The sequence below is a fragment of the Neoarius graeffei genome, chromosome 27, assembly GCF_027579695.1.
Source record: "Neoarius graeffei isolate fNeoGra1 chromosome 27, fNeoGra1.pri, whole genome shotgun sequence".
Classification (NCBI taxonomy): Eukaryota; Metazoa; Chordata; class Actinopteri; order Siluriformes; family Ariidae; genus Neoarius; species Neoarius graeffei.
In genome coordinates, this window is record NC_083595.1 from 42,701,080 (window position 1) to 43,263,579 (window position 562,500).

Sequence of the window (562,500 nt, forward strand, 5' to 3'; positions counted from 1 at the left end):
CCTGCGCCAGTGCCAAGAAACAAGCCAACACACACACACACACACACACACACACACACACACACACGCTCTGCATCTCTCTTTTCCCCTCTTGATAGCATTACTAAGGTAGCTTGTGTTTATACAAAAGTCCAAAACTAAAAACAGATATTGATATTGACACGCTGATCATTATATTTTTAGTTGATAATAGTCCAAATAGTTTTTCAGAACGTAATTAATTCAGAGAAAAGGTTGAGAACAATCATACACTCTGATAGGGAGGAAAAATGGTGCTTTTGTGCCAAATATTTGCATTTTATATGCATTTTTATGCAAAGTTACAATAATTGCAATTATCCATTGGCATAAAATAACTGCAAGTTTGAACCTGATTCATGATTTAACCATATATTACACATCATCATTTCAGATTTAATTTGTAAGCTATCGGACAACAACGTCTTCAACTCCTTCTATTATAATATTTTTCTCCTTAATCCAAATAAATCCCCTTAGAAAAAGGTGGACGCTGTTCAAGATGAGAAAGAATTAGCGTTTAAATGAGCAGAACTCCCGTGGTGCAGTGTGTCTCTCGTGCATCGCGCTCACATTTCAAAACGCCGTCTCGAGCGCTGTGTCTGTCTCCTGTTAGCATTCAGGCAGCTTGTGCGAAAGGCCGTGACGTCAGTGTGGAGGGGGGGAGGATGGATACGGGGCGGGGTTGTGAGAGGAAAGGGAGGGGCTGTGGCACCAGTGATCACTGTGGCCCCTGAGATTGAAGGAAGAAATAAATAAAAAACAATGCTTTTAAATGCTATCAAGTTCAATGTTATTGGTATGTTTAGTTTCCATGGCAACCATGGGGCAATGGATATTTAGAGAAGGGGCATCCAAAACGCAGTCCAGTGCAGTTTGGTCATTTCTTAAAGTGCCATTCCACCATTGGATGTATTCTTTGGCATAAAATACAATATATTTTGACAACATATATAAATGGTATCACTAGATAGAGAAATCTTTTAGCTTCAAAATGATATATCAAACATAATTTTTTGACGACAAGTATATTAATTTTGCGACCAAAGTCACCTACCCTTTTAATTTCCGCGCGTGATGTCATCGGCAGGTTCCCCTTCTTGTGTACCACGTGACGTGGCACATATTATCAGCAATGGCGGATAGAACACGATAAAAATAATACCAATAAATCTAGCTAATACCAATGAATCTAGCTAACTGAAAGATTAACTCAAAATTTTTCGCAATTTTTTTGGCCCCCATATACGAGGAGAAATGACTCTCTCACTTTGGGGGTATCCTGGTCTAAAAATAGACCGACACGTGGTACACAAGAAGGGGAACCTGCCGATGACATCACATTTCACTACCGCGCAGAAATTAAAAGGGTAGGTGACTTTGGTCGCAAAATTAATATACTTGTCGTTGTCAAAAAATTATGTTTGATATATCATTTTGAAGCTAAAAGATTTCTCTGTCTAGTCATCTCATCTCATTATCTCTAGCCGCTTTATCCTTCTACAGGGTCGCAGGCAAGCTGGAGCCTATCCCAGCTGACTATGGGCGAAAGGCGGGGTACACCCTGGACAAGTCGCCAGGTCATCACAGGGCTGACACATAGACACAGACAACCATTCACACTCACATTCACACCTACGGTCAATTTAGAGTCACCAGTTAACCTAACCTGCATGTCTTTGGGCTGTGGGGGAAACCGGAGCACCCGGAGGAAACCCACGCGGACACGGGGAGAACATGCAAACTCCACACAGAAAGGCCCTCGCCGGCCCCGGGGCTTGAACCCAGGACCTTCTTGCTGTGAGGCGACAGTGCTAACCACTACACCACCGTGCCGCCCCCTGTCTAGTCATGTTGTCATAAAATATATTGTATTTTATGCCAAAGAATACATCCAATGGTGGAATGGCACTTCAAGTTGTGTACCTCTGCTTTAGAGCCTGCAGACACAAGACGGTGGATGAGAGGGGGGAAAAGAAGGTGAGAAAAAGAAGTAGCGTGAGTGAAATTCAAAAACTGGTGCAAATAGGAAGCAGAGAGTGAGACAAGACTATAGGGAGAGTCTAATTTACAGATAGTGATGTTCACTACTGTACGACTCATTTTACTGAGTCGATTCTTTCGACTCGACCCGACTCATTTCGATATATTTGATTCACCACTCAGAGCACCATCCACAAATGTTGCTTATCTAGAAGCTCGTTTTTACACCTAATAAAGTCCATTCGTTTGTGGGATTACAGCAGCATATCCAGCGTCACATTTATAATCAAGGATTAGATTATTTATAAAAATTAAACACCGACAAGTGAGGCAAGTTTGTGTGTTCGATCCCTCATGTGAATCAATCTGTCCAACCTGATGAAAAGAGTTGTTAGGAAAGAATCGATTTGTTTGCAAACCACTCATCACTAGTCACAGACTCCTGCAGAGATGCTGCCATGTTTTGAGTCACTGAGTATTTAAAGCATCGGCATGCTACTGATTCATACCAAGCAGAACAGTACGAACCAATGCTGGGCAACGTGTTTTTTTTTTTCCTACTTCTTCTTCCTTCTCCCACTTCTAAATGTCATCTTAGCACTTGTGAAGAGCTCATGAACATCACAAGAACATAGCGCTGGTCAGTTCCCTTGAGTGGACATTTGATCTGGGGTTATTTCTTAGTTAGGATTCTGGCAGATTGTGTTTTTCGAATGCTAACCAGATTGAAGAGGAGGCGGCAAATTAAGTCCTAATGCACCACAAAAAAGCTGACAGACTATCAAGAGAAATCAGATTCAGATGCATTATATGGAGTACAGGATTTTAGACCCTAGATTCATATTATTACAGATAAATTAATCTAATAACTTTTGGAAACAATGCGATTTTGGAAAAAATTAAGAGACCACTTCAATTTTTTCTTAAATCAGCATCTCTATGTATGGCAGCCATTTTATTCCAGTGTCTGTGCTGGAATTCCAACACAAGCACATTTCACTTTACTTAATGAGGTACTGATTAGGTGATCACCTCAACCAAATCCGATTTAACAAGTAAAAGTATCAAAACCAATGCTGTGGTCATCACTATCCTTTTGCAATAAGATCAGTTGAGATGGCAAAAACAGTTCTAGTCGTAGCTTAAATTTAATTGGAATACAAAACATATCTATTCATCGTGCCAAAAGAGTTAAAAAGAAAAGTTTCGAGTGAGAAAAAGATTGGTTCAATTCTGGCTTTACTGGGAAAGGGATACGGTGAGCATCAGGTTGCTTCCATCCTCAAAATTTCAAAGACAGCAGTTCATAAGAACAAGGTCAAGCAGCAGACATTGGTGACAACAAAGTTACAGACTTGCAGAGGGTGAAAATGAGACTCCACTGACCGGGATGATTCTCGACTCCTTCGAACGTCACTCGAAAACCATAGGATGACATCAAGTGACCTATAAAAAGAATAGCAAATGGTAGCTGGGGTTAAGTGCATGGCAAGGACGGTTTGAAACAGGCTTCTCTGGATGGAGTTGAAGTCATGCAAAGCTAGAAAAAAAGCCCTTCATCAATGAGAAGCAAAGAAGTGCCAGGCTGAGGTTTGCTAAAGGCCATAAGGATTGGACCGTAGAGGACTGGAGGTAGGTCATCTTCTCTGATGAGTCCAATTTTCAGTTTTTCCCCATCACCTGGTTGTCTAATGGTTAGATGGAGTTCTGGAGAGGTGTACAAGCCACAGTGTCTCGCACCCATTGTGAAATTTGGTGGAGGATCGGTGATGATCTGGGGGAAGCTTCAGCAAAACTGGAATGGGGCGGATTTTTGTTTGTGAAGGACACACACAAATCAAGCCATGTACAAGGTTTTTTACCCTGGAAGAAAACTTGCTTCCTTCTACTCTGACAATGTTCCCTAACTCTGAGGATTGGGTTTTCCAGCAGGACAATGCTCCATGCCACACTGTTAGGTCAATCAGGGTGTCGATGGAAGATCACAAGATCAAGAGCCTGTCATGGTCAGCCCAATCTCCAGACCTGAATCCTAATGAAAACCTCTGGAATGTGATCAAGAGGAAGATGGATGGTCACAAGCCATCAAACAAAGCTGAGCTGATTGAATTTTTGCACCAGCAGTGGCATGAAGTCACCCAAGAGCAACATGAAAGCCTGGTGGAGAGTATGCCAAGACGCATGAAAGCTGTGATTAGATATCAGGGCTATTCCACTGGCGGCATGGTGGTGTAGTGGTTAGCACTGTTGCCTCACAGCAAGAAGGTTCTGGGTTCAAGCCCAGCGGCCGACGAGGGCCTTTCTGTGTAGAGTTTGCATGTTCTCCCCGTGTCTGTGTGGGTTTCCTCCGGGTGCTCCGGTTTCCCCCACAGTCCAAAGACATGCAGGTTAGGCTAATTGGTGGCTCTAAATTGACCGAGTGTGTGAATGGTTGCTTGTCTCTATGTCTCAGCCCTGCAATGACCTGGCGACTTGTCCAGGGTGTACCCCGCCTCTCACCCATAGTCAGCTGGGATAGGCTCCAGCTTGCCTGCGACCCTGCACGGGATAAATGGTTACGGATAATCGATGGATGGATGGTTATTCCACCAGATATTGATTTCTGAACTCGTCCGAAGTTCAAACATTAGTATTGTGCTGTTTAAAATTGAATATGATTTTGATTTCTGTGCTTTATTCAAGGTCTGAAAACACGTCATCTTTTTTTGTTATTTTGACCAATTGTCATTTTCTGCAATTAAATGCTCTGACAATATTTTGATGTGGAATTTTGGAGAAATGTTGTCAGTAGTTTATGGAATAAAACAAAAATATTCATACTCCTCAAACACATACCTCATCTCATCTCATTATCTGTAGCCGCTTTATCCTGTTCTACAGGGTCGCAGGCAAGCTGGAGCCTATCCCAGCTGACTACGGGCGAAAGGCGGGGTACACCCTGGACAAGTCGCCAGGTCATCACAGGGCTGACACATAGACACAGACAACCATTCACACTCACATTCACACCTACGGTCAATTTAGAGTCACCAGTTAACCTAACCTGCATGTCTTTGGACTGTGGGGGAAACCGGAGCACCCGGAGGAAACCCACGCGGACACGGGGAGAACATGCAAACTCCGCACAGAAAGGCCCTCGCCGGCCACGGGGCTCGAACCCAGGACCTTCTTGCTGTGAAGCGACAGCGCTAACCACTACACCACCGTGCCGCCCCAAACACATACCTATAAATAGTAAAACCAGAGAAACTGATAATTTTTCAGTCGTCTCTTCATATTTTCCAGAACTGTATTTGTGTGTCATGTGACTTGGCTGACAGCACAAATCTAACCAGGGCCCAAAAGGATTATATTCGTATTAATCACAGAATTCTTAGCACACTTTCATTTTGCTGTTATTCCACACAAACAGAGAGGTGTTTGGTGTCTTGAAATGCGGTGTTTATGCAAAGTTAATCAGATCTGATGTGACTCAGAGTTTGAGCGAGTGAGAGCGAGAGAGTGAGTACAGTGCACAAGGCGCAGTGCATCACCATGGCAGCCAAAGTCCCACCCGCGTCCTGCAGGTGTGTGACTCACCCATCAGCTCCACAAAGAGACAGAGGATGCCGCAGACACAATCTCCGCATCTCTCTCTCTCTCTCTCTCACTGTGACACATCATACTGCCAACTTCCAACGTGGACGCACTGCACAGCCACACACTCATTCACAAACTCACCTTGTCACTTTTGCTCAGAGTGGAGTAACGCCAAAGTCTATAGATTACAATGTTCTAACCTCTGACAGTTTTAAACACTGATTATTGTGTCTTACAATGTAAAGCATGGTTACATAAGCACTGCTACGTCTGCCATCACTTTTACATGTAAAAGGAAATCATTTATATACAAGCTCCTGGCATCGGTTATTAGATTGTGGTGAAGGGTGTATCCATGGTGTGGGAGAGGGAAAAAAAAGACAAAAGTAATACTGAAAGATCCTGCTTACTGGGAAAAAAAAAGTGTGAGAATCATTGACTGGAACTCCTAAGTTTTCAAGACATGTTGAAATGGCACAAGGTCCAAGAAAAAAAAAGAAAAGAAAAGTGTGACGGTCTGGCAAAACCTGTTGGATGTCACTGTGACTTATTTCTGGGAAACAGCCAAAATAAAGATGAAAAAAAAAATCAGGTTTTGGCCAAATTTGGGGTTTTTATTGAATATATTTTGACATTTCGAACCATGAACATATTTCACCAAAAGTGCAAGTCATCTGTTTAACCAATGTGGTGAAACTGGACAGTTGCAGATTGAAAAAAACCCAAAAAAAACCGTTGTTTTCGGTGAACCTGTGCTACTGAAGCGTCAGTTTCCTGTTTTTGGCTGATAAAAGTAGAACCTGATGCTTTTCTGCTCATCGTGGCTGCACAGAGTGGTTATTATCATAGCATTCCTGTCCCATTGAACCATTCTGGCCATCTCGTCTGACCTTTCTCATCAACAAGGTGTTTTCACTTGCAGAACTTTCCACTTTCTGGATGTTTCTGGGATTTTGCACCATTCTATATAAACTATAGATACTGTTGTGATCGAAAAAACACAGAAAATCAGTAATTTCTGCAATACTCAACCCAGCCCATCTGGCCCCAGCAAATTTGCCATGATCAAAGCCACTAAGGCCATACGAATGAGCGGGTATACTGGGGCTCTGATCAAAGTGTCAGGTGTGTATATGATCCGAATATTCATGTTGGTGACCAGGTAAACAGCTGCAAAATTGTAAAAATGGTTTGATTAGGTACATGACTAGATATGCTGCTTTTCTCTTGACTCAAATAAGGTATTCTTATTCTTTGTCAAATCGAGTGTGCATATATATATATATATATATATATATATATATATATATATATATATATACACACACACACAGTGCCTTGCAAAAGTATTCATACCCCGAGAACTTTTTCACATTTTTCCACCTTACAACTAGCCTGGCAAGCCAGACTAAATGTGAATATTTAGTCTGGCCTCGATCCGTAGACATTTCCGAAGGGTGTGGGAGGAACAAACCGCTGTCTTTCAAACTGTCTCTGTGCGTATAGGCCAACGCTCTGACCAATCAACGCAACAGTGACTGTGACGTAGTCAGAGCGACAGAAAGCAGTGGGGGAGACCTTGAAATAAATAATTTTTCAAAATGCGTATTAATTAATAAACAGGTTCTAGATATTAAGAAGTTTGGAGATAATGACCACAAGTTTGGAGTCTGTACCACATACACATTTTTTTCCAAGTGTTTTTCAAGGGTTTGCTTAAACTGTTTTTGAGAGTTTTTATTTAGTGGTGTTTGGTGAAATAATTTCCCTTAAATTTAAAATAACGGGAAAATAAGAAACAATCAAAAAGTAATGTTTCAAAGCTGTTTATTAATTCTTCGTACTGCACAAACTAGCCCATCCTTTTGGCTACGAGCGGAGCCAGCTGGTAGATCAGACTTTTGCCATAGCCGGTCGGCAAAACAGCGAAAACGTCCTTCTTGAAAAGGAATGAGCGGAGAGCCTCTTCCTGCTCATGTTTCAACGAAAACTCCAAGTCTAATTCTTCTAAAACTGATTCCAAAGCGGAGTCAAACGCGCGCTGTTCACTAGCCGTAGCCATCTTTCCTGCTGCGCTTTCTCCAGCGTCGTGCAGCTTTGTCGTCACTCCTGCAAAAGCCCGCCCAAAGAATCCAAACAAAAACCTTGCGTTGTGATTGGCGGGCACGATTTGATGTTTTTGTTTATATGGTGCGAGGCTAGACCCATTCGCTAGGCAAAAATATTTTTGGCCGCTAGGCGGGTGAGTCTACTTTACTAGGCTACCTTACAATCACAAACTTAAAAGTTTTTTATTGAGATTTTATGTGATAGACCAACACAGAGTAGCACATAATTGTGAAGTGAAACGAAAATGATAAATGGTCTTCAAAATTTTAAACAAATAAAAATCTGAAAAATGTGGTGTGCATTAGTATTCAGCCCCCTGTCCTCTGATACCTCTAAATACAATCCAGTGCAATCAATTGCCTTCAGAAGTCATCTAATTAGTTAATAGAGTCCTACTGTGTGTAATTTACTCTCAGCATAAATACACCTGTTCTGTGAAGGCCTCAGTGGTTTGTTAGAGAACACTGAAGAACAAACAGCATCATGAAGACCAAAGAACTCACCAGACAGGTCAGGGATAAAGTTCTGGAGAAGTTTAAAGCAGGGATAGGTTATAAAACAAATGTCCCAAGCAGCACTGTTCAATCCATCATTCAGAAATGGAAAAAGTATGGCACAACTGCAAACCTACCAAGACATGGCCGTCCACCTAAACTGACAGAGCGAGCAAGGAGAGCACTGGTCAGAGAAGCAGCCAAGAGGCCCATGATCACTCTGGAGGAGCTGCAGAAATCCACAGCTCAGGTGGGAGAATCTGTGCACAGGACAACTATAAGTCGTACACTCCACAAATCTGGCCTTTTTGGAAGAGTGGCAAGAAGAAAGCCATTGTTGAAAGACAGGCATAAGAAGCCATGTAGGGGACACAGCAAACATGTGGAAGAAGGTGCTTTGGTCAGATGAGATCAAAGTTGAACTTTTTGGCCTAAATGCAAAGTGCTATGTGTGGCGGAAAACTAACACTGCTCATCACCCTGCACACACCATCCCCACTGTGAAACATGGTGGTGGCAGCATCATGCTATGGGGATGCTTTTCTTCAGCAGGGACAGGGAAGCTGGTCAGAGTTGATGGGAAGATGGATGGAGCTAAATACAGAGCAATCCTGGAAGAAAACCTGTTGGAGGCTGCAAAAGACTTGAGACTGGGAAGGAGATTCACCTTCCAGCAAGACAATGACCCTAAACATACAGCCAGAGCTACAATGGAACGGTTTAGATCAAAGAATATTCATGTGTTAGAATGGCCCAGTCAAAGTCCAGACCTAAATCCCATTGAGCATCTGTGGCAAGACTTGAAAATTGCTGTTCACAGACGCTCTCCATCCGATCTGGCTGAGCTTGAGCTATTTTGCAAAGAAGAATGGGCAAAAATTTCAGTGTCTAGATGTGCAAAGCTGGTAGAGACATACCACAAAAGACTTGCAGCTGTAATTGCAGCAAAAGGTGGCTCTACAAAGTATTGACACAGGGGGGCTGAATACTAATGCACATCACATTTTTCAGATTTTTATTTGTTTAAAATTTTGAAGACCATTTATCATTTTCGTTTCACTTCACAATTATGTGCTACTCTGCATTGGTCTATCACATAAAATCTCAATAAAAAACTTTTAAGTTTGTGGTTGTAAGGTGGAAAAATGTGAAAAAGTTCAAGGGGTATGAATACTTTTGCAAGGCACTGTGTGTGTGTATATATATATATATATATATATATATATATATATATATATATATAAAGTGTGTGTGTGTCAGTCCACCAGATTTTCATACCAGATGCTCAGATTATGGATTTTGAATTATACCTGCTGCATTACACTACCACGCCTCCGTATGCAGGAAATACAAACTGAAGTGAAATCAGACCGAGGGAACTTATTCCGTGTCCGAAATCACTCCCTACTCACTATATAGGGCACTATATAGTGCGGACGCCATTTTGTAGTGCTGTCCAAAACCTTAGTGAGGATTATTTACACCCTATAGAGTGCACTCAAAGTATCCCACAATGCATCACGAAAAGTCGTATACAATGATGGTCACTAACCAAAGCAATATATCCCATCATGCATTGCAGTCGCGCTGAAAGAAATCAAATTAAAAGTCTCAAATTTGATTTCATAAAAGGAAGCGGCAAAGAATAAAGTATTCAGCCTTGATTTAAAAAACTGAAAGATGCAGGTACTCTGTATTGATTAATGTGGGAAATACGCTCAGTATAATATGGATTTATCACAAAAATACATGCGTGCGTTTATTATTTTGAAAACCCACTGGCCGACTGATCTGGCACGTTTTAACTGTGCCACAGTAATGACGTAAATACCAGCGCGATGGACTGGTGTCTGAAAGTGTTTTTTTTTTTTTTTTTTCATTTTACCAATGAGCTCACTATATAGTCCTCTATATTGTAATTCCCTATACAGTGAGTAGGGAGTAGTGAACGAGTGAGAGATTTTGGACACAGGGACTGTAAATCTGATATGAAATCATGCAGACGCAGCCCAAAATGGTCCATGTTCCAGGCAGAAATCCTTCAAAAATGTCCATGATGTTTCAGCTCGGTCTAAAGTGTATTTCTGGACCAAAATGACGCTACTTTTACTGTGGATTTGTAAAACTGCTGTCGGTAATTTAATTTGATGCCTCATTGATTGGTTTGCACCGTGCCAAATTCATTTTTGGCGCTGTACCAATGGTGTCAGAATATTAGTCGGTGATACTCTGGTTCTCACCTGGGACCAACTTTAACCTGAACAAAATGTTACCAACAAAGCTAGAACTGTTGTTGATCCAAGACAGTCAGTCATAAAATGTATTTTTATTCTTTCTAACCTCTGAACATGCAGCGTTGAGAACATGGAGACCAGGACTCCGAATCAGTCAGTACATGTACAGTAAATGGACGCTGTTGAGTGTTGACTCATTTCCGGTTCTGGACAGTAACTACACGGTAGTCCTTTAAAACGAGTCCCTGTCTCAAGTCCTCTAGAACCAGCCTCAGTCCAACACGGTCGTGGATGATGTTAAAAGTGGTAAATGTATCCCGTAGGGGCGCTATTGAGGTGATTATTCGTTTATAGTTACTGGATCAGCCAACGAAAACGGTACAAAATATCGTACGCGTTCTATAAATGGAGCATCTGGTACAAAAATCCCGTGGCACGACACATATGGTCATATTTCGTGTATCTATTTCACGTCAATAATTGTAGAATTAACCAGCTGGTCTGCAGACGCATCGCATACTGTACATCTCATTCACGTTGAGTAGCTTGTTCTTATTTGTGCCGTATAAAACGAGCTGAGTGCAGCACTGCAGTCTGCGAGTTTGAGTCCTATTTCCGATTTGAAAACACACAGCCAAGTAAGCAATACAAAGGTGTTATATCAGCAAATTACCTTTACGCCTGGACAAAAGAGATCCATTTATATTACATGGCCTTGAGCTGAAAAGAATATAGTGCAGTTGATCTCAACTTACATAACTACAATTACAATAATGGCAGTTATTATATACGATTATTCCTCAGCGTGTCATACCTTTTATCCACACACACACGCGCGCACACAGTGTCAGTTTATCTTTACATAACGCACACTTATTCACGATAAGTTACGATTCTTTATCCATTTCATTTATGGAGCAGATCTGCGAAAATCTATCACTCTGAAGACTTTTGAAGAGTTCGGCTGCTCTTAAAAGCAGACTCGTCTGTACTCTGTACTCTATATACCCTATAATCACTGATACTATTTCTCAGTGAAAGCCTCTGTCAAAGTTCAGGATCAGAAGCTCTACCTATCGCCTCACGGCTGCTCTAAGCTTCGCGGATCTTCCCCTCGGATTCTCCTCGACCTCTTCCTTACTGGGAAGCACGACTTTCCTCTGCAGTCGGACCCAATGGACACTCTCCCTGCCACCTTCATCTTCTTCTGCATCTTCATCTTCTTCTAGTTTACTCTGGAAATGGGTGCGCGCCCTCTGGCGGATGCTGCGGCGTGGTGGGGCACTGAGATCCTCTCCTCTGAGGAAGCGCTTAGTGATGCGGTCCTCGAGCGAGTGGAAAGTGAGGACACAGAGGCGACCGCCCGGCCGGAGGAGGTCCTGAGCCGTCTGGAGTCCTGCCACAAGCTCGTTCAGCTCGTCGTTCACAAAAATACGTAGCGCCTGAAAGGTTTTAGTGGCCACATGCGAGGGCCTCTGCAGGCGATCACGACGGGCATAAAGGGCGCTAGCTGGGAACGCACCTGCAGAGAAAGAAGACAAGAATTAAAAATAGCTTTAAAAGATTTAAAGAAAAAAAAAACTACCCTGCAAATACAATACAGTATATATTCAGGAACTGATACCGTTATGAACTTAATGAATCTTTGAGTCAGGTGTGAGAAATATGGGTTAAGGAAAGTTGTGCTATATATTACACTTATTATTATTATTATTGTTGTTGTTTTTTTTTTTAAAAGTTTCTCTCTGCTTGACATGCTTACTTGCCCTGACACTTGACACTGAGTAGGAGAGAATTTCTAGGGACCTCAAAACATGGTCCGCAACGACACAAATCCCTTCTTTCCCTAGCCGAAGTTAGCATTAACAGCTCAGAGCTCCAGGGTCCTGCTTCAGAGGGGTCAGGGTTCACGTTCTCGCTGTGTCACTTCAGGTTTCCTCCTGGTTCTCCAGTTTTCTTCCATTTCCCAAAAACATGTCAGTGGGTGGGCGGCACGGTGGTGTAGTGGTTAGCGCTGTCGCCTCACAGCAAGAAAGTCCTGGGTTCGAGCCCCGGGGCCGGCGAGGGCCTTTCTGTGCGGAGTTTGCATGTTCTCCCCGTGTCCGCGTGGGTTTCCTCCGGGTGCTCCGGTTTCCCCCACAGTCCAAAGACATGCAGGTTAGGTTAACTGGTGACTCTAAATTGACCGTAGGTGTGAATGTGAGTGTGAATGGTTGTCTGTGTCTATGTGTCAGCCCTGTGATGACCTGGCGACTTGTCCAGGGTGTACCCCGCCTTTCGCCCGTAGTCAGCTGGGATAGGCTCCAGCTTGCCTGCAACCCTGTAGAAGGATAAAGCGGCTAGAGATAATGAGATGAGATGTCAGTGGGTTGACTGACTACTCTATATTACAGAAAAGTGCTTCCTGAATATGAATTCTCTTTGTAATATGAATATAAAGATTTGTTACTGTTTCGTATTGAAATGCATCTGAAAATAGCATTCGAAGACACTTATGATATACAATATGGATCACAAAATAACCAGGAAAAGAGCAGCACTGCATTAAAAAAACCCAAACAAACAACTTTTGTATCGATAATGTCGACTAAAATAAGGGACTTTAATCTTCTTCTGCCAGCTACTCCTGTTCAGGGTCTCCACAGCAGATCTGATCTGCATATTTGATCTGGCATAGGTTTTACAGCGGATGCCCTTCCTGACGCAGCCATCCCCAATCTATCGGGCTTGGGACTGGAACCAAGTATGCACTGGCTTGTCCAACCCCAGTGGCTGGGTATTTTTACCTAATCTGCATGTTTTTGGACTGTGAGGGGGAAACCAGAGCACCCAGAGGAAGGAAACCCATGCAGACATGGGGAGAACATGCAAACTCCACACAGAAAGGCCCCCGTCAGCCGTGAGATTCGAACCCAGAACCTTCTTGCTGTGAGGCAACAGTGTTAACCACGACACCACTGTACCGCCTAAATTAATTAAACTTTAATTTAAAATTACTTTAAACTTCAAATGATTAAACAAATTCTAAAACTTTACACAAAATATAATACAGGGTGTTATAAAAAAAATTATATAATTTCACAATCTAATAACTTTGCCAATTCTCGTTCAATTGACCTTAAATTTTAACAGCATGCGTGGAAACAGGTCAAAATTTTATGTTTAATGCTTTTTGTTTATATCTTTTGAGGTACAGAAATGCCATTCACTGGAAAAGAAAAGGTGTTTTGTGTGTTAGAGTACACTCGTACAAGACTGGGCAGTGTGCATTTATGAGCGAATTCTCTAAAAACGCACCAGCTGCAATGCAGATTTGGACACGGCACAAAAAGTTCAAAGAGGAAGGCTGTCTGTGTGTCGTGTCTCAGGCAGCGCGCATATTGAAAATTTGTGAAATCATTCAGGGAATCCACATACCTTTGAATTTCTCATTCAGATTTTCATCTCATCTCATTATCTCTAGCCGCTTTATCCTATTCTACAGGGTCACAGGCAAGCTGGAGCCTATCCCAGCTGACTACGGGCGAAAGGCGGGGTACACCCTGGACAAGTCGCCAGGTCATCACAGGGCTGACACATAGACACAGACAACCATTCACACTCACATTCACACCTACGGTCAATTTAGAGTCACCAGTTAACCTAACCTGCATGTCTTTGGACTGTGGGGGAAACCGGAGAATCCTGGGACAATGGAAAAAAATAGATCTAGAAAAAAAGTTCTACATTAATATTATTTACAAAGCCGTAACACATACGTAGACATTCACCTAATTTGTCAATTTTAATTTTAAAACGTTAACAGCGAAAAATTCATAGTAGCTACACTTTCGATGCACCTGCATCCGTAGGCTACAGAGCAGCGCATTCTGTTCTAGAATCTTCGGCCGGTGTCCGCATTATATGGACTTGGAATGGAATTGCTACCGCACACGCTGCGCCGACTCTTGCCAGAACAAAAATGCTTAAGTGGTTGAAGCGGACCGACCGCGGGGAAGAAACTGAAAGCCCAGACATAACGTCTCTGGGACCTTCAGGATCCAAAGTGTCATCGCCTGGTCTGCAGGCAACGCTAGCAACTGAATGAACTGAATGAACACTGTTAGACACGTTATAAAATACAACAGGAATGATGTGGATGATATTGACGGAAGATACCGTTCAACAGAATAAGTGAGTTTTCTTGGTGTCTTTCTAGTTCAGAAAGTTTAGTCAGTCAGTCAGCAGCACAACTAGGCTCGGACCTGGCACTATGTTGATAAGTTCATAAAAATGGGTAACGGTAATGGATAACGGAAAGTTCATAAAAATGGATAACGGTCTCATCTCATTATCTGTAGCCGCTTTATCCTGTTCTACAGGGTCGCAGGCAAGCTGGAGCCTATCCCAGCTGACTACGGGCGAAAGGCGGGGTACACCCTGGACAAGTCGCCAGGTCATCACAGGGCTACGGATAACGGTAATGGTGAAAATTACAAGTTGGCCTTATAAGTGCCAACAGATATTCAAGGTATAAGTAGATGAAATGAACATAAAAGGGGTTTTATTTTCAACTAAAGTGTACTGCAGATGTAGGGAGTTGAAACATTTTCTGAATGAGCTAGCTGGCCCCTTTAAATAAACGGGTATCTATTCATACAGTGAGATCGCCAAAGTTTAATAAACTGAAAATGCAATAACTGTAATTTTGAAGTAGATGATGTATAGGACATGTGTCGCTTGTGTCTTGTGACTTATTGTAAAAATGATATGATATAAAGGGTTCAAAATCGCATAGTTACAAATATAATAGTAACTTCATATGATAATATTAACCACTGGTTATTTCAGAGAGGAAAAAAATGGGGACACTATTGCTTCCATTCAGGACAATACAACACAGAATTCGGGACCACTGGGGGACACAAAGAAAAAAAGTTAATTTCGAGCCCTGGCCACGGGGCTCGAACCCAGGACCTTCTTGCTGTGAGGCGACAGCGCTAACCACTACACCACCATGCCGCCCATTATATGTTAACTTTTTTGCAAATTAAATTCATTCTCAATTCATTTTCATAACCCTGTAATGACAGGGTTGTGTTGCTACTGTTTTAAACACGGATGAAAATCATATATTTTCCCCATATCTGGCTGGTAGACTACATGCCTCGATGTGATCTCCCTTTGTAATGAATTTGCGCATTTACCGTGTTGCAACGTTTTAAGACTGTTACATTTCAATCAAATTCTATCTAATTCAAATACGAGAGCGCATAATATGTTAATGTGATTCGATGTTCTCATTCGAGCACGACGTGCTTTGGTGGGTTTTTTTTTTCACTTTCGTGATTTCAGGTGTGGCAAACGATGTTTGTTATCATTTTAGCACGATTAAAGATGCTGCCTTTATAAGAAAGCGTGTGCTTTTTGAAACTGGGGAACTGGGGATGCGTCAACCTGGTTGGAGTATAGAAGGGGGTGCGCGGCCAAAAAAGTTTGGGAACCGCTGGCCTAGACTATGTAGTTTCTGACTATATATTCATCTCAAATAATATCAAATTTTTTGAAAAACACCCTGTACTTTATGTACAGCAGTATATAAGGCAATAAAAACAAAAGTGGAAGTCGATGTCATTATCAGACTAAGGGTCACTCTTCTGGGCCTTATTACTCTAAAAGCAGAACTCATGAACATTAACAGTCGCACAGTATGTTCTTGAAAACTGAAGATTTACGACATCCATGGCTTAAGATATTAAAAATGGCAAACCAGCCAAATAGAAAATCCTGCCATATGAAAGTCTAAACTTCTGAGAGCACATTTTCAGTATTATCACGACTCAGCATGGGTTACACAGCCGCCGTTCTGCACACACAAGGACTGATGTACTAACAAAGCTCTGGCACAATGAGCATGGCTCAGAGGCCATCATATGCTGTAAACCTGCAAACAATAGCAAAGCCTCACAACAGGCTTTAGATTTAAGATTACACAAGGGTTTCTTTTTTTTTCTGCCACTCCACCGAAGGGTTTATTTCCGATGTTGTCGGTTTCTTGCTGATCTTGAGGTAAAATTAAGTTTTAGCAAGTCAATCAAAACTCTGAGAACATAATGTTTCCATAGTTGTCAATCCCAAAATGAAAAGAGAAATGAGAAAGCCGGGATCCAGGGGCTGCAGGCCCCGGTCAGGTCCAGGGCAAAGCCTTGGGGGACCGAAAACAATTTTGCCAACTTTAAGATGGGATTGGCGGCCTTAGGATGAATATTTACTTTTCACCTTCTTGTTACTATTCATGAAAAAAAAAATGGGTAGCGGAAAAAAATTTACACACACACTAGTGCATCGATAATGCTTCATTTTCCATAATTTTTTTTCTTAAAAATCGTGAGAATTTGATAGTGGAAGCGTGAGAGCGTGATTCCGTGCAAAAAATTGTGAGTCTCATGGCAAAGTCGTGAGAGTTGACAAGTATGATGTTTCCCATGTCAACTTTTAAGACGATGAGCACATACATGTCAACCTATACGGAATGTCCGTATTTTATACGGATTTGATTCAATAAACGTAGTATACGGGCGTATAAATAAAGTTATACGGATTCTTTAAAAAAACTTCAATATTTATTTAGAGCTATAATCAATTCCCACAATGATAAAAGAGCGCATAACATTTACAAACGTACCGTACACCACAGACAGCCAGTAAAGAGTCTTATGAAATCGCGCGTTATCTTGTGGTAGCCAGACTTCGTTCCACTTTTGATCATGCGCACACCGCATTGCGAGAATCCCGCCAACCGTGAAGTCATAGACATATAAACATAGACGCCGCCTTCTGCGTAGAATCATACGTCATCCTCGCCGCCATATTGGATGTGGCAAAGTGGAGATTCTTCAACCATCTCTGGTATAGCGTCTAGACAGTAGCCGAGAATAAAGATGCCTCATTCATGTGCTGCGTTTAACTGTACCAACAGGTTTATCGTCCAAACGAGATCACATGGGATTACCTTTCACAGGTGAGACTGGAAAAATACTTTTCATTGTATTTGGTCATTATAACGTAATTTTACGAACAGATTTTCCTGACTTTGTGGCTAATATGAAGTCTCGCGCATAATAGCCGCTCGGTGAAACCTGTCTCCAAACAACGAAGTATTTCCTTCGTAACTACGCTGATAACACTTTGTGTTTTTGTCAGACATTGGAGCTTTGTATTCATTCTGAAGGTTTATTGTTATTAATATTGAATAAAAATGAACTGGGATATATCATTGTTAATTATCATTCAAATTTTAGGTAAATTATTTTAATTTGCATCTTATAAGGATTTTATAAGGGAAATACAGATTTTGGAGGTTGGTTATACTGGTTTGATTGACCAAAGGTTGACATGTATGTGAGCACAAACCAAGAGCAACAATGCATACACGCTCGCATGTACTGTAGTTCAGTTCAAAGGAAAGAAACTGAAGAATTTGTCAAAAAATAAAAAATAAAAAGTCTGTCGGACAACACGTCAAACACCCCCCCCCCCCCCCATTTTCTTCCCAATTTGGTCACCTACCAATTCCCACCCACCAGTCACCTCTCCTCTATCATAGAACAGCCACCAGCCTGAGAGAGTGAAGGCTAGCATGTGCTTCTTCTGTGTTAACATGTGAAGCTAATCACATCTTCTTGAATTGTTGCTCATGATGAGTCACAGGGCAGCGCAGCACACTCAAAGAAAAGCGCTATCTACACTCTTCCACGTACAATAGCCGATACAGCGATGACTGGCTAGTTTCATTGTCACTGATGGGTGGGAATGCCAGCCCTTCCACTCAAACAACATGGCCACCCACTTTTGCTCCCTTGCCACGGATGGCTGTGGCATCGACTGGATTCAAACTTCCATTGACCCAACAATAGGGTAAACACCACTCTCAAGGATATCAAACCTTTTTAACAACGGAAATTACATTACTATTAAGCAAGTATGAACTTCTTAATAGAAGAATAACAGGCCAGGTTTTATTTCATACATTTTGCACGGAGCTCCTATACAAGTCGCTTCCAAAAGGACTAAAATAACTTATCTGATCATTATTATAATGCCACACAGACATAAATAAGGATTAACCTTCATTTAGGTGATCAGATCAGGAAAAAAGGAACAGGGTACCATTTTATTTAAATTGTTAGAATTAAGCAAACACAACAATGTTGATTCATTTCCAATAAATTTGCTTATACAACAGCATTTGATATACAATTTTTATGACACGGTACATTTTAACTGTTTATAGTCGTATTTAAATTTGCAACAAAAAAAAGTCCACAACCAAGTTAGTTAGCAGTTATTCCACGAAATCGAGTCGTACATGAGCTGATAGCCGATGAGGCGCCTAGCACTGAGTTGGCTATAAGCCATACTGTATACGATGAGATCGAGTGGAATAACTGTTTTATTCTATCCACATTCACTGGATTTTGAGAAACAGAGCATTTTTATTTTTTGCAAAGTTGATAGTCAAGTCAAGTTTATTTCTATAGCGCTTTTAACAATAAACATTGTCGCAAAGCAGCTTTACAGAATTTGAAAGACTTAAAACATGAGCTAATTTTATCCCTAATCCATGGGCGTCGCCACCATTGAATGTGAAGGGGACATGTCCCCCTCGCATTTCATAATTCTTCGTTTGGACCCCCCCACATTTAACATAAAATATTAGTTCACCCAGCGCCGTTTCTATTGCTTCGTGAAAGAATCCATTCCACTTCATCGATAAGAGAATACACAGACCACTGAAAATCCACTCCGGGTTTTCCGGGCGTTCCCGACAACAGCTCACCGCGCGCGAGTGAAGTGAATCTCAGCGCGAGCAGAGAAATGTTGGTGCAGCTGCTGGAAAGTGGAGGTTGTGACGTCAACTAGGGCTGGGCGACATGAGAAAAAATGATATCACGATATATTTTTTCAAAATTTTCGATAACGATATATATCACGATATAAATCAAATCACCATTTTTGTATTTTCTTTAATTTTCTGCTCAAAATATAAACATTACAAATTAGTAGTTCCTTCCTAATTAACAAAAATAGCTTAACAAGCCTTCAAGTTTCACAGAACCAAAACAAACTGGATGCACATTCTTTTGTTCTTTTTGTTCAAATGAATAAATTGAAACTGAAAAATAAAAACTATATACCATTGTTAATCATTTGTGCAAATTCTAGCAGCTTTCAAATAAACATAAAAGACATACTGACGTGTAAACCTTGTGCTGCAAGGAGAAAAAAAGTGCAATCCTGTACGTCAGTGTGTTTAAGGTTTTGTGTAACACTTTGTTGTATGTCCGATTTTAAATATCCAAAATACCTCCACACAACCGAGGATCTCTGGCCCTTCTTTTCAACGATGTCCTCCAGGGCAGTGCTCTGACTTTCCTGTTTAGAACTCCGGTCAGTCGGCTTCTCGCTCATTTTTATAATCGCTTTGTTGGAGAAATGCCGCGCTCCTGCAAACTTCATCACAGCCATGCTGTGCGTTGCTGCTACACGTGTGTGTGTTTGTGTGTGCACGCAACCTAACTTGACGTGGCTCTCTTCCAACTGATTGGTTACGTGCGGTACTGTTTAGTTATGATTGGCTATTCGCGTGTCTGTCAAAACTTCGGATGAAGTAATTTTATTGAAGGCGTAGGCTTATCGTAGGCATATCGTACGTGTCTAATTTCTAATTGTAGAGATTTTATATCGTGAATAACATCGTAATCGTAAAATCGCCCAGCCCTAATTGCAACCTCACAATGTCGAGCTTTTGCTAAAACCTTATTCTTTTGTTATGTGCCCTCAAAATTAACCCTAGGACACGTTAAATTAATATTCAACTAAACAGTGAAATAAGCTTAGCCTAATGGGGTATTCTTGGTTGATGATGAATTGTTTGCAGTATTTGCTCCTCCCCAGACACAATGGACATAAGGACATTCTTTACAAAGAAGTGGAAAGTCAGTCAAAATTTCCCCACAGGACAGGGCTTTTTTTTTGTCCCAATGGAAATGTTAGTGCAGTTAGCTGGCTAGTCAATGTTAGGAGATGTATCAGCTAGCTTAACGTTAGCTATCATTTAATTCAAACCCAGTAGGCCTGCCTTACTGTAATGCCAAGAATGAGGTCAAGTCTGCTCTGATGATATTTATTGATTCCTTGTTTTGTCTGGTCTTTGCCAGTTTTCTGGAAAGTAAGATGGGAAATCAGTGTATGGGGAAGGAATAGTAGAAAGTAATGGAGAGAGATGGATGTTATTCCAGGTGGATTGTGAAGGAAAGGGGGATAAAAGTTATGAAGTGGTAGAAATTGTGGTGGCACCAATATAAGAAGGAGTGATATCTATAAATCTATTTGTTATACTAATCTGTAAATGCTACTGTAGTACCACCATTGCATGTAGGTTGACAAAACTGCACTTGTTCATTGTGTGAAGTTCTCTTTTATGTGTCGTTGCTTGACCCAGTGTAATTTTGTGTTATGAAGACTGCATGATGCCATGCCATTTTTGTTATGAGTATCGCTAAATCGGAAAAAAGTAAAATGCACCCACTAAAGTCACTGTTGGTGGTGAACAAAATTGCACCTGTTCATTGTGTGAAGTTGTTTTTTATGTGTCACCGTTGCTTGACACAGCGTGATTGTGTGTTATGAAGTTTGCATGATGCCATGTCATGCCTGGTCATTGTGTGAGATTATGAATATTCTTATTTTTAAACATACAGTTGAGTGTCACTATTGCTTGGCCCAGTGGCATGTTGTGTTACATCTAAAACTAAATAGAAAACACAAAATAAAAAGTAAAATGCACCCATAAAGTCATTGTTGGTGATAAATTGTGTCACATTCATCTCATTATCTTAGGCGTAGCGGTGGGTTTAAAAACAGGCTGATGAATGTATGGACTAGTTGAATGAGGACTTATTGTTGAGTCTCTAAAATAGTAATTGAATTAAGTGACTTTTGTAGGTAAAATTAGGTGTTTAACAACCTGTTAAAAATACACCAGAATGCAGGAAATGGCATCTAATTAATTAAAAATTTTCTGGGGGAGGACCCCCCGCCAGTGTGTCCCCCCCCACATTAAAAATGCTTCTGACGCCCCTGCCCTAATCTATCCCCGATGAGCAAGCCTGTGGTGACGGTGGCAAGGAAAAACTCCCTCAGACGACATGAGGAAGAAACCTCGAGAGGAACCGGACTCAAAAGGGAACCCATCCTCATTTGGGTGACAACAGACAACATGACTATAAAAACTTTATACAAAACATCTGACAAAATCATTTCTGCTTAGAATGCAAACAAACCGGCAAAACGACAGGAGCAATTTGTGAAAAATGTGATAATTATTGAAAAATAAAGAAAGATGCATTCTTACCATCAAATACATTCATTCACTATTTTTTTGTTTTTTTTTTGTATTTTTTGGGGTTTTGTTTTCAAGGACAGTTTTTTATTTCGTCCTCGGTTGGTTCAGCGACACGCTCTGCCATTTTGTTTTTCTCTACTCACGGTATACGAGCTGATATCCTAGTAGTCGAGTAGCCAATCAGAGCATGCGATTGCTCATCTCCAGTGAGTGTGGATAGAATATTTCCTGTTATCACTTAGGTTATCGCAGCTATAAACAGGAGATCATGGGGGGCACCAAGAGCAATGGCCTAAAGGTTAGAGAAGCAGCTTTGGATCCAAAAGGTCATTGGTTTGGTTCCCTAGACCAGCAGGAATGGCTGAAGTGCCCTTGATCAAGGTACCTTAGCCCCAACTGCTCCCCAGGCTGCTCTGGGTATGTTGTATATCACTCTGGATTAAAGTGTCTGCTAAATGCCTGTAATGTAATCTAATGTAAAGATCTCTCACCAGCCAATTTGATAAGACAACTAGATAGAACTCGATGCCAACGGCGTCGATGGGGATGCCTCCGCCCGGTAGACTACATGCCTTATTAAGTTGTGATTTGGGGACGGACATTTGACCTCACAGTAATCGTGACGTGGTGAAATTACTTGTATCAGCCTTGGAGACATTGTGATCACAAGGTTTTCGGACAGACATTTGACCTCACAGTGACCTTGACCTTAGACCTTTTGATCTCAAAATCTAATCAGTTTATCTTTGTCCCCAAATGCACAAAATGGTGAAAGTTTGGTGAAATTCCTTTCATTAGCCTTTGAGATATCGTGTTCACAAGGTTTCGGGACGGACGGACGGATGGACGGACGCACGGGATGGACGCACGGACGGACAACCCGAAAACATAATGCCTCCTGCACCTTTAGGTGGCGGAGGCATAAAAAAACGGACCTTATGTTACTGAGAAACCAGTAAAGTCCACCATCCTGAAGATTTTCCCTTGTCGGAAAACTGAACTGGAGACACTGGAGACTCCATCCATAAAATATTACACAAACTTTTTACAAAAAACGCCACCATGCCAATGATTAATCATTTTTCTTTGGTAAAAGACACATCAGTTCAATGATGTAAAGCATCTGGCTTTCAATTCCCTGTGAATGAGCCATTACTATAGATACAGCAACGTATGAAAACATTCATATAACCCTGTGTTGTGAATTGCAGCTGGCACAGAAAATTAATTAACACCTTCTGACCAGTCGGATTATCAAACCGCTGTGGTATAATTATTCTTAATATTCAAATCAAGAAATAAAGCTGCAATTCCAGTTTTTCACTGTTTTCCATTAAGGGTTTCCTTAAAGTTAGGAATTAAGAGGAAAACATTCACTGTGTCTTTGCAGAGGGGGAAAACAACAACACACGTTTGTGATTTTAAATGCACAACCTTATTGATACAAAATCAGCCTCAATATTTAAAAAAAAAAAATACTGGCTGGCACTGAGGACAATTTATGAGCACCGAGGACAGAAAGAAAAGGAGAAACCGATAGCTAGACAGCGACAAGGAGCAAGAGGTCGAGCATCATCCTTCTCCAAGTCTCACACTTATGGCCTTAAGGGTGAGTCATGACCCAATCAATAAAACCACATGCTCTAGCCAGAGCTACTGCTCCAACACTTATTTAAAAAAAGTAGGAGAAAGAGGTTGAAGATAAAGAGAAAGCGGTGAACGAACATAATGTACAGACGGAGTAAAATGAATAAACCAGACAGAGGACAGGTGTGAAAGTCCCGAAACGGTGGACTAGTTATTGGCTCGTAGGATACAGAGTGTGAGAAAGAACGAAAATGAAATAGGAGATGGAGGAGCAGAGGACACCACACTGGAACAGATGGTACTAATTTGCCAATGAAACCAAAAGAAGCACGAGCACACAAACAAACAAACAAACAAACAATAGGAGCTCAACCTTGGCAAACATCACTACAACAGTGAAGTATGCTAAATAGTTATTTAAAGGACAATGACAGTCTTTTTTAAAATCGCAGTCGTGCAAGACATCATTTCCAGGAACAGAAATCATCTTTTCCCAAATGAATCACCTTTAAATTTCTGAAGTCTGCATTTGAGTGACTCATCTCATCTCATTATCTGTAGCCGCTTTATCCTGTTCTACAGGGTCGCAGGCAAGCTGGAGCCTATCCCAGCTGACTACGGGCGAAAGGCGGGGTACACCCTGGACAAGTCGCCAGGTCATCACAGGGCTGACACATAGACACAGACAACCATTCACACCTACGGTCAATTTAGAGTCACCAGTTAACCTAGCCTGCATGTCTTTGGACTGTGGGGGAAACCGGAGCACCCGGAGGAAACCCACGCGGACACGGGGAGAACATGCAAACTCCACACAGAAAGGCCCTCGCCGACCACGGGGCTCGAACCCAGGACCTTCTTGCTGTGAGGCGACAGCGCTAACCACTACACCACCGTGCCGCCCATTTGAGTGACTCAATGATTCATATTATTTAACAAAAACCTTTCATTGTTCTTAAAGAGGTTTGACTCATTCTCTGTCAGAAGGTTTGAAGCCAAGCACACAACTCAATAAAACTCAATACTGAAATACGCTCCCCCCCCCCCAGGATATCCAGAATCCTAGACAAGGTAATGAAAAGCTAATTTTAGAGTTAGTTCTGCAAATTTTTAAATATTTTTCTTTGATAATTCATAATAAACAATACATTTTGAATCAAAAATGTGATCCAGGTTCACACAGTGATGTACAGGATGTTTCTACAAATCTGAAAAATTTCACAATCTAATAACTTTGTCAATTCTCGTTCAAATGACCTCAAATTTTAACAGCATGTGTGGAAACAGGTCAAAATTTTATGTTTAATGCTTTTTGTTTTTATCTTTTTAGGGACAAAAATGCCATTCACTGGAAAAGAAAAGGTGTTGTGCGTGTTAGAGTACGCTCGAACAAGACTGTGCAGCAGGCATTTATGAGCGAATTCTCTAAAAATGCATCAACTGCAATGCAGATTTGGACATAGCACAAAAAGTTCAAAGAGGAAGTCTGTTTGTGGAGGGCAAAAGGATCTGGACGACCACCAGCGTCGGAACAGACGGTCGAGCGGGTTCGCTATAAACTCTTGCGAAGCCCCAAGAAGAGCAAGCCTGGAGACCTGGATTCCTCCAACGACAGCTTGGCGTGTCCTGAGGAAACGTTTGTGAATGAAACCCTACAGGTTGCATCTTGTTCAGTGCCGTGTCTCAGGCGGTGCGTGTATTGAAAATTTGTGAAATCGTTCATGGAATCCACATACCTTTGAATTTCTCATTCAAATGTTGAGGAATAAATCTTATATCTCTCAACATTAAAGTGCATATCACGGGTAAATTCAGGAGCGAGATCAATGCAATTCTCCTATTTTATATTAAACTTTGGTCAAATATCTGTAACATTCTGCATTCTCTGCAATTTTTTTTTTACCTTGCGCAATACCAGAAAAATTCAGTTGAAATCAAGCCATTTGAGGCGAATTGGTCGGCCTCTGAAAAAACTTGGCGTTTGGATTTCCCGGGAAACATTGATTTTCGTGATGTCGCGTGCGGAACGCCTCCCTCTGAATCCTACGTCAGTGCTGGTTTGTTTATGAGAAAACGACCTGGTGGTTTTCTGCAAATTTCTTCAATGTTATCGCGTAATTATTAAAATGGTTAACGGATGTATCGTAGGAGGGTGTAGCAACACCAATCTTGATGGGATTAGTACTCATCGTTTCCCAAAAGACCGGACAATCAGTACGTTTACATGCACATCCAAATCGAGCTGCTGTCGGTAATCGAGCTAAGGGTCCCAGCAGGGGTGCCAGAGAAATCCAATCCTACATGCACACAAGGAAATCGAGCTATTGTGTGAGGTACATTGTGCACCTGAGCCACAGGTGGCGCTACACGCCCCATCGTGTTAGTACACTTCCGGTTGTCGTCATGAAGAAGAGCTATTCAAGAGTGTAAACAAAGTTATCAGTTCCGTGTTCTCCATTGCGCGTTTTTCTCCCGTCCATGAATTTTAATATATTCAACTCCTTAAGCTGAATGAGTATGAACTCTGTCTCTTCATTGCTCCAGAAGTGCATGTTTCTGCTTGCCATTTTCTCTTCTTCGTTTGTTCCTCCTGACCTCTTCTGCTGCTCGCTACTACTGTTGTCATGCCGACCGAGGCTGTCTTGTTTTCCGCTTGTGGTCTCATCACTCGTCACTTCCGGAAGGGGCAGTGCTGAAGTAAGTAGCTCGACTACGTAGCTCGATAGGGTATACATGCACTAAGTAGCTTGGCAAAAATCGCATAATCTAGGTCGTGTAGCTCGATTACGAGAAATCAAGTTCGGTTCAATTTCAGCCTAGCTAAGGTGTATCCATGGCATTTAGAACTTCGATTTCAGTCGAGCAACGGCAGAAATTCGATTTTCTCTATGTGCATGTAAACGCACTCAATGAGAGAGAAATGGGAGCGCTTCATGCGAGGCACCCGGAAAAATTGGCTACACAGGCTGTGCACTGAAACCGTGCAAGCTCTCTCAGCCTGCTGGCGCTTCCGTAGGTGACGTCACGAATCTGGCTCCAGACTCCCTTGGGATTTTTCCAGACGCGTTTTGTTATTTTATTTTTTTCTGCTGTAGACAGATGGCCTTGTGCAAAATTACCCATCTGGATGAGTGTGTAAAGGGACATACTTTCATATTAAACAAAAAAAAACGAAATTGGTCCAGGATAGGCACTTTAAGCCTGTTCAGTTTCACTTGCCTAGACTATGCAGTTTCTGAGATATTTACATCTCAAATAATATCAGATTTTTTTTAAACACCCTGTACTATTATCACAGTTCTTGTTTTTAACACTATTAATGCACATTCACATGTACAAAGCACATCTCATCTCATCTCATTACCTCTAGCCGCTTTATCCTTCTACAGGGTCGCAGGCAAGCTGGAGCCTATCCCAGCTGACTACGGGCGAAAGGCGGGGTACACCCTGGACAAGTCGCCAGGTCATCACAGGGCTGACACATAGACACAGACAACCATTCACACTCACATTCACACCTACGGTCAATTTAGAGTCACCAGTTAACCTAACCTGCATGTCTTTGGACTGTGGGGGAAACCAGAGCACCCGGAGGAAACCCACGCGGACACGGGGAGAACATGCAAACTCCGCACAGAAAGGCCCTCGCCGGCCACGGGGCTCGAACCCGGACCTTCTTGCTGTGAGGCGACAGCGCTAACCACTACACCACCGTACAAAGCACATATATAGATTTTTTTTACCATTACATTTTTATCTGTATACTGTATAGTCGGCTTGTTCTTGGGATTTTTTTTCATTCCGTTTTCTGTTGTACAGTGTGTCTTTTTCTTTTCGCATGTCTGATAACTTGCTGCTGCAACAAAACAAGTTCCCTGCTCGGGATCAATAAAGTAAATCAAATCAATCAATCCATCCTGTGTAAACATGTAAGCCATGAAACATTTGTTGCCTAATGCAACTATACGTCAGCAGAGAAAAAACTTCTAATTTTCAAAGGTTTTTTTTGCACTTTTTCAAGAGCAAAAAAAAAACAAAAACACATAGGTAACAGGCCTCATTGAGGATGTCTGAGGTATTACCTGCAGAGACGAGAACTGCACAAAGTTCTTCTGCGAGACGCCTGGAACAATCTACCAGCAGATTTCCTCAGAAAACTGCAGTGTACCTAAGAGAATTTATGCAGTTTTAAACCCAAAGGCAAACTTTAGGCTTTAACTTTTTTTTTTTTTGCTTGCTTTTTCTACAGTTTAGTGCTCAGAATACTAATTACCATCATTTCATTACTTCTGAAAGTATCTTTGCTTTAGAAAATGTCTTTAGGTGTGATTTTAGGTGCACCTAAAATACAATGTACATATCTATTAAAGTAGATAATTTAATTCTATATTAAAATTATGTTATTCTATCCACATTCACTGGATATGCGCAACCGCATACTCTGATTGGCTACTCTACTACTAGGGTATCAACTCCTATACGGTGAATAGAGAAAAACAAAACGGCGGAGCGTGTTGCTGAACCACCCGAGGACGAAATAAAAACTCTACTTGAAAACAAAACCCCCAGGAATACAAAAAAAAGTGCAATAAAATACAGAATGAAAGTATTTGATTGTAAGAACTTTTTTTTCCAAGAATTATTATTATTATTATTATTATTATTATTATTATATCATTTTTCACAAATTGCTACTGTCATTTTGCTGGTTTGTTGACATTCGTCCTAAAGCATTAAATTTTGTTGAATTTTTTTTAAAACTGGTTCAAAAGCTCAAAGTAGTTTGAAAATTATAGAACTGAAATGTCCAAGGAATCATTAAACAAATGTCTAAAGCTATTCTATATTTCGGCACGACAGCAAGATGGCACTTTCTACAAAAAAAAACAACACTAAAGTCAATTTGTGCAGCCATCGATAGGTTAAGAGGTCTGACTAAGTGGAAATGATTTTGTCGGACGTTTTGTATAAAGTTTTTAATTCATCGAATTTGCAAAAAATAAAAGTAAACATGCTCCATTTCTCAAAATCCAGTGAATGTGGATAGAATAAAACGGTTATTCCACTCAATCTCGTCGTACATGGCTTATAGCCGACTCGGCAGCTATCGTCTCATGTACGTCTCGATTTCATGGAATAATTGTTAAATATACATCTCATCTCATTATCTCTAGCCGCTTTATCCTTCTACAGGGTCGCAGGCAAGCTGGAGCCTATCCCAGCTGACTACGGGCGAAAGGCGGGGTACACCCTGGACAAGTCGCCAGGTCATCACAGGGCTGACACACAGACACAGACAACCATTCACACTCACATTCACACCTACGGTCAATTTAGAGTCACCAGTTAACCTAACCTGCATGTCTTTGGACTGTGGGGGAAACCGGAGCACCCGGAGGAAACCCACGCGGACACGGGGAGAACATGCAAACTCCACACAGAAAGGCCCTCGCCAGCCCCGGGGCTCAAACCCAGGACCTTCTTGCTGTGAGGCAACAGCGCTAACCACTACACCACCGTGCCGCCCGTTAAATATACATACTTTTAGTAATTATTTAATTTTACAAAAAAAATTACAGATAAAAAACAGACTGCAATTTACATAGCTCTTTATTCACTCACCTTTATGACTGTACTTCTTCGATAAAAAAATTTTTAGTTTATTAGATTGGTATTTATATTGGTTGGAGTTGCATATGAGATATGGGAAGAAAGGCATACAGGAGCGTGTCAGTTCTATGGATCTGTCCTCACTGAGAGAAGAAGAAGAAGGAGAGTGATTATCGGCTAACACCCAGCTGCTTGAGGACTGGATAATTGGCACTACATCTTACTTGGGGTTGGCTTTGTATTGTGTGACACCCTCCTGTCCCGAAGAGAGAGGGCACTCTTGAACAAGGCTCTGCCCTCAAACGTTTTAGCCTGAATAGGAGGCTAATTCTTAATCGAACCTGTGGACTGAATGACGACCTTCCTTTTGTAATACTCTTTTATTATTAATGGACCCTCTTGCCCCTACAGTCAAAAAGCCCATTTGAAATTCAAGGCTACATTACTGTGGCCATAATTAGCCTTGTGTTCCTCGAGCTTGTGCACATTATCAGGTTGCTGAACTGATTGTGCTCTTGTTGTGTTCAACTGATAGTACAAAATTCCTGGCAAAAATAAATAAATACTATGGTTGTGGTTGGGCTTTCACTGACTGCTTCAAACATTAAAATTACAAGTCGTTTTGATTCTCAGGGAGGGAAAAAAACCAACAACTTTTAGCAGCCTTTTACAACCCCGATTCCAAAAAAAGTTGGGACAAAGTACAAATTGTAAATAAAAACGGAATGCAATGATGTGGAAGTTTCAAAATTCCATATTTTATTCAGAATAGAACATAGATGACATATCAAATGTTTAAACTGAGAAAATGTATCATTTAAAGAGAAAAATTAGGTGATTTTAAATTTCATGACAACAACACATCTCAAAAAAGTTGGGACAAGGCCATGTTTCCCACTGTGAGACATCCCCTTTTCTCTTTACAACAGTCTGTAAACGTCTGGGGACTGAGGAGACAAGTTGCTCAAGTTTAGGGATAGGAATGTTAACCCATTCTTGTCTAATGTAGGATTCTAGTTGCTCAACTGTCTTCGGTCTTTTTTGTCGTATCTTCCGTTTTATGATGCGCCAAATGTTTTCTATGGGTGAAAGATCTGGACTGCAGGCTGGCCAGTTCAGTACCCGGACCCTTCTTCTACGCAGCCATGATGCTGTAATTGATGCAGTATGGGGTTTGGCATTGTCATGTTGGAAAATGCAAGGTCTTCCCTGAAAGAGACGTCGTCTGGATGGGAGCATATGTTGCTCTAGAACCTGGATATACCTTTCAGCATTGATGGTGTCTTTCCAGATGTGTAAGCTGCCCATGCCACACGCACTAATGCAACCCCATACCATCAGAGATGCAGGTTTCTGAACTGAGCGCTGATAACAACTTGGGTCGTCCTTCTCCTCTTTAGTCCGAATGACACGGCGTCCCTGATTTCCAGAAAGAACTTCACATTTTGATTCGTCTGACCACAGAACAGTTTTCCACTTTGCCAAAGTCCATTTTAAATGAGCCTTGGCCCAGAGAAGACGTCTGCGCTTCTGGATCATGTTTAGATACAGCTTCTTCTTTGAACTATAGAGTTTTAGCTGGCAACGGTGAATTGTGTTCACAGATAATGTTCTCTGGAAATATTCCTGAGCCCATTTTGTGATTTCCAATACAGAAGCATGCCTGTATGTGATGCAGTGCCGTCTAAGGGCCCGAAGATCACGGGCACCCAGTATGGTTTTCCGGCCTTGACCCTTACGCACAGATTCTTCCAGATTCTCTGAATCTTTTGATGATATTATGCACTGTAGATGATGATATGTTCAAACTCTTTGCAATTTTACACTGTCGAACTCCTTTCTGATATTGCTCCACTATTTGTCGGTGCAGAATTAGGGGGATTGGTGATCCTCTTCCCATCTTTACTTCTGAGAGCCGCTGCCACTCCAAGATGCTCTTTTTATACCCAGTCATGTTAATGACCTATTGCCAATTGACCTAATGAGTTGCAATTTGGTCCTCCAGCTGTTCCTTTTTTGTACCTTTAACTTTTCCAGCCTCTTATTGCCCCTGTCCCAACTTTTTTGAAATGTGTTGCTGTCATGAAATTTCAAATGAGCCAATATTTGGCATGAAATTTCAAAATGTCTCACTTTCGACATTTGATATGTTGTCTATGTTCTATTGTGAATACAATATCAGTTTTTGAGATCTGTAAATTATTGCATTCCGTTTTTATTTACAATTTGTACTTTGTCCCAACTTTTTTGGAATCGGGGTTGTAATATGAAGTCTGTTTTGTTGAAGTTACAAACTGTTTATTGATGGAAACTTGAGCACAAAACTGTTCATGACAACTGCAGTCCTAAAGTTACCAAGTTCTTAAATCATGTCTCTTCAATTAAGAAAATTAATTCCTGTCCATAGATTTATTAAAAGTGACTGGCATGATAAGCAAGCACAAAATGGACAAAACTGAAAATGAGAATAAATAAAGCAGCAGCTAAACATGGAGCAAATGTTCCTGATATTTCGAGTCCGTGGTGTTACTGTATATACTGTAGAGTGATGAGATCCCACCGTCTCAGCGAAACGGCCCTGGTCCTCCTTGTACGTGCATTAGACAGGAAGTAATCTTATTTCAGCAGCCTTACTCCGAGGGACTGTTAGAACACACAATCCGTGGTCTCCACACTCCTGTACACTTGGGATTGTAACTGAATACGAGTACATTCTTCAGAATGAACAGATAATGTGTTCGAAACAGATACAGATACAAACAGGAGGTGGACTATTCTTTTCTTTTTTTTTAATCAGAAAGTTTGTTAGAAAGTTTTACATGGCATTAGGAGGTTTTTATTTTCATGTAGCAAGTAGTCAGATATGAAGCTCTCAGGAAACAAACAAAAACAAACAAACAAACAAACAAACAAACAAACAAACAAACAAACAAACACCATTCATGAACATGAATGATGAAGTTACAGCATTCATTCATTCATCCATCCTTAGTAACTGCCTGGTCAGACTCATGGCATATGAAATTACATCAGTATAAATACAGAGGTGATTATAGGAAATCATGTGCTGATTGGTCAAGAAATTCAGACGATTTCTCGATAATCACCTCGAGCGACTTGGCAAAATGGTGTTCAATCGCTTTATCACCGTAAGTGAAGAAGAATTACAAATGATGAAAGAAAACGCTGTTCCTAAAAGCACTAAAGATGCTACGAAGTTTGGTCTAAAACTATTCAAAAGTAAGGTAGAATTGTGATTTATTTTATCAATTTCCAAACAAAGTATTTTATGTGAGTCGGCATCGATAAGTGACACGAGTCTGCACCGCATTACATTTGCATGCCACTTTTGAAGACTGAAATTAAAATTTTTTTTTTAAATGATAAAAAAAAAAAGTTTAGTATTTTATGCATTACAAAATACAGAAACACCTATGAATGAGTAAGGGTGTCCAAACTTTTGACTGATACTGTACAAATTTAATTAATTAACAACTATCCACCTCAGACTCGGTGAATATCGGTGAATAACCACCTCCACTTTGTCTCACTTATTATTAACCTATAATCACCTCGCCTTTGGCGAATAACTGTTAATTAATTAAATTTGTACAGTGTCAGCCAAAAGTTTGGACACCCCTACTCATTCATAGGTGTTTCTGTAGTTTGTATTTTCTACATTGTAGAATGATACTGAAGACATCAAAACTATGAAACAACACATGGAACATACATGGAATTATGTGGGACATTAAAAAAAAAAAAGTGTTTAAAAACCGTTTCATATTTTAGATTCTTCAAAGTAGCCAGCATTTACCTTGATGACGTTTTGAGCACTTGGTATCATAACCAGCTTCATAACCTGGAATGCTTTTCAATTAACAGCAGAATTATAAAAATAATAAATATTCTATTATAATAGGGCGGCACGGTGGTGTAGTGGTTAGCACTGTCGGCTCACAGCAAGAAGGTCCGGGTTCGAGCCCTGTGGCCGGCGAGGGCCTTTCTGTGTGGAGTTTGCATGTTCTCCCCGTGTCCGCGTGGGTTCCCTCCGGGTGCTCCGGTTTCCCCCACAGTCCAAAGACATGCAGGTTAGGCTAATTGGTGGCTCTAAATTGACCGTAGGTGTGAATGTGAGTGTGAATGGTTGTTTGTCTCTGTGTGTCAGCCCTGCGATGACACAACCCAGGGTGTATCCCGCCTCTCGCCCATAGTTTGCTGGGATAGGCTCCAGCTTACCCGTGACCCTGCGCAGGATAAGCAGCTATGGATAATGGATAATGGATGGATGGAACTCAAATATCAGTATTTAGAATACTAAACAAGACAGAGACAGTAGCATTGTGTTACACGAATCTATTCTCCATTAAGTGGCAAGACTAATGCCACAGGTTAAGGTATGATGGATATAGTAGCTGAAAAATGAGTCAGATCTCAACAGATTTGGAGTCAGGTATTCTTGTAGGCCAGACTTCAGGCCAAATTTCAAGATTTTGCTGGCCAAAAAAACATTCAGGATGGAAAGATTAGGATTTTTTTTTTTCGGGGTCACAGTGATCAAATATTTTCCTATCAGAAACCAGTGCACAGAATTGCATACACAGTACACGGTAGTACAAATCATCATCATCTTCTTCCCGCTGCTCCTGTTAGGGGTCGCCACAGTGGATCTGTTCTGCATAGGTTTTACACCAGATGCCCTTCCTGATGCAACCCTCCCCAATCTATCCGGGCTTGGGACCGGCACTAAGTATGCACTGTTTTGTACAACCCCAGTGGTTGGGCATTTTACCTAACCTGCACGTCTTTGGACTGTAGGGGAAACCGGAGCATCCGTAGGAAACCCACACAGACACAAGGAGAACATGCAAACTCCACACAGAAAGGCCCCCGTCAGCCGTGAGGTTCGAACACGGAACCTTCAGATTTCTCCTTTCAAAATTTTGAAGGCTGGGTGGAGGTACATTTTGAAAAGAAACCAAATGCTTTGAGGGCCAGGGATGGAAAAACGCATCTGATTTCAACATGACATTTTGAACCATACATGCTTTCATATTATTGTCTGGTTAATCATATCCCGTAAAGATAATCACTTAAATCACTTACTTGAGTCAACTTATCAAATAACAGGACACTGAACTCAAAGTCTAGTCAATTCTGGTTTGAAATGACATCGATAGGAGGCCCGTGTAATCTTAATGCAGGACTGAATCTCTTGCTATGACAACAAACTGATGAGCCATCTGTGCTGACTGCGTCTCATGGACAAACCTAACATATTTCTACCGGTTTCTCTCTGGGGATGAAAAAGAAAAATGACACACAGAGAGATAAAATGAAGGCCCTCCATCTTCTCATTTACTCCGTACAGCTAGCTCAAATTTGAACATTATCTTCCAATCGGGGATGAGCCCGGCTTTTGCCTATGAGACAGAACATGGAAGATCTAATAACTTTCGACAGCTCCGATTGATACTGCCTCCCTTGAAAGCCCTATAAGGACCATTACTGACTGGCACAGCCAATGTGTCGCAGCGGCATTAGGCAGTTTTATGCACAATGTTGGTGAGCAATAATACTTCATTATTAGCTCATAAATCCTGCTTTATAAAAGCAACTAACCGTGTAGGTACATAGTACATTAGAAGCATCGTCCAGGGCTTGGAATGCAGTACTCTTGCTGGCGAGGGAATCTCAACGGAGTAGGGTTTGGGTATCGCATCAGTTCTGACAATAAAAGCTCGATGGAGAAAAATGTTGGTGGATCATCCACATGAAACTTTGCCTCAGCTAACATTACACCAGTGATCCAGACAAGATGCACAAAATGCAACAAAGGTCGTCAAAGTAATCAAAGCCTGTCTGTTGAGATGAAGAGATTCCTGCACAAATGCTCCAATAAACAGAGCAATAATTCAGCTCTGCACATCATTACCATAGAATTCAGACAGCAGTTACAAGCATTTAGGTGAAATAAAATTCAGGCCAAAAATTCAAACCTGTAAAGGGTGGCATGGTCTTGGAGAAAGTTCTGCTAACGCAAGCTGTAAGAATGACCAGGGTCCAAAAGAAACATTGAAGGAGAAAGCTGAAAGATCAATTTTCATCAGAATTACAAGAAGGCTACACTCCAGCCAGTGATCAATATTGTGCTGATTAGTGTCCCACGCTCATATTAACAGGAACAGAGGGCCAAACGCTTTCCTAACCACTCCACTGGAAGGCACAGTCTCTGCCAAATTAATCAGCTTTAGGTTTTTGTTGAAGACCTATGAACGTTTTTTGCAATGTAAGTAGAAAAGTCCAATGTGTAGATGCATAATGTTTATTAACGAGACCGTCAATGATGGCGTAGCTCGCTCCGGCCACGTCTAGTCCAGAAGGAATGATCTAAAGTGGGCCAGCTTGCGCAATAAATGTTGCAAGCTACAGTATATACAAGCTATATACACCCTAGGAATACCGACCTATTTACCAGAAAGCACCCAAAATAGCGAGGAATTGACTGAGAAGCGATTTTTGTTGAACTGTTCATGAAGGATTAATTAGTCCATAACTTCATTCATAATTGTAATTAAGCAAATCTGGGTAGAAGTTATATGCACCCTAGGTGCCCCTACGTTCATGCCAGAAAGAATCAAAATCGGTGAAGAATTGAGGGAGAAGAAGCGATTTGTGTGGAAACTGCTCGTTAGGGCTTAATTACTCCATATCTTCATTATTAATTGCAATTATGCAAATTTGGGTAGAAGCTACATGCACCCCAGGCAGACCTAGCTTCCTGCCAAAAAGAATAAAAATCAGTGAAGAACTGAGAGAGAAGAAGCGATTTTCATGGAATGTAGACGATGCCGGATGGACAACACATGATGGCATAAACTCATCACTTATCGGCTAGATGAGATAATAAGGCAGAAGAATCCATCATCAAATTGAAATAAAATTCGAACTAAAAATATTCACTGATGCTTCTTTTTGTCTTGTTTTGAATCCAAAATAGTAAATTATGATAAGTCCTTTCACTAAACATTATTGTTAAATGACTTATTGTTAAATATACTGTAATTTTACCTTTTACAAAGAGCCAAAATGGTCACTATGTTTTTTTTTTTTTAACAAATGTGAGGAACTACAAATCTCACTGGCAAATACTGAAAGGGTTTCGAGATCAGAAATATGAACTTGCACTGATTTCTTGAACGAATCTTTGGATAGTTCGAGGTTCTTCAATTGTACGGTTCCGAACAGAATGTTTAAACTGAAAAACCTTTCAGCTAAAAGGTTCGAGATTTAATCTATTTCCTACAAATGTATAATTTCACAATTAGGGCAGGGTGATATATGTGTCACATGACAGGATTTTTCTACCTGATGCTCCGTTTACAGAATGCGTACGATATTTTGTACCGTTTTCGTTGGCTGATCCAGTAACTATAAACGAATAATCACCTCAATAGCACCCTTACGGGGTACATTTACCACTTTTAACATCATCCACGACCGTGTTGGACTGAGGCTGGTTCTAGAGGACTTGAGACAGGGACTCGTTTTAAAGGACTACCGTGTAGTTACTGTCCAGAACCGGAAATGAGTCAACACTCAACAGCGTCCATTCACTGTACATGCACTGACTGATTCGGAGTCCTGGTCTCCATGTTCTCAACGCTGCATGTTCAGAGGTTAGAAAGAATAAAAATACATTTTGTGACTGACTGTCTTGGATCAACAACAGTTCTAGCTTTGTTGGTAACATTGTGTTCAGGTTAAAGTTGGTCCCAGGTTAGAACCAGAGTATCACCGACTAATATTCTGACATCATTGGTACAGCGCCAAAAATGAATTTGGCACGGTGCAAACCAATCAATGAGGCGTCAAATTAAATTACTGATTACTGAGTTTTGCAAATCCACAGTAAAAGTAGCGTCATTTTGGTCCAGAAATACACTTTAGACCGAGCTGAAACATCATGGACATCTTGAAGGATTTCTGCCTGGAACATTTTGGACATGATTTCATGTAAGTTCCCTCGGTCCAATTTCACTTCGGTTTGTATTTCCTGTATACGGAGGCTTGGTAGTGTAATGCAGCAGGTATAATTCAAAATCTGAGCAACTGGTATGAAAATCTGGTGGACTGACACATATAGCTAATATCAATAGCTACTGCGGTAAATTTTCACAGTCCACTTTGCATCAATATGGATATTGTGACATTCAAATTAAAAATAAAGTTTCTAAATAATTACAAACTGAATGGAAACAGCTGATTTGGCGTTACAGTTTTATTTTTATTAAATGTTAACATTTTTACAGATTTCTAAAGCTTCTCATGTTGTTGACAATTATTGTTCTTACATCAAAATAATTTGAAGAGTAATTAACATTAAAAAAAAAAAAAAAAAATATATATATATATATATATATATATATATTTTTTTTGGGCAGCACAGTGGTGTAGTGGTTAGCGCTGTCGCCTCACAGCAAGAAGGTCCAGGTTCGAGCCCCATGGCCGGCGAGGGCCTTTCTGTGCGGAGTTTGCATGTTCTCCCCGTGTCCGCGTGGGTTTCCTCCGGGTGCTCCGGTTTCCCCCACAGCCCAAAGACATGCAGGTTAGGTTAACTGGTGACTCTAAATTGACCGTAGGTGTGAATGTGAGTGTGAATGGTTGTCTGTGTCTATGTGTCAGCCCTGTGATGACCTGGCGACTTGTCCAGGGTGTACCCCGCCTTTCGCCCGTAGTCAGCTGGGATAGGCTCCAGCTTGCCTGCGACCCTGTAGAACAGGATAAAGCGGCTACAGATAATGAGATGAGAGATGAGATCACTGTATTGCTGGGAAATTTAATACCAAACCTATCCATTCTGATATACATTGTGTATTATAAAAATGTCTTCAAGAATCATGATTTTGTTTTTGTTGGTCACATCAATCATCCATAATTACAATATACATGTATATAAAAAAAACGCAGGCCCTGAAAAATCCTGCCCGCTTTAAGAGATTAGATCAAATTACAAGAAAAGGTGGTTGGTGCAAATAGAGCTGAGGGTGATCCTAATTTGCATATTCATCCAACCTGAGCTTCTTATCGAGGGTAAAATAAGTGTGAGGGATTCGGAGATTTATTTTTTGTTGTTGTCTCGTCATTTTTTATGAACCGGCCATGTAAAATATACATATATATCAAAATAGTTAGGTTGATGAACTATTAAGGCACTTTTAAAAAGTGATTAGGAAAACAGGAACTGTATTAAATTAATTGAGATGAATGGTAACAAAAAGCAGTTGGGGGTGTTGGGTGCGTGTGTGTGTGTGGGGGGTGGTGGTGAGGGTACGTGTGTGTGTGTGTTTGTTTTTATATACTACTGAGGACCAAATGTCCCCACAAGGATTGTAAAATCTGATCATTTCGACCTTGTGGGGACATTCGGATGGTCCCCACAAGGAAATTGCTGCTGTTGTGGTTTTTAAACAAAAATTTAAGAATAAACTAAATAAAAGAGCCAAAAAGTTTCTTTTTCATTACTGAGGTTAGGGTTAGGTGCAGGCACAGCATTAATTAACTGTAATAATAATTATGTCAGTGGAAGGTCCTCATAAGGATAATGAGACAAACGGGTGTGTGTGTGTGTGTGTGTGTGGTGGATAGGGAGGAGGGGTTTGCGATTGGTTGGTGTCACTGAGAGTGTGAACAAGCCGTGGGCCCAGAGCCAGCATTTGGGCTGGAGCTCATTATCATTCAGCCTGGGCCAAAACACACAAAACCAAGGAGCTGAGCTCAAGGGGTGAGGGATCGCTCTCCAGTGGGAGTGTGTGTAATCTCCTGTCACACCAGCTGGGCCCATATTGATGAGAACATTAAAGCTGCGTAGACCGAGTTCCTCTCCGATATGTTCCATTAAGCAGTAGCAGATACTAATAAGGGTATATGGGCCTGCCAGAAAGAAAGCCAGTTTAAAAAAAAAAAAAAAAAATGCAGCTTTGTTTAGAAATTTCATGGTTGACAATAATTAGAGGAGGGAAGATGAAGGATAAACCTGCTGCTTACTGCGAGCAACAGCAGACATCGATCGAAGGTACGGAGGGGAAGACTGGATAAGACATAGAAAAAATTAATCCCAATTTTTGTATGAGGATGCGGAGAGAGAGAGAGAGAGAGAGAGAGAGAGAGAGAGGCTGGCTCAACCCTAAATGCAGGGGCAAAAAAGGCATAATGTTATGGTGCAGATTCATCTGCATATGTTCACATAAATGAAGAGAGCAAGAACTCCCATGATACCCATCATCATGGTTGATATGACATGCTTTCCTCTTGCTTCCCTGGGCAATGGCGAGGCTCCCAAGGGACCCGTGGCAGTCAGGACCTTTTGGATTAATTGGAATAAACACGAGTGTTGACTCATTCGGCACTTCAGAAAAGATGAAACAACTGCCCTCACTCACACCTGTTCTCCCGTTGTGACGCACGTGCTTGCTCTGACACCACAGTCATCCACTGAACAGCCTTCCTTTCTCCCTCCCTCTCTCTTTCACTCCCTCCCTCTTTTTTTCTCCTTACCAGCAGTATAGCGCTATAAAAAAAAAAAAACAGCGATGGCGCAAACAAAGCAAATTGATAAATATAATATCGTATACTGTCATGAAGCTGCCGCAATGTGGTGTGTGTACATGTTGAGACTTGTGTGTGTGCTGGTGGAGGGGTGGGGGTGGGTGGGGGGGGGGGGGGCAGCTTTCAACAAAGACAAATGAGAGAAGGGAAAAAGGGATATAGTCGACGTAAATAGAAATAAAATATTGAGAACAAAAAAGGGGGAGACTAAAGGAAGGTGCAAGTGTAAATACAAATAATTTTTTTTTTTAAAGGACACCATCCAGATGTAGCTCTCCCTCTCGGTCTCTATGTTTGTCTCACGTTTTTTTTTTTTTAATTAATAAGACTCTATTAATAAGAAAATCAAATAGGAGCCAAGTGTTAGGAGGAGAAGAATTTTGCATTACAACCGGCACTGTTCTGTATTTCTTGCTCTCAGCCTCCCTCAATCCAGGATAAATAGATCCCAAAGGGAGACCTCAGATTAATATTTCCCTTTCTCTGCCTCTCTTTGTGTATCGTTGCTTTTCTGAATTAAGCGAGATGGTGTATTGAATTAATTTTCGGGGGTACCTGCGACAATGCTGGCCAGTTGCTGCGTCCGGCTGATGGGATACAGGCTGCGTGCCTGCACGATGGCCGCCGCGATTTTCTTGGCGTGTTGCTCCTCCCCGTACGCAGCCAGCACGCACGCAAGCGCCCGCTGATCTAAAGCGCTGACGGCGTCAGCCGCGCAGGGCATGCCGGGGTACCTACGCACAAACAGGAGCCCAATTAAGCCACTTGACGTCATGAGTTCCTCGCCGACAGGAGCAAAGGCTGATGGCTCTTCAACAACAGCGCAAAGAAAGAAAGAAAGAAAGAAAGAAAGAAAGAAAGAAGGAAAGAAAGAAAGAAAAAGAAAGAAAGAAAAAAAACACCCTCCCTCACTCCCTCCTCCTCTTTTCTTTCCCTTCCCACTCTGGGAGATGTGGGCTCAAGATCTATAAAAAGAGCGTGTGTGTGTGTGAGAGAGAGAGAGGAAGAAAGAGGTGGTAGGTAGCAAATATATAGATCTCAACCCCAGCATCTAAAATAATCCCACAATTCATTTGTCTTTGAGCTAAGAATGGTGGAGTTCTCCGGTAAAGGCACCTACATCACACCACACTGTAGGAAACAAGTGAAGAAGAAGAAGAGGAGGAGGAGAGAGAGAGAGAGAGCGCATATATCCACATCACGAACACGAAGTGCTAAGTCTTTAATGAAATTAAGAAAGAAATTAAAAGTTAGCACTTACTGAGCCAGAGCTGATTAACCAGAGCACCTGACAGGCCCCGCCCATTTCGCTCACATCATTCAGCATTACAAAAATAATCAATGCAATTTAAAGCATTTTCAGTGTGAGTGGGGGAAAAAAAAACAACGCCTAATGCATTCAAAGGTAATAATTTCACCTTTAGAACCTTAGACCGAGTCGTGAAGCAAGTCTGAAATCACAGATCATGGTTTTTGAGCAAATCCGGAAACTAAATTTAACTCCTTTGCTAATATTAGCTGATGGAACACTGGCAACTATGCATAGGATCAAAGTGTAACACTTGGAGCGAACACGTTTTCGCATAGTCACAGCAAGTTACGTAAAACGATCTGCTCCGAAGTGGTACACAGGTGAGCAGATACGTGGGTGAGTTAAAAATGGTCAACACAACCGTTTCTTGCTTATTTTGGCAGGAAAATGCTTAACGTACCTCTGCACTGTGGAAAGTCCCATCTAAACTCGACTAATCCTATATACAGTGCTGTACACCCGAGGGTCTTAGGCACCCTATTTTTAATTTTTTTTTTTCCATCCAAACTTCATTATAGATTTCTATGTTATGACTTGACTCGAAATTGACCGTGAGTGTGAATGGTTGTCTGTGTCTATGTGTCGGCCCTGTGATGAGCTGGCGACTTGTCCAGGGTGTACCCCGCCTTTCGCCCGTAGTCAGCTGGGATAGGCTCCAGCTTGCCTGCGACCCTGTAGAACAGGATAAAGCGGCTACAGATAATGAGATGAGATGAGATGTTATGACTTCTACATTATCGAGTCAGTCCAAAAACATTTTAGAGTCCAAACGTTCGTTGTCCAGCACAAAATTAAAGTGACGTAGGTCGATGTGCTGGTTCAGGAATCATTTAATCCACTCCACTTTCTGAATTGTTTGAGCTGATACCCATCCCCATAGCTGGTATGCATCATCTTGTTTCGATACATTTTATTTCCGAATGCGGGGCGTCCTAACCACGTGTTTACAAACCGTTCGGCAGCCAGTTCGGAAAAGTCACGTGCGTCATGAAGCACGTGAAGGTCAAAAGGTCATGCGTGGGTCAGAGGTCACGACTGCGGAGCCACAGCAAGCATGGCGGATCGCCCAGCTTGAACGAAGACTCCTAAATCAAGACAAATTAAAATATTCCAAATCTGAACGCACCTGTGAGCTTGAAGGCTCTCGAGCATTCGCGTCTGTGTCGGAGGCCGCCGGTTCCGCCATGTTTGTTGCGACCTCGCTCGTTATAATATTATAATTAGGATAAACTTTGGCTGTTTCTGTACCCAAGCGTAAATATTAGCATGTGTTGTTTCTCAGCTCATTCTCCTTCACGGGCATGAGGCAGCAGGCGATACAGCGTGTGATTCAAGTACCTCGGGGTTATTCTAGCTCCACAGGGTACTATTTATCCTTTTAATACATCGACCTGTGTTACTTTTTTTTTTTTTAAGATTTTTTTTGGGCTTTTTCACCTTTATTGGATAGGACAGTGTAGAGATAGGAAATGAGCGGGAGACAGAGACGGGGCGGGATCGGGAAATGACCTCGGGTCGGAATCGAACCTGGGTCCCCGGATTTATGGTATGGCGCCTTATCCACCTGAGCCACGACGCCCCCGACCTGTGTTACTTTAAATGTTACAGGGGGAAAAAAAAGTTTGTATCTGAGCAGGATATTCCATAAGTGAGCACTTTTCAGATTAAAAAAGAAACCATAATGAAGGCTACTGGGTTTTGGTGCAAAATTAAGACGCAAGTGTGACAGTCAAAAAGTGTCCAGAAGAACTGGGGCTGGTTCTGGAAGATGCTCAGTAAAACCTACAGATCATTTCCGCATAAAACTGCACTCATTGTACCGGAGACTACTATTTTTTATTTTTTTAAAGCAAAGGGTCATCTCACACCAAATATTGACTTCGTTTTATTTATTATGGCTTACTGCTTATAGTATTTTTTAATGTTTAAAATGAAACATTTCATTATTTTTTAAGCCATTTCTTGGTCTCCAGCATTTCTTTCCATGTGCCTAAGACTTTTGCTCAGGACTGTATATAGATGTTGAATGTCCACTGTAAAATGCCCATCCTCTACAGATGGCCCTTGGGGGGGGTGGGGGAGCCAGTCACACCACACTCTTCTGTAACTGGAAGGGGGCCTTGAGATGTAAGTACGACCTTGGCCTTTTTGCCATCACAGTGAATCGTGATCCTCCTTTGCCAGAACATGAGGACATATACGGTGGCTTTAGCAGTGATGTTTTGTTACTTATGTGGGCACAATACATAGCGGTGGAAGCATTACTCAGACATGAAAGGAAAAGAGCATAAACCACCTTTTATTTCCTTTCAAGGTCAGTGGGAGTTGAATGAGTGCATCACGTGGCCTGAAAGTTTACTTGCTGTTGGTAGTGTAGGGCGATGAGAAGAGAAGGATTAGCATTTACAGACTCTGTGGGTTGGGCCTTACTTGACCTGCTCAAAACTTCTCTCTCTCTCTCTCTCTCTCCCCATCGCGATCGCTCTCGCTCGCTCTCCCACTCCATCTCGCCCGCAGAATAATTCAGGACTCAGTCATGGTGGGTGTTTTATCCATTTCATTATCATGCAGCAAACTTCTCTATGACTTCTTAAAAAAAAGTTGTATCCATTTTTCAAAATGACGAGAGGGACATTAAATGGTTAGATAATGAGAGCTTTGTTAGACAAATAGATATTAATTCTGGCAAGTAACAGAACCCACAAGTAAACAAAGCAAATGGCTGCTATTAGCAATGGCAAACTGTTCTTCTTTGTAAATTTTAGTTGGTCTAACATTGGCAGCTATGCATAAAGACAAACTGTGTCGCTTTGAGCTGGCATGTTTTCGCATTGTCACATTCTTCACCAAATTATGTAAAATGATGTGCTCATCGGCAGTAATTTTAGACCGTGTTCTTGGGAAAACTTGTTGCTCATCAAGTTGACATCTCCTATTCTTCTGGCTTCTCTTCATGTTTGCATAAACAGTTTTTGTTTTGTTTTTTTTTCTTGGGACTGGAGCTTGATAATGTCGGGATCATTTTTTTGTAAGGGTGTTATCTCTCCATTAGAGAAAGCTTCCAGCATGTGGGTGGCTGATTCATCTTGAAACTGCCTTACAGCTTAAATGAGGGGAGATTACCATCATACTCGCACACCTACTCGCCCACACTCGAGCTTGTAAATACCCATTTCACACTCTCTTTTCCCTTTCCCTTTCTCCTAGCGTCCCTCTCTTTCCCATCTTCCTCCTATCCCATTTCTTATGTACTTGAGGGAATGCTCTTAAAAGAGAATGCCTAAGCAATGTCCCTTATGCTTGGTTTAACAGGTTTTGGTGTGTATTTCTAGTGCTGAATATTTGCACTATCATTAAGAACAGCTGACAAACTCACAAGGACTCCAGAGTCCTGTGTTCCTAAGTACATATCTCTGGAGTGCTTGGTCATCTACGTATCACATCAAAATTTAATTAGGTAATTTCTTCCTGTGCAAATTTTTTTGCTGATTTGAGGCAGAAGTAAATAAATGTAGGCAAAAGTATAAGATGGAGAGAATGAAATATCCTGCACTGTAAGGAACCTGATGAAATAAGCTTTGATGTCCTTGTTAATTAAATTATTTGCAGGATTATTATTATTATTATTATTATTATTATTAAAGAAGGGTTCCTAAAGGGTCCTTTGAATGATCAATACTTTAAACTTCTTAAAGGGGTTCTACTTAAAATTATTATAGGGGAACTCCGCTGTAAGGTTTTAAGTTATGGAGTTATGGAGCACATGTACAAAATTTCTCCCAGAACCCTTTCGAACTTAGATGGAACCTTTTTCCCAACAACAGCAAAGATAGTAAATTGTAACAGCAAAACAACACTTGACAGAGACTGTGACTAAAGTCAGTAATTTTTGCTAGCTGACCTTTGTCAATTGAAGGTCAAAGAAAAGTTGTGCCCTGCTGCCCTGAACAAAATAAAAAATAACTGATTGAAAAAAAAAATCATGAAAATTAACAGTTATAAGTGATTGAAAAAAAGCCCATTTTTCATGGATCATTCTGGTTCGGTGATCCAGATCAGCACCAAAAGTCAGAGCAACGTAATTCAGCCCAGAGGTATTCTTCATCTGAAATTTGGTGATGACTGGTTGAAAACCGAGAGAGAAATAGCACCCGAAAAAAATGCTAGGAGAAGAAGAAGAAGAAAGTAGAAAGATCCTGAGTGAGAGTAACAATTTGCGCTAGTACAAATTAATTAACTAAAATACTGGTAGTAGGTAAAGCTGGTCTGTGTTAGCCTGGGAAATCCCATGCTGCTTTGCACAATCGTTCCGATCTGAAAAGACATGGAAACTATGGTCTAAAGGCTCGCCTGAGTTAGGGAGCCAATCAGAGAGTGGGAAGGGGTGGAAAGACGGTGACGCGTACTACTCGACAAACGGAAGCTTGTAGTTTATTTGGGACTGTTTACGGATCACATTTAACATGGCGGCGAGCAATACGAACCAAACTTTTGATCAAGCTTTAGACACTGTTCTGAATTAGTCTGGTTAACACCAGACCATATCACAAGTGAAATATGGTCTGGAATCCGCCTATTGAATTTCTCTTTCTCTTTCCTTCTCTTCTTTGCCTGTTCGTCTTCTTCGTCGCTCTAACTACGTCACCGGGTACAACTGCCATGATTGGCCATGGGCTACGTATACGCCAAATGATAGACATTCGCAACGTCCAATAAACGGCCGTTGACAATCGTAAACCACACCTCCCCTACGAGAAATTCAATAGGCGGATTCCAGACCATATTTCACTTGTGATATGGTCTGGTGTTAACCAGACTAGGTCTGTGTAGTAACATGAAAGAAAATTGTAAAAGGCACCTGTCTCCATCCATTCTCATGTCCAGTGGTCCATCCTTGCTGAGAGAAAAGCCCCTTTCAGCCATATCCATCTGCATTGATGAACAGCCAGCATCCAACAGGGCAGCATCCACACTCCTGTTTCCCAAACCAAGCCCGATGAACAGGTCCTTCAATTCACTGAAACGCCCAAGAACAGGCTTGACCTGGCCCCTTTAGAGAGAAAATAACAGAATGAGGCAAAGAACTACTGAATATGTTATTTTCAATAACTTGCTAAACTCCAACCAGTGGCTTCAATAAGAGCCACGCCCCTGAAACTGTTCTATGGACCTTTTATTTTTGTGGATACCCAGAATTCTGCAAGAGCTGCTGGCAAGTCATCAGTTTGCACTCTGTTGGATCTATCCCCAGCTTTTGACTCAATAAACCATGGCATTCTTACTCATCACTAAGATCCTTTAGTTTGGTGTCATGGAGGCAAAAAAAAGTCCAAATCACCTCAGGCAACAACTTGGCCCACTTGTCTCACCACATCATTGGGACCAGTGAACCAACAAAATTTCTACCACTGATATGCTGATTACATTCAACTCTTCCTGTCCTTCCTGCCTCAGAATATCTCGGTCCACCTTCATCTAGTCACGGACTGCTGAGAAAGAGCATTTCAAATGTCCAGTCTTCAGTTTATTTCTTTATTTTCTTACAAAAATGACCCGGTACACCAACCAATGGTTTCCAGATGAGCCACTCCCCTGAGACTGTTCTGGGATTCCATCGTCAGGGAGATGGAGAAAAGAATCCAAGTCATGTCAGGTAACAACTTGGCCCTCTTCACTTCACTTCATTTCACTTGGTTCACCAAATCAATAGGACCATTAACAATCAGCTTCTAAACATACAGCTTCTAAAATTGGTACAGTAGTGAAACCCAACTCTACCTGTTCTTTCCCCAGAGAACTACTCAGTTCAGGCACACATTTCAGCATGCCTCAGAGGCTTCTCAGTATGAATTAAAGTCTGTGATCACCAACTCACCCTATCAAATGCAGAGCTTACTATTCTCACCTTTCAATACAATACAACCTTACTCTGAAGCTCAGTTTGTCATCCTTGGGGAACCATCAACTAACAGATGGTGACTAGGGGACTATAAGGGGCGAAAGGCAGGTTACTGGTGCCCTGAAAACTTGTTTTTGCTGTTTCTCTGGTTTCTTTTCCATTAACTGTCTCTATTTGTCATCTTTTCGCTTCTCCCAGTTTGACCAGCTACTGGTGGATGACAGCTTTTGGAACCCAGCCCCCTAGAGGTTGAGAGTTCTAGGTTGGTGTTAGGAAGGGCATCCAGTTGTAAAATTATGTTTTATTATAAAGTCATTCATGATACTTGGCAGCTCCTAAAAGGCACCCTACTAAAAGTAGGTGATAAGGTTTGTGGTTTCACAAAGAAAGTAGAGGAAGCAGACATGGTGGTGGGATGAGTCTGTTCGTTCTGCTGTAGAGGAAAAGAGGCGCTTGTGGAAAGCTTGGAAAGAGGGTGGCAGCAAGGAGGATTACCTTGAAGCTAAACGTAAAGTTAAAAGAGCTGTCTTCGCTGCTAAGAAGAGGGCAGAATATAGCAGATTCATGGATGTTGAGAATGGAAAGGAAAACATATTCCATACTGCAAAGCAGATGAAGAAAGAAAACAAGGACATTGTGGATGATGGCTGCATGAAAGATCATTATAAGCGCCTACTTAATGTTGAATTTTTCTGGTCTGAAGCAGACATGCCAATTGCTGAACCTGTCGCTGCCCCCCCATACTGACAACAACTGAGATGGTGACAGAAGCAATGTGTAAGATGAAGCAGTGTAAAGCCTCTGGACCCTCTGGCGTCATGAGGGAAATGTTAAAGGCCTCTGCTGAAGTCAGCTATCCTCTTCTGTGCAATCTTGCAAATACCATCACAGCTGACAGGAAAATACCAGGGGATTGGAATGAGCGTCGTATCATCAACCTGTTTAAGGGCAAGTGTGATGCCATGGATAGAGGCAACTACGGGGGTCTGAAACTAACTGAACACTTCCTGTAGGTCACTGAAAGAGTTGTGGAAATGATAGTCCATGAGTTGGTGAATACAAGTGAAATGCAGTTTGTTTTGTGCCTGGTAGGGGTACGAATTATACTATATTTATTGTGTGACAGTTGCGAGAAACACCTTGCTATGGAGAAGAACCTATATCTTGCCTTTGTTGATTGAGAGAAGGCTTTTGACCGTGTTCCGAGGAAAGTCCTATGGTGGGCCATGAGACATTTGGGCCTACCTGAAGAGCTAGTTTGCACAGGCAATGTATGCTAACATGATAACATTAGCAGAGTTTGTTTCAACAACTCTTTCAGTGACAGCTTCAGTGTCTGAGTAGGGGTCCATCAGGGTTCAGTGTTGAGCCCCTTGTTGTTTATCATCATACTGGAAGCTTGGTCATAAGAATTTCACACTGGATGGCCCTGGGAGCTGTTGTATGCAGATGACTTGGTTATATCATCAGAGTCGCTGGATGGACTTCTGGAAAAATTGCACATTTGGAAAGCCGGTTTGGAGTCTAAGGGCCTAAACATGGGCAAAACCAAGATCATGATATCAGGCCCCAACCTAGACTGATTGAGGGACCTGGGCATGCATCTGGGTGGTGTGTATAGGAAAGGGGTCAGCAGTAATTCCATCTACTGCAATGGCTGTGCCCACTGGATCCATAAGAGGTGCAGTAACATCCATAGAAGGCTGACTCCTGATCCTTCCAACAGATGTAGCAGATGTCCTGCCCCATTGATGGCAGCCCCTGTGACCATGTGATGGTCAACGAACAAAGACTGGGTGTGGTGGACACTTCTTGCTCCTGAGGGGACACACTGTGTGAGTGGTGGCTGCAAAGCTGTGACTATCAATAGAATGAGAGCTGCCTGGGGCAAGTTCAGGGAGCTCATGCCCATACTGTTCTACAAGAGCTGTCACTCAGTACCCGCGTGCAGATATATAACAGCTACATCAAAGGTGCCATGCTCTTTGCCAGTGAATGTTGGCTGCTGAAGAAAACCGACATGGCACGGCTGGTGAGGAATGAACGGGCAATGTTGAGGTGGATGTGAGGCGTGAAGCCTGAGGGTGATATCAGCTCCTGTAACCAGCGTGTGAGGCTGAAAATTGATGATCTTGAAACTGCTCTAAGATGTCGGCACCTATGTTGGTTTGGCCATGTCCAGAGAAGCGATGCCTGGAGAAATGAGATATCAGTTTTCCAGGTGGACAAGCACAAGAAATGGGGCAGGCCTCATAAAACATGGGGAGAGGTACTAGCTGAAGACCTGAGATTGAGTAGCCTTTCTGTTGCAGATGCCCATGATCGAATAAAGTGGAGGAGGAAACTATGTTCATATCATGCAATGTCAAACCTGCTTGCAGCAATGGAAACTGACGTGAAATGGAGGGGGAGAGGGACAGAGAGACCATACCATGGCTATCTAATGCTCTTGCATAAACATATGGAAGATCTAGATTTGGAGTTTGTTTCCTTATCCAGACACTCATCATCTTAGGACTGGACTACTGAAACTTTCTACTGCTTGAACAAGGGAATTGCACTGACAAAGGGTCCAAGATACAGTACTGGGTCTGGTTCTTCCATCAAGCAAAATGTGCACATTGTGGTCCTCATCTTAATGACTCCCAGTCCCTGAGGCTTGCTTACAGAATAACAAATGAAGCATCATCGCCTTGTTCAACACCACCAATCAGATCCTGAAAGCCATTCTAAACACAACAGTCTTTATGTGAATGTTATGTATTAAGGGCCCGCCACCAAGATTTCACTGAGCACACAAAAAGGTTCTTCTGTTTGTCCCTCAAGAGAAATTCTTTAATATGTCAAACAGATGGTTTCCATTTGAGAAATGGTTCCGATCAGTATCTTGATTCCTATCAGAATCCCTAAAAAAAAAAAGGGTTAACACTTTTTTTCTAAAAGTTCCACAATGTTGAAAAAGAATTGTCTGGTTTTTGCATATTTGCTCTGCAGGTTCTCTCACAACCTGAAATGACTGAAGACTCAGCTCTTTCAAAATTTCTTTTATATTAATGCAGAAGCACCCTCTGCACTCTCCGTCTGAGTGTGGTTGTATTTATTTTCTGTCTGTCCTAGTTTTATTCTTTGAGGTGACTGCTGACCTGAGCTCCTCACTGTTATGCATATTACACTATTATTTATGTTACTCTGAATCTCTGCACTACATTCAGGGGAAATTCTGGCCTCATGCCGCTTGCAGTCTCATGGAGTCAGGAACAGAAAGCAAACTGTGACAAGTGCACTTCTGCTGGAGTGTGGAGCTGGTTACCGAGTTGCTAAGGTCCTAGTGGGTGTTTGACTCTAAACTACAGGAGAGGGAGAGAGAGAGAGAGCAAACCAAATAAAACCAAATAATATGCATCCCACAGGGAAGGTAGCATTCCATCTGTTTATCACATTGGAGACACCAAAAAGAGAGAGATGGGATGGGGAAAGGGATTTGCTTCTGCATCCAAGCTAATTCGGCACACGCCAACATGCACTGAGAATCTGCATCAATGCTTGTGTGTTGCCAGAGGTCGTTTAACTTTGCAGTTGAAGTTGAAATGAAAAGGTAATACCAGCATCTTTAATCATTCAGATTGGGGTGGCATGGTGGTGTAGTGGTTAGCACTGTCATCTCACAACAAGAAGGTTCTGGGTTCGAGCCCAGTGGCTGACAGGGGCCTTTCTGTGTGGAGTTTGCATGTTCACTCTGTGTCTGCATGGGTTTCCTCCACCATCTAAAGACATGCGGTTAGGTTAAACATGGGCGGCCTTGGGCTGAAGTGCCCTTGCAAGGCACCTAACCCCCAACTGCTCCCTGGCAGCATAGCTGCCCGCTGCTCTGGGTATGTGTGTGCTCACTGCTTCAGAAGGGTTAAATGCAGACGATGAATTTCACTGTGCTTAAGTGTCATCTCATCTCATCTCATCTCATTATCTCTAGCCGCTTTATCCTTCTACAGGGTCGCAGGCAAGCTGGAGCCTATCCCAGCTGACTACGGGCGAAAGGCGGGGTACACCCTGGACAAGTCGCCAGGTCATCACAGGGCTGACACATAGACACAGACAACCATTCACACTCACATTCACACCTACGGTCAATTTAGAGTCACCAGTTAACCTAACCTGCATGTCTTTGGACTGTGGGGGAAACCGGAGCACCCAGAGGAAACCCACGCGGACACAGGGAGAACATGCAAACTCCGCACAGAAAGGCCCTCGCCGGCCACGGGGCTCGAACCCGGACCTTCTTGCTGTGAGGCGACAGCGCTAACCACTACACCACCGTGCCGCCCGTGCTTAAGTGTATGTTTGATAAAGTTGTTCTTGTTACTTTGCAATTTTCTCTGCTTACACTTCCTTGTGAACTTCAAGCACTGGCAGGTTGACTGGAAAATATACTCAAATGAGTGGTCTGAGTCTCGAAATCTAAGACATAATAAGGGCACATTTACTGCATTTTGATTTCTCCTCCTCTTTCTGTCATTCCCGCTTACTGAACTCCTGCCCGACTGATGAGCAGCCATACGTTTTTCATGTGACCTATCGTAGGTTGATGTGCAAACAAAGCATTGCACACAATTCAGCCAAGGAGGAGCAGAAGAAGCAGGAGGAGAATTGGTATATAAATCGAGGTAGGAATGATGTCTTACCCCAAGGCCAAAATGTTTTTAATCTGGCCATGCTCCCCATCACACACCACATAGGGAGATCCTTTGCTTTCTCGCCCAACATTCTACCACGACACAAGGAAAGAGAGGAGAATGACAGAGGAAAAAAACCTCCTCCCTTTTCTGCATCAGCAAAAGTCCTCCTTTTCTCCCACATATTTCATCCAGGGGCTCTACCCATCAGACCATGCAGTGCCTGCGCCTGTATGCCCACAAGCCAGCTTGAAAGATCAAGGGCAAGTCTGCACCCACAGCCAGGGCTTCCCTCGCTCCTCTCTCCCACCATTTCTCTCATTAATTTGTCAGAGAATCTATAGCGAGGCATTTTCCTGCTCGCCCACACATACTCACGAAGGGATCCACCATGGATCAGTGAGTTTGGAGAGATAGAAAACAAGTGCTTGGGCAGTCACCTCTACCCTTTTTTGGTGACAATACACAGACAATTTAAGGCCTCAGAGGTGCCAAGCTTCTCCCTGCATCTTAAGCCCCTGATTTGATAGTTTTAGTGTCTTTTTTTTCACCAGTTTTTCTCTCAAGTCAAGCCCCAAGTGGTCAAACACCAAACACTTATACAGGAAGGTACAGTACAGAGCAGGCTATACTTCCTTAGGAGGCTGTGGTCTTTTAACATCTGCAGGAAACTCCTGTGGATGTTCTATCAGTCTGTGGTTGCCAGTGTCCTGTTTTACACCGTGGTGTGCTGGGGGGGCAGCACATCCAAGAAGGACACATCCAGGCTGGACAAACTGATCAGGCGGGCCGGCTCTGTGGTCGGCATGAAGCTGGACTCTCAGGTGACGGTGGCAGAGAAGAGGACTATGGACAAACTATTGAACATCATGGACGATGCCAGTCACCCTCTGCACACCGTCATCAGCAACCAGAGGAGCCTGTTCAGTGACAGAATGCTCCTTCCCAAGTGCAGGACGAACAGACTTAAAAACTCCTTTGTCTCTCACACCATCAGACTGTACAACTCCTCTCTGGGGGGGAGGAGGGGTAACAGGAGGACAGAGGATGGGAAGGAGCAGTAGCCTAGCCTAACAATAAGCAATACCGGACAATGTGCAATATAATGTGCAATATCTCTCCTGCCGCCCCTTCTCCCCACCTTTTTTTCCCCCTCCTTCCCCCCTTCCCCATATCTTATTCTTTTTATATTTGTATATGTAAATACTTAATTTATTTTAATTTATCTAGAAGTTTTCTCTATTTCTTTTCTCTGTTTATCTGTAATGATGCTGCTAGAATCTTAATTTCCCTGAGGGAACCCGCCCAAAGGGATCAATAAAGTTTTATCTAATCTAATCTAATCTAATATAATCTAATCTAATCTAATCTAATCTAATCTAATCTAACAATAAGACCACCAACTAGGCTCAGACATCACTTCCAGTGACAAGGGTTATGAGATTATCATGATACAGTTTTGAAGATTTCCACCATGGCCTGAGGTTTAAAGAAAAAGACAAGACTCTAACCTCTATTAGTTAGATAACTTTTGGTGTCTGGGAAAATTCTCAAACAATGTGGAGTGGGTAATCACTTCAGTGTGACACAACAGAAGACAAACAGTGGTTTTCTTGAAGCTGACTAGAACTTTGAACTTTGATCATAATAGATTGAAAATGTCAGTGAGCAATGGAACCTTTACAAATGCTTCGGCTGAACGATTTATTGGAAAACGGACACATCGTGGCATGCCTTCAGACAGACCACTTCAAAAAGCTCTAACAAAAAAAAAAAAATTGAAAGATTTTCATTTCTTCCTACAAACTGGTAATCAGCCAAACACCTGTAGCATTCTCCCAATTAAGGCATTGATTGGGACTTGAGGTGGTTTTGATCATAGATATGTAAACGCTGAAGCTTCAGTGAACAAATCCAGACAAGTCAGCAGTGCTGCAATGTGAAAAGAGTCAACTTTTTAAATGAAGGGTACAGTCTTGAATGGAATTTAGAGCATTATGATGTTCTCCTCAAAAACACATCTGTGGAATACGCAAGCGTTGACTGGGGATTTTCAACAGAAAACTGTTGACATGGTTTTTCTAGTGTGTTTGTCATGACGTGTATTAATGACCAATAATAGCTAAGGGTAGCATGAGGCCATGTTTTTCAAATTAGCCTTAATGTATTTATAGTTAGGTTTTTTTAATTTATTTATTTTATTTCTATTATGTCCTGGAATCTCTACTCTGTCATTATTATTATTATTATTATTATTTTGTGTTAGCAGCGCTGGAGCAAATTGTTACGCTCACTCACGAGCTTTCTATTTTATTATTCTTATTATCCTTCTAACGTTTTTTAGGATGCTATTTCTCCCTCAGTTTTCAACCAATTGTCACCAAATTTCACATGCAAAATACCTCTGGGCTGAGACTTTTGGTGCTGATCTGGATCACCGAACCCGGAATGATTAATGAAAAACGGGCTTCCCCCCTCACTAAGCGTCACTCTCTATCTCTTACCATTCCGGATCTATAGTGTACGGTGACCAGATGTCCCGGTTTGTATTAGCTAGTGCAAAATCACTGTGACTTTAGTCACGGTATCTATCTTGTTATTATTGCTGCTGTAATTAATACATATTCCAAGTGTTCTAAAAGTACATATTTATATTAATATTTATGATGTAATATGCAGAAATTTATGCTGTCTGTAACAAAATTAATTTTGTGAAAATTTATTCAACACAATGCATGTCACAGCAGATTTTATCCCGTATCTGTCCATTAACATTAAACTGGCTTACAGGCAAACCTGGCCCATTCCAACTGCTGGCAATGAGGACTATCTGTGCCATTAAATATAACAAAATGTACAGAATATCTATATACAGTACTAAAGCTCCGTTCAGACCAAATGCTATTATTCTGTGTGTGTACAGTATGTGTATGGGAGGGGGGGATATTCCACCAGAAATCTGTTTCAGTGCTCTGAAAGTTTTAAAGAGAGGGTGGGGGGTAAATAAATCACATAAAAATCAACTGCTGTTCATCTCTTCCTCATTTTACCCATGGAAGGAAACTTCAGTGATATGCCCTGCAACTGGCTGATCAATAACTGAGGAAAAAAACCAACAGCAGTGATTAAATTGGGAGAAAAAGAGCATCCCCAGGCTGACATCCTGTCCCACCACCTTGCATCTTTCTCGAAGCTTTCTCTCATAAACACAAAGCAGTTAAGACTACACATTCACACCAATGTTTAAAACAGCATTAAAAAAGGAAATGCTCTGCATTTGTTACACAACTCAATTACATGTAGTTTTTCCCAAATCAAACAAATAAACTACAATTTATTTAAGTGATAAATTCAATAAATAATTCATTAGTTATTAAATTCAAATGTAATTCTAAAAAAAAAAAGCCAGTACAATGTTACATGACAGTTATTTGAAAGCAAACAAGTTTGTTCTGCTTGACTGAAGATGACGGTGTCGAAAAGTCTGAAGACACTGACGCAGCTTGTCGTGACACACACTGCCATGGCTGTTAAAGCCCGGTGTTTATGACACATCTATGCAGGCGTTATGTCAAAAGATGAGATATTGTTTGAGATATTTCACAAAAGGCTTGATGTAATTAATTTGACAATGTGAGAGGCCACTGGAACATTCACATGCACACACACACAGACCTATATACGCACTGTCCCCCTTACATATGATAACAGTCAGCATTCATAAAACCAATCATTTCTCAGCGTAATAGTGACCATGGCAACATGTGATTTCATATTGTTATATTTCTTAAATTGTTAGTTCCGTCTGCTTTATTCAGACATAGATTATTTGCTGTCATTAAATCACAACACACACACGTGTGTGTGTGTGTGTGTGTGTGTGTGTGTGTATATATATATATATATATATATATATATATACACACACACACACACACACACACACACACACACACTAGTGCTTGTCAAAAAATTAGAATACCATGAAAAAGTTCCTTTTCTTCACAATTTAATTCAAAAAGGTAAACTTTCATATATTCTATATTCATTAAATGTAAAGTGAAATATTTAAAGCCTTTTTTTGTTTTAATTTTGATGATTATGGCTTATAGCTCATGAAAATCAGAAATCCAGTATCTCAAATTATTAGAATATTCCCTAAGATCAATCAAAAAAAGGATTTACAATACAGAAAATGTCCAACTTCTGAAAAGTATATTCATTTATACACTCAATACTTGGTTGGGGCTCCTTTACCATGAATTATTGTATCAATGCGGTGTGGCATGGAGGTGATCAGTCTGTGGCACTGCTGAGGTGTTATTGAAGCCCAGGTTGCTTTGATAGTGGCCTTCAGCGTATCTGTATTTTTGGGTCGGGTGTTTCTCATCTTCCTCTTGACAATACCCCGTAGATTCTCTATGGGGTTCAGGTCAGGCAAGTTGGCTGGCCAATCAAACACAGTAATATCATGGTCAGCAAACCATTTGGTAGTAGTTTTGGCACTGTGGGTAGGTGCTAAGTCCTGCTGGAAAAGGAAATCAGCATCTCCAAAAAGCTCGTCAGCAGATGGAAGCATGAAGTGCTCTAAAATCTCCTGGTACAGTAGATGGCTGTGTTGACTTTGGACTTGATAAAATACAGTGGACCAACACCAGCAGATGACATGGCACCCCAAATCATCACAGACTGTGGAAACTTCACACTGGGCTTCAAACATCTTGGATTCTGTGCCTCTCCACTCTTCCTCCAGACTCTAGAACCGTGATTTCCAAATTAAATGCAAAATGTACTTTCATCTGAAAAGAGGACTTTGGACCACTGAGCAACAGTCCATTTCTTTCTCTCCTTAGCCCAGATAAGACACTTCTGACATTGCCTCTGGCTCAGGAGTAGCTTGATATTAGGAATGCGAAAGTTGTATCCCCTTTCTTGAAGATGTCTGTTCGTGATGGGTCTTGATACACTCAGTGCGTTTACAAGCACATAGAGAAAATCGAATTTCTGCCGTAGCTCGACTGAAATCGAAGTTCTAAATGCCATGGATACACCTTAGCTCGGCTGAAATCGAAACAAACTGCATTTCTCGTAATCGAGCTACGCGACCTAGATTATGCGATTGTAGCCAAGCTACTTAGTGCATGTAACCCTATCGAGCTACGTAGTCGAGCTACTTACTTCCCTTCCGGAAGTGACGAGTGACGAGACCACAAGCGGGAAACACAACAGCCTCGGTCGGCATGACAACAGTAGTAGTAGCGAGCAGCAGAAGAGGTCAGGAGGAACAAGGAGACAAAAAACAAAAACAATTGAACTTTTTGTGTGTTTATTAAGACATAAGTTAAATTGTAAGCAAAAAATGGACTTTAGACAAATATACAATTGTGCAAAATAAGTTGTCTTACAAAACAGTGGTCTGCGCAGGACAGTTTGTAGCTAACAGGTGGCAATGACATGTGGTGTGAATGTAAAGTGGAAATCACTCCTCTTCTTCATGACGACAACCGGAAGTGTACCAACACGATGGGGCGTGTAGCGCCACCTGTGGCTCGGGTGCACAATGTACCTCACACAATAGCTCGATTTCCTTGTGTGCATGTAGGATTGGATTTCTCTGGCACCCCTGCTGGGACCCTTAGCTCGATTACCGACAGTAGCTCGATTTGGATGTGCATGTAAACGCACTGACTGACACCAGCCTCAGTCCACTCCTTGTGAAGCTCTCCCAAGTTCTTGAATCAACTTTTCTTGACAATCCTCTCAAGACTGCGGCCATCCCTGTTGCTTGTGCACCTTTTCCAGCCACCCTTTTCAGCAATGACCTTTTGTGGCTTACCCTCCTTGTGGAGGCCATCAGTGATCATCTTCTGGACAACAGTCAAGTCAGCAGTCTTCCCCATGATTGTGGTTGTGTGTACTGAACTAGACCGAGAGATACACTGTGTTCATACTGTTTTACTCAAACTCGAAATGAAATATTCTAATATTATGAGATGGGTTTTTTTTATGTTTTTGTACTGTATGCCATACTGATTAAAGTTAAAATAGAAAAATGCTTGAAACATTTTAGTTTATGTGTAATGAGTCTATAATATATAACATTTTCACTTTCTTAAATAACTGATGGAAAAGATTGAACTTTTTCACAATATTAAAATGTTTTGAGATGCACTAGTATATATGTATACACACACACACACACACACACACACACACACATATTATATATATCATGCACTAAGAGGCTCCAGTTGAAATTACGGATTCTCTGAGGTGACTGGCATAGTACCATTTTCTGAGGGGCTGCAGTACTATGCCAGTCACCGAAGAGAATCCATAATCACCGGAGCCTCTCAATGCATGGTATATTTGATTTATTTCCCTCATCAAAAAAATTCCAAACTAAGTGTTAAGACTGAATCTCAGCATCAACACACTGGAGGCAGCCATGTTTGTTGTTTACGTCGGCGCGACCTTCATCCTGCACATGTGCAATGTACCACTCTATCGCCTGCCTCGCGAGGCATGATCATGACACGTACATCTACACACACACAAATGCTCGCAGAGCCACAGCTGCGACTCGAGTTGGCCATATAGCTTGAAATTGTGAAGTCAGTTCATTGTATATCCAGGATATATCATGACTGACTCACACCATATCCATTTTTTATTTTTCATGCCATGAGATACATTGCTTAATCAATGGTGGAACTATTTTGTGTCACGTAAGTCATCCCTTGTAAAGATTAGTCAAAACTTTCAACCTGTAATCCATGACTTCCTGATTAACTGGGGAACAAATATGAGGCGACACAGAGGCCAGATTCCCTTAGTCATCCATCAGCATGGGAAAGATAAGAGAACACAAACCAAATGAGGGGGAAGTGCACTGACCTTCATAGGTCAGGGAATGGTTATATTTAAAAAATAAATAAAATAAAATAATAAATACTCACCTGAAATGCCAATTTCTACTGTTAGGGCAATAATAAAGTGGACACCAACTGGAACTGCTACAAACCTGCCTGGAAGAGGACCCAAGTTTATTTTGCCCCATGAACAGTGAGGATGATGGTAAGAGAGGGGGAAAAATCCTCAAGGATCACTGTTGGCGAATGATGAGAAAAAGTTAAATCTTGGAGTTTCCAAGTCTTCAAAACCACCATCAGACTCCACCTCCATGCCAACAGATTATTTGGAAGGTGCCAGAAAAAAAGCCTTTTTTCTCCATTAACCACAAGCGAAAGTGCCTGAAGTTTGTGAAACACTACTACATCTTTGACTGGAACCATGTTCTATGGTCTGATGTAACAAAAATGAAGCTTTACGGCAATAAAACACTCAAGCAGGGTTTGGCGTAAAAAAGAAGGATGACTGTAAATGAAAATAACCCGATCCCAACTGTAAAATATGGTGGAGGTTCTGTGATGTTTTGGGGGCTGTTTTGTCCTCCAAAAGCCCTGGAAACCTTGTTAGGGTACATGGCATTATGGATTCCATGAAATACCAGGACATTTTAAATCAAAATCTGGCTGCCTCTGCCAGGAAACTAAAACTGGGTCATCAATGGATCTTCCAGCAGGACAATGATCTGAAGGGCATGTCCAAACCAACACAAAAGATTCTGACATGGCCATCTCAGTCCCCTGACCTGAACCCCATTGAAAACTTGTGGGGTGAGCTGAAGAGGAGAGAGAGCACAAGACAGGGCCTCAGACCCTGGATGATCTGAACAGATTCTATAAAGAGGAATGGTCTCAGATGCCCTGCTCTGTATCTCCAACCTCACCAAGAGGGTATGTAGCTCATATACACACTGAGCTATTGTAATGGTGAGAAGGAAAGCTGTTTAAAAAGACAGCCATTTAATACCAGCATCTGATAGGGTGTCACAGTGGGAATCAAGCACTGTGCTCAAGCCCCATGATGGGCTTCACACACAACAAGGGGGATTAAGTTGACTCGCCTCTTTTAAGAAGGCCACCACCAGCCAGTGGTGTCCTGCACCTGTCTGCATCTCTCTGCACAAATTACCACTGCCCTGGTGGGGGACCAAGTTGAACTCTGCAGGTAAAAAAAACCTGCTCCTTGAGACCACTGTGTCAGAGTGCACATATAATGGCATGTGATCCTCACCCACACGTCTTTCGAGCACTTGACACAACCATAACTGAATGAGCAGTCTCTGAAATGGCCTTACCCACAGAAGGCCCAATGGAACACCCATTGTCACTGCTGTGAGTGTCACCAGCAACTGAAGCAGAGAGACATAGCGCCGTGTGTCACCAACACAAACCCTGTAACAACAGACCGTATCCTGTCTGAAGTGAGGAAGGCCAGCATCGTATGAGAGTTCAGGGCTAGGCCAATGAAATGCATTGACTGTGCTGGAACCAGTTTGCATTTTCTCTGATTCACTGTGAACCCCAGAGCAGTTAGGTGTGGTAATAACCAGTGGACGTATTCTATGACTTGTTTGGGAGATGCCACACAAATAAGCCAGTCGTCCAAGTATGGAAGCATCCTTATACACTCTTTTTTAACTGGCTCCAGTGCAACCTGAACACAATTTGAAAAGATCCATCTGGTTTGGGTGGACTGTCTTCTTGGCACCCTCCAATTCAGATGCCAGCACAGAAGTAAAATCACAACACTGCGGTATCACAAGAGAGGTGCAATGTGAACAATTAAGTAACACATTCACCAATCCCATAATAGGTATTGGAGCATCCAATTGTAGGCTTGCTAGTCCAGCTTTCAGTGTGGTCTCCACTGATCCCACCACTGAGGTTGACTCCCTAGACCAGGGGTCTTCAATCCTATCCATAAAGGGCCAGTGTGGCTGCAGGCTTTCATTCCAACCAAGCAGGAGCTACACCTGATTTCACTTGTTTAATCATTTCACCCTCGTCTCCAGTCAACAATCAAGTGAGCCTCCAATTTGGCTGTAATGAAAGCCTGCAGCTACACCGGCCCTTTGCGGATAGGATTGAAGACCCCTGCCCTAGACTATCCTGAGGGAGCATCGCTGTCCGAGTCCTGATGGAGCTTCACTTGACACTGGTACTAGAGATAGCACATGGGTAATTGTGAAGCATGCAGCACAGGCTGTCCCCTCGTAACACTCACCTGCACCTCAACTGTGGGGGTGGCTCTTACTAGGAGAGGTTGCAAATGCACTGGCAATCACTTACGCTTATACTGAGATACTGGAATATCCAAAGAGAAGATAAAATCGTCTGACAAATGCTCCATTCCAGCCAACCATGCCTGTCTCACAGGCAGTGGCATAATAGGGCACTCATGGAATGGGTCGAACAACACCTCCCAAAGATGCTCCACACCAAGGCACTCCAGGCTCCTGTTATGCCCATCCATAACCTCCATTAAGTTACGGCATGTATAGTACCTAGCCTACCCCATTCTAAGCTTCTATCAGCTACTTTTCACCAGAGAAAGAAACATTTCTCAATGCTGAAATTGCTAGGCCTTGGCAACCAGTGCTGTGAGCATATACCATTGTACGAGGGCAGGCAACAAACTAGCAGCCTACCAATGCTAGACAACCATCTAATCCAACAATGGAATATCGCTGGCTAAAACAACAGGCTTAGCTACTCTGCACTCACTTAGTGAACCGTCAACCAGGACAGCTAATGAGTGGATTCCGTGAAACAGTTCAATTATATTTCTCGTACTAGTTATCTTAAGTGTTGAGTGATGCACAAAGATGATACAGTTTGTGTGGAGCGCTACACTGAGTCCTTCTGAAGTCCTCTTTCGTCATGAACTGCACTGTATGCTGTTGCCCTTCGTATCATCATAATTCCATACACATGATTCCGAAGAAAATTGAGAATGAAAAAGGTCAAAATGAGGTGTACATTAATTTATATAGGCAAGGATGTGTCATGGGATGACATTAATTCTTGATCAATGTGTGGATGCAAGGGTATTCCACTACAGCTTTTAGCACCCACTTGGCAAACTGGAGTAAAGGAAATACAAGTAATGCTTGGAAATCTAAAATGTTTTTGTGCTGAATCAATAATATAGAGGTCATAAAATAAAAATCTATAACAAAAAGCACACTACTGCAGAATCCTGTATATACAGTGGGGGAAATAAGTATTCAACAGTTCAACTATTGTTCTATTAAAAATATTTCCAGTGCACCTATTCTACAAAGAAAAAAATCATAATATTCCAATCCATAAAAGGTTATGTGCAATAAAGTGGAATGACAAAGGAAAAAAGTACTGAACACGCTAACTGAAATTTATTTACAATCCTGGTTCCAAAAAAGTTGAAACCCTGTGTAAAATATAAAAATACAGAATGCAATGATTTACAAATAATTTTCAACCTATAATCAGTTGTATGCAATACAAAGATAAGATATTTAATGTTTAAACTCATAAACTTTATTGTAAATATACACTCATTCTGAATTTGATGCTTGAATAATCAGGGTCCCATTTAAGTGGGTAGGTATGGGCCAGGTAGGGCCACTCCCCAAGTCCGCCTGTGGCAGGACCAATACAGCCTGGTGATCATGGACTTTGCTACTAGGTACCCTGAGGCCATCCCCCCTACGTAAGGCCACCTTCATGAACATCGACCATGAGCTTATGGTCCTCTTCAGTTGAGTTGGAATCTTAAAGGACATGCTTACCGACCAAGGCACCCCATTCATGTCCAAAATGATGGTGGCTGCTGCAGGTGAAACAACTAAAAACATCTGTCTACCACCCACAGACCAATGGGCTCATCGAAAGATTTAAATCAGACTCTAAAAAGGATGCTGTAATAAGTGGTGAACAGTTGGCAGGGCCCCTATATCATCATGGAAAGAGTGGGCCCAATGAACTACTGCCGACAGCAGTTGGGTTGAGAGCCACAGATATCACATAAACCTCCTAAAAAAATGGACGGAGCCAGTACCAGCGCTCTCAGCCTCCTCTTTCATCCTCATAAGTGCCTTGGAAAGAGAGTGAGTCCACCAAGGAGAGGAACTTGCACCAGCACAAAAGCAAGAGCTCAGGGAGCTGGAAAATAAGTTTGACGACATGTTCTCAGTGGAACACAGGCAGATGCATATTCTTCAACATGACATCAAAACACCTCCAGGAGTAGTAATCCACCAGCAGCCCTACCGAGTGCCAGAGGCCCATTGTCATGCTATAGAGGCAGAGATAGCCTGGATGCTTCAGACTGGCATTGCTGAGGAGTCCACCAGCCCCTGGTCCAGCCCCACTGTCATGGTCCCCAAGCCCAACATAAGTCTGCAGCTGTGCAATGACTTTAGATAGCTGAGCCAGGTGTCAGAGTTCAACAGCTAACCCATGTCCCAAGTAGATGATCTCACTGAGCACCTGGGGAGAGCCTGAGTCATCTCCACATTAGACCTCAATAAAGGCTACTGGCAGGTTGTTCTCAGCCCTGCCTCCAGGCCTACAGTGGTGCTTGAAAGTTTGTGAACCCTTTAGAATTTTCTATATTTCTGCATAAATATGACCTAAAACATCATCAGATTTTCACACAAGTCCTAAAAGTAGATAAAGAGAACCCAGTTAAACAAATGAGACAAAAATAGTATACTTGGTCATTTATTTCTTGAGGAAAATTATCCAATATTACATATCTGTGAGTGGCAAAAGTATGTGAACCTTTGCTTTCAGTATCTGGTGTGACCCCCCTTGTGCAGCAATAACTGCAACTAAATGTTTCTGGTAACTGTTGATCAGTCCTGCACACCGGCTTGGAGGAATTTTAGCCCATTCCTCCGTACAGAACAGCTTCAACTCTGGGATGTTGGTGGGTTTCCTCACATGAACTGCTCGCTTCAGGTCCTTCCACAACATTTCAATTGGATTAAGGTCAGGATTTTGACTTGGCCATTCCAAAACATTAACTTTATTCTTCTTTAACCATTCTTTGGAAGAATGACTTGCGTGCTTAGGGTCGTTGTCTTGCTGCATGACCCACCTTCTCTTCAGATTCAGTTCATGGACAGATGTCCTGACATTTTCCTTTAGAATTCGCTGGTATAATTCAGAATTCATTGTTCCATCAATGAGGGCAAGCCGTCCTGGCCCAGATGCAGCAAAACAGGCCCAAACCATGATACTACCACCACCATGTTTCACAGATGGGATGAGGTTCTTATGCTGGAATGCAATGTTTTCCTTTCTCCAAACATAACGCTTCTCATTTAAACCAAAAAGTTCTATTTTGGTCTCATCCATCCACAAAACATTCCAACAGCCTTCTGGCTTGTCCACGTGATTTTTAGCAAACTGCAGATGAGCAGCAATGTTCTTTTTGGAGAGCAGTGGCTTTCTCCTTGCAACCCTGCCATGCACACCATTGTTGTTCAGTGTTCTCCTGATGGTGGACTCATGAACATTAACATTAGCCAATGTGAGAGAGACCTTCAGTTGCTTAGAAGTTACCCTGGGGTCCTTTGTGACCTCGCCGACTATTACACGCCTTGCTCTTGGAGTGATCTTTGTTGGTCGACCACTCCTGGGGAGGGGAACAATGGTCTTGAATTTCCTCCATTTGTACACAATATGTCTGACTGTGGATTGGTGGAGTCCAAACTCTTTAGAGATGGTTGTGTAACCTTTTCCAGCCTGATGAGCATCAACAACACTTTTTCTGAGGTCCTCAGAAATCTCCTTTGTTCGTGCCATGATACACTTCCACAAACATGCGTTGTGAAGATCAGACTTTGATAGATCCCTGTTCTTTAAATAAAACAAGGTGCCCACTCACACCTGATTGTCATCCCATTGACTGAAAACACCTGACTCTAATATCACCTTCAAATTAACTGCTAATCCTAGAGGTTCACATACTTTTGCCACTCACAGATATGTAATATTGGCTCATTTTCCTCAACAAATAAATGACCAAGTATAATATTTTTGTCTCATTTGTTTGACTGGGTTCTCTTTATCTACTTTTAGGACTTGTGTGAAAATCTGATGATGTTTTAGGTCATATTTATGCAGAAATATAGAAAATTCTAAAGGGTTCACAAACTTTCAAGCACCACTGTAAAACTGCCTTCAGTACCACCACTGGCCATTGGCAGGACCAGGTTCTCCCATTTGGCCTCCATGGGGTGCCAGCAACCTTCTAACATCTGATGGATATCATCATGTGGCCCGATTAATCCTACGCTGCTGCGTACATTGACGACATGGTCATCCACTCATGCACCTAGCAAGAGCATCTACACCAGCTCAGAGAGGTACTGAACAAGCTCTGCTGGGCTATCAGTAAACCTCCACAAATGCCACCTGAGGCTCACAGAGGCGCAGTACCTGGGCTACTGTATTGGTCGAGGCCTCCTGAAACCACAGGAGATGATGATCAAGGCCATGAGAAACTATCCCCGGCTTGCATCAAAGAAACAGGTATGTGCCTTCTTGGGCTTGGCAGGATATTACAAGAGATTTTTGTCTTCATGTCGATAGCCTCCCTCCTCTCAGATGTAACCAGGAAGGGAGAGCAAGACAATGTTCTTTAGACTGAGGAAGCCAAATGTTCATTCCAAGCTCTGAAGATGACCCTCATCAGCTCGCCAGTGCTCAGGAACCCAGACTTCTCCAAAACTTCCCTGTTACACACAGATGCCTCCAAGCCTGTCCTGGGTGCAGTCCTCTCCCAAGAGTTTGACTATGTGGGCAGAAAAATTACCCCACTGAGCAGCATTATGCTGCTATGGAATGAGAACCCCTGCCATTAAATGAACCATAGAGGAGTTACAATATTATCTCAATGGTCGTCAATTTTCTTGTTACAGATCACACCCCCTTGCAGTGGATGACCAAACCCAAAGACTACAGCAGCAGAATAACCTGGTGGTTTTTCGCATTGCAGGACTTCTCATTCCAGGTCCAACATCAAATGGGGGTCCACCGTGAAATCACTGATGGCCTCTCCATTAGAGATGCACACTGGGCCTGGTCTCCCACAACAGCTGGGTCAGGGCTGGGGGGGGGGTACTTAATGGAACAGCAATCAGCTGGTTTTTTTTTTTTTACTGTGATCAATACCCTTTTTCTTGTGTCATTTGTCATGACGGCAGGCCAGCGGCCCTAGCGCACAACACAAGAACTCCTCACCATGCTTCCACAGTGGTGCTGAAAGGAAAGCACTCCACGTCTTCCTTCTGCGGCAGTGCTGAAAGGACAGCTCCGCTCCAGCGCCACTGGTCAAACATCATGCACATGGCAGAGGGGCGGGGAAATCTAATTCTGCATGGCTGGAGGTCACTAAGCAGCACTCCCGCTCACCCTCCACAAGGTGCCGGGAGGATATAAGGACACCACTTCTTCAGACAAGTGAATAGGAAGATGGTGAGAAGTAGGTCTGAACCTGTGCTGCTTTCTTTGTCTGCCTCTAGACTGCAGCTCCGACAACACTCTTCAGCAGACCAATGAAAGCAACACCCCTCCTCAAGGCCTCTCGTGAGTGGCAGCCCTGCAGTGACCTTCTCCAGACATCCCTTCACTTCAGCACCAAGATCCTGCACCGATTCTCACTCACTCACTCACTCACTCACTCACTCACTCACTCACTCACTCACTCACTCACTCACTCACTCACTCTACCCTTTCACCTGCTATGTGTGTCAATAAAGAGTACCTTTTCCTTGCACCTGAATTCTGGCTCCTGTGTCTGTGCCTAAGTGCTAGAGTGTGCCACACATTCCACATTATTATACATATCTCGTCTGTGTGTGTGTACACAATACCAGTCAAAAGTTTGAACACACCTTCTAAATTCATGTTTCTTTTTCATTATTTTTATTAATTAACAGACACTTCATGTCTTAATGATGGACTGTTGTGTCTTTTGACTAAGTTGAGCGGTTCTTGATAAAATATGGATTACTACGGCTGTCAAATAGGGCTATTTACTGTATTTTTAGTATTTACTATTTAATCTCAAATGCATTAAGGCGGCAAAAAACTAGTCCACTAATTAACTTTTGACAAGGCTAGGTGTTACTTGAAAAAGCATTCCAGGTGACTACCTCATGAAGCTGGTTAAGATAATGCCTGTAGCGTACAAAGCCTCATCAAGGTAAATGGTGGCTACTTTGAAGAATCTAAAATATGAAACATCTCATCTCATTATCTCTAGCCGCTTTATCCTTCTACAGGGTCGCAGGCAAGCTGGAGCCTATCCCAGCTGACTACAGGCGAAAGGCGGGGTACACCCTGGACAAGTCGCCAGGTCATCACAGGGCTGACACATAGACACAGACAACCATTCACACTCACATTCACACCTACGGTCAATTTAGAGTCACCAGTTAACCTAACCTGCATGTCTTTGGACTGTGGGGGAAACCGGAGCACCCGGAGGAAACCCACGCGGACACGGGGAGAACATGCAAACTCCACACAGAAAGGCCCTCGCCGGCCACGGGGCTCGAACCCGGACCTTCTTGCTGTGAGGCGACAGCGCTAACCACTACACCACCGTGCCGCCCAATATGAAACATATTTTTTTTTTTTTTTTTTTAAAGCTAGACTTCCTTTCAGATTTTTCAAGTGTAGGTCATAAAAAGAATTTTCCCTGAGACCCAATTATTTTTGTTTAGTGGACTGAAAGCTACTGAATTCAAATCACAGACTTCCAATTTTATTCGTTTTTTAAACAGAACAATGAATGAATTGGGGCGGCACGGTGGTGTAGTGGTTAGCGCTGTCGCCTCACAGCAAGAAGGTCCTGGGTTCGAGCCCCGGGGCCGGCGAGGGCCTTTCTGTGTGGAGTTTGTATGTTCTCCCCATGTCCGCGTGGGTTTCCTCCGGGTGCTCCGGTTTCCCTCACAGTCCAAAGACATGCAGGTTAGGTTAACTGGTGACTCTAAATTGACCGTAGGTGTGAATGTGAGTGTGAATGGTTGTCTGTGTCTATGTGTCAGCCCTGTGATGACCTGGCGACTTGTCCAGGGTGTACCCCGCCTTTCGCCCGTAGTCAGCTGGGATAGGCTCCAGCTTGCCTGCAACCTTGTAGAAGGATAAAGCAGCTAGAGATGATGAGAATGAGATGAATGAATTGAGGGCCACATGGCCCTAAATTCTCCGCTATTTTTTCCTGCTTCAACATGATGCAATACAAGATACTACGTCATGCATCATGTGGTGGGCTTTCCCCGTTCACCCAAAGCATTGAGGGATACAAATTTGAAACAGGAGAGAAAAATGGAGGATGTGAGTGTGCGAATAAAACGTGAAAGACCGACTACAGTAATGGAAAGCGAGAAGAAAAGATGTTATGGTCACGAAGGAAAGGAAACGCAGGACCAAACTAATAAATATTGGCGGTCGGCAAGCACCTCGGTGTGATCAACTGTTCGTTTAGCGACAGAATGATGCAACTGTCAGTGCACAGTCAAGGTAAACCTGTGGATGCCAGCTGCCATAAAACCTAAAAGAAAAAGGAAAAGAAGAAGGTAAACCTGCGCATGCGCACACGGACTTCCTCTGCGAATGATTTCATGCACATTATTTGCTCGGGAATCCCCTCAAATTAAATAACTTCCCAGCCGCAGAACGGCCTGATATTTTGAGAGATATTACAGAAATAAACATACATCACAATGACCAAATTTCAGAGGGAACTAAATTTCAGCGATTTTATGAAATCGAAAGGCTGTCTAGCTTTAATGCTTTTTTTTAACCATATATGTTCCAGATATGTTGCAGGTGTTATTTTGTAGTTTTGATGTCTTCAGTATTGTTCTACAATGTAGAAAATACAAAATACAGAAAAACCAATGAAATGTGTCGGAGTGTCCAAACTTTTGACTGGTACTGTATGCGAGTTCAAAAATGTAAATATTTTCAGATCCAATATTGAAACATACTTCAATTTGATCCAGTTGGGTGAACAATATAAAGATAAGATAACTGCATATCACTGCCAACACGACTTTCACAATATCCACCCTTAGGGCTGCCGCATTGTGCTCAGGGATTAAAGTGAGATTTAGATGCTCAGAAAGCCTTCAAAGCTGGAAATTATTCATCTGTTTACGTGAAATAAACCACAGATCGTAATCGATTGTATTAGGATTTGTCTTATTTGCATCTCCTTCCATGCAGACACTGTAGCTGGGACGCTCAACGACTACAAAGTCCCTGACTCAAAGCAGAACTTTCAGAGTGTTTTTAGGAGCTTCTTTTTGGAATCCTGCCTTCTCATTGAGGACGTCAGCTTATTGACAGATATACACACAGATCTGGCAATTCTCTATAGATCCAGTTGGGTATCGATGCATTTCCGTAATACCTGGGAATGACAAGAGTGCCTAGCAACCCGGCAGGAGTGGGAGGCAGCATGTCACAACTCACAGTGGTACAGAGAGTGGGCAGCAAGGCAATGGCTGCTTTTGTCTGCGACTCAACATCAAAAACACCTGCGAGCCCAAACTCTGACTGAAACTCTCTCAGAATGAGTAAATGATGCACGTATAATCAGCAGGAGCAAAAATCGTGACTTTCACTTCATAATGCATCCATGATCAGCATTAAAACCCATGCATCACTGGCCATGCACTAAGCAAAGGTTACTGAAGATGTAGCCTCTTAAGAGTCCTTTCAGCCTCTACACTGCCTTTTCTTTCCGACAGTAACATCGTTTTTCTCTTCTCTCTTCCTTCTCCATCTCTATAGCTCATTTCTCCAGCAGTGACAGGTTCATCTCGACATCTCTCCACAGCTCTGTTCATTCACAGAACTAACCGGAATATGCTCAGCCCTTGCATAACAGTTCGAAATTGTTAACTTATTAAACTAATTTAAATGGTTTACATAAACTCTGAGATTATCAAACATGCAAATATCACTGGAGGACTAGAATACTGGTTTGTTAAAACATATGGCCATGCATGCACGTGTGTTCCATATAAAGCATTTTAATTGCTTTAAAGGACTGGTCTATTTATAATTGTGCAACCCACAATGCTGATGTCATTGAAAGAAAAAGGTGCGCGGTAAGAACAGCATGCATCTTGCCTGGTTCAATCCCACTCGGTTCTCGCAAGAAACAACAACAACAAAAAAAAAAAGCAGAAACTCTTTGCACACTGAGATCAAGTTTAAAACTTGGCTTTCTGCTCAAGTTTCCACTGGATGTCTCTCGAGCTGAAGGGCCTAATGGTTCCGGCCAATATCGAGGGACCTGGGAAGTTTAGAACCTCTGAGTATGAATCATCCATTTGAGCACGTTTAAAATTTGAACAGTTAACTCCATGGCATCATTTCAAAATTTTGCATACAGTGCAAAGTCAAAACAAGAAGGATATTTTAAGCATATGTTCGGGTTATATATATATATACACACACACTACCGTTCAAAAGTTTGGGGTCACCCAGACAATTTTGTGTTTTCCATGAAAAGTCACACTTTTATTTCCCACCATAAGTTGTAAAACGAATAGAAAATATAGTCAAGACATTTTTCTGGCCATTTTGAGCATTTAATCGACCCCACAAATGTGATGCTCCAGAAACTCAATCTGCTCAAAGGAAGGTCAGTTTTATAGCTTCTCTAAAGAGCTCAACTGTTTTCAGCTGTGCTAACATGATTGTACAAGGGTTTTCTAATCATCCATTAGCCTTCTGAGGCAATGAGCAAACACATTGTACCATTAGAACACTGGAGTGAGAGTTGCTGGAAATGGGCCTCTATACACCTATGGAGATATTGCACCAAAAACCACACATTTGCAGCTAGAATAGTCATTTACCACATTAGCAATGTATAGAGTGGATTTCTGATTAGTTTAAAGTGATCTTCATTGAAAAGAACAGTGCTTTTCTTTCAAAAATAAGGACATTTCAAAGTGACCCCAAACTTTTGAACGGTAGTGTATATATATATGAGACATGTTTTAAAATGAGAAAGGTTTTTTGTGCAATATCAGATCATCTTTCACTTCTCAGGAACATCCTAGGTCAGGGGAATTCAACTAAAATTTGTGAATTCCTTGGTTTCAAGGCTGGATAAGCAACTAAACATGACTGAACTGCAACAGTTACCTCTTAATGCCAATCCATTTAATAGTTATTCCACAAAATCGAGTCGTACATGAGCTGATAGCCGACGTGTTGGCTATAAGCCATGTATGACGAGATTGACTGGAATAACTGTTTTATTTTATCCACATTCACTGGATTTTGAGAAACAGAGCATTTTTACTTTCATTTTTTGAAATTCGATAAATAAAAACTTTATACAAAACGTCCGACAAAATCATTTCTGCTTAGAATGTAAACAAACCGGTGAAATGACAGGAGCAATTTGTGAAAAATGCAATAATAATTCTTCTTATTATTATTATTATTGAAAAATAAAAATGTTCTTACCATCAAATACTTTCATTCCATATTTTGTTGCTTTTTTTGTATTTTTGGGGTTTTGTTTTCAAGTAGAGTTTTTATTTCGTCCTCGGTTGGTTGAGCAATATGCGCCGCCATTTTGTTTTTCTCTACTCATGGTATATGAGCTGATAGCCGAGTAGTAGTGTAGCCAATCAGAGCGCAAGATTGCTCATATCCAGTGAATGTGGATAGAATAATAGTGATTAGTTCATGGTTACACATAAACCATACATGTGAAATGGTTATACAACCCCGATTCCAAAAAAAGTTGGGACAAAGTACAAATTGTAAATAAAAACGGAATGCAATGATGTGGAAGTTTCAAAATTCCATATTTTATTCAGAATAGAACATAGATGACATATCAAATGTTTAAACTGAGAAAATGTATCATTTAAAGAGAAAAATTAGGTGATTTTAAATTTCATGACAATAACACATCTCAAAAAAAGTTGGGACAAGGCCATGTTTACCACTGTGAGACATCCCCTTTTCTCTTTACAACAGTCTGTAAACGTCTGGGGACTGAGGAGACAAGTTGCTCAAGTTTAGGGATAGGAATGTTAACCCATTCTTGTCTAATGTAGGATTCTAGTTGCTCAACTGTCTTGGGTCTTTTTTGTCGTATATTCCGTTTTATGATGCGCCAAATGTTTTCTATGGGTGAAAGATCTGGACTGCAGGCTGGCCAGTTCAGTACCCGGACCCTTCTTCTACACAGCCATGATGCTGTAATTGATGCAGTATGTGGTTTGGCATTGTCATGTTGGAAAATGCAAGGTCTTCCCTGAAAGAGACGTCGTCTGGATGGGAGCATATGTTGCTCAAGAACCTGGATATACCTTTCAGCATTGATGGTGTCTTTCCAGATGTGTAAGCTGCCCATGCCACACGCACTAATGCAACCCCATACCATCAGAGATGCAGGCTTCTGAACTGAGCGCTGATAACAACTTGGGTCGTCCTTCTCCTCTTTAGTCTGAATGACACGGCGTCCCTGATTTCCATAAAGAACTTCACATTTTGATTCGTCTGACCACAGAACAGTTTTCCACTTTGCCACAGTCCATTTTAAATGAGCCTTGGCCCAGAGAAGACGTCTGCGCTTCTGGATCATGTTTAGATACGGCTTCTTCTTTGAACTATAGAGTTTTAGCTGGCAACGACGGATGGCACGGTGAATTGTGTTCACAGATAATGTTCTCTGGAAATATTCCTGAGCCCATTTTGTGATTTCCAATACAGAAGCATGCCTGTATGTGATGCAGTGCCGTCTAAGGGCCCGAAGATCACGGGCACCCAGTATGGTTTTCCGGCCTTGACCCTTACGCACAGAGATTCTTCCAGATTCTCTGAATCTTTTGATGATATTATGCACTGTAGATGATATGTTCAAACTCTTTGCAATTTTACACTGTCGAACTCCTTTCTGATATTGCTCCACCATTTGTCAGCGCAGAATTAGGGGGATTGGTGATCCTCTTCCCATCTTTACTTCTGAGAGCCGCTGCCACTCCAAGATGCTCTTTTTATACCCAGTCATGTTAATGACCTATTGCCAACTGACCTAACGAGTTGCAATTTGGTCCTCCAGCTGTTCCTTTTTTGTACCTTTAACTTTTCCAGCCTCTTATTGCCCCTGTCCCAACTTTTTTGAGATGTGTTGCTGTCATGAAATTTCAAATGAGTCAATATTTGGCATGAAATTTCAAAATGTCTCTCTTTCGACATTTGATATGTTGTCTATGTTCTATTGCGAATACAATATCAGTTTTTGAGATTTGTAAATTATTGCATTCCGTTTTTATTTACAATTTGTACTTTGTCCCAACTTTTTTGGAATCGGGGTTGTATTTTGTACACATTTTTTTTAACCAGCCATGTGTCACTTTACTAAATCAGACCAGAGGGGGTAAATAAAAAAAATATATATATATATAGAGAAGCCTGTGAAAACTCCTTTTACATGACTTGCGGTCAGGTAAGTTAGGTACATAAATGCATGTGATTGGCTGTGTCATGGATTTCCTTCTCAAGTGCAGATCACACTGCTCTCGCTTGTTTTGTTTGTTCTGGTTTCTAATCAGTGGTTTGTTCCCTAATGCGTGCACCTGTACAGAATTCTTCATTAGTTCATTTTTTCTCTCTCTCTCTCAGTTGCTCTCATCCATTCTGAGCCTGTTGTTACCTTGTTCTAGATTATGGTTTAGATGGGGGAAGCCATGACCTAATGGTTAGAGAAGCAGCTTTGGGACCAAAACATCAATTCCCTGAACCAGCAGGAACGGCTGAAGTGCCCCGATTGCTCCCCAGGCTGCTCTGGGCATGTTGTACGCTGTTCTGGAGAAGCACATCTGCTAAATGCCATTAATGTCATTTATTATATGGCACAAGCTACTTCCGGTAAAATCGTGCACTCTGATTGGTTCCTTGGCAGGCAGTATTTTCCCGTAGTGCCCATGGGTGATTACAGACTTTCGTTCCAAGGCTCTGGCTTTCAATGTTGCAAAAAACAAAACGATAAAGAAAGATGAACTGGAAATCAAAAACGACTGACTCACAAAAAACAAACAAGAGTCACTGAGTTATTAAAAAAAAAATGAGCAACGAAGGAGCATTCAGAAACCGCTAACTGCGAACAGAAATTCAGTTTTGAAACCGCTAGGCGTTTATTCTGCATGCGTGACTCAACTACGTTACAAATATGACGTGACTGAAAGCAGCGTCACGCCTCATTATAATGACCGTCTATTTAAATCTTAGAAATAATAAACTCCTTATTAACCTCGCTTGCTCTGTCTTTACGGGAAAATATCAGACCGAGATCTTTTTGTAGGGACCGAGCCTACGGTTTGGTCCGTACTGTCAAGACCTCGGTCTGATATTTTCCCATAAGGACCTTCTGCTCAGTTAATAAGTAGTTAGTAATGTAATGTAAATGTTTCTTCATGTGTGTTGATCCCTGCATGAAAGTACGACTAGGATCCTTGAACTACCCCCACTAAACCCCACCTTGAGTACAAGCGCATGTATCTTCTCTTCAATTTTACGCAGAGGATCTGCTACAATAGATGTAATGTTTCACATTTAGAAAAGGTTCGTTGGTTCGACACGACATTTTTATTTTTATTGTTTTTGTGCTTGGTTCAATCCATGAAAATTCTTTGCTGGATCTGCATCTGGATCATGGCTCACCAGTTGACGACTCCAATCTAGGTCGTACATCTACTTCATCTACTTTTAGAATAAATGAAGCAGTAACCAAATACCTCTCCTGTGCACTTTTTAGAAACAGAGCTTTTTATACCCATACAGGCACTAACTTACTGTGAGCATCCCCCCCCAACCTTAAGCAATTACAAAAATGCTCTTAGCTCAGAAACAGTATGTTCTCAAAGTCAGAAGGTACAGTATTGAATGTTATGTTGTCCTGAAAGTAACAAGTTTTAAAATATTATACCAGGATGGTTTATTATTCAATTTATCCTCTTGATAAGTGATTTCAACAAGAGTGCTCTGAGAGCACAATATCCCCCACTGGCAACTAGGCCATAACTCTGGTAAAATGCGACTGAATTGAACGAATTTGCAGTATGTGTATTACTGACATATAACAAAGAATCCTGTCAAGTTTCGTGAAATTCCTCCAAAAATTGTGAGATGAGTTGATTTCAGAAAGCAAGCGCACCTTGATGAAATTGCCAAAGTATAAGTTTGTTAATAATCAAGGGCATAACTCTGGTAAAATTTACCCAAATTAAACAAAATTTCGATATGCGTATAACTGTCATATAACAAAGCCTTTTGCCAAGTTTGGTGAAATTCCTCCAAAAACTGTGAGAGGAGTTGATTTCAGAAGAATGTCCACCCTCATGAAATTGTCAAAGTACAAGTTATTTAATCAAGGGTCAAAACTCTGGTCAAATTTTCACAAAGGAAATTAAAATCGCAATATGCGTATTACCATCATATAACAAAGCCTTTTGCCAAGCTTCGAGAAATTCGTCCAAAAATTGTGAGAGGAGTTGATGTCAGAAGGCGAGCATACCTTCATGAAATTGTGAAAGAACAAGGTTGTTAATCAAGGGCCGCAACTCTGGTAAAATGTGACCGAATTTAACGAAATTACAATCCGCGTACTACCGACGTATAATAATGCCTCTTGCCAAGTTTGGTGAAATTTCTCCAAAATTGTGAGAGGAGTTGATTTCAGAACGGACGGACATCGCCACGACATAATCACCCTTCAGGTCTTTCGGCCAGTGGGAGATAAAAAGGAACATTGAGTGATTTCTATATTTCTGAAAAGTCAGATACAGGTACAGTTTCTTGTCATTCCCCAAAGGTTGATAAAAACATGCAATGCAGGGTGATCTGAAGTCAAATCAGAATTGCAAATCAATGCGAAAGAACCATAATTGGGCTGGATTCATTAGTACAAAGCTGAAAACATCAAGGTTTCTCACTCCAACCCATACCCCATACCCCCCTCTCCACAAAAAAATTAATTATATAAAATGAATTATGAATTTGCAAAGCAGTAACACATTGCCTGAACCCAACCTGAGAATAAGTCTCTTGTCGTCCCCAGGTTTGCGTTAAAAAAATGAAAAAGGAGCTTTTCGGTGTAAGCTGTTAAGCCGGATGCATGCTTGAGTGTCCACTTTGAATAATCGAAAAGCAACAATTTCCTGCTGGCATAACAGAACGTGACCCCTGACCGCCTCGACAACACCAATCTATAAATGTTGTCCTCAAATTCATTTCTCGTCTCACAGCCAGTAAGCAAGAGAGCGCAGACAGAGGGGGATTAGAGATGTTTGCTTGTAGAGGACAAACTGAATATGTTATGTGTATACTGGATGCGCCAAGTCTGCTGTAGGATTATTACTCATTAATAAAACGCGTGCATCCTACTGAAAAGCAGACCCAGAACGTCAAGGACGTAGTCGCTACCAAACCGTGACGACCGAAACATCAAACAGAACTGAAATGTGACACTCACTACGTTTACATGCACATAGAGAGAATCGAATTTCTGCCGTTGCTCGACTGAAATCGAAGTTCAAAATGCCATGTATACACCTTAATTCGGCTGAAATTGAACCAAACTTGATTTCTCGGAATCGAGCTACACGACCTAGTTTATGCGATTTCTGCCGAGCTACTTTGTGCATGTATACCCTATCGAGCTAGTTGTCGAGCTACTTCCGGAAGTGACGAGTGACGAGACCACAAGCGGGAAACACAACAGCCTCGGTCGGCATGACAACGAATCATGACAACGGCATGAATCTTTTCTTTTTGTGGCATTGTTTGCACTGTTAAAATTTAGCTCACTTACTGTATCACCAAATACATCTGTACAGCTGTTGCATAGCTGTGAATTGTGTACATAAACAAGTCATTGTATTTGTGTGTGTGTATATATATATATATATATATATATGTCCAACATCTGAAGAATGTCAATAAAAACAAAACAATTGAACTTTTTGTGTGTTTATTAAGACATAAGTTAAATTGTAAGCAAAAAAAATATTTTTTTGTAAGCAAAAAATGGACTTTAGAAAAATATTATTGTGCAAAATAAGTTTTCTTACAAAACAGTGGTCAGCGCCGGACAGTTTGTAGCCATAGTCTGGTAGAGAAAGCCTAACAGCTTGAGCACGGAACCTAGTGTTGCCAGATTGGGGTTTTTAAGTGCATTTTAGCGGATTTGAACATGTTTTGGGCTGGAAAACGTCAGCAGTATCTGGCAACACTATAGCTCTTCTTCATGACGACAACCGAAAGTGTACCAACACGATGGGGCGTGTAGCGCCCCGTGTGGCTCGGGTGCACAATGCACCTTGCACAATAGCCCGATTTCACTTGTGCATGTAGGACTGGATTTCTCTGGCACCCCTGCTGGGACCCTTTGCTCGATTACCAACAGCAGCTCGATTTGGACGTGCATGTAAACGTAGTCAATGTGAGAGAGGACCAACCTCCAGGGCTAACTGTTTACAACAGGACAATCAACAAAGGACTAAATTTTGTTCCCTGAGGGAAGCGCTACCCAAAACATCGATCAGAACTGAATTCGCGTGATAAATGAGAGAGGAGATACAATTCTAGTCAGAAGAAAATTTCTTAAGTTGAACTAATTACTAATTTGTAAGCAAATATTTGACAATACAATGACTACGTGTTGTGCAGAACGTCTAGTTCTTTCAAATAAAACAACCAGAACAGAAATCCATGGAGAATTGACAGAGGAGACATGATTTAAAGGTCCCATGGCATGAAATTTTCACTTTCTGAGGTTTTTTAACGTTAAAATGAGTTCCTCTGACCTTCTTAAGTGGCTAGAAATTTCATAATGTGTAAACCAAACTATGCCCAACATTTGAGAATGGCGCGTCAAAACGGCACGTTGATAAACTCTTCCCTTGCCTACGTCAGCAAGGGAGATGATCCCCACGCCCCCCTCTGGATTCCCACCCACTGTATGGATTGCCCCGCCCAGCTCAAAAGTTGCCACCAAACATGGAAGTTGCGCTGTACATGGATGTGACAACACAGAAAGGAGTCTGTTTTTACTGCCGACGGGAGAGCCCCTGAAGACGCAGTGGCTTAATTTTATTTACTTCAATAATACACCGTCGAGTCTACCTAAGACGGTGTATGTTTGTCGGAAGCATTTTCCTGAGGAATGTTTCCACAACTTGGGACAGTACAGGGCAGGTTTTGCACATCAACTGTCACTGAAGCCTGGGTCCGTACCAAGCATCCCTGCCGCATCAGCAACAAACACCGAACAAGTAAGTGTATAACTGTTAAGTTGTTTTGCCGTGTTTTAAAATCGGTGCCACGTTAGCCTTGCAATGGCTACATTAGCTGTGCAGCTAACCGCTTCCTGCAGTTAGCCAGGTACTCTGCGCTACAAAACCAAAAAGCATGCAGCATGCTCTGTTATAATAGCCAATCAAAACAGTTTTTACAAAGACACCCACATTCTTTTTTTAAGTCACTCGTTCATTTTATTTGCTTGTTTGTTCAGTAAAAACCCAAACATTTGTTGAATTTATTTTATTTCCTCGCGTCGCACCTTAATGACGTCAGTGCGCGGTATTTTTCCCTTCGCGGTTTGTTCCTTCTCTCTCGCCATAGTAAGACACCCACATCCGCTTGTTCTGACCCACTGGAGGTAGCGTCACAGTGCTGTTAGCCAATCAGAGGTAACACGTTTACATGTCATGAATATTAATGATAAGACCCGCCCCCACCCTCTACCCTTCCCTGCCTCCTGCTTCTCATTAGCAAAACGACGCACTGGGAAAAGCGCTGAAATGGGGCTTTCTCCCAGGAGGCTATATCTACGTGCCGAGGGTTCATTTCGAGAAAGGCTGCGGATATAACATCCGGAAACCTCCACGAGCCCATTTAAAGCATCAACAAACCACCATGCCATGGGACCTTTAACTGAATTGTGGACAATGGACACCATGCCATGGCAACAGCTCATCAGTCTTACGGCAAGCTGGGCTAAATAGAAATTGCCCTCTTCCTGATTCTGCCTTTAGCAGCTTATCAAACGAGCATGCTGGATAGATACCGGGATGCAGCTTTATCCATGTGTGTGTATCAGTGCTATAGTCGAGTCACTAAACCTCGAGTCCGAGTCCAGTCTCAAGTCCCCAGTGTTCAAGCCCAAGTCATAAAAAAAATTTCGAGTCGAGTCCACTATTGATCCGAGTCAAGTCCGAGACTCCAACCGCACCATTTGATGGTGGCTGTTTCAGCACCATTAACATTAGTTTGTTCCTGAACATGACGTACTGACAGGTGAATGTGCTTCTCTTTATCAGGGAGTGCGAAGTATTCTGTCAGAGATGGTTTGAAGACGGACGTCAGTGCAGAAGGTGTGTTTATTAATACAAGTGAAGACGGTAAACAATCCAGAACGACAGGCAAAATTGCAAAACAGTGAAACAGGCAATAGGTCAAGCGAGGCACAAGCAGGCTATCGTAGACTCGGCAGAATCAAAGACGAGAAACAGGAAATCACGGATCAGGAACCCAAACAAGGAAATAAGACTCGGTAATGTGTCAGAAACGCAACTCAATACTTTGCAGTGTGTTTTCACAGTTTTTATATCAGCGCGCTGATTGCACCTTAAAGCGGAACTGAAGTCATTTTTAAACTTGCTTTATTTCTTAATTAACGTGTTATTCAATTACGTTTTCGGTTTTAGTAACCTTATATCGTGACTCATATTGGCACCTAATTGCAATTCAATATTATACTTATCGGCCTATTCGGTTTTTAGCCGTGTTGAATTTAGTTCGTTTGGTCCACGGCAGGCGTCGCTTATCCGCGTGATCTTCACGAGACTTGTGCGAGACTTCGAAACGTGACGTGTCAGCCAGGTGTCAGTGCCGCCATTTTGAAAACTGTCTTCCAAACGAAATATTGCACGAAAACGAGTTTAAATGACGATTACTGCCTACTTTTTTAAAACTTTCCTGATTGCTATCAAAACAAACAAAACTTCCGGCTTGATTACGTCAGCATTCGAAAGAGGACGCGCGCGTCTTTTGACAACGTTGGCAGACGTTGGTCACTTTGATTTCCGCTGTACGTTTTTCTTCCGCCCTACAACGTCTCGCACAGGTCTCAACGAATCTCGTTTACGGCCATCGCTTTGACATATGGACTGATATATTACAGAGCATATTTCAAACACTCATAACTTGCTACAGCAGCGACAAAACAGCGATCAAAAATACATTCCTATATTTAATAAAATAAGTACAATTTTGATAATAAAAAATTTGCCTTCAGTTCTCCTTTAATCCTGTGCAGGTGCAGGTTCACTTGGCACATGCGCGCTGTCCAGAGCGCGCCCGAGAGTCTATCTGATGCACACACCAAGGTGCGCAGGTGTGACACTCTTGCATGAAATTAGTACAAAAATTAACATAGATATAAATATCTTACGCCAAATTATTATGGCATGTTACAGAAAATAAAGAAAAAATCAGAGTCCTCGTCTCCAATTTATGAGTCCGAATGCAGTTAATGCACGAGTCCGAGTCATCAGTGCTCAAGTCCAAGTCAAGTCACGAGTCCTTAAAATTAGGACACGATTCGGGCTGGAGTCCGAGTCCTGGACTCGAGTACTACAAGCCTGGTGCGTATTGAGTGTGAGAGATGGGCTGTTCCTGAAGGAAATCAAGCATGAAGCCTTCCTCTGTACCGCTCTGCTCGGACACCGCTCCTACGGAACTGCAGTCAGAGACAAGAAGCTGACTGACTGCTTTCAACCTGGGAATGCTGGCAAAAAATATCTCCAGAACAAGTCTTGTCAAGCACGCACACACACACACCATCACAAGTAAGCACACAGACAGGCCATACACAAAGGACTTGGGTGCAGTGCCTTTAAACAGAGCATGTCTGCCACTGGAAGATTCAACTCTCACAAGTTCCTCACAAGTTTCTTTCCCCCGACCCTGGAAAACTGAGCTGCTGGAAAAGGAAAATTAAGAAAACATTAACCGCTTGTTTAGGTCTTGTAGCTCAATTTATTTGGAAACTATATGATATATATTGTGTATGTGCCATGTGATTTGGAACAGTTGGTATGTGGCATTTATAAACACACAACATGGCCCTTCACCACACACACACACACTACATATACCGTGCCTCAGTAACTGCTGAAGTGCACCAGGACAGAAGGTACTGTTGTCATCTCTGACGCGGTTATTTTAGTTGACGTGTGTGCGTGCGTGTGTGCGCGTATGTGTGTGCACTGTTTTTGAATCTAATTAAGATTAAGAAAAACATGATGTTAAAAAAAATGGTAAAAATTCTAGCAAGCTGTGCATTTCCAAAAAAGGATGCTTTGTCCTGGATAAATGTCAGTGAATAAGCAGAGAACAGGGCAGGCGAAAAGAGAAGAGGAAATATGAGAGAGAAAGGGAAAGAAAGAGGAAAAGGAAGAGAGATGAAGGCAGGCTAAAAGATAGGCAGGGATAGGAGAAGAGAGAAGTGGGAAGAAAGAGGAAAGGAAAGGGAAGTGGGAAGAGAAGCAGAAGGGGAAAGAGAGATGAAAGGGAAAGGGAAAAAAAGAAAGAGAAAGAGAGGGATAGGAGGGGGAAAGGAAAGAAAAGGAAAGGAAATTATGAAAGAGTATGAGAAAGGGGACATGCAGGGAAGAGAATGCAAGGGAAAAGAAGAGAAAGGGAAAGAGAAAGATGAGAGGAAATACAATGAATGATGGAAGAGAAGAGAAGAGAAGAGAAGAGAAGAGAAGAGAAGAGAAGAGATGAAATACAATGAATGATGGAAGAGAAGAGAAGAGAAGAGAAGAGAAGAGAAGAGAAGAGAAGAGAAGAAATACAATGAATGATGGAAGGGAAGAGAATGAAAGAAGAGAAGAGAAGAGAAGAGAAGAGAAGAGAAGAGAAGAGAAGAGAAGAGAAGAGAAGAGAAGAGAAGAGAATGAGAGAGAAGAGAAGAGAAGAGAAGAGAAGAGAAGAGAAGAGAAGAGAAGAGAAGAGAAGAGAAGGAAAGGGAAGAGAAAAGAAAAGAAGATAATGAGAGGGAAGAGAATGAGAGAGAAGAGAAGAGAAGAGAAGAGAAGAGAAGAGAAGAGAAGAGAAGAGAAGAGAAGAGATACAATGAATGATGGAAGGGAAGAGAATGAAAGAAGAGAAAAGAAAAGAAGAGAATGAGAGGGAAGAGAATGAGAGAGAAGAGAAGAGAAGAGAAGAGAAGAGAAGAGAAGAGAAGAGAAGAATGATGGAAGGGAAGAGAATGAAAGAAGAGGAGAGAAGAGAAGAGATACAATGAATGATGGAAGGGAAGAGAATGAAAGAAGAGGAGAGAAGAGAAGAGAAGTAGAGGGAAGAGAAAAGAAGAGAAGGAGAGGGAAGAGAATGAGAGGGAAAAGAAGAGAAGAAGAACACTGAGCTGTGTGGGCTGTGGAACACAGGCCTGCGTGCGTTCACTAGTTCCTCGTTCTCCTCAGCTCCTCTCACTCGGTGCCTGAGTGGGAGTCTGAGGCCTGATTGTCACGGTATACATAGCTGCTGATGGAACACCTTGTCATAATCTTCTCTCATCTCTCCCCCTCCTTCTGGCTTGTTTCACGTGTTCCTGGAGCTGCAGCAGTTCCCCTGAGACAGGTTTCCCCGGCATCGACGTAAGAGAAGGCTCTCTACCCACGCTGCACAATCAGGAACATCTCATTTCCATCCACCCTCATATACTCCCTCGCTCGCACGAGGCTCAACGCCTTCTCTTTCTTGTCTCCCCTTTATTAACCACTATTTCTCTCTTGCCAGCTCTCGTCCCATTCTCTCTCTCTCTCTCTCTCTCTCTCTCTCTCTCTCTCTCTCATCATCCTCCTCTCCCCCGAGCTGAAGGCAGGGAGAACCTGCGTGGGTGGCAGCGTCTCTCCCTGTCACTGAAGCCTTAGGCCCACATTGACAAATGAGGCATCGAGGCTTCTCTCCTGAGTGTGGGTGTGAGTGGGGTTTCTGAATCTCTGCAAACACAGCAGCCCTGCCTGCTAGTTAAGTGATACATACGGAAGATGGAAGAAGACTTCGGGTGGGCGTGAAGACGGGGAAAAGACTTATGGTCCGTCTATCTTCAGTAAAGAAGATAAATGCAATGCCAATGTTGAATGCACAAACAGCAGCTCCGCTCTTCCCGCTCCACTTTTAATCAAGTTCTCAGCAGCTTCAAACTAACAGAGCTATCTACAGCCATCAGCGCTGCGGCACAGTGATTGTTTAGCATTTAAGGATGGAAGCTCAGCTCTCTTAACTGAATATATGAAAAACAAACAATTCATAATTTGAGCCATGGCGATAGAGTTGACTGTTATAATTATAGATTTGTCCAAAATACGGTATTGTATGTTCATTACGACACCAAAAAGTAACAGAAGACGTAAATTTAACAAGCAAAACATTTAAAGAGATGGGAAAAAACAACTACTACTACTCACGGGTATTCCTCTGCCAGCTGCTGCGCAAAGCCAAACGCCACAGGATCTCGATCCACAGCCACCAAGGTCACACCTGGCACAGACCTCAGGATGGCCTTGCTGTGACCTCCACCACCAAAGGTCATATCTAAGACGACCTGTGTCAAGGAAATTAACATCATCAGTGAAATGAAATATGAAGTCATGATAGAGCCAGACTTCGAGGGGGGACAATTTGAATACCAATTAAAAGGAGACTGCCTTTCAGATTTTAAGTGTAGGTCATAAAAAGAACTTTCCCCGACACCCAATCATTTTTGTTTAGTGGAATGAAAGCTCCTGAATTTGAATCACAGACTTCCAATTTTATTCGTTTTTTTTTTTAATAGAACAATTAATGAATTTACAGCCACGTGGCCCTAAATTCTCCGCTATTTTTTCCTTCTTCACCATGATGCAACACAAGATACTATGTCATGCATCACATGGTGGGCTTTCCCCATTCGCGCAAGGTATTGTGGGATATAAATTTGAAACAGGAGAGAAAAATGGAGGACGTGAGTGTGCGAATGAAACGTGAAAGACCGACTACAGTAACGGAAAGTGAGAAAAGACGTTATGTTATAGGCGAAGGAAAGGAAACGCAGGACCAAACTAATAAACATCGGCGGTCAGCGAGCGCCTCGGTGTGATCAACTGTTCGTTTAGCGACAGAATGATGCAGCTGTCAGTGCACAGTCAAGGTAAACCTGTAGATGGCAGTAATGCAACACTGTGGATGCCAGCTGCCGTAAAACCCAAAAGAAGAAGGAAAAGAAGAGGAATAAACCTGCGCATGCGCACATGGACCTCCTCTGTCTGCTTGACTGCACAAAGCAAGCAATTTCATGCACATTATTTGCTCAAATTAAATAACTTCCCCGCCATTGAATGGTCCGTTTTTTTTAAGATATTACACAAACATATATCACAATGACTACATTTCAGAGGGAACTAAATTTCACCGATTTTATGAAATTGAAAGGCCGTCTGGCTTTAATATTAGGGGGGAAATTTTTTAATTATAAGTATTGTTTTTTTTATTCTTTCATCAACACATCAATCTGCTTTCACTTTGGTTAACAGTTAACTACATTACCCATAATACAGTTAAACTAGTAACTAATAGCGGTGCAAGAGAGCTTTACGTCTTGCTTCATCTCTTCATTGTGCAAATGTAATATTTGTGATCAATAGAGTTAAACTGCATTTAGCTTAACGACATTTAAATTTTTTTTTTATTTTATTATGTCTTATATAAAACTTCCTTGATGTAATTAACAGTTGTTCCATGAAATTGAGTCATACGAGCTGATAGCCGATGAGGCGCGTAGCACCCAGTTCGCTAGAAGCCATGTACGATGAGATTGTTCTAAAGAGAGGAATTCTTAAAGCAACAGTACACAAAGACATTCTAGACAATTACCTATGTACTTCCAACTATTCCCTTGTGGCAATAGTTTTGGGACACAAAATGGCATCATGCCTCTGAGGTTTCTCACAACTTTCTCAGAAACCGGTTTCTCACTGGTTACTACTGATTCTCAGACCTCTGATATCAGTATTTTGTATGTATATATATATATATATATATATATATATATATATATATATATATATATATATGGATGGATGGATGGATGGATGGATGGATGAGTGGAATCAAAGATGAGCGGCCCAAAATTCCTCCACAGCGCTGTAAAAGACTCATTGCGCAAACGCTTGATTGCAGTTATTGCTGCTAAGGGTGGCCCAACCAGTTATTAGGTTTAGGGGCAATCACTTTTTCACTCAGGGTCATGTAGGTTTGGATTTTTTTTCCCTTAATAATAAAAACCTTCATTTAAAAACTGCATTTTGTGTTTACTTGTGTTATCTTTGTCATCTCATCTCATTATCTGTAGCCGCTTTATCCTGTTCTACAGGGTTGCAGGCAAGCTGGAGCCTATCCCAGCTGACTACGGGCGAAAGGCGGGGTACACCCTGGACAAGTCGCCAGGTCATCACAGGGCCGACACATAGACACAGACAACCATTCACACTCACATTCACACCTACGGTCAATTTAGAGTCACCAGTTAACCTAACCTGCATGTCTTTGGACTGTGGGGGAAACCGGAGCACCCGGAGGAAACCCACGCGGACAACCTTGCTGTGAGGCGACAGCGCTAACCACTACACATTTAAGTGTGACAAACGCAAAAAAAATAAGAAATCAGGAAGGGGGCAAACACTTTTTCACACCACTGTGTGTGTGTGTGTGTGTGTGTGTGTGTGTGTGTGTGTGTGTGTGTGTGTGTAAAGGAGGATTGATGCATGCTTAAAATAATAAAGTTGTATTATATGGACATGAGGGTTTTACTTGGAAATATGCCACTCGTATTTTTCATACGAGCTCCATCCGGGACATGGAGAACCAAAACCGTGACGTAAATCTCTATACATCACTTGTGAGGGAACAGATGAATTGTTTTGATAAACAATATAATAATAAACACAATGGAGCGACCTGGCAGCCAAATTTCTCTCAAAATTTTCTGCTTTAACAAAGCAAACCTGGCGGCCATGTTTGTTTACAAACTGTCACAGTCACTGGTTAGCGTGGAAGTTTTACATCTCCAATGTGTCGCTTTTCCAGTTTTTTGATGTCCATTGATATGTTTTTCTCTTGTAAATATGCATGAAGAATATATAATGAAGTTTTGGTAGCCTTTCGGGTATTCAGTGTCTTTGGTTTCAGTTTATTTAACGAGTGCTTAATCCGAGCACTGAATTAACCCCGTCTTCTCTCTCTCTCCCAGCCGACAAAGAAATGATTGTGCACATTTGCAGCAGAAACATTTTATCATTGGATCTTCGCACGAGCTCCGATGTGTGACATCGTGTTGTCTTGACAACGTGCAATATTGTAACAATATTGCATGCTCATTCTCCATTGGGGAGAGTGGCGTAATACACGGAGGATAAGCGATATGATAATATTGCATGACATCAATAAACCTGCTAAAAGGGAACACAACACATGTTTTTATTCCATGGAAAATGTGTCCTCTATGTATAATAATTCCTGATATTTCACTCCAATGATGTCACTCCCAGTGTTTTCCGATTGAAGAGACATGAGTTTTCAAAATGGCAACCTGGTTCAAAATTTAAATTCTTTTGATTAAATTACGTATTATTTTTTGTGGACGTGTCCATATAATATAAAGACCATTACACGGTGGCATGAAGTTTATCTTGTCGTGTTGAAAAATATAATCACTCGTTTGCTTCGCTCACTCGTGAAATATACATTCACCACTCGAAGAGAAACTTCATATCTTCATGCCACCGTGTAATATCCTCTATTTATTTTTTTCGCGGTCCAAATCCTGCGCTCTGATTGGCTGGCGAGCGGGTCCGTATCCTACGGTACAGACCCCAGTTACTGACCCCGGTTACGGACCTCTGGCGACTCACTCGTTCACAACAACAACAAACATAGTGGAATTTTTTTGTCAACATTTATCTTTTTTTTGTAAGATTTATTTATAAGATTATCAAAAATCTTATAAATTTTTGCCAGCATTTCTCAGGAGAATAGCATTAATTTTACAGCATGGACAGCGATAACGACAGTCTTCACGGCGAAAGCGAGTTTTACTCCCCTGAGGAAGAAGAAATAAAAGAAAACATTTCAGGAGAAAGCTAAAAACCTGTAACTGTTGCTAACGCTGAGCAAAAACATGGCTGAATCCTGAATGACTCAATTTTGTATAAATAGGGGACTACATAGGAGGCAAAATGTAGTTTTTTCCTGCCATGGAAGTGCACTTGTATACCGAGGAGGAAGCCATTTGCATTACAGCCGTGAATGAGGATTCAAAATGGCGGCTCGGCTTGGTTTTCCCTTTCGGGCGCTCTCGTTTTCTGTTAGAGTTTGGTAAAGAAAAAAATAAATATATTATTTACCAGCTTAAGGTCGGTCCGTATGGTGAAATACCGTGACCTCGGCCTTGAATACTGACCTCGGTCACGGTATTTCACGATACGGACCTCTCAACTGGTAAATAACATATATATATCTGAAATATATGAAGTTGTATGACTTGTGCAAAGCCATTATGCAGCAATAATAATGCCGCCTCATTCCTCCATATGCCTTCTCCTACTTTACAGCTTGTCCTACTCACAAAAACAGCCCTTCAACTCACTTTGCTGCTTAATAGATACCCATATTTCAAGCACGGAGAATAAACTGAGAGGTATCACAGACATAGGCATGTCATTAGCGAGGAAGCAAACTGAGTGTTCAGTCTTTAATGGCTACTGGCTTTTATCGATCGGTGTGTCAATTTTGAATTTTGATTTAGTCGATTCCATTCTGGGAAAGCGGAAATATCCCTGGGTTACTCCTGTCTGAGTTCTCGCAGTCAAACAAATCCAAATAAACGCAGCTGAATTGAAATATTCTTCAAAAACTCAATGTAAAATAATGGCTTACAGATAAATAGGAATAAATGCACTGTTTTAGTCTTCAATACCATTTAGTCATTTGTAGTAATATTTGAAATGTAGGTCTGCTTCAGAGATGTGTGCCGCTGTGATCTCACAACGGATCTGAAATGTGATGATGACTAACTCGGTGCTGTGGACACCAGTGTGAAAAGCTCACTCTAAAAGGTTACAAACTGCATTCATGCATTTACCCATTTTATCGCTTTTTCTCCCTCGCACTCAAACACTCCAGACACGCTGTCCTCTGTTCTCCTCCAAAAGTCAATGTATGAGTCATGGGCTCGCCTGCTGAAAAAGCTTTGGTGGGTTTTAAGAGATACTCCTGTATGTGTTCACACTACCTGTGAGCATCATACTGCATCGACACTCTAGCAAATATCACGAACACTGAAAAGTAAAATCCCTGCAGAGAAACAAATATTTACAAGAGGCTTGGTCACTCTGCAGTTTCCTGATGTCTCACTCAGCTAAATCTAGAGTGACAGTTGATTACAAAAGGTGCTTAACTGACGTCCCGGTCAGGATGTACAGATCTGATCATGTAGTGACTGAAACATTGTGGCCTAAGGTACGATCCTACAATACTGGTAACTATAACTACAACTATAACAATAACTATAAATAAACCGCCTTTCTGTGTGGAGTTTGCATGTTCTCCCCGTGTCCGCGTGGGTTTCCTCCGGGTGCTCCGGTTTCCCCCACAGTCCAAAGACATGCAGGTTAGGTTAACTGGTGACTCTAAATTGACCGTAGGTGTGAATGTGAGTGTGAATGGTTGTCTGTGTCTATGTGTCAGCCCTGTGATGACCTGGCGACTTGTCCAGGGTGTACCCCGCCTTTCGCCCGTAGTCAGCTGGGATAGGCTCCAGCTTGCCTGCGACCCTGTAGAAGGATAAAGCGGCTAGAGATGAGATGAGATGGTCACACCAGACCGATAACGATACCTTATAGCCCAGGGTTTATTGAGATCAGTGAGATTGCTTCTGGAGCGATTTTTCCAGGCCTGGAAAAATCTGATCCGATAAAACATCTGACCAATCAGGTAATCGTTTACATGTGATGATGTCTGAGCACATGCTGTTTTCCCCCGGGCATCTTTGTACATCCTTCTTGCATTATGAAGTCACGGAATGTGGATTCAAGGAAAATAAAAAAATATATAATACAAAGCACGGATCTTTTATTCACGGATATGTGATTTTCCGTGAAATATCAATAGTACATTAATAAATGGGCGGCACGGTGGTGTAGTGGTTAGCGCTGTCGCCTTACAGCAAAAAGGTCCAGGTTCGGGCCCCGTGGCCGGCGAGGGCCTTTCTGTGCGGAGTTTGCATGTTCTCCCCGTGTCCGCGTGGGTTTCCTCCGGGTGCTCCGGTTTCCCCCACAGTCCAAAGACATGCAGGTTAGGTTAACTGGTGACTCTAAATTGACCGTAGGTGTGAATGTGAGTGTGAATGGTTGTCTGTGTCTATGTGTCAGCCCTGTGATGACCTGGCGACTTGTCCAGGGTGTACCCCGCCTTTCGCCCGTAGTCAGCTGGGATAGGCTCCAGCTTGCCTGCGACCCTGTAGAACAGGATAAAGCGGCTAGAGATAATGAGATGAGAGGAGATGAGACGTTAATAAATTAAACAGATAAATGCAGGTAAGATGTTTCAGTTATGAACTTCAGCAGTCCAACCATTTGTTTTAGACTTCTTAAATTTTTTTATCCATGATGCATCATCTGTATAAAATCCGTAACCAATCCGTAATATACTGAAACGTCAATGACCGATCCGTAAATTATTAGCATCCGTGATGCATCCGTTTTAAAATCCATAACCACTCTGTATTTTGTATCCTTTTTTATTATATTTCCATAATCCGTGACCTATCCGTATTTTATCAACCACCGGAGTGTGTGCCTGGGTTGTTTTGAAGTCCAAGCTGTACGGTATGACCCGGAATAATGTGCTACTACTTGGAAAAAACTTCCATGATGATTCCTAAGTTGCATATATTTATTTCCCTGAGTGACAGGACCAATCGATATTACTGTATAGTCGGGATTATAGTTGTGGTGTGACTGCTCCAGACTGGAACTAAATTCAGGCAGAGGGATAGTCATAATCATAGTTGTAGTTATCGGTAGAGTTATAGTTATCGGTGTTTTGGGACTGGGCCCTTATGCCCGGGAACGTACTGTCCTATGTATGCTGACATCATGCCTGTTTTGCACCACGTTTTGCATAACTTGGCACCAGAGGCTCCGAGAGAGACCTATCCCTGTTCAAATCATAACATCTGTCTCGGGTGATCCAAATACAGATGCACAGTACTTAGTACAAGTGTACATGGGTCAAATGTGTCTTGAAGACACACTGTGATCGGACTCATCACACCGTTTTCGGAGGTGGTCGTGCATATGGCTACCTAACACATGTAGTGTTAACACCAAGTATCCTGATGCCTCATGAGTAATCAGGGAAGAGAAGAGTAGCCACAAACCTTCCTTATATAAAAGAGTCATGAAAGTAAAACCCGTCATCTACTTTACTAGAACGACATTAACATGTATCCTGAATAAAACTCCTTTTACAAGTACAATTTCTTTAAAGGTCCCATGGCATGAAATTTTCACTTTCTGAGGTTTTTTAACGTTAAAATGAGTTCCTCTGACCTTCTTAAGTCACCCCAGTGGCTAGAAATGTCATAATGTGTAAACCAAACTATGCCCACCCTTTGTCAACATTTGAGAATGGCGCGTCAAAATGGCGCGTTGATAGGCTCTTCCCTTTACTACGTCAGCAAGGGAGATGATCCCCACGCCCCCCCCCCCCCCCGATTCCCACCCACTGTATGGATTGCCCGCCCAGCTCAAAAGTTGCCACCATGGATACGTCACTTCAATTTTGTAGTGAGGCGACCATAGAGGACACAACAACATGGCATCACCTAAGCGAGCGAAACATGGAAATTGCGCTGCACATGGATGTGACAACACAGAAAGGAGTCTGTTTTTACTGCCGACGGGAGAGCCCCTGAAGACGCAGTGGCTTAATTTTATTTACTCCAATAATACGCCGTCGAGTCTACCTAAGACGGTGTATGTTTGTCGGAAGCATTTTCCTGATGAATGTTTCCACAACTTGGGACAGTACAGGGCAGGTTTTGCACATCAACTGTCACTGAAGCCTGGGTCCGTACCAAGCATCCCTGCCGCATCAGCCACAAACACCGAACAAGTAAGTGTATACAGTGGTGCTTGAAAGTTTGTGAACCCCTTAGAATTTTCTATATTTCTGCATAAATATGACCTAAAACATGATCAGATTTTCACACAAGTTCTAAAAGTAGATAAACAGAACCCAGTTAAACAAATGAGACAAAAATATCATACTTGGTCATTTATTTATTGAGGAAAATGATCCAACATATCTGTGAGTGGCAAAAGTAAGTGAACCTCTAGGATTAGCAGTTAATTTGAAGGTGAAATTAGACTCAGGTGCTTTCAATCAATGGGATGACAATCAGGTGTGAGTGGGCACCCTGTTTTATTTAAAGAACAGGGATCTATCAAAGCCTGATCTTTACAACACATGTTTGTGGAAGTGTATCATGGCATGAACAAAAGAGATTTCTGAGGACCTCAGAAAAAGTGTTGTTGATGCTCATCAGGCTGGAAAAGGTTACAAAACCATCTCTAAAGAGTCTGGACTCCACCAATCCACAGTCAGACAGATTGTGTACAAATGGAAGAAATTCAAGACCATTGTTACCCTCCCCAGGAGTGGTTGACCAACAAAGATCACTCCAAGAGCAAGGTGTGTAATAGTTGGCGAGGTCACAAAGGACCCCAGGGTAACTTCTAAGCAACTGAAGGCCTCTCTCACATTGGCTAATGTTAATGTTCATGAGTCCACCATCAGGAGAACACTGAACAATAATGGTGTGCATGGCAGGGTTGCAAGGAAAAAGCCACTGCTCTCCAAAAAGAACATTGCTGCTCGTCTGCAGTTTGCTAAAGATCATGTGGACAAGCCAGAAGGGTATTAGAAAAATGTTTTGTGGATGGATGAGGCCAAAATAGAACTTTATGTTATCAATGAGAAGCGTTATGTTTGGAGAAAGGAAAACACTACATTCCAGCATAAGAACCTTATCCCATCTGTGAAACATGGTGGTGGTAGTATCATGGTTTGGGCCTGTTTTGCTGCATCTGGGCCAGGATGGCATGCTATCATTGATGGAACAATGGAATCTAAATTATACCAGCGAATTCTAAAGGAAAATGTCAGGACATCTGTCCATGAACTGAATCTCAAGAGAAGGTGGGTCATGCAGCAAGACAACGACCCTAAGCACACAAGTTGTTCTACCAAAGAATGGTTAAAGAAGAATAAAACTAATGTTTTGGAATGTCCAAGTTAAAGTCCTGACCTTAATCCAATCAAAATGTTGTGGAAGGACCTGAAGCGAGCAGTTCATGTGAGGAAACCCACCAACATCCCAGAGTTGAAGCTGTTCTGTATGGAGGAATGGGCTAAAATTCCTCCAAGCTGGTGTGCAGGACTGATCAACAGTTACTGGAAACGTTTAGTTGCAGTTATTGCTGCACAAGGGGGTCACACCAGATACTGAAAGCAAAGGTTCACATACTTTTGCCACTCACAGATATGTAATATTGGATCATTTTCCTCAATAAATAAATGACCAAGTATGATATTTTTGTCTCATTTTTTTAACTGGGTTCTCTTTATCTACTTTTAGGACCTGTGTGAAAATCTGATCATGTTTTAGGTCATATTTATGCAGAAATATAGAAAATTCTAAAGGGTTCACAAACGTTCAAGCACCACTGTAACTGTTAAGTCATTTTGCCGTGTTTTAAAATCGGTGCGTTAGCCTCGCAATGGCTACATTAGCTGTGCAGCTAACCGCTTCCTGCAGTTAGCCAGGTACTCTGCGCTACAAAACCAAAAAGCATGCAGCATGCTCTGTTAAACTGAGTTTAGTCCGGAAATTGACTGTAACTTATGAGCTTATGTTTGACTATTGCTCCGCAATGCATGTCTTCTGTTGGATAAGCGATATGTTGCTGTAGTTGCTGCTTCTATCCTCTTTGGTTATGGAGTGCGTGTTCAAGCCTAGGGTATTATACGTTCGTAAACTACCACTCCGAACACTCTCACTCTCTGTTCTCTGTGTCACGTTGAGTTTACGAAAGGAGTCCGAGGGAGAACGGGGTTTTGTCTTAGCAGCGTGGCTACAGGCGCTGATAGCAGCGAGTATGTGTGTGCACAGCTTGGTCAAGCCCCTCCCCCCATGGCCCGCCCCCACCCTCTACCCTTCCCCGCCTCCATGCTTCTCATTAGCAAAACGACGCACTGGGAAAAGGGCTGAAATGGGGCTTTCTCCCAGGAGGCTATATCTACGTATAACATCCGGAAACCTCCACGAGCCCGTTTAAAGCATCAACAAACCACCATGCCATGGGTCCTTTAAAAACAGAGAAATGTCAATGTGTAGTAGTCAATCGCTCTAGGGATATGGCTTCTGTCGCCTAATATTTGAGTACACTTCAGAGTTAATGAATATCGGATTAACTGCTAGGAGAGGGAAAAGGTGGTGTGGAAGTCAATCAAGTGCCATTTTCCCCACTGCAATTAAACTTTCTTCTTGTTGATCTGCGTGGTTGTGTGTTTGCCATGCAATATTGGGAAACGACAAACAGCGAAGGTGATACTGAACGTCAGCTTTAGCCTTTATTGTCACAGGTGACAGTCTGAGAAAACCCACTGGATGTCACTTTGGCTGAACAGCCAACAGATGGAAAGTTGGTTCAACATGCAGTATACAGGGTTCTCACTCGGCCTTTTCAGCCTATCAAGTCGATACACAATGTTACCTTACCGCTACGCCCACAATATTGCCGACATGCCTGTAAAAGTAAATGTAAAAAGACTTGTCAATCTTGAAAATGAGGTCTTTCGTTTAATTTTCTCTTGTTATCCCAACACGGTGGTGACAGCGCACCGCCATGTGAATGTTCTACATTCGGATATACTCCACTCCCTGTCCACGTAAGCGCCCAGTGCGTAGCTGCCCGAGTAGCTCCGTGTAGAGATTGTCACTGATCATGCGAGTCCGGTTTACCTCCTTCCTTATGCTGTGTTCGTGGTAAAGTGCCACCCTTTTGAAGAGGCGCTTACATGCCATGCGCTTAATACCTGCCGGTCCCTGGAAATTTTTTTTTAAATGATGCAACACGGTGCATTGAAACCGTCGGAGTGATGGTCAGTCGGGTAAGGTATGATACGAGTTAGGTCTGGATAGTCGTGTACTGTATGAATGGCTGAAGCTGAAAATAAAGCTGACACTTGCTGAACATTAACTGGTTGTTTTATAATTATTCTATAAATATATCACTAATATAGTTGAATATTAATTATAATAAGTCTTCGATCAAAAATAATTCCAGCAACTTTTGGCAAAAAAAAAATCATGAATATAACCAAAAAAAGAGTGACTTCCAGGGAGGCCTGCAAGTGCCAGGAAATGCACGAGAATGCATCTCTGAGCATGTAGAACCCATGAGATTTCTGGTGCCACAATGCTGATACTTTGGTCGAGTTAAAACCCTGTATATGGTCAAAAGTTTGTAGACAGAGTCTGGTTGTCCCCCAGGAGAAATTATCACGTGATGCGTGACGTCACACACAAGGGATCTATAGCCATGGACTGGGATGCTGCCATCCAAGAAAGAACCTGCTGCTCCAAATTTGACACTATAGCGTGCAGCTAACCAGATGGACAAAAATCCTTCTAGAGGAATGTTCTATGGTCAGATGAGACAAATATTAAAGTTGCTTGGCCACAATGACAAGAAGCACCAACTGTTAAAGCATCGTGGTGGTAGCATCATGCTCTAGGGCTGTTTTGCTGCGAGATGAACTGGTGCTTTGCACAAAGTGGATGGAATCATAAAGGAGGAGGACAACCTCAGCATTCTTCATCATCACCTCAAACCATCAAACACCTCAAATCTGGACACAACTGCATGTTCCAACAGGACAATGACCCCAAATACACAAACACTGGCTGTTGAATGGATAAATCAGGCTAACATTAAGCTTAAAGCAGGTGGCATGGTAGTGTAGTGGTTAGCACTGTCGTCTCACAGCAAGAAGGTTCCGAGTTCAAGCCCAGTGGCTGACAGGGGCCTTTCTGTGTGGAGTTTGCATGTTCTCCTTATGTCTGCGTGGGTTTCGTCCGGGTGCTCCGGTTTCCCCCACAGTCCAAAGACCTGCAGGTTAGGATACTTGATGGCTCCAAATTGACCATAGGTGTGAATGGTTGCTTGTCTCTATGTATCAGCCCTGCGATGATCTGATGACTTGTCCAGGGTGTACCCTGCCTCTCACCCATAGTCAGTTGGGATAGGCTCCAGCTTGCCCGCAACCCTGCACAGGATAAGCGTTTATGGATGATGGCTGGACGGAGGGATTAAGCTTAAAACAAGTTCTGACCTCAACCCAATTGAAAATATGTGAACTGTATTTAAAGGTCAGGTCGGTGCCAGGAAGCACAAATTTAATTGAACTCTGCCAATTGGTATGGTGGTGTAGTGGTTAGCATGGTCACCTCTCAGCAAGAAGGTTCTGGGTTCAAGCCCAGTGGTCGACAGAGGCCTTTGTGTGCCGTGTGTAGGGAATCCTTCAGGCTAACTGGCCAGCTGGGTAACTCAAAAATAAAGGCACCTTATCAGTCCTTGATCAGCCTCATTTTGTCCGATTCCGATTAGGTTATTAAGTGCACCGATATAATTATTTTATATCGAAACTGGAGAAATGACATTAGCCCACTCTTAATTCTGCAACATGCACAACTAAGATAGTATTTTTCCTACCTTTCTGAATGAAAAGACCTGGTGAGTTGTTTGAAAATCTCTCAAACATATTCTCATTAATCTTGGCCACTTGAAAGGAAAGCGCCAACAAAAGGTTCTAATCATCTTTTTCTATCACTGACGTGAACTACATTTCCAGCCTCTTGTATCAAACCCTTGCAATGATGGCCATCTCCTGGTCTTTATTTCTTCAGATATTTAATCCTTTAATACATGCTAATAACTGCTAACTTCTCTTGTAACTGCGATACCATTCAGCAGGGCTGCTGTTCACAGAAAACAAATCAAGAACTACAAAGCTATCTTTGCGCTTGCTTACAATCATACAAGGATTAACTTCTGAAACGGGCAAATTCCTTCCAGGCAGGTAGATACAGGTCTTTAGATTGTTGTGTACGCACTGCAGGGATGTTGCAAAGGATGTCATGAGGCACAAGTTTTAATTTAATTGCAGTCAAGATACTCATTTCCAGTAGAAGATCTGAACTGCGAGTGCCGAGGTGTGGACGAATTTGTCTGCATATCCACGTGTATGTGTGAGTCCGTCTCTTGTGTTTGCAGCTGTTAAACAAACACCTAAGGAAGCTAAATTCTTGGCAATTGAAAGCCGAAGGATGCGGCACTCAGAAGCCGTGTGATAGATGTTCCTCATTTCATTTCCTTGATCCTTGCTCCAGTTTTCTCTCGTCTCTTCAATAAACCAAGTTCGGAGCCGACTGATGCAATAAACATACGTGCTGTTCATTATGCTTCCCTACGTGAGGTCAGGCTGCCCTTATTGCACAGTGTCCATAGCAACAATGAAACTGTCACATCTCTTGCCTCGCTTCGTTATGACCTTTTATTTCAACGGGACAATTTAGAAAATTGAGAAAGCATACAAAGAAGTAGATTCACACTTCTTTTTTTGAGTTTTAAACAAAACACTTCCAGTTTTCTTGAAGATTTTTGAGTAGAGTCTCAAAACCATTCACAAAAACAGTCAACATCGTCCTCTCTTATATATTTATAAAATTAGTTTTCTGCTGTCCTGCAATGGAATGGCATCTTATTCAGGGTGCCTCCAGTGTTCCCAGTAGGAATGGGGCAGAATGGGGTGGTGTAGTGGTTAGCACTGTCGCCTCACAGCAAGAAGGTTCTGGGTTTGAGCCCAATAGCTGACAGGGGCCATTCTGTGTGGAGTTTGCATGTTCTGCATGGGTTTGCTGCACTTTACCCCAAGAAGTACAGTTAGGTTAACATGGAGCAGCCATGGCCTGAAGGTTAGAGAAGCAGCCTTGGGCCCAAAGGGTCGCTGGTTCGATTCCTGGGACCGGCAGGAAAAAATGTGAGGGGTGTTGAGTGAATGAACAGCCTCTGTATCATGGCTGAAGTGCAAGGTACCTAACCCCCAACTGCTTCCTGGGCACTATAACATAGCTGCCCACTGCTGTGGGTGTGTGTGTACTCATTGCTCCAGTGTTGTAGCTGAGGTGGGGTTTACATTAGACCGTATCAGCGGATCATCAGATTAACGTTTTTAAAACGATTCGCGTGCACACAGCAACGCCAATACACAGATACGCTCGGCTCCGCAGGCATCCTGCGCTCCAAATCACTCCGCCCTGAACAGCGAGTGCCCTCTGGAGGGTGCGCACTCCGGCCCTGCGCAGCTCACAGAGCGCGCGAGTGAAGCGCACGAGCAGTGATTCGGGACTGAGCCGCTGTGTGTGTGATCCCAGTGCATATCGGGCATGCGCGTCACTTACCACTTGCAAGTGGAAGGATGGCAAGCCTAAAGACAATCATAACTACACAATGGGCAGTATTTGCATCAGTATTTGCAGTATTTTCATACTTTTATACTCTTTAATGAAAGGTGATACAAGGCAGAAGTCCGCGCCGTTTTTCAGCAGTCGTGTCACATGACCAACGCCAGCGAATCAGGAAGGTGGATGTCACAGTGATGTTGTCCAATGACGACGCCAGCTAGAGCTCAGCACCGCGTATCCGCGTATTCTCAATGTTTACACAGCACCGGACCAGACACGATCTGGATTGAATACGTGGACCCTGGCGGATTCCCGTTTCCCGGCGTTTCAATGTAAACGGACAGTGCATCCGCGAAGAAAACGAGACAGATACGGTCTAATGTAAACTTGGCCTGAGTCACTAAACCTTGAGTCCCCAGTGTTCAAGTTCAAGAAAACTTTGAGTCGAGTCCGAGAACAAGACTCTAACTGCACCATTTGGCTGTTGCTGCCTTTATGTGAAACCGTCTCCGCTACTGTGTTGGACTAACATTACTGCTTGACGGCCCCATTTTAGTTAACGGGCTACAGATAAAAAGCTTGTTCATCGCTCAGCAAGTCCCACCCACTGTCAACAAGGCAAATAACATGAGAGAGGGTTAACACTAGCAAGTTCATCGCTCAGCAAGTCCCGCTATCAACAGGGCAATGAACATAGCGTGTCACTTCCTTCTCTGGATGGAGTCTTGCCAAATGACGATTGAAGTTCGAGGTTGTCCCCGTCGTCTCCTCGATAGTTCTTCTACATATGGAATACATAGCAGTGCATTTTTTTCCCCACTGCACGAGAAGTCTGAAGAAGCAAAGCGGACAATCCTGGGGCGTTCTCTCCAGGCATTTTAGCGCCATTAACGTTAGCTTGTCCCTGAACATGACGTATGAACAGGTGAATGTGCATTCTGTTGCACGAAATTAGGATAAAAAAAATTAATGTAGATATAAATATCTTACGCCAAATTATTATGGCCTGTTACAAAAAATAAAGAAAAAACACGAGTCCTGGTCTCCAATTTAGGAGTCTGAGTCCAAGTCATCAATGCTCAAGTCCAAGTCAGGTCACAAGCCCTTAAAATTAGGGCACGAGTCAGACTTGAGTACTACAAGCCTGTATTGCTCACTTGTGTTCACTGTTTCAGATGGGTTAAATGCAGAGGAGGAATGTCACTGTGCTTGAGTGTACAAGAACGGCTTCTTGTTCTTGTTTGAATGGGTGATATGGGGGGGGGGGGAGTCTCTCTGTTCTACAACACTAAATCCATCCATATTGGATCTGGATCTGAATGAACGAAAGTTCTCAATTCAGCAAAGTCGTCATTAGCGGTTTCACAACGATGCTTTGTCAACAGGAAATTTAATAAAAGGGTGAATGAATTAAAATGTAACTGGCACATCTACGAAGGCCGGCAAAGACACGTCTATCAGACTTCCTCTACCTGTTTTTCAGTAATACTGTTTCTGCCTGTGCCGTCTGTGCTTGAATGCCACAATCTTATTGTCCAATTGATGACTCACGTAAGGGTTGTTGATTCAAGTGTCATAACACATAAGAACTACATCAAAATAAACATCTTTGCACCATGAAAAATAGACGAGATGGATGACGCACATCCAGGTTTATGAATCTTAAATCTTTCCACTTTAGACATCAAAAATACGACTTTATCCTCTTCCACCGTGTTGCACGTTGCTACAGTTAAGTTCTTTTCTTTTAGCAACTAGATGTTAAGAAGCATGGGGATCGATAGTGACGTCGGTGGAGAAGTGTGTGCGCATGTGTGTGTGTGTGTGTGTGTGTGTGCAAGCTGGTTGAGGAGGTGATCGATGGCAGGCTGAGTCTCCCTCTCGTGTCTGAGACTCAGGCAGCAGATGGGGAGGGAGAGTGGGCCAGCATGATGAGTCACAACCAGTGCCATCAGCACGCCTGATGCTCCATTCAATACCACAGAAGAATTTGAATATATGAAAAAAAGGCATAAATAAGAAAATGATAATACAAACAGAGAGACTGCACGCTTGGTTCCAAAGAGTCAACTGTCAGAAAGGCAAGGGGCATATATTTTTTACACACTTAGCAGACGCGTTTATCCAAGTAGACTTACAAGTGAGCTGAGCTGATCAAGGTTAAAGGTCTTGCTCAAGGATTCAACAATGGGCACGCCAGGATTTGAAGTCCTAATCTTTTGATCAATATCCCAGAAGCACTATGACTGCCAGGACTAGTTTGGCTATATTCACATTACAAGCCTCTTTGAACAATTTCAATTTCTTGCTTAGAACTTTGAATAGCAATGTCCATCTTGATGGTTTACATTTGTAACTGCAAGTGACCCATAACCCCAAAATGCCCCATACGCATTTCCTGACCGATTTCTTGGGAAATTCAGACAATGCTCAATTGCAGTAAGTCCCTTTGGGGAAACCATGGCCTAATAATTAGAGAAGGAGCTTTGGGACCAAAAGGTTGCTAGTTCAATTCCCTGGACCAGCACTACTACTTAGAATATTAAAACAATAGTCATATTAATATAGAATTCAATACTTCGATTTGATGAGTTTTACCTAGAAAAAAAAAAAAAATATATATATATATATATATATATATATATATATATATATATCTATATATATATATATATATAAAATCTCATTATCTCTAGCCGCTTTATCCTGTTCTACAGGGTCGCAGGCAAGCTGGAGCCTATCCCAGCTGACTACGGGCAAAAGGCGGGGTACACCCTGGACAAGTCGCCAGGTCATCACAGGGCTGACACATAGACACAGACAACCATTCACACTCACATTCACACCTACGGTCAATTTAGAGTCACCAGTTAACCTAACCTGCATGTCTTTGGACTGTGGGGGAAACCGGAGCACTCGGAGGAAACCCACGCGGACACGGGGAGAACATGCAAACTCAACACAGAAAGGCCCTCGCCGGCCATGGGGCTCAAACCCGGACCTTCTTGCTGTGAGGTGGCAGCGCTAACCACTACACCACTGTGCCGCCCATATATAACATCTTAAAACAGAATTAAAATTTTATCATATATATATATATATATATATATATATATATATATATATGATTATAGATTAGAGTATATATTTATCTAATACTTCCTTCATATCTATTTATTTATATTCCATTCTAATCAAGGATCTTTTCTTTTTTGGGGGGCCGAAAATAATAGTTAGGACTTTCTTTCTAAGTTTTATAGTCTACATTTCATATTTAAAATTTATCATTTAACATTACAGACAGAAGTATATATTTCAGATTTATTCATATTTATTTATTTATAGCTAGTGTCCCCCAATTAGTAGGCTACTTGTGGTCAGCTATAAGTTTGACACTTTTATGAAGTTGTTGATTGATTGATTGATTGATTGATTGATTGATTGATTGATTGACCAGCAGGATCGGCTGAAGTGCCCGTGGTCAAGGCACCTAATCCCCAATTGCTCCAGCAAGAGTGGTGGCATACCTTGGGTTTGATTGGCCAAAGAAAAAGTGATGCGATTATCAGATCGGGCGGTAGCCTGGCCAAACTTTTATCAAAAAAAGAAAAGGGTAGGTCCCTTCTGATTTTGCTTGATCATTAAATATCTAGGAAAATCACTGCTGTGCTGCCTTGCTGACCCTGGATGATGACGGATGACCACGTGCGTTGAGAAAAGCCAACTGATCTGACTGTTGTCATTTATGTCATACGGCCACTTATCAGACCTGTATCCTATTTCAGGCAACATATAAAAGTGGCTCAGGTGTGATTTGAAAAGATCGGATTTTTATACCCAGCGATCCTGAAAAGAAATGAGATCTTAAGGCAGAAAATTGGATTTGTGCTACTTGGCCATGTACACCTGGTCACCTGGTAATATGAACTTAACCTTGTCCAGGCATACAAAAATGTATGGCAAGACCACCAAAGTAAAGAAGGAAATGGACCAAATTAAGGAAAGAGAACCAACAAAGATGATCACTTGGTTTTCTGTGTGAGCACAATCCTATTTTAACTAATTATGCAATGAATAATTTGAGAATAATTATACAACCCCGATTCCAAAAAGTTGGGACAAAGTACAAATTGTAAATAAAAACGGAATGCAATAATTTACAAATCTCAAAAACTGATATTGTATTCACAATAGAACATAGACAACATATCAAATGTCGAAAGTGAAACATTTTGAAATTTCATGCCAAATATTGACTCATTTGAAATTTCATGACAGCAACACATCTCAAAAAAAGTTGGGACAGGGGCAATAAGAGGCTGGAAAAGTTAAAGGTACAAAAAAGAAACAGCTGGAGGACCAAATTGCAACTCATTAGGTCAATTGGCAATAGGTCATTAACATGACTGGGTATAAAAAGAGCATCTTGGAGTGACAGCGGCTCTCAGAAGTAAAGATGGGAAGAGGATCACCAATCCCCCTAATTCTGCGCCGACAAATAGTGGAGCAATATCAGAAAGGAGTTCGACAGTGTAAAATTGCAAAGAGTTTGAACATATCATCATCTACAGTGCATAATATCATCAAAAGATTCAGAGAATCTGGAAGAATCTGTGCGTAAGGGTCAAGGCCGGAAAACCATACTGGGTGCCCGTGATCTTCGGGCCCTTAGACGGCACTGCATCACATACAGGCATGCTTCTGTACTGGAAATCACAAAATGGGCTCAGGAATATTTCCAGAGAACATTATCTGTGAACACAATTCACCGTGCCATCCGCCGTTGCCAGCTAAAACTCTATAGTTCAAAGAAGAAGCCGTATCTAAACATGATCCAGAAGCGCAGACGTCTTCTCTGGGCCAAGGCTCATTTAAAATGGACTGTGGCAAAGTGGAAAACTGTTCTGTGGTCAGACGAATCAAAATGTGAAGTTCTTTCTGGAAATCAGGGACGCCGTGTCATTCGGACTAAAGAGGAGAAGGACGACCCAAGTTGTTATCAGCGCTCAGTTCAGAAGCCTGCATCTCTGATGGTATGGGGTTGCATTAGTATGTGTAGCATGGGCAGCTTACACATCTGGAAAGACACCATCAATGCTGAAAGGTATATCCAGGTTCTAGAGCAACATATGCTCCCATCCAGACGACGTCTCTTTCGGGGAACACCTTGCATTTTCCAACATGACAATGCCAAACCCCATACTGCATCAATTACAGCATCATGGCTGCGTAGAAGAAGGGTCTGGGTACTGAACTGGCCAGCCTGCAGTCCAGATCTTTCACCCATAGAAAACATTTGGCGCATCATAAAACGGAAGATACGACAAAAAAGACCTAAGACAGTTGAGCAACTACAATCCTACATTAGACAAGAATGGGTTAACATTCCTATCCCTAAACTTGAGCAACTTGTCTCCTCAGTCCCCAGACGTTTACAGACTGTTGTAAAGAGAAAAGGGGATGTCTCACAGTGGGAAACATGGCCTTGTCCCAACTTTTTTGAGATGTGTTGTTGTCATGAAATTTAAAATCACCTAATTTTTCTCTTTAAATTATACATTTTCTCAGTTTAAACATTTGATATGTCATCTATGTTCTATTCTGAATAAAATATAGAATTTTGAAACTTCCACATCATTGCATTCCGTTTTTATTTACAATTTGTATTTTGTCCCAACTTTTTTGGAATCGGGGTTGTACACTAATTATGGATATTCCAATAAATCACCAAAATCTAATGGGTTCATCTGATGGTTATAATGATAATTCCATATAAATCCTACAGACCACTTATTGACCACTTCTTCCTGAGATATCATGTTATGGAGTATCTTGGATGGGCCACGTTGGTGGTGTAGTGGTTAGCACTGTTGCCTCACAGCAAGAAGGTTCTGGATTTGAGCCTAGTGGCTGACGGGAAATGGGAGGGTTGTGGCAGGAAGGGCGTCCGGCGTAAAACTATACTCCAATTAATATGACATATGGATCAGTAGGGACCACAACCTGGCAATAGCGCTCAACAAGGAGGAAGGAGGAGGAGCATCACAGATGGAAGGAATTATGGACTTTTAGGAAATTCACAATTTTTCTTACTGCTTTAATGAAAAAAAATTTTTTGCCGTATTCTGGGATGGCCGGTGTCAACCAAAAGGTCTTCCACATAACTATATCTCACTACCCCAAAGTTTTCTGTGTTTTCCATCTCATCTGGGCTGAGACAGATCAAAAGCTTTCAGCTGGATGCAGTTAGGTTCAGTCTGTGCAGTTTAATTCTTGCAATGAATGTAAACACCAAAAAGGTACCTGCAGGCAGGACTATCATCGACTCTATTGTGCCTCAAATGGGTTACTTCAAATTTGGGGAAGGGATACATGTCAACAAGTCAAAAGGCAAGACCATGAAGACTAATTATCTGCTGTGCAAAGGCAAACTGCAGTATCTGCATATTGTCTGGTTGGCAAAAGATGGTCCGATAGCGACTGGATGATGCCATCGGACTATGTTTTGCCACCAACACAATATGCAGATCCTGCAGTTTGCCTTTGCACAGCAGTTATGGTCTGGGTTTTTTTTTTTTTTTGTTTGTTTGTTTTGTAGTGCCTCTGCATTCTTTTAATTACTCACTAGTGTCAACCCATCATCTCCATTGTGAAGGAGTGCAAAGCAAAGTGAAGGAGGGCTGGGAACCTGAGAGACAGCATAAATTCTACCCATGGCTCTCCAGCCCAGTTCAATTACAGCTCGAGGTCTAAAATGTCACTGGGGCACATTTGAAAAGATCTGCTTACACTTGCATCACCTGGCCAAACCATACCTGAGCTTCTCAGCATGACTCGGCAATCTTCCATCTACCACTGTTCCACTGGAGTAACTCATAAGCTAGGGCAAATCCTTTCTCCCCTGTGCCTACGCCTGTGCAATATTCTACGTACAAATACCCTTTTACTGCCACGACAGTAAGAATGACACAGCGTTTCCCATTCAAAGCAGTGAGTCGAAAGAAAGAAGCATGAAGATCAGGGAGAAATGAGATTCTGCAGCGTTGCATCAAACCGAAACACCTTCCAACACAACCTTGAGATGTCTGAAACAGTTTGTACCTTTTTTCAATCCAACGCAACAACATGTACCTCCTTCAACACAATTGAACAAACCCAAAATAGCAACCTGGTTTTGTTGGAGCACCTTTTGAAGGAAGGCTGGGTTCAACTTACTTTATAAAATGAGCTCCACATAGTGATGTTTCTCCTGCTTATCAGGGTTCTTTTTTTGGTACAAAACAGATTAAAAAATGAAATACCGAAGGCAGAACTGTTAAAAACCCATGCTTCCCCTTTAAGAAACCTCCTTTCTCTACTGGCAGAGATGGACGTAACAACTCCCTGAAGGATTTGGCTATAATGGGCTTGGCATTTGCAATGGTGATTTACACTGAAGTCGAAGTGAGTCATCTGCATTGATATTTCATGCCGAGCGGCATTGGGAGCTGTGCTTCCTGGGTCCTCCTGGACCAATGCAGTTTAGGATAAGCAAAGGTGGAAAAGGTGAGCAAAAGACAGGCGGAGAAAAAAATAAATAAATTCCACCATGCCCCTGTGCTCTCAGGAAACAGAAAACTGGATGGCACAAGTCTTAGGAAGGGACACATCTCTTTTTCATAAAGTTGTTGTATAAGCTACTAAGGGATATATAAAGTATATACATACATACACAAGTTCCATATGAAGGCGTTATAAAGCAAAATGACCGACGCTGTGTTACGATCTAAGCATCTTAAAGGAAATATCCTGCAAACAAACAAATTGAGCTAAAAGTTGATCTTTATGTTTGTCCTTTAAAAAAAAAAAAAAAACACTGCATGTTGAATTTGTTCTTAGCGATATAACCACTCAAGTGATGAAAATAAGCAAGCCTATTTTTTGTCAGGGAGGCCGCCATAACTCCATCGTGCATGATGTCATTTTCCACGAGCATAGCGGAGACGTACAAGTGCATGCTATACTAGACTACAATATAATATATTATGGTCTAGCATGACTCCTCGGTCAATTTGTTTGCATTTCTGCACAAAAATTTATATAAACACACACACACGCGCATCTCAAAAAATTAGAATACTATGAAAAAGTTCCTTTTTCATAATTTAATTCAAAAAGGTAAACTTTCATATATTCTATATTCATTACATGTAAAGTGAAATATTTAAAGCCTTTTTTGTTTTAATTTTGATGATTATGGCTTATAGCTCATGAAAATCAGAAATCCAGTATCTCAAATTATTAGAATATTCCCTAAGATCAATCAAAAAAAGGATTTACAATACAGAAAATGTCCAACTTCTGAAAAGTATATTCATTTATACACTCAATACTTGGTTGGGGCTCCTTTACCATGAATTACTGTATCAATGCGGTGTGGCATGGAGGTGATCAGTCTGTGGCACTGCTGAGGTGTTATTGAAGCCCAGGTTGCTTTGATAGTGGCCTTCAGCGTATCTGTATTTTTGGGTCGGGTGTTTCTCATCTTCCTCTTGACAATACCCTGTAGATTCTCTATGGGGTTCAGGTCAGGCAAGTTGGCTGGCCAATCAAACACAGTAATATCATGGTCAGCAAACCATTTGGTAGTAGTTTTGGCACTGTGGGTAGGTGCTAAGTCCTGCTGGAAAAGGAAATCAGCATCTCCAAAAAGCTCGTCAGCAGATGGAAGCATGAAGTGCTCTAAAATCTCCTGGTAGATGGCTGTGTTGACTTTGGACTTGATAAAATGCAGTGGACCAACACCAGCAGATGACATGGCACCCCAAATCATCACAGACTGTGGAAACTTCACACTGGGCTTCAAACACCTTGGATTCTGTGCCTCTCCACTCTTCCTCCAGACTCTAGAACCGTGATTTCAAAATTAAATGCAAAATGTACTTTCATCTGAAAAGAGGACTTTGGACCACTGAGCAACAGTCCATTTCTTTCTCTCCTTAGCCCAGATAAGACACTTCTGACATTGTCTCTGGCTCAGGAGTAGCTTGATATTAGGAATGCGAAAGTTGTATCCCCTTTCTTGAAGATGTCTGTTCGTGATGGGTCTTGATACACTGACACCAGCCTCAGTCCACTCCTTGTGAAGCTCTCCCAAGTTCTTGAATCAACTTTTCTTGACAATCCTCTCAAGACTGCGGCCATCCCTGTTGCTTGTGCACCTTTTCCAGCCACCCTTTTCAGCAATGACCTTTTGTGGCTTACCCTCCTTGTGGAGGACATCAGTGATCATCTTCTGGACAACAGTCAAGTCAGCAGTCTTCCCCATGATTGTGGTTGTGTGTACTGAACTAGACCGAGAGATACACTGTGTTCATACTGTTTTACTCAAACTCGAAATGAAATATTCTAATATTTTGAGATGTTTTTGTACTGTATGCCATACTGATTAAAATTAAAATAGAAAAATGCTTGAAACATTTTAGTTTAAGTGTAATGAGTCTATAATATATAAAACATTTTCACTTTCTTAAATAACTGATGGAAAATATTGAACTTTTTCACAATACTCTAATTTTTTGAGATGCACTAGTGTATATATACGCTTATCTTCCATCCATTTGATGCATGACAAGGCGGTATGCTGTCGTGCTGTTGGTGTTTTGTGGTCAAACAAACAAACAAAGTCGGGATCGCATCTGGCTTCAGTTGTCGTTTCTGCCTCGTGTCTCGCTTCTTCCCAGTGAATTTTTTTTTATCCAAGTCCTCCACAAAAGAATCTTCTGTAAAATGCTCACTGCACAATGTGCTGCTTTTTCCAGGAGTAAAGTTTTCTCGCTTTACTTGATGCAGCCACTCGGGCAAACGTCTTGGATCCAGGACGGAATGAAGAAAACGTGCAGAATCCTACGTCACACAGCACTACCATTGTTTTCGTCTCCTAATACATCTATGTATCTGGCCAATCCAGTATGGCCACGCCCGGGGAAATGGCCCGACAGACTGATGTTACAACTTTAACATGTTTTTTAAGCTAAAGTCTGCTTAATTTCTTTCATCCAGAACATCTTGTTTTAATTAACGTATTACTGATGACAATTCATAACTCCGTAATTTCAAAAGTTGCTGGTTAATCGCTTTAACACTCGTGGTTGGGATGAGGAACTGTGGCCTTTTCAGTTTGTAGATACTGCCTTTACCAGCAGAGGGAACAGGAGAGTTAGGAGTGGCTCTCTGTCGCCAAGAGGCATGAACACTCAACATGAAAAACCTCCATGTACCAACTTGACCTCCTTGTCCCTCTGCAGTTTAGAACAAAATGGCAAAACTTAAACAAAAAGCAAGCCCAAAAAAACAAACAAAAAAAAACCTTTGGGCAATGTTCCTCAATAGTGGCGCTCATGATGGGGTAAAAACCTTCATTAGTGTTTGAGCCAATGACCAGACCTTTTGATACAGACAGAGAGAGAGAGAGAGAGAGAGAGAGAGAGAGAGAGAGAGAGAGAGATGTTTTAATCCTCTTGTCTCTCATTTGCACACAGCGATAAGCGAAGGCGGTAGGGAACATGAGAGACAGTCCTTCTACCTGTGGCTCTCCTGTCCAGTTCAGTTACAGTGTGGGGGTCTAAAATGTCAATGGGGGACTTTTGAAAATATCTCCTTACACGAACTAACGCACCATTAAGGAAAGAGATTGCCTGGAACAAGATCGCTTTTCCTCGTTACTCGGTTGCCATGGCACAAAGTGGACAGGAGTGGAAAGGGTGCCTCATTCCTTTTTTTTTTCCACCCTCATTAGGAGTTCGGCACATTATTCAGTTTACGTGTAATTGTGTAGCTGTGTCAATAGCGTGCACTGTTTGTCAGGAACACTGTTTTGCAAACTGGTGGTAAAAGAGCTCTCATTTATTTTCAGAGCGTGATGGTTGGGCTTTACAGCTGCAAAGTGGCCCGTACTCTGGCATTTACAGAGATGCCTGCTTCACCAGGAATGAATGTTAAAAAAGACTGAGGGTCTCGAAACGAAGCGTTCTGCCTTGGCACACTGATCACAGCAAAGTTAACACGTTAAAACATATAAAGTAAAACCGCTAGTCGTGCCGAAAGGAAATGCACAGATCGAGGAGTGCCTGGTGACGGATTTGCACACCATTTTGATTGATAAAAGTCAAAGAAGCATAGCTATGCTCATCTCATTGCTTCAACCAGGTTTCTTGCACTTTATATCCATAACTGGCATGATCAAAAGGGTTATTAGGATTTATGTAACAGCTTTGTATCTTACCTGAAGGTACAGTTATGTTGAAATACTGAACAAGTACGGTTATTTGATGTAAGGTTTGTTGATTGTCCTGTATTCAATCAATTATAATTAAATTAATAAACTATGGAATTTCAAAACGACAGTGCATGCGATCATAAAAATAAACCACAGCGTTAGCGACGCAGGAGATCGCATGGCCGTACCATGAGAAACCGAACTCATTTATAATTAGCCAAGTTGTTCTTCATGAGAACAATTCGAACAATTTGATCTTCAAAACAAAAAAACAACCCAAAACAAAATCCACTGAAAACTCGGGGAGGAGTAGTGATTTTCCTGAAAGCTTGTTAATCGGCCTAATTAGTGACACGTTAATGAGAAATCACAAAACCAGGAAGTAACTTTTGTACAGACTGATTAGATCTTCCAAACAAAACAATGAGAATCGAAATCCATTGAAACCTCAAGGAAGAGTAGCAAGTTTTGTGAAATGTGGATGGACGGACGACAGACTCCGCGTGATGGCAATATCTCATTGCCCAACAGCCGGTGAGCTAATACTGTATCACAGGATAGACTGATGTGACCCAACTATTACCACCCGGTTATTTTCCTATAACGGCTAAGCATTTTAAACCACAGCAGTTTGCCAACATTCACAAATAATTTTTAAAATGCATTAATTGTACAACCCCAAATCAGAAAAAGTTGGGACGGTATGCTGAAATTGAAATCAAAACTGAAAATAATGATTTGTCAATAATCGTTGGCCTGTATTGCAGTCAAAACAATACATCAGCACATTATTTGATGTTTTACGTCATGATTTTTTTTTTTTTTTAGAATAAACACATTCAATTTTGATTCTTGCAACACATTTCTCGTCTTGTCTTCATCCGCTTTATCTGTAGCCGGGTCGCGGAGGCAGCAGTCTGAGCATGGAAGCCCAAACTTCCCTCTCCCCAGACACCTTGGCCAGCTCCTCGGGAAGAACACCGAGGCGTTCCCAGGCCAGCCGAGAGACATAGTCCCTCCAGCGTGTCCTGGGTCTTCCCCGGGGCCTCCTCCCGGGGGGACATGCCTGGAACACCTCCCCAGGGAGGCGTCCAGGAGGCATCCGAAAGAGATGCCCGAGCCACCTCAGCTGATTCCTTTTGATGTGGAGGAGCAGCGGCTCTACTCCGAGCTCCTCCCGAGTGACCGTGCTTCTCACCCTATCTCTAAGGGAGCGCCCAGCCACCCTGCGAAGGAAACTCATTTCGGCCGTTTGTATCCACGATCTTGTTCTTTCAGTCATTACGTAAAGCTCATGACCATAGGTGAGAGTCGGAACGTAGATCGACCAGTAAATCAAGAGCTTCGCCTTTTGGCTCAGCTCCTTCTTCACCACGACGGACCGGTAAAGCGACCGCATCACTGCAGAGGCTGCACCGATCCGCCTGTCGATCTCACGCTCTATCCTTCCCTCACTCGTGAACAAGATCCCGAGATACTTAAACTCCTCCATGCAACACATTTCACATTTATAATGTTTAATTTCCTTTTCACAACACTTCAAAGATGTTTAGGGACTGAAGACACAAACTGATGAAGTGTTTCAGGGGTTATTTTGTCTCGTTCTTCCTGCAAACAGGTTTTAAGGTGTGCAACAGTACTGGGTCGTCGTTATTCTATTACGTTTCAAAATTCACCACACATCCTCTATTGGGGACAGAGGGGACACACCCTCTTCTTCCACAGCCACGCCTTTGTAATGTGTACAGAATGTGGTTTTGCATGGTCTTGTTGAAAAGATGTCGTCTTGAAGGCAGCACATGTTGCTCCAAAATCTCAATGTACTTTTCTGCATTAATGCTCCATCGCTGAAGTGTAAGTTACCTTTACCAAGGGCACTGACACAACCTCATCCCATGACAGAACCTGGCTTTTAGACTTGTTGCTGGTAACAGTCTAGATGGTCCTTTTTATCTTTGGTCTGGAGCACATGGCATCCATTTCTTCCAATAAAAACCTGGAATACTGATTCGTCTGACCACAATACACATTTCCACTGTGTGATGGTCCATCCCAGATACCTCCGAGCCCAGAGACACCAATGGGCTTCTGTACACAGTTAACATAAGGCTTCCTTTTTGCACAGTAAAGTTTTAACTGGTGTTTGTAGATGTAACTCTGTATTGTAGCTTGACAAAGGTTTGCCAAAGTAATCCCGAGCCCATGTGGTTATATCAGCTACAGATGAATGATGGTTCTTGATGCTGTGCCACCTGAGGGATCAGAGATCACAGGTGTTCAGATTAGGCTTGCGCCCTTGCCCTTTATGCATGGCTATTCCTTCAGATTCCTTGAATTGCACTGTAGAGGTTGAAATACCCAAATTCCTTCCCATCTTTCTTTGAGGAACGTTGTTTTTAAACATTCCGATAATTTTCTCATGCATTTGTTGACAAACAGGAGATCTTCTGCCCATCTTTACTCCTCAAAGACTAGGCCTTTCCTGGGTACGGATTTTGTACCAAATCATGATTACAATCGCTTGCTGACATCACCTGCTTCAAAATCGCCTCATTACTAGCCCGAAATTGCCCCTGTCCCAACATTTTTGGAATGTGTTTCAGGCCTGAAATGCAGGAATGGATGGATATTAACAAATGAAATTAACAGACAAAACATGAAACATCTTGGGATCATTCTGTCTGCAATGAAATACAAGTCAAAGTCAGTTTAGAAATCATTGCTTCCTTTTTGATTTGCATTTTCCATACCAGCCCTGTGATGACCTGGCGACTTGTCCAGGGTGTACCCCGCCTTTCGCCCGTAGTCAGCTGGGATAGGCTCCAGCTTGCCTGTGACCCTGTAGAACAGGATAAAGCGGCTACAGATAAGGAGATGAGATGAGATTTTCCATACCGCCCCAATTTTTTTGATTTGGGGTTGTACTCCATGTCCAATTTATTGATAAATGTGGAACATCTGAAAACCAAGTGTGTTCCTGTTATTATTTATAATAGCTATGAAGTCATTCCATCAATTCACTTCTCTTGCAGTTACGACAAAAAATCACACATCACATTATCTCTAGCCGCTTTATCCTTCTACAGGGTCGCAGGCAAGCTGGAGCCTATCCCAGCTGACTACGGGCGAAAGGCGGGGTACACCCTGGACAAGTCGCCAGGTCATCACAGGGCTGACACATAGACACAGACAACCATTCACACTCACATTCACACCTACGCTCAATTTAGAGTCACCAGTTAACCTAACCTGCATGTCTTTGGACTGTGGGGGAAACCGGAGCACCCGGAGGAAACCCACGCGGACACGGGAAGAACATACAAACTCCGCACAGAAAGGCCCTCGCCGGCCCCGGGGCTCGAACCCAGGACCTTCTTGCTGTGAGGCGACAGCGCTAACCACTACACCACCGTGCCGCCCTACGACAAAAAATAAATAAATGAATTCAAAAATAAAAACTTCTTGTCTTGTTACCAAGAAACTGCAAGGCACAAAGACCTGCATCATGCTCTGATAAGGACTCCCATGTCCTAAAACCTGGTTCCAGCTTCATATCTGATCTGACTGTTGCAAAGTCCTGACACTGGACACTCCTTCCATAAATGCCTCCTTCGAGAAATCTACCCAATGTGTTTGTGGAGTCGCTGTGTATGTTGTTCCTATAGAAATGATCACGAATTAGAAAGAGCACGTTAATAGAACTGTTGTCTGGGGCATGCTGTTTGAGAAAATGAAGCAACACCTTCTAACTGAGCAAAACTGAAAATTCAACAGCACCGCTGTATTAAAAAAAAAAAAAAATCATGGATATTCAAAGTCAACCCTCAAACGTCCACATTGGTCCCAAGCATAGTAATTCACTTTTTGAAACCTCTGATGTATTTAATGATTTATTCACATTTGAGTTGTTAGTTTTACTGAATGGTCCATCAAAAAAAAAAAAAAAAAAACCCTCCCACTTCAATGCAATTGAAGCTGTACAAGTCACAGCAGAATCCAATGTAGCCTCCAGAAAGATCCTTGGTGAATGTTAACACGGTGGATGTGTGCAATCTTGACAATGTTGAACCAAACAAAAGCCTGACCCAAAAACCTTTAATGCTAGCAACTGGATCGTTGCCAGATGTAGCACTCCGTAAACACAGAGTCAAGGAGAGAGAGAGAGAGAGAGAGAGAGAGAGAGAGAGAGAGAGAGAGAGACGGAGGAAGAGTGAAGGCTAGACAGCCAGCAAGGTGTTTTGCCTGCCAAAATACAGGAAAAGCTTCTGGCAATTGCTCTGCCAAGTTGTAATAGTGCTGTTGACTGTAACCACTGATGTAGGCCGCCAAGGAGCATGTGCTCTCTTGCCCTTGACCGTTTTTTTTTTTTTTGGAAGGGATCTGAGAACACATACAGACGATGGCAGGAAACTCTCGTGAGATTAATATTCGCACTTAAAAGACTGAACCATGGCACCATTACCACGTGCATAATGGATTTGTTTAAAAAGCCTTCCAGAAAAAAAAAAAAAGGGAAAGGCTTTACCATCATGAAGCATTTTTTTTCAAGCAGATCAGTCTTCGGTCTGATAAAGGAGTGACAAAACGCACCACATTCCTCAGCTCTGCACATCTGTGAGTCACTATGCAGAGGGCTAAAACCCTCACAGTGAACACTAAGGCCAAGTTTACATTAGACCGTATCTGTCTAATGTAAAACGCCTGGAAACGCCGGGAAACGGGAATCCGCCAGGGTCCACGTATTCAATCCAGATCGTGTCTGGTCCGGTGCTGTGTAAACATTGAGAATACGCGGATACGCTGTGCTGAGCTCTAGCTGGCGTCGTCATTGGACAACGTCACTGTGACATCCACCTTCCCGATTCGCTGGCGTTGGTCATGTGACGCGACTGCTGAAAAACGGCGCGGACTTCCGCCTTGTATCACCTTTCATTAAAGAGTATAAAAGTATGAAAATACTGCAAATACTGCCCATTGTGTAGTTATGATTGTCTTTAGGCTTGCCATCCTTCCAGTTGCAAGTGGTAAGTGATATGCGCTGGGATCACACACACAGCGGCTCAGTCCCGAACAGTGTTGGGCACGTTACTTTCAAAAAGTAATTAGTTATAGTTACTAGTTACTTTTCCCAAAAAGTAACTGAGTTAGTAACGGAGTTACTTTGTCATGAAAGTAACTAATTACCAGGGACAGTAATTATTCCGTTACATTTTGTTCCCCCTCAAAAAAAATCAAATTCAATTAGTGTAATCATAATAAAAGTGAATGTTAAATGTGTTTAATGACTGAAATGGACACTTAACAGAACCAATTAGTAATGTTATCTACACTATATTAATATTTTTGTGGGACAATGTGAGATAAGACATCTATCAAATGTAATATATTTTTGTAGTTATTAAAATTATGTTACTAATTACTGGCCACTGACGAGGACAAACGCTTTGTTCCTCGACATAATGTGCATTGCACGTAAACACTCTTGCCTTTTATTTCAAGTAATGAAAAGTCCTGGCTGTATTTCCAGTGTGAAAGCGCAGTGCTTGGCTGACCGCTCGCCATCGCTGGCTCTTCCGATTGAAAGCGTGCGCAGTAGTGCAGTAGGCGTGGCCTACCTACATATGTTGTCCAAATCTACTCTGATTGGCTTACTGTGCTGTTGTCTCGTGTCTCCCCGCCCCACACGAAAGCAGAGTAAAGAAAGGCTGAACGAGCAGCGTGCCAGATGAGAACAGCTTTAATAAAGTAACGCATAGTATTTTATTGTAAGTAACGGGAACGGCGTTATAACGATGTAAAAAGTAATTAGTTAGATTACTCGTTACTAAAAAAAGTAACGCCGTTAGTAACGCCGTTATTTCTAACGCCGTTATTCCCATCACTGGTCCCGAATCACTGCTCGTGCGCTTCACTCGCGCGCTCTGTGAGCTGCGCAGGGCCGGAGTGCGCACCCTCCAGAGGGCACTCGCTGTTCAGGGCGGAGTGATTTGGAGCGCAGGATGCCTGCGGAGCCGAGCGTATCCGTGTATTGGCGTTGCTATGTGCACGCGAATCGTGTATTGGCGTTGCTGTGTGCACACTAATCGTTTTAAAAACGTTAATCTGATGATCCGCTGATACGGTCTAATGTAAACCCCACCTAAGCCTGTGGAGAGCGTGGCTCGGGTGCTCCAGACAAAGCAACACCTTCACGTGCTGAAAACTGGCAGCAGAGCTGCTTGTGCTTGAAGAACATCTCACCGCCGATGTGAATGAAGACTCAAAAGCGACTTGTGGCATGCAAATGAATGGCGAGTATGCATATACATGTGTGTGTGTGTGTGTGTGTGTGTGTTCACTCCAAGTGAAGAAGATAGAAAAAGGGAGCCATGTGACACTATAATTTAACAAAACAAAAAAAACAAATCATCAGCACCACCCGTGATGGAGATCACTACCAGGTGTGGCCCTGAAGGTCCGTAATGTGTCTCGATGTGTGCTGCTGTTTGACGATACAAGTAGTCCTGTAACTTTCCACTGTCCATCCAGTCTGAGTATCAAATCACCTCACACCCATCCCATCGTTATGCACATTACAAAAAAGAGCAATAAGAATTGTCAATAATACGGGATATCTTGAGCATACAAACGCATTACTCGTAAAAGCACACACTCTGAAATTCACGGATCTGGTTAAACACAAGACTGCACAAATTATGTATAAAGCAAGACATACTTAACCTTCTTCCGGGTGAGGTACAAAATACGTTTATGGAAAGGCAGGGTGGGTATAACCTGAGAGGGGAAATGAATTTTAAGAGAGTAAATGTTAGAACAACTCTGAAAAGTATGTGCATAACAGTCTGTGGGGTGAAATTGTGGAATGGTCTGGAAAATGAACTCAAAAATAGCACCAACATAAAACTGTTTAAAAAATTATATAAAAACATGTTAATAAAAATATATGAGAATGAGGACAGGCAGACTATATAGGTGATGATGAAATTGAGAGTAAGTCTGTGACTGGTCTTCTTGTATTTAGTGTATAGCTATAGGTATGTGTATATGTATGTACTGTATAGATGTATTGTATGTGTGTCTATATGCATAACATAAGTATCTGTATATATGATTTGATTTGGTCGATATTATACCATGTCGGTATGTTGGTATGTTTTCTTTTTTTGTTTATTGCTTTTGTTTTCTTTTGTATATATAGTTTATTATGGTGGAAAGTGACATTTGGTTAGCGGTGGTATAGAGGGTTAGGATTGGATAAGTTATTACTTCTTCCTAATCCTTTCTGAACATTGTTATGTTATTGCCTTGTGGCTACGCTATTCTGTTTGTTTATGACGATGTGTTGATTATTGCATTTTTTATTTAAATTTTTATTTTTATAGCTTTCTTCTTTATTGTTCAGAATAAAGTAATCAATCAATCAATCAATCGTCATGCACGATTCAAGAAGCCGCTGTTACACACAGTTCCATAACGAAGAAGTTTCTGAAACAAAGATATGCAGAAAAAAATACACTGGAAAAAAAAAAAAAGATTTGTTGTTTTAACTTCTCATCTCATCTCATCTCATTATCTCTAGCCGCTTTATCCTGTTCTACAGGGTCGCAGGCAAGCTGGAGCCTATCCCAGCTGACTACGGGCGAAAGGCGGGGTACACCCTGGACAAGTCGCCAGGTCATCACAGGGCTGACACATAGACACAGACAACCATTCACACTCACATTCACACCTACAGTCAATTTAGAGTCACCAGTTAACCTAACCTGCATGTCTTTGGACTGTGGGGGAAACCGGAGCACCCGGAGGAAACCCACGTGGACACGGGGAGAACATGCAAACTCCGCACAGAAAGGCCCTCGCCGGCCCCGGGGCTCGAACCCGGACCTTCTTGCTGTGAGGCGACAGTGCTAACCACTACACCACCGTGCCACCCTTGTTTTAACTTAAAAAAAAAAAAAAAGGCAGTAACCGGGCTGTCTTAAATTTTGAGTTTACTGAAATTCATATAGTGAGTTCAATGGACTGTGCTAAATAATAATATCAAGATACAAGAAGTGCAAAAGATCGTCCTCCTCGGAAATGTTCACATACTAAGGACTTTATTCATCAAATAAATCCATCACACCCTCATGGCAGCCTCAAGTCCAAGGGATGGGACTCGGCTTCAAGAGTGAATAGGGCAGGCGACTAAGGAATAATAACAATAACAACAACACCGTCAATGACTGTGTAGCCCAGAAGGAACGATCTAAAGTGGGCCACCTTGCGCAATAAATGTTGCAAGCTATATACACTATATACAGAAGCTATATACACCCTAGGAATACCGACCTATTTGCCAGAAAGAATCCAAAACGGCGAGGAATTGACCGAGAAAAAGCGATTTTTGTTGAACTGCTCATTAAGGCTTAATTAGTCCATAACTTCATTAATAATTGTAATGAAACAAATCTGGGTAGAAGTTATATGCACCCTAGGTTCCCCTACCTTCATGCCAGAAAGAATCAAAATCGATGAAGAACTGAGGGAGAAGAAGCGATTTGTGTGGAAACTGCTCGTTAGGGTTTAATTACTCCATATCTTCATTATTAATTGCAATTATGCAAATTTGAATAGAAGCTATATGCACCCCAGGCAGACCTACCTTCCTGCCAAAAAGAATAAAAATCGGTGAAGGTCATCGCCTGTCAGCTGGATGAGATAATAATAATAATAATAGTAATAATAATAATTTCTTATTATTTTTCCTCGTCACAGGCTGATCTTTGCTAGTTTTAGCCAAAGAGCAGGTCATAGCAAATGACCAAGGGTCCTGGGCCTTCATTTTTTCTCCACGATCAGGTTTCAAGCACTCTTCTCAGTAACCTTGTGTAAAGTTTTTATTTATCGAATTTGCAAAAAATAAAAATGCTCTGTTTCTCAAAATCCAGTGAATGTGGATAGAATAAAAGAGTTATTCCACTCAATCTTGTCGTACATGATTTCTAGACTATCAGCTCATGTACGACTCAATTTTGTGGGATAACTGTTAAATATCTTGACATCTTAATTTTTTAAAACACTCTCTGGCTCATGTTCATACCATTTTTCCTTTCTTTCCAACTTGTATTTGCCACAAAGTTTCCAATGAATTATTATTATTATTATTATTATTAGTAGTAGTAGTAATTACACCCTATATAGTGTACTCAAAGTATCCCACAATGCATCACAAAAGTTGTGTACAACGATGGTCACTAACCAAAGCAATATATCCCATCGTGCATTGCAGGTGCGCTGAAAGAAACCAAATTAAAAGTCTCAAATTTGATTTAATAAAAGGCAGCGGCAAAGAATAAAGTATTCAGCCTTGATTTAAAAAAACGAAAGACGCAGGTACTTTGTATTGATTATGGGAAATACGCTCAGTATAATATGGATTTATCACAAAAATACATGCATGTATTTATTATTTTGAAAACCCACCAGCCGACTGATCTGGCACATTTTAACTGTGCGACAGTAATGACGTAAATACCAGTGCGACGGACTGGTGTCCGAAAGCGTTTTTTCATTTTACCAATGAGCTCACTATATAGTCCTCTATCTAGTAATTCCCTATATAGGGAATAGTGAACGATTTCGGACAAAGTGTTTGCTTTCCGCTGTACGTTTTACTTCCATCCTCGCAAAGGTCTCACCGCATCTCGTTTACGGCCATCGCTTTGACATATGGACCGATGTATTACAGAGCATATTTCAAACACTCATAACTTGCTATAGCAGCGACAAAATAGCAATCAAAAATACATTCCTATATTTAATAAAATGAGATAAATAGAATTTTGATCATAAAAAAATTTGCCTTCAGTTCTTCTTTAACGTTATTTAAAAAATAAATAAATAAAAAAAGTGCCTGTATTCAAAGGCAGTATATGACCTCTGGAAGAATTATATCAAATCAGAAAGAGAGAAAGATTTGCCAAGTAATTTGGCAAAGTTACAGATATGCCAGTATAAACTGTACCGTATTACAACAGAGGAGCAAAGAAGGGCCATTTAAGTGATTCGAGAATATTTATATATCAGTTCAAACAACTGACTTTTTTTTTTCCCAACACGCTATGCAGGAACATCTCTGCAATGTCTTGTTGCTATAAATAATTCTTTGTCCTCGTTTTGTCATAATGGCAAACGTTTCCATTGTTCATGTATACACATTATATAAAAACCTCATACTGGAGCTGTAATTATCTTTCATTCAAGCAGAGCCAAGTCGAGTCCATGAATGTGTTTGTTGTCTGCTTTAGACTGTATTCATCTTTTCCTGGCAGCTTCAGGGCCATAAATGAGTGATGTGGTACACAGAAGCTGGTCTGAATCCACTTGGCACAACCCAAATAATCAGCAGCAATGAGAAATGAATAAACGGCAGTGGTTGGTGTTTTTTTTATTTTTATTTTTTCTCCTTCCTCCAGGGAACTCGAACACTGTATGCTTGGCTTTGGCAGCCATGTCTTATTCAAACTTATTAAGGAAAGGAATATTCTCGCACCTCTCAGGCTGGAAGGGCACAGCACAAGGGTTTTGTTTTGTCAGAAATTCAAAACTCAAAACCAGGAGCAGCCAAACAATTTCTTCTCGGCAAGTGCGGATTAAAAGTTTCTGGTAAAAGAAACTCTCTGTCTGATATCCTTTTTTGCAAAGGATATCAGAGAGAGAGGATTCCAGTGGGCCTGAGCTAAGACCTGAAGGGCCAGGGAGCTAAGACAGACATAACTTCAAAACTCAAATAAATTGGCACTATTGATCGTCTTGTTTTCACAGGTGGTTAACTGCCTCGTCAGGGCTGTAAATTCGTTTTAAGGGCCTGTGATCACTCATACGCTGATAAACTGGAGGCTGCTGCCTAATGTCGAGACCGGGGGATGGGAGATGGGGGATGGGTTGGAGAATTCTCTACTTTCACGTTGCCCATAATGCTATGCGTCTTAGGGGGTGACCAGGTGCTATATTTGTTTACGGAGTCAGAGAACCGCAGTCATTTCTTCAAATTCGCAGGGGGAAAAATTACTTTTCCTGATCTAAGAAGTTCTATAGAATACCTAGAGGCTAAGCGTCGAAAAGTGTGGTTAGACAGAATTCTCCGTCAAAATTTTTACACCAACAGACAACACGCGACTGTGTTCTGAACACTTCAGTGATGGAGTAAAGCCTGATGATCCAAGTCATGGAACCTACAACCCGTCTGTCTTTGTGTTTGGTCATAAAAATTGCGAAAACCGAAAAAGTCAAAGAACTGAAAAGGACGACTTTATTGAAGGATCAACTCCCAAAACAAAGCGCAAACGATGCAGTGTCAGTAAGCTGACGTGTCCTTCGCCTTTTAGTGTTTCTGTAGGGGGAGCAAATGTAGTATTTGACCCTGTAGTCCTAACAGCTTCCTCTAACAGCCCAAAGATCGTCATAATCCAGCGTTGTAGCCGAGTCACTAAACCTCGAGTCCGAGTCCAGTCTCGAGTCCCCAGTGTTCAAGTCCGAGTCAAGTCGGAGCCATTAAACAAATTTCAAGTCGAGTCCACTATTGATCTGAATCGAGTCCAAGTCCAACGCTCCAACCGCACCATTTGACGGTGGCTGTTTCAGCGCCATTAACATTAGTTTGTTCCTGAACATGACGTATGAACAGGTGAATGTGCTTCTCTTTGTCAGGGAGTGCGAAGTATTCTGTCAGAGATGGTTGGCAGATGGATGCAAGTGCAGAAGGTGTGTTTATTAATACAAGTGAAGACGGTAAACGATCCAGAACGGCAGGCAAATTTGTAAAACGGTGAAACGGGCAATAGGTCGAGCGAGGCACAAACAGGCTATCGTAGACTCGGCAGACTCGAAGCTGAGAAACGGGAAATCAGGGATCAGGAACCCAAACAAGGAAATAAGGCTTGATAATGTGTCAGGAACGCGACTCAATACTTCGCAAAGTAAGTGTGTTTTCACAGTTTTTATATATCGGCACGCTGATTGCACCTTAATCCTGTGCAGGTGCGAGTCGTTTACGGCACATGTGCTGTCCGGAGCACGCCCGAGAGTCTATCTGATGCACACGCCAAGGTGGGCAGGTGTGACGCTCTTGGAAAAAATAGTACAAAAATTAATGTAGATATAAATATAAATCTTATGCCAAATTATTATGGCATGTAAGAGAAAATAAAGAAAAAATCTGAGTCCTCGTCTCCACTTTACAAGTCCGAGTCATCAGTGCTCAAGTCCAAGTCAAGTCATGAGTCCGTAAAATTAGGGCACGAGTCGGACTCGAGTCCTACAAGATTGTCGTAATCTGTTAGTATAGGAGTTCTAGGAAAATCAGAGCGAAGGAAATCAAAATCAACTTGAACGTAAAAAAGAAATTTGACAGTTCTGTTGTGTTTACTTGACTGAGTGAATTCCTTGTTTGGGTTCCCGTGCACAAAGCGTTTTCGATTTTCTTACGGGTTTCTCGTCGTAACCAGCGGCCAGCAAAAAACATTTCACTATGGATTCTTCTATTGCCCCTTTTCCACCAAAGCAGTTCCAGGGCTGGTTCGGGGCCAGTGCTTAGTTTGGAACCGGGTTTTCTGTTTCCACTGACAAAGAACTGGCTCTGGGGCCAGAAAAACTGGTTCCAGGCTAGCACCAACTCTCTGCTGGGCCAGAGGAAAGAACCGCTTACAGTACGTCAGCGGGGGGGCGGAGTTGTTAAGACCAACAACAATAAGACCGCGAAAGACCACCATTTTTAAGCGACAAGAAGCAGCAGCTGTACAAACGCGAAGTCATCCATTATTATTGTTGTTAATGCTGCTTCTTCCGCGTTGTTTTTGCTTCGATATTCGCGCCAAGGTTTATGCAAATGTAGCGACGTAACTGACGTATACAGCGACGTAACTGATGTATACAGCAACGTAATGACGTGGCTTCCCTTAGCACCGCGAGCTATGGAAAAGCAAACTGGTTCTCAGCTGGCTCGCAAGTTGAACGAGTTGTGAACCAGCACCAGCACTGGCCCCGAACCAGCCCTGGAACTGATTTAGTGGAAAAGGGGTATATGATCAGTGTCGATCTTTCTTTCTCAGCTCTTCTGCAGGTCAGTAATTGTTGGAACCCCCGTGTTGACAGACGAAGAAGGCTGCTGACTCACGGTCACCTGAAGCCAAGATGTTCAAAGCGTTCGATACGATATTTACAAGCGCTTTATTACCGATGGATTTCTCGAAGTCCACAGAAAAGGCTTTGGAGAGTTCTTGAAGCTTTGGTTTAGTTAGTTTTGACACTTCTTTAAAGGTTTTAGGGAGATTTCAATGCAAAAGATTACGGTCAGTGTACGACGCAGTGTTGTTTTAGTTTGTTTATATTTTGGTTACCCCCCCCCAAGGCACAAAGTATTATGGGTAATGTGAAAGTAGTCAATAGCCCTGTTCTTAGAGACAGAGAGGAGGAAGCAGAGGAAGATGAGGAGGAGGAGGAGGAGGAGGGAGGTAAGGAAAGGCTGAGGAAGGGATTTATGTCGAGGTTGGCGCCCCCGCGCATGTCACCAGGTGTTAGCGGTGACATCTACAGTGCGTATCCACCTCCATCCGAAGTCAGGGTCTGTCACAGAGGACCGGCTCAGCTGCTTCACCTACACACGTTCTCTCTAGACGAGAGAGCCGAGTCAGGATCGAGAGTGTGCGTGTGTACAGAGATCTCATTTGGACTTCAAGTGCAAGTGCGTGTTTGACGAAGAGAGACCTCATTTGTAAAAGTGTGTGCCTGAGAGATCGAGAACACGAGCGTGTGAGCGTGTCTTCGAGCCGACACTAATTAACATAATACGCTCTTGTAACGTTCCTTCAGGGGCAAAATTCTCTCGTACGCAGGTTGGGACACGTGCGCCGTCATGACGAGCCGGAACCCAGCTAAAGCTTAGTGTAATTATCGAGCCGTGCTTAAAAAAAAGGCTCAAATTGATCCTTGAGACAAAATGGAGCACACAATACAAGTCTGTGTTGACTGAAGCAGCAAACCTTTACCTTCCAGACTGCACCGTTAGAAAGGTTATGTATTCTGTTGAAATAATATGAGCAAACAAATTATTTCTTTTCTTTATTCAGGGGGGTGTGGGAAAGCAGGGACTGGATGGCATTTGCTCGCATTCTTGGCTTAAATTGCTTTGTTCCGTGGCACAACGGCAATGTTAAAGGGGGGAGTCAAAGCCGTGGCATTCAGAAGGTCGGCATGTCAGTCATGTCGGTCGTTATTCAAACCCGCAATCCTCTTATCCACACAGTCATAATATTCCCAGTGCAATGTGGTGAAAAAAAAAAAAACATCTAGGACGTACTTGCAGATAATGCCCGTTATGAACACAGCCAGATGTAAAACATACAGCAATGATCCGAGTATCCGAGTACACACACACACACACACACACGTCCACCTTCCTGAGGCCCTCAGAGTGACACTGGGTAATGCTGAATAGTTTTCCAGCAGCCGTGCAGTTGTGGTCTTGTCTTGCAGCGATGAATGACGGCTGATAATGAGATGTTTTGATATGAAGGTGAAGTGAAAGAAATTGCCTGGATGACTCATATCCCCATCCCATGAATTATAACTCCGCCGCCGCTCTCACTTCCTCCCTCTCCAGAGTAGGAACTCACGAATAACTTCTTCTAAGCACCCATAATGAGCATGGCATGCCAGTACCGTCCTTTGTCATCATCTTCATCAAAAAACGAGCCAAGAACGTGGAGCGGTGCCTGAATAGATAATACCCTGCTTTAAAAACGTTATTCCCTGCAGCGACAATTTCTGCTGCGTTTAACCATGTAGTTGTGTTTTAGAAAGGGAGGTTATGTACCTCCTGTGAATTACAAAGAAAGAACGAACAGATTGGCAAGGAAGATGAAGAAAAACACGCGTTTAGGAAGACAAACATGATCGACCAAGGATCACGATGTGGATCAAATCTGCGGACAGAAAACATATAAAATGTCTTTTTCTGAAACGGATTTAAGAGTTATTCCGCGAAAACAAGCCGTACATGAGCCGAGTCGTCTATGAGCCATGTACGACGAGATTGAGTGGAATAACTGTTTAATTCGATCCACGTTCACTGGATTTTGAGAAACAGAGCTTTTTTTATTTTTTGCAAATTCGATAAATAAAAACTTTATACAAAATGTCCGACAAAATCATTGCCACTTAGAACGTAAACAAACCAGTGAAATGACTAGCAATTTGTGAAAAACACTATAATAATACTTCTTGATAGATAGATAGATAGATAGATAGATAGATAGATAGATAGATAGATAGATAGATAGATAGATAGATAGATAGATAGATAGATAGATGTTCTTACCATCAAATACTTTCATTCCATAGTTTGTTGCCTTTTTTTTTTTTTGAGTAGTTTTCATTTCGTCTTCGGTTGGTTCAGCAATACGCTCCGCCATTTTGTTTTTCTCTACTCACAGTACAGTGGTGCTTGAAAGTTTGTGAACCCTTTAGAATTTTCTATATTTCTGCATAAATACGACCTAAAACATCATCAGATTTTCACACAAGTCCTAAAAGTAGGTAAAGAGAACCCAGTTAAACAAATGAGACAAAAATATTATACTTGGTCATTTATTTATTGAGGAAAATGATCCAATATTACATATCTGTGAGTGGCAAAAGTATGTGAACCTCTAGGATTAGCAGTTAATTTGAAGGTGAAATTAGAGTCAGGTGTTTTCAATCAATGGGATGACAATCAGGTGTGAGTGGGCACCCTGTTTTATTTAAAGAACAGGGATCTATCAAAGTCTGATCTTCACAACACATGTTTGTGGAAGTGTATCATGGCACGAACAAAGGAGATTTCTGAGGACCTCAGAAAAAGCGTTGTTAATGCTCATCAGGCTGGAAAAGGTTAGAAAACCATCTCTAAAGAGTTTGGACTGCACCAATTCACAGTCAGACAGATTGTGTACAAATGGAGGAAATTCAAGACCATTGTTACCCTCCCCAGGAGTGGTCGACCAACAAAGATCACTCCAAGAGCAAGGTGTGTAACAGTCTGTAAGGTCACAAAGGACCCCAGGGTACCTTCTAAGCAACTGAAGGCCTCTCTCACATTGGCTAATGTTAATGTTCATGAGTCCACCATCAGGAGAACACTGAACAACAATGGTGCGCATGGCAGGGTTGCAAGGAGAAAGCCACTGCTCTCCAAAAAGAACATTGCTGCTCGTCGGCAGTTTACTAAAGATCATGTGGACAAGCCAGAAGGCTATTGGAAAAATGTTTTGTGGATGGATGAGACCAAAATAGAACTTTTTGGTTTAAATGAGAAGTGTTATGTTTGGAGAAAGGAAAACACTGCATTCCAGCATAAGAACCTTATCCCATCTGTGAAACATGGTGGTGGTAGTATCATGGTTTGGGCCTGTTTTGCTGCATCTGGGCCAGAACGGCTTGCCATCATTGATGGAACAATGATTTCTGAATTATACCAGTGAATTCTAAAGGAAAATGTCAGGACATCTGTCCATGAACTGAATCTCAAGAGAAGGTGGGTCATGCAGCAAGACAACAACCCTAAGCACACAAGTCGTTCTACCAAAGAATGGCTAAAGAAGAATAAAGTTAATGTTTTGGAATGGCCAAGTCAAAGTCCTGACCTTAATCCAATGGAAATGTTGTGGAAGGACCTGAAGCGAGCAGTTCATGTGAGGAAACCCACCAACATCCCAGAGTTGAAGCTGTTCTGTACAGAGGAATGGGCTAAAATTCCTCCAAGCCGGTGTGCAGGACTGATCAACAGTTACCGGAAATGTTTAGTTGCAGTTATTGCTGCACAAAGGGGTCACACCAGATACTGAAAGCAAAGGTTCACATACTTTTACCACTCACAGATATGTAATATTGGATCATTTTCCTCAATAAATAAATGACCAAGTATACTATTTTTGTCTCATTTGTTTAACTGGGTTCTCTTTATCTACTTTTAGGACTTGTGTGAAAACCTGATGATGTTTTAGGTTGTATTTATGCAGAAATATAGAAAATTCTAAAGGGTTCACAAACTTTCAAGCACCACTGTATATTAGCCGATATCCTAGTAGTAGAGTAGCCAATCAGAGCGTGCGATTGCTCATATCCAGTGAATGTGGACAGAATAACAACAATTACAATACTTTTCTGAAATATAATACTAATCCTTGAATCAAATTGTCATTTTTTTCCCCCCAAATAGATTTAATTATTCTGGACATTTTTTTCCAATACTTCTTACCCTTTTTCGTTTGTTTCTTCCAATCAGTATTCTCGACTTGACTTCTTTTCTTTTCTCTCTATCTGTAGATATTAAAATATTAATTCACTACACGTTAGCCATGTACCAATCTGATAGGGTGTCAGTATCAGGTACATCATTGGATCGGTATTGGATCAGATATTTAAGGACGACAGCATGGGGGCATGCTCGATAAGAAAATAAAAAAAAAAAAATCAGTCAATGACAGTTTGGTATAATTAAAAAAAAAACATATATTTTCCAATCACAGCACGTCCTAAAGTGTTTTTATTCCTCTTACACCGAAGCAATTTGCAAACACTAACAACAACATGTAATATTTTTCACCCATTTACAGCTGCATGTAATACTGTGGAACATCTGTTCTCATCTGAAGTTAATGATACAAAAAAATAAATAAATTGCAGCTTCACTGGTACAAAGTGTTGGCACTGGAGATTCCTTCCAAAAAATGTTAAACAACCATCTCTTCATGGAAACTTTAACATTCAGCCCTGGTCATGTTGTTGGTCCTAATTATGTTAGACCAGGGGTAAAATTGAAGCATCCTTGTATGTACCCAGTACTATACTTTTTAATTTCCTAATACCTCTAAAGTTAACAAATCACACGGAGCGAGAGCTTAATGGGACCGAGTGCTCATTATCCAGGCATCTGAACGAAGCAACAAGAAGGCTCTTCTGCTTCAAATAAGAAGGTGGTGTAAACCCAATGTTTCTGAAATTCACTTTACCTCGGCTGGTGTAGTGGTTAGCACTGTCACCTCACAGCAAGAAGGTCCGGGTTCGAGCCCAGGGGCCCATGGGGGCCTTTCTGTGTGGAGTTTGCATGTTCTCCCCGTGTCTGCGTGGGTTTCCCCGACACTCCAAAGACATGCAGGTTAGGTTAACTGGTGACTCTAAATTGACCGTAGGTGTGAATGTGAGTGTGAATGGTTGTCTGTGTCTATGTGTCAGCCCTGTGATGACCTGGCGACTTGTCCAGGGTGTACCCCGCCTTTCGCCCGTAGTCAGCTGGGATAGGCTCCAGCTTGCCTGCGACCCTGTACAGGATAAGCGGTTACAGATAACGGATAGATCTTATAGGAGCCAAGACATGACAATTTTTGTAGCGGGACCACTAGTGTGACCAGAGCCATATCAACACTTACATGCTTTTTAAAACAGTTTATGTCATTAGTTGACTGTGTAAGTTATAACTCTCGTAACAATAACATTCGCATAAGCATTTTAATTTAAACACAGCTGCAGGAAAAATAAAGAAGAAGAAGCAGCTTTTATTTGTCACATATACACTCAAGCAGAGTGAACACACAAATGAGCAGCGATCTCACACACATACCCAGAGCAGTGGGCAGCTATGCTACAGCGCCCGGGGAGCAGTTTGGGGTTAGGTGCTTTGCTCAAGGGCACTTCAGCCATGATACAGAGGGAGAGGAAAGTGCTGTTCATTCACTCAACTCCCCTCACATCTTTCCTGCCGGTCCCAGGAACGTTCAGGTGAAGGTGGATTTTTACACTGCAAAAAATATCTTGTTCAGAGAAAATATCTTTAGTACGGGTGAATTTATCTAATATTTCTTACGAGCAGGTTACCCGGTGTTGCCCGGGTTCTTGGGGGGGGGGGGGAATGAAGCTCGGATGTAATTTTTTTAGTATGTGATATACAATATATTAAAAACACACAATTCTAGTTTTATATTCTTTATTAGAGCAACACAAATATAAGCTATATACATTTCTCCTGGGGGCGGCACGGTGGTGTAGTGGTTAGCGCTGTCGCCTCACAGCAAGAAGGTCCTGGGTTCGAGCCCCGTGGCCGGCAAGGGCCTTTCTGTGCGGAGTTTGCATGTTCTGCCCGTGTCCGCGTGGGTTTCCTCCGGGTGCTCCGGTTTCCCCCACAGTCCAAAGACATGCAGGTTAGGTTAACTGGTGACTCTAAATTGACCGTAGGTGTGAATGTGAGTGTGAATGGTTGTCTGTGTCTATGTGTCAGCCCTGTGATGACCTGGCGACTTGTCCAGGGTGTACCCCGCCTTTCGCCCGTAGTCAGCTGGGATAGGCTCCAGCTTGCCTGCGACCCTGTAGAAGGATAAAGCGGCTAGAGATAATGAGATGAGATGAGATTTTTACATTTCAGGTTCTGATAAAATATGCTGCGTTTATATAAATATCAGAAAAAGGGTTTTAAGAGGAATACAACAGTCAGCGGGAAGGGTGGAGAGCAGATATCCACCAAGAAATGAAAAATACTTTGGTGCTACACATTTCTGACTTCATCCAAACATCCACCACCCAGGGGCCTACCGGGGACCCGCTGGGGCCCAAATATGGAATTTCTGAGTTCTGCCAAACTGTGGCTATCCCCTGTACCTATGTGGAAAGTTTAGTGAAGATCTGTCAAGAGTTTGTGTTGATAAATGTAACGTGAAAGGCATTGAGGGAGGGGGTGGGTAGGTGGGTGTTGTGCCCCCCAGAGACCTCCCTGGGGCCCGTACATGAATTCTGCTTATATCTGCAAAATTTCGTGTCATTCCTGGACCTACTTGCCAAATTTGGTGAAAATCCGTCGAGAAATGCCGACGTTAGCTCAAGGCAAACAAACAAACTTTGCCGCTTATTATATAGATCAGAAGATTATTCAAACTCAAATATAAAATTATTTAGCTTCCTTTTACTCCTTTCAAACTTTAAATTTTCTTATTCTATTGGCAGATAAGTTTGCTTCTTTAGAGAATCAAAATGATTAAAATGATCAAAATGACCTGCCAATAGAATAAGAAAATTTAAAGCTTGAAATGAGTAAGTGTCTAAAAGGAAGCTGAATAATCTTCTAACAAGAAACACTCGATCAATTCGCCCGTATTAAAGAGATTTTCTCTTAACAAGATATCATTTTTGCAATGTAATGCAGTGAGCCCGTGTGATGCTGACTGACATGAGATCGCAGCGCATAACTTGTTGTAAAGCACGCCGATATCGTGATCACGTCTATGATGTTTCACGCTAACTTCGATAAAGAAGTCACCCCGGTAGTGGATTAAGACAAGGGATCGGTCTGAGGACTGATATCAGTATTGCAACAAAAATGGATAAAGTGGTGAAATCGTGACATCGCTGTGAAATCGTGAGCTCAAATTTAGGGGCCATGGGAACAAAACTGGCTTTGCTCTGGCTGTCCTGTCCCTCCCCTTGTCAATCAGAGTGACGCAAGCCAATCACAGCCATCTGTGAGCTCAGGTATGCAGAAGAGGGCAGACAGTGCTTTCCTGCAAGTGCCGTGTGAAACAGCATGAGCAGCAGTTTCAAAAGATTCTTTTGGCTGGTTTCACGTGCGAATCATGATTAACGCATTCCTCCTGCATATAACGACACATAACTCATAACACTAATGATACCCTGCAGTGCTGAAACCACAGATTCCTGTGACTGTTGGTTTATTGTCTTTTATGAGCTTTCAGACCGAGCTTGGAGATTTACGATATGTTTTCTATACGTGTTTTAATTAACTGTCTTATCTCAAATAATAATAATTTCGATGCAACGAATGCAAGCCGTATACTGTACTTACATTCCTGTGCTTTTTCTACTGTGGCATCATTTCTATCGTAACAGCTCAGACAGGGACTTGTATCACCAGTGTGTTTCAATACACTACATACTGCAACTGATCCTGACAAATGATGTTTTTGTCCAGCCCGATGTTATCCTCTTTGTAACGTTGAAAAGTGGGGTTTAAAAGTCTTGCCGATGCCAAGCAACCTACTTTAATGCAAACAAAACCAAAGAAAAAGGGTCAAATCTGATCCAACACAATCTATTCAGCAGCAGGCCACGGTCGACTGCTGGCTGCTTTCAAAGGCTTTGCAGGAAGCAAGGCGTGCCATGCTATCGCCTGCAGTAAACAATGCGTTCTATATTTAAACTCTAATGATGGGAGAGAGGGTGTTTTAAAGCTTTGAACTACATACAGAAATTTAAGGCGGGGGGGGGGGGGGGGGGAGAGGAGGAAAGATGAAAAAAATGGACGTCCTCTGCTGAAGGGAATTTCATGTCAGTAGATGTGGACAAAGAAGTGGCTGCTGATTAGGCCATTAGGACGTGACAAAGAGCCGAGCTAAATGAAGACATGCCTGTCTCAGAGTGATGATGGGCAGAGAGAGAGAGAGAGAGAGAGAGAGAGAGAGAGAGACAGGATGGACAGAAACCTCAAGAAAAAGTCACGTTGCTTCCAGTCATTTAATAACAGTACATAAAAGAAAGAGACATAGATGAATAGATAAAGGAGGACAGAAAGCATGTGGGGTTGTGGAGGAGAAGGGGTCTGTCTGTCTCTCCGTCTCTCTGTCTGTCTGAAGCAGGCCTTGGGCATCATGTTTGAACACAACAGCATTAGCAACTCATGGAGGATTTTAGACAGAAATGCCCACTGTATGAGGGAAAAGCACTGTGGACAAAAAATGGCTTAAAAATAATAAAATGAAATGTTTCAACATAAAAAAAAAAAACGATAAGCAGTAAGCCATAATAAATGAAAACAGTCAATGTTTGGTGTGAGACGACCCTTTGCTTTAAAAAAATAATAAATTATAAAAAATAGTAGTCTCAGGTCCAATGAGTTCAGTTTCATGCGGAAATGATCTGTAGGTTTTACTGAGCGTCTTACAGAACCAGCCCCAGTTCTTCTGGACACTTTGATGGTCACACTCGCGTCTTCATTTTGCACCAAAACCCAGTAGCCTTCATTATGGTTTCTTGTTTAATCTGAAAAGTGCTCTCTTATGGAATATGCTGCTCAGATACAAGCATTTTTTTTTCTGTAACATTTAATTTTGTGCTGGAAAACGAACGTTTGGACTAATGTATGGGAAAAAATTTTTTTTACCAAAGCATTCCGACCACCCTACCATTTTTTTTTTACATAGGCTAAAAGAAGGCAACAAGCAAAATTTCAGAAAAATTGGTTAATATTTAGAGGTGCCACATGAGGTTGCAAATCGGGTTAAGCCATTAACATTAGTTGGTGCGTAGACTGTTGCAGAGATCTCAAACCCCCAAAAAGTCACAGTTCTAGAGAGAATATGCCACTTCTATGAAAAAGAAGAGGCAGGAAGAGTTTATAGACTGATAGAAGGTTAACTTTCATGCACTAAGGGCTTCTTAAACAATGAGCGCTGATCGTAATATGCTGATGAAGTTGTGAATGTTTTTCTTTCTATGTTTTTCAGATGGCTAGCAACAGTAATACAAGTAGTACCGGTGGTGCAAAGCACAAAACCAGAAAGGACAATTATGTTTGGTTAACTGGTCCCACTTCCAAGGAACTGTCTGGGAGAAAGCTTCCTTCTGCTAGGGAAGTCCTTAGTGTGTTCTTTTATCTCCACAAGATACCATAATACCGAAGGGTTTAGAAAATCACAGACAAGTAATAGCTATTGTTACTTTGAACACAGGAAGTTATATTACTGTATTGTTTGTATTAATATGAAACAGTTAATAAGCCACATTATTTTATATTGTGTCTTAAGTGAAAACTTTAATGGCTTTGTAGCACCTCTAAACATTGTTCAGTCTTAACCAAATTTCGCACAACTTCTTTTAGGAAATGTAAAAAAAAAAAAGGTAAGGTGGTCATAACAAAATCCTAAAAAAAAAAAATTTTGGGACCACCCTAATATATATATATATATATATATATATATATATATATATATATATATATATATATATATATTAGTGCTGTCAAGCGATTAAAATATTTAATCGCGATTAATGTCGTGACTGTCATAGTTAACTCGCGATTAATCGTAATTTAATCGCACATTTTTGTCACATGAAAAACCATTGTAATTCTCTTATCAGCATAAAAAAGTGAATGGGCTTGCTTTGTACCAATGTTTTTTTTTATTGCAAAGCATAACACGTCTTGACACAGCCACTGCAAAGTGAAACCTAAGCCGAGCACCGGGGCTAGCAAAAGAACCATGAGTGAAGTGATCTATTGCTTGAGTTAGTCTACAACTCTAATCAGAGAGACAGGTTACACAGTGACGGTAGGCTTGACATGCTTGATTATAATATAAAGTACACTATTATATTAACTTTAAGTTGTTCGTTGATAAATATTGCATTGAATCTGATCTTTACTGTTTCAGCTCACTTAACACATTTTGTACTTTTACACTTTCTGCCTGTTGATGCGTCGCGCTGTCCAATCAGAGGCAGTCAAATTTGCATATTACAGGAAGGATTTCTGGGATAGCATTGAGTTTACAGTTCAGAGGGATCTGGCTTCTTTAGACGCTGTCTTCTTAAAACTGAATAAATATTTAAAAAGAGCCAAATGAGCCAGTCTTTTGAACGGCTCTTTTCAAAGAACGGATCACAAAGATGCGGATCCCATCAAAGAGCCATAAATCCCATCTCTACTAGCGCGCCCTGCCAGCGCTGGTTCTTTGGGGGGGGGGGGGGCAGAGGACTCTGGCTGTGCGGGGCGCGGCATTACAGTCTAGCTGCTATCGTTTTTCTAAGCAAAGTCTCTGTTCCAAGTTCCTGGCAGTTTCAAAAGCTTATGAAAAACCTACATCATGTCACAGAGCGTTAATCTCGCGATAAAAAAATTATCGCTGTTAAAATTGAGTCAAGTTAACGCGTTAATAACGCGACATTTTTGACAGCACTAATATATACACTATATATATATATATATATATATATATATATATATATATATATATATATATATACACACACACATTATATATATATAAATAAAAACACACATACTAGTAGTTATTGCCCGTGAACCTTATTTCCTCTGAATGGTGCTCTTCACATGGGCTGTGCTGGTCCTAGTTTGGTCATACAGCTGCTTGGAACTGGGTTGAGTGGACACGTGATATGTTTTCGCTGTGTTCTGTCAAAATGACATAAATCGCTCCCCACGTCTCCTCAGTGACTTAGACTTGGCCCTAGCAGAAGTCTCTGGCGAGGAGCGCCAATTGCGAGGTCCCGTACAATCGAAACTCTCAGGTCAGTGGAGGAGGGGATTCCCTGCTGAGGCTGCACGCAGTGCATTAGCGTGAGCATGTAGCTTATGGGAAATGAATAGTGTGTTGGATTAGCACTAATCCCATGTTTTGGAAAATCGAAAATGTTGTCTTGGGCCCCTCTGGGGTGTCACCAATCCATGTGCAAAGTATGGAGTATGTGCGTCCAGCCATGTCGATTTGTATAGGGAGACAGACAGAGAGACAGACAGTCTTTCTTTAGTAGTGTGTATGTATAGAGATAGACTTTCCCCAAACGTGTGCAGCATAACTGAGAATTTTCAGTTAACCAGGTCAGATGAGGTTTCTACAGTGGTGCTTGAAAGTTTGTGAACCCTTTAGAATTTTCTATATTTCTGCATGAACATGACCTAAAACATCATCAGAGTTTCACACAAGTCCTAAAAGTAGATAAAGAGAACCCAGTTAAACAAATGAGAGAAAAAATATTATACTTGGGCATTTATTTAGTGAGGAAAATGATCCAATATTACATATCTGTGAGTGGCAAAAGTATGTGAACCTCTAGGATTCGCAGTTCATTTGAAGGTGAAATTAGAGAGTCAGATGTTTTCAATCAATGGGATGACAAATCAGGTGTGAGTGGGCACCCTGTTTTATTTAAAGAACAGGGATCTATCAAAGTCTGATCTTCACAACACATGTTTGTGGAAGTATATCATGGCATGAACAAAGGAGATTTCTGAGGACCTCAGAAAAAGCGTTGCTGATGCTCATCAGGCTGGAAAAGGCTACAAAACCATCTCTAAAGAGTTTGGACTCCACCAATCCACAGTCAGACAGATTGTGTACAAATGGAGGAAATTCAAGACCATTGTTACCCTCCCCAGGAGTGGTCGACCAACAAAGATCACTCCAAGAGCAAGGCGTGTAATAGTCGGTAAGGTCACAAAGGACTCCAGGGTAACTTCTAAGCAACTGAAGGCCTCTCTCACATTGGCTAATGTTAATGTTCATGAGTCCACCATCAGGAGAACACTGAACAGTGGTGTGCATGGCAGGGTTGCAAGGAGAAAGCCACTGCTCTCCAAAAAGAACATTGCTGCTCGTCAGCAGTTTGCTAAAGATCACGTGGACAAGCCAGAAGGCTATTGGAAAAATGTTCTGTGGACGGATGAGACCAAAATAGAACTTTCTGGTTGAAATGAGAAGCGTTATGTCTGGAGAAAGGAAAACACTGCATTCCAGCATAAGAACCTTATCCCATCTGTGAAACATGATGGTGGTAGTATCACGATTTGGGCCTGTTTTGCTGCATCTGGGCCAGGACGGCTTGCCATCATTGATGGAACAATGAATTCTGAATTATACCAGTGAATTCTAAAGGAAAATGTCAGGACATCTGTCCATGAATTGAATCTCAAGAGAAGCTGGGTCATGCACCAAGACAACGACCCTCAGCACTTCTACCAAAGAATGGTTAAAGAAGAATAAAGTGAATGCTTTGGAATGGCCAAGTCAAAGTCCTGACCTTAATCCAATGGAAATGTTGTGGAAGGACCTGAAGCGAGCAGTTCATGTGAGGAAACCCACCAACATCCCAGAGTTGAAGCTGTTCTGGACAGAGGAATGGGCTAAAATTCCTCCAAGCCGGTGTGCAGGACTGATCAACAGTTACTGGAAATGTTTAGTTACAGTTATTGCTGCACAAGGGGATCACACCAGAGACTGAAAGCAAAGGTTCACGTACTTTTGCCACTCACAGATATGTAATATTGGATCATTTTCTTCAATAAATAAATGACCAAGTATAATATTTTTGTCTCATTTGTTTAACTGGGTTCTCTTTGTCTACTTTTAGGACTTGTGTGAAAATCTGATGTTGTTTTAGGTCATATTTATGCAGAAATATAGAAAATTTGAAAGGGTTCACAAACTTTCAAGCACCACTGTACCTATAATAAGTCACGTGTTATAACCTTAACCAACTTTGGCTGCTTTAGCTTTATAAAGAAGAGCAAAAAACTGGTGCAGAGACGAGTGTTTGGTCAGCAGCAGATCTGTTGTGGATAAAGTATGGGCGATTGAGCCAGACAGTTTTCGACAAGGCTCTTTGTCTCGAAGGTAAGCAGTATCCCCTGGTATCACTTTACGGGGCTGCACAACACCCGCGTAGGAAGGAGGAGGCTGGGGATAGACGACTCGAACTGTCACACTATGTCAACCTGTCATTCTCGCATTGAACCCAGACACCCCAGTGGAAAAGACAAACAAATATCCACACATTTATATAGCTTTACTTGCACTTGACACCCAAATCAATTACAGGGCTAGCGCTAATGTCAGATAATTATGTTGTGTAATGCCAAGACGGAGCCATGTGACGCATTTTTAATGACCGACAACCTTTATGTTTATTTCATTAATGTCACGTCAGCCGATATAAATAAATTATGGGCAGCACCTCTACCATGACATGCTGGCATCCTCTAAAGACAGTAGCAAAGCATGTAAAACAAGCGTTAGACTGTTTCTTTGCCCAATACACAAGGCTGCACTCTTGACATTGAAAAGCAAACAATGGGGGCAGGAGGGAAATCATTAGCATACTAAACATATTTAGCTCCCGTATTCCCTCTCAGTTGGAGGTATTGCTTACTGCTTGGTGAGGAATTAAAGCAAGAATTGTTGAAACAGTGCGAGAACAGCTCCGAGAAGTGGCTTTTTTTTTTAAATTTCTACCACTTAGTGTTTTCCAAGGTCTTGCACTGGCTTGGGTCATTTACATTATCCACCAATACCACAGGGAGGGAAGAAATGCGCTATATAACTTTCGTATTGTTGGAAATTACTTCACGTTATCGCAAGTATTGTCTATTACACTGATCGATGGCACCTGTGACATTTCTCACAATAACAAGGAGATTATTGTATGGCAGGTGGCACGGTGGTGTAGTGGTTAGCACTGTTACCTCACAGCAAGAAGGTTACGAGTTCGAGACCAGTGGCCGATGGGGCCTTTCTGTGTGGAGTTTGCATGTTCTCCCCATGTCTGCGTGGGTTTCCTCCGGGTGTTAGGTTAATTCTAAAGTCCTTCCCGCACCATGGCGCACAGAGCAGCGCCGATCTCAGTTTCTGTAGCCCTCGGCCTCTCGCCTATTACACAGCTAGGGTTACGGGGGGGGCTACCACAGTCCTCTGGTTACTGCGAGAGTTTGAGTTCCCACTTGCATCTGTATTGCAGCATGCCTTGCCAGATGGCAGTAGGTACCATTTAATGATGGTCTTTGGTATGACCCGACTGCGAGTAGAACTCGTGATCTCCTGTTCGCAAGGCGGACACACTAACCACTAGGCCAATTTGTAGGTTGTTAGGTTAACTGGTGGCTCTAAATTGACCGTAGGTGTGAATGTGAATGGTTGTTTGTCTCTATGTATCAGCCCTGTGATTATCTGGTGACTTGTCCAGGGTGTACCCTGCCTCTCGCCGTAGTCAGCTGGGATAGGCTCCAGCTTGCCCGCGACCCAGCACAGGATAAGCGGTTATGGATAATGGATGGATGGATGATTGTATGGCTACGGTCACACTACAGCTCGAGATGCTTTGCGATGGGTTACTGATGAAAATAAGGCATTTTGGTGGTGATGTACTGTATGGCGATGTACAGGTCAGCTATAAGTTGTGGTCACACAGCAAGGGAAGGCTTGATGTTCTTTTGAGGATACCTAGTATTTTTCCTAGGAGTGATGCTTGAGGGTTTTTTAACGTATCGGTGTCTGGCAGGAGAACGATCGCTCATGCCTTGCTCAATGAAATTTCACCAATGCGTGACATCAGCGCCAACCAATCAGCGATGATCACAAATGCGTCTAACCATCGCTAAACATTTCCCGAATATTCATGAACCCTTCGCCCAACCAATTACGAACCTCAGCGAAGGATCCCCGAACGTAAATGCACCTTTTAAGTCTTGGCGAAGGTTAGGCTATGCCTCGCAGCTGTGTCACTGACGCCCCGTGAGCATCGGGGAGATGGGTTCAAGAAAATGCATCTCAAAAGGCTCGGCGAAGGTTCCCCAATCTACGAGAAGTATTCCCAAACCCATCTGCGACTATTCGCTGCTTACTTTGCCGACAAAAACATAGCCACCGAATTTTAATACACGCATTGAAATTTTTCACGATCTTTTTGGCCACTCACAAGGCGGCGCCACACCAAAAACAACTCACAAAGCTCAGAGAACATTCATCGTGCATCACACGATTGGTGGCGATGCTACCAATTTTCCATCACCAAGTATTTGCAAACCCATCGTGAGCTGTAGTGTGACCAGGGCCTTCAACTCTCATTTATGTTCCATCAGACAGAACTGTTTCCTCATAAGATTAAGGCGATCAGTCAAGAAGTTTCTATTGATTTGCAGTGACCAAGCCTTGCCAGGAAATTAAATAAAATGACCTCAACAATATAGCAGAGTCGCTGATTGTCTATACATTCAACCTCTCTTTTACATGATGCTACTTTAATTTACATATGCATATGAAAGATATAAAAGGAATACTTTCATCCTCCAGTGGGTTCTTGGACAGTTAACTGGATAGGTTCAGAGTTGTTAGCTTCCTAAAGGCTTTCCGCAGGTAACCCTCTTCGAATTTTTAAGGGTTGACCAAGAGCTCCAAGTGGGACAAACCAAAGAATGCTTCAGGGTTCTAGTTTTAAAGTGCTGATGACACGAACATGACTCTATGCAATTTCTTAAATAAACTATACAACATGGCAAACATGTTAGATTTCTGTTATAATTACGTGAAAAGAAGCTGTTGTTACGCGAATATCCAACTTTTAATTGCACAGCGCAAGAAAACTGGGTCCGTGGCTTGCGGCCATGTTGTGACGTCAGTGGAAGAACACGTTGCGGTTCACTGGCTGTTCTACTCAATGGAAATGGCGCATGAAAACGCCGGTGAACTCTCTAGTGCTAGCTCAACAACCAAATACTGGTACTTTAAGCAGTGATCATGATGGCATGATTTTATCTGATTTTCAATAAATGAGATTGATAATAATGTGAATGTTCACAACTAGTACATACAAACTCTGCAGCTTCTGATTCAGCAGCTGCGTCATTCTCCGCAAAAACATCAGCAAGAACCTACAATATAAATGGAAATGCAATACACTAAGCTCAAATGACTTTTGGAAAGTATAATTTCTAAATTTTTTCTACATATTCTTGAAGTCGGTCATCGGGGTACTTGCTACCGTTCCCTAACAACACATGGCAAAGGGTAAAGTGTAGTGTTGCTACGAGTACTTGCTAAAGCCTCCGGTGGAAGATCCTCGATGTGCTGATAAGACGTACAGTTCTATATAACACACAAGTGTCAGGATAATCACAAAACAGATGCAAATTGCTAAAATACCTAATTTTTAAGCAATCATGTATTGATCTCTTCCGAATAGAATCTATGATAGCCTACCCTCTTTACCCTTTGCCTCTCGTTGCTAGGCGGCAGTTACATGAAAGCCGCAAGCTTTCACAAGCAAATACATGACTGATATCACGCCGACTTTATGATTACATTTATGATTATCATGAATGTGTACTCTATGATGTGTACTCTATGAGCGCTCTGGAGCGAGTCACTTCCAAGATGGCCGCGCAGACCGCATGGTTACTATTTTTAGCATCGTGTCGGAGCACTCTATAGCTCTACGTACCTTCATCTTATGTCGTTTCTCAACACATGTTCTGACAGGAGGACTGTCTTTGGAGGAGTCGCCTTGTCCCAGGCGACTGCTGGATCCGGCATAGCTACTAGTAGACCCCCTCCGGAATACTGTAGGCACTGCTGATGGTAGCAACACACGTTTGTGCTGAACTGAACACCCAAGAGATTCTTTTAAGCTGGGAAGGGTGTCAAAACAATCCAAATCGAAGTGTTCAGAGCACAGGACGGATGTTGCTGAGGGCTCCCACTTGTCACGAGTGCGCCTGACTTGCCTCACCCACTTCGCATGCAGCTCGGGATCTCTGGGAAACTTGAATAAACTTACCCCATCTTCGTGGGTTTTGGAGCAAAAGCCGGCAACACAACGCGAAGGCATAATAACTATATAACTATATATATATATATATATATATATATATATATATATATATATATAAAATAATGTCTAATAAAAATACTAATAATGATAAACTGAACACCTGCCGCATCAACAACAAACTGGTAAGTTAGGAGGAAGGTTCTTTCGCTGACGTCATATAGCTCCTCCTCCTCCTCATTCGTCTCCTGGGTGCTGCAGCCCCGTCAAATTTGCCCAAATAGCCGCGTTTTTTATCATAACTTGTAAAATAGGCACCTTCGTGAATTAATATATGGATCATCGGGAATTACTTTTTATGTTATAAAACATTGCCAAAGATGTCAAAAACGTGTCATCAGCACTTTAAGCTTTAAATAGATACATTCTTAGGGGAAGAAGAAAAACCTAGCACTCTAAAGGAATTGTTAGTTGGTTCTACTACACTCTCAGAAAATAAAGTACATTTCGGAGCTGTTTCCGGTTGAGTGTACGCTGTGCACGATTGTATGGTTTGATGTTTGTTTGAATGTTTTGTTTGAATGTAGTGCAGATCCAGACCCAGTTTTGGGCGTCGGTTCTCTTCAGGCCTTGGTCTGCTGTGGGTGATGCCTGTGCTCCTCGCTATGGACTGCAGTGAGCTCGTTGCTCTTTTTAACATCGGGGCTATCCAGCGCTCTCTGAGGCGGTACTTCTGCGCTCGCTTTGTGGATCCATGGTGTGGTGTTCCGAGCGATGTTGCCCGGTGGCATCGCGGTGGCTGTGCGTTCGATGTAGGACATACTTTCGTGCGCCTGGTAGGACTATGTTAGCTATGCCATTGGAATTACATCCTGACCCTCTTTTGGTGGACTTTTTTTTGTAATTGTCAAGCAACCTTGGGTGCGAGAAAGGCGCTATACAAGTTGAACTAATTATTACTATTACTACATTATTGTACCTTTAGGGGTACAACAGCTCGTCACTGGGGCAGTAACCTCTAAGGTTATATCTACTTGTACCCTTTATATACGGACTAGGAACATATATGTACCTTTCTGTCCCTAAAAAGGTACAACAAACAGTTTCCTTGAGGTCCAATAATGAGCCCTAGGGGGTACATTAGTGTAAATTGTACCTTGGTAAACAGAAATGGATTCCTACTGCAGCCCTATTTCTGACAGTGTACAGAACATTATGGTTCTGTGAAGAACTATATTAAAAGCACTACAAACATGACACTAATTACTCTGAACAACAACAACAACAACAACAAAATCTAAAATATGTGCAAATAGCCAAATTTTCAAAAGCATGTTAATATTTTTTCTTGAAACACAGTAACATCATCATCATCATCATCCCAGAACTATACGATCTGAAGTGGAAAAAACCTAGCGGTAAAGCTGTGTAGGTTTGATCTCTGTATAACCCCTTTGTTAGATCATCTGCCAAAATACACAAGCATTAAACACCAACGAACATGAATGAGGAAGAATATCTAGCAACTTTGAAATACAGAGTATATGTGCGCTACGTGACCGTGTATTATAGTAATCTGTAGAACCTTTGAACTAACAGCATAATGCTATAAAGCAAGTGTGTGTGTGTGTCCTCTTTGCCAGTGTATAAGCCATCACACCTGTATCTCTAGTATGTTCTCCCATTCAGCGCACAATAACACAGTGTGTTAACCTACAGAGGACAGCGGAAAGCCTGCTGCCTGCAGCCACAGACAAATATCTGCCATTCACCTGGGAGTGTTTGCACTGAAATCATCAGAGTTCAAGCACACCATGACACTAATACAATGTCAACAGTTGACCTGACTGCTCCACAATACCCTGTGAGCTCCTGTTGTTGAGAGACGGCCTGTCCAATGAGGGATGGAACTGGAGGTAGTGGCTCAGGTTAAAATGAGATTTGGATGAGGGTGGACCAGGGTCGGCGAAATGTATTTTTATTTTGTGCTCCCAAATGTCTAAGCGCTACAACATCAGCCACCATGCTGGTCTTCACACATCCCGCCAGCTAATGTCATAGTTAGTTTTTTTTGTTTTTTTTTCTTTTTTATCAGACATCTAGTTTTTGGGTTTGTTTACCTGACATGTTTCGACGTACGACTGTCGTCTTCCTCAGAGTGTCACCGGATGTTAATTGGTGACGCATCTTTTATCAGCTGATGTTTCTGAAGGCACAGAAGATAACAAACATCAGCGCTGGATCAGGGAGGCCATGGAGATCTGTAAGCGAAGCCCGAGGACCATCAACCGGGATGAGGGAGCATACATGCTCTCCCACACCTGGAGTGCCATCTTGCAGGGGACAAACAGACAGTAGAAGGCGTGACCGACCTGTCAATCCAGACAGGAAGGCCACGCCTTCAGAAACATCAGCTGATAAAAGATGCGTCACCAATTAACATCCGGTGACACTCTGAGGAAGACGACAGTCGTACGTCGAAACATGTCAGGTAAACAAACCCAAAAACTAGATGTCTGATAAAAAAGAAAAAAAAAACTAACTATATTTAATATAAGACATAATGAACGTAATCGAAATAGCTAATGTCATGTTTAATGCGGTATAACGTACTTGCTTCACTCTATTTATTAACAGACAATATGAAAGGTCTCCGGTGTTGCCAATTCTTTTCACGGGAATGTCGCAAAAGTATGTTTAAAATGTCACTAGATGATACGACAGGACACGCTAATTTTCGTATTTTTTGAACGGTCGTTGTAAATGTGCCCATCAAAACATGTTACATAAAGATTTTCTTAAGACACTTTCACAGAGATGTCCACAACCGTCGGCAACTGGCAATTTTCTCCACCTATGGAGCACTTGCATGTGACGTCACAGCCGATCCAGATTGTGACAGACGCCATCTTGTCGGTCAAACGCCATATTCCGCCTTCTACTTCTACTTCTGGGTCTACTTCTGCTTTTACTTCTACCTTTTATTCTGGAAAACCCTACTATATACAATTCTACTACAACGGCTGCGGCTACAAGCTCTCCCTACCTGTGCACGTTTTTTATGTTTTTTATGTGTATTTTTGCGTGTTGTTCGTCTGTACCGGACTTCAATATCCACTACAACCGTATGGACTTACTGGACATTGGTTTCCAGCAGAAAATGACGGTTTGTAGCGATTTCCATCGCATGCACAACATTCCGGACGAGAAAAAAAAAAAAAAACATTCCAGACGAGATAGCGAGACCAGCAGGGTCTCCGTGGATTGTTATCGGAGGCAAAGCGAAGGAGGTGGTGCCAGGAGCGGAAGCAAAAGCAAGGCTGCAGAGCCAGCCTGTTGACTAAGCTCAGAAAACAGCCACTCAAATCTCCACTGCCAAGCCTCTACCTCTCCAACGCCAGATCCATGTAAACAACACGGACGATTTGGAATTACCTTATTCTATTCTATAATCGGCTGGTCAGTGCTATACTCAATACTTAAGTGACTTACCCATCCAGTGACGATTCTTGTTTACAAGATGCCACATCTGAGTCGCTGACAAATCCTGAATTTCTGTAGAGATAACTGTCCAGAGATTTATAAGCACACAGTACTTCACCACTGAACAGCGAGGGAAAGTTAATGAGGTAATTATACACGTCTGGGTATTCCGCTGACAGTTCAAAATCCGGTCGTGAAAACTCCGTCCGGTAAGCCATAAGGGTCACAAATCTGTAGATCGCTTATTTTAGACATATATCTAGTTATCTGTTCATTAGAAAAATGAGCCGTGTAGTCCGTCGGTTGAAATTGATCCATTCTGTACACGAGTGCAGCAGTATTCAGCGGTGTTTTTGACCGACAAGATGGCGGTTGTGTACTTTCCGGTCACGTGACTGCAAGATCTCTATACAGACGGTCTGCACCGGCTGCTTGATCCCAGAAAAAAATAAAACTTGCCTTTCAAATGTTCAAGCATTTTATATCGTCTCCGCTGCCCATAATTTGCTGCAAATCCAATTATTCCACTATGAAATTGTCTTTGATTCGGGTCTAGTATGACCGGAAGCGACACCATATTTGTCGATAGATTCTTGCGTTCTGATTGGCTGAGCTGGACCACGTGACCACGCCGTAGTGTATGTAGTTACGTTACAGAGCCAGGCAGCGTACTACAGAGGGGAACTGAGAAAGCCAAGCACACACACATTTGGAAGGAAATTTCATACATATTTTGCAAGTATTTTACAGGGAAATGGTGAGTAATTTATTAGCTGAGAATGTACCAGAAGGCATGTAAATTTCAAAATTTTCTGGGAGTTCATGCCCCCGGACCCCCCTCGCATTAGCGCACTTTTGGCAAATTCCAGAGTTGCCTAATACTTTTTTTTTCAGCCGGCTACTTCAGATTTTCTGGAGAACCCTGCTTTCACAGAGACCAACAGAGAACAGGTCCTTGAACCGGATCCGTTCAGGATTCTTTGAACCTTGGTGCTAGCTAGCGAACTGGCCCACGTTTTCACCAGTTTTGAATAGACCCATTGTAATCAAGGATGCATCATGAGCAGAGGGCGTTATACAATGCACAACAGGAGTAAAAAGTCGTAGCAAGATGGTGGTGCACATTGATTACCTCCGAGCTTTTGTTCTGTTATTGCAGATATTTGTTTTTGGTCCATTTTTTTCCCTCAAGACGTATCCTTTTTCACTGCATTCTCCATTCCTGTACTCCACTTCCTCTCCAAAGTAATGACACGCCCACTCATGTCGTCACGGTTCGCACTGGAAAACCCATATTTTGGTTCCAATTGGGAACCAAATTTTCAGGTTCTGAACCCATTTATTTTTGGTCAAAATGCTCTGAACGGTTCAAAATTTGGTGTGCAAACAAGAACGGAACTCATTCCCTGTTGTTCGACAAGGGGTATGAGGATAACTGGTGATCAGTAATTTATAGTTTGTAATATTGGTGATGTTATTGGTCACTAGGAACAATGATCAGTGACAAATGATAATGAGCGTTTGGTCATTGGGAACAATGGCAAGCTGTGATTGGTTCTCGAGAACAACGATGGGCTATGACTGGTATTTGTGAACGATGGCGATCAGTGAGGTGGGGTTTACATTAGACCGTATCAGCGGATCATCAGATTAACGTTTTTAAAACGATTAGTGTGCGCACAGCAACACCAATACACGATTCGCGTGCACACAGCAACACCAATACACGGATACGCTCGGCTCCGCAGGCATCCTGCGCTCCAAATCACTCCGCCCTGAACAGCGAGTGCCCTCTGGAGGGTGCGCACTCCGGCCCTGCGCAGCTCACAGAGCGCGCGAGTGAAGTGCACAAGCTGTGATTCGGGACTGAGCCGCTGTGTGTGAGATCCCAGCGCATATCACTTACCACTTGCAAGTGGAAGGATGGCAAGCCTAAAGACAACCATAACTACACAATGGGCAGTATTTGCATCAGTATTTGCAGTATTTTCATACTTTTATACTCTTTAATGAAAGGTGATACAAGGCGGAAGTCCGCGCCGTTTTTCAGTAGTCGCGTCACATGACCAACGCCAGCGAATCAGGAAGGTGGATGTCACAGTGACGTTGTCCAATGACAATGCCAGCTAGAGCTCAGCACAGCGTATCCGCGTATCTCAATGTTTACACAGCACCGGACCAGACACGATCTGGATTGAATACGTGGACGCTGGCGGATTCCCGTTTCCCGGTGTTTCCAGGCGTTTTAATGTAAACGGACAGTGCATCCGCGAAGAAAACGAGACAGATACGGTCTAATGTAAACTTGGCCTGAGTGGTCAGAAAACGGGCTCATACAAATGCAACCCAGTCTGACTTTGCACACTAGTGGAGGGTCGACTAAACCTGCTTTCTCAAGAGCCGTGATGTGAGCTGGACAGCTGTTTTGCGTGTAGGACAGTCAATAACGTGTGCTCACAAAGCCACTCGATTTGTCGCTAGGCTCTTTTTTGAAATTGCTGCCAAAGGGGTCTAAAAAGTCCCCAAGCTGGAAACATTGTACCCTTAATGGTTCTTTGGATAGTTAAAGGTTATCAGCTTCCTGAAGGGAATTCTACTCAGAACCGTCTCTGATGGGAAATGTGACACACCACGCTTTCAGGACTCTTGGTCAGGGTCACGGTGGTTTCAATTACTGATTTGTTTATATTTTGGGAAACAGAACCAAATAGGTTCATTCGAAAATACTGTAGCCAGGAACAAACCGATATAACTGTAGTAAGGCATGGGATTGGTCACACTTTTTATGTGAATGGGCAGGAGTTGTTTGAAGTGCTTCGGGACTCATTTTCTAGATTTTTATTTTTTTTTAAATTCCCACTGAAGATTAACCAAAAAAACCGCAGTTACAACTGAACTGATATTTTTATTCAAACCTAAAACACTTTGAAAAGTACAAAGCAGAAGTTATTTAGTAATTAATAAATGATTTACACTCAGCAAAAAAAGTTTTTCAGGGGAAGTGATAGTTAGTTAAAGGTCCCATGGCATGGTGGTTTGTTGATGCTTTAAACGGGCTCGTGGAGGTTTCCGGATGTTATATCCGCAGCCTTTCTCGAAATGAACCCTCGGCACGTAAATATAGCCTCCTGGGAAAAGCCCCATTTCAGCGCTTTTCCCAGTGCATCGTTTTGCTAACGAGAAGCAGGAGGCGGGGAAGGGTAGAGGGTGGGGGCGGGCCATGGGGGGAGGGGGAGGGGCTTGACCAAGCTGCGCACACACATACTCGCTGCTATAAGCGCCTGTAGCCACGCTGCTAAGACAAAACCCCGTTCTCCCTCGGACTCCTTTCGTAAACTCAACGTGACACAGAGAACAGAGAGTGAGAGTGTTCGGAGTGGTAGTTTACGAACGTATAATACCCTAGGCTTGAACACGCACTCCATAACCAAAGAGGATAGAAGCAGCAACTACAGCAACATATCGCTTATCCAACAGAAGACATGCATTGCGGAGCAATAGTCAAACATAAGCTCATAAGTTACAGTCAATTTCCAGACTAAACTCAGTTTAACAGAGCATGCTGCATGCTCTTTAGTTTTGTAGCGCAGATTACCTGGCTAACTGCAGGAAGCGGTTAGCTGCACAGCTAATGTAGCCATTGCTAGGCTAACGTACCGATTTTAAAACACGGCAAAACGACTTAACAGTTATACACTTACTTGTTCGGTGTTTGTGGCTGATGCGGCAGGGATGCTTGGTACGGACCCAGGCTTCAGTGACAGTTGATGTGCAAAACCTGCCCTGTACTGTCCCAAGTTGTGGAAACATTCATCAGGAAAATGCTTCCGACAAACATACACCGTCTTAGGTAGACTCGACGGCGTATTATTGGAGTAAATAAAATTAAGCCACTGCGTCTTCAGGGGCTCTCCCGTCGGCAGTAAAAACAGACTCCTTTCTGTGTTGTCACATCCATGTACAGCGCAATTTCCATGTTTCGCTCGCTTAGGTGATGCCATGTTGTTGTGTCCTCTATGGTCTCCTCACTACAACTGGGCGGGCAATCCATACAGTGGGTGGGAATCCAGAGGGGGGGGCGTGGGGATCATCTCCCTTGCTGACGTAGTAAAGGGAAGAGCTTATCAACGCGCCGTTTTGATGCGCCATTCTCAAATGTTGGGCATAGTTTGGTTTACACATTATGAAATTTCTAGCCACTGGGGTGACTTAAGAAGGTCAGAGGAACTCATTTTAACGTTAAAAAACCTCAGAAAGTGAAAATTTCATGCCATGGGACCTTTAAGCACTCTTATACCCCATTCTCACACACACTGAATACCAATTATTTATTGCTAAAATGGTGTCGTGTGGGAATGAGAGCAAAACAGCCAAGTCTAAACATTTCACTCTCTCTCCTGTTGACCTTGAAAGATTAATAATATATTTTGTTTTATCATGGCTCCAATGAGAACTGGAACCATTGAATTAACGTTACTGACACCTACACAATCCAAACACTCATACTGCCTCACTGGAAAGTGACCGGCAGCAAATTCAATGCAATAAGGAAGCAAAATATCTGCAGATATGGCTGATAATTGGGATACATCACGTCCGGTCTCCTATGTTTTACACGTCTCGTGGAGGTTCGTGCTCTGTAGCATCCTGTTAAATACAGTCAGGTGGGAATGACTTTTTTAATGACTTTAGAAGTTATTTTAAAAAAATAATAACAATAATAAACCCAGTTCGACGTGATACAAACTACATTAACAAAAAGAGAAAGTAATTTTTAAGAAAAAATAAAAATTTATTGGCATACACCCTTCCCCAGGGGAACAATCTCGAGAACTTTTATCTTTTTCAGTTCGCCTCTTTGGAGGAATCCCTTCCGGTGGAGGTTTGCAATTTTACAATTACAAGTTACAATTGGGGGGCAGCATGGTGGTGTAGTGGTTAGCGCTGTCGCCTCACAGCAAGAAGGTCCGGGTTCGAGCCCCGTGGCCGGCGAGGGCCTTTCTGTGTGGAGTTTGCATGTTCTCCCCGTGTCCGCGTGGGTTTCCTCCGGGTGCTCCGGTTTCCCCCACAGTCCAAAGACATGCAGGTTAGGTTAACTGGTGACTCTAAATTGACCGTAGGTGTGAATGTGAGTGTGAATGGTTGTCTGTGTCTATGTGTCAGCCCTGTGATGACCTGGCGACTTGTCCAGGGTGTACCCCGCCTTTCGCCCGTAGTCAGCTGGGATAGGCTCCAGCTCGCCTGCGACCCTGTAGAAGGATAAAGCGGCTAGAGATAATGAGATGAGATGAGGCAAGTTACAATTGGGGAAGTCATGGCCCAAAGGTTAGAGAAGCAGCTTTGGGACCAAAAGGTTGTTGGTTCAATTCCCTGGACCAGCAGGAATGGCTGAAGTGCCCTTGAGCAAGGCACCGAACCCCCTCCTGCTCCCCAGGCTGCTATTGTACATCGCTCTGGATAACAGCGTCTGCTAAATGCCATTAATGTAATACAAAAAGTAGAAAGGCTATGTTACAGGTGATTTTTAGAAATCAGGTTGACATTCTTAAGAGATTTTTTTCCCCTCTTATACCGCTCTACCCAAAATTATACACCTGTCTTTCTGTCTGTCTAATTTGCTCCCCCCCTCCATTTTACTGTCCTTGCTGGGAATCAAACTCAGGACCTTCTGCTTTACCACTACACCACAGAGGAATCAGTTGCAACTAAGAAATTAAACATCCCACTACATGGCCCAACCCTAATTTGCCTTGGTAAATCTAGAATCACCTGATTTCAAAAATCACCTGTAACGGCTATAGTCCCTTTCGAACCATTTAAGAGCGCAATTGTGCGACGTATATTTTAAAATTGTTTATGTACTATCAACAGTAAATTTCCTAAATCATAAAAACTTGGTGTATTTACTATAAAATCCAAGTGATTTCTCCTGAGCAACAGCAGCCGAGCGGGATTAGGCATAAACTCCTGCTGCAGTACAGGCAGTTAGATGGAGTTTATCGTCCCACCCCTAGAGAGCACTCTAGAAGCAAAATGAGAGAGATGTGTAGAATAAATTATGTGAAATTATTTAATTTAATAAAAACATCAATTTATTTCTAGATCACACCACAATAACTGGAAGTGATGCTCTACAAAAGAGCTGCAGCGGTGTTATTCACATGAAAGACCTTTTAACACCCACAGCAAGCCAGAGCAAACCTCATCTTTTGTTCCTCAGGAAATATAACATTTAACATCATTCTGCAGGACTACTTTTTTCCTCCGCTACTTGTCCACTCTCATCCCGTCCAGTCCGAGTCCCACACCTATTTAATTTATCACATAGTTTGTGATAGGAGGAGAATACAGGGCAAAGCCCCTTTGGCATAGATTTTTTTTAACACCAGATGCCCTTCCTGACACAACCCTCCACAATCTATCCAGGCTTGGGACTGGCACCAAGTATGCACTGGCTTGTGCAACCTCAGTCTCTGGGTTGAGATATTTTTTTTTTACCTCATCTGCATGTTTTTGAACCATGGAGGAAACGAGCACTCAGAGAAAACCCACTCCACACAGAAAGGCCCCAGTCAGCCATGGGGTTTGAACCCAGAACCTTCTTGCTGTGAGGCAACAGTGCTAACCACTACATCACCGAGCCACCCAAGAGAGATATGTGAGGTAAATTGTTCCTCCACCGCTGATCCAGAGTTTATCATCATCGGGATTGAGGAGTCTCTTTTTCTTAAGTGCTCCTTTACAACATATTTGTATGGCACCTTTAGAAACGAAACAGATCTGATATGTCACCTGCTCTTCGGCCCGTGCTCTGACACCAAGGCTGCATCTTTGTAAAGTCACCTACCAAAGCTCTTTGATACCCAACACCGAAAGTAACTAAATTGGGAAAGGGACAGAAGGCGAAGCCGAAAACCATTTTCATTTGAGGCAAGATTCTTAAGTGAGACAGTGGTCATGGACATGGACGGTGGGAAAAACACACCAGATAACATCTCATCTCATCTCATTATCTCTAGCCGCTTTATCCTGTTCTACAGGGTCACAGGCAAGCTGGAGCCTATCCCAGCTGACTACGGGCGAAAGGCGGGGTACACCCTGGACAAGTCGCCAGGTCATCGCAGGGCTGACACATAGACACAGACAACCATTCACACTCACATTCACACCTACGGTCAATTTAGAGTCACCAGTTAGCCTAACCTGCATGCCTTTGGACTGTGGGGGAAACCGGAGCACCCGGAGGAAACCCACGCGGACACGGGGAGAACATGCAAACTCCACACAGAAAGGCCCTCGTCGGCCACGGGGCTCGAACCCGGACCTTCTTGCTGTGAGGCGACAGCACTAACCACTACATCACCGTGTCGCCCCCAGATAACATGAAGCTGCATAAAAATCCAATGAATTTAATCTGATTCTGTAATGATTTTTAAATTAATTTTTAAAACATTTATGTTAAGATGCATTTTTCAGGTATTTTTCGATCTATCTAGGTACTAGTAAATGGTCTGCACCATTAAACTAAATGATGATGATACTGCGACATAATATGACACGTTTGTGAGTATCATGAGTGTAAACAGCTATCAGGGCTTTTATAACACCACAGGTATATCCTCAAATTAACAAGAAGTCAATTGAACATTAAAATCTACCTTTTTTAACCAATCATTTCATAATCCAACCATTTCTTTGTGAATTTGGTCACCAAAGAAAAAAAAGTTCTTAAAAGGAGAACTGAAGTCATTTTTAAACTTGCTTTATTTCTTAATTAACGTGTTTTTCAATTACATTTTCAGTTTTACCAACTTTATATCGTGACTCGTATTGGCAGTTAATTGCAATTCAATATTATACTTATCGGCCTATTCGGTTTTTAGCCGTGTTGAATTTAATTCGTTTGGTCCACGGCAGGCGTCGCTTATCCGCGCGATCTTCACGAGACTTGTGCGAGACTTCGAAACGTGAAGTGTCAGCCAGGTGTCAGTGCTGCCATTTTGAAAACTGTTTTCCAAACGAAATATTGCACAAAAACGAGTTTAAATGACGATTACTGCCTACTTTTTTCAAACTTTCCTGATTGCTATCAAAACAAACAAAACTTCCGGCTTGATCACGTCAGCATTCGAAAGAGGGCGCGCGCGTCTTTTGACAACGTTGGCAGACGTCGGTCACTTTGATTTCCGCTGTACGTTTTACTTCCGTCCTACGACGTCTCGCACAGGTCTCAACGACTCTCGTTTACGGCCATCGCTTTGATGTATGGACTGATATATTACAGAGCATATTTCAAACACTCATAACTTGCTATAGCAGCGACAAAATAGCGATCAAAAACGCATTCCGATATTTAATAAAATGAGAAATAGCATTTTGATAATAAAAAGTTTGCCTTCAGTTCTCGTTTAATACAGCTCGACTGTTTTGTTGGCACGTTCTTATCCCAAATGATTATGATGCATATAATTTCGGTTAAAAATTACTTATCACAATATTTTTGCCACCCATACTTTAAGAGTGATCCAATTTCAACAGTATCGCATTATCTATCATTCTGTTGAAATACGCTGATCTAATCAAGCCTCCCACCACGATGCAATTTCCAAGTAAAGGAAGGCCTTTCGTATCTTTGTCTCCCTTTTGTTCCCACCCTCACTTTAAGTCCACTAGATGTAACCCAGTACAGCTTAGGGTAATGCATCCAATCCACCACCTGTATGAGAGCTAGAGCAGAAGATAGAGCTACACCCCAATGTAACTCTACAAGCCACAGCTCACCCATTATACATCACCTGCAGTGTGTGTGTGGGAGGTAGCTTGGCTCGAAGATTCACTCACACAGTCTACGTCAGTCCTCATCTCCATCATTCATTGAACTTATATATATTTTAAATAATAGTTGATTAAACTTTTGAACTTAAGGTTACTAATCCTTTTCAGTCATCTTCATGTGCCCACTCTCGATGAAGCCTATCATTATTTTAAGTACAGTGTTGTTGAATTCTCAAACCTGATTGGTCAGAATGTGTACATTAATTCATTTTCTATTCTACCACAGCATGCTCGAAAGCTCAGATCTGATTGGTCAGAAGGTGTGCATTATTTTCATATAACGACATGGCCGAGACGGTCGTTCTCGCTATAACATGAACGACGGGTTTATATTAATGTTCTCGTTCTAATATATTATTGTTTCTATAACAGCTCATACATCGGGACTTGTACAGTGCTCAGTATTATCTCAGACTATTTAACAGTTATTCTACAAAATCGAGTCGTACGTGAGCAGATAGACGATGAGGCACGTAGCACCGAGTTGGCTATAAGCCATGTACGACAAGATTGAGTGGAATAACTTGTATTCTATCCACATTCACTGGATTTGAGAAACGGAGCATTTTTACTGTTATTTTTTGAAATTCGATAAATACTTTATACAAAACGTCCGACAAAATCATTTCCGCTTAGAACGCAAACAAACCGGCGAAATGACAGTAACAATTTATGTAAAATGTGATAAATCAATCGTTCTTGAAAAAATCATTTAAAAAAAATATGTTCTTACCATCAAATATCTCATCTCATCTCATTATCTCTAGCCGCTTTATCCTTCTACAGGGTCGCAGGCAAGCTGGAGCCTATCCCAGCTGACTACGGGCGAAAGGCGGGGTACACCCTGGACAAGTCGCCAGGTCATCACAGGGCTGACACATAGACACAGACAACCATTCACACTCACATTCACACCTACGCTCAATTTAGAGTCACCAGTTAACCTAACCTGCATGTCTTTGGACTGTGGGGGAAACCGGAGCACCCGGAGGAAACCCACGCGGACACGGGGAGAACATGCAAACTCCACACAGAAAGGCCCTCGCCGGCCCCGGGGCTCGAACCCAGGACCTTCTTGCTGTGAGGCGACAGCGCTAACCACTACACCACCGTGCCGCCCACCATCAAATATTTTATTCCATATTTTGTTGCTTTTTTGTATTTTTGGGGTTTTGTTTCCGAGTAGAGTTTTTATTTCAGGGGCTTCAAAGTTTGGGAGAATAGCAGGGTACAAATAATTTACAGCAGGGTGCAAAATGGTAAAATGTCTGCCAGCGGCAGACATAATACACGCAAAGCGTGCGGGGGGGGGGTCAAAGGGGGGTACGCCCCCCTTTGGGCACGGAAAATTTTATGAAATGCGCTGAGAAATGGTGGCCTCTGGTAACTTTTAACAGTGAAAATAAAGGGTAATCAATACCATTTGGAAACTTGAAATATGAAACCATACCTCAGTCATTTTATCAAATTTCAGAAATATTTGCAAACGAACACATAAAAAGTAGTCCGACTGAAATCCACATATGAATGATATAATAATTTTAAGTCTGATGTGCACTTTGACTAAGCTAAGGTGACAAGTTTCTCCAGATTCTCTAATACTATTGAAGAATATGGTGAAATCTTGAATACAGATGAAGAACAAAACAACTTCAATTATAATCAAAATGTTTATTTTTTGGCAGTCAATAAACTGTTACATAAAATGCAGCTACATGTACTTCATCAGCTGACTTCATCGTTATTAAAAAACAGCAGCTAGCAGCACTCATTGACAGTCTCAGCATTTCTACTGAAAATAACTTTTATCCAAATCTCATCAACCTAATCATGTAGGGTCCTACTGAACAGAAATTATATAAATCTAGTTATTTAGTGCGGGTTAGGCACAACAAATATTATATGAGTGTGTGTATATATATATATATATATATATATATATATATATATATATATATATATATATGAGAGAGTGAGAGAGAGAGAGAGAGAGAGAGATGCAAGTACGAATTTTTCATGGGGCGGGATGGTTTGGAACAGGTCATCTAACTTGTCTCTCAGACATTCCACAACATTAAATCCAACTATAAACCATGAACAATGAGTGATGTGCCGTTCATTAATAAACATTGTAATCATTGGTAAATCTATGTGGAGTAAGCAGAATAACATGAGGGGTGTTCACATGGCACATATTTGCATCGATGCTGCACTGATGTATTTTGTTGCGATATCTCTTACACCGGTGTAAATTTTGTGGAGCGTTCACACGTCACAAACCTGCTTACTAGAGAGAAGCGTGTCAGCACAGGTGCAGCCCCACTTGCGTTCACACGGCAGTTTTTGCGACCGTGCTATACGATAGTAATAATGCGGAAATGAAATCTTTCACGCATGTGTGAAAATGTACTTCCTTTTCCCGGTTGTCATGGCATCACCAAGCGCTTGGAAAACAACGTGGATGAAGACACCAGTGTTGCCAGATACTGCTGACGTTTTCCAGCCCAAAATATGTTCAAATCCGCCAAAATGCACTTAAAACTGCCCAATCTGGCAACACTGGAAGACACGCAGTTCTGTTGTTGTTGATATTCGCCATTTTGGAAGCGCAAAATACGAGGATGCAAATTATGCAATGCCCGTATGTAATCAACTCTCCTCACGCGTAGCGAGTCTACCCCGTAGCGTTCAGACGTCCTATTTTATATCGGTGCTGCCCCGCAAACTAGCATTTACTCCGGAGTAAATTTCTTAAACCACCTCCTGAGCAGGGTTAGATTTGCACCGGTTTAAGCAGCTTTCAGGGGCTACACCGGTATAACTTTGTACCGTGTGAACGCTCTACAGGGGCAGCCCCGGTGCTACACCGGAGTAAAAGTTGCCGTGTGAACACCTCTAGACTTCAGACTGTGCTCAAAAAATAACAGACTTCAGGAGGGGTAGTGGCACTCCGCTTGCACGTTGTGCCATATCACACCCCTCCGGCGTGTACGATTTTCATTTAGTATAAATACACAGGTGATTATAGGAAATTGTGCACACTGACTGGTCGAGAGATTCGGACTATTTCTCGATAATCACCTCAAGCGCCTCGGCAAAACGGCGGCCAATCGCTTTGTCACCATAAGTGAAGAATTACAAATGATGAAAGAAAATGCTGTTCCTAAAAGCACTAAAGATGTGACGAAGTTTGGTCTAAAACTATTTAAAGGTAAGGTGGAATTGTGATTTATCTTATCGATTTCAAAATAAAGGATTTTGTGTGACTCAGCATAGATAAGTGATACAAGTGCATGCAGATTTTGAAGACTGAAATAAATGATTTTTTTAATACGATTTTTTAAAAAATAATCACCTGTGTATTTATACTAAAGCAATTATCCGCCTCAGGTTCAGTGAATATCAGTGAATAATAACCTCTCAGTTATTATTCACCAATATCCACCTCACCTTGAGCAAATAATTGTTAAATAACGGTACAGCCTGTTGTCCTTTACTCTGACAGCAGCTCATCTCATTATCTGTAGCCGCTTTATCCTGTTCTACAGGGTCGCAGGCAAGCTGGAGCCTATCCCAGCTGACTACGGGCGAAAGGCGGGGTACACCCTGGACAAGTCGCCAGGTCATCACAGGGCTGACACATAGACACAGACAACCATTCACACTCACATTCACACCTACGGTCAATTTAGAGTCACCAGTTAACCTAACCTGCATGTCTTTGGACTGTGGGGGAAACCGGAGCACCCGGAGGAAACCCACGCGGACACGGGGAGAACATGCAAACTCCGCACAGAAAGGCCCTCGCCGGCCACGGGGCTCGAACCCGGACCTTCTTGCTGTGAGGCGACAGCGCTAACCACTACACCACCGTGCCGCCCGTCAAACAACATATTTATCATAATAACGTTATCATTTCTATAGTAACAGCTCATTCACAAAAAGACTTGTATGGCAGACAGTGCATATAATACATGGATAAACAAAAGTTATTTAACAAAGAAAAACTATGAATCGCTGATATGGTTAAGCTTTCTATCACGAGACATTTACATAATGTTTATTGAAGAAGGCTCCAGCATCAGTACAGTGTAACGGCCAGTAAGTTTTCCGATTCCGGAAAGACTTCTGGACAGACGACTTTGTGCTTAATGGGTTTCATAGTTACAGGGCAAGCTACATTTTTTTCTTTTCTCAAAAATTTTGTCTCAAATTTAATTCCATATATATATATATATATATACACACAACCCCGATTCCAAAAAAGTTGGGACAAAGTACAAATTGTAAATAAAAACGGAATGCAATGATGTGGAAGTTTCAAAATTCCATATTTTATTCAGAATAGAACATAGATGACATATCAAATGTTTAAACTGAGAAAATGTATCATTTAAAGAGAAAAATTAGGTGATTTTAAATTTCATGACAACACATCTCAAAAAAGTTGGGACAAGGCCGTGTTTACCACTGTGAGACATCCCCTTTTCTCTTTACAACAGTCTGTAAACGTCTGGGGACTGAGGAGACAAGTTGCTCAAGTTTAGGGATAGGAATGTTAACCCATTCTTGTCTAATGTAGGATTCTAGTTGCTCAACTGTCTTAGGTCTTTTTTGTCGTATCTTCCGTTTTATGATGCGCCAAATGTTTTCTGTGGGTGAAAGATCTGGACTGCAGGCTGGCCAGTTCAGTACCCGGACCCTTCTTCTACACAGCCGTGATGCTGTAATTGATGCAGTATGTGGTTTGGCATTGTCATGTTGGAAAACGCAAGGTCTTCCCTGAAAGAGACGTCGTCTGGATGGGAGCATATGTTGCTCTAGAACCTGGATATACCTTTCAGCATGGATGGTGTCTTTCCAGATGTGTAAGCTGCCCATGCCACACGCACTAATGCAACCCCATACCATCAGAGATGCAGGCTTCTGAACTGAGCGCTGATAACAACTTGGGTCGTCCTTCTCCTCTTTAGTCCGAATGACACGGCGTCCTTGATTTCCATAAAGAACTTCACATTTTGATTCGTCTGACCACAGAACAGTTTTCCACTTTGCCACAGTCCATTTTAAATGAGCCTTGGCCCAGAGAAGACGTCTGCGCTTCTGGATCGTGTTTAGATACGGCTTCTTCTTTGAACTATAGAGTTTTAGCTGGCAACGGCGGATGACACGGTGAATTGTGTTCACAGATAATGTTCTCTGGAAATATTCCTGAGCCCATTTTGTGATTTCCAATACAGAAGCATGCCTGTATGTGATGCAGTGCCGTCTAAGGGCCCGAAGATCACGGGCACCCAGTATGGTTTTCCAGCCTTGACCCTTACGCACAGAGATTCTTCCAGATTCTCTGAATCTTTTGATGATATTATGCACTGGAGATGATGATATGTTCAAACTCTTTGCAATTTTACACTGTCGAACTCCTTTCTGATATTGCTCCACTATTTGTCGGCGCAGAATTAGGGGGATTGGTGATCCTCTTCCCATCTTTACTTCTGAGAGCCGCTGCCACTCCAAGATGCTCTTTTTATACCCAGTCATGTTAATGACCTATTGCCAATTGACCTAATGAGTTGCAATTTGGTCCTCCAGCTGTTCCTTTTTTGTACCTTTAACTTTTCCAGCCTCTTATTGCCCCTGTCCCAACTTTTTTGAGATGTGTTGCTGTCATGAAATTTCAAATGAGTCAATATTTGGTATGAAATTTCAAATTCTCACTTTCGACTTTTGATATGTTGTCTATGTTCTATTGTGAATACAATATGAGTTTTTGAGATTTGTAAATTATTGCATTCCGTTTTTATTTACAATTTGTACTTTGTCCCAACTTTTTTGTAATCGGGGTTTTATATATATATATATATATATATATATATATATATATATATATATATAAAAAAGGGTGCATCAGTTGCCCCCTAAAAATGAAAAGTTCCTCCGATCATGATGCATTTTTGTTTTTATGTTCCTTTTGGTAAGAAAACACAGTGGGTGAAATATTTTGACAAAATTCAAAAGTTTAATGGTGGCACCAGGAGCTCAAAGTTATGGAAAAAACTGCTATTTTATGACTTTTATGACAAAATTTTGATCACTTTTCATGAAACATTATGGCACCTTATAGAGTATACCAAATATCTTAGATACACATTTTTAGTACATATTCTAAATATATTATCAAGCACAGTTTGAGTTTTAGCTGTTCATTGAATCATTGTTCAACTACTTTTAAACAATACAAATGCATTATGAATCACATTAATGCTTCTCAATCCCTTGCAAAGGTTCTTAACATGATCTCTGGGTCACAAGAAATCAATAAATGGAGTCCAACATTGTGATTCAAACCTTAGACGAAAACATAAAATAAGATTTTTTTGGCAAAAAATGAACCTCATGGTGCCACCATTAGACTTTTGAATATGGTCAAAAAATTTTACAGGATGTCTTTATTGGTGAAAAGGAACACCCAAACAAAAATGCATCAGATTTTATGAAAGTGAGGGCAACTGATGCACCCTAATACTGTGTGTGTGTGTGTGTGTGTGTGTGTGTGTGTGTGTGTGTGTGTGTACACACACACACACAAAGTGGTGTTTGAAAGTTTGTGAACCGTTTAGAATTTTCTATATTTCTGCATAAATATGACCTAAAACATCATCAGATTTTCACACAAGTCCTAAAAGTAGATAAAGAGAACCCAGTTAAACAAATGAGACACAAATATTATACTTGGTCATTTATTTATTGAGGAAAATGATCCAATATTACATATCTGTGAGTGGCAAAAGTATGTGAACCTTTGCTTTCAGTATCTGGTGTGACCCCCTTGTGCAGCAATGACTGCAACTACACATTTCTGGTAACTGTTGATCAGTCCTGCACACCGGCTTGGAGGAATTTTAGCCCGTTCCTCCGTACAGAACAGCTTCAACTCTGGGATGTTGGTGGGTTTCCTCACATGAACTGCTCGCTTCAGGTCCTTCCACAACATTTCCATTGGATTAAGGTCAGGACTTTGACTTGGCCATTCAACATTAACTTTATTCTTCTTTAACCATTCTTTGGTAGAACGACTTGTGTGCTTAGGGTCGTTGTCTTGCTGCATGACCCACCTTCTCTTGAGATTCAGTTCATGGACAGATGTTCTGACATTTTCCTTTAGAATTTGCTGGTATAATTCAGAATTCATTGTTCCATCAATGATGGCAAGCCGTCCTGGCCCAGATGCAGCAAAACAGGCCCAAACCATGATACTACCACCACCATGTTTCACAGATGGGATAAGGTTCTTATGCTGGAATGCGGTGTTTTCCTTTCTCCAAACATAACACTTCTCATTTAAACCAAAAAGTTCTATTTTGGTCTCATCCGTCCACAAAACATTTTTCCAATAGCCTTCTGGCTTGTCCATGTGATCTTTAGCAAACTACAGACAAGCAGCAATGTTCTTTTTGGAGAGCAGTGGCTTTCTCCTTGCAACCCTGCCATGCACACCATTGTTTTTCAGTATTCTCCTGATGGTGGACTCATGAACATTAACATTAGCCAATGTGAGAGAGGCCTTCAGTTGCTTAGAAGGTGCCCTGGGGTCCTTTGTGACCTCACTGACTATTACACGCCTTGCTCTTGGAGTGATCTTTGTTGGTCGACCACTCCTGGGGAGGGTAACAATGGTCTTGAATTTCCTCCATTTGTACACAATCTGTCTGACTGTGGATTGGTGGAGTCCAAACTCTTTAGAGATGGTTTTGTAACGTTTTCCAGCCTGATGAGCATCAACAACGCTTTTTCTGAGCTCCTCAGAAATCTCCTTTGTTCGTGCCATGATACACTTCCACAAACATGTGTTGTGAAGATCAGACTTTGATAGATCCCTGTTCTTTAAATAAAACAGGGTGCCCACTCACACCTGATTGTCATCCCATTGATTGAAAACACCTGACTCTAATTTCACCTTCAAATTAACTGCTAATAGAAAATTCTAAAGGGTTCACAAACTTTCAAGCACTACTGTGTGTGTGTGTGTGAGAATATATATATTATATACACACACACACACACACACACACGAGTGGAAAAACAGATGCTGGTGACGGAACAACCAATTACTGCTACTACAATGTACATGATTATATTATATGAAGTAACGTGTCTCAAACACAGTCGCTACATGCCACAGTACATAATCCTCCTCAGTCTTCTTTTCCTACAAGGTATGACACGGAAAAATCCCAGAACTGTGGGTTCCCATGTCAGAAGTCATCTATTTCGTAAACTGCGAGCTCCACGGCCAGTCTACCAACCTTATTTTGATCATGAATCAATCAAGATGACTCAGCCAAACATGTTATTCAATTCAAGTCAATAATATTGATCCAAACGCTCGATTTTTTTTCAACTAAGAAGAAAACTTCCAGTGTACTTTGTCAGCGCGGTCATTTTGGAAATCACATGATGCACTGCTGCACGCTGATTGGTTGAAAGGTGAGTGACGTTGAATTCGTCTGCAAGAAACCATGCGCCAATGTTTTGAAGGTGAACTATTAAAATGAGTAACAAAAACGGGACTAAAAGCTCACAACAACACAGCGTGTCATGGTGTGTATGGAAGGGTTGGAAATTAAAGGGGAACCGAAGGCAAATTTATCATAATCAAAATTCTATTTATCTCATTTTATTAAATATAGGAATGCATTTTTGATAGCTATTTTGTCACTGCTATAGCAAGTTATGAGTGTTTGAAATATGCTCTGTAATATATCAGTCCATATGTCAAAGCGATGGCTGTAAACAAGATTCGTTGAGACCTGTGCGAGACATCGTACAACCCCGATTCCAAAAAAGTTGGGACAAAGTACAAATTGTAAATAAAAACGGAATGCAATAATTTACAAATCTCAAAAACTCATATTGTATTCACAATAGAACATAGACAACATATCAAAAGTCGAAAGTGAGAATTTGAAATTTCATACCAAATATTGGCTCATTTGAAATTTCATGACAGCAACACATCTCAAAAAAGTTGGGACAGGGGCAATAAGAGGCTGGAAAAGTTAAAGGTACAAAAAAGGAACAGCTGGAGGAACAAATTGCAACTCATTAGGTCAATTGGCAATAGGCCATTAACATGACTGGGTATAAAAAGAGCATCCTGGAGTGGCAGCGGCTCTCAGAAGTAAAGATGGGAAGAGGATCACCAATCCCCCTAATTCTGCGCCGACAAATAGTGGAGCAATATCAGAAAGGAGTTCGACAGTGTAAAATTGCAAAGAGTTTGAACATATCATCATCTACAGTGCATAATATCATCAAAAGATTCAGAGAATCTGGAAGAATCTCTGTGCGTAAGGGTCAAGGCCGGAAAACCATACTGGGTGCCCGTGATCTTCGGGCCCTTAGACGGCACTGCATCACATACAGGCATGCTTCTGTATTGGAAATCACAAAATGGGCTCAGGAATATTTCCAGAGAACATTATCTGTGAACACAATTCACCGTGTCATCCGCCGTTGCCAGCTAAAACTCTATAGTTCAAAGAAGAAGCCGTATCTAAACATGATCCAGAAGCGCAGACATCTTCTCTGGGCCAAGGCTCATTTAAAATGGACTGTGGCAAAGTAACACTAACACTAACTAACACCTTCTGCGCGCTTCGACAGCGCATTGATACGGAGCTCAGATATCAATGCGCTGCCGAAGCACGCAGAAGGTGTTAGTACGCCTGTCATTATAGTGCGGACTTTCCATAGCATAGAAAATCGCTACGTTTCAATTTGTGTAACTGAACTTGTTTCATATCACTGGTCATATAAACCTATGTAAACAGGAAAAACGCAGAAGAGTTTGGTCGCATCTAACTACAGCCCCAAAAAATACCATTGGCCATACTGAGCCTAGCTACATTGCTAACAGGAGTGACAGCGCGTCTGACTGCGTCTGACTGACTGGGAGGTCGCGCAAAGCTCGGAGAGGTACGGAGCAGCTCGTCTCAATTCAGATAAGAGCATATTTCGTTATGGAAGTACAGTGGACTGTTCCTTTAAACTCGTTTTCGTGCAATATTTTTTGTTTGGAAAAGTGTTTTCAAAATAGCAGCACTGACACCTGGCTAACACTTCACGTTTCAAAGTCTCGCGAAGATCGCGCAGATAAGCGACGCCTGCCGTGGACCAAATGAACTAAATTCGACATGGCTAAAAAACGAATAGGCTGATAAGTATAATATTTAATTGCAATTAGTTGCCAATACGAGTCACGATATGAGGTTGCTAAAACCGAAAACGTAATTGAATAACACGTTAATTAAGAAATAAAGCAAGTTTAAAAATGACTTCAGTTCTCCTTTAAACAAGTCGTACACAAAGTCTCGAGGTAAAACAGCACGGTGCGTAAGGTTTACGAACACTGTTTCGAGCTTTGGCCAATCAGTGCGCAGGAATGCAAATCACATGATTTTCAATCATGGCGGTGCCAGCGGAGTAGACGAACTTTTCGGCTCGATTCAGAAAATCGGTAGCAGGGGACATTAATATTGATTTGAAGTTGCTGAAATGTTTATTCAGGAAACTTGTATTGTTTTGTGATCAAACAGAGACTGAGAGATGGTATGTGGAGTCAGCCGTTCATGAATTACAGCTTTGGGGATTTTTCCCGTGTCATAACTTGTAGGAAAAGAAAACCAAGGAAGACTGTGTTCTGTGGCATGTAGCGAGTGTGGTCTCAAGGAGACAAATCAATCACTGTTGTTTAAGAGAAATAAAACAGTCTTGTGTCATGATCCTGAAGAACATTCATTACGCAACACTCCCTTGGTGCTCCCTTACACGTCCAGTGTTCATTTACAAACCGACCAATATCGCCTTGTAAAAAGTCTCCGTTTATTAACAAAGACCACAGGAATGGACATGTGCATAATCCTGGGGTCTGTGGATATTTTAGCTTATCTGAAAATGAACATGAAGAACGTGACTGTTTGGTCCTTTAAAAACCTGTTTGTACTCAATAACTGGTATTTTACAGGACATGAAAAAAATGGCTTCCTTTTTGTTACATTCAGCAGGAAACAGAATTGAATGTATAAATGAATTAAATGTTCCTCATGCATGCCCATTTAGCTTATTATGGCAAGAGCCGGTATTAGACAGCGTAATAAAACCCTGCAAGCAATGAGCCCAGAATCACAAGGAAACGCTCATTACCTTTTATTTGTAGCGGTCTGTCATAAAAAGTCTTAGCCTCAGGCTCTGAGTCACTGTTCCGTCCCCGACTCAAATCCCCCTTCTCAGACACCCATAACCACCCAAGACACCTGCTTCACATCGGCAAAATAAACTGTCATACATTATAATTCCTGTCACATAAAGCCACAATGGCCACTCAGAGGAAGTAAATCCATCCATAATGGAATCAGCAAGAGTTCGTCACTTAGAGAAGAAGCGAGCGTGAGCCCAAGTCCCCAAAAGGCGAACAATACACACATTTTTGTGCCACGGACATTCATTTACAACAAACAAAGCAGTGGGGTTTGTATTTAAGAGTTCTCAATCGGGTGCTTGAGGCCAACTGTGGCACTTTAATTAAACCGGAGGCAGTTTCCAATTAGTCAGTCCAGGCCAGGGATGGTCAAGAAAGCTCTGAGTCAGGAAGCTGAGTCATAAAGCAATAAATAAATAAATAAATCTCTTGCTTTCTCACGCTCACCATTTTCACTCCACACTCTATCAATCTGAACAGATCTGTGAAAGGAGAAAGAAAAAAAAATCACAGATACAGGGTGTCAGCCTGGATTTCATGTGTCGGCTGGATGGATGAAAGAAAGAAAGAAAGAAAGAAAGAAAGAAAGAAAGAAAGAAAGAAAGGATGGATGGATGGATGGATGGATGGATGGATGGATGGATGGATGGATGGAAGAAAGAATGGATGAAAGAAAGAGAGAAAGAATAGATGAAAGAAAGAAAAAGAAAGAGAGAAAGAAAGGATGGATGGATGGATGGATGGATGGATGGATGGATAAAGAAAGAAAGAAAGAAAGAAAGAAAGAAAGAAAGAAAGAAAGGATGGATGGTAGAAGGAAGAAAGAAAGAAAGAAAGAAAGAAAGAAAGAAAGAAAGAATGGATGAAAGAAAGAAAGAAAGAAAGAAAGAAAGGATGATAGAAGAAAGAAAGAAAAAAGAAAGGATGATAGAAGAAAGGAGAAAGAAAGAAAAAGAAAGAAAGAAAGAAAGAAAGAAAGAAAGAAAGAAAGAAAGAAAGAAAGAAAGGATGAAAGAAAGAAAGAAAGAAAGAAAGAAAGAAAGAAAGAAAGAAAGAAAGAAAGAAAGAAAGAAAGAAAGAAAGGATGGATGATAGAAGAAAGAAAGAAAGAAAGAAAGAAAGAAAGAAAGAAAGGATGGATGGATGATAGAAGAAAGAAAGAAAGAAAGAAAGAAAGAAAGAAAGAAAGAAAGAAAGAAAGAAAGAAAGAAAGGATGATAGAAGAAAGAAAGAAAGAAAGAAAGAAAGAAAGAAAGAAAGAAAGAAAGAAAAAAGAAAGAAAGGATGATAGAAGAAAGGAGAAAGAAAGAAAGAAAGAAAGAAAGAAAGAAAGAAAGAAAGAAAGAAAGAAAGAAAGAATGGATGATAGAAGAAAGAAAGAAAAAAGAAAGAAAGAAAGAAAGAAAGAAAGGATGATAGAAGAAAGAAAGGATGATAGAAGAAAGAAAGAAAGAAAGAAAGAAAGAAAGAAAGAAAGAAAGAAAGGATGATAGAAGAAAGGAGAAAGAAAGAAAGAAAGAAAGAAAGAAAGAAAGAAAGAAAGAAAGAAAGAAAGAAAGAAAGAAAGGATGGATGATAGAAGAAAGAAAGAAAGAAAGAAAGAAAGAAAGAAAGAAAGAAAGAAAGAAAGAAAGAAAGGATGATAAAAGAAAGAAAGAAAGGATTGATGATAGAAGAAAGAAAGAAAGAAAGAAAGAAAGAAAGAAAGAAAGAAAGAAAGAATGGATGATAGAAGAAAGAAAGAAAGAAAGAAAGAAAGAAAGAAAGAAAGAAAGAAAGAAAGAAAGAAAGAAAGAAAGAAAGAAAGAAAGAAAGACTGACTGACTTTACTGATCCCAAGCTGGGAAATTGTTCTGTTGCAGCAGCAGGTTATCAGAGAGGTGAAAAGAAAGAGTCACACTGTCTCTTAACATTCAACAGAATATTAAAAAAAGACTCTGAAAAGATCCTGAAGGACAAACAGTGACCTGCTGGAAAGTCTGATGAAGTGAGATTTGGCAGATTTGTATACATTATTCAAACCTGCTTAAAAATGTTTTGGGTTTTTTTTTTGTCAAGCAGGCAAACAGATCATAAATGTGTTTACCAAGTCCTAGTCTTGACCTGTACACAACGCACAGAAAAACAAGGCACAGTTGCACCGTCCACCATCATAAACCACTGCCCTTCAACTGCCCTGACCCACCCACCCTCACCCCATCACCATTAAGTGAGATAACTACATTCTGCCCCCTGATAAACTGGCAGATGAGCATCTCCCGGTGAGCCTTCAGCACAAATCTGCTGTAATAAATTATGGAGCACGATAATTCAAATAACAACATGCCTGCAGTTTTTGAGCTTCTGTACAAACCCCAATCAAGGCCATCGTTCTCTCCAGCTCGATGAGTCATTGCCTGATCCAGCTGTCCATAGGGCATACATCTGATTAGCAAACCCACGCTCACACGGTAGGCGAAAATGTAAATATTGTAATAAACCTTCCAAAATAACTTCGTTCCTGTCTTGGTGAAGCTTTGTTTGATTTATCAGAGACCCTTGCTTTTAAAAATATTGGGTAATGGAGAGCACACGCTCAAGTAACTCTTAATAAAGCCACACATCAGGTGCACTTTCCCAGAAACAGTTATTCAACTCCTTTTCTGCACGGAGTCGCTCACATCATTAGCGTAATTATCCTTCACATCATTGCACATTGAGCTTGCATCAGAGGAGTGCGTGTTTTGCTTCACATTCAGACTAGCAGGCATTCTCAGAGCATCATAGAACTCAAAATGTCAAGGTTACAGAAAGACGTCTTCATTTCTAGTACTGGAGGCCAAGAGTGCAGAATTTTCAGGGGGCTAGAGTAAAACATATTCCCTGGACAGAGGAGGTTATGAGTTTGCCAATTGCAAATCATAGCCAGGAGTCCATGAGAGTATAATTGGCCCTGCACTGTGGGTGAAAATGATGGCACCTCTGTACGGGATGTAAAAAGAACATGGCAGTTAGGGGTCTCCTCCAAGCATGCACAGATGCCCTCTGATGTTGCATGAGCAGCAGTTTGGCAAATTTCAAGTGGCTGGCTTTAAGTATCTCAAAGAATGCATGTGCAAGCTCATCTCTGATCGTCAAGATTTGGGACCTGTCAAGCAATATGCAAGTCTCAGCTAGAGGGTGGAAATTTGGCATGGGGAAAAAAAAAAATTGTGATCCTGCCTTTTCAAGGCCTCACGTTCATCTCATCTCATCTCATCTCATTATCTCTAGCCGCTTTATCCTGTTCTACAGGGTCGCAGGCAAGCTGGAGCCTATCCCAGCTGACTACGGGCGAAAGGCGGGGTACACCCTGGACAAGTCGCCAGGTCATCACAGGGCTGACACATAGACACAGACAACCATTCACACTCACATTCACACCTACGGCCAATTTAGAGTCACCAGTTAACCTAACCATCCGGCACTTTTTTCCCACTAGTTCCATATCATGCGAATTCCCTTTACTGTCTATCTGCGCATCTCAGAATGACACAGGACAATGGGCGAACTAGATTTTTTTTTTTCCCCAGCCACGGTACGCCGGAAATCCGGCGTGGCGCCGGAACGCTATCACCCCTGTGTGTATGTAAAGTTCTGCATGTTCCCCCGGTTTCCATGTGGGTTTCCCTCTGGGTTACAAAATGTCCTGGTGGATTCCGACCTCACACCCAGCGTTTCACAGTCCGCTCTGAATTCGCCACAATCAAGTGGTTACTGAAGATGAATGAATGAATTCATTTTCATCATACCCTCTGTCGAGCTTCTTCTTCTTGCGGCTGTTCCTTTACATTTGGGGTCACCACAGCGGATCTGTTCTGCATATTTGATTTGGCATAGGTTTTACACCAGATGCCCTTCCTGACGCAACCCTCCCCAATCTATTCGGGCTCAGAACTGGCACCAAGTATACACTGTCTTGTGCAACCCCAGTGGCTGGGTATTTTATCTAATCTGCATGTCTTTGACGAAAGTCAAAAGTCCTTCCCGCGCTGATCTCAGTTTCTGTAGCCCTCTGCCTCTTGCCTATTACATAGCTAGGGTTACGGGGAGGGGTAGTCCTCTGGTAACCGCGAGAGTTTGACTCCCCACTCACATCTGTATTGCAGATCTGTAGCTTGCCAGATGGCAGTGGGTATCATTTTTATGATGGTCTTTGGTATGACCTGACCGCAAGTAGAACTCGCGATCTCCCGATCGAGAGGCGGGCATGCTAACCACTAGGCCAACTCACGGTGCATGTCTTTGAACTGTGGGGGAAACTGGAGCACCCGGAGGAAACCCACACAGACACGGGGAGAACATGCAAACTCCATACAGAAAGGCCTCTGTCAGTCGTGAGTTTTGAACCCGGAACCTTCTTGCTGTAAGGCGACAGCGCTAACCATTGCACCACTATGCTGCCCCATTCATAATATCCTCTGTCGATCAGCTGCAGGGGGCAGGGACTAAACTAGTTAACATGACTGCCATGGTCGTTCGTCTCTGTGTTACCCCCGTGATAGATTGGCAACCTTTCCAGGGTGTACCCTGCTTCTCACCCGAAGTCAGCTGGGCTTGGCTCCAGCTTCCACCGTGACTCTGATGGATAAGCGGTATGTATGTATGGATGGATGCATGGATGGATGGACTGTTGCTTTACAGCAGGGGGGAAAAATAACCACAAAATAAATATATAAATAACGACAGGAGGTAAAGGCCTCTCCTGTTAAATTTCTGCCCAAATTTCAAGAGCTATTCAAAATGCAAACCAATTCAAACGGTTTCCAAATAGATGGTGCCAACAGTTTTTCCCAGAGAAGTCAAAATATGGTATGTTGCCATGCAGAATGCTCGAGGGCTCCTGCTGAGCTCACGCTAGGAGGCAGTCCCCTCTGCGCCAAAACAGTCATGTGGTATGGGTGCGATACATTTGGCTAATGAACTCGTGGACTCTGTTTCATGCCGCGCCTCCACCACTGTTGACGATTTTCTATTCATGAGGGTAATGAGAAGTGGGGATCAGAGAGAAACCATGAGAGAGAGAAAAAAAAAAGAGAGAGAGAGAGAGAGAGAGAGCAGTGTTCGTGGCCACTGATAACCCCACACCAAACTCGCAACCTTACTAGGCTTGAGCTTAATATCTGACAGTCAATCAGCTCCGCCATCCCTCGCCGGAGTGTTTAATTACAGGGATCAATTATTAACCAGCCTCCTCTTTCAGCAAGACACACTCCTCCAAAATAACACTGCACCAGGCCGAAGGGGATGGGGATGGAGCAGAAGCAGATGCCTCTGGCCCACAAGTGGGGCTTACATCCCTGGGAGAAAAAGCTTTAGACCACAGACATCCATCACCTTTGGACCACAAGATAATGAAGATGAGGAAGTGTAAGTCCCCAATGCTACAAACATTATCACTCAAGAATATCTTGTGTACAGTCCCGAGTTAGACGATGACCTGTTCACGTCACCACCTGTTAAAAAAGAACACCTGGCGTCACTGTCACTGGGGCTTTCGTGCATGGCCTCGGTGTTCATAAATACTTTATGCACAGTATTTAAGATGCAACATGTTCAACACCACCTGTTGCATGGAAGAATATTGAAGGGGGGAACAAAAGTCGAGCAATATAATGCTTGAGATACATACACGCTTTTAAAGTATACCACAAAAGTATAAAAGTGCAAAGTAGAAGGCAGGATGAAATACTGAACCCCGATTCTTCCATCCTGTCATTAAAAAAAAAAAACACACATAATGCAAAACAGGCACAAACTATATTCATTCAGTTATGTATAAATGACCCCTGCGATTTTTACTGGCTGTCTGTCGTATCCGACAATGACGATCTATTAATTGCTCTTTTCCATCCTATTCTATCAAGTGACAAACGTTGCCAGGTACCGGGTGAGATGTTTCTTTCGGCTAAGTTCCTTTTTAAGGTGTCCTTGAAACGTAACCTAGGCCTTCCAGTTGCGCGACTACCCTCACACAGCTGAGAGAAAAGAATTTGCTTGGGGAACCTCCCATCATTGAGCCTGTTTATGTGGCTGGCCTAACGAAGATTTCTCAGAATAAGGATATAATAGAGGCTGGGCAATTTGGTTCGTTGCAAAATCTTCTGATTGGACACAAAGTGCCACCACTTGATGTTTAGAATCTGGCGCAGATGATTCATTACGTATGCACCAAGTTTATGAGCAGCAGCTTTGTAGACAGTCCATGACTCGGCTCCATAAAGCAAGGTAGAGAGAACAGTAGCAGAGTATACGGCACATTTGGTTTGCAGTGTAAGCTCACTATTTCGCCAAACTCTATCTCTTAGTCTGCCAAAGACTTTCGAAGCTTTCGACATCCTTGAGGCTAACTCAGCATCAAGCTTGTTGTTGTTGGTAACTATCGACCCCAGGTATTTAAATTCATTCACCTTGGTAAGGTTAGTACCGTCAATCTGGATGTTACCTCCCTCTACATGTGATCCAGGGGCTGGTTGGTATACTAACTCAGTCTTAGTGATGTTGAGTTGGAGACCAAAAGCTTTGGCTGATCTTGCGAACCTGGTTGTAATTTCTTGAGCTTCATTGTGGTGATGTGCCACAAAGGCTGTGTCATCAGCATACATAAGTTCTCTAATAATTACAAGCTTGGTTTTCTTGAGAGATTTGAACTGATTCGCGTTAAACAGGTCTGCACTTGGTCTGGTTCGTATCCACACTCCATGATGGCAGTCGGAGAAAGCATGGTCCAAGACCATAGCAATGAAGATGGAGAATAGGGTTGGAGCAAGAACGCAACCTTGTTTAACACCATTGTGGATCTCAAAAGGCTGTGATAGATCTCCTTTAAGGCTCACAGAGGCCTTCATTCCTGTGTGTAGTTCTGATATCAGGTGTGTAAAGTGGTCGGGGCAGCCAAGTTTTCTGAGGATCTTCCATAAAATTGAACGGTTTACAGAGTCAAACGCCTTTGTAAAGTCTACGAAAATCATATAGAGGGGCATGTTCTGTTCTATGCACTTTTCTTGTATCTGACGTAGTGAAAATATCATGTCTACAGTACCCCTGCCAGCACGGGAACCGCATTGAGCCTCAGGTAGGAATTGCTCTACATATTTGGAAAGCCTGTCTAGCAGAAGGCGGGCAAATACTTTTCCTGGGATGGACAGCAGGGAGATGCCACGATAGTTGTCACAGATTTTCCTGTCGCCTTTTTTGAAGATGGTAACCAGTTGTGCATCCTTCCAATCTTGTGGGATTTCTCCTTTTTGACAGGCTTCTACGATGATGTTGTATAAAGACGTTAGCAGTTGTTGGCCACCTAATTTAATAACCTTGGAGTGTAGACCATCAGAGCCCGGTGATTTACCATCGCAAAGATTGTTAACGGCCTTTTTTACCTCTGTCAAGTCAGGGCATTCGTCCATCCAGGACTGAGCTGGGTGCTGGTCAGTGATGTTAGGGTCCATGGTATTAGCGTGGTTGAACAGATTATGAAAGTGTGATGTCCATCTTTGGAGTAGTTCGTGTTGTTGTGTAAGGAGAGTATTGTTGTCAGTGTCAAGTAGATAATCAGGGTGGTTCACTCTAGGACCCCAGATGGCCCTCATATTATGGTAAAAGCCTTTCATATCATTTGTCTCAGCCAGCATCTGTAGCTTGGCAGCTTTGTTCCTCCACCACTCATTTTTTAACTGCCTGCATCTATGTTGAAGGAGATTATTATGTAGCCTGTAGTTAGCTTTGCTGGATCTAGTCGTTCTGTTTAGCATAATTGCTCGTGTTTGGTTTCTGTTTGTTAAGAGGACTTGAAGTTCAGTTGAATTTTCATCAAACCAACCTTTATGTTTTCTTTTCATGGTCCCGAGTTTTTGTTTAGATGTTTCGTATACAACTGATTTAAAAGAGGACCAGCGTTCTTCTATTGAACCTGCAGGTGAGACATTCCGGAGTTTATCATTCAGTGCTTCTTCCAAGTCTGCCTGGATCTTTCCATCTTTGATTTTATTGATGTTCAGCTTCTTGTTAGGCTGCCTCGATTTCCTTATTTTCTTTCGGACAAGTAATTTGGTGCAAGATTTTATCATTATGTGATCGGTGTTACAATTGGCTCCTCTCATTGCCCTGGTGTCAAGGAAGTCTTTAATATCACGTTGACGGGTTATGATGTAATCGATGAGATGCCAGTGATGGGATCTTGGGTTCTTGTGGGCGGGTTTGTGTTTGAAAAAGGAGTTGGTGATTGCGAGTTGATGTTCACTGCATAGAGACAGTAGGCGCTCACCATTTGCATTGACTTTACCTGTGCCAAATTTCCCAAGAACACCAGTCCAGGTTGAGTAATCTTGACCTGTTCTTGCATTGAAATCACCCATTAGGATTATTTTGTCAGAGCTGGGAATGCTGCTGAGTGTTTGATTTAGCCGGTCGTAGAAGCAGTTAATGCTTTCAAGACTGTTGGTCATAGTTGGTGCATAAATGGCTATGATGGTACAGTATCTTTCGAGTTTTAGTGGAAGTCTGAGAGTCATCATCCGATCGTTTATAGGTTTGGGGCCTTTGCTGCTCTTAGATGCTAGGTCATTCCTAATTGCAAAGGCTACACCTGACTCACTTTTTTCCCTTGAAGGCTTTCCACTCCAATAGAAGGTATAGTCATGCTCTTTAATGCTACCACTTTCTGCAAAGCGGACTTCACTTAGTGCTGCAATATCAATTTTGTATCTTGAAAGTTCCCGTGCTATGATAGCACTTCTTCTTTCTGGTCTATAGGAGTGCTCTTTGTCGAGCATAGTGTGAATATTCCATGAAGCGAGATTTAAATTCATATTTGGTTGGACCTTTGTATCCTGGGCGACGTCTGGCCAGTATGAGACTTTATTAGTACAAGATTTCATAGGAGAACAATAGATTGCTAGCAAACAGAAATTTGTAAGGCTACTGTGAGTTTTGCCAGTTGTCATAGCAGCCCTCTCCACTGAGGGGTGAACCTAGAACTGGCAAGGATGAACCAAGACAAGTTCATACACCCAACAGTCGCAGTGACAGGCCGAAAATACCGCAAAGTATGCAAGTATCACGCCCTTACAGAGTGTCACGTATCTGGCTTTTCTGTCTGGGTTTTTCATCCCATATCGGTTTCCGATGAAGGTGTTTGAAGTTGTGGTCATCCTTGGTCTGACCTCTACCTTTCGACCTGTTCAGCAAGGGTGGCCCTACCAGGAGCAAAGATGCTCCAGCTGACATAGCTCAAAAAGGTCTCTGAGGTACGCAAACTACTCCACCACGATAAGGTGATGACCAGTAGGAGTAGCCTACTGGTACATCCATTATCTGTAACCGCTTATCCAGTGCAGGGTCGCAGGCAAGCTGGAGGCTATCCCAGCTGACTATGAGCGAGACGCGGGGTACACCCTGGACAAGTCGCCAGGTCACAGAAAGGCCCCCACAGAAAGGCCTGTCGGCTACTGGGCTCGGACCCAGAACCTTCTTGCCGTGAGGCGACAGTGCTAACCACTACACCACCGGGCTGCCTGGACTTGACCACAGTATCTAAAATAGGAGAGGAGAGGAGAGGAGAGGAGAGGAGAGGAGAGGAGAGGAGAGGAGAGGAGAGGAGGAAGCAATGGTTTATATCCAGAGTGACAGTTGAGCTTGTGATTTATTGCATCAGGGTCAAAAAAAAATCTACGGTAATATAATTTTAGCTAATCTTCTCAATCCTGCAGTTAATTAACCTTAATTAATTAAGCAATCTAAAGAACATACTCAAGACTAAAATGACTCATTTTGTGGTTTATACTTGCATGAAACGTGAAATGTCAGTTGATCTTATAGCTTTACTAAATCCTACATAAGCCTTCGCCTCACAGTTTATTATGAATGATGCACGTTGATCACAGATGGGGCACACAAAAAATTAATACTTATAAATGCAAATATAATGAGAATAAATTATTTATTGAAACATTCTAGTCAGGAACCAGTGCAAGTGGCAGCCACATTTTCACTGTGATTTCAAATCCCAGTCTTGAGCAAATTAAGTTTTTATATTCAGCAATCCTTTACTGGAGCATCTAATACATGATAGCAAGACATTTATATCATCATTAACTTATGCAGATGATACTGGACATCCTGTAAAATAATCGGTTTGTATGTATAATGTCAAAGAAGAGAAAATTAATCTAAAAGCATATTTACCCTAAGAGCATGTTCTCAATACAAGCAGGAAGAGACGTATGTAAATGGATTCAGAGGCCATTTAGACACTGAGGCTGGAGGGTTAATGATCATGACCTTCATCTCAGCTGCATGTCACACTAAGACGACATTGCCCTTTAAGATTGATAGAGAAGAATCTCCTCTCTCATATCCTTCCTTTCACTATTATAAGAAAAACTGATTTCAGATCAGTAATGCGTGCCTTCCATTGACAGCTCGTTAATCATCACTGGGCCTGGTTGCCAGCACTCGGGCTGAGGACTCCCTCACGCTCGTCCATGTACGCAAACCGCTGGTCCACCTGGGAGGGGGTGCAGGAGATTCCAACAGGCAATAAAACAAAGGAAATCGCTTTCCACCAGGGTGTGCCTTCGCCGTGTAGGATTGTGCGCCATGCGCCGGAAAGTGGCAAAAGTAAGGTCACTAAACGAGATGCGGAAGAGCCTCATCTGACTTCGATCGTCCGTGGGCAGACTTCAGGGGGATGCCGGCAGTAAGGAATCCATCACAGCAGGGAAGTCTGGTCGTGGGTGAACCTGCCTCGGTGAAAAACAGCTCTGCGGCTGAGATGCGAGACTACAAACGTAGGCAGTCCATAAGTCTTCGGGAAAATGCATCAGGAAGAGACATTTGCCTGATGATCAAAGGTGAGGTCAATAGTTAGTGAGTCACTGCATCCACAAATCCACAAATTGTCATGGGTGTGGACACGAATGAGTCAGAAAATTCATGTGAACTTTGATTTGCTCTGTCTCCTTACGCAAGTAAGTCTCTGATTAAAATTCAGCAGAGCCATCGCGACAGGAGGGAGAGTTAGCCTAGGATAACAGGATTTGCAGAATTTTAAATGCTTTTTAAAACCAAGCCTAACCTCAAGCCCAGTAAAGTCACTGCAAGCCATAACTCAGGAATTCATATGACTGAAGAAGCCCGTCAGCCATAACATCCATCCTAACAATTATTATTAAGTCTGGACTGACTCGAACGTAAAGACCTTGTCATGGCATTCGTTAAAATAGACATGTCTTGAGGAAGACGGTATTGTGGTGCAGAGGGCAGCATTGCCACCTCACAGCTACAGGGTCAGGGTTCGATCCTGAGCTTGAGTTACTGTCAGCATCAGAGCCGGATTCAGCTCTCACTAACAGGGTGGGCCCCAGGAAGATTTTTTTTTTTTTGGCCAGGGGATCTGTCTTTTTTTCTCCTCTCTCTTCCCCTCGGGTGGGTGGGCCAGCCTTGTGATTGGGTGGGCCAGAGCAGAGCCCCTATAGAGCTGAGCCTGGTCAGCATCATGTTTCGCATGTTGTCCTATATGGGTTTCTTCCAGGTTCTCTGGATTCCTCCAACCTCCCAAAAACATTCCAGTAGGAGGGTTCTTCTTCTTCTTCATGTGTCAGGTCTGGACCAGACATCGACGATCATGGCCCTCCAGTCCTCTCTGCATATGAACTCTGTTCTTGAGGTGGTTGTTTGTGTATCCTCTCAGACTGCTGGTGAATGCTATTCGCTGTCTTCTTCGTCTTTTCTTACCCTCAATCTCGCCACACAGTATCAATTTTTCTAAGCCGCCTTTCCTAACGACATGGCCAAAGAATTTCAATTGTCGCTCTCTAACTGTCTTTGGATTTGTGACATCCTCAATACATCCACATTTGATTTCTTTTCTGTCCATCATATTTGCAGAATTCTACTCAGGAACCATATCTCAACAGCTTCTAGTTTGAAGATTTGTGAACCATGATTTTCTTTGCAAAAATACCTATAGTAGGTTGCAATTACTTTCTACAAGGGCAATGCCCATACATGCCGTATCTTTTGGCTGGAACACCAAAACTGATGACCAGTTCCAAAAAAGTTTGGCGGCTCAGCAATTTATCCATCACCTGCCTGCCCTGATCATCACATGACCCTGATCAGAAGGCATAGTGGGTTCTCCCCCTTGCCCAAGGGTGTCCCGCAGGCAAATGGAGGGAAGGAGGCGCCTTACTACTCCTATTGGTGGAAATATTCCACCCTGCTACCCATGTAGAAGGATTATTTATACCAAATTGTCCCAAGGTGTGAATGAATGTATGGATATGGGTTTGCATTGTGCTCACACCTAGTGTTTAGGGGATCAGCTCTGGCTCCACCACAACCCTGATCACGGTAAAGTGCTTAGGGAAGATGATGATGATGTCGTCGTCTCTGGTACTATAAGAATTCCCAGCCAGTGAACTCAAATGATATAGGGTCACTTAAAAAGAGATAGCAGTACTATAAGTGCCTGAAAAAACCTCAAGATGCAAAGATCATTGTGCATTAATAACCAAAAGAAATGTACTGGAACTTGTGCATCCTGAAAGCCTTTGTCATACTGGCTGCAGTGCAGCACGAGGCAGAGAGAAAAATTACTGTCACTGTGTCACATCTGGTTTCATGATTGGGCCGAAACAGCAAGGAATGAAAAAACCTGAACCTGTGAACTCCTCCGATATGAATCTGTTCTGCTCAGTTAGGCTCCATGTGCACTTGGAGACCAGGCCAAAAAAGAAACAGGACAGGATGAAATGACATCGCAAATGAAATCTGTCTCACTACATTTTCATTTAGTGCAAATCTTTCACAAACAACGCTGCCACTGAATGAGATGCTTGCACTGGTACGGAGCTAATTCACAAACAGCAGGCGGCAGGATGTGTGTCGCGTCTCTCTACAGATGGGTTCGGTGTTCTTCAATCAGTAGATGGGGTTATAGGTCTGATGCAGGACGGAGAGATTTCATTTCTGTCTCTGATGTGGTGGAACTCTCCCCCCCCCCCCTTCTCGCCTTTGCTGCCTCCTCCTCCTCTTTGGCTTCCTCCCACACTACTCCGCTGTAATCAAACCGTCGGCCCACTGCCTCGTACTGCCCATTATTCAATTAGCCAAATGCTACAAACGCATCCTGATGGTGGAGATAATTAGAGTAAAATGGTTATCCACACTGGCCAAGTGGATCTGCAATTCAAGGTGAACAGAATAATATCCAATTGTGGCAAATGTAATCTTTCTCAGGCTAATTTGGCAGCTAATGAGGCTGCTGTAGTTTGGGTAATTTATGGGGGCAGGTTCAGTAACAGACGCCGATCTGAGAACTAGCAGCTCTCGCTTTCGCTTTCTCCATCTCTAGTCATACAATTACTGACACAAAACCCACAACCCAATCAATCTGTAATAGAACGAATAAGAGGAGAGGAAATCGGGGCTCGATTACAGACGGGTGGAGTCTTTTCTACTCCGAGGCTTCATTACATCTAGCTACACCAAGAAAAGACCTTTTTTCCAAAGTGAAAACAAGATCGTCAACGACAGCATAGCTTGCTCCGGCACCGTCTAGTCCAGAAGGAACGCTCTAAAGTGGGCCACCTTGCGCAATAAATGTTGCAAGCTATATACAAGCTATATACAGAAGCTATATACACCCCAGGAATACTGACCTATTTACCAGAAAGAATCCAAAACGGCGAGGAACTGGCCGAGAAGTGGTGATTTTTGTTAAACTGCTCATTAAGGCTTAATGAGTCCATAAGTTGATTAATAATTGTAATTAAGCAAATCTGGGTAGAAGTTATATGCACCCTAGGTACTCCTACCTTCATGCCAGAAAGAATCAAAATCAGTGAAGAATTGAGGGAGAGGAAGCGATGTGTGTGGAAACTGTTCATTAGGGCTTAATTACTCCATATCTTCATTATTAATTGCAATTATGCAAATTTAGGTAGAAGCGATATGCACCCCAGGTAGACCTACCTTCCTGCCAAAAAGAATCAAAATCAGTGAAGACTTGAGGGAGAGGAAGCGATTTGTGTGGAAACTGCTCATTAGGGCTTAATTATGTCATATCTTCATTATTAATTGCAATTATGCAAATTTAGGTAAAAGAGATATGCAGCCCAGGCAGACCTACCTTCCTGCCAAAAAGAATAAAAATCAGTGAAGAACTGAGAGAGAAGAAGCGATTTTCGTGAATTGTGGACGCCGCCGGACGGACACCGAATGGACAACACTCGATGGCATAAACTCACTGCTATCGGCTGGATAATAAATGAATAAGGATTAAAAATTCTCACAGTGCTTCCTAACACTGCATTCAATCTTCTGATCCGATATTCATTTCTATAGAGACATTCCAATGGGATGCCCCCCCCCAATCATTTAACATGTGTTTTTAAAGCTCAAAATATTGGCCAAAACCCAATACTGATCTCATAATGGCACCCTTTAATAACTGTGCTGGCTCCCAAGATCCTGCTGCCAAGTTATGAGAAACATCTGAAGTCTGATGGCAGCATTCTTGACAGCTTGATGGCTCGACCGAGGGAATACTCAAACACTGTTTTGTCACCATGCCTACTGATGATTTCAATGTGATGTTTCGGTAGCCTCTTCACGTTCCTTAGCACACGCAAGTGGTCACAACACCAGTTGCGACATGCTACAGTGTTAATTAACATATCCTTTTCCATTAGGACCTTGCAGAAAGTACCTTTGCTTGGTCATTCTGAGCAGCAAGGCAAGTTTATTTTAATCTAGCTCCCACAGCTTTGGGACCAAAAGGTGACCAGTTCGATTCCCTGGACCAGCAGGAATGGCTGAAGTGCCCTTGAGCAAGGCAGCTAACCCTCAACTGCTCCCCAGGCTGCTCTGGGTATGTTGTATGTCACTCTGGATAAGAGCGTCTGCTGAATGCCTGTCGTGTAATGGAAAGTTCCTTTGTCGTTTGGTACTCGACTCTAATAAGCCGACAAGGACGTTTTTTTTTTTGGTGTGACCTCACCTAAGGATGATTATTTGGATTTAGCAATGTTGGGCAAGAAACTTTAAAAATAAAGACAGATGAGTGACCTGTTCACCTACAATAGCAGTCTCTAAACACTGACTTCATAAGAACCAGCTCCATTGCACTCTCAGAAAATAAAGGACATTATTGTACCTTTAAGAGTACAATGGATTGTCAGTGGGGCAGTACCCTCTGAGGTACTTATTTGTACCCTTTATATACTGCTTGGGAACATATATGTACCTTTTTGGCCCTAAAAAGGTACACATGGTTACCTTGAGGGCCAATAATGAGCCCTCGGGGGTACATTAGTGTCGATTGTACCATGGGGGACAGAAATGGACTCCTATTGTACGTCTCTTTCTGACAGCGTGGGTTAATTTGAAAGAGACACCAAGAAACCAGCAAGAAAGAACCTTGAAAGACGAAAAATATATTAACCGCCAAGTTCTTCAATGGTACGTCATGACTCGGTCGATAAAATAGCTCCACTCATTACAAGCTACTTGATTTAAAAAGAAAAGAGAAAAACTGCTACAGCCTGCATAAGATCCAAGTTGCTTAAAACAAGATCAACTGTGAGCTATTGCTCTCTCATTATCTCATCTCATTATCTGTAGCCGCTTTATCCTGTTCTACAGGGTCGCAGGCAAGCTGGAGCCTATCCCAGCTGACTACGAGCGAAAGGCGGGGTACACCCTGGACAAGTCGCCAGGTCATCACAGGGCTGACACACAGACACAGACAACCATTCACACTCACATTCACACCTACGGTCAATTTAGAGTCACCAGTTAACCTAACCTGCATGTCTTTGGACTGTGGGGGAAACCGGAGCACCCGGAGGAAACCCACGCGGACACGGGGAGAACATGCAAACTCCGCACAGAAAGGCCCTCGCCGGCCACGGGGCTCGAACCCGGACCTTCTTGCTGTGAGGCGACAGCGCTAACCACTACACCACCGTGCCGCCCCTATTGCTCTCTGCTCTCGCTTATATCAGAATGCAAGCAATCGAAGGAACAGGACACTTATTATGAATGCTGACTTCAACAAATAATTAACCCTGAAACAAGTAATTAAAGAGCAGTGTCTCTCCCCAGGGATTTCAAATAGCATTCTGGTAAACTGTCATTTTGAAATCGCATTTTGCTTCTTGTCTGTGAAGATTCTCAATCATCCAGGTCATAGTAAACTGTGGGTGGTAGAAATGGGCAACTGGACTTGCTTGAAGATTCTTGAAAATGTTTCACCTCTCGTCTGAGGAAGCCTTTTGGACGAGAGGTGAAACGTTTTCAAGAATCTTCAAGCAAGTCCAGTTGCCCATTTCTACCACCCACATTTTGCTTCTTGAAATCGCGTCAAAGTCCACTCTGTATGTTTCGTAAATACAGTCAGTTGGTAAACGGGAAGCCGATGTGGGACAGACCTGAAAACGGTATAGAACACCAAGCTGAAGCTCGGTACCAAATATCAAGCAGGTGTGATCTGTAGTTGCTGAAAAAAGTCTTACGAAAATTTTGTAAATCCACGCTATGTGTTTCGTAAATACGTTAAGTCGGTAAACAGGAAGTCGATGTGCGGCAGACCTGAAAATGGTATACACTGTATAGAACCCCAAGCTGAAGCTCGGTACCAAATATCAAGCAGGTGTGATTTATAGTTGCTGAAAAAAGTCTTACAAAAATTTTGTAAATCCACGTTATGTGTTTCGTAAATATGTTAAGTCGGTAAACAGGAAGTCAATGTGCGGCAGACCTGAAAATGGTACACATAATATAGAACCCCAGGCTGAAGTTTGGTACCAAGTGGCTATGATCTGTGGTTGCTAAGAAAAAGGGTGTTTCAGACGGACGGAAATACGGACAGACAGAGGTAAACCAGTATACCCCCGTCCTTTGGAGCGGGGTTATAATAAAAATTAAAAATTAAAAAAAACCCACAGCACTCTTTAAGAAGTGTAAAGAGGGAGACATGCAACCTTAATAGCCTTTCTACTCTCTCTCCAATCATGCCTGAACGTCTGGGAAGGAAGCAGATTAGAGCAATGTAATCTGTTTACACGCATTTGTGGAATCCCCCATTTCTGCAGGCGCACTATAGCAAGCTGATGGGTAAAAAGGAAGAGAATCCTCCACCTGTGTTACTCTCAGTGCACTGGATACCTGCGTGGGAGGCGCTCGACCGCTGAAAGCCTACATTTACCCACTTTGGCATAATTGCGGCGTTTACTCTCGGCCCGCCTAAGTGCTCCATTCATGCCGCTTCGCCTCGCCTGACGAGAGCCTGCGCGCATGGGGTTGATTGCTTTACAATAGCAGATCAAAATATTAGAGTGATTCCTCTCAGGGATCATAGAGTGTGTTTGACTAACACTATCATTAAGTTGTCCGTCAAGCAGCACACACACACAAGGCTGAATGAATAGAAGAGTAGGAAGAAAGGAAAAAAAAAAAAAAGAGGCCCATTGTAATGGCAGTGAAAGTAATGATGGTCTGTTTATGCCAGATCATTAACTGCAGTGAGCTGCTGAAGAAATGATTCTCCTCTAAACTATCAATTACCGAAATTATTAAATTGCCTCAAATTGAATATACAAAGTGGTTACACATAAGCTTGAAGTTACATTCGTTATCTTAGTTAAATTCATTTCCTAAAATTATTTGATAATATAATTTACTTAAGCAAGCTGGTCAAACATATTACAGATTCTTTGGTGAAACAGATAAGGCTCTTTTCTATGATGCTTTGTGACATACCACTCAAAATTTAAAACTGCAAGCAGCTTTAATTATGAGTTCTAATTAAATTAATTGTTATAGTACCCTGGTATATACAGTGCATCATGGGGGGGGCACCTCTCACTGTGCTGTACAGGAGATCACGTTGAAAACCGTCAAAATCTGGCGTCACGCATGTAGCCGGGCGGCACGGTGGTGTAGCGGTTAGCGCTGTCGCATCACAGCAAGAAGGTCCGGGTTCGAGCCCCGTGGCCGGCGAGGGCCTTTCTGTGTGAAGTTTGCATGTTCTCCCCGTGTCCGCGTGGGTTTCCTCCGGGTGCTCCGGTTTCCCCCACAGTCCAAAGACATGCAGGTTAGGTTAACTGGTGACTCTAAATTGAGCGTAGGTGTGAATGTGAGTGTGAATGGTTGTCTGTGTCTATGTGTCAGCCCTGTGATGACCTGGCGACTTGTCCAGGGTGTACCCCGCCTTTCGCCCGTAGTCAGCTGGGATAGGCTCCAGCTTGTCTGCGACCCTGTAGGACAGGATAAAGCGGCTAGAGATAATGAGATGAGATGAGATGAGACGCATGTAGCCTAGACACTCATTTTTCAGCCAAAAGATTTACAAAAATAGTCATCATCATGATTTCTCATGAGGAAATAACATATGAACTCTTCTTAAAGGTAGACTGCCTTTCAGATTTTTCAAGTGTAGGTCATAAAAAGGAGTTTCCCTGACACCCAATTATTTTTGTTTAGTGGACCAAAAGCTACTGAATTTGAATCACAGACTTCCAATTTTATTAGTTTTTTTAATAGAAGAATTAATAAATTTAAAGCCACATGGCCCGAAATTCTCCGCTATTTTTTCCTGCTTCACCATGACCCAATTCAAGATACTATGCCACGCATCACGTGGTGGGCTTTCCCCATTTGCACAAGGCATTGTGGGATACAAATTTGAAGCAGGAGAGAAAAATGGAGGACGTGCGTGTGCGAATGAAACGTGAAAGACTGACTACAGTCATGCCAAGCGAGAAGAAAAGACGTTATATTGTGAAGGAAAGGAAACGCAGGACCAAACTAATAAATATCGGCACTCAGCGAGCGCCTCGGTGTGATCAGCTGTTCGTTTAGCGACAGAATGATGGAACCGTCAGTGCACGGTCAAGGTAAACCTGTAGATGGCGGTAATGCAACACTGTGGATGTCAGCTGCTGTAAAACCCAAAAGAAGAAGAAAGTAAACCTGCGCATGCGCACACGGACGTCTTCTGTCTGCTTGACTGTGCGAAGCGAGCGAGTTCAGGCACATTATTTGCTTTAATCCCCTCAAATTAAATAACTTCCCAGCCACAGAATGGCCTGATATTTTGTGAGATATTACAGAAATAAACATATATCACAATGACCAAATTTCAAAGGGAACTAAATTTCAGTGATTTTATGAAATCGAAAGGCCGTCTAGCTTTAATAGAGAAAGAAAAGAATTTCAGATATCATGCAGAAAAAGAAATTTAAATGCATTCACAAAATTTCATGTTGATTTTACCCAGGAAAAACCTACTGGAGCCAGAGTAGTGATAACACACTAAAATGTACCTTGTAAGGTTGTTATTTAACCTGAGAAATAAAAAAGAACTTTATTCATAAAATGTTTATGAACTGAAACTACAGGAGTCACTGGTGTGTAACGTGTATAACATGGTCGTAATTTTGTTGGACAGCCTACGACTTTCACCTCCCTTGCCGCCATTTCATGCATCCTGGATGTCTCGCGCAGTGACATCACACGAGTGTGTCTGGAGATCCCCATGACCTAGTTACCTTAGTCTTAACACTTCAGAGTAGGAATTAGCGGGCACCTGTTACGCGCGTAAGAGCTGGACGGAGGGTTACAACCGTACATTTAAATCCAAATAAAAGAAATTTATCAGAATTTTTTGCCAAAAAAACCTCAATAGCGGTCAGATTTATATCCATTTAACACACATACACCCGGCTTTTCATCTCATCTCATTCTCTCTAGCCGCTTTATCCTGTTCTACAGGGTCGCAGGCAAGCTGGAGCCTATCCCAGCTGACTACGGGCGAAAGGCGGGGTACACCCTGGACAAGTCGCCAGGTCATCACAGGGCTGACACATAGACACAGACAACCATTCACACTCACATTCACACCTACGCTCAATTTAGAGTCACCAGTTAACCTAACCTGCATGTCTTTGGACTGTGGGGGAAACCGGAGCACCCGGAGGAAACCCACGCGGACACGGGGAGAACATGCAAACTCCGGACAGAAAGGCCCTCGCCGGCCACGGGGCTCGAACCCGGACCTTCTTGCTATGAGGCGACAGCGCTAACCACTACACCACCGTGCCGCCCTACACTAGGATTTTATTTAATTTTAAAAATAGCCTTTTAAACTCTAGCTGAATGGCCGTAAATTGGATGGACAGAGGATGTTACGCACGTGACACGATTTTTGATCGGCGCTCATGTGGATTTGGGAAGAGTTACAATGAAAATATTTTTCCAGGTTTAACTTTGAGTTTAAGCCTTTCCATCGGTACACTAGAGTAAAATTTTAATTTGATCTTATTAGAGTGACATTGGATTGAAATACCAGCACCAATTTTGTCAGAAGACAGGTCTCCAAAACAGTGCATTATTTGACAGACTTTTTTCATCTCATTATCTCATTATCTCTAGCCGCTTTATCCTGTTCTACAGGGTCGCAGGCAAGCTGGAGCCTATCCCAGCTGACTATGGGTGAAAGGCGGGGTACACCCTGGACAAGTCGCCAGGTCATCACAGGGCTGACACATAGACACAGACAACCATTCACACTCACATTCACACCTACGGTCAATTTAGAGTCACCAGTTAACCTAACCTGCATGTCTTTGGACTGTGGGGGAAACCGGAGCACCCGGAGGAAACCCACGCGGACACGGGGAGAACATGCAAACTCCACACAGAAAGGCCCTCGCCGGCCACGGGGCTCGAACCCGGACCTTCTTGCTGTGAGGCGACAGCGCTAACCACTACACCACCGTGCCGCCTGACAGACTTTTTTTTTTTTTTAAACCCAACAATATTCTTTGCTTATTTTATCAATACTATCTGACAGACATACAATGACCACAAAAAAAAAAAATTGTTTTTTATTTCTATTTATTCTCACTCATGCTACACAACCACAAACCTGGCATATGTAACCCCTTATCACAGAAAGAGCCATATTATTATTATTTTTAAATGTCCTAATTTTTTCTTCAAGCAACTCCATATGGGATGTTCCATCAAACTGAGCTGGGGGGGGGGGACACCCCACTTCTTTGATATCTCTGGAAATATAGGATACTTTAAACTCAAAGCTCAGCCTCTTGACCCGACAAGCATAACGAACGCCACGTGTATGACACTGCAGGTTCCCAGCAAAAGCATGAGTTCCCTGATTATGCTTTATTTAATTGCCTGATTATACCCAGGCACTTTTGGCAAGCTCTCCCTGCACCAGTTGGCCCATGGGCGGATGATGGTCAAGTTGAGAGATGCAAACTTTAGTCAGGAGCTGAATGCTTGACTCACTCACTGACCCAAGGCTTCCACCTGCACCGGCAATGTTTCTAACCGTAGGACCCGGACAACTCCATGCTGAGCCACTCGCCACAGCAGAAGGCCCTTTGACTCATGCCCATCTGGCCTGCTAGCACGTTAAGAGTACGCCAAGGTCCCTGCTAACACCACGCTACCTCGCCCGAACGGATCGGAGAGCCTTCGAAGTTTTGGTGATGAACAAGTTCCCTTGCAGCACGACTGCATGTGGTTACTAAAGGAGATGACAAGTCAACAAGCCGCCTCCGACTTCTCCCACGTGTGCACAGCATTACACAAACACAGAAGTACAAAATCACACCCCGGACAAGATATTATTTGCACTCGACAAATTATTATATACTATGTACACTTGCAAGAAAGAGAGAAGCATACATCAAATTTTATTATATACCGAGATGATATGCTCAACAATCTGAGCAAACTCAAAGGATGATGATACTTCACAAATGAAATTCAGACTTTCTGCATTATTTCTGCCCTAATCTTCCAAAACAAAGGGAGCGGAGTTTTTTTCCTCCGTATACACTCACCGGCCACTATATTAGGAACACCCATACATTCACCCACCGTTTGATACAGTTATCTAATCAGCCGATCCCTTGACAGCAGAACAATGCATAAAAATCATGCAGATACAAATCAAGAGCTTCAGTTAGTGTTCACTTCAAACATCCGAATGGGAAAAACTGCGATCTCAAAAAGTGTGACTTTCTTTCACCGTGGTATGGGTGTTGGTTTGAGCCAGATGGACTGGTTTGAGTATTTCAGAAACTGCTGATCTCCTGGGGGTTTTCACACACAACAGTCTCGAGAGTTTACACAGAACGGTGCGAAAAACAAAAAACATTGAGTGAGTGACAGTTCTCTGGGTGGAAACGAACGCCTTGTTGATAAGAGGGGTCAGAGGGAAATGGTCAGATTGGTTCGAGCTTTTTTGCCAAGAAGGCTATAGTAACTCATAGCAACTCTTTACAACCATGGTGAGCAGAAAAGCATCTCAGCATGCAACAGCAGAAGACCACGTTGGGTTCCGCTCCTGCAGCCAAGAACAAGAATCTTAGAATCAAGAACATGTTGCTATTAAAGTGGCCAGTGAGTGTGTATCATTTTACTTGTGAATATCTTCAACATCTAAAACACATGAACCTGACTTTTTCCCTTCCAGTTTATCGCAGTGCCATGTGGCTATGCTCTCCAGAACTTTGTGTGGATCGTTGGTATGTCAGGGAACCTGTCGACCTCACAGGGTGTGAGAAGGGAAGTTCATGCCAGTGGGATATCAGTCTACACTGATGGCCAAATTTCAGAGACAGAGCCATGTCCTTATCTCAGCAAAAGGAACATTAGCACCAACCTGTGGAGTCTGGCTGGAGGTTGGATAATCACTAGGTGCAATTGTGCAATGTGATGGCAAGACACACACACACACAACTTTAGCATAGATGGGGACTTGACCATATACACAGATCAGCCAGAACACTACAGCCACCTGCATAATATTGTACAAGTCTCCTTGTGCTCCCAAAACAGCTCTGACCCATTGAGGCAGGGAGTCCTTAAGTCCTCTGAAGGTGTGCTGTGGTATCTGGCACTACGACATTAGCAGCAGATCCTTTAAGTCCTGCAAGTTGTGAGGCGGGGCCTCCATGGATCGGACTTGTTTATCCTGCACATCCCACAGATGCTGAATCAGACTGAGATCTGGGGAATTTGGAGGCCGAGTCAACACCTTGAACTCTTTGTCATGTTCCTGAACAGTTTTTGCAGTGTGTCAGGGCGCATCATCCTGCTGAAAGAGGCCACTGCCATTAGGGAATACCGATACCATGAAGGGGTGTACCTGTTCTGCAACAATGTTTAGGTAGGTAGTACGTGTCAAAGTAACATCCACAGGAAGGCCAGGATCCAAGGTCATCCAGCAGAACATTGCCCAGAACATCACACTACCTCCACCAGCTTGCCTTCTTCCCATAGCACATCCTGGTGCCATCTGTTCTCAGGTAAGCGATGCACACACACCAGACTGTCCACATGATGTAAAAGAAAATGTGATTCATCAAACCAGGCCTTCTTCCATTGCTCCATGATCCAATTCTGATACTCATGTGCCTACTGTAAGCCCTTTTGGGAGTGGATAGGCATCAGCAAGGTCTCTCTGCCAGGTTTGTGGCTAGGCAGCCCCATATGCTGCAAGATGAAAAACACTGCTTTCTGACACCTTTCCATCATAGCCAGCATTAACCTTTTCAGCAATTTGTGCTACAGTAGCTTTTCTGTGGGATTGGACCAGACGAACTTGCCTTCACTCCCCACGTGCATGAAGGAGTCTTGGGTGTCCGTGACCCTGTCGCCGGTTCACTGGTTGTTCTTCCTTGGAGCATTTTTGGTAGGTACTAACCAGTGCATACCAGGAACACCCCACAAGACCTGCTGTTTTGGAGATACTCTGACCAAGTTGTCAAGCAATCACAATTTGGCTCTTGTCAGAATCGCTCAGATCTTTGCACTTGCCCATTTTTCCTGCTTCCAACACATCAACTTTGAGAACGACCTTTTTGGCTCAGCCTTTGGCTGAAGCCCATAGACGCACCTGCCTGTATGTGTATGTTTAACCAAGTCTGAACGTGTTTAAGAATGTAATTGGCGTGCCAGCCTCAGGTAGTGATTCCACAGTCGCAGTGAGGTGCTACTGCATTCTGACTACGTGAGTGCCAAGTTACATAACCTCAGTTCGCGACATAATCCTCCATGGCCGAGTGGTCTAGGGTGCTGTCCAGGAAAGGAACAGATTTTGCAACGTCAGTTCGAATTCTGTGATGATCTGGCAACTTGTCCAGGGTGTACCCTGCCTCTCGCCCATAGTCAACTGGGATAGGCTCCAGCTTGTCCACGACCCTGCACAGGATAAGCGGTTACGGATAATGGATGGAATGGATGGTTCGAATCCTGGCATTGACATAAAAGGTTGAGTGCAGACCTGCACAGGTCTCTAGTTACATTTATGGCATTTGGCAGATTCCCTTTTCCAGCGTGACTTACAGTGGGGCAAAAAAGTATTTAGTCAGCCACCAATTGTGCAAGTTCTCCCACTTAAAAAGATGAGAGAGGCCTGTAATTTTCATCATAGGTACTCTTCAACGATGAGAGAGACCAAGTAGGGAGAAAGAATCCAGGAAATCACATTGTAGGATTTTTAATGAATTAATTGGTAAATTCCTTGGTAAAATAAGTATTTGGTCACCTACAAACAAGCAAGATTTCTGGCTCTCACAGACCTGTAACTTTTTCTTTAAGAGGCTCCTCTGTCCTCCACTCGTTACCTGTATTAATGGAACCTGTTTGAACTCGTTATCAGTATAAAAGACACCTGTCCACAACCTCAAACAGTCACACTCCAAACTCCACTATGGCCAAGACCAAAGAGCTGTCAAAGGACACCAGAAACAAAATTGTAGACCTGCACCAGGCTGGGAAGACTGAATCTGCAATAGGTAAGCAGCTTGGTGTGAAGAAATCAACTGTGGGAGCAATTATTAGAAAATGGAAGACATACAAGACCACTGATAATCTCCCTCGATCTGGGGCTCCACGCAAGATCTCACCCCGTGGGGTCAAAATGATCACAAGAACAGTGAGCAAAAATCCAAGAACCACACGGGGGGACCTAGTGAATGACCTGCAGAGAGCTGGGACCAAAGTAACAAAGGCTACCATCAGTAACACACTACGCCGCCAGGGGCTCAAATCCTGCAGTGCCAGACGTGTCCCCCTGCTTAAGCCAGTACATGTCCAGGCCCGTCTGAAGTTTGCTAGAGAGCATTTGGATGATCCAGAAGAGGATTGGGAGAATGTCATATGGTCAGATGAAACCAAAATAGAACTTTTTGGTAAAAACTCAACTTGTCGTGTTTGGAGGAGAAAGAATGCTGAGTTGCATCCAAAGAACACCATACCTACTGTGAAGCATGGGGGTGGAAACATCATGCTTTGGGGCTGTTTTTCTGCAAAGGGACCAGGACGACTGATCCGTGTAAAGGAAAGAATGAATGGGGCCATCTATCGTGAGATTTTGAGTGAAAACCTCCTTCCATCAGCAAGGGCATTGAAGATGAAATGTGGCTGGGTCTTTCAGCATGACAATGATCCCAAACACACCGCCCGGGCAACGAAGGAGTGGCTTCGTAAGAAGCATTTCAAGGTCCTGGAGTGGCCTAGCCAGTCTCCAGATCTCAACCCCATAGAAAATCTTTGGGGGGAGTTGAAAGTCCGTGTTGCCCAGCGACAGCTCCAAAACATCACTGCTCTAGAGGAGATCTGCATGGAGGAATGGGCCAAAATACCAGCGACAGTGTGTGAAAACCTTGTGAAGACTTACAGAAAACGTTTGACCTCTGTCATTGCCAACAAAGGGTGTATAACAAAGTATTGAGATGAACTTTTGTTATTGACCAAATACTTATTTTCCACCATAATTTGCAAATAAATTCTTTAAAAATCAGACAATGTGATTTTCTGGATTTTTTTTTCTCATTCTGTCTCTCATAGTTGAAGTGTACCTATGATGAAAATTACAGGCCTCTCTCATCTTTTTAAGTGGGAGAACTTGCACAATTGGTGACTGACTAAATACTTTTTTTGCCCCACTGTATGTAAATGCTTTGAAGTTATTATCAATAAATACATCATGATACTGGTTTAGGGCGGCACGGTGGTGTAGTGGTTAGCGCTGTCGCCTCACAGCAAGAAGGTCCTGGGTTCGAGCCCCGGGGCCGGCGAGGGCCTTTCTGTGTGGAGTTTGCATGTTCTCCCCGTGTCCGCGTGGGTTTCCTCCGGGTGCTCCGGTTTCCCCCACAGTCCAAAGACATGCAGGTTAGGTTAACTGGTGACTCTAAATTGACCGTAGGTGTGAATGTGAGTGTGAATGGTTGTCTGTGTCTATGTGTCAGCCCTGTGATGACCTGGCGACTTGTCCAGGGTGTACCCCGCCTTTCGCCCGTAGTCAGCTGGGATAGGCTCCAGCTTGCCTGCGACCCTGTAGAAGGATAAAGCGGCTAGAGATAATGAGATGAGATGAGATGATACTGGTTTACGAGGTCATGGACTAAGAATACCATCAGTCTAAAAACTCAGCTGGGAAGGTAATATAGTAAGAAAAGCATACAGACAACACTGTTTTATGAAAGTGCTGAAATTGTACACCTAGTGCTAATTTAAGTCTTGCCATTGTACCCTTGGAGCCTGGTATAGAACTACCCCCTTGTGCATAAATCCAAGGGATGATGGCTTGAAATGGGTGTCTTTAAAACTGCCTTTTGGTGAGCCCTCATGCCAGCAAAAGAGCTACAGTCTTGCTTTGCATTCACTGATGGCCAGATGACTCTAGGGTGACTTGGTGGTTGAATCTGGGATTTCTGCCCAAAGTCATATCACCCAACGTTGTGAATCACTCATTTGGCCTTGCAGCCTTTAATGAGGGTTTGCTCGTGGTGCATTTCTTGCTATACCCATTCCACACCCTAAATTATTATTTAGACCAGATGACAGCCATCCAATTCTCAGACCAACTGTTCATCTGCCAGGGCGGAAAGACACAATCAGCTCCCTTGTCTAAGCAGAGGCTTGCTCGCAAGGTGGTGGACCATCGGCAGGACGCCCACCCCCTACTGTGACATGCCACTCTACGATGAGATTCTCCTCCTCATAGTATTATCAGGGGTTCACAGAACCATACTGACATCTATAACTAGGGAATTGGTGAGTTTATTGTGTCTGCTGGTGATTCACTTTTAATAATCACACATCCCATTGGCCACTATGCCATTCATTTCACAAAGAATTTCATCCTCAGCACAAATGGCCAATATCTTCTTTTATTTAATGTGTCTTTCCTGGGATCGATTTTTGTTCACACATGATTTAAACCTGCCAATTTTATTTGGTCTTGTCGTGTTAACTCTTGCACGCATATGCATTTAAACCCCTTTACTTTTAATTTAAAGGTGCCGACTGCAAAGTCACTTGAAATTTTCTAATTTTTTTTATTGTCCATGGCATTTTCCTATGTCTCGTAAGAACAATATCGTGTGGACAAGATGTGATCATTTTGATGTCCTGAGGGTCGCTTTTCTCTGTTTTGGGACCGAATCTCCTCCCTCTTGAGGTAAACAGGATGGCCCTACGGAAACAGCCGAACGCAAGGAGCTTTAACTAATTAACATAACTATGGAACTGCATCACACCAAGATGGCGACGTGCGGAAAACATCGTGACTCTGCATCGACCTCGGAGAGTTTTGAGTCGCAGGGATGCAATTTGTGGTTGACATTTGCGTGAAACAAAAGACGAAGATATCTTTTCTCTGTTACTGCTTTTGTGTTATCGTTTCTTTCTCTGGAAGATCAAAACATTAGGTGTATAACTCCATACTCGATACTACACAGTCGAGCTCATGTATTCGAACACTGATAGCTAAGCACTAGCTAGAATGGTTTAGTTATCGGTCCAGAAAAATGACACGTCATCAAACCTTGCTCTATCTTGCAGTTGCACTCACTAGGCAGGCTTTCCTTTTCTTTTCCGCTGGCTTTTAGGTGGCGGGAGAGCCGAGTCCGCCATGTTTGCCCATTCCGACATGTTTTGGTTAAAAGTAGGTCAAAAACACACCCCATGGTGGTCACGTGATATTGTTGCTAACTTGCTTCGGAAATCTCCAGAATCGTAGAACACAATACGCATTTTATCTTGGCAAAACATTTACACATAGGATACACGGCGTGTGCAGCAGCGAAACATCTTGAAACGCCAACAGCAATAGAAATAGAACATTTTGCCCAGAATTCAACTTTACAGTCAGAATCTTTAAAAGTGCTATGAAAGTGCATGTGTAAAGAAAAAAAGAACAAACACTATGTCAAGTGGCCGCAAGAGAAAATTCGCTATAGGAAGTTTAATCATGTGCAGCAGTTACATAATGTTCGTCCATCAAACCACATGTTTCTTAAATGTCATGTCACACTGATGCAGGAAGAGGTGTCTGAAAAAAGGCATGCTGTTTATGCCACACTTTCTTTTCATGTGTTTTATAATTTATGCATCGCTTTTCTAACTAATATAAAATGGCAAAAATAAACAGAGCTCACAAATGGAACTCGACAGATGACTTGCAACCACGTGATCAAAATGTGCTACGTCATGAGCGTCCGCCATGATGGTGGATATAGAGATCCTGCAGTCACGTGACCGGAAAGTACACAACCGCCATCTTGTCGGTCAAAAACGCCGCTGAATACTGCTGCACTCGTGTACAGAATGGATCAATTTCAACCGACGGACTACACGGCTCATTTTTCTAATGAACAGATAACTAGATATATGTCTAAAATAAACGATCTACAGATTAGTGACTCTTATGGCTTACCGGACGGAGTTTCACGACCGGATTTTGAACTGCCAGCGGAATACCCGGACGTGTATGATTACCTCATTAACTTTCCCTCGCTGTTCAGTGGTGAAGCACTGCGTGCCTATAAATCTCTGGACAGTTATCTTTACAGAAATTCAGGATTTGTCAGCGACTCAGATATGGCATCTTGTAAACAAGAATCCTCATTGGATGGGTAAGTCACTTAAGTATTGAGTATAGCACTGACCAGCCGATTATAGAATAGAATAAGGTAATTCCAGCTGTAATTCCAAGTCGTCCGTCTTGTTTACATGGATCTGGCGTTGGAGAGGTAGAGGCTTAGCAGTGGAGGTTTGAGTGGCTGTTTTCTGAGCTTAGTCAACAGGCCGGCTCTGCAGCCTCGCTTTTGCTTCCACTCCCGGCGCCGCCTCCTTCGCTTTGCTTCCGATAACAATCCACGGAGACCCCGCTGGTCTCGCTATCTCGTTCGGAATGTTGTGCATGCGATGGAAATCGCTACAAACCGTCATTTTCTGCTGGAAACCAATGCCCAGTAAGTCCATACGGTTGTAGTGGATATTGAAGTCCGGTACAGACGAACAACACGCAAAAATACACACAAAAAACATAAAAAACGTGCACAGGTAGGGAGAGCTTGTAGCCGCAGCCGTTGTAGTAGAATTGTATATAGTAGGGTTTTCCAGAAGAAAAGGTAGAAGTAAAAGCAGAAGTAGAACCAGAAGTAGAAGGCGGAATATGGCGTTTGACCGACAAGATGGCGTCTGTCACAATCTGGATCGGCTGTGACATCACATGCAAGTGCTCCATACAAAGCAACTAGGATGGCAGCCGCTGAAAGCGTGTCTGTAAACAATGCTGAATTCTCAGTATTACCACGATTTGAACGGTCAAGTCAAGACAGATATGTGGGGTTTTGACCCAGATTTTAAAAAGTCAGACTTTTCTGAAGATGCTTCTATTGACCATCGAGTACCCAGATATCACGTTCTATCTGGTTTGGTTGCCAAAGAATCAAGTCCAACCTTGGAGGAAACACAGCCCATTTTCTGAGTGGGCGCCCAGTCTGGATTGTTTCTATCATATAATTTTGCTGGCGCTCCAACACTACATTCACACTGCAGGCTGAAGTGACTCAAATCCGATTTTTTCGCCCATATGTGACCTGTATCCGATCTTTTATTGACAATATGAACGACACAGATCCGATTTTTTCAAATCCGACCCAGGCCGTTTGGATATGTGGTCCTAATTCCGATTCCTATCCGATCTTTTCATATGCGACTTCAGTCTGAACCGCCAGGTCGCATTCATCCGACTTACACGTCATCAGCAAGCCACAAACGTCACTATTCTGCGCTGAAGTAGGCGGCGGGTCTCTCAAAAAAAGTTACAACAACATGGCGCATGACACGTTCCTTTGAACGGAGGTTGCAGTCACTACCCCGCAGAACGCCTGAGCCAAAACCCTTGCCCTCTTCCTTCTCAACCTCCTCCTTAACATCAGGCTATTGTGCATGTTCTGGCTCCGTCGCAACAACAACTGCATCATCGCCAGGTACTCCATGCTGGCTACTGTCATACACAGGAAACTTTAGGTTACTTCCGTAAACACTGGCCATGCTCACTGCGTGTGACGTCGTCGTATCCTGCAATGCGCATGCGGAACACTTTTAGGCAGCTGGGCCATAGAAGGTTCACGCTGCACGCTGCATGCTGCACGCTGCACGCGTGTAAAGAAAAGTGGACAAACGTAGCATGACTTGCTCTGGGCCATAGAACGGCGTTCACGTTGCACGCTGCACACTTCACGCGTGAAGCGAGAAATGAACATGCACACTTTTTTCTAGGCGTGAAGATGGAAATTCCAGTCAATGCATGCACGACCCCAAGGTCACCGCCGTGCCAGCCAATCAGAACGGGTCTAGGGAGATAAAATGGACGACTACCGAGAAAAGTTGAAGTTTAATGGCCCAGGGTCCGGTTCTTCACGTGAACGTGTAGCGTGTAGCGTGCAGCATGCAGCGTGAACCTTCTATGGCCCAGCTGCCTTAGGTCGCTTTTCGTTCATACTGAGGATCACATACAAGTCGCATATATTTGTTAATGTGAACGACCTCACAAAAAAATCGGATTTCACAAAAAAATCGGAACTGAGCATTAAGCCTTGCAGTGTGAACGTAGCGCTAGAAGCGAAATGGTAATGCACGTGTTAAAATTATAACAACGACCGAGTGAACCACGACAAGAGAACGCTCATTTTATAGCAAAATTCTAGCAACACAAAAGAAAATTCTTCCGTGACATTATTGAGAGAGCTTTAGAATCTCACCTGAGATAAAATGATCACTGCAAACACGAGCTGTTTTGGTTTTAGCCTCTGTTAGATCAGCCCTGCCGATGTTGTTCAGCCGTGCTCGTCTCCTCTCCGTACTAAGCCTCAGAGTTTCCTCGCCCTCTTTCCGAATCACGGACGGAATTCTAAAAAATCAGAATGTGCCACGGTCCTCGTGACCATATACAGCACAAAGATGCCTTGCCTTGCCTATGGTCCACGTCATCTCTGCCGATGGGGAACTCTCGCCTGACATCTGTCATGGCACCTTTCTCGTCACAGGGTTCTTCTTTGAGAGTTCGTAGCGGGTGTTAAAAAAAATAAAATAATAATAATAATAATATTATCACAGGGGCGGCACGGTGGTGTAGTGGTTAGCGCTGTCGCCTCACAGCAAGAAGGTCCTGGGTTCGAGCCCCGTGGCCGGCGAGGGCCTTTCTGTGTGGAGTTTGCATGTTCTCCCCGTGTCCGCGTGGGTTTCCTCCGGGTGCTCCGGTTTCCCCCACAGTCCAAAGACATGCAGGTTAGGTTAACTGGTGACTCTAAATTGACCGTAGGTGTGAATGTGAGTGTGAATGGTTGTCTGTGTCTATGTGTCAGCCCTGTGATGACCTGGCGACTTGTCCAGGGTGTACCCTGCCTTTCGCCCGTAGTCAGCTGGGATAGGCTCCAGCTTGCCTGCGACCCTGTAGAAGGATAAAGCGGCTACAGATAATGAGATGAGATGAATAATATCACAACAAAATAATATCACAGCTGGCCTCAGGCTGTGAGCAAGTAGGTGACCCTCTTCCGTACTTGCGTCCCCTGTGTGCTTAGGTTCAGAGTGGACTCAGATTGAGACGCAAATCACGTTGCCAACACACAGAATAAAAAGGTCAGTGGGCCAACCCAAACAGGGACTGACCTAGGCAAGCGGTCATTGGGGTGTCTCTCCAAGGAGTTGGAAGATCCTCTTCCGACCCATGTATGGCAGCCTGCCCATCACCATTTCCTAGCTGGCTGTTGCCTGCGCATGCTTGAGCTCTTCCGCCCTGGTGCTAGGTACCCCCATGTTTCTTTGTCATCCAGGCTGGCATGCTCAGGACACTGGTGAAAAAAAGGGGCATGGGACCCCTCCATGCTGTGACCGTTGGGCTCCAGAGATGGTACTGATCTGATGTGTGGATTTATGCAGTCTTGTCCGCTCAGAAGTGCTGACACTTCAGGTGGCATGGGACAAAAATGCACAAAGATATGGCATAGCTAAAAGAACGCTTAAAGCAGTGGAAAAGCAAAGAGAGTTGCGGACGCGTGACTATGTTTTGTATGGAATGTCACTTGATCCCACATTTGTATATCCACCAACATGGCCGACATCCGGGTTTCTATTTTGCTTTGACGTCACTTGCAAGTCAAGGATTGGTCAGCACTACGAAACTATGATTGTTTTTTTTTTTAAGTTACAATATGGGGCGGCACAGTGGTGTAGTGGTTAGCACTGTCGCCTCACAGCAAGAAGGTCCGGGTTCGAGCCCCGTGGCCGGCGAGGGCCTTTCTGTGTGGAGTTTGCATGTTCTCCCCGTGTCCGCGTGGGTTTCCTCCGGGTGCTCCGGTTTCCCCCACAGTCCAAAGACATGCAGGTTAGGTTAACTGGTGGCTCTAAATTGACCGTAGGTGTGAATGTGAGTGTGAATGGTTGTCTGTGTCTATGTGTCAGCCCTGTGATGACCTGGCGACTTGTCCAGGGTGTACCCCGCCTTTCGCCCGTAGTCAGCTGGGATAGGCTCCAGCTTGCCTGCGACCCTGTAGAACAGGATAAAGCGGCTAGAGATAATGAGATGAGATGAGAAGTTACAATATGGTATATCAATATCTTGTGCTTTAATGTTAGCCCATACTACCGTAAAAACATCACTTAAATTCTCCAGAGACGAAAAAAAATTGTGACAAATCGATAAACAGAAGTTCCTGACCTGGCCTGGTTTAATGTCCATGTACTGCAGGACCTCCTTCAGCAGAACTGGAGTGTGTGGTTCTTGGTCAGTCTGCACCGTCAAATGGTTTGTGCTTCTGCTCTGGCAGTCTGGTGTGAAAGGAGAAGAACTGGAGCAGAAATACGGAGGCTGCTTTGGCTTCTTCCAGCAATGGCTAGATGGACACTTGTGCACTCTCCACTTCCCACAACAAGCCAAGCGCAGGGGGAACGACAAGCCATGACAGGACAGCATCATTTGGGAACTGAAAATCGATAAAGATCCAGAGTTCGGATTTATCATCTGCAGAAATGAAGTTTCCATAGAATATCGTTTTTAAAAAATTACAGTATACTATGACTACTCCTGCTCATAATAATAATAATAATAATAATTATAACACCACCACCACAATGACAAACCACAATGACGAGAAAATTAATTCTGCCATTCTTCATAGGTTTGTATGAAACTTTTCTTTGTAAAAGCTAATTACGTGTGTAAGTAGTAGAAATGTCCAGGAAACAGTTACGTGCAATAAACAACTAATCACTGACATTCAAGCAAAATTATTTGTATCAACCTTCTGCGGATACCAGTGTTTAGTAATGTTTTTTATTATATTTATTCATAATAGATTTTATTTTTCGTCAAGTTTTTCGTAAAAATAAAAATTCTTGAAAATAATTCTTGTTTACTCTTTATTTATTAAGAGATGATATTAGATACCGTTTACATAAAATTGCTGACTAGAAATACAATCTCAATTCCAAAAGTTGGGACCCTGTGTAAAACATGAATAAAATAAAAGCAGAATGCCATAATTTGCAAATCATGGAAACTCAATATGTCATTGAAAATAGCACAAAGGCAACAAACCAGATGTCAAAACTGAGAAAAAATAAATAAGTTATATATTAGGTTTTTTTTTTTTAAATATACGCTCATTTTGAATTTGTTGTCAGTAACCCCTTTCAGAAAAGTTGGAACGGGGCATGTTTACCATGGTGTTGCATCACCTCTACTTTTAACAACAGACTGTAAACATGTGGGAACTGTAGAAACCAATTGTTGTAGTTTTGAAAGAGAAATGTTCTCCCATTCTTGCCTGATATACAGTTCCAGTTGCTCAACAGTTCGGGGTCTCCTTTGTCATATTTTGCGCTTCATAATGCACCAAATGTTGTAAACGGGAGACAGGTTTGGACTGCAGGCAGGCCAGTTTAGCACTCAGACTCTTATTACAGAGCCATGCAGTTTTAATTTGTACAGAAAGTGGTTCGGCATTGTCTTGCTGAAAGAAGGAAGGCCTTTCCTGAAAAAGATTTTGTCTGGATGGCTGCATATTGCTCTGAAAAGTGTATATATCATTCAGCATTAATGATGCCTTCCCAGATGTACAAGCTACCCATGTCATGTGCACTAATGCCCCCTCATACCATCCCAGATGCTGGCTTTTAAACTGTGCACTGATAACAAGCCAGATGGTCCCTCTTCTCTTTAGCCTGGAGGACGTGGTGTCCATGATTTCTAAAAAGAATTTCTACTTTTGATTCGTCAGACCTCGGAGCAATTTTCCACTTCGCCTCAGTCCATCATAAAAGAGCTCGGGCCCAGAGAAAGTAGCTGTGTTTCTGGCTAATGTTTATATCTGGTTTCAACTTGCATTTGTGGATGCAGTAATGAAGTGTTTTCACAGACTATGGTTTTCTGAAGTGTTCCTGAACCCATAGAGTGATTTCCACGACAAACACGTGTCTGCTTTTAATGCAGTGTCGCCTGAGGGCCTGAAGATCACAGGCACCCAGTGTCAGTTTTCAGCCTTGTCTCTTACATACAGAGATTTCTCCAGAGTCTCTGAACCTTTTAATCACATTATGTACCGTACCCAAATTCTTTGCTGTTTTACATTGAGGAACATCTCATTATCTCTAGCCGCTTTATCCTGTTCTACAGGGTCGCAGGCAAGCTGGAGCCTATCCCAGCTGACTACGGGCGAAAGGCGGGGTACACCCTGGACAAGTCGCCAGGTCATCACAGGGCTGACACAGACACAGACAACCATTCACACTCACATTCACACCTACGGTCAATTTAGAGTCACCAGTTAACCTAACCTGCATGTCTTTGGACTGTGGGGGGAACAGAAAGGCCCTCATCGGCCACGGGGCTCGAACCCAGACCTTCTTGCTGTGAGGCGACAGTGCTAACCACTACACCACCGTGCCACCCGGGACAAATGCTGCGTTCATGTGCTATGGGAAGATGATATTTTCCAGTTGAGAAGTGGTATTTACCAGTGTGTTGTGTTCACATGCTTTTGTTGTTGTTGACAAATTAAAGATGGTGGACCAGATTCAGAATCAGGCCTGTTATTTGGCTAAAACAATTATAGATTGCCTTGTTCATCAGCTGCAGCAGGAATATGAGTTATCAAAAGTCAAAAGGTAAATAATGCTGAATATTTCCTGATCATGACAAGTAGAGATTTTCTTAACGCACTGAATGCCACGCAGTTTTTGGAAATTTGGCTGTAGCCACAATGAGAGTAGCCAGTATCTAGATCATTCTTGGCATTCTTTGGACATCCACAGAATATTTTGTATTAGGCTATAATATACATATTATAATAATATACATAACATGACTCGTTTAAAAGGCGAGAGTCAGCTTTCTGTAGGTGAAAACCACTTCTTTCTTGGTTCATAAGCTAGTCTTGTACCGCTCGCCGCCATGTTGAAAAGGTTAAAGTTCATCTCATCTCGGCAACTCGTGTATCAAAATTTTCTACGAGTTGCCCAGTGGAAAATACCACAAGACGGGGCGTTCATGTGTGCTTTCCATGTCGGTGTTTGGTATTTACCATAATTCCCATAGCACATGAATGCACGAGAGTATTTAATTGGACGAACACATAATTAGTACAGGTTGAGTCATCAAAAAAAAAATCTTTAATTGCTTTCCTGGAAGTAATGAATATATATGAGTGATTCCACGCTTATGGGTACTGAAATGGGGACATGAACTTATTCACCTAAAACCATTTCTTTTTTTACCATCAGGTCACAAAACATGTAATCTTTAATGAATGATATGTTAAAAGATAACTTTAATTTTCTGAGATGTAATAAAAACATATTTATATGCCAAAGTCAAGCCTATGAGTTCCAAAATGATGTCTGTTACATTACTTCTGTTACGATTGTCCATCTCGCGTCTGTTACAAATTAATTACAATCTAGCTATATACCATGTTAATCTTATTGAAAGAATGTGTATGTTTATTCTACTACACATGTTTATTAATTATATTTGCTAAAACATCACCTTCCTATGTTTCAAAAAGTAATTCTACATTGTTAAAATTGAGAATATATATGTCCACAACACTTCTGTTACGTTCTGACTTTGGCATATAAATACGTTTTTATTACATCTCAGAAAATTAAAGTTATCTTTTAACATATCATTCATTAAAGATTACATGTTTTGTGACCTGATGGTGGTAAAAAAAGAAATGGTTTTAGGTGAATTTTTAAAAATAAGTTCATGTCCCCATTTCAGTACCCATAAGCGTGGAATCACTCATATATATATATATATATATATATATATATATATATATATATGGGTTCTTGTTTTTTTTTTATATTCTATCATATTCATGTCCATAAAACTCTGGGACAGTTGTTAAAGGATCTGAAACACCACTTCTGATTTCAGGGTCACTTTAAATGCACTTCCACTTCCACAGTTAAACTAACTTCAGTTGACACAATGGACAAAATAGCTTGACTTTACAAAACGTCCAAACCCTCTTTTAATATGTAATTAAAAGACACAATGGCAAATTGTGTCACAGATGATTTGCTTGTTTTGATGATGCATACTGAATAACCAAATGAAAATGTAGGCGTAGTGTGTTGAATTAAAATGTACACACTATATAAGTATAAATATAACTTGCAAAAATGTGTAAATTCACCACTGACTGTCTAAACAGCGATTATAGCAAAGACAGACAACATCGAGCAGAGAAACAACATACAGTTCAGCACCACTCGGCAAGCTGCAGCGGCATGGGCTGTGCTGGTGTGCACCTTCGAATTGGTCTCGGCTGCAACGTGCAGCGAATTCGCGTTCCTACCGCATCCAACATTTTTTAAAATTCATATCGTGGGAGATTTTATAGAGGTTTAAAATGTCAAAAATAAATGCCAGATCAAGCGTTGTTTTCGACATATTGATTCAAGTAATTCTTGCGTGTCTTATCAGGCTCTAATGGCATTCAACTGTCATTTAAACCAACTGCATCATGCAACTACGGTATGTTCAGATCTATCTCTTTCCTTGTATGGAATAATATACTTATTTTCAACTATATAAACTATTTTATTATGATTTATTGCAAAAAAACCCTTTTTTTAATTATTAAAAACAGTGAAAAGACACAAAAGACAGTGCCAGGGGGTTCTATACAGGCAGAAATCAGAGGAAAGAAATATGTTAAAGAGGATACATAAATCCAAGGTTTTGAGGGCTTTGGGTGTTTTCAAGGGGAAAAAAAAAGTTTTTAAAAATGTATTGCTTGGTTTCGCTTTCAAACACGATAAAAGGTTTCATTCAGATTAGACATTTTTGACTTCTGAATATGTGCTTTAGCGAGTTTTAAATTGAAAATAATAATAATCATCATCATCATAATTATCAACATAAAATATTGACAAAGTACTGACATTTGTTGTGGCTCTGACGTCACGGTTTTGAAACCCAGACCCCAATGTGGTGACGTCATGTGACGTGGATGTCCTCTCGTCCAATCAGGTGCCGCGTCTGTTGGGTGGCTTGTGTTTGAAAATCTTCGCGCTGAGAGCTGCGACTGAAAGGCATTATGCTATAAAGTGATATGTTTTAGATACATTTTGCACTTCGTTGTGGATATATATTGTTATTCCGAGAGGTAAATTAACTCTACGTTATTCTATAAACATGAAGCAATAGCTCACAAGTGTGTGAGAGTTGTGCTAGTTTTGTAGCTATCATAATGCTAAGCTAACATAATGCTAAGCTAACATAAGCTAAGCTAGCTGGCTAAAAAATGGCCATGCTGTTAAAACAGGCAAGACATATTTCATACATGCAAAAACAAGAAGGATTTTTAAGTTTTATAAACATTTAGCTAAAGATAATAATATTAATATTATTGTTGTAGGATTTGCAGAAAGTGACTTGCTCCAGTGCAGTTCATGTGTAGTAACTGTGGGGGGGAAAAAAGCTGCATAGGGTGTTGTCATGAAGAATAATTATTCACTGTTGCCCCTTTAAATATTATTATTGTTATTAAGCCAGATTTGTTTTTTTACTTTATTTCTCACGTAGCAGTGTAGGAAGACATGCACGAGAATCAGTGAATAAAGAATAAGACAACATTTTTCAGATAATGATTCTATATTTGCATGCATACAGTACAGTGCAGAAGTCTTAGGCACATGTAAATAAATACTGTAAACCAAAAATGGCTTAAAAATAATGAAATGAAATGTTTCAACAATGTTAAATACTATAAAAAGTCAAGAGTAAGCCATAATAAATGAAACAAAGTCAATATTTGGTGTGAGACGACCCTTTGGTTTAAAAAAAAAATAAAATAGTAGTCTCGGGTACGATGAGTTCAGTTTTATGCGGAATTTATCTGTAGGTTTTACTGAGCATCTTCCAGAACCAGCCCCAGTTCTTCTGGGCACTTTGACGGTCACACTCGCGTCTTCATTTTGCACCAAAACCCAGTAGGCTTCATTATGGTTTCTTTTTTAATCTGAAAGTGATAGTGGTCTCTTATGTAATATGCTGCTCAGATACAACCTTTTATTTTCTGTAACATTTAATTTTGTGCTGGGAAATGAACGTTTGGACTCTAAGGCCCTGTCCACACGGCAACGGATTCGGGTGAATCTGATAAAATTGTTTATCGTTTCGGCCTGGCGTCCACACGGCACCGGCGTTTTGGGTGCCCCAAAATGATATTTTTTGAGAACGGTTTCCAGAGTGGAAAAATCTGGCAACGGCGCCGTTGCGAAGTCGTCTGGATGAGTAGAACGGATTTGTTTACGATGACGTCACAACCACATGACTAGAATAAGCAGCACGCCGGGTAGAAGAAGGGGTTTATGCGCATGCGTCCTACTTCTTCTATTGTTCTGGTGTCTCCGATGGGACCGTCTTAAGGCCTCTGCATGCTCTTGCGACAAGGCTTTCGCAGATAGCTTTTCGCAGACAGTTGTAATTTATCGTTGAGCGGGGAGTACAGGCGTGCGCGATGTTATTCACCGCCACAACGCAAGGGGGCGCGAAGTTGCGAAATCGCTAGTAGTAGTTGGTGGGTGTGGTTAGTGGAGTGTTTATCTTCCAGTTACTGAGCAACAGGTCATTCAACACCGCTGTCCTTATAATGATTAGAACTGGAGTCGTATAGATGTACGTACTTCCTCGATCAACCGCTCTTCATGCTGCTCCATCTTCACTCGTGTTTTTAAAAATGGTGGTCGTGAAAACAAACCAAACCGGGGAAGTGCGTGTACAGCGGATGTAGAGTGGACCAATCAGAGCCCTCTTGTCTGCGACGCTGTCTGCGAGGCTGTCTTCGGTGGTCACAAATTTTGGGAGGTGCGCGCAGAACGTCTGCGAAGGTGGGGGGGCTTCGCAGACGCCATCTGCGAGGACTGGGTTGTCAGCATAAATTGGCCCTTACAGCGCACATAGAGGTGTGGCATGTGTATTGCATCGTTTTCAGCAAGCGTTGCATTGCCATATGTACCTGATATTTTACTGATCCGTTGCCCATGTGGACGCGATATTTTTTTTACCCACTAAAAAAAAAATCTCGTTGTCGTGTGGATGTAGCCTAAGATGTTTTTGTACTGACTCAATAATGTCAGAGTCATAAAATAGAAATCTATAACAAAGTTTATATGAAAAACATGCACACAGTGCTGTATATATTCATTTAAAAAAACCTTAAAAATCTATCTATTCAGTTTTTTTAAAAAAAGCACTGAGGAGAATGTTTTTTCCTTCTTTTATTTAAATAAAGTTAGTATGGGCTTTTTTTGTTTGTTTTTTAAATATATAACAACACCACAAACCAAAACATCAGGTAGGGGTGCACAAACATTTGCACGCAGCTGGAGCCAGGTTTTATTTCAAGCACTTGCCGGCTCAAATGAAAGAAAGGGATGTATTGACTGTAAAGCACGATATAAGTCTCATGATCTGAGGATTCACTGACTGTCCAGTACATTTGCATACTTCATGTCCTGTTGTTGTTATTTATTTCATCAACTTTATGTTTTTCAGTGTGGAAGTGAGCAGGCGTAAGAGCCAAAGCCATTATTATGTCCGAAGGACAGGTGTGCAGCCACGTTAAGGTGGTGGTCCGTGTCCGTCCTTTAAGTGCCAAGGAAACGGATGGAAACTTGAAGAACGTCGTCCGTGTGGTGGATAACCACATGCTCGTCTTTGACCCCAAAGAGACCGAGGTAACGTTTTTCCGCGGGCAGAAAGCCGGAAACAGGGATGTGAGGAAACGGGCGAATAAAGACCTGAAGTTTGTGTTTGACCATGTCTTCGGGGAGGATTCGACGCAAATGGAAGTGTTCGAAAACACGACGAAGGGAGTGGTCGATGGAGTCATGAACGGCTACAACTGCACAGGTGAGGAGGCTCCTTCAGCTCCTAGACTCAAGAAACAGTCTGATTTTGTAACGTGATGGCGCTCAAGGTGTCGGTTAGAAATGCAGAGATGCGGCAGTCAGAGCTTGCACCCGGTCCGCGATAATGAATAATGACCAGCAGAAGATTGATCATCCTTGTATCAGGGAAAAACAAGGTCCACGTTTCCAAATTTTTCATATCAGAGTTCTAACTTTTGTCTGATATCTAGCTGTGATCCTCTGGTCTCCAAACTCTGCAAAGTATGATGAGACCATGCTCCACCCTGAATCACCTTAAATAGGTTTAAACCGAATTATTCTATCCACGTTCACTGGATATGAGCCATCGTGCGCTCCGATTGGCTACTTTACTACAAGGATATCAGCTCATATACCGTGAGTAGAGAAAAACAAAATGGCGGAGCGTGTTGCTGAAGCAGCCAAGGACGAAATAAAAACTCTCCTCGAAAACAAAACCCTGCAAAATGCAACGAGATATGGAAAAAAAGTATTTGATGGTAAGAACGTATCTTTTTATTTTTCACAAATTATTATTATTATTGCATTTTTCACAAATTGCTACTGTCATTTCGCCGGGTTGTTTACATTCTAAGCGTAAATGATTTTGCCGGACGATTTGTATAAAGTTTTAATTCATCGAATTTGCAAAAATAAAAATGCTCTGTTTCTCAAAATCCAGTGAATGTGGATAGAATAAAACAGTTATTCCACTCAATCTTGCCGTACATGGCTTATAGCAAACTCTGTGCTACGCGCCTCGTCGGCTATCAGCTCATGTACGACTCGATTTTGTGGAATAACTGTTAAACATTTGTGATGAGCTTTGTGGTTGTGGTGATGACCTGTTTGCTGATTCTGTATTTCTGTTCTTCCTGTGAGAACTTGATGGTTTTCGGCTGCTCTGATGTCACGAGGATCTCGCTAGCACGTTTACAATCATGTTAAATAGGAAAAAGCTATTCAGAAATCTCTAACATGAGGTGTAATGGATAGATTTTGCTGTTAGCTTAGGGGGAAAAAAACGAACGCGTAAGAGCTGCTTTTCTCCCTCACCATTTTCCAGCCTTGTTTGATTTCATATTAATGAGAAATCCATTGTAGAAGTAAAAGCAGCACGTGTCGGACTCGGACTTCCACAGTGTAACACAGCTATACGACACACGGTTGTGCTGTATTACAGAAGGGGCTCAGCTCTGCTAGTTAGCGATCTACAAGATGGCGTTGATGGAGGTGCTAACATGAAAGCTGGTGCTTTGAAAGCCGATCTGTTCGAGCAGAGCGTACAGGAAAAAGACTAAAGTGCCGCCGCATCGCTCTTTTTATTTTAACTAGAGATGAATTCCAGCTGACACCACGATCAGCAGGTCATCGAATGGCATTGTGGGTGACGTGGAAAAGTGAAAACAGACTAACGTTGATGAAATGTTTGTACTCAAGTCAACCCAGAACATCACCATATTATATCGAGCATATTACGCAGTTGTGTGAAGATATGAAGTTTATTTTCCAGTGGTGAGTGTATACATCACGAGTGAACAAGTGATATATTTTTCAACACGCGAAGCTAAGGCCAAACAAAAAAATAGTGTGTTTCCGGTAACATGAAATACTAAAATAAGGTTGGTAGGTAGGAAAGTTTTTTTTTTTTCTTAATTTTTTTTTATTTTGTTTAAAAAAATTAACACAAGTAAACATCTTACAAAATAGTATTTTGGCACAGAATCCTTTATACCACACATCATAATAAAATGAGTGTTTTAAATCTTTAAACGAATAAAAAAAATATCACGAGAGTTCGAGTTATGATCCACCGAAGCGATATTTCATGATATTTTCATGTAATAACGTGAAAACACCTTATCAAGAAATAACGTGAAAATAACGTCCTAGGCTCGGCTACTTCCATTAAAAGCAGACGGCCTAGCCTAGCCTACTGTAGAACTTGGGTCGAGCAAAAACACCGAGCAAAAACATGGCTGAATCCTGAATGACTCCTATTTGTATAAATAGGGGACTACATAGGCGGCAAAATGTAGTGTTTTTCCCTGCCATGGAAGTGCACTTGTATACTGAAAAGGAAGCAATTTGCATTACAGCCTTGAACGAGGATTCAAAATGGCGGCTCGGCTCGGTTTTCCTTCCTCCTTCAGTATACAAGTGCGCTTCCATGTTTATGCAGGAGGGCTGATAGAAGTGGCGAAACATTTTACTTTTTATCGTTTCTTTCACAACTTGAATGCATTGAAACAAAAAATTATGACAAACTAACGCCGCTTACACTAAAATATCGAGGGAAATTTGTAATAAAAACTTTACGGTCGGCAATTTCGACGCGGAAATTCTCGATCGGTCGGGTTACCGGAAACGCACTATTTTTTTTATTTGGCCTAAAGTTCATATCTTGCGCAACCGTGTAATGCTCTCTATATTATATGGACACATCTACAAAAAAATACGCAAGTTAATCAAAAGAATTTTGACAACACGTGTCTAGCAGGAAAACACTGGGAGTGACGTCATCAGAGTGAAGTTATCCATCCAAGACACTTTTTCGATGGAATAAAAACGTGCTCTACTCCCTTCTAGCGGGTTTCATTCATTTGGTTTGATAGCATGCGATATTGTTAGCGTCTCGCTTATCCTACATGTATTACGTCACTCTACCCAGTGGATAATGAGCGTTGAATATGGTTTACGGTATTGCACGGTTGTCAAGACAACATGACGTCACGCTCCGGAGACGTAAAACTTTCGTGCTAGCGAGCGACTGTGACGATTTGTAAACAGACATGGCCTCCAGGTTTGCTTTGTTAAATACAGAAGATTTTGAGAGAATTTTGAACGAGAATGATGCATTGAACACCCAAAAGGAATGTGTATGCATAATAATAATAATAATAATAATGATGTTGGCTGGGTTTTTTCGTGGTATATCAGATATATTCCATCCAGCTACTCGTCTTCGACTCGTTCAGTGTCCTGCTCGCTGAATGGAATATATCTGATATACCACTCAACACCAGCCAATATTATTTAAATACGTCACTCAGATCCGTAATGTATTTCGGATGAAAAATACAAGATTTTCAACACGAGGATAAACTTAATATCTTCAAGCCAACTTATGATTTTCTTTTTATTATATAGACACATTTACAAACAAAAAGTATCCAAATTTATCAAAACAACTCCTCAATTTCTTCATGAGTGACATTTAGAGATTTATGTCATGGTTTTGGTTCTCCATGTCCTGGATGGAGCGCGTATCAAATAAAACGAGTGGCGGATTTCCCTATATATATATAGTTTTTTTTACCAGCTGGGAGGTCCGTATCGTGAAATACCGTGACCAAGGACTTCAAAATACTGACCGAGGCCTCTGGGCTGAGGCCAGTATTCAAGGCTGAGGTCACAGTATTTCATGATACGGACCGACCTTAAGCTGGTAAATAATATATTTATTTTTTTCTTTACCAAATTCTAACAGAAAACGAGAGCGCCCGAAAGGGAAAACCGAGCCGAGCCGCCATTTTGAATCCTCATTCACGGCTGTAATGCAAATGGCTTCCTCCTCGGTATACAAGTGATAATGAGATGAGGATTCAGCCATGTTTTTGCTCGGCGTTAGCAACAGTTACAGGTTTTTAGCTTTCTCCTGAAATGTTTTCTTTTATTTTGTCTTCCTCAGGGTAGTAAAACTCACTTTCGTTGTGAACACTGTCGTTATCGCTATCTATGCTGTAAAATTAATGCTATTTTGAATCCTTATTCGTGTCTGTAATGCAAATGGCTTCCTCCTCGGTATACAAGTGCACTTCCATGGCAGGAAAAAACTACATTTTGCTAGTCTGGCTAATGCAACTTCAAAGCTCTGTGAGCATTTGGTCTGGCAAAGATATTAAGCCCAACCGTTTCCCAAAGGCGTGGTTGACCCGCCTCCCTGAAATGCCTCAGTTTGCTACTGGTTGAAGCCAGAAAAGGCTGTGACGAAGCTGAAACCAATCACATCACTCTTTCCTCTGACGTATGTGACGTGACGGAAACTGCTTGAGTAACAGGAAGAAGATAAATACCTCCAGGGCTGCTCTTTGCTCCGTTTTCAATGAGAACTTCCCGTTGAATGCTTTCAATACAGCATCTACCGCTGTGTCAAAGGCTTGCCGCTGCTCCATGTTCGTAATGTTTCTAGTGAATGAAGTGCTTCCGGCATAGATTCTGTAAACAATCTATGGCTTCCGGTCGCAGTTCTACTACGTCACTGCCTTGAACACGCCTCTACCCAGGGCTGTTGGAGATGCTCAAAGTTGATTGGCTCCCAATTTTTCGGGAGCTTGGAAGAGCTGGAGATAGCTTGCCTTGCCAGACTAATGGCCCTTTTCCACTACCCTTTTTCAGCTCGCTTCAGCCCGACACGGCTCGCGTTTCGACTACCAAAGAACAGCACGACTCGGCTCGCTTCAGCCCTGCTTAGCCCCTAAAACTCGCACCGTTTTGGAGTGGGGCTGAAGCGAGCCAAGCCGTGCCGAGTGAGGCTGGGGGCGTGAGCAGACACTCCCCTGTGCACTGATTGGTGAGGAGGAGTGTCCTCACATGCCCACACACGCCCCGCGAGCACGCTGGGATCTGTAAACACCGTAAACCTGGAAGAAGAAGAATTATGAGAATTTCTGAAGCCTTATGCGCCTCGCCTCATCTATACGCTCTTGCCAGTATCTGTCCGCGTTGTCGGTGACAACAAGCCACAGCACCAAGACCAGCAACACTAACGACTCCATGTTCATGTTTATTGTTTACTATTCAGGTCGTGAGACTACCGCTTAAAAGATCACTGATGTCACTGTTTGCGCTGCTTAGCGACATCACGTGACGTCCACCCACTTTCGCTAACTCCACCCAATGTGTCCACCCACTTCCAGCCAGCACGGTTCAGCGCGGTTGTAGTCGAAATGCAACTCCAACAGCCCCGCTCAGCCCGACTCAGCACGGCACGGCTCAGCCCGACTCAGCCACGTTTGTAGTGGAAAAGCGGTATAAGTTCGCAACAGCCCCCCGTGTTGCGTCACCCTTAGGATGGGTGGGCCCAGGCTAACATTTTGCTGCCTATGTAGTCCCCTATTTATACAAAACTGAGTCATTCAGGATTCAGCCATGTTTTTGCTCGCCGTTAGCAACAGTTAGAGGTTTTTAGCTTTCTCCTGAAATGTTTTCTTTTATTTCTTCTTCCTCAGGGTAGTAAAACTCGCTTTCGCCGTGAAGACTGTCGTTGTCGCTATCCATGATGTAAAATTAATGCTATTCTTCTGAGAAATGCTGGCAAAAAATTAAAAGATTTTTAATAATCCTTAAAAATAAATCTCATCTCATCTCATTATCTGTAGCCGCTTTATCCTTCTACAGGGTCGCAGGCAAGCTGGAGCCTATCCCAGCTGACTACGGGCGAAAGGCGGGGTACACCCTGGACAAGTCACCAGGTCATCACAGGGCTGACACATAGACACAGACAACCATTCACACTCACATTCACACCTACGGTCAATTTAGAGTCACCAGTTAACCTAACCTGCATGTCTTTGGACTGTGGGGGAAACCGGAGCACCCGGAGGAAACCCACGCGGACACGGGGAGAACATGCAAACTCCACACAGAAAGGCCCTCGCCGGCCCCAGGGCTCGAACCCAGGACCTTCTTGCTGTGAGGCGACAGCGCTAACCACTACACCACCGTGCCACCCCCCCTTAAAAATAAATCTTATAAAAAAAGATAAATGTTGACAAAAAATGTTTGTTGTTGTTGTGAACGAGTGAGTCGCCAGAGGTCCGTAACCGGGGTCTGTATCGTAGGATACGGACCCGCTCGCCAGCCAATCAGAGCGCAGTATTTGATGGAAACCAGACCGTGAAAAAAATAAAATAAATTATGGACTTGGCTGAAGAACATGTCGGGAAGAAGAAGAAGAAGCGTTTATTCGTCACATGTACACTCAAACACAGTGAAATGCCTCCTCTGCATTTAACCCATCTGAGCAAAGTGAGCAAAGATCACACGCACATACCCAGACCAGTGGGCAGCGATACTACAGCACCCGGGGCGCAGTTGGGGGTTAGGCGCCTTGCTCGAGGGCACTTCAGCCATGATACAGCGGGAGAGGAAAGTGCTGTTCATTAACTCAGTGCGGATCCTCACATTTTTCCTGCCGGTCCCGGGAATCGAACTGCTGACCCTTTGGCTGCTTCTCTAACCTTCAGGACATGGCTGCCCCCATAAATATCGATGTGCAAGTCCTTCAGCGTTAATGTTTTGTTTTTTTTTTGTTTTGTTTTCCCTCAAATCCTATTTGGATGAGATTCTATTTATATTGCGTCCGGGAATAATTTCCTTCTTTACAAGTGGTACTATACTATGTGACTTTATTTGTGTGTGGATTGGCCATGTTGGTGTTTCTCTCCGTCCTCCTCTGAGAAGATCACTGGTCAAAGTACTTACTTTTTTCCGCCAAACTCGGTGATCATCTCATAATTTTTGTTTCCACCGGATACACGGCCATGATTTATTTATTTTTTTCCTCCTATCCAGATGTCACCTCACGTTGGCAGAAAGCTGCTTCTTGACACATTTAGTCTCATCACCTGAGTATCTGTGACCCTCGCTCTGATTTTAAACACCTCCTGAGTCGCAAAATACAAAATGAACTTTGTGCTTTTATATTGTTCCTGGAATCTTGCTTCGTCCCAAACCACCTTCTGTACTCCAGCACCTCTTCGGCTGCTTAGAATGGAGCGTGATCATGTGACCACGTGGCGCAAACATCCAAGTTCCTAGAAAATACAACCCGCTCTCTTTGAAACTCTCTCCTCCCGTGTTCTGTCCGGATACGAGAGTTGTATCACCAAGGAGACGCGTCAGAAATATTTATTCCAAACATCCCTTTAATAAACGAATCTGATCCGAATCGGGATTAAAGCAATTTGCGTCCCGTGTTTGTGGAAGAGCTGTTTCGTGGATCAGCATCACTTTTATGGCATAAACTACGTCAAAGGATCGGAAAATATAACAAACCCCATGAAGCGTCTCGGTATCAGGTCACTATAATAAAACCTCTAATCTCATCGTGGCGTGTGTACAGTGGCTGGATTGAGCCTTTTGTTTAATGATTAATCATGTTAACATATTGACCTAAAGGCGTACCGTTTATCAGTAAATCAAATCTTAATTGAAATCTATCGATTGTCCGAGTCGAGTGTAGTTCTGTGTAAACAGGGAGTGAAATGAAACCCGTATGCTTTGTAAACGATTGGTTTCACTGTGAAGGGAAAGTGCTGTGAGATGTGATTCTGGCTTTATTTTTTTTATTTTATTCTTTTTTTTAAAATGAATATATTCTCGGACGTGTCTACGATTCCTGCATACGACACCGATTCACTATAATCGACCTTCATGGGTGTAAATGGTCTTTTCTGATTTCACCGTGACCCCGGTGTGCATACGGTTTAAGGGAATTACTCGTTACACATTTGATGAAAGAAAATGACTTTTAAAATATACTAAGTAACTTTAAAAACGCACAATGGAATTCAACACGATATCACTTTAGATCCATGCATATATTTGAAATTTATGATATTGTATGTAATGCACACACATCTTGAAACATCGATAAAGGACATTTATTGTCAAACTCAAGAATTAATTCACAATAAAAAAATTCAAAGTGACAGTTGGTCCATGTTCGGACCGTCATGCTGGAGATTCGGGGTCTGTGTCGTCCAGGGGTCTCAGCAGCAGTGACTGAGGGTGTCAGGAATCTGTCACGGAGGTGAGCTCGCCTGATGTGCTGATCCTGAACTGGCGTCATGACTCGAGGCTGACCAGGGCGTGGACGATCCCTGGTGCTCCCTGTCTGTCTGTAACGCTGACTCAAACGGGAAATGGTCGAACGATGAACACCGAAGTGCCGGGCGATCTCTGTCTGTGTACTTCCGGCACGCAACATCCCGATGGCCTGTTCACGTTGATTTTGGTTTAGGCGTGGCATCTTCAATAATGACAATTTTCCCATCATTTCCCCCGGGTATTTATAGGCAAGATTGTGTGTGTACAGTGTATGCAAAATTTGTTTGAAAATTAAAGCCTGTCCATGTCATTGACTACCCGAGTCATATTGTACGTTATTGAGTACAACTCCCTTAAATTCTGATTTGAGCACAGATTTGGAACTTATTCGGGCGGAACGAAGTTATTTTTCCATTGTGATATATTTCTTTTCTTCTTGAGATAAACTCAGCACGAATTCAGCAAGTTTTATCAATGTGCGTTTTTAAAGTTATTTAGTGTATGTTCAGAAATCGAAAGACCTCCTGTTTTGAACGATCTGACACCAGGCACCTGAGTGCACATCTATATTCAGACTGACAGCCTCGACTTTTTTTATAAAGGAAGTCGTATCTCGCTTACCGTTTGATTTTCTTCCACTCGCATGTGCATGAATTTAGTGAAATCACAGTGCGCTGTAGAGTAGATTACTGAATTCAGCGGAGTCATTTTAAGTGTTCTTTAAAGTGCTGATGACACGAACATGACTCTATGCAATTTCTTAAATAAACTATACAACACGGCAAACGTTAGATTTCTGTTATAATTACGTGAAAAGAAGCTGTTGTTACGCGAATATCCAACTTTTAATTGCACAGCGCAAGAAAACTGGGTCCGTGGCTCGCGGCCATGTTGTGACGTCAGCGGGAGAACACGCTGCGGTTCACTGGCTGTTCTACTCTGGTTCTACTCAATGGAAATGGTGCATGAAAACGCCGGTGAACTCTCTAGTGCTAGCTCTTCCTCTTCTGGGAGTCTAGAATTGTGTTGATCTCTTCCGAATAGAATCTATGATAGCCTACGCTCTTTACCCTTTGCCTCTCGTTGCTAGGCGGCAGTTACATGAAAGCCACAAGCTTTCACAAGCAAATACATGACTGATATCACGCCGACTTTATGATTACATTTATGATTATCATGTAGAATCTATAGCTCTATGTACCTTTTATCTTATGTCATTTCACAACACATGTTCTGACAGGAGGACTGTCTTTGGATCCGGCATAGCTACGAGTAGACCCCCTCCGGAATACTGGCAGTGTTGCCAGATTGGGAGGTTTCCCGCCCAGTTGGGCAGTTTCAAGTGCATTTTGGTGGGTTTTGAACATATTTTGGGCTGGAAAACTTCAGCAGTATCTGTTGCCAGATACTGCTGAAGTTTTCCAGCCCAAAATATGTTCAAAACCCACCAAAATGCACTTGAAACCGCCCAACTGGGCGGGAAACCTCCCAATCTGGCAACACTGTGTAAGCACTGCTGATGGTAGTAACACACGTTTGTGCTGAACTGAACACCCAAGAGATTCTTTTAAGCTGGGAAGGGTGTCAAAACAATCCAAATCGAAGTGTTCAGAGCACAGGACGGATGTTGGTGAGGGCTCCCACTTGTCACGAGTGCGCCTGACTTGCTTCACCCACTTCGCATGCAGCTCGGGATCTCTGGGAAACTTGAATAAACTTACCCCATCCTTGTGGGTTTTGGAGCAAAAGCTGGCAACACAACGCGAAAGCATAATAACTAATATATATATATATAATAATGTCTAATAAAAATACTAATGATAAACTGAACACCTGTCGCATTAACAACAAACTGGTAAGTTAGGAGGAAGGTTCTTTCGCTGACGTCATATAGCTCCTCCTCCTCTTTCGTCTCCTGGGTGCTGCAGCCCCGTCAAATTTGCCCAAATAGCCGCATTTTTTATCATAACTTGTAAAATAGGCGCCTTTGTGAATTAATATATGGATCATCGGGAATTACTTTTTATGTTATAAAACATTGCCAAAGATGTCAAAAACGTGTCATCAGCACTTTAACGCAGGGGTTCTCAACCTTTTCTGCTTTAAGGCCCACCTATTCATACTTGTAACAAGTCGGGGCCCATTAAAAAAGATCCCCAATTATTTTGGCTCATCTATTCTATTAGAATCTAATAACCTGTTGTAAAGTGTATGGATGGGATGCGACATCACTCCGTGTGACAAATGGGAGCCCAGGAATTAAATAAATACAATAAAAAGAAGGTGTTTTTAATTGTAGGTATTGTATGGATGTAAAACTGTACGGATGTGCCAGAAGCCAACATAAAACCATGCATGCAGGTCATTCTCAGTCAAAAAGGATTAATGATCCAAAAGTGGAGTCTGGTCCATTAACACAAGAACTTATTGCCATGTTTGTGTCCAGCAAGCAAGCAAGTTATTAAAACCAAGAAGTACACTCAAAAGAAGTGGATACAGAAACTAGGGATGGCAAAAACTAAAAAAAAATCTTGACCGACCACCGAGCCTCATTAGCCGGTTAAAGTCGGTAAACCTATGAGTTTAATTACAGGGATGCAGACGGCGCGCTTTTTGGTGGATGCCGCCTTTTTCACGGCTGAATTGTGCAGATCCGATTTTTTTTTTTTTTAGGGGGGGCGTTGGAGTGTCTGAAAAATTTCATCAGAGTAAATTCTGTATTAAAATGACTATAACAGGGATGTGATTTTTCCGCGAATTCGCGGAATTCCGCTTTTTTCACCTCAAAACTTGAAGAAAAATTTTTTTCCGATTTTTCCCTCATCCACATTCGTATCCTATTCGTTCCAACTTTGTTTGAAAGATGGCAGCCTCGGATTTGCATCTTTACGCTCGATCACGGAGGCTGCCATCTTTCAACTCTTTGTTTGAAGCGAGCTTACGTACAGCTAACAAGCGCGTTCATTGGTTGTTACAGAGCGATGAGCCAATCACGTACCTCGTTTCATCTCAATGACGTAATTGCGTAAATGACGTAAAAAACGGTGTAGGTAGAAAGAAATTTAAACAAACGTCAATAAAAGAAATTATCGATGTTTTTTCTCACATCCTAACTTAGCGTCCACTCACTTCCTGGTTCGTTCACAACCTGCGAGACCTATTTACTCAATCTAGGTCAGCTGAACTGACGCGAGATAACTTCTCGCGGGATCTCACACACCACAACACATGCTCTAGAGAAGTGCAGATATAAGTGTGACTAAGTAAAGTAATGAATTCAATAATCTCATTTACCCCATACAGGATGAAACTGTTTCCTGTTAATGACTGTTGTTATTGTTCAAATCTTAAAGAGATTTTATGAAGTTTGTGAAATACTGGTATTTCATATTTTCAGTGTTTATGATGTTGAACTAATATTTCTAATGAATTCTTATTCAGTGTTAATGTTTAAAGTAAGCAAATAAAAGCAAAAAATTGATTTTATCAATATTTTTCCTTTATTTTTAAAAGCTTGTTCGTGTCCTTGTTACATTAGCAACCGGGTAAATATTTATGGATTTTATCATACATTGTAGAGCAGGAGTTATCTTAACAACTATGTTATATTTTCTTATATGGTCAATGCTTCATGGAAATCAAAGTTGTTTTCAGTTGTAAATTGTTTTAAGTGACTCCCTCTATGTCACATTTTGGTAACCCCATTTCATGGACTGACCCAGATCGAATAGTGCTCGAGAAAAATGAATTTTTAAAAAAAATGCCAGAAGGTGCATCCTGCGGCAGTGTTGCCAGATTGGGAGGTTTCCCGCCCAGTTGAGCGGTTTCAAGTACATTTTGGTGGGTTTTGAACATATTTTGGGCTGGAAAACGTCAGCAGTATCTGATACTGCTGACGTTTTCCAGCCCAAAATATGTTCAAAACCCACCAAAATGCACTTGAAACCGCCCAACTGGGCGGGATTCCTCCCAATCTGGCAACACTGTCCTGCGGTGGTGACGTATGCGTCGCTTGGAGCAACTCGGCTGTTTATGTTCTCTGTTTACATCGTAGTTTTCTAGTTTTACAAGTATTTTTACTGATTATTTTTTTTGTGTGTGTGTGTATATATAGCGCTAGAGTGAACAATAGCCAAGTAGTTTCCGAAACTCAAGGACTAATCAGATGGTTCACAGCAGTTTAGACAGCCAGAAGAAACCGGTGGGCCCGAGTTTTGAATGATGCCAGGCCTGCCAGAGTGATGTTACCAGCCACACTACCTGGCAGAGTGTTCCAGACTTGGACTGCTTGGTGGATAAAGCTTCTGTCCAATGTGTGAGTCCTGGCATCTGGAATGGCAAGGGCATGAACTGGAAAGGATGTTGATGTTCAGGTGACGCGTCGTTTATTTGGTTTACTTGGAAGCATGGAGTGTAGGTCTGCTGGGCAATGTCTCGTGTGCATTTTGAACATCACATCACTGATACTGCAGCAGAGTTGCGCCTATGAGCTAGGCTAGGAATGGAATACTTGGTTCTGGCTGTGACTTCGTCAACTTTATGATTTTTAAAAAAAATTTTTAATGCCTTTTTTTTGGATGGCATCGAGAAAAATTAATTTTCTTTAAAACGTCAGACGGGGCTTCGTAGGCGATGACATCAGGTAGTGGTCGCTTGGAGCAACTCAGTTGTTTATTACGTCATAGTTTTGCTAGTTTTGCAAGTATTTTTTTAAACCAAATTTTAGTTTTTAAATAAGTACGCCTCATTGTGTAGCATATGAATGCCACAGTGATGCTAAAAAGAAAGCACAGGCTGGAACTAGACTGCATTCCACAGAGGAAATGCAAAGTGCGCTTGATCAGCTGGACCAGAGGGTCACCGACAGGAACTGGATCAGACATCAGACCTCACGCTGCAAAATCCTTTTTCACATGATCTACAGAAAGTGTGTGTGTGTGTGTGTGTTAGAGGTGTGATGATTAATTGATCTCCAGTCCGTGGTTCAAAAGCCATGAGGCGTTTGAACCACGGATTATAATCACCATCTACTTCTATATTTGCAATTTTGCACAAGACATTGCACAGTATATCTACCTCTATGTTTGCATATCGTTTGATTGCTTTTTTTAATTGTTTATTTTCATTCTGCTTTTATATTTTGCATTGCATATGCACTTTATATTTTATATATTTCGTGTTTTATATATATATTTCTTTTTATATTAGTAAGCATAGTTTGGTCAGGTAGTTGCAAAATAAGAATTTCATTACCCAATAATAAACCGCTGTGTCTGTTATTGTGTATATGACAAATAAACATCTTGAATCTATCGATCCATTTCAATCCGCGATTCAAAACTCGATCCCAGTAACCATAAGGGGTGTTCACACGGCAACTTTTACTCCGGTGTAGCACCGGGGCTGCCCTGGTAGAGCGTTCACACGGTACAAAGTTCTACCGGTGTAGCCCCTGAAAGCTGCTTAAACCGGTGCAAATCTAACCCTGCTCGGGAGGTGGTTTAAGAAATTTACTCCGGAGTAAATGCTAGTTTGCGGGGCAGCACCGATATAAAATGGAGCGTCTGAATGCTACGGGGTAGAGTCGCTACGCATGAGGAGAGTTGATTACATACGGACATTGCATAATTTGCATCCTGGTATTTTGCGCTTCCAAAATGGCGAATATCAACAACAACAGAACTGCGTGTCTTCCAGTGTTGCCAGATTGGGCGGTTTTAAAGGAATACGCCACCCCCAGGTGAAATTGAGTCAGTTCCTGCAGTCCCTAGAGTTGGATGAGTGAGCCAAAGCGTTTTGTAGCCGACCCAGCCATTGTCCTGATCTGGAAACGTCCCGGTTAGCTTTAGCTTAGTCGCTGTAATCCGGTGTCTCCAGATAGCATTGTCGTTGCAAAAGTGAATCAAATAACTCAAGATTTTTTATAATTATTTCTCATGACCTGTACATTCACATCGAGTACACATATCAATGCAAATTAACACGAAGGGATTTACTAGACCAATTTATATCTGGACGGCGGCACGGTGGTGTAGTGGTTAGCGCTGTCGCCTCACAGCAAGAAGGTCCTGGGTTCGAGCCCCGGGGCCGGCGAGGGCCTTTCTGTGTGGAGTTTGCATGTTCTCCCCGTGTCCGCGTGGGTTTCCTCCGGGTGCTCCGGTTTCCCCCACAGTCCAAAGACATGCAGGTTAGGTTAACTGGTGACTCTAAATTGACCGTAGGTGTGAATGTGAGTGTGAATGGTTGTCTGTGTCTGTGTCAGCCCTGTGATGACCTGGTGACTTGTCCAGGGTGTACCCCGCCTTTCGCCCGGAGTCAGCTGGGATAGGCTCCAGCTTGCCTGCGACCCTGTAGAAGGATAAAGCGGCTAGAGATAATGAGATGAGATTTATATCTGGAACTATTTTCGGCCACAGCACAGGCAAAGCACCGCTGCAGGTGCAAAGACACCACGCAGCACCACAACTTACGTCAATACACCAGTGTTACCAGGGAAACCAGGGTTTTCAGGTGCTGCGTGGTGTCTTTGCGCCTGCAGCGGTGCTTTGCCTGTGCTGTGGCCGAAAATAGTTCCAGATATAAATTGGTCTAGTAAATCCCTTCGTGTTAATTTGCATTGATATGTGTACTCGATGTGAATGTACAGGTCATGAGAAATAATTATAAAAAATCTTGAGTTATTTGATTCACTTTTGCAACGACAATGCTATCTGGAGACACCGGATTACAGCGACTAAGCTAAAGCTAACCGGGACGTTTCCAGATCAGGACAATGGCTGGGTCGGCTACAAAACGCTTTGACTCACTCATCCAACTCTAGGGACTGCAGGGACTGACTCAATTTCACCTGGGGGTGGCGTACTCCTTTAAGTGCATTTTGGCGGATTTGAACATATTTTGGGCTGGAAAACGTCAGCAGTATCTGGCAACACCGGTGTCTTCATCCACGTTGTTTTCCCGGTGCTTGGTGATGCCATGACAACCGGGAAAAGGAAGTACATTTTCACACATGCGCATATTTCATTTCCGCATTATTACTATCGTATAGCACGGTTGCAAAAACTGCCGTGTGAACGCAAGTGGGGCTGCACCGGTGCGAACACGCTTCTCTCTAGTAAGCAGGTTTGTGACGTGTGAACGCGCCACAAAATTTACACCGGTGTAAGATATATCGCAACAAAATACATCGGTGCAGCATCGATGCAAATATGTGCCGTGTGAACACCCCTTATGTTTGCATATCGTTTGATTGCTTTTTTAAATTGTTTATTTTCATTTATTTTCATTCTACTTTTATATTTTGCATTGCATATGCACTTTATAATTTATATATTTCGTATTTTATATATATATATATATATATATATATTTTTTTTTTTATATTAGTAAGCATAGTTTGGTCAGGTAGTTGCAAAATAAGAATTTCATTACCCAGTAATAAACCGCTGTGTCTGTTATTGTGTATATGACAAACATCTTGACTCTATCGATCCATTTCAATCCGCGATTCAAAACTCGATCCCAGTAACCATAGATGCATAACAAATTTCGACAAACGGCATAATTTTGATATTAAAAATTTGATTCTGTATCCGGAGCTGTACGTGGGCGCAGCTATGTTTGTGGTTGCTATAGCAATTTCGCAAGATCACGCGTTGCTTTGTGAACAACATGCCAGACGACTCGGAATTCCTGAAGCCACCGGCTTTTAAAAGCCCAGTTTGGCGGCATTTCTTACCGTCTCGTGACAGAAAACAAGGGTTGTGTAAGCTGTGCGAGTCTAAATTTCGTCATAACGGCAAGAAGTTATTGCTATCTCAGAAGTTCTTGAATCTCAGTGCCTTCTGTACTCTCTGAGCAGTGAATGTTGTGTCTCAAGAGGTGGTCTTCACTTTAACACAAGTGACTGTATTTTTGTGTTTTAAAAGATTGAGACGGAAGTCATGAAGTTTTCGTTGCTTTTTTGTTTCTTAGTGTTTTGCGGTTTGAAAAATAGAATCTGCCAAAAATGACTGAACTGTGATAGTTGCGTTAAAAGTCAATGGAGTGACTGGAGTCTGAGGCTGCATCCACACGACAACGGCAACGAGATTAAAAAAAAAAATATCGCGTCCACATGGGCAACGGATCAGTAAAATATCAGGTACATATGGCAACGCAACGCTTGCTGAAAACGATGCAGTACGCATGCCACACCTCTAGGTGCGCTGTAAGATGGTCCCATCGGAGACACCAGAACAACAGAAGAAGTAAGGACGCATGCGCATAAACTATTATGCGCGAGACTTCATATTAGCCACAAAGTCAGAAAAATCTGTTCGTAAAATTACGTTATAATGACCAAATACAAGTAGTACAAAAAGTATTTTTCCAGTCTCACCTGTGAAAGGTAATCCCATGTGATCTCGTTTGGACGGCAAACCTGTTGGTACAGTTAAACGCAGCACATGAATGAGGCATCTTTATTCTCCGCTTTGCCCCATCCAATATGGCGGCGAGGATGACGTATGATTCTACGCGGAAGGCGGCGTCTTTAATGGTCCGGAATAAATTGAATGCTACACGTTGATGGATTAATTTGTTCTTCTACGCCCTTTTTGAGGAATGTATTGTAGGACTTAAACCAACATCTGAAGAGGTGAGATCGCGCCTTTTTTTCCCTATTTTTGCTGGCGGGATTGACTCTCTCTCTCTCTCTCTCTCTCTCTCTCTCACTTTGCACCATTACACAATAAATATTCACAGTGAAAATATTTTGTAAGCGCGTTTCATGAACCAAGTTATAGGATTTGTTGACAACTCGCATCGAGTTCGTTACACTTCTACCCGGCGTGAAGCACATGTGGTTGTGACGTCATCGTAAACAAATCCGTTCTACTCATCCAGACGACTTCGCAACAGCGCCGTTGCCAGATCTTTCCACTCTGGAACCCGTTCTCAAAAGATTTCGTTTTGGGGCATCCAAAACGCCGGTGCCGTGTGGACGCCAGGCCGAAATGATAAACAATTTTATCAGATTCACCTGAATCCGTTGCCGTGTGGACAGGGCCTGAATAAAGACTCCAAAGGCAGCACTACTTGTTTGTTTTTTATTGCTTTACATTTCTAGGTTGACAGTTAACAGAATATTGACAATGATTTGCATCGGTTATAAAACGGAGGACAAAAAAACCCCATAAATTGTGATTCAAATCTACGGAAGCTGAGAGAGGCCCTTCATATAATCCTTTTTTTTATTCACCTTGTTATCCCAAGATAACGACATAATTAATTCAGGATCTCGAGAAAACAACACAACTAATTCGAGATCTCGAGAAAACAAAACCGTTATTTCGAGATCTCGAGAAAACAAAACAATTATTTCATGATCTCGAGTAAACAGCTGAGAAATGGTTCATTCAGGTGCGCCAAGAGACTTGTGATATGCTGACTTTGGGGCTATTTCTCATTCTGTATAGACGCAACTTTGGTCGTTAGAATGTCTGGAATAATCGATCACCTAATAAGGCAATATTTTGATCAGGGGTTGGCACAGGGAGAGATTGAATTAAGTCTTTTAATAAGGGATAATTTCAAAATTAGTCCACGGCACCTCCGCAGAAGACTGGCCCGGCTTCATCTCTACCGACGGAGATACAGTGATCCAGCTGAGATCATGAAATAATTGTTTTGTTTTCTCGAGATCACGGAATAATTGTTTTGTTTTCTCGAGATCTCGAATTAGTTGTGTTGTTTTCTCGAGATCCTGAATTAATTATGTCGTTATCTCTGGATAACAAGGTGAATAAAAAAAGATTATATGAAGGGCTTCTCTCGGCTTCCATACAAATCGAATCAGAAGGTCAAAATCGTGAAAAAACTGAATCATTCATCACACCTCTAGTGTGTGTAGTGTGTGTGGCTGCGTGCTCTAAAATCTCGGTTTAAAATGGTCCCAACTCGCAGCATGACATGGCACTTCACTCTCAAATCTTTTTTACATGATCTACAGCTGGTGCTGGGTAAATTAACAGAGAGAGTGTGTGGCATCGTTTTAAACAGATTTCAGAGTCCGAAGTGTCATGTCGTGCTGTGAGTTGAGCCATTTTAAACTGAGATTTTAGAGCGCGCAGCTCCACACACACACTTTCTGCTGATCATGTGAAAAAAGGATTTTGCAGCGTGAGGTCTCATGTCTGATCCGGTTCCTGTCGGTGACCCTCTGGTCCAGCTGATCAAGCGCACACTGCATTTTCTCTGTGGAATGCAGTCTAGTTCCTGCTTGTGCTTTCTTTTTAGCATCACTGTGGTATTTATATGCTACACAATGAGGCGTACTTGTTTAAAAACCGAAATTTGGTTTAAAAAATACTTGTAAAACTATGACATAATGAACGGAGAATATAAACAGCTGATTTGCTCCAAGCGACCACGACCTGACGCCATCGCATACGTCACCACTGCAGGAAGCCCATCTGACATTTTAAAGAAAATTCATTTTTCTCAAACGCTATTCAGTCTCCGAAAATGAAAGTTTGATTTTCGAAACCTGCGACTACTTTTCCTTAAAATAAGTTTGAGAATAAATCTGCTAGAGGATGCCTTTAAGAAAAGCAAAGGGCCCACTTCTCTGATCCTTTGACTGATGCATGCTCGTGCTTTACGTGTCTATGCAAGCTGGAGCAAGAGAAATGGTAAGTAATAAACTACAGCAGGGGCTGGTGATGAATGCTGATATATATTGTGATTTTTGTACATTTGCATTTGGCTCATATTTTAGAATTAGGACTACGTTCAGACTGCACCCTGAAACGACCCATATCCGATTTTTTTGCCCATATGCGACCTGTATCCGATTTGTTATTGACAATCTGAACGACACAGATCCGATTTTTTTTCACATGCGACCCAGGCCGCTTGGATATGTGGTCCTTGTAGTGTCACGGAAGCTTCAATTAATGAACACGACGTAATTGTCTTTGTGAACTTTTACTGAACACAATGCTGCAGCATTACAAAGAGGAAAAATATAATTGGGCAATACAAACAAACCCACATCGGCATCTTTTACTTCGGAGATTCATTTCCTAAAAAAACCGTCAATGCACACAAGCATTTCCTTAAATCGGGCTTCAAAATAAAAGCACTTCCTGTTCACGTAAATAAAACAAATCAATCAAATTTAACTAACATTCATTTACATAACTTCTCCAACAAAATATAATGACTGCTTGTCTAATATTAGCCTCAATAATTTACAACATCCTCCCGCCCGATGAACAGGTGTTCATATCGATTCACTTATTACTTAACTTATCTCTAATGGATATATCAACTGAATAGGTCTGCCTAATTCCGATGCATATCCGTTATTTTCACATGCGACTGCAGTCTGACCGGACAGGTCGCATTCATGCGACCTACACGTCATCAAGAAGAGACAAACGTCACTATTCTGCGTTGGCTAATCCCGCCTCTTTGGTGGAAAACAACAACATTTATACAGTTTTCCGAATTTAAATAGACTTTTATAGAATTGATCAAGCTAATGGTGGATTTGGTAGGGACCTGGATGTTGATCTGTTAGCCTGATTAAATAAAACAGTTTCTATAACTGATTTATAACTTAAACCATCCTGTATTACAAGATTATAAGATTGTTCTGGAAATTTCCAGTAATTTGACACCTTCGGTCTCATTAGTCTGCTGCCCACGTTAATCAGATTATTGTGTGAGTTCCGCCGCCGCCACAAAAACCACATCGCCAGGTCTCACCTCATCTCCATGCTTTACTTGCAAACTTGAAGAGTGCGCTTTTTTTTTGTTTACGTATTACGTAGATGTGCTTATTATGTGTCAATTTGCGCATGCGGGACACTTTTGGGTCGTTTTCCGTTCATATTGGAGATCGCATACAAGTCTCATATAATTGGTAATGTGAACGGCCTAACAAAAAAATTGGATTTCACAACAAATCGGATATGGGTCGTTTCACGTTGCAGTCTGAACGTAGTGTAAAGGCCTCTGCATGCTCTTGCGACAAGGCTTTCGCAGATAGCTTTTCGCAGACAGTTGTAATTTATCGTTGAGCGGGGAGTAATAGGCGTGCGCGATGTTATTCACCGCCACAACGCAAGGGGTCGCGAAATCGCTAGGAGTAGTTGGTGGGTGTGGTTAGTGGAGTGTTTATCCTCCGGTTACTTATAATGACTAGAACTGGAGTCGTATAGATGTACGTACTTCCTCACTTCCTCGATCAACCGCTCTTCGTGCTGCTTCATCTTCGCTCATGTTTTTAAAAATGGCGGCCGTGAAAACAAACCAAACCGGGAAAGTAGGGAAGCGGAAGTGCGTGTACAGCGGATGTAGAGTGGACCAATCAGAGCCCTCTTTTCTGCGACGCTGTCTGCGAGGCTTCTGCGGTGGTCACAATTTTTGGGAGGTGCGCGCAGAGCGTCTGCGAAGGTGGGGGGGCTACGCAGACACTGTCTGCGACGCTATCTGCGAGGACTGGGTTGTCAGCATAAATTGGCCTTTAGTGTTAGAAATGACGTGCTGTATTCAAATCAGAGGAAACTTGTAAGTCGATTTAGTCCCGTCCTGTTATGTTTTCGTGCATATGCTCGCGATGATTGAAACACAGTATTAGCATTTTACATAGCTGAATAGTATTCAGGGTCCGTGCGCGATTTTAATGACTCGATCATAAATGTTTTCCTCACATCGGTGTACGATTATTGCAGTGAAAATACGGAACTAGGAGGTTTGGACTGGTACAGTGATCCTGTGGAGATGGAGTTCAAGACCGTCATGCACTCGGTCATTCAGCGTCCTTCTGATTTAAAGTCATTGTGTGTGTGTGTGTGTGTGTTTGTATAGTGTTCGCTTATGGAGCTACAGGAGCGGGGAAGACTCACACAATGTTGGGCAACAGTGAGAACCCGGGTATAATGTACCTCACCATGAAGGAGCTCTTCAGCAGAATGGACCTCATTAAGGAAGAGAAAGTCTTCGACATGGCTTTCTCCTATCTCGAGGTAATCGGGAGATTTATTCAGGAATGCGTACTAATGTTTAGTTGTGTTTTATTTAATGATTTAATTTCTTTTGCTGTTTTGTTGTCTTTTTATTTGTTTATCATTGTGAGGCTGCTGTGTATTGTTATTGTTGATGCATATCAGCAATAATTTGATTTAATTGATTTTTCATTGTGAAGATTTGTTGTTGTTACCACCTCCATCAAGGAGGTTATGTCTTTTGGTGCGGGTTGTTTGTCTGACTCGAAGCAGGATTGCGTAAAACCTACCAACCAGATTTCTATAAAACTTGGTGGAAGGGTGTCGCATTGGGCAAGGAAGAACCCATTCAATTTTGGAGCAAATCCAAGTCACAGGGCAGATTCACACGTTTAGTTTCACTTTCAATAACACGAGAGATGACATTTGGCCTTGGTTTGCGCTCTCCACTCTCCAAGTGCCACTTTATTATTATTGTTGTTGTACATACAGGACACTTTCAATGGAATAAAAACGTGTTCTATTCCCTTCTCGCGGGTTTCATTCATTTGGTTCGATAGCATGCAATATACATAGTTTTCACTGACGTCACGGCATTCCGGGGAACGCCCTCCAGCCGCCATCTTGTGGGTCAAACAAAATGGACCATCGCCATTACCGGCTACGTTATCTCGGACGAATTTATGAAGTTATATAGTCAGTTTTCTAAAATAAAGATCAATGTCGGCAAAATCAAGCAAACGGAAGTATATAGATACATTAGACGACATCTCACGACAACGGTATGCAGCCAAACTGGCCTTGATTGGGGGAATTGACCCCTACGAAGTGGACAAAGATGTATTTTCAAGTGACTATGCAGGGCTGCCATCCATATCGTACCCTGATATTGTGAACTATTTCGTGAATAGTAAAAGCGCCTACACACTTGACGACCTCAAAGCATACAAGTCGCTGGAGTCATACAATTATTTTGCCTGTGGCTGGGTCCGTGAAGTCCACCATATAAAACCAAGTGACAGTCGTGTCCTAATTACAGCCAAGGTATGTAAACATTGGAAATAGAAATAGAAAACGTGACAAACGAGCGATATTAAGTGTACATTACAATGTAAACATACACTCAGTGGTTCCAGTTAGGCATCCTGCAGAGATTGTTTACACGATGTTTTGGTTTCCAAAAACAAACTTAAACACAATTGATTGTTTATTTAAACAACTTAAATTACCACTTATAAAATGATCGGAGCAGACTTTGCTGTGTTTGGAAGGCTGATAATCCTTGCGGTCGATTCTCGCAAGCCATAGATTTCTCCTTCGTATGCTGAGTTTCTTTGTTTGCTCGCCTTCGTGCTCCCGTACAGTGGGAATTCCATAAAAGCTCCGCTTGACGTCATCATCTGACCTATTACGACAGCCGTGAATACAACAGGTGTGCACCATTGCTAGCTTTAAATAGCCTGCTTGGGTTCTTTTGAAGACTTTGTACTCGCGCGTTACAATGTGTGCTCAGTGACCCGTACAAGATGGCCGCCACTAGGGAATCCCCGACTCTGTGACGTCATGTGCAAACTATGTATTGTTAGCATATCGCTTATCTTATGTGTATTACGCTACTCTACCCAATGGAGAATAAGCATCGGGTATGGTTTACGATATTGCACGGCTGTCAAGACAACATGACGTCACACGCCAGAGATGTAAAACTTCCACACTAGCGAGCGACTGGGACAGTTTGTAAACGAACACGGCCACCAGGTTTGCTTCGTTAAATACGGAAGATTTTGAGAGAATTTTGAAAGAGAAAGACGTGTTGAACACCCAAAAGGAATATGATAATAAGAAAATTATTATAATAATAATAATAGCGCTTTTTTTCCCCGTGGTATATCAGGTATATGTTGAACTCATCTTCGACTCGTTCAGTATCATGCTAGCTGAATGGAATATATCTGATATACCATTCAACACCAACTATTATTATTATTATTATTATTATTATGGCTGTAGCTACATTTACAATCAGTCTGAGTTTAACTAACATATATTCAGTCCATCAAAGTAACGCTGATTGTCATCATTAGCCTAGAGTTCTTCACAACGGAGATTTCACCTCATATTCTTGGTAGTTTTAAAATCACAATTCCTGATTTAATGAAATATTGGCAAATTTGTATTCTTGTTTAAAAAAAAAAAAGCACAGGGTTGTGTATGTTTACTTGTTATTGAGGTGGTATCTTTTAAAGATTAGTGAAAATATTGAAATACTAAAGAAACAATCATTCGTTTGAAGGTGCAACCCAAGTAGCAAGCAGTGGTACAGTTTAGTATGGTGGGGTTTTTTTTGTTGTTGTTGTTTTTTTGAGAGTGACAGTAAATCGACTATAAGCACGTCATGATTTTTAAACAAGTCCCGTTTCTACATTTATCAGTGTCTTATAGACCCCTTCGCATGTTTGTAAACAAACCGACCGTTGCCAGGATGCGCGCGCAGCCTGGACCCAGAAACAATGGCGCTGCCCATAGACCGGCATTATGAGCTGTCAGATTATGCCAAACAATTGTCGTTACAAGATCGAGAATGCTACATAAATAAGTTAACTCTAACAAGTGGACATCGCCTACCGGATCCGCATTTAATTAAAGAGTGGACGGACGATGTTAGTTAGGCTACGTTCACACTGCAGGCTGAAGTGACTCAAATCCGATCTTTTCGCCCATATGTGACCTGTATCTGATCTTTTATTGACAATATGAACGACACAGATCCGATTTTTTCAAATCCGACCCAGGCCGTTTGGATATGTGGTCCTAATTCCGATTCCTATCCGCTCTTTTCATATGCGACTTCAGTCTGAACCGCCAGGTCGCATTCATCCGACTTACACGTCATCAACAAGCCACAAACGTCACTATTCTGCGCTGAAGTAGGCGGCAGGTCTCTCAAAAAAAGTTACAACAACATGGCGCATAATCACGGGCGCAGATAGAGGGTGGGACGAGTCATATTTAAATTCACCTCGTTCGGTCCCCCCCACTTATAGGGAGGAAAAAACGTCTATGCTGTCTTTCTTTGCATAAGGCAAACCTCACGGAAAAATCAAAAGACTAATTACCATTCGGTTTATTGAGGTGCACGGCAGTGTATACATAGTTGCAACAATTCACATAAAACAAAACAAAGACTGATATTCGGTTGGTTGAGCTGCACAGACTGCACAGGTTGCGAGCTCGAGCTTGGTTGCTATGGTAACCCACAACAAGTTTGACAGGCATATCGGGGTTGGGGTTGGTTTGCTGGCAGCTTTGTCCCCCCCAGTTCAAAAAACGTATCTGCGCCCCGGCGCATGACATCAATGCGAGGGACGCTTCGGGCTGTGAAGGTTCTGAATCTTCTCAATGGAAGGACGCAGAGGTTAGGGAGCTGATTTCCATTTGGGGGGATGCAGCTATTCAAGCTAGATTGGATGGGTCATACCGCAACCGGGCGGTTTTACTTCCGTAAACACTGGCCATGCTCACTGCGTGTGACGTCGTCGTATCCTGCAATGCGCATGCGGAACACTTTTAGGTCGCTTTTCGTTCATACTGAGGATCACATACAAGTCGCATATATTTGTTAATGTGAACGACCTCACAAAAAAATCAGATTTCACAAAAAAATCGGAATTGAGCATTAAACCTTGCAGTGTGAACGTAGCGTAAGTTCCCTGGTATACAATGGCCAGATATATACTCGTACCTTATTGACAAGACTTCACTGTACACCCACGAAAAACTTCGTGCCTACAAGTCTTTAGACGCATATGATTATGTTATGTGCGGGCATGTACAACTTGATTAACAATGGGACATTCATATTCATTTTGTTTTAATCAAATTATGCCAGTGATGTGATGGCAATGTGGCTTTAGCTACAACAGCAAATCCCAACACTAAACAGCAATTTGCAGGAGGGAATGGCATGAAAGGAATGATAGTGTAAAGAGTGCAGCTAAGAGAAATCAGAGCTGCGTAAAAAGCGAGAGGCAGAGAGCAGAAATGAAACTGAACGGGGCGGGAGCTAGGTTAGAGCAGTCAACGTAAGTTGGCATTTAGAGCGAGGGCACACAATTTTACCTTTCCATCCTCGCTTTAAAATTGTGATTTTCGGCATGCACAAATAATGACGGCACAAAATCTGGACTGCTTGAGTCGAGCGAGACCTCTCCTACAAACAAAATTGCATGCAAAGCTAAGTTAGCATGCTAACAATATTCATTACATTGTGTAGCTATGACCCAGCTAATCAGACAAACGTTACCAAAGTATTTTGCTACATCAATAAACGAAGACTAGAAAGAATAAAAAAGAAAGATTTAATAAATAGCCTGATCTTACCTGTGATGAAGTGGGCGCTGCAAACCCGCGCATTTTTGATGGTGCTTTCATCCCAGTCTACACGTTTGATGGCTTGTAGCCATAGACGTCGGCGATTTTTTTGGAATGGGTGAGATCCTGCTGGAATTCTGAACATTTTAACCCCATCACTGCTACGATTCTGACACCCGACAACACAACAACTAGGCATTTCTGAGTCTTTTTTGGGTCCAGGCTGCGGCGCAATTTCCGCTTACGTATGAATGACGTTTACTGCGAAGGGGTCTATTTAAATGGCTTCCATGAACACGCGCCCTTTATTTAATGCAGCGTTATTTGTTCTGAACCACTGTTCATTCCTTCATCAACAGGTTTATAACGAACAGATTCGGGACCTCCTGGTGAATTCGGCTCCTCTTGCAGTGCGAGAAGATGGTACTAAAGGAGTGGTGGTCCAAGGCCTGACTCTTCACCAGGTATGCGTGAGACCGAGATCACAAAATCACTCTTTCACCACTTTCCGACTGCAGGTGACTCAAGTTCAGCGGTGAGAATGAAGCTGAAATTGGGTTCTTTATATGAAAATGGGACGAAGAAGAGCAGCAGGAGAAGCCCGGGATACGACTATTAGCATCAATAAGTAGGGAACAAAACCATTCAGGACATGCCGTGATGGGAAAATAATGCCGCTTTTCCACTACAAACGCGGCTGAGTCGGGCTGAGCCGTGCCGTGCCGAGTTGGGCTGAGTCGGGCTGAGCGGGGCTGTTGGAGTTGCATTTCGACTACAACCGCGCTGAACCGTGCTGGCTGGAAGTGGGTGGACACATTGGGTGGAGTTAGCGAAAGTGGGTGGACGTCACGTGATGTCGTTAAGCGGCGCAAACAGTGACATCAGTGACCTTTTAAGCGGTAGTCTCACGACCCGGATAGTAAACAATAAACATGGAGAACATGGAGTCGTTAGTGTTGCTGGTCTTGGTGCTGTGGCTTGTTGTCACCGACAACGCCAACAGATACTGGCAAGAGCGTATAGATGAGGTGAGGCGCATAAGGCTTCAGAAATTCTCGTAATTCGTAATTCTTCTCCTTCCGGGTTTGCGGTGTTTACAGATCCCAGCGTGCTCGCGGGGCGTGTGTGGGCATGTGAGGACACTCCTCCTCACCAATCAGTGCACAGGGGAGTGTCTGCTCACGCCCCCATCCTCACTCAGCTCGGTTTGGCTCGCTTCAGCCCTACTCCAAAACCGTGCGAGTTTTGGGTGATAAGCAGGGCTGAAGCGAGCTGAGTCGTGCTGCTCTGAGGTAGTCGAAACGCGAGCTGTGTCGGGCTGAAGCGAGCTGAAGTGAGCTGAAAAAGGGTAGTGGAAAAGGGCCACAAATAAACAACGAGGTGTGAAGTGAAACAGAGTGACAGCTTTTGGTCTGAATTTGGTGATTTTTTTTTTTCTCTAACAGCACAGACTGGAGTGTTTTGTTCCTCTTATATCACAGCAGTTTGCCAGTGTTAATAACTGATTAAAGATTGTCATGCTTTTTATCCATTTATAGTTATATTTGATGTTGTTGAACGTCTGGGACGCAAGTTAACACTTAATTATAAACAGGCTTTCCCTCACTAGCTTCTCTTTTTCCTCTCTTTAGAACTAAATAAGACCTAATTCGTCTTCTCATATTACTAAGAAACTGTAAAGGCGTCCATCCTGAAGAAAACAAAAACCCTTAGTTTTATGTTTGAAAGCACCGACCCTGGATTCCTTCCATAAATGTGAAATAAATGTTCCCCTTTCAGGTCCCTGTAGAAGTTGCTAGAAAGAACAGACTCGTATTCACCTGTGATTCGCCTTGTAGCTGGGACTTCTGTCAGAGCTGCTGTTATAGAAAATTAATCAACACCTTCTGACCAATCAGACTTGAGAATGTGAAAATGTCAGACTCTGGCCCTGTGTCCGAAATCGCTCAGTCGTTCACTACTCCCTATAGCCTAGGTCACAAACGGACGTACGATTTTTTGGCCGTGCGATTTTTGGCGTTTCCCAAATCGCTGCGTTTTTTGTTTTTTTTTTTGTTCGTGGAGAAAGACGCACGTTGGCCGTAAGTTTGTCTTGCAACCTGAAAAAAAAACGTAAGTATGGAATCAATTTTGTGCCAAAATGTTCATACAATCCTTTTGAAATATCAAACAAAAACGACAAATCAAAATACAAAAAACCCCAAAAAAGTCAATTATTTTTAGACTGGCAAACAGATTATTCGTGTAATCGTGCAAAATATCAGTCTATTACTCTTCAGAAACCTTTTATTTTTGTTCAGCGTCTTTCTCAGTTTTGTTTGACGTAATTTATTTTGGTTGCGATTCCAGCTTTGTCGTTTGCGCTCCCTGACTTTTTTGCTTGCAGTTTTGGCACAAACTTCCCGTGTGGGTGGGCTGTCCAGGAATGCATTCCCATTGGCTAACTTGTGTTTGACTGACAGCTACGCTCAGCCATTTCCTACTCGGATTCTGGCGGACTGTTTGACGAGTGACCGATCCATTGACGGTAAACAAGGATGGAGTGGACTTCAGTGGCGACTATGATATTGAATTTACACTTTGTTGAATTAATTCAGTATCGTAGCCACCACTGAAGTCCATTCGATCCTTGTTTACCGTCAATGGATCGGTCACTCGTCAAACAGTTCGCCAGAATCCGAGTAGGGAATGGCTGAGCGTAGCTGTCAGTCAAGCACAAGTTAGCCAATGGGAATGCATTCCTGGACAGCCCACCCACACGTGAAGTTTGTGCCAAAACTGCGAGCAAAAAGTCAGGGAGCGCAAACGAGAGCTGGAATCGTAACCAAAATAAATTACGTCAAACAAAACTGAGAAAGACGCGGAACAAAAATAAAAGGTTTCTGAAGAGGAATAGACTGATATTTTGCACGATTACACAAATAATTTGTTTGCCAGTCTAAAAAACATTGACTTTTTTTGTTTTTTTGTATTTTGATTTGTCGTTTTTGTTTGATATTTCAAAAGTATTGTATGAACATTTTGGCACAAAATTGATTCCATACGTAAGCGCCCATAGAGTTTGTTTGACATGACAAAGAACCTCTGCGGCCAGTCTACAGCTCGAAAATCAGCACGTCACACGCGCGCCCTCCGTGCGTTTCTTGCGTTTTTTGCACGTACGGCCGGTTGTGACCTTGGCTTATATAGGGAATTACTAGATAGAGGACTATATAGTGAGTTCATTGGTAAAATGAAAAAACACTTTCGGACACCAGTCCGTCGCGCTGGTATTTACGTCATTACTGTTGCACGATTAAAACGTGCCAGATCAGTCGGCTGGTGGGTTTTCAAAATAATAAATACATGCATATATTTTTGTGATAAATCCATATTATCCTGAGCGCATTTCCCACATTAATCAATACAAAGTACCTGCATCTTTCAGTTTTTTTAAATCAAGGCTGAATACATTCTTCTTTGCCGCTGCCTTTTATTAAATCAAATTTGAGACTTTTAATTTGACTTCTTTCAGTGCGACCACAATGCATGATGGGATATATTGCTTTGGTTAGTGATCATCGGTTGTACACGACTTTTCGTGATGCATTGTGGGATACTTTGAGTGCGCTATATAGGGTGTAAAGAATCCTCACTAAGGTTTCGGACAGCACTACAAAATGGCGTCCGCGCTATATAGTGCCCTGTATAGCGAGTAGGGAGCGATTTCGGACACGGAGTGGGATTAAAATTCTTCACTTTGGCATTAAATTCTTCATTCTGGATATTGAATGGTTAGAAATCAAAGAAAGTGTTTGTTTGTTTGTGGGCTTGATTAAATGTTTGTATTGACCGTAGTAAGCGCAGCGACGTTGTCTGGTTTGGAGGCAGTGGTACTGACCAAAAGACAGGATGCTGAACTGGAGGTAGCAGAGCTAAAGATGTTGAGATTCTCACTGGGGGTGACAAAGTCGGACAGGATTGGAAACAAGAATATTAGAGGGACAGGACACGTAGGACGTCTTGGAGACAGAGTCAGAGAGGCGAGATTGAGATGGCTTGGACATGTACAGAGGAGAGATCCGGGGAAAAGGATGCTGGAGATGGAGTTGCCAGGTAGAAGGAAAAGAGGAAGCGCAAAGATGAGCTTTATGGATGTTGTGAAGGAGGACATGAAGACAGTTGGTGCGACAGAAAAAGAGACGGAGAGACATTATCCGCTGTGGCGACCCCTCACGGGAACAACCAAAAGAGGAAGAAGAATCAAGTGTTTGGATTGATAACTGTTGGCTTTTTTTTTTTGTGCAGAAGTAAACGCCACGTGCTGGATCGTTCAACGCTTTCTGCAAATATAAGCCTTATATGAGTCGCAAAAATGCATAATATTCATGCTTGCATTAATTAAATATTACTCAAGCGGATATGAGACAGAAGCTGTGTGATTCGGGAGGAAATGCTACGTCTGCACGTAATCTTTGAGTAATGTTGAGTCATGAATGTTAATGAGTTCTGTGTTGTTGTTTTAAATGGTTTGTGTGGTTTTCCTGACGGTTGATGGAGCTGAAAGAGTTCCTCCCACTCCGCTGAGTTCTTTTCATAATTATGAAATTAGTGTGTGTGAGAGATGGATACATACATACATACATACATACAGTGGGGGGAAAAAGTATTTAGTCAGCCACCAATTGTGCAAGTTCTCCCACTTAAAAAGATGAGAGAGGCCTGTAATTTTCATCATAGGTATACCTCAACTATGAGAGACAGAATGGGGGAAAGAATCCAGGAAATCACATTGTAGGATTTTTAATGAATTAATTGGTAAATTCCTAGGTAAAATAAGTATTTGGTCACCTACAAACAAGCAAGATTTCTGGCTCTCACAGACCTGTAACAACTTCTTTAAGAGGCTCCTCTGTCCTCCACTCGTTACCTGTATTAATGGCACCTGTTTGAACTCGTTATCAGTATAAAAGACACCTGTCCACAACCTCAAACAGTCACACTCCAAACTCCACTATGGCCAAGACCAAAGAGCTGTCAAAGGACATCAGAAACAAAATTGTAGACCTGCACCAGGCTGGGAAGACTGAATCTGCAATAGGTAAGCAGCTTGGTGTGAAGAAATCAACTGTGGGAGCAATTATTAGAAAATGGAAGACATACAAGACCACTGATAATCTCCCTCGATCTGGGGCTCCACGCAAGATCTCACCCCGTGGGGTCAAAATGATCACAAGAACGGTGAGCAAAAATCCCAGAACCACACGGGGGGACCTAGTGAATGACCTGCAGAGAGCTGGGACCAAAGTAACAAAGGCTACCATCAGTAACACACTACGCCACCAGGGACTCAAATCCTGCAGTGCCAGACGTGTCCCCCTGCTTAAGCCAGTACATGTCCAGGCCCGTCTGAAGTTTGCTAGAGAGCATTTGGATGATCCAGAAGAGGATTGGGAGAATGTCATATGGTCAGATGAAACCAAAATAGAACTTTTTGGTAAAAACTCAACTTGTCGTGTTTGGAGGAGAAAGAATGCTGAGTTGCATCCAAAGAACACCATACCTACTGTGAAGCATGGGGGTGGAAACATCATGCTTTGGGGCTGTTTTTCTGCAAAGGGACCAGGACGACTGATCCGTGTAAAGGAAAGAATGAATGGGGCCATGTATCGTGAGATTTTGAGTGAAAACCTCCTTCCATCAGCAAGGACATTGAAGATGAAATGTGGCTGGGTCTTTCAGCATGACAATGATCCCAAACACACCGCCCGGGCAACGAAGGAGTGGCTTCGTAAGAAGCATTTCAAGGTCCTGGAGTGGCCTAGCCAGTCTCCAGATCTCAACCCCATAGAAAATCTTTGGAGGGAGTTGAAAGTCCATGTTGCCCAGAGACAGCCCCAAAACATCACTGCTCTAGAGGAGATCTGCATGGAGGAATGGGCCAAAATACCAGCAACAGTGTATGAAAACCTTGTGAAGACTTACAGAAAACGTTTGACCTCTGTCATTGCCAACAAAGGGTATATAACAAAGTATTGAGATGAACTTTTGTTATTGACCAAATACTTATTTTCCACCATAATTTGCAAATAAATTCTTTAAAAATCAGACAATGTGATTTTCTGGATTTTTTTTTCTCATTCTGTCTTAGTTGAAGTGTACCTATGATGAAAATTACAGGCCTCTCTCATCTTTTTAAGTGGGAGAACTTGCACAATTGGTGACTGACTAAATACTTTTTTGCCCCACTGTAGATAGATATCGCTTCTCTACTCTTCATCCTTTTGCAGATGATACTGTTCCCTTTGTCATTGCAATAACAATCAGTGAATTTAAATGAGGGAGACCGTGCAAGTCCTAACCTTTAGACTAATCTCCCACTCTCGGTTTCGGAATCTTTGCTAATCTCCGACTCTCAGTCTCAGAAACCTCGATAATCTCCTAATCTTACTCCCAGAACCTCGATTCTTGAATTAGTAACGCAAAGCAAAGTGTCCTTTATTAAAATGTGATCTTGGAGCGCAAAACAGTGAGTCAATGTGGAAAATTGAGCTTTTGCCTACAGGTTCTCTGATGCATATGGGACTCAGGTGGGTTTGCGTTTATGGGGTCTTTTCTGTTGTTGTTTTTTGCTTTGTGTGTAACTTCCTCTATATGGCTGAGATGTTTGTATGCCTCTGTGTGTTGTGTGTACTTGTGCCCACATACTCTCTCACCTTGATTGACTTAACCACAGACCACTAAGAGCAGTGTGTGTGTTTTGTGTTGATCTCTCTGCTTTGTAGCCCAAATCCGCTGAGCACATCCTTGAAGCCCTGGATTACGGTAACAGAAATAGAACGCAGCACCCCACTGACGTGAACGCCTCATCTTCTCGATCTCATGCCGTATTTCAGGTAAATGGCTGTCTAGCCACAACGCCAGACAAAAAAAAAACATTCCCTAAATGCACATTCTTATAATGAAGCAGAAAAGTTATGGCGAGTTTGCCATCCTTTTCTACGGAAGCCGCGAGAGGCCCTTCATATAATCTTTTTTTATTCACCTTGTTATCCCGAGATAACGGCATAATTAATTCAGGATCTCGAGAAAACAACACAACTAATTCGAGATCTTGAGAAAACAAAACTGTTATTCCGAGATAACGATATAATTAATTCAGGATCTCGAGAAAACAACACAACTAATTCGAGATCTTGAGAAAACAAAACCGTTATTCCGAGATAACGACATAATTAATTCAGGATCTCGAGAAAACAACACAACTAATTCGAGATCTCGAGAAAACAAAACCGTTATTTCGAGATAACGACATAATTAATTCAGGATCTCGAGAAAACAACACAACTAATTCGAGATCTCGAGAAAACAAAACCGTTATTTCGAGATAACGACATAATTAATTCAGGATCTCGAGAAAACAACACAGCTAATTCGAGATCTCGAGAAAACAAAAGCGTTATTTCGAGATAATGACATAATTAATTCAGGCTCTCGAGAAAACAACACAGCTAATTCGAGATCTCGAGAAAACAAAACCATTATTTCGAGATAACGACATAATTAATTCAGGATCTCGAGAAAACACAACTAATTCGAGATCTCGAGAAAACAAAACCATTATTTCGAGATAACGACATAATTAATTCAGGATCTCAAGAAAACAACACGGCTAATTCGAGATCTCGAGAAAACAAAACCGTTATTTCGAGATAATGACATAATTAATTCAGGATCTCGAGAAAACAACACAACTAATTCGAGATCTCGAGAAAACAAAACCATTATTTCGAGATAACAACATAATTAATTCAGGATCTCGAGAAAACAAAACTAATTCGAGATCTCGAGAAAACAAAACCGTTATTTCGAGGTAACGACATAATTAATTCAGGATCTCGAGAAAACAACACAACTAATTCGAGATCTCGAGAAAACAAAACCATTATTTCGAGATAACGACATAATTAATTCAGGATCTCGAGAAAACAAAACTAATTCGAGATCTCGAGAAAACAAAACCGTTATTTCGAGATAACGACATAATTAATTCAGGATCTCGAGAAAACAACACAACTAATTCGAGATCTCGAGAAAACAAAAGCGTTATTTCGAGATAACGACATAATTAATTCAGGATCTCGAGAAAACAAAACTAATTCGAGATCTCGAGAAAACAAAACCGTTATTTCGAGATAACGACATAATTAATTCAGGATCTCGAGAAAACAACACAACTAATTCGAGATCTCGAGAAAACAAAAGCGTTATTTCGAGATAACGACATAATTAATTCAGGATCTCGAGAAAACAACACAACTAATTCGAGATCTCGAGAAAACAAAACCGTTATTTCGAGATAACGACATAATTAATTCAGGATCTCGAGAAAACAACACAACTAATTCGAGATCTCGAGAAAACAAAACCGTTATTTCGAGGTAACGACATAATTAATTCAGGATCTCGAGAAAACAACACAACTAATTCGAGATCTCGAGAAAACAAAACCGTTATTTCGAGATAACGACATAATTAATTCAGGATCTCGAGAAAACAACACAACTAATTCGAGATCTCGAGAAAACAAAAGCGTTATTTCGAGATAACGACATAATTAATTCAGGATCTCGAGAAAACAACACAACTAATTCGAGATCTCGAGAAAACAAAACCGTTATTTCGAGATAACGACATAATTAATTCAGGATCTCGAGAAAACAACACAACTAATTCGAGATCTCGAGAAAACAAAAGCGTTATTTCGAGATAACGACATAATTAATTCAGGATCTCGAGAAAACAACACAACTAATTCGAGATCTCAAGAAAACAAAACCGTTATTTTGAGATCTCGAGAAAACAAAACAATTATTCCGTGATCTCGAGTAAACAGCTGAGAAATGGTTTATTCAGGTGCGCCAAGAGACTTGTGATATGCTGACTTTGGGGCTATTTCTCATTCTGTATAGACGCAACTTTGGTCATTAGAATGTCTGGAATAATCGATCACCTAATAAAAATAATAAGTAGTTAAATTTATATAGCGCCTTCCAAAAAACCCAAGGACGCTTTACAATTCTAGACAAGGAAAGAAAAAAAATAAATAAAAAGATGATGATAAATAAATAAAAAGTAAAAAGTCCACCAAGTAGGGGTCAGGATGTAATTCCCGTGGTGTAGCAGCCACAGTCCCACCAAAAGGCGCACGAAAACAAGTCCCACATCTCCAGCACCGCCGCCGTGACACCGTCAGCAACATCGCTCGAACACCACGCCGTGGATCCACAAAGCGAGCAGAGAAGCTCCGCCACGCAGAGCGCTGGTGTGTCCCAAACCGCCTGCACAGCCGCCGCGACACCACCAAGCAACATCGCTCGGAACATCACGCCAAGCGTTAAAGCACAGAGCGCTGGACAACCACAATATAAAATGAGCAACAGGCTCACTGCAGTCCACAGCTGGGAGCGCAGGCATCGCCCACGGCGAACCAAGGCCTGGAGGGAACCGACGCCCAAAACTGGGTCCGGAGCTACACCACAACCAGCGGACAAAACACTCAAACAAACATCAAACTACACAAACACACAGAAAAAAATAAATAGAAAAAGAAATAAAACAAAATAAAAAAAGCTCTGGTGAGAAGCGGCAGCCAGAACGCACAAGACGTACTCTCAAACGGAAACGGAAAAAAAAGGTACAGACGCGAGAGGCCGCGAGATAAGGCAATATTTTGATCAGGGGTTGACACAGGGAGAGATTGCATTAAGTCTTTTAATAAGGGATAATTTCAAAATTAGTCCGCGGCACCGCTGAGATCGTGAAAAAATTGTTTTGTTTTCTCGAGATCACGGAATAACGGTTTTGTTTTCTCAAGATCTCGAATTAGTTGTGTTGTTTTCTCGAGATCCTGAATTAATTATGTCGTTATCTCGGGATAACAAGGTGAATAAAAAAAGATTATATGAAGGGCCTCTCTCAGCTTCCATACTTTTCTGTTTTTGTTCCATTTTTTCCCCTTGTTGTTGTTGTCTCTTTTTTTTTTTTTTTAAACAAATGTGTGCTAATACACTTTTGGTCTCTTCTTGGTCGGTTATTAAAAATAACCTTCATATTTCTGATGCACTGTATATATTTTTCATTTGTACGTCTCCTTTCCATAACCATATTAAAGGCAGTTTTGTTCGTACGGAATAAAACACAATGGGCTGTGCTGTTACAGGATAAAAGTCGATGACTGGATGGTGTGTCGTGGCCCGACGTGAAGAGGAATTACTTGAATATTTTCTTATCGTGAAAGTGTTATCCCTCTAAGCACAACAGTTTGCTGATGATTACAATTTTAATGTATTGAATGAGACTTCATGCTTTTTATACATTAATAGTTATATTTAATCTTTAATGCATACCATTGATTATACAACAGTGAGCTCCAGGCCATTAACTTGGCCAAGATTGGACGAGCAGCGGTCCACAAGTGTAGATATTTAAATAATATTGGCTGGGTTTTTTTTTCATGGTATATCAGATATAGTATGATACTGAACAAGTCGAAGACGAGTTCAGTATCATGCGAGCTGAATGGAATATATCTGATATACCATGAAAAAAGCCAGCCAGTATTATTATGCATACACATTCCTTTCAGGTGTTCAACACGTCTTTCTCTTTCAAAACTCTCTCAATCTTCCGTATTTAACAAAGCAAACCTGGCGGCCATGTTTGCTTACAAATTGTCACACCCTGTATCCGAAATCACTCACTATATAGGGCGGACGCCATTTTGTACTGCTGTCCGAATGTACAGTGAGAATTATTACACCCTATATAGCGCACTCAAAGTATCCCACAGTGCATCACGAAAAGTCGTGTACAACCGATGGTCATTAACCAAAGTAATATATCCCATCATGCATTGCAGTCGTGCTGAAAGAAATCAAATTAAAAGTCTCAGATTTGATTTAATAAAAGGCAGCGAAAAAAGAAGAACGTATTCAAGCCTTGATTTAAAAGAACTGAAAGCTGCAGGTACTTTGTATAGATGGTTTTCACTGACGTCACGGCATTCCAGGGAACGCCCCCCCAGCCGCCATCTTGCAGGGCAAACAAAACGGACCATCGCCACGACCGGCTACGTTATCTCGGATGAATTTCTTAAGTTATATAGTCAGTTTTCTAAAATAAAGATCAATGTCGGCAAAATCAAGCAAACGGAAGTATATGGATACATTGGACGACATCTCATGACAACGGTATGCAGCCAAACTGGCCTTGATTGGGAGAATTGACCCCTATGAAGTGGACAAAGATGCATTTTCAAGTGACTATGCAGGGCTGCCATCCATATCGTACCCTGATATTGTGAACTATTTCGTGAATAGTAAAAGCGCCTACACACTTGATGACCTCAAAGCATACAAGTCGCTGGAGTCATACAATTATTTTGTCTGTGGCTGGGTCCGTGAAGTCCACCATATAAAACCAAGTGACAGTCGTGTCCTAATTACAGCCAAGGTATGTAAACATTGGAATTTTAGAGCTCTCAACACTGCATATAAATATATGTGTGTGTATAATATCGAGTTGATTTAAGACAAATTTTACATCCATTAGTGGTATTACAGTACCATGTCAGTATAAACTTGGTAATATAATTAACTGGTATGTAGGCTTGTTACACAATTGATTGTTTATTTAAACAACTTACCACTTATAAAATGATCGGAGCAGACTTTGCTGTGTTTGGAAGGCTGATAATCCTTGCGGTTGATTCTCGCAAGCCATAGATTTCTCCTTTGTATGCTGAGTTTCTTTGTTTGCTCGCCTTCGTGCTCCCGTACAGTGGGAATTCCATAAAAGCTCCGCTTGACGTCATCATCTGACCTATTACGACAGCCGTGAATACAACAGGTGTGCACCATTGCTAGCTTTAAATAGTAATAATGTAACTATAAATGTAAATAATATATAAATAAATTTAACTCGCACGTTACAATGTGTGCTCAGTGACCCGTACGGTAAGCTTGACCTACAAGATGGTCTCCACCAGGGAATCCCCGACTCTGTGACGTCATATGAAAACTATCTATAGATTAATGTGGGAAATGCGCTCAGTATAATATGGATTTATCACAAAAATACATGCGCGTGTTTGTTATTTTGAAAACCCACCAGCCGACTGATCTGGGATGTTTTAATTGTGTGACAGTAATGACGTAAATACCAGCGCGACGGACTGGTGTCTGAAAGGTTTTTCATTTTACCAATCAGCTCACTGTATCGTAATTCCCTATATAGAGATCTTGCATGTGACGTCACAGCTGATCCAGATTGTGACAGACGCCATCTTGTAGGTCAAACGCCATATTCCTCCTTCTACTTCTGCTTTTACTTCTACCTTTTATTCTGGAAAACCCTACTATATACAATTCTACTACAACGGCTGCGGCTACAAGCTCTCCCTACCTGTGCACGGTTTTTATGATTTTTGCGTGTTGTTCGTCTGTACCAGACTTCAATATCCACTACAACCGTATGGACTTACTGGACATTGGTTTCCAGCAGAAAATGACGGTTTGTAGCGATTTCCATCGCATGCGCAACATTCCGGATGAGAGAAAAAAAAAAAACATTCCGGACGAGACCAGCAGGGTCTCCGTGGATTGTTATTGGAAGCAAAGCGAAGGAGGCGGCGCCGGGAGCAGAAGCGAGGCTACAGGCAGAGCCGGCCTGTTGACTAAGCTCAGAAAACAGCTACTCAAACCTCCACCTCTCCAACGCCAGATCCATGTAAACAAGGCGGACGATTTGGAATTACCTTATTCTATTCAATAATCGGCTGGTCAGTGCTATACTCAATACTTAAGTGACTTACCCATCCAATGAGGATAGTTATTTTCTTGTTTACAAGATGCCACATCTGAGTCGCTGACAAATCCTGAATTTCTGTAAAGATAACTGTCCAGAGATTTATAGGCACACAGTGCTTCACCACTGAGCAGCGAGGGAAAGTTGATGAGGTAATCATACACGTCCGGGTATTCCGCTGGCAGTTCAAAATCCGGTCGTGAAAACTCCATCCGGTAAGCCATAAGGGTCACTAATCTGTAGATCGTTTATTTTAGACATATATCTAGTTATCTGTTCATTAGAAAAATGAGCCGTGTAGTCTGTCGGTTGAAATTGATCCATTCTGTACACGAGTGCAGCAGTATTCAGCGGTGTTTTTGACCGACACGATGGCGGTTGTGTACTTTCCGGTCATGTGACTGCAAGATCTCTATAGGGAGTAGTGAACGAGTGAGCGATTTCGGACACAGGGCTATATGTCACTCACTAGCGCGGAAGTTTTACATCTCCGATGTGTGACGTCATGTTGTCTTGACTACCATGCAATATCATAAACCATATTCAACGCTCATTCTCCATTGGGTAGAGTGACGTAATACACGTAGGATAAGTGATATGCTAACAATATTGCATGCTATCAAACCCACTAGAAGGGAATAGAACACACGTTTTTATTCCATCGAAAAAGTGTCCTGTATGTATAATTACAGCACTGGGAGGTTTCATTGTTTGTATCGTTCCGCTTGTCTGTGTCTGCTCCATAAATGTCAAACAGCAGGTCATTACATTGAAACGCTTACTATGGGCTGTCATTCAGTCAGTCTGTGTGTTGCATGGCAACGTGCAGCACTTTTTCCAACTGGTTTCTTTGGGAATTATGTGTCTGAAATGTCAGTTACTCATAATTAATTTGTTGTTTCTAGAGCTGATGTATAAAAGCAATATCGCACTTGCAGTCGTGTTGTACTGGATATCAGCACAGCTGTGATTACCTGCGGCCTCGTGTCGACAGCTGAATGACATTTAGTTTAACGTTATTCTTTCCCATGCTATATTGCTTGAATTAGACATTTTTTGTTGTTCAAGAAAAACATCAGTTTAATATTATCCTTGGATTTTCATAGAACGTCCGCCATATACAGCCCCAAATCAGAAAAAAATTGGGACAGTATGGAAAATACAAATAAAAAAAAAATAATAAAGCAGTGATTGATTTATACATTTATTTTGACTTGTATTTCACTGACGGTAGTATGAATCCAAGATATTTCATGTTTTTCTGGTCAACTTCATTTCATTTGTTAATACACTACCGTTCAAAAGTTTGGGGTCACCCAGACAATTTTGTGTTTTCCATGAAAGGTCACACTTTTATTTACCACCATAATGCAAGGCTGACACCTGCACGACTTTTGGCCACAATTTTGTCGTGGCAAGTCGTGCCATTTTGGGGCACGAACTGGGAGGCTCCCGCACTGTTCATGACTAGTTCACGACGAGTTCACGAATGCGTGCCCGTCCACATTCACGAACTGGCACGACGAGTTCACGCATAGTTTGCGCATAGTTTACGCACTTCCCGCATTGGCACGACGAGTTTGCGCAATTCGGACGGTGTCGTGCCGACTTGGGCACGCCATATAAAAAGGGGGCCTCCCCAACCCCTGGTCATTTTTGAATTGGCTGTGGAAGAGACAACATGCTGAATACCAGAGACACAATCATTGCAGAGAAGAGAAGATGCTTTGTTTTTTTAGGCATGTTGTCTCTGTGATATAAGTTGTCTCCTCGCTGGTGATCTCTGGAATGGCAAGAAGTGTCCGGGAAGCCCTATATATACCCCCGCACCGACGCGAGCGCCACTGTCGCGCAGTAGTCGTGAACTCGTCGTGAACTGCTCGTGCCATGCACAAACTGTTCGTGAAGTGCGTAAACTAGTCGTGAACTGCTCGTGCCATCAATGCGTGACCGTGTCAGTGGGAAGGCACGGCCACGCTGCGATGCGCACCAATTCGTGAACTACTCGTGAACTCGACGTGAGCTGTTCGTGAACTATTCGTGGCAGTTCGTGACAGTCGTGGCATGGCGAGCACTTCCACGCACTGGCACGCATCCTCCCGCATCGTCCCGACGAGATCACGAACAGTTTGCACATAGTTCACGACCCGGTCGCGAAATTTTGTCGTGACCAAAATTTTGAACATTTCAAAATTCTCGTCCCGACATGGCACGCAGTCACGACGGGTTTACACACACTTCAAATCAAATCAAGTTTATTTGTACAGCGCTTTTAACAATAAACATTGTCGCAGAGCAGCTTTACAGAATTTGAACGACTTAAAACATGAGCTAATTTTATCCCTAATCTATCCCCAATGAGCAAGCCTGTGGCGACGGTGGCAAGGAAAAACTCCCTCAGACGACATGAGGAAGAAACCTCGAGAGGAACCAGACTCAAAAGGGAACCCATCCTCATTTGGGCAACAACAGACAGCCTGACTATAATATTAACAGTTTTAACAGGTATAACCCTCAACTGTCCTCATGGGGCCGTCCTTCACAGGAGTGGGGCGATAAAACTCCGACCAGACACAGGGCACCAGGATGGATCAAGCAGGTCCGAGGGGCAGAAGAGGCCAGCATCTCAATCCCAGGATCAACATGTAACTCAGAGGGACAGATGGGGGGGGAGAGAAAGAAAACACGTTGTTAGGTATGCCCTGCTCTGGCTGGGCATAAACTTCACGCCAGTTTACGACTAGTTTGCGCACCGGTACGACTCGAGTCGTGCCAATGCGTGCCACGGAATCGTGCAAGTGTCAGCCTTGCATAAGTTGTAAAATGAATAGAAAATATAGTCAAGACATTTTTCTGGCCATTTTGAGCGTTTAATCGACCCCACAAATGTGATGCTCCAGAAACTCAATCTGCTCAAAGGAAGGTCAGTTTTATAGCTTCTCTAAAGAGCTCAACTGTTTTCAGCTGTGCTAACATGATTGTACAAGGGTTTTCTAATCATCCATTAGCCTTCTGAGGCAATGAGCAAACACATTGTACCATTAGAACACTGGAGTGAGAGTTGCTGGAAATGGGCCTCTATACACCTATGGAGATATTGCACCAAAAACCAGACATTTGCAGCTAGAATAGTCATTTACCACATTAGCAATGTATAGAGTGGATTTCTGATTAGTTTAAAGGGGTACCGAATATATAATATATACGGTTGCTGATGTGACAAAGTAACGTATTCTTAAGTATTCTATCAAATTTATATACTAGAAAACAACGAAATATCTTGGTAATTGTAAATATAATACTTTATACGCTAAACCGCACAAGAGTCGCCATTTTTAAAAGACCGTGACGTCAGCGCTACCCACTGCACTAGCGGAACTCTCCGAAATAGAGGAGATAAGCGTGTAATCATGGCGTCGGGCGCATCAAGTGAAAGCGACAGCTCTGTCGAATCATACGAAGAGATCCCGCAAGACACACTGCAAGCAGGCTATGGCTTAGAAGGGTACCAGTTTGAACCTAGGAGAGGTACTATGTAGTGGAAGTTCATTATGTCTAACTATTAAAGCTATTTTAAGTTCGTTTCTTAAGACAAGGATTTTTTAAGATGTTACCTTGTTGACAGTTTCGGCGAGAATCTTCCGCCTTCTTCAAAACAGTCACCAGATGTCGAGTGGTGACGTGCCTTATCAGCTGACGTTACGCTACGGAGGCGTGAACGTCCCGCCCAATTTGACAGGTAGTTCACGCCTCCTGCTGTCAGGTCGCTCCCCCAGGACACATCTGGTGACCGTTTTGAAGAAGGCGGAAGATTCTCGCCGAAACTGTCAACAAGGTAACATCTTAAAAAATCCTTGTCTTAAGAAACGAACTTAAAATAGCTAGGAGAGGTACTCTCGACTCCGGTGATGAAATAAGAGAAGGAAGCTCGGATGACGGCGAGGATGAGACTGATGCTGACCATGGGCATGGCGAGCGTGGGGCAGAGCGTCTGCGTGCAGGTGACACGGCGTGGTGCTCGTGCGGAAAACGTAACGTGGAGTTGCTCACGAGTCCAGCAGAGTTTATTTGCTGCAATGAGATAGGCGCCACCCGTGGACTTGCGAAATCGTCGCAAGAGGCAGAAACAGGTATTTCACACGTGCTAGTCCCAACCTCAATGAGCCAACACAACTGGGCACATACATACGTCATGAGTGTTACGCAGAGAAAATGAACGTGCATTCTGATTGGATAAAATTAATATCATGGCGGGCTGTTCAAACTGCGGAAATAGTTTGCTCGAGCTACTTTCAAAACACTATAACTTTCCAACCTTAGAACAAAAAACTTTTGTAAGTCTTGAATAAGGTTCGTTAATGTGTGTTTTATTGTTATATTTACTCTATATATTGCCCTCTGTTCCCCTTTAAAGTGATCTTCATTGAAAATAAGGACATTTCAAAGTGACCCCAAACTTTTGAACGGCAGTGTATACATCCTGTGTTTCAGGCCTGAAACACATTCCAAAAAAAGTTGGGACCGAGGCTATTTAGGGCTAGTGATTAGGTAAAACTTAGGGCTGCTTGATATTGGAAAAAATCAATATCACGATTTTTTCAGTAAATATCGATATCGCGATTTTTTTTTTTTTAGATATTTTTTGGGCTTTTTTCACTTTTATTGGATAGGACAGTGTAGAGACAGGAAATGAGCAGGAGAGAGAGACGGGGAGGGATCGGGAAATGACCTCGGGTCGGAATCGAACCCGGGTCCCCGGATTTATGGTATGGCGCCTTATCCACCTGAGCCACGACGCCCCCGATATCGCGATTTTTAAAACGATATTTATACACCTTTTTTTAAAGCCCTGATCATCAACACCTGAGGCACCGGGCCACATTTTTATAGTACAGGCCTCATAGGCTACCTGTCAACCCTTCCCGTTGTACCCTGAAACGCCTTTTACTTAAACTATTTACTGTGCAAGCGCGTACTTTGCATAGGTCCTATCGCCTGCACAAGGCTCACGTTCTCCTCACTCAACATTTCCGATCACAGAGGATGGAGCCAGCGCTGGCATTACCAGTGATTACTGCGTAACGTCCACACTGGCTTGTAGCCAGCCAAGGATAAAATCTCTCTCTCTCACACACACACACACACACACACACACACACACACACACACTGCAACGTAAGCTTGTGTGTTGTTAAGACACCAACATTAACCACGCACAATATAGAGACAAGTCCTTAAGAATTAACATGCATGAAAATAGGCTTCTCTTCCTTCATCTTCCAAATGTGGACTCCGCTATCTTTTTGGCATGTCAGCATTGAAATACCATTTGCAGAGATATTTCACTCGCCATTAAGAAAAGTAAAAGCAACACATGATTAGGGCTACATGATTAGCAGGGGGACACCGTTTTAAGCGCACGGAATTTTAAAAACAATGTAATTACATCTGAGTCCGTCTACATCGCGCAATAAACCCGTCCTTAGCAGAACCTACTTCAAAGCATGATGCTAGCTGCAGATGCACAAGTCAAAATCAAATGAACCCAAGTAAACATGCCGCGGCGGGCAACATTAATAACCAGATTGCCTTACCTTAAAACGCTGCCTGGACCACAGGACGACTCGCAATTATTCCACTTAAATCCACACGGTTTAACACATCTAACACAGCTAGCAAGCTGGATATGTGCTAATATTGTTGTGCTTGTTTTCTTCCGTAGATGCCATTTTTACATTACCCAGTCCCACATCCAAAAATATGACGTAAATATATGTTAATTGTATTATTATAACTATTATCAAGCAAATCAAACAACATATTAACAAATCAATATATCAAATCACCCGACACGTATGAAAACAGAAGAACTGATTTTTTACTGTTGCGGAGATATCGCGGGAGTAGAATGGATGACGTATGCAAGGCTACGGTGTGCCTTAGGGGACAGAAGGGTTCGTTTTACCTTACTGTCACGTCAATGTTATTGTTGTTTTATTGCCATTGTAGAAATATTGTGCACGTCCCTTTCGACAAATGACAAAAAATCGTTTCATATCGATATTATGAATTTTGATATCGTTTGACACCAATATCGATATCGTGATAAAAATACGATATATTGCACAGCTCTAGTAAAACTATTAATTAATGATGTGATTTGAAACACGTGGTGTCAGCAAGTGATTGTAATCATGATTCCGTACAAAATCAGTATCCAGGAAAGGCCAAGGCTTTGAGGAGTAAAGATGGGCAGAAGATCTCCTGTTTGTCAACAACTGCCTGAGCAAATTATTGGAATGTTTATGTTCCTCAAAGAAAGATAAGAAGGGATTTGGATATTTCACTTTCTACGGTGCATAAAATCATTAAACAATTCAAAGAATCTGAAGGAATTTTGGTAAGTTAAGGGTAAGGGCACAAGCCTAAGCTGAACACCCGTGATCTCAGATCCCTCAGACATCACTGCATCAAGAACCATCATTCATCTGTAGCTGATATAACCACATGGGCTCAGGATTACTTTGGTTAACCTTTGTCAAGCTACAATACAGAGTTACATCTACAAACACCAGTTACAGCTTTACTGTGCAAAAAGGAAGCTTTGTGTTAAAGGAGAACTGAAGGCAATTTTTTTTTTTTTTTATTCTCAAAATTCTATTTCTCATCTTATTAAATAGGGCGGCACGGTGGTGTAGTGGTTAGCGCTGTCGCCTCACAGCAAGAAGGTCCTGGGTTCGAGCCCCGGGGCCGGCGAGGGCCTTTCTGTGCGGAGTTTGCATGTTCTCCCCATGTCTGCGTGGGTTTCCTCCGGGTGCTCCGGTTTCCCCCACAGTCCAAAGACATGCAGGTTAGGTTAACTGGTGACTCTAAATTGACCGTAGGTGTGAATGTGAGTGTGAATGGTTGTTTATCTCTGTGTGTCAGCCCTGTGATGACCTGGCGACTTGTCCAGGGTGTACCCCGCCTTTCGCCCGTAGTCAGCTGGGATAGGCTCCAGCTTGCCTGCGACCCTGTAGAAGGATAAAGCGGCTAGAGATAATGAGATGAGATGAGATCTTATTAAATACAGGAATGCATTTTTGATCGCTATTTTGTCTAGCCTGGCAAGCCAGACTAAATGTGAATATTTAGTCTGGCCTCGAGCCGTAGACATTTCCGAAGAGGGTAGGAGGAACAACCCGCTGTCTTTCAAACTGTCTCTGTGCGTATAGGCCAACGCTCTGACCAATCAGCGCAACAGTGACTGTGACATAGTCAGAGCGACAGAAAGCAGTGGGGGAGGCCTTGAAATAAAATAATTTTTCAAAATGCGTATTAATTAATAAACAGGTTCTAGATATTAAGAAGTTTGGAGATAATGACCACAAGTTTGGAGTCTGTACCACATACACATTTTTTTCCAAGTGTTTTTCAAGGGTTTGCTTAAACTGTTTTTGAGAGTTTTTATTTAGTGGTGTTTGGTGAAATAATTTCCCTTAAATTTAAAATAACGGGGAAATAAGAAACAATCAAAAAGTAATGTTTCAAAGCTGTTTATTAATTCTTCGTACTGCACAAACTAGCCCATCCTTTTGGCTACGAGCGGAGCCAGCTGGTAGATCAGACTTTTGCCATAGCCGGTCGGCAAAACAGCGAAAACGTCCTTCTTGAAAAGGAATGAGCGGAGAGCCTCTTCCTGCTCATGTTTCAACGAAAACTCCAAGTCTAATTCTTTTAAAACTGATTCCAAAGCGGAGTCAAACGAGCGCTGTTCAATAGCCGTAGCCATCTTTCCTGTTGCGCTTTCTCCAGCGTCGCGCAGCTTTGTCGTCACTCCTGCAAAAGCCCGCCCAAAGAATCCAAACAAAAACCTTGCGTTGTGATTGGTGGGCACGATTTGATGCCCGGGGTGTTTTTGTTTATATGGTGCAAGGCTAGACCCATTCGCTAGGCAAAAAATATTTTTGGCCGCTAGGCGGTTGGGTCTAGTTTACTAGGCTATATTTTGTCGCTGCTATAGCAAGTTATGAGTGTTTGAAATATCCTCTGTAATATATCAGTCCATATGTCAAAGCGACGGCCGTAAACGAGATTCGTTGAGACCTGTGCGAGACGTCGTAGGACGGAAGTAAAGCGTACAGCGGAAATCAAAGCGACCGACGTCTGCCAACTTTGTCAAAAGACGCGCGCGCCCTCTTTCGAACGCTGATGTAATCGAGCCGGAAGTTTTGTTTGTTTTGACGGCAATCAGGAAAGTTTGAAAAAAAAAAAGTAGGCAGTAATCGTCATTTAAACTCGTTTTTGTGCAATATTTCGTTTGGAAAACGGTTTTCAAAATGGCGGCACTGACACCTGGCTGACACTTCACGTTTCGAAGTCTCGCACAAGTCTCATGAAGATCGCGCGGATAAGCGACGCCTGCCGTGGACCAAACGAACTAAATTCAACACGGCTAAAAACCGAATCGGCCGATAAGTATAATATTTAATTGCAATTAGTTGCCAATACGAGTCACAATATAAGGTTACTAAAACCGAAAACGTAATTGAATGACGTGTTAATTAAGAAATAACGCAAGTTTAAAAATGACTTCAGTTCCCCTTTAACTGTGTCCAGAAGCCTATCAGCTTCTCTGGAATGGATCAGCACACCATGGAAACGTGTATTGTGGTCAGGCAAATTTTTTTTTTTTTTTAAGAAATTTTTGGAAGATCCATGTGCTCCAGACCAATGACAAAAGGACCATCCAGACTGTTACCAGGAACAAGTCTAAAAGCCCGGGTCTGTCATGGTATGAGGTTGTGTCAGTGCCCTTGGCAAAGGTAACTTACACTTCTGTGATGGAGCATTAATGCAGAAAAGTACATTGAGATTTTGGAGCAACATACCATATGCTGCCTTCAAGACGACATCTTTTCAACAAGACCATGCAAAACCACATTCTGTACACGTTACAAAGGCGCGGCTGTGGAAGAAGAGGGTGTGTCCCCTCTGTTCCTAATAGAGGATGCGTGGCGAATTTTGAAACGAAGCATATGGCAACGACGACGCCGTACTGTTGCACACCTTAAAGCCTGTTTGCAGGAAGAATGAGACAAAATAACCCCTGAAACACTTCATCAGTTTGTGTCTTCAGTCCCTAAACATCTTTTCAGTGTTGTGAAAAGGAAATACAGCATTATAAAGTGTAAATGCTTTCCTGTCCCGACTTTTTTTTTTTGAAATGTGTTGAAAGAATGAAAATTCAAATAAGTGTTTATTTTGAAGAAAAAAAAACTTAATGAGGCACAGCATCAAATAATGTGATGATGTTTGAGTACAGTACAGTACAGGTCAAAGATTATTTACAAATCGTTGTTTTCAGTTTTAATTTCAACATACCGTCCCAACTCTGTAATTTTCTTTCTTTCTTTCCCTGATTTGGGGTTGTAAGTCCCGGTGTCACTTCCTGGTTGCACAATTGCTCTTTTTGACCATAAAGGGGACAGTTATGGAAGCGAGTAATTTTTTATAATTATGTTATCTGTTGTCACCCAGATGAGGATGGGTTCCCTTTTGAGTCTAGGTCCTCTCAAGGGTACCCCCCCCCACACACACACACGCGCGTCGTCTAAAGGAGTTTTTTGTTGCTACTGTTGCCTCAGGCTTGCTACATCTCATCTCATTCTCTCTAGCCGCTTTATCCTGTTCTACAGGGTCGCAGGCAAGCTGGAGCCTATCCCAGCTGACTACGGGCGAAAGGCGGGGTACACCCTGGACAAGTCGCCAGGTCATCACAGGGCTGACACATAGACACAGACAACCATTCACACTCACGGTCAATTTAGAGTCACCAGTTAACCTAACCTGCATGTCTTTGGACTGTGGGGGAAACCGGAGCACCCGGAGGAAACCCACGCGGACACGGGGAGAACATGCAAACTCCGCACAGAAAGGCCCTCGCCGGCCACGGGGCTCGAACCCGGACCTTCTTGCTGTGAGGCAACAGCACTAACCACTACACCACCGTGCCGCCAGCTTGCTACGTATTTAGGGATAAATTTATATGATTAAAATCTACATGCAGAATTTATATGTCTCTGGAAAGCTGATTTATACGGAAGCCGAGAGAGGCCCTTCATATAATCCTTTTTTTTTATTCACCTTGTTATCCCGAGATAACGACATAATTAATTCAGGATCTCGAGAAAACAACACAACTAAGGCCAAGTTTACATTAGACCGTATCTGTCTTGTTTTCTTCGCGGATGCACTGTCCGTTTACATTAAAACGCCGGGAAACGGGAATCCGCCAGGGTCCACGTATTCAATCCAGATCGTGTCTGGTCCGGTGCTGTGTAAACATTGAGAATACGCGGATACGCTGTGCTGAGCTCTAGCTGGCGTCGTCATTGGACAATGTCACTGTGACATCCACCTTCCTGATTCTCTGGCGTTGGTCATGTGACGCGACTGCTGAAAAACGGCGCGGACTTCCGCCTTGTATCACCTTTCATTAAAGAGTATAAAAGTATGAAAATACTGCAAATACTGATGCAAATACTGCCCATTGTGTAGTTATGATTGTCTTTAGGCTTGCCATCCTTCCACTTGCAAGTGGTAAGTGATATGCGCTGGGATCACACACACAGCGGCTCAGTCCCGAATAACTGCTTGTGCACTTCACTCGCGCGCTCTGTGAGCTGCGCAGGGCCGGAGTGCGCACCCTCCAGAGGGCACTCGCTGTTCAGGGTGGCGTGATTTGGAGCGCAGGATGCCTGCGGAGCCGAGCGTATCCGTGTATTGGCGTTGCTGTGTGCACGCGAATCGTTTTAAAAACGTTAATCTGATGATCCGCTGATACGGTCTAATGTAAACATGGGCTAATTCGAGATCTCGAGAAAACAAAACAATTATTCCGTGATCTTGAGTAAACAGCTGAGAAATGGTTCATTCAGGTGCGCCAAGAGACTTGTGATATGCTGACTTTGGGGCTATTTCTCATTCTGTATAGACGCAACTTTGGTCATTAGAATGTCTGGAATAATCGATCACCTAATAAGGCAATATTTTGATCAGGGGTTGACACAGAGAGAGATTGCATTAAGGGGGCGCAGCTCTGCTCGAAATCTCAGCTGTTTTCTCGAGATCATGAAATAATTGTTTTGTTTTTTCGAGATCACGGAATAATTGTCTTGTTTTCTCGAGATCTCAAATTAGTTGTGTTGTTTTCTCGAGATCCTGAATTAATTATGTCGTTATCTCGGGATAACAAGGTGAATAAAAAAAGAGTATATGAAGGGCCTCTCGCGGCTTCCGTAGGTTTATGACAGTGTCTCTTGTTAAAAGCGCTGTACAAATAAAATTGAATTAAACTGCACTTTAAACCATTAATAAGCGAGAGGTGACGTTCATTAATAAATTGAACATTGTTATCTTTGGTAAATCACTGTGGTATAACCAGATTAACACACTCCAGACCGTGCAGTTCTATAAAAATAATGTTCGAGGTAACGCATCAGCATACCCACCCTGCGTTAGGGGTGCGTTATTTTTGTATCACACCATGGTCTATCATTTATTATGTTCTTGCATAACAAAGAGCCTTGAGGTCTTTAATAAATGTTGGCTTTTCTCATTCATTCTTTTTATATTTTGGGGGTTTTTTTTTTCATCTTCTTGTCTTCCTGCACAGATCTACCTGAGGCAGCAGGATAAGACAGCGTGTCTCAATCCAAATGTCCGTGTGGCCAAGATGAGTCTGATTGACCTGGCTGGTTCAGAGAGGGCCAGTGCCACCAACGCTAAAGGAGCTCGCCTCCGGGAAGGAGCCAACATCAACCGCTCTCTCCTCGCCCTGGCCAATGTCATCAACACACTCGCTGACCCGAAGGTAACCATCACCCACACAGTTAGAAAAGCCCGTTCTGAACAGGAATGCCTTCGGATTTTGGTGTTGTTTCTCACGCAGTGGTTGTCGTCTGAATCCTAGCGCTTGTTCTGCGTTTCATTGGTTCTACTGCCAGGAGAGCTAAGCTGTGCCTCGGTGTTAAATTTGGCTCTCCTTGTTTCTAAAGTACAAAGAGGGAAATTGATTGGTGAAACTCCGTTATCACAATCTTATTTGTTCATATTTTGGAAGGCTAAGGCTTTTGAGTCCTCTCATCTCATTATCTGTAGCCGCTTTATCCTGTTCCGCAGGGTCGCAGGCAAGCTGGAGCCTATCCCAGCTGACTACGGGCGAAAGGCGGGGTACACCCTGGACAAGTCGCCAGGTCATCACAGGGCTGACACATAGACACAGACAACCATTCACACTCACATTCACACCTACGCTCAATTTAGAGTCACCAGTTAACCTAACGTGCATGTCTTTGGACTGCGGGGGAAACCGGAGCACCCGGAGGAAACCCACGCGGACACGGGGGGAACATGCAAACTCCACACAGAAAGGCCCTCGCCGGCCCCGGGGCTCGAACCCGGACCTTCTTGCTGTGAGGTGACAGCGCTAACCACTACACCACCGTGCCGCCCCTGCTTTTGAGTCCTAAAACTAAATATTAAAAATAATCAATCTGAAGTAAATGAAAAATAAAACAGTGGAGACAAACGTATTATTTTATGTTATGGGGGAAAAAAAACAAATAGATTTTTTTTTTATCACATTTGTTTTTTTCTAAATTGCAGGGTGACAAAGTCAGGAGCCACTGAGAGTAAAACTACATCTACTTAATTTTGTATTTATTGTTTACAACTTATTCTCTACATGCTTACTCATGCACTGTGTTTCGTCAGCTGCTGGACTGTGTTTTTTTTTTTTTTTTTATTTAATTCCCCACTGGGGGGCGGCACAGTGGTGTAGTGGTTAGCGCTGTCGTCTCACAGCAAGAAGGTCCGGGTTCGAGCCCCGTAGCCGGCGATGGTCTTTCTGTGCGGAGTTTGCATGTTCTCCCCGTGTCCGCGTGGGTTTCCTCCGGGTGCTCCGGTTTCCCCCACAGTCCAAAGACATGCAGGTTAGGTTAACTGGTGACTCTAAATTGACCGTAGGTGTGAATGTGAGTGTGAATGGTTGTCTGTGTCTATGTGTCAGCCCTGTGATGACCTGGCGACTTGTCCAGGGTGTACCCCGCCTTTCGCCCGTAGTCAGCTGGGATAGGCTCCAGCTTGCCCACGACCCTGTAGAACAGGATAAAGCGGCTAGAGATAATGAGATGAGATGAGAATTCCCCACTGGCTGAAAGGCGCAAAGGGGGATTATCTCGTGGCGATATCTGTCCGTCCATCCGTCCCGGGAAGGGTACTCACCTTCTGAAATCAACTCCTCTCACAATTTTGGAGGAATTTCATGAAACTTGACAGGATTCTTTGCTATATGTCAGTAATACACATATTGCAATTTCGTCCAATTCAGTCACATTTTACCAGAGTTACGGCCCTTGATTTCCAAACTTATACTTTGACAATTTCATTAGAGTGTATTAAGCACTTATAGCATAGAAATAGTTGCCAGCGGGGGATATTGTGCTCTCAGAGTGATATAGCTGGGTGATATAGCTGACAATTTTATCGCAATAAAATGTTTCAGTTCAGTCGATACTGATCATTATTATCCCCCACCCAAACAAAGTTTGCCGGAGGATATAGAAACAGGTTCCGGCCAGCCGGCCACGTTTTCGTTTCTGGGCCACATCTTTAAAGGACCCATGGCATGGTGGTTTGTTGATGCTTTAAACGGGCTCGTGGAGGTTTCCGGATGTTATATCCGCAGCCTTTCTCGAAATGAACCCTCGGCACGTAGATATAGCCTCCTGGGAGAAAGCCCCATTTCAGCGCTTTTCCCAGTGCGTCGTTTTGCTAATGAGAAGCAGGAGGCGGGGAAGGGTAGAGGGTGGGGGCGGGTCTTATCATTAATATTCATGACATGTAAACGTGTTACCTCTGATTGGCTAACAGCACTGTGACGCTGCCTCCAGTGGGTCAGAACAAGCGGATGTGGGTGTCTTACTATGGCGAGAGAGAAGGAACAAACCGCGAAGGGAAAAATACCGCGCGTTGACGTCATTAAGGTGCGACGCGAGGAAATAAAATAAATTCAACAAATGTTTGGGTTTTTACTGAACAAACAAACAAATAAAATGAACGAGTGACTTAAAAAAAAGAATGTGGGTGTCTTTGTAAAAACTGTTTTGATTGGCTATTATAACAGAGCATGCTGCATGCTTTTTGGTTTTGTAGCGCAGAGTACCTGGCTAACTGCAGGAAGCGGTTAGCTGCACAGCTAATGTAGCCATTGCAAGGCTAACGTGGCACCGATTTTAAAACACGCCAAAACGACTTAACAGTTATACACTTACTTGTTCGGTGTTTGTGGCTGATGCGGCAGGGATGCTTGGTACGGACCCAGGCTTCAGTGATAGTTGATGTGCAAAACCTGCCCTGTACTGTCCCAAGTTGTGGAAACATTCATCAGGAAAATGCTTCCGACAAACATACACCGTCTTAGGTAGACTCGACGGCGTATTATTGGAGTAAATAAAATTAAGCCACTGCGTCTTCAGGGGCTCTCCCGTCGGCAGTAAAAACAGACTCCTTTCTGTGTTGTCACATCCATGTACAGCGCAACTTCCATGTTTGGTGGCAACTTTTGAGCTGGGCGGGCAATCCATACAGTGGGTGGGAATCCAGAGGGGGGGCGTGGGGATCATCTCCCTTGCTGACGTAGGCAAGGGAAGAGCTTATCAACGCGCCGTTTTGATGCGCCATTCTCAAATGTTGGGCATAGTTTGGTTTACACATTATGAAATTTCTAGCCACTGGGGTGACTTAAGAAGGTCAGAGGAACTCATTTTAACGTTAAAAAACCTCAGAAAGTGAAAATTTCATGCCATGGGACCTTTAAAACTACTGAAGATATCTTCATGAAACTTTGTATACATATCAAGCAACATGTGAACTGGTGCCTTTTGCTATTTTGGATTTTTTGAAAAAACGTATTTTTCAAATTTTTACATAAAAAATAGATTTTGACTCAGTTTCTAAGAGCAACGTTCGTTTCCGGAGCGTATATCCAAACCTATTCATGATACAGATTTGAAACTTGGTGTACATGTTAACAGGGTGATGTAGATGTGCCTTTTCGTACTAAGAAATTTGAGAAATTTTTCGTGTTTCCATGGAAACAATTTCAGACTTAATCTCAGGTTAGCCTTAGGGGTAGGTTTTGTTTCCGGAGCAGAACTTGAAAAAACTATGAGTGGTATGGTCTTGAAAGTTGGTATATTTGTTGATTAAGTAATGTATATGTGCCTTTTGATACTAAAGAAATGTGAGAAATTAAAATTTTTAGCTCACCTGGACCAAAGGTCTGGCGGGCTTATTATGCCGTGGGCTGCTGAGGTCAGTGTAAAGAGGTAGGGTTGGGGTCCTGCAGCAGAACTTGAAAAATGTGGCAAATAATATCTTGAAACTTGGTATATAGTTGGTATATACGGTAGGGCAGGGGATACAGACGACTCTGTCTTCTTTTTACCTCTTTTCAATAATTACGAGGAGAAAAAAGCTTGAATTTAACCACTTTATTTTGAATTTAAACACCTTCACTGACACCTATACACTACACCAAAGTATATTTGGTGACCCATGTGAGCAAAGTATGAAGAACGAGAAAGTTCTGTGAGCGATAGATGGATAATAAAGAACATAATGTACTGGATCAGTAAAAGTGACTGTGTTGTGCTGGAATGATAGGCCAAATGGCCGACCACATGAACAGAGAGCTTGCATGCTGTCAGCAATCTCAATCAGTGTGTACGTTACACGTTCTTGTCAACGTTCCCATGACAACATGGAGCGCTCGAGTCCAGTCAGCGCGTTCAGCTTTGTAATAATGCTTCTTTCTCACATATTTAACTGATTATTAAAAGGGCATGAATTCATAATCAATTCATAGGTCTCATCTCATTATCTGTAGCCGCTTTATCCTGTTCTACAGGGTCGCAGGCAAGCTGGAGCCTATCCCAGCTGACTACGGGTGAAAGGCGGGGTACACCCTGGACAAGTCGCCAGGTCATCACAGGGCTGACACATAGACACAGACAACCATTCACACTCACATTCACACCTACGGTCAATTTAGAGTCACCAGTTAACCTAACCTGCATGTCTTTGGACTGTGGGGGAAACCGGAGCACCCGGAGGAAACCCACGTGGACACGGGGAGAACATGCAAACTCCACACAGAAAGGCCCTCGCCGGCCCCGGGGCTCAAACCCGGACCTTCTTGCTGTGAGGCGACAGCGCTAACCACTACACCACCGTGCCGCCTCAATTCATAGGTAATTTTTGTTTTTATTATCAGAAATCTCAGATACAGTATTTAAAAGCAAATAGTTTTTTCTTCTTTGTCAGTCAAAAAAATAAAATTGTAAATGAAATAAAAAGAAGAGTCGACGGTACATACGCTATCGTTTTATCGCCAAGACCAGGTATACGGCTCAACATATTCCCGCTGCCTCCTGATTTTTCAGCTGCCTTGTAGATTTGTCAAGCATCACTACATTGTCATTCATATAAACATGTTCCAAGCAGTAACAGCGATGACACGTAATACACTATAAGAAGTTGTAATGAGCCAGTATCAGATCTTGACCGTAAAAAAGTCTTATGTTATGCTTCGAATGATATTTATTTCAGCTCCGTTTTTCATAAATGGGGGGAAAATCCTCATTTGAAAATGATGGAATTTTCTTCCATGAAATAAGTATCAGTTGAGGAAAAGTCTCAGTTGTTGTGTAAAGGCCTCTGCATGCTCTTGCGACAAGGCTTTCGCAGATAGCTTTTCGCAGACAGTTGTGATTTATTGTTGAGCGGGGAGTTGTAGGCGTGCGCGATGTTATTCACCGGCACAACGCAAGGGGGCGCGAAGTCGCTAGGAGTAGTTGGTGGGTGTGGTTAGTGGAGTGGTTATCCTCCGGTTACTTATAATGACTAGAACTTTTTTTATATATATAATGACTAGAACTGGAGTCGTATAGATGTACGTACTTCCTCAATCAACCGCTCTTCGTGCTGCTCCATCTTCGCTCGTGTTTTTAAAAATGCCGATAGTGAAAAAAAAACAAACCGGGAAAGTAGTGAAGCGGAAGTGCGTGTACAGCGGATGTAGAGTGGACCAATCAGAGCCCTCTTGTCTGCGACGCTGTCTGAGAGGCTTCTGCGGTGGTCACAATTTTTGGGAGGTGCGTGCAGAGCGTCTGCGAAGGTGGGGGGGCTACGCAGACGCTATCTGCGACACCGTCTGCGAGGACTGGGTTGTCAGCATAAATTGGCCTTAAGTCTTAAAGGAGAACTGAAGGCATAATTTTTTTTTTATCAAAATTCTATTTATCTCATTTTATTAAATATAGGAATGTATTTTTGATCGTTATTTTGTCGCTGCTGTTGCAAGTTATGAGTGTTTGAAATATGCTCTGTAATATATCAGTCCATATGTCAAAGCGATGGCCGTAAACAAGATTCGCTGAGACCTGTGCGAGACGTCGTAGGACGGAAGTAAAACGTACAGCGGAAATCAAAGTGACCGACATCTGCCAACGTTGTCAAAAGACGCACGCGCCGTCTTTCGAATGCTGACGTAATCAAGCCGGAAGTTTTGTTTGTTTTGAGGGCAATCAGGAACGTTTGGGAAAAAAAAGTAGGCAGTAATCTAGTCTGGCTAACGCAACTTCAAAGCTCTGCGAGCATTTGGTCTGGCAAAGATATTAAGCCCAGCCGTTTCCCAAAGCGTGTGGTTGACCCGCCTCCCTGAAATGCCTCAGTTTGCTACTGGTCGAAGCCAGAAAAGGCTGTGACGAAGCTGAAACCAATCACATCACTCTTTCCTCTGACGTATGTGACACGACGGAAACTGCTTGAGTAACAGGAAGAAGATAAATACCTCCAGGGCTGCTCTTTGCTCCGTTTTCAATGAGAACTTCCCGTTGAATGCTTTCAGTACAGCATCTACCGCTGTGTCAAAGGCTTGCCGCTGCTCCATATTCGTAATGTTTCTAGTGAATGAAGCGCTTCCGGCATAGATTCTGTAAACAATCTATGGCTTCCGGTCGCAGTTCTACTACGTCACTGCCTTGAACACGCCTCTACCCAGGGCCATTGGAGATGCTCAAAGTTGATTGGCTCCCGATTTTTCGGGAGCTTGGAAGAGCTGGAGATAGCTTGTCTGGCCAGACTAACACTACGTTCACACTCCAAGGCTTAATGCTCAATTCCGATTTTTTTGTGAAATCCGATTTTTTTGTGAGGTCGTTCACATTAACAAATATATGCGACTTGTATGTGATCCTCAGTATGAACGAAAAGCGACCTAAAAGTGTTCCGCATGCGCATTGCAGGATACGACGACGTCACACGCAGTGAGCATGGCCAGTGTTTACGGAAGTAAAACCGCCCGGTTGCGGTATGACCCATCCAATCTAGCTTGAATAGCTGCATCCCCCCAAATGGAAATCAGCTCCCTAACCTCTGCGTCCTTCATTGAGAAGATTCAGAACCTTCACAGCCCGAAGCGTCCCTCGCATTGATGTCATGCGCAGGGGCGCAGATACGTTTTTTGAACTGGGGGGGACAAAAAACTGGGGGGGACAAAGCTGCCAGCAAACCAACCCCAACCCCGATATGCCTGTCAAACTTGTTGTGGGTTACCATAGCAACCAAGCTCGAGCTCGCAACCTGTGCAGTCTGCGCAGCTCAACCAACCGAATATCAGTCTTTGTTTTGTTTTATGTGAATTGTTGCAGCTATGTATACACTGCTGTGCACCTCAATAAACCGAATGGTAATTAGTCTTTTGATTTTTCCATGAGGTTTGCCTTATGCAAAGAAAGACAGCATAGACGTTTTTTCCTCCCTATAAGTGGGGGGGACCAAGCGAGGTGAATTTAAATCTGGGTGGGACGAATCCCACCCGTCCCCCCTATCTGCGCCCGTGATTATGCGCCATGTTGTTGTAACTTTTTTTGAGAGACCCACCGCCTACTTCAGCGCAGAATAGTGACGTTTGTGGCTTGTTGATGACGTGTAAGTCGGATGAATGCGACCTGGCGGTTCAGACTGAAGTCGCATATGAAAAGAGCGGATAGGAATCGGAATTTGGACCACATATCCAAACGGCCTGGGTCGGATTTGAAAAAATCGGATCTGTGTCGTTCATATTGTCAATAAAAGATCGGATACAGGTCACATATGGGCGAAAAGATCGGATTTGAGTCACTTCAGCCTGCAGTGTGAACGTAGCCTAAGTTCGCAACAGGCCCCCGTGTTGCGTCACACTTAGGATGGGCGGGCCCAGGCTAGCAGTAATCGTCATTTAAACTCGTTTTTGTGCAATATTTCGTTTGGAAAACGGTTTTCAAAATGGCGGCACTGACACCTGGCTTACACTTCACGTTTCGAAGTCTCGCACAAGTCTCGTGAAGATCGCGCGGATAAGCGACGCCTGCCGTGGACCAAACGAACTAAATTCAACATGGCTAAAAACCGAATAGGCCGATAAGTATAATATTTAATTGCAATTAGTTGCCGATACGAGTCACGATATAAGGTTACTAAAACCGAAAACGTAATTGAATAACGCGTTAATTAAGAAATAAAGCAAGTTTAAAAATGACTTCAGTTCTCCTTTAAATAAGTGGTTTCATTAAAAAAAACTTTTGATAACGGACAATGGACTTGAACTCCCATGTGTCAAGCTAAACATTCTTTGGCACACAAGAGGCCAGGGTCAGTTGGGTTTGTGTCCCAGTGTGGCACGCTCTTCCTGGCATCCGCTCCCAGGGTATCAGTCTCCGACTCTCGTCTTCTCCTTTTTGGCTGAACTGATGCTATCTGTACTGGGAGAGCTACACCTCTCTTAGCCTTGTCTCTATTGTCTACACTAATCCCTCTCCTCAGGGGCCTCTGTTTGTGTGTGTGTGTGTGTGGGAGATCCCTGTCTGTGCCCCGCTTTTGGCTCCAGTACGCCGCCGCCACACACTCAGCCGTATCCGGATTTTCCCGCGCCAGAAGGGATGGAGAGTAATTTATATCCGATCCCATTAGCGCGTGACTGCTATAGATTGTAGTCTCACAAAATGCTGTTAAATCTGCCTGTAAGTGTTTCATGTCATTAACTCTGATAAAGTGCTTTTCTGTTTGTTTTCGAGGACTTGCCACAGCTCGGCTCGAGCCGTACACATTGTTTTTCTTCTGCCCTTTTCTCAATAGCATTATGCTGATAATCGTTTTATTCATGGCTTACAAGATCCGTTTTGCCATTTGTATCGTACAAAAGGAATTTGTGAAAATAATAGCATGCCAAAACAAATTATTAACTCTGTGTGCAGCATACAGAAAGATTACCATCAAGGTTTTCCCATCACGAGCACGCAAACTGTGAGCACCGTGGAGTCAATCAATTAATAATATGTGCCAAATCTTAGAATCAAACTTATTTTAAAGGGGACATTTGGGTATCTGGAGCCTATCAACCCATAAACTCTGAAATAAGTCGCCCAGTCCGTTTCTTCTGGGCTCCTATTTCAGAAAACCTGTGCTCATTAGAATGACCCCGCCCCTTTGTGAATGAATATTCATGAAGGAAATGCTAACTGATTGGCTGGTGGGGTTTGCGGTGGTTCATTAACATTTATGTGAACAGGCGTTCAAATCAACCGTTTTGAACAGCCTCGTTCGAAAACGGGAGCTGTGGCGCTTCATTCTTGTGGTATTTGGACCACAGGTATTATATAGAGGATATACGAAGTTTATCTTCGAGTGGTCAACATATTCACAAGTGAGTGAAGTGAATATTACCCCTTTTCCACCAAATCAGTTCCAGGGCTGGTTCGGGGCCGGTGCTGGTTCACAACTCGTTCAACTTGCGAGCCAGCTGAGAACCAGTTTGCTTTTCCATAGCTCGGGGTGCTAAGGGGAGCCACGTCAGTTACGTCGCTGTATACGTCAGTTACGTCGCTGTATACGTCAGTTACGTCGCTGCGTTTGCATAAACTTTGGCGCGAACATCGAAGCAAAAACAACACGGAGAAGAAGAAACAACAACAACAATAATGGATGACTTCGCGTTTGTACAGCTGCTGCTTCTCGTCGCTTAAAAATGGCGACCTTTCGCGGTCTTGCTATTGTTGTTGGTCTTAACAACTCCGCCCCCCCGCTGACGTAAGCGGTTCTTTCCTCTGGCCCAGCAGAGAGTTGGTGCTAGCCTGGAACCGGTTTTTCTGGCCCCAGAGCCAGTTCTTTGTCACTGGAAACAGAAAACCCGGTTCCAAACTAAGCACTGGCCCCGAACCCGCCCTGGAACTGCTTTGGCGGAAAAGGGGCAATAGTGAAAATATTTTCAACACGAGAAGATAAACTTCATATCTTGGTACAACCGTGTAATGCTCTCTATGTTATACGGACACGTCCACAAAAAAAAAAATTACGCAAGTGAATCAAAAGAATTTTAACGTTGAACCAGTTCGCCATTTTGACAACGCACGTCTAGTCAGCAGGAAAACACTGGGAGTGACGTCATCGGAGTGAAATATCAGGAAATATGTCACTCAGATCCGTGATGTATTTCGTATGAAAAATGCGAATTTTTCAACCCGAGAAGATAAACTTTATATCTTCAAGTCAGCGTGTGATTATTTTTTTTCTTCTTTTTATTATATCGACACATTTCACAAACAAACAAGTACCCAAATTTATCAAAACAATTCATCGATTTCCTCACGAGTGACATATAGAGATTTAGTCGGGGTTTTCGTTCTCCGATGCCCCTTTTCCACCAAAGCAGTTCCAGGGCTGGTTCGGGGCCAGTGCTTAGTTTGGAACCGGGTTTTCTGTTTCCACTGACAAAGAACTGGCTCTGGGGCCAGAAAAACCGGTTCCAGGCTAGCACCGACTCTCTGCTGGGCCACAGGAAAGAACCGCTTACGTCAGCGGGGGGGCGGAGTTGTTAAGACCAACAACAATAACAAGACCGCGAAAGATCGCCATTTTTAAGCGACGAGAAGCAGCAGCTGTACAAACGCGAAGTCATCCATTATTATTATTGTTGTTGTTGCTGCTACTTCTTTCGTGTTGTTTTTGCGTCGATATTCGCGCCAAGGTTTATGCAAACGTAGCGACGTAACTGACGTATACAGCGACGTAATGACGTGGCTTCCCTTAGCACCGCGAGCTATGGAAAAGCAAACTGGTTCTCAGCTGGCTCGCAAGTTGAACGAGTTGTGAACCAGCACCAGCACTGGCCCCGAACCAGCCCTGGAACTGATTTGGTGGAAAAGGGGTACATGTCCCGGATGGAGCTCGTATGAAAAATACGAGTGGTGTATTTCCCAGTAAAACACTCGTGTCTATATCATATACTCCATTACATTTAGCAGCCATTCTTATCCAGAGCAACGTACAACAGGACTGTGACGTACCCTGGGAGTAGTTGGGAGTCAGGTACCTTACTTAAGAGCATTTCAGACATTCCTGCCGGTCCGGGGAATCAAACCGGCAACCTTTTGGTCGCAAAGCTGCTTCTCTAACCATTAGGCTATGGCTTTCCCAGGCCTACATATAGATATTTCATTAAGACCTCCGAGAATTGTGACTTTATGGAAAAGGGGTATAATATATCACCTTTAAAGGAACAGTCCACCGTACTTCCATAATGAAATATGCTCTTATCTGAATTGAGACGAGCTGCTCCGTACCTATCCGAGCTTTGCGCGACCTCCCAGTCAGTCAGACGCGCTGTCACTCCTGTTAGCAATGTAGCTAGGCTCAGTATGGCCAATGGTATTTTTTGGGGCTGTAGTTAGATGCGACCAAACTCTTCCGCGTTTTTCCTGTTTACATAGGTTTATATGACCAGTGATATGAAACAAGTTCAGTTACACAAATTGAAACGTAGCGATTTTCTATGCTATGGAAAGTCCGCACTATAATGACAGGCGTACTAACACCTTCTGCGCGCTTCGGCAGCGCATTGATACGGAGCTCAGATATCAACGCGCTGCCGAAGCGCGCAGAAGGTGTTAGTACGCCTCTCATTATAGTGCGGACTTTCCATAGCATAGAAAATCGCTACGTTTCAATTTGTGTAACTGAACTTGTTTCATATCACTGGTCATATAAACCTATGTAAACAGGAAAAACGCGGAAGAGTTTGGTCGCATCTAACTACAGCCCCAAAAAATACCATTGGCCATACTGAGCCTAGCTACATTGCTAACAGGAGTGACAGCGCGTCTGACTGACTGGGAGGTCGCACAAAGCTCGGTGAGGTACAGAGCAGCTCGTCTCAATTCAGATAAGAGCATATTTCATTATGGAAGTACGGTGGACTGTTCCTTTAATGTTATAAGTTGTCCTAAGTTTCTGTTCTTGTTTAAACAGGAGAGATAGTTTTACTTTAATGTTCATAAGATATGAGAAGCAAAATCCACCCAACAAATTCTTACGATCAGTTTGTCTCTGATCATTTTGTTGTTGTTTTTTTAATGTTGGTTTGTTTCATAGCGTTGACCCTGCGATTTTGGTCATGTAGCGATAGAAATCATTTGGTGGGTTTGATCCGCTCCAGGTGACCTCTGACCCTTTACCCATGGTGCGATATACTAATTAGAACTAGCCTGTGGTGGTTATTTGTTTATTTCTTTCTTTGTTTTCTTTTGAGTAGAGAGCATATGATGAGGGCTGTGGGTGTAAGGAGCAAGGGATCTCTCATTGCAGAGCGATGATCAGAACCACACTTTGGTCTGAGCCATCATTAGCAGGCCTCCTTCAGCAGCATAAATAGTCGTAGCGAGATTTCGCCCTGGGTGGGGTCAATCTTTCAGCGGCAGGTAAACTCGCTGAGATGTGCATGTGCAAGGAAAATGATGGAGGTGTTTTTTTCCTACGCCTAGGTTTATCTGAAGGACTGGGGTTGAAGGACTTTTGAAAGTTTCGAGTTTGCTTTCCTGAGCCGACGTCCAAGCAATTTTCTCTTGTTTGTTCATTTTGTTTATTTGTCTGAACAGTGCAGTGCCTTGTAAGACTGTCTCATAATCTTAGCTGCTGCATTGGGGAATTTTAATTTTTTTTTTTTCGTTCTTTCTTTCTTTTCTCATCCAGAGTGTTTGTTTTTGTCCAGTACCGTGGTTAGTTTATGAAATAGCCTTTCCCATGAAGGCTTATGCTGGATCCGAGGTCGGCCTGAAAGGTAACAGAAGTGAAAGTCACGATAGTAAACATGCACTAATAAGCTCAACTCGCAACAGTAAATAATATTTCTTAGAATAATTACAACCCCGATTACAAAAAAGTTGGGACAAAGTACAAATTGTAAATAAAAACGGAATGCAATGATGTGGAAGTTTCAAAATTCCATATTTTATTCAGAATAGAACATAGATGACATATCAAATGTTTAAACTGAGAAAATGTATCATTTAAAGAGAAAAATTAGGTGATTTTAAATGTCATGACAACAACACATCTCAAAAAAGTTGGGACAAGGCCATGTTTACCACTGTGAGACATCCCCTTTTCTCTTTACAACAGTCTGTAAACGTCTGGGGACTGAGGAGACAAGTTGCTCAAGTTTAGGGATAGGAATGTTAACCCATTCTTGTCTAATGTAGGATTCTAGTTGCTCAACTGTCTTAGGTCTTTTTTGTCGTATCTTTCGTTTTATGATGCGCCAAATGTTTTCTATGGGTGAAAGATCTGGACTGCAGGCTGGCCAGTTCAGTACCCGGACCCTTCTTCTACGCAGCCATGATGCTGTAATTGATGCAGTATGTGGTTTGGCATTGTCATGTTGGAAAATGCAAGGTCTTCCCTGAAAGAGACGTCGTCTGGATGGGAGCATATGTTGCTCTAGAACCTGGATATACCTTTCAGCATTGATGGTGTCTTTCCAGATGTGTAAGCTGCCCATGCCACACGCACTAATGCAACCCCATACCATCAGAGATGCAGGCTTCTGAACTGAGCGCTGATAACAACTTGGGTCGTCCTTCTCCTCTTTAGTCCGAATGACACGGCGTCCCTGATTTCCATAAAGAACTTCACATTTTGATTCGTCTGACCACAGAACAGTTTTCCACTTTGCCACAGTCCATTTTAAATGAGCCTTGGCCCAGAGAAGATGTCTGCGCTTCTGGATCATGTTTAGATACGGCTTCTTCTTTGAACTATAGAGTTTTAGCTGGCAACGGCGGATGGCACGGTGAATTGTGTTCACAGATAATGTTCTCTGGAAATATTCCTGAGCCCATTTTGTGATTTCCAATACAGAAGCATGCCTGTATGTGATGCAGTGCCATCTAAGGGCCCGAAGATCACGGGCACCCAGTATGGTTTTCCGGCCTTGACCCTTACGCACAGAGATTCTTCCAGATTCTCTGAATCTTTTGATGATATTATGCACTGTAGATGATGATATGTTCAAACTCTTTGCAATTTTACACTGTCGAACTCCTTTCTGATATTGCTCCACTATTTGTCGGTGCAGAATTAGGGGGATTGGTGATCCTCTTCCCATCTTTACTTCTGAGAGCCGCTGCCACTCCAAGATGCTCTTTTTATACCCAGTCATGTTAATGACCTATTGCCAATTGACCTAATGAGTTGCAATTTGGTCCTCCAGCTGTTCCTTTTTTGTACCTTTAACTTTTCCAGCCTCTTATTGCCCCTGTCCCAACTTTTTTGAGATGTGTTGCTGTCATGAAATTTCAAATGAGCCAATATTTGGCATGAAATTTCAAAATGTCTCACTTTCGACATTTGATATGTTGTCTATGTTCTATTGTGAATACAATATCAGTTTTTGAGATTTGTAAATTATTGCATTCCGTTTTTATTTACAATTTGTACTTTGTCCCAACTTTTTTGGAATCAGGGTTGTAGTTGTTGCTAATAGGCTGTGAAATGTCGTTTGGCGAAATGGTTTAGTTCTTGTGCAAGTTCATTCTCCCCAAAAGCAGTTCTTTTTGGGGTTTCTTTTAATAGCTTCTTTTTTTTTTTGCATGCATGCATGCATGCATATATAGGGTAGCTTTTCCCATCACAGTCCATCTCGATTACTCAATACTGCATCGTAGTCTGTCTCTAGATGCTGGTGCAATTAAAGACGAAAATATTTAGCGTGTGTGTTAGTGCTCGGGTTAGCGTTAGTAGTGGAGGGGAGTAAGGTGAGCAGGTTTATCCCTGTCTCTGGGCCTCACTGCAGTGTGGGTTTGTGGGTATTGTTTTCATGCCATCCGCATACATTAACCTGTCACACAGACGTCTCGTCTTACCCACGCCTGAAACGGGCCGCTCGTACACACCGAACAAACCACAGAGACAAACGTCGCCTGCTCCCTATGGGCATTTAGAGCAGTGTCAAAACATGCTCTGTTTAGTGTTTAAATATATAAGTCTTGTTTGAAAATGTTACGATAAGTGATTCTGTTGTGGCAAATCTCGATTTAATGTGCGTCATATTTGTGGAAACAAAGATCCCTCTGCACCGGAAACTCATCCGTAGTTCTCAGAGTGGAGCCTGAAAAGCCCATTTTGGGACAGTGTTGGAAATAACGTACCACTGTTATCCAAATATACAGGGTGTTCATTTCACAATCTAATAACTTTCCCAGTTCTCAAATTTGCATAGCATGTGTGGAAACAGGTCAAAATTTTGTTTGATTTTTTTTTTTTTTTTAAGAAGAAGAAGCCTTTATTTGTCACATGCACACTTCTTCAAGCACAGTGAAATTCATCCTCTGCATTTAACCCATTTGAAGCAGTGAACAGCCACATTAGAGCACCCGGGGAGCAGTCAGGGGTTAAGTACCTTGCTCAAGGGCACTTCAGCCCAAGGCCGCCCCACGTTAACCTAACTGCATGTCTTTGGGGGGAAACCCACGCAGACACGGGGAGAACATGCAAACTCCACACAGAAAGGCCCTCGCCAGCCACTGGGTTCAAACCCAGAACCTTCTTGCTGTGAGGCGACCGTGCTAACCACTACACCACCGTGTAGGTATAGAAATGCCATTCACTGGAAAAGAAAAGGCGTTTTGTGTGTTAGAGTACGCTCGAATACAGTCGAACAAGACTGTGCAGCGTGTATTTGAGAGAATTCTCAAAAAATGCACCAACTGCAGTGCAGATTTGGACACGGCACAAACAGGAAGTCTGTGTGTCGTGTCTCAGACGGCACGTGTATTGAAAATTTGTGAAATGGTTCATGGAATTCACATACCTTTTGAATTTCTTATACAAATTTTGAGGAATAAGTTTTATATCGCTCAACATTAAGCCTGTTCAGTTTCATTTGCCTAGACTATGTAGTTTCTGGGATATTTACATCTCAAATAATATCACATTTTTTTAAACATCCTGTATTTATTATTGAGTTCTTATACTGTATGTATTAACCCGCTTGACTTATCACTGGTATTTAATTGGTTTAATCCGAACCTCAGTAAAACACAAATGAGACAGTCAGTGACGGTGTAGCTCACTCCGGCCCCGTCTAGTCCAGAAGGAAAGATCTGCAGTGGGCCACCGTGCACAATAAATGCTGCAAGCTATATACAAGCTATATATGCCCTTGGCATACCGACCTATTTGCCAGAAAGAATCCAAAACGGCGAGGAATTGCCCGAGAAGAAGCGATTTTTGTCAAACTGCTCATTCAGGCTTAATTAGTCCATAACTTCATTAATAATTGTAAGTACGGTAAGCAAATCTGGGTAGAAGTTACCACAAGTTGGCCTAGTGGTTAGCGTGTCCACCTCTTCACCGGGAGATCGCAAGTTCTAATCTCAGTTGGGTCATACCAAAGACCATCATAAAAATGGTACCTATTGCCATCTGGCAAGGCACGCTGCATTACAGATGTGAGTAGGGAAGTCAAACTCTGGCGGTTAGAAACGGAGATTGCGTGCCTCAAAGAGCTGGTTAGTACTGGGACAGGAGACGGCCTGGGAAGACCAGATCCTGGCATGGAAGAGACTTTGACTTGGGTAGAAGTTATATGCGCCCTAGGTTCCCCTACCTTCAAAGAATCAAAATTGGTGAAGAATTGAGGGAGAAGAAGCGATTTGTGTGGAAACTGCTCGTTAGGGCTTAATTACTCCTCATTATTAACTGCATTTATGCAAATTTAGGTAGAAGTTATACGCACCCCAGGCAGACCTACCTTCCTGCCAAAAAGAATAAAAATCAGCAAAGAATTGCGAGAGAGAGAGAGAGAGAAGAAGAAGCAATTTTCATGAAACGTGGACGACGCCAGACGGACCGACAACACGTGATGGCTAAAACTCATCACCTGTCGTCCGGATGAGATAACAAGAAGCCTGTAAACAATGTCAACTTGAACCTAACGTGTTTTGTCAGTGGAGAATTGAGGACTCTTTAAGGAAGAAACACAACCTTAAAGTGCCATTCCACCATTGGATGGATTCTTTGGCATAAAATACAATATATTTTATGACAACATGACTAGACAGAGAAATCTTTTAGCTTCAAAACGATATATCAAACATAATTTTTTGACAACGACGAGTATATTAATTTTGCGACCAAAGTCACCTACCCTTTTAATTTCTGCGCGGTAGTGAAATGTGATGTCATCGGCAGGTTCCCCTTCTTGTGTACCACGTGTCGGTCTATTTTTAGACCAGGAAACCCCCAGAGTGAGAGAGTCATTTCTCCTCGTATATGGGGGCCAAAAAAATTGCGAAAAATTTTGAGTTAATCTTTCAGTTAGCTAGATTTATTGGTGTTAGCTAGATTTATTGGTATTATTTTTATCGCGTTCTATCCGCCATTGCTGATAATGTGTGCCACGTCACGTGATACACAAGAAGGGGAACCTGCCGATGACATCACGCGCGGAAATTAAAAGGGTAGGTGACTTTGGTCGCAAAATTAATATACTTGTCGTTGTCAAAAAATTATGTTTGATATATCATTTTGAAGGGCGGCACGGTGGTGTAGTGGTTAGCGCTGTCGCCTCACAGCAAGAAGGTCCGGGTTCGAGCCCCGTGGCCGGCGAGGGCCTTTCTGTGTGGAGTTTGCATGTTCTCCCCGTGTCCGCGTGGGTTTCCTCCGGGTGCTCCGGTTTCCCCCACAGTCCAAAGACATGCAGGTTAGGTTAACTGGTGACTCTAAATTGACCGTAGGTGTGAATGTGAGTGTGAATGGTTGTCTGTGTCTATGTGTCAGCCCTGTGATGACCTGGCGACTTGTCCAGGGTGTACCCCACCTCTCACCCGTAGTCAGCTGGGATAGGCTCCAGCTTGCCTGCGACCCTGTAGAACAGGATAAAGCGGCTAGAGATAATGAGATGAGATGAGATATCATTTTGAAGCTAAAAGATTTCTCTATCTAGTTATACCGTTTATATATGTTGTCAAAATATATTGTATTTTATGCCAAAGAATCCATCCAATGGTGGAATGGCACTTTAAATACTGTTCATGAAAAAAATCTGTACTGAGGCGGCCCATGGAAATTGTTGTCCAGCTAAAGGCTGCGTAAAGTTTGAGAACGTCTGCTGTAGATAACCACTGGGGCGTGTTAATTTAGCTTTGCACTATTCATGGGATTTTGTATTACACGCTTTAGAAAGAAAACCACAAAAACGTGGACTTAATCGGTTTCTTTTAATTACAGCCTGGTGTTTTCCGAACCGCAGTAAAAATGAAATCTACTGTAAAGAAATGTAAACCGTAATCTCTCTCGGGCCTCTCTCCTTCTCTACACTCATTGCACACCCATTGATGTGTGCGCACACACACACACACACACACACACACACACACACACCAGTCCCAGATGCAGCATGTCGTTGTACCGAATCAGTTCCTTGTGGACTGGAATCACCCAGTCCTTCCACCTGGAGCTGCTGCCATATGTGCACAGGGCCGACAGCTTCCTTAACACACACCCAACTGTGTAATAATTTGGTCATAAAACTTCATGCTTGTTGAGGTTTTAACTGAGCTGTGGGATTTCGCTTGGCATTTCAGAACCTGAGATTGCCTTGGGTCAGCTGCTGTGAAATGTGACTCACTTCTGCGTAGATGCACAGGGGGGAGAAAAAAAAAAAAAAGACCCGTACCTCCTTTCAAAGTGTGTATTACAATACAGCAGTAGCCAGCTCAGATCAATACGCTTCCACTGTGGGTGTGTTCAGCACTAGACTTCTAATGAGTGCGTCAAGCCTCTGAGACTTGGTTTAAAGAAAATCGTGCTTCCCTCCCAGTCGCGTCTGTTGAGCCATATCTTGTACCGTACATTTAACATTGCTTGTGGATTAATTGATTGCTTACTTGATGTTTCTTTTCCTCCTGGTTTAGAGTAAGAAGACTCACATCCCTTACAGAGACAGCAAGTTGACGCGGTTGCTAAAGGACTCTTTGGGCGGGAACTGCAGAACAGTGATGATCGCAAACGTTAGCCCGTCATCGCTGTCGTACGAGGACACGCACAACACACTCAAGTATGCCAACCGGGCCAAGGAGATCAAGTCAACAGTAAGCTCATGTCACACACATACATGCTTATAAAACTCCGCCACAAATGTTTGTGCTAATAAACATGTTCTGTAATGTATTATTCATTCTTTCTTTGCAATAGACGTCACTCCGGGTAGCGATCCACCTCATTACATATTCAGATTTCCCGCTGACGGGCAGGCATGGGATTTGTTTACAGTAGCATCGCAGTAGTTTCTTGTGTTTCGCCGCCAAATAGATAGTTTTCACTGACGTCACGGCATTCCGGGGAACGCCGTCCAGCCGCCATCTTGTGGGGCTAACAAAACGGACCATCACTATTACCGGCTACGTTGCTTATTTAGTAATTTTAATACAGAATTTACTTTGAAATTATAATCAGACACTCCAACGCCCCCCCCCCCCCCCCCCCCCCTTAAAAAAAAATCGGATCTGCGCGATTCAGCCGTGAAAAAGGCGGCATCCGCCAAAAGGCACGCTGTTTGCATCCCTGCACACAGAATAGACCTAAAATGTTTTTCAAAAATGACCCTTGCGTGAGTGAAGTGACAAGTGTCAAATAGAAACGTGACAAACGAGCGATATTAAGTGTACATTACAATGTAAACGTATACTCAGCGGTTCCAGTTAGGCATTCTCCAGAGATTGTTCACACGATGTTTTGGTTTCCAAAAACAAACTTAAACACGATTGTTTATTTAAACAACTTACCACTTATAAAATGATCAGAGCAGACTTTGCTGTGTTTGGAAGGCTGATAATCCTTGCGGTTGATTCTCGCAAGCCATAGATTTCTCCTTCGTATGCTGAGTTTCTTTGTTTGCTTGCCTTCGTGCTCCCGTACAGTGGGAATTCCATAAAAGCTCCGCTTGACGTCATCATCTGACCTATTACGACAGCCGTGAATACAACAGGTGTGCACCATTGCTAGCTTTAAATAGCCTGCTTGGGTTCTTTTGAAGACTTTGTACTCGCGCGTTACAATGTGTGCTCAGTGACCCGTACGGTAAGCTTGACCCGCAAGATGGCCGCCACTAGGGAATCCCCGACTCTGTGACATCATGTGAAAACTATCTATACGCCAGATTGTTGCTCTGTATTTGGATAATCAAATCGGGAAAAAGACAAAAGGTATTACAGGATGCCAAAAGAAGTCGTGCACAAGGGTGAAAGAAGGAAAAATATCTCAGTGTGTTCAAAAGGAATCGAGAGGCCACATGCAGGTGTTTGCAGCGATCATTTTATTAAAGGTACATGCATCAACTTTATGGATCGAAAATCAAAACCTCTAACGTTAAATGAATTTTCTTACATTTCGGATGTCATTAAACAAACCGTTGATGAAACTAGTTTGTAGGTCGGCAGCTCCGACTTGACTCGACTCACATGCTGCACTTCGGCTTACGTTACTCATCGTCGCAAAAATAAGACCATTGTTGTCCTTTAGAAATCTTATTCCAACGTCATGAACCCAATCACAAATGAAAACGTTACAGGCTTCAAGACTTTTCAAAGCTTTCATTTGATTCTTCGTGTAAAACAGTGTTTGGACTCCTAGATAATTGGAAATGTCCGGAAACTGTCCGTTTGCAGTAGAAAGTTGTTAATGGCTTGAAAAGTCCATATTTTTTAAGCTGTCCATCGCATAAATATGTTTTTTCTTGATATCTCGACTTTGCTTTTGGTTCTAGTCCGTCAACACAGTCGGATGTAGGATGTTTTCCACACAATAACGACGGACACGTACTTGGCCTGGACGCCATCTTTGATCGTTGGCCGTCATTTGGAAACCAGAAGTGAACCAAGAAGCAAAAAGTCACCTGACTGCAAACAAAGAATTGATTACACGTAGTTAAAACGTAAGCTGCCAGTGATTGATGATGTTCGTCGTTCATCGTAAAAGCCTAGGTCACAACCAGACGTACAATTTTTTGCGTTTCCCAAATCGCTGCGGTTTTGTTTTGTTTTTTGTTTTTGTTCGTGGAGAAAGACGCACGTTGGCCGTAGGTTTGTCTTGCAACCTGAAAAAAACGTAAGCACCCGTAGAGTTTGTTTGACATGACAAAGAACCTCTGCGGCCGGTCTACGGCTCGAAAATCAGCACGTCACACGCGCGCCCTCCGTGAGTTTCTTGCGTTTTTTGCACGTAGACCGGCCGTAGGAGCACGTACGGCCGGTTGTGACCGAGGCTTTACCAGCACAGAGCAACAATTTTTCGTAACAGCAGCAAACAACGAGACGCCACCATGAAATTACAATTGAAATTTTCTCAGCTCTTGGCAAATTAGGTTTGAATCGACAGGGCAGTAAATACAAAGCGAATGGCTCGATTGATTCTTCAGACCAATCCGAGTTGAACGTTTCTTCATTTCCCCACTCACAACTTTAGTTCCTAGTGTTTGAGATGCAAACATGGAAGACAAACTTAACCTTTTTTTTTCTTTTTTTTTTAACTTGTCCCATATATGGCCTCTCGTTAATATAGCCAACAAAGTTACTACAAAACCAAGCACATAATGCGAAGTATTACCAACTTTAATACTGATCAGTGTATTATTTGATTTGTTTCAGATACTTAACTTTAGAAGCTTTATAAAAAGTTTGAAAGTTGGTAATACTTCGCATTATGTGCTTGGTTTCGTAGTAACTTTGTTGGCTATATTAATGAGAGGCCATATATGGGACAATTTTTTTTTTTTTTTTTTAAAGGGAAGAAAAAGGTTAAGTTTGTCTTCCACGTTTGCATCTCAAACACTAGGAACTAAAGTTGTGAGTGGGGAAATGAAGAGAAGAAACGTTCAACTCTTTTATATATAAGATGAAAATGGGAATAAATGTCTGGAAAGTAGGCGGCACGGTGGTGTAGTGGTTAGCGCTGTCGCCTCACAGCAAGAAGGTCCTGGGTTCAAGCCCAGTGGCTGATGAGGGCCTTTCTATGTGGAGTTTGCATGTTCTCCCCGTGTCCGCGTGGGTTTTCTCCGGGTGCTCCGGTTTCCCCCACAGTCCAAAGACATGCAGGTTAGGTTAACTGGTGACTCTAAATTGACCGTAGGTGTGAATGGTTGTGTGTGTCTATGTATCAGCCCTGCGATGACCTAGGATAGGATAAATGGTTCTGGATAATGGATGGATGAATGTCTGGAAAGTGAAGCAATTTACATATGAAAGATGATCATCTTTCCGAACCACTTAATTTTTATTCATTTATTATTACTAGTCAATTTCTATAGATTTCTCAGGAACGACAGGATATCAAATGGGAAAGGGATGTGGGTACAAGTGTGAGGAAATCTGGTGACAGTTTAAAGGGAAGTTTAAGACATTTCAAACTCACATATTTCATACATAAATTCCTACATCATAAAATACTGTTCTGAAGAGTCGTTGAGGGAAAGGATGAACATTACCAGTACAGCTATGATGAAACTGTCCGTCAAATGCGCTTCAACGACAACAGGTCGCAGCAGGCTCCTATCCTGTCAGAAGAGAGGGAAAAAAAACAGGAATCTGAGGATACAGTGAACATAGGTTCACTGAAACTAGATAAGAAAGCATTACCTGGTCCTTTTCAGTGCCCACTGTAGCCTTGGCTGGCAGGCGTGGAAACCAGTGCACTGCTCTGCCCCTGCTGTAGGGCGTTTTGAGATGTTTTTCTGCTCACCACGGCTGTAAAGAGTGCTTCTTTGTGTTACTGCAGCCTTCTGGTGATGATACACGGGGCAACTTTTTGGGCAATGTTTCCGAGCAATGTTGCTGGCATCGGGCAACTAGGTGAGACACAGGGCAACTTTTCAGGGCAACTAACAATGGGCAACAACAGTTAGCAACGGCAGTTTACAGTTAGCTAAAAAAAAATCGATGTCTTAATTTTCGCTGTGACCATTTAATCAAGCTGTCTGTCGTTTTTTAGAGCTTTGGTGAGGTAAATTCCTCCATATAGAATATTAAAATAACAACTTACCGACGTAAAAACAGATGAGGAGTCTCTCCATCTCTTCACTCTACTGACACTGAGCGGCCGCCATATTTGTTTGAAATTTCTGATCCGAACCTCACCGGAGGTCACATGACTCGATACTCGCGTTCTGATTGGCTTATCTCAAAAAGTTGCCAGAGATTATCAAAACCATTCAGAAAGAAACAATGTTGCCCAATCTCAATAGAAAAGAGTCAAAACGCAATTGCCCAGCAACATTGCCCGGCAACATTGCCCAAAAAGTTGCCCCGTGTATCATCACCATTCCTGTCAGCTCAAAGCAGTCTGGGTATTCTCTTCTGTTCTGACATCTCTCACCAAGATGTTTCCTTCTGCAGAAACACCTCTCACTGGATGTTTTCGTACTATTCTGTGTAAACTTTCGAGATGATTGAAAATCCCAGGAAAACAGCAGTTTCTGAAATACTCAAACCAGTCCAAATGACCACCACAACTATTGCTGTGTTCACACTTATACCGGTACGAAAGTGGTATAACTGTATCGATACAAAGTATACCGGTACAGTTTAGTGCATCTGTCCACACTAGCGAGAAATGTTTGCGGTTTTCTTTCACGGTAGTTGAAATGCGCGTGCGCGAAATGTTTCCGTGGTTACCAAGTAACTTCCTTCCGAGAATATGGCGGATGAAACAACGTGTGTGTGCTTTTTGTTGTCAGTGTACAGTCTGTATTTCTGGTGGTCATTTATTCAGTCGAATCGTATAAAACGCGCAAGGCAGTTGAGAAAGAAACAAAGGAAACGAATCTCCCTTTCGCCCTCTTTCCTTCTCTTCCCCTCCCTTTCTCTCTCTTTTCCCCTCTTCCTCCTTTCTTCCTCCCTCTTTCCCCCTCTCCCTTTCTCCCCCCTTTCTTTGCTCCATGTAGCTCCACGGTCGTTTCGTTTTCGCGTGCGCGTTATATTTGTATCGATACAGAGCCGCTTCATCTGTCCACACTACAGCGACGCGCTAGCCTGGGCCCACCCATCCTAAGTGTGACGCAACACGAGGGCCTGTTGCAAGCTTAGTCTGGCAAGGCAAGCTATCTACAGCTCTTCCAAGCTCCCGAAAAATCGGGAGCCAATCAACTTTGAGCATCTCCAATGGCCCTGGGTAGAGGCGTGTTCAAGGCACTGACGTAGTAGAACTGCGACCGGAAGCCATAGATTGTTTACAGAATCTATGCCGGAAGCGCTTCATTCACTAGAAACATTACGAACGTGGAGCAGCGGCAAGCCTTTGACACAGCGGTAGATGCTGTATTGAAAGCATTCAACGGGAAGTTCTCATTGAAAACGGAGCAAAGAGCAGCCCTGGAGGTATTTATCTTCTTCCTGTTACTCAAGCAGTTTCCGTCGCGTCACATACGTCAGAGGAAAGAGTGATGTGATTGGTTTAAGCTTCGTCACAGCCTTTTCTGGCTTCGACCAGTAGCAAACTGAGGCATTTCAGGGAGGCGGGTCAACCACGCCTTTGGGAAACGGTTGGGCTTAATATCTTTGCCAGACCAAATGCTCGCAGAGCTTTGAAGTCGTGTTAGCCAGACTAGCGAAGCGCTACAGTACCAATACTGTACCGGTATAGTTGCTAGTGTGGACAGGTGTTGCGGTACGAAAGTAGTTTCATATTGGTACAAAATCCCTAGTGTGGACAGGGTATATGCTACAGGAAAAGTCACTGAGCTCACGTTCCCCTTTTCTCCATTCTGATGTTTGAACGTTAACTTACGCTACGTTCACACTGCAAGGCTTAATGCTCAATTCCAATTTTTTTGTGAAATCCGATTTTTTTGTGAGGTCGTTCACATTAACAAATATATGCGACTTGTATGTGATCCTCAGTATGAACGAAAAGCGACCTAAAAGTGTTCCGCATGCGCATTGCAGGATACGATGACGTCACACGCAGTGAGCATGGCCAGTGTTTACGGAAGTAAAACCACCCGGTTGCGATATGACCCATCCAATCTAGCTTGAATAGCTGTATCCCCCCAAATGGAAATCAGCTCCCTAACCTCTGCGTCCTTCCATTGAGAAGATTCAGAACCTTCACAGCCCGAAGCATCCCTCGCATTGATGTCATGCGCAGGGGCGCAGATACGTTTTTTGAACTGGGGGGGACAAAGCTGCCAGCAAACCAACCCCAACCCCGATATGCCTGTCAAACTTGTTGTGGGTTACCATAGCAACCAAGCTCAAGCTCGCAACCTGTGCAGTCTGTGCAGCTCAACCAACCGAATATCAGTCTTTGTTTTGTTTTATGTGAATTGTTGCAACTATGTATACACTGCCGTGCACCTCAATAAACCGAATGGTAATTAGTCTTTTGATTTTTCCGTGAGGTTTGCCTTATGCAAAGAAAGACAGCATAGACGTTTTTTCCTCCCTATAAGTGGGGGGGACCGAGCGAGGTGAATTTAAATCTGGGTGGGACGAGTCCCACCCTCTATCTGCGCCCGTGATTATGCGCCATGTTGTTGTAACTTTTTTTGAGAGACCCGCCGCCTACTTCAGCGCAGAATAGTGACGTTTGTGGCTTGTTGATGACGTGCAAGTCGGATGAATGCGACCTGGCGGTTCAGACTGAAGTCGCATATGAAAAGAGCGGATAGGAATCGGAATTAGGACCACATATCCAAACGGCCTGGGTCGGATTTGAAAAAAATCGGATCTGTGTCGTTCATATTGTCAATAAAAGATCGGATACAGGTCACATATGGGCGAAAAGATCGGATTTGAGTCACTTCAGCTTGCAGTGTGAACGTAGCCTTAAGCGCTTGACCTGCATGATCGGTTTTATGCATTGCACTACTGCTGCTACATAATGAGCTGATTGGATAATTGCGTGAACAAGGAGATCTACAAGTGTTTACTAACTACTTATTAACTGAGCGCGAGGTCTTTACGGGAAATATCGGACCTCCAATAAAGACCGAGGTTAATAAGGAGTTTATTATATGTCTTTTTTTTATTTCTAAGATTAAAATAGACGGTCATTATAATGAAACGCGATACTGCTTTCAGTCACGTCATATTTGTAACGTAGTTGAGTCACGCACGCAGAATAAACGACTAGCGGTTTCAAAACTGAATTTCTGTTAGTGGTTTCTGAATGCTCTTCATTGCTCGTTTCTTGAATAACTCCATGAATCTTGTTTGTTTGTTTGTTTTTTGTGTTTCGGCCGTTTTCGGTTCCGTTTTGATTTTTTTTTTTGTCGTTTTTGTTTGTTTTTTGCAACATTGAAAGCCAGCGCCTTGGAAAGAAAGTCCGTAATCGCCCACGGGCATTACTGGAAAATACTGCCCACCAAGGAGCCAATCAGAGCGCACGATTTTACCAGAAGTACACTACCGTTCAAAAGTTTGGGGTCACTTTGAAATGTCCTTATTTTTGAAAGAAAAGCACTGTTCTTTTCAATGAAGATCACTTTAAACTAATCAGAAATCCACTCTATACATTGCTAATGTGCTAAATGACTATTCTAGCTGCAAATGTCTGGTTTTTGGTGCAATATCTCCATAGGTGTATAGAGGCCCATTTCCAGCAACTCTCACTCCAGTGTTCTAATGGTACAATGTGTTTGCTCATTGCCTCAGAAGGCTAATGGATGATTAGAAAACCCTTGTACAATCATGTTAGCACAGCTGAAAACAGTTGAGCTCTTTAGAGAAGCTATAAAACTGACCTTCCTTTGAGCAGATTGAGTTTCTGGAGCATCACATTTGTGGGGTCGATTAAATGCTCAAAATGGCCAGAAAAATGTCTTGACTATATTTTCTATTCATTTTACAACTTATGGTGGGAAATAAAAGTGTGACTTTTCATGGAAAACACAAAATTGTCTGGGTGACCCCAAACTTTTGAACGGTAGTGTAGCTCGTGCCATATAATAAAGTGCCATTATTCCACTATCTGTGTAATAACCTAGTACTTCTTTCATCTCTCTCGCAGCTGAAAAGTAATGTCGTGAGTGTGGACAGTCATGTTGGACAGTATGCAGTCATATGTGAGAAACAGAAGGCTGAGGTAAGGATTAATTAAAATTTTTTTTTTTTTTTTGGTCATGTTTACATTTCATAATTAATTTCTATTGTGTCCTGTACAAAGAACCTTAAAGTGCCATTCCACCATTGAATGTATTCTTTGGCATAAAATACAATATATTTTGACAATATATATAAATGGTATCACTAGATAGAGAAATCTTTTAGCTTCAAAATGATATATCAAACACAATTTTTTGACAACGACAAGTATATTAATTTTGCGACCAAAGTCACCTACCCTTTTAATTTCCGTGCGCGATGTCATCGGCAGGTTCCCCTTCTTGTGTACCACGTGACGTGTGACGTGGCACACATTATCAGCAATGGCGGATAGAACGCGATAAAAATAATACCAGTAAATCTAGCTAATACCAATAAATCTAGCTAACTGAAAGATTAACTCAAAATTGTTCGCAATTTTTTTGGCCCCCATATACGAGGAGAAATGACTCTCTCACTTTGGGGGTTTCCTGGTCTAAAAATAGACCGACACGTGGTACACAAGAAGGGGAACCTGCCGATGACATCACGTTTCACTACCGCGCGGAAATTAAAAGGGTAGGTGACTTTGGTCGCAAAATTAATATACTTGTCGTTGTCAAAAAATTATGTTTGATATATCATTTTGAAGCTAAAAGATTTCTCTGTCTAGTCATGTTGTCATAAAATATATTGTATTTTATGCCAAAGAATTAGTGCTGTCAAAAATGTCGCGTTATTAACGCGTTAACTTGACTGAATTTTAACGGCGATAATTTTTTTATCGCGAGATTAACGCTCTGTGACATGATGTAGGTTTTTCATAAGCTTTTGAAACTGCCAGGAACTTGGAACAGAGACTTCGCTTAGAAAACCAATAGCAGCTAGACTGTAATGCCATGCCCCGCACAGCCAGAGTCCTCTGCCCTCCTTTCCCCCCAAAAAAAAGAACCAGCGTGGGCAGGGCGCGCTAGTAGAGATGGGATTTATGGCTCTTTGATGGGATCCGCATCTTTGTGATCCGTTCTTTGAAAAGAGCCGTTCAAAAGACTTTTTAAAATATTTATTCAGTTTTAAGAAGACGGCGTCTAAAGAAGCCAGATCCCTCTGATCTGTAAACTCAATGCTATCCCAGAAATCCTTCCTGTAATATGCAAATTTGGCCGCCTCTGATTGGACAGCGCGACGCATCAACAGGCAGAAAGTGTAAAAGTACAAAATGTGTTAAGTGAGCTGAAACAGTAAAGATCAGATTCAATGCAATATTTATCAACGAACAACTTAAAGTTAATATAATAGTGTACTTTATATTATAATCAAGCATGTCAAGCCTACCGTCACTGTGTAACCTGTCTCTCTGAGTTGTAGACTAACTCAAACAGTAGATCACATCACTCATGGTTCTTTTGCCAGCCCCGGTGTTCGGCTTAGGTTTCACTTTGCAGTAGCTGTATCAAGACGTGTTATGCTTTGCAATACAAAGCAAGCCCATTCACGTTTTTATGCTGATAAGAGAATTACAATGGTTTTTCATGTGACCAAAATGTGTGATTAAATTGCGATTAATCGCGGGTTAACTATGACAGTCGCGACATTAATCGCGATTAAATATTTTAATCGCTTGACAGCACTACAAAGAATACATCCAATGGTGGAATGGCACTTTAAATGCAAACGTGCAGATCATGGCTGCCATTGCCTGTAGTGTGTGTGTGCGCACATGTGTATGTTTTTATATACTACTGAGGACCAAATGTTCCCACAAGGATCGGAAAATCGGACAATTTTGACCTTGTGGGGACATTCAGATGGTCCCTACAAGGAAATTGTGTTTGTCTGGTTTTTTTTGTTGTTGTTGTGGTTTTTTTTGTTTGTTTGTTTGCTTGTTTGTTTGTTTTATTTATATATTTTTTGGGGCAAGGCAAGTTTATTTATATAGCACATTTCATACACAATGGCAGTTCAATGTGCTTTACAGAAGTAAAAACAAAAACAGTAAACAATAGAGAAATAAAATTACATAAAATAATTTTATCTTTATTCTAAAATAATTAATTAAAAGAATTAAAAGAATTAAAAGAAAATAAGAATTAAACAATAGTAGAAATAAAATATTAAAATGCCAAAAAGAAAAAGGAGAAAAAGAAAGAGAAAGGGGAAAAAAAAACTAGCAGAATAAAATAGAATAAAGTTAAAATAAATTTAAAACATGCAGAGAAAATAAAGATTATAAAAAATGTAAAAATATTAATTATTTAACAGAAAGCATCTGAGAACAGCTTGGTCTTTAACCTAGATTTGAAGCTGCCAACGGCAGGAGCATTTTTAATGTCCTCTGGCAGTTGGTTCCATAGCTGTACTGCATAGTAGCTAAAAGCTGCTTCACCACACTTTGTTTTAACAACTGGTTTTAATAGTAAATTTTTCTGTTGCGATCTGGTAGATCTGATTGGGTTAGGCCGCTGCAACATATCAGAGAGGTAACTGGGCCCTGTACCATTTAGAGATTTGTACACCAGCAGCAATGCTTTAAAGTCAATTCTGTAGCTTACTGGAAGCCAGTGAAGGGACCTTAGAATTGGGGTAATGTGCTCTGTTCTTTTTGTTCGTGTGAGAACCCTCGCCGCTGCATTTTGAACCAGCTGAAGTCGTTTGATGGTCTTTTTTGGCAGGCCTGTGAAAAGGCCATTGCAGTAATCAACCCTACTAGAGATGAAGGCATGTATTAGTTTTTCCAGATCATGTTTTGACATAAGTCCTCTTAGTTTGGAAATGTTTTTTAGGTGATAAAATGCCGTTTTAGTGATTGCTTTCATGTGACTGTCAAAGTTTAGCTCGCTGTCAATGAAAACACCAAGATTTTTAACCATTTCTTTAGTTTTAATCCCTTTTGTGTCAAGAATAGTGGTAATCCTGAGTCTTTCATCTTTTTTTCCAAATAGAATTATTTCTGTTTTATCTTGGGGGGGTTGTTTTTTCTTGTTGTTGTTTTTAATTCAATTTATTTGTTTGTTTATTTATTTCTTTTTAAAAAAATAATAATAAAGGAGCCAAAACGTTTCCTTTTCATTACTGAAGTTAAGCCTAGGGTTAAGTGCAGGCACAGCATTAATTAACTGCAATAATAATTACTGTCAATGGAAGGTCCTCACAAGGATCGTGAGACAAGTGTGTGTGTGTGTGTGTGTGTGTGTGTGTGTGTGTGTGTGTGTGTGTGTGTGTGTGTGTGTGTGTAAAAATATGGTTGGTTTCTCTTGACAGGTGAGATGGGTAAGATCATTAGAACGAAATGCACGTTAGTTGAGACTAGGCTAAGTGTGTGTATGTGCGTTTGCAGATTATGCTGCTGAAACAGAAACTGAAAGAGTACGAGGAGCGGAAGATGGACGCCCCCGCCCTTAATCCAGTCTCCAGCCGGAAAAGAGCTGAATTTGAGAAGTAAGCCGTCTGCCTGCGTGTACATGCACACATACCAAGTATAGTTTGCACTCAGCAGCGTGTGCCTTAAGCCCAGTGTTTTTGTTTGGTTAGTCGTTGTTTATTTTATGCCATGTGTAACGTGTAACTCCTCTTCAGTGGTGTCCTTTAAAAGTTTTAATGCGCATCAATAATCGATGAGTAAGACTACACAGAACAAGACTTGAGGTCATTGCAGGTGGAGGTCTCCGTTTCTCTACATTTTTCATCAGCCCCGGTGGGACCAGAAGACCACGTTTTCTTTATGTTTAATTATTTCCCTCCAGCTACTGATTCAGAGATGGGAATTTATCATAATGTGGTGACGCGCCCTGCTCGTCCCTCGCCAATTACATCTCCCTGTCCGGCTTCATCGTGAGGCGCTCATCAGCAAGTGCTGCAGCGCCATTCGTGACCGAGATAGAAAGAGAGGAGGGGAAAAGCGGGCGAGGGAGGGGTGAGAGTAGGCGGCGAGGGAGGAATGAATGAGTCTTACTCCTACGCATTTTCATTCACCAGCATTAGAATTCAAAACTGGGAGGCAGGAAAGGGAGGGGTTCAGCAGGGAGGAATAGCAGCACACTCCTGCCTGCATTAAAAACGCTCCAAACGCAGAAGGCCGCCGGTGGCACCACTGCACCTACGTCACACTGCCGATGACCTCTCTTGCTCTTTCTCTCTCTGCTCTATTGCATTTAAAGCACTTATTCCTCACACTCTCAACTCCCACCTACGCACCAGTACCTTCCTGTGTGGGTTGTGTGTACGTTTTGCGGATAGAACGAGGGCACTCGAGCGTTAACTGAACCTCGTGAATGAACTCGGGGTTCCAACTGTAGCTCAGAACTCGGATTAAAAATTTCTGCAAAACGTCTCCGATCACCGGAAACAACAAACCGAAGCACGTTCAGCTGAATGCACAACGATGCCAAATATTTTGACCGAACGCTTCTAGCTGTTTTTCCTCGTCGCATTCCTGTTATTAAAGACTCCTTTCAAACATCTGACCCTGAGCGCACAAAGCCCCCAATCAATAGGCCAAACGATGTGCAACAGAACACAACACGCTCTGTGTGCTCGTCCTTGCTTGGCAACATAAAATCCATCTGCACGTGACATTCAGGTGGTGTTTATGTTTGCTGTGTTTATAAAGGGTTCATGGTCCTTCTAGCTTTAGAGGGGCTGTAACTAAATTAGTGCACTTAAAGGAACAGTCCACCGTACTTCCATAATGAAATATGCTCTTATCTGAATTGAGACGAGCTGCTCCGTACCTCTCCGAGCTTTGCGCGACCTCCCAGTCAGTCAGACGCGCTGTCACTCCTGTTAGCAATGTAGCTAGGCTCAGCATGGCCAATGGTATTTTTTGGGGCTGTAGTTAGATGCGACCAAACTCTTCCGCGTTTTTCCTGTTTACATAGGTTTATATGACCAGTGATATGAAACAAGTTCAGTTACACAAATTGAAACGTAGCGATTTTCTATGCTATGGAAAGTCCGCAATATAATGACAGGCGTACTAACACCTTCTGCGCGCTTCAGCAGCGCATTGATACGGAGCTCAGATATGTCATGACTATATTTTCTATTCATTTTACAACTTATGGTGGTAAATAAAAGTGTGACTTTTCATGGAAAATACAAAATTGTCTGGGTGACCCCAAACTTTTGAACGGTAGTGTAAATCATATACATTCCATTCAATGGAATGGAATGTATCTGATATACCGTGAAAAACAGCCAGCCAATATTATTTAAGTACAACCCCGATTCCAAAAAAGTTGGGACAAAGTACAAATTGTAAATAAAAACGGAATGCAATGATGTGGAAGTTTCAAAATTCCATATTTTATTCAGAATAGAACATAGATGACATATCAAATGTTTAAACTGAGAAAATGTATCATTTAAAGAGGAAAAATTAGGTGATTTTAAATTTCATGACAACAACACATCTCAAAAAAGTTGGGACAAGGCCATGTTTACCACTGTGAGACATCCCCTTTTCTCTTTACAACAGTCTGTAAACGTCTGGGGACTGAGGAGACAAGTTGCTCAAGTTTAGGGATAGGAATGTTAACCCATTCTTGTCTAATGTAGGATTCTAGTTGCTCAACTGTCTTAGGTCTTTTTTGTCGTATCTTCCATTTTATGATGCGCCAAATGTTTTCTATGGGTGAAAGATCTGGACTGCAGGCTGGCCAGTTCAGTACCCGGACCCTTCTTCTACGCAGCCATGATGCTGTAATTGATGCAGTATGTGGTTTGCATTGTCATGTTGGAAAATGCAAGGTCTTCCCTGAAAGAGACGTCGTCTGGATGGGAGCATATGTTGCTCTAGAACCTGGATATACCTTTCAGCATTGATGGTGTCTTTCCAGATGTGTAAGCTGCCCATGCCACACGCACTAATGCAACCCCATACCATCAGAGATGCAGGCTTCTGAACTGAGCGCTGATAACAACTTGGGTCGTCCTTCTCCTCTTTAGTCCGAATGACACGGCGTCCCTGATTTCCATAAAGAACTTCAAATTTTGATTCGTCTGACCACAGAACAGTTTTCCACTTTGCCACAGTCCATTTTAAATGAGCCTTGGCCCAGAGAAGACGTCTGCGCTTCTGGATCATGTTTAGATACGGCTTCTTCTTTGAACTATAGAGTTTTAGCTGGCAACGGCGGATGGCACGGTGAATTGTGTTCACAGATAATGTTCTCTGGAAATATTCCTGAGCCCATTTTGTGATTTCCAATACAGAAGCATGCCTGTATGTGATGCAGTGCCGTCTAAGGGCCCGAAGATCACGGGCACCCAGTATGGTTTTCCGGCCTTGACCCTTACGCACAGAGATTCTTCCAGATTCTCTGAATCTTTTGATGATATTATGCACTGTAGATGATGATATGTTCAAACTCTTTGCAAATTTACACTGTCGAACTCCTTTCTGATATTGCTCCACTATTTGTCGGCGCAGAATTAGGGGGATTGGTGATCCTCTTCCCATCTTTACTTCTGAGAGCCGCTGCCACTCCAAGATGCTCTTTTTATACCCAGTCATGTTAATGACCTATTGCCAACTGACCTAATGAGTTGCAATTTGGTCCTCCAGCTGTTCCTTTTTTGTACCTTTAACTTTTCCAGCCTCTTATTGCCCCTGTCCCAACTTTTTTGAGATGTGTTGCTGTCATGAAATTTCAAATGAGCCAATATTTGGCATGAAATTTCAAAATGTCTCACTTTCGACATTTTGATATGTTGTCTATGTTCTATTGTGAATACAATATCAGTTTTTGAGATTTGTAAATTATTGCATTCCGTTTTTATTTACAATTTGTACTTTGTCCCAACTTTTTTGGAATCGGGGTTGTAGCTTCTGATCGATATAAGTGATCTTGCCAACCAGATCCGATGTGTGTCGTAGCAGCAGGTGGTGGGAATGATGAGCTGACACTGTAGATACGGTGTTGAGGTGCGTCACAGCACCATGAGGCATGTTTTTAGTTTAAATATGTCAACCAAACTTTTTTTTTTTAATGAGAAAATCAGTAAAGAGAAGGCTTCCCCCCTCCGGTTGTGGAACCTACTTGTCCATCCAGGTAAATGTGCTTCTCCGAGACGCTGAGGCTACAGATTTGTTCACCGGTTTAAATCCATGTAAAGCCCAGTTCTCCTCTGATATGGCCTCAGTGCCCGAGGACAGGCGTCGTCCATGTGGCTGCCCTTCTGCAGATGCTGTTTGTCTCTGCTACCGGTTTACACAGGCTTCCACACCCTTTTCATGTGGGAGTAGCTGTTGACTTCAAATAAACGAGCTCTATTGTACTCTCGCCATTTTCAAGGACAACAGAGGTTTTACATTTCTTTTCTTTGTGTACATTGCTTTGCCCTGCAATTTTTGGATTCTCAACAATACTAGCATTGTTCGGGATGTTGGCGTTGTTTATATAATCCTTTAGGATGACCTAAACATCCAAGTGATAATTATAACAAATTATACAAATGTACTTTTGTAGTGCTCGGCTTTCGCAGAGTAGCTTTGGTAAATAGTGTGTGTGTGTGTGTGTGTAGAATGTCCGAGTCTATGCGCAGCGCGTTCGCTGCACGGCTGCTGCTGCGTAAGGAGCAGTTGGACATCGAGAAGCAGCTGAAGGAGAACCGGCTGAGGCTCATTCACAGGGAGGAGTGGCACCAGCAGGGCCTGCTCTTCTTCCCAGATGATAAAGCAGAGAAGGTACTAGTTTCACATGCTGCCGGGCACAAAAATGAGGTCATCCAAGGTCATGTTGCGTTTTTATATTTTATCAAAAGACGAGCTCGAGCCCAATGATGGACTGAGCTCATGAACACATTTTGATTGGAAAACCGGCATTCGTTTTGTGAGGATTTCACATTTCATGTGTGTGTGTGTGTGTGTTAGGCCACCTGTAAGTACGAGCGTAAGCTGGCGTCTATGCAGTCTCATCGACAGCACCTCCAGAGGCGTTTGGAGGAAAGCGGGAGTCGCTTCCAGGAGACCGAAGGTTGGCTCCACCGCCTCGAAAACGAGATGAAGCTGCTTGGGCATGATGGACACACCCCAGAGGTCAGTTCCAGGGATCACAAGTTGCATGAGATTTCATCATGGCAGTATGTTTCTGTTTGTTTTGGGTTTTTTTTTACACACATCTGGTTGAGAGAGAGTATTTTTCTCCGTGGTTAATGGATCTACTTCCTTGTGTAAAATCAGCAAAGAGGGTTTTACGTTTAGGGTTTGAAACAGGACTACACCTGATGTACACACGGAAGCACTTGAGTAGAAACTAAAAGATAACTCGATAAAAATAGAAGAACTGAGATCGATACTCCCCTACGCCTCTCTCTCTCTCAGCTGCTTCCTGAATCTATACCTTCTCACTCTATCTGACGCTCTCACTCTCGTCTTTTCCTAGAAGTAAAGCATCGTAGCGATGCACCCCCAGTGCAGTGTTCTGTGATCTGCTTGCGTTTCCGTCTCCCTGCGTCAGAGGGTAGTAACAGATTCCTCAGAAAGCACATTCTCAGAGAGCAAGTGAAAAACAAAGGCCTCACTGAAGCAAATCAGTGGAGCCGAGACCTGCCGCTATTGTTTTTGTCCCAACGCTTCTTTCTACTGGTTTCTCAGTATAGATGAGGGATTAGTACAGTTTGATCCCTTCTAGGCCCAGAACTCTCCTCCTGCTGTCTCCTTGTTCTTGGATGAGCCATCCACATCAGTGCACTCCCCCCTCTTCACTTACACTGCTGTTTGTTTTTCCATCCACCTACCACGAGTGCTTTGAAGGCTCTTTCTTTTATTTATTTATTTATTTCTGGATTTTATTGATTATTCCTGATGTATATTCTCTGAGAAATTACAGTAATGCTGTACGGTTAATTGCATTTTAATCATGTGTTAATTAAGCATAACTGAGTACAATATTGACGGCTTGGCGAAAGTTGGGTAATTGGCTTACGTTAGACATTTAAGAGTTATTCCACGAAATCGAGTCGTACATGAGCTGATGGCTGACGAGGCGCGTAATACCGAGTTGGCTATAAGCCATGTACAATGAGATTGAGTAGAATAACACTTTTATTCTATCTACTTTCACTGGATTTTGAGAAATGGAGCTTTTTTTTTTGCAAATTCAATAAATAAAAACTTTACACAAAATGTCCGACAAAATAATTTCCGCTTAGAATGTAAACAAACTGGCGAAATGACAGTAGCAATTTGTGGAAAATGAAATGATAATAATTCTTGAAAAATACAAAAAGGTATGTTTTTACTATTGATTTTGTTGCTTTGTATTTTTGGGGGGTTTGTTTTCGAGTAGAGTTTTTATTTCGTCCTCGGTTGGTTCAGCGATTTGTGAAAAATGCTATAATAATAATTCTTGAAAAATAAAAAAAGATGCGTTCTTACCATCAAATACTTTTCAATCCGTATTTTGTTGCTTATTTTTGTATTTTTTTTGGGTTTTCTTCTTCTTCTTCTTCTTCTTTAGGGTTTTTTTTTGGCGGTTGGCAAACCAACTTGAAGGTGCATTACTGCCACCGACTGGGCTGGAGTGTGAAACAGGCGATATGGGGGGGGGGGGGGGGGGGGGACTATATTCTTTTAGCTATTTCTGTTTTGTTTGTTTGTTTTTTTTTTTAAATACTTGATCACAAAGTGATGTATATCAGACTTGATGCGCTCTGCCATTTTGTTTTTCTCTACTCACGGTATATGAGCTGATAGCCTAGTAGTAGAGTAGCCAATCGGAGCATGCGACTGCTCATATCCAGTGAATGTGAATAGAATAACATTTATCTTCTCGTCTTTTTTGTTTTAGCTCTCTGTTCTGATGAATAGTGTACACCGTAGGGGAAATATAACTTCCTCTTTTTATTTAAAATGATAAGATGCCAAAACTGTTTTTTGCTGTGATAAATAACTGTGATTTCAATATTAAGCATTAAACATCAGTGGAGAAACGGTGATAACGCAGTATGACTCAACGGTAGTAGTTTAAAGAGAAAAAAAATACTGACGTCATGTTGTGATGTCACAGCAGTACGTAGGCTCACACAAGAACATCAATAATATCTCCAGTGAACATTCAAAGCCAGAACACTATTAGTCGTGTGCCAATTTATTTGTTTTGCGGATCTATACAGCCCATATCAGCTCCACAAACGTCAAACTGAAACTGTCTGTTAATATTGATACTGTTTTCATTGATGTGTGTGTGTGTGTGTGCGCGCAGGAGCTTAAAAAGGAGCTGCAATGCCACAGACTGAAGCTGCAGGTGGCTGACCTACAGCAGCACATCGAGCACATGCGCTATCTCATCAGTTTGCAGGATCAGGAAAACAAACACACACACAAGTACGTATCAGACCCTGAAGAGTAGACGTAAACAAGATACACACCAGTGGGTCATTAAAAATCTTCATTCGCATGTTATTTTATGAATGAAAGACACTGGTGTAAATTGTACTGTCATGCATTTAAATTCACATGTTCTTAGATTTGAGAATACACAGTGGGGCAAAAAAGTATTTAGTCAGCCACCAATTGTGCAAGTTCTCCCACTTAAAAAGATGAGAGAGGCCTGTAATTTTCATCATAGGTACACTTCAACTATGAGAGACAGAATGGGGGAAAGAATCCAGGAAATCACATTGTAGGATTTTTAATGAATTAATTGGTAAATTCCTCAGTAAAATAAGTATTTGGTCACCTACAAACAAGCAAGATTTCTGGCTCTCACAGACCTGTAACTTCTTCTTTAAGAGTCTCCTCTGTCCTCCACTCATTACCTGTATTAATGGCACCTGTTTGAACTCGTTATCAGTATAAAAGACACCTGTCCACAACCTCAAACAGTCACACTCCAAACTCCACTATGGCCAAGACCAAAGAGCTGTCAAAGGACACCAGAAACAAAATTGTAGACCTGTACCAGGCTGGGAAGACTGAATCTGCAATAGGTAAGCAGCTTGGTGTGAAGAAATCAACTGTGGGAGCAATTATTAGAAAATGGAAGACATACAAGACCACTGATAATCTCCCTCGATCTGGGGCTCCACGCAAGATCTCACCCCGTGGGGTCAAAATGATCACAAGAACGGTGAGCAAAAATCCCAGAACCACACGGGGGACCTAGTGAACGACCTGCAGAGACCTGGGACCAAAGTAACAAAGGCTACCATCAGTAACACACTACGCCGCCAGGGACTCAAATCCTGCAGTGCCAGACGTGTCCCCCTGCTTAAGCCAGTACATGTCCAGGCCTGTCTGAAGTTTGCTAGAGAGCATTTGGATGATCCAGAAGAGGATTGGGTGAATGTCATATGGTCAGATGAAACCAAAATAGAACTTTTTGGTAAAAACTCAACTTGTCGTGTTTGGAGGAGAAAGAATGCTGAGTTGCATCCAAAGAACACCATACCTACTGTGAAGCATGGGGGTGGAAACATCATGCTTTGGGGCTGTTTTTCTGCAAAGGGACCAGGACGACTGATCCGTGTAAAGGAAAGAATGAATGGGGCCATGTATCGTGAGATTTTGAGTGAAAACCTCCTTCCATCAGCAAGGGCATTGAAGATGAAACGTGGCTGGGTCTTTCAGCATGACAATGATCCCAAACACACCGCCCGGGCAACGAAGGAGTGGCTTCGTAAGAAGCATTTCAAGGTCCTGGAGTGGCCTAGCCAGTCTCCAGATCTCAACCCCATAGAAAATCTTTGGAGGGAGTTGAAAGTCCGTGTTGCCCAGCGACAGCCCCAAAACATCACTGCTCTAGAGGAGATCTGCATGGAGGAATGGGCCAAAATACCAGCAACAGTGTGTGAAAACCTTGTGAAGACTTACAGAAAGCGTTTGACCTCTGTCATTGCCAACAAAGGGTATATAACAAAGTATTGAGATGAACTTTTGTTATTGACCAAATACTTATTTTCCACCATAATTTGCAAATAAATTCTTTAAAAATTAGACAATGTGATTTTCTGGATTCTTTCCCCCCATTCTGTCTCTAATAGTTGAGGGATACCTATGATGAAAATTACAGGCCTCTCTCATCTTTTTAAGTGGGAGAACTTGCACAATTGGTGACTGACTAAATACTTTTTTGCCCCACTGTGTGTGTGTATATGTGTGTGTGTGTGTGTAGATATATAAGATATTGCACAGTATTGTGTTTTTCAGTAATTGTTGTTCATGATACCGTCTCATCCACCAAAGATTTTTTTCAAAGTGCGAGAGTTTTTTTCTTTTTCTTTTTTTCCCCTCAGTATAATGAAATAATGTTGATATTGTCTCAAAATGCACTTTTTTTTTTTGGAGATTGTCAGTATTTTATAACTTTTTGAAAACTGTTAGATTGTTTGATGTTAATGTTTTGTGCGAAATCCTTAAAATCGTGAAATGTTCCATAGAATTTGTTAACTTAAATGCAGCACTACTGTTTTGCTCGCAGTTTGTGAGCAAACCGATATGTCCTGTCACTAACTACTTATTAACTGAGCACGAAGTCTTTACGTGAAAATATCAGACCAAGGTCTTGACAGTACGGCCGAACAAAAAGACCTCGGTCTGATATTTTCCCATAAAGACCGAGCAAACGAGGTTAATAAGGAGATTATTATACGGCTTTTTTTTGTTTCTAAGATTAAAATAGACGGTCATTATAATAAGGCATGACGCTGCTTTCAGTCACGTCATGTTTGTAATGTACTTGAGTCACGCATGCAGAATAAACAGCTAGCGGTTTCAAAACTGAATTTCTGTTAGCGGCTTCTGAATGCTCTTCGTTATTCATTTCTTGAATAACTTCGTGACTGGTTTGTCTTGTGTTTCGGGCATTTTTGATTACATTTTGGTTTGGGGTTGGGTTTTTTTTTTTAAACATTGAAAGCTGGCACCTTGGAAAGAAAGTCCATAATCGCCCAGGGGTATAACTGGAAAATTCTACCCGCCAAAGAACCAATCAGAGCGCACGATTTTACCAGAAGTAGCTCGTGTCATATAATAAATATAATTTATTATAGAAATATTTTAAAGTATCAAGATGCGATTTATTTTTTTTTTCTTCAGTACCGCCCCACCCTAATCTCTGTTAATATTCTGTATTGCTTATGCATCAAGATGTTCCTTACAGCTGTGTTTTCTTTGAATAGTTGCCACTTCTTCGTCTTTATTCAGATCCTGGGATCATTTTGCTAGGGTTATAATAATTTAAAAAAAAAAGCTTTCAGTTCATCCAGAATATCCTCTCTCTCTCTCTCTCTCTTTCTCTCTCTCTCTCTCTCTCTCTCTCTCTCAGACTGGTTCATGCCCTACTTCCTGCTTACCGCCGCCAGCGCCTGGCTCTGAAGGCTGCAGGTATCTCCGTAGACGACACGGCGCAGGAGGAGCTGGAGCACCTGGTGCAGAGAGAGCGGGGCGTGGTGTGGGCCGACCAGGAGAACACTGAAGAGAAGGCTGAAGCAGACAAGTGCACAGACGCCACCTGTCTCCAGCCCATCCTGTCTTTCTCTCACCTCATCATTCACCAGAACACACCATGCAGTGAGTGGCACAAAATGTCCTCCTTTCATTGCTCTCCACGAACGACAGGAACACTTTGTAGGCCAGTTCCAGTATAATCATTAGAGGCACATCAGAACTGATTAAAGTCAGTGTGGATTGAATTTGTGTTTAAGCACAAAAATCATCATACATCTGCCATAACAGGACATACAGTGGGGCAAAAAAGTATTTAGTCAGTCACCAATTGTGCAAGTTCTCCCACTTAAAAAGATGAGAGAGGCCTGTAATTTTCATCATAGGTATCCCTCAACTATGAGAGACAAAATGAGAAAAAAAATATCCAGAAAATCACATTGTCTGATTTTTAAAGAATTTATTTGCAAATTATGGTGGAAAATAAGTATTTGGTCAATAACAAAAGTTCATCTCAATACTTTGTTATATACCTTTTGTTGGCAATGACAGAGGTCAAACGTTTTCTGTAAGTCTTCACAAGGTTTTCACACACTGTTGCTGGTATTTTGGCCCATTCCTCCATGCAGATCTCCTCTAGAGCAGTGATGTTTTGGGGCTGTCGCTGGGCAACACGGACTTTCAACTCCCTCCAAAGATTTTCTATGGGGTTGAGATCTGGAGACTGGCTAGGCCACTCCAGGACCTTGAAATGCTTCTTACGAAGCCACTCCTTCATTGCCCGGGCGGTGTGTTTGGGATCATTGTCATGCTGAAAGACCCAGCCACGTTTCATTTTCAATGCCCTTGCTGATGGAAGGAGGTTTTCACTCAAAATCTCACGATACATGGCCCCATTCATTCTTTCCTTTACACGGATCAGTCGTCCTGGTCCCTTTGCAGAAAAACAGCCCCAAAGCATGATGTTTCCACCCCCATGCTTCACAGTAGGTATGGTGTTCTTTGGATGCAACTCAGCATTCTTTCTCCTCCAAACACGACAAGTTGAGTTTTTACCAAAAAGTTCTATTTTGGTTTCATCTGACCATATGACATTCTCCCAATCCTCTTCTGGATCATCCAAATGCTCTCTAGCAAACTTCAGACGGGCCTGGACATGTACTGGCTTAAGCAGGGGGACACGTCTGGCACTGCAGGATTTGAGTCCCTGGCGGTGTAGTGTGTTACTGATGGTAGCTTTTGTTACTTTGGTCCCAGCTCTCTGCAGGTCATTCACTAGGTCCCCCCGTGTGGTTCTGGGATTTTTGCTCACCGTTCTTGTGATCATTTTGACCTCACGGGGTGAGATCTTGCGTGGAGCCCAAGATTGAGGGAGATTATCAGTGGTCTTGTATGTCTTCCATTTCCTAATAATTGCTCCCACAGTTGATTTCTTCACACCAAGCTGCTTACCTATTGCAGATTCAGTCTTCCCAGCCTGGTGCAGGTCTACAATTTTGTTTCTGATGTCCTTTGACAGCTCTTTGGTCTTGGCCATAGTGGAATTTGGAGTGTGACTGTTTGAGGTTGTGGACAGGTGTCTTTTATACTGATAACGAGTTCAAACAGGTGCCATTAATACAGGTAACGAGTGGAGGACAGAGGAGCCTCTTAAAGAAGAAGTTACAGGTCTGTGAGAGCCAGAAATCTTGCTTGTTTGTAGGTGATCAAATACTTATTTTACCGAGGAATTTACCAATTAATTCATTAAAAATCCTACAATGTGATTTCCTGGATTCTTTCCCCCCATTCTGTCTCTCATAGTTGAAGTGTACCTATGATGAAAATTACAGGCCTCTCTCATCTTTTTAAGTGGGAGAACTTGCACAATTGGTGCCTGACTAAATACTTTTTTGCCCCACTGTATGTCCGAAGGAAACACATTCAGCATTTTTTCTTGATTATAACTGACTTGGGGGACAGGAGGAGGTAAAAAAAAAAAAAAACAGCATGATACTTTTCCCCACCCTCGCATGCATAATCAAAAATAAGTTAGTGTTTAGAGACAGGCAGAATTCATTGGGTTTTCATGAGGAATTACCAAAAAAGCAGCGTTTCGGTTTTGATACACAGGACTCGCGTTATGTCCGTCCAGGGACATGAACTAACAGGGTAAGAAAGAACAAGTTTGATTGATTTCATGCAGGTGTTTTTGCATGATCACAGTAAAAGTTGATTTACTCTGAGAGTTTACCAGTCTGGGGCGGCACGGTGGTGTAGTGGTTAGCGCTGTCGCCTCACAGCAAGAAGGTCCGGTTTCGAGCCCCGTGGCCGGCGAGGGCCTTTCTGTGTGGAGTTTGCATGTTCTCCCCGTGTCCGCGTGGGTTTCCTCCGGGTGCTCCGGTTTCCCCCACAGTCCAAAGACATGCAGGTTAGGTTAACTGGTGACTCTAAATTGACCGTAGGTGTGAATGTGAGTGTGAATGTTTGTCTGTGTCTATGTGTCAACCTTGTGATGACCTGGCGACTTGTCCAGGGTGTACCCCGCCTTTCGCCCGTAGTCAGCTGGGATAGGCTCCAGCTCGCCTGCGACCCTGTAGAACAGGATAAAGCGGCTACAGATAATGAGATGAGATGAGATGAGTTTACCAGTCTGAGAGTTATTGTAGATTTTGTTTATTTGTGTGCAAAGTGCTTTTAGTTAATGATGATTCTGTTTCAACTGTCTATAGGTGCAGAGAAACAAACACGCCGAGTCTCTCAGCAGCTCAAACTCTCTCTCTCACCAAAAGGTAAATGCGAGAGTGTGTGTGTGTGTGTGTGTGTGTGTGTATGCCATCACTGTAGTGCTGTTGTTATTCATGCTCCCCTTTTCCTCTCTGTTTAATTTATTGTGTAAGCTCTGAAATTTGTACCTTTGTCGCTTATTCACTCATCTTTAAGCGTAATATTCAGTAATATCAGTTGCATTATTCAGTCACGACAGTAAAACTAATAGTGACAAATAACAAAAGTGAAGCAATCGTGTATATTTTTTGTAAAGTAGCATTATAATTTCAGAGATGGGTGTTTTTTTAATATAATTTTTTTTAGATCTGTATAGGTAATTTAATATATTCAATATTATGACATGCCTTCCCCATTCTTAGAAAAGTCAAAAATTAAAAGGTAATGGAAATCTTTCTTTTTATTTTATGGTGAACAAATATTACACATGACTGGAACAGTGCGAAAAGTGTAGTGTATCGCTCCCCTTTTTTCTTTTTTTTTTTTGTCGCCATATCTCCTGCCGTGTGTCACAGCCCTGTCTTTGTCCCTTCAATCCTCTCCTCTGTTTTCAGTCCGCTTCAAAAGACTTCAGTTTTAGTCATTAATCCAGCCACCAGCGACACAAGCATCACTCATGTTGCGTGTGTATTTGAGTAAGAGAGAGAGACAGATCCATCACAGTGGCAAACACTTTGTTGTCGATTGTACCTTCGCATGTCACTTTGAACGCTTATATTTTACTCTTTCTCACCATAGATTTGGTTTTCGCAAATATTCCACACTTTTGTTTTAATCCCCCGCTGGCCGAAAGGCCCGAAGGGGGATTACGTCGTGGCGATTTCCGTCCATCCATCATGGGAAGGGCGCTCAATTTCTGAAATCAACTCCTCTCACAATTTTTGGAGGAATTTCACGAAACTTGGCAGGATTCTTTGTTACATGTCGGTAATACGCATATTATAATTTTGTTAAAGGTCCCATGGCATGAAATTTTCACTTTCTGAGGTTTTTTAACGTTAAAATGAGCTCCTCTGACCTTCTTAAGTCACCCCAGTGGCTAGAAATTTCATAATGCGTAAACCAAACTATGCCCAATATTTGAGAATGGCGCGTCAAAACGGCGCGTTGATAAGCTCTTCCCTTTACTACGTCAGCAAGGGAGATGATCCCCACGCCCCCCCTCTGGATTCCCACCCACCGTATGGATTGCCCCGCCCAGCTGTAGTGAGTAGACCATAGAGGACACAACAACATGGCACCACCTAAGCGAGCGAAACACGGAAATTGCGCTGTACCTGGATGTGACAACACAGAAAGGAGTCTGTTTTTACTGCCGATGGGAGAGCCCCTGAAGACGCAGTGGCTTAATTTTATTTACTCCAATAATACGCCGTCGAGTCTACCTAAGACGGTGTATGTTTGTCGGAAGCATTTTACTGATGAATGTTTCCACAACTTGGGACAGTACAGGGCAGGTTTTGCACATCAACTGTCACTGAAGCCTGGGTCCGTACCAAGCATCCCTGCCGCATCAGCCACAAACACCGAACAAGTAAGTGTATAACTGGTCGTTTTGGCGTGTTTTAAAATCGGTGCCACGTTAGCCTTGCAATGGCTACATTAGCTGTGCAGCTAACCGCTTCCTGCAGTTAGCCAGGTACTCTGCGCTACAAAACCAAAAAGCATGCAGCATGCTCTGTTATAATAGCCAATCAAAACAGTTTTTACAAAGACACCCACATTCTTTTTTTTAGTCACTCGTTCATTTTATTTGTTTGTTTGTTCAGTAAAAACCCAAACATTTGTTGAATTTATTTTACTTCCTCGCGTCGCACCTTAATGACGTCAGCGCGCGGTATTTTTCCCTTCGCGGTTTGTTCCTTCTCTCTCGCCATGGTAAGACACCCACATCCGCTTGTTCTGACCCACTGGAAGTAGCGTCACAGTGCTGTTAGCCAATCAGAGGTAACACGTTTACATGTCATGAATATTAATGATAAGACCCGCCCCCACCCTCTACCCTTCCCCGCCTCCTGCTTCTCATTAGCAAAACGACGCACTGGGAAAAGTGCTGAAATGGGGCTTTCTCCCAGGAGGCTATATCTATGTGCCAAGGGTTCATTTCGAGAAAGGCTGCGGATATAACATCCGGAAACCTCCACGAGCCCGTTTAAAGCATCAACAAACCACCATGCCATGGGACCTTTAAATTGGGTCACGTTTTACCAGAGTGACAGCCCTTGATTAGCAAAATTATACTTTGACAATTTCATGAGTGTGTGTTTTCCTTCTAAAATCAACTCCTCTCACAATTTGTGGAGGAATTTCACCAAACTTGGCAAAAGGCCTTGTTGTATGTCGGTAATACGCATATTGTAATTTCATGAAATTCGGTCACATTTTACCAGAGTTGTGGCCCTTGATTAACAACCTTGTACTTTCATAATTTCATGAAGGTGTGCTCGCCTTCTGACATCAACTCCTCTCAATTTTTGGACGAATGTCTCGAAGCTTGGGAAAAGGCCTTGTTATATGACAGTAATACGCATATTGCGATTTTTTTTTTTTTTTTTAACAATCTTTATTTAGTTTTCATAGTTATCAATACAAGACAATCTCATCAATAGTATTGGGGAAAAAAATAACCCAAAAGACAATAACAAAAGATATAAACAAAAACAGAGCCTGTGTGAGATTGTATTAGTAAATGTTACTGACATCTGATTAATCATGTCTTCCCTTATAGACCCCTTCGCATGTTTGTAAACAAACCGACCGTTGCCAGGATGCGCGCGCAGCCTGGACCCAGAAACAATGGCGCTGCCCATAGACCGGCATTATGAGCTGTCAGATTATGCCAAACAATTGTCGTTACAAGATCGAGAATGCTACATAAATAAGTTAACTCTAACAAGTGGACATCGCCTACCGGATCCGTATTTAATTAAAGAGTGGATGGACGATGTTAGTAAGTTCCCTGGTATACAATGGCCAGATATATACTCGTACCTTATTGACAAGACTTCAGTGTACACCCACGAAAAACTTCGTGCCTACAAGTCTTTAGACGCATATGATTATGTTGTGCGGGCATGTACAACTTGATTAACAATGGGACATTCATATTCATTTTGTTTTAATCAAATTATGCCAGTGATGTGATGGCAATGTGGCTTTAGCTACAACAGCAAATCCCAACACTAAACAGCAATTTGCAGGAGGTAATGGCATGAAAGGAATGATAGTGTAAAGAGTGCAGCTAAGAGAAATCAGAGCTGCGTAAAAAGCGAGAGGCAGAGAGCAGAAATGAAACTGAACGGGGCGGGAGCTAGGTTAGAGCAGTCAACGTAAGTTGGCATTTAGAGTGAGGGCACACAATTTTACCTTTCCATCCTCGCTTTAAAATTGTGATTTTCGGCATACACACATAATGACGGCACAAAATCTGGACTGCTTGAGTCGAGCGAGACCTCTCCTACAAACACAACTGCATGCAAAGCTAAGTTAGCATGCTAACAATATTCATTACATTGTGTAACTATGACCCAGCTAATCAGACAAACGTTACCAAAGTATTTTGCTACATCAATAAACGAAGACTAGAAAGAATAAAAAAGAAAGATTTAATAAATAGCCTGATCTTACCTGTGATGAAGTGGGCGCTGCAAACCCGCGCATTTTTGATGGTGCTTTCATCCCAGTCTACACGTTTGATGGCTTGTAGTCATAGACGTCGGCGATTTTTTTGGAATGGGTGAGATCCTGCTGGAATTCTGAACATTTTAACCCCATCACTGCTACGATTCTGACACCCGACAACCCAACAACTAGGCATTTCTGAGTCTTTTTTGGGTCCAGGCTGCGCGCGCAATTTCCGCTTACGTATGAATGACGTTTACTGCGAAGGGGTGTATATGTCAACCATTTCCCACATCTTTTTATATACGCATATTGCGATTTAATTTCGTTTGTGAAAATTTTACCAGAGTTTTGGCCCTTGATTAAATAACTTTGACAATTTCATGAAGGTGTACGTTCTTCTGAAATCAACTCCTCTCACAATGTTTGGAGGAATTTCATGAAACTTGGCAAAAGGCCTTGTTGTGTGTCGGTAAAACGCATATTGTAATTTCATGAAATTCGGTCACATTTTACCAGAGTTGTGGCCCTTGATTAACAACCTTGTACTTTCATAATTTCATGAAGGTGTGCTCGCCTTCTGACATCAACTCCTCTCACAATTTTTGGACGTGTGTCTCAAAGCTTGGGAAAAGGCCTTGTTTTATATGACGGTAATACGCATATTGTGATTTAATTTCGTTTGTGAAAATTTTACCAGAGTTTTGACCCTTGATTAAATAACTTTGACAATTTCATGAGGGTGTACGTTCTTCTGAAATCAACTCCTCTCACAATTTGTGGAGGAATTTTACCAAACTTGGCAAAAGGCTTTGTTATATGACAGTTATAAGGGCAATTCCATGTAAATGTCAACCTCACCATGCAAAAATAAAGCAACATGTAATACATCAAAACCACTCCCAGAGATATCACCTAGGCCTGTATTTTACAGATGTGAATAAGTTGAACCAATTTGTAACCAACCTAATATGTCCCTGTCAGTCTTTCTTTCTTATAATGTAAAACCCAAGCTAAAATCAACTTTGATCATGTACAATTCTATATTATTGCCACAAGCCACAGAAATGTATGCTAAAATCCACAAAACAGCAAAACAATAGCCATCCTAAATATTATTTAAGAACTTTGATAGTTTTAGCTGATATTTAGAGAGTTTTTCAAAGGGTTATGGTGGTTAAATTGCTGATTTTCTAAACATATGCCATGTCTATTTCAGACGCGTCACATCCATAACGGAATTTCGTCACATCCATAACGCTGACTTTTCCTTCCGAAACTCTGCATGAAATGCAAAATATTTTAAACAAAGATTTTTTAATATTCACCTTGGACCCCTCTATCAAATGGATATCTCCATTTCGACATTAGGTTTACAATTTCACAGAGTTTGATAAAAATGTACAGTCACCCAAGAAAAGTGATACTTTTTCTGTCACATCCATAACGCATCTTTTATTGGCATTTTCTGGCATGCCCTAGATGTACTATGGGAATTGTTCTTGTTCTATCACTTCTCCAGTATGGTACAGCCTTAAAATATGCAACACCTGTTTAAATACTGGGAGACAATAAAACATGCACTGGGTCATTTGTTGCCATTTTGAGTTCAAGTGTCACGTCCATAACGCTGGAATTGCTCATAAGCAGATTGAAATTTCGTTTAATTTGGGCAAATTTTACCAGAGTTATGCCCTTGATTATTAACAAACTTGTACTTTGGCAATTTCACCAAGGTGTGCTTGCTTTCTGAAATCAACTTCCTTCACAATTTTTCTCCCCCGCTGGCCAAAAGACCCGAAGGGGGATTATGTCATGGCGATGTCTGTCTGGCCATCCCGGGAAGGGTACTCACCTTCTGAAATCAACTCCTCTCACAGTGTTTGGAGGAATTTCACAAAACTTGACAGGATTCTTTATTATATGTCAGTAATACGCGTATTGCAATTTCGTTCAATTCAGTCACATTTTACCAGAGTTATGGCAGAGTTGCCAGCGGGGGTTATTGTGCTCTCAGAGCACTCTTGTTTGTACTTGGATCTGTAATCAACGTTGAATAGAAGTTGCACTTAGTTAATGCAGAAGTCAAATCTGTGCCCCGTGAAATAAACTGCAAATGAAAAGTGAAATGGAAAGCATTGAGAATCCGAGAAAAAAAATTATTCAAAATACAACGCAGAGGGGAAAAAAAAAAAAAAACACCAGATTGGATACACGGTTCCGTTGCACAGCTGATGTAATCTATTGACACTCAGAGGTTTTAGTGTATATAGAGAAAAGGAGAAAGAGGGCGGAAACCTTTTGGGGAATGGTAGACGGCGTGAGTTATGGCTCAGTCAATTGGCCGTAATGATATTTGCTGCGGAACAGGTGTTACTCATTTGACTGAGACACATTGTGGGGGAAATACAGGAACACACTCCGTCCCAGTTGGGGTCTGCATCGGGTGAGAAGGGAAAACATAAAGCCAGTGAGGCTCAGAAATAATGGTGAAGAGAAATAATCTCCAGCCCTGAGACCTATTAAAATATTTATATGACTGACTTCTAAATTGTGCTTTAGGAATAAATCATAATACTTGGCCAGAGCTCTTCAGATTCTGTTCCAATCAATAGGCTTTGCTCTCGGCCGGGGCCGAATTGTGCCACATTTCTCGGATTTCAAAATATCCGGTCTGTAAAAATCTGGTTTATCCCACCGGACAGTCACACAGGAATAGGTTTAGCAAGCCAAACCCTGTAAAACATAATCCGACTATTTCCTCCGATGTCACCCGTGGCCGTTTTTTTTTTTTTTTTAAATAAAATAACGTGAAATGAATCCAGTTCCCGATCACGCTTTGAAAATGCGTCTTTCTCCCACGCCGTTTTCATTTCATTAAGCAGTGTTGACATAATTCATAAGTACATCAGTGTTTATGGATTCTTCTTTTCTTCCAGTCGTTTATTTTCCAATCTCACTTGTTTTCTTTTTTGTGTGTGTCTATCCTGCTTTGCAATCTCATTTTCCTCTACTCTGAGAGAAGCTCTCTGTCTACCCCCCTCCCTTTCGTGTCTCTCTCTCTCTCTCTCTCTCTCTCTCTCTCTCTCTCTCATTCCCCCCCTCCTCCTAGTCCCACCCCACCCCACCCCACTCCCCCTGCTCTTCTCCCTGTCTCATTCATAAAAATCGCTGCCGAGCGGAAGAGGAGGGGAAAGGCGGCGAGCTGAGGGGCTCAGTCACGTACGATATGAAACACAGCCGGATCATCTGCATGGAGGGAGGGAGGGAGGCAGGCATCAGCCAGGCGACCCTAATCCGAGCCGTTCTCTCCTCCAGAAATAGAACTTCATGCATGTATTAATCCCAGCATCCAAAGCACTCTGGTGTGTGTACACACACACACACGCACACACAAACCCCCAAACATCACCCTTTCATGCCTGTCTGTTATTACACCGCATTCCTCACACACCATCTTATATCATCCTGCAGGGGATGTTTGTGTTTGTGCACATCACGCTCCCCGAGACCAGCGTGCATTATTGTCAGTCAGCCCCAGCAGTGACGTAGACGAGTGCTGTTGTTTTCTATCAGACAGCATCAAACTGGGCACACTAGGGCTCAGCTTCCAGCGAGTGCCGCTCTAATGCGTGTTTACGCAAACTCCCCGACACCTCTGTATAAGGGTGCATGCAGTAGTTTGCCATGACGGTGACATCTGTCCGATCAGGCGGTCCGACTTCTAGAGAGCGACAGCAGCTTTTAAAGGATACAGCTGCTGTTTTTATCCATCACAGTTCCTCTTTGTATATCTGCACATGTTCTCCTCTCCTCTCCTCTCCTCATCCCCTCCCCTCCCTTCCCCCCGAATCTGTCCATGAGTCAGTGTGCAGTGAGAACGCGACATGTTTCAGCATACTTCGGCGCTCGGCACTCAGTGTCGGACCTCTCCGACAGCGCTCAGCATCCTGAAGCCTCCCCATGCATGTGCACACACACGCCCCATGAAAGCGGTTATCCATGACAGCATGTTTTGTTAAGCAACTTGCCCGGACAATGCATTCTCGGATTTGTGGGGGTTTTTTTAATCCAGCACGCACACACTCCCTTTCTGGTCTCTCTTTCTACCCTGAGCTCCTCTCCTTCTCTCTCCCACTTTCCTCTCCAGTCAGGTGCACTGCTACTGACTCATCTGACCAGGTGACGAAAAAAAAAAACTAAATTATTCAGTAGTGGATGCATATAGAACTACTCAGGATAGGAGCATCGGCTCTATGAATAAACTCGAGCATATGGAATATAGAGTGCTAGTGTGGTTGAAGAGGGACTGGGAGTAGCATGAATGAATGTGTGAGTCATCGTCCATTACCGGTGCGTGCCTGTACTCTGTGTCCTGTCTTAAGGAGTGAAGGAACAGGGACTCGATCAGGATTTTCGTGCGATTCTGTTCAGATCGTCAGCGTCGGGGTTTGTCTTTTGGCCCGTGCATATAGTTGACGTCGAGTTCACACTGAATATGACGCATAGTGAAAGCACAGAGCTAGCAACCGTTTGAAAAATCCATGCTTTATTGATCCAATGCCGAGTTCAAAACACACACACACGTGTATATTGTTATTATTATAGATTATATTGACTAATATAGTGTGTGTAGCAGTTTGACATGGCTTTCTACAGCATTTATACTTCACTCAACAGGCACAACGTATAGATTTGCATTTTGAAGGACGTAAGCCATGTGTCACAGAGCTGGCACGGATTTGGAAGTTTACGCGTCAGACGAAGGACTAAGAAGATCTTACAAACCGAATTGCAATACGGTACACACGCAAGGAGACTGCATTTCTTAAGGTTGAATATGTTTAAAAATAAACCCCTTTGTTGACATGTCATGACACTAGGCCAAGTTTACATTAGACCGTATCTGTCTCGTTTTCTTCGCGGATGCACTGTCCGTTTACATTAAAACGCCGGGAAACGGGAATCCGCCAGGGTCCACGTATTCAATCCAGATCGTATCTGGTCCGGTGCTGTGTAAACATTGAGAATACGCGGATACGCTGTGCTGAGCTCTAGCTGGCGTCGTCATTGGACAACGTCACTGTGACATCCACCTTCCTGATTCGCTGGCGCTGGTCATGTGACGCGACTGCTGAAAAACGGCGCGGACTTCCGCCTTGTATCACCTTTCATTAAAGAGTATAAAAGTATGAAAATACTGCAAATACTGATGCAAATACTGCCCATTGTGTAGTTATGATGGTCTTTAGGCTTGCCATCCTTCCACTTGCAAGTGGTAAGTGATCTGCGCTGGGATCACACACACAGCGGCTCAGTCCCGAATCACAGCTTGTGCACTTCACTCGCGCGCTCTGTGAGCTGCGCAGGGCCGGAGTGCGCACCCTCCAGAGGGCACTCACTGTTCAGGGCGGGGTGATTTGGAGCGCAGGATGCCTGCGGAGCCGAGCGTATCCGTGTATTGGTGTTGCTGTGTGCACACAAATCGTTTTAAAAACGTTAATCTGATGATCCGCTGATACGGTCTAATGTAAACATGGGCTAAAATAGTTTGGCCCGAGCTGAAGATACGCAGCTCCTGTTTAACAGGCAGTTGACGAAAATAAATTAAGTCGGGGGGGGGACCTCAGGTTACTCGGCAGTCCGTTTTCAGGAGCTCTGGAATTAACCGATATGGCACACTTGTTTTCCTCCTCATTTAAACTTAAATTGAGCTTTCTCAGAAAGCTCAGGAGTGGACACACTTCTGTTCTTTGAAAGGCCAAGACCATGGGTTAATGCATAGCTGTCTGCCTTTAGGTAAACCTGAATGTTCTCTTCTGGTAAATAGCCTAATCAACAAACCGAGCAATTTTATTAAAACATCCATCTTAAGGCGATACACCAAAAGTTCAGCCTGTTTAGGCCCATCTGTCTTGCCAACTTCGGTTTCTCCTGCTTTAGATGTGGCTTTAATTAACATAAGCAATTTAAACCAAATTAAGTATCCATCCATCCGTTATCCGTAACCGCTTATCCTGTGCAGGGTCGTGGGCAAGCTGGAGCCTATCCCAGCTGACTATGGGCGAGAGGCGGGGTACACCCTGGACAAGTCGCCAGATCATCACAGAGACAAACAACCATTCACACTCACATTCACACCTACGGCCAATTTAGAGCCACCAGTTAACCTAACCTGCACGTCTTTGGACTGTGGGGGAAACCGGAGCACCCGGAGGAAACCCACGGGGAGAACATGCAAACTCCTCACAGAAAGGCCCTCGTCGGCCACTGGGCTCGAACCCAGAACCTTCTTGCTGTGAGGCGACAGTGCTAACCACTACAAATTAACTAACGTCTGCTTATTTTACCTAATTAATTCTATTAATGCACTTTTTGTTTCTCTTTCAGGCCCTACCCCTGGAATGGAGCATGCATCTGAAACTGCACCTAAAATTCCAATCAGGAGGAAACTGGACATTTCTCCTGTGAAGCCTGGGCCAGGATGTGAAAATGCACCACCGCCGTCTCACTGTCCCCCAGGCCTGCAGGAGGTGCTGCGTCAAGAAGGCATGTACCCGCTGCCTACCACACCCCAGACACGGTCCTCCAACGCTCCAGTCTCCATCCACCCAGATTCGACCTTTGACGTGGGCGGAGACGAACAGGTGGAGGAGACGACCCAGGTCAACGGCACAATACTCCTGTCTCCCAAATCGCCCGAGCCTCCGGGAGGTTCAAGCTTGAGCCAACTCCGTGTCCTGCGCGCCAATAATGCCAACGAGGCTCCGAGAAGGTAGGAGACTGTAGAGAAAGAGAATCACTCAAAATGCACACTGTAGGGAAAAGTGCTGAGCGTGGACTGTGCTGTGGACTGCGTGCATCTTTCATTGGCATGTTGAGCAAAATACAAGGCAACACAAAAAAAAAAAGTTGGTTAAACAACAGTTTTAAGATGGTCAGGGCTTATTACTGCATGATCAGAAAGACTAGGTTAATAACATTAATAGCAGAATGTCGGTTTGTAGGTTGGAGATCCCGTCTCTTCTTGACCTGCGGAGATCCAAACCATCCTACATGGCAATGACATCAGCAGCACAGGGCAAACGCAAGCTCGGCTGGTGAGTGCTCACTCGTTAATTTGTCACTAACATGGCCTCTTGTACGAAACAAATACCGTTTGTTGCTTTTCATATGAATAAAACACGATCAAATGAATTTATACGAATTAGAAAATTCTTTGGTCGCCAACAGGGCAAGCGTAGACTCCAAGGTACTGCCCAGACCTATATACCTGTAACTGAGCAGACTTAAAAAGTAGTAGTGAGCATAATCTCATGAAAGATGGTGAGCTAGTTATGTAGCATCATGTAGCACCTTGTATTGGTGTCGAGTTATCGGTCAGTGCTTCGGCCCGGCCTTTCCGCATCCCACGTAAAAATGTTCGAGTCTGGCTAGCATCTTTGTTTTCTCTAATCATGGTGACTGCTTGGCGGTTTGCGCGTTACTGATTGCATCACCTGTGAACACTAATTAATTAACCGTCCTAATTAAAACTATTCCGCAGTCAGCTCGATCGTGGTGCGGCTGATGTTTGTAGTGCAGCAGGTAGCAGGATCCAGAAGCGCTATAGTTGGAGCACTGAATACGTGAATAAGAAGAAGTGTTTCTTTTGTTACCCTGGTTGTTGAACCTATTTGTCATCCAAGCAACTACTTGACAGTTATTCCACGAAATCAAGTCGTACATGAGCTGATCGCCAACGAGGCGCGTAGCACCGAGTCAGCTATGGACCCTTTTCACGTGACGTCACGACAAACGCGGCCGCCATTTTGGACATGTACTACCAGTAGTTTACCACAGCCAACATTGAGGAACGGCAGCAAAGAAAGTGTTTATTTTCAGCAAGACTTCCATCATGCCACTATATTGTTGTGCACCTGGATGTAGTAACCATCAACAAACAAGGCAAGGGTTATCATTTTATCGGATCCCGGTAGATGCTGACCGACGGAGAAGATGGATATCGGCATACCAACGCTTGTGTAGTGACCACTTTGTTGGAGGTAAGACGAATAAAATTAGCCAGAAAAGGCATTACATTGCTGTTAACATTCCATTCTAGTTTACTGTAATTATGATCTGGCAGCTATTTACGCCGGATCCAGTGTAAATAGCTGCCGGAGCTAACGTCCGAGGTTCCGGAGCCCGCTAGCTCGCGGCCGGCCGGAGCACGCTCCGGCAAGCTCGGACGTTGGCTCCGGCAGCTATTTACACTGGATCCGGTGTAAATAGCTGCCAGATCATAATTACAGTAAACTAGTAAATACAGTTTTCTGCATCTCGCTCCTTTTTCTTTTATGTTTGTCGTCTTCCTCGCATTCAAACCGATTCGAGCCGAAGTCCACTACATGTCCAAAATGGCGGTCGCGTTTACGAAGGTCACGTGACTGAAAAGGGTCTATACGCTGTGTATGATGAGCTTGAGTGGAAGAACTGTTTTGTTTTATCCACACTGACTGTTTCTCAAAATCCAGTAAGTCAGTCATTCGGGTTCAATGCCCGAACTGATAATCGCATCCTCAGTTTTTCAGACACAAGGTACGCCACCACTCTTGCCGGAGCGGTTGGGGGTTAGGTGCCTTGCTCAAGGGCACTTAAGCCAGCCAATCCTGCTGGTCCAGGGAATCGAACCAGCAACCTTTGGTCTCAAAGCTGTTTCTCTAACCATTCGGTCATGGCTTCCCCCCAATTTGAGAAACAGAGCATTTTTATTTCTTAAAAATTTTTTTGCAAATTCGATAAATAAAAGCTTTATGGCCGACAAAATCATTTCCGCGTAGAATGTAAACAATTTGGTGAAATGACAGTAGCAATTTTTCACAAATTGCGATAATAATTCTTGAAAAATATGAAAGATGTGTTCTTACCATCAAATACTTTCATTCCATATTTTGTTGCCTCTTTTTTGGGGGGGTGGGGGGTTCTTCTTCTTCTTCTTTGTTTGTTTGTTTGTTTGTTTGTTTTGGTGGTTGGCAAATGAGCTTAAAGGTGCATTACCACCACCGACCGGGCTGGAATGTGGGACAGGAGATATTGGCGGCGGACTATATTCTTTTAGCTATTTCTGTTTCTTTTCAATACTTCATAACAATTTTGGGGATTTTGTTTTCGAGTATTTTATTTCGTCCTCAGTTGGTTCTGCAACACGCTCCGCCATTTTGTTTTTCTCTGCTCACGGTATATGAGCTGATAGCCTAGTAATAGAGTAGAGTAGCCAATCAGAGCGTGCAATTTCTCCTGTCCAATGAACGTGGATCAAATAAAATATAATATTAATAGCCCGGGTTGGGAATCTTCTTGTCCCTGGGGCCCGTGTTAGTGAGTTTGTCCATCCCTGATACATAAGCAAAGAATACTTACAGTCCGATATGCATGTACGTTCCATCCTCCTCCAGGAATGGAAAGGAGATTCCAGATGCTACCCATGGTGCTGCAGCTCCCAAACGTATAAAGCGGGATCCCTCCGATACCACAAAACCACTCCGTGTACGACGCTTTGGAGGTAAGCATGGTCTTTCAGACAACCTCACTGACATGCACTGCTCTTTTAACCGAATCCCATCATTGATATCTTTAGTTAATCTAAGACTTGGGTTCCAGCTGTCCAGAATTACACCCCTTTGGGCTCTGGCCTTATTTCAGAAGTGAAGCACGACTATCCCTCGTGATTTTTTTTTTTTTAAGCCTTTATATAATCTATTATGGTTGTCTAAGTGCTAATGAAGTGTTAGGACTAGGCCACCTGACAGCTGTTAAACTCCCAGCCAAAAATATTTCCCAGGCTCCTCCCATTCCCACCCACCCACTCTTACTCTTGAGGTCTCTTTTCCAAGTCTTCTTACTATTGATCCATCACTCTCACGTTTTTTTTTTTTTTTTTTAAATTTACAACCCTCTAACAATAATCTGATTGTTTTCCTCTCTCTTTTTTTTTCTCCCTTCATGTTGTCATTTAAATCTTCAGCATCATCCGAGAACGAGCCAAGCAGGAGAGTGGTGCGCAGCGTATCAGAGGGAAACCTCCATCAGCTCGGGGCTCGTAAGCCCAAACCAGCCTTTCTGGGCCCCGCTGCTCTGTTCAGGAAAGTCACAAAGAGGATGTGAAATCTCTCCAGCATAACCACTTAATAGCCTCATGCACTGATCGCTCGCTCTCAGACACTCTCACAGACGTGCGCGCGTGTGTCTCTGGACATGTACGGACGTGTACGGACATCGGGAGGAGATTTGAAGAGATGACATGTCCGCAGGGTTTAAACCAGACTGCACTGACGTGAAAGTCTTTCTTTTAAAATGTACAGCTTTTTAATGATATTAAAATAACTTTGTACAAAGAATGGTTCAACCTAGCATCAAGTGAATAAACTTGTAAGTGTTTGTATTCTTAGCTCCTGATGCTTAGTCGTTTTCCATCGAAAGAAGCCCTTTTAAACTTCCTGTAATGCAGGATATTGTAATAAATAGTTCTGGACACTTGCTTCATGTACAGTTGCTTGTTAGGCATCATGCAAAACTTATCATGTGTCATGTTTTTACGTATTCTCAAAAGATAAATTAGGTTTGACGATAGACAGTTGGGCGCTTTATATTTTAGTATTCAAAAATTGTCAATTAGTTAATCGTATTCATGGAATTATTGATAACTGTTCGTTTAAAACATTCATGTAAATAACATTGATTTGATTAAGTATTGAAGTGAAGTTGGCGTCCCTTTAGAAAACCCTAAACACACCGTGTGTACTGGAAACTTTAAAATCATGAACCACATGGTTTTTAGTTTCCAGCATGCTCAATAAATCCAGTTGTGCCGTTTGCTCCTGCCCAAATTGTTCCTTTAATGGCACAAATGAACCAGACTGGGTGTGATTTTTACACCACAATCACAGCACACAAATGAAAACACTTTTACTTGTTTACTGGTCTCAACCCCAGACGCTTGAGCAAGAAGCCACAGAGCATCATAGGTTTTGTGCACTTTTCTGACATCACGATACAGGATCTTGAAGGTCAAGTCGGTTTATTTTGTATAGTGGTTTTAACAACAGCTTTACAGAAAATTAAAGACTTTAAACATGAACTAAATTTATCCCCAATGAGCAAGCCTGTGGTGACGATGGCAACAACCTGTGTTTCTCTCTCTCTCTCTCTCTCTCTCTCTCTCTTTCTTCCCCCCCCTAAACTCTGCCTGTCCTTCTGAGTTGCATGTCAATCCTGAGATTGAAATGCTGACCTCTTCTGTTCCTCGGACTTGCCTGATCCATCCTGATGCCCTACGTCTGGTTGGACGCATCACATTGCTCCTGTGGAGCAACGCCTGGTTGGACATATCACGTCATCACATCGCTCCTGTGGAGGACGGACCCATATGGACAGTCGAAAGTCGCACTTAGAAGACGGTTCTGGACACTTCCAGTTATGCTTTTATGTTTGAGGACGACCGTTAACTTGCTAACTTTAGGACTGCCGTTGTCATGAACACTTTTGCACTCAAGTTTCCATCAATGAACAGTTTATAACTTCAACAAAACTGACTTCATGTTAAAACTGTTAAAAATGTTAGAATCATGTTGTCTGTTCTCACCCAAATGAGGATGGGTTCCTTTTTGAGTCTGGTTCCTCTCGAGGTTTCTTCCTCGTGTCGTCTGAGGGAGTTTTTCCTTAGCCTGGGCCCGCCCATCCTAAGTGTGACGCAACACGAGGGCCTGTTGCGAGCTTAGTCTGGCCAGGCAAGCTATCTACAGCTCTTCCAAGCTCCCGAAAAATCGGGAGCCAATCAACTTTGAGCATCTCCAACGGCCCTGGGTAGAGGCGTGTTCAAGGCAGTGACGTAGTAGAACTGCGACCGGAAGCCATAGATTGTTTACAGAATGTACGCCGGAAACGCTTCATTCACTAGAAACATTACGAACATGGAGCAAGTTCTCATTGAAAACGGAGCAAAGAGCAGCCCTGGAGGTATTTATTGAAAGGAAGGACGTTTTCGCCTTGCTCCCGACCGGCTTCGGTAAGAGTTTAATCTACCAGTTAGCCCCGTCGCGTCACATACGTCAGAGGAAAGAGTGATGTGATTGGTTTAAGCTTCGTCACAGCCTTTTCTGGCTTCGACCAGTAGCAAACTGAGGCATTTCAGAGAGGCGGGTCAACCACGCACTTTGGGAAACGGTTGGGCTTAATATCTTTGCCAGACCAAATGCTCGCAGAGCTTTGAAGTCGCGTTAGCCAGACTAGTTTTTCCTTGCCACCGTCGCCACAGGCATGCTCATTGGGGATAGATTAGGGATAAAATTAGCTCATGTTTAAAGTCACTAAAATTCTGTAAAGCTGCTTTACGACAATGTCTGTCGTTAAAAGCGCTAGAAAAAAAATAAACTTGACTTCCAAGTGCAACTTTCGACCGTCCATATGGGGCCGTCTTCCACTGGGGCAATGTGATGAGACTCCAGCCGGACGTAGGGCATCAGGATGGATCAAGCGAGTCTGAGGAGCAGGAGGTCTTTATCTGATTGGCTAATTAGTATTTCCGGACAAGATATCTATATATTCACTGGAATGAAAAAAGATCCAAAGAATCTTGTGTTTAAATGTTATTAAAGATTTTTTTTTATGTTACTGGTGAAGGAGATATTCTTACGTGTTTGCTGATAGGTCTGTGATTGGTCAGTTGTAATGTCAGTCAAATGGCCTCTTTCTGTGAAAGTAAGTGGATTTTCAATACATTTAGACAGAACGTACCAGACTCTCCAACAAATGCTTTCGAGGCTGCATAGTTCTGGGTTGGAGCAGGTACAGACATCCTTGAAGCCATGTTTTCCGATCTAGCGTTGAAGGAATGGAGAGGTTGTGCAGAGGAGCCGCGTTGGCTTTGTAACAAAGGCACCAACATTTACAGTTCAGCTGTATCATGCAAGATTTTTGACACCGTGATATGGCAGGATAGGAGATACCTGAAAACTATATTTTGCTATTGGCTTTGTTTTGTTTCTCAGTTAAAGCAGCCATCAGGCCAAGCAGATAAAATTCACCCAACAGAAAAGGGATTTCTGGCAGCAAATACTTCCACATTGCACTAATCTGATCGAGGTGAATTGACCTGTGAATTCACAAGCCTCTGTCTCATGAGCCGGGAGAAAACATGATGCTGAAACAGGATTTTATTTGGTTTGTTCTGCTGTAGTTTAGTTATATTGTTTTCGCTGATTAAAACTCAATTGGACTGAAAAAAGGGAGGGTCAATATGCACCTGGGGGAGAACAGTAATACAGCAGTGATCCGGATATTTATAACTGGTCAGAGTTAAGGCCTCTGCATGCTCTTGCGACAAGGCTTTCGCAGATAGCTTTTCGCAGATAGTTGTAATTTATCGTTGAGCGGGGAGTAATAGGCGTGCGCGATGTTATTCACCGCCACAACGCAAGGGGGCGCGAAGTCGGGAGATCGCTAGGAGTAGTTGGTGGGTGTGGTTAGTGGAGTGTTTATCCTCCGGTTACTTATAATGACTAGAACTGGAGTCGTATAGATGTACGTACTTCCTCACTTCCTCGATCAACCGCTCTTCGTGCTGCTCCATCTTCGCTCGTGTTTTTAAAAATGGCGGTCGTGAAAACAAAACAAACCGGGAAAGCAGGGAAGCGGAAGTGCGTGTACAGCGGATGTAGAGTGGACCAATCGGAGCCCTCTTGTCTGCGACGCTGTCTGCGAGGCTTCTGCGGTGGTCACAATTTTTGGGAGGTGCGCACAGAGCATCTGCAAAGGTGGGGGGCCTACGCAGACGCCATCTGTGACGAGGACTGCGTTGTCAGCATAAATTGGCCTTTAGGGTTTGGCTGTCTACGGACACCTGCATCCTTGTCTCTGGATGGCGCTATATACATCCATCCATCCATTATCTGTAGCCGCTTATCCTGTCCTACAGGGACGAAGGCAAGCTGGAGCCTATCCCAGCTGACTTTGGGCGAGACGTGGGGTACACCCTGGACAAGTTGCCAGGTTATCGCAGGGCTGACACATGGAGACACAACCATTCACCCTCACATTCACACCTACGGTCAATTTAAAGCCACCAATTAGCCTAATCTCCATGTCTTTGGGGGAAAACGGAGCACCCGGAAGAAACCCAAGTGTGCACGGGGAGAACATACAAACTCCACACAGAAAGGCCCTCGCCGGCCCCTGGGCTCGAACCCAGGACCTTCTTCCTGTGAGGTGACAGTGCTAACTACTACACCACCGTGCCACCCCGCGCTATATACACCCGGGGGTAAACAGCCACATTGGCTATCTACCACAGGTACAAATACGAGGGTACTTCAAAAAGTTATTGGCCTCACCCGGAAACAAGGAGCGTAACTCCCATTTTGGGGCATAGCTATACACAATAAAGCCTAATATCACTGTCTACAAAAATTCAAATGAAAGAAGGAATCAAAGAAAAAAGGTGAGGAAAGAAAGCTTCGAGCTGGCGTGATGTTCCTCCAGGACAATGCTCCCGTCCACACAGCACAGGTGGCAGGGGCAGAAGCAGCCAAAAGTGGCTTTGAACTGTTGCCCAGTGCACCTCGCTCTCCCGACCTGGCACCGTCTGACTTCTGTTTCCTCAACTGAAATCCCACTTGTGTGGTCACCATTTTCAGAGTGATGATGAAGTCATCCATGGCTGTTGAGGAGGATCTGGAAGTTCAAGATGTGACCTTCTTCCGCGAAGGGATAGTGAAGCTTAAACATCGGTGGACCAAGTGCATTGAAATTAAAGGAGACTATGTTGAAAAGTAATGTAAGAACAGTCTTTCTCCTGTGACGTTTTCTGGGTGAGGCTGAGAACTTTTTGAAGTGCCCTTGTAGCTTTGTTGGTTGCCAAAAAAATGGACTGAAATAAATTTTGGGGGGAAAAAATCTAGACTTGAAGGGGACTTGGTAGAGTGCATACCTCTGCCAAGCTACATATTCAGATTTGCATCAAACTCTAATCAGTTGTTTCTTGGCCCATGGATCACCTTTCTTCAACATATCATCAAAATCTGTTCACTATTTTTTGAGTTACGTTGAAAATAAACAAACGGAGGCGAAAACATAACGTCCTCGAACAACGCTGGCGAAGGTAATGAACTAAAACATAGTGTATTTTTTGGTTGAAAGACTCGATCTGACACCTTGCTGTGATCAACTGCGATCGTAAAATGACATTATTTTGTACATTCGTTCTATGAGTAAAATATGAATAAATTTAATGTTTTGATTTAAAAAAAAAAACACTTTTGACCCTGTCCTGTGTTCAACTGAGAGCGTATCAGAAACAGACACTTCCTCTGCACTCTAAAAAAATGACACCATGTCTGAACTTAAACAATTGAGGTAACAATTTGCATCGGTCTTTTTAAGTATTCCCAACAAAGCAAGTATTCAGTTCCGCTGACTCTTTTTTTTAAAGTATGCTAAACTTAATTTCAGTTGACTTCTAAAAGCTTAGGTAGGTTGCACGAACTTAATTTTCCAAGTGCCAACTCAATTTGTTAACAAATTCTCATCTCATCTCGTTATCTCTAGCCGCTTTATCCTTCTACAGGGTCGCAGGCAAGCTGGAGCCTATCCCAGCTGACTACGGGCGAAAGGCGGGGTACACCCTGGACAAGTCGCCAGGTCATCACAGGGCTGACACATAGACACAGACAACCATTCACACTCACATTCACACCTACGGTCAATTTAGAGTCACCAGTTAACCTAACCTGCATGTCTTTGGACTGTGGGGGAAACCGGAGCACCCGGAGGAAACCCACGCGGACACGGGGAGAACATGCAAACTCCGCACAGAAAGGCCCTCGCCGGCCACGGGGCTCGAACCCAGGACCTTCTTGCTGTGAGGCGACAGCGCTAACCACTACACCACCGTGCCGCCCTGTTAACAAATTACTTAACAAATTTGAAAAAACTTAACAAATTGAGTTGTCACTTGGAAAATTAAGTTCGTGCAACCTACCTAAGCTTTTAGAAGTCAACTGAAATTAAGTTTAGCATACTTTAAAAAAAGAGTCAGCGGAACTGAATAATTGCTTTGTTGGGAATTGCTTTTGTTGTTTTAAGGTTGACCTGTCAAGACTTGAAAGGAATGAGCGGGCTATGTTGAGGTGGATGTGTGGCCTGAACCCCAATGATGAAACCAGCCCAAGTATCTGGGACAAACTTGAAATTGTCCCCCTTGAAGCCGCACTTCGCTGTGGACGGCTTCGGTGGTTTGGCCACACCAAAAGAGCATCTGGCCCAATATCAGCCATTGAGAAGTTGGAGGTCGCTGGCACCAGGAGAAGAGGCAGACCCAGGAAGACGTGGGCCAAGGTGGTCGCTGACGACCTGAAGACATTCCATCTGTCCCCGGAAGTGGCCACTGACCGGGTTGCCTGGAAGAAGGCTGTGAATACTTACTTACATGCAACGTCATACCCGCCCCCAGGTGGAACATAATGACGTAAACAGATAGTGAGTGAGTGAGTGAGTGAGTGAGTGAGTGAGTGAGTGAGTGAGTGGAATACTTAAAAAGACCGATGCAAATTGTTACCTCAATTGTTTAAGTTCAGACATGGTGTCATTTTTTAGAGTGTAGGAGTTCATAAACCCTGCACCAGCTAAAACATGGGCTCCGAGCCTAAGTCCAGAAGCTCATTCGAAAACCAACAAGAAGGAGGTAAAGAAACTCAAGGAGTTCAGTGCAGAAGAGGACCAGCAGCTTGTTTACTTGTTCTGATCTGCAGGGTTTCTATGGTTTCATCGTGCATTAAGCACAACGGCAGTGCAGTTTGTGTTTATTGTGAAACAATTTTATGGAAAGGCTTTTTTTTTCTCATCAGGAATAAACGAGAAAGATCTCATGAACCACTAAGTGAGAATGTATAGAGGAATGTAAAGGATTTTTGCTCTGCACGCAACATTCATCACTGTTCGTATTGATCAGTTGGCTCTCTGGATAGTCGACGAAACAGTGATCTGAGCGCGTCAGTTTAGTCCCCAGGGTCACTTTTGTTTTTCCTGCTGCCAAATATCATAACGGAGTGATGTTCAACATGCATTTGGACACCTGCTTGCCAGTCCTCCATCTCTATTCAGTCACCAATCTCGAGCATTGTGACTCCTGCTGCAGTGAAAAATCTACATTTTCATGCACGGTTCACAACTCGTCTTTTGCATCAGAGAGCATCTGCTTCAAGACTCGAACAACACTCACACATCTCTCTTCTCTCCGCTCTCCATCGCTCTGTCACACTTGGTCGCTGATGAGAATCTCTTCACTGATGCTCTTGTTTTTTTCAGTAAAAGGGAGGTCTCGACTAAAGTTTATTAACTTTGTCTCAGCCAATGAGGCGGCTGCTGTGTCTGAAACGGCATCCAATAAGGCCGAGCGAGAGGCCGGAGGCGGATGTTGCTTAGCAACTGCAGGTAGAATCTAGGATCATGTCGAAGTCATTGTCTTATCTCGGATCCATGTGAGACCTCACATGTTTATTACAGTGTTGTTGGGGTTTTTGTGTGTGTGTGATATTTATGGTAGAAACATCTTTGTGGCAAATGTTACACAAGAAGGCAAAGTTCTGTGGTCGACTTCAAGGGCAAACTCACAACAGAAAGCTTCGTGCTTCTTAGCCGTTTAGCAAAATGAGCCTTCTTAGCCTTTAGGGTTGCACTTGCAAATGTCTGTCAATAACAAAAGCACTCCATGTGTCGGTTCAATGGCTTTAGCTCAATCAATAAAACCAGGCCGTGCTGATATTACTGCAGGAACCTGTGATATCCGTTAAAAAAAACAAAAAAAACGCCAGGAGCCAATACACATTTACAAACAGGACTGTCAGGAAGGATTATCCCAAGCGAATTAAGACTAATACTGTTGATAGATATTGCACATATGAATCACTATGCAGCTGAGTGACTCGTTGATTTTTTTTTTCCCTTCATATCTTTGAACGCTCATCCATTTCATTAACAGCACAGCTATTTAAAAACAGCTACAGTCTTTTGAGGATAGTGTTGCTGCATTTCGACTCACACTCTTCCCATAACAGGTGAGTGGCGGAAGAAGACGCACTCGTCCTCCTACATGCCGACGTAAACAGATGCGTGCGCTCCTCCCACGATGCGACACAGCGTCATTGTCGCCCCCCCCCAACCCCAGCTAGCCGCTTCACAGATGCCATCCTTTTGTCCCCAGGTAATTACAGCAGCGTCTGTGAGCCTACGGCACAATCCGGCCTTGAGCACTTTTCATCCCACCGGCACACCAAACATATTTAACACACCAACGTTACGCCTGTTATTCCGCCTGCTGACATAAGACAGGGTAACCCCGGATTCAGTATGTGTGTCAGGGGTCATCGTCTTATCAAATTACATGAACTGTCCTGTATGACATCAGTGTGTAAATAATTAGACCATGTTGACTTGAGTGTGGTTTCATGTTCTTATATTTATATTTCATGAGTATTTACGATCATTACTTTATCGAAAAAGCTTGAGGCAGGTGTTCAAACAAACATTATTACAGGCCTGGAAATAAATAGCTTATTCAATTATTCAGCATTGTTATGTTGTTTGTTTGTTTTTTTAATATGCTTTTAGGGCTTTTTTTTTTTTTTATTCCGTGCTCACTTGATAGTTATAATATGAAAAAGAAGAGTTCGATTGTGAGCTCAAAGTGTTTCCGAGTCATAAAAAAAAACAAAGCAATGAAGCAAAATCAACAAAAAGAGATTAAATATATAAATATTTTAATGGCGCACACTAGGCGGCACGGTGGTGTAGTGGTTAGTGCTGTCGCCTCACAGCAAGAAGGTCCGGGTTCGAGCCCCGTGGCCGGCGAGGGCCTTTCTGTGTGGAGTTTGCATGTTCTCCCCGTGTCCGCGTGGGTTTCCTCCGGGTGCTCCGGTTTCCCCCACAGTCCAAAGACATGCAGGTTAGGTTAACTAGTGACTCTAAATTGACCGTAGGTGTGAATGTGAGTGTGAATGGTTGTCTGTGTGTCAGCCCTGTGATGACCTGGCGACTTGTCCAGGGTGTACCCCGCCTTTCGCCCGTAGTCAGCTGGGATAGGCTCCAACTTGCCTGCGACCCTGTAGAACAGGATAAAGCGGCTAGAGATGATGAGATGAGATGAGATCTTAACCAGCTTCATGAGGTAGTCACCTGGAATGCTTTTCAATTAACAGGTGCCTCGTCGAAAGGTAATTAGTTGATTAATTTCTTGCCTTCTTAATGCGTTTGAGATCAAACAGTAAATAATAAAAAATATATAAAATATAAATAGCCCTATTTCATCCACAACTGTAGTAATCCATATTCTGTCAAGAAGCACTCGACTAAGTAAAGAGAAACGACATCCATCATTACTTTAAGACATGAAGAAGTGTCTTTTGATTCATAAAAATTAAAGACAAACCACTGAATTAGAAGGTGTTTCCAAACTTTTGACTGGTACTGTATAATGAAACACTGAAAATATCAAGGAATGATACACTCAGCTATGAAAAATTACCAGTGAAATAATTTTAATCATGGTGGCACGGTGGTGTAGTGGTTAGCACTGTTGCCTCACAGCAAGAAGGTCCGGGTTCGAGCCCCGTGGCCGGCGAGGGCCTTTCTGTGTGGAGTTTGCATGTTCTTCCCGTGTCCGCGTGGGTTTCCTCCAGGTGCTCCGGTTTCCCCCACAGTCCAAAGACATGCAGGTTAGGTTAACTGGTGACTCTAAATTGACCGTAGGTGTGAATGTGAGTGTGAATGGTTGTCTGTCTCTATGTGTCAGCCCTGTGATGACCTGGCGACTTGTCCAGGGTGTACCCCGCCTTTCGCCCATAGTCAGCTGGGATAGGCTCCAGCTTGCCTGCGACCCTGTAGAACAGGATAAAGCGGCTAGAGATAATGAGATGAGATGAGATGAGATGATTAAAATAGGTCTGGGGCAGCATGGTGGTGCAGTGGTTAGCTCTGTCGCCTTACAGCAAGAAGGTTCTAGGTTCAAACCTTGTAGCTGACTGGGGCTTTTTCTGTGCGGAGTTTGCATGTTCTCCCCGTGTCTGCCTGGGTTTCCTCCGGGTGCTCCGGTTTCCCCCACAGTCCAAAGACATGCTGATTAGATCAACTGGATTATCTAAATTACCCATAGGTGTGAATGTGAGTGTGAATGGCTGTTCGTTTATGTGTTAGCCCTGCTGTAGATTGGCGACCTGCCCAGAGTGTGCCCCGTCTCTCACCCGAAGTCAGCTGGGATAATGAGCCATCATTAGGCTGAACAATCAAAACACACTCATCAGAGATATAGCAAAAACCATCTACTTTATGTGGCCAAATCAGATATATGACAGAAGAATTCTTTCCCAAATAAAAACCCCTTCAGAACAGTTGGCTAGATCAAGTACACTCTCCAGGAGATAGGTGTATCTGTGTCCAAGTCAAAAATCAAGTCAAGTCAAGTTTATTTGTATAAACAAAAGACATTGTCGCAAAGCAGAGAATTAAAGACTTTAAACATGAGCTAGTTTTATCCCCTAATTTATCCCTGATGAGCAAGCCTGTGGTGACGGTGGCAAGGAAAAACTCCCTCAGACGACATGAGGAAGAAATCTTGAGAGGAACCAGACTCAAAAGGGAACCCATCCTCATTTCGGTGATAACAGATAGCGTGATTATAAATAACTCGCTTCTATAATGGTGTCCTATATAGTCACAAAGTTCCACTGTGAAAACAGGAAAATCATTTTAGTTTTAACATGAAGTCTGTTTTGTTGAAGTTATAAAATGTCCATTGATGGAAACTTGAGTGCAAAACTGTTCATGACAGCTGCAGTCCTAAAGTTAGCAAGTCAACTGGAGTTCTCAGGCATAAAAGTATTACCGTAAGTGTCCAGAACGTCTTCCAAGTGCGACTTTCAACTGTCCATGTGGGGCCGTCCTCCCCAGGAGCGATGTGATGAGACTCCAGCCAGACGTAGGGCATCAGGATGGATCAGGCAGGTCTGAAGAGCAGAAGAGGTCAGCGTCACTGGTGTCTCAGGATCGACATGTAACTCAAGAGAAGACTTAAAGTAAATACAGAGGGTTTACCACAAGATTGGAAACCATTGGTCAGCTTCAAGAACAGGAAGACCAGATTAGAGTTTGCCAAAAGTATTTTTTTTAAAGTCTCTTCAGTTCTGGAGCAATATTCTATAGACAGGTAAGACAAGGATCAACTTGTACCAGAATGACGGGAAAAGAAGAGTGTGGAGGAGGGAAGGGAACTGCTCATGATCCGACGTGTACTACCTCTTCTTATGGCGTGGGCATACATGGCTGCCAGTGGAACTGGTTCCCTTTTATTTATTGATGATGTGAGTGCTGACAAAAGCAGCAGGATGAATTCTCAAGTGTACACGGCTATATTATCTGTTCAGATTCAGCCAAATGCTCATTGGATTCCACTTCACACTTCAGATGGACAGTGACCATAAGCGTACTTTTTATGCTCATATACCGTACAGTACCAGTCAAAAGTTTGGGCACTTACTTACTCATAGATTTTTCTGCATTTTGTATTTTCTATACTGTAGAACAATAATGAAGATATCAAAACTATGAAATAACATCTGGAACATATATGGAATTATGACATAAACAAAAAAGTCTAAAAAAAAAAAAAAAGAAAGAAAACATTTCATATTTTAGATTCTGCACCGTAGCCAGCGTTTACCTTGATGACGCTTTGTACACTATTGGCGTTATCTTAACCAGCTTCGTGAGGTAGTCACCTGGAATGCTTTTCAATTAACAGGTGCCTCGTCAAAAGGTAATTAGGAGATTAATTTCTTGCCTTCTGAATACATTTGAGATCAAATAGTCTCATCTCATCTCATTGTCTCTAGCCGCTTTATCCTTCTACAGGGTCGCAGGCAAGCTGGAGCCTATCCCAGCTGACTATGGGCGAAAGGCGGGGTACACCCTGGACAAGTCGCCAGGTCATCACAGGGCTGACACATAGACACAGACAACCATTCACACTCACATTCACACCTACGGTCAATTTAGAGTCACCAGTTAACCTAACCTGCATGTCTTTGGACTGTGGGGGAAACCGGAGCACCCGGAGGAAACCCACGCGGACACGGGGAGAACATGCAAACTCCGCACAGAAATGCCCTCGCCGGCCCCGGGGCTCGAACCCAGGACCGTCTTGCTGTGAGGCGACAGCGCTAACCACTACACCACCGTGCCGCCCGAGATCAAATAGTAAATAATAAAAATATATAAAGTTAATAGCCCTATTTCATCCACAACTGTAGTAATCCATATCATGTCAAGAACCGCTCAGCTAAGTAAAGAGAAATGACATCCATCATTACTTTAAGACATGAAGAAGTGTCTTTTAATTCATAAAAATAAAGGAAAACCATTGAATTAGAAGGGGTGTCCAAACTTTTGTCTAGTACTTTTTGTCTGGTATATATAAAGTGCTGTGATTTATGCACTGTTCACCGAATGTGGATGTAAATACCCTCAAATTAAAGCTGAATATCTGAAGTTTTGCTGATATTTATTATTATCTCATCCAGCCGATAGGGGATGAGTTTATGCCAACATGTGCTGTCCTTTGTCCATCTGTTGTCGTCCACATTTCACCAAAATCGCTTCTTCTCTCTCAATTCTTCACCGATTTTTATTCTTTTTGGCAGGAAGGTAGATCTGTCTGGGGTGCATATAGCTTCTAACCAAATATGCATAATTGCAATTAATAATGAAGAAATGGAGGAATTAAACCCTAACGAACAGTTTCCACACAAATCACTTCTTCTCCCTCAATTCTTCACCAATTTTGATTCTTTCTGGTATGAAGGTAGGGGAACTTATATAACTTCTACCCAGATTTGCTTAATTACAATTATTCATGAAGTTATGGACTAATTAACCCTTAATGAGCAGTTCAACAAAAATCGCTTCTTCTCGGTCAATTCCTCACGGTTTTGAATTCTTTCTGGCAAATAGGTCGGTATTCCTAGGGCGTATATAACTTCTGTATATAGTTTGTATACAGTGTATATAGCTTGCAACATTTATTACGCAAGGTGGCCCACTATAGATCGTTCCTCTTGGACTAGACGGGGCCGTTTAATTTTAACTCCAATATTCTGTGATAGGCAGCTGGAAAAAGCAATGACTTTGTCAATGTCCAAATATTTATGGAAAGGACTGTATTTCAGTTATGCGTATAATACAGTGATTACATTCACAGCAAAATGTGGTAACGTTTTTAGCTGCAGTTCTCAAGATAATGGTATTAAATAAAAAAGTTCACACTGTATGGGGTCTCTTTTGATTCTAAAAAAAAACCAGAAAAAAATTGGTATGTACAAAATTCGCTCAGTATTATTCTTATTTTTCCACTGATGGTAAATTTAGTCTTGTCTTTATCTGTTCCTGCCATCTTGAAACTACACAGGGGCCACAATGGAAATGAGGTTTTTTTTTTATACTTTGTGTTATCCTTGGTTTAGTTTCATATTTATCAGTTGTACTGTGTTTGTCTACGTTATTTCTGATTTGCATGGGATTATTACCTGAATAAATTCTAGCTAGCTAGCTATGTTTAACTCTGAACGCAAAATCTTTTGAGGAAAGAAACGTCAGCAATAGAATTACGTCAGAAAAAAACAGAACTTTTATTTCTTAAAATTCAAACCAAGATTTCTCTGAAGCACCGTTGTTATAATTGGGGTGATCTCATCTCATTATCTCTAGCCGCTTTATCCTGTTCTACAGGGTCGCTGGCAAGCTGGAGCCTATCCCAGCTGACTACGGGCGAAAGGCGGGGTACACCCTGGACAAGTCGCCAGGTCATCACAGGGCTGACACATAGACACAGACAACCATTCACACTCACATTCACACCTACGGTCAATTTAGAGCCACCAGTTAACCTAACCTGCATGTCTTTGGACTGTGGGGGAAACCGGAGCACCCGGAGGAAACCCACGCGGACACGGGGAGAACATGCAAACTCCGCACAGAAAGGCCCTCGCCGGCCACGGGGCTCGAACCCGGACCTTCTTGCTGTGAGGCGACAGCACTAACCACTACACCACCGTGCCGCCCGAATTGGGGTGATGATTTTTCAATATGGTTTTCAGGACATTTTGCCTTGGATTCCATACTTTAGCAATATCACTGAGCTGACAAGTAAAGGCAATCTCATAATTTTTGCCTCTCCGCTGAAGAATTGCCCATAAAGACATAGATAGATCAACAGGAAGTTGCATCATACGAATCTCCAGAAGGTCATAGGCAGAAGAAATGTATATGTTTTTCACATTGTTTTTTTTTTCTTCTTTATTTTCACTAATATTGACTGATGAGGTCAGTTTCAAAGCACGACCCGGTTGTGCAAATGTCCTTTAATGTCCTTAATGTCCACGATGCTAGATAAAGACATTTCGTACAATTGTTAATTCTTGCATAACGTTATATTAACCCTGTTACTCATTTAAGAGGAAACTCAGCCTGTCAGCAAAGAAACCTTGTAAAAATGAGAGCTTGTTGCCGGAGATGGATTAGCAGCACGGGTTAAATGCCTGTTTATTTAGATTCCTCAAAGGATAATTTGGATGTCTGGAGAAGAATCAGGCAGGGTTTCCCCCCCCCCACACACACACAAATCTCTGGGACATCCTGCAAGAATTCTGGCGTAACATCTTGAGCAATTACTAAAGACAAAAAAAACCCAGATTGTTTGCAAAATGTGTGCAGCACTTAGGTGCTCTTAAGCAATTTCACGAAGAGAAAGGAAACAAAACTGATGAGAATGTGACTGAGTGATAATAGTTAAATGCTTGACAGGTTGAGGATAATGTGCAAAGTGTGATTTGATTTGTACTACCGTGTGAAACTAAACCAGAAATAGATGTTGACTCATATCTGCCCTTGGTGACTCTTGCATAAAACATCCTAATGAGCTGCAAGTCCTTTGAAGATCAGTGAGAGTGGTTTCTTTAAGTCAAACCAGGGATGAAAGCCTTCAGGATTAAAACAAGAAAGTTTTAATAAAACGATCACATTTTTATATCAAAGCATTCATTTGAATATTAATCATTCATTGCACTATTATCACATTTACATGATCACACTGCGCTATAAAGGGTCACATATTAGACATTAATTATGAGCTAATAATTGTGCAAACATTTTTTTTTAAACAACTGTGTTTAATGTTCTCGTTTTCTTAATAATTACCCCTTTCTGGAAATGTGAAGGCTAATTAATGATTATCAGTGTGACTGTAACTCTAATTGTATTTTCAAAAAGCTGTCTCAATACAAGACATGAAGAAATAAAATGTCAGGAGACATAAAAGAAGACTGCTCTTATTCGTGTCTGTTCAGTACTGAGCTCTGTTTTACAGCACACACTCCAAAATATCAAATATGCCAGGGAAAAAGATAATAAGCACAAAGACAGTAGAACTAGCATAACTAAAAATGACAGGTTTGGGGATTTGGGGAAATATTACCAAAATACGAATTTGATGGTTTGTAAACTGGATATTCAGAATGGTTTACATTTCACATTAGTAATTTTCAAATGAGGAACGGTTAAAAATATTGGCAAAATGTGACATTTAACAGTTATTCCACAAAATCGAGTCGTACATGAGCTGATAGCCGATGAGACACATAGCGCCGAGTTGACAATAAGCCACGTATGATGAGACTGACTGGAATAATTGTTTTATTCTATCCATGTGCATTGGATTTTGCGAAACAGAACGTTTTTATTTTTATTTTTTGCAAATCCAATAAATAAAAACTTTATACAAAACGTCCGACGAAATCATTTCCGCTTTGACGAGCTTCTTCAAAACCTATCAATGGCTGCATGAACTGACTTTAGTGTTGTTGTTTTTTGTAGAAAGTGCCATCTTGCTGTCATGCCGAGGCATAGAATAGCTTTAGATATTTATTTAATTCCTCCTTGGACATTTCTGTTCTGTAATTTTCAAACTTCTTTGGGCTTTTGAACCAGTCTAAAAAAATTCAATAAATTTTAATGCTTAAAGGGGTACAAAATATAATATATACGGTTGCTGATGTGACAAAGTAACGTATTCTTAAGTATTCTATCAAATTTATGTACTAGAAAACAACGAAATATCTTGGGAATTGTAAATATAATACTTTATACGCTAAACCGCACAAGAGTCGCCATTTTTAAAAGACCGTGACGTCAGCGCTACCCACTGCACTAGCGGAACTCTCCGAAATAGAGGAGATAAGCGTGTAATCATGGCGTCGGGCGCATCAAGTGAAAGCGACAGCTCTGTCGAATCATACGAAGAGATCCCGCAAGACACACTGCAAGCAGGCTATGGCTTAGAAGGGTACCAGTTTGAACCTAGGAGAGGTACTCTCGACTCCGGTGATGAAATAAGAGAAGGAAGCTCGGATGACGGCGAGGATGAGACTGATGCTGACCATGGGCATGGCGAGCGTGGGGCAGAGCGTCTGCGTGCAGGTGACACGGCGTGGTGCTCGTGCGGAAAACGTAACGTGGAGTTGCTCACGAGTCCAGCAGAATTTATTTGCTGCAATGAGATAGGCGCCACCCGTGGACTTGCGAAATCGTCGCAAGAGGCAGAAACAGGTATTTCACATGTGCTATTCCCAACCTCAATGAGCCAACACAACTGGGCACATACATACGTCATGAGTGTTACGCAGAGAAAATGAACGTGCATTCTGATTGGATAAAATTAATATCATGGCGGGCTGTTCAAACTGCGGAAATAGTTTGCTCGAGCTACTTTCAAAACACTATAACTTTCCAACCTTAGAACAAAAAACTTTTGTAAGTCTTGAATAAGGTTCATCAGTGTGTGTTTTATTGTTATATTTACTCTATATATTGCCCTCTGTTCCCCTTTAAAAATGAAGAATGTACACAAACTGGCAAAATGACAGGAGCAATTTGTGAAAAATACTATAATAATAATAATTCTTGAAAAAAAGATACGTTCTTACCATCAAATACTTTCATTCCATATTTTGTTGCTTTTTTTATTTTGGGGGTTTTGTTTTCAAGTAGAGTTTTTATTTCGTCCTCGGTTGGTCCAGCAAAATGCTCTGCCATTTTGTTTTTCTCTACCCACGGTATATGAGCTGATATCCTAGTAGTAGAGTAGCCAATCAGAGTGTGCGATTGCTTATATCCAGTGAATGTGAATAGAATAGAATAATAGGAGCTATATACTGCTTGTTTCCAGATATAGCTGTTATTTAGGAGAAGCAAGTAATGCCTACAATATAAGGCAGAAATATGAGAATGTACTATATAATAATAATAATAATAATAATAATAATAATAAAGCTGTAATAAGATGCTTTCAAATACATTTTGTTACTTTTATGCAAACATATTTGCCTTGAATTGAAATGTACTACACCACAGATCTGCAGTCAGTTTCCCAAAAGTCTCTTAATGCTAAGAGTGTCTTAATGATGATCTTTGTGCTGCGATGCTTTTGGGAAACCCACCCATGTTCAGTTCTCAGTTCTGATTGGTGTTGATTAATTTCCTACAACAGAAGGTTTGACTACATTCAGTTTCGATGTTTATATCAACGCACACATTCTCATTATTATTTCGATAGTAATGTAGAGGACTCAAGACTTTTTCTGTATTGATTTGGACTTCTTGTTCATGGGCATATAGCTTGGTCTTGACTGAGAGTTTGTACAAAGTAATATTCATGGTGTCTTTTCTTATATCATGTACAAATTCTGACAAGAAGTAATTCCTTCTTGTAGAAAACAGCCGAGGGGACAGCTATCATCTAAAGATTAGAGAAGCAGCCTTGGGCCCAAAGGGTCACCGGTTTGATTCCCTGGACCAGCAGGAAAATCCATGGCTAAAATGTCCTTGAGCAAGGCACCTAACCCCAACTGCTCCTCAGGTGCTGGGTATGTGTGTGTGCTCATTGTATATTACTCTGGATAAGAGCATCTGCTAAATGCCTGTAATGTAATGAATCACTGGCAGAATGCAGAAGCCAACTAGGTGAAGTAAAGGTTTGGCCATGAAAAGGATTTGAAGGTTTTCATTCTCCATCTTGCCTCAGCCTCGTTTTCACTTGGACTAGATCCCTGTAAGACTTGGTCATGAATCTGTCTCAACTAGTCCTGGTCTTGGACATGTCTCAGACTTGACAATAGCAATCTTGACTACAGCACTAGTAACGAATTACACAGGGACTTCTATGATGGACAGTAAACCGATGGAAAAACGTGTGTAAATGATGGGATGGTTAAATTTTCTGTGAGGAGACGTTTCAGGTTTGATCTTTATTCAGAAGTCCTACGTCATACAATATGATTTTCAGTAGGGCTCTGGAAAAGTTGAAGAAAATTATATATATTTAAAACTACACTTAAGTAAACAGTCATCATTCTCATGAATAATATGATAAAAAAGAACATGATCATGACAAAAAATAACAATAATTTTGATTAAAGAAATATTTTTTAAAAAAGAAGAAGAACAAAACCTAATTATTTGGTATGAAGGAACTTTTCACTGCTCTTTTAAATTTCTTAATCGTTGACATTTATTTAGCATTTTTGGACGAAGGCTCCAGCGTCAGAGGTAAAGCTGTTCCGTTAAGTTTTCCGACATGGGAAAGCCTTCAGGATGGAGGACACTGCATTTCGCAGTTCCCTGGTAACATGACTAACTACATTTTTTTGTGTTTTTAACTTTTTTTATTAAAGAAAAAAAAAAGAGACCGGTGAGGAACAACTGTTAATAGTTCTGATAATGTAAGTGATAACAGCATCTATCTTTCTATAACATTAAACGAATAAAAAGTACGGTGTTCTTCGTTAACAAATGAGATAAACAAAATACTTAAGGATGTGCTGTTATTGGGGGAAAATCCTCTTCCTGGTTATAACAGTGACTCCATACTGTCAGGACACTGTTGATTATTTTCTGAAAAAAGCGTACCCTTTAAGTCTAAATGTTTTATTCCATCCATACTGAATGTGATCCTCTGTACTGAAATTTTATCATTTAGAAACAGATATAGCGTTGGAAACATTAAACCTACTCATCGTGCATGGAAATTTGGATAAAAATAGATATTATCATAAGCAGAGATGGACAGTAATGATGTACATTTACTTGAGTACTGTACTTAAGTACACTTTTTGAGTATCTGTAATTTACTTGAGTATTATTATTATTATTATTATTATTATTTAAACTTGTGACTTTAACTTCACTACATTTGAAAGACAAATATCGTATTTTTCACTCCACGACATTTCTATCAAGGTCCTTGTTACTCGTTACTATGAAGTAGCTTTGAAAGTGGATATTTTTTATTTTCTTTACTAAAACGTGATTTTTTTTTCGCAGGTGACACTGAGACAGCCTATCAGTAATCACTCAGGTCACGTCACATCCACAGACTGTATCAAATCAAGTTAAATGATTTCTCAGCAGCATTATTCGAACACGATCAGTTGATGGCAGAATGGAAGGAGACGGTTCTTCTGGGGAATGTGCGTATGATTAACATACACATACGTGTGTACACACTGCCAGAGCTGTGTCAGAACACTCCCATGCTGCTTTGTGGCGATGGGTAGGGGTGTTAAAATAAAAAAAATAAAAATAAATAAAAAGACAATGGCTCTTTTTTGTCAATTCAGTTGTGTTTCATTTTGTAACATTCTACAAGTTAGTCAGTAAATCCAGTCGGTTCTTTCAGAGGCATTTGGTTTTGTAAGCATCGTGGCAATAATACAACGATGCATTGACAGAAAATGTACTTTTAATACTTAAGTAGTTTTAAAAGCAAGTACTTCAGTACTTTAACTTAAGTAAAAATTTGACTGGACAACTTTCACTTTTATCGGAGTAACGTTTGACCAGTGGGATCTGTACTTTGACTTAAGTAATGAAGTTGAGTACTTTGTCCACCTCTACTCATAAGTTTGCCATGAGAACAAGCCAGAAAACTAGAAACCATCCGTTATCTGTAGCCGCTTATCCTGTACAGGGTCGCAGGCAAGCTGGAGCCTATCCCAGCTGACTACGGGCGAAAGGCGGGGTACACCCTGGACAAGTCGCCAGGTCATCGCAGGGCTGACACATAGACACAGACAACCATTCACACTCACATTCACACCTACGGTCAATTTAGAGTCACCAGTTAACCTAACCTGCATGTCTTTGGACTGTGGAGGAAACCGAAGCACCCGGAGGAAACCCACATAGAGACGGGAAGAACATGCAAACTCCATACAGAAAGGCCCCCATTGGCTGCTGGGCTCAACCCCAGGACCTTCTTGCTCTGAGGTGACAGTGCTAACCACTACACCATCGTGCCGCCCCCTGATCGGCTCCTTAATAAGGAAAATGTTTATCATCTATGAACATTCTATAAAATTCCACATCCATCCTCCTGAGCTTAGTGTTGGTCTTCATGTTATGATTTAAATATTCCTTTTCCTTTATTATGCAACAATGTCCCAGTGCTTACGCTGCACCTTTCAGAGTCTCCTGACCAAATACAATGACTACGAGAGCCATCAGTGAGCTCCAACCACAATCAACCAACTATGTTGATTCAATTCAGCTCCAGTGAATACCACTGAGTGACGTCAGAGACCCAGTGATGCTTTGGAGTCAAACACAGAGGTGAGAAATGGTTTGGTTTTGTTTTGCCTTGTTTTTGTTTTTTCCCCACAAACACTGAAGGTCATAAAAGGTCACGGGAGGTCAGGACCTGAGTGGAGCCTCTGCAGGAAAAACAGCAGTCATGATAAATGCAGGCAGCACGGTGGTGTAATGGTTAGCGCTGTTGCCTCATAGCAAGAAGGTCCGGGTTCGAGCCCCGTGGCCGGCGAGGGCCTTTCTGTGCGGAGTTTGCATGTTCTCCCCGTGTCCGCGTGGGTTTCCTCCGGGTGCTCCGGTTTCCCCCACAGTCCAAAGACATGCAGGTTAGGCTAACTGGTGACTCTAAATTGACCGTAGGTGTGAATGTGAGTGTGAATGGTTGTCTGTGTCTATGTGTCAGCCCTGTGATGACCTGGCGACTTGTCCAGATTGTACCCCGCCTTTCGCCCGTAGTCAGTTGGGATAGGCTCCAGCTTGCCTGCGACCCTGTAGAACAGGATAAAGCAGCTACAGATAATGAGATGAGATGATAAATGCATGGTATCAGTACAGATATCAGTGCTTGTTTATCAGGCGTGCATGTTTTCTGCTGGTTTGCTTTCTTTGTGAAATGCACTATAAATCTTTATTTCTGGTTGCAATTTTTGCCGATCACTGCAGCCTATTTTAAATGCATCCCAGCTTTATATCTATCCATATTGCATTTTTATTGACTGATATATAGAGCAACTCGATGAGCAATTCTGTGAGAGTCTGCGATGGCCCTATGCTGTGTTTGCTGCCATCCTCTGAGTGGAAAATATTCAAATGGATGGTATGGAAATCTTTGGATGAGAGCCGATTTGAAATGTAAAGCAGGGTCTCCAGGAGATGAGCCGGCACCCTGCTGCACTCTCTCCACAATTCAGCCAGATATCCGAATTTCGTGTGCAGGGAGAAATCCACGGATCTGGAGCAGGTGTGGAAATCATACACAATCAAATGGGACCTCCGGTCCGGCTCCTAACTCTTCGCAACGTGAAGGTAAGTCAAAAAGGCATGGAACTTGTTAATGTGTGTTACTTTTTTATTTAGACACAAATAAAAGTTTTAAAAAAAGGAGAAAGTTTAGCCCCTGAAGTTCTGCTCCTCAAATTGTAACACATCTGTTGATGTATATCTAAACTAGGTCTGGATTCGCGTTCTGATTGTGATGAATAGATCATGTTTTTACGAATTTTTTGCCGAGAGAAAGCTCTCAAGAGATGGGTACTGAGAGAAAACAATACAGCTGCCATTCAAATCTATTCAAACCAACCTGATGAAATGCCACAGCAACCTTATTGGGGAGGTGAATGACATCAGGCAATGGTCCTTAGCATGGAACTTTTGAATGACGGAAATAATGTGTCGCAATTAGGTTACATGGCGAATGAGTCCTCTGGGAGATTTGCCACAGAATGAATGTCGCAGTCAAAGTCATGGGAGCTTGACCATGACCTCTGTAGGAAGGAACTTGTGAAATGATCCTTCTTTAATTGGCCGTGTTTTAATCTAGAAGTCAAAAGATATGGATGGTTGTTATTAGAGGTGCTAGTTGTGTGTGTGTGTGTGTTTTTTCTTTACAATTTCAAATCCACTGTTACTAGCCTTAGCTGGAATTGTGACAAACCACAACCTTTTTCAAATATACTCCATTTCCTGTCAATTTAATCATTCTCAATAGCCACCCACTAGCTAGTTCTCCCCATAGCATGACAGCTATTAGCTAGGGAGCGTGAAGATTAACACTAGCTCTCGGAGATATGTGAAGTTGGCTAGTTGTCTGCGCTCGCTCTGATTGACCAGGAAGAAACGATTTCCTTTTATGGAAAACTAAAGACACTCTATTTGCATGTTCCAAAGCCTTGGTGTCATACTGAATGTCCTAAAATCTCGGTTATTACAAAGTAGTCTATTGGTCAAAATACTCCTTGATTTCAAATCTTTCATTTCAAACATATTTCACCACTGAAGCTGCAAAAAACAACAACCAGGTGCAAAAATTATGATGATTTGAGAAAAGGAGGACGACTGGTCCCCCCCCCCACCCCCACCCCCCCAAAAAAAAAAAAAATTGCCATGAAGCCATGGCCTAATGATTAGAGAAGCAACTTTAGGACCAAAAGGTTGCTGGTTTGATTCCCTGTACCAGTAGGAATAGCTGAAGTGCCCTTGAGCAAGGCACCTAATCCTCAACTGTACTCTGAATACGACCGCCTGCTCAAAGCTATAAATGTAATGTAATTAGGTTGTAAAAAGGGTCGAACTTTTATTGGGTGGTGTAGTGGTTAGCACTGTCACCTCACAGCAAGAAGGTTCTGGGCTTGAGCCTTCACAGGGGCCTTTCTGTGTGGAGTTTGCATGTTGAAGAAGAAGAAGCCTTTATTTGTCACATGCACAGTGAAATTCATCCTCTGAAGCAGTGAACACACACACAAGTGAGCAATGAGCACACACACACACACCCAGAGTAGTGGGCAGCTATGCTACAGTGCCCGGGGAGCAGTTGTAGGTTAGGTGCCTTGCTCAAGGGCACTTTAGTTGAGTTACAACCTCAGTGTCAATTGTTCATATGATGAAATTGATAAGAAGTAACTTTACAATGAATATTTATTAACTCAGAGCATCTCAGTTAATAAATAGGCCATGGCTGCCCCATGTTAGCCCAACTGCATGTCTTTGGGGGAAACCAGAGGACCCAGAGGAAACCCACACAGACAGAACATACAAACTCTACACAGAAAGGCCCCTGTCAGCTACTGGGCTCAAACCCAGAACCATCTTGCTGTGAGGCAACAGTGCTAACAACTACACCACCATGCCGCCCCTAGGTGCTCTGGTTTCCCCCACAGTTCAAGGACATGCGGTTAGGTTAACTGGCTACTCTAATGCTGTGTTCACACTTATACCGGTACGAAAGTGGTATAACTGTATCGATGCAAAGTATACCGGTACAGTTTAGTGCATCTGTCCACACTAGCGAAAAATGTTTGCGGTTTTCTTTCACGGTAGTTGAAATGCGCTTGCGCGAAATGTTTCCGTGGTTACCGAGTAACTTCCTTCCGAGAATATGGCGGATGAAACAACGTGTGTGTGCTTTTTGTTGTCAATGTACAGTCTGTATTTCTGGTGGTCATTTATTCAGTCGAATCATATAAAACGTGCGAGGCAGTTGAGAAAGAAACAAAGAAAACGAATCTCCGTTCTTCACTATTTTATTCAGCGAAGACATCGATTGAGGTGTGTGACTTTGCGCATTATATTTGTATCGATACAGAGCCGCTTCATCTGTCCACACTACAGCGAAGCGCTACAGTACCGATACTGTGCTGGTACGAAACCCATACATTTGTGGGTTTCGTACTGATACAGTTATACCGCTACAGTACCGGTATAGTTGCTAGTGTGGACAGGTGTTGCGGTACGAAAGTAGTTTCGTATCGGTACAAAATCCCTAGTGTGGACAGGGTATAAATTGCCCAGAGGTGTGAATGTGTGTAAATGGTTGAGAGGAGAAAACCCTCTATAATAATCCAGTACTGTAATTCTTCCCTAGAAACTTTGAAGGCTGAAGCCGTCAGAGCGGACCAGCCATCAGGCAGAACACTAAAGGAAAAGAACGTACAAATGTTTACGAATGTTGAGTTGTACAAATGTTTACGAATTTGCCAACGTGAAACGCAAAAGCAAATGCAATGTCAAAAGCAATGTTTTCAAAAGCATCATTTACTATATGTACTTAGCAGGCAAGGCGTTATAAGTGTTTCTCACTTTGAACACTTCTCCTGTGTTGGATCTTTGTGGAGAAGAAATAATTTTAGCATCTGAACGGTGCGTATTTATGACTGTTAGAAGCCCATTTGTAGCTACAATTTAACAAGTCTCATCTCATCTCATTATCTCTAGCCGCTTTATCCTTCTACAGGGTCGCAGGCAAGCTGGAGCCTATCCCAGCTGACTACGGGCGAAAGGCGGGGTAAGTCGCCAGGACAAGTCTGGACAAGTCGCCAGGTCATCACAGGGCTGACACATAGACACAGACAACCATTCACACCTACGGTCAATTTAGAGTCACCAGTTAACCTAACCTGCATGTCTTTGGACTGTGGGGGAAACCGGAGCACCCGGAGGAAACCCACGCGAACACGGGGAGAACATGCAAACTCCACACAGAAAGGCCCTCGCCGGCCCCGGGGCTCGAACCCAGGACCTTCTTGCTGTGAGGCGACAGCGCTAACCACTACACCACCGTGCCGCCCATTTAACAAGTCGTAAGAGTAAAATAAATATGCGTCATAAAGTTACTTCTTATCAATTTCATCATATGAACAATTGACACTGAGGCTGCGGCTCAATGACTGTAACTCAATGAAGTTAGATTATATTTCTAACAAGTAGCTAATCCTAGCACGGCAGTTCAAGTGGAGCAAATTTCATACGAGGTCACTGTTCAGATTCCTCTTGCGAGATCCCAGTGAGCAGCTGCTGTTGAACAGTGCTGACACCTCGATATTAGATTTCTCACTTAAAATATTGAACAGCTCTAAATTAAGGTTCCATAAGATTTCTTTGGATGGTTGTCTGTTCAAGTTGTCCGAAGGGGTTCTACATGGAACCTTTTCTGAAAAAGAAACCGTTCGAAGCTGTGTTTAGTTTCCATCCAAAACATAATGACTTGAACATGAAAGATGTGTCGATGGATAACACCCATCGGTTGAACTTTTGGTGGAACGCGCTGTGATGTCACCATGTGTAAGCCAATTGGACATGACTTATACGGGGGTGGGGCTTCAGACACTTACATCAATGTTGGACTGGACAGATGAGATACCAGTCATAGCTGTGAGCTCACATTACACATTACACATTACATTCAGCCTATCAGGATACATCACAATAAATATATTTCACTTAAAATGAATAACAAATCAGCAGACATATCAAAGCGATATCAACAATTATTCTGCCCATATTCACTAGATATGAGCAATCATGCGCTCTGATTGGCTACTCTACTACTAGGCTATCAGCTCATATACCATGAGTAGAGTAAAACAAAATGGCAGCGCGTGTTGCTGAACCAAACGAGGATAAAATAAAAACTCTACCTGAAAACAAAACCCCCAAAAATATAAAAAAGCAACAAAATATGGAATAAAAGTATTTGATGGTAAGAACGCATCTTTTTTTATTTTCAATAATTATTATTAGAGCATTTTTCACAAATTGCTACTGTTATTTTGCCGGTTTGTTTACATTCTAAGCAGAAATTATTTTGTTGGACATTTTGTATAAAGTTTTTATTTATCGAATTTGCAAAAAATAAAAATAAAAATGCTCTGTTTCTCAAAATCCAGTGAATGTGGATAAAATAAAACAGTTATTTCACTCAGTCTCATTGTACATGGTACTCAGGTGTTACGCGCCTCATTGGCTTTCAGCTCATGGACGACTCGATTTCGTGGAATAACTGTTAAATAGCTTTGTCAGTGTAGCATAAAGCAGTGTTTTGCAACCACCCGAAGCGCCATCTAGTGGGTCGCAAATTTATTTCTTTCAAGTTGAAGCTAATTTTTACTTGTAGTAGGGTATAATTGCTGGGTTGCACTAGACGTCACATCCACCTCATTAAGCTACGGTCACTCTACAGCTTGTGATGCCTTGCAATGGATTATTGATGAAAATGAGGCGTTTTGGTGGCGATATACACGTGAGCTAAAAGTTGTGGTCACACAGCACGCGAACACTTGACTGTCACGCCTTTGCGCACTTGAGTCTGGCACAGCTCAAGCGGCCATGCATGCTCACATAGTGCATTGTACGTGCTCTTGGAACCCGGTCGTTATGGGAAACACCTGATACTGATTTGCATGCACAGATGTGGACACTGTTTTCACGTAGGCTTTGCAAAGTATCATCATTATCACTGTCATGTAAATACTCTGCTTTATGATTCTGCTTCTGGTTTTGCTTTTGTAAATAATCACGCCTGCTAATAAACACTCTTCCTGCACTTGGATCCGTCTACCGTTGTCTATCTTGTAGTGTCCTGATCTCCAGATCTTTAACCGAGCCACGTATAAAAAGTTGCACTCCCGCATGCTCTTCCTGGTTTTGGTCTGTGTGTCCGCGTAGAACGATGTCTGCAGCAGCAGGTAGTTTGAGACGTCGGGGAACTCAACGGATGGATAATTTTCCAAATCCTTCTTTGTTAGCGTGTAAGGATCTAATCCCATTGAGTGGTTTCTGTATCCACTTCTTTTGAGTGTACTTCTTGGTTTTAATAACTTACTTGCTTGCTGGACACAAACATGGTAATAAGTTCTTGTGTTAATGGACCAGACTCCACTTTTGGATCATTAATCCCTTTCTGACTGAGAATGACCTGCATGCATGGTTTTATGTTGGCTTCTGGCACATCCGTACAGTTTTACATCCATACAATACCTACAATTAAAACAGTTTGTTTTTATTGCATTTATTTAATCCCTGGGCTCCCATCTGTAACAGCGAGTGACGTCGCATCCCATTCATACACTTTACAACAGATTATTAGATTCTAATAAAATAGATGAGCCAAAATAATTGGGGATCTTTTTTAATGGGCCCCGACTCATTACAAGAATGAATAGGTGGGCCTTGAAATAGAAAAGGTCGAGAACCCCTGGTGTAAAGGATTCATGCAGAGACAAACCAAAGAATATGTTGCTGAATGCAAGCTTCTTTTTAAGTGTGTAATAAAAATTCAGTATATATTAGCAATTAAATTAAGCAGACACATTATTTTTCAAGAAATTAAATGAGCTATTAACAGTAGATTTGTGCAACAGCGATGTACAAGCCATTTGAAATATACGTAGAGAACAGGAATAGCAGCAGAAAAGAATGATAAAAAGAACTGCTTTCGAGCACCTTAAAAGAGATTATTGTGGTACCGTGTTGCAGTACAGCGACGACTGCAAGGAGGAAAGTGATGGTATGACAAAAGTGTTTTATCCTGATGTTCATTTTTATAGCTATAGTCTCTTTCTTTCTCTTCACACTTTCTTTTCCAACGATACATTTCCCTGCTACATGGCACTACATGTCCCTAGGAATTGTTTTTCAACAGGAATATGGTTTCAAACGCATGGGTCTTGGTGCGGATGAGTCAGGCAGATCCATTTCTGCTCGGGTTCATCGTCATGGCATCCAGACAAAACCATGGCTACGGTTTTATCCGAACACGGAGGATGCTCTGAAGTTTGTCAGAGAAATAAGGAATGGCTGTTTGTGGCATACAGTGTCACTTTTCATTTGGCCGAGGCATTCTTTTCAAGTGTTGCTCACCTTCACCCTTTTTTTCATGAGCCTCTCGACATTCAGAGTGAGTGAGTCACAAAAAGTGGCCTTGATTAGATAACTCCTGGAGTCAGGGATCAAAGGCACAAATCCGTCACCACACTGACATTTGTGGAGAGGATGATGTTAAACAACATGTGCAAGGTCTCAATAAGCATGAGGAGAGAGAATGAAAGAAAGCAAGAAAGAAAGAGGCAAAGAGATGAAAATATACATGCTCCTTTTCTTTCGTTAATTTATTTATTTTTCTTTCTTTCCTTTTCTTATGCGCAACTCTTATTTAAGTGATTAAATAATAAGAAAAAATGATCAAGTCCATATCTGCAAGTTAATCAAACTCCTACCTTAATTTGCAGTGAGACGCAAATGAACCTGGTGATGAGTCTCACAGTCATACGTTAAGAACAGAACGATTTCTTTTCTCTACAAAGACACTGAAATCATGCACCGCTTCTAAACCCCAGTCTCATAATCCATCCTACTTAAAAAAAATAATAAAAATCCCGCCCCAAAATCAAGCGTCTCTTTGAAGCACATTGAAATCCAGATGACTCTTTTACAACAGGAACCGAAGCGACAAAGCTGCCGAGTGACTCATATGTACTGTATCATGCATTAATTGTACGGTAGCTGGAAACATCTCATCTCATTATCTCTAGCCGCTTTATCCTTCTACAGGGTCGCAGGCAAGCTGGAGCCTATCCCAGCTGACTATGAGCGAAAGGCGGGGTACACCCTGGACAAGTCTCCAGGTCATCACAGGGCTGACACATAGACACAGACAACCATTCACACTCACATTCACACCTACGGTCAATTTAGAGTCACCAGTTAACCTAACCTGCATGTCTTTGGACTGTGGGGGAAACCGGAGCACCCGGAGGAAACCCACGCGGACACGGGGAGAACATGCAAACTCCACACAGGAAGGCCCTCGCCGGCCCCGGGGCTCGAACCCAGGACCTTCTCGCTGTGAGGCGACAGCGCTAACCACTACACCACCGTGCCGCCCCAGCTGGAAATATATGTTAAAAAATAAGTAAATACTTTCTGATCTTGACTTCATCCATCTCATTAATAACAGATTTTGCATTACTGTTAAAATGTAAAGATGAATCCTAAAAAGTTTCTCAAAATTCTTAAAATTTTGAATTTAATGTATATAATTAAAATCATGAAATGTAATCCACACATAAACTAAAAACAAAATTTTGTTCCTGACTTTTTTTTTTTTAATCCCAAACTGGTCCTTCCATTGTCGTCGATGATTAAAATATAAATTATATTTTATTTATAATTAGTTCCACGAATTCTAAATATGTTTTACTTTGCGTTTCCTGAAAGCATCATAAAAAGAGAGTAATATGACATTAACATTGTTCGATTTGTAAAACTGAAAAGAGAACTGAATGCAAATGCATCTCTAAACATAATCATAATCATAATAATTCTTTTTATTAAGCTGTTAGGGGTGACCATTTTTACAATTTGAAAGTGATAGAACATGTGTTGCATGAATACTGTACTGTACAATGATATATCTTGAAATTTTTACCCTGATTGTTTGTAAAAATGTGACGAATTTGAACAAATGAGAGGCATCTTGTTTTCAAACAAATATAGTTTGTAAGAAGGCGTGTGAAGGCTAAACTCCTACTTACGTAATTTTTCGTATCAGTCAAATTTTTAATTTGTGCTAGCAGCGCTGGTGTAAATTGTTACTCTCACTCCAGCTCTTTCTACTTTATTATTATTATTATTATTATTATTATTAAAGGCGGCACGGTGGTGTAGTGGTTAGCGCCGTCGCCTCACAGCAAGAAGGTCCGGGTTCGAGCCCCGTGGCCGGCGAGGGCCTTTCGGTGCAGAGTTTGCATGTTCTCCCCATGTCCGTGTGGGTTTCCTCCGGGTGCTCCGGTTTCCTCCACAGTCCAAAGACATGCAGGTTAGGTTAACTGGTGACTCTGAATTGACCGTAGGTGTGAATGTGAGTGTGAATGGTTGTCTGTGTCTATGTGTCAGCCCTGTGATGACCTGGCGACTTGTCCAGGGTGTACCCCGCCTTTCGCCCGTAGTCAGCTGGGATAGGCTCCAGCTTGCCTGCGACCCTGTAGAACAGGATAAAGCGGCTAGAGATAATGAGATGAGATGAGATTATTAATAATAATAACAAAGAAGTGCAGGAAATTATAAAAGAGAAGAGGCTAGCAAAGAAGAATTGGGACGATCAGAGAGACGAGGAAAGCAGGCGGTTATACAGAGAGACGAGACAGAAGGCAAAAAGAGCGGTAGCGAAGGCGAAAGCAGATGCATACCAGGAGTTGTACGAAAGACTGGAGACCAAAGAAGGAGAGAAAGACCTGTACAGACTAGCTAGGCAGAGAAACAGGGAAGCAAGGGATGTACAGCAGGTAAGAGTGATGAAAGATGTAAATGGAAATGTGCTGACAAACAAAGAGTGTGTATTAAGAAGGTGGAAAGAGTACTTTGAGGATTTATTAAATGAGGAGAATCCAAGAGAGGAAAGGTCAGATTCATTGGAGACAGCAAATCAGGAAGCAGGGTTGGTTAGTAAGGATGAGGTGAGGGCAGCCATGAAAAGAATGACGACTGGGAAAGCAGTCGGACCAGATGGTATCCCGATTGAGGCTTGGAGATGTTTGGGTGAGACGGCTGTGGAGTTCCTAACGAGATTGTTTAATAAGATCTTAGAGAATGAGAAAATGCCAAATGAATGGAGAAAGAGTGTGCTTGTCGCAATATACAAGAATAAGGGAGATGTACAGAGCTACAGTAATTACAGAGGAATAAAATTGATGAGCCACACCATGAAGCTATGGGAAAGGGTATTGGAGGCGAGATTGAGAAGAGAGGTAGCAATCTGTGAACAGCAGTACGGGTTTATGCCTAGGAAGAGCACGTCGGATGCAATTTTTGCTTTAAGAATGTTAATGGAGAAGTACAGAAAGCTACATTATATGTTTGTAGACCTGGAGAAGGCATACGATAGAGTGCCCAGAGATGAGTTATGGTATTGTATGAGAAAGAGTGGAGTGAATGAGAAGTGAAACAGTGAAACAGCAGTGAGGTGTGCAGTTGGAACGACTGAATGGTTCAAGGTGAAGGTGGGACTCCATCAAGGATCTGCTTTGAGTCCTTTCTTGTTTGCCATAGTGATGGATAGCTTGACGGTCGAAGTGAGGCAAGAGTCACCATGGAACATGATGTTTGCAGATGATATTGTGATATGGGGTGAAAGTAGAAAGGAGGTTGAGTTGGGTTTGGAGAGATGGAGGTATGCATTGGAATGAAGAGGAATGAAGGTGAGCAGTAGCAAAACAGAATACATGTGCATCAATGAGAATGGGGATGAGAGTGTAGTGAAGATGCAAGGAGGAGAAGTAAAGAAAGTTGGTGAATTCAAGTACCTGGGGTCAACTGTGCAGGAAAATGGGGGCTGCGATAGTGAGGTGAGAAAGAGAGTGCAGGTAGGGTGGAGCAGTTGGAGAAGGATTTCGGGAGTCGTTTGTGATAGGAAAGTCCCAGCAAAAGTGAAAGGTAAGATGTATAAGACAGTAGTGAGACCAGCTGTGATGTATGGATTGGAGACCGTACCCTTAACGAAGAGACAGGAGGCAAAGTTGGAGGTGGTGGAGTTGAGGATGTTAAGGTTTGCGATGGGAGTGATAAGGTTGGACAGGATAAATGAACGAACACATCAGAGGGACAGCACATGTGGAGAGCTTGGGAATTAAGCGAAGAGAGATGAGACAGATGGTATGGGCACATCCTGAGAAGAAATGCAGAGCATTTGGGAAGGAGAATGTTGAGGATGGAGCTGCCAGGCAAATGAAAACAAGGAAGGCCAAAGAGGAGATACATGGATGTGATGAGAGAGGACATGAAAGTGGCAGGTGTGGTAGAGAAGGATGCGGAAGACAGGGAGCAATGGAGATGAAAGATCCGCTGTGGCGATCCCTAAATGGGAGCAGCCAAAAGAAGAAGAAAGAAGATTATTATTATCTCATCTCATCTCATTATCTCTAGCCGCTTTATCCTGTTCTACAGGGTCGCAGGCAAGCTGGAGCCTATCCCAGCTGACTACAGGCGAAAGGCGGGGTACACCCTGGACAAGTCGCCAGGTCATCACAGGGCTGACACATAGACACAGACAACCATTCACACCTACGGTCAATTTAGAGTCACCGGTTAACCTAATCTGCATGTCTTTGGACTGTGGGGGAAAACAGAGCACCCGGAGGAAACCCACGCGGACACGGGGAGAACATGCAAACTCCGCACAGAAAGGCCCTTGTCGGCTGCTGGGCTTGAACCCAGGACCTTCTTGCTGTGAGGCAACAGCGCTAACCACTACACCACCGTGCTGCCCATTATTATTATTATTATTATTATTATTATTATTATTATTATTATTATAACAACATTTTTAGGATGCTATTTCTCCATCAGCTTTCAGCCAATCATCACCAAATTTCACACAAAGAATCCCTCTGGGCTGAATTATGTTGCTCTGACTTTTGGTGCTGATCTGGATCACTGATCTGGAATGATCCATGAAAATCGGGATTTTTTCAGTCACTGTATAACTCTGTTAATTTTCATGACTTTTTTCAATCAGTTTTTTTTATTTTGTTCAGGGCGGCAGGGCACAACTTTTCCTCACTAAGTGTCATTCTCTATCTCTTACCCTTCCGGATCTATAGGGTATGGTGTCCAGACGTCCCGGTTTGTAACTGCTAGCGCAAATTACTGTGCCTTTAATTTTTATTTTTTTATTTTATTTGACCTTTATTTCACCAGGGTGAGTCCCATTGAGATATTCAGCCTCTTTTACAAGGGAACCCTGACATACAGACGCATAATCACAGTCTCGATCTAGTTGTGAATTGTTACTGAATTAACTTTGAGACCATGTTGAGCAAAACGTTCACCAAAGAAACCTTTGATCACGCTTAAGAACATTTTATTGAATTTCAATTAAAAAAAACGATAATGAATAAAAGAAACATTGTCCCATTCTATTGCTTTTATTCTTTACAGTTAAGTATCGGATAAAATATTGATGCTTGTCATGTTATCGCTGACGTTATAGATAGCAGAAGATCTGCGATAGTGTCCAGTCTCCGAGACCCTGTTGAGTGGCTCTGGTCTGTGTTTTATCAGATTGCATCAACTTCACTTTGTTTAAATGAAGACTAAAGGAAATGCACTGTGTGTGTGTGTGTGTGTGTGTATACGAGACAGGACTGAAACTGGACACTATAGCCGTAAGCCTGAGAGTTGCTGAAAGGATTTTGATGCAGTAATATTATCTCTCTGTCCCAGCTCAGGCCACACAAAGGTGCGCAGCCAAGCGCCAGAGCAAGGCATGTCATCTAAATGGCGAAGCCTTCTTTTGCAGTGTATTACATCCAGCTGCTTTGTGCTGCTTGAATTTGGCTGGGAGACAGCACAAAGGAGGCAGTTTGTTCGCCCCCGACAAGCTTGCTTTTATTTGCGTCGGTTCTTTGATGTATATAGAGAGAAGCATTTAGGTCCGGGATATCCCTCGCCAAGTGCCAGGGAAGAAATCCCACTCCTGGAGTACGATCCTTAACAATCCCCAGCCTTTCAGCACTCAAAGCTTTTATTCACTTTAAGAACCTCACTTTCCACTATTGTGTCCACTATCTGTTATTTGAAGATAAAGAAGAATGCTAGGTGTGCTCTCCTTTGTGGGCGAGTACAAATGTACAGCTAAGGTCTGTACCGGATTTAGGTTCGTTGACGGTTAAAGAGCTTGCGTATTTTGTATAAAGTCAATACATTTTCCAAAGCTTCACATTTCAAAAGGGAAAACGGTAATCCTAGTCTTTCATATTTTCCCGCAATTGCTTCGGTCCATTCCCAAAAATCACTTTCATGATTAGCTGTATTGCTTTCCTTCATGTGCATTGTTTTTTTTTTTTTTTTCACCTTTCTTGGTTTTATTGCGCAATAGTCGAAGCTGTAATCACAGTATGGAGTGCTGAAGATTAGGTGTACACAAAGATGCAAACGAACGAGTCGTCACTGCTGTAGGTTTGAAGTGTCTGAAGCTTGACCATAGAAAAGTATGCAAATCAAGATAGTAAAATACACACACGCACACTCACATTCCCTGCATCTACCAGGCAGTGAGAGTGATGAATATGAAATGGGCATTAAATGCAGACAGAAACACAGTTAGTTGGTAAATTTCAAGTGGCATTTCAGGGGGCATGTCCACCGCAGGAACTTTTTCCAGAATCCAGGAACTTGAGGAGGATTTGATGTATATTAGCGAGGGTGTGGCATGATGTTTATATAATAATAGGTTCGATTTATAGAGCACCTTTTTCACACCAAAGGTTACTTCAAAATTCAAAATGGGAAAAAAAAATAAGATAGAATGAATAGGAGAGGCCAAAAACGCCATGGCACGCATGGGCATGATGGCATCAAAAAGACCAGATCTTTTCATAATTGTAAATATTGTAATTATTGTTGTGCATTATCTTTTTTTTTAATCTATCTCGATTTGTAACATCTGGTATGTATTTTTATCTCATGAAATAAATACACTATTATTATTATTAATTCAGAAGAAAACTCTCTGTGACTGGTGAGAGTGTGAACACTGTACTAATAATCCAAAATGCAAGAGGAGACATGATCAGGGAAATATTAGTTTGAATGACTATGTTGCAGGCGGCACAGTGGTTAGCGCTGTCACCTCACAGCAAGAAGGTCCGGGTTTGAGCCCCGTGGCCGGCGAGGGCCTTTCTGTGCGGAGTTTGCATGTTCTCCCCGTGTTCGTGTGGGTTTCCTCCGGGTGCTCCGGTTTCCCCCACAGTCCAAAGACATGCAGGTTAAGTTAACTGGTGACTCTAAATTGACCGTAGGTGTGAATGTGAGTGTGAATGGTTGTCTGTGTCTATGTGTCAACCCTGTGATGACCTGGCGACTTGTCCAGGGTGTACCCCGCCTTTCGCCCATAGTCAGCTGGAATAGGCTCCAGCTTGCCTGCGACCCTGTAGAAGGATAAAGCGGCTAGAGATAATGAGATGAGATGAGATGAGATGAGACTATGTTGCTTGGCCTGCTAATAACATGACCTGAGTATTAACCTTATTTGCTTTCGCTGCTGTGTTACAATTCATACACACACATCAAGCACAGAAGAAGTCTTTATTTGTCACATGCACGCTCAAGCAGAATGAAATTCATCCTCTGCATTTAACCCACCTGATGCAGTGAACACACACACATACCCAGAGCAGTGGGCAGCTATACTACAGCACCCAGGGAGCACTTAGGGGTTAGGTGCCTTGCTCAAGGACACTTCAGCCCAAGGCTGCCCCATGTTAACCCAACCACATGTCTTTGGACTATGGGGGAAACCAGAGCACCCGGAGGAAACCCATAGAAAGGCCCCTGTTGGCCACTGGGCTTGAACCCAGAACCTTCTTGCTGTGACGCAACAGTGCTAACCACTACACCACTGTGCCACCCCAAGACCAGGAAATTTTGTCACTTCTCTAACCAGAAACCAGAAGAAGAAAACAGAAAACATACACAATGGGTTTTTTTCCTTAGATGTATAGAAAAAACATTCTAAACCTCTATTGGAGATAGCCATGGCCTGAAGGTTAGCGAAGCAGCCTTGGGCCCAAAGGGTCGCTGGTTCAATTCCTGGGATTGGCAGGAAAAATGTGAGGGGAGTTGAGTGAATGAATAGCACTTTCCCTTCCTTCTGTATCATGGCTGAAGTGCCCTTGCGCAAGACACCTAACCCCCAACACCTGCTCCTTGTAGCATAGCTGCCCACTGCTCTGGGTATGTGTGTGTGATCATTGCTCACTTGTGTGTTCACTGCTTCAGATGGGTTAAATGCAGAGGCGGAATTTCACTGGAATTTCTATTGCTTTACTATTTTCATGTACAAACAACAGACCTGAAGTGTGAAAATAACTTTGTGTGCAAGTACCTGGTTCTGAAAGCTAGATTAAAGTTCATATCATGTTTGCACAATACAGGGTCCAATCATCATAGTGTTCATTAAGACTTTCCAGATGTAGCCAGTGACTATTATTAATTGAGCTACTACTCATTCCTGGATAATTATTCAAAATGTCTGATTAATTAAAAAAAAAAACATATTAGCTAAATACATTGCCAAGCCATCACACAATTTGTGTACAAAGGTTGGAATCAAAGCTATAACACTGGGATTGGAAACTTGTTGATTGATAGTTTGCACTATAAGTGAACATGTTTGAACAACTTGGACCCCTAATAACCCAATCTCGCTGTTTCCCATATCCAGATCTGCTGTGTTGCTGTACTTTTTGTCGCTGCTGAAATGAATATAGTCGTCACATATCTTTCATCCCATCTGTAAGTTTACATAAAGGTCACAGTCAGTGCAGTGGAAATGCAAAACAGTGAATTGTTCTGGAACCGTGTGGTTCATGTTTGGGATATGTCCTAAAGCCCTCTGTTCTTCAGAATGCTGATGGAAGCATGTTTGCAGAAACGGCATGACCAAGAAAAATTCTTTGCTACTATAGATTCAGTCTTGTCAAGACCAGTTTAACTTTAGCTGCACATTGTGTCATTATTGCAAAAAAAAAAAAAAAACTGGAAAGACGTTAAACACCATATAAAGTATTACACCATCAAACCAAATGGTCAAACCATTAATGGTCAACAAGCGCACCCACCAGTTCCCCCTTCGCTACTTTGGGCAAATGTAAAAGCATGATTTCTGGCACGACTCTCTCTATTGTTGCTGAAGTGTTTCACTCACGTTGCCAAGCGGCACAGCAGCCGGTTAGCAGCCAGCTCATGTCATGGTGAAATGTAAAACATATTGTGTCGTTGTACTGCTAGCCAGAAGATGTTGCTCATTGGTAGATGAGTGACACGAGCATTATGCTGCTTTAACAACTACCTGCGATAAAATTACACTTGAGAATGGTCACTTTCATCTTTTCTTTTGGGGATTTAAAAAAAAAACTACTGCATATCAAGTTGGCACTGATTAAAGGCTTTATAGAGGCAAGGTGAGAAGGTGATGCATTAAAAGCACTAGCCATAACAAAGGATTCAGTCTTGGCTTGGTTTATTTCTTCCTCCACGTTGCAGTATGATGGCTGTAGGGAAAACATGTGCTGTGCTGTTCTTTCAAGTGAAATTTCTAGTAATTTCCGCAAACATTAGTCTCATTAGTAGTGTAATTGTGGTGTGACTCAGGACAATGCAGTATATAGCTCCATCACTGGTTTTGCTTGATGCTTGATTACGAATCAGGAAGCAGAGCCATGAGAGGGAACAATGTGGTGTGTGTGTATGCTTTAAAGACTGTTAAAGCTTTTACTTTGACCTTAAAAGGGTTCGAAGCATCCTAAAGCATGCTCAGTTTATCAACGTTCTCTAGTTTTCCATACGAAATTATCGCACTTGGACATAACGTACTGTCCAACTAGGTTAGACTTTTCTTAAAAGAGGTGTAATTTACATATGCATTTCATGACAACTGACATAAACTTGCAAAAATAGAAGTAAAGTATTACTCCAGCAAGCGTCAGCTGTCATAAAGTCTCATCTCATTATCTCTAGCCGCTTTATCCTGTTCTACAGGGTCGCAGGCAAGCTGGAGCCTATCCCAGCTGACTACGGGCGAAAGGCGGGGTACACCCTGGACAAGTCGCCAGGTCATCACAGGGCTGACACATAGACACAGACAACCATTCACACCTACGGTCAATTTAAAGTCACCAGTTAACCTAACCTGCATGTCTTTGGGGGAAACCGGAGCACCCGGAGGAAACCCACGCGGACACGGGGAGAACATGCAAACTCCGCACAGAAAGGCCCTCGCTGGCCACGGGGCTCGAACCCGGACCTTCTTGCTGTGAGGCGACAGCGCTAACCACTACACCACCATGCCGCCCGTCATAAAGTCTTCTTTTATCAATTCTGATGTTCCATAAAGACTGCTTTTGTCAATTTTGATGTTCAAAAGAGACCTGAGGCAAGTGATATTAAATGTTGTGTTGGTGTTTTTTGTCCCCTTCCATTTTCTCCCCATCACACAACAGTTACCACTCAGGGAAGGTGATGGCTATAGGACTTGCTTCTTCTGAGAAACATGAAGTCATTCCACCACATCCATCCTTCCATCCATCCATTATCTGTAACCGCTTATCCTCATATCATCACATTTAACAGTTATTCCATGAAATTGAGTCATACGTGAGCTGATAGCCGACGAGACGCGTAGCACCGAGTTAACTATAAGCCATGTACAACGAGATTGAGTTGAATAACTGTTTTATTCTATCCACATTCACTGGATTTTGAGAAACAAAGCACTTTTATTTTTATTTTTTGCAAATTTGATAAATAAAGACTTCATATAAAACGTCCAACAAAATAATTTCCGCTTAGAATGTAAACAAGCCGGTGAAATGACAGGAACAATTTGTGAAAAATGCGATAATAATAATTCTTGAAAAATAAAACAAGATACGTTCTTACCATCAAATACTTTTATCCCATAATTTGTTCCTTTTTTGTATTTTTTTGTGGTTTTGTTTTCGAGAAGAGTTTTTATTTCATCCTTGGTTGGTTGGCTCAGTAGCACAATCTGCCATTTTCTTCTTCTTTAGGGGTTTTTTGGCAGTTGGCAAACCAACTTAAAGGTGCATTAATGCCACTGACTGGGCTGGCATGTGGAACAGGAGATATGGGGGGGACGTATTCTTTTAGTTATTTCTGGCTCTTTTAAATACTTGATAACAAAGTGATATATCTGACTTGATGTGCTCTGCCATTTTGTTTTTCTCTACTAATGGTATATGAGCTGATAGCCTAGTAGTAGAGTAGCCAATCAGAGCATGCGATTGCTCATATCCAGTGAATGTGGACAGAATAAAAACCAATATCTGGAAACAAAAGGACAAAAAAAAGCATACTATTTTAATAATAATCATAAGTAGCCTAAACCGAGCTACATAAGAGCAATGAATTGTCATGCCAGACTAACAAATCAGTTATGTCATGATCTTATTTCAACATAAATCGATGTCTCAGGTATCTTATGATGTCTCATGATAATTTATCTCAAAACTGCAAAAAGTCGTCTTTATGTAATCTGTTCGAAAAAAATGTTCATGCAAATTTCAAAAAGTCATTTGTTACTGGGGTTTATGTTGGATCTGTTAAGCACTATGAACCTTCCCTTAGGTAACTTATGAGTGTTGTCTAAAACAATACATACCACGTCTGTGTTAAATTCTCAAACCTGGAGGTGTGGATTAATTTGACATCTGTTCCGTCTTAACTTAAATGACAGATTTCTATTAACGCATTCTTTCTGATCTTTTCTATGAACTGTTCATTCCCAGGGACTTGTTCAGCAGATGCCAGACATGATCTAAACCTGATAATAAGTGGATTGAGAAAACATGTTGTTATTTACCTAAGGAGAACATATAATCATTGATTATGGTGAAGATTTCTACTAGGAAACATTTATTTATTAACATTCATGGAAGGAGTCTGGAGTGGCAGCTCTTCGTCATGGTCAGGAAGTTTTTCACCACAGGAAGTGTACAGGTCAGAGGGCTTTGTGCTTTCTGGTTTCTTGATAATATAACAAGCTGGTTTTGTTTTTTGTTTTTTTTTGTTTGTGTGTATGTGTGTGTGTGTGTGTATGTGTGTGTGCGTGTGTGTGTTCTTAACTTCAATAGAAAGAGAAAAAGAAAGTCTGGTGAGGGAATAACCATTTATAGCTGCTATAATATGTGATAACAGGAAGTAAGTTGTCTTACAGAGGTTCAATAACTTTATGTACTGTATAAATGTTTAACTTAACTAAAATGACAATTTGTTTTATTCTAAAGATAAATAGTTTTTCTTAAATTCTTCATATTCCAGGTATGATTCAGATATTAATGTTAAAGCATATTGTTCAGGAACTACAGTGAATTATTCAGGAATAGAAAATTGTTCGTGGTTAAATCCATATATATATATATATATATATATATATATATATATATATATATATATATATATATATATATATATATATACACAGTGGGGCAAAAAAGTATTTAGTCAGCCACCAATTGTGCAAGTTCTCCCACTTAAAAAGATGAGAGAGGCCTGTAATTTTCATCATAGGTACACTTCAACTATGAGAGACAGAATGGGGGAAAGAATCCAGGAAATCACATTGTAGGATTTTTTATGAATTAATTGGTAAATTCCTCGGTAAAATAAGTATTTGGTCACCTACAAACAAGCAAGATTTCTGGCTCTCACAGACCTGTAACTTCTTCTTTAAGAGGCTCCTCTGTCCTCCACTCGTTACCTGTATTAATGGCACCTGTTTGAACTCATTATCAGTATAAAAGACACCTGTCCACAACCTCAAACAGTCACACTCCAAACTCCACTATGGCCAAGACCAAAGAGCTGTCAAAGGACACCAGAAACAAAATTGTAGACCTGCACCAGGCTGGGAAGACTGAATCTGCAATAGGTAAGCAGCTTGGTGTGAAGAAATCAACTGTGGGAGCAATTATTAGAAAATGGAAGACATACAAGACCACTGATAATCTCCCTCGATCTGGGGCTCCATGCAAGATCTCACCCCGTGGGGTCAAAATGATCACAAGAACGGTGAGCAAAAATCCCAGAACCACACGGGGGGACCTAGTGAATGACCTGCAGAGAGCTGGGACCAAAGTAACAAAGGCTACCATCAGTAACACACTACGCCGCCAGGGACTCAAATCCTGCAGTGCCAGACGTGTCCCCCTGCTTAAGCCAGTACATGTCCAGGCCCGTCTGAAGTTTGCTAGAGAGCATTTGGATGATCCAGAAGAGGATTGGGAGAATGTCATATGGTCAGATGAAACCAAAATAGAACTTTTTGGTAAAAACTCAACTTGTCGTGTTTGGAGGAGAAAGAATGCTGAGTTGCATCCAAAGAACACCATACCTACTGTGAAGCATGGGGGTGGAAACATCATGCTTTGGGGCTGTTTTTCTGCAAAGGGACCAGGACGACTGATCCGTGTAAAGGAAAGAATGAATGGGGCCATGTATCGTGAGATTTTGAGTAAGAACCTCCTTCCATCAGCAAGGGCATTGAAGTTGAAACATGGCTGGGTCTTTCAGCATGACAATGATCCCAAACACACCACCCGGGCAATGAAAGAGTGGCTTCGTAAGAAGCATTTCAAGGTCCTGGAGTGGCCTAGCCAGTCTCCAGATCTCAACCCCATAGAAAATCTTTGGAGGGAGTTGAAAGTCTGTGTTGCCCAGAGACAGCTCCAAAACATCACTGCTCTAGAGGAGATCTGCATGGAGGAATGGGCCAAAATACCAGCAACAGTGTATGAAAACCTTGTGAAGACTTACAGAAAACGTTTGACCTCTGTCATTGCCAACACAGGGTATATAACAAAGTATTGAGATGAACTTTTGTTATTGACCAAATACTTATTTTCCACCATAATTTGCAAATAAATTCTTTAAAAATCAGACAATGTGATTTTCTGGATTTTTTTTCTCATTTTGTCTCTCATAGTTGAGGTATACCTATGATGAAAATTACAGGCCTCTCTCATCTTTTTAAGTGGGAGAACTTGCACAATTGGTGACTGACTAAATACTTTTTTGCCACACTGTGTTTATATATATATATATATATATATATATATATATATATATATATATATATATATATATATATATATATATTAAGTCTAACTTCTCCAATGTACTTAAATCTCTAAGTTATTATAATTTTCACACTATTTCTTGAAGTTTTAATTGTCAATCCAAATCGCTAAAAGTTTTATTTTTATCCACATTATTATATTTTATTTATTCTATGTGTTATTATATATTTGCCCTTAATTTATATTTATGTTATGCACAGCTTTCATGTAAATAAGTATCAGCTTTTGAAATTCTGTGCCAAATAAACATTATTATTATTATTATTATTATTATTATTATTATTATTATTATAACATTTTTTAGGATGCTATTTCTCCATGTTTTCTCCATGAACATGTTTTTTAGGATGCCAACCAATCATCACCAAATTTCACAAGAAGAATCCCTCTGGGCTGAATTATGTTGCTCTGACTTTTGGTGCTGATCTGGATCACTGAATGGGAATGATCCATGAAAAATGGGATTTTTTTCAATCACTTATAACTCTGTCAATTTTCATGATTTTTTCAATCAGTTTGTTAAATTTTGTTCAGGGTGGCAGGGCGCAACTTTTCCTAACTAAGGGTCATTCTCTATCTCTAACCATTCTGGATCTATAGGGTATGGTGACTAGACGTCTCATTTTATAACAGCTAGTGCAAATTACTGTGACTTTAGTCACAGTCTCTATCTGATTATTATTATTATTATTATTATTATTATTATTATTAGTGATTGTCAGCCCTGCGATGACCTGGCGACTTGTCCAGGGTGTACCCCGTTCTCACCTATAGTCAGTTGGGATTGGCTCTAGCTTGCCTGCGACCCTGTAGAACAGGATAAGCGGCTACAGATAATGGATGGATGGATTATTAGTGATCAAATTCTTTTCAAGAAATGTCCTGTCATGTATTCTGACCTCCAAAAGGCAAAAAGATGTTTTCAAATACGCCAATATCCACAGAAGATCCAGGGACTTTGAATTGTTTCTAAAGACTAACGTCATTAGAAAGGCATTTAAGTTTGGCCACAGCAATACTTTTTGTCAATCTTATGATGTCATAACCTTGAACACATACTGCATGTCTTTGAGAGCATATTGGCTTGGTAGCACTAAATGTGTGTATCTGTATGTGTAAGTGTATCTGTCATTCCATGGGAATATAAAGTGAGCACGAAACATAGTAAACATATTTCTTAAAATTCGCAGTCCATCTCCTTGCAGTGTTCCTAGATTATTAATGAATGAAGCTCAATAAAGGATGAATGGAGGAACAAGTGATGCTCATTCAGCTGTACAGTCTGTCCCTGAATCTCCTCCTCCCACCCCCATTACTGCCAGAGGTTATTTTTACTGCCAGGTACGAGTAAGTCATGATGCGCAGGCCTCATTACTGATATTTATGGAACACAAATTGAAACGGAAAAATGATACAGCGTCCCCCCGAGGACCCATCCGCTCTTAATAGTTGTCGGTAAAGGCAGTGAAAGGAGGGGGTTCGAAACTGCTGACGGGCGGAATTCTTTCAGCCGCCGCGCACTTCACATCTCGTAATGATTCTGGAGACCAGACGAAGCCCAGATGTAATTAACTGACACAAACAAGCACGCTCAGGTGACCTGTGTAACAACAACAACATAACAAAACTGTGTCTATAGGTGAAATTTAGAAACAAAATCTATAATCCACAGACAAAAGACTGCAGGCACAGACCATAGCAGAACATCGAATGTGGTGTTATTCTGCACAGGAGCAAAAATAATTTAAAAAAAATAGCTATTTTCTCTGGAACCCCAGTGCTTTAATTTTAAGATCTGAACCAGTTATTTCAAATAAAGCTTTTTTTAAGCATGAATTCACTGAATGGTTGGTTTTGTTTCATGGCAGTTCAAAACTTTATTTATTCTGTGAGCATTACAGAAATCATTTTTGACATCAGAGTTATAGGACATGCAAAAGTTCTAGTCACGATGTTTTAGAAATCCTTTTTGACCTTTGAGCTGAAGTTTTTGTTTGGTTTTTTTTCCCATTCCCAAAAGCAATTTGGCAGCAAAAACAATGCGATGTTTTTTTTTCCCTTCTTCTTTCTGAAATATTTCAAAATCTTCATTATTCATGCAAGACTTGTCCTTGATCTCCAGGCTATTTTTTTTTCCAGTCGTCATGTTTAATTGATACGGGTAGCTTTACTGATCAGTTAAAAGACAAATCAGTTTGTGTGTAAATCAGCTCTCAAGATATTTCTGGTTCATAGTAGTAGTAATAGTAGTAGTATGTTTATTACCTCCAGAAGGAGAGAACAGAAAATTAAGCACATAAAATCAGAACAGTATATGTACATACAACAATAATTAGAAATAATAATCACATTAAAAATTTTTAAATGGCACGAGCATCATTTTAAGAACATTTCTGTCACCTTTTCCTTTCGATTACGTTCATTATGTCTTATATTAAATATAGTTAGTTTTTGTTTTTTTCTTTTTTATCAGACATCTAGTTTTTGGGTTTGTTTACCTGACATGTTTCGACGTACAACTTCCGTCTTCCTCAGAGTGTCACCGGATGTTATTGGTGACGCATCTTTTATCAGCTGCTGTTTCTGAAGGCGTGACCTTCCTGTCTGGTTTGACAGGTCGGTCACGCCTTATACTGTCTGTTCGTCCCCTGCAAGATGTCACTCCAGGTATGGGAGAGCATGTATGCTCCCTCATCCCGGTTAATGGTCCTCGGGCTTCGCTCCAGGGAGGCCATGGAGATCCGTAAGCGAAGCCCGAGGACCATCAACCGGGATGAGGGAGCATACATGCTCTCCCATACCTGGAGTGACATCTTGCAGGGGACGAACAGACAGTATAAGGCGTGACCGACCTGTCAAACCAGACAGGAAGGTCACGCCTTCAGAAACAGCAGCTGATAAAAGATGCGTCACCAATAACATCCGGTGACACTCTGAGGAAGACGGAAGTTGTACGTCGAAACATGTCAGGTAAACAAACCCAAAAATTAGATGTCTGATAAAAAAGAAAAAAACAAAAACTAACTATATTTCTGTCACATCGATCATGACTTGGCAATAACTGGCGAGCAGAATCGGCTCGGCCATCATCTCGGGCAAAACATTTCAGGGTGTGTTGGCAATATCGTGCATAATTATCATTAAAAATATACTTAATAGATATTTCATGGTTAAGACACAGTTGACTAGCTTGTGTGACTAGGTTGTCTTGACTACATGATTTAATCACATGATTTTTGGCCAAGTAAAGATATATTAAAAGATCTGGCCCTAGAATCAGTCACTAACACATTTCGTAACAATTGTCAAGAGACCGTTTGCACACGACGTCACATATCCCATGACCCTCTCTGATTTAGCTGTGTCCACTATCTTTGTGTAATAACACATGCGTAGCAACAAGTACCTTAATACAAAATGCTGCAGATTTGCGCAGTTATCGGCTGCTCAAACAATTCTGCTAAGGCTGGAGTCGGATTGTTTAGTTTACCCGCTGTTAAAATGCAAGAAAGACCCCAAACAGAAGATCTAACCCGTAGACGACAGAGACAGTGGCTTGCAAATCTGAACAGATCGGACATAAAAGAGACCAGCTACGAATATGTACGAGTATGTGCAGATCATTTCGTAAAGGGTAAGTTTATATTTCTACCGTTTATGTGAACCGTAGCCAAAATATATATAAAGATGTGACATGCTGTAAGTGATATACATGTAAGCGCTACTCCAGTTTATATTGCAGTTACAAATGGATCGCACAAAGCCCCAGTAGAATGTAGGTTAGTTGAGCTCAGTAAAATGTTGCCTGAGAAGACATCAGTAATTAGGTTGTTGGTTTTTTTTTGTTTGTTTGTGTTTTGTGTATCACTGTAAAAAATGTTCGTAGAATTAACAGTGAATTTATGTAAAATCATGACATAGAAAAAACTGTAAATACAAAAACAATGAAGCAGTGTGTAATTTACATCAATATACTGTAAAACTCCTAACCAAATACCACTGTCGAACTGTTGAATTACCAATATGTTGAATTGATCATATTTTTTTGTAGAATTTACAAATTGTTGTAGTTTAAACACAGACAAACTGTAATACTAAAACAGAATGTGATAGTTAAAATTACATCATTGCCCTGTTAAAAAAAATTAAAAAAAATGTCAGTAGAGGCTCTCCGGCACATTTCGTAAAACTCTAAATCAAATAAAAATATCTGTCTAGTAGATCATTGCTTGTAACCATCATTTTGGAGCCACAAAAATCAATAATCGAGAACACTCGCAATTCATTCCTAGATGCTTTTTTATTGTACAATGAATATCCGTAAAATTAACAGTTATGTATTGATTATTGTACATTGAATACCTGTAAAATTTACATTTAGTTATCATGGAATCCCAGTGAAATGTACAAGTTATTCTGTAATGTTGTTTACATTTCACTGTATTTTTAACAGGATTATTCTGGCAACCACAGTTGCCAGTATTTTTCCGTAAAAACAACGGATTTTTTTTTACAGTGATTTGCCCACATCAGGAACCTACTAGATCCTTACAGTAAACTTGTGCTAAACTTTTGAATGCTTTCATTTGCTTCCCAGTGACAAAGCTAGTAGTGAACACCAGGTAATTCACGATGTCTGTGTAATTCACACTCAGCCACATCCGTACATCGTCTTCATACTCTACAACATCGCTGTACGGATCCACCCCTGAACATTCTTTTATTTTTTCCCTGTATCTGACCTTGTCACTATTACTCAATTCGTGATATATTTGCGAAAAATTACAGTTTGCCAATGTACTCTCCTCGGTCACCATGGATGCTATCCCGCAAAGATGGCGGACACAACAAAATTGGAGCGCATCATGGGAGCTTCGCGACATAAGTGCAAATGGTCTATCACCAATGCTCAGCGTAGTCTCAATCCTATGCACTCCTATAGCATTCAACAAGGGACCATTTTGACAAAACTTATGAACACTGATTGCAGTCTTGATCAACTTCGCTTGGATTTGCTCTGTTAGCCAACAAGGATTTTGTCATATTAACACAGTGTATACTATATATAAGTACCGGTCGAGGGTGGCATGTTGGTGTAGTGGTTAGTACTGTCGCCTCACAGCAAGAAGGTCCTGGGTTCAAGCCCAACGGCCGACAAGGGCCTTTCTGTGTGGAGTTTGTATGTTCTCCATGTGTCCGCGTGGGTTTCCTCCGGGTGCTCTGGTTTCCCACAAAGACATGCAGGTTAGGTTAACTGGTGGCTCTAAATTGACCGTAGGTGTGAATGTGAGTGTGAATGGTTGTTTGTCTCTATGTGTCAGCCCTGCGATGACCTGGTGACTTGTCCAGGGTGCCTCTCGCCCATAGTCAGCTGGGATAGGATCCAGCTTGCTCACGACCCTGTACAGGATAAGCGGTTATGGATAATGGATGGATGGATGGATGGATGGATGGATGGATGGATATAATAGCTAGCTGCACAAACAGATCCAAACACTTTGAAAAACTTTATTTCAGCCATATTTGCAGTGATATTTTTTCAAAGTGGCATCTTTGCTAAAATATCCAGAAGACTGTAAATGAACAGAGGATAATGAGTTTCTGCCAGGTTTCTTTTCTTGTATTTGAACTGTATTATTTGTCTTGATTTTGAGGCTATAGACAACTACAGTGTTGATATTGTCATACAAATGTGATTAGCTGTCATTAGCTGCCTGAAAGTTCACACTCTTTGGTTTACTAACTGTTTTCCTTATAATGGGCTTTCAGTTAAGATTAAATGTAGGTGACGTTACGTTACCTGTAGCAAGTTCATACTGTATAAACTGCTCATTTGGATTTCTCTGAACGCATATTTTGAGAAGAATGAGTACGAAGAGGGTTTTTTTTTTGTGCTCTATCTTCATTCCTTTCCCGAGCACTTTTCAAAACAAAGTTACGCCCATGTTGTAACGTCACCTGAAAGCTTTGCAGCCCAGTCCAGGCTTATGACTCACAGGGGCAGAGATGAGGACAGACACAGAGAGACAAGGACACAGGCAGAGAGAAGGAAAGGTGCCTCAGAGACCAGAACTTTCCATGGCTTTCTGACATAAAGCAGACAGTGACAGAGACAGCCAGTCTGTAATGTCAATCATTTCATTATTTAATGCTTGGTCAAAAATTCCCTTGAGAGATCAATTGAACGTAGTGTTTATTAAAAATTTAAATAATTTCCTGTTCATCTATATGACAATTTCTGATAAGATATATACGATGTACATTTCATGCAACATCACATTAATAAATGCAAGCAGGAGATGAAAAAGTGTCGTATTGCTTTACAAGGTTTCAAGTCCATGTATTGATTATTACTATGTAATTACCTTATTATTACATGGCAGTATTAAAACAAATGTTGGGCTCCTATTGTAGTTAGGCATAAGCTTCATGGAATTATCAAATAAGTACTGTTAATCTATGTGCTTATTAATGTATAACCTAGTGAATTAACAGCTCGAACAAGCTTTCTCTCTCATGTCTAATATGGTGAGGGTGATTATTGTGCGCGTGTTTTATTTAACAATTATTCCAGGAAATCAAGTCGTACATGAGCTGATAGCTGATGAGGTGCGTAGCACCAAATTGGCTATAAGCCATGTAGGATGAGATTGAGTGGAATAACTGTTTTATTCTATCCACATTCACTGGATTTTGAAAAATATCCATCCATTATCTGAAAGCGCTTATCCTGTGTAGGGTCGCAGGCAAGCTGGAGCCTATCCCAGCTGACTATGGGCGAGAGGCGGGGTACACCCTGGACACGTCGCCAGGTCATTGCAGGGCTGACACACCGAGACAATCATTTACACTCACGTTCACACCTACGGTCAATTTAAAGCCACCAGTTAACCTAATCTGCATGTCTTTGGGGGAAACCAGAGCACCCGGAGGAAACCCACAAAGACACAGGGAGAACATGCAAACTCCACACGGAAAGGCCCCTGTCGGCCGCTGGGCTCGAACCTAGAACTTTCTTGCTGTGAGGCAACAGTGCTAACCACTACACCACTGTGCCGCCCATTTTGAGAAACAGAGCATTTTTATTTTCATTTTTTGCAAATTTGATAAATAAAAACTTTATACAAAACATCTGACAAAATCATTTCCGCTTAGAATGTAAAAAAACCTGCAAAAATGACAGTAGCAATATGTGAAAAATGCGATAATAATAATAATAATAATAATAATAATAATAATAATAATAATAATAATTCTTGAAAAATAAAAAAAGATATGCTCTTACCATCAAATACTTTCATTCCATATTTTGTTGCTTTTTTTTGGATTTTTTTGGGGTTTCATTTTTGAGTTGAGCTTTTATTTCGTTCTCGGCTAGTCCAGCAACATGCTCCGCCGTTTTGTTTTTCTCTACTCACGGTATATGAGCTGATATCCTCGTAGTAGAGTACCCAATCAGAGTGTGCTCATATCTAGTGAATGTGGATAGAATAATGTGTAATATCTATGTAATTACTATGCAATTTTTGTGATGGAACATGATAACGCATCAAAACCCTATAATGTAGGGATTTATACAGATTCTGATAAACTCAGTCAGAAAGAAAAGTCTTACTGGGGAAAAACAAAACACAGCTCTATTACTCTATGAAATTCCTGTGAAAGTGTCAAGACACACTTTGTACACACATAAGCCAAAACTAATATTGACACAGTGGGAGTTTACTTCAGTTGCATCTCTGTAATCAATCTGCAAAAATACTTGGATCCACATTTTATCCACGTTATACAGTAGTTGTATGAATAGTTTCTGTGTAACTACAGGCAACAAATAAACCTACAAAAACTCTTTTAAAACTATTTAAACAGCTTAAATAAATAATATCGCCTATAGTCAGCTGGGATAGGCTCCAGCTTGCCTGTGACCCTGTAGGGCAGGATAAGCGGCTACAGATAATGGATGGATGGATGGATGGATGGATGGATGGAAATAAATATCATTCACAAGTTTAATACAAAAAATTATTTTGTAGAAAGGAATATTTAGAATATTTAGAAATATAGGAATATTACCTCCATTTAAAGTGTTTACTGCTGCCTCACCCTGAACACCAATTATTTATAATATTCAACTTTTCAAAGATTGCTTTGTGAGACTTTTAATACAACTTGTTCTCAGATCATATTTGAGAGTGATGACTGAGCCAGATAGAAACAGTATTTGAAAATTTCATCTCATTCAAAACGCATCATTTAATTTGTGATGTCTTGCCTCAGCAACCAATCTGTGCTGAGTTTCCCAAAAGCATCGTCGCACAAAGATCATCATTAAATGGTAGAACGAGCAGCACAATGAACACTCTCTCTCCTAGTTAAGATGCTCTTAGCATTAAGAGACTTTTGGGAAACCTACCACTGATCTCATGAGAAATTCACATGAACTTGAACACAGTGTGTGGTTGGATTTATTATTATTTATTACTGATCCAGTTCACACTTTAATCAAGAATCCCTCATTCCTACTTACAGCTTTCCTTTAACTTTAACTCTATCCACAAGTCTTAAATCAGAAGATGGTCCGAAAGTGTTGCTTAATTTTCTCTAACAGCAGCTCTGACAGTAGTGCTGGCTGTAATTCAAACCAGTGGTTTATAATAATGTGCTCATTCTAATCCGTATTGTTGCTATAGTAACAGCTTCACAGGAACTTGTACGGTAGGGACGAAAAAATCTAAGGTTGATAATAAAAAGATAAGAAATGTGTTGTTATTTAACAAAGAAAAATGTACTGTTTATAAATGTGAGGATGCTTTCTGTAAGGAGATGTTGAGTTCACTTTTATGGAAGGAGTCTCCAGTGTCAGCACTTTGAAGTAGTTTCTCTTTGAGAAAGTTCATCAGAGGATTGTGTGTTTTCCAGATTCTCTGTAACACAAAAATTAGTCTTACCAACTTCAAGAAAGAGAGAAAAAAAAGGTTGATGAGGGAACAACTGTTAAAGCTGATATGATAAGTGAAACAGGAACTAACTTGTCTTTAAATGTAACTGTAAATGTTTAAGAAGTACAATGTCTTGTTCATTCATTTGTATTTAACAGTTATTCCATGAAATTGAATCGTACATGAGCTGAGAGCACCGAGTTGGCTATAAGTCATGTACGACAAGATTGAGTGGAATATTGTTTTATTCTATCCACATTCACTGGATTTTGAGAAACAGAGCATTTTTATTTTTATTTTTTGCAAATTCAATGAATTAAAACTTTATACAAAATGTCCGACAAAATCATTTCCGCTTAGAATGTAAACAAACCAGCGAAATGACAGCAGCAATTTGTGAAAAATGTGAAAATAATAATTCTTGAAAAATAAAAAAGATATATTCTTGCCATCAAATACTTTCATTCCATATTTTGTTGCTTTTTTAATATAGAAACATGTTCCGTCCGTCCGTCCGTCCGTCCGTCCATCCGGTCACGTTTTCGTTTCCGGGCCATATCTTTAAAACTACTGAAGATATCTTCATGAAACTTTGCATACCGTACATATCAAGCAACATGTGAATTGGTGCCTTTTGCTATTTTGGATTTTTGAAAAAAAAAGAAGTATTTTTCAAATTTTTACATAAAAAATAGATTTTGACTCAGTTTCTAAGAGCAATGTTCATTTCCGGAGCGTATATCCAAAACTATTCATGATACGGATTTGAAACTTGGTATACATGTTAACAAGGTGATGTAGATGTGCCTTTTCATACTAAGAAATTTGAGAAATTTTAATTTTTCATATTTCCATGGAAACAATTTCAGACTTAGTCTCTCAGGTTAGTCTTAGGGGTAGGTTTTGCTTCCAGAGCAGAACTTGAAAACTATGAGTGGTATGGTCTTGAAAGTTGGTATATGTGTTGATTAAGTAATGTATATGTGCCTTTTAATACTAAGAAATGTAAGAAATTTTAATTTTTAGCTCACCTGGACCAAAAGTCCGGTGGGCTTATGCCATGGGCTGCTGAGGTCAGTGTAAAGAGGTAGGGTTGGGTTCCTGCAGCAGAATTTGAAAAATGTGACAAATAATATCTTGAAACTTGGTATATATTTGGTATATAGGGCGGGGGATATAGATGACTCTGTCATCTTGTATTTTTTGTGGTTTTGTTTTTGAGTAGTTTTTATTTCGTCCTCGGTTGGTTCAGCAGCATGCGCCGCCATTTTGTTTTTCTCTACTCATGGTATATGAGCTGATAGCCGAGTTGTAGAGTAGCCAATCAGAGCGTGTGATTACTCATATCCAGTGAATGTGGATAGAATAATAGTAATTATTGGTAAATTGCTGTGGTATAAGAGGAATAAACCATGTCAAAATTTTCTCTTGTTGGAACATAATCAGATTCTGATAACAGCATGTCCTGTTGTGTTAGATTCCTTATTTATTGCAGGTTTATTATCAAGTGCCATTTATTTCAAAGTTAACATGTTTATTCCCATAAAGAGTGACTAAATGTGAGCGTGTAGGGAAAGTGAGAAAATGCTTTTTGCTAGATGTCACTATAATGTATTATATAATACAAAATGGATTTTGGACTGAACTCTCATTTTATTATTTATTTGTGCGACAAGCAGGAAATTCATCTCATCTCATCTCATTATCTCTAGCCGCTTTATCCTGTTCTACAGGGTCGCAGGCAAGCTGGAGCCTATCCCAGCTGACTACGGGCAAAAGGCGGGGTACACCCTGGACAAGTCGCCAGGTCATCACAGGGCTGACACATAGACACAGACAACCATTCACACTCACATTCACACCTACGGTCAATTTAGAGCCACCAGTTAACCTAACCTGCATGTCTTTGGACTGTGGGGGAAACCGGAAAGCAGGAAATTGTCATTTGTAATTATGAGCCATCAGAGCAACTGTTTGAAATATCGTCATCGACCATGTCAGGAAGAACGACATGAAGCTGGATAACAAAAAATAATTATTTTTTTTCAAGAGTTATTCATAATAAACAGGACTTTTACTTGACTTTTATATCTAGGACCCCAGTAGCTTTTTATAAACATTATGAACAAAGACATGATTGTAAAACTTTACTAATTTGCATAAGCCAAGTTGCACATATGGAACATTAGAAAAGGTAATGGTCAGAGTGAGAGATGGAGTCCACAGCCATCGCTTTACTTCATTACTTCATTAAAATTCATGTGCTGCTCTCTGAGCTCACATTGTTTACAAGTACTTTAAAAACTAATATTGTACCATATTTCAGGCTAAAACACTATCGTACTCAGTATTGCTCTTGAGTGAACACTCATTTCTTCCCATTTGTGTGCTCTTGTAAACATTAAGGCATAAGCAACGTTCACTTTATAAAACAGCTTTCATGACAATGTTTAATAAATGGAATCTAAACTCTCAATTCAATTGTATTTGGACCGCACTTTCACCAGTCGTCATCGTCATAAATCTGGTTGTTCATTCGGAATCCTAATGAGGACATCAGAAATGATGGCAGCGAGGAAAAACTCCCTGAGGTGACATAAGGAAGAAATCTTGAGAGGAACCTGATACACAAGGAGCCTATCATCTTCTGGGTGACACCAAATAGTGAGATTGTAATAGTGAGATCACTACAGTGGACAGGTGTAGAAGAGTAAAGACAAAAAGTAGTGAGTGTGTAATAAGGAGGTTCAGTATGAGCAGATTGGGAAGAAGAGTCCTGCACTGTCAGAAATACGACTACAGTAGGAGTCCATTTCTGTACCCCATGGTCCAATCTACACTAATGTACCCCCTACGGCTCATTATTGGACCTCAAGGTAACTATGTGTACCTTTTTAGGGCCAAAAAAGTACATGTATGTTCCTAAGCCGTATATAAAAGGTACAAATAAGTACCTTAGAGGGTCCTGCCCCAGTGACAAGCTGGTGTATCCCTAAAGGTACTATAATGTACTTTATTTTCTGAGAGTGTGGGATGACCATGGACAGTCTTTATGATTACAGCAGCAGTTCTTATGTGCAAATTTACAGTATTCAGGTGAAATTATCTACAGTATTTGGGAAATGCACATCTATAGGGTATCCATGTGGGACCATCGACAGCAGCAAAAACTCACACAGACTCTGCTGATGTCCACAAATCATTCATATAAGAGCTATTAATGCTTGATAACAGTATTACATCTATGAGAGTTAACAGTGGTCTACATTAAAGAAGCCAATGCATTTCTAATAATTAAAATCAACTGAAAATATAGGTACAATATCCACTGAAAGAGTTTCATGGAATTGTTTGGCAAAAGCAAAACAAAACAAAACCCTGATTTCCTCCTGGTTCTCACTTAACCAAGAGATGCTTAAGCTTGATGTATGCTTCCAATAGAATGGTATTTGTCACAGTAAGATGCAAGTGTTGTTCCTTTTAAATCAAGTAGCTTGTCCATCCATCCATTATCCATAACCACTTATCCTGTACAGGGTCGCAGGCAAGCTGGAGCCTATCCCAGCTGGCTAGGTGCGAGAGGCGGGGTACACCCTGGACAAGTCATCAGATCATCACAACGCTGACACATAGAGACAAACAACCATTCACACTCACATTCACACCTACGGTCAATTTAGAGCCACCAATTAGCCTAACCTTGTCACGCCCAGCGTGGCCATGCTGGGGGTGCGCACTGCCCCTTTTGAATAGTAGACTTGAACTTGGCCGTTTCTCTCCCTCCAGTCTGAAGGGGGAGCTGTCTAGTACTGCAACACCTGTGCTAGACAAGGCCAGGAAGTTCAAATACGGGCCCAAAATTGGCATTCGGGAGCTGGCTGCTGGCTTTGGGGTTTGGTTGTGTTTGTTGTCCTGCTACGTGGAGGCCCTGCACGGGCCGACGGGAGCAGGTTTCTTTCTTTTATTCTTTTTTATTTATCCCTAGAATTTATATATTAATAAAGTACGGGTTAACCTGAACAAACGGTGTGGTCTCCTTTTATGTTGTGCCTGCTTTGAGCTAAGTGGTCATGACAACCTGCATGTCTTTGGACTGTGGGGGAAACCGGAGCACCCAGAGGAAACCCACATAGACACAGGGAGAACATGCAAACTCCGCACAGAAAGGCCCTCACTGGTCCCTGGGCTCGAACCCAGAACCTTCTTGCTGTGATGTGACTGTGCTAACCACTGTGCCACCCCCAAGTAGCTTGTATTTAGTTTAAATATTTTATTGGCCAATTACCAGAAATCTGGCATCAATTCATTTTCTTATCAGGGTTCTCCAGAAAATCTGAAGTAGCTGGCTAAAAAAAGTAGTAGGTGGGTCAGGGATTTGCAACGATGAAGCCGCCATGGCATGCCAAAGGTGTGCTAATGCTAGGGGAGTGTAGGGGCATGCCTCGCCAGAAAAATTTTGAGATTTACATGCCTTCTGGTGGCTTCTGGTGCATTCTCAGCTAATAAATTACTCACCATTTCCCTGTAAAATACTTGCAAAATATGTATGAAATTTCCCTCCAGATGTATCTGTGCTTGGGTTTCTCAGTTCCCGTCTGTAGTACGCTGCCTGGCTCTGTAACATAACTACAGTCGTGCTTGAAAGTTTGTGAACCCTTTAGAATTTTCTATATTTCTGCATAAATATGACCTAAAACATCATCAGATTTTCACACAAGTCCTAAAAGTAGATAAAGAGAACCCAGTTAAACAAATGAGACAAAAATATTATAGATGGTCATTTATTTATTGAGGAAAATGATCCAATATTACATATCTGTGAGTGGCAAAAGTATGTGAACCTCTAGGATTAGCAGTTAATTTGAAGGTGAAATCAGAGTCAGGTGTTTTCAATCAATGGGATGACAATCAGGTGTGAGTGGGCACCCTGTTTTATTTAAAGAACAGGGATCTATCAAAGTCTGATCTTCACAACACATGTTTGTGGAAGTGTATCATGGCACGAACAAAGGAGATTTCTGAGGACCTCAGAAAAAGTGTTGTTGATACTCATCAGGCTGGAAAAGGTTACAAAACCATCTCTAAAGAGTTTGGACTCCACCAGTCCACAGTCAGACAGATTGTGTACAAATGGAGGAAATTCAAGACCATTGTTACCCTCCCCAGGAGTGGTCGACCAACAAAGATCACTCCAAGAGCAAGGCGTGTAATAGTCGGCGAGGTCACAAAGCACCCCAGGGTAACTTCTAAGCAACTGAAGGCCTCTCTCACATTGGCTAATGTTCATGTTTATGAGTCCACTATCAGGAGAACACTGAACAACAATGGTGTGCATGGCAGGGTTGCAAGTAGAAAGCTACTGCTCTCCAAAAAGAACATTGTTGCTTGTCTGCAGTTTGCTAAAGATCACATGGACAAACCAGAAGGCAAAATGTTTTGTGGATGGATGAGACCAAAATAGAACTTTTTGCTTTAAATGAGAAGCGTTTTGTTTGGAGAAAGGAAAACACTGCATTCCAACATAAGAACCTTATCCCATCTGTGAAACATGGTGGTGGTAGTATCATGGTTTGGGCCTGTTTTGCTGCATCTGGGCCAGGATGGCTTGCCATCATTGATGAAACAATGAATTTTGAATTATACCAGTGAATTCTAAAGGAAAATGTCAGGACATCTGTCCATGAACTGAATCTCAAGAGAAGGTGGGTCATGCAGCAAGACAATGACCCTAAGCACACAAGTCGTTCTACCAAAGAATGGTTAAAGAAGAATAAAGTTAATGTTTTGGAATGGCCAAGTCAAAGTCCTGACCTTAATCCAATGGAAATGCTGTGGAAGGACCTGAAGCGAGCAGTTCATGTGAAGAAACCCACCAACATCCCAGAGTTGAAGCTGTTCTGTACGGAGGAACGGGCTAAAATTCCTCCAAGCCGGTGTGCAGGACTGATCAACAGTTACCGGAAATGTTTAGTTGCAGTTATTGCTGCACAAGGGGGTCACACCAGATACTGAAAGCAAAGGTTCACATACTTTTGCCACCCACAGATATGTAATATTGGATCATTTTCCTCAATACAGAAATGACCAAGTATAATATTTTTGTCTCATTTGTTTAACTGGGTTCTCTTATATCTACTTTTAGGACTTGTGTGAAAATCTGATGATGTTTTAGGTCATACTTATGCAGAAATATAGAAAATTCTAAAGGGTTCACAAACTTTCAAGCACCACTGTACATGGTGAGTTTATTCAGTGCATGTGTAATGTACTTGATGTGCTTCTGGTGTGGTATTGTGTATTGTATAGTTTTAATTTCAGCATAAATATTTGCAAACAATTAGGACTTTATATTTATTTGGCCCACGGAAGGTTTTAGTTTCTTCTTCGGTGGCATTTTGTGAAAACCGAGTGAAATCATCTGCAACAACCACCAACTTTGTCTTTACTGTCGTCTGCTACGGTGTGATCATGTGGTCCAGCTCAACCAATCAGAGCATGAGATCTGATCAACAAATATGGCATCGCTTCCAATCATGCTAGACCTGAATTAAAGACAATTTCATGGTGGAATAATTGGATTTTCAGCAAATTATGGGCAGCGGAGACGATATAAATCACTTGAACGTTGAAAGGCAAAGTTTTTTTTTTCTGGAATCAAGTAGCTGGCGCAGACGGTCTGCGTAGGCGGAGAAAACTGCCAGTTGCCGGCGCTTCTGGACATCTCTGTCTTATCATAATCTACATGTTTTTTAAGTAATGAATGAACAATGAAAGTGAAATAATGAGGCTCTTGAGCGGTGCAACAGAAAAATGTTTGAATCCAAATGATAGTCCAGCCATCTGTGGCCAGGAGCCAAATTGTCCATGCCCTTTGAATGGGAGGGATAGCAATCTCTCTCTCTCTCTCTCTCTATCCTGTCAATCACAGAAACATTAGCCAATCATTGTCATCTAAAGCCTAGGTCACAACCGGACGTACGATTTTTTGGCTGTGCGATTTTTGGCGTTTCCCAAATCACTGCGTTTTTTTTGTTCGTGGAGAAAGACGCACGTTGGCTGTAAGTTTGTCTTGCAACCTGAAAAAAACGTAAGCGCCCGTAGAGTTTGTTTGACATGACAAACCTCTGCGGCCGGTCTGCGGCTCGAAAATCAGCATGTCACACGCGCGCCCTCCGTGCATTTCACGCGCGCCCTCCGTGCGTTTCTTGCGTTTTTTGCACGTAGACTGTCCGTAGGAGCACGTACGGCCGGTTGTGACCGAGGCTTAAGAGCTCGTGTATGCAGAAGAGGGCAGATAGTGCTTTCTTCTGAGCGTGTTTCACTGCCCTGTGATGCAGCATGAGCAGCAGTTCGAGAAAAGATATGTTGGCTGGCTTCACATGTCTCAGATTAAGCATGTGTTAGCCTTCACCCTCCCCAGTTGATAGTTATTGTATAATGGTTGATGAGTAGTATGGGGATAAGTTAGAGAAGAGTCATGTATGCATTATTATTGAGTAAACTGAGAAAAAAAATAAGAAGCACTGCCATTTATCTAATCAGGCAGCAATATACTAAGGAAATGTGTGCTTACATGTATCACACATGGTGGATATTTACTATCCACCCTGTTGTTTGATAGATAGCTAAATTCCTCCTATTCTTCTGAAAGACTATAAATACTCAGATCTTTCCAATGTTCTTTCCAGATGCTGCTCAGAAGCAGTACTGAAGGAGCATAAACCAGACTTTAGCATCTGTCATTTACTTCGACTGGAGCTATTAGGTTGACTTAGTTCATGACAAATGGAAATCTGTATCCATTGGAAACTGGAAATGGAAATCTTCTCTGTAGATATCTGCTTCAAATGGTATCCTGTTCTAAGGTAACTCAGACTTGTTGATGTGGTTTAGGACAGAGTGTGAATTCCTGTAATCGTCACCATGGTGTCATTGGTATCAATTTGGCATCAGTCACCACAAGTGGCTGTATTTACACTAGTGAGTTTACAAGATGCCCAGTACACCTCACTTTCTGAGTTTAAAATTGGATCTGAACTGGAAAGCTGGAAGCAATGCGGATGAAAATATATGTAGTTCCACTTTCTACTTCAAGAATGAGATTACAAAGCTTAATGCTTTTGGTGATGTACATTGATGTCACGTTGTCTGTTATCACCCAAATGAGGATGGGTTCCCTTTTGAGTCTGGTTCCTCTCGAGGTTTCTTCCTCATGTCATCTGAGGGAGTTTTTCCTTGCCACTGTCGCCACAGGCGTGCTCATTGGGGATAGATTAGGGATAAAATTAGCTCATGTTAAAGTCATTAAAATTCTGTAAAGCTGCTTTGCGACAATGTCTATTGTTAAAAGCACTACAAAAATAAACTTGACTTGACATGTAGTCCCTCCTTTGCAGTTATTATAACCGCCATTCTTCTGGGAAGGATTTCTACTAGATTTTGGAGCATGGCTGTGGGATTTGAGCGCATTGAGTCAGAGAGCATTAGTGAGGTCAGGTACTGATGTTGGGTGGGGATGCCTGGGGTACAGTCAGCGTTCCAGTTAATCACAAAGATGTTCAGTAGAGTTGAAGTCAGGGCTCAGTACAAGCCACTCAAGTTCTTCCATTACAACCTCAGCAAACCATGTCTTCATGGAGCTCGCTTTGTGCACAGGGGCAACTTTGTGACAACAGTTTGGGGAAGAATGAGATACGGATGTGATGGTCAGGTGTCCACACACTTTTTGTCATATATGGCCCTTTTCCACTACCCTTTTTCAGCTCACTTCAGCTCGCTTCAGCTCACTTCAGCCCGACACGGCTCGCGTTTCGACTACCTCAAAACAGCACGACTCAGCTCGCTTCAGCCCTGCTTAGCACCCAAAACTCGCACGGTTTTGGAGTAGGGCTGAAGCGAGCCAAACCGAGCTGAGTGGGGCTAGGGGCGTGAGCAGACACTCCCCTGTGCACTCATTGGTGAGGAGGAGTGTCCTCACATGCCCACACACGCCCCGCGAGCACGCTGGGATCTGTAAACACCGTAAACCCGGAAGAAGAAGAATTACGAGAATTTCTGAAGCCTTATGTGCCTCGCCTCATCTATACGCTCTTGCCAGTATCTGTTGGCGTTGTCGGTGACAACAAGCCACAGAACCAAGACCAGCAACACTAACGACTCCATGTCCTCCATGTTTATTGTTTACTATCCGGGTCGTGAGACTACCGCTTAAAAGATCACTGATGTCACTGTTTGCGCCGCTTAACAACATCACGTGACGTCCACCCACTTTCGCTAACTCCACCCAATGTGTCCACCCACTTCCAGCCAGCACGGTTCAGCGCGGTTGTAGTCGAAATGCAACTCCAACAGCCCCACTCAGCTCGACTCAGCACGGCACGGCTCAGCCCAACTCAGCCGCGTTTGTAGTGGAAAAGCGGCATTAGACATCTATCTACTGTTTCTGGAAAGAGTGGCGCAACAGGTAGTGTTGCCACCTCAGAGTTTTAGGGTCCAGGGTTCAATCCCAAGCACCAATTATTGTCTACCCATGTCCAGGTTGGTTGTCTCCAAGTACTCTAGTTTCCAAAATCATTTGTATGCTGTATGTCATGCCATGTGATGGACTGGCATCCTGTCCAAGCTCTATTCCTGCCAAATCCCAGAACAGTCTCCAGATCCACTGCAAACCTGACCGGGATAACTGAAGATGAATGAATGAATGAATGAATGAATTTTGAAGTATCATATTAAATGCTATGAAAAACTCTGAAATGAGGCACATCATAATGAAACCAGAGCAGTAAACAAACTCTGAATCATGTAAGACTGTTACTATGGAGCTTTGGCCTGGAACTGAGTGCTGTGTTGCATTAATGAAGTATAGGTAGTTTTCTCTCCAGTACTGTACATCGCAGTTCGATTTTGTTAAAACAGCCAGTGGCTATGATCCACACTCTTTGTGTGCTTGCATGCAGCATGCATGGATGATCAAAAATAAAGCATGCACTAATAATCTACTTCAGCTCATTAGCATTCTGGCAGGCAGAACGAGAGCAGGTCAGGGGCAGGACCTGGTAGGAGAGGACAGAAGCGGGTAGTATCCCAGCTCACTGGCATTCAGAAGGCACTATCTGTACACGGGAGGTGTGGGGGAGGGCAGGGGTGGCATGCAGAGCCACGAGTGAGTCAGCCACGGAGCCTGTGAAAACTGTGGGAGAGAACGCAGAACAGAGAGCAAGAGAAGACCAGAGCGATGCTGTGAATGCCACTATTTTAAAAAAAAACAGTACGACTTACTGTGAAGGAGGTTTTCGACTTCGTCTTTTATGAGTCTACTGACCAACCACGGCCGCCTACGTTTTAAGAGATATGATTAATATTGTCATATCATGATATGATATTTAGCTGTGTTCATCAGCACAGCCCACTGAACTTGACCAACGTGATGCCCTCCCCCCACCATCCATCTGCATCATCTTAAAAAACGGACGTCGCATATCATCTCTCTGTTACACCCACCGACATAGATGACAACTCAATGATCAAAGATGATCCGGGGCACTTTTTTTTTCTTTTTCTTTTTTTGCCATTGACCCCATGCTTGGTTTCTAAGTGCCTTGGGTTACAATACTTAATAGTGTTTGTGTAGTTTGAGTAAAGGAGCAATGGACTGATAAAATGGTGTCACTTCTTATAATCAAATAGTAAGTTACATGGCTTTGTTGGGGTTCAGGCTGTCTGAAGTTGATGGAAGGTACATGTTCTCCTCCTGACAACCGAGTACTAATAAGATAGACAGACAACAAGCTTTTTCTGCTTGGAATATTCTTGATATTTGATATAAATATACTTTTTTATCTTAAGTCCCTTTATGGAAGGTTCTTATTCATGTATGAAGAATCTGAGCAGAGGAATCTTTGATGTAAGTGAGGTTTTTGGGTGGTTCTTATTTTAAGGATGCATGTCGATTTCTCAATTAATCTTCTTGACGCATGTGTGTGTGCGCGCGCGCGTGTGTGTGTGTGTGTGTGTGTGTGTGTGTGTGTGTGTGTGTGTGTGTTAACTACCTGAAGCTCTCTCTCTCTCTCTCTCTCTCTCTCTCTCTCTCTCTCTCTCTCACACACACACACACACACACACACACCTTGCTGTAAGATTTCTGACACACTGTTTTCAAATCTTTTCCAACTTCTCCTGGAGTTCATCCTCGGGTAAATACCACCTCTTACTCATGATACTTCCCAGCACATTTGTAGGACACATGCAAGCATATCGCCTCGTCACTGCATAACAATTAGCTGTGTGAACGCACACCGTGCGACTGATGGAATTTTCCTGATAACACACAACGTTTGCGCGCTCGGACTTGCGGCTGCAGAATGAACCGTTACTCCTGTTGACGAGACAATAATAGAAGAAGAAGAAGAAGAAGAAGAAGAAGAAGAAGGGTGCGGGGGGAAAAGAGGGAAAGAGACACCGTTGTGCACAAGTTATCATCATACTTGACTAATCGAAGCGGACTTCTCCGTTCCTCACCTCCGTTCTCACACTAGTAGGCTACTTAAACAAGGAGGCGGATACAGACAGACAGTGGTGCACAGATGTAAGTATGGAACTTAAACAAGCGTTTTGCTCTGCTCGGCTTTCAAGCAGCAACAAGTCGCCCTAAACTTTAGTCTGACTCGATGCAAGATTTGTGTATTGGATGATGGATACATTGGATAGAGTTTTGTTTTGTTTTGTTTGTTTGTTTGTTTGTTTGTTTTGCTCTTACCTGACTCAGGTCCATCTCATCCAGAGGCGCGTCGTGGTGATGTGCGCGTGAAGCTGACATTATGACGCGCCCTATATAGCGCGTGCAATGAGGCGGCGGGTCACATCAAACGGAGCACTTGACTTGCACGCGGGAACTTAACTTTTTTTCCGGTCAGCGTTTTAATTGCTCTATCAAACAACTACACACACACACACACACACACACACACACACACACACAGAGAGAGAGAGAGAGAGAGAGAGATTTTGCCGGTCAGTTTGGTTCGCGCGCGCCAAAACTTCAGCGTCTGTGCCTGATTTCAATCACGTTCTCTGCGCCCGTTATAGTGAACTCACCCTCACCGCGTACTAAACCTAACCCATACAGGCTATTATTTATCTATTTATCTATCTATTTTTGAGGGGAGAGTTATTCAATCGCGTCTGTCTCTCGCTCTTTTCTTTTCTTTTCTTTTCTTTTCTTTTCTTTTCTTGGACTTGTTTGTCCCGTTGACAGAAAGCCGCTGAGGTGTCAGGGAGTTTAAGGCACGCGGATATTGCAAAAGGGGGTTATTAGATTCATAACTCACCCAAGTGGTGGGCGATTTACTGAGCACGGCAGAAGTTCTCGTATGATGACTTCAAACAAGACACATTACCTACCAGCATCTGTTGGAGCGTGTGGATATTAAAACACTGCTATCTCCAGCACGGCTTTGGGGGGGGAAAATGGTAAGTAGACAGGAATCAACTTCGCTTTGCGGGATGAAATGTGCCCCGGAATTGACATTGCATGTGGAATTGGGCTCGTAGGAAAATAGAGCATGAGTTGGATGGGTGGTCTCATGCTTAGGCACGCCAGTAGTACCTAAAGGCTAATGGCAGGGTTTAGCCATACTATTGCCAACAAAGTAACTTTGCTCTGGTGTTTATTTAATTATTTTTAGCTATTGTTGTTGTTGTTGTTGTTGTTGTTGTTTAGATAGGGGGTTTAAAAAAAGAAAAGACAGAAAGAATCGGAGCTTGCAAGATACTCAGAGATATCTACCTAGGGATTGAGAAGATAAACACTTTAATGAGTGGTTGTTGTTTTTCCCCCCTGTTTTACGCGCAGTGTGCCAAACTGTCTGCTTTGTTTACAGTCGGTGTTTTGAGGTTTTGTGTTTCAGTTTTTGTACTAAATATGCTTTTTTCCCCCCCTCTCTTTTCGATGTCAGTGTAAAAGCAACATGTGTAGACATGCCGATGTGCCCTGCAGGACATGAGCGGTGCTGCGCATCAAAGCGCCTTACTGAACGGGACCTGTTACGGTGGGATTTGGGGACTCTCCTGTCTTCTGCTGTAACAGAGGAAAGAAAGACGAGCGGCCTTTTGAAATAAATGCTTCTTTTGTATAAGAAAACATCCGGCCAGCATGGCATGTGATCAAATATTTACAGGACGGGCTTGGCAAGGAGATATATTCACGTGACGAGGCGTGGGGAAGCAATAGAGTAAAGCAATATCAAGTGACACTTAACGAAAGTATAGATTTATTTATTTATTTATTTTGCCTCTCAGTAAACCTTATACAATAGCTTTGCTATGATTTCAGCACTTTGGACAGAGGCACTGGAGACGCTACACGGACTTCTTTAACCCAGGAGTGGACGTCGCCTGTGGTGCTTTGCAGAACCTTTTGCCAAAAGCTAGAGAGCTGTTTCACTTTGGTCCTTTTTTTGTAAGCGCTTTCAGAGGAAGCCCCTGTGAACGGGGAGAGAGAGAGAGAGAGAGAGAGAGAGAGAGAGAGAGAGAGAGAATCAGTAGGAAGAAAGCTGCTTGCTTTACTTTGCTTTGCGCTTTGCTTGGAGAGTTTGCTGGACGCTTCTTTTCTCGCGGTGTTTAAAGTTGAAGTCTTTGCGTTGCTGCTTCTTCCTCCAGCTCCACTTGGTGCGCAGCGTTAACTTTGGGAGATGCGAGTGTTAGTCGTGGAGATCTAACCACTGATAGTGGTTGTCGGCTCTTAAACAGGTAAGAAGCGTGTTTCCGTTTCGATCCACTGTACTGTAGCTACAAGCATGTCTGCGGGGGCTTGTCTTTACTTCAGCACGGAAATATGCTTATGGCTCTTTCCCCCCCTTATTTGAAGTTTGATTTGTGGTTATGAAAGGTGCAGTCACGCTGTTGGGAATAAGGTTAGGGCAGAGATGATGCTTGATGTGGGGGAATCTGTACAGAGAGGACAGCGACTTGTCAAGCAAATGGTATAATAATAACCTACTTTAAGATATCTGTCTTTTTATATACATATATAAAATAAGTATATATATATATATATATATATATATATATATATATATATATATATATATATATATATATATATATATATATATATATACTTATTTGACTTTACTAATAGACTAACCTATAGGCTGTGTTGTTGTTGTTGTTGTTGTTGTTGTTGTTGTTGTTGTTGTTGTTGTCTTTTTAACGTGCAGCAGCTGCTGTAGCATGTAGATTGTGGTGATTAAAAAGTTGCTCCAGTTGGTTCGGATGAGTCATTCATGAAAATGTGATACTGGCGTTTGTTTATATCACGCGCAATAATTCAGCAATTTATTTGCTGGACAGCGACTGGCATAGCTGTTTGTACATTGTTTGCCTTGTGCAAGAAATAGCGGGATTTTTTAAATTGTTTTTGTACTTATGCAAATCTTTATTCTTTCTCACCATAATCCTATATGCGTAAATCCAGTGAATGAATCGTGACATGCTTTACCTGCTTTTTGTTGATGGTGCATGGCTGAGTAATAATGCGTGTCTGATGAAAACTATCTATATATCTATCTATCTATCTATCTATCTATCTATCTATCTATCTATCTATCTATCTATCTATCTATCTATCTATTTTTGCTGGGTTAGCTCTGTGATTATCGACCAGTCTAAATATGGTTTCATTAGTGTAGCTAGATGATTAACCCTTTGCATCGTTCCTACAGTAAGTCTAAGTGCTGGTGCAGTCATGGATATTTGTCTCAGTAACTGTGTGCTTGCGGTCTGTCCTCTTGGTAATATCTCGACAGTGAGTGCTTTTTTTTTTTTTTTACTACAGGCGCGCGCGCTCCTTCCTTCCTCCGTTTCATTCATGCCGGGATTTCCAGCCCTCATTCCAGCATCAGCATCACCTGCTCCGTCCTGGCTTCCTTCCGCGCACATCCGCACAATCACAGGGGGGAAAAAAACAAAACGAAACAAAACACATAACTTCCTTTACAACTGTTAAGATCAAAGAGAACAAAACCATAACAGCCCGTCATAAGGAATTTTTAAAAGTCTTATTTATTTCCATATAAACGGAACAGGAATTGGGATAGGCGTGGTCAGACAGCGCCGTTTGTCACGGCTCGGTAGATGGAGGCACCGATAAGATTTGCCCGATAAGGGGAAATGGCTGAGACAGCAGGGGCTTCATACGAGCGGCGGAGAGGAAACGGAAAGAGAGAGAAAGGGATGAGGAAAGAGAGAAAGCGAACGGTCAGCGTTTTGAAAAGGAAAACCTCGCTCCCGGTTTGGTGATTGTTGATGCCGAATAAGTTTAAAGAATTTGTCTCGGTTACACAGAGAGAGAGAGAGAGAGAGAGAGAGAGAGAGAGGCGATGGATACGCTCGGCACTCCTTATTCTTGTCTTTCTTTCTTCCGCTTTTCTTTGTATCCGCTTCTGCTCCATGCAGGATTCATGGCTTCACCCAAAAAACTGCCTGCGACCTTCCTAACTAGCATGTCAGAGCAGTAGGTACCTATTATTTTGACATGTTATTCAGGACGGTACAGTGGGCGGTTATGGATGTAACCTGTGCTTTCAGGGCATAGCGGCTCAATGGCAGACATTCAGGCAGAAAAGCCCGAGATATCTCCAGCTTCTCCAGCTTTAATCAAGAGGCTATCAGGCGTCAGGAAAATGATCTTGTTTTATCCATTTCATCTGCCTTTCAGTTCTTTATGATCGTTTCCCCTCACCACCACCACCATCACCATCACCACCTTTTGTCCGGGGCGCACGAGCCTCTTTCGCGTTTCATCTCTGCTAAATTCGGGTAATTTTCTCCATTAAAATATTTGTGTGCTTCCTCGTGTGTTTGTATAATTACAAGGCACAATAATATCACAGCGTTTGAATGCAACCGTTTAAGACGTGCACTCATGGACAGGGCTTTGTGAACAGGTCAGAGCACTGAAGAGAATTTTTAATAATAAGATTTAATCATGTTGGATGTTGGATGTTGAATGTTTAATGCTTTAATGTTTATTCTCTTGTCAGTCGAAGCATTATTAGTCCATAAAATGATTAGAAATGTGATATCACTGTAAATATGTGGGTGGATTGTTTGCTCTGTGGCATGCTGTAACGAAACGAAATGATGTTGAGTTTGCGGATAAAATGTTTATTTTTGGTTCGAGGAGGGGGGGAAAACAACAACGTGCGTGCGTGTGTGTGTGTGCCACAAATATCTCATTTCTGTTCGGAGTCGTGTATTTTCTCTTCCTTTTTGAGGGATTTATTTGTTACTTTTTGCTTTTTATGAGAGAGAAGGACAGTGCTGTGGGTTGATGGTGTGGGTCTGGGTGTGGGCTGAGGGGAGGGAGAGGGAAGGAAGGAGGGAAGGAAGGAAGGAGGGAGGGAGGCACGACACACTTTGTATGTACGAAAGGTATTTTTTTTTTTTGTTTTGGTTTTTTTTTGGAGGTTTTTTTTTATAATAGAACTTTCTGCAATGTACGTCATTGGACCAGTCCATAAATGGGGTTGTGTCATCTGAACGAGAATCTCCCTCTCTTTTCTCTCTCTCTCTCTCTCTCTCTCTCTCTCTCTCTCTCTCCGCACTCTGAGCTGCAGAGTTAGGGCGGGCGCACGCGTCCATAATAATCTAAACAATGGTAGGTTTCATTCCACAAAAGACAAATTTATATATATATATATATATATATATATATATATATATATATATATAGAGAGAGAGAGAGAGAGAGAGAGAGAGAGAGCGCCCTATAGTCATATCCGATTTTTACGGGGGGAAATGTAGCACATACCCAGTAATTAGGTGATTTTTAATTAAATTTTAAACAGATGCATGGATATGGGCTCTCGCGGAATAATTTGCTTATGATAAATATGTTGAATGCCTCAGGGAAATATGGGCTCAGCAATGAAAATAAAGAAATTTTACCCTACAAATAAAAATGCGTTTGTTTTGATAGATAGATAGATAGATAGATAGATAGATAGATAGATAGATAGATAGATAGATAGATAGATAGATAGATAGATAGATAGATAGAAATAATTTATTTTTTTATAAAAGCTGTCAATTACTCAGCCAACACCTTGTAGGGGCGGAAGAAATGTATTTTAGGATTTGACGCAGCACAGCTGACAACTTAATATAGCAGAGTGATTTCGACATGTCTACAGCTAAATGTGTTAGGAAAAGGTGAAAGCTGCTGCAGCGATGAATGGTTTTCTTTCTCTTTTTTCCCCCCCTCATCTGTCACACAGCCGGGCAGCTCAGCTCTGATAGATGGCAATAGAGACGGAGATTGTCTGGGTGAATCTGATTGGTGCAGTTTATTGGACCTTTTATGTTACCATTATTTCGTTGGACTTTTATGAGCTGTGTGTGTGTGTGTGTGTGTGTGAGAGAGAGAGAGAGAGAGAGAGAGATTCTACCTTTGACCTCCACCAAACATTCACACTGGAGATGGGCCTATTCCCTGCATGTTTGGCTTTTCTAGTTGTTTCCCACCCACCTGTGTGTTCTAATCAGTGGTATAAAATGGAGTGATTCTCTCTCTGCAATGTTGGAGAGCTGAAGAGCAGCACTAGTGCTGGTGCCTGGCAACTGGGGCTGCACCACGGAATCCTCTAACTAACTATTCGTCAGCGTCACTGCTCGGGTATGTACGCAAGATGCCTCTTGCATGCTTGCCTGTGTTGTGTACCTTTGTGTTGCTGGCACCCAAAGTTTGTGTGTGTCTATGTGTGAGAGTGAGATAGTAGGTGGGATGGTGGGATGTTTGTGCGTTTGACTTGGCATTGGTCTCACAGAATTGTTGCAAAGGCGGCTCACTTGGCTATTTTTCAGTGTATTTTTAGTGCACTTAACACGACTCATTGAGACAGCCCTTCGCTGACTGAAATAGAAGGATTTCGTGTTCTCTGCTTGGATGTTTTGGCATTAGGATTTCCTGATTGAAGCCACGCCAACTTAATTATGTAAATATAGCCAAGGTACAGAACATGCCACAGGTGCAGGAGAGTATGGGGGTCATGCATGGGGTGGCTAAATTACTAGTAGGATGGTGCAGAACACTCATAGCCTTGTGGATTTATTACCAGGAGAGACAATGCATGCCATGAGGGATTGATTACAAGCAAATAACAAGTATGTTTTATAGCCAAAAGCAGCTTCAGCTTCATGTGTATGAGTTAATGCTCAGCATTTTATCAGTTGACACTGGTTATAGCATGGCCCTTTGGTTCTGCTTTCGTGTTGTTGCTGATAGAGACCCTGCAATCCTTCAGTACAGAGAGAGATGAGAGATGGTGGAGGGTGGGGTTGAGTGAGTCACCCCCCCACACACACACACCCCACACACACACCATTCTCTTCTTCAGCTTGGCTAGCAAAGTGGAGTCAGGCACCTAGGATCTAGCAAACCATCATATTGGGAAACAGCTCCATTGGCTGACTCATTGATTTCAGTGGGGTGACGCAGTCAAAATGCAAAATATTTGCTAGAATGAGTGTGTGTGTATATATGCACACACCACATTCAATGCATGCTGTCCAACAAGAAGTGACTTTGAACTGTGGATGTGTTGATGACATTACTGTTCAGCTATTTCTGTTTTTATTCCTTTTTTTAATAATGACATGGTCTTCGATGCATCTTTGTACAGTATACGCCAATAATTCCATATACGCCAATAATTCCATGCTTAAAGGGTCATTTATCTCTCCTGGGAATTGTAACATTATAATGTGATTGTATTCAACTGAGCGAGAATAAATATTTTACAAATGTAATAACATTCTCTGAAAATCTTGCATTGTTTTTTTTTTAAATAATCTTTGCTAGAATCTAAATAAAAACAGAAATCCGTCCATGGATTTGTCACAGATTTTTGTCACTGCTCACATTTCCGTTTACCTACTCCTTGAACCATAGAAGACACATTCCAACCATCATTTTATGATAGAAAAATAGATTCATAGTTTGATGCACATGACCTTTAGGGCACCAAAGGTATTTTGAAAAGGAAGTGCCTCACCTCCCTGGAAGATCACACCAGGAAATCTGGATTCCTGAAGAAGTCCTGCAGAGGAACGACAGAGAAAAAGAGATTTTGAGAAAGCTGAGGTGACGTCATTAGCGACCCGACCTATTGGATAGAGACACGGCCATCGCTTCTGACGCCGCTCCGACTCTCTCAACATTCAACGTGGTGCTCGCCTCACTCTCCTGCCAAACACATCTCTTCAGAAGACATCACTGGGACAAGCATCATGATGATGGAGAATCCTATTGATATGTGTTTATGCATGGAAACAGGATTATGATGTCTATATAACCTTATCGATGAACTTTAGTTTGCTATCATAGCATATATTGTTACATGAAACACCTATACGATAAAAAAATGGATACTAAACAAACATATGTGTTCCGGTAATCACTTCTCTTTCGCATCATAAGAAACTTTGTATTTGTGTGAGTCATACCTCTGTGCAGCTGGCATTGTGCTGTATTTGCAGTTTTGAATGAGACCTATGTTTTTTTGTGCACCTAATGAGAAGCAGAGTGATTTATTTATGAATTGCCTGGCTGGAGCGGCCTTGGCACACTGTGTCTGTATCAGAGGTGTGTGTGTGTGTGTGTGTGTGTGTGTGTGTGTGTGTGTGTGTGTGTGTGTGTGTGAAGATTGAAGTTTTTTTTCCTCTCTTGGAGTCACGTCGCTCAGCAATTGCTGATGCAACTCTTTGCCACCTAGAGTTTACCATCACCTCCTGTGATCCTATGGGTAGTAGCTATATTCATCTTGGCTTATGCCTCCAGAGGTTTGAACAAGTGTGTGTGTGTGTGTGTGTGTGTGTGTGTGTGTGTGTGTGTGTGTGTGTGTGTAACTGGGAGAAGGTCATAGTATACATGTATTAGGGGTTTGTATGAATGCAATTGAGCATATTTGCTGTGTGATTGTGCATGGGAGATGAGACGACTTTGCTTTTGTGTGTGTGTGTGTGTGTGTGTGTGTGTGTGTGTGTCAGAGCAGGTGTTTGCATCCTCTCCCATGCTGGGACCAGCTACATCTGAACCCCTCAACCTCATTACCTTAGACAGAGAATAATCACAACTACGACACAACAATCTCCTTGATATAAATCTCACGCAATAGGTAATAGTGCAACAAAATAACCACGAGCAAAGAAAAAAAAAATAAAATAAAAAATGGAATTATTTCTTAAATAAATAAATAAATAAATAAATATTTGGAATCTTGCCAAAAATCCTGTGCAAGCTACCAAAATGTCATTCAAGTTTTATTGATTGAAGTCTGGGCACATGAAAGGGTCTTGGGAGTTTAAGGGGTTAAAGTCTGACCAATCCCTGACTGCTTTGACATGTCTGTCAGTTCAATCTTAATCCTTCTAGTCCATTTCCACTCATTTAAGATGGCTGACTCTGAAATATACGTGATGTTTCGTTTTGTTTGGAAACCGTTGGGCCAGCATCTGGCACACAAGCTCTCCTTGCAGGTTAGAAAGGTGCTCAATAGACAAGTGACAATAGTTTAAGATATCAGGCACAGGAGATCTCCAGACAAGAATAGGACCTTGATGTGGTGGAAAGCAGGAGGAACCGCCGCTGCTTCACTTTGAAGCTGTTTTTTTTTTTTTTGGGAGGGGGGAAATCACAAAAGCAACTATCCATTTTCACAGGACAATCTATGGTCCTTTCACATGAAGGTGTTTCATTTGAGCCCATCCTGGGTCTACGAGAAAACAATGGCACCCTGACTGGATGGATAGCAATGAATGAAGCCCCCTGAGCTTTTCAGCAACAACATCCACAGACATCAGACTACAAAGTCGGGGGGAGAGAAGAGAAGAGAAGAGAAGAGAAGAGAAGAAAAAACTTTGGGGAATTTATATTTGATTTATATGATGCAGTTTTTAAACTGCTTATAATAATAATGGAGGCGGCACGGTGGTGTAGTGGTTAGCGCTGTCGCCTCACAGCAAGAAGGTCCTGGGTTCGAGCCCCGTAGCCGGCGAGGGCCTTTCTGTGCGGAGTTTGCATGTTCTCCGGATGGGTTTCCTCCGGGTGCTCCGGTTTCCCCCACAGTCCAAAGACATGCAGGTTAGGTTAACTGGTGACTCTAAATTGAGCGTAGGTGTGAATGTGAGTGTGAATGGTTGTCTGTGTCTATGTGTCAGCCCTGTGATGACCTGGCGACTTGTCCAGGGTGTACCCCGCCTTTCGCCCGTAGTCAGCTGGGATAGGCTCCAGCTTGCCTGCGACCCTGTAGGACAGGATAAAGCGGCTAGAGATAATAAGATGAGATGAGATCATGGCGCACACTACCCTACCCTACCCTACTAAAAAGTACGCCTTTAGCTTGGGGCATCGATCCCGCACTATTCCCAACAGCAGCGTGGGGGTTCAGGATGGAGCATCACGCGCCACTTTCGGTTTGTTCAGCTTGCACGAGCGACCGACTCACTCTGAGTCACGTGTCTCTACGTCACCGTGCACAGAGGTATCGGATTCGCGTGGAATGAAGCCGTCATTTCAAGCTTGGGAGCTCTCTCAGTGCGCATTAATCCAGACCCGTGTGCGATCCAGACCCGTGTGCGTGTGCGTGCGTGTGTGTGTGTGTGAGTGAGTAAATGCGCGTGCGTGCGCGCGTGTATATGTCTCTGTGCGTTTGGAGAATGCCGTCCAGAGTGCGTGAACCGACCTACGAAGGATCCGCTCAGTCATGGGAGTGCGTTACCTCGCCCGCGCGATTTCCGCCATCAATAATTTAATCTATCTGCTCCAAAGCTGAAGAGACTGACGACAAGTCGGTGCTGCTGCTTGGCAAAAAAAAAAAAAAAAGAAAGAAAGAAAAAGCGCGAGGAATTAAAAGCTCAGTGTGGAAAAAAGCTCGAGGGGTTTGTTTGCGCGCTCGGGGATTTTTTTTTTCTTTTTTCCTCCTCTCCAAATAAACCATCCCAGATGACACTGTCCCGTTGAATGGTCTCCCTTTAGAACTGGACAGTAAAATAAAGGTAGGTTTTGTTTTCATGCCTTAGACTTTTGTCGAAAAGTATTCTATTCAAGATTTATTTCTGCTTGTGCAAATGTGCAATTAAAAAAAAAAACACCCCAACAAACCCAAGGCTTTCTGATTGTTCATAATAAATACATTCAGAATGGGCAAGACTTTCATTCAACCCGAAGTTGAAATGATGACTCGGATCTAACTCAATGAATTCTCACCTGAAACATCATGCGATCACTCATGAGACATCTCCTGTTTCCTTCCACCACTCTAGATTATTAAACTGAATGGGCTGCTTTGCGGGTGTTGTTATGCTAAAGAGGACAGACAAATGTAGTTGTGCATTTGAAATGGACGAGACTAAATGTATAATTGGAGTTTGGTGCACTCGATAAGACTTTCATAGGAAACTTGAGCTCTGGGGTTTGGCTTACAGTGTAGTCTAGCTTTTCCCCACAGCCTCATCAACTCTCCAAGGGTTCACATCCAACTTTGTGTGTGTGTGTGTGTGTGCGCATTACAGAACATCACTGAGGTCTGAATTTAGTGCTTACATTCAAGGAAAAATAAGCCCAGCTGAGTGGCCACAGCAATTTTCCTGTAAATTGCAATGATTCATATTCCTGGGAATTTTGATCATGACTGTTTAACAGCCTATCAATATTTCTCATTAGCTTGGACTTGATGGTGGTGAGTTATTACATTTCTGAGTAGCTGTTTTGTTATTGGTTGGTTGGCCAGTAGGGAAAACCATTAGGTTATACTGATATATATATATATAAAAGTAATGTGCTGATGAATTTTTGAGTATTTATGTGTTTAATTTCTCTGCTTCATCTGAGTGTACAAACCAAACCTCTCACTTTATTTACTGAAATTGAACTTTTTATTGAATTGATATATATATATATATTTGTATTATTTTTTTTACTTGTGCTTGTATGGATCAGTAGAATAAAATGTATGTGTGTGTGTGTTACACCACGTCCTTTCGTACAGTATGCTGAGAATAAAAGCGTAACATGCGGTTCATGTAGACAAAAGCGCCATCTAGCGGATAAACTGAGTAAATTCCTGAGCTGCACTTGAAACTGTTCGATTATGTTACTAATTGTACCTGGCCAAAGCTGAAGTTAAAAAAAAAAAAAATGTAGTTTTACTAATGGTGTTGGATCAAAAGTTTACACGCTTCTAGTTAGACTTGGAAGTGAAAAGTCTCTCTCTCTCTCTAAGCACAGAGTCGAACATGTTGTCAGTCGCTAAGCCAGAAAGTCGCCTAGCCTACATGAAAACAACACCTATCAGCATCACAGTTGGCCAATCTTGGATGATATTTCCGAGGCGGATCCTGCCAATGCTCGTCCTTTCTCCTGTTACGTGAAGAGCCGAAACTTATACATTAATCATTACCGCACTAAAGTTTAATTTGGTTTGGTTGCCTGCTTTCCGTGAAGCAGCACAACTCCAACCAAGAAGTCTAAGAACTTCAGAAGGAAACAATTAGGCTACCAAATAAAGTCAGAGTAAACTAAATTCAAAGGGTTCTGTGACATTTACGTTCAAGAATGTAAATGACATAACTATACACCCTAAAATTCCCTAACCGCGTCTTCATTCGATGATCAAATGTGGCTTTCTCTGCAAGTAGAGCGATGAAGACGTTGTTTATATCCACTACAACTGTTGCAAGCTCGATGAAACAGGATGTTTTATTTTTGTTCTTTGACCGTTTCAGGATAAAAGCCTGCTGACTGAATGAACAAGCAGCGTAACAGTCAAAGAAAAAGCTCGATATAAGGGCCTTAGTCTTGTTCTGCGCTTGTCTGCAGCACAGCTGTGTTACATTGTAGAAGAAACCGCAATTACCTGAGGATGTACTTCAAAGAATCCTGCCTTATTCTCACAGCCGCTAACACCGAGCGAGAATGAGCCAAAGTTTTTACAAGCCTGCTGCCATTTGCTGCTGTTTGATCCCTCCCAAAGATTAATCATTAGTCTGGCCTGTAGCCATAGCATAGTCAAAGCAAAGCAATCATCTCAGTGGTTTGTTGAGCGCCAGATCGGTGTGAGGTTGGCAGAAATTGGTGACATAAAATTTCACGTCAGTGAAATACCTTTAGAGGATTCAACAGTGGGATAACTTAGTTTATGTTGTATATTAGATTACATTACTGGCATTTAGTAGACGCGCTTACCCGGAGCGACGTACAACACACCCAGAGCAGCCTGGGGAGCAGTTGGGGGTTAGGTGCCTTGCTCAAGGGCACTTCAGCCATTCATTTCAGCTGGTCCAGGGAATTGACCCGGCAACCTTTTGGTCCCAAAGCTGCTTCTCTAACCATTAGGCCGTGACTCCCGCCCCCCATTCTGTATTCATTGAAACACAAACAGGACATTATATATCAGATGAGGAATATTTAGCTCACTTTTATCAAACGGGCGGCACGGTGGTGTGGTGGTTGGCGCTGTCGCCTCGCAGCAAGAAGGTCCTGGGTTCGAGCCCCGGGGCCGGCGAGGGCCTTTCTGTGTGGAGTTTGCATGTTCTCCCCGTGTCCGCGTGGGTTTCCTCCGGGTGCTCCGGTTTCCCCCACAGTCCAAAGACATGCAGGTCAGGTTAACAGGTGACTCTAAATTGACCGTAGGTGTGAGTGTGAATGGTTGTCTGTGTCTATGTGTCAGCCCTGTGATGACCTGGCGACTTGTCCAGGGTGTACCCCGCCTTTCGCCCGTAGTCAGCTGGGATAGGCTCCAGCTTGCCTGCGACCCTGTAGAAGGATAAAGCGGCTAGAGATAATGAGATGAGAATGAGATGAGACTTTTATCAAACAGCTCACAGATTAAATATTCAAAATGTTCATTAGAAAGTGGACCTAAGCAGACTAGTCAGTCATTTGGTTTTTAGTTGACAATGAAGATTGTAAAACACCGATTCATTTTAGGATATATGAAATATTTTTAAGGCTAGTGGGTGTATTGTTGTTGTTGTTGTTGTTTGTTTACCATAAAGCATTGAATTCTAGCACATAAAGCCTAACAAGAGGTGTAAGGTGTAAGGTTATGTGAATTTTTCTACAATAATGCCCCCTGGTGGAACTCCCTTGGAGTTTCCATCTCATTTGAATACCAGTCTGCCAGACTCCACACGCTTTCTTATTTATTCATCTGGAAAGCTCTTGTTTTAATTCAGAGAGACAGAAAGCTTAAAACTAGGATGTCATCTTCGAGATTCACAATACCTTCAAGGATCCTTTCTTGTGAACGGTTTTCAAGTTTGTTACAGCCTTGGTGACCTTGAAAATAGTCTGTGGCCCCTGAGGAAAAGGGAAACCTTTATTTATTTATATATTTATGTATTTATTTCCACTAGAAAATCTGTTATTCATGCTACACTTTCATGTTAACCACGCTTCATCTGCCTGTCATGACGGGATTTCTTAAATAATCCATGCATGGCGGGGAGACTTAAGCAAACAGAGCTGTGAGGAACCGGGAGCGTACAAAGCAAACCGCCCTGTCCTACCAGCTTCTATCTAAACAATTGAGCAGGTGCACGCTACTCTTTACCACCTCCCGTCTCTCCCCTCCCCTCCCCTCCCCTCCCCTCCAAGCAGTAATGCTGCCACTCATGTGCGAGCAGAGATCAATCATATTTAGCAAAGAAAAGTGTCTGAGAGTGCTGCCGCTAAGCCCTCCTGTGTGTGTGTGTGAGGACACATTATCAAATACAGCTGTGTAGATATCATGTCATCACTTTTAGATATCATTCATAATTCTTTTGTAGACAGAGGGATCCAAAAGTCACCTAAGGCTTGAGGGATACTTCTATAGGACTAGTTGGAATGCTATGCGTGGCACATTTCAAAAGAACATAATGCACCTGGCTTCCAAAGTGTTCACAAAGAGGTACATCAATAAACGTCTAAAGTTCCACATCTGTTTGCTCCACAGCTCGTGCTACAGATTGTACCCCCCACCCCCTTCCTGGACATGCACACATCATGAAACACCATGTTTGCGTTATATTGGCCGGATATTGATATTGTGACGATACGACGCAGTTCGGAGGGAAAGACACACACGTCAAACATATTAAAGAGGAACAATGTGTCCATGGTGGTAATTTGGTTTCCTCTCCTTCTAGTTTGAACAAGGTCTTGCTTATTGCCAGCTCAGTCCCCGAGCAATAAACTGATTCACCGCCTAGATTGCGTTTTAACAGGAAGGTGATTGAGAGCATAATCCATATTGATTCGCCGGATGGAAACAGGAAATAGCAGGGTTAGAAATAAAATTTGTTTGTTGTTCCTGGTGAGAGGGGACCCCAGAGGAATGGCAAGCAATTGAAAGCTGATGAGTGGCACCCCACCACCACCACCCCAAGCCAACCCTCTTACTCCCCCACCCCTTCCTCAAAACTTCTCCTTTTCATCCTCCACCTCCCTGCCCGGTCTGCCTTGGAGACCTGGAAGAGACGTCATCAGGGTTGTTATGCTGAGAAATGACGCTCGACATCATATCCCCCCCGCTTCACCCCACCCGTTCGCTGCCTAAGAGTTGTGGGTTATAAGATGCACTGTCGTCCACATTCAGAGCGTTCAGTGTCCAGTTACTTTCGTTTCAAGCTACACACTCCACGTGCACGTGGCTTTTAAGACAGAGCCAAAAGATCGCGCCGATACAGCTATCCATCATCGGTGAGTTATCAGGACCATATGCGCTTTTTAAAGCAGGTCCAAGTAGGTGCGAGAGTGCTGTGCCAGGTTTATCAAGTTTTACTATCACCCCTCAATGATGGTATTATATTATCTATCATTTGATAGCACTTGCAATTTATATAATACCTCCCTCATCAGAGGGACAGCAGATGTTTGGTAATTGAGATCAACCTGAAACTGGGGCAGATGCTGGGCTGTGGCCGAGTGTGTACATAAAACCCACATTAGTGCCATTCAGAGGGGGAGAGAGAGAGAGAGAGAGAGAGAGAGAGAGAGGATGCTGCCAGAAATACATCAGTCCCTGAAGGTGCAACACATTTGGAAGTATTTCAAAGAAGTGAGCAAGTATGACATAAGATGCAATCAAGTCCTAATCCTCGGCGGCACTTTAAAATCCTCTCCGAAGTTTCTGCGGAGGTAATTGCTGACAATGTAAGACGTTTTTTTTTTTTTCCATGACTGGAAAAGCTGATGGGCTGAAGCATCTTTTCATGCCTGCAGAAGCAGCGCATACACACATTTTACTCCGTGCTTCATTTGATTAGGATTGATCCGTCCTCCAAAGCTGTAATCCCAGCCTGTTTTTAATTTATTTATATTTTTTTCAATGCTTGTTTTTGACTACGTGGGAGAAAAAAATTATCGGAGCTCCTATCTCTTTGTCTCCTACCAGACATACACAAACACAAGCAAATGCATGCACCCACACTCTCTCTTTCTCTCTCACACACACACACACACACACACACATATATGCATGCACACACCTCGCCAGGTGAAACGTCACAGAGCAAGGGGACTCAGCGCTCATTAAGGGGAAGGCTGCAATATTCTGAATCGAGACCATGGGACTCCCAGTTCGCCTATTTATAGCTGCCGTGTCTCCATGGCAGTCACCACTGCGCTGGCAAATCGCAGCCACGGCCCCAGACACCAATTAAGAATGAAACAAATGCCTTTTAGAGAGGGGCGTGCCACCATGTCTCTCCCACCCTTCTTCAGTCTCTTTCCGCTCCATGAGTGCATCCTCTCCATGCCTCTTCCGGAGGATGCTCGGGGTAGAGGGAGGATGCCACGCAGAGAGCTGGCCGAGCTGTGCTGCGACGTTGGCTATTTTTAAAAAGCCCCCCCCTTTACACACACACACACACACACACACACACACACACACACACACACACACACACACACACACTCGCACTCTCTCCCCCAACCCCTCCTCCTCCTCAAGAAGGAGAGCAGATGAGGGATGTCTTCTTCTTGTTGTGCTGGTGTTTTGGATGCTCCCCGTGCTATTGTTTGTGAATGTTGCGGCGAGTTTTGGGATGTCGACGGATGTGATGAATTGCTGTGACTCATAGGGGCATCAGAGAGGTAAGAGAGTGAGGGTTAGGCGTAAGAGAGATGAAAGTGAGGGGAAGGATGAGTGGTGCGCTGGAGGGGCAGTCCTGGCTTTCTCTGCGTCTTTATGTCGGGGATGTCGGGGGCTGTCTTGACCCGGATGTGTGAAATGCATCCATTGGACATGGAGTAGTTTTTATGAATGAATGAATGAATGAATTGCATCCTGTCTTCTTCTCTCTCCTTCACTCTCTGTCTCTTAATTTACCTGGTGACCTCTACATGGAACATGCTCTTTAGTTATGCCTCAAGACTCTTTTTTTTTTTTTTTAAACCAATCTAGAGATGTAGAACATTCACAGACTGGCTGAATCTGTAGTGGCATCGTAAGCATTGCAGTGGAGGATTTTTCCGCTCTTGTTTTAGCTTTATGGCTGAAATATGAGGCCCATTTTTGCTCTTGAGATATAAGTGGTTCTTAAACTATCTGTATACTCTGAACCCTATCTTACTCTCATCCGTATTACTATACTGACTTTAGTGTTTTTTGGTTTTTTTTTTTGTAATTACTACACATTGGTCACTAGCACTTAACATCAGTCAGGGTTGTGTTAGTCTGATGGGATGCTAGAGCAGGAGAGGAGGGTGGAGGAGGAGGGAAGTGCAGGCAGAGAAGAGGGAGTGGGTGAGGGTGAGAGCCTCTCATGTCCTCCTAATGATACTCCTGAGCCTCTGTATTTAGCTCTGTGTTTGTGTGTGTGTGTGTGGGGTGGGGGGGGACAGATCCGGTGTGATGCGTCAGTAGTGCCAACGCTCCCCTGGGCCTTGATTGCCAGGAACTGAAAATGCAACAAAGAAATAACAAGTTGGCATGTTGTGGGTCGGTTGCTACGAAATGTGAACCAGATTTTAGGTCTGCAATTCTGATCCCAGCTTACACGAGAGCACTGAACGCCAGGGGGACTGGCTGCAAACGACACAACAAGCACTTTGGGGAAACAAATAACAAAGATTGACAAAAGATAACAGAAAAATAATGCAACATCACTTAACGATTATGCACCAGTGCAATGTGAACATGGTTGTTTTGTACTTTTTTTTTGATGTATCGCTTTAAAATTTAAATCTCTGTTTCTCTCCATCCCTCCCCTTTTTCTTACTCCCCTTCCTGCCCCTCCCTGAACCGCCACACCCTATACACACCTTTCCCTCTGTGTCATCTCCAGTTCCAACAGGTCAGAAGAGTGATGACCATCCTGTTCCTTACTATGGTTATTTCATACTTCAGTTGCATGAGAGCTGCGCCCATGAGAGAGGTGCCGGGCGTTGTGGGGGGCCACCGAGCTGAGGGCTACCTGGGGGCCGCCCGGGGCCACGGGACTCCACCGAGCAGGGCAGCACTGCCCTCGCTCACGGACACGTTCGAGCAGGTGATCGAGGAGCTACTGGAAGTGGAGGGGGAGGCAGCGCAGGGCCAGGGAGGGGGGGGGTCCCGGCAACGCAGCCACAGCCACGGCCGAGTCAAAGGACGTCGACACGTACGCGTCACGTGTGATGATCAGCAACCAAGTGCCTTTGGAGCCGCCGCTGCTCTTTCTCTTGGAGGAATACAAAAACTACCTGGACGCCGCCAACATGTCGATGCGGGTGCGGCGCCACTCGGACCCGGCGCGGCGTGGCGAGCTCAGCGTGTGCGACAGTATTAGCCAGTGGGTGACGGCCGTGGACAAAAAGACGGCTATCGACATGTCTGGCCAGACCGTCACCGTGCTGGAGAAGGTCCCGGTGGCCAACGGGCAGCTGAAGCAATACTTTTACGAGACCAAATGCAACCCGCTGGGTTACACGAAGGAGGGCTGCCGAGGAATAGATAAGCGGCACTATAACTCGCAATGCCGGACAACCCAATCGTACGTGCGAGCCCTCACCATGGATAGCAAACGGAAGATCGGCTGGAGGTTTATACGGATAGACACTTCGTGTGTATGCACATTGACCATTAAGAGGGGGAGATAGTGTACACAATGTATAGATTTTATTGAGAGTTCTAACAAGAGAGAAAGAAAAAGAGTAAATATCTATTTGTATATATACATAACAGGGTAAATTATTCCGTCAGATGAAAATTTTATGGACTGCATGTAAAAAAGATGAAGTTTATACAGTAAAGTGATACTACAGTCTATTTATTGAACATATTCATGACCTTGTAAACAATTAAAAAAAGATCTGATCAGTCATTTGCTCCCAGTTCAAATTACTATATCACATTCCGCAAGATGTTGTGGTTTCTTTACGTTGCCAAGAACTCAACAGATGAGAGGAGAGATTATTTAAGAGAAAAAGAAAAAAAAAACAACTTGCATGCTGCTTCAATTGTGAATTGAAAAAAAAAAAAAACTGTCCACTTTCAGAAAACAAGACCACTATTCCAACCAAAAGATTCTGTTTACATTCTCAGCAGTGACAGGACATACTCCTCAAAGTACTTTAACTGTTTCCTCTTCTAAACTTCTCAAGGTTATGTTGGAATTACATACTATGTCAAGGTGCTGTTGTCAAAGCTTTGCTGTTTATTTTTTTATCCCCACGAAATGAAAGAAAAAAATACTATAAAAAATTATATATATATATATATATATATATATATATATATATATATATATATATATTTCATTCACATATGTTCTGAATTAATATAATTCATTTTGTATGTTGTGAAGTTGTTTGCAATATTAAATTGAAATATTTGAAGAAATAAAAATGACTATAGGCAAGTGAAAAGCAAACCCAATGTCAATAAAGTTTGAGCTCTCCCTTTACAGGTATAAATTCAGCACAAATTTTGGAGAAGAGACGATTAACTTCTTCCTAGAAATTCAACACACAGCTTGAATCTAGTTTTGGGCTAAATTACCCAGTTTATTTAAAAAAAAAAATCCTATTTCCTTATGAGCTGAGTTCCAAAAATGAGACCATGTAGTAATGGCAATAACGAAATCATCCATATATATATGATACGCAAGGTTAAAAGGTTTTTATAACAGAAACCAACACACATAAACCAGAGTAAATATGCAAAACAGCACCTGCTCACCAAGCCTCTTGCATACACCCCACGCCATCTCTCACATCCTGCCCAAGCGGAGGAGTGGCACTGCTCAGGTAAGGACCACTCAGAGCGTGGAACATAAACCCAGCTAAGATGGTGGCGGTAGGTGGTGTTTCTCCTTCAATCACTGGTCATAGGCTATCATTTCTATCACAAGTACATTATCTTTGTCCTAGAAAAAAAGAGATGAGTGAGTTCAACACTCTAATATACTCTACTTGATATCCGATCCATCTTTGTGCACAGATGAACCTGTTTCGGCTCATAGATTGTTATCAGACCCATGTGTCTGAAGTGTTGACACAGTGTTGCAAACAAGGTACAGCATGAGAGTAGATACTCGGGGTTGGACATCATGCCCAGTCAGAACTATAATATTCTACATCCATAATATCTTATAGAGAGAAAATAACGACTCACATCCACAGATTACAAATATCTATAACCCCAAGCACAAGAACTTGTTTGACGAAAACCTCTATCCTTTTACTATATTTCACAGATCAAACATCATTTCATAAAATGATGTCACTTTGATATTCGTTCTCTGTCCTTACGCAGACTCGTCCGTCATAATGAAGAGCATCATACAGACACGGACCATCTAAAAATCTAAACACGCAAAGATCCTACGAATTATTATGTCAGGTTTGTTACCGCTATAACATTAAATATAGACAGGCCAATTCGCATTGCACTATAACAGCATTTTCAATCCTGATCCTGGAGAACCACAACCATGTACATTTACGGTGTTTTCCCTTCTCAACTCATTAGCTAATTATTAACAAGTCTGAACCAGACTGAACTGGGTGACACAGACGAAGGGAAACACCAACATGTCCAAGGCGGTGGTGCTCCAAGACCTGGACTGAGGAACACTGCAGTAGAATAATTTGCACTGGCTGACATGTCTGAGTTATTTTGGTGAGTTTCAAATTGTCCCCAGTTCAAAGCAGTGCCTGGTGAGAGACCCAGCAGAGCCCTGACCCATTTGCCATGGAAGTAGGCCACTCCATGCGTATCCCTATCCCTTTCTGATTTATAGTGATATAATTATTTTGCGAAAGGTGTTAGACTTTAAGTCCTTCCTAACCGAAGGGTAGGCTACAGCTGCTGTATTTATACAGTACAGGAAAAGGACTGTTTTAAGTGAGATAATGTGTTAGTTGTCAGTCTTTGCTATAGGAACTCATCTCATCTCATTATCTCTAGCCGCTTTATCCTGTTCTACAGGGTCGCAGGCAAGCTGGAGCCTATCCCAGCTGACTACGGGCGAAAGGCGGGGTACACCCTGGACAAGTCGCCAGGTCATCACAGGGCCGACACATAGACACAGACAACCATTCACACTCACATTCACACCTACGGTCAATTTAGAGTCACCAGTTAACCTAACCTGCATGTCTTTGGACTGCGGGGGAAACCGGAGCACCCGGAGGAAACCCACGCGGACAACATGCAAACTCTGCACAGAAAGGCCCTCGCCGGCTACGGGGCTCGAACCCAGGACCTTCTTGCTGTGAGGCGACAGCGCTAACCACTACACCACAGGTATTAGTACAAAAATAAATGAAATAAAATTTAAAAAATAAATAAAAAGGTTTTTTTTCTACTATACATAACAGTAAAACTGGTGGTATTAATGTTTTGGCCCTATTATTATTATTATTATTATTATTATTATTATTATTAACAGACTGCGCAAATTAGGTGCAGTTCAGTAATTATGCCTTTTGGCCAGTAGATGGAAATACTAACTAGAAGAAAGCCAGCAGAAAAAAAAAGTCTGGCTTGGATGAATATCAATAAACCACACCTGTATGTCGCTCTATAGAGCTGTCTTACCTGCGAAATTGTGTTATTCAAAATCTCATTACACAAATAATCAGAAAAGTGTGTTACAAAATGGCTTTTGGGGTCATTGTGTCTCTGACAGGGATGGACAGTATATTGTGCGCATTTCCTGCGCAGAATGGATGCTCTTCGACTCCCCCGTCAATCTCTTTACATTACGGCTTAGCCAATTGCTACGAAAATAGCAGTGAAGACACGGCGCTAGCTCCACACTGAGCTTTTCCCAACCAGAAGTGGAATATCCACGGCTGAAAAAAATAACATGGCCTCGCTGGGGGAGCCGGTGCGATTAGAAAGAGGTAAAAAGCACCATTATAATAAATTATTCACGGTTTCGGCGTCAGCGACGTGATCAAGCAGATTGGTACCGATGCTAAGCTAGCGCTAGCATACAGTGGTTCAGGTTTGAAGGAGAACAGCGTATAGTTAAGCACTGTACGTTTTTACAAAGGAATAAACGATAATTAGGCAGTCTATTTGACGTATATCAGAATATTACCCATTTATGAGCTTCTGTATGTGTAATTTAAGGCGTTAGCGAGCTAGACAGTAGCTAGTTATTGTCCATAAAGCATGTTATTAGATTTAGAAATGCACAGATGAAATCAGGCGCTACAGACCGAGTCCCAAATACCACACGATTTTTAAGTAGGTGACTATGTAGGGTGTAAACGCCATTGTGACATACCCTAAGAAGTGCATTTAGGAACATGGGAAGTAATTGGTTTGGGTTTTACAGCTTGATCCACGGAGCCCTGCTGAAGACATGACTAGAAATGTCAGACCATAATAAGAAGCATGTAATGGCTGCCAGTAAAAACTTTCCTGTTGGAATCTAATGGTTTTAATGGTTTTTCAAGAGTCCACTTATTTGAAGTTACAGATCCAGGATATATCCAGAGTCAAATTGTCTATTTCTTAATTTGGTGTAGATTTTAAAGTAGGGTCCATTAATAATAATAATAATAATAATAATAATCTCATCTCATTATCTCTAGCCGCTTTATCCTTCTACAGGGTCGCAGGCAAGCTGGAGCCTATCCCAGCTGACTAACCCTGGACAAGTCGCCAGGTCATCACAGGGCTGACACATAGACACAGACAACCATTCACACTCACATTCACACCTACGCTCAATTTAGAGTCACCAGTTAACCTAACCTGCATGTCTTTGGACTGTGGGGGAAACCGGAGCACCCGGAGGAAACCCACGCGGACACGGGGAGAACATGCAAACTCCACACAGAAAGGCCCTCGCCGGCCACGGGGCTCGAACCCGGACCTTCTTGCTGTGAGGCGACAGCGCTAACCACTACACCACCGTGCTGCCCTCGTTATTATTAATAATAATAATGATGATGATGATGATGATGATTTTACAGGTAATAAGCCTTATTTAGACAATGTATGTGCAAGTAATAAAATGAATGAAATGTAATATAAGGCGCAAGATAAAGTATTAAAATAAAGAAGAAAAAAAGAAATAGCCAATGAAATCATATATCTGTCCTTAAAGTGCATATCACGGGTAAATTCAGGAGCGAGATCAATGTAATTCTCCTATTTTATATTAAACTTTGGTCAAATATCTGTCACATTTTGTGCAATTTTTTTACCTTGCGCAATACCAGAAAAATTCAGTTGAAATCAAGCCATTTGAGGCAAATTGGTCCGCCTCTGAAAAAACTTGGCTTTTTCCCGGGAAACATTGATTGATTTTCGTGACGTCGCGTGCGGGACGCCTCCTTCTGAATCCTACATCAGCGCTGGTTTGTTTATGAGAAAACGACCTGGTGGTTTTCTGCAAATTTCTTCAACGTTATCGCATAATTATTAAAATGGTTAACAGATGTATTGTAGGAGGGTGTAGCAACACCAATCTTGATGGGATTAGTACTCATCGTTTCCCAAAAGACCAGACAATGAGAGAGAAATGGGAGCGCTTGGTCTACACAGGCTGTGCACTGAAACCGTGTAAGCTCTCGCAGCCTGCTGGCGCTTCCGCAGGTAACGTCACGAATCTGGCTCCAGACTCCCTTGGGATTTTTCCAGACGCGTTTTATTTTATTTTATTTTTTTCTGCTGTAGACAGATGGCCTTGTGCAAAATTACCCTTCTGGATGAGTGTGTAAAGGGACATACTTTCATATAAAAAAAACCCACGAAATTGGTCCAGAATATGCACTTTACGAGTCACTATGGGACGGTAACCGGCCCGAAGGATAGTACTGTATCCACATTCACTGGATATGAGCAATCACATGCTCTGATTGGCTACTCTACTACAAGGATATCAGCTCATATACCATGAGTAGAGAAAAACAAAATGGTGGCGTGTGTTGCTGAACCAACTGAGGACGAAATAAAAACTACTCGAAAAAAATCAACAAAATATGGGGAAAAAAAGTATTTGATGGTGGGTCTATCTTTTTTTTTCAAGAATTATTATTTTCGCATTTTTCACAAATTGCTTCTATCATTTCGCCAGTTTGTTTACATTCTAAGCGGAAATGATCTTATCGGATGTTTTGTATAAAATTTCTATGTATCGTATTTGGAAAAAATAAAAATGCTCTGTTTCTCAAAATCCAGTGAATGTGGACAGAATCAAAGTTATTCCACACAATCTCGTTGTACGTGGCTTATAGCCGACTCCGTGCTACGCGCCTCGTTGGCTGTCAGCTCATATACGACTCGATTTCGTGGAAAAACTGTTAAATAAATGAGAGAGAGAGGGGATATTACACAGTTGTGAATAGGGCTGTGCTCGTTTGCCATCAGTTGCTCACGATATCGTACCATATATATCGAGTTAAACGATGTCTTTAATGTATTGTAAGCAGAGGGCACGAATACGTTTGGAGCCAAAATTATTCAATCAGTGAGTCTCGAGACGAGGCCATGGAGACATGGGGGACGTAATTAGCGGCTTGCAGCGTCTGTAGCAGAGCGCATTGAAGCAGAGCGCCTAATTTCTAGTGCGTATGCCCTGAGTAACTGGAAGCGCCATTTGTAAATAAAAACGTTTTTGGTTGGAACAGGTTGCAAGCATGAATTTCCGTCGATTTCTGGCATGAAACACGCTTTAAATCAAGTGAAAATTGATGACAACCTGCTACAGAACCGGAAGATATGCACGAAATATGTCATATATAGGATTTTCGATTTTCAAGTGAGTAAACGATATCGTATCGTACCTCCGAAAATCGTGCATGATCGAGTATCGCGAGCTGTGAGCACAGCCCTAGTTGTGAAGATATGAATTTTCTCTTCAAGTGGTGAATGTATAGATCACGAGTGAGTGTAGCAAACAAGTTAAATATCCTTTCAACATGAGAAGATAAACTTCATATGTTTGCGCGACAGTAATATTCTTTATATTATTTGGACACAGCCACAAAAGATACACAAGTTAATCAAAAGAATTTTCATTTTGAACCAGTTCGCCATTTTGACAACACGTGTCTAGTGAGCGGGAAAACACTGGGAGTGACGTCATCGGAGTGAAATATCAGTGATTATTATACATACAGGACACTTTTTTGATGGAACAAAAACATGTTCTATTCCCTTCTAGCAGGTTTCATTCATTTGGTTTGATAGCATGCAGTATTGTTAGCATATCGCTTATCCTACGTGTATTACGTCACTCTACCCGATAGAGAATGAGCGTTGAATATGGTTTATGATATTGCATGGTTGTCAAGACAACATGACGTCACATGTCAGAGACATAAAACTTCCACACTAGCGAGTGACTTTGACAATTTGTAAACGAACATGACCGCCAGGTTTGTTTAGTTAAATATGGAAGAATTTTGAAAGAGAAAGACATGTTGAACACCCAGAAGGAATGTATAATAATAATAATGACTTTTTTTTCATGGTATATCAGATATATTCCACTCGTCTTTGACTCGTTCAGTATCATGCTAGCTGAATGGGATATATCTGATATACCACTCAACGCCAGCCAATATTCTTTAAATACGTCACTCAGATCTGCAATGTATTTCGTATGAAAAATGCGAGTTTTTCTAGCCTAGTAAACTAGACCCACCCGCCTAGCGGCCAAAAATATTTTTGCCTACGAGTGGGTCTAGCCTCGCACCATATCAACAAAACACCCCGGGCATCAAATCGTGCCCACCAATCACAACGCAAGGTTTTTGTTTGGATTCTTTGGGCGGGCTTTTGCAGGAGTGACGACAAGGCTGCGCGACGCTGGAGAAAGCACAGCAGGAAAGATTGCTACGGCTATTGAACAGCGCTAGTTTGACTCTGCTTTGGAATCAGTTTTAGAAGAATTAGACTTGGAGTTTTCGTTGAAACATGAGCAGGAAGAGGCTCTCCGCTCATTCCTTTTCAAGAAGGACGTTTTCGCTGTTTTGCCGACCGGCTATGGCAAAAGTCTGATCTACCAGCTGGCTCCGCTCGTAGCCAAAAGGATGGGGCTAGTTTGTGCAGTACGAAGAATTAATAAACAGCTTTGAAACATTACTTTTTGATTGTTTCTTATTTTCCCGTTATTTTAAATTTAAGGGAAATTATTTCACCAAACGCCACTAAATAAAAACTCTCAAAAACAGTTTAAGCAAACCTTTGAAAAACACTTGAAAAAAATAAGAGTGTATGTTAAGTATGTGGTACAGACTCCAAACTTGTGGTCATTATCTCCAAACTTCTTAATATCTAGAACCTGTTTATTAATTAATACGCATTTTGAAAAATTATTTATTTCAAGGTCTCCCCCACTGCTTTCTGTCGCTCTGACTACGTCACAGTCACTGTTGCGCTGATTGGTCAGAGCGTTGGCCTATACGCACAGAGACAGTTTGAAAGACAGCGGGTTGTTCCTCCCACACCCTTCGGAAATGTCTACGAGTGAGGCCAGACTAAATATTCACATTTAGTCTGGCTTGCCAGGCTAGAGTTTTTCAACACAAGAAGATAAACTTCATATGTTCAAGCCAATGTGTGATTTTTATTATATAGATGCATTCACAAACAAAAAGTACCCAAATTTATCAAAACAATTCATTGATTTCTTAACAAGTAGCATAGAGATTTATGTCACGGTTTTGGTTCTCCGTGTCCCAGATGGAGCTCATGTGAAAAATATGAATGGCGCATTTCCCAGTAAAACAATCATATCCATATAATAAATGATATAAAATGAAAACAAGCATAGTTTGGATGTTTGCTTTTAAAACGTAGGTTACACGAGTTGTTTATTGTTGAGTTCTTACAGCTCTTACTTGAACTTCAGTAACTCAAAAACAAGAAGGCTGTAAATAATAGCACACACTTTGGCAGTGAACTTAAAGGTAGACTGCCTTTCAGATTTTTCAAGTGTAGGTCATAAAAAGAATTTTCCTTGATACCTAATTATTTTTGTTTAGTGGACCGAAAGCTACTGAAGTCGAATAACGGACTTCCAATTTTATTTTATTTTTTTAAAAATTATAAATATAACACTTAATGAATTTAGGGCCACGTGGCCCTAAATTCCGCGTTATTTTTTCCTTCTTCATCATGACCCAATACAAGATACTACATCCTGCATCACGTGGTGGGCTTTCCCTGTTCACACAAGGCATTGTGGGATGCAAATTTGAAGCAGGAGAGAAAAATGGAGGACGTGAGTGTGCGAATGAAACGTGAAAGACTGACTACAGTAACGGAAAGCGAGAAGAAAAGACGTTATGTTGCGAAGGAAATTAAACGCAGGACCAAACTAATAAATATTGGCGGTCAGCGAGCACCTCGGTGTGATCAGTTATTCGTTTAGCGACAGAATGATGGAACTGTCAGTGCACAGTCAAGGTAAAGCTGTAGATGGCGGTAATGCAACACCGTGGATGCCAGCTGCCGTAAAACCCGAAAGATGAGGAAGGTAAACCTGCGCATGCGCACACGGAGTTCCTCTGTCTGCTTGACTGTGCGAAGCGAGCAATTTCATGCACGTTATTTGCTTTAATCCCCTCAAATTAAATAACTTCCCAGCCACAGAATGACCTGATATTTTGAGATATTACAGAAATAAACAGGTATCACAATGACCAAATTTCAGAGGGAACTAAAATTTCACCGATTTTATGAAATCGAAAGGCCGTCTAGCTTTAATATTTCAGTTTATTTTACAGTTAAAGTGGTCTCTGGCTGCAGAACGTTTGTGAACCCTTGCTGTAGATAGGGGTGCGTAGGGTGACTACTCTTCACGGCTCTGGTCACCTAATTCCTGTATAACTACCTACGCGTGGTGCATCTGTATTAGACAAAACGTTATACTAGGGACCGAGTGAGGGACGGTATATTCCCTTTGGGTAGGTGGAGCTCATTAGCCTTGGTCGGCAGTTCACCTAGGGGAAGGAAAACCCTGATTCCAAACCTCCGCTGCCTTGCGGCTATGGACCCTTTTCAGTCACGTGACCTTTGTAAACGCGACCACCATTTTGGACATGTAGTGGACTTCGGCTCGAATCAGTTTGAATGCGAGGAAGGCGACAAACGAAAAACATAAAAGAAAAAGGAGCGAGATGCAGAAAACACCTTCACTATCCAGCGACGTAGGGCATTTACAGGGCGAGCAGAGGGAGAGGTATTTGCAAAAATTGAGGTTAGCAGGCTTAGAGAACGACGTTTACCTGCTTCCACCAGGATTGTTCACTGACGTACGGAAGTACATGAAGCCCTCGTCTTTACCTGACTTCGGCCCACATGATCTGTATACCTATGTCGTTAAAAACCCATCGCCATACACATACACGCCAACGTCCGAGGTTCCGGAACGCGCTCCGGCTTGCTCCCGGAGTGCTCCGGCCGAGGTTCCGGAGGGCGCTCCGGCTTGCTCCAGGAGTGCTCCGGCCGAGGTTACGGAGCGCGCTCCGGCTTGCTCCGGAGCAAGCCGGCGCGCGCTGCTTAATTTGAGGGGAACCTCGGCCGGAGCACTCCGGGAGCAAGCTGGCGCGCGCTGCTTAATTTGAGGGAGAGCAAGCCGGCGCGCGCTCCGGAACCTCGGACGTTGGCTCCGGCAGCTATTTGTACTGGATCCGGTGTAAATAGCTGCCGGATCATAATTACAGTAAACTAGTAAATACAGTAAAGGAAAAACTTGAGACTGAAAGGTTTTAACAGTCATCCAAATGACTGAACGTAAACATTGCTACAGTAACATACCAGCTACTTGTTGACATTAGCTAGTCAACAATAGCTACTACAGAAGAACAAAGAGGTTACAATGGGTTATTTTAGCCTATTTGGTTACACACTCGCCGCCACAGAATGTTAACAGCAATGTAATACCTTTTCTGGCTGATTTTATTCGTCTTACCTCCAACAAAGTGGTCACTACACAAGCGTTGGTATGCCGAGGGCTGCCAATCTGTTAATGGCCGCTATCCATCTTCTCCGTCAGGATCCGATAAAATGATAACCCTTGCCTTGTTTGTTGATGGTTACTACATCCAGGTGCACAACAATATAGTGGCATGATGGAAGTCTTGCTGAAAGTAAAAACTTTCTTTGCTGCCGTTCCTCAATGTTGGCTGTGGTAAACTACTGGTAGTACACGTCCAAAATGGTGGCCGCGTTTGTCGTGACGTCACATGAAAAGGGTCCATACCTGGTCTGGGAAAGGCTTCAGGAGACAACCTCGAGGAAAATCATCAGGTCAGTCCCAGCTTGGGTCAGCCCACTGACCGTTGTATACTTGACCACCCCGGAGGCTGATGACGCGATAGATATGCATCTCCTACGAGTTCACTTTTACGCCAATGCCTTTGGGGGACGTGAGTACGGAAGAGGGCAGCCTACTCACTCACGGTCAGGGGTTAGCAGCCCCTGACTGTGTTTTCTCTACCCGCTACAGACCTTATTCAAATCACAAATGCAGAAGTGCTAAAGAGAGCCTGTTGCAACTCCATCAAGGCAACCATAAGATCAAACCGTCTGCGATGGCTGGGCCATGTCTGCAGGATGGACAGCATCAGAATTCCAAAGCAGCTCTTGTTCGGGGAGCTAGCCCATGGAAAGCGTTCTCGGGGCAGACCCAAAAAGCGAAGGAAGACCTCGACATTTGTAGCTTCCCAGAGGATTGGTACGATCTCTCTGCTGACCGCGACATCTGGTGGCAGTGGGTGCAACATGGCAAAACTGTGATCGATGAGAGACTTAAAGAACGAGCATCGGCATGACGCGACGCGCCGTCCGCAGGAATAAACAGTCCTGATTATGGCCTCCTATTCTCGCTAGCGACAAGGATGATGATGATGCTATAGATCGCTTATGACTGCTGTATGTCAGTGTATATATCAAACAGACTGGATTTCAGGATAACTAGGATAAAATTGCTTATGTCTGTGGAGAATGCGAAGTTGCCGGCATTCCGAGTTGAATTTTGAGTAACTGATCTGTTTACGTGCCATGTTGTTCGGATCCCGCTGCCTTTCTGTTGGTGAGTTGGAGGCTGTACCACCTGACCTTTGTGGGTATAACTGTGCTTTCTCAGTTGCTGGCTTGTGATTTAGCAGATCTTGCACACAGCCACTGAAAAACTGTTCATGAGCTTTTAACTTTTAAACTCGCACTCAGTCCAAAAACAAGATGGTTTACAATGTCCAGGTATGTGAGTGAAAATAGTGCATCGGAGTCTGTAATCCAGTGTTTGGCTGCGTGTCATAATATGGATGCTGTGGTGTTGATTATCACGCTTAATTTGTCAAAATAGCATTGCTTGGCATCGTGATTCAGTTTTTCCCAATCAGGTCCCTTTTCTTTCTCTTTTCCCCTTGTCCTTCTCTTCCCTTCGCCATGAGATTCGACCGATTTAACCAACCGTTTAGCCAAACAAAACAAAAAGTAAGCTGGTAACAATTGTAGCAGGCAGAGTTAACAGCGCATCTCCGTTTCCAACAGGAAAGACGGTGGGATAAAACTTCACATTCTCTGCTAGGGCATTAAAGGTGGATTAGGTAAATGTGGGTTTAGTTATTTATTTAATTTAATTATTATCATTTTTAAACACCCCCACCCCCAAAAAAAGGATTAGGTGTCTAATAGTTAAAATATTAACACATTTTTGTTGTTGTTGTTTGTTTGTTTGTTTGTTTGTTTGTTTTTTTAAAACCTTCTGAGCTCACACCTCCGTTCATGCCCCTGTTCGTGAAGCTCTGTCCCCCAGGTCTGAGGTGACCTGTGTCGTGCCTATAAAATGACTGACAGGCTGCGCATCTAAACACAAGTTCCAGTCCAGAAGTCAGTTTCCAAACAGGTTTTCCTAAGGCCACGACTTAAGCAATATTTTTTAATCTTATTCAGTCTACATTCCAGATTATTTGTACAAGTAAGGTATTTTTTATTTTTTTTTTTAAATCATCTATCGCACCTGGGGGCGGCACGGTGGTGTAGTGGTTAGCGCTGTTGCCTCGCAGCAAGAAGGTCCGGGTTCGAGCCCCGTGGCCGGCGAGGGCCTTTCTGTGCGGAGTTTGCATGTTCTCCCCGTGTCCGTGTGGGTTTCCTCCGGGTGCTCCGGTTTCCCCCACAGTCCAAAGACATGCAGGTTAGGTTAACTGGTGACTCTAAATTGACCGTAGGTGTGAATGTGAGTGTGAATGGTTGTCTGTGTCTATGTGTCAGCCCTGTGATGACCTGGCGACTTGTCCAGGGTGTACCCCGCCTTTTGCCCGTAGTCAGCTGGGATAGGCTCCAGCTTGCCTGCGACCCTGTAGAACAGGATAAAGCGGCTAGAGATAATGAGATGAGATGAGATCTATCGCACCTTTAAAGTGCATATCACGGGTAAATTCAGGAGCAAGATCAATGCAATTCTCCTATTTTATATTAAACTTTGGTCAAATATCTGTCACATTTTGCATTTTGTGCAATTTTTTTTTACCTTGTGCAATACCAGAAAAATTCAGTTGAAATCGAGCCATTTGAGGCGAATTGGTCCGCCTCTGAAAAAACTTGGCATTTGGATTTCCCGGAAAACATTGATTTTCGTGACGTCACGTGCGGGACGCCTCCCTCTGAATCCTACGTCAGCGCTGGTTTGTTTATGAGAAAACAACCTGGTGGTTTTCTGCAAATTTCTTCAACGTTATCACGTAATTATTAAAATGGCTAACAGATTATCGTAGGAGGGTGTAGCAACACCGGTCATGATGGGATTAGTACTCATCGTTTTCCAAAAGACCAGACAATGAGAGAGAAATGGGAGCGCTTCGTGCGAGGCACCCGGAAGCCGATGACCAAAGCAGAGCCGAGAAAAAGACCAAGAAAATCGGCAATTCACAAGTCGACTGTTGCCAGAGTAAGAAATAAGAGAGACTATACTCTAAATTAGGTGTTCCTGTGTTTGTGTGGTACACGGATAATGTTATTTATTGACGCACACAAAAGTAAACAACACGAAAGCGCTGGGCGATAATACACTTGCTTCACGTGTATCAAGGGATATGCATGTCAGGGCTTGAGATCTTGGGACCTGTCAAACACATTAAATCTATATACAACCCTGCTTAGCCGGTTCCATGTGTGTAGCTTATGAAATCTTTCTCTTACAGTAGCCAGTATTCTTCTAAATGCAGAAATGTATAAATGCATAATAGTAATTAGAAAAAAAATATGATTTATGTAACCACGGCTCGAAATTTGCGGTGGTCCAGTCGCCCGAGGCGACTTAATTTGTCATTTGGCGGGTAATTCCTGTCACTAGCCGGCCCAGCTGGCTAGTTGAAAATTAAAAAAAATATATGAAGCGAAGATTCAGACGCACCGTCAACTAAAGCCGCCACATATTAACCGTGTGCCGTGTCTGTGTTCATCGATGTGTTTATCGGCAGGACGGAAAACACAGAAGAATTCCGAATCATATCGTGTACGAGTCAGGCTGTCGGTTTTTTCACTACTGCACATGCATATAACGCATCTCGTTGAATATCGCGGTAATCACGTTATCAAATTCAATAGATGTGGCCACATTATCGCCCATTCAAACACGTGTTTTTGTTGTTGTTTACATCTACATCTGCCAAAGCTACGTTGCGATGTGGAATTTTCTGAAAGGTGGACAGAAACCGCCAGAGACGGGGACAAAGCGACCTCGGTCTGAAGAGGAGAAAAAGGCCGCAGATAAAGCGTACGAGAAGGAGAAACGACAAAGGACTTATAAGCAAACGTGGGAGCAGGGTAGGCCTTGGCTGCGATACGATTTTTATGGAATAATTAATTTTTTTCAAGTTGATTCCTAGTCAATATGAAGCTCCGAATGCTTTCTCTCTCATAAATGGTTAAATACAGAAAGCATGTTGGACATATTTTGGGTGCTATAGTCATGATAGTAAGTATATTTGTTTTCAATACTCATACACCAAGTTGCCAAGTTTTCCAATATATTATTATTTGTTGATATTATATTATGGTGCTCTGTGTCGTTCTCATTTATGTATTTAACAACAGTATCAAAATACTCGGGTCTTGAAATAAATGCACATTAGTCATGAACAATGGTAACTACTCTCTCGTGTTATTTTTGACGGAAGTAAAATTCATACATGAACGAATTTTGGCTAGTTGATTTTCTGTTTGGCGAGTTACTTTGGAAGGGAACTAGTCCGGCTGGCTGGTGAGAAAATATATGAATTTCTAGGCCTGGTAACAATAGATAGATGAGCATTGATGCATGAATCCATGGGTTTAGAAGCTCAGGCGACAATTCCATATTTCAGTGCAAAATCGCTCGCTGCTAAACTTGGTCTACACAGACTGTGCACTGAACCCGTGCAAGCTCTCTCAGCCTGCTGGCGGTTCCGCATGTGACATCACGAATCTGGGTCCAGACTCGCCTGGGATTTTTCCAGACTTTTTTTTTTGCTGTAGACAGATGACCTTGTGCAAAATTACCCTTCTGGATGAGTGTGTAAAGGGACGTACTTTCATATTTAAAAAAAAAACCACGAAATCGGTCCAGGATATGCACTTTAAACGACAGCCGACTGCATCACATTTCCCCCGTCAGATCTCTACATGCCACTTTTCCATCCAATTAGACACTAAGGAGCATCTAGAAGCAGGCCTGTTGCCTGTTTAAAGCAGAAAGCTGCTTTACTTTGTGGCATTGAACATTTTCATTGGACACGTATTTAATTTACTGAAAGATATATTCCGGAGGAGTCGTGTTTAAAAAGATTACCGTGCTGAATTCAGAATAGTTCCCTGCATTAGTCCTGTGCCACTGTATTAAGCCTGAGACCTTGAAGAGTCGTGGTATTACCAGTAAACCAAGGGCTTTGTAAAAACCTGAAGCATTAGAGCAAAACAGATTTAAAGCAGGGCTGCTTGACAGATGCCCGAGAAAATGCCTGAATGCCAGGCAAATTGTTTTTTGGCAGCGTGACCACTAATATGTGCTAAATAGTCTCAAAGGATGAATGTAATTGTTCAGGAGCAGCCAGCAGTAACCTCACAGCCTCGCACCAGGACCTGAATCCAGTGTTCCAAGCCAAAAATTCATATCTCTACATGGTATATGTCAAAGGCGACGCTTCACCGGTATGTCTTGTCTTGCCTCACGGAAATCTTCTCTTCCCAGATATTTCTCGTGCCATAGAGCTGCTGGACAAACTCCAGAGAACAGGAGAAGTACCTCCTCAGAAGCTGCAGGCCCTACAGAGGGTTTTGCAAAGCGAGTTCTGCAACGCTGTACGAGAGGTAAGCATCGAGTTGTGTGATTGATTTAATCACGTTTGCTTATGCCAAGTCGCACTCGTTCGCTCTTTTGCCTCATTTGCCGTCCAAGTTTAGTCACTTGCCAGTTCACACTGACTAGCAAGCTCGCTCCTATTATCTATAGTTCTGTGGAAGCTGACAGTTGTTCCTCATATTAAGCTTATGGTTGTGATGAGATTTAAAAAAAAAAACCTTCTCCTCTGGGATTTGAGATTTTCCAAGATGATTGTCATGTCAGTAATTAGGGCTAGACAATATCATGAAGTAATATTGATAATTAAACATAGAATATTTTATATTATCAGTAATTAAATATTGATGATGATGATATTTATAAAGTCTGATTGGAAGCAGCTTTGTACGAGTTACTTTTTTTAAATTTTAAATCCAGTTCCCTTTTTTTTTTTTTTATGCATCACTATGGTGTTGCTGGTGGTTTGTTAGCAAACGTCGTAGAAATGTTTAAAGGAACAGTCCACCGTACTTCCATAATGAAATATGCTCTTATCTGAATTGAGACGAGCTGCTCCGTACCTCTCCGAGCTTTGTGCGACCTCCCAGTCAGTCAGACGCGCTGTCACTCCTGTTAGCAATGTAGCTAGGCTCAGCGTGGCCAATGGTATTTTTTGGGGCTGTAGTTAGATGCGACCAAACTCTTCCGCGTTTTTCCTGTTTACATAGGTTTATATGACCAGTGATATGAAACAAGTTCAGTTACACAAATTGAAACGTAGCGATTTTCTATGTTATGGAAAGTCCGCACTATAATGACAGGCGTACTAACACCTTCTGCGCGCTTCGGCAGCGCATTGATATCTGAGCTCCGTATCAATTCGCTGCCGAAGCGCGCAGAAGGTGTTAGTACGCCTGTCATTATAGTGCGGACTTTCCATAGCATAGAAAATCGCTACGTTTCAATTTGTGTAACTGAACTTGTTTCATGTCACTGGTCATATAAACCTATGTAAACAGGAAAAACGCGGAAGAGTTTGGTCGCATCTAACTACAGCCCCAAAAAATACCATTGGCCACGCTGAGCCTAGCTACATTGCTAACAGGAGTGACAGCGCGTCTGACTGCGTCTGACTGACTGGGAGGTCACGCAAAGCTCGGAGAGGTACGGAGCAGCTCGTCTCAATTCAGATAAGAGCATATTTCATTATGGAAGTACGGTGGACTGTTCCTTTAAGTATCTTGACTTATTTTTGCATCATTCCTCATATCACTCACCCCAAAAGGAATACTTTAACTATTACATTACAGGCATTTAGCAGACGCTCTTATCCAGAGCGACATACGTACAACATACCCAGAGCATCCTGGGGAGCAGTTGAGGGTTAGGTACCTTGCTCAAGGACACTTCAGCCATTCCTGCTGGTCCAGGGAATTGAACTGGCGACCTTTTGGTCCCAAAGCTCCATCTCTAACCATTAGGCCATGATTTAACCACTAAGAAGAACTCCGACACACGTGCCTATTTTCCGTAGCTCTGTTTACTCAAATGCCATGTGTTATTAGTCGTAGCACGGTTGCGAGGCAGTCAGAAAATATCCAAAAGCTTTTAGCAAATTAAAGTCTAACCCTGTGTCCGAAATCACTCCCTGCTCACTATATAGTGAGGTCGCCATTTTGTAGTGCTGTCCGAATGTATAGTGAGAATTATTTACACCCTATATAGCGCACTCAAAGTATCCCACAGTGCATCACGAAAAGTCGTGTACAACCGATGGTCACTAACCAAAGTAATATATCCCATCATGCATTGCGGTCACGTTGAAAGAAATCAAATCAAAAGCCTCAAATTTGATTTAATAAAAGGCAGCGGCAAAGAAGAAAGTATTCAGCCTTGATTTAAAAAAAAAACTGAAGGATACAGCAGACACAAAGTACTTTGTATTGATTAATGTGTGAAATGCGCTCAGTATAATATGCATTTATCACAAAAATACACGCATGTATTTATTATTTTGAAAACCCACGAGCCGACTGATCTGGGACGTTTTAATTGCGCAACAGTAATGACGTAAATACCAGCGTGACGGGCTAGTGTCCGAAAGTGTTTTTTCATATTATCAATGAGCTCACTAGATAGTAATTCCCTATATAGTGATAAGGGGTAGTGAATAGGGATGGCGAAAACTAAAAAAATCTTGACCGACCACCGAGCCTCATTAGCCGGTTAAAGTCGGTTAACCTATGAGTTTAAACAGGGATGCAAACGGTGCACCTTTTTTACGGCTCGTGCAGATCCGATTTTTATTTTTTTTTTTAGAGGGGACATTGGAGTGTCTGAATAATTTCATCAGAGTAAATTCTGTATTAAAATTACTACATAAGCAAATGCCGTTACGGTCCATGAAAAAGTCGGCATCTGCGCCTTTAGGCCAAGTTTACATTAGACCGTATCTGTCTCGTTTTCTTTGCGGATGCACTGTCCGTTTACATTAAACCGCCGGGAAACAGGAATCCGCCAGGGTCCACGTATTCAATCCAGATCGTGTCTGGTCCGGTGCTGTGTAAACATTGAGAATACGCGGATACGCTGTGCTGAGCTCTAGCTGGCATCGTCATTGGACAACATCACTGTGACATCCACCTTCCTGATTCGCTGGCGTTGGTCATGTGACGCGACTGCTGAAAAACGGCGCGGACTTCCGCCTTATATCACCTTTCATTAAAGAGTATAAAAGTATGAAAATACTGCAAATACTGATGCAAATACTGCCCATTGTGTAGTTATGATTGTCTTTAGGCTTGCCATCCTTCCACTTGCAAGTGGTAAGTGATATGCACTGAGATCACACACACAGCGGCTCAGTCCCGAATCGTGGCTCGTGCGCTTCACTCGCGCGCTCTGTGAGCTGCGCAGGGCCGGAGTGCGCACCCTCCAGAGGGCACTCGCTGTTCAGGGCGGAGTGATTTGGAGCACAGGATGCCTGCGGAGCCGAGCGTATCCGTGTATTGGTGTTGCTGTGTGCACGCTAATCGTTTTAAAAACGTTAATCTGATGATCTGCGGATACGGTCTAATGTAAACCCCACCCTAGTTTGTGTGGAGAGATATGATCTGCAATAACATGCATTGTTGGCTACAGACCGAAACACACTTTCAGAATGCACTGGCCAAGGCAGGACTAAACTCGATGTGCCTTCTGATAATAATTAAAAAAAAAAACAGAATAGTAATTTGTAAGCTAAAAAGCCTGTGTCTACACTTTATTTTCTTTCGCCGAGTGGCAGCTGTGTTCAACTGGGGCGGGACATGACTGAATGGATGTTTCTGATTTGTCAGCTGTCTTTAACTGGGGCGGGAGGGCGGGACATGACTGAATGGGTGTTTCTGATTTGTCAGCTGTCGTCCTTACACCGCATGGCATGCCCCAAGCGTTTACAACACAGAATTCCAGGTTCTCCGCTCCAAAATCGGCAGCTTCAAAACGATTGATTTTTTTTTTTTCACCGACAACCAAAAAAAAATTAACCGGTTGACGTTGATTCGGTCAACCACCAGTCAAACGGTCATCGGTTAACATCCCTAGTAGTGAACGAATGAATGATTTCAGACACGGTAAATCTGTTTAATTTGGTCATTCAGAGTTGGGGCTGTTTTTTTTTTTTTTTAGGGAGGGATTACGCATTACCTAAAGTAGGGACTTCCTCAGCGTCTGTCTGTGCCACTAGCTGTCTTGTAGTACAAGTTCTTTTCTAGTTTTTCATTGCAACACAACTGTACACCTACCGGTGTTAAAAGGGCTGACGGCATTCAGTCCGTTTCAGTTTAAGACTTTGCTCTTGGGCATATTATTACAAACTACAAGCACAGTTCACTAGGTCATCTTATATTGAGCATCGTTTTCACTAATTAGCTTTAAGCCAATACGTGCTGCCAAGTTTGTTTTTGGAAAACGAAAAACCAGTCCAGTCGAAATCCGCAAATAGTTACTCCCATCCTTTTTGTCAGAAACGAGGGTCTCAGATGGCAAGTGCCATTACTCGTGGAGTTAGCTCAAGACTGTGTTGGCAGTCGAGTCAGTTCTGTCCTGCTGCTTTGTCATCTGTCGTTTTGTGTACCATCTACCTCTAGAGGCCAGAAACACAGTGTGGTGCAATTCACAATCCATTACCTCATAAGCATGCGACCTCATTCCAGTAGCTAAAAATGTCTGTTTGTATCCAGAAATTGAAAATGGTTGGAAATCCATAGCTCTTAGTTCTGTGCATCGCCAGGACATCTGACGCTGGAGTTAAGACGCATCCTGAAACACTTGTACTGTTTAGTGTTCTCGTGTGCCGGGTCCATCTTGCACCACATGACCCTGGTTTATCCAATTTTGCCACGTGCTAGACTCAGTGGAGTCAATCATGTGCTAAGGAGATCACACTAAAAGGGAAAGTGCACATCGTATGTCTTTTAAGGTTAAACCTCTGTTGCAAGTTACAGTGATTTAGTGTAGAACTCTGTAAAGTACTGAACTTAAGGAGATGAGAGCAGCACAGTGTCTCTGGTTCGATCCTGAACTCGGGTTACCAGGGTTGTGTGGAGTTTCTGTGCATGTGGGTTCTCAGGTTTTCTCCCATCTCACAGTAGGTGGATTGGCTACACTGTATTGCTCCTAGGTGTGTGTGTGGGGTACCCTGGGATGGACTCGGTGTTCCCCGGATCGACCGAAACCCTGACCAGGATAAAGCAGCTGAAGATGAATGAAAGAGTTAAAGTGCTAAGGCCAATTTATACCGACAACCCAGTCCTCGCAGATAGCGTCGCAGACAGTGTCTGCGTAGCCCCCCCCCCCCCCCACCTTCGCAGACGCTCTGCGCGCACCTCCCAAAAATTGTGACCACCGCAGAAGCCTCGCAGACAGCGCCGCAGACAAGAGGGCTCTGATTGGTCCACTCTACATCCGCTGTACACGCACTTCCGCTTCCCTACTTTCCCGGTTTGGTTTGTTTTCACGACCGGCATTTTTAAAAACACGAGCAAAGATGGAGCAGCACGAAGAGCGGTTGATTGAGGAAGTACGTACATCTATACGACTCCAGTTCTAGTCATTATAAAAAAAAAAAAGTTCTAGTCATTATAAGTAACTGGAGGATAAACACTCCACTAACCACACCCACCAACTACTCCTAGCGACTTCGCGCCCCCTTGCGTTGTGCCGGTGAATAACATCGCGCACGCCTATTATCCCCGCTCAACAATAAATTACAACTGTCTGCGAAAAGCTATCTGCGAAAGCCTTGTCGCAAGAGCATGCAGAGGCCTCTAGTCTTATGAAAATGACATCACCCCTGGAAATTTACACCTTATAAAACTAGACATGTTAAATAGTTTACTGTCTAAATTGTATTTTGATACAAGACCAGGAACATGTCCTGTTTAGCTGGTAAAGTTTGGCTCTTTGAGTCTGCCATTACACGAGTGTGTTCCTGGTAAGTTACTGTTAATTCAAAGGAAGTGACATCATACGTGCAACGCTTGAAGGTTCACAGCATTTCTGGCTTCGTCTGGTTTGCAAAATGTAGCATGTTTTTAATGATTGATTGATTTATTTAAATTCCAAAGCATAATTAAAACCAAAGCATGCCTCCTAAGAGGTGTGTCGTTCAAGGCTGTTCAAGTGTTCAAGCTGATTTATGGAAAAAAAAAAAAAGTGGAATTTCGATTCACTATATCCCAAAGTCGGCAGGACGTTTACGGAACGAATGGGTTCGATTTGTACAGACAAAGAGAGGTAACCGTTCTGATAAACTGTCCTACACGTCAATGCGTCCTACAAAGCCCCACTGCGCATGCGCAGAGCACAAAACTTCATTTCTTGGCATTTGAACAGATTTTTGTCCTACATCAGCTGTGCTATAAACGGTGCAGAATAAACGGTGCAGATTAACACGGCGTGCATTCAATCTTTACTACTTAATCTAACATAATGCTGATTTCTAACCATTGCGTGAGTCTCGCAATACATCGGAAATATCTCCCCTTCACGTTAATATATGAATGTAAAAGCATATTCTGACGGAGTCGTTTGAATTGTCAGAACGTCCTACGTTCATATGTCCTACATTCATTTATTAATGTAGAAGCATATGTGTCAGATAACGTTATCCAGGGACAAATGTCTGCCCGGGGGCATTTTGAGTTATTGACAGATTCAGAAAGTACAGTTTCTAAGCTTTCCAATGACGCCTTCCATGTGGAGATCTGACAATATTTGAAGAATGTGTGGCCTTTTGAAAGTGCATACCTCTTAAAACAGAAAAGGGAGAAAATCGCCCTCAAAGTTTTCCATCTCAGCTACTCTGGGTGCAGGGCGGGCACATAATGCTGCTCATCTGCATGACATTAAGGAAAGCCCTACCCCCTAGCACAATGCTACTTTCATGTAAACAAATCACCGCGTCAATTTTCCTTCCATGCAAAGTATGCCCAACACAATTATGAAGTACAAAAATAAGTCCTAAAGTATACTTTAACGTTTTGTGGTTGAAAAATTACTCACACCGTAAGAAAGAAAGATAGCACGATGATGACACAACTAACACAAGACTAGTTTCATGTAACCAAACCACAACACACTCCGTTACATGCAAAAATAACCACACAGCCTTAAGGCCAATTTATGCTGACAACCCAGTCCTCGCAGATAGCGTCGCAGACAGTGTCTGCGTAGCCCCCCCACCTTCGCAGACGCTCTGCGCGCACCTCCCAAAAATTGTGACCACCGCAGAAGCCTCGCAGACAGCGCCGCAGACAGGAGGGCTCTGATTGGTCCACTCTACATCCGCTGTACACGCACTTCCGCTTCACTACTTTCCCGGTTTGTTTTGTTTTCACAACCGGCATTTTTAAAAACATGAGCGAAGATGGAGCAGCATGAAGAGCGGTTGATTGAGGAAGTACGTACATCTATACGACTCCAGTTCTAGTCATTATAAAAAAAAAAAGTTCTAGTCATTATAAGTAACCGGAGGATAAACACTCCACTAACCACACCCACCAACTACTCCTAGCGACTTCGCGCCCCCTTGCGTTGTGCCGGTGAATAACATCGCGCACGCCTATTATCCCCGCTCAACAATAAATTACAACTGTCTGCGAAAAGCTATCTGTGAAAGCCTTGTCGCACGAGCATGCAGAGGCCTTCAGATTAATAAACTTGCCCCATCAGAAAGAGAAACGTCGCCTTGCACACACCAATGCCTCCGATGGAATGTAGTCCTAGAACTCTTCCTTTTGGTTGGGTTTTTTTTTGCTAGAAATGGTTATCTCCGATGTAAATACCATGTGTCTGTTTGCTTCGCGGTGTTTCAGCTCCTCTGCGCTCTGTTTAGCTTCCTCATTCCATAGTGAAATTATATGCCTGTATGCAGCTTAAGTAGCCACGAGCTCAGCTCGTATCATACAGCTGATTCGCGAAAAAAAAAAAGACTTAAATCATCATGTGAATGGCCCATATGGTAATTTACCCACACCCCCCAGCAGGCTTCAGTCCTGACAAAAACGAGACAATTTGCAACAAAAAATGTATGCTTTTCCAACAAAACAATCTATTATCTGAAATACTAATTGCATTCTTCAAGATCTCAACTTGCACATGATGGGAAAAAAACGAAAATCACAAATTTCGAAAAAAAATGCTTCTTTTGCGATTATCTCGGATTCGTTTCGGCCGACATGTGTCCCTGGATTCGGTGAGGTGTCACATATTCTGATGGGGTCATACGAGTTGTGAGAATGTCCTGCGGCGTCATTTGAATTGTAATAACGTCCTACACTCGTTTTAATAGAGCAAATGGTACTTGTGAATAGTGACAAAAAAAAACTATTAATTCTACATATTCTGACCGGGTCAATTGAAGAGTCAGAGCGTCCTAGATTCATATGAATGTAAAAGCATATTCTGACGGAGTCGTTTGAATTGTCAGGACGTCCTACATTCATATGAATTCTGACAGGGTTGGTGGACGTTGTATCAATGTAGAAGCATGTTCTTTGCAGAGGGAAAAACCGCGAACTATGACTAAAAGTTAAGGTTGAATCACACCGTAGGATTTCCTGCAATGTAGGACTGCTCGACAGACATGTCTGACATCCCCTCCTACCGTAGGACGCTTCGCGGATGTAGGACCGTTTATCAGAACAGTAACTTCAAGCCGACAGGACGGTTTGGTGTCTTCTCCGTATGTTTTGGAAAAGATAAATTTGTGAGGCAAATTCGCGTAGAAGGGCGGCACGGTAGTGTAGTGGTTAGCGCTGTCGCCTCACAGCAAGAAGGTCCTGGGTTCGAGCCCCGGGGCCGGCGAGGGCCTTTCTGTGCGGAGTTTGCATGTTCTCCCCGTGTCCGCGTGGGTTTCCTCCGGGTGCTCCGGTTTCCCCCACAGTCCAAAGACATGCAGGTTAGGTTAACTGGTGACTCTAAATTGAGCGTAGGTGTGAATGTGAGTGTGAATGGTTGTCTGTGTCTATGTGTCAGCCCTGTGATGACCTGTCGACTTGTCCAGGGTGTACCCCGCCTTTCGCCTGTAGTCAGCTGGGATAGGCTCCAGCTTGCCTGCGACCCTGTAGAAGGATGAAAGCGGCTAGAGATAATGAGATGAGATTTGCGTAGAAGGATTCGAGCGACGTCTGGTACACGGACCAGTTCCTCCAATCCGGAAACAAAAGTCAGAAGCGCCATCCCAAAGAGCTCACCACCGCACAGTAAGCGTTTACCTGTTGCTTTAATTTATTAGGTGTCCTTAGTCAGATCAATAAGGTTCTAAGCTAGTTTCTGTGTGGCCAAATATAATACTTGGATAGACGACAGACGATTACTGATCTAAAAGCGATGAAAGAAGTGAGTCACTTCTTCGTCCTTGTTGTCGTAAAGTGGTGGAGAGCTTTACGAAAGAACACAGTTGCGCATATGATGTCACACATGCAGCGCCACTGACCAGTAAATCGCTGCGATCTAATGGCGGACAAGCTTTTAGTGATGATTTTTTTTTGTTTGTTTGTTTTGGAGCAGAATTCAGATGCAAAACAATTTTTTCGAACCAATTTTTTTAATTTATTGGTAGACTTTACAACCTATTTGAGCCAGGGATGAGAATTTTCTGCGGAATTCCGAGTTTTTCCCGCTGAATATGTCATTTTTGTGAAACATGTAAATCCGTTGAGAAAATTTCGGGGGGGTAGGAGTTGGCGCGAGGCGAGGCTTGTGGTGGCACAAGCAGGCAGGACCGACCGACCGCCCGCCCGCCAGCATCTTTCGGCAACGCTCATCGCAAAATTAGTTGTTGCAGCTGTGATAACGGAAATCGTCATTGCTTTCTTCAATATTTATGCTAACGACAACTCACAACGATTTCCGGCAACGTTTTGGCGCTAGTTTCATCTCACTTCTACAATTCGCGGAGAAACAAGCTATACGTACACGGTTTTGATCACTTCTTAAGTTCTAGTTAGTTTTCAAAGTTACTTCGCCAATATGGTGAAAGTTTTGGACCGCAAAAATGAGGATCGTGCCAGGGAAATCGATAAATCGAACGGGATAAAGAACCGTTTCCGATGGGCATGGCTCGATAGTAGCGTTACCGTGCAGATAGGGACACAAACTGTGACGACGTGCCTGACGGAACATATCCGAAAAGTGGACGTGCCGGGAAAGGTTCTGTGTATTCTGTGCTCAGATATGATCAATTATGGAAACGGAGGAGCTAGAAACATCCAGGAGCACATCAGAACAAAAAAGCACAAAGGTACGTTTTACTTAAATTGTCAAAGATAGAGTCAGGAGGAATCTAATATATCGTTACAGTTACCTCCATTATCACTCACGATATATATGTATATAAAAATGTGGGAAAGTTGGCAGACATTTCAGAGTTTTTTTTTTTTAAATGTCCCATTCTCATCCCTGTTGAGCACATGACGCACACAAAACCCGGGATTTAATGAGGTAGTTTTCGTAAGACTAGCACTTTGTAGCATTTACCAAATATTTACCAAGTTCAATCAGTCGTAATGGCCCATTCACACCTTGTTCTTGACCCGTTTCTCAAGTCAGGGCCGACGTATGCTCAGCTCATTCACACCTAAGGAAACTCTTGGCTTATCTTTCAGCCTACACACGCTTGTGAAATGAGCTCCCCTGCAGTGTAGTAACTCCTGCATCAGGTGCATGATTATGATGTTCAGAGTGATGACCTAGTTTGAATTATTCTACCACCACCACCGACGACGACGACGATGCATGATAGACAAGTTCTACTTCAGTAGTTGATGAGCGCCTTGGCTGCTGAATGACTCAACAGTGCTATCCACTTAAAGCTGCTTATTCGCTCCTTGCTCCACATCTCCAGGGACTTGTACTCATGGAACGTCTTAAAATAGAAGTGCAAATCTATGATCGGGTTCCACCTGCATTTTGAGTTCTCTCTGTAATTAACTGGTCCGAGAATAGCATTGCTGCTCCGAGATGCTTTGTAAATACCGACCTAGATCTCACATTTATGTAGTGCAGTTATTTCCACCGGTGGCTATTAGGACTATTAGGTAGCGATGCTTTTAGATCAGATTTAAGGTGTGGATTAATAAATACATGATTGTAGAATATTAACCTCCTAGGGCTTAGCGGTCACATGCGTGGACAGCACTTTTTAGAAATTCGGAACAAGAATCCACATATGTGGACATACTTTTTCTCTAAAAGTACATCTTATCAAAAGATGATGCTTAGTTTTTTTTTCTAATCAGGTTCTAATAAGCCCAAATAGCAAAGAGAAATAAAAAAATGCATGTAAAAAAACAGCTTGGGCCTTAGGAGGTTAAATTGTTTGGTGTAGCATATTGATTGTGGCTTTTGTTTTTTGGATTTTAATTTCCTGTTCCCAGGTTTATGAACATGTGTATGAGACAGTGGACATTAACAGCAGTCCAGAGGTCAGAGCCAATGCCACAGCAAAGGTAAACTCAATATAAAAACTGTAATATGAAAGACTAATGATGGTTATCTTTAATTAAATTTTGAAATGAAGGGTCCGATCACTGCAGCATGTGCCATGTTGTGAGCAAACAATTGCTTTAATAACTTTGCACAGCATACCAGTTCTCATTAGACTGAGTGACTTTAAAGCAAATTGTTACTGTAAATATTGCGAGACTTCTCATACATGATGCTGATTGGCATCGGAGTCTGCAAAAGACCAGTGTCCTCTCGAATACACACACAAGAAGTGATTGGTTAATTATTTAAGCCCACCTTCGTATTTTGTGTCGTCAACCTGCTCCAACTTTCTGATGTGTTATTCCGTAATGAAGCAAGATTAAAGTGCCATAGAACGGAAAAAACGCATTTTCCTTGGCAGAGTTGAAAAAGGCGGCACGGCGGTGTAGTGGTTAACGCTGTCGCCTCACAGTAAGAAGGTCCAGGTTCGAGCCCCGTGGCCGGCGAGGGCCTTTCTGTGCAGAGTTTGCATGTTCTCCCCGTGTCCGCGTGGGTTTCCTCTGGGTGCTCCGGTTTCCCCCACAGTCCAAAGACATGCAGGTTAGGTTAACTGGTGACTCTAAATTGACCGTAGGTGTGAATGTGAGTGTGAATGGTTGTCTGTGTCTGTGTGTCAGCCCTGTGATGACCTGGCGACTTGTCCAGGGTGTACCCCGCCTTTCGCCTGTAGTCAGCTGGGATAGGCTCCAGCTTGCCTGCGACCCTGTAGAACAGGATAAAGCGGCTAGAGATGATGAGATGAGTTGAAAAAGGAGAGTTTGGTACATGGAACTGACATATGATTAAGCTCAAACCCTGTTGTCTTGTCTTTCAAATGGGGTGGTAAAACGGGCCAATTTCAAAATCCTAGAGTGTTTCGTAACAGTCCAGACTCGTGAATCATCACGCCCCCAGAATTCACATACACCAGCGCACATTCAAGTTGAGAGGCTGTTATTACTATGGACCCGCTCAGCCAAACAAGTTATCCAGGTATTGTGACGAATGAAACAACTGTCATTTCACAAATACGAGTCTGAGTGTGGTTATATGGAATCAATTTTGTGCCAAAATGTTCATACAATACTTTTGAAATATCAAACAAAAACGACAAATCAAAATACAAAAAAACCCAAAAAAAGGCCCAATCCCAATTCTAATTTCTACCCCTACCCCTCCGCCTTCCCCTCCGCCTTCCCCTTGGCCCTTCCCCTTGAAACTGAGCTACAAGGGATAGGGCTTGAAATTCAACCCTTACGTATTGGGATAGCCCTTCAACGATCGCATACGTCATCGCGTACCTCCGTCAGCGTTTACGTTAGCAAAACGCGACGCGTCATTGGCTGCGACCAGCCGCTACAGTCAGAGCCAGAGGCAGAAATCTCTGCTGGCAGGGTGTGATTTGTTAACTAACACCACTGAATGGGATATCTTTGGCGCTTCGTGCACCACATCCGACAGAATGAGGTGTCAGAACACTCATGTAAACAATAAAAGCGAGAATAACAGAACAAAACGTACGCAGTCAAGCAACCGAAAACAATACTCACTCCCAAAGCTTTTTAGCAGCCGCTTGGATTTCAGAAATCGCTGCTCATTCTCAGCTCGAAAGCGAATCAAGCGGCGTGTTTCCTCTGGATAACAACTTAAAACACGTAAATAATGGAGAAAATACATTTATGACAATCTTTCGCCGCGGGAACCGCCATCTTTCTGAAATCCGCATGAAATCTCGCTGAAATCCGCATGGCATTGTGGGAAATCACTCAAACCCCTTCGTTCGGAGTCTGCTCCAGGAAAATCTCCGTTTGGAGGGGTACAGAAGCCCTACGCCTTCCCCCCCCCCTCTGCGTTAACTGGGATTGGGATACCCCTACCCCTTCACGTGAACGCGCAAAATGGAGGGGAAGGGCTAAGGGGTTGGTCCAAGGGGTGAAATGGGATTCGGCCAAAGTCAATTTTTTTTTTTAGACTGGCAAACAAATTATTCGTGTAATCGTGCAAAATATCAGTCTATTACTCTTCAGAAACCTTTTATTTTTGTTCCACGTCTTTCTCAGTTTTGTTTGATGCAATTTATTTTGGTTGCGATTCCAGCTGACTTTTTGCTTGCAGTTTTGGCACAAACTTCACGTGTGGGTGGGCTGTCCAGGAATGCATTCCCATTGGCTAACTTGTGTTTGACTGACAGCTACGCTCAGCCATTCCCTACTCGGATTCTGGCGGACTGTTTGACGAGTGACCGATCCATTGACGGTAAACAAGGATGGAGTGGACTTCAGTGGCGACTATGATATTGAATTAATTCAACAAAGTGTAAATTCAATATCATAGTCGCCACTGAAGTCCGCTCGATCCTTGTTTACCGTCAATGGATCGGTCACTCGTCAAACAGTCCGCCAGAATCCGAGTAGGGAATGGCTGAGCGTAGCTGTCAGTCAAACACAAGTTAGCCAATGGGAATGCATTCCTGGACAGCCCGCCCACACGTGAAGTTTGTGCCAAAACTGCAAGCAAAAAGTCAGGGAGCGCAAACGACAAAGCTGGAATCGCAACCAAAATAAATTGCGTCAAACAAAACTGAGAAAGACGCGGAACAAAAATAAAAGGTTTCTGAAGAGTAATAGACTGATATTTTGCACAATTACACAAATAATTTGTTTGCCAGTCTAAAAAAATTGACTTTTTTTGTGGGTTTTTTTTGTATTTTGATTTGTCGTTTTTGTTTGATATTTCAAAAGTATTGTATGAACATTTTGGCACAAAATTGATTCCATATGGTTAGAGCACCAGTCATTGTTGTAGATACCGAGCCAGCCACCCCTGCTCTTACCCGAGTCCTTTGTTGGGTCTGTATGAGTAAATTGACCAAAAAAACTCCTGCAAATATCAAATTTATCATCGCAAACTGTGTGTCAGTCCACCAGATTTTCATACCAGATGCTCAGATTATGGATTTTGAATTATACCTGCTGCATTACACTACCAAGCCTCCGTATACAGGAAATGCAAACCAAAGTGAAATTGGACCGAGGGAACTTACTGTAAATCTGACATGAAATCATGCGCACGCAGCCCAAAATGTTCCAGGCAGAAATCCTTCAAGATGTCCATGATGTTTCAGCTCGGTCTAAAGTGTATTTTTGGACCAAAATGACGCTACTTTTACTGTGGATTTGTAAAACGGCTATCGGCAATTTAATTTGACGCCTCATTGATTGGTTTGCACCGTGCCAAATTCATTTTTGGCGCTGTGCCAATGATGTCAGAATATTAGTCGGTGATACTCTGGTTCTAACCTGGGACCAACTTTAACCTGAACAAAATGTTACCAACAAAGCTAGAACTGTTGTTGATCCAAGACAGTCAGTCATAAAATGTATTTTTATTCTTTCTAACCTCTGAACATGCAGCGTTGAGAACATGGAGACCAGGACTCCGAATCAGTCAGTATATGTACAGTGAATGGACGCTGTTGAGTGTTGACTCATTTCCGGTTCTGGACAGTAAGTACACGGTAGTCCTTTAAAACGAGTCCCTGTCTCAAGTCCTCTAGAACCAGCCTCAGTCCAATACAGTCGCGGATGATGTTAAAAGTGGTAAATGTACCCCGTAAGGGTGCTATTGACAGGGATGTGATTTTTCCGCGAATTCGCGGAATTCCGCTTTTTTCACCTCAAAACTTGAAAAAAAAAGTTTCCGATTTTTCCCTCAAATCCACATTCGTATCCTATTCGTTCCGACTTTGTTTGAAAGATGGCAGCCTCGGATTTGCATCTTTATGCCACGATCACGGAGGCTGCCATCTTTCAACTCTTTGTTTGAAGCGAGCGCGTTCATTGGTTGTTACAGAGCGATGAGCCAATCACGTACCTCGTTTCATCTCATTGACGTAATTACGTCATTTACGCAATTACGTCATCGAGATGAAACGAGGTACGTGATTGGCCCATCGCTCTGTAACAACCAATGAACGCGCTTGTTAGCTGTACGTAAGCTCGCTTCAAACAAAGAGTTGAAAGATGGCAGCCTCCGTGATCAAGCGTAAAGATGCAAATCGAGTTAAAGAAATCGACAGAATAGTGAAAAACAAGTTCCGCTGGGAATGGTTGGAGAAAGAGGTTGCTACAGACGTTGGACATAAGACTGTGAGACATTTGTTCAGCGATTTCGTTCTTTGGGGAGAGGGCAGAGGTCTCTGGCTGTCAAGTTTGGGGATACTGGGACCTCCCCTGCCCGAGCTACGAGCGTCCAAAGTCAGGATAGAAACGAAACCTAAGCGGAGCGCCGCAGCTCGCCTCGGGGCGAATTACGTCCCAAGGCTAGCGGGCCCTGCTCGCGCTGGTTCTTTGGGGGGGGGTGAGTGTGTAAGAGAGTGTGTGACCGTGTGTGTCAGAGTTGCATGTTGACCATTAAATTGGCTTGAATTTGTTAATCATGACAAGTTTTTTCTTGTGTGTTTTGCTTGCCATTTTAGTACAATTTTTAAGTCAGAAAAACCCAGGAGCTCCCCCCCCTTGTCCCCCCACCAGGGCGCTGCCCCAGACCCCCGCCTAAAATTTTCAGATAATTTCACCAGCCCCAAATCACATCCCTGTATTGAGGTGATTATTCGTTTATAGTTACTGGATCAGCCAACAAAAACGGTACAAAATATCGTACGCATTCTGTAAACGGAGCATCTGGTAGAAAAATCCCATAGTGCGACATACACACACATACATATTAAGTTGTGCTTTAGTGTACCCTCTCTGCATGTTCCCCAGGCCACAGTGGCAGCATTTGCTGCAAGCGAAGGACACTCCCACCCTCGCGTGGTGGAGCTGCCAAAAACCGAGGAAGGCCTTGGTTTCAACATCATGGGAGGAAAAGAGCAGAACTCGCCCATCTACATCTCCCGTATCATCCCCGGAGGCATCGCTGACCGTCACGGTGGCCTCAAGAGAGGAGACCAACTGCTCTCGGTCAACGGAGTGGTATGTAGGCGGCTTTGATGAGCGCTAATATCTGAGTGAGCCTGGCAGCAGACCAGGTTCCAGTTTTGGATACGGAAACCATTTTAAAGCTATTAATATTGGAGGATATTCACATGTGCAGTAAATGAGCCTGATCTCTGCAAGTTTCTGTTTCTTAGTTATATGCACATGAGTGTAGCCTTTAAGATGGTTTGAATCTTATGTTCACCTGTATGTTGGTCAACATCAGACATTCAGAGCATAAAATACGTCGGTGGATAATGTCAAATCTAGTCTAATAGCAATGTGTAGCATGTTACTTTTTTTTTTTTAAATGCCTGGTATAGCCTGTGCAATCTGTAGACGTGTCTGCTGCCCCTTTTTTTTTTTTTCTTTTTTTAAAAATTATTATTATAACCCTGCTCCGAAGGAGGGGGTGTATACTGGTTTACCTCTGTCTGTCTGTCCGTCCATCCCAAACACCCTTTTTCTCAGCAACCACAAATCATAATCACTTGGCACTAAACTTCAGCTTGGGGTTCTATATCGTGTATACCGTTTTCAGGTCTGTCACACATCGACTTCCTGTTTACTGACTGAATCTTTACGAAACATAGTGTGGATTTTGATGCCATTTCCACCTGTCCATTCATAATAATAATAATTTCAATTTATATAGTGCCTTTCTCAAAACCCAAGGTCGCTTTACAATTATGGGGGGGGGGGGGGGGGAGAGTCCACCAGATAGAGGCCAGGATGTCATTCCAATGGTGTATCAGCCACAGTCCCACCAAAAGGCGCACAAAAACAAGTCCTGCGACGCCGCCGGGCAACATCACTAGGAACACCACACCATGGATCCACAAAGCGAGCACAGAACCACCGCTACGCAGAGTGCTGGTATGTCCCAAATCGCCTGCACAGCCACCGCGACGCCATCGAGCAACATCGCTTGGAACATTACGCCAAGCACTAAAGCACAGAGCGCTCGACAACCATGATGTTAAAATGAGGAACGAGCTCACTGCAGTCCATAGCTAGGAGAACAGGCATCACCCACAGCGAACCAAGGCCTGGAGGGAATGGACACCCAAAACTGGGTCTGGAGCTACACCACCACCACCGGTGGACAAAAACACTCAAGCAAAAACAAACATCAAACCACACATATAAAAAAAAAGGAGCCACTGTAGCCGCTTATCCTGTCCTACAGGGTCGCAGGCAAGCTGGAGCCTATCCCAGCGGACTATGGGCGAGAGGCGGGGTACACCCTGGACAAGTCGCCAGGTCATCGCTGGGCTGACACACAGAGACAGAACAACTATTCATACTCACATTCACACCTACAGTCAATTTAGAGCCACCAGTTAACCTAACCTGCATGTCTTTGGACTGTGGGGGAAACCGGAGCACCCGGAGGAAACCCACGCGGACACGGGGAGAACCATTTCAAGAAGCAAAATACTATTTCAAAATGACCGTTTGCCAGGATGCTATTTGAAATCCCTGGGGAGAACACTGCTCGTTACTTGTTTCAGGATTAATTATTTGTTGAAGTCAACATTCATCATAAATGTCCTATTCCTTCGATTGCTTGCATTCTGATATAAGCGAGAGCGGGGGGGATACGTAAGTGAGCAATAGCTCATAGCTGATCTCGTTCCCACTGCTTGGAGACAATTACACGATGGCATTTTTAATCTCATCTCATCTCATTATCTCTAGCCGCTTTATCCTTCTACAGGGTCGCAGGCAAGCTGGAGTCTATCCCAGCTGACTACGGGTGAAAGGCGGGGTACACCCTGGACAAGTCGCCAGGTCATCACAGGGCTGACACATAGACACAGACAACCATTCACACTCACATTCACACCTACGGTCAATTTAGAGTCACCAGTTAACCTAACCTGCATGTCTTTGGACTGCGGGGGAAACCGGAGCACCCGGAGGAAACCCACGCGGACACGGGGAGAACATGCAAACTCCGCACAGAAAGGCCCTCGCCAGCCCCGGGGCTCGAACCCAGGACCTTCTTGCTGTGAGGCGACAGCGCTAACCACTACACCACCGTGCCGCCGGCATTTTTAATTATAAAAAAAAAATTACAGCAGTATTTTGTCAACTTATAGACCTGAACTGATCTTAAAATAACTCCACAGATGCCAAAATTTAAAGTTTAACCGTAGCATTTGAACAGTTGAAAACCTGCGTATTTAAATCAGCTTATGCTTCTTAGACTGACCTTTTTTTTTTTTTAGATTTAATTTTAATGATTTTTTTATTGTTATTCTGTCGTGATTTTAGACTTGAAGTATATTTGTTGGCATTTTTAATTATAAAGCACTATAGTGTACATATAGCGCTTTATTTATTTAATTTATTTATTATTAGGATTTTTTTTATTTATTTATTTTTACAATAATCCCAGACTCACCCAGGCAAATATACTTTTCTGCTTTCTCAGTGAAAGACCAAATGCAAATATTCACTCTGCAGGAAAGGTAATTCACTGAAGAGGAAATATGTAGAACATGAAATGCATACATCGTTTATCGAGGAAAATTTTGGCCTGTGAAATCGCAAACCTCATGAGTCACGAGAATGGTTTCTTCATTCAGTAAAAAAAAATGAATGGAGGAGCTGCAGTGTGTGGTGGTGTGGGTTTTTTTTTTTTTTTTTTTAAATCAATCATCACACTGGATTTTTGCCTCATTTATTTTCTTACTGTTCCTTGGTGCACATCTGGAGGGGGGGAGCTGTCTTGGCTTTATAGGCGTGTAAGTGCAAATAAGTTAGTAATAGCTATACAGTAGACCCCCGCCTATTCACGGTTCAGTATTCACGAATTCGGGATTTTATACAGAACATATCTCCTATACATTCGCGGAAATCTCAGCGATTCGCGGTCATTTGCGGCGAACATATCGAACGTTTACGCACTGCTACATTCTCGGAGCCGAATGCTCGCTCGCTATTGGCTGAAGTTTGAATGGCGGGCTGCTGCTCATTGGCTGATACAAATGAGTGCATTGTACAGTACAGTCTCGCGGTTCCCATAGTTCAGACTTGTTCACGTGTTGTGCGTTCTTGGTATTTTTGAATAATTTTTACGCCCTACAATGGCTCCTAAACGCTCTGCATCTTCTAAGGCTCCTGCCAAGGAACCTAAGCGCCAGAAGAAGGTAATGACGCTGCAGGAGAAGGTAGGACTTCTCAATATGCTAAAGGAAGGGAAGAGTTTTGCAGCAGTTTTATGGGGGGGGGGTTACAAGTATTCACGATTTTTGGCTTATTCGCGGCCATGTTCGGTCCCTAACCCCCGCGAATACTGAGGGCTTACTGTAAATGTCTTTATTTATTTTTCCTGCAGTGTTTGCAGAATGATTACGTATCATTCCGTGTAATCATGACAATGTGGCATCTAAATTTTTTTTTTTTTTCTCCCCCTTTCCTTTTGTAGAGTGTAGAAGGAGAGCACCATGAGAAGGCGGTGGAGCTCTTAAAGGCAGCACAGGGCACGGTCAAGCTTGTCGTCCGTTACACTCCTAAAGTACTGGAGGAGATGGAGTCTCGGTTTGAGAAGATGCGATCTGCCAAACGCCGCCAACAGAACAGCTACCCGCAGTAGGGTAACCTGCCTGTGGCCATGATATTCTTTCTCTCACTCTCTCCTATTCTCTCTCTCTCTCTCTCTCTCTCCATTCTTCCTGCCCAGGGATTGGACACACATGTGGCACTTCTTCGTTTTTCTGGAATTTTCTAAAACTTCCCTCCCACTTCAAGTTTGAGCACACTCTCTCTCTTTTTCACGGTTTTGTGAAAATAAACACTATCCCCACCCCCTTTGTGGTTATACTCAAACACGATGACACGCATTGTACATCACGCTGTGTCAGGTGAAGGTCGAAGGGTCAGGATTGCAAGGGGACCATTATGGAGTCGCTTCTGAGGTCATTTAAATGAAGGGATAAAAGTTTAAGTGCCTCACGAGCTTCAAGAAAAATGTAATAGCTTGAGCTGTAATGTAATAGCACAATATTGTATGTTAAATATACTGACGGATGAGCAAAATAAATGCATGTTCATCTTTTAAACACTTCTAAAATTGAAATGAGTGTCAGCGGGGCGTTGGAAGTAGGAACATGATGCATCATATCACTTACACAGTTTGTGTCAAGGTCAGCTGGAAAGAAATGTCACACTGCGCAACAAGCAAAAACACTATCATGAATTTGTTGCATTGTTTGTATTATCTTAGTTTTGATTTATTATTAATAAGAAGAAGAAGAACGAATTCATTTTATGGGGTTGCAGGGTGAAAAGATATTTTTAATCGCAAAGAAAAATGCTTTTGTTTCATTGTGTTAGGGGTTGTCCAGAAAATCCTGATTTGTTACTAGTGGTTTTTTTTTTTTTGTAGTTCCTAGCTTTTTCAGCATTTCCAATTTCTACTTGTAACATGAAGCAGCAAGGTAATATAAAATGTAGACGGTTTGGTGAAGTAGATGTTAAGCACTGACTCCCTTCACACTGAAGACTTGGGTGAAAATATTTAACTACACTGAGATATTTATTTCTTTGAAATGTACCCTAGACATATTTTGTAGCATAAAATTTCTATTATGTATATGCAGTAGCTTATAGGATTTGTTTGCTATTCCTATTGCCAGTGATTTTTTTTTTTTCTCCCCTCTTTTTTTTTTTTTTCAAGTGGGTTCGATATGTAGCTGCTTGCTAGGTTGACTGTCTCTTAAGTCCCTGATTTATTTTCATTTTATGAAACTGGGTGAGATTCATTATTCAGTAAACACAATAACGAATGTTCTCTTCATCCTGCTCGTTCATCTCATGGCAATATTTGTACTGTCTCAGAAATCATTCCACGGACGCGTCACACTTGATCCGTGTTCTCATCGTGCTCATGATATTAAAAAAAAAAGCGGCGACGTTTCAAATGTTTTTAACCTTAAACACACTTTGGCTACGTTCACACTGCAGGCTGAAGTGACTCAAATCCGATCTTTTCGCCCATATGTGACCTGTATCCGATCTTTTATTGACAATATGAACGACACAGATCCGATTTTTTCAAATCCGACCCAGGCCGTTTGGATATGTGGTCCTAATTCCGATTCCTATCCGCTCTTTTCATATGCGACTTCAGTCTGAACCGCCAGGTCGCATTCATCCGACTTGCACGTCATCAACAAGCCACAAACGTCACTATTCTGCGCTGAAGTAGGCGGCGGGTCTCTCAAAAAAAGTTACAACAACATGGCGCATAATCACAGGCGCAGATAGAGGGTGGGACTCGTCCCACCCAGATTTAAATTCACCTCGCTCGGTGTCCCCCCCACTTATAGGGAGGAAAAAATGTCTATGCTGTCTTTCTTTGCATAAGGCAAACCTCACGGAAAAATCAAAAGACTAATTACCATTCGGTTTATTGAGGTGCACAGCAGTGTATACATAGTTGCAACAACTCACATAAAACAAAACAAAGACTGATATTCGGTTGGTTGAGCTGCGCAGACTGCGCAGGTTGCGAGCTCGAGCTTGGTTGCTATGGTAACCCACAACAAGTTTGACAGGCATATCGGGGTTGGGGTTGGTTTGCTGGCAGCTTTGTCCCCCCCAGTTCAAAAAACGTATCTGCGCCCCTGCGCATGACATCAATGCGAGGGACGCTTCGGGCTGTGAAGGTTCTGAATCTTCTCAATGGAAGGACGCAGAGGTTAGGGAGCTGATTTCCATTTGGGGGGATGCAGCTATTCAAGCTAGATTGGATGGGTCATACCGCAACCGGGCGGTTTTACTTCCGTAAACACTGGCCATGCTCACTGCGTGTGACGTCGTCGTATCCTGCAATGCGCATGCGGAACACTTTTAGGTCGCTTTTCGTTCATACTGAGGATCACATACAAGTCGCATATATTTGTTAATGTGAACGACCTCACAAAAAAATCGGATTTCACAAAAAAATCGGAATTGAGCATTAAGCCTTGCAGTGTGAACGTAGCGTATCACTGTCATGATTAAAAGAAAAATGTTTCTTCTTCTCAGTCTCTTAAAATATTTAGCATGTTTCTAATTGTAGATGTTCATTAATCATGGAGAGACGTGAGGAGAGATGGTCTGATCTCTTGTGTGTTTAAAAAAAAAAAAAAGCCTTCTCGTAATTACAGCCATTCAGTCTTCCTTAAAAATCATTGTGGAAAAATGAAAGAGTGAGATGCTTTATTGTTCTCTGAAGTTTTGAGAGCACAGGTTGCACGTCTCCATCTCTGACTTTCCCCTGACATTTCACGACCTGAAGTTACACTAAGCAATAAAGCTTGCTCTTCTTTCTCCAGCTCCTCGCCACTAAATCTGTGTCACTTTTCGAAGGCTTACTTGCTATTTTTGTAACAGCATTTTCTTATGATGTTTTGCTTGCCTTTTTTGATGAATCTTATTCACAGGATATTTTTTTTTCCAAGGAAATGATTTGTATTGCTTTTCTGAGGACATTGTCCCATCGTTTTCTTTCGAGTACAAAGACCAAACGTGCAATTTTTCTGACAGCTATTTGATATAATTTGATATGTTGAATGTCCAGTATGCTAGTTTGGGAACGTTGCTTTAATGAGCCTAAATATTATTGTATCCTTTGACGTTGCTCTTCTTTCCTGGTGAATTGTCTTACATGTGATGTAGATGCATAGAATTAAATATTACTTCTTGGCTTTACTTCAGAGTAATGATTTAAAGCTGCACAAAATAAATTACACACACACACAAATATTGGCTTCTTGCTTTTTTTTTTAAAATTGGTTTATCTTTGCTTTTGGTTCAAGTCTTTTTTTTTTCCCTCCCTTTCCTTTTTTCCAAATTCTGTATTCAAATCTGGTTTGGGTGCATTTTCAGGATTCGTACTGTAATTTTATTTATTTGGTAACATTTCTCCTTGCTCTTGCCTGTTGTTATAAATCTCTTAACACCAGGGGGCGCTGTGATCTAGTACACCATTTGCAGTGGCTGTTGATGGGGACCCTGAACCATCAAATATACCAAGGATAGCAATTATATATTTTATCGTTTATATAACTTAAAACATCAGTGTGTAAGGCCATTGTCTTGGAGAACGTCCAGCGCTGCTTAATTTTTTTTGAACCCTTTAGAATTTTCTATATTTTTGCATAAATGACAAAACATTTTCACGCAGCTATTAAAAGTAAATAGAAAATCGAATTAACCAAGCAAGATAAATATTTTACTTGGTCGTTTATTTATTAAGGAAAATGATCTAATATTACATATCAGTGAGGTGGCAAAAGTATGTGAACCTTTTGTGCAGCAATAACGGCAAATAAATGTTTCTGTTAACTGTTACTCAGTCCTGCACGTCAACTTGGAGGAATTTTAGTACTTTCCTCTGTCCAGAACAGCTTCAACTCTGGGGTATTGGCAGGTTTCCTGACATGAACTGCTAGCTTTAGGTCCTTCCACATCGGTTCTATTGGAATAAGGTCAGGATTTTGACTTGGCCAATCCAAAACATTTTTCTTTGATTCTTGAGCCATTCTTTGGTAGAACAATGTGTGCTTAGGGTCATTTGTCTTGTTGCATGGACCAGTTTCTCTTGAGATTCAGTTCATGGACGGATATCCTGACGTTTTCCTTTAGAGTTCACTGGTACAAATCCGAGATCATTGTTCCATCAATGATGGCAAGCCGTCCTGCCCCAGATTAAGCAAAACAGGCCCAAACCCCATGATACTACCATCACCATGTTTCGCAGATGGGATAAGGTTCTTATGCTGGAATGCAGTGCTTTTCTGTTCTCCAAAGATTATGCTTCTCATTTAGAAGTAGAAAGTTCTAATTTGGTCTCTTCTGTCTACAAAACATTTTTCTGTTTTTTCCATGTGATCTTTAGCAAAATACTTTTTTTTTTTAAATAAAGAGCAGGAGCTTTCTCTTTGCAATTCTGCCATGCAAGTCATTGTTCAGTGTTCTCTTGATGGTGGACGCAACAACATATTTAACATTCGCCAATGTGAGGGAGGCCTTTAGTTGCTTAGCAGTCACTCTGGGCTCTTTTGCGACCTCGTGGGTTATACACTTGCTCTTGAAGTGATCTTTGTTGGTTGATCACTCCTGGGGCAGGCAACATGCATCCATTATCCATAACTGCTTATCCTGTACAGGGTTGCAGGCAAGCTGGAGCCTACCCCAGCTGACTATGGGCGAGAAGCAGGATACGCCCTGGACAAGTTGCCAGGTCATCGCAGGGCTAACATGTGGAGACAAACAACCATTAGGGTGCATCAGTTGCCCCCTAAAAATGAAAAGTTCCTCCGATCATAATGCATTTTTTGTTTTTGTGTTCCTTTTGGTAAGAAAACACACTGGGTGAAATATTTTTGACAAAATTCAAAAGTTTAATGGTGGCACCAGGAGCTCAAAGTTATGGAAAAAGCTGCTATGACTTTTATGACTTTTATGACAAAATTTCGATCACTTTTCATGAAACATTATGGCACCTTATAGAGTATACCAAATATCTTAGATACACATTTTTAGTACATATTCTAAATATATTATCAAGCACAGTTTGAGTTTTAGCTGTTCATTGAATCATTGTTCAACTAATTTTAAACAATACAAATGTATTATGAATCACATTAAAGGAACAGTCCACCGTACTTCCATAATGAAATATGCTCTTATCTGAATTGAGACGAGCTGCTCCGTACCTGTCCGAGCTTTGCGCGACCTCCCAGTCAGTCAGACGCAGTCAGACGCGCTGTCACTCCTGTTAGCAATGTAGCTAGGCTCAGCATGGCCAATGGTATTTTTTGGGGCTGTAGTTAGATGCGACCAAACTCTTCCGCGTTTTTCCTGTTTACATAGGTTTATATGACCAGTGATATGAAACAAGTTCAGTTAAAAAAATTGAAACGTAGCGATTTTTCTATGCTATGGAAAGTCCGCACTATAATGACAGGCGTACTAACACTTTCTGCGCGCTTCGGCAGCGCATTGATATCTGAGCTCCGTATCAATGCGCTGCCGAAGCGCGCAGAAGGTGTTAGTACGCCTGTCATTATAGTGCGGACTTTCCATAGCATAGAAAAATCGCTACGTTTCAATTTTTTTAACTGAACTTGTTTCATATCACTGGTCATATAAACCTATGTAAACAGGAAAAACGCGGAAGAGTTTGGTCGCATCTAACTACAGCCCCAAAAAATACCATTGGCCATACTGAGCCTAGCTACATTGCTAACAGGAGTGACAGCGCGTCTGACTGCGTCTGACTGACTGGGAGGTCGCGCAAAGCTCGGACAGGTACGGAGCAGCTCGTCTCAATTCAGATAAGAGCATATTTCATTATGGAAGTACGGTGGACTGTTCCTTTAATGCTTCTCACTCCCTTGCAAAGGTTCTTAACATGATCTCTGGGTCACAAGAAATCAATAAATGGAGTCCAACATTGTGATTCAAACCTTACGCGAAAACATAAAATAAGCGTTTTTTGGCAAAAAATGAACCTCATGGTGCCACCATTAGACTTTTGAATATGGTCAAAAAATTTTACAGGATGTCTTTATTGGTGAAAAGGAACACCCAAACAAAAATGCATCAGATTTTATGAAAGTGAGGGCAACTGATGCACCCTAACAACCATTCACACCTACGTTCAATTTAGAGTCACCAGTTAACCTAACCTGCATGTCTTTGGACTGTGGGGGAAACCGGAGCACCCGGAGGAAACCCACACAGACACGGGGAGAACATGCAAACTCCGCACAGAAAGACCCTCGTTGGCTGCTAGGCTTGAACACAGAACCTTCTTTCTGTGAGGCAACAGTGCTAACCACTCCACCACCATACCGCCCGGGCAGGTAACCGTGATCTTGCATTTCCTCCATCTCTCTGACTGTGGATTGGTGGAGTCCAAACCCTTTAGAGATGGTTTTGTAACCTTTTCCAGCCTGATGAGCATCAACAGCTCTCTTTCTGAGGTCCTCTGAAATCTCCCATGTTTGTGCAATGATCATCTCCCACAAACGGGTTGTGAAAAATCAGACTTTGATAGATCTTGGCCCTTTTTAAATAAAACACGGCAAGCACTTACACCTGATTCACCCCATTGATTGACTGAAAACACCGGACTCTAATTTCATTTTAACTTCTAATTCAAGAGGTTCACATACTTTTTGCTACCTGCAGATAAGGAATATTGGATGATTTGCCTCAATAAATAAATGACCTAGTATATTTTGTTTCATTTGTTTTATTGGGTTTTCTTGATCTACTTTTAGGGTTTGTATGAAAATCTGATGATATCGATCATGTTTATGCAACTAAATAAATTCTAAAGGGTTCAGAAACTTTCGAGTACTACTGTACTCGATATATTAGGAAGAAAAGCATGCCTAATTTTCCCTGTTCTATATTAAAACTTAAAAAAAAAAAAAGCAATTTAAAAATAAATTACATTGAATTCGAAGGTCAGATTTGTCATCCATGTACCCTGCCTCTTTGGTATATGATCACAAAAAAAAAAAAAAAAGAGCTTGAGCTGTGCTGTTTATGACTTCATGTGTATTCATTATATGTCATCTCAGTCTTGGGTTACTCCAAGATGATGCCTCTTCAGAGGCCTATTTATAAGTTCAAGGTGTGAAGACTTAAAGGTGTGTTAATGATGAAAAATAAGCTGGTTGACAGCAAGTGTGACAGATGGACGTTCTGCTCAGCACCACCCCTTCCACCTTCTTGCAGGGTGTACTACTGTCAGGAGCATCTGCCTGACTGGAATTATTCTCACTGTAATTCTCACCACACGCTTGTCGTGATATACGGATTCCTCACCTGGGAGAAGAAAATCAAGCATATGAAATCAAAGTTTGCTGCTCTTTTTTTTTTTTTTCAATTAATAATAAAGGTTGGTACACGTTTGTGTTGACTGAAGTTTCTGTATTAGCGCATCTACTATGGACTGCTACATGCCATTGGGGTCACCAGTTCTACTGAGGAAATTCTGTGGCAAAAAGCGAAGATGGATACTGACACCATATCAGAAATTATTCTGAAATGAACATCTGCCAAGTCCCTAAAGCTTGCATGTTCTCCCCGTGTCTGTGTGGGTTTCTTCCGGTTGCTCTGGTTTCCCCCACAGTCCAAAGACATGCAGATTAGATACAATGAGGCTACTGTAATTAGTACAAGCTGTAGTAGTTTCCCAGCTATAATATATGCCTATACAGTGGTGCTTGAAAGTTTGTGAATCCTTTGGAATTTGCTATATTTCTGCATAAATATAACCTAAAACAACATCAGATTTTCACACAAGTCCTAAAAGTAGATAAAGAGAACCCAGTTAAACAAATGAGACAAAAAATATTATACTTGGCCATTTATTTATTGAGGAAAATGATCCAATATTACATATCTGTGAGTGGCAAAAGTATTTGAACCTTTGCTGTCAGTATCTGGTGTGACCCCCTTGTGCAGCAATAACTGCAACTAAATGTTTCCGGTAACTGTTGATCAGTCCTGCACACCTGCTTGGAGGAATTTTAGCCCATTCCTCCGTACAGAACAGCTTCAACTCTGGGATGTTAGTGGGTTTCCTCACATGAACTGCTCACTTCAGGTCCTTCCACAACATTTCGATTGGATTAAGGGCAGGACTTTGACTTGGCCATTCCAAAACATTCACTTTATTCTTCTTTAACCATTCTTTTGTAGAACAACTTGTGTGCTTAGGGTCGTTGTCTTGCTGCATGACCCACCTTCTCTTGAGATTCAGTTCATGGACAGGTGTCCTGACATTTTCCTTTAGAATTCGCTGGTATAATTCAAAATTCATTGTTCCGTCAATGATGGCAAGCCGTCCTGGCCCATATGCAGCAAAACAGGCCCAAAGCATGATACTACCACCACCATGTTTCACAGATGGGATAAATTTCTTATGCTGGAATGCAGTGTTTTCCTTTCTCCAAATGTAACGCTTCTCAATTAAACTAGAAAGTTCTATTTTGGTCTCATCTGTCCACAAAACATTTTTCCAGTAGCCTTCTGGCTTGTCCACGTGATCTTTAGCAAACTGCAGACGAGCAGCAATGTTTTTTGGAGAGCAGTGGCTTCCTCCTTGCAATCCTGCCATGCACACCATTGTTGTTCAGCGTTCTCCTGATGGTGGACTCATTAGCCAATGTGAGAGAGGCCTTCAGTTGCTTAGAAGTTACCCTGGGGTCCTTTGTGACCTCGCCGACTATTACACGCCTTGCTCTTGGAGTGATCTTTGTTGGTCGACCACTCCTGGGGAGGGTAACAATGGTCTTGAATTTCCTCCATTTGTACACAATCTGTCTGACTGTGGATTGGTGGAGTCCAAATTCTTTAGAGATGGTTTTGTAACCTTTTCCAGCCTGATGAGCATCAACAACACTTTTTCTGAGGTCCTCAGAAATCTCCTTTGTTTGTGCCATGATACACTTCCACAAACATGTGTTGTGAAGATCAGACTTTGATAGATCCATGTTCTTTAAATAAAACAGGGTGCCCACTCACACCTGATTGTCATCCCATTGATTGAAAACACCTGACTCTAATTTCACCTTCAAATTAACTGCTAATCCTCGAGGTTCACATACTTTTGCCACTCACAGATATGTAATATTAGATCATTTTCCTAAACAAATAAATGATCAAGTATAATATTTTTGTCTCATTTGTTTAACTGGATTCTCTTTATCTACTTGTGTGAAAATCTGATTTATGTGGAAATATAGAGAAAACTCAAGGGTTCACAAACTTTCAAGCACCACTGTATTTGGACTGGACCATGATTTTCAAGTGTCTCTAAGGAATAAAGCGTAACAGGGTGTGCTGAAATGGGGGGGAATAATCGATGACTGGTTGGTATGATGCAGCTCAGTGCAAACATTTTCCCACCCCAATGTTGATGATTTTCATATTACAGCACATCCTGTGCTGATTTGTGTGAAAATCTAATGATATTTTAGGTCATATTTATGCAGAAATATAGAAAATTCTAAAGGGTTCACAAACTTTCGAGCACCTGTGTGTGTGTATGTGTGTGTGTATATATATATATATATATATATATGAGAGTCAAAATTATATTAACACTTAAATGGTAGAAACCATTTATTCACAAAACATACATCATACAGTGGGGCAAAAAAGTATTTAGTCAGCCACCAATTGTGCAAGTTCTCCCACTTAAAAAGATGAGAGAGGCCTGTAATTTTCATCATAGGTATACCTCAACTATGAGAGACAGAATGGGGGGAAAGAATCCAGGAAATCACATTGTAGGATTTTTAATGAATTAATTGGTAAATTCCTCAGTAAAATAAGTATTTGGTCACCTACAAACAAGCAAGATTTCTGGCTCTCACAGACCTGTAACAACTTCTTTAAGAGGCTCCTCTGTCCTCCACTCGTTACCTGTATTAATGGCACCTGTTTGAACTCGTTATCAGTATAAAAGACACCTGTCCACAACCTCAAACAGTCACACTCCAAACTCCACTATGGCCAAGACCAAAGAGCTGTCAAAGGACACCAGAAACAAAATTGTAGACCTGCACCAGGCTGGGAAGACTGAATCTGCAATAGGTAAGCAGCTTGGTGTGAAGAAATCAACTGTGGGAGCAATTATTAGAAAATGGAAGACATACAAGACCACTGATAATCTCCCTCGATCTGGGGCTCCACGCAAGATCTCACCCCGTGGGGTCAAAATGATCACAAGAACGGTGAGCAAAAATCCCAGAACCACACGGGGGGACCTAGTGAATGACCTGCAGAGAGCTGGGACCAAAGTAACAAAGGCTACCATCAGTAACACACTACGCCGCCAGGGACTCAAATCCTGCAGTGCCAGACGTGTCCCCCTGCTTAAGCCAGTACATGTCCAGGCCCGTCTGAAGTTTGCTAGAGAGCATTTGGATGATCCAGAAGAGGATTGGGAGAATGTCATATGGTCAGATGAAACCAAAATAGAACTTTTTGGTAAAAACTCAACTTGTCGTGTTTGGAGGAGAAAGAATGCTGAGTTGCATCCAAAGAACACCATACCTACTGTGAAGCATGGGGGTGGAAACATCATGCTTTGGGGCTGTTTTTCTGTAAAGGGACCAGGATGACTGATCCATGTAAAGGAAAGAATGAATGGGGCCATGTATCGTGAGATTTTGAGTGAAAACCTCCTTCCATCAGCAAGGGCATTGAAGATTTTTTTTTAAATCATTATTTTATTACTTATTGCTTGTTACACTGTCATTGGTCCTGTCTTGCACTTTAATGTTTGTCTTGTTAATGTCAGTCCTATGTTTGTCTATGTCTTTACATGGGATAGAGAGAAACGTAATTTCAATTTCCTTGTATGACCTGCGCATATGAAGAAACTGACAATAAAGCTGACTTGAACTTGAAACGTGGCTGGGTCTTTCAGCATGACAATGATCCCAGACACACCGCCTGGGCAACGAAGGAGTGGCTTCGTAAGAAGCATTTCAAGGTCCTGGAGTGGCCTAGCCAGTCTCCAGATCTCAACCCCATAGAAAATCTTTGGAGGGAGTTGAAAGTCCGTGTTGCCCAGCGACAGCCCCAAAACATCACTGCTCTAGAGGAGATCTGCATGGAGGAATGGGCCAAAATACCAGCAACAGTGTGTGAAAACCTTGTGAAGACTTACAGAAAACGTTTGACCTCTGTCACTGCCAACAAAGGGTATATAACAAAGTATTGAGATGAACTTTTGTTATTGACCAAATACTTATTTTCCACCATAATTTGCAAATAAATTCTTTAAAAATCAGACAATGTGATTTTTCTGGATTTTTTTTTCTCATTCTGTCTCTCATAGTTGAAGTGTACCTATGATGAAAATTACAGGCCTCTCTCATCTTTTTAAGTGGGAGAACTTGCACAATTGGTGACTGACTAAATACTTTTTTGCCCCACTGTATTTACAGGACGGTCTCAACCTGTTCACCATCGTGTTCAACACACAAAAAACAGCGAGCAACAGTACCATTTAAAGCCCAGACACACATTTCGTGGGTAATAGATGATACCACAGTCCTTATTCTGTCCTTGAGGTCATTGATATCACGAACTTTCGTGCTATACACGCGCTCCTTCACCATACCCCATAACCAGAAATCACAGGGCGTCAAATCGGGAGTGTGGAGGCCACGGCAATGGTTTACCACAACCTATCCATCGACCTGGAAATGTGTGGTCAAGATGCGGCGGTGTGCCATCCTGTTCGAAATACCCTACCAATCAGATCTGTCATGGAAGTTTATCAATGGTGTATTGCTGCACCATCTGTAAGTAGACGTCTGACGTCACTGTTGGGGTGCCAAAAAAGTAGTGCCCAATTATGCCAGCAGCGGTCACAGCGCACCACCCATTCAGGAGAAAAATAATCCATTTGTATTCACATAATTTTGACTAACCCTGTGTATGTATGTGTGTGTATATATATATATATATATATATATATATATATATATATAGTACCAGTCAAAAGTTTGGAAACACCTTCAAATTCAATGTTTTTATTTTTTTTCCTACATTGTAAATTAATACTGAAGTCATCCAGACTATGCAGCAACATGTAGGGAATCATTTAGTAAACTTTAAAATGTTAATCAAACCAAAATATGTTTTAGATTCTTCAAAGTAGGCACTTTTTGCTTTGATTACAGCTTTGCACACTCTTGACATTCTCTCAATCAGCTTCATGAGGTAATCACTCGAAATGGTTTTCCAACAGTCTTGAAGGAGTTCCCAGAGGTGCTGAGCACTCGTTGGCTGCTTTGCCTTCACTCTGCGGTCCAACTCATCCCAAACTTTTTCGGACTGACTGACCTTCATTTCTTAAAGTAATGATGGACTGTCGTTTTTCTTTACTTAGTTGAGTAGTTCTTGGCATAATATGGATTAGAGCAGTACTCAAATAGGGCTATTCACTGTATACGAACTCTACCTCTTCACAACACAACTGATGGTCTCAGACACATTAAGAGGTCAAGAAATTCAAGAAATTAACTCTTGACAAGGCACAGCTGTAAACTGAAAGCCATTCCAGGTGACTACCTCGTAAAGCTGACTGAGAAAATGCCAAGATGTGCAAAGCTGTCACCTAAGCAAAAGGTGCCTACTTTGAAGAATCTAAAATATAAAACATATTCTGGTTTGATTAACACTTTTTTGTTTACCAAATAATTCCATATATATTTCTTCATAATGTCGATGACTTTAGTATTTATTAATCTACAATTCAGAAAATTTTAAAACAATGAAAAACCACTGAATCAGAGGCGTTTCCAAACTTTTGACTGGTACTGTGTGTGTGTGTGTGTATATATATATATATATATATATATATATATATACAGTTACGTGCAAAATAATAGCAGTCTAACATCACTAACATGTTTAATTACTGATTTTGGCAGAAAAGATAATACAACATGGGAAAAAATAGGTGTAGCCGAGTAATGGGCAGCCAACGGAATCAACAGTCACGACATACACTCTGCTAATTGGGTGTAATTGACTCATTTAATGAAAGGGGTGTGTTCAAATTAATAGTAGCGTGTTCAAATTAATAGCAGTGTGGAGTTCAATCAGTGAGGTCATTCATTCTGTGAAGAAACAGGTGTCAATTATGGCCCTTATTTAAAGAAGGAGGGTAGCAAATGTTGTACCTGCTGGTTTTAGCCCTTGCTCAGTGAGTAAAATGGGTCGTTCCAGACATTGTACCGAAGGAGAAAGAATTTTGATCAAGAAGTTGATTGGAGAGGGGAAAAAATATAAAGAAGTGCAGAAAATACTGTAATTGGCTGCTCAGCTAAAATGATCCCAAATGCTTTAAAATGGCAAACAAAACCCGAAACACATGGTAGGAAAAGAAATACTACCATCCGCGTAGATCATAGAATAACAAGAATGGCAAAGAAGCATCCAATGATCAGCTCCAGGGAAATCAAAGAAGATCTTCAGTTACTGTACCTGTGAGTACTGCAACAATCAGAAGACGCCTATGTGAAGCCAAACTATTTGCAAGAAACCCTCGTAAAGTACCATTGCTGAAAAAAAGACGTGTTGAAAAGGTTACAGTTTGCCAAAGAACACATTGACTGGCCTAAAGAGAAGTGGCGCAACATTCTATGGACAGATGAGATCAAGATTGTTCTTATTGGGTCTAAAGGCCACAGACAGTTTGTGAGACGACCCATAAACACTGAATTCAAGCCACAGTACAAGTACACTGTGAAGATGGTAAAACATGGAGGTGCAAGCATAATGGTTTGGGGATGTTTCTCATACTTTGGAGTCGGGCCCATTTATCGCATACCAGGCACCATGGACCAGTTTGAATATATCAGAATACTTGAAGAGGTCATGTTGCCTTATGCTGAAGAAGAAATGCCCTTGAAATGGGTGTTTCAGCAGGACATTGACCCCAAACACACCAGCAAGCGGGCAACATCCTGTTTCCAGACCAACAAGATTGATTTTATGAAGTGGCCAGCCCAATCTCCAGACCTCAATCCGATTGAGAATTTGTGGAGAGACATAAAAAATGCTGTTTTTGATGCAAAACCCAAGAATGCAGAAGAACTGTGGAATGTAGTCCCGTCAGCTTGGGCTGGAATATCTCTTCGCAGGTGTCGGATGTTAGTTGACTCCATGCCACACAGATGTAAAGCAGTTATCAGAAATAAAGGTTATACAACTCAATATTAGTTCAGTGATTAACAGAAAAGCTCAATCTGTAAACAAATTTCAGTTTATACTGTAAACATTCGAGTTTGTAAATGAAAATGCAGACACTGCTATTTTTTTGAACAGCCTATTATTCTTTTTTCTTCATTTTCAGTTTAAAATTGATATTTTGTTCATGTTTTAATTTGGAATTGAATGTGCAGTGCTCCCAGTGCCTTTGTGTATATGGAAATAAATGCTATTATGAGGATTGAGCTTTTTCTCAGTTGTTTTAAACACACTGCTATTATTTTGCACATAAGTGTATATAATGCACGCATGTGTGTCACGCCACGGGATTTATGTACCAGATGCTCTGTTTACAGAATGCGTAGAAACAGCGTTGAAAAGCGCGCAATATTTTGCACTGTTGTTGCTGGCTGATCCAGTAACTATCAACTATAGCCCAGGAGTAATAGGGTTATACCCGGAACAAATTAGTAACAAGCTGAAAATTTCAGAATATGTTCAGAATACCTTTAGGAATAACATACTAAAAGTCCCCGGAAATCCCCCTTGTGCTCTCTGAGAAATTCAAGATGGCGTCCAAAATGGCCACCAAATGGAGATCTGCCCATATCTCAGGCCCAAAACAAAATATTAATGCAATTAAAAGGTCAGAATATTTGTTTTGTAGGGTAGGAGAGTAAATTCCAACATGTGTGTATTAATTACATTGTGTATTCACATTATATAATAACAATGTACACATTATTATAACAGTATATTTGTGTATAGTGTGGATCCATTGGTTACTCGTTCACTCCGTATCATCCTATTCTGTTCACAAAACAACAAACACAATTACTAGGGGTTAGAGCACTTATTTTCATTAATATTAATTAAAGTAAATTGGTGGTGTAAAATGAAAAATGGCATGTTAAAAGGTCATGCTGAGTTCAGTCATTTTTAAAAGGTCATGCTGAGTTTAGTCATTTTTTGTCCGAACACATTGGCATTGCTAGTAGTAAAGACTGGCGCTAGAAACTCAAAGATTAATTTTTTTCCACCCTTAAACAAGCTTGAATAAATTCCCTACTTCACTGATGGTACAACAAAGGTCCAAGCATTACAACTGAGGCACTGAGAAGTGTTTAAGTCTACTCATTGTTTATAAGCAAGAGCTTTTATTGAGGCAGACCTTTTTGTCATGAAAGTCGCCAGAATGTTGAAGAAGTGTACTGAAACAGCTTACCATTGTAGTTTTAGAAGATAGAGTTCTCAAATTTAATTTCCCTTTAATATTTTATCAAAGCTTAAAGATGCACTAAATATTAAGGAAATTGATGTCTAATTGTTGTCTTACATTATGTTCATGTATGTAGGTAGCCTACTAAGCTAATCTGTCAATCATGTCAACCATCAAATTCCATGTAATTCCCACATTAATGACCTTGTAATCTTGGTTAATTTTAATTTTAACAGTGTGACAATGGTGAATTTGCATTGCTTGTATGAGAGAACATATAATTTAACATTTTAATTGCATTTATATTATGTTTTATCCCTGAGATATTGAAAAATCTCCAATCTGCGGCCATTTTGGACGCCATCTTGAATTTCTCAGAGAGCACAAGGTGGATTCCCGGGGACTTTTAGTATGTTATTCCTAAGGGTATTCTGAACATATTCTGAAAAATTCAGCTTGTTACTAATTTGTTCCGGGTTGGACTCAATTTTGAGCTAATGCTCTTGGGCTACTAATAATTATTCCAAATTAACAAATTTTCCAGGCCTCTCACTAGAATTGTATCTCCTCTCTCATTTCTCATCTGATTCCAGTTCTGATCGATGTTTTAGGTCAAGCTTCCCTCAGTGAACAAAACTTGGTCGTTTGTTTGATGATTTTCTTGTTGTAAACAATTTGTTTACAACTTTGTTTAATTTCAGTTAAATCGTATCTCCTCCCTCCCTCAGTTCTCAATAGAATTCAGTTCTGATTGTTTTATTTGAAAGAACTAGACCTTCTGCACAAAACTTGGTCATTGTATTGTCACAAATTTTTGCTAAAAAATAATTAATTAGGTCAACTTAACAAATTTTCTTCCGACTAGAATTGTATCTCCTCTCTCATTTATCGTGCGAATTCAGTTCTGATCGATGTTTCAGGTCGATCTTCCCTCGGGGAACAAAATTTAGTCCTTTGTTGATTTTCCTGTTGTGAACAGTTTGTTGTGGAGGTTGGTCCTCTCTCACATTGTCACGTTTCAGTTCTGTTGATGTTTTGGTTGTCGTGGTTTGGTGGTTTTAATGACAGGCCAGATGAGCTACTACGTCCTTGCTGTTCTGGTTTATTAAGAACACTGAGGAGAACAATTTAATAAAAAATTAACTCAGCCTCTAAATTCACAGGGTTTCATCAGGCCACCAAAAATCACTCAACCACCTCCATGTTTTTGAGTCTTTCTTCAAGTCTCTCGCAGCCCAGTACAAACCTGGGGTGACGCATCTTCAACACTTAAACCAAGAACAACAAATATGAGATTACTGAATCTGTCTTCTCAACTTGTATTTACAGTGTGCTAATTTGAGATTCTGTCACTTGGCATGAGCTGACCTTCGCTGTGTGCCATCCTGGCAGGGTAGTAGGCCACGATAAGTCATTATTTGTCATAGTTATTTAAATATGGAACAATTCATTGACAATTCATGGAACTCATTCTGACATGTCCTTGGATGCCCTGCATGTCTGGGCCATGTTTCAGTCCCCAGCCCTGCACCAGTGTACTCATGGTGGAATTCCGGACATGTCCTGTCAGGCTGTTCATGCTTGCCTATAAACCATGTCCATGGACAGATCCACTTCGGTTTTCCGCAGGCTTTGTTAAATAAAGTCGGAGCAGGTTGGAACCATGCTGTTCTTCCTGTGACTCGAACATGATGTGTGCATAAAAAGAGGGCGTGTGGTATCAGGAAAACATGTTCTATAATGCTGTAACTGTCATTTTTGACATCTGATTTATTTCATTTTAGTAGAAGGGTTTAAACCCCTCTGTCTTTCAAAGCTAAAAAGACACACAAGGTTTTAGTTTTGCTGATATTCAGATGTGTGGGATTTATTTATTTATTTTTTTTGGGGGGGAGCTGAGCGCTACAGCATAATCCGGGGCGCCGCCAGAAATTTTGGGCCCCATGAAAGATTAGAATTTGGGGCCCCCCAACTTTGCCCACCCTCGTCACAATTGCACTATTGTCATTATTTGACTTTTGATAGCCCATGGACCTTGAGTTTGTGACTTTGTTATTACATTTTATGTATTAACCTACCAGGGACTAGATGAAAACTGGTCAGTGACTAATTCTGGTGCATTTACAATCACAAATGAAAATGCACTAGTTATTAGCACCAGCATAACGTAATATTTCATCTTGTTTATCACACAAGTCAGTTCAGTTATTAAAATGGAAAAAAATGTCACTGTACAAACTGTAAAAGTGTTCTCTTGATAGGCTAATCCAACCACGTTCATACTGTTCATTTACCATTCGCTAATATTTTGAACACACATGTGAGCGATAGCTACCTTTCTTTGGGAAAAACTGAGTGACCAGTTGCCTGCCTCTCCGGTCCCTCTCAGCTTTCAGCTGCCTTTCTTTATGTTTTTGACTGCCACTCTTCATATTTAGCGATCATAGACTGTACGCACTCCACTGCTGGCTGGCTGGCTGCTGCACCGCAACACAGCAGCAAGTAGCGTCGCACTGATCAGCACACAGATTTAACGCATCGCGCTTCTACCAGAACTGGACCGTACCATTTCGCAAAAGGGGGAGGGTTAAATGACAATATGTTGAAGAACTCAAGAAATAGACAACCTTGTTCAATTAGCTCATTTTACCACATGGAATATTGCATTGTTGTTATTTCAAAAGTCTTATTAAAATCATTAAAAGCATATTATCAGCCCCTTAAAGGGCCCCATGGCAGTGCTGGGCCCCTAGAATTGTTCTAACCTTTCCCCCCCTGGTGGCGCCCATGGCATAATCAGTGATCATGAGGAAAAATATACAGACCATTATGAAGAAGTGAGGCTGGGGCTGATTTCTTTCTAGCCCAGACTGTAGATTCATGCAACCTATCAGTGATTATACTAACTGACACACGAGATTTGATCACCAATTAGGACTGATTTTTCAGCCCGTGTCACTGATACAGCCATGATACATCAGCAGTGATTGTGAAAAACAATCATTTTCAGTCATAGGTGTAAAGATCATGAACGACATGGATTATTTATCTGATTATCTTTTTTCTACAAAGTGCCAAAAGTAGATAATCATATATTGTCCAAAATATAAATTACACAACCGTAACTTTTCTGTTTGGTGTTTTGTATTTGGAGAAAATACAGCATTACAGACTTGTTTTTAAAAAAAAAAACCCCGAAAATCACAAGTGCAGCTGTCTATTGGTTTTTAAATGTATATGTAATAATTTGCCGATCTATTGACGGATATTAGACTTCCATCTACTAACCTCATAGCTGACTTTAAACTAGAAGCACATCCAGATGGGTGCTTTACTGAGCATCAATCAGAATGTTTATTTTTCAATAAATTACATTACAGCACGTTTCAGGATGCAAGAGAGAAAACATCACATAAACCAACCCAGTGAAGGTTGTGATAACTATTCCTATCTTCACGTCAAACAAATGAAATGAAATGAAATGAACACAAGCCACAAACGCCAATGAGTGAAATGGTGAAAGAATGCATTTCTGGCAGACATATTACGTATAAACTTTGGGTATGTGCATAACGTTGAGTGAACACACAAACACAATGAACTCTTTTTGCTCTGTCCTGTAACCTCTGACATGTCCTGAGCTCAGCGGGAAGCCTGGAGGGGTAACTGAGTCCCCACCGTGTCCACATTCAGATATAAATCTGAGTATTTCATTTCTTCTTTTCATCTTTGGTAATTTGAGCTGCAAAGCATAAACAGAAACATGAGAGAATGATTTTTATTCGAATGAAAACGCTAGGCTGGCAATTCAGTTTATAATGTGTTTAGTAAAATTAAACATTGCTGATGTTAAAGGAATCAGAAACAAAAAGCATTCGGTCTGAGTAATCTGCTAAAGACATTTCAGAAATAAATTATTTCTATAGCAACATTTTAGCAAATATAAACTTGTCTGTGATGGGAGAAATATTATTATTCTGTCCACATTCACTGAATATGAGCAGTTGCGCGCTCCGATTGGCTACTCTACTACTAGGCTATCAGCTCATATACCATGAGTAGAGAAAAACAAAATGGCAGAGTGTGGTGCTGAACCAACCGAGGATGAAATTAAAACTCTACTCGAAAACAAAAGCACAAAAATTATCAAGTGTTTAAAAGAAACAGAAACAGCTAAAAGAATATACCCCCCAGTTCCTGTTCCACACTCCAGCCCAGTCGGTGGCGGTAATGCACCTTTAAGTTGGTTTGCCAACTGCCAAAAAAAAAAAAAACTAAAGAAGAAGAAGAAAACCCAAAAAATACAAAAACAAGCAACAAAATATGGAATGAAAAGTATTGATGGTAAGAACGTATCTTTTTTTTATTTTTCAAGAATTATTATTTTCGCATTTTTCACAAATTGCTACGGTCATTTCACTGGTTTGTTTGCATTCTAAGTAGAAACGATTTTGTCGGACGTTTTATATCAAGTTTTTATTTATTGAATTTGAAAAGAAAGGCTCTCTTTCTCAAAATCCAGTGACTGTGGATAGAATAAAACAATTATTCCACTCAATCTCGTCGTACGTGGCTTATAGCCAACTCGGCGCTCCACGCGTCGTCGGCTATCAGCTTGTACGACTCGATTTCGTGGAAAAACTGTTAAATATACAACTAAAAGTTTTCTTTTTTCAAGCTACTAGTGACTGATCATGGACCTAATTCGAAAGACTTTTTAGCAGAACCAAGTCAGAGTAAAGGTAGCTGTATAATGGTAGTGATCTTACCTTCAAAACAATTCAGACAACCAAACACGAGTTTATTCGCGAGCTGGGAGAGTCAGTAGCAAAGGGTGAAGAGAAACAGGAAACAGCAAGGATGAAGGATTAAAGTAAGACACACATTTGACTTATGGATCTCTTTGGAAAAGGATCCATTCTGGACCGTTGGACTGTATACGGAGTCAGGATTTCTCAACTCTCAGGACACACTCCTCTGCAAAGATTGACGTTTTGCCTACATCTAGCCAAAGTCATTATTGTGAAGTCTCTCCACTCGGTGACCATCTTGGCAACACCGACCCACACAGTTATTTCCAGTCATACACAACCAAGTTCTTATGTACATGAATATGGAAAGACCAAAAATGGATTAACAAGATGATATTTTAAACACGGATTTGAAGATACTTTAAAGGCAAATTACAATGTGGGTGGCTTTATAAACACTTTTGATGGGAAAGGCCATTTTATATTTAAAACATGGATGGCAACTGAAATTTACTGTTTACTGTTTTATGAAAGGGAGAAGTGCATGGAATACTGCACACTTGTACAGTATGTTACAGAACTCGTATGTAGGTGGTTTTTTTTTGTTTGTTTGTTTTTAACAGATACTTCCATATAGCTAACATACGGTAAAGGATCTATTATGGGGAAGTCATGGCCTAATGGTTAGAGAAGCAGCTTTAGGACCAAAAGGTCACTGATTCGATTCCCTGGACCAGCAGGAATGGCTGAAGTGCCCTTGAGCAAGGCACCTAACCCTTAACTGCTCATACTGTTGTACGTCATTCTGGATAAGGGCGTCTGCTAAATGCCATTAACGTAATCCATCCATCCATTATCTGTAGCCGCTTATCCTGTTCTACAGGGTCACAGGCAAGCTGGAGCCTATCCCAGCTGACTATGGGCAAGAGGCGGGGTACATCCTGGACAAGTCGCCAGGTCATCACAGGGCTGACACATAGACACAGACAACCATTCACACTCACATTCACACCTACGGTCAATTTAGAGCCACCAGTTAACCTAACCTGCATGTCTTTGGACTGTGGGGGAAACCAGAGTATCTGGAAGAAACCCACGCAGACACGAGGAGAACATGCAAACTCCACACAGAAAGGCCCTCATCTGCCACTGGGCTCGAACCCAGAACCTTCTTGCTGTGAGGCAACAGTGCTAACCACTACACCACTGTGCCACCCCCCATTAATGTAATGTATTATGAAAATGTTTTCAACACCCTGTGTCCTGTATGTCACTGTAAGAACACTGTAAGGTCTTTTTTTTTTTTATCGTGTAACGCCGTTTCCACACAGGTCATTTTTTTTAAGCAGGACCAATGTAATACAGTCACCATGTTGAGCATCACATGCTTTCCCTTTCATATTTCTAGGAGTGCCCTGAAATTCGGCAAGGCAGTGCGTCCCCGAAACAGGAGTTGAGAAACACAGCACTCAGATACACTCTTAGGTTCAGGCCTTAAAAGTTAATCATCCAGAATAAAACAAGGACATTTGATATATGCCAGAATTCTCCATGTTTCTTTGACATTTTTTGATACAAATACTAATGCAAGCTGTTCAGACCCAGTGTATGCCCGGTCATCCTTTGGATTTTATTATTAATACTTCTGGACTCTATGAATGTCAAGTAAAAGCATGACTTTGCATGATAATTCTTTTCTTTTTTAAGGTCTAACTTGTTGAAAATTCAGAGTAGCATACACTATATCTTCACTGTCAGAAAATAAAGCACATTATTGTACCTTTATGGGTACAATGGCTTGTCACTGAGGCAGTTCCCTCTAATGGCCCTTTTCCACTACCCTTTTTCAGCTCACTTCAGCCCGACACGGCTCGCGTTTCGACTACCTCAGAGCAGCACGACTCAGCTCGTTTCAGCCCTGCTCAGCACCCAAAACTCGCACGGTTTTGGAGTAGGGTTGAAGCGAGCCAAACCGAGCCGAGTGGGGCTAGGGGCGTGAGGAGACACTCCCCTGTGCACTAACTGGTGAGGAGGCGTGTCCTCACATGCCCACACACGCCCCGCGAGCACGCTGGGATCTGTAAACACCGTAAACCCGGAAGAAGAAGAAGAAGAATTACAAATTACGAGAATTTCTGAAGCCTTATGCGCCTCGCCTCATCTATATGCTCTTGCCAGTATCTGTTGGCGTTGTCGGTGACAACAAACCACAGCACCAAGACCAGCAACACTAACGACTCCATGTCCTCCATGTTTATTGTTTACTCTCCGGGTCGTGAGACTACCGCTTAAAAGGTCACTGATGTCACTGTTTGCGCCACCTAACGACATCACGTGATGTCCACCCACTTTCGCTAACTCTACCCAATGTGTCCACCCACTTCCAGCCAGCACGGTTCAGTGCGGTTGTAGTCGAAATGCAACTCCAACAGCCCCACTCAGCTCGACTCAGCCCAACTCAGCACGGCACGGCTCAGCCCAACTCAGCCGCGTTGGTAGTAGAAAAGCGGCATTATAGTTACCTTGAGGTCCAATAATGAGCCGTAGTGGGTACATTAGTGTAGATTGGGCCTTGAGGGACAGAAATAGACTCCTACTGTACCCCTATTTCTGACAGTGTTGTATTAGGTATTTGTATAAGAATGAAACCATGGATTCTGCTTTTCTGTCAGCATATATCTACACATACAATGCACAGTCACATGAGGAATCATATTATTTATGTATTATTAATATATGATCTCATATTTAACTGAACGCTCTACGGTAAAACAAGAAGCAGACAGAAATGTTATGGAATTATTCAAATAATTATTTTGGACTTTTCACTTTGCTTGTGTCAGTCTGCATGTCATTTTCTTTAGAACATGAATTAATAAGCCAAGCCTGATGTGTGAGGTACTTACGGCGAACCTCCAGCTTGCACTCGACGGTGTCCTCTCCGCTGTCGTTAACAGCTTTACACGTGTACACACCTCCATCGAACGGACACGGCTTCCTGATCTCCAGAGTCAAAATGCCCTGCTTGCTGAGCGTGCGGTACTTGGCCTCGTTTGTGATGTCCATCTTGTTCTTGTACCATGTTATTTTGGGCTAAAATGGACAGTAAGATTCAAGGAAATCAGTAGCAATTCTGGAACAATCAGGACGTTTACTGTAGAACCAGGCAGAACATGGCCTCCACTTATTCTCGCAAAGAGTATAGCTTGTGCATACAGGCGAAACTGATCTAATGAGCCAGAATAATGTTTTCCGATCTTATCTGTCAGATTTCAGATGTACTTGCCTTTGGTATGCCTCTTACAGCACAGCTAAGAGTGGCATTATACCCTGCGATGACCGAGCGGTTCACCAGTGGGTGTGTGAATTTGGGTGCCTCTGAGAAGTCGTGTTCTTTGTAGGTGGGTGGCTTGTACTTAATGCCTGAGGTTAGAACAAAATGTCAGAGTAAGATCAGGATATCTGTAACTAATACTGATTTAATATGAATAAATAATTGCAGTCTATATATTTACGAAATCTTCAGGCTCCAAAAGCATTTCAGTAAAAAGCAGTAATCCATCCAAATAGTGAGATAAATGTTTGTATGACTACACACAGCTCCTCTGACCTGTTTTCTGGATGTACGCGCTGTCCTTAGAGTTGCATGGCTCCAGACTCAGGCCCACCATGTTCATAGCAAACACTCGGAATACGTACTCGTTCCCCATGATCAGGTCAGACACCACACAGTGAGTGCGCCGATACTGCTCATAAACCGTGAACCATTCCTGTCAAACACATACACATACAGGTACAGGTGAGTGCAAATGTGTGCATCCTTTTTGTTTTTTTGGGCGAATAGATGACCTCGATTTTACAGACTAAACTACAAAACAGAATTTCATTTAATAGAGCACTGCAAGCAATGACATACTGTTTTACCAAGTAAAAACATCAAGGATATAGTTACATTTATTTAAGAATGCGTTTTATATTACAGTAAAACAAGTATATGATTATTCAACCCATTTTTAGACTTTTTTTTTTTTTAGTAAGTTTGGGGAAGCCATGGCCTCATGGTTAGAAAAGCAGTTTTAGGACTAAAAGGTCGCCGGTTCGATTCCCTGGACCAGCAGGAATGGCTGAAGTGCCCTTGAGCTAGGCATCTAACCCCCCACTGCTCGCCAGGCTGCTCTGGGTGTGTTGTACATCACTCTGGATAAGAGCGTCTGCGAAATGCCAGTAATGTAATTAGGCATATCGCTGGCCGTGCTGTGAAAATTGTGCATGCAGACGCTCGTCTGAGTTTCCAAATCTGTCATTGCCTAATTCTTGAATATTTTCTATTGTGAATACTATCATTAAAAAGCTTATAATCTCTCCTTTGTACCTATTACAATAGGTACAAGTGCCTTGCTTTGTACTACTGTACTTATTTTCCTAATGGATATAAATGTATTATTAGAATACAACATGGGCGGCACGGTGGTGTAGTGGTTAGCGCTGTCGCCTCACAGCGAGAAGGTCCTGGGTTCGAGCCCCGGGGCCGGCGAGGGCCTTTCTGTGTGGAGTTTGCATGTTCTCCCCGTGTCTGCGTGGGTTTCCTCCGGGTGCTCCGGTTTCCCCCACAGTCCAAAGACATGCAGGTTAGGTTAACTGGTGACTCTAAATTGACCGTAGGTGTGAATGTGAGTGTGAATGGTTGTCTGTGTCTATGTGTCAGCCCTGTGATGACCTGGCGACTTGTCCAGGGTGTACCCCGCCTTTCGCCCGTAGTCAGCTGGGATAGGCTCCAGCTTGCCTGCGACCCTGTAGAACAGGATAAAGCGGCTAGAGATAATGAGATGAGATGAGAATACAACATATTCTAACCCTTATCGTGCACTCAATATTTAAATAATATTGGCTGGCGTTGAGTGGTATGTCAGATATATTCCATTCAGCTTGCATGATACTGAACAAGAAGAAGACGAGTTCAATATCATGTTAGTTGAACGGAATTTTTCTGAAATACCATGAAAAAAAGCCAGCCAATATTATTATTATTATTATTATTATACATTCCTTTTGGGCTTTGAACACATCTTTCTCTTTCAAAATTCTCTCAAAATCTTCCATATTTAACGAAGCAAACCTGGCGGCCATGTTTGTTTACAAATTGCCCCAGTCACTCACTAGCGTGGAAGTTTTACATCTCTGACATGTGACATCATGTTTTCTTGACAACCATGCAATATCGTAAACCATATTCAATGCTCATTCTCCATTGGGTAGAGTGGCGTAATGCACGTAGGCTAAGCGATATGCTAACAATATTGCATGCTCTCAAAGCAAATGAATGAAACCCGCTCGAAGGGAATAGAACACGTGTTTTTATTCCATTGAAAAAGTGTCCTGTATGTATCATAATGACTGATGTTCTACCACTTTTACTAGTGTACTTGTTTTCCTAATGGATATAAATTTATTTTTAGAATGCAACATATTCTAACCCTTATCTTGCACTCAGTATTTTATATCACCTTTTATAAATATGAAACAATGTCGCGTCAACTTTTCATGCTGCTGTGTCACATCACGCATGTATTAAATTTCTTGCTATTAGCATGAAAATGTGGATTGAATGAGTAGATGGGAATAAAATAGCAGTCTATGTGCATACTCCAAGACCAGGGACCTAAAGTACGTTTATATTTAGCAGGACATCTCTGGTTTCTGACTTGGATATTGTTGTGTGAAATGTGATGATCCCAAGCGTCCCAGCTCATTGTTCTAGATGCACTAAGAGTAAATTGGGCCTGATACAGATGAGTGGTGTAACTCATATTCAGCCACTAACCTTGTAGAGAACAAAGAGAGGAAGATCGTGGAGTACTGGCAGTGCTTAAATCAGGCTACTGGAGGGGGGGAGAGTCAGGACATACCTGCCCCATGCTGAGGGGGCAAAGCTGCTCATGGATGACAGGCAATGAGGGTCATTTGGCAGTTCGGGCTCCAGATGCTCTGAATGCTGTTCTGTCCCACAGAGGCATCCGAATCAAGTCGCCAAGCATGTCACGAGAAGTTGAAACCCAGAGTGCTACTCCACTTGCACATACTGTACATACATTAATCAATTATAGAGGTGTGTTTGGGAGCTTAGCTACTTGTCATAACACTGGTAGGATTTCAGAGTACTGAGGGACAAAGGACAAGTCATATCTGCCTTTTGGTTTGTCTTTTCCTGCTTTGTCTCTCTGTTTGAAAGAGTGATGGGAAAGCCATTGTCTAATGGTTAGAGAAGCAGCTTTGGGACCAAAAGGTCTCTGGTTCAATTCCATTGACCAGCAGGAATGACTAAAGTGGCCTTGAGCAAGGCACCTAACCCTCAACTGCTCCCCTGGTTACTCTGGGTATGTTGTACATCACTGGATAAGAGCGTCTGCTACTGGTATATGCCTGTAATGTAATGTAATGATAACTGGCTGGTTTTTCATGATGATCTGAGCTAACTCCAGTTTTATGCCCTCGCTCCGAAGGGTATAAAAATGACAGGCTTGTTACTTGGTACCAAACGTCAACTTGGGGTTCTATACCGTGTGTACCATTTTCAGGTCTGTCACACATCAACTTCCTGTTTACCGAATGTATTTACGAAACATATAGCGTGGATTTACAAAACTTTTGTAACATTTTTCATTTTATTTTACCAACTTTATTGGACTGTTACAAAATAAGCATAAAAAAAATAAATAAACATAAAGTAAGGGCAGCACGGTGGTGTAGTGGTTAGCGCTGTCGCCTCACAGCAAGAAGGTCTGGGTTCGAGCCCAGTGGCCGGCGAGGGCCTTTCTATGTGGAGTTTGCATGTTCTCCCCGTGTCCGCGTGGGTTTCCTCCGGGTGCTCCGGTTTCCCCCACAGTCCAAAGACATGCAGGTTAGGTTAACTGGTGACTCTAAATTGAGCGTAGGTGTGAATGTGAGTGTGAATGGTTGTCTGTGTCTATGTGTCAGCCCTGTGATGACCTGGCGACTTGTCCAGGGTGTACCCCGCCTTTCGCCCGTAGTCAGCTGGGATAGGCTCCAGCTTGCCTGCGACCCTGTAGAAGGATAAAGCGGCTACAGATAATGAGATGAGATGAGATGATCTGTGGCAACCACAGTCATGGTACACAGACCAAGTACATGAAAAGTCCGTATTATAGATGGAGGTCAGTAATTCAAAGTACAGCTCTAACAGGGAGGATTTGAAAACAGGGAGGCTACGGAATTTATCTGGGGAAAAATATTTACATACATAGTTCCATGGCGGCACGGTGGTGTAGTGGTTAGCGCTGTCGCCTCACAGCAAGAAGGTCCGGGTTCAAGCCCCGTGGCCGGCGAGGGCCTTTCTGTGTGGAGTTTGCATGTTCTCCCCGTGTCCGCGTGGGTTTCCTCCGGGTGCTCCAATTTCCCCCACAGTCCAAAGACATGCAGGTTAGGTTAACTGGTGACTCTAAATTGACCGTAGGTGTGAATGTGAGTGTGAATGGTTGTCTGTGTCTATGTGTCGGCCCTGTGATGACCTGGCGACTTGTCCAGGGTGTACCCCGCCTTTCGCCCGTAGTCAGCTGGGATAGGCTCCAGCTTGCCTGCGACCCTGTAGAACAGGATAAAGCAGCTAGAGATAATGAGATGAGATGAGACATAGTTCCATGGTTTAACAATCCTATTGAAGAATGAGGCCTGATAAGTTGAAGTTCTGCAGTGAGTAGGTTTTAAAATTAATTTTGGGTTTTGGGCCCTAGACCAGTCATGAGTTACAAAAGACACGTAGAGGTTTATGTTCAAATCTGTTTGGCCATTAATGCATTTATATACAAAGACTAAGTCTCTAATCTCCGTATCATAAGTCAGAGGAAGCAAGTGCAGGCTTCTGAGTCTGTCTGAGTAAGTAGCATCCCCAATACGCTGTTGTAGTATCCAGCGCGTTGCACGTCGTTGGACTCTCTCTAACAGGCTTCTAAGGTTGACACTAGCAGGGGACCATATTTCAGACGCGTAACAGAGCTGTGACTTGACGAGCAACAAATATAAAGTCCTCCTCACTTGAATTTCCGTCAGCAAGGGACAGGATCTTTTTAGAAAGCCAAGCATCCGGTTAGCCTTGTTGGCTATTGAGCAGACGTGCGAATCCCATTTTAAATTACTTGAAATAACCACACCCAGGTCTTTTTCTTCGTCAACTCGTTGAAGGCACGTGCTGCCCAGGTGGTAGTCGTGAATGATTGGAGTTTTTTTCCACGTGATGGTCAATATTTTGCACTTGTTGGCATTATACTGCATGTTCGATTCACAACTCCACCCCTCAGCATTGGCTAGATCGCGCTGTAATTGCTCGCTGTCTTCGGATGTCAGGATAGTGCGAAAAAGTTTTGTGTCGTCTGCATATAGAGCGACTCCAGTTTCTTTATCCACAACCTCGGGAAGATCGTTGATAAAAATAGTGAAAAGCAACTACAAATCACAACTGCTTGATATTTGGTACTGAGCTTCAGTTTAGGGTTCTATACAGTGTATACTGTTTTCAGGTCTGTCGCACATCAATTTCCTGTTTCCCCACTGAATGTATTTATGAAACATATAGCGTGGATTTACAAAATTTTCACAACATTTTTCTCAGCAACTACAAATCACAACTGCTTGATATTTGGGATTTAGCTTCAGTTTGGGGTTCTATAGACCCTTTTCACGTGACGTCACGACAGACGCGGCCGCCATTTTGGACATGTACTACCAGTAGTTTACCACAGCCAACATTGAGGAACGGCAGCAAAGAAAGTGTTTATTTTCAGCAAGACTTCCATCATGCCACTATATTGTTGTGCACCTGGATGTAGTAACCATCAACAAACAAGGCAAGGTTTATCATTTTATCGGATCCCGACGGAGAAGATGGATAGCAGCCATTAACAGATTGGCAGCCCTCAGCATACCAACGCTTGTGTAGTGACCACTTTGTTGGAGGTAAGACGAATAAAATTAGCCAGAAAAGGCATTACATTGCTGTTAACATTCTGTGGCGGCGAGTGTGTAACCAAATAGGCTAAAATAACCCATTGTAACCTCTTTGTTCTTCTGTAGTAGCTATTAGCTAACGACATTAGCTAGCGTTGTGTTCCTTTGCTGTTGGTAGACTGTAGGACAGATCAGAGGCAGTGTCCTACAAACAGCGCTTAATTTGAGGGGGAGCAAGCCGGAGCGCGCTCCGGAACCTCGGGCGTTGGATCCGGCAGCTATTTACACTGGATCCGGTGATCCGACACCTCTTTTGACTATGTAACAAAAAATAAAAAATAAAAATAATTAAATAAAAAAATGCAAGTTTATTTAGTGTTAATGTCTGATTTTGATATCTGTCTTGTTGGTGATTTGTCTCATGAAACGACATCCACAAAATATCTGCAGATGAACTTAATTTGTAGTGTTATTACAAAACATGCCCAGAAGCGCAGCGCAGCGCCGCGCCCCCCCCTTTTATTCCGCACCGGAGCCGCTCATCCTCTGCGCTCCGGACCTCCCACTTTACAAATTAAGCACTGCCTACAAATAAGTGTTCAAAATAAGAGGAACATGTATTTGTCTCTTAAATCCAGGCCGTTCCCTGTAATCTGTAACAACAGTTGGAGAAAGTAATGGCAAATAGTGAGTGCACAAACCATAGAAGGTAAACTGTACACAGCGCCAGGGCAGTGTGATGGTATGTCTACTTTTAGATTGTGTTAGCTTATCAATGAACACACTCGTCACTCGACGAGTTTCACGTCTTTACGACGGATACTTAAATGTGTGTTAGGTATTATTGTTGCAGTCTAAGCAGTCATTGTAGCAGCTAGATGAGCGAGAACCGAAAGGGTCTGTGCCATAAACCGTTATTTCTGTACGGCGTTGCTAATGTGTCGTTACTGTTGTTATTTCTCCCTCTGCTCGCCCTGTAAATGCCCTACGTCGCTGGATAGCGAAGGTGTTTTCTGCATCTCGCTCTTTTTTCTTGTATGTTCTCCGTTTGTCGCCTTCCTCGCATTCAAACCAATTCGAGCCGAAGTCCGCTACATGTCCAAAATGGTGGTCGCGTTTACGAAGGTCACGTGACTGAAAAGGGTCTATACCAGGGGTGTCAAACCTGATCCATAAAGGGCCTTGTGGCTGCAGGTTTTCATTCCAGCCATGCAGCAGCACACCTGACTTGGCTCATTCAATCAACTGAACTGTCTTCACACAGTCAAATACTTGCAGCCACACCCACCCTTGATTAAAGGGTGGGTGTGTCAGTTGATTGAATAAGCCAAATCAGGGTGCTGCTGCATGGCTGGAATGAAAACCTGCAGCCACACGGCCCTTTATGGATCAGGTTTGACACCCCTGGTCTATACCATGTATACCATTTTCAGGTCTGTCGCACATCGACTTCCTGTTTACCGACTGAATGTATTTACAAAAATCATATAGTGTGGATTTACAAAATTTTCATAACATTTTTCTCAGCAACTACAAATCACAACTGCTTGATATTTGGTACCAAGCTTCAGCTTGGGATTCTATACCATGTATACCATTTTCAGGTCTGTCGCACATCGACTTCCTGTTTACCGACTGAATATATTTACAAAACGTACAGGGTGGATTTTGACGCTATTTCAAGAAGCAAAATGCTATTTCAAAATGACAGTTTACCAGGATGCTATTTGAAATCCCTGGGGAGAGACACTGCTCTTTACTTACTTGTTTCAGGGTTAATTATTTGTTGAAGTCAACATTCATCATAAGTGTCCTGTTCCTTCAATTGCTTGCATTCTGATATAAGCGAAAGTGCAGGGATACGTAAGTGAGCAGTAGCTCATAGTTGATCTTGTTAAAATTAATGCGTAATCTGTCAGTGGAATAGATGTCCAAGACCAGGGTCAAGTGTCCATGACCTTTTACCTTGGATAGATGGAATAAGAAATTCAATCTGGATGCTGTCTTGCATTACATGCCTTAGGGTTTTGAGTTCTAACCATTTGATTCACTTTGTAATTAAATAGATACCCATTCAACTTCTTCAAGAAGGGCCCCTGCCTTGAAATCTCCAATACCAGTTACATCCAATATTCAACATTTGCAGCCATTGCCATGTCATATTTACATTTGGTGATATATAGCACAGTACTAAGTAAATCAAATACCTGGACATGTAAATGTACCTACCATGGTCTTCTTGTCAGCTTTCTGGATTGTGTAGCCGGTGATTTCGCAGTTGCCATCGTCTTTGGGTGGCTTCCATTCCAACGCCACGTTGAAACCCCATATATCCACCACCTTCAAGTTCTGAGGAGAACCAGGAATGTCTAGCAGAGAAAAGCGATCATAGCATGATCATTAAAATCCCACAGTCTCGAATAATAAATTCCAGTTTTACAGCAACGTATGAGAGTCTTAATTTAAAGAAGACAGTAGCTAAAGGGAGATGAGGAACCTACAGTGTTTTGAGATGATGAAATGTACATAAGAACGTACCGACAATCTGAATGGTCACAGTGGCCTTGTCTTCCACGTTCTCAATCTGCACCTGGAGTTCATATTTCCCAGAGTCTTTGCGCTCTGTCCTCCTGATGAAAAGGATGCTGTCGGTGTCACTGTTTCTCACGCTCACCTGCTTCGTGTCAAGAGGCTCACCATTTTTCATCCAAGTTGCTTTTGGTCTTGGTTTTCCCTGAAGAAAGATGCCATTTTTATCACTTATGTTAAAAAAAGCAACAATTTTGTTCACGGTTATGGATTACTATGCTAGTGCCAATTGTAGAGAGATATTTCTGTAACAAGCACTGGCATAGCAATCTCATCTCATCTCATTATCTCTAGCCGCTTTATCCTGTTCTACAGGGTCGCAGGCAAGCTGGAGCCTATCCCAGCTGACTACGGGCGAAAGGTGGGGTACACCCTGGACAAGTCGCCAGGTCATCACAGGGCTGGCACATAGACACAGACAACCATTCACATTCACACCTACGGTCAATTTAGAGTCACCAGTTAACCTAACCTGCATGTCTTTGGACTGTGGGGGAAACCGGAGCACCCGGAGGAAACCCACACGGACACGGGGAGAACATGCAAACTCCGCACAGAAAGGCCCTCGCCGGCCACGGGGCTCGAACCCAGGACCTTCTTGCTGTGAGGCGACAGCGCTAACCACTACACCACCGTGCCGCCCAGCATAGCAATCGATAACCTCAAACAACATTGTTACTTTCTTACATGCTAATTTCATCATTGCCATTTTCCATGTGACTAATTGCTTCAATTAGATATTAGTTAGCATAATGTTAGCTAGTTTACTAGCCACCCTGGTTGCAGGTTTACACAATAGAGCAGTTAGCCTAATTTTATCTACATTGCTTGGGACGTGGCTGTTTTAACTGCATAATAATTAGGTTAGTGGTAGCTTGCTTTGCTACTGACCTTGACTTCTGGTTTACAAAAAATAATAGCTAGCCTAAAGCTAGCTACTTTGCTTGTAAAGAGTTAACCTAAGGTTAGGATCAACTTTAAGAGTGATTATCACAGTCCACTTGTGTTTTGTCAAATCAATCCAGGTTACAATCATATGATACAATATAGATATGTCATTTGAGTGGAAACCGTTTGGGGATGTTAAATGCTTCGTGCTGCACGCATGCAGGAGTTTTAAACAAATAGGGTCAGGACCTGTGTGCTGTTTTTAAGTAACGCATTTCCCTGAAGACCCCCGCTCTCAACTGAAGTTAGCTGGGATTGGCTCTAGCTTCCCTCATGACCCTAATGGATAAGTGGTATAGATAATGGATGGATGGAGTTCCACAGAGAGAACTTAAAGCTGCTGTACAGATTTGAATCACTAACATATATTGAAGCTGCCGTCCATGTGGATCCATGATCACTGAATTTCAGCCGCACAGCTCTGTGCATTTACAGTGTCTCAGAGACAATAAGAACAAGCCCTTCCTGTCCTAATTAACCCTCATTAACACAGTAGTCTGGCCAACACACTGTGGCTGGAGGCCAAAGGAGCAGCAAGACGCTACCAATGATAGTCATCTTCTTCTTGTGCAGCCCCAGTGGCTGGGTATTTTACCTAATTTGCATGTCTTTGGACTGTGGGGGAAACCGGAGCACCCAGAGGAAACCCATGCAGACACGGGAAGAACATGTAAACTCCACACAGAAAGGCCATGAGGTTCGAACCCGGAACCTTTTTGCTGTGAGACAACAGTGCTAACCACTGCACCACCGTACCGCCCAGCTACCAACAAGGCTCATATAAGGCTCATTCAAGTGTCCAGTACCTTGCATAAGTATTCACCCTCGTTGACATTTTCCACATTCACAACCTGGAAAAATGGATTTTAACGGGATTTTATGTCAATTTTATGGTATTTTATGTTGATTCTTACCTGGAATGGGATCACCAGGTTAACAGACTCCCCTACTTTCTTGATGAGGGTCTGGCGAAGATTGCGAGGGATCCAAATTTTTGGACGCTCTGTTAGAAGGCATAGAGAAAAATCTGAATTAGGGAGTGACCCATGAGATAATAACGCTGGACATTTTGAAAAAAAACTAACATACTGGCAGTTGCAGTGGTGACGAAACAACAATGTTTTAAATTTTTACAGCAGGTAGTGTTGCTACCTCACAGCTCCAAGGACCCTGGTTTGATTCTGAACTGTTGTTATTGTCTGAGAAGAATTTCACAAGTTCTTCTCCAGTTTCCTCCCACCCCTCAAAAACATGCCAGTAGGTGCACTGGCTATTCTGTATTGCCTTAGATATATATATATATACACAGTGGTGCTTGAAAATTTGTGAACCCTTTAGAATTTTCGATATTTCTGCATAAATATGACCTAAAACATCATCAGATTTTCACACAAGTCCTAAAAGTAGATAAAGAGAACCCAGTTAAACAAATGAGACAAAAATATTATACTCAGTCATTTCTTTATTGAGGAAAATGATCCAATATTACATATCTGCGAGTGGCAAAAGTATGTGAACCTTTGCTTTCAGTATCCGGTGTGACCCCCTTGTGCAGCAATAACTGTAACTAAACATTTCCAGTAACTGTTGATCAGTCCTGCACACCAGCTTGGAGGAATTTTAGCCCGTTCCTCCGTACAGAACAGCTTCAACTCTGGGATGTTCGTGGGTTTCCTCACATGAACTGCTCACTTCAGGTCCTTCCACAACATTTCCATTGGATTAAGGTCAGGACTTTGACTTGGCCATTCCAAAACATGAACTTTATTCTTCTTTAACCATTCTTTGGTAGAACGACTTGTGTGCTTAGGGTCGTTGTCTTGCTGCATGACCCACCTTCTCTTGAGATTCAGTTCATGGACAGATGTCCTGACATTTTCCTTTAGAATTCACTGATATAATTCAGGATTCATTGTTCCATCAATGATGGCAAGCCGTCCTGGCCCAGATGCAGCAAAACAGGCCCAAACCATGATACTACCACCACCATGTTTCACAGATGGGATAAGGTTCTTATGCTGGAATGCAGTGTTTTCCTTTCTCCAAACATAATGCTTCTCATTTAAAGCAAAAAGTTCTATTTTGGTCTCATCTGTCCTCAAAACATTTTTCCAATAGCCTTCTGGCTTGTCCACATGATCTTTAGCAAACTGCAGACGAGCAGCAATGTTCTTTCTGGAGAGCATTGGCTTTCTCCTTGCAACCCCGCCATGCATACCATTGTTGTTCAGTGTTCTCCTGGTGGTGGACTCATGAACATTAACATTAGCCAATGTGAGAGAGGCCTTCAGTTGCTTAGAAGTTACCCTGGGGTCCTTTGTGACCTCGCTGACTATTACACGCCTTGTTCTTGGAGTGATCTTTGTTGGTCGACCACTCCTGGGGAGGGTAACAATGGTCTTGAATTTACTCCATTTGTACACAATCTGTCTGACTGTGGATTGGTGGAGTCCAAACTCTTTAGAGATGGTTTTGTAACCTTTTCCAGCCTGATGAGCATCAACAACGCTTTTTCTGAGGTCCTCAGAAATCTCCTTTGTTCGTGCCATGATACACTTCCACAAACATGTGTTGTGAAGATCAGACTTTGATAGATCCCTGTTCTTTAAATAAAACAGGGTGCCCACTCACACCTGATTGTCATCCCATTGATTGAAAACACCTGACTCTGATTTCACCTTCAAATTAACTGCTAATCCTAGAGGTTCACATACTTTTGCCACTCACAGATATGTAATATTGGATCATTTTCCTCAATAAATAAATGACCAAGTATAATATTTTTGTATCATTTGTTTAACTGGGTTCTCTTTACCTACTTTTAGGACTTGTGTGAAAATCTGATGATGTTTTAGGTCATATTTATGCAGAAATATAGAAAGTTCTAAAGGGTTCACAAATTTTCAAGCACCACTGTATATACGTGTGTGTGTGTGTGTGTGTGTGTGTGTGCATGCTGCCCGGGGCTGGACTGGCATCCCTATACGCATGCGCTGAGCGCTGTCTTCATCAGTAAGAACCAGCAGTGCGGCAAAACAAAGGAAGAGAGATACAATAGCTGAAAAAACAGCAAAAGTGACCTGTCTAGCTTTTTTCGCCTTCTCAACCTGATCATGTACGGTACAGCTGAAGAACTGTTTGCCATCCTCCAGAGCAAAATGCAATGCATACATTAGCTCCTAGTGCGTCCATTTAGTCTGTTTTAACATAAGGAAATTTGAGCACATTTTACCGATTTTAGCTTTGCTCCACTGGCTACCCATCCATTTTAGAATTCATTTTAAAATTCTTTTATTTGTTTTTAAATCTTTAAATGGTCTTGCTCCATCGTACCTCTCTGAGCTGCTATACCCCTATACACCCAGCTGAGCTCTCGGGTCAGCTGATCAGCTGCTCCTGAGAGTTCCCAAGACGAGGCTGAAGCTCAGAGGGGACCGGGCTTTTTCGGTTGCAGCTCCAAAATTATGGAATGCATTGCCGCTGCACATTAGACAGGCCTCCTCACTGTCTAATTTGAAAACTCTTCTTAAAATGCACCTCTTTTCTTTGGCTTTTAACACCATGTAAGTTGTTGATTTTATGTACACAGATATTTTATTTGGAGTGGATAGCCTATTTAATTATTTATTTTTATTTTATGTTCTATGGTGTTATTTTATTGTATAGTTTTATTGTGTTTCTTTATTGTACAGCACTTTGGAAACCTTTGTGTTTATTTAAACTGTGCTTTATAAATAAAATTGGATTGGATTGGATAATGAGTCGTCTTACAAATATGACTTTTTTGTTGTAGGTGGCACAAATGACTCATGCAAAAACATATCAGTGTGCACATGCATGCCGTTTCAGGGGGCAGATGCGTTCACATTACTTAACAATTATTCACCGAAGGCGAGGTGAATATCGGTGAATAATAACCTACATGAAGTCGAGGTTATTATTTACCAGTATTCACCTCGCCTGAGGCGGATAATTGTTTTAGTATAAATACACAGGTGATTATTTAAAAAAATTTTAAAAATCATATTTTTAAAAAAATTAACTTGTCAAGCTTCAAAAGCGGTACGCAAATGTAATGTGTGCAGACTTGTCACTTATCTACACGATTCACATAAAATACTTTGTTTTGAAATCGATAAGTTCCACCTTACTTTTGAATAGTCTTAGACCAAACTTCAGCGCATCTTTAGTGCTTTTATGAACAGCATTTTCTTTCATAATTTCACATTTTTCCTCACGGTGACAAAGTGATCGGCCGCCATTTTGCCGAGTCACTCGAGGTGATTATCGAGGAATAATCCAAATCTCACGACCAATCAGAGCGTCTGATTTTCTTATAATTACCTCCGTATTTATACTACAGTTAGATACAGGTCACTTGTAATTATGCACGTGAACCATCAAGCTAGGCAAATCCGATCTGAACAAAAACTCAGAATTGAACAGTGAGGATTGTAATGTGAACGTAGCCTTTGACAGATGATTTTGATTCATTTAACCAGACACAGGTCCTGGGATCCTAGACACTTTAATTCAGTTTCAGTAACACTTGTGATCATTGACTAATAGGAACGGTTTGTTTGTGCGTCCGCGTTTCAGTCAGCGAGGCATCCTTAAGGTTTCCATTGTTAAGTTTAATGTTACAGATGTTAGCAGATGTGAGTCATGATACGATTCTGAGCAACAGCCGTCATGTGTATAAGCTATAGGAAATAATTTCCTCAACAGTCCGACATTCACAGATCAGTGGAGCTACTTTGTCAATCTTTTTTTTTAGGTTAACATGCAGTATAGGTAATTAATGTGTAACAGATAATCAAAACCCAAACTGTGATTGAACCTTTTTCTCCTGTGAAGCCAGACTTTTGCTTTTATATGTCAAATAAACTGCCCCAACTGATATAAATTAAGGGGTAAGAAAAAAAAAGCCACATCATATGGTGGAAATGAGAAGGAATGGGAAATCATGTCGTAAATGTGCCCAATAAAACCTAATAATGAAGTTTATGAGAATGGTTTATGGAAAAGAGGGCCATGACCATGACTCACGCAGGCTATTTTAACTCCTAGCTGCAAACCATGTTGTTTAGGACAATAATCAGGAAGTCATCAAGCAACAGACAAAGGATCCATAATATATTTGCCTAAATGTGTCTATTAGAATAATTTGAGCCTGTTATTGAATTTATTCTACTTCCAAGCATGAAGGGGTTTGGTCAAGGACTATATCCGGCCCTTGGGCTTTCTATTTTACAGACCTGCTTTAATGTAATTGTGTATATCTCTTACTCATGAATGCTAGTGGCTGAAAGCTGATCAGGAACAAGCTGGTGATTGCCTCAGTGAACTAGACTTATTAAGTTAAAACAATAAAAGCTTTTGTAAAGCACTCTATCTAATGTATTTGCTGCAAGTTAATGCAGCTAAATGCAGCTAAAATTGAAGTAAAGGCATCTGAGAAATGCAAATTTGGTTCTGATAGTTCCTTGTGCTGTGAGAGGAAAACTTGAGTACTACATTTAGTACCATGTAGCACATTTTATTTTTCGTTCGTGTCAAGCTTGACTGCTATTTCGAATATACTCTCTGTAATACGTGCCATAAATAGCTACTATATTTTTCCAACAGATTCATCCCTGACTTACAAGTCTCCTGACATGCAGCGGTAATTCAGTGTATATTAAACTCACGCATGATCTCGCGGATGGTGACAGCCTGGGCCAGAGTGGCAGGAGGACTGGGGCCAGCCATATTATACGCCCGTACACGGAACTGCATCTTCTCTCCTGTAGGCAGGTCACGGATGATCACAGAGTTCCTCTCTGTAAGACCCTCAAACGCTGGAATCCACTCATCAGCTAGATGAAATGTAAAACAAAGCAAATGTCACAAGTCTGCATAAAAATGCTAGGAGTCCACACAGAAGCAACGCTCCAGGTTTTTTATACCAATAAAATAGTCACACTTCAGCCATTTTCTGTTCAAAGAATACCCTAATTTTTGTTAGAAGAATGGTTCATTCTTAATCTAATATTACTAATCTTGTACATTTGTCCATTTCGTGTTGTGCCTAAGAACAGCTTTACATTCACACACTTGCTTTATCCAGATCTTCAGTGCATTTTATCTGGAGCCGACCCACCGGGTTCAGGAAGGATATTTCTGATAAACGGTCATTTTTCATACTAAGGGGTCAAAAAGTACAGAAAATTATACTTGAGTATGGTAAATGTGCCAAAATTAATGAACTAATTAGCTGAAGTACAGTAGCTATTCAAAGTGATCATTGACTGAAAGTGAAAAAGTACTGTACTGAAATCTGCTTACATATTTCTAAGTGCTGGGTAAAATGTTGTAGGTACAACAGCCCGTCTCTCTTTAAAAAACTACAGATCCCACCAACCAACTTCGGTGTTGACCTACATCACGCCTGGGCGGGATCACCTACAGTGGTGCTTGAAAATTTGTGAACCCTTTAGAATTTTCTATATTTCTGCATAAATATGACCTAAAACATCATCAGATTTTTACACAAGTCCTAAAAGTAGATAAAGAGAACCCAGTTAAACAAATGAGACAAAAATATTATACTTGGTCATTTATTTATTGAGGAAAATGATCCAATATTACATATCTGTGAGTGGCAAAAGTATGAGAACCTCTCGGATTAGCAGTTAATTTGAAGGTGAAATTCGAGTCAGGTGTTTTCAATCAATGGGATGACAATCAGGTGTGAGTGGGCACCCTGTTTTATTTAAAGAACAGGGCTCTATCAAAGTCTGATCTTCACAACACATGTTTGTGGAAGTGTATCATGGCACAAACAAAGGAGATTTCTGAGGACCTCAGAAAAAGCATTGTTGATGCTCATCAGGCTGGAAAAGGTTACAAAACCATCTCTAAAGAGTTTGGACTCCACCAATCTACAATCAGACAGATTGTGTACAAATGGAGGAAATTCAAGACCATTGTTACCCTCCCCAGGAGTGGTCGACCAACAAAGATCATGCCAAGAGCAAGGCGTGTAATAGTCGGCGAGGTCACAAAGGACCCCAGGGTAACTTCTAAGCAACTGAAGGCCTCTCTCACACTGGCTAATGTTAATGTTCATGAGTCCACCATCAGGAGAACACTGAACAACAATGCTGTGCATGGAAGGGTTGCAAGGAGGAAGCCACTGCTCTCCAAAAAGAACATTGCTGCTCATCTGCAGTTTGCTAAAGATCACGTGGACAAGCCAGAAGGCTATTGGAAAAACATTTTGTGGAAAGGATGAGACCAAAATTGAACTTTTGGTTTAAATGAGAAGTGTTATGTTCGGAGAAAGAAAAACACTGCATTCCAGCATAAGAACCTTATCCCATCTGTGAAACATGGTGGTGGTAGTATCATGGTTTGGGCCTGTTTTGCTGCATCTGGGCCAGGACGGCTTGCCATCATTGATGGAACAATGAATTCTGAATTATACCAGCGAATCCTAAAGGAAAATGTCAGGACATCTGTCCATGAACTGAATCTCAAGAGAAGGTGGGTCATGCAGCAAGACAACGACCCTAAGCACGCAAGTTGTTCTACCAAAGAATGGTTAAAGAAGAATAAAGTTAATGTTTTGGAATGGCCAAGTCAAAGTCCTGACCTTAATCCAATCGAAATGTTGTCGAAGGACCTGAAGCGAGCAGTTCATGTGAGGAAACCCACCAACATCCCAGAGTTGAAGCTGTTCTGTACGGAGGAATGAGCTAAAATTCCTCCAAGCCAGTGTGCAGGACTGATCAACAGTTACCGGAAACGTTTAGTTGCAGTTATTGCTGCACAAGGGGGTCACACCAGATACTGAAAGCAAAGGTTCACATACTTTTGCCACTCACAGATATGTAATATTGGATAATTTTCCTCAATAAATAAATGACCGAGTGTAATATTTTTGTCTCATTTGTTTAACTGGGTTCTCTTTATCTACTTTTAGGACTTGTGTGAAAATCTGATGATGTTTTAGCTCATATTTATGCAGAAATATAGAAAATTCTAAAGGGTTCACAAACTTTCAAGCACCATTGTACGTCACTTCCTCCATGAGCACATATGTGACTCAACCACAGTCCATCTAAGAACTACAAATCCCATCAACCAGCTTCCGCGTGACCTGCGTCACGCTGGGGCGGGACCACCAACGTCACATCCTCCATGAAGGCATAAGTAACGGAACACGTTTCCGCTCTTTCTCTTTTCCGTCTGGAGCAGCTGTCTGTACACAAAGAGATTTGCTCTGCCGAGCAAACCAGATAAAGACGTCTTTTCTTTTCTTTCTTGCAAGATCCACGATTTACCGCGATTTCTTTGTTTACCACTGGCCCCGGTAAAAATCCAGAATCGCGCGATTTTAAACTCAGATAGAGTTACAGCCGGTTTTGTTTGTCTATCAGTAACGTTACCAAACCGCCGCCCAAAGCAGTTTTAATTTAAAGTTAGGAGCGATCAGATTCCTCCTAATTAAAGCGCTGTGCACATTATTTGATCAGAGACTTCTTTTCATCACGAGCGACCACGTGTCGGACCAAGAAATCCTCTGCTTTCCACGGAAGCGACTCACGTGCTCCACAACGGTGAAACTCCAAAAGTCTCGGAACATCTTCTCATAATCTCGCGTAGAAATGAGATGCTGAAGTAAGACTGGCATTTGGGCAAAACCTAGTCTTAGGAATTAGCTTTTATGAAGCAGTGTGAATTTAAACTCAGGAACGGTTTAATTGTGTACATTGTAAACACTTAGGATGTTGAATTGATGATTGTTCTATTTTGTTTTGACCTCTCAATTGTTTAATAGATAGGCTGTGCATGCTTCTCTATTCCTTACTAACATCCTCAATTTCCTTATTACACATTTTGACCTCATCAAGACTTCAGTGGATTTAGTAGTGTTATGAGCTAGTGGGTTAGCTACCGGCTAGTCCTTTGTTACTTAGAAACACGTGGCCACAGGCCTCACAAACACACCTTAGCTAAACACATGGCTAATTTCTTTGTCTCGTTAGCAAGCTAGGCTAACCTTTTTGCTTAGGCCACAGGCCACACACAAACACACCTTAGCTAGCAATCCATGCTAACTCTTTTGTTCAGGCCACACACAGGCTAACTCTTTGTTCAGGCCACATGGCCACACACACTGTATATAATGATTCCAATTGCTATTATCCATTTTTATCTTTGTTATAATAAATTCAGGGTGGCACGGTGGTGTAGTGGTTAGCGCTGTTGCCTCACAGCAAGAAGGTCCTGGGTTCGAGCCCCGGGGCCGGCGAGGGCCTTTCTGTGTGGAGTTTGCATGTTCTCCCCGTGTCCGCGTGGGTTTCCTCCGGGTGCTCCGGTTTCCCCCACAGTCCAAAGACATGCAGGTTAGGTTAACTGGTGACTCTAAATTGACCATAGGTGTGAATGTGAGTGTGAATGGTTGTCTGTGTCTATGTGTCAGCCCTGTGATGACCTGGCGACTTGTCCAGGGTGTACCCCGCCTTTCGCCCGTAGTCAGCTGGGATAGGCTCCAGCTTGCCTGCGACCCTGTAGAATAGGATAAAGCGGCTAGAGATAATGAGATGAGATAATAAATTCATTTATTATTGAAACTGTGTTTATATTTGTGTTCCGATATTTTTGAAGTCGCCCAACCTCAAAGAATTCCAAGGTGCATATGAGTTGTGTAATACGGTAAGTGATCATAATAATTTGGAATATACCATAATTTAGCTGTTTGGTAATTTATTATTAAGCACCAAAATTAAAGGTATTGTTTAATGAGACTGATTTAATGACATTTAATGAGACTGATTTAATAATTATTAATGAGACTGATTCAATGAGATTGATCACTTAATTACCAATTGCACCTACAATGTTACATTTCTATTACTGTTGGAGTTTCGAGATGTTTTGCTGCACACACACACACCGTGTGTCCGATGTGTAAATGTTTTGCCAAGATAAAAAGCGTCCCACATTTTACAATTCTGGAGATCGCCGAAGCAAGTTCGCAACAATATCATGTGACCACCATGGGGCGTTTGACTTACTTTTAACCAAAACAAGTCAGCATGGGCAAACATGGCGGACTCTGCTCTCCCACCAGCTAAAAGCCAGCGGAAAAGAAAAGGAAAGCCTGACTAGTGACTGCAATTGCAAGATAGAGCAAGGTTAGATGACGTCATCTTTCTGGACAGATAACTAAATCATTCTAGCTAGTGCTTAGCTATCTTAGCCTTAGAATGCATGGGTTCGACTCCACAGTAGCGAGTAATATGGAGTTATACACCTAATGTTTTGATCTTACACAGAAAGAAACGAGAACACAAAAGCAGTAACAGAGAAAAGATATATTCGTCTTTTGTTTCACATCAATGTCAACCATAAATTGCATCCCTGCGACTCAAAACTTTCCGAGGTCGATGCAGAGTCATGATGTTTTCCACGCATCCCATCTTGGTGTGACGCAGTTCCATAGTTATACTAATTAGTTAAATTTCCTTGCGTTCAGCTGTTTCCGTACGGCCAGACTGTTTACCTCAAGAGGGAGGATATTTGGTCTCCTCCCTCTTGAGGTAAACAAGATGCGTGGAAAACATCATGACTCTGCATCGACCTCAGAAAGTTTTGAGTTGGGGGGATGTAATTTGTGGTTGACATTGATGTGAAACAAAAGACGAATATATCTTTTCTCTGTTACTGCTTTTGTTCTTTTGAGACAGGAAAATGCCATGGACAATTTAAAAAAAATAAATAAATTCAGATGACATTGCAGTCAGCACCTTTAAATATAATTAGACATCAGGATTTTTTTCTTCAACATGAATTTGTTGGCAAATTCATAATGTTTAAATAAAAAGATATACCACTTAAAGGAGAGGGTTGCTATTCATACCTTTTCCTATGACTTGTTTAGTATAAAATCAAACAAAACCCAATGGAATTATCCTCATTTGTTTGAATTCGTTCAAAATTCTCTAGAAAAATATTTTGTTATCCCCCCCACACACACACACATTAAAGGTAGACTGCCTTTCAGATTTTTCAAGTGTAGGTCATAAAAAGAATTTCCCTGACACCCAATTATTTTTGTTTAGTGGACCAAAAGCTACTGAATTCGAATCACAGACTTCCAATTTTATTAGGGCCGCATGGCTCTAAATTCTCCGCTATCTTTGCCTGCTTCACCATGACCCAATTCAAGATACTACGTCATGCATCACATGGTGGGCTTTCCCCGTTCACGCAAGGCATTGTGGGATACAAATTTGAAACAGGAGAGCAAAATGGAAGACGTGAGTGTGCGAATGAAACGTGAAAGGCCGACTACAGTAACGGAAAGCGAGAAGAAAAGACGTTATGTTGCGAAGGAAAGGAAACGCAGGACCAAACTAATAAATATTGGTGCTCAGCGAGCACCTCGGTGTGATCAGCTGTCCGTTTAGCGACAGAATGATGGAACTGTCAGTGTACGGTCAAGGTAAACCTGCGCATGCGCACACACAAACACACACACACGAACTTCCTCTGTCTGCCTGACTGCATGAAGCGAGCAAGCCGCTCAAATTAAATAACTTCCCAGCTACAGAATGGCCTGTTTTTTTTTTTTTTTGTGAGATATTAGAGAAATAAACATACATCACAATGACCAAATTTCAGAGGGAACTAAATTTCACAGGCGGCACGGTGGTGTAGTGGTTAGCGCTGTTGCCTCACAGCAAGAAGGTCCAGGTTCGAGCCCCGTGGCTGGCGAGGGCCTTTCTGTGTGGAGTTTGCATGTTCTCCCCGTGTCTGCGTGGGTTTCCTCCGGGTGCTCCGGTTTCCCCCACAGTCCAAAGACATGCAGGTTAGGTTAACTGGTGGCTCTAAATTGACCGTAGGTGTGAATGTGAGTGTGAATGGTTGTCTGTGTCTATGTGTCAGCCCTGTGATGACCTGGTGACTTGTCCAGGGTGTACCCCGCCTTTCGCCCGTAGTCAGCTGGGATAGGCTCCAGCTTGCCTGCGACCCTGTAGAACAGGATAAAGCGGCTAGAGATAATGAGGTGAGATGAGACTAAATTTCACCGATTTTATGAAATCGAAAGGCCGTCTAGCTTTAAGGAAAATGTAAGGAGTAATAAGTGTAGGGGTGTTTTTGTGCAGTGGAGTACGAGTATGAGTCCAGGTATTAATTTTCAGTGACACTCTCATTCTGCATTAACACTTCCACAGACAGACATGAAACCTTCACAGTCTCGCACTTACTGCCTTCCTTGCAGTATTCGACCTGATAGCCTTCTATTGGAGAAGCGCCTACTTTCTCTGGAGTCCTCCATTTCAGAGAGACTGTGGTGTCACTGATGTCATCCACACACAGACCGACAGGCTCGCTGGAGGGGGCTGAGGGAAAACACACAAGTTGAACTGAATTTAATGGACAGCAGATGTTGTGAATTGGTAGCTGGGAATTTTATTAATTTCAGTTATTGTATGATTGCAGTATTCTAACCCAAGTGTTTAATTAAGACCAGTTCATTTGAGACCTGCAGGACTATAATCCTAGATCTTACCCTAATTCTACTGTACTCTATAATACTCAGTGTAGGTACTGTATATAGTTACAGCCTATAGTTCAAGAAGTTAAAGAAAACGAATCATACTAGTGGCACATTGTACAAATGTAATATTTGTGATCAATAGACTTAAATTGCATTTTAGTTATATTCTCTATTTAATGACGTTTAAATTTGATTTTTAATTTTAATATGTCTTATATCAGACCTTCTTGATATAATGATATATTTGATATTTACCTGTTATAGTAGTTTAATGTTTGGGGTTTTTTTTAGATTTTTAATTTAGATCTTTTATTAGTTCGAATGTACAGTGGGGCAAAAAAGTATTTAGTCAGTCACCAATTGTGCAAGTTCTCCCACTTAAAAAGATGAGAGAGGCCTGTAATTTTCATCATAGGTATACCTCAACTATGAGAGACAAAATGAAAAAAAAATCCAGAAAATCACATTGTCTGATTTTTAAATAATTTATTTGCAAATCATGGTGGAAAATAAGTATTTGGTCAATAACAAAAGTTCATCTCAATACTTTGTTATATACCCTTTGTTGGCAATGACAGAGGTCAAACATTTTCTGTAAGTCTTCACAAGGTTTTCACACACTGTTGCTGGTATTTTGGCCCATTCCTCCATGCAGATCTCCTCTAGAGCAGTGATGTTTTGGGGCTGTCGCTGGGCAACACGGACTTTCAACTCCCTCCAAAGATTTTCTATGGGGTTGAGATCTGGAGACTGGCTAGGCCACTCCAGGACCTTGAAATGCTTCTTACGAAGCCACTCCTTCATTGCCCGGGCAGTGTGTTTGGGATCATTGTCATGCTGAAAGACCCAGCCACGTTTCATCTTCAATGCCCTTGCTGATGGAAGGAGGTTTTCACTCAAAATCTCACGATACATGGCCCTATTCATTCTTTCCTTTACACGGATCAATTGTCCTGGTCCCTTTGCAGAAAAACAGCCCCAAAGCATGATGTTTCCACCCCCATGCTTCACAGTAGGTATGGTGTTCTTTGGATGCAACTCAGCATTCTTTCTCCTCCAAACACGACAAGTTGAGTTTTTACCAAAAAGTTCTATTTTGGTTTCATCTGACCATATGACATTCTCCCAATCCTCTTCTGGATCAACCAAATGCTCTCTAGCAAACTTCAGACAGGCCTGGACATGTACTGGCTTAAGCAGGGGGACACGTCTGGCACTGCAGGATTTGAGTCCCTGGTGGCGTAGTGTGTTACTGATGGTAGCCTTTGTTGCTCTCTGCAGGTCATTCACTAGGTCCCCCCGTGTGGTTCTGGGATTTTTGCTCACCGTTCTTGTGATCATTTTGACCCCACGGGGTGAGATCTTGCGTGGAGCCCCAGATCGAGGGAGATTATCAGTGGTCTTGTATGTCTTCCATTTTCTAATAATTGCTCCCACAGTTGATTTCTTCACACCAAGCTGCTTACCTATTGCAGATTCAGTCTTCTCAGCCTGGTGCAGGTCTACAATTTTGTTTCTGGTGTCCTTTGACAGCTCTTTGGTCTTGGCCATAGTGGAGTTTGGAGTGTGACTGTTTGAGGTTGTGGACAGGTGTCTTTTATACTGATAACGAGTTCAAACAGGTGCCATTAATACAGGTAACGAGTGGAGGACAGAGGAGCCTCTTAAAGAAGTTGTTACAGGTCTGTGAGAGCCAGAAATCTTGCTTGTTTGTAGGTGACCAAATACTTATTTTACCGAGGAATTTACCAATTAATTCATTAAAAATCCTACAATGTGATTTCCTGGATTCTTTCCCCCCATTCTGTCTCTCATAGTTGAAGTGTACTTATGATGAAAATTACAGGCCTCTCTCATCTTTTTAAGTGGGAGAACTTGCACAATTGGTGGCTGACTAAATACTTTTTTGCCCCACTGTATTTGTTACGAGTCTTTGACTCATTGTGAATATCGAAGATAAATAAAGCTATGATTGATTGATTGATTGATTGATTAAGGAGCGTCAAACATACAGCCTGCAAACCACAGTGAGCTCGATAAAGGATGCAATTCAGCCCACCAAATAAATTTAGAATCCGTGTTCTAAATTAAAATCATCTTGTGACTGTAACTGAATTGAAAGATTTTTTTTTTTAAAGAGCTAGTTTCTATTACACTATGGAGCAAAATAGGGCAATAAACTCAGAGCCATAACTCCTCCACTACTGACAAAACGTGCTAATGATATATAATCCTTCTTTAGCAAGCTAAAAAAAATTTATGTTGTCGACATGTCTCTTTCCAAAAGTAGGATTTGTTTCCAAATTTCGGATTAATTTAAATGTTTTTATTTGTAAAAAAAAAAATTTGCAAACTAGATCGGTTTTTCCTCAATAAAATATCAGTATTGTGGGCTATTTTTAAGAGATCCCTGGACATACAAAAAGTGGAATATGTTCAGTCTGTATGGTTCAGATAAATGCTCTTAAACTAAAAAATTTAAGAGGAATTATTAATGTATTATTGGTTCACTGAACAGTTTTACGGTCCGGCCCCCGACATTGTACTAAATGTTATTGTGGCCCGTTACCTAAAATACGGTTGACACTCCTGCTATAGTTAGACTAGTTATATAAAATTAGCCACAGCAAAGTAGATCAGACTATAATCAGAAATAAAGAAATTAAAAAAAAAACATTCAGGAGCTCCAGTATAAAAACACAGTGAAAGCAGGTATAATAAAGTAAAGCTCTGTGATACCTAAAGCTTATTGTACATTACTAAATTTAAATTTCCAGTAATGTTTGATTTACCTGTTCACAGGAATGTGAACACAAAACAGCTTGATGTATATTTTTAGAGTGGAAATTTGGTCTGCACTATACATTTAATAAAGCATATCAGAGAAATAAAGCACTGAGTTACTTAGAAACTAAGCTATCAAAACACTGAATAGAGAATCAACTCTTTCCTATCTGGGTTTACTCCGACTTGTCAGCATGATTTTTTTTTTTTTTTCAATCCTGTGCTCTTCCAAAAGTCAATCGGAGAAGACAAGGGCATGGAAACTATTGGGGCAATAAAACGCAGAGGTCCAAGTCTGGTACATCTAACATTATCTTCCAGCCAGCCTTCGTGGCCTTCAGCTGCCCATTATAGTTGAGCATAACTGCCATTGTTTGAATAAGCACAAGTTAAACTTGGGCTAGTGTTGATAAGGACCTTTTGGAGATATACGTAGATGCTGTTAGGGACATGCTGCATTCAGGACAGAAATACCGTAGTTTACGTAATAGTGTGATACTGTCCTGTCAGGTTCAGGACAAAATATTGTGACAAAATTGCAGAATGCTGGAGGACGGATTCCTTCGGACGAATTCGAAAAAATAATAAAGAACCTTGGAATAATTTAAAGGTTCGCTGTAAGTCTGGGAAACTAAAAAACAATACGGAATTTAAAGGCATCCCTTTTTAGATAGTACAGAAAATGTTTGTGGAATGTACTCTCGTCAAAGAAATATAGACTCGAGACTTATAAATTGTAAATACAAAGACATTACCATGATTCCACCTTATTATTCTCCACAATAATACAGCCTCTCTAAGGATTATTAATTTATTTATTTTTTTGCTTCATTTACAGTTAATTTTCTCCAAAACAAAACACAGGCTGGAAAGTTTAAAAATAAAATCCCTCTGGAAAGATCTTGATAAGGGCAGGACAGAGCATGAGCCCTGTATTTGGTAACGTTCTTGTGCTCCAAACTGGAATTTAAATGTAAAACTGCAGCTTCTTTCAAACAAAATCCACATTTTCCACTGAATTACCAGTTAATATTTGAGTATACAGACAGACTTGATGTTAAAACTATAATGATTTTCCTGGTTTCACAGTTATACTTTGTGACTATATAGGACACTGTTATAGAAGCAAGTTATTTATAATCACGCTATCTGTTATCACCCAAATGAGGATGGGTTCCCTTTTGAGTCTGGTTCCTCTCGAGGTTTCTTCCTCATGTCGTCTGAGGGGGTTTTTCCTTCCCACCATCACCACATTATCACTTGCTCATTGGGAATAGATTAGGGATAAAATTAGCTCATGCTTAAAATCTTTAATTTTCTGTAAAGCTGCTTTGTGACAATGTCTCTTGTTAAAAGCGCTATACAAATAAACTTGACTTGAATAAACTTGAGGGCGGCACGGTACGGTGGTGGAGTGGTTAGCGCTGTCGCCTCACAGCAAGAAGGTCCTGGGTTCGAGCCCCGTGGCCGGCGAGGGCCTTTCTGTGCAGAGTTTGCATGTTCTCCCCGTGTCCGCGTGGGTTTCCTCCGGGTGCTCCGGTTTCCCCCACAGTCCAAAGACATGCAGGTTAGGTTAACTGGTGACTCTAAATTGACCGTAGGTGTGAATGTGAGTGTGAATGGTTGTCTGTGTCTATGTGTCAGCCCTGTGATGACCTGGCGACTTGTCCAGGGTGTACCCCACCTTTCGCCCGTAGTCAGCTGGGATAGGCTCCAGCTTGCCTGCGACCCTGTAGAACAGGATAAAGCGGCTAGAGATAATGAGATGAGATGAGATTGCAACAGGTGACACAATGATTCTAGCAATGAAATGATAAATGTTAAAAATGTATTTGTAAGCTAACTTAGTTGAGTATATACAAGTGTTTTTTCTGCTAAATATACCCCTCTATGCGCACATGTTTTTTCCATTTGTATATTTCTGAGAGTCATTTTGATGAATCAACACTGGCTACTGAAGTAACAAAGTATTCCAATTCAAGTCAGCCAAAATAAAAAGTTATCCTGATCTAAACAAGATATTTCTGTAGATATATTGAAGCCTATGTAAAACCAAGGCATGCATTCACTAGCTTTCCACAAGGACAAGCAGAGTAAGAACGAGAGAATGAAACGCCTACTGCCAACAGGTTCTGGCTCTGGCTCTGGTTCAGGTGGGGGGGCAGGTTCCTCAGCCGGTGGTATTCCCTCCTCTCCTGAAGGTGCCCCCTCTCTTGGCACTGCATCTCCATCTTCACAAGGTGCAAGAGCTTCTCCTTCTGCAGGAACATGTTCCTCGGTTGGAGGAACAGCTGCTTCAGTGGCTGTATCTTCTGCAGAAGGTGCTGTTACCTCAGGTTCTTTGACTTCTGAAGGGGAATCTGCAGGAGCATCTGCTGGTGCCTCATTAGCTGACTTTTTCTCCGCGGTTTTTGGAAGCTTAGGCTTGGTCATCCTGCCAGTGGGTCAATCCTCTCTCGTGTGGTCTGTGAGCCTGGCTGCCTTTTGTTTAGGCCTTCCCTTGTCATCTGCTGTACTCCTGTCCTGTCCTGTCCTTGGGGTGCTGTGATCAGAATTGTTGACGGCAGCAATGCAGCTAAGCTGTGCATCCTCCCCCTCCTCCTTCTATGCGCACTATTTGCCTGGACATAACCTTATGCTAACATGCCATTATTTATAGAAGAGGGTGTCAAAAATAGTTTCCTTATCTACTTTATTGTACTGGATGTCACACTGGTCTGATAACTTTTCAGACCATTTGCACCAGATAAAGTAAAAGGATGATAATAAAAGGGCAATGTATTTACTATCACATAGAGATAACTGCAAAAACGTGTCTTTAAGTCTTTTATGCTTGGGTAGACATCTTGAAAAGGGTCTTATTTAGGCATTGAACATCCATTCTCCAAAGAGATGACAGAACCTTGAAACATTGGTATGATGACATGTGGCTGAGCAGCTCCAGGTGGTTAGAACAGGGCACCATCCCTAAATTGGCAAGCAGATGAAAGAACGATCTGCTTGACACTAACATGCTTGGCACCACTTCATAGACGCAGAACCCCTCCTCTCTTCCACGCTGTCATTCTGCTAGATCATCAATAACAGCATTCTGATTTTGACACAAGGAACTATTGTTAATTTATCATTCTTCAGGGGTTTTCCCTGATCTTCTGCCTGACTTTACATGCCCAGATTTTGGCATAAATCATACTTCAATGTTTTTTCAACCTAATCTCTATGATCTACAGCAGTTGTAGTACTTATGTAACTACCCCAGGCAATAATTTTAACATTTCCTCGTACTGAGAAACAAACACATTACAGGCATGTAGCAAACACTCTTATCCAGAGTGACAATGAAGGGGTACATGATATAGTATTCCTGGAGTAGAGAGGGTTAAGGGCCTTGCTCAAGGGCCCAACAGTGGCAGTTTATCAGTGCTGGGGTATGAACTCATGACCTTCAGATCAGTAACCCTGAGCCTTAACTATCAAGCCACCACTGCCATATAGAACCTAGTTACTGAAAACTCACTTATATTGGAAATTTAAGAACAGTTATGAAACGCTGATGTGAAAAAAAATATGTTTTTAAAGCTTCTACAATTTTTTTTGTCAAAAGTATTTGTAAACAAATCTCTAAACCTTTATAATTTCTGCTTTTAGACAAAGGACTACCCTTTCAGAAGGAATCTTTCGTAGTTGTCCGTAGCTTTAAACAAACATGTACAGTGGTGCTTGAAAGTTTGTGAACCCTTTAGAATTTTCTATATTTCTGCATAAATATGACCTAAAACATCATCAGATTTTCACACAAGTCCTAAAAATAGATAAAGAGAACCCAGTTAAACAAATGATACAAAAATATTATACTTGGTAATTTATTTATTGAGGAAAATGATCCAATATTACATATCTGTGAGTGGCAAAAGTATGTGAACCTCGAGGATTAGCAGTTAATTTGAAGGTGAAATTAGAGTCAGGTGTTTTCAATCAATGGGATGACAATCAGGTGTGAGTGGGCACCCTGTTTTATTTAAAGAACAGGGATCTATCAAAGTCTGATCTTCACAACACATGTTTGTGGAAGTGTATCATGGCACGAACAAAGGAGATTTCTGAGGACCTCAGAAAAAGCGTTGTTGATGCTCATCAGGCTGGAAAAGGTTACAAAACCATCTCTAAAGAGTTTGGACTCCACCAATCCACAGTCAGACAGATTGTGTACAAATGGAGTAAATTCAAGACCGTTGTTACCCTCCCCAGGAGTGGTCGACCAACAAAGATCACTCCAAGAACAAGGCGTGTAATAGTCGGCGAGGTCACAAAGGACCCCAGGGTAACTTCTAAGCAACTGAAGGCCTCTCTCACATTGGCTAATGTTAATGTTCATGAGTCCACCACCAGGAGAACACTGAACAACAATGGTATGCATGGCAGGGTTGCAAGGAGAAAGCCAATGCTCTCCAGAAAGAACATTGCTGCTCGTCTGCAGTTTGCTAAAGATCACGTGGACAAGCCAGAAGGCTATTGGAAAAATGTTCTGAGGACAGATGAGACCAAAATAGAACTTTTTGCTTTAAATGAGAAGCATTACGTTTGGAGAAAGGAAAACACTGCATTCCAGCATAAGAACCTTATCCCATCTGTGAAACATGGTGGTGGTAGTATCATGGTTTGGGCCTGTTTTGCTGCATCTGGGCCAGGACAGCTTGCCATCATTGATGGAACAATGAATCCTGAATTATACCAGCAAATTCTAAAGGAAAATGTCAGGACATCTATCCATGAACTGAATCTCAAGAGAAGGTAGGTCATGCAGCAAGACAACGACCCTAAGCACACAAGTCATTCTACCAAAGAATGGTTAAAGAAGAATAAAGTTAATGTTTTGGAATGGCCAAGTCAAAGTCCTGACCTTAATCCAATGGAAATGTTGTGGAAGGACCTGAAGCGAGCAGTTCATGTGAGGAAACCCACCAACATCCCAGAGTTGAAGCTGTTCTGTACGGAGGAATGGGCTAAAATTCCTCCAAGCTGGTGTGCAGGACTGATCAACAGTTACCGGAAATGTTTAGTTACAGTTATTGCTGCACAAGGGGGTCACACCAGATACTGAAAGCAAAGGTTCACATACTTTTGCCACTCGCAGATATGTAATATTGGATCATTTTCCTCAATAAAGAAATGACTGAGTATAATATTTTTGTCTCATTTGTTTAACTTGGTTCTCTTTATCTACTTTTAGGACTCGTGTGAAAATCTGATGATGTTTTAGGTCATATTTATGCAGAAATATCGAAAATTCTAAAGGGTTCACAAATTTTCAAGCACCACTGTAAGTGCCTCAGTTTTAGATTCTGCATAACTTTATTACAAAACCTTAGGAATAGTGTAAATTAACCAAAATTATTTCTCCTGCACTGGCCCAGCATTGGAACTCTTAATAAAACTATATAAGAATAGCTCAAGTGAGACATTCTCTTGTATGAGTTTGCGTTCACTTAAAATAAAATTACTTTTGTTGCTTGTGTTTTATGTATCTGAAGTTCTGATATAGCAGTGCCCAAAATATATATCAGGTTCTAATTCGGCCTTTTCAGTGTGTCAGGCTGCCACGCAATGTTTCCTTACCGCTACGCCCACAATATTGGCGACACGCCTGTAAAAGTTGCCACTACATTAATAAAAAGACTTGTCAATCTCGAAAATGCGGTCTTTTGTTTAATTTTCTCTTGTTATCCTGACGTGGCAGTGATGGCGCGCCACCATGTGAATGTTCTACATTCGGACATACTCCACTCCCCATCTACGTACCATAAGCGCCCAGTGCATAGCTGCCCGAGTAGCTCTCTGTGGAGATTGTCAATGATCATGCGAGTCCGGTTTACCTCCTTCCTTATGCTGTGTTCGTGGTAAAGTGCCATCCGTGTTAAGAGGCGCTTACATGCCGGTCCCTGACAATTTTTTAAATGAGGCAACACGGTGCATTGAAACCGTCGGAGTGATGGGCAGTCGGGTAAGGTATGATACGAGTTAGGTCTGGATAGTCGTGTACTGTATGAATGGCTGAGGCTGAAAATAAAGCTGACACTTGGCGAACATCAACTGGTTGTTTTATTCTTATTCCATAAATATGTCACTAATATAGTTGAATATTAATTATAATAAGTATTCTATCAAAAACAGGCGGCACGGTGGTGTAGTGGTTAGCGCTGTCGCCTCACAGCAAGAAGGTCCGGGTTCGAGCCCCGTGGCCGGCGAGGGCCTTTCTGTGTGGAGTTTGCATGTTCTCCCCGTGTCCGCGTGGGTTTCCTCCGGGTGCTCCGGTTTCCCCCACAGTCCAAAGACATGCAGGTTAGGTTAACTGGTGACTCTAAATTGACCGTAGGTGTGAATGTGAGTGTGAATGGTTGTCTGTGTCTATGTGTCAGCCCTGTGATGACCTGGCGACTTGTCCAGGGTGTACCCCGCCTTTTGCCCGTAGTCAGCTGTGATAGGCTCCAGCTTGCCTGCGACCCTGTAGAACAGGATAAAGCGGCTACAGATAATGAGATGAGATGAGAGATTCTATCAAAAACAATCACAGCAACTTTTGGCAAAAAAAAAAAAAAACCTGATTAATATTACCAAAATTGTGACTTTCAAGGAGGCCTGGAAATGCCAGGAAATGCACGAGAATGCATCTCCGAGCATGTAGAACCCATGAGCTTTCGAGGGCCTAAGGCGGCCCCCCAACCCCCGGCCATTATGACTGGTGCCACTACGCTGATATTTTGGTCTAGTTAGAACCCTGATATATCTATCATATACATATATCAGGGGTATTTTTGTTAAAAATTCATTTTAACAGTGTAGTATTTGCGGGCGGCACGGTGGTGTAGTGGTTAGCGCTGTCGCCTCACAGCAAGAAGGTCCGGGTTCGAGCCCCGTGGCCGGCGAGAGCCTTTCTGTGCGGAATTTGCATGTTCTCCCCGTGTCCGCGTGGGTTTCCTCCGGGTGCTTCGGTTTCCCCCACAGTCCAAAGACATGCAGGTTAGGTTAACTGGTGACTCTAAATTGACCGTAGGTGTGAATGTGAGTGTGAATGGTTGTCTGTGTCTATGTGTCAGCCCTGTGATGATCTGGCGACTTGTCCAGGGTGTACCCCGCCTTTCGCCCGTAGTCAGCTGGGATAGGCTCCAGCTTGCCTGCGACCCTGTAGAACAGGATAAAGCGGCTAGAGATGATGAGATGAGATGAGTGTAGTATTTGCATCTACAAACTTTGAATTCAAACTTGTCATGTTGTTGAGTGACACAGGAAATTAATGGTCATCTATTACCTGTCTCAGTTCTTAATGTGAAAGTCTATTGACTGCCCCAACATCTACCATTAAACTTCTATTATAAAGGAGTTTTCAGTCCAGAGATACATGTCAAGATTCTTGTTTGTGGTTAATCACCTGTAAATACAGATGGGTTTGGTAAAATTTGGAGTATTTCATTATGGCTGACTTTCCTTAAGTCCCTAGGTTTTAAAACAAACCATTTTGAACTGTAGAGATAAATAACAGTACTGGGTGTATGGATTTGATGATATTTTTTTTTCTCGAGCAAAGAAATTGCACGTAAACACCTCAGTTCCAATTCCATAAATCATTCATCTTAAAAAACTCAACCCATTTATATATAACCAATTATTATTAGTGTTCATAGAAACCAAGCTGAAGACAAATCGAGCAAATCAGGAGTATGTCAGGGCAGTGGTGGCTCACTGGTTAAAGCTTTGAGCTCCTGATCAAAAGTTAGTCAGCAGAGTCGTTGAGTATATTTCCCAGCACCACCAAGCTAACAGCATTAACCTTCAACTGTTCGATTGTTGTTTTAGATTAAAGAATCAATCAAATGTAAATGAAACTTACCAATAGGCACAAAAGGCTGGGAGGCAGCACTGGGCCGAGACATGCCAATACTGTTCACAGCGTAAACCCTCATCTCATAAGCCATTCCCTCAATCATATTCTTAGCTTCATATGTGGTGTCCTTATAGGGGTCAAAGTTCAGACGCATCCACCTGTAGCTCTTTTTCTTCTTCCTCTCCAGGACATAGCCTTAGACAACATAGAGACTTCTTAGATAAGCTTTTTAATGTGTTGCAATTCAAAGACTTCTTTAAGACCTAAATTGTAGGATTGCGTGCTTTATATTTGAGCAGCATTTACCCAAAACTGGCTGGCCACCATCAAACAGTGGAGGGTCCCACTGGACTACACACCAGTCCTCCCCAACGCTGAGGATTCTGGGAGCCTGAGGTGGATCTGGCACATCTGGGGGGAAAAAAAGGCAACTCATTTAAAAAAAGTCAAAAGTACTACTCTTGTACTGTGAACATCAGTATCCGTATTCTTATAATGAAATGCTAACATGCACAGAGAAAGTTGTGGGAAGGGGCTAGACAGCAACGAATCTTTCAGAGCCATGATGAACATTTACACTCTTAAGAAAAAGGATTACGTTGGATGGTTAAGCACTGTCGCTTCTGAGAGGAGTTCTAGTTGGAAGATTTTCAGGAAGTTATATCGTCTGGTATATGGTTATGGCTCTACATAAAACCTTTAATGGTTATTTTAGGGTACAAACTTATGAATGCTTTAGGGTGCTAGATGGAACCTTTTCTTACACTCTTGGGGAAAAGATGGACTGGCATCCCATCCAGGGTCTATGAATTAACTACTGTAATACAACAGTGTATATAAAATGGTTAAAATTACAACTAGATGCAGTTTTGCTCAGGCAGAAAAAGTCGGAGACAGCAGGAAAGAAGTCACTTTAGTTTCTCTGGTTGGATTAAAGAGGAGCTGACAAGATGTGATGACAAGATTCTTATTATTCTATCCACATTCACTGGATATGAGCAGTCACGCACTCTGATTGGCTATCCTACTACTAGGCTATCAGCTCATATACCATGAGTAGAGAAAAACAAAATGGCGGAGTGTTTTGCTGAACCAACCAAGGACGAAATAAAAACTCTAGTCGAAAACAAAACCCCAAAAATTTTTTCAAGTATTTAAAAGAAACAGAAATAGCTAATGCCTTGGTCACAACCGGCCGTACGTGCTCCTACGGCCAGTCTACGTGCAAAAAACGCAAGAAACGCACGGAGGGCGCGCGTGTGACGTGCTGATTTTCGAGCCGTAGACTGGTCGCAGAGGTTCTTTGTCATGTCAAACAAACTCTACAGGCGCTTACGTTTTTTTTCAGGTTGCAAGACAAACTTACGGCCAACGTGCGTCTTTCTCCACGAACAAAAAAAACGCAGCGATTTGGGAAACGCCAAAAATCGCACAGCCAAAAAATCGTTCGTCCGGTTGTGACCTAGGCTTAAAAGAATATAGTTCCCCCCACCCCCCAATATCTCCTGTTCCACACTCTAGCCCAGTCGTTGACAGTAATGCACCTTTAAGTTGGTTTGCCAACCACCAAAAAACCCTAAAGAAGAAGACCCCCCCCCAAAAAAGGCAACAAAATATGGAATGGAAGTATTTGATGGTAAGAATGTATCGTTTTTACTTTTCAAGAATTATTATTAGAGCATTTTTCACAAATTGCTCCTGTCATTGTGCTGGTTTGTTTACATGCTAAGCAGAAATGATTTTGTCGGACATTTTGTATAAAGTTTTTATTTATTGAATTTGCTCTGTTTCTCAAAATCCAGTGAAATGTGGATAGAATAAAACAGTTATTCCACTCAATCTCGTCATACATGGATTATAGCCAACCCGGTGCTACGCACCTCTTTGGCTATCAGCTCGTGTACAACTTGATTTCATGGAATAACTGTTAATTGGAGCTTGTGTCCTATATAACCCTGCCCAACTTGAAGTTGGCAGAAGGAAACAAAAAAAAGAATGAATGAATGAATGAATGAATGAATAGTTCTTTGCTTGCTGAATAGGGTTCCATTTGGAATATTCTGTAAGAATAAAACCTTCATTTTGGAGTAAGATTACAGTTCAAGAATCAACCTATAATGCTGTCATCCTATAAATGTATTAAGCAATGATGAAACAGAAAAAGGTTAGTCCTTCAGTAGACATTTATCATGTTGCATATCCAAGTCCATAGGCGTTTATACATGGTACATGTAGCATGTTTAAATATCTTACATACCAACAACTTTCACATTAATGTCAGCGGTATCCTCCCCTGCCGGATTCCGCACAATAACAGAGTACACGCCTTCGTCCTGACGCTCCGCCCCCTCAATAGTCAAGATGCAATGTCCCCGTGCACTCTCTACATGGACACGTCCACTTGCATCTGTCAAGACCTGAAAAACCAATCACAGTTTGTTTGTTTTTTTACCGATCAGTTTTTTTTTTAGTGTAAAACACCAGCTAGAGTCAAATCACAAGATCCTACACTGAGTTCCAACTTCTGGACCAAGCAACGTTCAAACAAGATGCAAAACCTGAGACCGGATGCGGATGAGGTATTAAAGATCAAAATGTAATATAGTATATGAAATCTTTACTATATTATTTTCTTACCTTCTGTGTTCGTATGGCGTCACCAAAGGTTTTCCATAAACAAGTGTATGAAGCATGCACTCACCTGGTGCAGTCCATTTGCTTCAGAGCATAGTGTACTAATGCGATACACATGAACACAATGCTGTGCAATAAAGTTTTAACATCATGTAGAAGTACTGAACTGAATACTAAACTGAAGAAGCAATTTGTTTTGCTGGGTTAGTATTAGATATTAGATAATTACAGTTTCAAACCAAGACACAATAAAGTCATGGGGCATCACAGGTATTAAAAAAAAAAAAAAAGGGGCGTGAAAATTTTGTAGAGAAAATTTGAGACTTTTATGGACAACTAAACAGACATATAAAAGGTTATCCATCCATCCATCCATCCATCCATCCATCATCTGTAGCCGCTTATCCTGTCCTACAGGGTCGCGGGCAAGCTGGAGCCTATCCCAGCTGACTACAGGCGAAAGGCGGGGTACACCCTGGACAAGTCGTCAGGTCATCACAGGGCTGACACATAGACACAGACAACCATTCACACCTACGGTCAATTTCGAGCCACCAATTAGCCTAACCTGCATGTCTTTGGACTGTGGGGGAAACCGGAGCACCCGGAGGAAACCCACGCGGACACGGGGAGAACATGGAAAGGCCCTCGTTGGCCACGGGGCTCGAACCCGGACCTTCTTGCTGTGAGGCGACAGTGCTAACCACTACACCACCGTGCCGCCCTATAAAGATTATTATTATTATAATAAGAAGTGATTTCACAGAAAGTTTTAACACTATTAAATACTCTGTTATGCCTCATGTGAAGTAGGTATGACCATAAACAGATAGGAATCGAACCAAGACAGTATCACAATGCAGTGGCTGCAGCAGTAAAAAAGACAATAAAGACAAAGGTCAGAAGACACTCTCATAGCAGCAGCAGCGGCACAGGACAATGAAAGTGCACATAATAACAAGAGATTGTGATGGCGTTATTGTTTTAAAGGCCACTAACTCACATCACCATCCTTCAAAGTCCAGATGAAAGCTGGTTCCCCTTTCCTTTCTCCCAGTGGAGTTTTAGATTTATCCTACACAAGCAGAGCAGAAGCGACGAGGCCATGGTTAAGGCTAAGATGTTAAGACTCAAAGGTGACAGGTCCAACTTTCAGCATCCTGCTCCAATACAAACCTGAATGTGACTGTCCGTGACAAATCAGGAAGTAGTTGAGGAAAAATCTACCCAAAACTTACCTGTGTGAGCTTAAGAGCTTTAATCAGAAATCCTCATGCTGGGACACCTGTCTCGGTGTTAAAGCAAAATGTGTAAAATGTGCAGTCGTGCTTTTGAATGGCTATTTGAGTTGACTACTGGGCCAATGACATGACATTATTTGTGCATATCTTCATTACCTTCCGATAAACTAATGTAATAACTACATGAGACACATCACCTTAACCTACAGTATGTCTTGTACGTAAATACATTTTTTGTCCATCAAAATTCATAAAAAGAATTTTCCCTGACACCCAATTATTTTTGTTTAGTGGACCGAAAGCTACTGAATTTGAATCACAGGCTTCGAATTTTATTAGGCTTTTTTTTTTTTTAAATAGGACGATTAATGAATTTAGGGCCATGTGGCCCTAAATTCTCCACTATTTTTTCCTGCTTCACCCTGACCCATTTCAAGATACTATGTCCTGCATCACATGGTGGGCTTTCCCCATTCGCCCAAGACATTGTGAGATACAAATTTGAAACAGGAGAGGAAAATGGAGGATGCGAATGAAACATGAAAGACCGACTACAGTAACGAAAAGCGAGAAGAAAAGACGTTATGTTGTGAAGGAAAGGAAACGCAGGACCAAACTAATAAATATCGGCGGTCAGCGAGCACCTCGGTGTGATCAGCTTTTCGTTTAGCGACAGAATGATGGAACTGTCAGTGCACGGTCAAGGTAAACCTGTAGATGGCGGTAATGCAACACTGTGGATGAAAGTTGCTGTAAAACCCAAAAGAAGAAGTTAAACCTGTGCATGCGCACACGGACTTCCTCTGTCTGCTTGACTGCGCGAAGTGAGCGATTTCATGCACATTATTTGCTTTAATCCCCTTAAATTAAATAACTTCCCAGCCACAGAATGGCCTGGGTTTTTTATTTGTTTTTTGAGATATTGCAAAAATAAACATATATCACAATGACCAAATTTTAAAGGGAACTAAATTTCACCGATTTTATGAAATCGAATCACGGATACAAGCGGCCGAAATGAGTTTCCTTCACAGGGTGGCTGGGCGCTCCCTTAGAGATAGGGTGAGAAGCACAGTCACTCGGGAGGAGCTCAGAGTAGAGCCGCTGCTCCTCCACATCGAGAGGAATCAGCTGAGGTGGCTCGGGCATCTCTTTCGGATGCCTCCTGGACGCCTCCCTGGGGAGGTGTTCCAGGCATGTCCCCCCGGGAGGAGGCCCTGGGGAAGACCGAGGACACGCTGGAGGGACTATGTCTCTCGGCTGGCCTGGGAACGCCTCGGTGTTCTTCCCAAGGAGCTGGCCGAGGTGTCTGGGGAAAGGGAAGTTTGGGCTTCCATGCTCAGACTGCTGCCTCCGCGACCCGGCCACGGATAAGCAGAAGAAGACGAGACGAAAGGCCATCTAGCTTTAGTATTAACTACATATTAGTTACTAATCGGTTTGTTAAAGGCATGGTACCATTTTCTTGAAGAGAAATGAATGTGAACTAACAGTAGTATGTACAGACTTTCCACATTTGCCAATTGGTGAGCAAAACATGAAAATACATGAAACTACAGCTGATCATTATACTAACATACACAATCATTCAAATATTTTGGGATAATTGTTTATAATAACATTCTCCTTACCTTATCTGACTTGGTCCAAACCACTGTTGGGGCAGGGTCTCCAGTGATTGGTACATCCAATCGCAACTTGTTGCCAGCCACGACTAAAATAGTGGAATCTGCAGTTTGGCCAAAGCAGTCCAAATGGATCTTAGGTGGATCTACATATGGGGGTAGTGGAAGAAATCAACTCTCACCCGAACTCACATGGAGGCAACATGCATCATAGAAATAAAGTGGGAGCTCATCCATGTTCTGGTCAGCTTTAAGAGTCTGATTCTCAAGTATGTGTGTCATATGAGAAATATACTTCAAAAAGCTGTTTTTCAGATGTAGTTAAATGAATACGGACAATTAAGAAAAGATTTTTTTTTAAATATACCATTTTTACACTAATCCAAAATGTAGTCCATCAGCGTCGACATTTGTTGCTATAGTTTTGCATTGGATCTATACAGCTAACAAGTAATGAATCTGTGAAAATTGTGTGCAAGTTCATATTTATAAATTTTACGTCAAAGTGGAACTCTCCATAACTTCCAACTTTTTGGTGCAACTCCATCGTCAAACTGGAAATTGGGCGTATAGGGATGAATGATACCAAACTGTACTTTGGAAAATGTTATTCCAGTGGTCCAAGATGGCTGACTTTGTAAAAATTAGTTACAGTAATTAGTTACATAAAGTCTGGTTCAGGTTTATAGATTACAGTAAGTCATAATGCGGCTTAAACGACATCACCACATCTGTTTGATATCACTGAAGACGTTCATATGGTTTGAAGCAGATATTAAAGGAGAACTGAAGGCAAATTTTTTTATTCTCAAAATTCTATGTATCTCATTTTACTAAATATAGGAATGCATTTTTGATCGCTATTTTGTCACTGCTGTAGTAAGTGATGAGTGTTTGAAATATGCTCTGTAATATATCAGTCCATATGTCAAAGCGATGGCCGTAAATGAGATTCGTTGAGACCTGTGCGAGACGTCGTAGGACGGAAGTAAAACGTACAGCGGAAATCAAAGTGACCGACATCTGCCAACGTTGTCAAAAGACGCCCGCGTTCGCCCTCTTTCGAATGCTGATAGCAATCAGGAAAGTTTGAAAAACATAGGCAGTAATCGTCATTTAAACTCGTTTTTGTGCAATATTTCATTTGGAAAACAGTTTTCAAAATGGCGGCACTGACACCTGGCTGACACTTCACGTTTCGAAGTCTCGCACGAGTCTTGTGAAGATCACGCGGATAAGTGACGCCTGCCGTGGACCAAACGAACTAAATTCAACATGGCTAAAAACCGAATAGGCTGATAAGTATAATATTTAATTGCAATTAGTTGCCAATACGAGTCACGATATAAGGTTACTAAAACCGAAAATGTAATTGAATAACACGTTGATTAAGAAATAAAGCAAGTTTAAAAATGACTTCAGTTCCCCTTTAACACAAAAGACTTTGGGTGAGACTTACTTCTCTTACTTAGCTAAGCTACACTAACCTTATAACTTCAAGAGCAAAAGTAACGAGGTTAACGTTGAACACGAAATAGGACTTGGGTGATTGATTACATTTGATGTAAGTGGAAAATCGTGCAACTTGCCAAACTATTTACCTCACCATAAGTGCCCTACTTATTAACTGGCAGAAGTTCAACACTGTCTCTCTATTGTGTAGTCCTTTTATTCTTACCTTGACGAGGGACATAGTCGATCTTGACCTCTGAAAGCGTAAATGAAAATAATAAATGGAAATGTCATACTGTTAAGCAAGAAATGTAAGACTGTTAAGCCAGTAATGTAAGAATTATATACCCAAGAAGTTCAGTTTGGCAGAAAGGTTAAAAGCGTAGCCTTCAGGGATAAAGGTGTAATCGCCTTCATCGTCCGGACGCACATCATCAATAGAGAGTTTGTGAATTCTGGTGAGACAGAGAGTATATCAGACAACTTTTACATTTCGAAAGGAGAGCTCCAAATCCAGACCTGGAGAACCAGAGTTCAGTACATTGAATTTGCATGTTCTCCCCGTGTCTGCATGGGTTTCCTCCAGGTGCTCCGGTTTCCCCCACAGTCCAAAGACATGCAGGTTAGGATAACTGGCTACTCTAAAATTATCCATAGGTGTGAATATCTGAGCTGTGTTCCATGGTTAGACATGAGTAGTATGGTGGCTGCCCTTGTATGCTTTCGACTCGGCCATGTTGAGCTGCGTCCTTCGTAATTCAGCTATTCAGCTGCAAGAAAGGATGATTAGCCACTTCAAAGTAAGTAAGTACATTTCACTGATTTCCCTGTTCTACCGAATCACATATGTCTGAGAAGGGAATTCATCAAATGGTTCTCCAGGACTGGAACTGACCACATTAAAAAAAAAAAAAAACACACTACACCCAATTCGAACTGAAAACTCTACAGCTGTTCAAATGCAAGACACTTTGATAGTCTTACCGGCCAATGTGTGTGATATGGGTTCGAGCATCAGGCTTCACCTCCACTCCATTTTTGTACCAGGTTCCTTTGACGTTCTCATCAGACACCTCACATTTGAACACCGCCTCTTCCTTCGCTTTTACTGTCAGGTCAGCAATGCTCTGATACACCTCCAGTTGCTTCTCTAAAGGGCAAAGGGCAAACAGCACAGACATTTAAAGGCATAATTAAGTGTAGGTTTGGTTATACAGAATAACCAAAAGAAAGAACTGGCATGGGGCTGAAAAAAATTCTTTATTAAATTGTTGAATTTGTGTTAAGATAATGAGTAAGATTGAAAGGATAACCAAGAAGCCAAGAACTGACTGGAGTCAGTGGGAGAAATGGCATTAAAAAAATGGAATAAATGGCATAATAAAATATGAACGATTGAACTGTACACTGATCTTTGTTATTCATTAAAGTAATTTGCCATGGAACATCAGCAAGCATTAATTTATGCTAACTGACAAGCACTAAAAGCTCTCATGACTGGTGATACTCCAGCTAGCAAAAAAAATACAAATTCTGTAATTTCTCATCTCATCTCATTATCTGTAGCTGCTTTATCCTGTTCTACAGGGTCGCGGGCAAGCTGGAGCCTATCCCAGCTGACTACGGGCGAAAGGCGGGGTACACCCTGGACAAGTCGCCAGGTCATCACAGGGCTGACACATAGACACAGACAACCATTCACACTCACATTCACAGCTACGGTCAATTTAGAGTCACCAGTTAACCTAACCTGCATGTCTTTGGACTGTGGGGGAAACCAGAGCACCCGGAGGAAACCCACGCGGACACGGGGAGAACATGCAAACTCCACACAGAAAGGCCCTCGCCGGCCACGGGGCTCGAACCCAGACCTTCTTGCTGTGAGGCGACAGCGCTAACCACTACACCACCGTGCCGCCAATTCTGTAATTTGTTTTTACTTTTATGTTTTTCCATGTAGCTTATATTTAAGGGCTTCTTTTTTTTTGCATGTACAGTAAGTGTTCCATCAGGCATACAGAAATAAATGAATACATTAGAGACTCATTCATCCTTGTTCATGTTGTCGCACCTTTTAAAAGTCAAATGCTTAAATTTAACTCGGCTGCAAAATAGTAACCTTATGACTTCAAAAAATGTTGACTATAAAGCACTCGGTCGAATAAAAAGAAAGAAAGTGAGTGACTTTTGTTACTTTCGATCTCTGAATACATCCAATTTTATTCTATCCACGTTCACTGGATATGAGCAATCGCGCACTTTGATTGGCTACTCTACTACTAGGATATCAGCTCATATACTGTGAGTAGAGAAAAACAAAATGGCGGAGCATGTTGCTGAACCAACCGAGGATGAAATAAAAACTCTACTCAAAAACAAAACCCCCAAAAATACAAAAAAGCAATAAGATATGGAATGAAAGTATTTGATGGTTAGAGCATTTTTTTTCAAGTATTATTATTATTATTATTATAGCATTTTTCACAAATTGCTCCTGTCATTTCGCCAGTTTGTTTACATTCTTCATCTTTAAGCATTAAAATGTATTGTTTTTTTAGACTGGTTCAAAAGCTCAAAGTTTGAAAATGACATAACTGAAATATCCAAGGAAGAATTAAATAAACGTCTAAAGCTATTCTGTACCTCGGCACGACAGCAAGACGGCACTTTCGACAAAAAAACAACACTAAAGTCAATTCATGCAGCCATCGATAGGTTTTTAAGTCCACCTAAGCGGAAATGATTTTGTCTGACATTTTGTATAAAGTTTTTATTTATCGAATTTGCAAAAAATAAAAATGCTCTGTTTCTCAAAATCCAGTGAATGTTAAAATTTAATTATAATTACATTTCCCTACAGTCTGGAAAAGAAAGATTTGTCATACAATCTCGAAAACTACCCTTCAGTCGAGTTCCCCGACATCTCGAACTATCTGGTGTCGCAGACGTCCTTCTACACCGCAAAACAGATGAAAGCGTGGAAGAGTATGGAGGCTTACAACTGTTTTGTATGTGGCTGGGTAAAGGACCTCGGGATCAAGTCATTGCCGAATGAATCCTGTATTGTTTTTGCCCGTGTAAGTATGTTGTTTTTTTTAAGCTTTTCGTTCACGTCTTTATAACGAAGTGCTGCAAGTTGAAGTGTAAACAAACAACAGTTGGCTTGATTCTCACTTGTACTGGCTCTTATCTCTCAGCTAAATCATTCACAAAGATCATCAGAAACCCCTTTAAAGACCTGGAGCTTAGTTAAACAAGACGGAGAAGTGATCACGGCGCATTGTAACTGTACGGCTGGGGAAGAATTTTGTCGCGACCTTCATGCATATGGACTTTGTGAGGAGTAAACAAAGAAACAGCTGGGGACTTTAGCGCTTCGTGACTAAAAAAAGTACCGTAAGATTACAACATAGCAAGAAAAGTACTTGGAAAACACTAAGGACGTAGCTGAGAGGGAAATACAAACCTTTAAAGGTCCCATGGCATGAAATTTTCACTTTCTGAGGTTTTTTAACGTTAAAATGAGTTCCTCTGACCTTCTTAACTCACCCCAGTGGCTAGAAATTTCATAACGTGTAAACCAAACTATGCCCAACATTTGAGAATGGCGCGTCAAAACGGCGCGTTGATAAGCTCTTCCCTTTACTACGTCAGCAAGGGAGATGATCCCCACGCCCCCCCTCTGGATTCCCACCCACTGTATGGATTGCCCGCCCAGTTGTAGTGAGGAGACCATAGAGGACACAACATGGCATCACCTAAGCGAGCGAAACATGGAAATTGCGCTGTACATGGATGTGACAACACAGAAAAGAGTCTGTTTTTACTGCCGACGGGAGAGCCCCTGAAGATGCAGTGGCTTAATTTTATTTACTTCAATAATACGCCGTCGAGTCTACCTAAGACGGTGTATGTTTGTCGGAAGCATTTTCCTGATGAATGTTTCCATAACTTGGGACAGTACAGGGCAGGTTTTGCACATCAACTGTCACTGAAGCCTGGGTCCGTACCAAGCATCCCTGCCGCATCAGCAACAAACACCGAACAAGTAAGTGTATAACTGGTCGTTTTGCCGTGTTTTAAAATCGGTACGTTAGCCTAGCAATGGCTACATTAGCTGTGCAGCTAACCGCTTCCTGCAGTTAGCCAGGTAATCTGCGCTACAAAACTAAAGAGCATGCAGCATGCTCTGTTAAACTGAGTTTAGTCTGGAAATTGACTGTAACTTATGAGCTTATGTTTGACTATTGCTCCGCAATGTATGTCTTCTGTTGGATAAGCGATATGTTGCTGTAGTTGCTGCTTCTATCCTCTTTGGTTATGGAGTGCGTGTTCAAGCCTAGGGTATTATACGTTCGTAAACTACCACTCCGAACACTCTCACTCTCTGTTCTCTGTGTCAGAGTTGAGTTTACGAAAGGAGTCCGAGGGAGAACGGGGTTTTGTCTTAGCAGCGTGGCTACAGGCGCTGATAGCAGCGAGTATGTGTGTGCGCAGCTTGATCAAGCCCCTCCCCCTCCCCCCATGGCCCGCCCCCACCCTCTACCCTTCCCCGCCTCCTGCTTCTCATTAGCAAAATGATGCACTGGGAAAAGCGCTGAAATGGGGCTTTCTCCCAGGAGGCTATATTTACGTGCCGAGGGTTCATTTCGAGAAAGCCTGCGGATATAACATCCGGAAACCTCCACGAGCCCATTTAAAGCATCAACAAACCACCATGCCATGGGACCTTTAAAAAAAATACAAATAAAAATGCTCTGTTTCTCAAAATCCAGTGAATGTGGATAGAATAAAACAGTTACTCCACTCAATTTCGTCATACATGGCTGATGGCCAACTCAGCGTGACATGCCTCATCGGCTATCAGCTCATGTACAGCTCGATTTCGTGGAATAACTGTTAAATATTCTACTCTCATTATCGTGCTGATCTGCACAACTGGAAATAAGTGATATAACTACATAGTACTACAGTATTGTATTGAATTACTGCAGCAGACACACACCCAGAGCTCATCAGTAAGAGGTGGTATAATTAAAGGCGAGTTACTGGGGAGCTATGATCCTCCTGGCAGAAGTTCATTGGTGCTGGACAGCTGTTCATGTTTGGCACCTTCTCCGTTTGATTAAGTGGTCAAGACTGGCTGGAGATGTGGATCGGGTTGCTTTAAAGAAAGAAAAAGAATGCAAGCAGGAACTGAGTGTCCGGATGGATTTACGAGAGATTTAAGGACACTATTGTCTCAGTTCATGGAGTTTCCAGTAGCACCACAGCACGAAGGTCACTCCGGGTTGAGCTTTCATTTTCTTACATTTCCAGATCAAGAGAAAAACAGAAAGTAAGGCTGAGAGTAAAGGTGAGAGCAAAGGACACCACCTGATGTCTGAGAACTAGACCAGGGTAAGAATTACAGTAGGTTATGGAGTGGAAGAAGGAAAGAAACCTAGTAGTCACCTGCTCAGCCGTTGCGGTCTAACAATAGCTGGCGTCTGTGCATTGTGCACGCTGTAACCATGTGCTATGGGCCTGTCAACCATATTTACCGGGCTGACAAACAGAGGTGATTTTTGACTGACAGGACCACAAAGAGGCAGTGCTGAAAGGAGACTGCAGGGAGTAAAGAATGCCCAGTGGAATTCTGGAGGTTTATTTTGGACTACGGTTCTCTCTACCTTGATTGACGCGTGGCTTGTCGTGCATCGGTTATGATTGACAAATCACTTCAATCAGACTTTAAAGCCAAAGACGTCAGAGGAAGAGAGATATCAATCATGAGACATGAACTCATTTTGCCACTTTTAAAGAGGGCTTTGCACTCATGTAAATCTGTTTTACCTCCAAGCCTACAGAACTAGTAAAGTTCTATATTAAAATAAAGAACCACATGATAAACACAAGTGCTAAAATAAGGCACTCACCCTGCACTATGAGCTCAGCAAGAGATTGCCCTCCATTGGTCTTCACTCGGTAGTGACCACAATCCTCCTTGGTGACATCATTGATGATGAGTATGTGTTTGCAGCCATCTTTCTTGAAGCGATACTTGAATGATTCATCTCGAGTAAGCTCCACTCCATCTTTTTCCCTGAAATTTTGAAAAGCGGTTATAAAACCGGCTCTATATTTTATTTTCCTATCCACGCGCTATTTTTTCAGGCCTGTTTCCATGATGATGCTAATGTTTATCAAGGTGTAAGCATGCTAGAGCTTCAGATAGCAAGATTTTGCTATTACTTAGCATGAAATGATGTATTGTGTTTCAATAAACCAAAGCTTGTTAAAATAAGCTATAAATACAGTAGGTCTTTATAAGTAAGCCCAAGACATTTTGATCTTGTTACATTCTGATGTCTGTACCTGGACAATATGGCATTGATGGATGATCATAAAATCCTCATCACATCTCATGCTGTTAAAATGATTCGAGCTTTTTTTTCTTTTTTTTTTTTATTAGTTCTTATGACACTGACATTGTCAAATAAAAGATGTCATGACCAGCGTGATGAGATCGAAGCAACCTTGGTCAATCTTCATTTGCTATCCGATGTTTCTCTTCATGTGTATTACTTGATAGTGCTAAGAAATCTATTGTCAGAATATCTAGCTCTAGAAATGCGTCCTCTGTGGCACATTAAAGGCAGTCGCCTTGAACTAATGGTGACTTTCTCATTGTGGTTGAAGGACACTGCAGAACTGCTAAAAGGCTGGCGTGACCTTTTCAGAGGGCTGATAATTTACAGAGCTGCTGGGTGATATACAGCCTTGGATCCTGATCAGGTGAAGCCATGGCTCATTCACTCACTCATTCTCTCTCTCTCTCTCTCACACACACTTTTGCACCACCTTCTCTATCCGTCAACCAGGTTGAATCAGCCAAAGCCTGGCAGCTGCTCTGCTTAACAAAAGACATGCATGCCATCTTCTGGACATCTGAGGAATCTCACATATCCGAGGCGGACATGCAGCTGCAACGCAATCATTCTTTTCTTATCGCTTGTCCCCTGACAGTGTAGTACTCTTTGTCATGCTTGTGCTTATCATGTTCTGGGGTCACTTATAGGAACCATTCCTGATTTCGATGTGTTTAGCAGGGATTATGTTCACAGATCATAGATACAAGTCTTACCACTTGACATGAGCTCCTTCCTCAGAGACCTCACACTCAAATTCTACTCTCTCTCCCTTCATTGCCATCTGATCCTCAAGATTACGCAGGATCAGGACAGGAGGCTCTGAGAAAGAAACGGATAGATGACTCTCGATCGTCAGAAATGCTCAAAATGGCTCCGCACTACGTTACTCGTCATCATCATCATCATCATCATCAAGTACCTTTCACAAAGAGCTCCGTGAAGCTTTTTTCATCTCCCACGATGCAGGTGTATGCCGCGTCATCAGCCAGAGAACAGTTGTTGATCGTGAGGAAGCGTTTGTTCCCTACACTCTCAAAGATGTACCTGAAGGAAGAGCAAAAAAACAGTCTGTGTTTTGTTTTGTTTTTTACTTTCGTTTGTAGATGGAGACAAAACCTCACTACATATAAGGGCTTCACAAAATCCAACAAATTCCAAACATGGCATGGCTACCCTTACAAAAAAGAAGTTTATTCAAGTGTGCTTCTAGTATACTTCTTTTAAACTAAAAATAAGGAGAGTATGCTTTCAGTTTACTTTTGATTTACTTAGAGATATACTTAATAAAGTTATACATAAGTATACTTGGCTTATACTGAAAAGTATATCGAAAAGTCTAAGTATATTAAGCTTAAACTTAAACTTTTGATCAAGATATACTTAAGAAAAGCATAATCAAGTATTAAAATATTTGTGCCTTATGTTTAAATGTGGGCAGCACGGTGGTGTAGTGGTTAGCGCTGTCGCCTCACAGCAAGAAGGTCCGGGCTCGAGCCCCGTGGCCGGCGAGGGCCTTTCTGTGTGGAGTTTGCATGTTCTCCCCGTGTCCGTGTGGGTTTCCTCCGGGTGCTCCGGTTTCCCCCACAGTCCAAAGACATGCAGGTTAGGTTAACTGGTGACTCTAAATTGACCGTAGGTGTGAATGGTTGTCTGTGTCTATGTGTCAGCCCTGTGATGACCTGGCGACTTGTCCAGGGTGTACCCCGCCTTTCGCCCGTAGTCGGCTGGGATAGGCTCCAGCTTGCCTGCGACCCTGTAGAACAGGATAAAGCGGCTAGAGATGATGAGATGAGATGTTTAAATGTACTTGCCCTGTAGTTGTGCTTATCCTTTTGATAGTAGCCTATAAAATACTTCTTTTTGACACACATTGGCTTCTTTGTGATATATGGCAGCATCTTTTAAACTTACATGTACCATAAGTTTGTGGTCAGCTCAAAACACTTAAGTTGTCTGCTGGTAGTGTGCATGAGGTAAGGGTTAGGGCGAGAAAACTAATAGTATACTTAGAAGGGTAATTGCAGTATATTTCAAAACTAAAAAGTGGACTAGAAGTATAAAACCATTAACTTATAGTATATTTCCAATATGCTATAAAGTATACTTTTATAAACTAAAAAGTGGACTCGAAGTGTGTAACGAGTAAACCAATAGTATATTTCCAGTATACTACAAAGTATACTTTAGTAGACTAAAAAGTGGACTAGAAGTATAAAACAAGTTAACTCATAGTATATTTCCAGTACACTATGACGTATGCTTTTGTAAACTAAAGAGTGGACTACAAGTATAGAACTAGTAAACTATTAGTATATAAGTTAACTTGTGGTATACTTGCAGTACAAAATAAAAAATACTAGTTGTATACTCAAAGTTTACTTCTCTTCAGAGGTGGACAGTAACGAAGTAGATTTACTTGAGTACTGTACTTAAGTACACTTTTTGAGTATCTGTACTTTACTTGAGTATTTTTTTTTGGAAACTTATGACTTTAACTTCACTACATTTGAAAGACAAATATCGTACTTTTCACTCCACTACATTTCTATCAAAGTCCCCGTTACTCATTACTATGAAGCAGCTTTGAAAGTGGATGTTTTTTCTTTTTTCTTTTCTAAAACGTGATTGTTTTTTTTCGCAGGTGACACTGAGACGGCCGATCAGTATTACTAGGGTCACGTCACGTCCATAGACTGTATAAAATCAAGTTCAATTATTTCTCAGCAGCATTATTTAAACACGATCAGTTGATGGCAGAATGGAAGGAGGCGGTTCTTCTGGAGAACGCATGCACCCATGGCCATACCTAGAACCCAGGTTTCAGTTTTCTGAAAGGATTAAAGATTTGTTTCGTTTTAAATGTTTGCCGAAAATGAACCACATCACGGCCTGCAAAAACTTGCCATCCAACCTCCGGAAGCATATTGAGGTATATAAACGTTTTATTCCAAGAGAAAGCTTGCAGTGAAGCTGTCTGTGCTTTTAGAGCTAGCGATAACATTGCAATAGCTATGCAGTCTGGTTAGTCAAATGACTTTCTATGGATTTGCTTGCCAAGTTGCCATAGCCTTGTCCACGGCTAACGTTAACACATAGCTAGTTAACTTGGACACTGTTAGCGTGTAAAAGCAGAGTTATGCTAACATGAATAACGTTAATTTATCTGAAGTCCTTTCAGAAATATGTTTTAGCATAATCTTGCCAAATAAACAATGTAGAAATCTTTCTTTTCTAGTAGCGTTAGCTACCCAATATGATTTTGAGTTTGAAAAGAGTTTGCTAGCATGTCAGGTGGAGCGTCACTGACTAGCTAGCTTAACGTTAAACCACCATGATGGCACAGCATGCGTTCATTTTGTGAATTCACATTTCTGTCTTTGGTAATGGCGTTAGGTTTTGTAAGCATTGTGGCAATAATACAACGATGCGTTGACAGAAAATGTACTTTTAATACTTAAGTATTTTTAAAAGCAAGTACTTCGGTACTTTAACTGAAGTAAAAATTTGACTGGAGAACTTTCACTTGTATCGGAGTAACATTTGACCAGTGGGATCTGTACTTTGACTTAAGTGATGAAGTTGGGTACTTTGTCCACCTCTGCTTCTCTTAGACTTAAAGTCTACTTTTTATAAATTAAAAGTGGGCCAATTTAGTCCCAAGAAGTATTAGATTAGTTTACTTAAGTAGACTGTAAGTACATTGATATCAGTATACTTGGTACACAAAAGTATACTTAAGGAAATATACTTTAACTTTACTTAAGTATACTTAATAAAATGAACTTGAAGTATACTTCTTTTTGATAAGGGTATTACAGCATGATCGAAACTCTAAAATCTCAGTTCACCAAGTGGACAAATTGTTGGTATTGTCAGGCCCGTAATAAGTCGAAAATAAATCAAAAACAGCTGTTATATGGTTCTTGAGAATATTATGGCTATCAAGTCTCAGCCCAGAGTGTCCTTGGAACAGTTTATTACACTGGATGCTTTTTCATGTGCAGACCAATCGGAGATACTCACTTGCTACAGGTTTTGTTTGAAGTGGAGCACAGAAGACGAGCCATCCAGGAACACACAGATTCGTTTAGAAAAGGCAGGAGAGAGATAGAGAGATTGAATTGTCTGTCACTGTAAATTTATACAACGAAATTAAAATTGCCACTCTATGGTGCAAACATAGAAACACAGGACACTGAAGACAAAAAAAAACACATAAAATGAGAATAGTAATACTAAAAATGAAATTAATAATCTGTAAAAAAAATCAGACGGCACGGTGGTGTACTGGTTAGCACTGTCACTTCATAGCAAGAAGGTTCTGGGTTCGAGCCCAGTGGCCAGCGAGGGCCTTTCTGTGCGGAGTTTGCATGTTCTCCCCGTGTCCGCGTGGGTTTCCTCCGGGTGCTCCGGTTTCCCCCACAGTCCAAAGACATGCAGGTTAGGTTAACTGGTGACTCTAAATTGACCGTAGGTGTGAATGTGAGTGTGAATGGTTGCTTGTCTCTATGTGTCAGCCCTGTGATGACCTGGTGACTTGTCCAGGGTGTACCCCGCCCATAGTCAGCTGGAATAGGCTCCAGCTTGCCTGCTACCCTGTAGGACAGGATAAGTGGCTACGGATAATGGATGGATGGATGTATAAAAATCAAGTGCAGGTGCATAGCTGCATGAATTAATTATATTCTTATTTGTGCTTGTTATTATTCATTCATTATCTCTAGCCGCTTTATCCTTCTACAGGGTCGCAGGCAAGCTGGAGCCTATCCCAGCTGACTACAGGCGAAAGGCGGGGTACACCCTGGACAAGTCGCCAGGTCATCACAGGGCTGACACATAGACACAGACAACCATTCACACTCACACCTACGGTCAATTTAGAGTCACCAGTTAACCTAACCTGCATGTCTTTGGACTGTGGGGGAAACCGGAGCACCCGGAGGAAACCCACGCGGACACGGGGAGAACATGCAAACTCCACACAGAAAGGCCTTCGCTGGCCACGGGGCTCGAACCCAGGACCTTCTTGCTGTGAGGCGACAGCGCTAACCACTACACCACCGTGCCGCCCTGCTTGTTATTATTTAAAGTCCAAATTGCTTTCGGAAAAAAAAATGTCTCTGAATCTAGAGGTGTGTGCTTTGGCTAACCTATAATGCCTCACCCCTTGAACACGTTTATTTTGAGCTAGCTGCACATTTTTAATTGCAAACTAAAACCTGAATTTAAATATCGCTCAATTATTCTATTCTAGTCATGGCTGATTAGGTACCTTCCTGTTTTTTGGATCTCCTGTCCATTTTTCAGCCATTTCACCTCGGCATCAGGATTGGCCACCTCAATCTGCAGCTTGATCTTTTGTCCCTTTTCAACCTGGTAGGCTGGGTCCAGCTTTTTGAGGAATGCTGTGAAAGACAGGTTTATACTTTAAGAAGTATGTATGCAACAATCCTTAATTGCTTTATTAGAACCCTATAACAGAATGTTTCTTATCCAAAGAGATCTAAACTTTAAGAAAAAAATCGACCCTTATTGATGCAAAACAGGTCTAACGTTCTTGTTAATTCTACAGTGCGTATATAATTTGTGTTAAGCAGTGCCCTAATCACTGGACTGCACTGGATTGTGAATAGTTAGGCTAGTAGCAATAGTAGCATCAAAAAAAAAAACTGTGCCAGCGGGTGATGCTAACTTCAGCAGATGTTATGTGGATGGCAAACCAGATGTGCATCCAGACACTTACTCTCTATAATTGAAGATCAAACACAAGAAGAGAGAAAAGAGTACAAACAACAAATATACAAATATGTACAGAAATATTAATGACTGCGACACACATCATCGATCCACACAGTGTTTAAACTGAGATCATTACATTTTATCATTAATTATCAGGAAAAGGGGTAATTTTAGTAAACATATTAGTACATACAGTCGGGTAAAAGCCTGAGACTACATCAAAAATCTGGGATTTTTTCCATGTAAAATTGGAAATAAAGAGAACGTTTTAGTATTTTTTTTAATATTCAAAACAAAGAAAATAAACATTCAATATTGTGAATATTTACTATTCAAGATTGGACCACAAGTTGGCCTAGTGGTTAGCATGTCCGCCTCTCAATCAAGAGAACGTGAGTTCTACTCATAGTCGGGTCATACCAAAGACCATCCTAAAAATGGTACCTACTGCCATCTGGCAAGGCACGCTGCAATACAGATGTGAGTGAGGAGTCAAGCTCTCATGGCTACCAGAGGACCAGCCCCCCACTGTAACCCTAGCTGTATTGCTGGGTTTCAGTCACGTGACTTTTCTTAGCAGTTTTACCAGAAGTGAAATAGCTGGTGGTCTAAAGGCAGCCGTAGTGCAAACAACTAGCGATAACTTATCAGAGTACGCTCGTAATCTGCTCGCTTTAGATATATTCAGAAGATTCCTATGTGCAATGGAATTGACCCCTACAGTCTGGGAAAGAAGGATTTGTCATACGATCTCGAAAACTACCCTTCAGTCGAGTTCCCCGACATCTCGAACTATCTGGTGTTGCAGACGTCCTTCTACACCGCAAAACAGATGAAAGCGTGGAAGAGTATGGAGGCTTACAACTTTTTTGTATGTGGCTGGGTAAAGGACCTCGGGATCAAGTCATTGCCGAATGAATCCTGTATTGTTTTTGCCCATGTAAGTATGTTTTTTTCAGCTTTTCGTTCGTGTCTTTACAACAAAACATTGCAAGTTGAAGGGCAAAGAAACAGTTGGCTTGATTCTCACTTGTGTTGGCTCTTATCTCTCAGGTAAATCATTCACAAAGATCATCAGAAACCCCTTTAAAGACCTGGATCTTAATTAAACAAGATGGAGAAGTGATCACAGTGCGTTGTAACTGTATGGCTGGGGAAGAATTTTGTCGCAACCTTCATGCATATGGACTTTGTGAGGAGTAAACAAAGAAACAGCTGGGGACTTTAGCGCTTTGTGACTAAAAAAAGTACCATAAAATAACGACACATAGCAAGAAAAGTACTTGGAAAACACTAAGGACAGAGCTGAGACGGATATACAAACCTTTCACCAAGTGATCACCGCAAACTCGAGTGTACTTCGACTAGGCTCCCTTCGATTTCAGTGAGAGGTTCAAAAGCCACCTTTCTCGATGTCTTTTTGTGAAATCCTGTGTTCGTTCACCCTTTTTTTATTAGTTCACAGGGAACCCTGAAGAAACTTTTATCAGTTTCACAGTTTGATCGATTCAAACAACCTAAAACAATGCAAGCGTAAGACATTTTTCATGCGAGCGATGCACCTTCTCCATACAAATGCTTTGTCAACTGAGCTTTGGTAGACCACCAGCTAAAGTTTTGAATAACTATTGAGGTGGATGTGACGTCACGTGAAACCCAGCAATAGGTGAGAGGCTGAGGGCTATAGAAGTGGAGATCGGCGGCACCCAGTGCACCTTAAGGGCCTGGTTAGTACTGGGATGGGAGACTGCCTGGGAAGACCAGGTCCTGGCACAGGAAGGTCTTTGACTTTTGACTATTCAAGATTCTGCACTATTTCTAAGTCCCAATTTAAATGTAAGCAAATTTGTGAGATTGACCATGGTAACTGCTTCGTACAAAAGATTCAGATTTTCCTCATGCCTATTCTCTTCTATCGAAGCACGTGTTCAGACGACACGCCGATGGATTTGATCTAAAATGGATCGTAGCGTTTTGCACAAACTTGTGGAGTCTGCGTCAGCTCGGGTGCACACTGCCGTTATAGTAAAACAGGGACGTACCAAATACTAATAAACTCAGAAATTCATGTAAATATTTCAAAGATTCTACTTTGCACTCAGGTTGTTGTCAGTAATATAATTTGTAATAAAAATTGTTGTATTAAATTAGAAAAGAATGCAAAATAGAAGCATTTTCCCGAATGGTTTCAGACTTGTGGACCCCACTGTATGTAAATGATTGGGGGGAACCCTTCTTTTGTTTGGTTATACACAGAGCCTTTACCTTCGTACTGAAAGACGTGAACACTTTCTGAAAACAAAGTACGTTATTGTACCTTTAGTGGTACAACAGCTTATCACTGAGGCAGTACCCTCTAAGGTACTTATTTGTACCCTTTATATTCACTCACTGGCCACTTTATGAGGAACACCCATCCACCTGCTGTTTTATGCAGTTATCTAATCGGCCGATCCCTTGACAGCAGCACAATGTGTAAAATCATGCAGATACAAATCAAGAGCTTCCGTTAATGTTCACTTCAAACATCAGAATGGGAAAAATTGTGATCTCAAAGTGTGACTTTCTTTCACTGTGGCATGGGAGTTGGTTTGAGCCAGATGGACTGGTTTGAGTATTTCAGAAACTGCTGATTTCCTGGGGTTTGCACACACAACAGTTTCTAGAGTTTACACAGAATGGTGCAAAAAAAAAAACAGACTGAGTGACAGTTCTGGGTGGAAACGAACCCCTTGTTGATAAGAGAGGTCAGAGAAAAATGGTCAAATTGGTTCGAGCTGCCAGGAAGGACATAGTAACTCATAGCAACCATGGTGAACAGAAAAGCATCTCAGCTTGCAACAGCAGAAGGCCACATTGGGTTCTATTCCTGCCAGCCAAGAACAACGATCTTAGAATCAAGAACAAGTTCTTATTAAAGCAGCCAGTGAGTGTATATGTAGCTTTTTGGCCCTTGAGGTCCAATAATGAGCCCTAGGGAGTACATTAGAGTAGGTTGTACCTTGGGGGACAGAAATGGACTCCTACCGTACCCCTATTTCTGACTGTATAGGCAGCTGTTAGGAAATGGAATTAATATTTTCTAGAAATAGAGCATTATTTTGTAGGGTTCTACACAGAACCTGTGGGTTTCCCCAGAGGGACAAAGCAAAAGAACTTTATGATATTTGAGTGTAATTTGAGTCGAGCTTTTTGAGGAACACAGTGAAAGACAGATTTCTACTGCAAGAAGTGTGGAACAGCTCGAACACTGTACAGTGTTCTTTTGTCTGTCTGTTTGAAGGTTCCCTTAAAGATTCTGAACAGAACCCTGTAACAGAAAGTTTCTCTTTTGGAAAACAAACTATCCAGAGGGTTTCTACTGTTTGGACCCTTTTCTAAAAGGAGAGCCTTCTTTTGTAGGGTTCTATACCAAACCTTTAAGAGGATAAACCCTTAGGATGCTTGTAAAAGCTGTGAAAGAAAGAACTGTGTAAAAATTATACACTGACAGTCTGTCTTTGTTTCTTTGGTTTGTGCCTCTGGCGAAACCCCTAAAATGCTACTACAGGGAGTTCCCCTTTTAACAAACAAAAAAAAACGTTTCAAGTAGAATATCTTTAGAAATGTTGCACCATTACCTATCCAAAGAACCTTTGTCGAGCCTTTTTTTTTTTTTTACAGTGTATTATGTTGAGAATAAGACATTTACATTAGGCATTTACATTACAGTTAGGAGCCTTGCTCAAGGGCACTTCAGCCATTCCTGCTGGTCCAGGGAATCAAACCAGTGACCTTTTGGTCCCAAAGCTGCTTCTTTAACCATTAGGCAAACCATGGCTTCCCCATTTAATATGTTATATTATTATACATACAGGACACTTTTTCGATGGAATAAAAACGTGTTCTATTCCCTTCTAGCTTCATTCATTTGGTTTGATAGCATACAATATTGTTAGCATATCGCTTATCCTACAAGTATTACATCACTCTACCCAATGGAGAATGAGTGTTGAATATGGTTTACGATATTGCATGGTTGTCAAGACAACATGACGTCACATGTCGATGACGTAAAACTTCCACGCTAGCGAGCGACTGTGACAATTTGTAAACAAACATGGCCACCAGGTTTGCTTCGTTAAATACGGAAGATTTTGAGAGAATTTTGAACGAGAAAAATGCAATGAACACCTGAAAGGAATGTATAATAATAATAATAGGCGGCACGGTGGTGTAGTGGTTAGCGCTGTCGCCTCACAGCAAGAAGGTCCTGGGTTCGAGCCCCGGGCCCGGCGAGGGCCTTTCTGTGCGGAGTTTGCATGTTCTCCCCATGTCCGCGTGGGTTTCCTCCGGGTGCTCCGGTTTCCCCCACAGTCCAAAGACATGCAGGTTAGGTTAACTGGTGACTCTAAATTGACCGTAGGTGTGAATGTGAGTGTGAATGGTTGTCTGTGTCTATGTGTCAGCCCTGTGATGACCTGGCGACTTGTCCAGGGTGTACCCCGCCTTTCGCCCATAGTCAGCTGGGATAGGCTCCAGCTTGCCTGCGACCCTGTAGAAGGATAAAGCGGCTAGAGATAATGAGATGAGATAATAATAATAATATTGGCTGGCTTTTTTTCGTGGTATATCAGATATATTCCATTCAGCTACTCATCTTCGACTCGTTCAGTAGCATGCTAGCTGAATGGAATATATCTGATATACCACTCAACACCAGCCAATATTATTTAAATTTTAAAGCTGCCATTTGTAATGCTCAAAAGTGTTTTTAGACTGCTATAATTATATATTTTCTAATGCATCTTGGAATGTCCAGCATTTCTATACAGTAGATCACTTCTTTAATTTTGTTTTAGTCTCCTGTTTACTTTTTTCTGGCCCAGAAATTAGAACCACCTCCAGCTGGAAGTGAGCTGCTTCCTCAGCCCTGCCCCTTTTCTTTAAAAGGCAAGTCAAGTGCTTTACACAATTTAAATATAGGAAGGGTGTTCAGTTAAAGGAAAAGGCTCAACAGTGTTTGGGTTTTGGGGTTTTTTTTGTTGTTTTTTTGCGCAACTACAATTTGCTTCACAGACAGCAGAAGGCTTTCAACTTTCAAACGGCTTCTTTAAATACACTAGTGAAGCTTAAGAATGTTAAGGTAGTGCCCTGATTTCCAGTTTCCTGCTTCAGAAAAATAATCAATCATTCTCGACGAGATCAGGCTCTACACAAACCTGCGCTCTTCTTCTCTTCCTTTTTCATCTTCTTCAATCTCTTGAGCATGCCCCTTAGATCAGTAATGCCATACTGGAAGGCGATCTTCTCGTACTCAGAAGGCTTAGCCTTGCTGAGGATTTCCCACACATCCACTTCAGGTTCGTTGCTCACCTGGACCGTGCTGTGCTCAGACAGCAAGAGGGAACAGTTGAGGACAGTTATCGAGGGCTCGTTCAGATGCACTTATGAATGTTGGATATTTTTGAAAGATTTCTCTTTAAGTTAAAACTAAAGAATGTTTTCGCTCAAAGCTGCAGACATGGCCACTGCTTTCAGCACTACTGTTACAACCATCATCATTAGCAGATAGCAAAAAGCAGGAGGAGGAGGAGAAGAAAAAAAATCACAGATTAAAGGTGTATAATTAAAGGGATAATTAAATTCTTACCGTTGGCCACTTTTTATGAAACTACTGCACTTAGTCAGAAGCAGAACCCAAGACATGATGAGACAAACCAGAGCAGGTTAGTGCACACAATTCAACAGCCCACCAATAACATGTAGCACATCTAATCTAATCTAATTAGAAATCTAATTTAAAAATATGCTCTGAAAATAAAGTTTGGGGTAAAATCAGTATCAGTAAAACCATTGGTCACATGGTATTATTATTAAAATATACATTTCAGGAAAAGGCAGTAGATATTTTCAGAAAATAATGTCGACATGAAAATATTAGCCTGTGTGTTGTGTTATTGTACTCTGTGGAAATAAATGTGTTGTTCAAATATTGTGTGAGAGCAATCCATACGTTTCTATATGCATATTAAGTTTGTCGTTTTAAGTGCATTAATGTGTGTGTGTGTGAGAGATTAAACAAATCCGTCCATGCCAGTAATGATATGTGATCCAAAAATGAACAACTTATTAATGTAAAATGATTATTGTGAAATTCAGCTGTGTGTGTGTGTGTGTGTGTGTGTAATCACTGAACTAGACTGACAATTGTGAATAGTTAGGCTAGTAGCAAGGAAACATGCAGCATATAGCAGACTATTCCAGCATGATGATTCATCATGCAGATGGCAAACCAGATGTGCATCCGTTCAGTCACTTACTCTCTACATTCGAAGATCACACACGAGAGGACGGAAAAGAGTACAAACAACAAAAGAAACAAATGAAGTCATTCATGATTTAAATCGAGAGCATTAAATTTTACCATGATTTTTGGTAAAATGACAACATGGTGATAGAAAAGAACATTCTAAGACGGCTGTAAGTACAAAAGATGACCAGATTTATGTACACACACAAAAAAAAACTATCAGTCTCAAAAATGTAACATACTTTCGTACATATGTAAAGTATGATGAGGAAGGAATAAAACATAAGGTGTGCTGTTACATAAAGAAACAAAACATTAACGAGACCGTCAATGACAGCGTAGTTCACTCAGGCCCCGTGAGAAATCAAATCTGGGTAGAAGTTACAGTGGTATGCAAAAGTTTGTGCACCCCTGGTCAAAATTGCTGTTACTGTGAACAGTTAAGCAAGTTGAAGATGAAATGATCTCCAAAAGGCATAAAGTTAAAGATGACTCATTCCCTTTATATTTTAAGCAAAAACAATTTTTTTTTATTTTCATCTTTTACATTTTCAAAATGGCAAAAAAGGAAAAGGGCCCGAAGCAAAAGTTTGGGCACCCTGCATGGTTAGTACCTAGTAACACCCCCTTTGGCAAGTATCACAGCTTGTAAACACTTTTTGTAGCCAGCTAATAATCTTTCGGTTCTTACCTGGGGGATTTTCATACATTCGTCCTTGCAAAAGGCTTCCAGTTCTACAAGTTTCTTGGGCTGTCTTGTATGCACTGCTCTTTTGAGATCTATCCACAGATTTTCAATGATGTTTAGGTCAGGGGACTGTGAGGGCCAGGGCAAAACCTTCAGCTTGGGCCTCTTGAGGTATTCCATTGTAGATTTTGAGGTGTGTTTTGGATCATCATCTTATTGTAGGACCCATCCTCTTTTTAACTTCAACTTTTTTACAGATGGTGTGATGTTTGCTTCCAGAATTTGCTGGTATTTATTCGAATCCATGCTTCCCTCGACCAATGAAATGTGCCCTGTGCCACTGGCTGCAACACAACCCCAAAGCATGATCGATCCACACCCATGCTTCAGAGTTGGAGATGTGTTCTTTTCCTGGAATTTGGCACCCTTTTTTCTCCAAACATACCTTTGCACATGGTGGCTAAAAAGGTCTATCTTGATTTCATCAGTCCACAGGACTTGTTTCCAAAATGCATCAGGCTTATTTAGATGTTCATTTGCAAACTTCAGATGCTGAATTTTGTGGCTAGGATGCAGGAACGGTTTTCTTCTGATGACTCTTCCATGAAGATCATGTGTGTTCAGGTGTCGCTGCATAGTAGAACAGTGCACCACCACTCCAGGGTCTGCTAAATCTTTCTGAAGGTCTTTTGTAGTCAAACAGGGGGTTTTATTTGCCTTTCTAGCAATCCAACGAGCAGTTCTTTCAGAAAGTTTTCTTCATCTTCCAGACCTCACCTTGATCTCCACTGTTTCTGTTAATTGCCATTTCTTAATAACATTACAATCTGAGGAAACAGCGACCTGAAAACACTTTGCTATGTTCTTGTAGCCTTCTCCTGCTTTGTGAGCATCAATTATTTTATTATTCAGAATGCGAGGGAGTTGCTTCGAGGAGCCCATGGCTGTTGATTTTAGGGACAAGTTTGAGGAGTCAGAGAATTTATACAGCTTTGAAATCTGCATCATCTGACCTTTCCTAATGAAGAATTTGAACAAGCCACAGCTCAATAAGCTAATTAAGGTCTGGAACCTTGGTAAAAGTTACCTGAGAACTCAAATGTATTGGGGTGCCCAAACTTTCGCATGGTGTTTCTTTTCTTTTTTCACTCTCCAATTATACAAAACAAAAATAATACACAAATCTTGCAGAAAACGCTGAAAAGAAATGTGTCGTCTTTACCTTTATGCCTTTTGGTGATCTGTTCATCTTCTGCTCACTTAACTATTCACAGTAACAGACATTTTCAGTAAGGGTGCCCAAACTTTTGCATGCCACTGTATATGCACCCTAGGTTCCCCTACCTTCATCCCAGAAAGAATCAAAATCAGTGAAGAATTGAGGGAGAAGAAGTGATTTCTGTGGAAACTGCTCATTAGGGTTTAATTACTCCATATCTTCATTATTAATTGTAATTATGCAAATTTGGGTGAAAGCTATATGCACTCCAGGCAGACCTACCTTCCTGCCAAAAAGAATAAAAGTTGGTGAAGAACTGAGAGAGAAGAAGTGATTTTTGTGAAATGTGGACGACGCCAGACGGACTACAGACGAGAAACAACACATGATGTTATAAGCTCATCACCTTTTGGCCGGATGAGCTAATAACAGTTGTGCTGTTGAATTCAAATAATCAAAGGCCAATTTTAATGGTGTGATGCAGAATTCCTGTTACAATCTGTTTAATATTCAGGGACGTCTATGAAACAGGAATCTCTATCCTGATCTTAATAAGAAACCACAGTGCTTTCTGTTGTAAAAACTTTTCCAGCTTTACTTGTGGCACTGACACTGGAGACTCCTTACAGAACTACTATCAGAGTTGCTGTTATTAAAAAAAAAAAATCCTTCTGACCAATCAGAATTCAACAGTGCTGTGGTGTAAGTACTTATATCATAGTATAATGAAACACTGAGTACAACTAATATTGAGGAATTTTAAGCCTATATTTGTCACATGTCCATTACAACATGGTGAAATTCTTTCTCTGCATTTAATCCATTTGGGGACTTGAACACACACATACCCAGAGCAGTGGGCAGCTGTGGGTTTGATGGCTTGCTCAAGGGCACCTCAGTCATGAAGTGATGACAAAGGAGGGGAAAGTACTGTTCATTCGCTACCCCTCCCACACCCACCCACATTTTCCTGCTGGTCCAGGGAATCGAACCGGTGACCATACCTGTCAACTTTGAGGTTTGAAAAAAAGGGATATTTCCCAGATTTTTAACTCAAAATAAGGGAAAATTTCGGAAAGTCGAAATTTCCGAAAATTTTGGAAAGTCGGTAATCGAACTGACTTTTCTTCACAAAATTAAATTCGTCCTGCCATTTGGGCAAGTAGCGGCAATACACCTTTTTTGGTTTTGCCTCGCTCCTTTCTTTATTCATGTCTCTAGTCTTGCAGTCTACTGAAACTCGCTCCCTGAGGACAGTGCTTGAAGTGGAAAAAAAGAAGTGCAGGAACCCTGATTTTCTGACAATGCCATCCCGGTCATTCAAATAAGTTCAAATCAAGTTCAAATTTTTTAATTGAAAACTTCACAGTTTTTGTATTGCCTTCACGCATTTTGCAAAACTTGGCTCATCTTTTCATCTGTTGTTGTGCTACAGTATTTGTTGTTTGAACAGATGTGTTTTCACAATGACTCTCTGAGATATTATTTTTGAACGAAGTGTCTTAGTTTGTAGACAGCTGGAGTAAAAACAAATCAGAACTAAGAACCACAACCATATTGTCAAGTTGTGGATGATTTTCCCCAGTTTTGTGCCCCAACTTCAAAAGAGCTTTGGTCACACAAGGAACACTCAGTTTTTCCCCTTTTTTGTTTTTTATTGAAGTTCAAAGGTGATGAAGGGGTTGATTAGGGCTTGATTAGGTTGATAACCTTAAGAACAACAGAAAAACATTGCATCATATTAAGTTTAAACTAACAAAAACAAGTCATCACAACATTACTTTAAGTTTCAAAAATAAAAAAATGAGTAATTAGTGCACGTATTGCACTAAAAGAAAAGCAAAAGAAGGTTTAACACCTTTAAGTTTACTAATCACATACATAAACACCTTTAAGTTTAACTAAGTTCACTAATCACCAAAGCGCTCTCACGGTGCGCTCGCTGGATGCGACCCAGCGCACGGAAAGGACGCGGCCAATAACAAGGCGCTGCTCAACGCGCTGCGCACAGCTGCTTAGCTCGCGCTGATTTTTTGGCGAAGCGTGATAAAGGCTGTACAGCTTGTCGAAGAAGATCTTAAAGTTGTTCATGCCATTGATCTGCTTTAAAACATCCCCAACTGCTAATTCAAGCCTGTGGTTGAGGCAGTGCCAGACAAACAAATGGGGAAACTTCGCACACAACTGCGCTGCCACTCCGGTGAAAATAAAGAAGTGCAGGAACGCAGTTCCGGTGCGTTCCGGCCCACTTCAAGCCCTGCCTGAGGAAAGAATTACGACCATCTTTTAGTTTTGTGAGAAGTTCCGAGCAGTGACCTTGGTCAGACTAGCGCTATGGTTCTGACAGTCTTCTTCACAGACATGCAATTAAAATCAATGTGTAATTACTAGACTGCCACCTGCTGTACTGGAGAGGGCGGGGATGTGAATTGATGGCCCGACTTCCTGCTGTAAACTCCTGTCAGAGGCGCCTACCAACTTTTTTATATTGTGAAAATACGGGACTTTTATATAATGTGAAAATACGGGATATTTTTGGGAAAATAAAAAAACGGGAAGACAGCGGGAAATAAGTCAAAATAAGGGATTTCCCGGGAAAAACGGGAGGGTTGACAGGTATGCCGGTGACCTTTTTAGCCCCAAAGCTGCTTCTCTTCTCCATTTATGACTTTACATAGACTTTAAGCTCATTTAAGGAATGCTTTGAGTCTCATCTCATCTCATTATCTCTAGCCGCTTTATCCTGTTCTACAGGGTCGCAGGCAAGCTGGAGCCTATCCCAGCTGACTACGGGCGAAAGGCGGGGTACACCCTGGACAAGTCGCCAGGTCATCACAGGGCTGACACATAGACACAGACAACCATTCACACTCACATTCACACCTACGGTCAATTTAGAGTCACCAGTTAACCTAACCTGCATGTCTTTGGACTGTGGGGGAAACCGGAGCACCTGGAGGAAACCCACGCGGACACGGGGAGAACATGCAAACTCCACACAGAAAGGCCCTCGCCGGCCCCGGGGCTCAAACCCAGGACCTTCTTACTGTGAGGCGACAGCGCTAACCACTACACCACCGTGCCGCCCATGCTTTGAGTCATTTTTTTTTAATCACACAAATGCTACCACTGACCACAGACCAAAACCTTACCATTACCATTTGCATTAATATGTTCTGTTATTTCTTGGCCTGGTTAGTTTCTTAGTCAATTCAAACCTTCATTTATTTTGACACTTTTTTTTTACAGACTGCAAAGTGCTGTATATGGGGTTGATATCAACTTTTCCAAATACACTGACTTTTTTTTTTTGTCAAAATAAAACGCACACTAAACAAATTTAATCTAGTATACCGGATTAAAACCTTTTACATAAAAACCGAATAAATAATTTAATCTGGACCAAATATAAATATGCCTGAATATTTAGTATACACAGAAATAAATTGTATTTCTGTACGATTAAGTATTACATTTACAAATTAATCTACAGTACTGTGCAAAAGTCTGAGGCACATGTAAAGAAATGCTGTAGACCAAAAATGGCTTAAAACATAATGAAATGAAATGTTTCAACATTTAAAAAAATAATTTAAACAGCAGTAAGCGATAAGAAATGAAATTAAATGAAACAAAGTCAATATTTGGTGTGAGACGACCCTTTGCTTTGAAAAAAAAAATAGTAGTCTCAGGTACAATGAGTGCAGTTTTATGCGGAAATGATCTGTAGGTTTTACTGAGCGTCTTCCAGAACCAGCCCCAGTTCTTCTGGACACTTTGACTGTCACACTCGCTTCTTCATTTTGCACCAAAACCCCCTTCATTACGTTTTCTTTTTTAGTCCTAAAAGTGGTCTTTTGTGTAATATTCTGCTCAGATACAAACTTCTTTTTCTGTAGCATTTAACTTTGTGCTGGAAAACGAACATTTGGACTCTCAAATGTTTTGTACTGTTTTGACTCGATAATGTAGAATTCATAAAATAGAAATCTATAACAGAGTTTGTATGAAAAGTAATAGGGTGCCTAAGACTTTTGCACGGTACTGTAGGTTTAAAGTACATTTAAACAGTTTATTTGTCTCCTACTGTACTTCTCTGTAGGTGAAATATTTGGAGACTCACCTCTTTTTGAGTAAACCGCTGAAGTCCAGCTCTCCTGCATCACCTGTGTCTAAGCTACTGCAGCGGGAAACCACCAGCAACAAAAACAGTGAGCATAAACACACTAGAGCTGACAGTTTCATTACTATACCAGTTTTATCGCTGTTAGTGTAAAATTCTGTGTAGGATACACTAATCATAAAATAAATAAATAAAAATGGAATTTAGAAATGTAGCAGACACGAAGCATGCTTAAGCATAATATGGATACACATATTATACTGAAACTGGCGAACAAGTCATTAGTGTGTCCATCCATCCATCCATCCATCCATCATCTGTAGCCGCTTATCCTGTTCTACAGGGTCGCAGGCAAGCTGGAGCCTATCCCAGCTGACTATGGGCGAAAGGCGGGGTACACCCTGGACAAGTCACCAGATCATCACAGGGCTGACACATAGACACAGACAACCATTCACACCCACATTCACACCTACGGTCAATTTAGAGTCACCAGTTAACCTAACCTGCATGTCTTTGGACTGTGGGGGAAACCGGAGCACCCGGAGGAAACCCACGGGGAGAACATGCAAACTCCACACAGAAAGGCCCTTGTCGGCCGCTGGGCTCGAACCCAGGACCTTCTTGCTGTGAGGCAACAGTGCTACATTAGTGTGTCCTTGTGAACCAAATAAAGTGATCATTCATGTCGGCTTCATTATGAAACCTTGCACTCTTAACGCAGAGCAAATCCATTTCTTGCTTTGAGAAAGCTTTTAAATTATGAACATCAAAGTTGAAAGCTCAGATCTTGATGTAGAAGCAAAGTTACTTCAAACCCAGAAGCTGATCAGACACCTCTGAACTTTATCAAAAGCCTGGGTACAGCTGTTATAGCAGGGCAGCTCGCACTAATCTCGGCTCTGAGTTTTCATTTTGAGGATACTCCATGTCTGTGTGTGTGTGTGTGAGTAATAAGACGGCTGATGAGCACTTCACTACACACTGCGCAGTGTTTGTCTTAAAGATCATCTTGCAAGGGTGGGGGGCATGCTAAGGAGAATTAATTTGTGCAACTGACACCACTGATTTTCACAACGTGTCAGTCACAGTGAAGAGATCCTTCCACGGGAAGTTGGAACTGTACATTTATGTGTGCATGGTTTCATTTTAGAGCGAGCATTAACAAAGCTTCGAAGCTTTGTATTGGATTACAAGCATTTTTGTTCTTTTATGATGATCTGGTCCACGTCAAGGGTCATGCACTATTTTACCCGAATCAGTCTCTCAGTCACTGGAACTGCACTTGTAAAGGATCAGTGGACAGGGAAACAATATTCATTTAACCTTCTAAAACTAATTGTATGCCAAAAAGGAGGGCTGGATGTCTGTTTCTACAAGGAATAAAGATGAAAAGTGAGACAGAGAATGTGAGCGAGAGAGAGAATTCAAGGCATTCTAAGAGGGTGACTCACAAAGTAAAAGGAACATAGATCAGTTATATGAGTCAGCTCTCTTTCAATGTTCTCAGACAGGCAGTGAGATAAAAGTGAAGAACAAGAAAGCGATTGAAGGATTGAGGGGGGGAAATCAAAGGAAGTGAATATTAAAAACCAAAACACCCTCCTTTTGGTGAGAAATCAAGCTCATTTTCCCATGAGCTTTAAGTGCATGAATATGCCCTCTGCCATTGCAACAAACCCCATTAGCTACCTGCCCGTTGCTGACATCCTCTTCTTACCGCCTGAAGTTATACTCCTGAGTGATCAGTACGTCCAAGTAATGAGATGATTAAACATGTCTTCTCTTTGATATCATGCTTTACAGAAACCCAAATAGCACTAATCATGCAACATCAACTCACAAAGCCACGTTAGGAAAAAAGGGCCACTCACGTGCGTCTGAATGCAGCACGGATATCAAACCCCTCCACTGTTCGAGCCTCTGTGAGGAAATTAAAGACATAGCAATCAGTGTACTCAGAGTTATAGACTTTACACTCTGGTCCACAATGTTTTGTGGACATTTATTTGCTTTACTTACAATAACAGCATCTTCTCCGAGTGAACTCTCACATATCTAACAATACTGTCAGCTCTCAGATTAACCTCCCACACTAGATTTAAGTTACTATCAGGTTCTTTTCATTGCACTTCTGTAATACTGATGAGATGACAATTACGGCAGCAAATAATCAACAATTATTCCATGAAATCGAGCAGTACATGAGCTCATAGCCAACGAGGCATGTAGCACCAAGTTGGCTATAAGCCATGTATGACGAGATTGACTGGAATAACTGTTTTATTCTATCCACATTCACTGGCTTTTGAGAAACAGAGCATTTTTATTTTTTGCAAATTCGATAAATAAAAACTTTATACAAAACGTCCGACAAAATCATTTCCGCTTAGGCGGACTTCTTAAAAACCCATCGATGGCTCCATGAATTGACTTTAGTGTTGTTTTTTGTAGAAAGTGCCGTCTTGCTGTCATGTCGAGGTATAGAACAGATTTAGACATTTATTTAATTCTTCCTTGGACATTTCAGTTCTGTAATTTTCAAACTTCTTTCAGCTTTTGAACCAGTCTAAAAAAAAAATCAGCAAATTTTAATGCTTGAAGATGAAGCATGTAAACAAACCGGCAAAATGACAGGAGCAATTTGTGAAAATGATATAATAATAATTCTTGAAAAATAAAAAAATATGTTCTTACCATTAAATACTTTTATTCTATATTTTGTTGCTTTTTTTGAGGTTTTGTTTTCGAGTAGAGTTTTTATTTCATCCTTGTTTGGTTCAACAACAGGCTTCGCCATTTTGTTTTTCTCTAGTCACGGTATATGAGCTGATATCCTAGTAGTAGAGTAGCCAATCAGAGCGTGCAGTTGCTCATATCGCGTGAATGTGGATAGAATAATAATAATTACATCCTCAGAAGACATTTTGTACAATTCCTTCATTTAATTTAATTCACCAAGTCTTGAATATACAAATTTTCCTTGGACTTGTATTAATATGCCTCTGACAATTATCAGTTATACACAGCAAAGCCAGACTTACAAAATATTCATCCTTGACATGCTTCTACAGTGACATATTTCTACAAGAAAGGCCCCCAAGTTCCCAAAATGGATATGTACTGCAGATTTATTTCTCTACCAGAATGCTATTGTATTGATGCTCACCATGCACAATCAACTCAAAATTACAGCTGTCAAACTTGTCCCTGGATGACACTTCACATCGATATCCTCCTGCAAAATTAACTTTGGCTTCAACGATGTGCATCTCAAATGTATACACCTGTGAAATGACAGTGTGACAGTTTACAGTTTAATTCGATAAACCGTTACACAGTCGTTTTTATGTGTACAATTCAGAGAAGTCCAAACATATCAGCATTTCAAATGTTAGATTTAATTTCTTTCATTCTTTAATTTCATTATAATTATTCTCTTCCAATTCTAATTTGGCCTCATTTTCTATCAAATTTGCTTCAGAAATGAAAGGGTGACTGTCCTGAAAACATTAAAATTGAGTTATCCGGGGACGTCGTGGCTCAGGTGGATAAGGTGCCATACCATAAATCCGGGGACCCGGGTTCGATTCCGACCCGAAGGTCATTTCCCGAGCCCTCCCTGTCTCTCTCTCTCCTGCTCATTTCCTGTCTCTACACTGTCCTATCCAATAAAGGTGAAAAAAGCCCAAAAAAATCTTTAAAAAAAAATTGAGTTATCCAATGAGATTTGTTCGTCTGTTGTCTCTCGGCTGAGAAGAGTTTAGAGCTGCTCACTCATTGGTTAGGACTTCACTGCCGGGACAGAAGGCCATGGCAGTGTGTGTTTATGTATGAAGTGACCAATGAATTAACCAATCAGATTTTCATTTATAGTGAGAGGGACAAAAAATTTATCGCCCTTGGCCTTCTTGAAGGTCAACGCGAGCTTAACCGCAAGTCGGCGCCGTCAGCGCAGCAGTGAAGTCACCTTCCAGCCGGTGTAGTGTTAGCGAATGCTAATAAAGCAGTCAAGCCAGTGCTATCGAGAGCAAGTGGCACAGGCTAACGACCAAGAAACTATCTCCAGACTCTTCTCCCATGCACGCTCACCACAGTATTTTTCACTCAGACTTGAGTATTCATTTCCCGATGTAATTTACTGAGTTACTTTTAAAATCAACATCAACAGCTACACACAACAGAGCGACCTGGCAGCCTGCCACTAATCCCCTTGCAAAATCCTTTGCCCTATTGCTTTTTTGGTGTGTCTGGCTAAGTTTTGGCTGAGCTCAAGTCCCAGCTCTAATAGTAACGGTTCACCACTGCATACAATAATCAGAACATCTTAACTATCTGAAAAATTATTTGAAGTTTCATTTATTGTAACCACATATTAATCAATTTAGAGACCTGATAGTAGTTCAAATGGTTAAGATCTCCGCTAAAATGATAGTAACAGTTAAAAGTTTGGACAGCCCTACTCATTCATAGGTTTTCCTGTGTTTTGACTGTTTTCTACATTGTCGAAAAATACTGAAGACATCAAAACTATGAAATAACATCTGCAACATATATGGAATTATGGGGTAAACAAAAAAATAATTAAAAAAATAGGCTTCATATTTTAGATTCTTCAAAGTCATCAACCTTGTTGATGATTTGCTCGCTATTGGTGTTATCTTAACCAGCTTCATGAGGTAGTCACCTGGAATGCTTTTCAATTAACAGGTGCCTCGTCAAAAGGTAATTAGTAGATGAGGTTTTTTGCCATCTTAATGCATTTGAGACCATCAGACAGTAAACATTAAATAATAAAAATACAGTAAATAGTCCTGTTCCACAACTGTAGCAATCCATATTATGTCAAGAACCGCTCAAGTAAGTAAAAAGAAACGACATCCATCATTACTTTAAGACATGAAGTGATTTTTAATTAATAAAAATAAAGAAAAAACATTGAATCAGAAGGTGTGTCCAAACTTTTGACTGGTACTGTATATCAGTTCAGAAGTTTGTATCTGCATTTATGAATGCGAATTTTAATCATTTTAATCATCTTTTGCCACCAACCTTTTGCAAAACTTTGGGTGCTTGTTTTCAGACATGAAACAAAGGATGCAGAATTTTGCAGTTTCATCTTTTGCGCTTAATATTTTGAATATATTAAAAATAATTAGTAGGAAACATATCTAGGACTGCTATAGGCCATTACATAGCAAAGGTCATTTGCACACCTTGGTGTTGCGGTCATAATGCTCTTTCAGCTGCAGGTGTTTTCCTGACTTGCTGGCTAAATCCATCCATTTTCCTTTGAACCATCTGACCGCAGGCTTCTTCAGCAGGGACTCAGTACACACTTTTGCTACAAAAGTGATGTTCTCACCTGTGGATCAATAGATAGAGGTCTTTTTTTTTAATCCTAGCCCATACTGTTTTTACTACACCCTCATCAATATGACCCTCATGACTTGGAAATGGCCAACAGTCTTGTTGGCTCAGTAACTTCATGTCCTGCACATTCTTCATATATTTGGTCATTTTGCCAATTTTCAAATAGCTAGCTGTTCCCTATGACACAACACCTACCCAACAAAGGAGACTGAAGATAAGCACATACTGTACTTCCTCTGAAACATGTAACACCAAATCATTTCAAAATACAGCTCATACTAAGTCACACTGGAGCTATCTGCTCTCTTCTGCATGCATGAGGTCACAGAGTCCCAACATTAGCAAGTGCAGCCTTGATTCACAGGGAGATAGTATGCCCTCCCACCCAGGCATCCATCCATCCATTATCCATAACCGCTTATCCTGTGCAAGGTCTTGGGCAAGCTGGAGCCTATCCCAGCTGACTATGGGTGAAAGGCAGGATACACCCTGGACAAGTCACCAGATCATCGCAGGGCGGACACATAGAGACAAACAACCATTCACACCTATGGTCAATTTAAAGCCACCGATTAGCCTAACCTGCATGTCTTTGGACTGTAGGGGAAACCGGAGCACCCGGAGGAAACCCACACAGACAAAGGGAGAACATGCAAACTCCACACAGAAAGGCCCCCGTCAGACCCTGGGCTCAAACCCAGAACTTTCTTGCTGTGAGGCAACAGTGCTAACCACTACACCACCATGCTTCCCTCCCACCCACAGAGCACAGCTACTTTTGGATTCCCAGCCATGTAATGTTTGAGATTCAATCTCCAAAACATGGGGTGAATTCTTTCCTGTTGCTCCCAAGGGGGCTTTTGGGCCTGTGGTACCAGCTGGAAAAATCCTATGTAAAGATCCTTTTAAAAATGCCTGTGAAAGTCTATGATCTTATGAGGTGTGACACTGTGCAAAGAAATGCACACTATATACAGTAGGTTTGTACATGCAGTCTCAATCATGGTTATCCTATGGCTGAAACTGGCCATGACTCACCCACAGTCACCTCCCCACTCTGAGGTTTTTCTGAAAAGAGTCCGGTAAGGTCCTGCCTCGTGTCGGGAGGCTGGTTTTCTGAAAGAGAAAAAGGTGTGAGAAAACTTTATTAGTAGTATTAGAAGATGTATAGATAATAAAAATAGCGGTGTACTACTTTGTTAGTTTGTTAGAAATTAAACTTGATTTACCATCATGAGCTCCATCATGAGGGTCTGGGGCATGATTGTTGGTCTCTGAAGTTTGGGCAGGAGGTTCAGAGGGAGCAGGGTCTTTTGCAGGAACATCTGCTGGGGGGTTGGATGGCGCGTCAGCAGGGGGCGCTGCTTCGGGTGGAGTCTTTACTCCTGCTTCAGCTTTAGCCTTTGCTGGAGAACATTATAAAGAATATCATCACCTGCTCTGAACTTTGTCAGTGATGGCTAATCTGAAGTGTCTTGGACTAAAGTAGATAACTGAAGAAATCAAAGTACACTGGGGTAATAAAAATAAATAAATAAAAATAGCTGCTTCAATAGTTTTCATTGATTTATTGTATTAAAGTGTCCTCAGTTGGTTTTAATACAAGCTCAGAACACAGAGACCTTCTCAGAAATTCTGCCTATCTGCAATACCATTGACATAGCTTCAAATAAACTGATAGCTAGGCTTGATGACTGTTAAATAAAGCCAGGCTTCTAAGTATTTATTCCCCAAATATCTCTTCTGTATTTTGGACTCTATGATTATCAGTTTTTCCATGAAAGCTCTTGCTTCTTGCTGTCAAGAGCCTCTCAGGGAAGCAATCTCCAGAGCCAAAGGTCATCAAGGTTTGGACTGAGCTGCTGTGAAAAAAGGCCTGTTATTAATAGCTCAGCTAAGGGAAGGGCAGAAAGGAAAAAAAGAAGAGTTTGGTCGAAGGGTTGTTGTGTGTCTGAAGTTGGATCAGAATCATGCTGGAAGTGATTGAATATTAATATAATGACAAACAAAAACATGATGTAGTGCTAATTCAGAAGAGTGATACTCATGTCAGATAAGTGGGATCACACCATGTGGCAGTGCAAAGGGATGTAATAAAGGTGTTGGGTGATCATCCAAAGTCAAGAGCTGGCACAATCAAACAGTGACGTAATGGTGCAAAGAGGACTGAAGTGTGGTCAGGATGCAAAAGTGAGCACAAGTTCTGACCCACCCTCTGTTTGTTTGATCTTTAGCTCAAATTTTACTTTTGAGCCTCCAGATATAACCACGTATCCTGTTGCATCTTCAGGCACAGCATCTCTTATGGTGAGCGAGTGCTTGTTGCCTTCTGCTGATATTGTGTATTTGTCGCTTCCTGTTATGTCTTTGGTACCCCTCTGCCATCTTACTTTAGCGTCTTCCTTCTCAGTCTGTGCTTCGAATACCACCGTGGCCCCAACCTCAGCAATCTGACTTTTTGGTTTCTTGGTGAAGGCAGATACTGAGGACGACAAGGATCATGAAGGGGAAAGAAGTATAACGGTTCACTTGGTGCATGAATTACTGCTAATAGGTCATGTCAAATTTCTTAAAATTAACTTCTTCATAAAAGCCGAAATGACAGATACCATGAAAGCAAAAGTCTCCCTGGGCAAGGGATCAGCAGATTTGTTATTACAAATAATAGCTTGAGCATCAGTGGGCCATCCATGACTGAAGCAAAGCATCCTTCAGAAACAGTGAAAGTACTTAATGGCCTGCTGTAATTAAGTAAATTTAATAATGAAAAGAGGAGGATAAGATGAACAATACAGCCACGGTAAGTTTACAATGTAGTGTGTTCTGTATGGCTTAAATTAATACAAGATTCATGGAAAGATTTAAATGAACGCATTGATTCATGCTTTGCCTGTGTGGATGTCTGAGCTCGCTCATTTGTCTTCTATCGTCTGGCCTAGACCCCGAAGCCGCCGCCAGGCGCCGCTAAAACCGCCATTTAGAATTTGAGCCGCCGCCAGCCAATAATTTTGTAAGCCAATTTGAGCCGCTATCTAATAAAATTTGGCTGAGCCACTAAGAATTGTGTACATCAAATAATGGGTTTATCCACAGCATGAGCTACAAGAAAAGTGACACAAACATGATCAACTGTACACACTAGTAGTAACACAATAGAGACGTATAGGCATACACTGTAGAGATTTAGAACTGATATCACAGCACAGAGAGCCACCACAAGCTTGCCGCTGTGACTACCTGTCTGGCTTCCCGCCCCTCACACCGTTACCACGATACACTGCCGGGGAACCCGGGAACCCACCCAGAGCATCAATCGACTCCGATATCGACGAGATGGCTGCATTCTTTGCCGCTGCTGAGGGAAAGTGTAAAGGTATTTTTTTGTTTGTTTGTTTGTTTGTTTGATTCACATACTTCGAGATTGATTAAAAAAAAAAGTACTCCACCACTCTACTTTCATCATAGTAAGATAGCTGCCAGTCCTTCACTGGTCATTGCTAGTGAGAGTAGATAGCTAGATGCCTTCCTCGAACAATCCAGATTAGCTTATTATTAGCATTGAACTACAATCTTGCTAGATTTATATTTACAATGAAGTAAGAGACCAGGGGACCTGTGGTAATTTGCTATTTATTCCCCCCATTTGTTTGATCCGTTCGCCCGGATATATGCCACACAGTGACGTCCAGTATCAGCCATTTGTAGCCATAAACATTTTGGTGGCTGCAGCAGCCATTAAGGTTTTGGCTGAGTCGGCTAGCCAGCCAATAATTTCATCAGCCAGCCATTATCCTGAAAACAAACGGCTTCGGGGTCTAGTCTGGCCAATCCACTCGTAGAAACTGAAACAGTGTTAATGTTAACAAAAAAGAAAAAAGTTAAGAAACAACAAATTTCATCTCTGAGCTTGAGACCTGAATTAGGATTTTCTCATTTTCATATGCAAACTCAGAGCTTCACTCTTGTCCATCTCTAAAACAGACATCAAGCCTGTCTGGATTGGTTTAGTTTATGTTGGATTATAGTAATCTACCAATCCTGCAATGAGCCTGAAAGGTATTTCAGGCTCATTGCAGGATTGGTAGATTACTATAATCCAACATAAACTAAACCAATCCAGAAACACTTGAATGATCAACAATAAAGAATAAAGGATGGTAAATTGAAAAGTAATTGAAAATTGAAGTATTATGTGGACTCTAAATTGACCGTAGATGTGAGTGTGAGTGTGAATGGTTATCTGTGTCTATGTGTCAGCCCTGTGATGACCTGGCGACTTGTCCAGGGTGTACCCCGCCTTTCGCCCGTAGTCAGCTGGGATAGGCTCCAGCTTGCCTGCGACCCTGTAGAACAGGATAAAGCGGCTAGAGATAATGAGATGAGATGAGTATTATGTCTTTGAAGTCTGACGTATCCAGAGTCCCTAAATGGTAGCAACTATAAGATTTTAAGACACATCATTGGTTTAGTTCATGTTTCTCCACAGTAATGTTTTCCCATAGGACTTGTTTTAGGGCGGCATGGTGGTGTAGTGGTTAGCGCTGTCGCCTCACAGCAAGAAGGTCCGGGTTCGAGCCCCGTGGCCGGCGAGGGCCTTTCTGTGCAGAGTTTGCATGTTGTCCGCGTGGGTTTCCTCCGGGTGCTCCGGTTTCCCCCACAGTCCAAAGACATGCAGGTTAGGTTAACTGGTGACTCTAAATTGAGCGTAGGTGTGAATGTGAGTGTGAATGGTTGTCTGTGTCTATGTGTCAGCCCTGTGATGACCTGGCGACTTGTCCAGGGTGTACCCCGCCTTTCGCCCATAGTCAGCTGGGATAGGCTCCAGCTTGCCTGTGACCCTGTAGAACAGGATAAAGTGGCTAGAGATGATGAGATGAGACTTGTTTTACTGTTTTCTCCAATTAACTTGAACTTACTGATGTTCACACCCCCTTCTCCTACAACAGATTCATAACAAACCCCATTATACACCAGTCAGCCATAACATTATGGCCACTGACGAGTGAAGTCAGTAATTAACAATTATTCCACGAAATCAAGTCATACATGAGCTGATAGTCGACGAGGCGCATAGCACTGAGTTGATTATACGCCATGTACGACGAGATTGAGTGGAATAACGGTTTTATTCTATCCACATTCACTGGATTTTGAGAAACAGAGCATTTTTATTTTTTGCAAATTCAATCAATAAAAACTTCATACAAAGCATCTGACAAAATCATTTCCGCTTAGAATGTAAACAAACTGGTGAAATGACAGTAGCAATTTGTGAAAATTGCTATAATTATTGATAAATAAAAAAAGATACGTTCGTACCATAAAATACTTTTATTCCGTATTTTGTTGGGTTTTTGGGTTTTTTTTGGTATTTTGTTTTCAATTAGAGTTTTTATTTTGTTCTCAGTTGGTTTGGCAACACGCTCTATCATTTTGTTTTTCTCTACTCACGGTATATGAGCTGATAGCCTAGTAGCCAATCAAAGCATATGATGATTGCTCGTATCCAGTGAACATGGATAGAATAACATTGATTCTCTCATTATAATAGTACCTTGTCAAGGAGTGGGATATACTAGGCAACAAGAGGACAGTCAGTTCCTGAAGTTGATGTGTTAGAAGCAGGAAAAATAGGCAAGTATAAGAATCTGAGTGACTTTGACAAGGGCTAAATTGTGATGGCTAGAAGACTGGGTCTGAGCATCTTGAAAATGGCACATCTTGTGGGGTGTTCCCAGTATGCAGTGGTTAGTACCTACCAAAATTGGTCCAGGGAAGGACAAGTGGTGAACAGGGTGCACTCTCAGTAAACAAAGTACCTCAGTGGGCCTTTAGGGGTACAATGGCTTGTCACTGAGACAGTACCCTCTAAGGTACTTATTTGCACCATTTATATACTTATTGGGATCATGTATGTACCTTTTTGACCCTGAAAATGTACACATCTCCAATAATGAGTTCTAGGTGGTACATTAGTGTAAATTTTACCTTGGGGGACAGAAATGGACTCCGACTGTACCCCTACTTCTAACAGTGTGGGTGTCGAAGGCTGATTGATTCGTATGGGGCATGAAGGCTAGCCCATATGGTCCAATCCCACAGAAGAGCTACTGTAGTACAAACTGATGAAAAAGAAACTTTTTCATTTCCAGGCCATATCATAAAAACTACTGAAGATATCTTCATGAAACTTTGTATGCATATCAAGCAACATGTGAATTGGTGCTTTTTGCTATTTTGGATTGTTGAAAAAAAAGTGTTTTTCAAATTTTTACATAAAAAAAATAGATTTTGACTTAGTTTCTAAGAACAATGTTCGTTTCCAGAGCATATATCCAAAACTATTCATGATATGGATTTGAAACTTGGTATACATGTTAACAAGGTGATGTAGATGTGCCTTTTAGAAACAGGTTCTGTCTGTCCGGCTGTCTGTCCAGTCACGTTTTCATTTCCGGGCCCTATCTTTAAAACTACTGAAGATATCTTCATGAACGTTTGTATACATATCAAGCAACATTTGAATTGGTGCCTTTTGCTATTTTGGATTTTTTGAAAAAAGTATTTTTCAAATTTTTACATAAATAGATTTTGACTTGGGGCGGCACGGTGGTGTAGTGGTTAGCGCTGTCGCCTCACAGCAAGAAGGTCCTGGGTTCGAGCCCCGGGGCCGGCGAGGGCCTTTCTGTGTGGAGTTTGCATGTTCTCCCCGTGTCCGCTTGGGTTTCCTCCGGGTGCTCCGGTTTCCCCCACAGTCCAAAGACATGCAGGTTAGGTTAACTGGTGACTCTAAATTGAGCGTAGGTGTGAATGTGAGTGTGAATGGTTGTCTGTGTCTATGTGTCAGCCCTGTGATGACCTGGCGACTTGTCCAGGGTGTACCCCGCCTTTCGCCCGTAGTCAGCTGGGATAGGCTCCAGCTTGCCTGCGACCCTGTAGAAGGATAAAGCGGCTAGAGATAATGAGATGAGAATGAGATTTTGACTTGGTTTCTAAGAGCAATGTTCATTTCCGGAGCATATATCCAAAACTATTCATGATACGGATTTGAAACTTGGTATACATGTTAACAAGGTGATATAGAAGTGACTTTTCATCCTAAGAAATTTGAGAAATTTTAATGTTCCATGTTTTCATGGAAACAATTTCAGACTTAGTCTCTCAGGTTAGTCTTAGGGGTAGGTTTTGTTTCCGGAGCAGAACTTGAAAACTATGAGTGGTATGGTCTTGAAAGTTGGTATATGTGTTGATTAAGTAATGTATATGTGCCTTTTGATACTAAGAAATGTGAGAAATTTTAATTTTTAGCTCACCTGGACCAAAGGTCTAGTGGGTTTATGCCAAGGGCTGCTGAGGTCAGTGTAAAGAGGTACGGTTGGGTTCCTGCAGCAGAACTTGGAAAAATATGACAATATCTTGAAACTTGGTACAGTATATAGGGTGGGGGATATAGTCTTTTTGTTAGTCTTGCTAAAGCTTGATTCATTTACAATTAATTTTCACCTCTACATGTTAGAAAACACATTACAAGATTTTGTATTAACTTAATAATGATTTATGGTTTATTTTTATACACTCAGTTTGCTTGCTCGAATGAGTAGCTTTGGACATATTTTAATTTCTAGAAAAAAAAGAGTACTTGGTTTGATTTTTGTTTTAATAAGTCTTTTTATGCTTTCATTGCTATAAGGCACATTTTAATAATAACGCTATAACTATAAAGTCATCCCTTAGTTACAGCTCTACAGTAAACATCAGTCCAATACTTTCAATCTTTCTTTTCACCAATATATGAGCCCCACTGTAAGGTGGAGCAGCAAAAAATTAGTTTATACTCATGATGTTCCTCCCCACGGAAATCTTTAGTAAAAGGCGAAAGATTTATACGAGCTGAAGAGAAACATGAGTTAAGTGATCTGCTGGTGAGTTAGTCTACAATTCTAATCAGAGAGACAGGTTACACAGTGACGGTAGGCTTGACATGATTATAATATTATAAAGTACACTATTATATTAACTTTAAGTTGTTCGTTGATAAATATTGCATTGAATCTGATCTTTACGGACTGTTTCAGCTCACTTAAGTTAACACATTTTGTACTTTTACACTTTCTGCCTGTTGATGCGTCGCGCGCTGTCCAATCAGAGGCGGCTAAATTTGCATATTACAGGAAGGATTTCTGGGATAGCATTGAGTTTACAGTTCAGTGGACCTCTAGTGGATCCATTTAGTTTGGCAACTTTATAGCATGTGATTTAGTGTGTTTACAGTGCATTGTGAATCAAATAATGGAGTTTTATACCAAGTTATTTAGCTCAGATTTGTTTGTATCAAAGATCATTTAGTTAATTTTCCTTTTTTTTAGTAATACCTGGAGCTCAAAATAATAGTTTTGGTTTTATAAGCTTTGTTTACTTCATGTAACAAACAAACTTCCTGAGAGACAGATTTCACAGTGATAAAATTCACCTAAAACATTTTATCTAACTTCATAATAAGTGTTTAATGTATATAAACATTTGATTTTATTCATTTCTCTTATTCAGTAAGTGAACCCTACTATTACGTAGAATAACAAAAAATTAGTTTGTACTCATGATGCTTTTTCCCACGGATATAATCAACACTCAGTAGCACCGACGTATATAATCTAATTCACTTCTTTTTTTTAACCAACAAATGAGCCCTACTGTTAAGCAGGACAATAAAAAATTAGTTTATACTCATGATGTTCCTCTCCACGGAAATCTTTAGTAAAAGGCGAAAGATTTATACGAGCTGAAGAGAAACATGAGTCAAGTGATCTGCTGGTGAGTTAGTCTACAATTCTAATCAGAGAGACAGGTTACACAGTGACGGTAGGCTTGACATTATTATAAAGTACGCTATTATATTAAATTTAAGTTGTTCGTTGATAAATATTGCATTGAATCTGATCTTTACCGACTTTTTCAGCTCACTTAACACATTTTGTACTTTGACACTTTCTGCCTGTTGATGCGTCGCGCTGTCCAAGCAGAGGCGGCCAAATGTGCATATTACAGGAAGGATTTCTGGGATAGCATTGAGTTTACAGTTCAGTGGACCTCTAGTGGATCCATTTAGTTTGGCAACTTTATAACGTGATTTAGTGTGTTTACAGTGCATTGTGAATCAAATAATGGAGTTTTATACCAAGAAGTTATTTAACTCAGATTTGTTTGTATCAAAGATCATTTAGTTAATTTCCCTTTTTTTTAATAATAGCTGGAGCTCAAAATAATAGTTTTGGTTTTATAAGCTTTGTTTACTTCATGTAACAAACAAGCATACTTCCTGAGAGATTTCACAGTGATAAAATTCACCTAAAACATTTTATAAACTACTTTTATCTAACTTCATAATAAGTGCTCAGTAATGTATATAAACATTTGATTTTCTTCATTTTTTTATTCAGTAAGTGAACCCTACTGTTACGTACAGTAACAAAAAATTAGTTTGTACTCATGATGCTTCTCCCCACGAATATAATCAATGCTCAGTAACACCAACATACATAAACTCCTAACTTAATTCTTTTATTAACCAGTAAATGTGCCCTACTGTTAAGTAGGACAGCAAAAAATTAGTTTATACTCATAATGTTCCTCTCCACGGAAATCTTTAGTAAAAGGCGAAAGATTTATACGAGCTGAAGAAAAACATGAGTCAAGTGATTTGGTGGTTGAGTTGGTCTACAATTCTAATCAGAGAGACAGGTTACACAGTGACGGTAGGCTTGACATGCTTGATTATAATATTATAAAGTACACTATTATATTAACTTTAAGTTGTTCGTTGATAAATATTGCATTGAATCTGATCTTTACGGACTGTTTCAGCTCACTTAAGTTAACACATTTTGTACTTTTACACTTTCTGCCTGTTGATGCGTCGCGCGCTGTCCAATCAGAGGCGGCCAAATTTGCATATTACAGGAAGGATTTCTGGGATAGCATTGAGTTTACAGTTCAGTGGACCTCTAACGCACATTGATAAAACTTGCTGAATTCGTGCTGAGTTTATCTCAAGAAGAAAAGAAATATATCACAATGGAAAAATAACTTCGTTCCGCCCGAATAAGTTCCAAATCTGTGCTCAAATCAGAATTTAAGGGAGTTGTACTCAATAACGTACAATATGACTCGGGTAGTCAATGACATGGACAGGCTTTAATTTTCAAACAAATTTTGCATACACTGTACACACACAATCTTGCCTATAAATACCCGGGGGAAATGATGGGAAAATTGTCATTATTGAAGATGCCACGCCTAAGCCAAAATCAACGTGAACAGGCCATCGGGATGTTGCGTGCCGGAAGTACACAGACAGAGGTCGCCCGGCACTTCGGTGTTCATCATTCGACCATTTCCCGTTTGAGTCAGCGTTACAGACAGACAGGGAGCACCAGGGATCGTCCACGCCCTGGTCAGCCTCGAGTCACGACGCCAGTTCAGGATCAGCACATCAGGCTAGCTCACCTCCGTGACAGATTCCTAAGGTCTATGCCACGACGAGTGAACGCCTTGTTGCAAGCAATCGGAGGTCATACACGATACTGAACCTGTAATTTCGTGAACATGGACCAACTGTCACTTTGAATTTTTTTATTGTGAATTAATTCTTGAGTTTGACAATAAATGTCCTTTATCGATGTGTGTGCATTACATACAATATCATAAATTTCAAATATATGCATGGATCTAAAGTGATATCGTGTTGAATTCCATTGTGCGTTTTTAAAGTTACTTAGTATAGTTTGGCAACTTTATAACGTGATTTAGTGTGTTTACAGTGCATTGTGAATCAAATAATGGAGTTTTATACCAAGTTATTTAACTCAGATTTGTTTGAATCAAAGATCATTTAGTTAATTTCCTTTTTTTTTTAGTAATAGCTGGAGCTCAAAATAATAGTTTTGGTTTTATAAGCTTTGTTTACTTAATGTAACAAACAAGCATACTTCCTGAGAGACAGATTTCACAGTGATAAAATTCACCTCAAACATTTTATAAACTGCTTTTATCTAACTTCATAATAAGTGTTTCGTAATAGCAACGTATATAAACATTCGATTTTCATTTTTTTATCTAGTAAGTGAACTCTACTGTTACGTAGAGTAGCAAAAAATTAGTTTGTACTCATAATGTTTTTTCCCACGGATGTACTCAGTAACGCCGATATACATAAACACCTAATTTGATTCTTTTTTTTTTTAACCAGTAAATGAGTCCTACCGTTAAGTAGAATAATAAAAAAATTAGTTTATACTCATGATGTTCCTCCCCACGGAAATCTTTAGTAAAAGGCGAAAGATTTATACGAGCTGAAGAGAAACATGAGTGAAGTGATCTGCTAGTGAGTTAGTCTACAATTCTAATCAGAGAGACAGGTTACACAGTGACGGTAGGCTTGACATGCTTGATTATAATATTATAAAGTACACTATTATATTAACTTTAAGTTGTTCGTTGATAAATATTGCATTGAATCTGATCTTTACCGACTTTTTCAGCTCACTTAACACATTTTGTACTTTGACACTTTCTGCCTGTTGATGCGTCGCGCTGTCCAATCAGAGGCGGCCAAATTTGCATATTACAGGAAGGATTTCTGGGATAGCATTGAGTTTACAGTTCAGTGGACCTCTAGTGGATCCATTTAGTTTAGCAACTTTATAACATCATATGTGATTGTGTGTTTACAGTGCATTGTGAAACAAACAACGGAATTTTATACCAGGTTATTTAGCTGAGATTTGTTTGTATCAATCGTTTGGAAATCGTTTGTACTTGATTTCCATTCTTTTTTTCTTAGTAATAAAGGGAGCTCAAAATAAGTTATATAAGCTTTATTTACTGTAACAATTAAAAATAAAACACTTTCTGAAAAATAAATTACACTGGATTTAGTCATTTTAAGCATACATTCAATAATCCCTTAATGTATAATCTTTTTTTAACCAGTAAATGAGCCCTACTGTTAAGTAGAGCAACAAAAAATTAGTTTATACTCATAGTGTTCCTCCCCACGGAAATCTTTAGTAAAAGGCGAAAGATTTATACGAGCTGAAGAGAAACATGAGTGCTGATTAGAGTGGCTGGAAAATCCACAAAGCCGATGAAACAGACATATGACTCAAGGACGGTAAGCGTGCTAAGCAATTACACAGAAAAACATTATACTATTTTATTTGACACTATACTGTTAAAAATAATAACAATCACTATTTTAAATACCCAAAAAAAATCTTTTACTATTTCAATATTTTAAACCTGCAATGTAGACCCACTTAACGCAAGGCATGCCGGGTAGCAAGGTCAAGAATAACCAATCATAGAAGGTGAAAACGTGCGAGGGCGGTGCTTTAGAAACTGAACGCGGAAACCACAATAACACTTGTAGCTTGTTTGCTAATCGGGTATGGAAACTGACTACGCTGTACCGTGTTTTCAGTCACGCTGTTTTTTTCTAGACGCTCTTTTTCCTGCTATTTTTTTAAGAACGAATCGTTTAAAACTTGGAGAACACATCTGGAGAAATTAAAGCTGCGGTTTTAAAGCCAGTCGTGGCTTTACTGTGTATACACGGGGGTTTACGGTAACCAACAGACGCTTGGCAAGTTTTTAAATATATATATATTTTTTCAATAAATTTCTTCAAATTGGACATTTTGTGAGAGGGAAGAATACTGTGTCCAGTAATTAATAAGAAAAGGTGCAAATCAACCTTTTAGAATCAACATTTTTACGAAGACGAGCTGTAGCTTTTATTTTTCCTCAAGCTCCTGGGTGTTTACCGTAAAACCCGATATATACTCGCACTAGTGTTTCTTGCTCTGGCTTGACCATTGTTAGGTTTCACTTGAAAAGGGGGAAAAAAGAATTCACACAGTTTGCAATAATAATAATAATAATAATAATGAGGACGTATCTCATTATGACTTTGTATTTCATAATTATGAGATGCTAGGATATAAATGACATAATTATGACTTGTATCATAATGACTTACTATTTCATAACAATGAGAAAATTTTCTCAAAAATATGACTTACTATCTCATAATTGAGATCGTAAGTCATTATTATGAGACCCTAAGTCATAATTATGCGATAGGATCTCATTATTATAACAAACAGTCATGAGAATATTATGAGATATTATTATTATAAGATATTAAGTCATTATTAGGCGGCACAGTGGTGTAGTGGTTAGCGCTGTCGCCTCACAGCAAGAAGGTTCTGGGTTCGAGCCCAGCAGCCGACAAGGGCCTTTCTGTGAGGAGTTTGCATGTTCTCCCCGTGTCCGCGTGGGTTTCCTCCGGGTGCTCCGGTTTCCCCCACAAAGACATGCAGGTTAGGTTAACTGGTGACTCTAAATTGACTGTAGGTGTGAATGTGAGTGTGAATGGTTGTGTGTCTCAGCCCTGCGATGACCTGGCGACTTGTCCAGGGTGTACCCCGCCTCTCGCCCATAGTCAGCTGGGTGAGAGGCGGGGTAACAATCCAGCTTGCCCGCTCCAGCTTGCCCGCGACCCTGATAAGCGGCTACAGATAATGGATGGATGGATGGAAATCATTATTATGAGAACATAAGTCACAATAATAATAAGAAACCTCCTTGTTATTATGGTGGCGGAAATGGGGTTCCATAGGCTTTAGATACATCGACTGTTATTTTTTAGTTGTATCCTATAAAAGATGCTGGAAAAGTCGAAAATATGATAACGTTTATAATTTTAGACACTCTTGACACAATCTGCAGTTACCTATCTAGTTGAGCGACATGAGCATTTGTAATATTGTAGTCTTAGGTATCTACAGATATTTAGATTTGTATAAGCTTAAGGATCACATGTTAATTATAAAGATTAATATTTTTTCTTTTAAGGTTTAATGGCCTGTCTAATGGATCTGTATGGAGTTGTACAGTGAACAGGCTGTCTGTCCATTTTACCACTAAAACAGCCTGAACTTCCCTGTATTGTGTCACATGCAGGCCTGTTCAAATATAGAAAGCACAGCATATGCTGTCCATTAATACATTCACTTGAAGCACAGCACTGTGACCGAGCTGCACGGAACTGTGAGAGGGATTAACGGGACTCTATTTCAGTGGACCTGCAAGCATTGGAAAAATGGCACTGTGCTTTGCAGTCTCACATCTGCTCTTTGATAACTGATGGCATCCACATTTTATTTTTGTTCCCCTGTCACAGGCTGTGGGACACAGTTAGGGAAGGTAAAAGAACACTCGTTTGTGATACTGATAACAAAAGCATAACTTCCATCACATGTCCACCAGCACTATACAGTAGGATGCTTCCTAGGGGGCCAAGAAATATTGGACAGAGATTTACAATGACAGGAAGGGCACCTGGGCTCATGTGAGGATAGACAGGCAGCTGACATATTTCGTCTGATAGTTCATATAACATCTGAAGTTAACGTTGATGGATGGATAGATGATACATTGGTGCTCTTCAAACAGATCCGTTTTCACATATACAATCCAACAAGTTGGGATTTCGATGCAAACGTTTGCAATACAATTGAATAAATAACAGCTGGTTTATTTTAAAGGGATACTTGTATTAGACCTGACTATGAAGAACAGATTGCTGTGTGAAAGGAAATGCGGAATGACAAAATCCAGATCTGTGTTGCCTTTTGATTGTAAAAAACATTAAAAGAAAAAAAAACCATTGGAGAAGAGACTGAGACATAGAAGACTTGTCAGTATATCACACAATATTAGGACTAATAAGAACTGCTTAGTCGGATAACTAAAAGCATCAGAGTAATGTAGTTTGAATACTGCGAGTCTTAGCACACAAAGCCACATAATAAGTCATCAGACAAATTGGACTTTGCTAAGTATTAGGCTCTTGGATGCTTGTCAATGATGTGTGGTGTGGTTTTCAGTGATGGTGTGAGTAAATTTGTATTATTGCTGTCTTTGGTGGTATGCCACAAGAAATGTCACATCAATGACTCATTCGAGTGCTGCAAGTGTTGTACAGTACTTGTGAAAGTAAGTAAGTGGCCAGACTGGCACAGATATGTAAAGCCAGCATGTATTCCCTCAGCATTTAGAAATGCATGCGCATGGCTCGCCAAGATTATGACTGGACAAACTTTTCCTCCTGGGTCATGTCACCCAACACCATTTGAAACACAAAGCTCACTTCTCAAAGTCATGGTCACAGAGCAACTGGCCTGAAGTAGTTATCTTACTGCAGACTAAAACTGAACCCTAATAAACGTACACATATAATGTGTCATGTGTAAGCCAGGACTCTGAATGCTAGTATTCCGTATACAATATACTGTAGTATATTGTATAGTCGGCTTGTTCTTGGGGATCTTTTTTTTTTATTATTCTATTTTTATGTTGTACAGTGTGTCTTTCTTTTCGCATGTCTGATAACTTGCTGCTGTAACATAATTTCCCAGCTTGAGATCAATAAAGTCAATCAATCTATGATACAATTTCGCCATCTGTTTCACCATCAAGTATATACAAACAATAAAATACCGGTTCTGTTATTGGTGTCATTTCTGCTGAAAAAGTAAAAATGATACCTGAGCAAAATATCAAATTATTTTAACATTTCACAATATGAGATGATTATAAACAAATCTACAGTATTCTGACTCCTTTCAAGCTTAAACTGGACTACTTTTTCTGTTGGCAGATCATTTAGCGTATTAGTTTTCATTTTAATTTCATTTATTTTGAAAAGTTAGCAATAGAATAAAGCAACTTCACGCTTGGAATTATTGCACATCTTAGATATCTTACATTTGATATTTAATAAACTCATATTGTGATATATCAGCTACATTTGGCTATATTGTAGATATTTTTTTAACACTGTTGTGAATATACAATAGTGTACGCAATAAATTGAATGAGGAGCCAGTATGTTCCAGGTTATGTTATATTACAGTTGTTTGGTTTTTATCCCTCGCTGGCCGAAAGGCCCAAAGGGGGATTATGTCGTGGCAATGTCCGTCCGTCCATCCAGGGAAGGGTACTCACCTTCTGAAATCAACTTCTCTCACAGTTTTTGGAGGAATTTCATGAAACTTGACAGGATTCTTTGTTATATGTCGGTAATGCGCATATTGCAATTTCGTTCAATTCAGTCACATTTTACCAAAGTTATGGCCCTTGATTACCAAATTTGTACTTTGACAATTTCATGAGGGTGTGCTTGTCTTCTGAAATCAACTCCTCTCACAATTCTTGGAGGAATTTCACGAAACTTAGCAAAATGCTTTGTTCGATGTTGGTAATATGCATATTACAATTTAGTTCAATTCGGTCGAGTTTTTTCAGAGTTAGGGTCCTTGATTCCCAAACTTGTTCTTTGACAATTTCATGAAAGTGTGCTCATCTTCTGAAATCAACTCTTCTTACAATTTTTGCAGGAATTTTCCAAAACTTTGGAAAAGGCTTTGTCAGTAATGCGCATATTACAATTTCGTTCAATTCGGTCACAATTCACCAGAGTTATGGCCCTTGATTACCAAACTTGTACTTCGACAATTTCATGAGGGTAAGCACTTATAGCATGGATATAGTTGCCAGCGGAGGATATTGTGCTCTCAGAGCACACTTGTTGTTATGTTTCATGGCTAGTTAACTATTTTAAGTCCACAGATCTTGCTGTAGCTAGGGTCTGTTTTGTCATTGCTGAAATTTGAAACGATGGACTGAACACACCAGCGTGTTGGCAAAAAAAGTGCATTTCTCTACTGTATAAACACCTCCTCTGCTTGTGCACATGTTCTATTGCTCAGACTCTAACATGCTGCTTTGAGATGGAGATCGCCTGGTACGTCTGGTGTGGTTTGGTGTACATTGGAATTAATGGGTATTAAATCATTGATAACATACATGATAAATAAGCAAAGCAGTACAGTCCAGGTAAATAAGAGAATTTCAAAAATAACCGATAATGCAGTTCATCCGTTGCAAGTTGATTGCTGAAATAAATACAAGGATTATCTGTATGTGATTTATTTATTTTTAATATATTTAGTCGTGCAAATGAGGCGAGTCTTTGGATGATGATAATCTTGATTGAATTACACTAATGAACCCTCTCCAGAAAAGAGATTTTATGGAAGTTTGTTGAAATATAATTGCTTTGCTGTTTAACTGAGAAAATACCATGTACTTGTACTTAAATATTCTTTTTAAATGTAATTGTAGGTAAAAAATCTAGGTCAGATATTATCTATGTTTTTAGAAATTTCCATTTAAATAGGGTTAGGAATGAAAATTGTATGAGTGTATGAAGTGATCCAAAAACAGAGATTTATGGATCTCATTTATACTTGAGAACAACAATAATAATTACTGAAAATCATTTTGAAAAGCTACATTACATGATGTCAAGGTACTAAGTGGGTGGAGCTTAAAGCAGCCAACAGACCTTGTTTATTTACACTTGGTCATTTCAGAGAATTATCCACATAAAAACGAATGTGCAAATGCACACAGGATGTATTTGAATACACACACATACAAATTATAGATATATCTCGGACGATGAAGTCGCCGTAAGTAAGCAAGTGTAGATCTCATCTCATCTCATTATCTCTAGCCGCTTTATCCTGTTCTACAGGGTCGCAGGCAAGCTGGAGCCTATCCCAGCTGACTACGGGCGAAAGGCGGGGTACACCCTGGACAAGTCGCCAGGTCATCACAGGGCTGACACATAGACACAGACAACCATTCACACTCACATTCACACCTACGGTCAATTTAGAGTCACCAGTTAACCTAACCTGCATGTCTTTGGACTGTGGGGGAAACCGGAGCACCCGGAGGAAACCCACGCGGACACGGGGAGAACATGCAAACTCCACACAGAAAGGCCCTCGCTGGCCCCAGGGCTCGAACCCGGACCTTCTTGCTGTGAGGCGACAGCGCTAACCACTACACCACCGTGCCGCCCATGTTAAAATATAATGACCTTATTAGTATATTAAATGGACATATGGTTGCGCTAACATGGATTTGTCTACAAGTGTAAATGCATGTGCTTAACATCTTATCAGGACATAATCCATATACAATATGCAGGAAATGGCCAGGAGTAAACAGGGTCTTAGATGATATATTTAGAACTGAGTAATGGACACAAACTGTCAAACAAACATGTTTCAGTTGAGGTCTGACTTTTTTTTTTAATTAGAATGTAATAAAAGCCATGTTATAGATGGAGTTTATCCAAAGATCTGCCTACAGGGTACATAAGAATATAAAATAATGGAATATAGTAATGTGTTTTTATACATACAGGAGACTTTTCCCTTCTAGCGGGTTTCATTCATTTGGTTTGATAGCATGCAATATGCTTAGCATATCACTTATTCTACATGCATTACATCACTCTACCCAATGGAGAATGAGCGTTGAATATGGTTTACAATATTTCATGGTTGTCAAGACAACATGACGTCACACGTCAGAGACGTAAAACTTCTGCGTTAGCGAGCGACTGAGAATTTGTAAACAAACATGGCCGCCAGGTTTGCTTTGTTAAATACAGAAGATTGAGAGAATTTTGAAAGAGAAAGACGCATTGAACACCTAAAAGGAATGTATAATAATAATAATAATATTGGCTGGCTTTTTTCATGGTATATCAGATATATTCCATTCAGATAGTCTTCGACTCGTTCAATATCATGCTAGCTGAATGGAATATATCTGATATACCACTCAAAGCCAGCCATCCATTATCTGTAGCCGCTTATCCTGTTCTACAGGGTCGCAGGCAAGCTGGAGCCTATCCCAGCTGACTACGGGCGAAAGGCGGGGTACACCCTGGACAAGTCACCAGGTCATCACAGGGCTGACACAGAGACCAACAACCATTCACACTCACATTCACACCTACGGTCAATTTAGAGTCACCAGTTAACCTAACCTGCATGTCTTTGGACTGTGGGGGAAACCGGAGCACCCGGAGGAAACCCACGCGGACACGGGGAGAACATGCAAACTCCACACAGAAAGGCCCTCATCGGCCACTGGGCTCGAACCCAGAACCTTCTTGCTGTGAGGCGACAGTGCTAACCACTACACCACCGTGCCGCCCCAAAGCCAGCCAATATTATTTAAATACTAAGCATTAATTATTCACTTGTCAAACATCACCCATATGATGAACACTTAATGATGAGGCAGTAACAAACTGAAGACAGACATCTTCTTTACATGATTTTAAAGTTGGGAAAGATGAATATTTAATCACACAGGGCACTACAGGACTTACGGGTCAGTCTGTGTTTACATTACATGTTATTACCTTGCCCTGGATGGAGTCCACCAGGGGGCGAGGTATTGTTTTCGGTGGGGTTTCTTTGTTTCTTTGTTAGCAACATTACGGGAAAATGGCTGGACCAATCTTCATGAAACTTTCAGGATAGATGGGCATTGGTCTCACATAGAACCTCCAACATTTTGAGGGTCATAAGGTCAAGGTCACCAAAAAGGTCAAAATCTTTTTTTTGCGATATCTTCCTTCATATTTATCATGTTTATCTCGTCTCGTCTCGTCTTCTTCCGCTTATCCGTGGCCGGGTCGCGGAGGCAGCAGTCTGAGCATGGAAGCCCAAACTTCCCTTTCCCCAGACACCTCGGCCAGCTCCTCGGGAAGAACACCGAGGCGTTCCCAGGCCAGCCGAGAGACATAGTCCCTCCAGCATGTCCTGGGTCTTCCCCGGGGCCTCCTCCCGGGGGGACATGCCTGGAACACCTCCCCAGGGAGGCGTCCAGGAGGCATCCGAAAAAGATGCCCGAGCCACCTCAGCTGGTTCCTCTCGATGTGGAGGAGCAGCGGCTCTACTCTGAGCTCCTCCCGAGTGACTGTGCTTCTCACCCTATCTCTAAGGGAGCGCCCAGCCACCCTGCGAAGGAAACTTATTTCAGCCACTTGTATCCACGATCTTGTTCTTTCTGTCATTACCCAAAGCTCATGACCATAGGTGAGAGTCGGAACGTAGATCGACCGGTAAATTGAGAGCTTCGCCTTTTGGCTCAGATCATGTCATGTTTATTTCAAACCAAATCCAAAATGTTCATCTTTCAATTCTGCTTCCATTGATATGCTACATGATGGGGTATCTCTCATAATTTTCTTAGCGGTTGGGGGGGTCAAATGTCAGGGGTCAAGGTCACTGGTTTTCAGAGGCTCATAACTGGGAAACGGTTCAAGATAGAGTGATCCTTAATATTATCGACATCCAGGAAGTCATATATGGAATTTCATTTGGCACCATGACCTTTGACCTTGAGTGACCTTGAAAGGTCATACACAGGGTCACGGATTTTCAGAGGCTCATAACTGTGAAACAGTTCAAGATAGACAGATACTTAATATTACTGACCTATAGAAAGTTATATATGGGCTCTCATTTGGCACCATGACCTTTGACCATGAGTGACCCTGAAGGGTCAAATTCAAGGTCATGGGTTTTCAGAGACTCATAACTTTAAAATGATTCATGATGGACAGATGTTTACCATTATCAACATAATATAAGAAGTCCCATATGGGCTTTCAGTTGCCACCATGACCTTTGACCTTGAATGACTTTGAAATGTCAAACTCAAGGTCATGGATTTTCATAGGACTCTAACCTGACAGCTGATGATTGAGAAATATTACCATTATCAACATATAAGTAGTCCCATATGGGCTTTCATTTAGTACCATGAATGTTGACCTTGAGTGACCTTGAAATGTCAAACTGAAGGTCACGGATTCACCTTGTAAGGTGAATAGGCCAGACTGCCGGACGAGGTTTGTTTTGCCTGGCAACACTTGTCTTGTTCAAGTAATCACGTCATCCTGCTGGTGTATCTTCTTTCTTTCTTTCTTTCTTTCTTTCTTTCTTTCTTTCTTTCTTTCTTTCTTTCTTTCTTTCTTTCTTTCTTTCTTTCTATTTAATTTCAATTGCCTTGTTGCACAAGCCTAAACTTGGCCTTTTTTTCTTTTATAATTCAAATCGATTAAAATGTAATAGCCCAGATAATACAACCCCGATTCCAAAAAAGTTGGGACAAAGTACAAATTGTAAATAAAAACGGAATGCAATAATTTACAAATCTCAAAAACTGATATTGTATTCACAATAGAACATAGACAACATATCAAATGTTGAAAGTGAGACATTTTGAAATTTCATGCCAAATATTGGCTCATTTGAAATTTCATGACAGCAACACATCTCAAAAAAGTTGGGACGGGGCAATAAGAGGCTGGAAAAGTTAAAGGTACAAAAAAGGAACAGCTGGAGGACCAAATTGCAACTCATTAGGTCAATTGGCAATAGGTCATTAACATGACTGGGTATAAAAAGAGCATCTTGGAGTGGCAGCGGCTCTCAGAAGTAAAGATGGGAAGAGGATCACCAATCCCCCTAATTCTGCGCCGACAAATAGTGGCGCAATATCAGAAAGGAGTTCGACAGTGTAAAATTGCAAAGAGTTTGAACATATCATCATCTACAGTGCATAATATCATCAAAAGATTCAGAGAATCTGGAAGAATCTCTGTGCGTAAGGGTCAAGGCCGGAAAACCATACTGGGTGCCCGTGATCTTCGGGCCCTTCGACAGCACTGCATCACATACAGGCATGCTTCTGTATTGGAAATCACAAAATGGGCTCAGGAATATTTCCAGAGAACATTATCTGTGAACACAATTCACCGTGCCATCCGCCGTTGCCAGCTAAAACTCTATAGTTTAAAGAAGAAGCCGTATCTAAACATGATCCAGAAGCACAGTCGTCTTCTCTGGGCCAAGGCTCATTTAAAATGGACTGTGGCAAAGTGGAAAACTGTTCTGTGGTCAGACGAATCAAAATTTGAAGTTCTTTATGGAAATCAGAGACGCCGTGTCATTCGGACTAAAGAGGAGAAGGACGATCCAAGTTGTTATCAGCGCTCAGTTCAGAAGCCTGCATCTCTGATGGTATGGGGTTGCATTAGTGCGTGTGGCATGGGCAGCTTACACATCTGGAAAGACACCATCAATGCTGAAAGGTATATCCAGGTTCTAGAGCAACATATGCTCCCATCCAGACGACGTCTCTTTCAGGGAAGACCGTGCATTTTCCAACATGACAATGCCAAACCACATACTGCATCAATTACAGCATCATGGCTGCGTAGAAGAAGGGTCCGGGTACTGAACTGGCCAGCCTGCAGTCCAGATCTTTCACCCATAGAAAACATTTGGTGCATCATAAAACGGAAGATGCGACAAAAAAGACCTAAGACAGTTGAGCAACTAGAATCCTACATTAGACAAGAATGGGTTAACATTCCTATCCCTAAACTTGAGCAACTTGTCTCCTCAGTCCCCAGACGTTTACAGACTGTTGTAAAGAGAAAAGGGGATGTCTCACAGTGGGAAACATAGCCTTGTCCCAACTTTTTTGAGATGTGTTGTTGTCATGAAATTTAAAATCACCTAATTTTTCTCTTTAAATGATACATTTTCTCAGTTTAAACATTTGATATGTCATCTATGTTCTATTCTGAATAAAATATGGAATTTTGAAACTTCCACATCATTGCATTCCGTTTTTATTTACAATTTGTACTTTGTCCCAACTTTTTTGGAATCGGGGTTGTAAACCAGGAAAAGGTTCACAGTGAAAAATAAACACCTCTGATATGTCCAACATATCAAACTCAAAAGCTGTAACTGTGCATTACTGCGACTCTTTTCATAAACACGCTCCTTCAAGAAAGCTTGTATTGAAAGTCTGTTGAGCTTTATGACCCAAGAGTTAAAAACTAAATGCTATTACCTGTTTTTTTAGTCGGTTCGGGCATCCTGCTTTCTTGGTTGAGTGTCCCTTATGGGTTCAGACAAACAGGCTTTGTGGATACCCACTCCCCATTCTCTTTTATTAGATCCCCAACATCACACCCTCCCTCCCTTCCTCCATCCCTCTTTCACTGACCTGCAATCTAGACCCGGCCCTTTCCTCCATCTTTCTCTCTTCAACAGTGAGATAATGAGCACATACCTCTATTCAAAAGCCCACCCCCATCCGTCCACTGCCACGAGGAGGATCGTATTTTTGGCTACTCTTTGTCCACCTCCTCTAGCTGACAGGAGCAGAAAGGCTGAGGTTAGATGAAGGTTAAGAGATGAATGAAAGGAGCAGAGAGAACAACTGTAAAAGCAAACCGAGCTTAAATTTAGTTTCCGACGTTATGAAAGACCTTGTATGTTTACGGCCCGACACACTCCATTCATGGGAAAGCACACACGATTAAGACTTTGGATTGGTTTCTAAATGTACTTCTGATGTTTATGCTTCAGTTTTGTTGAAATTAAATGGTGAATTCTCAGGAAAAAAATGGGTACTCATTTTTAAACCTTTTCTCCTAAAAGTATCTAAAGCTCTGATGATGCACCGTAACTCATTTTTAACACTACATTTATGTTTTCAGGTCCAAGATACCAAACGAATCATAGCTGAGAGCTGACAAAATACATACCTACTCATAAGAGTATCACCACAGTTACAGTTTATAATACAGTTTAATGGGGATTTTTTTCTAAGTGCATACATTGGTACTAACGTATTCAATTTTTGTGCATTGAAATATAATGAATAGTTTTATCCAAATATTATAAACTTTTGTGTTACATTGCCCTGCACATTTTGATTAGGATTTTGGATAAAATCAGGTGTAGATTCAGCTTTATTCACAGTTTCTGTAAGAATTCTAGCTGTATATCAAGAGTACACACACACACACACACACACACTAAGCTCTCAGTGTTGTCCTGTACAAGGTTTACAAGAGTTTATCTACAGGATATATTTTGTTTGAGCAACGTTAATCTATTTTCATTTATATGTCTACACTAATCAGGTTTAAATGCACCACTGAGATAAAATGTTCTAATTATAGAATGAGAAGTCATTAAGTCGAATATGTATGATGATGTAAATTCTTCTTAGAAAACAGATTTTTTTAAAGCCCTTTTCTGTAAAGCAGACTTCTCTGTACAGCAGTTCATCTTACACTCCTGCCCCATGACACACATGCCTGGGGCTACTGACAAATGACACTGTGCATCAATCTCCTTTTCCAAGCATTTCCAAGCATTTCACCATCACTCCATACCTTCCCTTGACTCTGATGTACCACCCTGTCAGCACTTGGTCAGTGTTGAAGCATACATACAGCATGGACTAGCTACAGGATCATGCCAAGATTAGACCAGAACAGCCAATACAGGTGGTAGATTTTTCTTGCTGCTCTATAAATATCACGAGTCTGATGTCATACCAAAATATTGCCAATGATTGCTCCATCCATTATCTATACCGCATATCAGTCAGAGTTGTGGAAGAAGCTGGAGCCAATCCCAGCTGATTTTGGGTGAGAAGCAGAGTACTGTACACCCTATGCAGGTCGCCAATCAACCATTCACACTCACATTCATATCTATGGGCAATTTAGACTAGCCAGTGAACTAATCTGCATGTCTTTGGACTATGGGGAGAAACCAAACTATATTTTCAGCAAGATGCAGTGATTCGAAACCAAAAATATTTCCCTTGAGGGTTAAAGTCAGCCAAGGTACTTTTCAATGTGTAATAAATTACGTGTGCAAGGGAGCAGAAGGCGATACAGAAGGTGGATTCTCATGGGGTGTTTGTCATAAATCTCCTCCACAGCAACTTCTACAAAACCTCAAGGCATGTTGAGCAACATGACCTTCAGGAATAAAATCTTGGTCAAACAAATAATACAAGACAACAAGCACGTACTACAAGGCTTAGCTCATTGTCATGAACACGAATGCCAACATATCTGCCCTCTACTGCCATCTAGTGGTCACACACTACATAGACAGCAGAGGAACGTTGATTAATGTTAGTTACCGTTACTGTCTGCGTAACTGCATGTGTTGCTCATTGAGTTTCCAGGCCCGTTGATCAAGTCCACTGTTTCTCAGTCCTCCTCCTGGAGTCCTCCTGTCCTGGATTTCTTATCCTCTATCCTTGCTCCAAACACACCTGATTGAAATTAAGGTGATTAACATGTTCTTGGTTAAATCAAGTGTGCTCAGCTAAACAAAAGTGCCACTGATGAGTTTACTCAGGTAGGTAGGTAGAGCGGGGGGGGCCAGGAGCAGGATTGAGAATCAGTGATATATATAATTTACCAGCTGGGAGGTCCGTATCGTGAAATACCGTGACCGAGGCCTCTGGGCCGAGGTCAGTATTTTCAAGGCCGAGGTCACAGTATTTCACGATACGGACTGACCTTAAGCTGCTAAATAATATGTTTATTTTTTTCTTTACCAAATTCTAACAGAAAATGAGGGCGCCCGAAAGGGAAACCGTATTTAGAACAAACCTGCTACAAGCTCGTCAAAAACCTGTTTGACAAGCTACGTCAGCTCGGAATTTTCCAAAAATAAAACTCGCTTTTGCTGTGAACACTGTCGTTATCGCTATCCATGCTGTTAAATTAATGCTATTATACTGAGAAATGCGAAAATAAATGTTGACAAAAAAATTGCTGCTATGTTTGTTGTTGTTGTGAACGAGCGAGTGACCAAAGGTCCGTAACCGGTGTCCGGATCGTGGGATTCCGGATCGCTCACAAGCCAATCAGAAAGCACGATTTGATGGAAACCGGACTGCGAAAAAAATAAAATGTAATATTATATGGAAACAAGAAACTGGGAAATATACCACTTGTATTTTTAATATGTGCTACATTGCGACAGCATTGTGGTGCAGTGGTTAGCACTGTCGCCTCACAGCAAGAAGGTTCTGGGTTCAAACCTCATGGCTGATGGGGATCTTTCTGTGTGAAGTTTGCATGTTTTCCCCTTTGTGGGTTTCTACCAGGTGCTCTGGTTTTCCTCACAATCCAAAGACATGCAGTTAGGTTAATTGGCCACTCTAAATTTCCTATAGGTGTGAATATCTGAGCCGTGGTCAGACATGAGTAGCATAGCGGCTGTCAGCAACTCAGCCATGTTGAGCTGCGTCCTTTGTATTCAGCTATTCAGTTGCAAGAAACGATACAAGAAACTTCAACTTCAAACTATCTCTTCACCATGAAAAGATAAACTTCATATTTTGGCACAACTGTATTATTATAAATTAACAGACTAGAGGCTTAGTAAGAGCTTAAAGTGAATTGAGATGTTATCCAGAGCTCACAGTGCCATCAGATAGGGTTATACACAGAGCCTCCTGGCCCTCATTAGAGCCTCAAGAGTCTCCTGCCTTCCCTATCTTTATCATACCTCTAACTGTTGTCTTTTTTACTTTAGCGTTTGAAAGAAAGAATGCTTTGAAGGGACACTTTATAGCACAATATTCCATGATGATGCACAAAACTAAACTAGAGATTGACTGTTTACTGTGTATTTTTTTTAACAGTAATCCCACTTCTGCCCACTCCTGAAGGAATCCTGACCAGTCCTGCACTGATTATACACCTGCCTGTTGTATTTTCTGAACATCTTAGTTAGTTAATGTTTTTTTTTTTTTTGAGTTGTATGTTGGGGTGGGGGGGGCGGCACAGTGGTGTAGTGGTTAGCGCTGTCGCCTCACAGCAAGAAGGTCTGGGTTCGAGCCCCGTGGCCAGCGAGGGTCTTTCTGTGCGGAGTTTGCATGTTCTCCCCGTGTCCACGTGGGTTTCCTCCGGGTGCTCCGGTTTCCCCCACAGTCCAAAGACATGCAGGTTAGGTTAACTGGTGACTCTAAATTGACCGTAGGTGTGAATGTGAGTGTGAATGGTTGTCTGTGTCTATGTGTCAGCCCTGTGATGACCTGGCGACTTGTCCAGGGTGTACCCTGCCTTTCGCCCATAGTCAGCTGGGATAGGCTCCAGCTTGCCTGCGACCCTGTAGAAGGATAAAGCGGCTAGAGATGATGAGATGAGATGTTGGGGTGAGGGGGCATGCTCAGCAGACAAGAACATCCATCCATTATCTGTAGCCGCTTATCCTGTTCTACAGGGTCGCAGGCAAGCTGGAACCTATCCCAGCTGACTATATACACCCTGGACAAGTCGCCAGGTTATCACAGGGCTGACACAGAGACAAACAACCATTCACACCTACGGTCAGTTTAGAGCCACCAATTAGCATGTCTTTGGACTGTGAGGGAAACCGGAGCACCCGGAGGAAACCCACGCAGACACGGGAAGAACATGCAAACTCCACACAGAAAGGCCCTCGCCAGCCGCTGGGCTCAAAACCAGGAACTTCTTGTTGTGAGGCGACAGTGCTAACCACTACACCACCGTGCCGCCCCCCAGACAAGAACAGAATTAACAAATTAATCAAGAAGGCTGGTTCCATCATAGGTCTCAAACTTGACCAAGTCCAGCAGGTGGCAGAGCGGAGAGTTTTGTCAAAACTGAACTCAGTTCTTGATCATCACACTCACCCTCTCCATGCCCTTGGGGCCTTCCAACACAGCTCTTTCAGTCACAGGTTCATCCTTCTAAACTGTAGGACTGAGGAAGTCTTTCCTGCCGACTGCTATCAGACTGTTTAATGTGCAATAACTGCTTCTGTCCTTTTATCCACATGCGCTTAGCTTTCGTTTTTAAACCCTCTATTTATTTATTTATTTATTTATTTATTTATTTATTAAATTTTGCCATTGTTTTAGACTTAGATATACTGCCAGCACTTTTATGCTCATTGTCGATCCACTTTTTTTAGCAATATGTTTGTTTACACAATATGGACTCTGTCAGTAATATGCATGTGTTTATGTAATATGGACTCTGTGTGCGCGTGTGGGACTGATTGTTAAAGTGTTTGTGTCTTTGTTGCTGTAACAATCTAATTTCCTGCAAAGGATCATTAAAGTTTATCTTATCTTATCTTTATGGGACGGCCTTGGGCTGAGGTGCCCTTGAGCGAGGCACCTGACTCCCAACTGCTCCCCGGGTGCTGTTAGCATGGCTGCCCACTGCTCTGGGTATGTGCGTGTGCTCATTGCTCACGTGTGTGTGTTCACTGCTTCAGATGGGTTAAATGCAGAGAGGAATTCCACAAGTGTGTGATGAATAAAGTTGTTCTTTCTTTCTTATTTATTGAAATCTAAACAAAGCAGGGTTGACAAGCAGCTACAGATAATGGATGGATGGAAAAAAGCAGTCAGATAAACCACCATGACCCTGAATAAAACGGTTACTGAGAATGAATAAAAGTAGGAAATGCTTTTATGGGCAACCAGTACACAATCTGTCCATCCATTATCTGTAGCCACTTATCCTGTTCTACAGGGTAGCAGGCAAGCTGGAGCCTATCCCAGCTGACTACGGGCGAAAGGCGGGGTACACCCTGGACAAGTCGCCAGGTCATCACAGGGCTGACACATAGACACAGACAACCATTCACACTCACATTCACACCTACGGTCAATTTAGAGTCACCAGTTAACCTAACCTGCATGTCTTTGGACTGTGGGGGAAACCGGAGCACCCGGAGGAAACCCACGGGGACATGGGGAGAACATGCAAACTCCACACAGAAAGACCCTCGCCGGCTGCTGGGCTCGAACCCAGAACCTTCTTTTAAAGATTTTTTGGGGGGGGGCTTTTTCACCTTTATTAGATAGGACAGTGTAGAGACAGGACAGGAAATGATTGGGAGAGAGAGATGGGGAGGGATCGGGAAATGACCTCGGGTCGGAATCGAACCCAGGTCCCCGGATTTATGGTATGGCGCCTTAGCCACCTGAGCTACAATGCCCCACCCAGAACCTTCTTGCTGTGAGGCGACAGTGCTAACCACTACACCACCGCAGTACACACTCATGTTATTGAATATGGCTTTAAAGTGCATCTCATCTCATCTCATCTCATTATCTCTAGCCGCTTTATCCTTCTACAGGGTCGCAGGCAAGCTGGAGCCTATCCCAGCTGACTACGGGCGAAAGGCGGGGTACACCCTGGACAAGTCGCCAGGTCATCACAGGGCTGACACATAGACACAGACAACCATTCACACTCACATTCACACCTACGGTCAATTTAGAGTCACCAGTTAACCTAACCTGCATGTCTTTGGACTGTGGGGGAAACCGGAGCACCCGCAGGAAACCCACGCGGACACGGGGAGAACATGCAAACTCCGCACAGAAAGGCCCTCGCCAGCTACAGGGCTCGAACCCGGACCTTCTTGCTGTGAGGCGACCGTGCTAACCACTACACCACGGTGCCGCCCTACGTTATCATGTAATTATTAAAATGGTTAACAGATGTATCGTAGGAGGGTGTAGCAACACCAATCATGATGGGATTAGTACTCATCGTTTCCCAAAAGACCGGACAATGAGAGAGAAATGGGAGCGCTTGGTCTACACAGGCTGTGCACTGAAACCGTGCAAAGCTCCCGCAGCCTGCTGGCGCTTCCGCAGGTGACGTCATGAATCTGGCTCCAGACTCCCTTGGGATTTTTCCAGATGCGTTTTGTTATTTTAATTTTTTCTGCTGTAGACAGATGGCCTTGTGCAAAATTACCCTTCTGGATGAGTGTGTAAAAGGACATTCTTTCATATTTAAAAAAAAAAAGAAATTGGTCCAGGATAGGCACTTTAAAACTACAAGAGAATGCAAAATAGTGAATTCTGTACAGATTAAAAACAACATATTAAATGCTCATTGTATGCTAGAATGCCCATTTATTATTATTATTATTATTATTATTATTATTATTATTATTTTGTAACTTTTCTCAACTCTGTCATTTTCATTGAAATTCGACTGTATAGTCTGATACACGGTTTATAGATTATTAATTAATTCGTTCATTCGTTCGAGCTTTTATCAATGCTTTTATTTTGGAAAAAACAACACTTTTTTTTAAACGTACCCGGAAGAATATTGCGCGATATTTATTTCCCACCTGTATTTGTATAAAGCCCGCCTTCTGGCCCGGAATTAACCAATAGTTCACAACCATACAAATATAGCATCCAATCCATGGACTCGCTCAGGAGGCGGGGTTTAGTCAGAATACGGGTAGGAAGACAAATAAGGCTAATTGGAGCAGTGGGTGAATTTTTCGGACACGTTTGTTGTTGCATCAGATACCGGGGACAGAAAAAAATGGCAGGAGACCAAGGTAAGAGTTGTTCCATCTCTAATTAGCGCTTTAACGATGTTGGGGGAAAAAAAGTATTAGAGGTGACGTTAACGCTGTAAATAAGTAAGGTTTGTGCTGTAGGAGATTGATGTTTCCAGATGTTAGAAAGGTTCTATCTGATTTCATTTTCACCTTACACAGCTGGAGAACACTGACACATGCATATACATGTATAATATGCATACACACATATGTGTCTGGGGTGAACGGGAGTGCAGTCATGCGAGTAGAGGAGGGGGTTTAGCACACACCCTTGTGGTGTTCCAGTGTTGATGGTGAGACTCAAGGAGACATGAGGACCAAGTCTCACCATCTGTGGGCGGTTGTTAAGAAAGTCCTTGATCCACAAACATAGTTTGTTGCCGAGGCCCAGGTCCAACAGTTTGCCCTCCAGTCTGATGGGTACAATGGGATTGAACACAGAGCTGTCATCAACAAAAAGCATTCTTACCCATGTCTCCTGCTCCAGGTGGGTCAGTGCAGTGTGGAGAAGAAGAAGAAACCTTTATTTGTCACATGCACACTTCAAGCCCAGTGAAATTCATCCTCTGCATTTAACCCATCTGAAGCAGTGAACACTCACACCCAGAGCAGTGGGCAGCCACACCAGAGCGCCCGGGGAGCAGTCAGGGGTTCGGTACCTCGCTCAAGGGCACCTCAGCCCAAGGCTGCCCCACATTAACCTAACTGCATGTCTTTGAACTGTAGGGGAAACCAGAGCACCCGGAGGAAACCCATGCAGACACGGGGAGAACATGTAAACTCCGCACAGAAAGGCCCCTGCCGGCCGCTGGGCTCGAACCCAGAACCTTCTTGCTGTGAGGCGACCGTGCTGACCACTACACCACCGTGCTGCCCAGGGTGTGCGTTGGCTGGGAATCTAACCCGGGTCGACTGCTTGGTGCGGTGGTGGTTGGGTTTATAGCATCCTTTGTGGATCTGTTTGGCCTATATGCATACTGGTGCTGATCTAAAGTAGGGGAGGGGTGGTTTTGATAGACCGCAGAACTAGTTTTTCGAAGCACTTGGGTATCCTGGGTGTGAGTGTGACTGGTCTGTAGTCATTGAGGGAGTTGATGTTGGTCTGTTTGGGCACTGGGATGACCATAGCAGGTTTCAGACAGGCTGGTGCCAGGGAGAGGTTAAAGATTTTGGTGAAAACCTTTGCAAGCTAATGAACGCCGTCCCTGAGCACCCTACCTGGGAACCAATCCGGACCTGCTGCATTCTTGGCTCTGTTTATTTTGGTGATTATTGGAATGTACACAGTCCAGTGTGTGATGTATTTTCTCTTTCCTTTTGCTGACTCTCAGCTCAAATGATAGCTCCGTACAAGTGCACTATAAGTTGTGGGTTCTTCTGACACCACTTCAGTCTTGCACATAACCCTTGTTTTGAGAGCAGTAGGACGGATCTGCGACTAAATCCAGGGTTAGTGTGGACCATCCTATCCATATGTGCTTTCTGAACATCCCATTCCAGAGAGTCCATATTCAGCTCCTTTTTACTCTTATAATAACCTCCATTCTTCTGGGAGGGCTTTCCACTATATTTTGAAGCGTCTCTGTGGGGATTTGTGTTCATTCAGCAATCAGATCGTTAATGAGATCAGGAGCTGGTGTTGGGTGAGGGTGCTGTTGATGTTCTGGTTCATCCTGAAGGTGTTCAGTGGGATTGAGGTCAGAATTCTGTGCAGCAACATTTTGGGGAACATATGGTTGTGATGGCCAGGTGTCCACATACATTTGGCCACATGTCTTGGAGATGCATTTTGATCCTGATCACTTGAATTTGTGACCAGCGGTTCATAAGGTTTGTACGTTCATACTGTGATCAGATGATGAACTGTGTCAGGGGGTGAACCGAAAGATTAGATCATGTCATGGTTTCTCAAGGCACATTTGAGACACATGATATAATGCCAGGTGTAAACGGATATCTGTCTGATTGTGAAATTTATAGCTGAAGGATGTAAATAAATCTGTGTTGCATTACCCTGGTGAAAATCTTTCAAGGATCCGTAAAGTTCTTTGTGAGGGTCTTTAAGGAGCCTGTTGAGGATTTCAACAAAGATCCTCAAAAGATCTTCAAGGATCTTTAAAATTCTTGGCAAGATCTTCAAGGCTCTACAAAAATCTTTTAACTTCTTGCCAAGCTCTTCAAGGATCTTCAGTTTTCTTGCCAAGATCTTCAAAGTTCTTTTCAAGATCTTCAAGGATCTTTAAAACTCTTGGCAAGATCTTCAAGGATCTTTCATATTCTTGACAAGGTCTACAAGAAACTTGTAAAATCAAAACCATATTTAATTCCAAACAAAACAATTCTTTATTGATACTATCATAACATACCATATCATGAACACAAAGTTATGTTAAACATTCAGGAAGAAGCAAACAGACTGATGAGGATATTATGTTGCCACCTGTTTGCTTCTTCCTGAATGTTTAACATACAGTAACTTTGTGTTCACGATAGCATCAATAAAGAATTGTTTTTTGTTTGGAATTGAATATGGTTTTGGTTTTATAGGTTTCTTGTAGATCTTGTCAAGAATAGGAAAGATCCTTGAAGATCTTGCCAAGAGTTTTAAAGATCCTTGAAAATCTTTTGAGGATCTTTGTTGAGATCCTCAATGGAGCACTTGCATGTGACGTCACAGCCGATCCAGATTGTGACAGACGCCATCTTGTCGGTCAAACGCCATATTTCCGCCTTCTACTTCTGGTTCTGCTTTTACTTCTACCTTTTCTTCTGGAAAACCCTACTGTATACAATTCTACTACAGCGGCTGCGGCTACAAGCTCTCCCTACCTGTGCACGTTTTTTATGTTTTTTGTGTGTATTTTTGTGTGTTGTTCGTCTGTACCGGACTTCAATATCCACTACAACTGTATGGACTTACTGGACATGGGTTTCCAGCAGAAAATGACAGTTTGTAGCGATTTCCATCGCATGCACAACATTCCGGACGAGAAAAAAAAAAATTCCGGACGAGATAGCGAGACCAGCGGGGTCTCCGTGGATTGTTATCGGAAGCAAAGCGAAGGAAGCGGCGCCGGGAGCGGAAGCAAAAATGAGGCTGCAGGCAGAGCCGGCCTGTTGACTAAGCTCAGAAAACAGCCACTCAAACCTCCACTGCTAAGCCTCTACCTCTCCAACGCCAGATCCATGGTAAACAAAACGGACGATTTGGAATTACAGCTGGAATTACCTTATTCTATTCTATAATCGGCTGGTCAGTGCTATACTCAATACTTAAGTGACTTACCCGTCCAATGAGGATTCTTGTTTACAAGATGCCATATCTGAGTCGCTGACAAATCCTGAATTTCTGTAAAGATAACTGTCCAGAGATTTATAGGCACGCAGTGCTTCACCACTGAACAGCGAGGGAAAGTTGATGAGGTAATTATACACGTCTGGGTATTCCGCTGGCAGTTCAAAATCCGGTCGTGAAAACTCCGTCCGGTAAGCCATAAGGGTCACTAATCTGTAGATCGTTTATTTTAGACATATATCTAGTTATCTGTTCATTAGAAAAATGAGCCGTGTAGTCCGTCGGTTGAAATTGATCCATTCTGTACACAAGTACAGCAGTATTCAGCGGTGTTTTTTACCGACAAGATGGTGGCTGTGTACTTTCCGGTCACGTGACTGCAAGATCTCTATAGGATCCTCAAAGACCCTCACAAAGAACTTTACCGATCCTTGAAGATCCTTGAAAGATTTTCACCAGGGTTAAGTTTGAGAACATCTAGTTTCAGCTCCTTTACAATCCTCGTGTTAAAAACCAAAATATGAAAAATGAATATGATTGTCCATTTTTTTTAAATAAAAAAGTGAATTGCTTTGACTAATTTATCCTGACACAGAAATTGTAAATGAATGTGTGTGCATTCGTATGTCGTCCACATGGAGACTCATGACATCATGTCCTCATGTCCTGACAGCATATCAGCAGTGTGTTGGTGTTTCAGATCGTTCATCATTGTGCTCTGTGGCACTGTTTGGATCCAGTGTTGAAGCCAATGAGCCTTTTTTTTCCTCTGTGTGTGTGTGTGTGTGTGTGTGTGTGTGTGTGTTGTGTGTGATCCTCTTGTCTTCTCAGCCTTTGATTATGGCTTCTTACTGCGCATAAGAGAGGACGGCCGCAGGGCCGAGGCTCTGAACGAGTACCTGAGCAGCCGCAGTTACCTGGCAGGCTACGGGCCCTCACAGGTGGACACAGATGCATTCATGCTTTTTCGTGGTTCACCTCCTTCGTCGCAGCACGTGCACACTCTGCGCTGGTACAGGCACATAGCCACGCTACAGCCTCGAACCGACGGCCAGGCCTCGGATGCCAGTGAGTAGAGAGAAAGGGACAGACAGAGAGAGAGAGAGTCGTGCATGTGTACGTAGTGTGTAGGAGCCAGCAGGATGTGATTGGTGTATCAGTGTTGGTCTGGGTGAGGTAGAGCTTAGAAGGATGTTCTGGTGGTCCAGGTCTTGATTATGAGCTTCCTGAGATGATGTAACACATGATGATACTTGCGAACTTGTGATTGTCAGTTTGAGCTTTTGCTGCTTTGTTTCCTGTTTGCAGTTCAGCATCCTGTTTGTTCCATCTGTCACCTTTGTGTATATATATTTTTTTCTTTTCTCCCCTGCCCATGCAAACATGCAATCCTGTAATCACAATGTCCTGGTCACACAACTGTACCCCGTAACCGTGCACATTTATTAAAATGCACATGAATGAAGCTCATTAATCCCCAATGTGTTTTGTCTTTCAGCAAAGGGAAAGAGAGTGCAGCCTCCCTGGTCTCCACCAGATGGAACTGAACTCCCAAATCTTAAACTTTACAACAGCCTGACTCGGACCAAGGTGCACGTTTATTTCTATTACACGCGCTCTAAGAAAATAAAGTACATTATTGTATCTTTAGAGGTACAGTGGCTTATCACTGAGGCGGTACCCTTTAAGGTACTTATTTGTACCCTTTATATACTGCTCGGGAACATTTATATGTACATTTTTGGCCTGAAAAAGGAGCATGTAGTTACCTTGAGGTCCAGTAATGATCCCTACGGGGTACATGAGTGTAGATTGGACCTTGGGGGACAGAAATGGACTCCTACTGTAACCCTATTTCTGGCAGTGCAGTTAACCCATAACTCCTTTATTTCTCAGAGATATTCCAGTTGTACCATTGGCTCGGTGAGTAAAGGCCAATTTATGCTGACAACCCAGTCCTCGCAGATGGCATCTGCGAAGCGCCCCCCCCCCCTTCGCAGACACTCTGCGCGCACCTCCCAAAAATTGTGACCACCACAGACAGCGTCGCAGACAAGAGGGCTCTGATTGGTCCACTCTACATCCGCTGTACACGCACTTCCGCTTCCCTACTTTCCCGGTTTGTTTTGTTTTCACGACCGCCATTTTTAAAAACACGAGCGAAGATGGAGCAGCACGAAGAGCGGTTGATCGAGGAAGTGAGGAAGTACGTACATCTATACGACTCCAGTTCTAGTCATTATAAGTAACCGGAGGATAAACACTCCACTAACCACACCCACCAACTACTCCTAGCGATTTCGCGACTTCGCGCCCCCTTGCGTCGTGGCGGTGAATAACATCGCGCACGCCTATTACTCCCCGCTCAACGATAAATTACAACTGTCTGCGAAAAGCTATCTGCAAAAGCCTTGTCGCAAGAGCATGCAGAGGCCTTAAGACAGCGTTTTAAGGCCACTGTTGAAGAAACATAAGACTTCCAGAATAAAGTCGTAATATTTTGTGAACAAAAAGTCTCAGTATTTTGAGAATAATGTAATATTTTGAGGAAAAAGCTGTAATATTGTTATAAGGGAAAAAACCCCACCAAATTTTGAGAAGAAAGTCATAATAAAGAGAAATATATTAATTTACAAGTAAATGAGCACTTCATTTTCTGGTGCATCCATTCCCCATAACATTAAAACTAGATTTATAATTTTGCTTCATATTCATCTACACGGCACACAAATATTAACCATCCAGTAGCTTTCAAAGTGACCACTGACTGGGATTTCTTCACAAAATAAACAACTTCACCAAATCCTCATCGCCCCTTGTTTTAAACCACAAACGTTATATGTACCATTTTGTCATAGTATTATGAATTTATTCTCAAATTAATGATTTTTTTTTTCTTGGAATATGACCTTTTGAAAATCTTGTATTTTTTTAAATAGTGTTCCTAAAACACTGGTAGATTAGGGCTGAACACCATGGACCAAAAAAAAAAAAAATTGTAATTATTGCTGCACTTCATAATGAGGGTCTGCTGTGGATTATAGAAATTTTCTCAGGTTTTTTTTTTTTTTTTTTGCTTATCTCCATCGCATGATTTGTCAAAATGGCCACAAACAATTAATTGTTCCATCACACACTTGAATGGTCGTTCAAGGATTCCTTGGATGCTTCCTAGAAGAGTTTTACATGAACCCATCTATGATGTACTCTTGTAGTTTTCCATATGGAACTTTTACGGATTCTCTGCAAGACAGTGAACTTTTTTTTTTTTTCCTTATAAAAAGTACAGGGTGTTTTCAAAAAATGTGATATTATTATTTGAGATGTAAATATCCCAGAAACTATATAGTCTAGGCAAATGAAACTGACGGGGCTTAATGTTGAGCGATATAAGATTTATTCCTCAAAATCTGAATGAGAAATTCAAAGGTATGTGGATTCCATGAACAATTTCACAAATTTTCAATATGCGCACTGCCTGAGACACGACACACAGACAGCCTTCCTCTTTGAACTTTTGGCCCTTTTCCACTACCCTTTTTCAGCTCACTTCAGCTCGCTTCAGCTCACTTCAGCCCGACACGGCTCGCGTTTCGACTACCAAAAACCAGCACGATTCAGCTCGCTTCAGCCCTGCTTAGCCCCTAAAACTCGCACCGTTTTGGAGTAGGGCTGAAGCGAGCCAAACCGTGCCGAGTGAGGCTGGGGGCGTGAGCAGACACTCCCCTGTGCACTGATTGGTGAGGAGGAGTGTCTTCACATGCCCACACACGCCCCGCGAGCACGCTGGGATCTGTAAACACCGTAAACCCGGAAGGAGAAGAATTACGAATTACGATAATTTCTGAAGCCTTATGCGCCTCGCCTCATCTATACGCTCTTGCCAGTATCTGTCCGCGTTGTCGGTGACAACAAGCCACAGCACCAAGACCAGCAACACTAACGACTCCATGTCCTCCATGTTTATTGTTTACTATTCGGGTCGTGAGACTACCGCTTAAAAACTCACTGATGTCACTGTTTGCGCTGCTTAACGACATCACCTGACGTCCACCCACTTTCGCTAACTCCACCCAATGTGTCCACCCACTTCCAGCCAGCACGGTTCAGCGCGGTTGTAGTCGAAATGCAACTCCAACAGCCCCGCTCAGCCCGACTCAGCACGGCACGGCTCAGCCCGACTCAGCCGCGTTTGTAGTGGAAAAGCGGCATTTTTGTGCCGTGTCCAAATCTGCATTGCAGTCGGTGCATTTTTAGAGAATTCATGCTGCCCAGTCTTGTTCGACTGTGTTCGAGCGTACTCTAACACACACAACGCCTTTTCTTTTCCAGTGAATGGTGTTTCTGTACCTAAAAACATAAAAACCCATAAAATTTTGACTTGTTTTCACACATGCTGTTAAAGTTTGAGGTCAATTGAACGAGAATTGGCAAAGTTATTCGATATCAAAATTTTTTTTGAAACACCCTGTATATTGTTTATTGTGGTTATATCACATGCCATTGTATATGTAAAAATCTAGATGTAGTCATTTTTCCATCTGGAGTTAAAAGTCCTGAAAATGATCAATATGCATGAATATTACACAACAGATTTGTGATCTTAATTTGTTCTTTTGCCATAATAGTGTTTTCAGAATAATATATTTTTTAAAATTTTTTTCGTGGTCCGGTTTCCATCAAATCGTGCACTCTGATTGGCTCGCGAGCGGTCCGGAATCCTACGATCCAGACCCCGGTTACGGACCTTTGGCGACTTGCTCGTTCACAACAACAAACAATATAGCAGCAGTTTTTTGTCGACATTTTTGTCGCCTAGATCAGGGAAGTGATTTAGATCAAGTTTTCTTTTCGGAAAATTCCGAGCTGATGTAGCTCGTCAAACACGTTTTTGATGAGCTTGTAGCAGGTTTGTTCTAAATGTGGTTTCCCTTTCAGGCGCTTTCATTTTCTGCTTGAATTTGGTAAAGAAAAAAAAAATATATTATTTGCTAGCTTAAGGTCGGTCTGTACCGTGACCTCGGCCTTGAAAATACTGACCGAGGCCTCTGAGCCTCGGTCAGTATTTTCAAGGCCGAGGTCACGGTATTTCACGATATGGACCTCCCTTAAGCTGGTAAATAATATATATGTATATTAATAGAAAAATAACATTTTATATAGTGTGTTTGTAAGAATGCGGCTTTTTTTCCAGCGTTTCGTCTTTAACCTGAAGAAGGTAGTAATAATAATAATAACTTTTATAGTGCCTTTTACATAGAATGATCAAAAGCACTTTCCAGTATCAAAAATAAACCAGTTACAAACAAAATATCTAAAATATACAATAACTAAAAATATAATTTAAAAAAAACAATAAAAAGATAAAATAATATGGCCACTAATAATACAATTCATGAATGAACTCAAAATGCAGCCCTAAACCAATGCGACTTGAATTCGTGTTTAAAAACACACAGTGATTTGATTTTCATGAAGACAAGGAGGAAAACTATTCTGTAAAGTTGGTGCAGCATAAGTAAAGGACTGAGCACCCTGCGTTTTACACATGAGGAGCTTCTAACAATAAGCTACTTTTAAACCATAAACAGTTTGAGCGCTTTTACTTGATACTAATTAAATCATTAAGATATGATGGAGTCAGTCCATGGATAGCTTTAAAGGAACAGTCCACCGTACTTCCATAATGAAATATGCTCTTATCTGAATTGAGATGAGCTGCTCCGTACCTCTCCGAGCTTTGCGCGACCTCCCAGTCAGTCAGACGCAGTCAGACGCGCTGTCACTCCTGTTAGCAATGTAGCTAGGCTCAGTATGGCCAATGGTATTTTTGGGGGCTGTAGTTAGATGCGACCAAACTCTTCCGCGTTTTTCCTGTTTACATAGGTTTATATGACCAGCGATATGAAACAAGTTCAGTTACACAAATTGAAACGTGGCGATTTTCTATGCTATGGAAAGTCCGCACTATAATGACAGGCGTACTAACACCTTCTGCGCGCTTCGGCAGCGCATTGATATCTGAGCTCCGTATCAATGCGCTGCCGAAGCGCGCAGAAGGTGTTAGTACGCCTGTCATTATAGTGCGGACTTTCCATAGCATAGAAAATCGCTACGTTTCAATTTGTGTAACTGAACTTGTTTCATATCACTGGTCATATAAACCTATGTAAACAGGAAAAACGTGGAAGAGTTTGGTCGCATCTAACTACAGCCCCAAAAAATACCATTGGCCATACTGAGCCTAGCTACATTGCTAACAGGAGTGACAGCGCGTCTGACTGCGTCTGACTGACTGGGAGGTCGCGCCAAGCTCGGAGAGGTACGGAGCAGCTCATCTCAATTCAGATAAGAGCATATTTCATTATGGAAGTACGGTGGACTGTTCCTTTAAAAGTAGTTTAAAAGGTCACGTTAAAGGTAACCAGTGTTAATAATGCTGACTGACTGTGTTTGATTGTTATTTGATGTTTTAGGAGCTGTTTGTTCCTCAGCATGGGAAAAAGGTTTTGTGGTACTGCTGTGGCCCCACTGTCTATGATGCTTCCCACATGGGTCATGCCAGGTAACCCTCTGTGCGTTTCCCACAATCGCTCACACTGCGTGTCTGGAACAGTCCGTGTTCTTCTCTTTGTGATGGGTCTGTAGAGACACTGCACAAGCGAAAACATTCAGCCAAGCCAGGCACTAGTTAGCAACATTTAATTCTCTTTGTGTACTGAAAAGTGCCGAATGTGTTGTAACATGACACGTGCTTTGTGTTCTTGGCTCCCAAAGTCATCGTAGTGTTCATAGGATGAGCAGTGAAATGATGCCAAAATTTTTGGCCTACATTTTGTAAAATACACTTTGAAAGGTTTTGTGTGTGTGAGTTTCCTGTCTCTTTCTCCATGAGTGGCCTTGTCTCAAATGTTCCTGCATGTCATATCTGTGTTGATACGCTGGCCTTGTCCTTCCAGGTCCTACATTTCTTTCGACATCCTAAGAAGAATACTGAAGGACTATTTCAAATATGACGTCTTTTACTGCATGAACATCACTGACATTGACGACAAAGTAAGAGGCTAAGAATTTATTCAGCAAATAAATATTTATAATAATAATAAATTATTGTTTTTTATTATTATTATTATTGTTATATCCACATTCACTGGATATGAGCAATCATGCATTCTGATTGGCTACTCTACTACTAGGCTATCAGCTCATAGAGAGCCTAGTAGTGAGTAGAGAAAAACAAAATGGTGGCGCGTTTTGCTGAACCAACCGAGGACGAAATAAAAACTCTTCTCGAAAACAACCCCCCTGGAAAAAATACAAAATAAGCAGCAAAATATGGAATAAAAATATTTGATGGGAAGACCGTATCTTTTTTTTAAATTATTATTATTTTTCAATAATTATCATTGCTGTTTTTATTATTATTTTTTTTTTTTAATATAAGATATAGCTATTGTTCTGTCCATCTGTCTGTAAATATTTTAGTTTCTGGAGCATAACTCAAACTATTAGGAATTTTTTCACGAAACCTGACAGTTATGTCAAGTGACTAGAGGAGTTGTGCCTTTTGACATTCTGGGATTTCTTTGATTTTATTTTTCTGTATTTCCATGGCAAACAGTTCAATTTGGAGTGGGGCTTCATATAGGGTGCCGGGGGGATACGTCATCTCCTCATGATTCTTGTTACAAATTGTTAGTCATTTCGCCAGTTTGTTTATATTCTAAATAGAAATGATTTTGTCGGATGTTTTGTATAAAGTTTTTATTTATCGAATTTGAAAAAAAAAATGCTCTCTCAAAATGTGGATCGAATAAAAGTTATTCCACTCAATCTCGTCGTACATGGATTATAGCCAACTCGGCTTTCCGCTCATGTACGACTTGATTTCGTGGAATAATTGTTAAAGGTCTCATTGCATCGTTTTTTCATTAATTGTGCGGTGGTCTCTAGTATGAATGAATGCCCTGTGAGACAGTTTTGGTGGGAAAAAAAATGCTGTGGTTCTCCTGTTTCAGGCTGTTCTGGTTTGGTGGAGGAGCGGGTGGTGGGAGAACGACAGGATTTCAGCTCTTACTCATTAATATTCATGACATGTAAACGTGTTACCTCTGATGCCCCTTTTCCACCAAAGCAGTTCCAGGGCTGGTTCGGGGCCAGTGCTTAGTTTGGAACCGGGTTTTCTGTTTCCACTGACAAAGAACTGGCTCTGGGGCCAGAAAAACCGGTTCCAGGCTAGCACCAACTCTCTGCTGGGCCACAGGAAAGAACCGCTTACGTCAGCGGGGGGGCGGAGTTGTTAAGACCAACAACAATAACAAGACCGCGAAAGATCGCCATTTTTAAGCGACGAGAAGCAGCAGCTGTACAAACGCGAAGTAATTTATTATTGTTGTTGTTGCTGCTGCTGCTTCTTCCGTGTTGTTTTTGCTTTGATATTTGCACCAAGGTTTATGCAAACGCAACACCGTAACTTCCGTATACAGCGACGTAATGACGTATGCAGCGACGTAATGACGTGGCTCCGCTTAACCCCGCGAGCGATGGAAAAGCAAACTGGTTCTCAGCTGGCTTGCAAGTTGAACGAGTTGTGAACCAGCACTGGCTCCGAACCAGCCCTGGAACTGATTTGGTGGAAAAGGGGTATGATTGGCTAACAGCACTGTGACGCTACCTCCAGTGGGTCAGAACAAGCAGATGTGGGTGTCTTTGTAAAAACTGTTTTGATTGGCTATTATGGTCTCGACGTCGATGTTTTGACCAATAACAATGTAGATAAAACGAATTTTACATCACATTCAACGAGATTTAAACGAGACTAAAGATGGCGACTTACAAATAATGTGTAAACATCGTTGGAGTTAATAAAGTTTGAACAGCATGAAGGAACATACCCCACCCCCCCGAAATTAATAAAAAAATTATCAACAGATTTGGCATAATATAAAAAGGTCGTTTTTTACTCAGAAAAAGCGGAAATCCGCCGAAAAGCGGAAAACTCTCATCCCTGCCTAGCTTGTGACCATGTCATGCATGCTAACGTGGAGAATATGAACATGCTATTTTGTAACAAAAACCTTCGAACATAAAGTTCATGTTTTACGTACAGCTTGTGAGCTGGTGGTCGATTGTCTTGACGGCACAGATCCAGGTATTAAAAACAACCTCGAAGCAAAACCACTACTGAAGGCACTGAAGTTTGAAAAGTCACTGTGGTTGAAATGATCTGAACACAGTACTAACGCTGCATTATACTTCGCTGGTGGTGTTCCAAAGATAAATTCCAACCATTTCTTCTTCACCTCTTCTATCTTGCAACGTTGCTCCGCTTAGGTTTCATTTCTGTTGGTGGCTCCAGCCCGACTTTGGACGCTTGTAACTCGGGCAGGGGAGGTCCCAGCCTCCCCAAACTTGGCAGCCAGCGACCTCTGCCCTCTCCCCAACGAACCAGCACTGCCAGGGCGGGCTAGCCCCATGCCTCGGGACGTAATTCGCCTCAAGGCGAGCCGCGGCGCTCCGCTTAGGTTTCGTTTCTGTCGGCGGCTCCAGCCCGACTTTGAACGCTCGTAACTCGCGCAGGGGAGGTCCTAGCTTCCCCAAACATGCAACGTTGATGTGTTACTGCCACGAATAACACAGGCACGAACTTGTTCAGACATGTTTTCAGCTTGCTGTTAGGTCCTCTTCGTTAGCTACTGATGAGATGGGCTCTGCTATCTCTCCTCGCGCTGAAATCCGAACTTTCTTTCCGTGGGCGGTCGCAAGCCAAGGTGGGCGAGGCCATGAATACTAATTTTCGAAGTGACGCAAGTTCGTAGGGCTTTTTTAGATTCGCTCGTTTTTCCGACTATTTTCTTTCATAAGCTAATACAGGGAATGGGAGTAGAATTACATTTTCACATGCAGCATGCATATGCAACTCGGAGTGAACTATGGTATTTCAAAAAGAGCCAGTATTAAACGTTTTTGGTGGAAGGGCACCTTTAAATATATTGATGTGTGTCTCTCTCTTCAAAAAATGTAATCGTTGGCAAATTTCTGTGGCACAAAAGGAATAAAACACAGCAGGACATGCTGTTATAAGAAAATTAACTTTGTAACAGTAATGCCTTTGTGTCATTGATTCAGTGTGCTGTTCCAGGAAACTAATCGTGTTATTCTTTATCCGAATCCGTTTTATTGGCTACGTGTCCCTGAACAAACACGACACAAGTCATGTGACTCCGGTTCATAGTCGCTCTCACGGTGATACACACAGCACATAATTTAATGATGTAAACACTTAACAACAAGAAATCTGCAGCAATGAGTCACAAGTTAGTTTGAATATATTTAAAGTATGCTGCAATTTTCTGTAAATAACCCCCCCCAGCTATTTAGTTCTTGTTGCAGTGTAAATGGACTGTTCTGATATCTGTTATGATTGCACCAGGTGGTTTATAAGTTGCCCATATGGCAGCTTGAGCCTTTCTGATGGCGTGTGATGACACTCTGCTGTGTTTCAGATCATTAAACGAGCCAGACAGAATCACCTGCTGGAGCAGTACAGAGCCAAAAAGCCCAAAGCCTCTGAGATCCTGCAGGACGTCTTAACTGCCAGAGAGGTGAGACATCTGAGCTCATTTCCACACAGTCCATCATGCTGTGGACTGTCACCTGACAGGGTTCGTACGGTCATGGAAAACCTGGAAAAGTTATGGAATGTGATTTATGTCGTTTTCCAGGACTGGAATACTCCTGGAAACACGAGCACCCTGGAAAAGTTATGGAATTTATTCCTTTGTGAACAGACAATGTGATTTAAAATTGGTTATTGTATATTGTAAACAACTTATAATAAGAAAATC

The 562,500-nt window shown here is 42.0% G+C and overlaps 6 protein-coding genes and 5 non-coding genes across 13 annotated transcripts in view; 4 read left to right on the top strand and 7 right to left on the bottom strand.

The window, feature by feature from the left end:
• Window positions 1–9,353: 9,353 nt before the first annotated feature.
• mettl15 (methyltransferase 15, mitochondrial 12S rRNA N4-cytidine) lies at window positions 9,354–199,432 on the bottom strand. The gene is made up of 6 exons (XM_060911231.1): window positions 199,391–199,432; window positions 195,343–195,607; window positions 82,916–83,052; window positions 45,779–45,970; window positions 40,164–40,342; window positions 9,354–11,939 (listed from the first exon to the last, which is right to left on the bottom strand). The coding sequence occupies exons 2-6, from the start codon at window positions 195,598–195,600 to the stop codon at window positions 11,491–11,493; spliced, it is 1,215 nt and encodes a 404-aa protein (XP_060767214.1). The 5' UTR covers window positions 195,601–195,607; window positions 199,391–199,432; the 3' UTR covers window positions 9,354–11,490.
• Window positions 199,433–200,177: 745 nt separating this feature from the next.
• On the top strand, window positions 200,178–309,900 carry kif18a (kinesin family member 18A). Its single transcript, XM_060911223.1, has 18 exons — window positions 200,178–200,302; window positions 202,696–203,052; window positions 223,761–223,918; window positions 228,628–228,732; window positions 235,033–235,143; window positions 252,771–252,968; window positions 271,447–271,623; window positions 279,533–279,607; window positions 282,944–283,044; window positions 287,131–287,293; window positions 287,480–287,644; window positions 289,812–289,933; window positions 292,875–293,119; window positions 295,705–295,764; window positions 305,771–306,155; window positions 306,388–306,480; window positions 308,818–308,924; window positions 309,387–309,900. The coding sequence occupies exons 2-18, from the start codon at window positions 202,734–202,736 to the stop codon at window positions 309,524–309,526; spliced, it is 2,724 nt and encodes a 907-aa protein (XP_060767206.1). The 5' UTR covers window positions 200,178–200,302; window positions 202,696–202,733; the 3' UTR covers window positions 309,527–309,900.
• A 72,284-nt stretch (window positions 309,901–382,184) lies between these two features.
• Window positions 382,185–390,605, top strand: bdnf (brain-derived neurotrophic factor). The gene is given in 3 exon segments (XM_060911070.1): window positions 382,185–382,235; window positions 389,511–389,765; window positions 389,767–390,605. Coding segments are annotated over 2 exon segments (768 nt in total). The 5' UTR covers window positions 382,185–382,235; window positions 389,511–389,531; the 3' UTR covers window positions 390,301–390,605.
• A 2,813-nt stretch (window positions 390,606–393,418) lies between these two features.
• Window positions 393,419–428,684, top strand: lin7c (lin-7 homolog C (C. elegans)). 2 transcript variants are annotated; one of them, XM_060911068.1, is made up of 5 exons: window positions 393,419–393,552; window positions 405,846–405,964; window positions 416,858–416,929; window positions 421,715–421,924; window positions 425,364–428,684. In XM_060911068.1, exons 1-5 carry the CDS (start codon window positions 393,516–393,518, stop codon window positions 425,529–425,531), a joined length of 606 nt encoding a protein of 201 aa, XP_060767051.1. In that variant the 5' UTR covers window positions 393,419–393,515; the 3' UTR covers window positions 425,532–428,684. The 2 variants fall into 2 exon arrangements, with proteins under 2 accessions (XP_060767051.1, XP_060767052.1); XM_060911069.1 differs by lacking the exon at window positions 416,858–416,929.
• A 15,546-nt stretch (window positions 428,685–444,230) lies between these two features.
• Window positions 444,231–541,145, bottom strand: mybpc3 (myosin binding protein C3). The gene is made up of 31 exons (XM_060911635.1): window positions 541,031–541,145; window positions 519,391–519,567; window positions 519,200–519,277; window positions 518,005–518,153; window positions 515,958–516,075; window positions 514,663–514,711; window positions 512,789–512,845; window positions 510,137–510,139; window positions 506,099–506,122; window positions 505,668–505,831; window positions 500,000–500,132; window positions 498,751–498,753; window positions 495,647–495,771; window positions 495,441–495,546; window positions 494,233–494,399; window positions 489,299–489,464; window positions 488,663–488,769; window positions 488,541–488,570; window positions 486,869–487,008; window positions 483,620–483,779; window positions 481,669–481,773; window positions 481,369–481,557; window positions 470,407–470,541; window positions 463,837–464,004; window positions 459,061–459,149; window positions 457,148–457,343; window positions 456,839–456,978; window positions 449,262–449,421; window positions 448,938–449,074; window positions 448,558–448,744; window positions 444,231–444,642 (listed from the first exon to the last, which is right to left on the bottom strand). Exons 1-31 carry the CDS (start codon window positions 541,053–541,055, stop codon window positions 444,611–444,613), a joined length of 3,519 nt encoding a protein of 1,172 aa, XP_060767618.1. The 5' UTR covers window positions 541,056–541,145; the 3' UTR covers window positions 444,231–444,610.
• Window positions 525,956–526,070, bottom strand: LOC132875329 (U5 spliceosomal RNA). Its single transcript, XR_009651796.1, has one exon. It is a non-coding gene; the product is annotated as a U5 spliceosomal RNA (small nuclear RNA).
• LOC132875332 (U5 spliceosomal RNA) lies at window positions 526,845–526,959 on the bottom strand. The gene has a single exon (XR_009651799.1). It is a non-coding gene; the product is annotated as a U5 spliceosomal RNA (small nuclear RNA).
• On the bottom strand, window positions 527,737–527,852 carry LOC132875330 (U5 spliceosomal RNA). Its single transcript, XR_009651797.1, has one exon. It is a non-coding gene; the product is annotated as a U5 spliceosomal RNA (small nuclear RNA).
• LOC132875333 (U5 spliceosomal RNA) lies at window positions 529,414–529,529 on the bottom strand. Its single transcript, XR_009651800.1, has one exon. It is a non-coding gene; the product is annotated as a U5 spliceosomal RNA (small nuclear RNA).
• Window positions 530,156–530,270, bottom strand: LOC132875331 (U5 spliceosomal RNA). Its single transcript, XR_009651798.1, has one exon. It is a non-coding gene; the product is annotated as a U5 spliceosomal RNA (small nuclear RNA).
• A 7,128-nt stretch (window positions 541,146–548,273) lies between the features above and the next one.
• The window catches only part of cars1 (cysteinyl-tRNA synthetase 1), a 53,052-nt gene continuing 38,825 nt past the window's right edge, over window positions 548,274–562,500 (top strand). Inside the window, exons 1-6 of one of the 2 annotated variants that reach the window (XM_060912038.1) lie at window positions 548,293–548,355; window positions 552,485–552,721; window positions 553,152–553,243; window positions 558,130–558,218; window positions 558,613–558,709; window positions 562,159–562,257. In XM_060912038.1, coding sequence (XP_060768021.1) covers window positions 548,340–548,355; window positions 552,485–552,721; window positions 553,152–553,243; window positions 558,130–558,218; window positions 558,613–558,709; window positions 562,159–562,257 — 630 coding nt within the window. In that variant the 5' untranslated portion in view covers window positions 548,293–548,339. Of the gene's footprint in view, window positions 548,356–552,484; window positions 552,722–553,151; window positions 553,244–558,129; window positions 558,219–558,612; window positions 558,710–562,158; window positions 562,258–562,500 lie in introns of both variants that reach the window. The other variant, XM_060912039.1, reaches the window with a different exon arrangement.

Bases quoted from the DNA above. Each gene is read 5' to 3' on its own strand.
- mettl15 (XM_060911231.1), bottom strand. From the start codon at position 195,600: ATGATGCTGTCCTGTCATGGCTTGTCGTTCCCCCTGCGCTTGGCTTGT. The intron at 83,053-195,342 runs GTCAGGAACTTC...TCCTTGACACAG, and splicing joins TGGACATTAAACCAGGCCAG to GTCGTCTTAGATATGACCTT. The intron at 40,343-45,778 runs GTGCCTTTTACA...GTTTGTGCGTAG, and splicing joins ATGAGAATGGATGGAGACAG to GTACCCCGGCATGCCCTGCG.
- kif18a (XM_060911223.1), top strand. From the start codon at position 202,734: ATGTCCGAAGGACAGGTGTGCAGCCACGTTAAGGTGGTGGTCCGTGTC. The intron at 228,733-235,032 runs GTATGCGTGAGA...TCTGCTTTGTAG, and splicing joins AAGGCCTGACTCTTCACCAG to CCCAAATCCGCTGAGCACAT. The intron at 271,624-279,532 runs GTAAGCTCATGT...TCTCTCTCGCAG, and splicing joins CCAAGGAGATCAAGTCAACA to CTGAAAAGTAATGTCGTGAG.
- lin7c (XM_060911068.1), top strand. From the start codon at position 393,516: ATGGCCTCGCTGGGGGAGCCGGTGCGATTAGAAAGAG. The intron at 416,930-421,714 runs GTAAACTCAATA...CATGTTCCCCAG, and splicing joins GAGCCAATGCCACAGCAAAG to GCCACAGTGGCAGCATTTGC. The intron at 421,925-425,363 runs GTATGTAGGCGG...TTCCTTTTGTAG, and splicing joins TGCTCTCGGTCAACGGAGTG to AGTGTAGAAGGAGAGCACCA.
- mybpc3 (XM_060911635.1), bottom strand. From the start codon at position 541,055: ATGCCCGAACCGACTAAAAAAACAG. The intron at 518,154-519,199 runs GTGAGTCATGGC...ATTGATCCACAG, and splicing joins GAGTGGGGAGGTGACTGTGG to GTGAGAACATCACTTTTGTA. The intron at 487,009-488,540 runs GTAAGAATAAAA...CCCCATATGTAG, and splicing joins CGACTATGTCCCTCGTCAAG to ATCCACCTAAGATCCATTTG.